Genomic DNA, 576,716 nt, shown 5'->3' with positions numbered 1-576,716 from the left:
GAGCGATCACAAACATCTGGCGGCTGCATCACGACAATGCGCCGTCTCACACCGCGCTTGTCGTGTCGGACTTCTTGGCCAAGCACGGCGTGGCAACGCTGCCGCACCCGCCCTACAGCCCAGACTTGGCACCACCGGACTTCTTTCTGCTCCCGAAGATAAAGAGGAGTTTGAAAGGAACGCGATACGGGACTTTGGACGCCGTCAAAGAGGCCGTGACGACGTGTCTTCGAGAGGTTCCCGATGATGCCTTCGCGGGAGCGTTCCAGGAATGAGAACGCCGCTGGAACAAGTGTATCGACTCACAAGGGTCCTATTTTGAGGAATATTAGCTTAAGATATGTAAAAGTGTAATAAATTTTTTTTCCTGAGCTCAGTACACTTATTTTCCGGACGAACCCTGTATTTATATATATATATATATATATATATATATATATATATATATATTTATATATATATATATATATAAGTTTAATTTTCTAATTTTATGAGGGAGTAAGGTTATAAATATAGACTTCAAGAATACTTGTAGTGTCATTTGAAAGCTCAGTCACCCTTATTGCTCCTAAAAGTAAACGCATGGATTTCCCCCTTTGTGGTAGAAGAAACCCCCATTCCAATTTACTCACTGACAAGCTTCCATCAAATTTCCACATTTTATGGAAGCCGGTGAAATATTTCACTCACTCCATTTTTATATTGTTAGTTGACAGCCAAATATGTACCTACTTTTCTATTTGGTTTGACATTACCTTTAATAGATTAATATATTGCTCTTCTATCCGTATAACATCCACTCTACACTCACTTCTATCCTCCCGGGATATGAATACTGCCATAGATAGAGCGCTACTCTTAATTTCCGAGGATACTATATTGGTTACCGTAACAATTAACGTAAAACACGTTACTTTATTACTATATTCAATATAGTTATTTATATTTCCTCCAAAAGATCACAGATGCATATCTCACAGTTCAAGTAAATGAAAAACTAACTATAAATATAACATCCAATTTTCATCGTATTACAAGAGCTTACTTCCTTTTTAATAAAACCAAGAGGTTGCTTCCTACCTCGTTTTTAATAAAACCAAGGGATAGCATAGAGGAGCTAGATTTTTAAAACGTTGTTATGACAAACTTAGAAGCGTAACCAAAACATGAGAGCAGCTAGGCTGAGAATCACTCACGGAGCGAAGGTTAAATTACAGATTGAAAGTCTTGCATAAATTGGAAGGCCGTCCCTTTGGCGGTGATATTAAAAATGTATTATTTTTTATTTTTTATTTATTTAATTCCACATGTTCTGATAGACAGTGTCAGGTGGCACACAAGTCCCAAGAATCACATAAGATAATAGGTAAAATCAGTCATTAAACAAAAGTACACTTAAAGAGAACTTCAAAACAAATCTCTTTCACAAAGTAAGACACTCCCCATCTCATTAACATCAATCAATCAGCAAGAAAAAAAGGTAAATTTAAAAAAATTAAGCTGCTACATATAGTTTTACACCACACATCAATCAAATAATTGCATATATTCTTTACATCTTTTCTTAAAAGCATGCACTCTGTTATTAGATTTCCCTCTCGAACTCCCCCATCGTACTACGGTAGGAGAGATAATGCCAATAAAATTAAAGAGATTAAGGGTAGAATAGATAAATTTAAGATGTCATTTTTTCCACAAACGATGGGGTGTCATTCTACCGCGGTTGGGTCATGTTCGGGTAAAATTATTCTGGTGTGTATTCACCCCCTGCCACACACCCTCGTGGTGGCTTGCTGGGTGTATAAAGGAATATAAAAAAAGAGTGCGAACTCATTCAATATATCTTATTGCCTTTGGACCCGAGCGGACGGACTGGTACTTGGCTTGTCATATTTCAAATGTTGACGTTTAATTTATAGCATATTCATATATGAAACCCAAGATCCTGAGCACAATTCAAATAAAAGGTCATAACTTCAATTACATTAGTAATAGACAGCATTTTTATATCCCGTTTCGAATAAATATAGCTATAGATGAATGGAAAGGAGTATGAAGTAAGAAATATTGGGTCGCAAGAATGCCTAAGCGGTTATCAAGGGAAGTTAGCAGCCGCAAGAGAAATATGTCGGTTCGGCTCTTGACAAGTTAAACTGAATAACATCCTTTTAGCCAAATAGAAAGTGTTTGGAGATATTTCTTCGGACCAATGACGATGATATTAGAGAAAAGGAAACAGTGACCACATGGTATAAAAGAAAGAAATGAGAATTGGAATGGAATGTAAGTGACCTGGCATCTTATTATGAAAGATGAGCGTGAGAGAATCAAAATAAATCTGCGAAAGTACAAACCTATTAAATACGAGTACGTGGAAAACATGAGAAGTAAAAGGAGTTTTCCTTTCGGCGAGAGACTATGTAGAAAGTTGTTTTGGCCAATACTAATGATAGACTATTCAAACAATTTCTGAATTTTAAACAACAAAGAAAACGATGTTGTAAACTGTGCCAAAATTCGCATGCTCAAAATGAAATTTGCTTGAGAGTTTACCGTATAAAGCAGTGGTTCCCAAAGTGGGCACTAACGCCCCCCGTGGGGCGGTGGTCTAAAATATGGGGGCGGAAAGAGCCAAGGAGGCCGCAGGGGGATGCCGGATGGTCCTGACAATGTGATATTTGCGAAGGCTCGGTAACCTTTCTTTTATCTCCATTTTTAAGCTTCGGTTTTAAAGTTAACATTGTTTCCCGCATTTGGAAGTAATTTAAACCATATCTGTGCTTATATTTTACAGTAGGAATGCTTGAAAAATATTTCCAAGCCTTTCCCACACAAGAGAAACTTTTGAAGGGGTTAATTCTCATTTGGTCTATCGTTGGAACAACTGCGCGACACTCAGTACTTTGGTAGTAAGGTTCCGTGTGAATAAAACGGGTGTGAATCCAGAGAGGAATCAGCTCATCTGATAATTAAATTCGGTGGTTTTACAAAAAATATTTACCTGGATAATCATTTTCCAAACTATTCGGTTCCAACGATATTATCAAGGCTGTATTAGTAAGTTATTTTTCACCCATCGCATGATATCATTCTTGTGATGGCACTATTATGTAATTTTTTTATTATTTAATATTGGTGAAGTATATTACAAAAATAAACGGCCAGTATATTGTTTCAGTTTTCATGAAATGGTAATATATAGCTCAAAAAGAGGACCTTTTCTCTCATAAATCGTATATATACGATTTAACTTTCCTTTTGCCGGCTTGATATTAATGAAATAAATTCCCGTTCCACTGATCTCAAACACAGTGTTGCTGCCATTGTGCATTTCCTTCAAGCATAGCTTTTTTCAAACAAAGGGTAATATTCACAATCATTCTTTGAATAAAAAGAAAATTTTTGAAAAATTCGCCTTCTCGAGTAAATTTAGTAGTAAAAATACTTCTTCACAAAATTCATCTTAATAGAAATACATCATCAAATGAAAATGTGGCCTTGCTATGAAATAAACTCATGTTGAAACAACGAACACACAAGCATCCAAAAAAATGAACCAATTGATTGGACAACAAAATGACGTTGAATTAAAACCAATGTTTAAGATAAATTAACAAGAGTTTTGATTGCAGAAGAAGGTTTCCGATCGTCATCCTACATTACGGATGGTGGTCAAAAACTCCTCCTTGCATTTCCGACTTCACATTTAATGGAAAATGTTTTTTTATACAGTCATTCAGCTTATTTCCAAGCAAAGAAACAGACTTCAGCTTTGTGAACGGGGTGATTTAAGACCCCTGCTTAGTAACGTTAAACCGGACGTTGGAAAACTGGTATCAGTTTATCAAGCCCATCCAACCCATTGAAAGTTTATTTGATGGAGACATGTTATTAAATTAGGCAATAAAATCTCCTTAAATGACTTCTAGACCATGAAAACTAAAATCAATAGTCACTTAATTGTTTAACTAATTTTAACAAAACATAATTGGTCTAGTTCTATAATTTGAAAATTTTCATATTATATGATTGCTTAATTTAAGTAAAAAAAGGACATATAAACTTCTAAAAAAAGCTTTCTCAAAGATATTTGTTTTGATAATTTAATTTTATGTAAAAAGTATATTCTCCCCTAAGTTCCTTCTATTGTATATTATTTACCGGGTTCATCGTTTACTGAGAACAAATTAATGCTCAGATGGAATCGAATAATTTTGTTTCATAAATCGTCCCTGAAAATACAGAAATAACACTGTACTATGCAGAATGTTTCAATCTGTGAAGAATGAAACGGTAGGGAAAATGTAATCTTGTAATCTTTATAGAGAATGATTTTTTTGTCCGCCGACATGGTACGAGTAAGATAAGGTTTCCGCCCTAAAGCTTTTCTTTGGGTTAAAATGGCAACAGAAAGAAGGTGTCATGGATCTTATCGCAAGGAATATAAGAATTGGAAACATTATAAAAATGGAGATAAGTTTTTAATGTGCGCTTATTTTCCCTTTTTTTAAATCTAGTTTTGAAACTAATTTAAAGTTTATACAACGATACCTGTCAGAAGTAAAGGAGAAATTAAAAGCCTTATCTATCAATAAGAAATATATGATGTTTTCCTATGCCTTAAAATTAAATATTCTCGTTAAGTTGCTCTTAAAAAGAATACTTTTTCTGATGTAGCAATCAATATTTTCGACTGTAAAGGCCCGTTACGTATCCACTACGTCATATCGGTTAGTACATACATAGCTATTTAGTAAAAAAAATGACTCTGATCTAAGAGTTGAAAAGAACAAATATGCGCTTTCTGTCATATTTGATTTCAGCAGGGAGTAATTAACACTCACGTGTAACTATCGGCCACACATTAACATGACCAGTCGGCACTTTTGCTTCCTTATAAACTTCCATCCGCTTTACTTGAAATATCTAATAATCTTTCCATTGTGTATATTTATGCCAATCAAATTTTGTACGATCGTGTTATACATGTCTACACATAAGCATGTACCAAAACCCCATCCAAAGATGATTAAACTTCCCTTCTTTTAGACTTGTAATTCCTTGCGTATGAAGGTTTTTGGCTGCGTAATTTTTTCTTTGTTTTTCTACTTTATAGGAAAAGAAGCAGCGATGAAAGGGAACCTTAAGTAAAATTGATACCATGCATATATTTAACTATAACACTGGAACATTACTCGAATAGAAACCAATACCCACGACTAATATAGCGTCATATGATCAAACTATCTAATTTCAGGGACTTAAGAACATACTAGGAGTTCAGTATTTACTAAAACTCCATTCAAAACATCAATATAAATGATACCAAGCTCGCCTTAAATGAATATTTTCACGAGTGAATTTCTTTTAATTGTGGTTCTAGGTCCGTTAAATTAAAAGTTAATCATACAACATATTTTTGATAAGAATTAGGAACTGGGCATATATTTAGTTTTATATTATTTCTAACTTAATTTATAATCCATAGGGGATATATCTTTCATTTATTTGACCCCAGTATTGCGTCAATGGCAAGTTAAAATTTGAAACGTCTACATAAGCGGCGGAGTTGAGGCGCGACGCTGCATTGAAATTTGCTTCGGCTTGAACAAGTCTTCAGCCAAGGCCTGTGCATTGAAAGAGAAATGAAATATTTCGTCAATAATAAACAGTCCAGCCGTAATCACTCCTATCACTGCTCATTCTTGATTTCCCCTCCGCTACCCATACTCGTGTCGTATGAAAAAAATGCACATTTCTTATGAATAGACAAAAATATCAGTTGACTCATATCTTCCGCAATATGTTTCTTAACTGCACCAAATTTACTCTGTTGAAAACCCTATTAAAAATTAACGAAGCCAAAATATAAAACCCGATATAGAATAACGGCTTTTCCTGAACACAAACTCATCATCATTAATGTAATTTTTTCCTCTTCTACATCCCTCTGCTGATAATTCTTGATACTACCTTCCCTTCGTGCGAAATGAAGCTTATAAACTTATTGCCCCCTAGTTCTTACAAACGGCCGCTTTTCCCTTTTTCGTATACTGGCATGTAACTTATGTCAAGCAGCGTTTTTAGAGTCGCAATATCCAAAACGAATATATACGTAAAATATAATCGAAGGTTTCGGAGAGGTGATATTAATGATGGAAACCTAAGCAAAGTGGTCATTATTATTTTGCAAAATAAAAAAATCTTATATTTTTTCAGCTGTTAGAGTCATAATACATTTTTCTACGTTATAATATATTATTTAAAGCCATGTGCACTTTATAGGCAATTACATCATATTAGTCTCACTCTTAAACATGGCTGTCAACTCCCGGACATTTGACGGCCAATGCCTATAATGCTGAACAATAATTTCGGTGTGCATGAATGTTAAAAGCACTCCAAATAATAAACAAATGAAAATCTTGCTAGTACGTTGGTTTTCCAACACAAAATAAAAACGAAACAGACCATTTTTTAATATTTATCAGTTAATATGAAATAAACAGAAACTTTGGTTATGGTGTGAAACGAAAGCCTGATGAAATTTGATCCGGACCAATAGATAACCAATCATTTATAATTCTAAATGGTTAAAAGCTTAACTTGTAACTACTGTGATATTTCAGAATGATGACTTTGTAAGTCAAGACCCGGGTCGTGTTTAATAAAAAAATATATGTGGAATAACCAAGTATTATTTTCTGAAATGAATCGCTTCCACAAAGTGATAACTGAAATCATTCTATTACTGTGATATTACTGAATATTTCGTTTCAGAAATAATGGATGGCCAATTGAGCTAAGCGCAAATCTTAGATAACAACAACTTTTTCATTAAGACTACGTGTTTTCCAACTGGTACAATACTCTGAATAAAACTTTGGTCAGTCTTAGGCATCAACCTTCATTGGAATCTAAGAGCAGCCGAACTATTCCTTTTCTGCCAGCTAAATCATATCAGAAGAGGTTCCCCAGTGAAATAATTCTCATTCACTCAGACGTCTTCGAATGAATTCCAAGCACATAGGCGGAACAAAGCTGGCTTAAGGAAGAGGATTAGCCTCCATTGACGATAGGCAGACGGGAAAAAAGGAGCGACAAAAACCTTTTTGTCGGGAAAATAAGGCAATTTAGAAGGACCGGGAAGGAAGTTGAAACGAAAGAACAGTGCAGCAATAATACCTAAGAAATAGTGTGAGGGATACCTTTAAAGAGGAATTTAATTTGGGCAATACGTACATTTTTGAAACTGGAACCGTTGAAATATTTCTCCAAAATAATAAGTAAAAAATATATATAAATAGCATGAACGGCGCAAACGAAAAAATTAGTTTCTCGATGAAAATGTCCAGGATGTGCAATTCATCATCATTGGGTAAACATTGACAATTTGCATGCAAATGCGGTTTCAGCGGCCTATATGGACTGAATTTCAATGCATTTTTGAAAAGAGAAAACTGCCGAAAATTCCTCGACGAGGACATAATTATGTGCCCGAAATTAAAATGAATAGTTTTTCGGCGATTAAATTTCCTGACTTTTACTGGCTATATATCCAGATAACTGCTCCAAAATATATTTTAAAAATATTTCTTATTTGCTGCAGTTTTGGGAGAAGTGCGTCAGTAATTTCTGAGAGGGATACGTGGATTTTATCTGCATTGAATTTAAAAAAATGCTTTGTTGTCAAAATGTATATTATGCCCTGCACAAACTAATGTCGCTTGAATGCTCGGCTCTTTATGGAGTCCTCGTATATTTTCAGTAACCTCACATCGTAAATGACTAAGTACGTATATGTATGCGTCTGTATTTATACTCACACACAGTTCTGATATTAGAGTAATCTAAAGAAGGCCTATGTTTTTTGCTCTCGTAAGTGCTTCTACATCATCGCTTTCTATGTTTATATACACGTATGTATGTATATGTGTGCGTACATATATATATATGTATTCATGCATATACACACATATATATATATATATATATATATATATATATATATATATATATTTGTATTTATATATATATACACGGGGTAGTCCAGGGGGTAAACAGTTGGACTACTGACCAGAGGGTCCCGGGTTCGATTCCCTGGCAAGTCTCTGGGCACCTGCAGCTCGACCCAAGCCATAACCGGCACACGGAAAGGAACTGCCCCCCCTACCCTGATGTGTGACTTTCACACGCCGTCCGGCTTAGTATAAGGTGAACTCTATCATTACCCACCAAACCGACCTTCGGGTTGATCACTGTGTTTATATATATATATATATATATATATATATATATATATATATATATATATATATATATTGATGCTTTCGTCGAAGTAACATGGAAGTGCTGAATAAAAACTTGGAAAGTAACAAACAATAAAAGAACACATAAAGAGAACATTGACACGTTATTTCTAAATAATTTCGACCGAATTTAGCTCCGTCTTCCTCGGAAGAAACAGGAGTACTGAAGTACAGAAGTACTTCTATTTCTTCCGGGGAAGACGGAGCTAAATTCTGTCGAAATTATTAAGAAATAACGTGTGAGTGTTCTTTTTATGTGTTTTTATATTGTTTGTTGCTGCCCAACATATATCTATATATATATATATATATATATATATATATATATATATATATATATATATATATATATATATATACATATACATATATATCTGTATATTGTGTATATTCCTCCTCTTGAAATCAAAACAAAGTTAAACGGAGTTTATAAATAATAAGAAAAAAGTATAAATTTTGAATCCTAATCACTTATGACGGGCACATGGTGGCAGCTAAATTCGACTTTGAATAGCAGAACATCGCTAATGGTGATTACGGGAATGGCTTGAGTAAGGGGATTAGGAATTCAGCACATGGTCTACGACTGATCCTTTCATTTAATGCTTTTGAAGGGTTTGATCCGCATGCAGAGCCTCCCAAGTAAATAGCTGAAACGCCGACAACTTGAATGCTTCAAACTGCGCAGTTCTCAATGGCATTCATTGCGGGGCGGAATAAGAGAATCGCGTCGCGGTTCATTCCACATTGTATAACAGTCAAGGCGCACGCGGATGGAGGGAGCCCCCCCACAGAATGCTCTGTTGCCGTCACATGCAGGAGGCAAGCGTGAGCAAAATACGATGGCAAAGTTGATGAACTGTGCATCGTCTGCATGGTGCAAGATAAGAATAGGTACGTCTCTGATAAGGATTCAACGGAAGGGGCGAGCGGGATTGCGGGCGGCAACAACCGGTTCGTTTGGCCCGATAGGAAAAGGAATAGGTAACGATGAAAGAGGGGAAGTGGAAGAGAAGGAGGGTGAGAGAAGGAGGCGGGCAACTAGAGGGCAGCGGGGAGGAAGGGGGTGGCGGAGAGAGAGACCCGCTTATCTGCCTACGTCACCAGCAGGGATGCGGCCTCGACCGCAAGGTCGGTCACAGATGAGAGATAGGGGAGGAGAGCGATAGGGAGTGTGTGGAGGATTGAATTATGCGTGAATAGGGAGTGAAACGAGAATGCGCTGAGGGAGGTCAGAGAGGATTGCATAAGAGAGCGGACGATATTGAGAAATATATCCAATTTCGAAATTTCAAAATAAATCATTTTCTCGGAGATTATTAAACATATCATAATTATGAAGTTTGTGCAAAATTCTTAAATCCCGAATTTGGAGGTTAAAATTAGCAGTGGCAGACCAAGAGCATTTTCATAATCTATTATATTTCTATCTGTGCAAATCAATAATGTGACTGCGCATCGCTCAATATAAAACAATCGGCAACTTTCAATGCTTTTAATGCTACTGATAATGCTTTTAATACTATTGGCGCGGATTTATTAGAATTAACATTAAAACCTTTGCTCTTTTGTTAAACTGATAAAATTTTATATTGGTTACGTGATTTTTATAGGGATAAATAATATTGGCGAAAAATAATTTGAGGCGTGTTTTTATCATGCATATGAATTACATTTTTCCTCGAAATATTTTTAATCAAATTAAGTGTTGACTAACTATGAATAATATACCTATGTAATTGTGAGTCTGCGCAGGCGCCCTAGGGTTTACGTTCATCAAAAAGTATTCTGTGCTCCTCTTCCATTTAATTGCGTCCTAGCAAGGAAGATATTCAGGTCCTGAGAAACAAAATGGAGAAAAATGCAAGCTCGAAAATAGCGGTCCGTATCAGGGCAAAGGTAAAACTATGATAGAGGAGTTTTATTCCATGTGGTGTAGATTATTTAAAAAATTCCAGGTTCTCTTTGCCGTATAACATTAATATTTCCTACGGCACAAAATGAATATCCGTGGAAAAGACTACGATAGGTATTGAGCCCAATCTTTTAATGGTTCAGTGGTCATAAGGATAATTGTATGACATCGTATGACAACTATTGAAAGATTGACGCATTTGTAACACATATTTTCAATTTTTTATAGTTAAAACTATCAAGAATTATCAAGGGAATACAGCGACCACTATTGACCATAACACTCTGTAAATAGCATTTCCTCTTCCAGAAAATATATACATTAAGATAAAAGTACGGAAATAGAATTTAAAATTGAGATTGCTATAGTTTTTGGACGTTGAAAACTTCCATGCAGAGAATTTCATAGTAAAATCTCCTCAGATATTCGCAGAATCAAAACCGAAATTAAATCCTTGCCTGTTAAACCTTACAGTGAGTCACTTAAAATTTAAAATAATTTTTAAGAATAATTTACGTTTAAGAGTGAATTTACAGTCACATTTTAGTATATTACGCATTCTAAGGAACTCATAACTTGTATCATACTTACACAAAATATGAATTAAGAGTTAAAATAAATATAATTGTAAAATAAAAAAAAAGTCCAACTCAATCCGAGTATTAGAATTTATGGAATTTAAACACCAATATTAGGAGGTTCTCCATAATTTTTATTAAGAATACCTAACAAATCAATGGTCTCATAATTGCTAATGCACAAAATCAGTCCTCGGCTACAAACCTCAAGACATATGCTATGAAAAGTATCCAGATTCATCGCAGTAAGAAAAGAAAAACACTAGTTCAAGTGAAGGGAAGTAAACTGAGTATTGAGGGAATACGTCTATTGCTTTTGAACCACAGACGTCCAAGGTGAAGCCTCCACACCCCAAGACACACATTCTAGCTGATAATCCCATGTTATAGATCCCACCACCACTTGACTCAGAATATCAGATGAATACTTTGTCATTTAGGTATTTCTCCGTTTCTTCGACGATCTACTTGTTTCCAATCCAATTTACTCTTGATTTTCTTATCCTGGAGACTATGGTGACAGACAGATATCATTTTGTCAAATTACTAATAACTGTTAACATTAAATGCAATTATTTTATATCCTCATAATATTTCCCTTCTTGCTGTCGAAGCTTAATATAAGCAACGGTAGCTACAACTACTGTATCCATCAACGGAAATATTAACTGTGGCAGGAGTCCGTGTGCTTAACTGTAGCAGGAGTCCAGACTCCTGCCACAATTACATACAAGGGAGATTCTTACAAAATATATATTAAATAAAAACGGGTAACCTCAAACCTACTTTTTAATGAATGGACTGTAACCAAAATATCAACTGGGAGCAGAATACTAATCATCAACGACAAATTAGCATAGAATTGACGCCCACTATGGCTTTTACCCTCAGCTACTTGCACTCATTTAACAGCAATTATCAATAGATCCTAGATAAAACCAGACAAGTAAAACCCAACTCTTTTCACATTTCCTGCTGCTATGATACTCTAAACGTAGCCATGCATATAATTTATTACCCTTTTCGAACTAACTGGCAATTGACATCGGCATGGAGACATATTAATGCAAGGCTAGGTAAGCCCGACAAAAACTAAATATTTTACTAACATCGCACATGCAACTAAAACAGCTTAAATATTTAATGACTAAGGTTCAAAGTTAAGATATATGGACCCACATTTTTGTAGGCTGAAGCTGAACAATACTAATAATACTAATTTTGTGGTTTTTGTGGACCAATCCCTTCCCACATGACTGAGTAGGACTGAAACATATCTAACTTAATGCATGTTATAAACCTCTCTAACAGTCTTTCCCTTTAATGCCATGCTCCCCCTTCTACCCCTCGTCCCTCCCCGTGGGAGTGATGCCTCATGCGGACTGCTGTCAACAGCAGGGTGCCACGTATCCTACCTGCGGCGTCAGGGGTGGGGACCTCAAGTTGCAAGGCAGCACGTTAATAAAATTTTCCCTTCTTGCTTTCCAGTTCAGCATGACTTGCCTTAGTATGATGGTGGCCTATCGTATCGCGGGTAGATGTTCATTTTTATTATCTCCTAATTAATATATATGAGAAACTCTGTGGTGAGTATAATTAACGCTTGTATACTTGTAAAGCTTAGTTTTCCGCTAACATGTATATATATTGACCACCACCGCACACGCCCCTTTAAGGGATCTTAAGAGAATGCTTTTTCCCTTTTCCTAAGCCATCAAACACCCTCCCTCTCCCTTATCCGGTACACTTTCCATCTGGCGATAGCACTTCCTGCCAAACACCTTTCTGGTGGTTTGCGAGATATTTTCGTAAATGTGTGGATGTTGAAATATTACAGCTTCGATATGGCATTGAACCTCCCAAGCCTGGAATTGAATGAATATGACTGATATAACCTTAATATCACGGTACAGCCTATTCCCCGCTCGTTTAGTATATCTTATGATTATCACCAAGTCACGAGCATACGCGTTTCATTACGTCGGACTTTATTTACCAGACCTCGTTTTTATTCATGGAGAGTCGTACGCTGTATTTTCCAGAGTTACATCGGAAGCCGGGTTAAAGGTACAGGTACTTGCGGGTTTCACACATTGAAATTGTTTTCATGGCAATCCATTTTATGCAGCAGCTGGCGTTTTCTGCCAATTGTTACAAACATCTGTATGCTAAATTACCTGGCAGTCACACGTAACGCAAACTGGCTAACGTGCCTTTCATTTTCCTTCTATGAGATTCAATGTGCTCTAAAGGTATTGTATCATAGGTGGCTCAAGCCTTCTTGTGGTACAATTGGCATTCTAAATTTTCATGTTGGTGTAAGTATCATAATAGATTATAGTAATCGTGAAAAAAATTAAGACCTCTCGAACGTATTTAATTATTAAAACCATCTGCTTCTACGTATACTGCAACGTGAAATGTCCTATTCTCCCTCTACATTATATAATTAACGCTTTCATTTTTGCGCAATTTTCACAAGCATCATTTGCTAGATTATAATTATGAGTATATAGGCATGGGTTTTATTCAGCTATTTTAAAGCTTTAAATGGCATATCTGCAAAACGTTATTCAATCTAGTTAACTGTAAAATAATTTTTTTATATTGAATAATACAAACTTTATGTCAAAATTGTAATTTCAAAGTGCTCTTTCACGCTGAATTTCGACGGGCATAGTGAATTGCTTATTATGAAGTGTTCACTTTTTCACGTCAACGTGCTTTTGCTTCGGCGCTGAAACACATTTCCTTATGTTAGAGTTCCTTTTGATTTTTCGTCATCACCATTATAAAAGCCTTTTCCAATTGAAATTTGTAGTATATGTAAATCTGCAACAACTTTTATTTCTCATCATAAGTTCTTCGATGAATGGTTCTAAATTTTTTAGTGTTCCACTCAAACTCCTACATGATACATTCGTTCTCCCAAATTAAAAGTAAAAGTTAGTTTTCATTTGATGGAGTGCTAATTTATACAGAATTTTAAGACAATATTCGATTTTGAGTCCGGAAAAATTACTTTCGCATGAATGATGTTTACCAATCAATCACTGAGATAAACCCCACACTGGGAGAAAATCGTCTAAACTAAAATATGGGATTTTGTATGCTTAGGATATCATAATTAGAACATGAATTAATATCTCATCAGTCAGAGTAGGGATCCGTTCGTGATCTAATGACAGTAAAATTCACACATATGGGTATGGGGGCTAGCTCCTTCCCGTTGACGTCAATATTTTCCTAGGAATATAAAATATTAAAAATAGTATTCACTCGAAGTAAAAAGGGGGTGTGATCGGCGTCAAACACACTTGGACCACAGTCTTCCGTCTGGTAGCCAAGCATTCCCATGAACGGGCTAACAACAAAAAACATCACTTCACAAATAGAGTGAACGTAATGCATGCTAATTAACTTGATAGCCAATTGACTGGAAAGAAAAATTCGTAGAACACAACTAAAAATGTCTCTGATGTTCATTTCGCGAGGCTGCAACAGAGAAGCTGAATAGCTGTAACAGGGAAGTATCTTTACATTTGCCAATACGAATGCATTGGCATATGAATAAATGAAACATGGTATACTGGTACGAAACAAGTTTCTTTATCCATTACGCATAAAAAGAAAAGTAATATTTAATATTAGCCCTATTTCAAAGTGTTGAGGAGACATCGAATCTACATCGGTTGGAGAAATCAAATGGAGGATCAACGGTCGAAAAACTTAAATGAGCCCTAAACAATCAAAAAAGCAAACCGCGATAATAAGATTAAATATTACTTCTACCGCCCTAAAAAGAGAAAGATAATTCTATATTATTATAAAGTGGTCATAATAATAAAATTGGCACCAATGCTAAACGGTTCTTTCACTTTCTATGTGATGCACTACGATAAAGTTCTCTTTCAGTCTAAATAAAACAAGGCGCCATTGACTGCGCACCGGGGCACGTGAGAGTAGCCTGTATGCTGTCAAATGCAATGCTTGGTGGAGTGTGCCATCCAACAGGAGTACAGTACACATGCCCTTCTTTTATAAAGGAATGCCTCTTTTGAAATATAAATGAAAAGTGAAAGAGACACATTTATATTCCTCAGCCCTCTTTGATTCAGCTCAACTCTTAATGTCATTATCTTAATTAAGGAGTTTGTTGACACTCCAGAGAGAGAATGAACAGAACAAAATAATGAATCTGACACAGGATAAAAATGTATTTGGCTCAGAGGTGGGGCCAAAAGGAATGGGCCTGCGGTCATCAAAAATTTCATATATGAAAGTGTAAGTATATGTTTGTGCATGTATGTATACCACCGCAGGCAAAACACGACATAATTGAAATACTTTTCGAATAAAACATGAGAGAAACTTAATTTTTATCCTTATCACTGATAATAATATTCATCACAAAAGATACTGCATCAGACTTCGGCCTGTTGAAAAATTTTCATGATAGAAAGAAGAAAAAAAATCTTCTTATAGTGAGTTAGGGAATAACTTTGACTACAAAAGATAATGGAAACAATGGCCAGAGCCGATCTCGGCTATCAAGAGTGAAATATGTATTAATATATCACATATATTGTGGGAATAAAAAAATGCTAAGGAGAAAGTGGTCAATGGTTTCAAAGCAGTTTCCGATTCAAATATAAAACTAATTTTTCTGATCCAAAACTTAGAACTATCGGCTCCTTAACTATTTCACGTGTATTATAGCGGTATGTCTAGAAGATTCGGTTTTTTTTATTAAAGAAGAGTCTAGATCCTCAGCAAATGCTGCGATTCTTTTTCGATCTAGCAACAAATTACGTTCTCACATGTCTTGCCGACAATCGCTTTTTTAGAGACCTCCTCAACAGTCATCTCATTTCTCCGCTTCCCCAACGAGCGATTCTCGGATCGAGCCAGTCAAAGGAAGATGAGGAATGAATAAAGCCAGAGGCGGCACCTGGTTGGAAAAGGACCAGAAAGAGTATGAAGAATATCTAGAGGATAGTGGAGTAAAAGGAGAAGGAGACAAGAATGGAAACCGTCATTCGACGAGATGAGGGAGGCATAGATTGTGTAATTGCCTGGAGAGTCCGCTTGACTTCTAGACGGAGAACAATATCCTCCTGCCACCTTGAATTACCTTCGACGTCCTGCTGGAGCGACAACGGATCTTCTAGTGGCTTCGATGAGGCAGTAAAACTGTGCTCTCTTCGATAGACGAGGTTAAAGTGGGTACTGGGGAGAAGGGGTGGGGAAGGGAATTCCCCCGGCGTGAGAAACAGCGAGCCTTCGAACGAATTAGGTCGGATGGGGGGCGAAGCGGCGCGGAGAGGCGAGTGGGATGGAGGGGTGTGGGAGGATGAGGGAGGGTGAGAGGAGGATTGGATGTAATTGGGCGACTCTTCCCACCTCCCTACCACCACCCCCCCCCATCCTCCTCCCGGCCACCCGGTTACGCCGCGCGAGGGAGCCCTACCTCTCCCGGCCTCCGTTGAGTCCTCCGCTCGCCCCCACACACGCCCCCGCCCGCCGGCGCCCCGCAATGGAACCTGCGGTCGATCTGGGCACCCAATAATCAAGCCCCCAGTACTTGCGGGACCTACCGAAAACTCTGGGGAGAGGGGTGTGTGGAAGAGATGGAGAGGGGAAGGGCAGAGTGAAGGCGACGGAAGATGAGCGAGTGGGATGGGAACGGCGAAATCGCATTTCCCCTCTTTTTCATATGTGTGCGCGCGTCAATGTGTGTGTGGGTGTGTGTCCTCTTCCTCCCTCTGTTCCTCTCTCTCTCTCTCCAGTCCCCTTTTGGAATATCCTTCCTCGCGACGTTTTCATCGATCCATCCCACGTCCACATTCCTGCACCGACCCCGACAAACCCGTTGAAAATACTGGTGGGACAAAAAAAATCGAAATGTTTTTATGGCCAAGAACATGACATGAATGAAAGTTTTTCGTCAATTACGTTTCTTTTGGGTCACTTAATCTGAGCCGTTACAGCGAATTTGCAGTTCGCTCATATTAATCTACCACCACTTACACACCAATAGCGAGCTAATATTTATAAAATGAACTAAAAAACGACAGTATAAAGACCAACCACAAACCTCGTTGGAATTAATTGATTTTAGCCTTAGGTTCACGTACTCGCCCTGACTTATTTTAATTCCTCGGAAAGTTTTAAAGTTCCGTTTCATGATCACGCATACAAGGGTAAAATGCCAATTTCCCTTGGATTGCTGCAAGAATATTGTGAAAATTTGATTCTAAGAATATTCCAGAGTGCTGCAAAGTCTTCATCTTGATTTCAACGTGAGACATATTTTTAATTATTCACTGAATTCTTAGAAACAGGTGAGAAATCATTTTTAATACTCATTATATTTAGTCTCGATTTAATAGAGAACGTTTTGCCTATTTAAATTTTCTTATATTCGTACTCCATTTATCCAAACTATTATTTCTTTGTTCATTCATACCTTATACCTTTAATACCGAAGACGTTTACTGAATTTATGCGCTACTGAATGAAGGAGATGTTTTTCCATCGATGCGATATGTCAAATGATGGAGAATATAAAATATTGTAGTTAATTGATAATGCCATTACGTAATAATATTAAATTGGGAGAGTGCCTCGATCTAATGCCCTCTTTTTCCTAATCTATTCTTAATACTCCCTCATTGCTACAAAATTAATTCAGCTAATTACAAAAACATCTGATAAAATGGATTTCGCTACCTTTTATGTGATGAATTTGAGATGATGAAATTTCGATATTTAGAACTAATAAACTACAGAACAATTTCAGAGATAGCCGAAGGAAGTGCGCCATAGTGTCTGTCTATTTTACCTAATTTTTTCATTAATATTTTTACGATTTAAAAATAAAACAATATAATGTGGGCAATGAGAAGTTATTACAACTTCTCTAGCAAAATGTAAATATTTAAATAAAAATAGGAAGAAATCAAATAAGATGGTATACAGCAAATTTACTTAAAATAATTCATAGTAATGCATTAATTGATCTAGAGAAATGTGAAACCAATTCTAAAGTTTTTATAATATACATATAATTTACAAATAAATCTTTTATAGAGAATATGTCAATATTTACCATTAATTTTAATAGAAAAATACACCCCATAAAACGATTTACTCAAAGGATATTGCAATTTTTCGGGACTAGAAATCATTACATCTTTTGAAATAACATGAAAGGGTAGTGAGTTTAATTAAAAGAATAGTATACAATATTAATCAAAACCAGAATGTGTAGCATGGGAATAATTTTTTCATCGTTTTCTGTTATATTTCTTTGAAGCGAAAAATTTTCTGAAGATCATCTACACTTGTTAATCAAAAGGAGTTTAAATGAGAATTAATGCCCTATATATATGAAACGGAGGTCATTCAGTTGAAAATTATTTCGGCCTTTGACCAGTTGAGCGTATGTAATCTCCGAGAACCGTTTCCACGTATATAATCGCATAAAAGTGCAGAGAGGCGATAAAAATATTAGTCGATTATTCAAAACTAAAAACTTAAACTAAGCGACCTATAGGAATAAGGTTAGTGTGCGTCAGGTGCAGTTTGAAAGCTAGAATACTCCATTGTTATGAACATTATTGAATTGTTTTAATGAGTCAAAAAGCCACAACGTTTGGAACCATGATGAATTGAATTTTGAGACCAGTTTACATATGTTTCCAACTAACAGAAAGTGGTAACTTTAAGATGCATGATCATCAAGACTAAAAATCATAACTTAACAACACGTGTTCACTTCTTGAGTTAACATTCCTAAATAGCATAAAATGCTAGTAGTTGCACATTACTCCAACTCTCTTTTTTATAGATAACCTGTTTAGGTTATGTTTCGGCATAAAAAGCAACAAGAATAATAAGAATTTAATAAAGAGTAGCCAATGCAGCTTAATTTAGGACTGACATTCATTCAATAGTTAAATCTCATATCATAAGCTATTATCTTAATTTTGAACTTAATTCGTTTGCTCAGATTTGCCATGGTATGGATTTTCTCACAATGGAATGAATTGAAAATTATATTTCTTGTAGAACACTGTCTCAGGCTTAACTATGTGGAATGTCCCAACATTCCAAGGAATGGTAGAAAAACCTATACGACTCCAGAATTCACTCATGAATTGTGGAATTGCACAAGTTTGTTAAATCATTCACCTATTATTTTATCTTCTATCTTTCAATGAAAGGCTGAAATAGTTATCATAATGTTTGTACAGGGTGCGGCAACATAACTTCCTTATTTAAGGGGGTTTTGCTTTATAAAAAAGGAAGTTATGTTGCTGCATCCTGTATTTTTTGGCTCTGATTTCAGTGGTAAATTTGTTTTTCATGCACCAGACATTACATACCGACTAACTGTGTATGAGGTCATATTAATAGCGCAATCATTGAATAGTTTGTTTCATGTAAAATCATCATAAAAAGAGTATTTAGGTCAATGGAGTTACATTATGCATACAATACGAATGTAAACTTACGTGGACGAATTACAAATTAAGTGCCTTACCTAATTAATCTACTTCATACTTTGCAATGCTATATTAACTCAAATCCCAAATGGAGGCCTGGATCCTTTTCTGAGCCCTTGAATTTCCCTCCCTCCTCCTGGCTGAACCTGATATAAGCACTGGTTTTATTAATTCAGGAAGATAAAGATGAAGAAGTGCCCTACGTTAAAAATAATAGCATCAATGCTTTTTTAAACGCGAGCTACAATAGAGAGACCGAAGAATGGGAAGCAAGGAATGCGATTTGCGCATACATTTTCGCGACGGATATTTTTCCTATCTCCCCTTCCCTTACTTTGGAGGAGTGGGGGAAGTGCGCCTTTCCTCAGTACCTCAAACCTTCTTCCCGTCCTATCCTCATCTCCTTTCTTTCTTTCTCTCTCTCTCTCTCGTGAGCCACGTTCTTTCACTGATTCATTCCATTGTCATGCACTTCCACATTCAACCGGTGTGCGCTTAAAGCGAAACTCTACAAAACCATTCTCCCTACAATTCCAACCCCCCCCCCCAATTACTGCCACTTGCAATCTACAAATAACACCTTACTCTTGTTTTTGATTATGTGCACACGACGTATTGTGCTGAGATCGTGCCGGTTTACTCAACACTCCCCTGTGCGAGCATTAAAAGTTTTGCATCAAAATAGCCACCCCTAACCAGCAGATCCCGCAAAAAAGAGGCGAGAGACAACGGTTGAAAGAAGGAGACTTGGAACGGCTTCACATTGTTTTCTTTGGTTTTTATCTTTATATATTTCATACCTCTTCAACAACAAATAATCTTTTTCTTGATGATTTCAACGGTGGTAACGTGTACGTAAGTAGCCAATGATTGTGGATAATGAATACGCTCATGGAAGAGATTGCGGACTTTTCTTACTACTGACTAGATAGTACAGATGACTATTCCAACTTTGGCTCAAAAGTAACCTGAAAATGGTAAGTACATCATCATCAAACTTATTTTCTCTGCTCTCACCAACCTCGCTCTCTTCGATTTCGCTGCTGACGTCACTGGAGTTATGACGTTGAATTTGAAGTAATATAAGTTGTATGGTTTTCTCTGTGCCTTGCGATTAGTTAAATTCTGTTTCAAATCCGAGTACAAAGATTTGATTCCGAAAATGATAATTCTTCATTCCCTATGATAAGTCTGTATAATTCAACTAAAATTCTTATTCTTGATTAGTTTAAAAAAACATTATTTTGGCAAGAGTAGGATAGCTTCCGTATCCGTTGCCGAAAAAATAAGCCTAAGGACGCAATCTATGGACAAAACATAATTCATAGTAAGGAAAAATTTCCACGAGGGATCTTAGATTTTTAATGCTGGTAGGATTACGGTCATCAAGTCTTTTTTGCAACATTTTACATTTGGATTGATTTCACTTTATTGGTCTACATATTTTAGCCACCCAAATGGCTAATGAGTCAAGCGTATAATTGCATTTAATGCCATCAGTAATTATTGGATAGAATCGAGGTGGAATTTTATTTATTAATTACTGGAATTGGATGGGAAAATGCTCTCCCGAACCCCACGTACTGGCTGCCACTGCAGTCCTCACAGCTTCGCCTTGCACTGCACCACTCGTCATTCGGTGGGGGCCGGGGTGACGGGAATGGAGAAATCCACGCACCACGTGATCCACTGAATATACGACGCGCGTGCGCAGGCGCCCAAGAATGAGCCCGTCACGCTCCTCATACGAAACGAACCACCACCGTCCGAAAACCCTGTCCCGCCCCCGCAGCCGTGGACCCCCGGACTCAATATATTCGGTCTGTGGGGGTGGGGGGGTGCAACGGAATGGAGTTTGCGGGGGAAGAGGACCGGCCGGTCCGTTTGCGGGGGCGTGCACGAACCCCCCTGGAATCCCACGCGACCTAGCTACACCCAGGGGGAGGAGTTCGACCGAGAGAGGGATGGTTCTTTCCCCACCTAGCATTTAGTTCGCTCGGACCAACTCGGGGGCCCGGGGAATCCCCGTGCAACTCGCATGTCCATGTACTCGCGTTTGGCTGGAGGAGGCATTGGTCGTGCACCTCCCTCCCTCCACCCTCACAACCCACGCGCCGCACCGTTCGCTTGCACCGTTCCCGACGGCCCTCGTGCACCAACACCATATCCTCTCCTCTCCGTCGGCGGCCCTCACTCTCCCCGTGCTCCGTTTCCCACCCTTCACATCGATCCGCACCCCGTCCGCCCAACGTCCTCCTATCCCCGTCTCCGGGCAGGGGATTACCCCATCTCCTCCTCCCTCTTTCCAAGCCTCTCCCCCAACCCCCCGACCGTCCCCTTTACCCACGCTTTCTTTTAACCCTCTCTCCGAATCGAAACCGTAGCTGTCTCGTTCTCCGCCACAACGCAATTTTTTCTTTAAAATTTTTGAGTCAAAGTGTATGATTTTTTTTCAACTTAATGCATTGTGTGATCTAGCTTCAGTCCCACGCTAATGGCAGAAAGCTGCCTTATTTCCAACATTAAACCGGTAGCATATCTCAACACACAGATGAAACATGGACAAAGCAAATCAACACATTTGGACGAAAGAGGAATAAATTAGACTGCGGCGAACAGAAGTTATTCCAAGCGTGTATTATTCAATCTATAGTTTTTAGCTTTCACCTTTTTCACTCATCACGCATTTATGACTCATAAATATATATAAATATAAATAAATAAATAAATATATATATATGTATGTGTATATATATATATATATATATATATATATATATATATATACTTCTATATCTTCAGATGAAGACGGATTGAAGGACACACACCATGTATTTGTGAGTCACTTAAGGAGAGCATTCTATTCTGAAGATTCCTGGGTTAGATTCCCGGGCAAGGCACTCTGGGTACCTGCAGCTCCATCCAAGCTAAGTGATTTTTCGGGTACCAGGTCTTCCTGGGAAACCATAACCGGCACAGGGAAAGGAACTCGCCCCCTTACCCTGATGTGTGAATTTCACACGCCGTCGGGCTTAGTACTGGGTGTACTCTACCATCACCCACCAAACCGACGTTCAGGTTGATTACTGTGTGAAGATCGTGCTGGTGTGTTTCTTTGATTGGCAAGGGGCTGATTCGTGAATACATCTCTCAAGGTCAAACTGTCAACAAAGATGTAAAGGTCATGAAGAGGCTGAGGGTCCCAGTGATCCGAAGGAGGCCGGAAATGTGGAGAAACAATTCATGGCGTTCCCACCAAGATAACGCTCCGTCGCACACGGCGATGATCGTGACAGAGTTTTTCGCCAGAACCGGGACTTCCGTGATCCCGCAGCCACCTTCTCTCCAGACGTGGCTACATCAGACTTTTTTATGTTTCCATAGTATAAACAACCTTGAAATTGCGCCGATTCGACTCTATTGCGGACATTAAAACTAATTGTACGACGGACCTGAAGAGGATCTCTAAGTTGGCTTGCCAGGCAGGTTTCGATAGGTAGAAGAAACATTGGCAAAGGTATGCCTTCAGCCAAGGCATGTGCTATGAGAGCGACAAGTTCGATTAAGCTGAATCCGTCGAAATAAAAACTTTAATAAATCAATCCTTTCTTTTTTTATCACAACTTGTATAGGAATAAAACGGCACGCGTTCTTAAATAACTCATAGCAATAATACCTTTGGCCCATGTGATTAATGTATTAATTGAACAGTAGTTTATTTTTTCAGAGAATTTTGAATCAATTTTAAACTAAACTAAGGATTGTAACAGGATGGCTAAATTATTACTCTCGTTTTTGCCCAACAGAACGATGGTATTAGAAAAATACCATAGTAACATCAAATATTTAAATAATGGAATCATTCCTTATATTTAAAGGGGAAATATTTATCATTATTAGAGACAAGACCGATACCGAAACATGAACGCTCTTCAAAATTTACAACGCCTTAAGTGTGGCGAAGAATATCATTTGAAAAGGATTGCGAAAATAAAATAAATCGAGGACTTTTTTCTTATTTCATATCTCAGGAGCCTATTGCATTTTTCCTTCCTCTTAAATCCAAACTAAATAATTAACAAATCAATTTATATTAACTATTAAATAAAATTACTCAATATTCAGGTGGATAGTTAAAACTTGCTATCCATGATTCTAAGAGCCGTATTTAATCAACCTAAAGGCTGGTAGGTGAAACTTCATTGTTGAAAGCAATAGCAATAACGTTCTAATTCAAAAATCTTACAATAGAATAACTATTTAAAATACTTTCTATTAAAAAATACCTGATCTCCGATTAATTCGTAAGGTGATAGGACAAAAAGGATATTTCATGATGCACTCATAACACGCAATTCGAAACTATTAAGCCATAAAATAAATATTCAAGCTGTTATATGATAGCGCCAATACTGAATGTCAGCACTCAGGAAAATTAAATTCTGCATAATTAGTGGAGATTTAACCTTTGTCAACTTGCTTATAATAGGACTGAATGTAAAAAAAATCAGTGCTCAGGTTTTTCACTCGTAAAAAACATCGTTAAGGACGTTTTAACCGGATTTTAAGAAAATATCCTGAAACACACATTGTGTCTGAGTGCTTTCACTATGTATTAATACATTTTTTCGGGCTTTGAAGCATGAATTCGATTTAAATTCATCCCATTCAATTATTAAAAAAAAACATAAATGACGAAAGTTTAGGTCAGAACCACGATTTGGGAAAGAGGGCTAATGATTACGGACCTAAAGGAAATTTATTTGAGGTAAAACTGTCCAAAATCACCTTAGATACCCAAAAAATCACTTACATATTATCAAATTATTACTTTTAAGTCGGCTTTAAATATGGTATGCACGATAAATTTAGTAACTGTGGCTGTTCTCATTTTTTTATTGGCATGTACTGCCTAAAATAATTATTTCATATGATATACATAAATTGATATGACTTGTGATACCATATGTAGATATAAATTCATTGAAATCTCATTGAAATCCTATCCTGTAAATGATATCCTTTCTGATCAAGTTGTTTTTGTAGCGACTTATTTCATAAAGTTGAATTTTAGTTAAATAGCTCATTCCAATTTTTTGGATGATCAATTTTGGGACATTTCACTTCTTTTTTTAAAGCCACGCTGGAATATAATTTGAAAATGTATTCATGGAATTTGTGATTTAAGCGTTTACTACTAATTTACAAAATATAAAATGAATCTTAGATGCAACTATCCCACCGAATCACCATATTGAAAGATTTAGCAATAAAATATTAATTAAAGATGTGGTTGTATGTACGTAGTAGTAGTGTCTTGGGGAAAATATTTACAGTTAGTTAATCTTTCAATATACAGTCTACGATTTAAAGATAACATTGGTTACAAGGATATCATTTTCAATTTTGTAGTTAAATTATCATTTTATTATAAGGGTATCAACTGTATAGATAAATCTATCTTCAGAGAAAATATAAGAACATCATAAAAATATATGTAATTTTGATAATAGATGCGTTTACCATGTAACTCTAATGGAACGAAGAATTAATTCACTGCGGCGACGCAGAGCATTGAAGACACCCTCTTGAATCGAATTAGAATGTTGCGCCGGGTATAGAAAAAGGTCATTACCAACCTCATTTCCAAAGTATCGACAGTGACAATTCATGTGTCACGGAAATATTTTATCCTCACTTATCAATTGCGAAATCTTATTTGAGTTTCATAAAAAACATTTTACCCTGGTGCTTGAACTTAAATTTAGGAAAACAAGATTTCATTCAAAATCATAGTTTTACAAAACTTGCGACAGTTATAGAACATGCCTTTACTGAATGTGAGTCACATTGTTACACTGGTTGAACAAGTCAGTTCAAGAGCCTAATGACGATGATTGATTCTATACTGTAGAATAAAAACACGCGAAATATCAAGTTAAAATTTTTCAACCAGATTTAAAAAAGTGTAAATTGTTGGTTTGAAGTAAAAAAGGTAGAGGGGAAAACAAATACTCACGAAAACCAAAAACTCTAAACGAACCCTAAATCAATTAAAGAAAAGACGTGACTGAAACACTCGACCCTGGGTTCTTGTGGTTACTTTTGAAAAATAACGCAAATATAGACTGATATCTCCAAACATCCTCTCAGATATTCCGCACTCCGACTATAACAGTTTATTTTCCTTAAACTAATGTAGATTCCATGCATGTAGATTTTAATATCCGCTCGAGATCACAAACACACACATACTCAACTAGACGGAGGGGAGGAATAAATATTCGTGGAAGCAAACCCACGAGAAAATGGCTGGTGAATCGGCGCAAGTTCCAGGACGCTGAGTTTATTTTCATAACTTTTTGATCCATTCCCTCTCCAAGGCCGCTGCGTTCCCACACCAACGTTTTCCCCGGCAACATCCCGCTTCACTCGGTTTGCTCTTTCTTGTGCACACTTAGGACTGAACTTCCTTCCTGTGGCCTACGCCCTTCCCTGGGAGCGTGTATTCAAGGGAACAAAGGCGCTGCTGCATGCTGTCCCAAGTAACGCGTCGACCTCCTCACCACGAGGAAATTCCGCCCGTTCCACCACGTGCCCCGTCGTCCCTCTCCTTCCGCCTATTCATATTATTAACCACCGCAAACGAGCCTAGAGTTAAGACTTGCGTAGAGTACTGCTACCCCGAAACATCCAAAAAGATATAATCTTAATATTAATGCTAATAAATAAGTTTGGTAAATTGAAACTGACTTGAAATATAGTTCCTGCGCACCTTTGCATATCTGCATTAATTAACCTTAATCAGAGATGAACCTTCAACAACCACCCCATATAATGCCTTATGTAGATCAAAAGGCTAAAACACATGGATGTAACGTGACAGCTACCTATTATTAAGAAAAGTTGAATAGAAAAATTATTCGCTGCTAGTTATTACATTTCAGGTATGAAACAAGCCTTAACTTCAGAAAAAGATACCATATGTAAAGTCATTGCAATTCGCGGTTTATAAACGAAGTTGGTTATTCACTAGATAGGTTTTTAGTACCAGTACAGCTTTTAAATCATAAGCATTCAGTATGCTAATTACATGTACAAATGATTCAGCAGTGTTTTTGGGACGGGCACATTAATATTTAATTTCACGTCATATAGCTATCAAAATATTTGTTTGGTAGTTGTGTCCATCGAAAAACCTACCTTAACCGGTAGATTACCTTAAAAAAATAGCTATCAAATAGTGCCAAATAAAATACACGCATTATGGGCTGACAAATAGATCAATTGAAATAAAATGTGATATATTAGATTTATTAAGATTAGCATCAACTTGCACATTTTCCAATATGGTGTAGACAAAAAACAGAATCGTAAACTGTCTATGTGTATGAGAGATTGGGATCTGATATGGGAGGAATTATTGCTACAAATGTTCCCCAAAAATAATTCTCACACTTTTTTGGCACTAAGCTTCGAAGAATTTATAAAATGAAACAAAATATAAGGAAAACACATCAAAGAGTCTGAATTATTAGCTAACTAAGTCGTATTAGGTCTACCATTCATCGGATAGCACAATTGTCACTTAGACGAATTCATTTCCACTTCACTTAGGCATAAAATCATATTTTGCTTTCGTTACGATTATGGGGACATAATTTGAATACCATATCCTATCGTTATAGAAAGGATCTAATGGATGTTGATGACTTTTGTTTAACCGGAACACTTATATCTTCGATTTTATGTATAAATATAAAATGTATTTGTTTCTAGATAGACTATTCACACACCTATTTAAATAAAAAAGTTTAAAAGAAAGTGAACCATTCAATTTTGAGTTGCCTTAATCGCCATTAAATATCAGACCATAGTCAACCATGCTTCTAAATGACCAAAGGGAATATATAAATTAATGTTTTAAGTGATAACGGAGGCACATGGAGTTAGAGATACTCGTGGAAGATGTGAGGTCCCATTATTGATTTAAGAAATACCAATGGTATAAATGACTAGTATAATTCCTTGGGAAACAATCTGATGGTAATACATACATATTATAACATAATGTTTGCGACACTTAAATAAGTAATCAAAAGGGTTTCACAAGGGAAAAATAAGTGAGTAAAACCAAAACTAAAAATATAATCCAGTAAATTATTCTAATACAAATTTTTAAAGTGTTACCTAATAAGGTTTTAAACTCTGCTCCAACACGAGGTATGGGTTTTTCATGGGTTTTTGAAAAAAGACATCATTGCGCACAATATTCATATTCAAAGAAAATAACTCTCATAAAATTATAGTATCAATAATCATTGGTGAGAATGATAAACTACTGTTAAACCAGTGGACGTATGACCTATCTTGTCAGCTGTCTGATGTACTGAAAATGATGATCTAGTGAGAAGATGTTATTCAACTCACACTATAACTCACATTATCGTCTCCATTCAATCTTCTGCATTCTTCTCAAGAACTTTTTCTCAAAGGCTTGTAAGTATTCTTCGCTGTTTCTCCGTGATTTCTTCCGCTCCTCTCTTCCACACTCTAGGATTTTAGTTTTCTGCATTAGCTGATGTTCATATTTTATCACCGAAGTACTTTGTCCGTAGCATTAAAGGTTTCTTGTAGTTACTCTCGTGTTCCTTAAAATACGACGATGTTGTCGCAGTTGTATTGTGCTGGCAAGAGATTGAATCCTTGCCTAACTCTTTTGTATATTTTGGTTCTAGTTTCCGTCTAGTTTTCATATTCAAGTTTGTCACCTGTTTCTTGTAGATGTAATGGATTTTTCTTCTGCCATTTAGTCCATTCCAAGCGCTTCGTATAATGAACATCTTGTCCTATATGACGCCATCGAAGACTCTCTCGAGGTTTATGAATGTCACACTTAATGGCTTTTTTACGTGAATCATTTTTTTCCAGCTCCTTCAATTCTACTTTTCCTTCTATTTTATGGGTAATCATTCGAGTAAGTACTTTCAAAGCTTAAGATCTCACGTCCAATGTTCTTTGTTCTTTACATTTGCCTTTGCTCGGTTCTTCCAAATTGCAATATTCACACCCTTCTCAAATTTGTCTGGTAGATTTCCACTGTCTTAGCTGCCTTTGATTATTCCACGGAGGGTATCCTTCGCTTTGACCCGGAGTTCTTCGATTATTTGCGCGTTTATATTGTCAACCCCTCTCCAATTCTTTCAGGATTCATTCTTCTTCTTTTATCTAGATTTCTTCTTTAATTAAGTCACCTTAAAGTGTTTTGGCCCTTGGGGTCTGCTTGAGAGTGCTTTATTGCATTCCTGCTGTCTTTTCCTAATCTGTTTACCTTTTATTGGTATTTTTCTGCTAGATTCTCTGCCGTTGTAGGATTTCATTTTTCTTATTCTGAGTAGATATTTTACAGAAAATATACTTAATATTTCCCACGAAATTATTTATTTTGGAATAAAATGAATTTTAACCTCTGATGAAATGGCAATATTTTGATTTAGAACTAGATTTACTCATTTAAAATAGTCCATGAGGATCGATTTAAAATGAAGGGGAGAGCATAAGCAGTGAGTCATGAATTCAAGGAAACCCAAACCAGAATGAGGTATGATAAATCACCCTCATGTACCCGGCTGATCACGCTAATGCATCCGTGAAATATGTGGACGTCCGAGGATGGGTGATAAATATCAATTTCTTGTCATCAGGTAAACAAGACCATTCGCTTCAATCCCCTGCTATGGTAGAAATTAATTCAGGATTATAGAACCGTACTCGTTCACAGAGAAACTCGCCTTGAGTTGTTTTTTTTAAATATCCTATCTGTGAAGAAATATTCCATTTCATAATCCTATTGCAAAAATAAAAATTTAACATTCTTTCAAATGTTACAATCCAACGCCCAACTACTCTGCTATAATAATTATTACTCTTATAATAATATATCTATATCTCTCTATAATAATAATCATGCATCGATATGAGGTTAGAGCCATTAATCCTTCACCCGGGTTTCTCCGTACTCTCAAAGCGGTCACGAAACAAGAAAGGTAAATTATACAATTGATTATGCCCATCATATATTGAAGTAAAGAGTTTCTCTAGACTCGAGATCCCATTGTCCTCTTCTTTCCTAGTATTCCCTCATAAGCAATTTTTTATCCAAAGAAAAATTATATTCTGACCTAGGAAATATCAGCAAAAAGCAGAAAAGATACCAGTAATCACCCTTCACAGCATTTTTGACTCTATATAGTTCCATACCCAAACAAATTCATTATTGATTCATTCAATTTTCAAACTCCGCTTCAATAACAGGTTACATTGTCTCAACGCTTGAACCAAGAGATCAAACCTTAAAAATTATCACGAAGAGTGATATATAGCGTAAGGTATTTTGGAATAACATAGAAAATGACTCATTTGGAATATTAACGAATACCGAAACAAACAACAACCAGTAATTCAATCAGTATAAGCAATTTTTGTAGTTCAAGAGCATACTATTCTCGCTATTCTCTAGATTATTTTAATAATTCCCAATTTCAGTTGTATGCATGTGTTTGAGCTATTGACATTTTTACAGTATTAGTGATAAAGAATTTGATGAATCTTAGTAATTAACCCAAAGCAATTTTTCAGATTTCGTTCTTTTTGCACATTTAGATAAATCATACGCAAAACAATTTGACATATTTATAATCTTAAAATTAATAGATACTTAAATTAGTGATAAAATTATATTTAAAATCAATTTATTACTGAAGTGATAACAAATTGTTATCTATTAATTAAACATTATATCGAGAGGAACGTGGTTTTCCTATTGGTTGAGTGCCAGTCACCACTGGTACTGCTCCTGCTACTGCTGATAGACGTGACGTCATTTCACATATGTATATCAGCTTCACTCAATTACAGGTGTAATTTTTCGCTCTCCAGATCATCTTTAGAAATCACAGGTGAAACAGAGAAAGGAACCCCCATATCCTGATATATGAAATCTACACCCCGTTGGATATCGTACTAGTTCAGCTCTCAAACCACCCTCACCTATCAAACTACCCTCCGTATTGATTACTGTGGCGAGTGGGTTTGTCGCTGATCCTCGTTTATGAAAAAAGGGAACAGAAAACCAGAGAGGAGAGCAGCGGCAGAATAATAATAGACACGTATTTTAAGTCAATATCAATGATAACACTGATGACTGGTAAGGGTGGTGTACATCTGAATAGAAACATAATAGAGACCTTTAAAAGAAAAGCACCGATGAAAACCAAAACTTAACACTAGGCAGAGGACTACTCGAATGTGATGATTGAACTTTCACAAATATATAAATCTAGTGCATGTTATTTTAGAGGGCTTGTTACATGAACAAGTAAAAAGTATTAGCTGCAATTTTAGCGTCTGAAAAGAGAATTCTTTCGCCATCCACCAAGACAGGGGTCCTCTCTCCTTTACCCACGATTTCTCTGGTACCATGACTTAACAGAAAACTGAAAATCTTCTGGCCGACCGCAATGCGACGACTTACAGACTACACCCACTCATTTACTTTGGCGTCCTTCCTGGGGGAAAAAGCCGAAAACCACCGCGTCTCCACGAGAATGTGAGCCGGTCAAACTATTATTCGGTCTTTTCATTTTATTCCAATTGTATGCAGAGAAAAATGAAACCGTTATGCACTGAGAGGATTCGGAGAGGATAAATGAATAATGGGGATAATGCAGTTCGGAAATTTATCCTATTTTCAAGTGTTATTTCCAATATAACCGAGAAAGGAAAGTTTCTTTCGGGTCGAGAGTCGATAGTGTTTTCATAGCTGAAAATATGACTACATTGGCGTGCAGGAATTTGAAATACAGCTGGAAAATGGAAATAAAATAATATGGTAAAGAGGCGGAACGAGCGCTTTATAGAGGGATAGATGAAAAGTATTTAAATATTTGAAGAAATATTTGAACAAAAATTGCGTTTGAGAACTCCTTTTTAATAATTTTGGAACCATAGTACTGTCTTTATTTCAATGGAGAAATTCATTATGAGTGCCCGAACCACCACTTAAATTACTTCTATTTTGTAACAGTAAAAAATTTAAATATTCCTAAAAATGCCACTAGGTTGGGTTAACACTATCATAAATGCAAAGCTAAGCAATCAGTTTTTAACTCAATGCGTCTGGTGGGCGAAGCTCGAATGCAAATTTTAAGACTCATTGCATAACTATTTTAAGTTTAATACAGTAAATGACTTTTTTCTTCAAAATTCAGAGATTCCTTTATTTGTAATCTCAGCATGTTCTCATTCATTCCCACATAAAAAAATCCTTTCTGCTGATACACGCTGAATTCTCTTGCCCATGAGAGCCCAGTATTCTTTATCCTACCTAAATTTTTTCAAGAATATATCATCTTTAATTGTTAGTTTTGCCTAAATATTTTCTTAGAATTATACTTTTTGGAAAATTCATTATGGGGTAATGGCACGCTCAGTCATTTTTCATAAAATTCGATGGAGATGTTGAAGAAAATTCCCCCTTATTTAATATATGCGCATTTCATAATCAAAGCTCTGTTTACGCCTCTCAAGCTCATTAGAGCTTCTTGATGCACCGAATTGTGGCACTGCGAAAGGATCAGTCTCCTTTCACCAGATCTTTCACTTTTCATACGCCTTGGAACTTAATTAGCGCCGAACTTAATCTTTGCCAATTCATTTTCATGGCTGGATGGTACTGCAATGACGCATGAAAACGGCTTTTAATTATATTTCGCATTTAGAATTACAAATATCAGACAGAGGTATCCCGGGAGATTGGCGAAGGTCACAGAAAAGCCAATACCAATGATTCGGTAAAGCCTTGTCTCATTGCTCCTTCAGGAACTTTATTTTATTATGGCGACCATATCTGCCTTGCTTCCAATTGATTTGTCTCGAGAATATAATGCCTGTCTTTCGGGTACTTGATGATTCCTAATAGATTTTTACAATAGTAAATTATTCCAAAATTGCACCTTCCAACATATTGTTGCTTCATTCCAAAATGACACGGTAAGAGCGGATACATTAATAACTTTGTGGAAATCAATTTTTATTAAATGAAGAATACAATGTATCTTTCCACTGTCCTTTATTTACGTGCAACTAGTTTCAACGCTCAAGCGTCATCATTAGGTACCCGATGATGACGCTTGAGCCTTGAAACTAGTTGTACGTAAATAAAGGACAGTTGAAAGATACATTGTATTCTTCATTTAATTAACCTTTGATTCATTTATTTGTCAGCCTGAATTATCGCCTAATTGAATCGCCTGGAACATTCATATCAATGTTTTTGTTTATTAAATCCCCATTAAGGGTTGCAACGGGAAACAACCGAGCCATTACCGATATATCCTGCTTGTCGTAAACACTGCAATATGCGAGCGGTTTATCATTGACATGACCTTCATTAATTCCAATGTGCAGAAAGATTCAATCATCACGCCAATACGTTGCCGTCATTTATTGAAGGAAATGTGAAAATTAGTGGGACTTGTTACAGATTGAACCGGGAGGTAGAGATGAGAACTGCGGAATGAAAATAATGTGGAGCACAGATTCATTGTTTCCGATTCAGAAGCGTCAAAGAAACATGGCGGTCAGAGTTATTTTTCAAAATCCCATCCTATCAGTAGAGCTGGAAAGATGGTAGCGTTTCCGTGTGGGAGAATTGGACGGAAGAAGGCATATGATTGATGAGGTGTGGGAGGGAAACGGCCATAGTGCAATTTTACCCCAGCCTTCAAAAGGACAAAAACAAACCTACAACCTACATAATGCAAGATAATAAAGGCTACACTAAGGACGCTACTGATCGTTGATAGGTAATATATTTTTCCTTTTTTGACATCTGGGTGATGTGATAGTCCAACGGATAGAGCGCTGAGATACTGACGAACGAAACTAGGTTCGATTACCGGTGATACCGCTGAACATCCTCATTTTCAACTAATCTGAGTGATTTTTTCGAGTATCAGATCTTCATGGAAATTAAGAGATGGCGGGAAGAAAGAGCTTGGTGTCTCTACCCTGATTTAAGATTTTACCATACCGTTGGGCCTAGGATGACGAGAGCTCTAACCACACCTTTAAAGCCAAACTTTGAATTGATTACTCTGGTCTTTTCACATCTAGCTCCCAATGCTTCGCTTCAGGGTAACGCAACACTTTGTGTTCCAACGTTCGCCGAAATCAATAATTTAAAGTGTTGGCCGAGAAACTCTTTTCAGCTTAATTCTCCTCATATTTAGAATTTCAACAATTAAATGGATTATGATGGGTCTTTTATCGTTTAGTTTGTCTCTTATTACTGTTTAAGTGACGTCAATTCAGTACACGCAGCTTGGAGAGTAGGTTTCTGTCCACATAATCTAACATAAGAAGCTTCTCTTTTTTTCAACACTTGGTATAAAGTTTAGGCCAATATTTATTTGCGCATGAAAGACTTTGTTAACAGCGATCTTTAAAACAATGACAACATTTGCCCTGTGATAGGAGCTAAACACAAGGAAGTCGATTCGATTTTAGATAATTTAGTCATTATTTTCATTGATATTCTCAATATAGCGACTGAAATATGCCCATATTAAAAAAAATGGTAAGGTTTTATTCGTACTTTTAAGAAAAGAATAATATACTAACTAAGGCATTTAATTTGATCGAATGCAGGAATTTAATAAAACTAAAATCAGAGATTTAATTTAACTGATTGGTGAAATAAGTTTGGTAATTAGAAGTATAATTTGAATTGTAAGGAAATTTTTCACCCTCGAAATAGTATACGTATTTTAGGTAGCCAGGAGAAGAAAAGGAATTCGCTCAAATAATTTCCATACTTACTTTTTTTGTTATTCGTTCGAGATCGACGGTTCAACAAGACGACAAATAAAATATCATCTTGCCAGGACTTCTAATAATATATTTTTTCAAATTGATTTATAAAGTTATATTTTACCTTAACAAACAGGCGAATGATTTTTACACTCTGAAATTGTTGCAATATATTTTACCATGAAGTCGGCCATCAAATGGGAAAATTTTAGTTCAAGAGGGGACATTTTTTAACCCAAATCGCGATATCAACTTATAAAGTAACTTAGGAAGTGTGCCTCATTTCGTGTTGGTAAGTTTTGAGCTTATGATGGCTAAATAAAGTGTTAGGACTTAAGGAGATTACACTTGTATTTCGAATCATTGATATTATTTTGTTGTTTGTCTTGAAGACTGAGGTAATTACTAATAAATATTGCTCTAATTTTCAAAAAGAAATCAAATATCCACATGGTATATTTAATAATATCCATTTAAAAACCTTTATATCTTTCATCCCTATTACGTTAACCCTTTTGAGCTTTTATGGCATTTTTTAAATTATTGCGTTCACTGAGAATTGAGTCACATAACATACTTATTCTTGCGAGAATAAAAAGATAGAAAAAAACAATTAAAAATTCAGGCTCTAAGTATTCCTTAATTTTTAGCGATACATTTGTTTTCAAAATTCTATAAAAAGTTAAATTTAGGTGATTTGAATAAAACTGAAATGTTATTTTGTTGTTGTCCTCAAAATATTCAGAATACAGTCATGGAAATTTGACGGATTATAATAGTGTCTCATGCAAATGAAATGGATGTTCAAATCAGAGGTAATTTCGAAAACACACTGAAATATTTCATAATACTACTTTGCAATCCAGGTAATGATTTTACCATTCATTTTCGTTAATATATTATCTCAGCATGAACTGGTGCTTTACTTAAGGGTATCAAATAAAATAATAATGAAAATGTTACTGTGAAAACGTAAATGAAACAAGTAATAAGCAATTTTGATAGTACTAACGATGAAACCAATGCGGAAATCAACACTGTCCAGAATGATAAATTCCCTTTGGATAACTGCGACTGGCATTCATTTTAGGAAGATTACAATAACAACTAGATGTGAATAATATACAATTTTACCATTCTGATACCGTCGAGTAACCGGATATATTATTAATATTTTCATATATATAATATTAAAATTTTAGTTTCATAGGTTATAGTTATGGGTACTTTTAATATGTGTATAAAAAATGAAAGTTTTACTCATTGATTAAAGGTCACGTTTTTTATATTGAGACTAAGTAACTCAAAAAAAAGATGCCTCTGCTAATTCTATAACACACAGTAATAATGGATATAATCATTTTTGGAGATAAGGATATTTTCGTAACTGGCAACTGGCCGACTTCAATTCAAAATATCCTTTGAAGAGTTACTAGTTGGAATATCGGTCGCCAATTTTAGTTTCAAATCCAAATTCTCCTCAAGCCCGAATAAAATTTAACGCATTGGCTAAGGGCCATTGATAGCAGTCCTATGTATTTGTTTATAAATTATTTATTTTTTTGCTTTATTCATTTAGCTTTGCGCGAAAACATTACTAAACCTCCTCTCTTATAATATGATAGAAAAGCAACTGTATACGGTTGAACCTCCCCCAGTTACTATATTTATTTGACGTTTGTCTCCGGTTGTTTACTTTCAACCTTGTGTTGGAGGTGTTTTCCCTTCGGTTCGCTGAAGAGGGCCACTTTTTGGCCGAAACACGCGTGTTCGACGCATCATCGGTTGCGCTCTTTACCTGTGTACAGATTCTCCCAGAAGCTGGGCCCTTTTGAGTGTGTGTTTCTTGAGTGCCTGTGTGTGTGATTGGTCTCTGCCAATCACAAAGCGTGTGCTTGAGAATATCCTGCAATCTTTAACGGGGTCTTCTCTACAACCTCGTGAAGGATTCCATCTCCATCTGAAATTCTTTAACAGGGTCTCACAGCCTCGTGAAGGATTTCAGTCAGGATAGAGTGCGTGTGGCTGTGTGCTGGTCCCTGACGCGGATTAATTTCCCGTAAACCACCACAGAGGGTATTCTGGTCGAGAGGTTGTGGTTGGTCCCTGACGTGGTTCCCGTTAAACCAACACAACAATTGGTCTGACGAGAGATTTGCAACTTATTATTACGGCTATTGGAGTTTCTTCTCCCCCCCTCTTATTTACCATATTTATTCATTTTATTCAATTCTAATTCTTCCCCCATTACATCTTACACTTCTATGCAATACATTAATACACCTCAGAACTAAATTTTGAAATAATATTCATATTCGCCGTTCATCAGATAATCTTATTTGGGCACAGCTTCACAACAATGTGTACATGTACAAGGTTTGTATAAAAAGTATCGGGAATGGTTTCGGAAGCTAGATTAATTTTAAATATGCTACATTGCCTCACAATGCTGTAAAGTACATCCCTTGAACTTTAGTATTATTTTGCCAGCGGCTTTTCCCCCACTCGGAGGCTCCCTGATTAGCGGATTCCGGAAGGGCCGTAAAGGTACGGGTGCAAGTTTTTCTGACGGCACTTAGAGCCTCATGATGGGGTCCTTTGGGGAAGGATTTCACTTTTGAGAATAGAAAGTAAACTGCTGGTGGAATGTAAGGGGACTGGAGAATCGTCTTGATGCCATTTTTCGTTAGCTAGTCGGTTACCTTGGAACAGACTTCGGGACGATTTTAGCTCGGATCTCTCGGCCATCTTTGAACTGCTTGGACCACTTTAAAACTGCGGTTTGTTTCATGCTTTCATCCTTAAAAACTTGGCAAATCATGCCCAACGTCTTCATACTCGATTTCCCCAGTCCAACACAACATTAGATGGTGTACCGTTATTCAATCGATCGCTGCATTTAGCGCTTGTACCGAGTCACTCGACATGGGTCCACTAAAAACACGATCTGGCGCGAACGAGCGCTCGCAGGCTTGTTGAAGGTCAGACTCCTCACCACCGAACTTGCTCGATGCAAGCACGCTGCCACGTACAGTCACGTAAGGAAACATTTGTCTCCTACACTTTTTATGCTAACCAAGTGCATACATGTCAAAAGCATCTTCATAACTATTTATTTGCATCCCATTATAATAGTAAAAATATAATAGGCCATAATTGAACTGATCCATAAGAAATGTTTATACTGTCACTACAATATTTAAACGATGAAGTTTGTGAGTTCATCCTAATCCATCTCAATATATCAATTGTTATGTAATTAGGAATCGTTTTAGGTAGCAGTAACAGAGAAATGAAGATATCAATAAATTGCAGAAAAGAATGAAGTTTTACTCAAAAGCTAGAAAATAACAGTCGCCATGGATAATACAAAACCCTCATTTAAACATCCAGAATACCTTGTGCAAGCAATTTATGAATTGACATGGATGTTCCATTTTTAAGTTAAGACTTTCATTCGATTTTTTTTCATATAAATTTACTGAAAGAGACAACTCGTGTGTTCTAAACATAGCACACAGTTTATATTATTACAAGATTTTAAGAAGTTTAATATGTGAAATAAAATCAATACCGACAAATTATTGGAATATTTAACCTTACAACCATTTGAATTCTTAAAACTATGAAAAATAGACATAAATATATTTCATTTGTAGAAGGGACTGGATACGTATTTCGCCAATTTAAGTAACAAGGTGCGACAATATATTATGAGAAAGTCAATAAAAAAGAATAGGATTTGACCTGGTTAATATCAACCTACCATTATTTATATGCCAAGAATTAAAATTTATCTGGATGGTTTTATTTGAAAGCGATCGATAGTAATCACAATTGCGCATAATAGAAAGAGCCTCGCTCTCAAGACCTACATTTCATTTATCTTCGCATAAAACCCACTGTTCAAGTGCAGGCTCACGTTGTGGTCGACGCGGAGGCTGCATAAGCCAGGATTCCTAACAAGAAAAGGCGCTTATCTCCATTCCTCAGGCCCGTCCATTTCTTGCTTTCGACTCTCGTCTTTCCTCCTATTTTCTATTTTCCCTCCGCCCCACACTTCCGAAAATGCCATTTTGAACCAAATGCGTCCTCCCAGACCCCAAAAGCTCACACAACCTTTGCCTCCATCCCGCATTCTTCATCCGATTACTCAGCCTTATATGTACATCGTAACAACCCACTCTCTCTATTTCCCAGACGCCAACTTAGCTCTTGAAAACTCCCCGTAAAATTACGGGTATATTCTCTTCTCTTATCACATATTACAAAATTAATCTTAAGATTTCATTTTTTAAACGGTTTAATGCCTATATATTTTGTGAAAGGTCGTTAATGACCATGCAGTTTGGTAAGAACAACAATTTAAATAAATAAGTTTCGAAAAAGATTTCAAATATTATCATATTTCATCAAAAGAACCTTAAGGATTACATTTTTTGTTGTCTCCGGCGTAACTTCATGAAATTTGCATAACATATTGAAATGAAATGAAATTATTGGCTTTATAATTCCACACACTTTATTAAGAAACACGTCCCAGATGGTGACGATGACGACGCTGAATGAGAGCTGATAATTACGTTCAAAGTCGAAACCTGGGTCTTGTTTTTTAAATAAAGTTTGTGGAATTACAAAGTCAATAATTTCATTTAATTTTAATAGTATAGCAATACGAAATAAACTACCATGATTAACCAGAATTAGTATTCCTGAAGTCTCCACATGATCCAGCGTTTAAGCGAAAATATCATTCATTAACGGTCATAGGTTGGCAAAATCATCATCTAGTCTCTAAAATAATAGCTGATCATTAAAACTCATAAAAACTTAACTGAAAACAACTTAATAGTAAGGACATGTTTTTGAACGCAAACTTTTTTCTTATTTTCTTATATAAGTTTGGACTCCTATAGAAATATTTTGGTTAAATAGCAAGTAAACGTGAAAGTATGTTAAACGAGTGAATGAAAAATGACCAATAGAAGTCACATCATTAAAATTAAATGAAATTTCAAATCTATTCATTCATTTTCGGGAGTTTTACTTTTGAAAATATTTTTGCTTAAAATTAATACTCTATTTTTCAAAGAGGCATTATTCAAATGGAACATTATTTTATCAATTTAAATAAATCCCAACGAACAGCTGAATATTATAAGCATCATGAAATCTTATTTGATAAATAATTTGATCATTATGACGCTACTCTGCGGTCTCGGGTTGAAACGTTACCCGTTATATGCAAAAACTAGCAGAAATTAGCTACGGATATTATCAATTTCTTGGAGCCCGTTTTCATTCAACACTATACTTCATTGCCGAAATAGTTTTAAAACGGAAAATAGCAGATTCAATGAAGCAAAACCATCATTTTATTTTCGACCAGGAACTCGTGAGTAGAAAAGGCTGTGGGAGAGTGTTGCTCTGGTGCAGCATTCATCCTTGTACCTCTAAATGTTTGCCCCGTATTGTGAAACTGTGAAAACTGAACATTGAGAGATACCTATGCTACCTGATATGTCATTTTGCTTTTCATGTCGATCTTGATAAATAAATAGCCAAACTTTATCCAAACCTTCATCTTCAGGCTTGCCAAAGTCCTTCCAGACCTTCTCCATCAATAAATGACGGCGTTCCAATTAGGAAGTGCGAGCGAGTTAACACTCAAACCATCGAGTTCAGGTTTTACCTTATTTCCGAAATCTTCACCAAACAGTCTAAAGCAACCGTTGCAGTAGTCGTAAAATGCAATCTTTCACCGTTTTGAAATAAATGTTTAATGTCGTATACTCCCTTTTCACAGGGTGAGAAAATCACATCTGGAGATCCATGGCTCGAAGGAAAAATTATCAGCAGAAACACTGAGTACGTCACCTTAACAGAATTTGCTTTTTGAATTGGAAATATGTAAATCTAGATATCACTTGCTCAAAAAATTCAAAGCAGTCCGGAAACATTTTGACTACCGCCTGAAAAAGTTAACAATAACTTCAAAGAAAAAATGGGGGAATGATTTCGTGAACAGATGGGGATATTTTTTTCATTGTCATACTGTAATGACAGGAATTTATACAGGAAGAAATAAGATGAAGGTATTGTGTTGGAGGGCTTTTCTTAAGGTTCAATATGGTGAATCACCTATATTAGCATGCTGGTATTCCCAGATAGCGTTATTGACGAGTTTTATGTCGACATCTGCTCAATAAAAGTATGAAGTGTTAACAGAATACAAAACCATATCTATAACTAAAAAAATTACGGCAATTTACTCAAAGCGGCCATTTCACCTGTTGTCCTACTTGTTAGGGCGTGAAGAAGTAAAAATGAGAGGCCGATGGGATGGATTTAAGAGGAGGATCGAAGTCAGTATGCCATGAGATCAACCTAAGAGCCTGCCTTGCTCGCGTACGCCACTTAGCACTCTCTCAACGCCGCTTCAAATCTCCTCAATTCTAGTCTCAAGGCCCTCGAGGCTCACCTCCAAGGGCAGAGATGCTTCTAGCGACAATCCTTTCTCCCACCTTTCTCCAGGCTCACCTCGATTCCTTCTTCTTTTCGACTCCCCCGCCGCCACCGTGCACCTTACCAGAATTTCATTATTCGACGGCGGCTAACCCGCCACCATACCCCCTCCTACAACCCCAGGCGAAAGGAGTGAAACCGACTTGCCGCTCACCCTATTTTTTCTTCATTTCCCCCAGCCCTGCCTTCAGTCTCAATTCTCCCCTGCAACGAAGTACGACGACCTCCCCGCCCCCTCCTCCCCGAAACACTCCCTTTCGGCTTCCAACTCCCACACACCCGCAGCAAAGACCCCCACCCACGCGGAACCCCCCAACTCACCTCTCCTCCTCCCGCCCCCATGATTCCCCTTCCCACACTCGCCTTGGCCCTACTCCGTGGTCTTTTTCTTTATCCTTTCCTCTCGGAACCATTTCCTCATCTGCATTCCACCCTCCTCCCACCCCACTTCATTTCACCGAATCCTCCTCCATCCAACTCGATCCCCCGTACCCATCCCCCGCCCACTCCTCCCTCCGCTCGCCTTCACCCTCATACGTATCCATTGTTCCATCGGCTACATCGATTCTCAAAGCACAAAGGCGTCTTCCACCTTAGCCGAGGAACTCTTTGTCACTACTCGTTTTCTCTTTCTTGCTTCTTCTCTCCTTCTATCCATCTATATCCTTCGCCCTTCTATCATTCCCTCGCCCCGCTCATTCCCGTACCCTTTCCGACAGGCTTGCTCTCGTGCAGTCTGGATCCCTGTGCGTCTCTCTTTCAACCTCCTCACTCCCCTGCTTTCTTCCTTTTCGTCCTATTTCGCTCCTCCTAAAACCCTCGTCACCGTAAACTCAAACCCTCATTAACGCTCTCACATCTCACGACCATTTTCCTTCATTATTATCAGCTCTGTTCCCTCCTTTATAAAATTGTTACCCTTTCATCCTGTCTTTTATTTTCCACGTTTTAAAGCACGAAGCTAAGTATTTTCAACTCTTCGCGATCAATTTTCTGAGGCAGAAGTATGCTGGAAATTAATTGAAATTCCACTCCATGTGGGAAGCCCACATAAATGGCAGAAAAATGGCCGACGAATCCGAAATGAACAGTAAGATAAGCATGCAAAATTAAATGTTCAAACTATTTTACTTCTGACATAAGTTTATCATAAAATATAGGGCTTTATATTCTTTTATTTCTAATCTTTTGCCATATTTCGGAACATATGGTGAACATCTCCCGCTTCTGAAACAATAACTTGAATTTAATTTCTTAGATGATTAGCAAATAGAAATCACTCGAGGGATGTTCAAAATTAATCCCCATGCATTTCATTTTCATTTTACTATATTAATTAAATTGTAGATTAATTAAAAATGCTTTTTAATTACATTTGTTATGGTAGATTTCACTTTGAGGACCGTAGACTGCAAAGAAAATCATACAAATCTCACCTTTAACTTTCTTAAATACAATTTCGAATACCTTACACTTTGGTGCATAATTATTCGTACTCCTCAAAGTTCAAGTCACTGTACGCACACCCTACACTCGGTTTCTTCGGGAAAGTGTTTAGTTTACCAATTTTTTTCGCGTCAAATTGTGCCCTTCGTTTATAAACAGATTCCTAAACTTTTAAAATTGTTTACTTCAGAAATGAAATCTTGGAAATATAAATGAAATCTCGGAAACGTAAATAAAATCTCGGTTCCCTTCGTTTAAAAAGAGAATCATCTCATTTCAAATTGTTTTCTTGAAAAATAAAATCTCCGAAATATATCCATTTTCAATCACTACTCTACATCTATTGGCATTTACTTCTCAAATATTGAACCGTTTAATCTCTAACCGTTGGCTGACCGTGTTGCTCTTGTTTGCACGATTATTCCATCACATATCTGCTATTTCTATTCCATTTACTGCTTTCCATTTTTATTTAGATCGCGCTAAAAAATCTCAGCAATGACCCAACATAATGCTCTTAGACTTTTCGTATTCAATCTACCTTCAAACTTAAAATGCAAGCTATACCTAAAATTTTGCGAAAATTCGATCTAATACTTCCGTACACATTATTTTTTTACAATTTACTTCCTTGCATGATGCTTCACTTCTCTCATCTCGCTCTGAATTTTAGACTACTGTACCAATTTCATTAATCTATCCGCCATACCAAATAAGTTAATCTCTTATCCGTGCACATATAAAACAGCCCTTTCCCATATTGGTATCAAAGATTTTAGTCATAGGTCATATTCGCATATTAGGGAATAGAAATGGATTCATATTCGAGTTAAAGATAGCACTCAATAAGAATAGGTTAATGGAAACCTTTGGGTGAGAAGGACGGGGACAAGTTTTCGGGCCCTTAAATAAAGGATGTTCATTGAGATTGGCCAAAAAATGGAGGCATCAAAATCAGCACATAAAATTGCGGCCGATTTGCGGCTTTGGTTCCATAAGGCTGTTATCCATCGGATCTACCATCCGATGGATTTTTAAATATTCATTATAGCACGAGGAATTTTCAGCCTATTACTGCGCTTAAATGAAAGTCAAATATTTCGCGCGCAGTAATTTTCTCACCATTTTCATCTACCATAATTCTTATCCTTAGTTTACAATTGTAACATTATTTTATTCAGGAATGAGTACAATTATTATATTATTCTCTCTGTTAAAAGACAAAAAAGTATAAAATATAAAAAAAACTATTTCAATTTACAGTCAATCTTTCACATTCTAGTGTTTGAGACCATTCGACGGTGAGTTAAATTGCAATACAATTTCTATTAAAACCCTGCCTTATTGAATTTGTAGGGATTTTTTGATTCGGACTGCTATATTTATTCATTTAGGGGGAAATAATGATGTTTCTTTAATTGTAAATCAAAGGAATATATTTTTGCTATCGTTTGGTATTAAATATCATATTCACTGCCCACATGTAATTTTGGCGGTCACAAAAAACCTAAATACTTGAATTAGAATTAACGTGAAAAAGTGTATTTCCATATTCTCACTCCAGCAAATTATTGTGATGAATCAAAATTTGTCCACGATTGTCACTACAGACCAGTAACGACATTTGTAAAATAGTTAATGGAAACGGTATCTATATAATGAAACACCAGAAAATTTACATTTGTGGAGGATGAGAAAAAAGGTATCTAGTCAGTAATATGAGTATTACTGACTGGACTCGCAGGGTACGTATTATGTTCCCTTCAATCGCTAAAGATTTCCACAAAGCGCTGGAGTTGTTCAGAGGCTTTTGATATTGCAAATATTAAGGTTTCCAAACATAAATTATTTAGATATGCATTAATAAAATCACGAGTACGGTTTACTCTATGCATGGCCTTCTAACTTCAGAAACAAAAAATATTTAAAATTTATATTCAAGGGTTGTTACTGGTACGAAGGTAGCGAGAAATATCCATGATTATTTCCTTGAAACTGCCACCTAGGTGAAGGTTCCTAGTTTTCTTCTTCAAGGCACCACATGTGTACATACATAAAATTGCTTCATTTGTATTAAACGAACAAAATGATTTATCCACTATTTCCATTGCATGAAATGATACCCAATTGATGCTTGGGTACATGATACATTCATGATAATTATTCTATATAAACTTGATTAATGGTTACAATAAAACCCCTGCTTTTGATGTACAGGTACGAAGTGCTAACAACTATTGCTTCTGACGGACTATACAGATCATGCATTCAACAAAACACTAACGCTTGCCGAGCGTAGGTAAAATCAAGGCACATATATGGGGGAATAAACTTTGTCAGAAAATATACTTAGGCGCTTTATGTAATTTTAAACTCCTACCTTCAACCACAAAAGAAAAAGGAAAACCTTGGGGGCTCTGCATTTACTCCACTCACCTGTAAAAGATAGAAAATGGGAAAATTGAAGTTCATAATAATTATTAGGAGGCAATATGAACATACAACTCAATGGTGGTACACCAAAGCTGTCACATTTACATCACAAAAATACATTTTTTTCTATCAGAAGAAGAATAGTTACGCTATTTGAAATTATAAACTAACACATAGGTGAGAAGAACAAAATTAAAACCCAGAAATAGTTGAAACATGGATTTGCCGTTACACATCGGAATCGAAACAACAATCCATGCGGCGGATATGAGCCAGTTTCTCAGCTTCGAATAACGTAAGACAGTAGCATCGACGAAAAGATCATGTCGACGGTTTTTTCGGATGGGAGAGGAACTCTTTCAATTGGCTAACTACAAAAATGTTAGAAAATAACTGGAGAGTACTACTCTAATCTTATAACAAAACTAGACGCAAACATTCCTAAGAACACACCCGGCTTGAAGAGTAAAAAAACGTTTTTCATTAGCACAATGCCAATGGGAAACTTAAAGGATTGGCACTATGAAGTGCCGGAACATCCACCTTATTCTCCGGATTTGGCTCTAAAAGACTTGCATCACTCCCGAAACTTATTAGTTTCCTCGCTTGTCAACGTTTTTCGTCCAATCATGAAGCAATTCCGCCTGTAGAGGAGTATGATGCATCATTACCGCAGGAAAACTTCAGAGACGGGATAATGGCAGGCTGTGAACTTTCCAGATAGCCCATATACATACATATGTGCATATATATACGCATATATATATATATATATGTATATACTTATGTTTACATATATCAGGGAAAGGAACTGGCCCCCCTACCCTGAAACCGACCTTCGGGTTGATTACTCTGTTTATGGTTGATTATATATATATATATATATATATTTATATATGTATATACTTATGTTTACATATATCAGGGAAAGGAACTGGCCCCCCTACCCTGAAACCGACCTTCGGGTTGATTACTCTGTTTATGGTTGATTTTATATATATATATATTCAAACACGAAATCCTGCCAAACGGCGAATAAATACTCATACATATAGAAACAGATATATGGAAAAGGGATAGGAACACATATAAAGGACGAACACAATAAATTTATTGTGTTCGTCCTTTATATGTGTTCCTATCCCTTTTCCTTATATCTGTTTCTATATGTATGAGTATATATATATATATATATATATATATATATATATATATACAAAGGTGATTTCTTCGAAGTAACACGGAAGTGTTGAATATCAAACTTGGACAGAAACAAAAAATATAAGAACACATAAAAAGAACACCCACACGTTATTTCTTAAAACTTTCGACGGAATTTAGGTCCACCTTCCTCAGAAGAAACAGTAGTACTCTTCTACCATGGTGTGTGTGAGATAGAGAGAGAGAGTGCGTATCAGCAAAATAATATGATGAATGAGGCCCGTCAGATTAACAGTTAAATGCAGCTCAGCAGCAGATATATGATCTGATCTGCTCACAGATGGCATGCATGGTTTGCATAAAAATTTTCAGAACAATAGAATTATTTAACACATTGCTGAAATGCGTCCAAATTCTTCATATTACATCCCTTGAGCGTCAACACACTTTTTTCAGCGGCTTTTTCACCACTAGAAGGCTCCCTGGTTAGCGGATTCCGGAAGGTCTTTAAGGATATGTAAGCAAACAACTTCATTGACGGCACTTAGGGGCCCATGGTGGTGTCCTTTGCGGAGAGGATTTCGCTTTTGGGAACAGGAAATAGTCTTATGGTACCAATTCTGTACTTTAAGGGGGTTGGGGAATCGTAACGATGCGATGCGAAAAGGTCATTGCAAGAAGCACTCAACCCTGCTCCTGGCCATCCGTTAAGACGGGGACGAGTTAAGCGCAAATATTTCGCATCCTCAAATATTTCAGTGAGAGCGTTGGGCACTGTCATCTTATCAATGCCAATACGATCGGCAATCATACCCAAACTTGACCAATGGTCTGAATTCAGCACTTCACGAATACGTCAGAAAATATTTGTTACCTAATTTTTGTACAAGCCTAGTAAAATTCTGAAATAAATTGCGTATTCCGTTTTTGGGAAAACTGCCTTGAATACAATCCCTAATTTACGAAATGTCCACCATAGATACAAGAAATAAATTATTTTTCTTTCTGGCGCTACTCACCAACAGAATGCGCAGAGAAATCATAATTTACGTAATTCAATTTAAGGCAGGGAAACCCTACTTCGAAAACTCGCCAATTAGGCAATATTGAATTTTTAAAAATTGTTTTTTTTAAGATTTTTATGTAAAGAGATAAATTATATGAACTCTGATGTTCGAACCACACAGTTTATTGAGCCCATTTAGCATTTGTGGGAACATTAGCGTGTATAATCAAAGATAATTGTCAAAATTATGTTTTTTAACATAAACATGGCTGATAAATCCTTGGTCCTAAAAGCTGCAGTTTCACTGGCGAGATATTTTAACATACTTAAAAGTTTTCTTATTTATCGTTAAAAAAGTACTTAAATATTTCATTAATATATTTCATGCATAAAAGTTAAAATATTGTTATTTTCCACAAAGTGCATAAGAAGAATGCTTTTTCCTGAGACTGCCGTGACATTTGGCGCCGCTGGCCATTAGTAGCCCCTTATCCCTCGTATTTACCAGTAAGATACTTTTGATGAAGTTACCATCACAGCTTACGGCCCGCGGGCATCCTCTATTTGAGAATCCCGTCGAAGCTATATCCGGAAGGAACAGGCACCCTACTCTCTCAAAACCGTATTTGTAAGACACATTATGTATGCACGTCGTCACCGGCAGCAAGCCTGGCCACAGCCAATCCCTGGTCCCCTCTTTCTCTCTCTTCCTGCTCTCTCTATTCCCGAATCTTCGTTCCAAACCATCGCGCAGAAAAGAAACTCCTGAGAAAAAGGCGCTTTAGGAGGAGAAGCTCTTCTCACGGGCTCCTTGTTTGTCTCCGTGCATATCAAGGCCTCTCCTACGTATTTCCCCTCACCAGGCCGGCGGTTCCCACCCGAGGCCACTCGCCCACATCTCGCATCTTTCTGCCGCCCCCGATTTAAGATGCTTCTCTGTGCTCTGTCCCTTGAAGTCTATTCCAGTTGACCAGGATTCCACGAAATTTTTGATTAAAAAAAATTGAACTGATGTAATTCGTCCGTGATTGACGAAAAGAACGAGAATGAGCGGAACCCGGGAACTGGGATGGACTCCAAAAAACGCTTCTGGCGAATGCATCAATTATCATGGACTAGGAACATATACTATGACCGTGTATTAACCATCAGAGAAGGAATGGGAAAGAAATTAACATTAAAAATATATTCTAAGCTGGTTTCATGCAATGTGATAGAATTGAATATAATGACTATAATTAATTTAGAATTAACAGAAAATATTGAATAAAAACGCTTCGTGCCTTAATATTAAAATTTTGCCGAAAGATAACTTGTGGTTCGATTAGCAGCAGTAATTACATTATCTGACAACAACAAAATTACGTTACCCATACAGTTAGTTTAACACTGAAAAAAAGAAATGACGCGTAGAGGAGGAAGAATTGTGCAACGAAATGGAAATGAGAAAATTATTACTTAAGGGTTATATATGTATATGTGTGTATATATATATATATATATATATATATATATATATATATATATATATATATATATATATATTAGAATGATTATGAAAAATGTAAATATGTAATGCCGAAAATGTATTACAAACAATACTGTTATATATGATAGCTTTACCTGATATTTGCGATTCTGGTAAGGAAAGCTATGAAAAAAATAGTTGGAGTGGGGATTCGACACAAAGAGGATCTGGATGGTGGCTGCCAACTAATTCACGGGCAGGACATGTGCTGAGATTACCCCGCTGGAGTCAACGGTGGAGTGAGTGCGTTTGCCAGCGTATTGTACCAGCCGCCCTTGTGCAAGAAATGGAAACACTAGGGAAGACAGAAAAGTGCTCGGTGAGCACACGGTTTCATAATCCATGCGATGATTGAATTAAACTTTGTTGCACTCGCGGTAAATAGTACAAGTCGATCGACGCAGACGTCTCTCGAAAACCTTTCTTGTTTTATCCGTCACTGTAAGTCGAACAATATTTGTTGATAAGAGTCCCCGGGCTATGGAGGCTTAGGAAATAATCAGAGCAACGATCAAAAAGTGTCTCTTCGCATCGAGACCGGCGGGGTGAAGGCCACTGAGCGGATGACTCGCATGCGCCCAGGGCAAGGGGTTGACGAGGGAAAGGATTGATATGCACGTGGACGTCAAAGAGGAAGAGTGCCTCGGACGAGGGGGAATTACTCGGCTCGAGTGCTGCGCAAAGCGGTGGATGGGCAGGTGGAGTGTCGGCTTTTTTTTAAAAACGTTTTGAACATGGCAAAATAGGTCAAGGTGAGCGAACGCTGGAGGCGGAGCCAAAGTTGTTATTTCTAGCGTAAAGGGCGATCGTGAGGGAGAAAGGAATCTTAACACCGTGAACAGAGAGAGGGCTATAAGGGACGAGAGTTTAATATTTACACACGAAGGATTCTCTTCTCATGAGATGAAGTTTTATTTTTTCTCCTCCGGGCGCGACGCCCCGTTTGCGCCGATGCTTGGGTCGAAGAATATTGAACGTGGCTAAAAATCGCGGAAAATATAAACAACTCGCTTTCGAGAGTCTTCTCGAGCGAGTGGAGGAGTTAAATTATAATGAAGACACAGAGGCATAACTTAGTGTTCTAATGCACACACGCCTTTTTTGAATAACGAAAGAATTATGACATCATGGTTGAAGATACTCGTATAAATCAATGTTGAAAAGATAAAATTAGTGGTCAAGAGTTTATGTATTTCAACTCTCCCCATTAAATACAGTCATTACGTGGGAAAAGGTTTAGCGACTCCTTGACACCCCTATGCTCACAGTTTGTACAGACACAAGAAAGGCTGGGAACTTGGATGCAAGGCATATGGATTGGCAATGTAATAATGTTGAAGTCGGTGATGAAGGGAAGGGTATCAACCAATGGTGGGACAAGAAAAGATAAAGAATGAAAGAAGGCAGGGGGTAGTAGGAGTGTAAGAATGGTTTACTACTATCTAGGTTGTAGATTATTTATTTATTTAATGCTATGCGGGGATCGAGAAGGTTTGGGGGCTAACGTACTGGCTTCCCACCCAGAGGGCCCTGCGGCGACGTATATTTTTCAGTGGTATCCCGATCCCTGCTTAAGGTGCTTTGTGGAGGGCACTTTGAGTAAGTACGCCGTCCATTTGATGGGAAGTTGAGCTGCGGAACCCTTGGCGCCTATTCGTTTAGAGTAGGCTAATTCCAACGCCGGGTTTCTCTCCACCCTTCATCCTTTCCTGCCCATTCCCTATGGCGCAAATGACTTCAGCAGTCGGTCGCCTCCCCTAAGTACTACTACTACCACTTATTGCTATGTTATGTGATGTGGAGTTATGTTAAAAGTTCTTCAAGAGTGGATCCATCGAAAGCCGGCCCTGTGTGGTAGAATAGTCTGAACAATGTATTTCAACGTTTATTGCCACGTTGTACTTTTAAGTTGCACAAAATTTTCAGTAACTTTTATCAATATTTTCCGTAATCTATTTTCTTTGAGCATCATTTTGAAGTAAAGAAAGATACAAAATATTTATCTTTTTTATGTTAATCGCCTTACTCTGTTGCATTCAATTTATTCATAACATGTGGAAAAAAGAAAAATTATTCATGCACAATGTGCATCTATGGTGCCTTGAGGATATATTAACTATTAATGTTATAGAGTGACAATGGACCTGTGTGTTCAACAGCTGGTACAACCACAGATTGAAAAAATTATTCTTTGATATTATTTCTCTAATTTGCGCAATTTCATCTCTAGAATCACGGATGAAGAAAAACTTGCTAGGACGTCTAATATAGTTGGCCGGACATTGAGTAATTTAAAATAGTTAAAACATGGTATCTTTAATTTAGTCAAATTACTAAAACCATTATTAAAACACCAATTTCGTTCCGATCCATTTGGACAAAAAACATTCAAATATCATCACTCTGCCAGTCACTATAGAAAGGATGGCAACATCTGGAGATAATATACCAGCCAGAAAGTTGAAAACCACGGAACAGCTGACCCCAGACGAGTAGTTAAACTAAAATTTCGGAAGTGCCATTTTCTCGATTACCTTGTTTTCCTAGAATCGTTATTGTTATGGACGGACCGGCCATATCCCTTCGGCAACTAGAGCATAAAAGCCTTCGTTTAGTGAATTCAGTACACAGAAGACATCCTTGTGCTCCCTCTGCTTCTCTCTCGGGCCTTCCAAATCCCTCTCTCACAGTCTCCCACTGGCCCTTAAATTACCTATCCCACGGCCTACCATTTCCAGCCTCATATTCTTAAAATGCGCAATATCCCCACCGACTTCACGATTCTTCCCCGCATTTCCACTCGCCACTGTCGTGGCAGTCATTTCCCACTCTTTCCCTCGAGGACTCTACGCCCCCGCCGTCACACGCCCTCCTGTGCACACCTACCTTTATGGTCTTAAAGCCGTTCCAATTTCGCGTGAACAATCGAAAGTTGAAGCACAAGTATTCGAATGAAAATGCATATACCAACCACTTCCCGTCAAAATATTTCTCCCTTGTTCTCGCCGGGATAGGCATTGGTTCAGCTTAGATCGCCTAATACCGCTGCATCTCCTTCCCCAATCACGCTCGTTTTGAACCAATTCGCCTTTTGGATAACTTGTTTTCGTGCTGAAATTAAAATACACAACCTGCAATGTCAGACTATATCCCGATAAAATACCTATATCGCTTTCCTGTTTAACTTATTTTGCTCTGCTGCCCTATGAAGGTAGGAATACAAGTATTTTAATGGAATATCGACCACAGAAGCGATTTAAAATATTTTTAAAAAATATAGAAAATATTTTAACATCGTTACATTTTTGAAATGTTCACCAATACATATTTATTCAACGATTTAAATATACCAACGCCTAAATTCAAGCCTCAAAAAAATAGATTCCCACGCGTGGTTCGGAGCCATAGAATTTTTTTTAAATAGACGTATTAAGTAATACACTGACGTTAAATAAACAGCACCAGCCACTTTCCGAAAATATAAACGGTATCCGATCTCATGGAGTCTTTGCATAAAATCCCTCAGAAAATTGGTTAGCATGTTGGCTGCTCTACGTGGTGTTTGAAAGTTACAACCCGACAGGATATGGCTTATGCATAAAGGGAATCCTACACGAAAGATCAGGTGCAATGAGAACAGGTGGGTAATGAAATGAATCAAAGAATGTGATTTCGTGATGATAAAACCCAACCTTCGGAACAGCGTGTGAGTAATGAAAGAAAAGATTGAGTTTACGACTGTACATCGCACTCAAAATATGGAGTGAATGCTCAATATCCTCTTTACGATAAAAAGAAGGATTGGAAATAAAGTAAATGACGCATATGGGACCCTGAGAATGCCCAAATATCAGAATTCCTCCTTTGATACCGAATTTTTACTCATATTCCAGGCTGTTAGACGGCCATCGTTACGAAACTACGTGATTTTATCAGTGTTATAAATTGGTAAGAGGAAATATCGCGGAAAAACACATAAGAAAAAAAACCCGCGGAAACATACGGATTATCGTATTCGCGACGTATTACTTTATTACTGCCGTAAAAGACTCAAAATATTTCCCCACAACTTTCTCTTTAAATTAAAGTTGACTCTTTCATTTCCGATTCTCCATTCGCTAATTTTTAACAATAATATTAACTTTACCTTAAATTGCGCGGAACTTGCAAAGATGTAGAAATTCTGATATTTTGGACAATCCATGATATACACATATACTCTCCCAGAGTGTTCACGGAAATTTAGTCTCTTAGGCTGCCTATGAAATATCCATACAATTACTAACACATGAAGTGGATCCCCAATTCGGCTAATGCATAGAAAACAGAGAGCGTGATTCAAAACAAACCAAATGATACCGATATAGATGCAGAGTTGGGACACCTTGCCAGGAGATCCCTATAGGTAGGAGTTCTCACAAACACGGCGAATTATTTGCAATTATCAAGGCAGGTACGCCGAGAAGGACCCATGTGACGAATTATTGTTTCTGAATAATTAATATTCTAATTACTGCTAACAAGTACTTATCAATCTGTACAAGAAATTTGGCCAGAGGAAATACCAATTCATGATTTCTCACGCCAGTAGATAAGTTACGGCTATCTATAAAGCCATGTGTAAACCACAAGTCAGATAATGCCAAACGGATAATCGGCGGTAATCAAAGGAATATTTCAAAGGTATATTTCCCTACCTCAAATTTAAAACGCAAATTTTTTTAACGTCTGGTTACCAGAATTAAGTGTTCTCTATTGATTTTTACCAGCAGGATTTTTAATTATGCCACAAAGCAGCGTACAATTAGCAAACGTATTAATTAAACAAGAAGTAACCTCGTTTTCCTTGAAAACAATTGAATGTGAGCCTTAAAATATTTGGAACGTTCACTAGCATATAGGATAGCCTGTCGAATGGATACGTATTATATATGCAAGAATGGATGGTTTTCAAGTGTGTCGAATATGAAACACTTGAACACTATGTATCACATTTTGGCATTTTAAAATGAGATAGTTTTTCCACGGAACCGTATTTGACGTAATCAACTGAAAATATTTCTAACCAGTATCAATTGGAATGAAATATACCAGAGGAGGTATTGAAGTATATTATATTTTAAATTCCTAATTTGAGTTAATTTTATTTTTTCATAATGGAAACGTTTCATTTCCTCAAATCAATGACGCGGTGACGAGAAAATCTATGACCCTATAAGTTAGAACTGCTCGTCCTGACCTTTTCAGCATATTCGACTAACTGGTAGTAGCAGGAAGAAGGCTAATTACAAACCGGAATTCGATTATCGACTCGGAACGTTGCTGAAGACTCAGCTTCATTTCCCCATCCCAAGGAAAGCCAAAATAAATTCTAGAGACGGGACTAAGACGTCAGGCATTTTAATGCAATAACCAAAGGGGGCCAAATCTGTTCCAGGCATAAATTTCCGTCAAAGCCGTAATACGTCATTCAATTTCTTTTTGATTTGCGTCTCCTAGGCTTACATTAGATTTTCTCTCTCATAAATTACTTAATCCTTCAGTTTTCTGTTAAAAACACTTTTTTTTCCATTCCATTATATTGAAGTTGGTCGATTTTCCTTCGAACTGGGTGAAATGTGCTCCTAATCATTTTAATATCTGCATTTGACTGTCATATCTAAATTTTTTAAATGTTGGTGCTTGCTGCTCTTAAAATGTTAGAGTAATAAATATATCAATAAGGCAAAAGTATTAGAGTTGTATTTTGTAATTGAAAAGAACAAGTGAACCAATAATAAATTCACCTAAGTAATTGGATGGTAAAAACTAGACTCTTTCACGGGAAGCTTAAATGATACTCTTAAACCATAAAATTATTTCTTTTTCACAAATACGGCATTTGGGGCAAGACTGTTCTTCCTTTTTATTAAAAAAGAAACTCTTTAATTAAAAAAGAGAACATTCATACGTGACACGAGGAATATTTTAATCTGATTCATAGTCATAAGTAATCATAATTAATGACCAACCAGCGGCCCTTAAATTTTCTAATAACCACTAAGCCATTAAGCATAAAAAAAACTCGCGATAAACCATTATTGGAAATTAATTTTTCCATTTAGTTTCATGATTGATAATCCCAATCTGTAAAACTCTCGCTTTAAATCATAAATGCCCATGCGTGCAATTTTACTTAGACTGGTTTCTACGTCAACGATGTGACCGCCTCAGAAAATCGATTTGCCTAAGTACCTACGATGGTTCAGCTTCTATTTTCGGAGCTGAAAATTTCCGCTGGAACTCTTTAAATTATTTCTTTTTTTTCACTTTCCATCACTCACATTCACATGGAGCGGGTGGAACGTTCAAATACTCCCATCAATTGGGTGGAAGTCACAGCGACGCCGACGACGAATGTGGCGACCTCTTCAAAGTACCATCAGACTGATGAAACGTGCGATTTATAGTCGCGTTAAAGGCGATGGAAATTGCATTGACCGATTCCACTCAGCGGACCGGCAGGAGTGACAAGAATGCGCTGTGTGACTGGGGGCGTGAGGGAGAAAGAGGTATGGAGAGAGAGAAGAAGGGGAGGGACAGAGGGAAAGGAAAAGGACGAGTGAAGGGGGAGGGAGCGAGAGGGATTTTGAGGGGGTGAGAGGGAAAGAATGGATGGTGGTTGGAGAGTAAAAAGAGATGGGGGAGTGAAGGGAGCGCAGGACACTTTCACGCTAATGAACCGCTTCAAACTCGTCCGAGGCCTTTGTAAAAGGGCCCGCTTTTTCTAGGAACTGGCGCATTTTTTCTTAATTTTGCCTGGTCCATTGCTTTTTACTCGGCTCTCCTTCGATTGTATCTATAATTGCTTTAGCGCTGGTACCGTACTGATTATTTCATCGATCATTGCAGAGCATTCGTGCTCTGGTTCACAAAGTGTTTCTTCCCAAATGTATAACAATTGTCACAACCATGATTACGAATCGAAGTGAACAACTGTTTAAACTGTCTTTAACTATCTCCATTTGTAATTTAAATGGAGTTAAACTTCCGGAAGGCACGTAATTACAGTATGTTTATCAGAATGAATATTTAACCTCCAATTCTTTCGAAATTGTAAATATTTGATTTTTACTTTTTGTAGCACGATAAATTAATAACTTGTTCAGTTCCCTGCGATATATTTTAAATGATAGAAAACTTGAACATAGCAATTGTCCAAACTCAGTCACAAAACAAAAGCAATGGGAACACTCCGTAGCGTACAAACGGTAAACGTTTATCAAATAAAATAGTAATGCGCCAATCATTATGGATTAAAAGAATATTTCTGAACTAAACAAATAGGAAAATAATCATTGGTCCTTCGCCATTTGGAACAGAAAAATGGATGGAGTTACTAAAAAGAAAATTAAATCAAAATTGAAGGAAAAACAGACACCATTGGAGATGCCTATACTATGGTTATGAAAGGAAATTACAATACAGATTTAACGTCAAATAGTCTACCGCTCCTCGTAAGAATGCTAATATAATAAGCATGTATATCTTTTTCTTAATACCTCCGACAGTTGCAACCAAAGAGACTACATTCTTCGACTATTTGTCGTTAAAAATCAATATTTTAGTTTATTAAACTACAAAAGATGCGAAAATGTGTTACTTGATTATAAAAATGGAATATGACTGATAACAGACTTGTTAGCTATTACAATCTCTTGAATCTTGCAATATCTTTTAGATAAATTTGTGAGTACTTTCCCATTTCCTGTTTACTTAACATTAAATTAAAGGAAACATAATACCAGAAGTTCAGGGCAGTGGGAATTGTTAACTATAGTTGCAACAACTTGTGATATTCTACTTAAATCCGGCAACAAGTATAAAATATCCTGATTAAGGTTTAATTACACAGATATTTAATTCTGAAGAGAAGAGCTTATTCGAGTAACTGAGATTTCTTTGGAGACATGAAATTTTAGACGACTGCAACCCTCAGTCAATAATTTCTCACAAAATACTACGACGGATTCCAAAAAGAGTTCACATTTTTCCTGTCAATTGAGGCAGATGAGTTTATTTTATATTTTTTTTAATGCTCGGATAAAATTATGAAATCTTGAAGTAATATTTAATTCCAAAAGCACAGTTTTTATTTTATATTTTAAAATACTTTGAATTCAGCTGCTTCATTGGTTACCATATATGATTTTCCATTGCTCGTGTGCAGGTGATACGTTTATGATAGGTACTACACAACCTAAGAAATTATAAATTTAACATACTCTTTTTGGTTATTTCGAGTGAAGTCAATAATTACTGGTCAAAAGTTGTTTAAATCATTTTGAGAAAGATTTTTGATTAAAGTGATTTTGATCAAAGTCTTTACAGTGTGATAATTACTAAAAATTATTCATAAAAACAATCACAATATGGAATTTCAAATTTGAAAAAAAAACAAAAATTATAATGAAACAATGCCCTACAACCTTTATACAAGGTATATTTCTTTTCTAGTCCATGTACCTCCAAAAATAGCACAATAATTCATGAATATTCATGCCAGAATTAGGTTGCAGAATGTCAAGACATTTGAACCAAGTCCTAAACATTGAGTATTATGTTGCTTTTAGGTAACATATGAAACATATCCCTCTCGTTGTTTAATAATTTTCTATGCTCTTCTCAAACGGGGAAATCTCTTTAACGGGCTGAGCAGGTACGGAATATTCGCTTCCGAATTCACCTTATTCATAAATTTCATATATCTACACAATACACTACTTGTATGCATTCCCGTTTGCAAAAAGCAAATATGTTGTTCCTTCTGCTAACTTTAAAACTGCATTGGAATTTAGGTATAATCAAGTAATTTCTCCAGCAAATATTTCATTGATTCATTTATAATTAATAAAGTACTCAAAATTAAGTGTACATTTTCCAATATATGCACAACTCAGTGATTTATCTGTCTCGTTTCAGGATCTATCAAGTAAAAAATTGACTCAATCATTGATGACCAACGTAAATCATTGCATAATCAGCTTGACTGCGATCATCGAACGGCGATCTCACATTTTATGCGCTTTTTTTATTATGGAGTGAGTACTAATTTATTCTCTTGCAGCAAGAAAATTGAGGGCTCAAAGGCGCCGCTGTCATGAAAACATATCGAAAATGGAATCACTTGTAAGTGTGCTTCAATAAGCAAAAAATATATATTTAAAACTTTAACGGAACTCTTTAGTTCGTCGCCTGAGAATCATTTTTGAAAAGTTCAATGTTTTGATGTGAAAAACCAAAAGCAATAAGAAATTTGAAACTCGCTTTAGGATATTGGAGCCTGAATGCCATAATAATAATTTAAAAAAATACAATGCTGTGAGCAAAGTCTTGAGATCTTCAATTCACTACAGCATTGCATATTTAATTGTTAAGTATAATCTATTCTCATCGAAAGAAAATGTGATATGGTCTCTCAAGTTACATCACCACAGGAATTGGATGAAGAATATATTTGCGATAGAGAATAAATGAGGGAGGTCATAAAGAAAAGGAGGAGGCAAAAGAAGATCGAGTGAGGAAGCTGTAAGAGGAGATTGAAGAGAGGAACAGGAACAAGAACACGCCACCCGGAGAGCGCATTCCATAAATGACTTCCCTGGTGAATAAAGGATTTCATCGACGGTTATGCTCCCCGAGGAGGGCGGGAGGAAGATGTACGAGTTGTCATGCATAGCCATACGTGATGTCATGGAAGTTACAACTCAAAAAAGAACATCACCTGCTCCCATTCACACTACAACGCATTAATTAACCTTGTAGTTGAAAATAATCCTACGTAACAGCATTCACATCGAAATGTATTAATGCTCCAATGTCTAACTTTACAATTTTAGTAAAGTAATGAGAGTTGCAGAAGAGAAGAGAGATCGGGGCCGAAGGAAACTAGTGCGGTATAAAGAGATTAAAAAGCTGTAACCAACAAATCTTCAGAGCGGAGAAAATATTCGATGAAGTAGAGTATCACAAGAAATTCCTTCCATCGACAAATATTCCACTGGTTCATGAGTTCAGTGGCGTGGTTGCGAAGGCAAAGGTTATGATTTTAAGAGTGAAGCTGTAACCTTAAATTTTTGAATCATGAATGCAGCGGTCATATTTCTCATTTCGTTCGAAACAGTCATTGATACGCATTAGAAACCCACACATGATCGGACAATCTCTGGATGCTTTTCCAGGCAATCATCATTTCTGTCTTCCCCTATTCCCTCAACCTCTCTTCCAATATCCCAATCTGTATTGCTATGGCCGACAATCCCTGCTATATTCAGAGGGAGGCAAAGTTAGTATACGAGTATTTTCTCAAGCCCTGTTCTTACGAAGAGACCAATCCATTTCATTATCCTATGTTACAATTGACCAAATTCCGCTCCACCATTCCTTAACCTATTTGTACCTTTTTAATTGGTAAAAACCAAAATCTCCACTCCGAGTGGCAAAAGGACTACACCTGAGTGGCTTCTAGGATCCCCGGAAATATAAGAATGAGCAAAAACTGCCATTGGTGTTGTTTTTACCCTTCCTGCAACAAATAATAGTTTGCAGTATGTGCTTTGGATTCAGTCTTACGTTTCACTCTTTGAAGTTTTTTGAATTACCAATGCAATTAAGGTTCAGGGTTACAAATGAAATTAATTATTGCAAATTCTGAATTACCTTATTTTAATTGCCTTATCACAACACAGTTATCAATCCGAAGGCCGGTTTGGTAGGTGATGGTAGAGTTCACCCAGTGCTAAGGCCGACGGCGTGTGAAATTCATACATCAGGGTAGGAGAGGCAGTTACTTTCCCTGTGCCGGTTATGGTTTCCAAGGAAGACCTGATACCCGAAAAATCATAAGCTTGGGTGGAGCTGAGGGTGCCCAAAGAGGCTTGTCCGGGAATCGAACGCGGACCCTCCGGTCAGTAGTTCAACGTTTGACCCCTGGGCTACCGCGACCTATTTTAAATTGTATTATTGAATATCAATTATTATATAATTCAATATAAATTCAATCATACTTTTCTGAAAGCTATTATAATGACGTGACATAATTTTAAAAATACATTTTTATAACAAAAATGTTAGTATTTTTTTATGTCCTGCATTGCAAATCGTCAATATTGTTTGAAAATATAATAAGGAGGATATTTAAATTTGTGGCAAAAATATGCAATCATTTGCGTAATATTCTCTTCTCTGGATTCTTCGATCGGTCAGTTAATCTCCCTGAATTTCTCCCTGGACCAGACAGCAGCGCCGTTAAAGTGGAACTACGTAGCCACAGGCTTTTAGTTGAAAAGTAAAGCGGGAAATCACTTCGTTTTCGGATTTTGTCTCCACCAATGAATTCACACATTAACAGTATGCAATTAAAGTAATTTCTAATTCAAATGAAATTTTCTCCTTGCCAGATATCTTTACTGCCACTGCTGGATATATTTTGCTGATTAAGAAATCTTGTAAATATCCCGATAGAAACCTCTTAAAAACGTGCAAACGTATTTAATATTACAAATTGGCATGCAGACCATAGTATTAGGAAACACGCCAAGACTACCAATTCTAACCCTAGGCAAATTTTTCTGGGAAACACAATATTTAGCCTTATACTGCATGTAATAATAGAAAATTCAATTATTTGTCACTAATGTATTGCCGGAACACCGATAGCAAAAAATATAATATGTCTGTAGGCTAGCTTTAGCATGATAATGAATGAACCTCATGCATTAAGAAGATACAATTCCTTTTATCTTTCACGACCTAAATACTCAAATTTTAAATAATAAGAAAAGTAAATTATTTTATAATGCTTATTACATTTCCTCCATTATTTGCAAAAGAAATTGTGCGCTTCTTGAAATATAGAAAACCAAGCTTTCTGAGATCACTCTCCGGCGGTAAAGCACTAAAATAGTTGACCATTGTTAATGCACATTTATGTAATTCAACTTCTTACTAATGCAGCTATTGCTTGCGATAAATAAAATATTTCGCTAAAGAGATCCCCTAAAATTAGATCTCATTATAATTAGAACGCTATTTACCGATTACATTTACATAATACGTTCGATACATTTATAATAAAAGTAAGCGAAATGTAGAAAAATAAATTTCATAAGTTGTTCATGTATATAGTAATACGAACACATATTAATAGAGCCAACTTCACACAATGCCGCGGAGATAGTGTCTTCTAGTCGTGTGGATCCCTAAAGCAATGAAACTGAAAAAAATTGAAAAGGATGGCAGGTATTGGGAACCATTATTGTTTCCATGACTTACAAGAAAGTTTTACTTAAACTGATTTCTGTTAGATATAATTGATCCTCGTCATTGTCAACAAATTCCTCAGAAATCATTCAAATTATCAGAAATCCGCCTTGCATGATAGAAGGAAAACTCAATACTAGTAGAATTCAGTCATTGAAGTGAAAACTTAATGAAGTAACAGACTAAAAGAATTTAATTGGACCTTTTTACTGTTTCAAAATCTTTAGGGTGGCAGTATAATAATGAACAAGTGGAAGTTTTACAGAAAACCTTTTACTTTAATATATTTATAAAAGATATTCAATGGCGAGTTACTACTATTGAATAAAATTAGTTTTTTCCTTCCGCAATGCCATGCTTGGTTAGATTCGCTGTGAAAACTTCAATACCTATTCTGTATTTTCAGTTTTACCTTTTCTTCCCTTAATTTCGGTCAAACTTCTTCCTTCCCTAGTTATGCCCAAATTTCTGCTTTTAATTAGAAGAAGGATTTCACTTGCAGTAGTTTCACTCCTCGCATTATCATATGTCTTATCTCTTCTTCTACCTCAGGTCTTCAAAATAAAAGGAATTTGTTTCCTTTTTGTTAGTGCTCATACTATATCAAATCAGTTAGGTTTGCTGGTGACAAAAATCTAGTCTGTCAGCGAATGTTAGGCAAACAAGGAGGGAACAGGAATAGGATAGGAATTTTGGACGGGATGAAGGGAGGAAGGAAGTACAGAGAGATTAAGAGGGATTTGATGTAGAGTAGGTTGCTGGATTGTATTTTGTAAGGAGTCACAAAATATATACTTGGTAGTTTTGTCCTACCAAAACCTACTTTAACCGGTAAATTACCTAAAAATAATAATCATATCATAGCATGACTTGCTTTCAGGTTCTCTTGGGTATCTACTACTACTGCTATGTCATCTGGAAACCGGAACAATGTTGATTTCCTCCTTTGATGCTCAATACTTCCTTTATTGCCCCTTCTATGTAGATAAACGTAGAAAAGTGCTGTTGAGGGCTTGAATCCTTATCTAAATCCTTTGTCTATTTTTGCTCACTTTTTATTTTCATTTTTCATCCACGTGATTGATTGTAACCTATTTTTTGTAGTGATGATGGATTATATTTCTGTATTTGGTACCTCAGGTGCTTCTAGTGTCTTCAACATTTTGCTCCAGTCCCTTGACGTACTGGAGGGTCTTCTCCAAGTCTACAAATGCCACATATCTGACCAATAGCTTGTTTAAAAGTAACATTTCTTTGGCCTGTCCTATCCTCTAATTGAGTATTGTATCATCTAATTGCCTCTCTTGATCCTCAGTTTTGACTGATTACGAATTCATTTTTCGTGATGCTTTCTTCTTTTCCACTATTCTTCGGCTACTTATCTGAGTAAGAATTTTTGATACTTCAGGCATCAGACTCACTCAATTTCTGGTGTCCTTCACGTTTATCCTTTCTTTGTTACTTCGGTATTACAAACATCACATTCTTCTCGAATTCTTCAGATAGTTTTTTTTTACTATCGTAGCTGTCTTTGATAATCCCAAACAGGTAAATAAGTATTTTTTCCATACTTTCCCATTGTCTACATCTTCTACAAGCATATTTCCATTATCATCTCGGACGTCTTGAGAGTTTATTTTTCTTTCACCGAATTGTCTGTTATACTGTTCATAAGCAGTTTCGGTGCTTATTTTGTCACTATATCGTCACTTATTTCTTCCCATGAAGTTTCGGGCCACTCACTATTTCTTGACCTTCTTGCACCTTGGTGTTACAATTTTTTTACAAAGGGTTACCTCAATTTAATTTCTTGGATTCTTGTACTTTCTTCTTGCAATTATGGATTTTCTTATTTGAGCTTTTATCCATGACTGCTTAGATCGCCTTTCACATGTGACTCATAAGCTACTTCGATTTTACTACATCTCATGATTGTAAATGATAACAGATTCAAAAATTTCTAATAGCCAATAAAGTAAATTTTAGAAAATGTAACTTCACACTAAATGGTAAGAACACATTAATAATCTTTCGTTATCATTTTTGAAGGTGTTTTCTAATGGCATAGAATTCGAGTAAGTTAGTAGTGGAACCAAAATGGAGCGCAAAATGTGCTCGCAAGAAAAACATTCTAGGCACATAAACAAAATTTACTGCACCTTGTGAATTGATATCTCAAAGTACAAGGAGCATGGTATCAAAGAAAATATCGTGATTGATATATTCTAAACTGTAATGTCCAGTTTTCCTTCACTTTTTGAAATAAGTTATTTTCCCTGCTACACTATCAATTTCTTTCATTATTGAAATTTAGGTTGATATAATTCAAATGGCTTGTGAAATTTGGCGAGATAAGATGTCAAATTTTTGTTATGATATTTCTCCATCTATCATTATAATATTCCTGAAAATTAATGATATATTAGGCAAGCTATTTCTAAATAAATATGCGTCGTCTGCGTTAAAAACCTCAGGAGTCCAAAGTGAAAATGAAAAACCTCAGGTTTCTCAATTTCACTCTCAACTCTCAATGCTCCTTCATCTCCCCCGTTCTCTTCCTCCCTGAGTCCCTTCTTTTCTGTCTCATTGTATGCGAAAAATTTCACATTCACAGATCTTAGAGATAGGCGGAATTCTAGCGACTGGCTCACTTTTGTATTCTTACATACTTTATCCACTTGAGCATATTTTTTCTGAATTGATTTGATTTGTACCATGAACATTTTATCGCATTAATTAATTTTTGAATTCCCAAAAGTTTAAAAAGGAGGATGTGGAGCTATTGGCTGTTAAAGAAATAATCTCAAGGAAGAAGATCCTAAGGCCAATAAAAATAATTACGAAGAACTCCTATACCGGTATTTCGGTCACCAGGTGACCATCAACGGGGAGAAAATCAAATGGGGCACTTGAACTTGGAAGAGGAATGTGCACCAGGCACTGTCCAAAGTCAAGTGGCACCAGGCACCAGGCACTGTCCAAAGTCACTTGACTTTGGACAGTGCCTGGTGCACATTCCTCTTCCAAGTTCAAGTGCCCCATTTGATTTTCTCCCCATTGATGGTCACCTGGTGACCGAAATACCGGTATAGGAGTTCTTCGTAATTATTTTTATTGGCCTTAGGATCTTCTTCCTTGAGATTATCCCAAAAGTTTGAAGGGATCGTGGTAGTGCATTTAGTACACTGGGATACTGATCGGAGGGCCTGGCCTCGATTCCGGAACGCCCCTGAGTACACTCAGCTTCACGCAGGATGTGTGATTTTTCGGGTACCAGATCTTCCTGGGAATCCATAAGATGCACGGGAAAAGAAATTGCCCCCTCCCCTGATTCTTTACTCAATTTTACACACTATTGGGCTTGGCACTAGGTTAGATTTATCCTCATCTATCAAAATAACTCTCGGGTTGATAACTGTGGTTAAGCGTTTTAAATGCATGGTAAAATTCTTTAAAAGTGCAATACAGTAACAATATTTTCAAACGTGATTGTTATTAACTAAGCAAATAGAAGAGTTTACCCACTAAAACCAAGTTTAGTTACTAATTTTTTTTATTGAGAAAAGCGTTGTTGATACCAGTGTTTGTACAATATCAATTAAAAAATGTTTGCGATTTTTTTCCACAACAGGCGTGAGGCTGGGAGTCCATATAATACTATCAGTCCATAGTTCCAGGGAAAAGTGAGCAGTGCAAGAAGGCGTCTCGCCACGGCATGCGATGTAACTATGGAGACGATCTTACCAAGGGATGCTCCTTCGATTGCTATCCTTCCTCTGCATGCTAGCGCCACGACGCGGTCGAGCCGCAAACTAACTCGTCGGCTTTACGAATATCGGGGATCGATACGCACTCTAATGTTTGTGGAAGGAGGGGGTGGGAGGGTGAATGTTGCGTGGAGTAACCACCAGGAAGCGGTGCGGTGAAAGCATAGGAGGAAAGTGGCATGGAAAGCGACTACTAATGATATTAGAAACCCGAGGCATCCTCCACGTATTTGTCACCACCACAATTAAAGGGGCGTAATACTGTTTAGATATATTAGGGGTTTATGGCCAGGAGATGTTTGTGGTGAAATTCCACTATCGACAGTTTCGGTAAAAAAAGATAGCAAACACATTGGAATTTGTTTACACTTTTGCAATTCAAATTTGGCTCATATTTTCTCGACATATTTCAATTGAAAATTCCCAGGTGATTTTTAGAATTTATCTGATGTTTGAGTCTAAAATAATACCGTGCCGGCTATGTGCAAATAAATGTGATTAAATTCATAAATGTTACTGCTGGTATTAACGTTTAAATTACCATTTTTATCATAGGCCAATCCGTAATATTAAGGATATGAGTTTCCAGGAAACCCATAATTGAATTTAATCAATAAAATGGGTAGGAAACTGATGAGAGTAAATATGAATCATTTTTGCTGAGGAATTAATCTATGAAGGGTGCGATTGATATCATACTAATCTTGATAACTATTCTACGAGACACAATTAACGTCTCCTCGAATCTTCATATAATTCATTTCGTCAGGTAAATGGTAAGCGATCCTTTCCTCATTATCAGTCTTTCAAAAATGTACCACGATCAATACTGTTAGAGATTCGTATTACTGTACATTTTTTCCATCAAAATATAATTCACATAGATACTATCCCGCGTTGTCATAACATCTGCTTGGAGAATATAAAAATTCTTAATTTGTTGCTAATTCGCTATTTTGCCTAAAGGGAAAATTTTTGCCGTAGGCAAAAGTGCGTCTATACCCTAGGGATGTACTTTGTATGTATGTATGGATGTAATTTTGAGGCATTGCAGTAATATCTGAAAGAAATCTGTTTTTCCGAATTTTTTCCCTCTGATATTTTATACAAACTTTTACATTCACGGCTTGATATACTAAAAAGCATAACACACGCTTAATATACATAAAATTATTTTTAAGAGTTAAACCAAAACATTTGCGCGACGCGTTCAAACGCACTCTACCCAAGCCGCTCTGTTGCCTGTTAAGGTATTTTATAAACGGAGATTCCTATACTTGTTAATGAAGAGTAGAAATGAGGGAGTTGCCTGACGGGAAAAATCTGAGGGACAAAACAGAATAGTAATGGGTACGATTGGAGAAAAATAAATGGTGTACATCATTTAAAATAACTAAATAGAGTTCGATTTGAGAAAAATTGATGGGAAGGTTAATTTGCTCAAAATAGATCTCAACATAGTTGAGCATAAGGGGTATGAAATAAATTGTAATGATTGATGTAATGACTGAATACTATACTCATTAATCTTAGAAATAATTTATGGATCCGAAGTTAATTTGGGGTGAATAAAAGTTAGAAAAATCAAAGTATTTCCATTTTCCTTTTTCAAATGCACGATGTTTTACTGAGAGATTTAACAGGCTTTAACAGACAGGAGAGAGCTACAACAGGCTTTCTATAAGAATTTTCCACAGTTAAATTGCAATTGGTTAGAAATTAATACCTTTCGGTATTACAACTCCAATTTTATGGTACATAAGCGATCAAATTATTAGTAATGTGGCCTACAAAGGCTAGTAATCAAACTTGGAATATTGGGTACAATTATGCCAATTTAATTAATCCAATTCAGCATTGAGACCACTGACGTGAAGGGAGAAAAATTAGTTTAATATCAGCAATTTTCCGTTTTGACAGTCACTGAAATTGACAAAATACAGTTGTAAGTGCAGTAATTGGAAAAATAAACAGCTGAGTTTAATGAAAGATTACGTATCATTCTACTCCTACCTCAGATTTTGGATTCGACTTTATCAATTCCGGAGATGGCCTCTCTCCCATGGGTAGCTCGAAGTCACCTTAGGTGTATCACTTTTGTTGATCAAGCACCTTGTAGATTTATGAATAATTCAGAGTTGTTTCTACCACTGAATCACGTAACTCATTCTTGTTGAATGTTTTGCTGAACATTCTTTCATTTGAGTGAAGTAAGCTCGTTATTAAGACAGGTAATGTTTGATATTGCCTTAAATCATTTACTCTCTTGATAATTCTGTCACTAATGGACAAAAATAATTTTTACTGACCGTTTAAAAAAAAAAAAAACTCTCTCGTAGGAGAGTTATATCATTTAAAGCTGAGCGACTACATCATAGTTAGCTTGTTTTTTTTAAATGAAGATGATGACACGAAAGTTGTGCAAGATTCTCTTCAAGATTGTCAATTCGAAGGATGTGTCAGCGCAGCATTCGTGATATAAGGACCTTCTTCCCTAAAAATCTTTTTGTTTCATGACTGCCACGGAATGTAACTAGATATGACTCATATAATTAACGTGTTTTGTCAATGAAATTTCGTCTCCTACCTTCCAAACTGTAAATAAAATACTTTTTGTGCGAAAACTTGTAATATATTTATGGGAAGCCCATTCAGTAGCTCCTTCGAATTGATCATCATCTGATATTCTCATGTATCATGAGCAACGGGAAATTAGTTCTGCAAGAGGTGGAAGTCTTATTACCACTTATCACCACATGATGGGCTTCAGGGAACCAAGAATTGTTCCTCAGTGAATTCTCAGAATAGTATATGATCTTTATCTACCTGATTTCCATGGTGGTGGCTATTCTCCAGGCATACTTTCTTTGCATGCAAGTGTTCTATAATTTTCCTTTGCGCTGACAATGGATTTGGTTGCATAGAAGTTTTGGAGGCTCTAGCGTAGAACGGATTACATGCAAGTAAATAATTATGAGGTTATTCCAAAAAATTATTATTTGCAAGTATTGAGTACTGACAGCTCTTTAAGAATTACATAAGTGGGTCTTCTCAAAGATATTGGGTTTCAATTTAAAAGCTTACTGAACACAAAAATTATTTAAAAAATCGAGTTATGTTTTGTTAAGTGCTTTCATTTTTTACTGGGTTCTCTCCTTCGTAATTTTTTATGTAAGTATAATTTAATTCGTTAAAAAGTAATAAATATAATAATAAATAAAATTAAAAAAGGATCTAGCTTTATGAGAAGTTTGCACATTATGTCAGCATATTGAGGAGAGTCACAATGAGGCTCATGCTATTCAAAATTAATGTATAATTTATAAATGGATTTAAAATGTATGAACTGACCATAATTCTCGCATTTATCCAACTGTACTTTTAAAGAGATATGACAATGCTGACAGCAAATAACTTTACCTATGGAAACAGTATGATTACCACAATCTATGAAAGACAATTGTTTTTCCAAAATTTCTTGGTATAAATAAAGATGAAAATATTAACAAAAAGCAAGATAAAAATCATTTAAAACTTTAAAAAAATTACTCGTCATGAAAGTGACAAAAAAGCAAAAGATAGTTTACTGCCGAAACTTGAATTAAGGCTCCAATCGCTCGGGTCGACATCGGAAGGCAATGATGTGTTGGGTGCGTAAACAAAATGGTTACATATTAACCCCAACGTCCACTGCGTAATAGAAAATAGGTTCTCTCGTTCTTAAAGGAGGTATCTGCGTAAGAGGAACACTGAAGAGCAACTAATCAACTTACGATCACAGGAAATGACTCTTTTTAAGGACTGAACAAACTTCAGACGTTAAAACTTTCTCCACTCAGTATCTCGGCAGGAAACTTCAGTAATGCAACAATTTAATTTGGGCCTTGATACGCTGGCTCTCAGCTTTTCTTTTAAGATAAACATTTTTGAAGGCAATGTTGGTGAATTTATAACAAAATTTCTTCGGTGGTGATTTCTTCAAAACTTCTATACACACTTTCATTGAAATGGTTATAGAGAGTAACACGATGGAGTTTTTGAAGAAAGGTGACCTTAAATTAAGATAAAATATGCTTTCTTTGAGAATGCATGCGAAAATGTTCATGTTATTACATGACCTAAAGAATATATTAGTGAAATAATAACATTGAGATTAGGTTTCTGCATTTGCTGTAGGTATCTGAGGATAGATGCGAAATGTTTGAGATGTGGGAATGAGGTTATGGGCATCCGGCAAATCTTTGCCGAACTTCTTCATGATGAAATAATGTTTAAACATATAGTTTCTATCAATTAGAAATGCTAAGGTAACTAATTTGTTTTATGCACAAGGTTATGAATTAAACAGAGCAAAATTATTTTTTAGAGAGGAAGGAATACGATTAAGTATTGCATACGGTGGGAAAGAGAAGTTATTCGTTACAATTTACAGAAGCCTCAACTTTTTTTTTAATTTTGAAGAGGTGAGCGAAATACCACGAAGCTTCTTCATTACTCATATTTACTTCCATTTCTCGACGATTTCCTTCCCCAAGGATGCTTTTATTTGCATATTAGAACAAACAAAAAAGTCATATAAAATCTTTATTTACTGAGGAATCAAAATCTACGGTGGATTATCTATCGTTCTCTTACCAATCCAGCTCCCACACAATAAATGCTATGCTAGTTCTATAACTGATAAGAGCTATCATTATTGTTAGAAATAGCCACCAGATGTTTCACTCATCACTGTTTAAAGCCATGACGCCAATCGTCCATAAATCCCACATTAAATATTGCAATAACTCGTTTTTTTTAGTACTGCATACTTTTAACCACTTCATCAAAAATGCCTCATTTTGTCCTCTTAATAACAATCCAACATATTGAGCTATAATAATTTTTAAAAGAACGAAATTCTCACTTCTGCATTTATACGAAATGTTAACAGGGAGCTGGTTGACTCTCTTTTGTGCAACCATCCTTAAAAAGAAAACTGCGTTAAAAAGTAACTAAAACATTAATTCTGTCACGTTTACTTCGATGCGAAAAATTGCGCTAGAAAATCGACGTAGCTGGTAAACAAATGAGAATTCAAGGTGTTATAAAGTAGAAGCGGTTATAAAAATCAAATGAATAAATTATCTTTTATGAAAATAAAGGATACTAGGGTAGATAATAAAAAATACATTCTTCAATCCGGAAAACTACAGGCATTTTTTTTAAATTTATGTAAATATCTCAAGAGATGTTATATTTTATCGGGCATGAATATTTTTTTCAAACAAATGCAGTCGAAACAAAGAATTGAACCAGCTTGAAGTTTATTTTTGGAAGAAAATAATTTTATTTAATAAATGATAACAGTTATATATGGGAGAGGAAGGAGTCAAAAAATTTCGTTTCAGCCACTGGGAGAAAATTCCAATAGTAATCCGTCTCCATTGGTGCAGGGTGAACAAAGGATTTGTATCGATTTTTTTCAAATTGAACTAATAATACTAATAATCAAACTCATCTAATAAAATAACATCTTAGCCTTTAAAGTGTCTATAAGGGTTTCAGTTGCTTCAAAAATTCGATCCTTGTACGCTATTCATCTTCTATTAAATAACATTTACTTTTTTGTATCCACGGCAGCTATGGATATAAGAAAACTATAATATGGGTACTAATTTCTAGCTCAATTAAATTTTTACCTAATAATTTCGATTTACAAAGAATATATATTCATTTTAAGAATGTTTTAGAAAAATAAACACAGTAAGGGTAAAATATGTAGATGTAGGGAAAAATGGAAATTGTAAAAGGAACGAAAAAATATGGTTTTTCTAGGCATGATGGGGTAAGAGAATAGGTTGTTGTGAATAATTTAAGAGAAAAGGGGATGCAAGAAATGCGTGAGAAACAATTGAAGATTGTCTTAGAGGGATTGTCTTAGAATATTCGATAAGCAAGTTAGAGGGATCAGCATTCTAGAATAAATAAATGAAGGAGGAAAGTATGAAACAGAAAAATGGCCTATTGTAACTAATGATTTCAGAATACCAGCTTATAGGTTGTATTTAGTATCATGTTAGGCTTGAGTTATAAAAGCAGCACCGTGTCCAGAACCTCATCAAAAAATAACTATATTAGTTTGTCTGCGGTTAATAATACTACCGGTACACTCAAAGAAGAGGAGAACAGAATATATTATTTTCGATAAAAGATAGAAAACTTAGAAAAGTTCAGGATTTCAGGATTTGAAATTTTATGCAAAAGTTGGATTTATTTGATTGATTGATTAAATTCCCTTTCTTTTTTTGTATTTTCAACTATTTCCTAGAGATAACCCCCGACCATTCCAGGGAAACAGTACCCTTAATTCAAAGGCCATTTCATAAGACCAAATATATATTCAATCACTGCTTCGGAACTGCGGAATAAATTAGGAAAATTCATCCTCAAAAGTATGCAATAAGGAACTTTGACGCGTCATATTCGGGAAACTGAATTAACTCGCAAAAAGCGAGGCAAACTGTGAGAAGAGCTAATAGAAACGCTATGTAATGATACTCCCCGGACTGCGATTACTAATATCAGAGCCTGGGTTGGAGGATAGCGGGGAAAAAATCATGCACACACACACCCTACTCCAACGTCGTTAAATCCTGTGGTCGGGTTATAGCGGCCTTTACAAGCCAGGGTTGTGTGTACATGGGAGAGACAGATATTGAGTGAAGGAGCGGGAAATGGAGGGGGTTCAACCGAGGAGAAGGGTTGGAACCCGGCTACAAGCGTTGTTCCCCCCCGTAAGCGTCCCCCTTCCCGTTCACCCCCTCTTCCGGGTCCTCTCTCCGATATGCTCCCACGGGATTAAGTCAGTGCGCTAATCCTTCGCCGTCTCTCCGGAGACACGCTCATTTCTGGGTGAGCCAGAGTCATCCCCCAAACCCCCCTCCCCCAGCTCCTCCCCTGGCCCACACAGAATCCAATCCCCTGCCACCTCCCTTCCCCTTTCTCAACGCCCCTCGTCCTCGTCCGACGCCACGACGCCTCTTACTCCAACCGATCCCACATTTTGGCCCTAGGTTCGCGTTTGCCCATTCACCCCTGGAGGTGGTTATTAAGAGAAGCGACCGCCACACCTGAGGTCATTTGAGCCGTTATTGATAGGTGAGTGAATCCGTTGGGATAGGATTTCAAGGAACAGAGGGAGGGCGGAGGTAAAACTGAGCGGTCGGCATTATTACGCTGATCTTAACAAAGGGCACACAAAAGGGGTAATGAGGGTAATCTGACGGACCGAGGGATGGATTTCGTGAAAACTCAAAAGGCAATTTTGTAAATCCGACGTCGGGATCTTGTGCCCGTGTCTTGAGTTATCGGCACTGTTTCCTAAGGATCTAGAAAGTATTGAATACATGTTTAATTATAACGATATGAATTATATTGAATACAAGTATTTTGAATTCATTAAAGGGTTTCAAAGGACATTTATTAGCACCCCCAAAAGGTTTAAATAAAAAAATACGGTCTTGCTCATTAAGCGACACCCAATCAAGACATGTTAATACCTTAGTGGATCCTACCGTCGGGATTTCAACCCAGGCTCTTGTGGATAGAAATCATCCCTCTAGCCACAAGTAATTTCCGATTCCCGGAACCATATTGCTCCCCCGGATTTCTCCACCTCCTTCCCCATCCCGCTCCTCCCACCTCTCGCTCGTCCGTTGGTCAACCGACACCTCTCTAGTCTCGCCACTCATCCGCTTTCCTCCTCCACCACTTTCCGCATCACTGCCCCACGGTGGCACGTTATAAACCCGCCTCATTCTCTCTATCTATCCCTTCTCTCATACACATACTTCCAGAATCGGTGACCCCCAATATATGGAAGCATTCGTTACGGGAAAAAGGAACGGTTATTCAAAGCTCTTCCTGGAGCATGATCATGAGGAAAGGCTTATGATGTCCCTCCCGGGTCACATAACCCGAGACACGACTGTGAGGACCCAGTTTTCGGTGCCGCTGGTTGGAATTGGTTTAGGAAATATCTAATCTGCACTCCTATCCCTCCGGGTCCCAATATTGAAGTTGCCTTTGCCCAACATTATTTTGTACAAGCGCACCTACCCTTGTCGCCAGAATTCTCGTCACATCTCGCTGTTTACGATTCCCGTCACGTTCTAGGAAAGTAAGGATTGGTCCAATCCCAAGATAAGCGTGAAATTTCCCTATAGTTCGCAGATCCTCTTTGGTGTTTGAGATCAAAGAAGTAACGATATCCAATATGCTGAACAGCAAATGCCTCGGACACATTTTCAATTTAATAACTACGTTAATTCATTAAATTCAGTCAATTATTTTTCATTGTGATACATAAAACACAAAATAATTTTTTTTATTTTGTTTCATAACGGATTATTTTCAACAGGTAAGTAACATTTCAAGACTATTGAAATTCCAGTTTTATACCTCAATGTTGACCAAACACTTGACTAGTTTTTGCGCACAGTTAGTTCATATAATCTTTAAACAACCCATAATTTTTGAAATCTTAAAAAGTATCATGTCTTTATTAGTTATCAATGATGCTACCATTGTTCCAATATTGATATGCCCAATAAATTATAGTCAACGGGTATACAACACAGTAAATTTTATTATTACAGATATTGTAAATATCCGTAAATTGTGAGAAATTTGAACGGTATACACTAAGGGAACATAATAATCTATAACACTAATGCATACGTAAAGAGGAATTACCTTTTAATCAAATGTGATAGAACAACTTTCACTGCCATAAAAATACTTGATTTATCGAGATATTAAAAATTTGAAATATCTATTCCATTGGAAGCATCTAACTATCCACGTTTATTCCCAAATTAATCAGGGATAATTTTGTCGTGCCTACAGGTATTAAACATATTACATTTTTCTCAGATAATTGCACCTCAATTATAAATTAGTATTACCGTGATAACACAATAATAATATCAAATCCATTGACCCAACGTTTACAGTACGTGTATATTAAAATCCTGGAAAACTTCATGTTTAATCTCCATTTTCATGGTTTACAAGTAATCTCCATAGAGAGAAGAAAGAAATGTTCCAGACGTATAAATGGTCACAAAAGAAAATGTTATAATTCTTTCAGCAACAGCCCAATACAACGTAAATTATTTATTTATGTAGGTATACAAATGAATTTCTTTTTTCGCTACCTAATATTTATTTACGTTTGGTATCTCGTACTCCAAGTAACTTGTCCATCGAATTAAAGTTCATAAAAAGGAAAACAATGAAACTTAGCAGAATTGTTTAAAATATATGACTGACAGTGCAAGATGATAAATGGACATATTAATTACGCATATCAGCAATGCGACATGGCGAGAAAAAGTTTTAATATTAAAAATATTTGTTAATTAGTTAATTTGATATCGAAGTTGTCTTTCCAAATACTGGATCCTTGAAGATTTATGCGGAAATTGGATACATAATTCTTTCTTAAACGTAATTTAAAAAATGAAAATGATCAAATTAGGTGAATAACTCATTTTGTATTCCTATTCACACAATGATATAATTTGATAGCGTGTTTGTTCACCACCAGGGAAATCTAGCATGCTGTTGACATAGCACTTTTAATTCACAGACATTGATTTTTTCAAAAATGAAATACCCTTGCCAGGTTCCACTGATATTTCTATGTAAATACTCGACTGATTTCGATACAAGATATCACCATCAGGCCTTGTATAAAAATCAGTAGGGAAATACAATATAATAGCTGTGGAGCCTTGCAAGTGAATTTCTTTTTGTAAAATATCATGTAGGAGTTCCATCACGCTTCGCCTGATAACATTGAATCGTAGACCTTGGCTGCAGCCGTTATTTAGTCCTTTGCTAACTTTTTTACAATTCGAATATTCTGACAAAATGAAGCAACCACAGAAAAACTTAAAATCATTTCTTGTATTTAAGTATTCTCATCTGTCTAGAAAAATCGGAGAATGTAAAAGAGGCGGCGACAATATGATGTGACGGTCTCCCCACATGCAGGGTTAAAGCGGGACCTTCTCTACTTTCACTTCGTGCGCGAGAGCCCTGGAGCACTTAGATGGCAAGTAATCCCCCAATTCCTCCGATCTCTCGATCTGAAATCCCTTCCTTTCTTTTGCACTGGGCTCTCTCATACCTCCGGAATTTCAGCCTCTATTTCACCCTCTCCCTCGTCTGCCATCTACTACGTCGCTACGCCTCACCCAGGACCCTGCCATCTTTCCGCGTTCTTTCGCCTTCAAACATCCGCGGAACCACTTCCGCTCGGTTGAACCTTACTCGCACTGATGGGCATGCACGCACACACGCAACCAACCGCTACCATTCGCGTCGCTTACCCTTTCCTCACCTCTCGTTTCACCTCACTCAGTGCAGCCCGACCAAATATTCTTCGGGAGGGACTCACGCGCCGGGCGACCCGGCGGGGAAGACGGCCTGGGAAAAAGAGGACTCCCACCGATATCCGACCCAACGCAAGGTCGCGGACTGCGAAAAATTCCTTTCCAATAACTCGGGAGTTCTCCTTTGGGTAAGAAAAAATTGTTCCGGGAGGTGTGAGTGAAGAAAATCCTTGGATTATTCCACCCTCGGCATACTGGTGAATAGGAAATACTAGGGAGAATATGTCAAGAGAAGGATATAGAAATGCTCTGCTCTGCTCTGCTCTGCTCCATTTAAAGCTTAAACCGAAAACGAAGACTCATCCGCAGGAGAGATCCAGAGAAAATGCGGTTCAATTCCTCGCCCCTTCGTGAGAATCGCTTGAATGTTTGCTGCTTGGCTTTTGGAAGGATTTCCTTGATACGCGCCGCAGGTTTACAAAGCAAGCACAATCCCGTGATTCTTCCCACATTATTTCTCGGAAACACTTATGGCGGGCTTTTTTTTATTCTTACTCCCAAGAAATTTGATCAAATAATGTTCCCATTATTTGCTTCTCGTAAAAAAAACTTCGAAAAATTTCGGAATGCCTGACTAAACCCTCGGCCGGTGATCGAGGGATTCGGGTTCAAATCCCTAGAATGATTTCCAAACTTGAATATTGTTGTATTATATTTGTTTCTCGTGGTTCATTCTAAGCCTTCCCGGTCATTCTTCCCTTCCACCTTTCCTTAATTAACGGTCTTCAGTCAACTATTTTGCCTTAGTAAATTTACCATAAAAATTTCCTCTTCTCCTTGCGTCCTCCTTGGGCTTCTTTCTTTGCCCTATCTTTAATGTGTTTCAGTTTTGACTCCAGCTATCAATTTTATTTTCAAAATTTTCGGTAGCACCACAATTCCATTTTATCCAATCTTCTTTTCTCTGCTGCTTGTATGGTCAAAGTCTCACATTCGTACAAAATCAAACTCAATGTATAACTGTGTTTAAGCCGCTTCTTTATACACATGCTAGTATTATTTACCTTTGCTAGTTGCATCATCTGATAAAAAGCCTTCGCCACCATAACCATTCTGCCTGCTATATCCTTCTTGCTTTTCGATCACAATGATCCTACTTCTTCTCTATTTCGGCAGGTGTCTGTTACCTTAGTTTTACCTTCAATCCATCTCGAAGTTGTACTCATTCTCCCTTTCTCTATATTTCCTACTATCCTAATTAGGTTGTTGCGAAAGTTGCTCAGGGTGCCAAAGTTCCAAAAGCGTAGGCATGATGACAACTCTTCAAATATTTCAGATTTCAAGACTTCAAGTCATATCTCAGGAATAGATGTTTTGGTATCGTCGGCATTGCTTGCATGAAATGAAGGGTTCTGTACCTGTGGCTTACACCAAAAATAAATCCAGTCTCATAACTTTTTATAACTACAAGCTCATCAGTAGTCATTCAATATTTTAAAGTGGAAAATCTTTTTCTTATAACATGATTCGCATGTGCTTTCGAAATTCATCTTTGCTCCAAGTATCCATGTGAATTATTTTCACTTCTGTCAGTTTGAAAGTAATACAATGTGAGAAGGCTTTCGACGAGCAAAATTAATTCAAAGGAATAAGTGAAAAGAGCCTCCGAGTTTCTTCCATTCTCAACTACCAGTACCAATGCAGCCTTCATAAGAATAATTTGAAGCGATTCACATTCAGAAAAGATCTAAGAAAAGGTAATTGAAAAAGTAAACAGCATTGATCATTTAATATGCAGAAATCGTAAGAAATTAAAGGAAAAACTCCTAAGCCCTCGATCAGAGAGCACGAAACAAAAAATAATGGGGTCTTAGATATGGGAGAGTATACGAGAATAATAAAATTTCCAATCAGCCTCAGAAAATCCCCTCCGAGAGGACTTGATTGTTTTTTCGGAAGTGGAAAAATGTATCCCAGCGGATCGGATCACGTCAATTTTCCATTAATACTCATCTGCAAACGTTAATCCCTTTCTCTCCGGATTCCACTCCCCCAATCAGTACACATTCAATCTCCGTACGCGCCCCCAGGCTCCAGAGGGTTAATCTCTCATCCAGTTTTTTTTATCTCTTCCGAACCTCTCCTTCCATTTAAGCTCTAACTCAACCTTTTCACCGTTTTTTTTCCTCCGTCTCACCGCCACTGGGCCCTCTCAAATGTCCACTCAACCCGATATCATTATGTGGGCCGATGGGTGAAAAAGAATGAGTGCCATCGTAGAGGAAGGAAGAGGGGGGATGAGATGCCATTGCACCGGGATTACGTACGGCCGAGGGAAGTATTATGCGTCGGTTATTCCCGTCACGTCTCCGCCCCTTATAAGCCACTCCATTATGAGGATTCGTCACAGCTCGCCTCACATACGGACCCATATATATCGCCACCGAATCCCTCTCGCCCTTACCCCTCCTCATTTCGTTTCGTCGTAATGGTCTCTCTATCATATCTCCTCTGTGGTCTTCAACGTGGATGGCATTTTTCTAGCCGTCCATTCATCTCGATGCAAGCTTAAAATCGCGCGGTGAACTCAAAAATATACAGTAATGAAAAATCAACATGAAACGGGTGATGATCATATTACGGAGTATTGGGTGTGAGAGAGACACATGTAATAAGAAGGAATGTTAGGTTTCAGGACGAAAACAAATGTTTCATCGAATAAAGGAATGACCATTGACGCCAGATGGATTATTTAATAAGTGGTAGTAGAAAATGTATTTTTTTAAAGTGACTAACAGAAAAATTAAGCATTCTTGAAAATTGCAGTCTTCTTTTTAATTACTTTCCTCACGCACCCCAAGAGAAAATCTAACCGCGACAGCTCAATACTATTCCATGCTGATTTTATATCCTTCCTCTCTTCATGAAAACATGAGTGAGTGTTTCACATGGTATGTATCCCTCATGGACGACCGACATATCCTTTCATTGCAGCCTTATCCATAGCGTGGTTCAGCATTTATACTTTTTGAGAGGTAAAAAAATAAATAAAAGGCAAGAATGAAAAATACAACGCAATCGAATTTCTCTTTTAACGTTGGGACGAATGGTTTAGTGATGTAACCCACATTTTCCATCTATTTTATGAAAAACCCTCAGGTAGAAATATAAGCTGGATTCCTCGATGTTTGCCAGTTTTACACAGGATATTATTCGAGGGAGTCTGCATCCACCTATGTACATTATTTTAAATTTACTCAGGCCCTGTATCAACAGTAGTGCCCTAATGGAAATATCTTCCTTCCCGCTTGCACACTCCAGGCACCTTGTTCCCTTTTTTCCCGTTCACCGATGCTCCCACCACTCCCCATTCCTGCGTCCGTTCTCCATGGCCTCTCACCTTCGTCTACCTCCCGCCTCCGCCCCCCCCCCGCTCGTCTCCCGGGGTTCATCTCTCACCTACTTCCTCCGTCTTCAATGGCAGTGGAACGCATGGTTTCTCCACTTCTTGCCTCAGCCTCGAACACCTATGCCGTCTCCGCCGGCTTGATCCATACACCCCTCACCCTCCCCTCCCCTAAAACTCTTGGCCTACGGCAAAACAATTCCCTCCCCACCTCCTCATCTCATCCATGCCTTCCGTTTACAGGCCCCTTCCACCATCCTCCCAAAAATCAGCAAGCAGGGGATACCTCTCCATCACGCCCTCCACGGATAAACCAGCCCACTCAATCACGCCAGGGGAAGACGCTCCATTACCTTCGATTCCCTCTCCTCCATCTCCTTTTCGATCTCCGGCCGACTCTCTCCCTCCCCCAAGGCAGGCACATACACACATACTTTCCCTCTCCTTCTCTCTCTCTATTTCTCTCTCTGCGCTCCCTCTCCCTCTATTCTGCAGCCGAACCGCTCACTTAAGTCCCGTTCACTTAAGCTTCCACAGCAATCTTCCTTCGATTCCCCATCCCTCCCTTCCTTGTCACCACTTTTCCTTTCTCTCGCCGCTGCCACATCCCCTTCGCTCACATACTCACTCACTTACTCTCTCTCTCTATCCCTCTCTCCTAGGAAGACCCAGAAATACCCCCGGGCCCCATGCTTTGCGCAACCCTGGGGATGCTCTCATCCCGCCTCCATCTGCCCTCGAACCGTCTTCAGTCCCTGAGTGGGCGTGAAACTGTTTTGAAAAGGAAATGCTGCGTGATAGATCGATCGACTCCCATCTCCATGTTTATATCACTCGAAATATTCAATTTCCCGTTCATCGGTTTGTATCTATTCTGAGCGCACTGCGGTTATTCGAAGCCAATCACAGAAAAGTGAGAATGCTAGTCGAACGTGAGGTATCGGCAGGTGCACAACAGTGTCTGCCATGAACGTGGATTTGGGAAATGAGGTCACGATGACCTGGAGGGTCAAGCAAAGGGAAGCTAAAATCCACAGTCAGTTACTGGAGAAAGCAATTTTTTAACACAGCATGTTAATGAGATCAACCCATTTTGACTTCCCGTCAAGATTCTCATTCAGGAAAGCCTATTATGGCAAACATTAATTTTTGAACAGATATTCACTAGAGACTCAATAGCAAGCAAGGTTTAGTGCCATGCCAAAAATCGATGATATCGAAATACAATACCCGAAACACGTAATGTACTCGGGTGGCATCCTCAAAAAAAACTTATCAAGAAGCGAGTACGTAAGAAATATTTGTGGAGAAGATTGAAGAAACTTTGATTCATTAGATGGGTGTTAGGAACATGCACTGAAAGCGTAAGGGAGATGTGTCACTTCTTCTTGAAGAGAATGCACTTGGAATACGCAGTTAATATTTAGAACAGTCACAGGAGGATTTTATTAGGGAGTAAGATACACTCCAGAGAACGGAAACTGGTTTGTGTAAATATCTTACGATAAAAAAGCGAGCGTTAAGCAGTTGATAGAGGATTTACTTTGGGTGTCTCTTAGGGCTTGGAGGGGAAAGACTCACTAAGGCTTTTAGAATGACACCGGACACTAGATTTTACTTATGAAACCAAAAAAATCACCGAGAAATCTTATTTTATCGGCAGACTGAACCAATTAAATACCTTAATGCAGATAGTCAGCAAGACAAGGGAATCCTTCTCTCCACATAAGACTAGCATGAAAGAGCATAAAAAAACAAAACTAAATGACGAAAAAACTACGGTAGAAGAACCTAGCTGCAATTCTAAAATCGAATCTTTTATAAAATAAAAAATTATAATTTTTTTAATTCCACGGAATTTTACTTGGACACGACTCGGGATTCGGGTTTCAACACCATCATCAGGTGATCGTTGAACATCGAAACCCGGGTCGTGTCTTCATAAAACTCCGTGGAATTACAAAGTTAAAACTCTCTCACTATAAACTGAAGTGATCCCATAGTGTCCCAACTCATATGACCAAATATAATCTCGAAACACTTACCCTTTTAGTTACTGAAGGTTCGTGATCTAACAACCCCTGCTACACGCATCTTGGGCAATGCGCCCAGGAGACATGCAGCAAGGGGTTGAAAGAAACTATCCCATTGTGATGCAATAATGAGCAATTAATAGTTTCTTTCTTTTCTGTGAAAATACCAAAACGTTATTTAAATGAAACTTCAACTTTGGTTCAATATTACTTTTCTGAGCATGTGGAAACACACATCCGACGAAATTCATGAAGATGAATGAATGGGAAACATTACGTAAAAATGTAGGAGGGCCAAAGGTCTTCCGTTACGCATTAAAGCAACATGACATAGCATGACCATTGGATGTACGGATGAAGAAGAATAAGGATATTGGAGTACAGATATCATGAAGACGAGGGATCAAAAGCCACGCGCTACGGTCCCTTCTACGCTCCTTACAAATCCTGGACTGCGGAAGGACGTGACTGCTACTCTAGTCCGTATCGACTTTCACTCTCTTCTCCGTCTCAACACAAACGGCCCAGCCTCCTTCCTCAGGCTCTTCCGGGAGGGACATGCAACGTTCACTCCCGTTGATTTCCTACGGTCTCCTCTTGGGAAGTATTTGTTTCCTCGCTTCGCGTTACATCAACCTACTGTGCTCAACAGATATAGATTTAACTTCGGGCGTCCCCCAGGGACGATAAATAGGGCTGCTTCTATTCTTAATATACATTAATGACTTAAGCACACACGTTACTAGCAAACTGAGCTTATTTGCTGACGACACGGTGGTATACAGGGAAATAAGGAGTCGACTAGATCGCGAGCTACTCTCTAGAGACTTAAGACACTATCTCGGATTGGTACAAGGAATGGGGATTAATGCTTAATATAGACAAATACAAAGTTTTGAAATTTTGGAGCAAAGGAAACGGGGAACAGGAAATGAACTATGAAATAGAGAGTTCAGTGCTAACTACGGCCAATCAAGTTAAATATATGGGAGTAGTTCTAACACCACGCCTTTCATGGGGAGCAGATATCAGGACAATATGCGGATCCGCTTTAAAGAAACTCGTCTTCATTAAACGGGCGGTGGAGGAATGCAATGAAAAAGTTAAAGAGAGGTGTTATTTAGTTCTAGTTACACCTCATTTTGAATATGCCTTAAGTATTTGGGATACTTAGGAGAAAATTTGGCAAAAAGAATTAAATAAAATCCGTCAAATTCGTTTAAAATTGTTATAATAAGAACAAAAGTGTGACAAGTCTCTTAGGGGATTAAGGCTGGGAACCACTTGAAGTGCGGAGAGAATAAGCGAGTGTTAGACTTTTAGAAAGTTTCAGAACAAACGAGTGTAACGGTGGAACTAAAGGAATTATTATTGCCCCACACTATACTCTAGGTAGATCAGACCACAAAGATAAAATAAGGGAGATAGATTCCAGTACAGATAGATCCAGACACTCATTTTTTCCCTGAACAATCAGGAATTATAATAGTGAGAAACCGAAGACACTTTAGAAATATTAAAAATATTTAATTTACAAGTGGAACAAAATTACATATTGCAAGGACATTAGGTATATTTGTTGGTTAATGTGTACGCGAGGTAATAGTTTGTGTGTTTGCATGAGTGCGGGTTGTAAGGGCTTTTGCATGAATGCATTCCATTTTTCTGGTGCATTGTATAAATTTGTGGTTTTTGCATGCGTTTATTTTCTTATTACGGGTGGTCCCACAACACCCCCCGCCACACGCCATGCGGCGGCTTGCGGGGTATTAAGTAGAGGTAGATGTATATATTCTTCCGCGTCATCTATAAATCCCTAACGAGCATCGCCTCTGACCAGAACACAAGAGCATGCCCGTCCACATAGGAAGCTAAGGCAGAGGCCACAGGTTAAACTATTAACACCATCCTTGAGCGCCCAGGGAATCGCCATCCACTTCGGCCTTTCCGTTGCACTATTTTATCCCGTTTACCACAATGAACATGCATTGTGGATTAAGCTAGACCACTCTAATACCATCCATCACCCCACAAAATCATGAGAGAATTGAAAATTTCAATGGAGTTCCATTTCTTACATCGACTGATGCGCAGCAGTCATATGAAAAGGACATAGGAGTAAGGTATTAAAACCACAGGTATTGCAATTTTCCACTATATATCTAGTGGAAAATTGCAATACCTGTGGTTTTAATATGTTACGCTTCCACCATATCACGCCTGAGACCTCATCATTCGATAGGAGTAAGGATTGGGAAAAGGATCAGGAAATACCTTTAAAATAAAATATATTCTCGTTAACTATCTATATTTCCATTTTCCCAAACTAAACCTCACCTCCACCCATAGAAATAACTTTATTACACGAGAATGTATAATACAAACCTTTTAGAGAGGGAGTGTTTTTATTGTCCTGGAGCGGTAGTTATTTTGGGAGGAGAACGGGATAATAGAGTAGTCTAAGGAAATCAACTTTTAAGAAAATGAAATAAGATTAACGAGTCGTAAAAAAATAAATTTAAGTTATGGAGTTCTAACAAAGTGCGGTAATCAGTAAACAACTACTTGGATCTGGCAAAACTGACCTTATCTTGGTACCTGTGTAGATCTTTTCCGAGCACATTTAACATTCTTGCAAAGATTATTTCACCAGCGTAGATTTTTATGCCCAACAAAACGGTTTGGAAGATCTGGAGCGATTGTTGAGATTAATGATTGCTCTGTACCCAAGCAGTTAACAAAAAACACGGGAGGTAGATTTCTGGGCAGTTGTTTTCTCAAGGAAAATTATTAATTATATATCAAAATGAAATACACTATGTTATCCCACAGAAGAGCTTTATTGTACGACCCGGGTTTCGTCGAAGATCGACATCATCAGGTACAGAATATTCCCAGTCTGGGTTTAAATACATTTTTCAAACTGTGAGAGGGGGGGGCTGGAGGGGGTGAGGGAGGTTTGCAAAAATCGTTAGGAGGTGATTGGGATGAGAGGGAGAAAGGGTTAGGGTGTGGAGATGAGTGTCCAACTTGGGAAGGTACGGCGGTTGACGGAGAGGGGAGGGGAGGCACCACAGGTGGTAAAGCACCTAGGTACTTACCTAAGTTAAGGAGGGGGGAATGGGAAGAGTCTATAACATCGTTAAGGAGAATATTTGACCCGGACACATTTCTTAATATTTCAAATTTCTCTAAATTATATTAATTATATACACAAAAGGAGTGACATACATGGGAATAAAAAGATTTTACACAATTGCGATTATTTTTACCTAATTGAGGCATCTTCTGTTGACTTGCTATCACTTATTTGAATATAAACCACTTCTACAAAGCATTGGGTATAAGTAACGGGTCGAAGAAAGAAAGAAAGGTTGATTTCAAGAGTATATTACAGCAAACACTTGAAATTAATTGTCACCTATTTTTCGTTTGAATTAACCCAGTTATATCTAATTAGGTATTGAACCGTCAAAGAAATAATCAGGTTAGGTGACGTGTCTCTGTCCAAGAAAATGTATGCATATAATATTTACAAGGGTCAAATTCTATCTCGAATAAAAATGTAATAGGTCGACTGTTAATTACGGAATACTTTTACAATTCATAGAAAGCCAAAATCTACATTCTGCAGGTAGAAGTACGCTCAGTAAAGATAAACGCAAAAAAGAAATTAATGAAATCACATAAAATATGCAAATCCTTTCCGTCACCACCGCTCTTATCCGCCAGCGTGGAATTTGATTTACAGGTGGCCATTTGTGGCCGCGGTTTACGGAATTCAGTGGAGGTTTTGGGTCAAGTCCAAAAATTCTCAATGAATTCGAGCTTTCTCTTTGCAAGCGGAAAGAGTTAGGAAAGAATATAAAATCGGAAGGGGAAGTGGCGGAGGGAGTGGAATGAATGGTACTCTCCAGTTACAGAAAATACAAATGCATGATCTTAGTGAAATGAGGATACCTGAGGGTATTCATGAGCTAGTTAAATGCAGGAGACAATAAAAGTCCAGTCCCTTGGAACACTCTAACCTCTACTCCAAACCAATTTAGGAAACGTAACGCGACATACGTGGATCTTATGCGCCAGGGCAAACTGTTTACTACTTACCGGTAATTCTCTTCGTTATTACAATTCCAAGATATGAGTATTTATGAAGCCCTGAAACTGCAAGCAACGTAATAATTACCGGAAAGTCCGTTTCAAACGTGTTCTCTGGCGATTTTGGAAAGTGAAACGTACAATTTACTCTTCACGATGAAAAAGAAAGAGTGTCGATGTCATGCAAGTCTCATCATTATAAAGGATCATTATTAAGTAATCTACCGGTTTAGTTAGCTTTTGGATGGACACAAATACCAAATAAATATTTTGTTACTCGGAAAAAACAATACTCAACATCCTATTCTACATCAGGTCCCTCTTCATCTCTGTGTACCTTCTTCCTCCCTTCATCCCGTCCAACATCCCTATCCTGCTCCTGGTTTTCCTAACATTCTCCTATCTATTTCAGTCTTCAACATCCCACCGCCGATCAATATACCATTTTTCCTGCCTCCTTAGAATTTCTCCCAAAAAACCCCTTTCCTCACCCATCATACCCAGTACTTCCTCATTTGTTTTCCTTTCGGTTCATTTCACGTTCTCCATTCTTCTCCACACCCACATTTCAAAAGCCTCCAATCTACGTCTATCCTCCTGCTTCAATGACCACATTTCCGCGCCGTACATAGCTACGCTCCATATAAAATTTTTGACGAGTATTTTTTTAACATCTTTATTCAACGTCCCTGTCATCAACTCCCTCCTCCTTGTGAAAGCCTCTTTGCCTAGAGCAATTCTTCTCTTTACGTCTCCACTACTTTGACCATGTTGGTCCAAAACCCTTCCGAGATACGTAAACTGTTCTCACTGCTCTAGTTTTCCCCTACTATTTTAAAGCTTAGATTAGTTTTTTCTTTCTAGAAAATCGCATAACCTTTGTTTTATTAATATTTTTTCGCATTCCATATCAATTGCACTAAATTTCTAATTCTCTTAGCAATGCTTGTAACCCCTTGGCTGACTGACAAACTAAAGCTTGGTCATCAGCAAACCTAACTGATTTTACGAATTCCCTTCCGACATTCATTTCTGCCTCCAGTTTTTCCCATGCCTCTTTAATCCAATTCCCATTCCTCTCGAATAGTGATATCATTACTGCAATAGCTTTCCGCCGGCCTTTCCCCTTCCTGAACCCAAACTGATCATCCCGTAAGGAATGATTCGAATAAAGGATACACGATAACCCGAGGTTTAATATAAACAGAAAAATTTTTCAACATGAACTTAAATCCCTTTTTATAATTTTCACCCTGTTCTATTGTTACCTGCAATAAAAATCAACCCACTTTGATGTCTATTGTCATTGGTGCGTATTTTTTTGGCTAAATATTTTAGCTGGAACTAGAGTCAAAATCTTTACACATATTATTATTTATGTTTTATTTATAATTTTCCAATGATTGATGTTTATTTCACTTCACCAAAGTGAGTGAAACAAATCATTTCTTTTGCCAAACTCACTGTGAAATTATCCAAATATATAAGAAAATTTGTTATAGGAATGCCCTAAATGTATCCTCTAATATGCCACTTAATTCCAATCTAATATTTGTTACCAACGTTTACAAAGCGATTTTAACAAAATTTCATAGTGCGAATAAAGTAATTCTATATCTTTTAACGTCTATTGACTGTTGATAGCCAAATAGGATTTTCATTCACACGTTTGTCAAATATTGCTAGGAAATACGAAACATTCATATTAGTATGGTTCTCATTTTTTTAAGAATATTTTTACTTAACGCTTATTATTTATTTTGCATTTTTTCAATAATGTAATGCATGTGTTAATCCAAATGCCAATCAAAGTTTCAAAGTAGTTTTTACAGGGAGGTGACCGACAACTGAGGTGATTTGCGCAATAGGGGATGGATAGGAAAGGATGAATAGCGTCGGCATTAGCCTACTTTTAACGAAAGGCGCCAAGGGGTCCGCAGCTCAGCGTCCCATCCGACGGACGGCACACTCTAGGTGCCCTCCACAGAGTACCTCAAGTTGGGACCGGGACACCTCTGAAAATATCCATCGCCGCCGGGATTCGAACCCGGGCCCTCTGCGTGGGAAGCCTATACGTTAGCCACCGCACCATCCCGATCTCCCTCAAAGGTTCGTATACAGATTTATATTATCCATACAAATGGTAATTATCTGTAAAATTAATGGATTAAGGTGATTGACGCATTTATTTCCTTTTTTAAAATCCGAGAAATTTGTCGACATGAAAAAGATCCTCCAGAACTTACAGCTAATTTGTTGAAGTTTTCATTCAATAAGGCCGAATCTTGATTCAATTTGCTTATAATTTATTGAATAAAAATAATAAATGGGTAGGTTTTCGCTAACATTTTTATAACTGTGCTTGTGGATAAAACTCCTGTTTCCCGAAAGGTTACATTTCTTGGTGAAGGCTTTGATCCACATCACGAACGGGATTTCATAAACTAAAACCCACCCAATAATCGTTGAGTAGCAGAGTCGAATGGATGGAAGGAAAATTCTCCCACTTAAAAGTTCCATCGCCGTGGGAAGAAACGCTGAAGTGACTTTCAATCCCGCGTGTCTCAATCGAGGACCTACATCCTGAGTTGTCGGCGAAAGAGGGGCAGCGTCACCGCAGGGATAAGATCGAGAATTGCGGAAACAAAGTAAATGGGTCGGCATGGCGATAGCGCACCGAGGGCCCTCAGTTCAGCCGTCAAAGCCATCAACTATCCGAGCCACGACCGGCCTCCCGACACTCCGGGGCATAAAAGGCAAAAACATAGGGGTGCAAATTTTTTTTATTGCAGGACACACGGATGGCACAGAGGCGGCGAGAGTGCACACAATGGGATGGCAAGGAAGAAGGGACGGAAGGGCGCTCGCTGGCAGCTAATGGGTGTAAGGCGGAGGTCGAGTTGAGAGGAGAGAGACAGGAGGGGGGAGGGGGTTGGCGGCCATTAGCGAGGGTGCTTTTAACGAGACCCTTTATACTATGTTTTCGCTCCGCTAATTCCGTGACGAAAACTTTCGCGCGAACGCCTATCTGTTTTTAAATTGTCTTGCCACGTCCCCTGCAAAGAATACTTATGTGGAACGGCTAAAAATTGCTAGGAAGGAAGGAAAAAGAAGCATGTCGTCGCTAATGGGTGTGCGGAGTAACCACTGCACATTATGCATGGCGCGGATGCACGAGTGAGCACAACCTAGGAAACGATAATGGCGCTCACATCTTTTACGCATGATGTTTCAAACTACTTTCTGGTGACTTGCAAATTCGTGAGTAAGTCGACACATGACATGATAAAAGGACTAAAATGGGACACATGAGATAACGCAAATGAAGCTAACTGCTAATGTTACCGCGATATATTTCACTGCCACATTGTTCAAAATGTGCAATTTTCCATGATATTTTTCAAATTTAGTCGGGTGAAAAATAAGTCACAAATCGGGAATGGGAAAAATATATTTCCTTTGTCATCAACGTAAGAATACGTTTTTACAAATCCTGCCTTATTCAAACTACAGTAAAGACTTTAAATATGTATTAAAGAGTCAATTTGTATGCATAATTTGCATAACGTTTAAACTTAAGCTTTGATGTTTTTTTTACTAACAGTGACTCAGTAAGCCAGCGGTTGAAAATCAATTAGGTACGTGTACATTAAAGAACTGGGAAGTAAGTGAGTGACTATCATTTAAATATACAGGGTTCGTCCGGAAAATAAGTGTACTGAGCTCTGGAAAAAAAATTTATTACACTTTTACATATCTTAAGCTAATATTCCTCAAAATAGGACCCTTGTGAGTCGATACACTTGTTCCAGCGGCGTTCCCATTCCTGGAACGCTCCCGCGAAGGCATCATCGGGAACCTCTCGAAGACACGTCGTCACGGCCTCTTTGACGGCGTCCAAAGTCCCGTATCGCGTTCCTTTCAAACTCCTCTTTATCTTTGGGAACAGAAAGAAGTCCGGTGGTGCCAAGTCCGGGCTGTAGGGCGGGTGCGGCAGCGTTGCCACGCCGTGCTTGGCCAAGAAGTCCGACACGACAAGCGCGGTGTGAGACGGCGCATTGTCGTGATGCAGCCGCCAGATGTTTTTGATCGCTGGCCGGACGCGGGCGACTCGTGCACTATTGTTTTTGGCACATTACACTGCTCTGCTATCATCCGAACACTAAGACGACGATCAGAGTTCAGTACATCGTGAACTTTTCGCACATTTTCGTCGGTGAGTGTCGTTGATGGGCGTCCAGGCCGTGGTTCGTCGTCGACCTCTTCTCTGCCCTCCACGAACATCTTGTGCCACCGAAAGATCATGTTTCTGGACATGGCTGACTCCCCGTAAGCCTGGTTAATCATACCGACAGTTTCGGTAGACGATTTCCCAAGCTTTACCGCAAATTTGATGGAATAACGCTGCTCCAAAAACTTCGGCATCGCGTTCCGTGACGTGGGTCGAGCGTGGAGGTTCGCGTTAACAGAGCTCCTCACTACACAACAGCTCAGAGCCGACTGCCTTTTTCAGCGTCGCTTGCCAACATACCCCCTCCAATCACAGCCCGTCAGAGCGGTGTTGGGCGCGCCTGGAGCGGCGGGAAAAAATCAGTACACTTATTTTCCGGACGAACCCTGTATATTAATTTACACGATGTTCATGTATAATATCCAGTAAGAATTGTAAATGTGATAGAGAGAGAATTAGATCTTTCAATTCCAATTCAGTTACTCACAACATATTGAGACAAGAAGAATACTTTTTGTTTATGGGGACAACGTAGACATCGGTTACCAAAGTCAACTGCGCGTTGTTGATCTAAAATGGTGGAACACTTACACCAGATGCTTTACAATAATTTCCGTATTTTTATACCAAGTGACAGATGAAAAACACCGAGAATAAGGCATTTGAATTTATTTCCTATTAATTATGAGTCTCCTATGTATAAAATAACGATAATTTACCGAGATATGCAGGAGATTGAAATGAATGATGAATGAAAGTTACTTACTTTTTCAAAAGTTAAAAATTTTGACTACGATTAAACAGATAAATAAAATCTACAGGATATTATTACGATAGACGATCAACAAAATAATTTTTTCTGAGAAATTGGTATTTTCCGGCAAATTTGACAATAATATACATATTTATAATTAAGAAAGTAAAATTAATTTCCTTTTACATAGATAACCAAAAGCAAGAAGAGATATGTACAATAAAATCATGGTTCTTAAAGCATAAATTTTAGGAATTAATTCTTTATCAATTTAAATAATTCGAATATAAATTCATCTCCACGAAAATCATAGATCACCTTTATTTGTGCAAGATATATAAATAAGAGTATAGCTACAAACAACTAGAAACAAAGATAGCAGTCTTTTACTTATAGTTGGTATAATTATATGGTATCATCCCCTTGCAAAATGTGTGCCTAATATAAGGCATTATGTTTCAATTTGGGATATGTGTCACATGTAGCAAAAGCTCAAATGACAACCCGCATATTATCACGCATGCTGGAAAGTAATGACGAGAATCCAATTCAAACGCACCACCTAGGTTGTCCAAACTCTACAACAGCAACGCACGGGACTCCAATTCATTGGGGTTGTATGCATCCAATGCGCTGCGCAATTACTTTAATAATGACCAACTCTTTCAGCAACTTAGGGCCACACAAGAGGATTAAAATTTAACGGTAATTTCGTGCGAGGAGTGTATCAGTATGTTAGTGATTCGGATCATTAGGAATTCTTAATGAATCTTCTCTTTTAACCCGAGACGTCTTTGTTGGATGAAATCACCAATTATTAATTTCCCTTTCTGAATTTAGCCCTTTTCCCTCTAATTTTAACTTTCCCCTTAATCGATTTACCAATGCATAGCAGCATATACCATAAAATAATTACCAAGCTACCAATGGAATACCACACCAGACCATGGCATTCCTAAATTGGTTATTCACCTCACACAACCTTTAACTTGCTTGGCCTTCCATCCTAAGTAATCCGCAAAGAAAGTAATTCCCCTGACCGACCATATTTCCAGCGTAAAACCCCTTCTTAAAACACCCTTCACCCATGTTTTCATTATCTTTAGCCCTTTCTACAACAACAAAAGTGGCCTTAAACACCCTGCCTTGTTTTGGAAGGATCACTTTCAGGACCTCTTTTGGATTTCCTGAAAGTACACGTAGCTTCCTCTCTTCACTCAAATACTCGTGCTAAAAACTTTATCATTAGCCTCCCTCTATGCCCAACTTATTTTCTGCTTTAATCCCCTCACTTACTTCTCAAAAGCCTCAAAAATACGCCCATTCTTCTAGCTCTAAGACACATTTTTAAATCCATATGGCACTATGTTACATATTGCAGAATTTTTGGAACTTTTTATTCAATTTTTACTTAATGTACCATTCAGCCAAAGGCTTAATTTTGTACATTCGTCCTTTGGCTGCGCAATTTTGCTTCTAATGTTTCCAGGTTTATGTCATTTCCCTCTAAAATATTACCTTCAAAATGTAAACTACACAATCAGCACTAGTTAATTCCTTCGTACTCGACTGTTTAACTTAGATTTCCTACTTTTCGAAATTTTTGTTCTTTTGTTTTCTTGCAGGTAATCCATGTCTAATATCTCTTTTATTGCTTCTGTGAAGTACTCAATAATAACTGCAAATGCTTGACTGTTTCACGCTCTACCCCTTAATCAACTACATATGTGGCTTTCTTACTCCTGGCTCTAGCCCTTTCTACGCGTTATCACAATGCGTATTAAAATGTTCATCAATGAGGAGCAGGTCTCTCACGTCTCACATACTTACCTGTCACGGAAATCCCCCGATTCTTCTTCCTCTATTCTCGCCTGTGCTATTTAATTCGAATGCTAATTTCGAATATATCACTCATCCCTCCATTCTAATCCTACAACCTCCAACACCACAATCAACTGTGGCTACTCCAATAAAGCCTTTCATTCTCATACTCAAGGACTCGCAAGAAAACATTGCGAGGATATCGGAGCATTTTTTGTTGACCTTCAGCCGGAATTTCAATCGTGTAAAAACCCTCTGAACCGCTCTGATGGGCAGTACGCGTCTGAGACCGCCTGGTTTGAAACGGGTAGAATATTTCAGCTCCGTGGAGCTTTTTTAATAGTGATTACAGTATACACCACCAATGTGGTCAAGTAAGGGGTACCAAAAGTCGTCACTGCCAAATGATTTAGCTTTAAATGAAGTGAGAATCAGCGCCAGAGATGTATACCATATGCCATTTAGTGCGAGTCATATTGTATAGGAGGGAAAGTTTCATATGAGATTCGATTATAATAAGATAAAGATCAACGTTAAATACTGAAGAAACTTTAATTTCCTGCACACATTTACATTATTAGTTAACTGCCGAAATGTAATGAACGAAGTCCCTGACTACCATCAACCTATCCCAAGCAAATGCGCAGACATGATTACTGAAAATAAAAGCTGGTTATCCACTAAAATCACTAACCGTAAAATGATTCCCTAATCCTTTTCTGTTTACGGAAACGACAGAGTAAATAGAATCAGAGTCGACGTTTTTATTTCAGTTAAGAACGCCTGCGTCCGCAGAGCTGAGATAATCTCAGTCAACGGCTTGTAAACTTTTGGTGCTCAATTAAAATTCCTCAATCCAAAATAATCTACGTTAGCACATTTTACAGGTCACTGGAAGGTAGTATTAATTTAATACTAGATCTAAGAAAACATATTAAAACTTCTCATCTCAAAACAACGCACGAAACATAATAAAAGGCAAAGATTTAAACATCTCATCTGTTAATTGGAACGTGCACAGTTTTCAATCGGGGTTTAAATAAAAAAAATATAAAAGAGTCGTTTTTACATAATATTGCGTGGAACTCCATAAATCAACCTCTCAATTCCACAACCTGGGACAGTAATACATATATTTGACTTATTAGACACAAATGTACTCGAAAGGTTATCAAATTTAAAACTATGAAAAGGAATGAGCGACCACAGAGTAGTGAATGCTAAATTTTCCCAGCATAGCGTTAGAAGTGAAAGGCTTATTAAAAACATTTACCCTCTTAAAATCGGGAACTACTCTGCTATAAAATCTTGTTACACAACTCATTAAGAGGAATGGCAGACACCAAAACACAGGGGATACTTAGGATCGGTTCCTTGATTGACAAGCGCTCAGTTGTCATTAGGTTCATTCTAAGTAAATTTTTTAATCAGAACACGTGACCTAGAGGGTAGAACGCTGAAGGTTAAACATCGTCAAAACGTCAAAGACTATGTCACACCAAAATTAAAAAGTTGGAATGATCGAAGGATAGTGAATCGAGATAATTCACGATATTGAGGCTTCCAGGACGAATGTCAAGAGAGAACATGGAAAAGTTTTCCTCGAATTCAAAGGGAACATATTAGTTAAACATTTGAAAAAATCCAAAATATTGGTCCTGCCAGGGAGGTTCAGGGAAACAAGTCCACGGTAAATTCGCTTACTGTGCACCAAATACCTCGGATAGCTTATCGAATCATTTCCTCCAACCAATATCCGAAATTCATAATTAACAGTGTAAAATAACATTTGCTTAAAAATATTAGACTTAAGGAATCCTCAGGGTCTGATCAAATACGAGTGTTCAGCTCGTATCAACTCGAATATTTAAAAAACTAGCGTCAAAAATTGTGCAGTATTTGAAAATTATATTTGATGGGTCGTTTGACCCGGACAAAACATTCACAGTGAATGAAGAATAACTAATATAAATCCTACACATAAAAGCGGCGACAGAGAGGAACAAAATCATTACATATCTATCTCCCTCACAAGTATTTGATGCATAGTCATGAAACATAAGGTGCTGGTTATACGTATCCTAAAATAATCGTCTATAATATGGGATCCATATGAAGTTGGACATATTAAAAAGACATGTACTCGGAAGGTACAAAAGAACAAAGAGTGTCACAGAAATGTTATATTTACTGAAATGGGAGAGTTTGAAAAATAGAAGAAAAAGGAGTAAGTTAGGCGCGATGTAAAGAATTGTTAAAAATGACTAAGCGTGGGAAGATTTATGGAAAAAGATAGAAAAGCCTAACTTTGAGGGAAAAAACGACCATAGTTTCAAAGTAAAAATAAGAACGCATAAAACAAATAAGAAAAATGCCCTTTTTTAAATATAACTTTTATTTAATGGAACCAGCTGCATGGAGGTTTGTTTTGGACTTTTACATCGAATTTGAGGAGTTTTAAGAATAAATGTAAAGCAGCTACTGGGTGATAAACTTCTTTGCAGATATTAAAATATTGTTTGTATGTGACGTGGACGGCATTTTGTAGGTGATGTGGAAGTGCCGTTGCATGTAAGAATATTTTCTCTCCTACCTGTTTTTCTAATGCATATATGTATGTATGTTCGTTGTAAGAGTGATCATTGATCAAACTTGACCGTTGCCACCGGAACGATTGCAACGTAATTCTTAAATAAATAATTGTTAGTCTGATGTAAGCTATCATCATGGCCACATTCATTCATAAGAAACCAGAACGTTTTCCAAAAGAGTGAGCGATTCAAGTTGTACTTTTATTCGTGTAATATTTTTGGCTCAAGAGAAAATAATGTTCCCGTAGACGCGGTTTTACGAGCCTTTTTTTAAAGTAATCTACCGGTTAAGGAAGGATGGGCACAAGACCCTAAAGAAGCTTTAAATACAATGACGTCTGGCATTCAGTTGTCATTTATAAATCCAAAATTATTTCGCCTAGGATGTAGTTTGCACCGTTACATATTTATACATATTATATTATTTGTATATGAACTACTGCAGATGATTCTCAGAATTACAATGCTGCATATAAAATTTACATCGATATTATAATTAACCCACACATGCTGCCATCTTTTTATCTTTTCGGGGTATGGTTAAAATTAAATGACATCAAAACTTTTAGCCAAACTTCTTCCCCATGCATGCTGCGTATAAATAGTATAAATGTAAATTACAGAAAATTGAGCCAAACATCGACTAAAAGCTAAGAATCTATGGTATTTTTTTGGCGCCAATATTTTCTTCTCAGAATACATAAATAACAGAGGATATTTTCTTACATGCTACTCTTACATTAGCGTTGAAAAATAGATTTCTACGAATAAGCACCTCATAAATGTAATCACGCAATTTAAATGATGGAATTTTCTACATAATAAACATATTTTTAGCTTATTTGTTCTTATCACGCATTCAACTACAATTACTGTTTCGTTCACTCCAGGGAGTCTTAGAGGCTGCACGTAAGGTGTCTTATAATAAATGTAACGCTCGTAACGTTGAATTTGTTCCAGCGAAGGTACTTAGGGACAGTTTTAACTCATTTCCATTCACGGAAATAAAACCATTAAGTGATTCCCAGGTCATAGCATCCTAATTATTATTACGACATTCAAGCCTTTATTTGCGTGATGACTAATCACATGTCCTCTGTAAAATGTACAGCACACTTATACCTGCTGATTGCTCTAATTACATTAACGGCTCCCTGAATTTAAGGGCACTCTCATGAATTAACTATAGAACACGTTCCGGCCAAGTGCCACTAGGGATGAAGACTTTTGTTCTGAGTTGGATATAAACTCAAGACACTGTTACTCATTTTAATTATAATTCATATTAATTTCCATCCTATTAAAGGACCTCCTTTTGAATCATATTAAAACAATTAAACACCTAATGACAGTTTTATCCATCACAAACAAGCAACGCACACCGTATGGCATTTGAACTCGATCAATTTTTAATGACTCACTTAAAACCATCGTCGACGGGATGGATCTTCACTCTTGGGATTTAAGACCAAGGATCAGCTTAACGAGAATCCGACGGAAGGAAGGAAATGATCCATGCACCCAGGATCCCTAGAGTTCTTGTAATTCATGTCACACACTCAGTTGCTAAGTTATAAAACACGGAAAACTTACAAATACATGAAATACATTAACCAGACAGAAAACTCTTGACCAAGAATTTGGCTGGTCATTGAGTTCCATTAGTGGATTCGAGAACGACGAAAATGCTCCATTTTCAAAGAATTTTACGGTTGAAGATGAAAGAAACTTTGAATCGGGTAGCCATACTTTTACAAGTCACATTAAATTTCAACCGAAATTAAAAAAATGTTTCTCACATCTTCTATTAAAATTTGTATTCCTAAAAAATAAATTGTAAAACATAGAGCCAACGAAGATGATATAATCAAATAATATTAAGGAAGAGTAACATACATGTGACGCAAAGAATTAAATAGGATAAGAAAACAAAAAGTGCTAAGTCCATCCAATAAATACGCGAACTGGTGCAATCTGGTGGCCATAACTCGGACTATAGCCCAGCCCATTAGCGGTGCTAGTTGCCTGAGACCCAATGAGCCGTCGGTGGTAGCCGGATCGTCGAGTTATGCGTATGGTGCCAGTTACGCTAGTTTCTGTTGCCCTTGTCTTTACTGCTTGTCGAAAATGGAAATTGGCGAAATCACGGAGGAACGAATTAGCACCAATATTTTGGTGAAGTGCGGTGAAAGTTATCAAGAAATAAATGAAATTTTGACAGCCGTTTACGGTGATAATGCTCCGAAGAAAACATTCATTTTCAAATGGATTAAATCAAACCAAAAAATCAAGTAAAAGCCGATCTAAAATGAAAGTCATGCTTCTGGTTTTCTTTGATGTCGAAGGTGTTGTTCATCAAGAATTTATTCCTAAAGGACAAACAGTAAATGCTGAGTTCTACCTTACGGCTCTCAAGCACTTGAGAGATCGCGTGCGTCGTTCGTGGGTGACCAAATTTGGCTCAAGGCGATGGATGGATCCGTCACCATGACTACGCACCTGCACATTCAGCATTGATTGTTCGCCAGTATCTGGCAAAAAAATCAATCACCATCCTTATTTTCCAGATCTCTTCCCCTGCGACTTTTTCTTAATCCCAAAATGCAAAAATGTAATAAAAGAACATCACTGGGAAAATTTGGGCACAATAAAGCAAAAAACGACGAGAAAACTAAAAATCCTAACTGCCGAGGTCTTCCAAGGGTGCTTTAAACAGTGGAAAAGAAGATGGAATAGGTGAATGGAAACGAATGGAGAGTACTTTGAAGGGGTTTATATCGATGAAGACTAAATTTTGCAAAATTAAGTTTTTGCGGCCTCAGTTCGCGTATTTATTAGACAGAGTAGTATATTCTATGTAATAATAAATTTAGCAAGGAATACAAAGATATAACTTCAACGAAATAATAAACACAAAGAAGAACTTTAGAAGTGAAAATAAAGGTGCAGGAAAGAGATGGTAATAGGACAAAACCGTACCGATGGCTGAAACTCGAACGCTTTTAAGAAGGCGAATATTGGGGGATTGGAGAGGCAATCAAGATTTATTAATACTGAGAAGTGAAAGATAAGACAAGAGAAGGAACGGAAACACCTAAGCTGCAAAAAAATTTGCGGAGAATCTTAATGATGCGCATATTAGGGACAGTGAAACCAGCGGGAGAGTCAAGAGGAATACAATAAATGTGTGGCCGAAGAGATCGAAGAGTCGAGAAGTGCATTCAGCTTCAAAATCCCCTTGAGTCTACTACCACGCGAACTCAAATAATAAATTGAATTTAAAAACATTTTAGAAAGCCGGCCGCGAAGTCGAGTAGAAATAAGAGAGAAAAGAGATACTACACACGATCTATGAACATACTTGGAAAAAATAAATTACTAAAGTATTCACGTATATGTAAATTCAGAAAAGGCCTTTCAAAACCAGGAAAACGAAAAACATTTTTATAAATAGAGAAATAGATTGCAGCGAAAGAAAAAGAATTTAATTAACTATACACTAATCACTCGCTAAACTGTGAAAGATGAAAAAAATGAAACTTACAAAGGAGTTAATTAAGAGTTCAACTTAAAACAAGAACTCTTCAAAATATGCCTGGGAGATCAAATAAAAAGAATGCCATCTGTATCAAAGGAATTGAGGCGATGGAGAAAAAACTACATCACTCGCCCGTGAAAATAGTAACTTGGTTTTTAAAAAAATCCTTAGAAGAGGAAAGGGGAAAAAACACCAAGCGAGCGATAGAGAGAAAATATACCTGTATATTAGGCCTTTAAGAGAGTTAAGATGGAAATATAGCGGGGATTACTGAAATGAAAGATGCTGTGTATTTAATTGTGTAGGGGCGGAAATATGGGAAAAGGAAATAAAGATATTTTATGCCTGTGCATTCTAAGATGGAAACGGATGTGCGATAGTTTCGGAGTAATACACAGAGCAAAGTGGTGGAAAGTCAATGATGGGTGGCACAGTACTAAATAGGAGACGGAAGGGTGGTGAACATGAAGCAGGTGAATGGGAGAATATTTGTAGATTTAAGAGCATTTTCAGTCAGTTTAGAGGTATTCCTTGTATACATTCTGACAAAAGGGAAGACGAAGGTACCCATGGGTAATCCCGGGAGGTATCAGTTGGGACTACACAACGGTCGGAATAGATTTAGGCACCGATGTATGCATAATATGATCAATTCATACACTTTTCCTGGAGTAGCTGGTTCATATCATAAAGTAGTGACCATGATGAGTAATGATAAATTTAGGAGAATGAAGATGTAAATAATTATAAGAAAATGGAATGCAGAAGACTGGGATGAAAAGGAAGAGTACGATCGTACCCCTCCGATCGTCGAAATTTTTCCTCGTATCAGGAGACATTTAAAATTCTCAGAGGATAAGGAAACGAACAGAATAGAAGAAATACTCTAATATCTTAAGGAAGAAATTAGGAAAACGGTGAATTAAATAGAAATGGTGAATATAAAAATATAACACGCGACGGAAAAATGGAGTGATAACTTGGAACTGGGGAGAAAATATTACAAAGCTAAACAACAAAAATTCATTGGGGCAAAAGAAATATGGAGATGAGGATATGGAGCGCTTAAAGAAAAGGCAAAAGGGGGCAATGTATGTGCTAGAAGGCAAAAGATCTATCAGGATGTGAGAAAGGGTTATTTTTGAATCTATTATAAATACAACGGGTAAAGTAATAATATACAGGATGCAATGCACTTGTATATTAGATGAAGAAAAAGAAGTTCTGACAAGATGGAAATGATGCAGGTGTATAGAGGAACTCTATAATAAAGGTATAAGGTAGATATGGCATAGGAGAGAATATGAAGCCGATGGTACCAAGATTATTTTATCACAGGATAGAAAAGGCATTAAAGGAAATGCAATCAATGAAGGCTCTGGGAATAGATAACGTCCTTGGAAAACTACTCAAGATTCTAAGAAAACAGGGAAGTAACATTTTTATGCCGTCATTCGGAGTAGAGTTTGTGAAGGAGGAATATGGCGGGAAGACTTAGTTAAATCAGTAATCATACACGTATATCCAAACGCAGGGAAAATAGCAGTTTATTAAGACTTAAGGACTATAAAGTAGATAAAAAACTAAACTATAAATGTTCACAACAAATTACAAATGTTTCCAACTAAATTTTATAAAATAACTTGTAAATTTTTCTCTTATTTTTCCAGAATAATGGGCAGCCAAATTTTAAATTAATATTTCTCCAAACGAATACATAAAAATTACCAGACAGGTTTCATATGATATGAAGTAAAACGAAGGTAGTCGCTGTTCAAATTTATAGTGCATAGCTAACATGTATTTGAGCCACTTTTCCTCCACATATGAGTTCCCGAAGATGATATCTCATCAAATTAATATTTCATTGAAATAATTTCAGATTATTCATGTCGCTCAAGAAAGTAGGGAAGGTATGTATATTTAATTTTCCAAATGACTGTAACCGAATATTTTTGACTTACAAACTCAATAGTATAAATTGTGATAAGAAATTTTCAACACCACCGAAGGTTCATGGTTCATTCTCGGTTAAAGGTATTTTTTGGCTTGGAAACCGCTACCTACAACCTTCTTAGCTACTCTTTTGTTCGCGCACCTTTATATTACCAATCTCACGGCTTAACTGATATTTTTCGAAATACTTTGCCGCTGTTGGGTTTAGGTTTTACTATGAAGGACTGAATTTAAATTATATATATATATATATATATATATATATATATATATATATATATATATATATATATATATATATATAATAATGGGCTGACACAACATAACACAAATAGAAAAGAATAGACACATATAAAAGAACACTTACACGGTAAATTGTTCGAGCTTTCGGCCCTCTCAGGGGCCTTCTTCAAGAGAGACTGAAAATATGCTATGGATCAGGAGAGGGGAAAGAGTTATGGGCGTGGAGGGGAGGTGTGGAGGGGAGGTGTGGAGGGAATGCTGGGAGGGAAATTAAATATGGCGGTTAAGGGTGGGAATTTTGAAGGAACGGAAGGATAGTATGTAGGTGGATTCACGAGTTCTCACCTCTATGTTGGTAGCTGAATCAGGTACTACTTGTCCTCTTATTATGCCTACTCCCCTCTCCCTACATCCCCTCATAGCCCCCCCACCTCGTTCCCACGCTAATTGCCTCTCAAAAAATATTATTTATTTTTTATCATGCAAACATTGCACTTCCTTCTACATAGGTGAATGCATTACCCCCTTATCCATCCGAATGAATAATCACCGGTACTCCTGTAATTCTGCCTCACTCTCTTCTCTTCCTATCCCTTCACACGCTAATTCCCACAACCTTTCATTCGACCAGTGTTTTTCCCTCAGCATCCTAGAATCCCTACCTGATTCAGCTACCAACATAGAGGTGAGAACTCGTGAATCCGCCTACATACTATCCTTCCTTTCCTTCAAAATTCCCACCCTTAACCGCCATATTTAATTTCCCTCCCAGCATTCCCTCCACACCTCCCCTCCACACCTCCCCTCCACACCTCCCCTCCACGCCCATAACTCTTTCCCCTCTCCTGATCCATAGCATATTTTCAGTCTCTCTTGAAGAAGGCCCCTGAGAGGGCCGAAAGCTCGAACAATTTACCGTGTAAGTGTTCTTTTATATGTGTCTATTCTTTTCTATTTGTGTTATGTTGTGTCAGCCCATTATTGTGCCGCTCGTATGAGTTTTTCCGGACAATCGTTATATATATATATATATATATATATATATATATATATATATATATATATATATATATATATATATATCGATAAAGGTAAAGGCTATATCATGTGAGGATTACAGAACAATAAGTTTAATTGCAGCTAAAGTTGTTCTCAGGATCATCAACAAAAGGATAGAGAGTAGGGCAAATGATTACTTTGGGGATGATCAGTAATCGAGAGGATTACAGGATACAATCAGGGCGTATTTGCCTGTTTCTTAGATTTCGAAAAAGCGTTTGATATAGAGAATTGGGAAAAACTAATGAGTAGACTAAAGAAAATAGGAATGGATTGGAGGGACAGGAGGCCAATCCGCAGCATGTACATTTCTCAGACTGCTCAGGTGAGAGTGGGGAGCGGGGAGTCCGGATGGGCAGTGTTAGGAATAGGTGTAAGGCAGGGTTGCCCATTATCACCGTTGTTGTTGAACCTATACGTGGAAGAAATGATTAAAGAGGCATGGGGAGACCTGGAGGTAGGAATGAAAGTCGGTGGGGAATTCGTTCAATCAGTTATGTTTGCTGATGACCAAGCTTTAGTTTGTCATTTAGCAAAGGGGTTGCAAGCATTGCTGAGTGAATTGGAAATTCAGTGCGACAGGTATGGGATGAAAATCAATATTAATAAAACAAAGGTTATGCGATTTTATAGAAAGAAAAAGGCTATACTTCACATTAAAATGGGAGGGCAAAAACCAGGCAGTTGGAACAGTTTACGTATCTCAGTAGTGTTTTGGACCAACACGGTCAAAGTAGTAGGGACGTAAAGAGAAGAATTGCGATTGGCAAAGAGGCTTTCACAATGAGGAGGGAGTTGATGACGGGGACGTTGAGTAAGGATGTTAAGAAAAGACTCGTAAAAACTTAGATATGAAGCGTAGCTATGTACGGCGCGGAAACGTGGTTATTGAAGCAGGAGAATAGACGTAGACTGGAGGCCTTTGAAATGTGGGTGTGGAGAAGAATGGAGAAGGTGAAATGGACCGAAAGAAAAAAGAATGAGGAAATACTTGCTATGGTGAGGGAAAAGAGGGGTTTGTTGAAAGAAATCCCATGGGGATAGGAAAAATGGATGAAGGGCGTATTTGCTGACATTTGGATGGTGAGAACTGTAATAAGGGGAGAATGTTAGGCAAACAAGAATACGGCAGGAACAAGATAGGGATGTTGGACGGGGTGAAGGGAGGAAGGAAGGACTCAGAGATGAAGAGGGACCTGATATACAGTAGGCTACTGGATTTTTCTAGGAGTCACAAAATACTTATTTGGTACTTGTGTCTATCCAAAAACCTATCTTAATCGGTAGATTACCTTATATATACATATATATATATATATATATATATATATATATATATATATATATATATGTTTTATGTGCATGTTAGTAATTACATTTTTGCTGCCATTAGGTTTGAATAAAAAGTGCCATCAGTTATAATACGCATTAAACAACGTTTCCAGTTTAAGCAATACCTAAGAATACGTTGCGCGTCTGTACTTTGGGCAGTTCCTCATACATAGAAATCGGAACTTGAAAATTGCAACGTCTCCAGGTATAACGATTGTGGAATTTCATCCAAAAGGTGGCGAGTCTGTTTGATGAAATAAAACACAGCAGTTTGCATGCCCTCACTCCCATCCCTCCTATTTAAAAAGGGATATCCAAAACGAAGAGCGGCGCTAACGAGATTATGACAGTTAAAAATATTGATCAAAAGACAAGAGAAGGAGGAGATAAAGCGGGGGCAAATCCTTCTTTGACGCTGAAGGAGTGAGCGAAACTGAAACTTGAGAGAAAATCATTAAGCGACGGGGGGGGGGGAAGATAGTTGGACGGTAGCAAGGGGAACGAAGGGTTTGGGAAAAGGAGGGAGTGCAAGCGAACGAGGGAAGCACTGAGGGGGGTTATGGAGTGGGTGTGAAGGGAGTAAGGCTCCTTGGAGGGGAATGTTTCGAAGGGAAAGCGGCGAATGGAAGAAAGGACGGTGAAGTGGGAAGAGTGTGAGAATGAGAAGGACAATTAAGGACTATGGAGGGGGGAGAGGGTAAGAGAGGGAGAGAAGCATGGAAGGGTAATAGGGGGGAGGGAGTGGAAAGGAAAAAAACCCTTAAATAAGAGAGACCTTAACGAGGACGGCGGCGCCCTCGAGAGTGGAAGTAGGAGAAGAGTCCTTGGCCCATCTCCGAGGAAAGAGTCTTGTGAGGAGGAGTGAAGGAGAGAGGGAGGGATGGAAGGGGCAGGAGGAAGAGAGTGTCAGGATAAGAAGGCGGTTGGTTTTGATGAGAAGAGAGGAGGCAAATAAGCAACCGCCCCGGGGTCGAAGGGTCTCGGGGGAAGGGGGAAGGACGGCGGGTTAAACGCACTACATTTGGGGAGGTGATACGAGGTGGCCTAAGTGCTCAATGAGGCGAAGGGGTTGCTGTGATTTGCGGGGAGGAATAGAATGGGATGGAAGGATAACTATGTAATGAAATGAGAGGAGAGGAGCAGGATGAATGAGAGTGGCCGCGAAATTCAGGTCCCCCGTTGTTTACAACATCAGTTTCCAAACCAGAATTCATCGCAGGTGGGACTCATTTTCTCCCTCAGGAAGCTGGCGAACCTTTTGCTGCCCGGTGGGAATTATTCCGTCGCCCATGTTTTCACGCAATAGAAGCTTTGAAATTAGCCTTTTACGTCTAATTAATTGAATTCGTGGGATGTAAATGCATGAATTTCATTACCGAGGAATAATGGCATTTCTATCGATCGCTATACAGTTTTCGCTGAAAGATACTTTTTGAGCAAACGTAGAAAGCGTACAAAATGCCTCTTGTTATATGTTCCTTTTTTAATAGACTTAAAATACAAAACCTCAGCCTTGAAGACATTTTACTTCAACAAGAGATGCAGGTAGTCAAAAAGTACATCATACAAATATTCTGCAATTTCAGTTACCTCGGTAGGTTTACATCAAAAGCGCTATCGTTTACAGTGGATGATATGCTCGTAACGTTTTGACGTGTTGGAAGCTAAATCGACCCAAAATAAGAAACTTGAGCTGTGGGCATAGAAGGCCCGTACTCTTCGACGTATCCTTTTAATTGCGCGCAAGAGTCAGCCATATATAGACTAGGACGGAATGGAGCGTGAACAAAGGCCTGGGAGAGAAAGAGAGAGAGTGTGTATAGAGGGGAAGACAGGAGTTGAACAGAGTCAGTATGAGAGGATATATTTGGAGGGAAATGGAGACGGTGAAGCGAGATGGGACGAAAGAACGCAAGAACAATGGAAACAACTAAAGTTCCCCGAGGCAATGATACTTATCGCGTGCCAAGAGCGTGTTACTTTCCTAAGAGATCCATTTATAATAAATAAGACTCCGTAGAAATTCTAGCATGAAAAACCTACCTCCAAGGTTACCCTCCTTTCAGGGAGATAATGGCGAGGGTAACTTTTCAGAAACCTTAATGGATAAAGTAGGAATATGGAGTGAAGTTTTATAATGAAGGTTGCAGAAGTAGTTGATGAAAGTAGAGGCGTAAATAGGAAGGTGTGCGTCGGACGCGTGTGACATGGTGGCGAAAACTTTATGCAGAAAGCCATACCCGAAATGATGCATAAAGTTATTTCCATTTTTATATATATCCTATAATAATTTGTTTCTGGAAGCTTTTTCAGAAGAAGCTTGATGCTGTATTTAAGATTTAACATATCTATCCAGAAAATAACTTACGTTTGTGTATAGAGAGCGAGGTAGTGGGGGCAGCCAAATATTTGCTCTATTGGCACACACACACACACACTAAGGTAGTATTTCGGCGTTTAAAAGGACGTACCTTTATTCATTTGTTTATACTAGCGAGTCAAAATGAGCAATATAATTGGAAATCCCATCAAATGCAAATTCCGTTTAGTGATAAGGTTTTACTGGCAATAAACTTCGAAGCTTCTGAAATTCATCGGAAAATTTGTGCTGCGCAACGACTATGTGATGAACAACATAATTTTGTGCCAGTGATGTTCTTATTGGTGAATAAACAAACAAATGCCCATGCTGTCCAAGACCTGGCCGCCCGCCAGTTCATCTATCACAAGGCTAGACCGACCACTGCGGCCCTCGTCGTGAACATTGGTGTGGCCGTTTTTAAACCGAATGCACCACTGCATCACTCCGTCTCCACTCATTTTTTCATCTCCGTACACTTCACAACATCGCCTAAGGATTTCAAATGGCTAGTGGGTTTTTACATCAAAAAACTAATCACAGATCGCACTTAACGTCTCGCGGAATTTCCAATTGCAGTGCATATTATAAGAGTTCACAGTAAGCAAAGTACATAGAAGAACCACAGTCTGCACACTAACACAGCAGGATGCGTACTGAGCGTAGGGACGTTTAAATACCAAGAAGATGGCTCTAGCCACACCCACCACCACCCTAGGCAGAAACGTAGGTTACATTCTTGGCAGCCCTCGTCGATTAAAAATGGAGAGGCACATGGAATACAATAAATGAAAGAAAATTATCAAATGAATGAACAAATAAATTACCCACCTAAAATCTATACGTCTATTAGTATAACACGAGTCATAATTGATTCTATCATTATTAATTTGTTTGGTAAAATGTTTGGTAATTACGCATTGCTAAACAAACGGGGGTAAGCAATTGATAGGAGAAGAGATAGGAAAGACAAACAAACACGATGAGCATGCGATGGCAGGCCTTGATTGGGACAACTGTTGCGGAATTGAGGGTTTGTATAAAGGGAATGTCCTTCTAGGAACTCGGAAATGGGTGGAGGGAAAGACGGAGCGAGAAAATCGAAGATAAATTTGTCGAGGGAGGGTTTAGTGAAGTGAAAGAAATGACGGGGGAATGGGTTCGGCGAAACAGGGAAATGACCGACAACCAGGACCGAATAACGAAGGCCGATTCAGTGGGCAGTACAAATAGATTTCTGTGTGTGGAGGCGTTTGCAGAAAAGTAAGAAGCGAGGAGAAGGCATGGGCGAGGGGCGATGGGGATGGAGAAGTGGATTGAGAGAACTGGGCGTGTGCGAGCCTTCCGCTCGCTTGCCACTCCATGTGTATTTCTGACGCCCCTGCCGTCCTCTGTTCTGATTTTCCCTCTCATGCCTCTAAACCACATCCCGCATCCCTTATAACACACTCTCTCTCGCGTTCGGCGTTTGGTCAAAGCTCTACCTTTTACACCAAAATATATACTATATTGAAAGGAAATCGCGCCGCATACAATACATTTCCCTTCAGGAGTTAGCAAAACAGCGCTAAGTGGTCCTCCTTGACCGCACTCCCCTGCTTTACTCCGAAAACTCTCTCATTCTATAAAATTTGGTAAAAACGACAATTTTTGGCCAAGGAGCCATTGTGGGTATCTGAAACTTTAATGCTCCTAATTCCCTGCAAATTTAACCCGCATTATTAGAGGATAATTTTTATTATATGTTAAGCCAATTCTCATTGTGAGACTAAAGGATAGTTTTCTACATACGAACTTTGAATTATATATATGTATGAATATATATGTATGAATATATATATATATATATATATATATATATATATATATATATATATATAAAGGGGTCTTTATTTGGGAGAAATTGAGAACTAATGGTCCCTTCCTCCTTTCAGAAGACCAGTATTTTTAGCAATACACAGCCAACTCTTAATGTTATGTCTTCGCATATTTTTGGTAGCCTGGTTTATCAGTTTTCTACCCTATTCCTTATCTTTTCCACGGCATTTTATGCTCTATTATTTAATTTGCTTTTTACCGATTTGAATCTTAAAACATATTCAGGGAAGATTCCCAGGCTTGAGCAGTTCGTTTAGCTAGCTACTGAGAACATTTGCGATGAGTTTGGTGAGAGTAGTTTTGATTTATAGGCACGTTTTGCCATATTACTCCCCTCGACTTCACTGGTGTCGACAACATCTATTTACGAACACATTTACCTGAAACCAATTATTCTGTAATTAAAACTCCAACTAATGTTTACTCGAGGGGTTTGGGGCGTGAAAAATTAGGGTAAAAGTCAAAATTATTTACACCAAGGACAGGAAGTGTAGCAGTTTGGAGGGCACTGGGGGGAGGGAGGCCTTTCTACTCTTTCTCCACACTCTTCCCTCCTCGCTTTCTCAACTCTCTTCGTCCTCCGTTACGTCTGCCACTCTTCCTAATACTCGTGGTTCCCTTCGACCCTTTAAAACCCTCCTCTATTCACCTCTCGCAAACTAACTCTCCCCTTTCATCCTTCACTCCCTTCCAAAACTTCGTTAGTCCTTTGGACCCCTTCACCTCCAAATGTCCTCCCCTCTGCACCCCTCCACTCTCGCTCCGCAACCCTTCTCCCAAAAATAACCCCTTTCCTCCGCACGCTCCCATTTTTCCAACCCCCCAGCCCATATATCTCCCTCCCTCCTACCCTCATCCTCTCCGGAGGGAGCCCCTCACCGAGGCCCATAATTTCTCCCTTCGCCTCCATAACCTCTCTCTTACATCCCTTTCTCTTCTCTTGCTCCCTGCTTTCCTTATCGCCTGTATAATCCCCGTGAAACGCTTACTTATCCCCATTCATCCTGTGCCCATTTTTACCTTTAATTCTATCATTATTATTATCTACTCTCTTCCTCTTCTTGTCTCAATTCACCTTCCCTCCAACTTATTTTTGAAATCTGGTTCCCGGTCAGAAGTGAATACGCATGTTGCGTTAAAGTTCACTGAACCTTTTGCTAAAATTATCCACCCCTTTCATTACACATTTATTCAAAAACCCTCATGTACTGACGATGATTATTCACTACATCACATTACCTTTCCTAACTTTTACGAATTTTGATGCGCGATATGTATTTCATCTAGAGAATGAATCTTTTGCATCTTTTCGTAGGTAAAATGGGAGATATCGACTTAAGCAACCGTTAGTAGACATTACGTTCAAAAAATAAAGAAATGGATATAAGTATCAGCATATAATCCTAGCGAAAGAACGCTTTGAGTGAATCGTTTACTTTGAAAAAATAAGCACTCACGAGCCCTCTTACTTCACAACGCATTGCACTTCGAGCCTTAAAAAGAACACTTCTATACTGGTCAAAGTCAAATTAGTTTTTTTTGCGAATATATCCCTTATGCTTAAACAGTATTAATGGAAAATAAAAATGAAAGAAATAGTACAGGTATCCATTTATATATATATATATATATATATATATATATATATATATATATATATATATATACATAAAGATAAATATATTTTTTGGAGGGTGGAGGGTGGGGGTTGCATTTATAATGCAACATTTTCAGAGTGTAAAAATCATTCGCCTTGCCAAGGCAAGTGATTTTTACACTCTGAAAATGTTGTATTTAATTGCACATTAGCGGAGGACTCCGTTAAAAGTAGTTACTGTCTACGTTAAACGCTACTGAATCTCCGGCAGTTTCTTTGGAATATATATATATATATATACATATATATGTGTCTATATATATATATATATATATATATATATATATATATATATAGGTATATTAATGTCTGTATGTTGCCCTTTTCTCACTTCACTTTTGGTTTAAATCAATGATTTCCATTATCGCGGACCAAGAGAAGCTTTATAATCATTGCTGAAACGTAGCCTGCCATTTCCATGCTATGGAGTCAACCTTGTGGCCTAACTCAGGTACCTTATGGTTTGCTATGCGTTCAAATATACATTCAAAATATTTAGAGAGAGAATAATAATACCAAATACAAGAGAAACACTGCTCTCATGGTTATAATAATGCTCTCTTTAATAATGTTTATTAAAGAAGAGTAAAAAAACTCTTCCAAGAATTATTTCAAGACACCTCAATCAGGCGCTGAATATGGAAATACATGAATATTCTGCCCAATATATTAATGCATTAATATTCAATCTGGCAATTATTTATGGCCCAAAAAACAATAATCAACCTGGAAGTTGGTTTTATAGGCAGCAGACATCATCTAATATTGAGTACATCAGCGAGTGTGCAATTCCGTTGCCCCGGTTTGTGAAGCCGCGTTGGTGGGTACAGTTCCTTTCCCTGTACCGCCTTTAATTTTTCAAGGAGATATGGTTCTTCGAAAACACAGTTTGAGAGTCCCCAGAGGCGTTACCAAGAACCGAACCCTCTGGTCAATAGCGATACTCTCTATCCACTGAACTAATATGCCTATCACTTTTAAATGGAACGTAGTTTAGTAAGTTTTTTAATACAAGTTTACTACTCATCTATATAAATGGTGAATAATTTTCTAATCTAGAAAACACGCTACTCAGAATCAGCCAGTCATTAAATAAATCGATAAAACTTAACCCCTAGTGTGTTTAAGTACCAGATCAGTAGAGCTTTTATATATTTATACGTAAAAATAATTAACATTGAAATAAAATATAATGCATTACTATACAGTCATTTAAAATGTTATACGGTGGTTTAAAAAGAAAAGGATTCTAAAAAATAGAGAACGCTATGATCTCTTAATCACTATCTTACATGAGTGAACAAGCTCTCTGCCGAAGGAGTGCGAAGAGCAAGCTTCGAAAGCCATCCCTTTATCGCTCACTCCATGACAGCAGCAACATTGGTCTATTGATCCCACTAAGACCAATAACCAGTCGAAAGTTTGACTTTACAACTTATAATCACATAAAAAACTATTACACTCATCTGTAAAATTTGCTATGCTATAACACAACCAGCAAGCAATTCCTCAACACTTGACACAGACAACCCACCATTTTAGCATAAAATCGTAAACATTTGGTCTAGTCACAATAATTACCGCAATGCCAAATTTATTTTCGAAATACAACACTGAGTATTTTCCCTTCAAGTATTATTTATAAAACACTGTGATTCATAGTTTTCTAGATTTAAAATTGCTATTCAATATTTTCATATATTTCTCTATATATTCTCTTTTTAGATGTAAGTATTAAATGCAGACTTATATTTTAATACATAAAAATCATATAAAATTGTAAAAAAGCAAAATATTTCGGAAATAAAAAGTTGATAAAAATCGTCCTTAGCATTTTTGTCCTATTAATAGTTTTGATCCACGGATTGTTTACGAATATGCTTGAACATCTTCGATGGTAATCTGCAAAATGATCTGATAGAACCTTTTAGGCAGAAAAGGGGAATACTAACTTTAAATTATCGTAGCGCATTTTTTTTATTGGATTCCTTAAAGAGAAACTGACTGACAGAGCAGATTAATTTATAATTATCAGCAAGTATATAATAAAAGCTTATCTAAACCATCCATGTCCGAGTTTTGGGTTATTACTTCGCCTAATCTTTTTATAACTTATGAACCCCTCTTTTGACACATAATTTATCTTATCCAAGCTTCCAAATATGGTTATTACACTTCGGTTTTTAAGAGGAAGTGGTGAATTCACCGTTGTTAATTGAATGCGTCAATTAATCTATAACATGCCATTGAGCTTTCACATTAAAAATATGCATTATAAATAAATATGATCGAAAGTAAAATATGATTGAAAGTAAAGATATGATGGTGAAGACAACTAATCACTGTTCCATTTTCGACCTACCATTTCAAAGTAATCTTCAAAATTAATATGCATTCTAAGTATTCTACCCATGTAAAGGTGGGCTTTGGATGGTCTCCAACGATTATATACATCTTAGTATGGCGATAATTCATCATTCTATCCTTTTCATTATTTTTGTTTTTCTTTCTGCATAACTTTTGCCTGCGTTTGTTCAGTATAGAAAGCGGTCTCTCTCAATACCTCATCCCCGCTTAAAAAACCTTTCCCATTCTTTCACAGCCTTCATTATTCCACTACCTTTCAATTTTCCCTTCATCCCTTTTCTCTTTTCGGATTTCTCCGAATAGCTTCCTCTCTTTATTCACCCTATTTAAAAAGTCTGCGTCTTCCTCTCTGTCCGGTCTTTTTTCTCCATTCTATGGCACATCCAAATCACAAAAGCCAACGATCGACGCTCATCCTCTTACCTCAAAGACCAGCTGGCACATCCATAAGCAGTACTACGCTCCATACTAAGTTTTGACTAATCTTCTCTTCATGTCTTTACACAATGTACAGTCAGAAATTCTGTTACTCTTGCAAATGCTCTTTTCCTGACGCAATTTCTGCCCAAATGACCCCAAATCTATGCTCCCTTTCCTCTAAAAAACTACCTATACGCACAAATTGCTGCACCTCCTCTAGTTTATTCCTTCCTACTTTAATTTTCAGCGTAGCTTCTCGAAAGTATCGTTATTTCTCTTTTATTGCAATCGATATTTCAATACCCCTCGCATTTTTTCTGTAAATTACTCAATAATAACTGCATTATCGACTAATTGGCACTATATTTTGAAAAATTGCAAACATTATTGACTTCATCATATTGTCGTTCTCTTTTATTGCCAGTTAAAGCCTTTCCCACGCAATCCTTAAAATATCTTAAACAAAGCACATGTTCAAGTTTGAACATGTAGGCAATCCCCCGGTCTACTTCCATGTTCCAATATCTCCATTATCTTTGCCCACTCTACAAAGGCCAAACCCGCTCTCAAAATCCTCTAAATTCATTAAGATACGTTACGTGATCATAGTCGATGATTCTTTCTTAATATTTGTCGACACTGCAATGGTGTTACGAGTTTTTCCCTTCTTTCTAAGGTCAAACATCGTTGCTCAGATAATTTTTTCGCTGTTTTTTAAAATTCTAAGATGATTCTCAGAACTTCCCTCGTCTATACATGCATTTTAAATGTTACATTAAAAAATAGCAATTATTTAAACTATAAGGTTTTTATTTGTTTGGGCAACCCTGCCTTACACCCCTTCCTAACACTGCCCATCCTGACTCCCCGTTTCCCACCCGCACCTGAGCAGTCTGAGACATGTACAGGTTGCGGATTAGCCTCCTTGGAGGGAAAGGAGGCTAATCCGCAACCTGTACATGTCTCAGACTGCTCAGGTGCGGGTGGGAAACGGGGAGTCAGGATGGGCAGTGTTAGGAAGGGGTGTAAGGCAGGGTTGCCCATTATCACCGTTGCTGTTCAACCTGTATGCAGAGGAAATGATCAAAGAGGCATGGGAAGAACTAGAGGTAGGAATGAAAGTGGGCGGGGAATTCGTAAAATCAGTTAGGTTTGCTGATGACCAAGCTTTAGTTTGTCAGTCAGCCAAGGGGCTGCAAGCATTGCTTAGTGAATTGGAAATTCAGTGCGACAGGTATGGGATGAGAATCAACATTAATAAAACAAAGGTTATGCGATTTTCTAGAAAGAAAAAGGGCAAGCTTAACATTAAAATAGGAGGGCAAAAACTAGAGCAGGTAGAACAGTTTACGTATCTCGGTAGTGTTTTGGACCAACACGGTCAAAGTAGTAGGGACGTAAGGAGAAGAATTGCGCTAGGCAAAGAGGCTTTCACGAGGAGGAGGGAGTCAATGACGGGGACTTTGAGTAAGGATGTTAAGAAAAGACTCGTAAAAACTTTGATATGGAGCGTAGCTATGTACGGCGCGGAAACGTGGTCATTGAAGCAGGAGGATAGACGTAGACTGGAGGCTTTTGAAATGTGGGTGTGGAGAAGAATGGAGAAGGTGAAATGGACAGAGAAGAAAACAAATGAGGAAGTACTTGGTATGGTGGGTGAAGAGAGGGGTTTGTTGGGAGCAATCCTATGGAGGCAGGAAAAGTGGATGAAGGGGGTGTTGACCGGTAGTGGGATGTTGAAGACTGTGATAGAGGGTAGAATGTTGGGCAAAAGAGGAAAGGGAAGGAACAGGATAGGGATGTTGGACGGGATGAAGGGCGGAAGAAAATACTCAGAGATGAAGAGGGACCTGGTGTAGAGTAGAAATTAGGGTTGTGTTTTGTTAGTAGTCACAAAATATTTGTTTGGTAGTTGTGTCCATCGAAAAACCTACCTTAACCGGTAGATTACCTTAAAAAAAAAATATTGATTGCATGAAATCCTGTAAAAATATTATTGCCACTGTGAAAGTGCAAAAGAGGATTTTATTATTTCGTTGAAATCACTGAAGGAAATGAAATCTTAAAGAATATTAATATTTCTGAGAAAATTATTCATTTATCCACCATGAATTAATAATGTATGCAAAGTTTTGTCCCATAAAGAGTCATTTAAATTTTATTGTTGAGGGAAAGGGATAGCTTTCCATGTTTTATTCATAAAACGAATTAGAATATTCATGATCCAATTAACAGCCTAGTCATATATATTTTCTGCTAACTCACCCTTTTGCTTAAAATTCATAAATATCAGTTTATCAGTTTGATACGCCCAATCTGAGATTTGTGTAACAATTTGTATCAAGAAAGTAAGTTTTAAGTGACTGAAATTAGGGCATATGTTTCTTATAGCTATTTATTTATTAATACACAACAATTATCATAAGGAATCAACATCTTAAGAATTATAACTTTGATTCTTTTGGTCTTTGCAGTAAAATATTAAACATTTATTCTTGAATTCACATTGATTTTCAAACTCTTCGATAAGAATTTTTAATGAAACTATCATGCAGGTACAGCATATACACTAAGTGCATTATTAAAAAAGAATAACTATCTGCGGTTAACTTTTAAAATGGATTGCAGGCCTTCTTCAATTGACTACCGAGAAGTGGGGAAGCTCGATCACTCAAAAATAAAAGAAATTAAAGGTAGAAATAGGATGTTTTGGGACTCAAAAGCGACCAATAGATGTTCATTAATTTTTGTATGCTAACCAAAGATTGCAAAAATAAAACTACTCAAGCTTCTTTAAAATATATTCCATCCCAAATAAACTCTCAGGTCTTTCGTCATTTACATTAGAGATGAAACAGCCCATCAATAAAGAAATAAGTGTTCTTGGAGGGACATAAATATTCACAAGCTTATAACTTTAGCGATGAAGAATAATAGATATGTTCTCGTACATAACTACAAGTATTAAATCTATCTAAATAGATTAATTGCAATTTCTTATGAAATTGGGACGATTGATGACACTTTTTTGTGAGGAAATGTGCACTAATGACCTCATCATCCGTTAATTTCATGCGGAAGATCATTATTAGGGTTCAAATTAATCTGTATTGGGCATTAAACAACTTATTTTATTTTAATACGCCTTAAGTCTTCTTTTCACCTACATTTTCCCCAGCTCTTCAAAGAACCCGGCACATTTCCTTTGAACCTTTCATACTCGATCTATAACCACACCCTATATCGGAATTCCTCCTCATTCAACTTCCTCTCCTTCAACTTCTTACGGCTTTTCATTCTCATACTCTCTCTTCCCGAAGGCGGGAGCTCGCTTCTCCTAACTTCTGACCGCTCATGACCGCCATCCATCAATTCATTTCTGTTGCTCCTCTTCTCCTTCCAATACCTCTTCATCATCATCATCATCCCCCACGTTCATTACTCTGCCTTATCTTCTCTTTCCTGCTCTATTCTACCGCATTCTCTCCACCACCTCCATCCCTACTCCCTTCCTCCCCCCATCCGAACGGGCGCTCGTCCTTTGAGTACCCTTCTCTATCGTCCCCGGCTTAATTCCCGACTTCCCGGGCTCTCCCAATCAATTCCCTCGCCTTCCCCCCCTCCCGCCGCCATCCTCGTCAACCCCACCCACTCGGAAGCGGCGACCGATGTTTCCTCTGGCCGCAAAACTATCCTTCCTCCACGGTTCCCCGTCCTCTCTCCCCGTTAGGATCTTAGTGGGGGAGGACGCAGTCCCCCAAGGGCTCAAACGGCACTCTCACGCACACCAACCGCCTCCAGAGGATTTTTTCCGGGGCATCCATCGCAGCGTGGAAGAGTGTCAGCGGCCCTAAGGCCGCACAGTTTCAGCCGCCCTCGCCCCGCGTTCAATTCCATTCTCCCCACGCTCGGCGCATTCTCTTTCTCGCCCCCAGGTCCCTTTTTAGTCTCTTCAGTCCCCCTACTCCTCCCGGAAAACTGGTAGGTGACCCCGGAGACACTGAATTCATCCATCTCCTTCACGCGCTAATCCCAAAGTAGCGGGCCCCACTTCCTCAGCCCCCCATCTTCTTCCTCTTCTTCTTCTCCCCACACTCTCCTCCCTCCTTTCTTTATTCCCTCGGTCCACGTCAAGGGTGTCCCATCCAGCCCTCTGCCTAGGCATTCGACATCCGTAAACCTTTTTCCACCTCTCTTTGGGCCGATCTCGCATGTCTCCCCGCATTACCCAATTCCATACCCAACCATCCCCTTCTGTCTCCTGCCGTCTTTGTCCGAAATGACTGCCCTCTCACATGGTTTGTTTTTGTAGGTGGGCACAAGAGTGGGTGGCATGCCAATTCCATTGAGACTATGAAAAAACAGATCATAAGCTTCTGCTTCCTTTCTGACGTACCGATTCTTAAAATATGCTCGGGATAGGAAATAGCCCTCAACTTTGACAAAAGTGACTAAATTTTTGAGCTGATGTAGGAAATACAATACATACACTCTGTACATTATTCTGAATTGAACTATTAAATAAGGATACTGAGAATGTAAATAAAATTTGAGTCTTACTGAGGGGAAAGATTAATTTTGGTTACTTGCATTAAACGATAGTAAAATAAGTGTTTTCCTACTACATACAATACGTTTGAGATCAATTAAATTGTGTGTGTGTACATATACTAATCATACACGGGTATATATATATATATATAACATAACACAAATAGAAAAGAATAGACACATATAAAAGAACACTTACACGGTAAATTGTTCGAGCTTTCGGCCCTCTCAGGGGCCTTCTTCAAGAGAGACTGAAAATATGCTATGGATCAGGAGAGGGGAAAGAGTTATGGGCGTGGAGGGGAGGTGTGGAGGGGAGGTGTGGAGGGAATGCTGGGAGGAAAATTAAATATGGCGGTTAAGGGTGGGAATTTTAAAGGAACGGAAGGATAGAATGTAGGCGGATTCACGAGTTCTCACCTCTATGTTGGTAGCTGAATCAGGTAGGGATTCTAGGATGCTGAGGGAAAAACACTGGTCGAATGAAAGGTTGTGGGAATTGGCGTGTGAAGGGATAGGAAGAGATGAGAGTGAGGCAGAATTACAGGAGTACCGGTGATTATTCATTCGGATGGATAAGGGGGTAATGCATTCACCTATGTAGAAGGAAGTGCAGTGTTTGCATGATAAAAGATAAATAATATTTTTTGAGAGGCAATTAGCGTGGGAACGAGGTGGGGGGGCTATGAGGGGATGTAGGGAGAGTGGAGTAGGCATAATAAGAGGACAGGTTTTACATCGGGGGCGGTTGCAAGTTGGGGAAATATTGGGAAATTTGTCACGGGGGGGCGCCAAAGGGTTGGTGGATCTCAGAAGGTTTTTGAGATTGGCGGGTCGTCTGTATGCGATAGATGGGCATTGGGGTAGTAAGGACGAGGTCGCGTCATTGTCATGTAAAATTGGAAACAGTTCTTTAAGGAGGGTTTTCAGTCTGTGTGATCCGGGGTAATACGTGGTGCAAAGGTTGAGTCCTGCGTCAGATGTGGGCTTGTTATTGTGTGGTGTGTGTGGTCGGGTGGAACGGTGGATTTTATTTCGTAGCAACTTTTCTGGGTAACCGCGTTTGAGGAGTGCAAGGTGTAAATTGGCAAGGTATTTGTTGAGAGTGGCTGTGGTGTTGCAAATTCGGTGTCCGCGGATAGAGAGAGAGTTAGGAATCGAGCGTTTCGTGAGTTGAGGATGACAGCTTGTGTGGTGTAGGTATTGCTGATGGTTAGTGGCTTTGATGTGTACTGAAGTAGTGAATTTGTTGTTTTGAAGTGAGATGTCTGTGTCAAGAAAGGTGATGGTGGAGTCTGAAATGGAAGAGGTGAATTTAACCGTGAAAGATGAATTTAAGGCGGATAAGAAGTTGTTGAGAGAGTCAGAGCCATGTGTCCAGAGAATAAAAATATCGTCTATGTAGCGGACCCAGAAAAGAGGTTGAAGGGGTTGCTGTGACAGGAAGGTCTCTTCGAGATGGCCCATGAAGAGATTGGCGTATGATGGTGCCATCCTCGTTCCCATCGCTGTGCCTTTTGTCTGTAGGTAAAAACAATTTTGGAAAGTGAATGCATTTTTTGTTAGGACGAAAGTGGCAAGATTGAGGAGAAATTCCGTTGAGGGGCGCTGGGGTAGGGGGCGCAGAGAAAGATAATGCCGGAGGGAGGATAAACCTTCTGCATGGGGAATAGAAGTGTAAAGTGAGGTAACGTCGATGGTGGCCATAAGTAGGTTGGGTGTGGAGGGAATAGAGACGGAATTTAGACGGTCGAGGAAGTGGTACGTGTGTTTCGTGAAGGAGGGCAAGGAGAGTACAAGTGGTTGTAGGTGGTGGTCAAGGAATGCGGAGATTCTTTCGGTGGGAGAATTGTAACTGGAAACTATAGGACGACAGGGGATGTTGGGTTTGTGTATTTTTGGGAGGAGATAAAACTGGGGTGTTCTGGGGTTTGGGGGTGAAAGTAGGGTTATGTCTTGGGAGGTGAGGCCTTCTTCTGGTCCGGAGTGGAGGAGAAAAGACCGAATTTCGGTTTGGAAAGTTTGTGTTGGGTTTTTGGTTAGAGTGGTATAGGTGGATGTATCGTTCAGGTGAGCGAGGGCTTTGGAAATATAATCATTGGTGTTTAGAATTACAACAGAGGAGCCTTTATCGGCGGAGGTAACAACGATGTTAGGATTGGACTGTAGGGTTTTTAGGGCATGACGTTCGTTCATGGAGAGGTTATTTTTCGGTCTGAGATGTTTTCTGAAGGATTGATTGGAAACTTTTTCGATGAGAAGACGTATGAAAATTTCGACAGGATGGTTACTAGGAAGGGGTTTTGGCTCATGAGTTGAAGCCGGGCGGAATTTGTCAAGTGCGGGATTGGTTTTTAGGTTACTGAAAGGTTTACTTTGTGATTTCCAGAAGGCGCGCCATCGAAGGTTTCGGCAGAAATTGAGGGTATCAGTGAGTATGTTTATGTGGTTTATTTTTGGTGTAGGGGAGAAGGATAGGCCTTTGCTAAGAACGGATATTTCATTGTCTGAAAGGCTGGTGTTTGAAAGGTTTACAATGTCATGGGCATTGTCGGAGGGAGGGGGGGTGTTGGGATTGTTCGGTGGTGGCTGGCGTTTTGGAAAAACCGGAGGGCCTTTGGGAGGAGGGGGAAGGTTGTATATGCTGCGGAGGTCAGGCTTATATTGAAAGAGTGGGGGTGGTTGAGGAGGAGGTGGCGGGAAAGGGTGAGAGTGTGGAATTTTTGAGACCAACTCGGAAGTAGGAAATATACAAGTTGGACAGCTTTTTAAGGAGAGTTTGACGTTTTTGTTGGAGGGAACGTAGGGCAGACGAAATTATGGCGTTGAGTTGTGGAATTAGGTGAGCAGAAGCCAAAGAGATTATTTTAAAGAGGGAAAAAAGGTTTGATTTGTGTTGTTCACGAATGCATTGGTATTGCTTAAGGATAAGGTGGGTGTATTCTAAAGATTTTTGGTAAGAAAATGCATTAAGTATGGGGTGGATATCGGGAAGAGTAGCAGATAGTGGTAGGGAAATGACTAGACCGTTGGGAACGATTCCTAAGGACAGGCAGGAGGTGAGAAACTCGGTGTGGCTTGTGTATTTGGCGAGCTTATAGGCGTGACGGCGAAAATTTCGGATCCAAGACGGAATGGGATGAGGGTGGTCCATGTTTAGGCGATTGAGAAGGTTGTGGAAAATAAATAGGAAACGAAGGAAGACAGTGGTGAGGGAAAGGATAGCACATTCAAAATAGAGCAGAATCCGCGGCGCAAAACCTGGTGCTGGATCCCACGACGCTCAAATATATAAAAACACAGATGTAGATTTTTAGAATACTACTAGTATAGAGACACAAAGAAAGGACACTCACAATATGTTATTTGACGTTTCGACAGTTCGGCTGTCATCTTCAGAATGGCGTTCCTTATATATATATATATATATATATATATATATATATATATATATATATATATATATATATATATGTGGGTCGTGGCAGTCCAGTCTACTGAACGGAGGGTCCCTGGCTCAAGTCCCGGGCAAGGTACCTGCGCCGTTTGGGCACCTTCAGCTCCACCCAAGCTTTGTGATTTTTTGGGTACCAGATCTTCCTGGGAAACCATAGCCGGCACAGGGAAAGGAACCGGCCCCCCTATCCTGATGTGTGAATTTCACACGCCGTCGGGCTTAGTACTGGGTGAACTCTACCATCAGCTACCAAACCGACCTTCGGGTTGATTACTGTGTTTATGGTTTAAAATATATATGCCACAAATTGACGTTGACTGAGTAAGTATCACTAATTGTATTATAATAAGAACTAGACCTTTTCCGATCTTCCCTTCCTTCACAAAAAACACCCCATATTAACTTAACTCTACGTGTACTCGAACAAGTATGGATTATTGCATTTCACGTCCAGATATTTCAGAGGTCACCACCCAAATCGAAAGCGTTTAACTTCAACACTAAGCTACTATTTCGCAAGCACATTAAAATAACTTCTTCCTGTGCCCTGTAATTGGTGAGTTTTTTAATCAATACGAAGAATATTCTAATCTCACTGCTCTCCGTAACATTTTTCCGACCATATGCCTTCTGTTGTAGAATATTGACCCATTTGGAGCGCGGCTCCTCCCATCTTCCTTAATCTTATTGAACACCATGAATCTCTTTTTGTATTTTATCGAATGCCCTAACTCATATTGGGGAAATTCCTTCTCAATGAAATTATGTCTTCTCTTAATATTACATCCATTTGTGATCACCATGCCCAGAATGATAGGGAGTTTTTCATGAAAAAACTCATCGGACATTTAAGGTAGCTAAAGTATCTTTCCCTTTCTCTTCATCGCATACTGTCACGCACAACGCGATTGACTAAACTATTTAATTGTATCACATTTCAATCACAAATTGCTCATTTGCCCTTTGGTTTCGTCAGCATTCAATACAATTTTAAGTCCCTGGTGTTGCTCATTTCACACAACCCATATCCACACTCCTTACTCCCAATACCATTCTCGTCCTCTCTTACTTAACCAGTACCGTAACTTTTTGACTCCTCGAACTTCTCGACTCTTTTGCGTTCAATTAGATTGAAGCTTATAGCAATGGGATTATTCTCTTTTGTCGTTAATTTGTTACATTTCTCATGCACATGTTTCCCACTGTTATTTGCACCATTCAAATGATCTTGAATTGTTTTTGACTAAATTAAGAAAGAGCATCAAAACAAACTAGTGATTTCTTGAATTAATTAGATTTTGTTCCAACACCAATGAATCAAGCATGATGTTATCTAACATACCGTTTGTGTAATAGCATCAATGGTCATCATCTTTGATGCTATATACATCAAAAATAAAATGTTAATGAAATCTAAAGAATATTTTAATTTTATAGAAACAAAGTCATCAGTTACTTTCCCTTTGCCTCTAGTGGTTGGGGTGGGTGGAGGGTAAACAAAGGCGTCATTTAGAATCAAACCATGACCAGAGGTTGTTAGCTCAGGGATACACCCAATTCATTACCAATCCATATATCATTATATCATATTTTAAAACAACGTAATGATAACATAAAACTATTTTGGATGCATTTCTGGAATTACAGATGTTGAATTGATATTATAAGAAAAGGAAAGATAGCTGACAAGTTTGTATCGCCGAGACTGATTCACAAATGAGGGAAGTGGCACCGTAAAACTACCAAAACCAGCTACGAAGCTCTTAAGCCTGTTTAATCATCAATAGCCACAAAACGTCTGCAAATTTGGAAAAATTATTTCTGATTTTTCCGGAACGAGATAGCCTCAGCCTCCTCAATCCAAAATATGATGCCCCATGGATGAAAAGCAACAGGTTTACCAAACACTGAATATTTAGATCAATATGACCAGAAATATAAAAACGTACGTGGACGATATCAGTACTGCGATATGGAAAGCTATGAGAAACCACCATATCGGTCTCTGTAGTAGACTCAATCTTGGATTCAAAAATATGATTTCCCTCGACGTAAATGATTCTGGACGTAACTATTCCCGAAATGAGATCTTCAAGTGGAGGCTAAAGAAAGAGGACCGTGAAAAAAAATAAAAATAGAGTATAGAATTAACGAAATATCAATATAAACATAAGGGAAGTTGGAATATAAAAAGTGAGAGATAAAAAAGATTTGAGTCATCGATACTAACATTCAATGCAATGAAATGTGCTGGCGTAGAGAGCCTTAGGAGCAACTGATTACGACTGATACACTTATCAAAGACTTACAGAATATAGCAGGAGTAAGTTTCATAATTAAAAAAAGGAGTTAAAAAGTTATGACAACTGTCAGTAGAAAGAGAGCATCTTGGTCGTGAAGTCCTAAGGGGAATAAAGCTTGCGGAAAGAATACCATTGTACACATGTATGCCAATGTCCAGCTAAACGGATATTAAAAAAGGGTAGAGGTGTATTAAAAGCTGAGATGTGCCCTCAGCGCACTGAAAGGAAAAGAAAAACGAGTACTCATGGAGAAAAAGAATGGCGAAGTCCGAGAGAGTAAAGAGAAAAGCCGCGTACAACAGTTCGGGGTTGGGGAACTGCAATGCCAAATAAAAAACTCTAGCCGAATGCTGCAATGAGAATAATGCGGTGGTGGTAACAGAAATTTTCCAAACGACATGAGTTCAAAAGATACACATGGGGAATAGAGCCAAATACGAAATCTTTTATGCCATTGCATGACAAAAGCACAAGAATCAAGTGAATTTATAAAACAAATCCTGACTCATGACAATGATAATGCCCGCTACCAAGTGATAAATGATGTGCCTCATACAAAGTTGTTGTGGGTCTAAGATGAATTGCTATGGAACGTGACAACTCCTGAGCTTTGATAAAAGAGAAATACTAAATTCAGCCTTCGATTAAAACTATAAAAGGCAACAAAATATATGAGAAAGAAGATGGAGTTATCTTATTTTATCTAATTGTGACAAAAATGAAATACTCAAAAGATATAAAGGATGACGACGAAAATGTAAAAAACTTCAAAATGAGATTCAAAACCCCAGGAAATGAAGAAAAGGACACCCTACATAAAACGAAAGGAAATCACTTAACAGGAGAGCTGAAAACATTCAAGAAAGAAAGGATTGAAATTCCTACGAAAAACAACGAACAGAGAAAAGAGAAACATGAAAACAGTAAGCAAGCTAGCGATGCGGCACTTCGAAGAAAGTATGAGGATATGACAAAATGAGAAAAAAAATATTTTTAGTATGCTAATGGAAGATGAATATATCCGAAAAAGCAAGAATAAATCAATGAACTAGATCGTGGACCGAGATTTCTGGGAGATGACTTAATAAAAGATAAGGTTGAAGTGGACGAAGAACATTGTCCCCTAATTATACTGAGGTTCATAAATGACGTTAGCAGAGTCAGAGAAGAGTGATATTAAGAAACATTGTGGACTGAGAGCCGACAAAATCGCAAAGAGATTAAATGAGCTCGGAGGGTAAACGAAGACACGTTTGTTCGGAATAATAAAAGACAAATAAAAAAGTGGTAGCATGACGGAGGACTTTAATAAAAGTATAAAAGATTAAAATAACAAAGAAATTGAGAACAGAGAGGATATGGTACGATAACATTGACCGTTACATTCGTCCAAAGTCTGAGATTTCTTTTCTTAAAAAATAATGAAAATCGATGCTAAAATTGAGTGGATTTTAACAAGTTTTAAACTGGAATTATCCTCTTACTAAAAAAATGACATAAAACAGACTGATAATGGATAATTTGTGAAATTACTGCTCCGATACTTTAATCTGAATACTTTTACTGCAGGAGTTTTGACTTTAAATGTGTATTTATTCGCCGTTTGGCGGGATTTTGTGTTTGAATGTATATATGTATCTACTATATACTATATAAACTTATTTATCTTTACATTACTCAATATTAATAGCTCCATTCTGTAGCGCCACTATCCCTAGTTATTTCTTTATTTTTTCCATCTCCATTTCCTAGTGACAAGACTTTTTGCGTAAATGTTTTCTTTACAATTAAAAGGGTTCAGCTCATCCATTTATTGAAAGACAGCCCGATAATTTTTAGAGTAGTTATGTCTGTATATCAGACTCCTACTAGCGAAGCACCGAACCTAACTTGTGCAAATACCGTAGGTTGGGTATCGAAAATTCACATTGCAAAGGTTTAGCCTTTTTCAACATAGGGTTAACCTCCACGCGCTCCGGGTAGATATGACTAATACAACGCCGACGAAGCTAACGCTGCCTTCCAATATCATCGGCTTAATGTTCAGGGTTAGGTAAGCTGCGAATCCGGCTGAAGGACAGGTTTACCTTAAGCTAGGACCGAAAACAATGGACTAACTATGGGAAATCAATTTAAACTGATTGAAAATATATGGCAGTGAAGCATTTAAACAAGCTGAGTACGCCACGCCATCATTCTACTACTGCTGTGGCATAACATTAACTGCGTGGAGTTCTATTCAGTAATACTTGAAAATTATGTTAGTCATAATAAAGTTATGACATTAATAAAATAACGAATTATGTTACCACGGAGCTACATAGATGGAATACCCTCATAATATAAAAATGCTTGGGTTTGACAACGAAACTGTGCGCATACCAGGTAAAATAAGGCCATACATGAAAACGAGAATGGAATTTCTCTCCCAAGAGACTAAGGGCTCATCAAATGAGCGCTTCCGTCGGCGAAAGCTTAGGTTATTACGATAAAAAGAAGAGGTTCAAGTATTTTCTTTAACGGATAAAAAAGGGAAGGAGAGACCGAGAAGAGGCTTCTTAAAATTAAGAGTAACTGAAGAAGTAAAGAGTAAGGAAAGTCGGAACTGAGAGCAAGACTGAGAAATGGAAGCTACCCTCGCAAGGAGGAAAAATTACCTCTGCGATACTTAAGCAAGGGTTTTTAAGTGTGCGTGCGCTGAAGGGGCCTCCGGTATCGAGACTTTGGGCACAGAAGGCTAGAGTGGTGAAGGCGAAGCGGGTCGTGGGAGGCGGGGAAATACGGGAGCGAGGTGAATATAAGGGATTAAAACGGGGGAGGGAAGATTGATGGTGTGTTTCCATGGATACCAACCGTTGACGTCCTACCTTTCCTCCCATCTCCCTTCTCCATATTATTCATCCCACTTTCATTCTCCGCCTCATTCCATTTTTCATTCTTTCTTCTTCGCCGTTCCACTTCATATCTTCCCTCCAAACTTCCCACCCTCATCGCACTCCATTCCAATATGTTCCTGCCATCCCAAACTACGTAAAACGACTTCCTTGACCGTGGCCATCCCTAACCTTCACCCCCCCTCTTCCAACTCCTCCGGCCCCTGCTTGCCCTGTATCCACCTGAAACCTTACACCTCTCTTTCTACCGAATAATTCACACGAGAAGCTCTCGGGATGGCCCCCAACCCCCTCCCCCCCTTGCTCCCTCCTCCGCGTGTCTTCTCCAGGTCTCGCAGTGCCCTCCCTCTTACTCCCCTTTGTGCCCTGCCCACCACCACACGCAGCGTGTCTCTTCACCCAGTCCCATCTCCCACCTCCCGCTCACCTTCACTTCCCTTTCCCTGCCTCCTCTTCTCACCCCGTTCAATCCCCACCGCAGACCCTGCCTTTCACTCCGAAACCTTAGGCACCTCAGAGCGAGCACCCACGCCATACCCGCGTTGACTCAAAACTTGCCCCTTATTTTGAATCCCTCCCCAAACACCCGACCCGTTGAATGTCCGCTTCCTAACCCCACGCACCGGCCCCTCCCGTCCTCCTCACACCACCAACCTCACTAACTTCATAGGTATGTTCTCTCAACGGTCGGTCCCATCAATAGCAACCAATTCAATGCCTCCTCTCTCTCTCCCTCATGGCTCGGGGCTAACTAACACCTCTCAGTCAAGCGGTGGTGCTATTTTCCGCGACAGGTGGCGGCGTTGCTCCTGAAATTTGTCGGCATGGGTGATTGCGTCCTCACCCCATATGCCCTCCCTCAAACCTCGAAACCACGGCCCTCTCTTTAATCTCATTCCAGAGGTGGCGTTCGTCACTATGCTAAAGTAAGAGGAGAGAGTATATGTACGAGCCAGAACTTCTTTCTCTCGACCACAGATCGGAACTCATTTGAAAAGTACCATTAAAAAATGAGCATATTGTCAGTGGATTAAATATTTGAAATAATTTTCAGATGAGAGTGCTCGTCCGTGGCTAATTATTCATGGATTAGATTAACAATGAGCATTTCCCAGCATCGGCCTATGGAAGATAAATTGCTACGGTGCGTGAAATGTTGGTTTAAGTTCTAGTCCCTTAGCATGCTTTAACATGCCTATTAAATGCATGAGCTCACGTGTATCCTGAAAATTGAATTCATTAGATGACCCTTCACTCGGGCGCAGTCAAAAGATGAGGGGGATAAGGCCTTGAAACATATGACCATGTTTTTACGTAGCTTTTACAATTGTATAAGAAAGTTTTTAACCAACCATTTCTGTTTTATGAAACATTCAGCTTCGTTATATTTTGAAGAAGCCACTAAGGACTCTGTTTAACTCGGTTATGACTTAAACTGCAGCCCAGAGTGTTTCAACCCTCTTATCTTCATCATCAAAACAATACTATTTAATGCCACGATGCAATTGTACTTGATGATTTCGTTACCGTTGAAACTGGCGGTGCCTTATAATTTAACAAATTGTCATACTTTACTACATTAAGAAAAGTGAAGTAAGCAACGCACCCTTGTTCATAAGCAAAGATTCCATCTATCAAGGCATGATAACGTTAATTTCAATATATTCTAATTCTTTCGTTTTATAAGTAAGGTCACTGAACTTAACAAAATGACCGGTTGATTAAAAAAATGTAGAAATTGGTTGAAATTCCTATAATCGAAGTATTTTGCGATTGCAGTATTAGAAGCATTATTCCCAAATCACATCAAACTTGAAAGACAACAATTTTTACTTAGTTAACCTACTTAGTTTATTTTATTCTTCTGTAAAATTTATCTTTCGCAGCCTAAATTTTTTCCCTCGACCTATTTTTACCTTGAATACAGCCGAAAAACATCAACCTCCCTTTTTTTCTAGTTTGTTCCCGCCTATTTAAATTTTTAGCTTAGCCATTAAACTCCTAACGGACCTCATTCATTTAGTTTTCTTGCGGTTAATCTTTACCTCATATAAATATCTCCCGTTGCTTTTTTGAAGCACACATTAATAAATGCAATCCCTTTGATTGATTAACTTATCCTTGAATATTGGAGGATAAAAAACTGATTGAGTGAAAACTCCGTTAAGTGTTCACTCCCATCAATCTCTATTTCTCTTTGTACACTCCCATTTAAATCGTGCAATCAATTACCCATACGGCATCATTATCGCTGAGACCTTTCAATAAAAGAAAGAAACCTCTTGTTTCTTCACATTACATTTGAAATTATTAAACCATGGCAATGCAATACAGCGAGGTGAATGTTAGTCATATCAAAGAATCACACATATCGAAATTTATAGTTCGACTCAAAAATGGCACAATGTAAAATTAGGGTAATACTCCTATTGAATGATGTGGATGAGCTCAAAGCCATTGAGCGTGTTCACCGTGTAGTGGATGGTGACTCGACCTATGAGTATAGAGGTCAGCAGGAAAATAAGCGCGGGTGCTCGACGATTAAGCACTACTGGGATGATGCAGATAAACATCATTTGTTACGATGGTATAAACATTCTATGCAATCATACGTAAGTACTGTGACTCGGCGAGTGACCCCTCCAAAAAACAATAGGTCACCGATAAACCTTTAGAAGGGTGCAGCAGCCCACCGTTAAATGAGTGAACGTGAAGACCAAAGTGGTATCTAAAGCAACTAATCTCGAAGTAGGAGTGTAAAATTAATTTAGCGGCTACAGCCCTGCAATTCAGAAGGTAATTCGAAGGCACCACATTAGTACACATTGCAAAACTAGCTCACCGATACTTCTCTCTTTCTCGCATTGATCAATGACCGTGATCCAACCCCACAAGCTAAGTATCTTGGAGATAAACAAGTCCCTCATTCGAACATCTGGGTGGGAACTGTCGGAGAGTTTGCATCGGTCAAATTAATATGTTCATCAATTTAGTAACGGAACTTGCTATGCTTGGCCAGTCCGGAAATGTGAGGAGGAAGAGAATGCAAGGGTGGAGACGCAAAGAATGGAGATACTAAAAAGAAAGGGGTCGAGGAAGAAGGAGACTTTTGGAGGCTTATTTTTACAGGATCATTCACAATGGCCCTCTGAATGGAAATGAAAGAATGAGCAAAATATTTTAGAAGAACGCCTTAGGATGAGCGAAGTGCTTCCTTCATAATAAAAAGGAATCATAATGGTGAAGACAGCAGCATTACCCAAAGAAACCATAGCAGCCCCAGTTTACACCGCGACGACCGACTTCAATGATAATAAAGGTAGGAAGTCCGTGAAATTATTACCTAAATATTAAATAATGTAAGGTGCGGGGAAATTCTAATTGTGCATTGTCTTTAGATTGTAATTATGGTAATAAGCCAAGAAGGAAAGCGATAAGAGGAACGTGCTCTTGCATTAATGAAAACAAAACAAATTATTGCCGATAACACATACCTTTTTCTCTAACTTCATTTTAGTAATATAACTAATATACTGTCGGAGTCTGTATTAAGGAGTGATAAGTATCACTACACACAAATAGTGGCGTATAAAATTAAATTCCCGCGAAACACTCTCTAAGTCTGGCAACCTAACGCCCCCCGCTGTGAGCCCTTGTGTCAGGTGTAGGCTAATGTATATAAAGTCTATTGTATTTGTGAATTTCCTGTCTGGAATGGGTAGAATACTTACCGGTAATAATGTCTGAATTGCATTTTTACCTACCGTCTTTTAGTGTAATTTCTTGTCCTTTTTGTGTAGGCATAGGAATAGCTGCTCACCATGCCATATTCGTAATTTATATATATATATATATATATATATATATATATATATATATATATATATATATATATATACATAGGCATTTTGCGTGATTGGTGTTTGGTCGTCCCCTTTCCACGCGGCTTTTGGTGGAGGTCTCGGGGTGCCAGGTGCGTGAGGAACTGGAGGGAGATATGTAGAATGGCTGGTGACGACCACCCCCGGCCGCGCGTCCTTGCGACATGCGGTTCATTATATATATGTAGACAACATTTTATTTTGATTAAAATATTACCGGCATAATTCTACACCAATTTCACATATTCTTTGATTCTACTGAATGAAATATTCCAATTTTGCATCCCACGCTTGGTTTCTGGCGTGGTTAAAAGCCTATTCAATGACCCAGGTTGGGTCTAATGAAAGAGGTAAAATATTACTCAACGTTCATGAAGACATGGAAATATCATCTGGTATTATTCATATGGACACACAATAGAATCTGTTCAGGTTATGCTATTCTCTACCTAAGGAATCAATGTTTATTGGCTCACAATAATTTTTGTACATGGTTACATATTATGTGATACAGTAAGGTTTAAAAGAACGAAATAAACGACATGGTATCCCAAATTTACCATATACTATTTTTATCGCCAACACTAAAAATAAGTAAAGTTACGACGTGATATCTCATTCATGTTAATGCTCCTGCTTTGAAATTTTACATTTAAGTATAATATCAGCATTTATCAATACAGATAACTCAGAGCAGAATGAATTATTCGAATTATGCTGGTTTGCGCGCATTTAAATTGAAGAATATTTGGTTCTATTTCTATCATCAGGAGTGGCTAAAAACTTCATTAAAAAGTTATAACCAAACTGTAGATTTATTGCGCATATTATGAATAACATTTTCGTCCAATTAACGATAAAAGAAACACAAAAGAAGCATCCTGCTGCCTGCGGCCATGGGTCCGAATGAGTTAGAAGATCAATTATCTAAATAATTACTTGAGAAGTAAAGTGAAGTGAGGAAAACATATTCAGAGAATATTTTTTTATAATAACTATTCATACCGTTCGTCGAGGATGAGTATTTCAAACGGATGAAGACCAACTTGTCCTCATTATTTGTGTTGTTTATTAATAAAGCATTCCAAAGGTAGACAATTGGCATGTTAATTAATGAGTCCTTAACACGGAAAAATCGCCGATCTACTTGTTATTAATTGGACTCTAATGATTAAGGCGGGCTTTATGAAGACAAACAGATCAATCGTTTCAACATTTCCACGTATCACATGATACGATATAACAACCGTACACTATAATACAAGCATACCCTCCTACAACTTTGTCCAATATGCTCATTTATATCCTCCTTGCATTTCATTCTCTCAAATGTATTCGTATCTTCCATACTCTATCACCTAGTAAGTACTTGTTGATTTTTTTGTATTTCTAGAATGCTATAACATTTAACTGAAGTTCTAAGTCCTCTTATTTAGACGTAAATTTAGTCTTTGAACGTACACACAATTCTTCCAGGTAAGTACAGTCCTAATTTCAACGACGTTCTTTTTTACATTCTAAAAGAATTAACTACATTTTCGTTCATTTGGGTACTATAAACCTATGAAAAAAGCATTACTTTGCTTCTAGTGTTACTACATGTACATAATATTATTTTTTCTATTGATTTTGGAGTGTATACTCATCGTTTTACAGAAACTTTGTAAGCTGCTATTGATTTTTAAGTTCACGATTCTCCACGTGTTAGCTTTGGGGATTACACGACCCCGCACACCGGATTTCGTTGTTCATTTTCATTGAAGCCACCATAAATCAGAACAAGTGCGTCTACATCATCCGGATTAGTCGCAAATCCATTAAAGGGACACCAACCCGTAGGCGACCTATGGCCGCGCATCAAACATTCAGCCGCAATTCGTTGCCAGGAACTCTATACCCACAATTATTTCAGTTTAATGGGCTTAAAAAATTTTTTTAATGTTAACGCCAACCGTCGTTTCTGCTGCGGAAATAAAAACCCACAACTGATTAAACGGCGCCTGTTGTTAAAAGCAAGGGCGCTCCATTGTGTGGGAGATAATGGAGGAAATTGCGTTTACGGAATGGGAGAAGAAATTTACCAAATAGGAAATGTGCAATTTATTCAATAAGCTTTCATGAATCAGAAACAATTGATTCCGACTTTTAAATGGTATTATACACTCTACCTGCATAGAATTTCCTTACTTGACAAAAATGTACACATGTACATGAAGTGTCTTACGGAGTATTTTATTCATGCTGATGCGGTGAAATTAAATGTTACTCTTTCTGTATTTGCTACGTTTTACTCTTTGTAACGTGTTTCCGTCTTACTTAATATATTTTACTCCTTGCAATACGCTGTGACTTCTATTAAAAATTAAAACAAACGATATAGTAAACATTTCCTGCACAATGCCGGCTTTTATATTTCATCAAATGCAATAACTTCAGATACAAACTAAATTATTTGCAAACATGGAATTAATGTATTTAATTAGCAGGGGTATACTTAATTAGACAGTAACATATTTTCACGAATACTTCACGCATAATACTATTGCTAATGGCGAATTAAAATCCAAGCCTCGGGAGCCTTCCAAATTTCCTGTTTTCATAAATGTTCTATGTCGCATTTCAGACTTCTTTTTATGAAAACAGTAGATTGGCGTTTAAAATTATTCACTTTGGGCTTACTTGAAATCATCAACAAAGTATTACTCCAAAAAATACAATAAATATTATATTGTTTTTTCAGAACGGTAATTATTTCTTAAATGTATTTAGTTTTACCGAAGGTGAGTTATTTAAATAGTTACGGATGCATATCCTTTCACAGGCTCTGAAGATGGATATTATATTTCAAGATTAATTAGCATATTTGCTGCATAGTAATTCGACTATTAATACATGACATATTGCAAATATTTTCCATTGAGTAAGGGGTGGTGGTATATAGCAGAGGAAAAAAAAGATGACAGATAATATAGTTAAAGATATATCAAACCATCCACAGAGACGAGAACGAAGAGGGATAGCAAAAAATCGAAAATAAACAATAAAAACATTAAAAACCAAAAAGATATGTTGACTAAATTAGCGAGGTAAGATAGGAAACGATAAAATAGAAAAAATTCAATAGAAAAAATAATAACAGTAATAAATGTCAAATTTATGAAAAGATAGGAAACAACGTGATATAACGTGCCTGATATAACCAAAAAAGATAAATAAGCTTCAGAGTAACTTTAACATTAATGATAAGTAAGTAATAGGATCTCAATATTTATACAACCTTATTTATAAGTATGGCATTACAACCATAATAGCCTGGCAAATTTAAATGGAAGATCCTTCGAGAAAGACGAAGGGACAAGTGCATAGGATAAAATAAGGACGTAAAACACGGGAATGGTTTAAGTAATAACGGAAAGAGAAACATGTAGGATTTTTGCAAAATACCATTACACTTGATATACTGACGATGATGAAGTAAACAGGAGTATAATGATAGCATATGATAATGATAATAGTGTATGAAAAAGTGCACCATAAATCGGTCAAACCTTTAATTTTGTTAGCATAATTTAAAAAAATATAGTACATGAAATAATGCCTAGAAGATACGGTAAATTAAAAATGAAAACCAAATCAAGAGAATTTCAAATATCTAGACAAGTGAGTAAAATGTAAAAGAATACCAAATCCCCCTAATTTAATAACACAGATCTAGCATGTACACTAGATCTATGGTTTCCAAAAACACTCCCAAATTTGATCGTAATATAGGTTTTTGTCGCAATACGCTCAATATTTGGAAAAAATAGTTGAAAACTATTTGAATTTTTTATTAACTGACTGTATGACGTATATTTTTACGTTTCAACAACATAATCAAGTATGAGTCCACTTCTCTCATCATCACCTCGATGAGATCCAAAAATGCGAATCCTTTATTATTTCTCGTACCTAGGGGCTAAAATTGAGTCATAAGCTTCGCTAGATTTGTATAAATCTGATCAAATAACAATTAAATATCGTTTGTCTCTGTTCAAAACATTTATAAATATTTTTGTAAACCAATTTAAACGAGAAAATGAAAATTTGACACATATTTGAGTTCCACAAATAGCTTAAAGATTAAATTTACCTTAAGTGACGGTATTTCGCCTTTCCACGCATGGAGATTTTTGTCACCACTCTTCCAGAGACAAGAAACATCAGCACTTCCTGTAACATTTACTTTCTACCATATAACCATTTAATTACCCTCAAACCCCTAGCTTTATTTTGATCCAGCATTGCAATCTAGAACATTCCGCATGGGTATTTTATGGAGTTTTTCATCGTGAGTATCGATAAGAAATTAACCTATATATTATCATGTTCAGTAAAAATATGTTAATACGTACATTGCAATAATTGAAAAAAAGAAAAAAAATCCTAATTCGTATTGGCGCGTCTTACATTATTTCACTTTAACGCGAATGTAGTGAATTAAATCCTTGCAGCCGTAAAACCAGCAACTCAGATCTGTCTGTGTATGATACAAGCCATTAATTGAGGCCATTTATTTCGAAGTGAATGCGGAGGAAGGGAATCGCAGAATTTGTTGGAAGCGATTTGAATCCCCACATGCAGCGTTGTCTGTCCTCCTCTACTCTGACCTCCACTACTCTAAGCTCTCCAAGCATTAATTACCAATTAACTCATTCCTTTTTGTGTTACAACTGGGAGGCTACTATGAATGACTGGTAATCCCGCAGAAGACGTGTGTATTCAGAAGTGAGGTAAAATCATTGATTTAGCATAAAAATTGGTAACATTCAAATAACAGACATTAATTTGCAAATATAGATTATTTGCTCAGGCCATTACATGGGTACCTTAAATTGTACACATGATAGCCGGCAATATTTTAAAAATACTTGCGCAAACATATATAGGACAAAAAATACTAAGGTCAGAGAGTAACTCTCCCAAAGCTTTACCGCCAGCACAGTCAAAGTGATTTGACTAATGATTAAATTAGTTTTCATGTTTTGAGCATAAATTAAGACAGGAAATTAAAACCATTCGATGTGGTGGTGTTTTGTGATGATGTTCCTCCTAAAATATAGAGATCTCATTCCAAGTGATCCTGTTCTGAGTACGAGAATATGAAATTGTACCCATTGACTGATATTTCAGATATTAGCAAAAGGTGGAGCTGAACGTTTATATCAACTGGGTACTAGAAATTTTCATCTGTGGATTTATACACGTGGCAATAAATACGCAGTTTAGTAGAGCATCAAATATAGTATCTCGTAAAAAGTTGATTTGCTAGCAGTAATCAATAACAGTGAGTTCTGATAAAAAAATGAGAAAAAAGTACATGCGTATGCATTAAAATATCATGAAAATTTGAGCAATAATCTCATTCCTATGCAACGGCCATTGGCATCGTTTATTCTTTCGTCGTTTTGTAAGGGTAATATTCTTTTAGTATCAATTTCAATAACGAAGTATCATGAAGTCTTTTCAATTGAAATTAATATACATTTGTTGAAAAATAAGATAAACACTGGTCTAAGACTAAAAGAGTGGTCTATTAACTATAACAATGTATACTACATTAGACTTGAATTTTAGAGGCAAAAACAAAATACTATGGAAAACTCAGTACATAAAGACGCCAAATAAAATACTTACTATAATCTCTGAAATTATTCCTTGAAGTTATCTCCTCTTACTCTGCTCCTAATTAACCGAGGCTTTGATACCGGACATCTTTCCTTGAGAGCGAGCGACTCGCGCATTAATCTCTGAACCCGCAGTGAAGTTAATCCGTCTACGGAGTAACACCCGATCCCCAATCTCCCCTTAATGCCTCCACATCGCGCTGAGAGATGGTGGTTTCCACATCAATGGTTGTGAGAAACTTGTAAATGAGAATGAAACTGGAGATTTTACTTTTAGCTTAAAAATATATCGTATTGCAGAATTAAAATTCCTGTGATGGTTAGAAATTATTCTACCATTTAGAAGGTATATTAAGATGAAAAATATGAGTTATTATTTCACATTGTATAAAAAATTTGATACCTGAAAATATATCGATTTAATTGTAACTGCACAACACAATTTTCCCGCCTGTGAAAACGTTTGAAAACACCAAAGTGTGAGATAGTTAAAATTTATAAATAAACACCACTGTGGATGGTAGGGAGTTTTTAACTTCTTATGGTTCAAAGTGGAATCCGCCATTATGATTTTATCAACTGTTCGACATTAAAATACTCCTATTTTTTTAAGGTGCCTATGGCACATCATTCCTAGGAGTGTATAAGGATATTTAGCAACTATTAGTTTCATTAATTAGTCTTTTAAGGGATGGTTTACCTCACTCGTCATTACAGGTGTCTTATTCAACCTTGCAGCTCTCATTCACGTTCATTGACGTGGGATTAATGGTAAGGCATTTCTCTGTCATTGGAACACTATTAATTAACAATGACATTGATTCAGCATTCACTGGAATAATGTAGCTATTGTTTTTATCCTTAAAAATACATCTTTTAAGTATATCAGATACATGAAATTCATTTTTAAATACTGAGGACTGGGCTGCAATTACTACAGGATTTCATTTTGAAGGCTTACAAATGAATTACACTTTTATGGTATCATATTTTTATATTTAGTTTAGCCCTGAAAATTTATGATAATATCTTTGCGTACCACAGCTAGTCTTGTCTAAGGCTTTAATATTTCCCATGCTTGAATAAGGAGGACCGACATTCTACTTACTCATGACTGCTTATCACTGTTGATTGCATTTGCACTCCCAACTTGTGCGATTTAATTTGCGTAGTTGTTTTTAAAAAAGACGCCCTCCATTTGGGTGCTTTCCACATCCTTATTATGTTATTTGCCGTGTATCTTCTCGAATTTCACAAATAAAGATCGAAAGTGAAGAGTTTCTAAGATATCTTAATTCGATTTTATAATGCTGCTCCAGCGCCAATTTTTAATTACACTTTAAAAGATCAAATTTGTCCTTTTCAAGCGTTGCTTTTCGGAAATAAATGGTGAATTTCATATTCCTAAGATTTTAATAAGCCAATTATTTTCGGATGGTTCTAAGGCCCGGAAGCATAAGTTGTACCCTACAAGTTTATTGGTATGATTTCAACCCCAAATATTTGAAAATAGTTCGAAGTACTACCTGTATTGCACAAGAATATTTTTTCCTCGGCCCATAAATTTTGATGCCACATTTTTGGTATATCGGATTCAATAAGGACCCATAGGATGTAAATCCTTTGCAGGTGGCTCCTAAACTATATGCTAACCCATTGAGCTATCGAGGAAACGTAATTTGCCTTGAGATCCGTGGGTCTAATATGTCGCCATGTGCCCTGATTCTTTGGCCAAGAGATGGCGTCAGGGGGCTGTTTCACCCACCAAAGGAGAAATAAACAACGCATAAGAGGAAAGGACAGTGGGTTAGCCAACATACAACATCATACAGTAAAGGAACAGTGCGTTTCATGGCACACAAAGCCAGAAGAAAGAGATCAGCCGAATTGGCGAAATGCACATTCCTGCCGTTCGGCGAACAAATATTCAAGCGGTGAGACCATCCGCCCGGCAAGTGGAAAGATCCGGTGTTCAAGTCCCGGTCAAGGAAATATTTTTACTCTTGTGATCCGTTCGATTCCGCCTTACCCACCTCTCCTTTGCTCGTCCTTTATGTGTGTTCCAATCCGTTTTCCTTATATCTATTTCCATGTGAATGAATATTTCCCCAAAGGTCGGTTAGTGTATATATATATATATATATATATATATATATATATATATATATATATATATATATATATATATATATATATATATATACTTTTACCTTTATTTTCCTTCCATTATATTCCACACGAATCCATTGCGCTTCAGGGTGTTGCCAATCCATCTGGTTCTTTTTTTCCTTTTGGTGTTCATTATTGTCCTTTCTTCGTCTATTCTTCTGTATAATTTTTCATTTCTTATTTTATCCGTCCCTTTGATCTTGAGTATCATCATCCAGCACCAGATTTCGAAGGCTTCACGTCTTTTCTGGTCTACTTTTCCGATTATTGACGGAATTGTTCTCGCTTTTGACCCATTAAGTGCCACACACCAAACGAATGTTTACAAGTATTGTTTCCTCGTCTGTCGTTCTGTCTTCATTATACACAGCAGTCGCCTTTTAATTGTGAATGCTTTCTTAGCTCTAGCTATTCTTAGCTTGATTTTTGTAGAACTTTTTCCATTCCATGTGATGGTACTTCCGCGATAGGTAAAGGAATCCACTTGCTCTTATTTTTGTATTTTCAGTGTAACTGCTATATTCCGCTTCTCTCTTCCACACACAAGGATTTTAGGCTTTGTCATGCTAACTTCTCTATTTTATTTTTGTAGAACACGATCCAATGCGTTTAGTGACCTTAGAAAACCCTTCTGGTTTCCTCCCATCATCGCCTAACCGTCAGCGTAGCTAAGCATGTTTATTTCTTCTACATTGATCACAACTCCGTTTAATCAAATGCCTTGCGATTCTCATATTGCCTCCTTGTGTACATGTTGAACAGTGCAGGTGAGGGATGCACTCTTGTTACTTTTAGCCTCTATATGGCTTCTATTTCTCATTCGCGATGTGGCTACTTCCTTCTAGTATAGATGATAGATTGATCTTCTGACGTTGAAATCTATTCCGAGTTTTTCCAGCAGTCCAAATATCTTGTTTCGTTTCACATTATTGAAGGCTTTCTCCAATGAATGCCACACACAGTTACTTGTTCACATTTATTGTTTTCTCTAATGATTCTCAGACAGATTATGGCTTCCCTGGTTCGTTTGTTCTTCCGAAAGCCAAATTGGTTTTCCGATAGGTTATCTTCAATATTTCTTTCCATCCTTCGAATTATTATTCTCGTAACTATTTTTTATGCACGTGGCAAGAGACTCCAGGTTCGCTGTTCCTCACATTTCTCTGTCCTCGTCTTCTTTGGTACTGCGATCATCAAATGCTTTAAAATCTTCAGGAAGTCTTCCGTCTTATATATATATATATATATATATATATATATATATATATATATATATATATATATATATATATATATATATATATATATATATATATATATATATATATACATATATATATTTATTTTTTTAAGGTTATCTACCGGTTAAGGTAGGTTTTTGGATGGACACAACTACCAAACAAATATTTTCTTACTCCTAACAAAACACAAAATCCATCATCCTACTCTATATCAGGTCCCTCTTCATCTCTGAGTACTTTCTTCCTTCCTTCATCCCGTCCAACATCCCTATCCTGTTCCTTACCTTTCCTCTTTTGCCCAACATTCTCCCCTTATTACAGTTCTCACCATCCAAATGTCAGCAAATACGCCCTTCATCCATTTTTCCTATCCCCATGGGATTTCTTTCAACAAACCCCTCTTTTCCCTCACCATAGCAAGTATTTCCTCATTCGTTTTTCTTTTGGTCCATTTCACCTTCTCCATTCTTCTCCACACCCACATTTCAAAGGCCTCCAGTCTACGTCTATTCTCCTGCTTCAATAACCACGTTTCCGCGCCGTACATAGCTACGCTTCATATCAAAGTTTTTACGAGTCTTTTCTTAACATCCTTACTCAACGTCCCCGTCATCAACTCCCTCCTCCTTGTTAATGCCTCTTTTCCCAGCGCAATTCTTCTCTTTACGTCCCTACTACTTTGACCGTGTTGGTCCAAAACACTAACGAGATAAGTAAATTGTTCTACTTGCTCCAGTTTTCGCCCTCCTATTCTAATGTTCCCTCCGGTCCTTGACCGGGACACCGGATCTTTCCACTTTCGGGGCGGATGACCTAACCACTAGTGCTGTCGAGGAAACGTAATATACACTGAGATCTCTGGGTCACTTGGGGCACTTGGTGACATACATATTATAGTTTATGCATATATATAATATGTATACATATTTCAAATTTCACATTAGTTCCCTAAAAACGCATTATTCTCATGAAATTTTGTTGTTGTAATATTTCTTTTGAAATAGACATTAGAATTCTCTTAGTATCTTTTTAATGGATTTGTTTGAATAACTACGAATATATAAGGTTACCGTTATACGCAATTTGGTGACAGGTTTTAACCTACCATCACCGAATTAAAATTTTTGACGAAAACTATTTTGAATTTATAGTTTTATAACGCTTAATTTCCCGAATATCAACTACCAATTTTATTTTTTCGGTCATTATTTCCCTACTTAGTAATATCCTGGAGTTCCAATATATTAATCTCTTATGATATTAAAAATTAATCGGACACAAAATGACAACTATTCATTTTAGACTTCTGCGGAAAATAGCATCAGAGGTTTCATTGCAACCAATCGTTCCTTCTTTGCAGCCGAGCCTTTGAGCGTACATTCTCCCCGACTCAGCAATACCTTTTGTAGGTGAATAATTGGAACGGCGTGCCACTTACAAATACCTCTTCTCTTTTCGTTCAGAAATGGAGCTCTCAGGAACTCGGTGTTAAGCTTCTGACCGAAAAAATGTCAATTAATTGGAGGCTAAGAACTTCCCGTCTGTCGTGCGGTTCTTCTGTGGCTTGCTTCTCATGTCTCTTGCCTCCCAAAGGCGTCCATTTTAAGGTCGACCTAACTCTAAAGCACAGAAATAAAGAGAAGTAGCTTCCGAATTTATTTTTATCTAACGTGAATGTTCGTTCTTTGGAAACACTCAAATATTTCAAACGGGATTCACGTTTCGGCTGAGAAATTGGGCTTTATATTGACGCAAAGCTGTTTTTACGTTATCTCCTACAGAATATGACCCTTTTCTCAACATTAACACAAAATTTCCAACTACAATGATAAATTGCTAATACCTCTTACCTACGGAAAACTATGTCATTTTTGAAGGTTAAATTTTACGATGCTGGTGAAAATTGGTTTAAATAATATGAATGACACTGAGGATGGGATTACTAGCAATATACTATATTCTCATCGTATACATGTATGTGTCCAGATAGTTTTAAATACGACTTTGTACAACGCACGAAACATCAAGGAAAGCAGTTTAAAATCAATAACATTATAATAGCTACCGAGAACTGAAGATGAGGAAACAAAATCAATAGAAAGTTATTGCATTTTATTAAGAATATTAATATCTGGTTGTTTCCCTGCAAGAGTTAATGTGTTTAAACCGAAATACATGCCCTAAATAAAGACAAACCTATGAGAATGACGATAACGTCGTCACATGAAAATGTACTAATACTACCGCATACATCTCATCGTCAACCCTATTTAAATAGAAATCCACAGCGCTATAATTTAGTATATATTTCTTAGAATCCAAAAATTTCAATTTTACTTAAATCTACGACCCGGGTACCTATTAAGATATATTTAAATCACGACAAAATCACCAACAAGAGTTAAGCCCAACTTAAATAAAACGGAGCAATTCTTTGCTAAACTATTTACAGTCTGAACGAATTTAATAGGGATCGCGATGGTGCGGTGGCTGACTTAATGGCTTCCCACCGGGTGGGCCCGAGTCTGAATCTTGGAAATACCAGATATTTTTCAGTGGATTACTGCTTGAGGTCCTTTGTGAAGAGCACTTTGAGTGAGTTTGCCGTCCGTCGGTTGGGACGTTCAACTGCGAACCCCTTCGCGCATTTCGTTAAGAGTAGGTTAATACCGACGCCGGGTATCTCTCCACCCTTCCTCATCCATTACATTACATTACTCTCTCATTAAGAATGATTTATTAATGTTATTCTCTTTTTAATAGAAAATTCCGGGATAGAAGAGGCTTTGGTAATTTAAATTCACTGTTATGTACCTAAAAGCATAACTATGCATGGAAAACAGATTTAATTCGTTGTGTTAGTAAATACAATAATAAATAACTGATTAAAATTTTAAAAAATTCCCTAAAAATGTTAACTGGATATATTAATGCGCTTCTTTATAAAGAATTCCTCCAACAATACTATTACACTTGCCTGGATGAAAGAAACGTTTATGCATAAATAATTTTTAACATGCTAAAATATTCTATGTTGATAGTGAAATGTGTTCTTCGGACCATTTTAAATACATTTGTTGTGCTTGGTATATCTCTAGATCATTATAAGAACCTGATTCAAGGATACCTTATACTTGTTGATTAGAAATAATGGGAGAATTATGGAGAGAGCAGCAAATAAGGCGCAGATATTATTTCTCACAAAAAGTGTCACACATAAACATGAATAGAGCGTGTAGAATCATTCGTTTCTTATTCTAAAAAATTAATCGGAAAAATATAAACATATTGAGTATTCAAAAAGCTCTTTAGGTAGGAGAGATAGGATTTAAAAAGGGTGTTAAAAGGGAGACTTAAATGGGGAGAATTTTCAGCCAAAAAAATAAGCTAGACTAAGACTCCACGGCTGTAAGATAGATGGCACGTGTACCTACCCCCAAAACCGAAGGAATCATCAAAAGCTCAAAGTAAATTGTAAAATTAAAAGACCCAGATAACTTCAGAGACCTAGACACCGAGAGAATTTGATATTCATATTTCCTTTCCTAATTAAATTGTTCCTACTAGCATCTAAACCAATGTCGACCACATCAAGGAATAATAAATGAAAACTTTCTTTGTCATTGCTATATGTTTTGCAAATTTTTTATTATGATTCCAAAATTACGGAATGAACTTTTCCTTACATTATTCGCCAATGGCACGAGGGTTCTGACAAACATGTGAAAATTAAATGTTTATCAAATCACTAATCTCCAATTATTTTATCTCGCTTCCTCTTCACTTTCTCAAGATGCTTTACACTTATTAAATCATTTCCCTCCACTCTCATTTAATGTTCACTCATTTGCCCACCACCCTCAATCCTGATCTACCAATACTTTTTCTCCATCTCCACCCTTGAAGAACCTTTGAAAAGGATTCTTTAAACTAATTTATTGGACACATGAGCTCCACTGATCTCTTGCAATCGATCCGAAAGCTCAAGCCCTGAGGAGTCTCTTCCTCCGTCCTCTCCATCTGCCTTCCTTCATCCGCCACGTCCCCTTCTCCGATGTTCACCCTCTACACCGAGACGACCCCATCTTCCAACCTTTGTGATATCCACCCTTCCCATAATTCCCCCTTGGCGGCAGTGTATACTCTTCCTCCTCCTCCCTACCGTTCAGTTCCTCATCTCCAATTCTTTCGTCTTCTTCTTTTCCCCCTTAGTTCGGCTCCCAACCCCCTCGCCGCCTCCCCCATACCTCCTTTCCCAATCTCCTTCCGACTCCTCCGTCCCCCTCATCCCACGCCTCGGGAACCACCTCTCTTCCTTCAGCTCAAACAAAATGAAGGGGATTGATCGAAGCGGGAGGGGGCAAGTGTCCTCCGCAGCAAACAAGAAATCACAAAACTCTATTAGCGAATGTTTACCCTATCAATCGCATTTCATTCGAACCAATTGAATAGCTATCAGGGACAGATCTTCGTCAAACGTTAATTAAAGCAGTAAGACGAGTAAATAATTTCTAAGAACGTGGCTGGTATCGATACCATTTTGCAAACAACCACCGTAAGGTGGGATTATTGGTTTTCTTTTATGAGGAAACGTGTTTTAAATGCATAATTTGACCTTTTGGAGATAAGAAAAATATCTTAATTTCTTTATATCAGGACATTTGAAAATATTAAAATATTAACAGAAAGTAAAAGCATTACATTACTGCATTTAAACGATCTTTAATCGACTTCAGAATTTCAATGACGTAATTCCATAGGTATGTAAATCAAATATCGTGATTTGATGTTGTCGATGTTTTCAGACTTCACTATGTGGAAATACATTATCACTGAAGCAAAAAAGCAATGTATCATACAACTAAATACCTGAAGTAATACCAACTGCCTGAAGTAGTATCAAATACCTGAGGCAATGCCAAATACCTGAAGTGGTACTAAATACCTGGCATAGTACCTAAGGATGACGCCGTTGCGTTGACACTAATCTTGCATAGTGAAAGACGCATTGTTTTTTTACCACAGTGACCATAATCTGATCCTAAGTTTGACTTCTTTCCTCAGTTTTCCCAGTGAAAATATTTAACTGATATAAAAAGTAAACTTGAAGCCCATAAAACAATTAAAATAAAAATTAATTATTGATATCAGACAATATATTAATATCAAGGAGTGAGACAGCGTACTGAAATATGTGTCAAAAAATGGATTATCTTTTTATCTAAGCCATGGATTAAATCTTTTATAACTAAAGGAAGCTTTATTTTTTATGAAATATTTGTTACAAAAATACGCAAACAACACGAGAGGAGATCACTAGTCATTTCAATTAAATTCTCATTTCTTTTTTGTTGTCATTTTATGTAAATCCCTTGAAAGATTTTTAAAGCTTAGTTCACCAATCTTTAAAATATACTTGATATTTTATTCGTCATTTATTAGTATCTGCCTATGATCGTAGAATGTTACGCGGTCTAATATTGAACATTATTGAACTGGGTGTATCTTTAACGAAGTTTTACTATAATGATAAATGCTTCGCGGGCTAAATAAAGTGAATGCAAGGTCATTTAACTCACGGTACGCATTCTAAAAACTATGCTTTTTGGCATTCAAATTCTCACTTAAAAGTTCTTCTTAAAATTATAAAATAAGTTAAGTAAAAATAACCAACTTTGAATTCAACACCACATTCTAAAAATACATCTGAGAAATCTCATCGCAACGTAGTGTTTCATCATATGATATGCTGACATCTCGAGGGAAGCTCAACTTACGTGAGGCGGAAACCGTTTCCATCATCATCCTTCTTCTGGGAACCCCTAAGCCCTGAAACCTTCCCACGTTGCTGTGAACGTGGTACTTCTACCGCTAACTTCTACGCCTACGCGAAGCCAACCCAATATCTCCAAGCATCTCTTTCTCTTCCTACGCCTACTCGTCAAAATCTTTAAGACCCTCTCACTCCACCGTAAGACTTTCCGTCAACCAAATCTCTGACATTCATGAGTGAAACGCTAAGCGTGAAACCACAGGTCGTAAACCGAGATAATCCTCTAAAGATTAAGAGAAAAATATTATTTTAAAATTAACACTGTTGGTTTTATGGCTATTTTCAGATAATGGGTCTTTAATTTTTCTTAAAAATATTTTGGTTTTAATCTAAAATTACTCCTAGGCCAGAAAAGAGTTGTTACTTGAACCAATGTTCACAGAAATATATGGCATCATACAATAACTCTATAAAATAAAATATTTCGCCGTGGAGTCAAAGCTAAATTAAGACAAATGCAATGAATTTACTAAATTAGAGATCAGGAGAAAAAGGGAACGAAGGGTATTTCATAAAATTTATTTAACCAATTCAAGTTTTCCGTATTGTAAAATTCAGGACGCTTTTCTTAATATTTTTTAACATTTTAATGATTTACTGGTTTCTATTATTGTTGGTAGCAATTAGGTTAACTAAGGTTTCTTGCAAAAATCATGGACCTATTCAAAGTTTGGCATATAATCTGCTACAGTGGCAAACTCTGTAACTTTGTTCACTACAACACTCTACATATACTGAAAATCCGTATCATACATGGCTTTTTTCATTCCAAACCATATGTGATTAACTATTTCCTCTCAATCCCCTAATAAATAATATATTTTTTATCGCAGCATGAAACATCAATTGACACAATACAACTTCCATCTATTGTTTCCTCCTTTATCCTTTTGTACTCCTTCATCCTTTTTTTAATCCTTATTTTTTTCTTTTATGCTCTTTTTTATATATGTACCAGTTTGGTCACCCTAGAATAAATAATTTTTAATGAAGTGAGCTTCTGTACTTCCTCCAGCGACTTCCCGCTACTCGCTGTGTCCCCAATTCACGACAAACTCAATGCCTACGTTTCCTCATGTTATACAGGTGTGTAACATGTATTACCGTTCAGAATGTTTCACAAAGATTCTGCAACCCAGTTACCAACAGTTGCAATCCTTTGACTGAATGACAAAATAAGATTTTATCATCCACAGTTTTATTTTTATGAGTTTTCATTCTAATTGCCCTCATGCCCCTGTCTTGCCTCTCTTAAAATAGCCTATACGTTAATCGAACGGGTGAGAATTGACAGTCCTGTGCTACCCCACCTCAAAATAATACCAATCATGATTTTCTCCATGATAACTGCTTTAAAGTTTTAGTTGAGGATGTGTCTCGTATACCTCCTACATCAAACTGATCTTTTCACAAATGACTGTATCGTTTTCTTGGAAATCCTAAGCATTAACTTCTCTGCTTTTTAATTAAAACTAATGGTTCTGTTGCTCTAAAATAATACTGTGTTTTTCTTTATGGGAATGGGAAATTCTTTACTGAAGTATTTTGGGCGAATTCGCCCCTCATAACTGTTGCCCCCATAAAAATCTCATAAAAGACCCCATAAAAACCTCTTCTTTCCACGTTTTAGTAGCCTTTGAGTAGTCCTAAAGGGATGTTATCCAACTTCGTTTCATTTCTTATATCTGCTTCGAAGTTATCCTAATCAATATCATCTTTTCTTTCTGTATACAAACATATTGGCCTAATATCTTTAGTATACAATTGTATGCCTTCTTTATATATTACCTGAAAAAAGTTCGCTTCAATTAATTACAATCGAAAAAGTTCGCTTCAAACAATTATAAGTTATTTAACTTATTTATTTAATGTTTTTTTTGTTAATGGAAACAGGCATGAAGGTAAAAGCTAATTTTTATTCCTTATATTAAAATGGAATTCAAATATAATTATAATTATTAGACATCAATTCCTCGCCTCGTCAAACACTCAGCCCAATCATGGCAAAAACATTATCTGTAAGTCTGCATACGCGAATGAGCTTCCGTGAAGGGACGTTTTTAAGAGAATTTTAAGAGATTGGACACATAAAAGATAAGCGGCCTATTCAGGAGACATTTGCAATACTCTGTTTTTGAGCTCTTTCCTTCACGCTATGAACAGGAATTTAGGAATGAGGAAATGCACCCTTGCATCTACTTTTTTGCATTAGTGGGAGTTAATAGGGGGTACGACCGACAGCGGACGTTATGTGTGCAATCAGAGATAAGTTTGAAGATTGGTAAAAACAAAATGATTAGGAAATGATCGAAGGATATAGAAAAATCTGACGTTGACATCATATTGCTCTTAAAAAACGCATTAAAGTGGTCATATCTTAACGCCTTATCCGACGGACGGCTTACTCCACTTTAAGCGCTCGTCAAATAACACCCCTCCAGGGATCACGATACCTCTGAGAAATCTACCATGCCGGGATTCAAACTCATTACCTCGGGAAGGGTAAGCATTACAAAATCCAACGTAACAGCCGAATCCTTTCTGTTCAGTCTCCCTTGTTTCGTCAGATATTCCGAGACATTGCGTAACTGCATTATTTCCTCGATGGGCAGAGTAAAATCGTATATTAGGTACAATTATTGTAATTTAATTCTTGCGTTAACGTACCAAGTCCATCGCGGGACTCATTTCTGTGCATAAGCAAAGGTGGAACCAGACTGAATAGAAACTGTTTCACGCTTCTTTTCTCCACAACCATATTTCAAGAGCTTATCACTCATCAAACTTTTGAGCAATTTTGCATTTGTTCCCTAAGCTTTTCAGAGTATTATAAATGAGATTTATAAGACGAAAGATAATGAAAGTTTCCCTGTCACTTCTGAAACGCTGTATTTATCAAGTGCTTATATAACTTGTATATCAATTCGCTTCACAAAACTGCAAGTTGCTTCAAGGTTTTAGAGCATTATTCGGTGTGAATATTTCCCGCAAGTAATAACAATTCCCTGTAATAATATTTGTCTGTGACAACCAACTAATTCAAATTGTCAGCAAAGCTTATCTGTACTCCTCCCTTTTTGGGAATTAACTTCCACTCATTTGTTTCTTTTACCCAAGGAATACTAAAGCCACAAATATTCTTTACTTAATTCTTAAGTCCTTTCCGCCATCTGGCACAAATTCGGAAATCCCCGCGAAGACATCTAACTATTGATATTGCTAAGTTTAATAAGGACATCAGTTTTACTTCCGCGTGGTTCCCTCTTTAAGGTAGAAGTCAATTGGTAGACGCAAAAAAATTGGCCGTGGATTAGAAAAAAATCCTGAACCTTATCTGATTTTTGCATAAGGTATAGTGGTGGAAATGTTTACTGTCCTTAAAGAGTGCGTCTTGCGTGTAAAATATTATGGAGTGAAATTTCAATATATTTGCTCTTGAGGAACAAAAAAGATAAGATGAATATTCTGGCATGGAATGAAATTGTAACAATGAATATAGGTCAACTATTAGAAAATGTGGGTCTAGAAAACATTACGATTGAGGGTCATTAGTACTTCTATACTCAAGCGATTTTCAGAGATGAGGCGAAGATGAGGGGAAAGGAGGTTTAGCCGAGCGAGAGGCGATGGGAAATAAAGACTCTTAAGGGGAAGAGGATAATGAAAACAGATAGGGGTGAAGGTGTTGACAGGGGAAGTGACTTTGGCTTGGGACTCTCAACCGTGATTCCCCTCACGCCGGCACACCCAGTCAATACTTCACCTCCCCGGGGTCGTTAGTATGCAGAGCAGAGGCGGGCGTTCATTGACGTTGGACGCTGTTGCTGGTTGGATATGACAGATAAGGGGAAGGCGTCTTTATTCATGCAAGTGGATTGACAAAATGACAGAACTGAAGCGGCTCATTCCTGCCGTCGTCGGGAAGTACGGGCTTCGTGTGCAACGGGAGAATAGACGAGGATGTTTAAGTAAACGGGATTTGTTGTATTGGCAGTTTAGACATAGAAGTCTCATGAATTAACAGTAAGAATCCTGAGAATGGTGCTTTGAGACTAATTTAGTATTTTATCTGACTATTGGAATCAATATAATGTGTGCGGAAGCGTCAAAGTGATGGAAGAATCAGAGTGTGAATTGACGGCAGATCCCCACAGCCGGAAGAATATTACCTTTAGTGTTCTATGGATACATTTTTCAAATACTTTGGAGATTCCTTTTGCAACTTGCATCTGGGATATTCTCCCCTTGTTATGGTAAACGACTCTTTTCAATTATTCATATTTTTCAACTGATAACTAGATAAGTAATAATCTGGGAGTTCAAACGATTTGACAAAAATAAAGGAAATATAATATACATTATTGTATAGAACTTGATTAAAATAGAGCAGTTACCCGAGTAAATAAAAGTAAATGAAAGTAAATGAAAGTTTTAATTCAGCTCAAGATGTAAAGTTTGCAAAAATCCCTTAGAAATACACCGTAGACGACCAAGCTATGCAGCAACAAACAAAATATTCCATCAATCATATTTGTACTGAAGTAGGAACAAGCACAAATCATTCCATTAATTTAGAGAGGAGTGGATTTTTCACTTAATTTTTGATGGAGTATTTTTCGCTTTTGCATAAATAATGACTTAAAAACTATCAAAATCTACAACTTTGGCTTCTTTGCTCAAATTTGTCGCAATTGTGGTATTAATTTTAGGAGAAAGGCAACCACTAACTGAGGAAAATTACCTCACCATGGAAAGGTGGGTAATTAGGATTGCTAGGATTGTTAGGGAATGGGGGAAGAAGGGTGAATAGAAACCCGGTGTTGACTTTAGCTTGCTATAGGAGTAAGGCCACAATTCATAGTCGTATCCAAGCTGGTGATAAGATTAAAGACCAAATTTCATTTCCGTTTGTATTACGATGAAGAGTGTGACTAAAACAAAGTTGCGTAGTAACGTAGTTTTCCTCACATAATGCTTATGATAGAATGCACCCAAACATTGCAGTTTCTCTCATTCCTAGCTCTATAATATATATTAAGTCCCCCGTTTCTCAGTCACTTTGACAGCAACTGCATCAAGAGATGATCCTATAAGTTTTGTACATTAGGTCATTGAATTTGTATGCAGGCTAGAAAAGTGAGATATGACATCCTGGTAAAAAGTAAAATATTACGATAAGACAGAGATCATTAACTAAAACAAGTACAACAGTTCACCCGACTCGGAAGTCTCTTGGACTAAAATAGTCAAAGTAACATGAACTCATGAAAGAGAATTAAATTACTTGCAGCTTTGACAAAGAGGAAATTTATGGCTGGGTAGTTGGGTAGAAATTTCAATAAAAGGCTCGTCACATTGTTGACATGAAGCGTGGTTTTACATGGCGCAGAAACATGGTGATTCAAGCCAGTCGATATTCGAAGATTTGAGGATTTGGAAATATGGCCGTGGAGAAGGATTGTAATGGTGGAAGGACAACATGGAAAATCAACAAGGAGGTACTAAGCATGGTGAAGGATGAGAGGGCGTTGCTGGGGGGAAATCCAAAGGAAATATGAAAGATGGATGCAGAGAATTTTGAGTGGCAGTGCGATGGTGAATAGTGTTATAATGGAGAATACGTTAGGCAAAAGAGGAAGGGTTAGGATAGGGACGTTGGACGGAATGAAGGAGAAAAGAGGAAGTAAGCGGAACTGTAGAGGAGTTTATTCTGGTATGAGATGACTGAGTGTGTTTTGTGGGAGAGGAAAGGAAATTATCATTGTATAGCTGTGTAGCCTGTGTCCATCTACAACCTACCTGAACAGGTCAAATACCGATAATATGATCAATTATGGTAAATCTCTTCATCAAAAGCGGCTAAAAATGTAATACAATGGAAAATATTTCATTGAAAACGATTCTTTCTTTCCAGGCCGTATTTCAGCGTAGGAAAAAAAGCAAAATGAAATTTATAATTACTTTTGGTTTTTAATTTATCCTATCCTGGTTTTACCCTGTTCCCACTAAATTTTTGGAAAAAATGTACATTTTAATTTTTTTAGCTAAATATTTTCTGAAAATAGTAATTTTTACGAAGGATATATCTTCAGGTCGAATTATATTTTTGTTATACTTAGGTATTTTTTCATGTGTAAATATATATCATTTTCAACTAATTAAGGGCTTTTGTATGGCATTCTTCTACTTGATCTTCAGAATTTACGAGATATACACTAACATATAATGCCGCGGAAGGCACTCTTCCCGTAATATAAATATATATATATATATATATATATATATATATATATATATATATATATATATATATATAATATATATATATATTATATATATATATAATATATATATATAATATATATATACATATATATATTATATATATATATATAATATATATATATATATAATATATATATATATATATATATATAGCTTCCTCATTATTGAATTTTCCTTTCAGTGTAGTCATGTGAACCACAATGATCATCAGTTTTTTCTACCGCCATTGTATAGTTTCTGTTGGTTTAGTTTTCCAAGCATCAGGACCACCGACCCAACCTTCAGGTGTAAATTGTGCGGTGGTAAGCTAGGCATATCCAAAAGGTTTAAAAATTCAGATGGATAGTGGGTGACTTCATCTTCGTTTGTTACAAAGTCAATAGATTTGAATGAATGCAGAGTACCAACGGTTTGATTCTGAAATACAAAGTTTAAGTCATCCACATCTTTCTTCTTAGCCGCCAAAATTGCCTGCTCACTCAATCATTTGTGATTTTTGTGGTTATTAATGATGTTATTGCACACTTTGTCGATGAACTCATCTTTCGGTGAAACGAAATTGTAAAAATTCCGATTTGACGATTTGAGGCAAGCGTTTTTTTGCATCGGCAGCAGTCGATCTTGGAATGACTACCAGTGTTTGGCGGAAATCGTCAAACAGTAAAATTAATGCGCCACCCAAGCATCTCGAGTCATTGCGCATGCGCGTTTGTGCGCCATCGCGCATTCGTCCCATATGATTTTAGATGCTACTAAAATGTTGGCCATTGCGGACTGTTTCGAAATGTTAAAGGTAACTTGTGCAGAATTTTGTAGGTTTAACGGCAACTGTAATGCTGAAATAACCGTACGGATCCTTCCAACAATGTGGCCGCTATGCTATAAGAGGCAACTGCTACCGCAATGTCCGATCTCGCACGAACAGTACTCAAAAGCAATGATATGAGGAATGTCTTCCCAGTTCCACCAGGGGTATCAAGGAAAAAGAAGTCACCATTTCCATCATCAATTGCCTTCATTAATGTATCATATACTTCCTTCTGTTGGAGGTTCAACAGGGGTACATGTGTTTGAACTGATTGGTCTGATTCACGTCGATCATATTCACCTTCACGTTCCAATTCTCGATTAAACGCGTCGTTCATTCCACAATCTGGCGCAACATTCCTAACTTCACTAATAAACTGCCGCACATTAGATAACACATGTCTTTAATCAACAGCAAAGCCTGGTTATGGATCCCCTTATTTACCTCAATATCGAGATTTCTTGAACTTACAAATAATTCGATGTAAAATGTGTTCTGACATGTTATCCTTGTGTTTGTTCCACAGGTCACGCGGATTGGATGTGCAGCATGTCGAAAGGATGGAAGCAAATAATGTGCGTATATGACTTGGAGATGCAGAAATAGTTGCTTCAGCCATTGTCGTGTCGTAGTGATTCCAACGATGTTGGTCCTCGAATATTCACCAGTAACAACCGCAAATAGAAGCGTTCACCATTCTTCGGATGAACTGTATAAATATGGCTAAAAGCATCAGTAGATCGCATATCCGGATGACCAGGAACAACGTCACTTTGCTTCGGACGTCAAAATTTCTTCGATGAAGTGATACGATACGATATTTTACAATACGATATTACGATTGGATACTAAAACGATACTTCAATGCGTGTTCTGCTATTCTCGGCTGAGACAAATTCATAATACCTAATATCTTTAAAATCGACTATACGATATGATAATTTCCGATACGATATCAAAATACGATACTTCTATGATATTTTAATGGTTATCCTGCTATTCTTGGCTGAGATGAATCCAAAAAACCAAATATCATTAAATCGATGACACGAGACGATATTTTAATGGTTATTTTGGACTGAGTTGTATCGAAATCGGTACAGTTGTTTTCAAGTTATAAATGGTGTAACTAACACGAATTACGACTTGTCTGAATTGCGAAGTGTCTAGAGTAATTCAAAATATGGAGATTTAATTTTAAATAGCCTTGAGCATTGTACTCAAACGGAATTTCAGACAGCAATAGTTTTAGTGTTACCACTAAAGAATCAGACTAAACAATGGTGAAATGCCACCAAAACGAAAGTTGAGAAATCAAATCACCAGAGAGAATGGCAAAAGGGGATCAATAAACTAAGGAAGGGAGCAAGCAGAAAGGCAGCGGAAGATAATAACCAATTGGGAGGGAAAGGAACGACAAATGACTATAATAAGCCGAAGAGGGGAGCAAAGGAAACATGCAATAGTATCAATCTGACCTCACTCAACTTCCGAGAATTAATTTAGGGAAATTGTGCATGGAAAAACCGGGATTGGGTGTGGATTCTGGCAAGCAAAAGGTCGGCAATATTGACGTCTCCCTGACATGGCGAAAACTGATTAAAGCAATAAGGATTTCGAACGTGCAATTAGGTGAGAGGTGAATTGGGACGGAAAGGATAGGATATTTTGGAGATATATACAGGTTAATGAAATGACAGGGGCAGAATAGAAAAGGGGAGGACTTTTGTCGTGTTTTATTGCCAACTACACGAGGTATAATGTTTCTGTGAGGTTTCTTTTAAATGGTCTGCATCCTACTTTTGCAGAAGTTAATAGAGGGTACGTCTGCAACGAGGTAAAGTAAACACTATCCCAGAAATCAGTGGAATATATCGTCATGTCCCTCAGTACGCGTTTTCCCGCTCCCTTGACTCTGCATTATGATCATCAAACCATATATCGGTACCGAGTATGTCATAAATTGCTATATTCAGCCTTGCTCAATCCAAAAAAATGTCAATTAAGCCAGTGGAAAGCGTATGCAGTTGAGAGTGAAGAGATGAAAGACAGCATCACGAGTTGCATTGAGATATACACGTGTTCACATGACATTGACGAAGAGGCTTCTACGTCAAAGCAATCGTAGGTTTCATTATTAACCATCAAATACTTTAGTTTTATATTTATACTTAGTTTATACCCACAATATATATATCAATGTAATTTACGTTTCTTTGTTAGCTCAAATGTTAGAGCATCGGCCCAGAAGATGGTTTACGTCCAGGTAAAGAAAAATGTATACGCTTGTGACATGCTCAATTCTACAATCTCCAACATTCCTGAATGCGTCTTTCATATATGTTCCTATCCCTTTTTCTTATACCTGTATCCAGGTGAAAGAAAATGTGTTCGCGGGTTTTTGTGTTTAAATGATCTATATAAATAATATGTGTGGAAGTGTGTGTGGAAGTGTGTGTGTGTGTGTGTATATATATATATATATATATATATATATATATATATATATATATATATACACACACGAGGGTCATCCGGAAAGTAGTACCCGTTCGTGAAATAAAGACACAAAAGTAAATATTAACAAACATAAAAAATTTTATTTGAAAGAGGATACTTTAAACTACTTCTCAACATAATCTCCAAGCAAATTAAGGCATTTGTCATAACGTGTGACAAGTTTCTGTATTCCTGCTGCATAGTCCTTCGCCGCCAGCTCATTGAGATACGCGAGGGACCCATCTTGCACAAAGTTTTGCATAATGCAGATGGTGTTTAACAATTTCATGAACAATTGTTCGAGAAACATTGGGAAAATGCTCACAGATGTCATCAATTGTGACGCGCCGATCGTTCCTCACGAATTCGTCAACTGAGCTCACCAGTTGGTCTGTAATGACAGACGGTCTCTCCGAACGCTCATCGTCGTGTGTGTTCCCCCTCCCCATGTTGAAGTTGCGACACCACCGCCGAACAGACGACTCGTCCATTACATTGTCTCCATACACCTCCTTTAATTGGCGATGAATATCACATGGGCGAACGTTTCTTGCATTGAGGAATTTAATCACTGCCCTCACTTCACAACTGGCGGCGTTCTCAATTTTTTTAAACATTGTAAACAATCACAGAAACAACACAGGCAATGCTAGCGTCACGCAACTTGGCTCAGAGAAGGCAGACAAGCCACTGAAGCTATCTGACCTCGTCCAGCGGCTACTCGCGTCGTCAGCACTTCATGCGGCACGAACGGGTACTACTTTCCGGATGACCCTCGTATATACCCACACACACAAACACAGTAATCAACCCGAAAATATCAAGGTCAGTTTGGTGGGTGATGGTAGAGTTAACACAAGACTAATCCTGACGGTGTGGGAAATTCACCCATCAGGGTGGGGGGGCCAGTTCATTTCTTCTTGCCGGTTATATTTTCGCAGAAAGACTTGATATCCGAAAAATCATAAAGCTTGGGTGGAGCTAAGGGTACCCAGTAGCCTTGCCCGGGGATCGAACCCGGGCCCTCCGGTAGTTATTCTTACGTTCTACCCCGTGAATACCACGACCCCCTACCTATATAAAATGTGTTTAGGTGTGTGTGTGTGTGTATATATATATATATATATATATATATATATATATATATATATATATATATATATATTAAAACATGAAAATATGTATACATACTCACATTCATATGCATGTATACATACATATACGTACGCATGTATTTACCCACACATATATGTATATATATATATATATATATATATATATATATATATATATATATATATATATATATATATATATATTTATTTATTTATTTATTTATTTATAGTTAATCCTTTTCTGCCATTTGTTACTGTTTATTGATAATGTGTAGCAAGAATAATGGTACATCAAAAATGTGCTATAAAAGTCTTTACAAGGATATATGAATATATAATTATTGGATATATAACCGACATCTACCTTGCAGTTTATTTTGCGAGTTTTGTAGCAAGAAACAATATTTTTAAATAAATAATGCACTACACTGTGGGACCACCGAACAGCAAATATTGTACCTATATACGAAGTTTGTCTGCAAATGAGGGAGAGCCTCGGGTGTATTAACAGTCGCTCAGTATAAGCGGCGATAATGGGAGGGAAAAGTGTACCCTAAAATTAACTGAGCATGGAATGTGACGGAATCCTTTGAACCCATCGTAACTTGGTGGATGGCTTGCTCAACCTAATTTCCCGAAAGAGGGTTCAAGCGGACCTTCCCCGTTCAGTTAAATTAGAGAAGGTGGAAGCAAAATAAGTTGGTTCAGTAATATACATTCCACCAAGGGAGACGCAAAGACTACAAACATACAAATACAGCAATATTGAACCACTGCCCCAGGAAAGAAAGCTCCAATATCACGTTAATTTCATACTCTGAGTTTGTTACCCGCCCCAGAATTTAATAACAGATGTGATAGAACCATATGGTGTAAATCATTCCAGTGGTATTATATTTATTGTTCGTTTATTATGAAAGAACCTTGAGTAATAATCCATGCGTTCGTGGAATAAGTAATAGTTTAAAATTGATTACTTGTAATTCATGTCAATTTCCACCAGATGTCATCAGGAAAAATTTAAACTGGGAATTATTTAAAAATATTTCATTAATGCATAATATGAGGTATTAGTGGCACGTGAAATAATATGGTCTGACGGACATGTTCATTTCTACGAGCAGGTATAATATTTTCGACAGTTATGATTAAATAACATTGAAAAACTATTAATATACGATTAGCATAATATTAAAGAACTATGGAAAGATATGGAAGAGGTTTTAGAGACTCTACTTAAGTATTGATATATTAGTATAAAATCTTAGGTTACCCTAGCGCAAAATATTTCGCAAAATTTGCATGCATGATGCATGAAGCATGACGCATGCTGCATCAAGCTTGCATGATTATGGCGTAATTAACTTCGAATGAGATAGAGTAGATCATATGAGGGCCATTATTGGAAAGAAAATTGAGGATCATAGAGGCGTAGAATTTGGATATTGGGCATTGCATAATAACAGAGGCAGCACGGAGTTGAGAGGGGTGAAAAGAAAGAGGACAAAGTTACCAAAAATCCGACAGACAAAATAAATAATAATTTATAAGAAACGGACTCAGAATAATTTCCTCATTAAAAATGGCACGCAATGCAAAACCACCTTATGCTTACTACTTCTACAGTAAATTATGGATTTAAAAATTAACTATCTTTCGTTCATAAAAAATTGACGTACCGACTCTAATCGCAACTTCATAATGATGATATTAAACTTATTTTAAATATAAAAATTTCATAACTCTCTGTTTGAGGAAACATCAGGACCCGCACTTTGATAGGTGATGAAGATATATAAAATGAAAATGTAAGGGATAATTTGAAATTGGTTGAAAGCTATGAATACTAAATACCAAAGAAAAAAATGGGATGAAAAAAGCAGTTAAAAGGAAGTCTTTGATACAAGGAAACTCGGGATTTTAAAGGCCACGGAAGAAAACAAAATGATATAAATCAATCAAATTGGGCAAAAATTAGGGCTATATAATTATAAATATAATAAGTAAAGCAATAATTGATAAAAAACCATCCAATTCACAGAAGAGATTACCACAGGAAAAATGAAAAAAATACCAATGGAACTATCCAAAGGAAAGTCAAAAGCAGCCAATGAAAGCCGGTGTCATTCAGAATGAAAGAAAATTATTTCTGTTGAAAAATATTAATTAAATATGAGAGATAAGCCAATACACTTTACACTGATACAAATAAAATAAAGAAACCGCCTTTCAAACCCATGCACTGCGGAATAAGACAAGAAAGAGATCCATGTACCAAGATAAGCATACTTTTGCCATGTGAAGATTTTGTAGTTCGATAACAGAATACATATTCATGATTCCCGTGAAATGTATTAATCACGCTTAAAAAAAATATAGTGCGCAAATATTTTAGTAACGCAAGTGAAATTTAATTCACTGGGTAATTTCCATTAAGATTCCGAAAATTGTTGACTGACTCCAAGAGAACACAGTGTCTCACTCCGCAAAAAATACCATGTATGGACTAAATAAGTGAAGGGATAGCAAAAATGTATAATTTTAGACTTAATTTGAGGAAGAAAGAAATCCTTTAGACATATTCCAAGAACAATGGGTTTGTGCATTGAGGAGGAAGTAAAAATTCCAATTTAATAATTGCCTTGCGTCTTAGCCTTTTTACAGAAAGTTTTTTGATAGTTTTTCCGAAAAATAATTAATGTATATCCTAAAATGAAATGAAGATGTTAGGAATTTAATATATTTATTGTATAAATTATAAAAGGAATAAGAAAAAGTTTTCTTTAGAATTATCATTTTCATGCAAGGAAAAACAATTAATGCAAGAATGAAATTAATATCCCGTGAATAAAAATGATTCAAGCAGTCGTTTTCACAAATATAAATTAGTGTTGCAAATCGGAATAAAAACAACAGAAGAGATATCTCATCTCATCGATCATATACCAAATCAATCATGACATCAGCAAGCTTTATGAAATGTAAAAAGTCATTAAAGGGTTTGATAGCCTTTAAAAAATTACAATGAAATTTAAACTGCACTTTAGTAAACTCTATTTAAATTTTTTTTAGGCCACATTGCTATAATATGGCAATAATACGTGGGTATGGCAACTGAAATAGATTTAAATGTAAACATGTTTTTACTGAGGGTCTAAGGCGACCACTCACGGACGGAGCATGAAAAATAACTTACATGGTTCAGTAAGTGTAATAATACGAGAAAAACCATTAAGAAAGTAAGATTTGGAGTGAGGGAAATATTAACTGATGAATTAATCTATCAAAGTATTCTAAGTGCGCGAGCAATAGATGTTGATAGCAATCAAATAAATCAAAACTGGAGAAATAGATACCGTGTTTTTAAAAGAATACAAAACTTTCGTTTATTATGGGTGGCATAGCAGGATGGATGACACGTTTAAATTCATTTAAGTTTTCAAGGGGGAAGACCACGGAAGAAAGCCACGAATTGAAATTGTGACGGGAAGTAATTTCATGGAGATGTGATGAAAAGAATAGTTTAGGGCAAGTTGTGTTTTGAGGTCAGAAAGGAGAAAGACAATAATATTCTCCTTGAACATTGAATTGCGACGTCTCACTATAAATGTAGTGTAGAACAACTGGACTTAACCCGCTAGTTATGCATATAGTTAACGAATTTACAATTCCCAGATGAGAGGATACGTGTGAGGTAATTTGTAGAAAAAAATACCACATAAGCGTATGATGGATATGAATTAGTAAATCTGAGGGATATAATACATTCATGTTGCAGATGAAAATGATTTATTGCTAAGACATATATATATATATATATATATATATATATAAATATATATATATATATATATATATATATATATATATATATAAATATATATATATATATATATATATATATATATATATATATATATATAAATATATATATATATATATATATATATATATATATATGTCTCTGTTGTAAATTAATTTGATTATTTTTTCTACTTTTAGAATGTTCCATTAGGACTTAAAATATCAATATCCTTACCCAAGGAGCGACATCGGAATTTTCAAAAATTCGTAAAAAATCAGCAACAGCAAATCAGCACTTACCTGAAAAAGAGAAATTTACAATGCATAAATAAATCAGTTTTAATGATTTCATTTTAAAAATATAACTGGTTTAATTCTTCTAGAATCGTTCTTTTTCAAATGAATACCCAAAATGAGCAATAGTATATAATGCTTTTATGCATTTCCGGGTAAAACATTTAAATTAATTTTGTTTTTATTTATGTGACTCTCTGTCAAAGAAAAGCCATATAACCGAGAAGAGAGATGTAACTGAGATCGTTAAGATTTGTCATATAATTAATAAACGCAATTGAGATTTAAGTTATTGAGGACTATTGCCACTGATTATGAGAAAAAATGGAAGAGAAATATGGCAAATGCCTTCTGTATGATATCCCCTGATTTTTGAAACACCTCATTATGTTAAAATTTCTCAAAAAATCTTCCCAATGCATTTCTATTAGATATAGCATGATTCGAAAATAAAATTGTAGTTCTTAAAAAAACAGTACGAAAATCACATAGTACTTAATCAATTAATTTAATATTTAGGAGGAAAAAAATATGCTGAAATTCCGCGTTAAATCTTTAAACTCGCACCCTTTTGAAGAGATTAATGCAGCTATGAAGCATATTCAACTAGAACCACGCGGTTTGCCTCGTATTTGTACTTGAATAGTTTGTTTCTATAAAAAGTATCCTTTTCAAAATCGATGTTTGATAAAACGCAAGAAATTAGACCACAAGATGATAGAATATTCCTTACCATTTCAACATGATCTGCAAACATTTTCCTTTACTGGTATGGCAAAATTAGCGATCTAATCACGTGTCAAAATTTCATTCACATATTCCTTTAATCCATTACTATATTGTTACACTGAATTCTTAAATGAAAATTGAATGAGCTTAAAAATTGCCTGCAAAATATATGATGCATTTTATTCATGTCTGACTAAACGTAGAGTGAATCAAATTAAATCGAAGAATCGAGTCTCAACTTCCTTCAACCGCTAGTGATATTATTTATATACTAATATCATTTATTGACTTCGTGGAATAGAAAAGGTGATATATTTGCGCAAATGGTTTTTCCAATTTAAAATTCATAGACGAGAGTAAGGGGACGGCAACAGCAAAAGTAAAGGGATATTTCTTAAAGGTGGGATAACATAAATCGCAAAGGATGCAATAGTAACACTAATTTGAGAAAGTATTCGGAGGTCATGGATGAGAGAAGTGATTGCAGGGAGGTTTGTTTGACAGAGAAATCAATTTTTATTCGCAGACTTTTTATCTAAAAATGAAATTTTGCTTTATTTTTTACTTTATTTTGTAATTTATCAGCAGTTTAAGCTTCATTTACTCCATTGTAGTTTTAAATCGGTGGTATCCATTACAGGTGGCAAAATATTATTCTCAAAAAATATTCAAAGGCAACGGTGGATTTAACACGTGACGCTGAATTAAAACCTTGCTTCTGACTGAACAAATCGTCAGCTAAGACCTTTGTATTAATTCAGAAGACCTTTGGAATATTTGCCCTTCTCCATAGAACAGCTAAAGAATATTATTAAATCCTTCAAGAAGAGAATATTTCAAAGGCTAGTGGACTAGGAGCTCAAGTCAATGCTCTTAAAAAGTAAGCATTAACAAAGATTTATAAATGTGAGAGAATATCGTAAATGATATTAAGAACTTTATAAGATATTTTGAAATTTTTACTGGCTATCTTTCAAGCGTTGTCAACTAAAAAAATAGCATGTTATTTTTAAGATAGCATTTTTTTATCGGAGGAAAATAACGTTTCCAAGTAGATTTTCTCGCAGGTGATATCGTAGGACGGTCAAGAGTTTTTTGGCTAAAGTAAAACTGCGGATAAATCTCGACTTCTATCAACAAAGGATGAATCTAGAATCTGACAAACAACAAAGCTCTTGAAAATCTGCGGTATCACAAAATAGCAAAAAATTCTAAATGGTGGCCTTCAAAGGGTCGAAGATATGGTCGTATATTTTTTATTTTTCAAGCAAACGGGTATGAGCTTGTTAATTCTGCACACAAAACTCTCAGTGAATAATAACAAATAGTTGACTAAAATACCAGGTGAATTTTAAGAGGACACATTCCAAAACAAGGAAATGGATGCTGTACCACTGTAATACACGTCATCAAACAGTAAAAAATGTTGCTGAATATAAAATATTGCTTTTTCGGTTACCCGAAGTCGGAAGAAATTCTCATCTTCAGTAGCAGACTAAGGCGAACTTAAAGATACTCCAACTTAAAACCGCTGACGCGACACAGAAGTTAAGTCAATGTTATTTGGACGGTACACATAACACATTTGCCTAAAAATAAAACAAAATAAACTTTTTGGTTAGTTAAAAAATTTGTATTATTGAGAGAAATAATAATTCACAATTTTGGCTTCCACTATAGTATATTTATTCACACGACCCGGGTTTCAACTATTCGTCATTTTAAGGTGTTATCTTCTTGTCATCTTCAATTGACATGAACTACTGAAACCTGGGTCGTGTGAATACTATAATGGAAATCATGATTGAAAATCAACATTTTTCTCCAATGTGGAAAGTATTCACGAGGATAAGTCTGAAAATACACGGTTTTATTAAACGTTAAATGAACAAGATTTTTCCCGAAATGAAGAGAAAAGTAGTATAATTACGGTGAAAGTCATCATTCATTTGATCAAAATGTTCCACATTGGAATTAGTTATTTTTCAAAAACAAAAGTTCTATCACTTCTACTACGAAGTAATAAAATTTTTTTTTAATATTTGAAGGTAATTTTCTTCGCAGCCAATTTTATTTAATTGAGTTACTATCCTAGCTTTAATGACTCTTAGGATAACAACAGTCAAAACACCTATAACGCAGGTATTACTGGTTTCTTACATCTAACTCTAAACATTTTATTACTTAAAATAATTCAATTACCCTTTCTAGCATGCTAATTAGACTTCTCGAAATAATTATAAACTTCAAAAATGCTCTATTATCCCTTAAAATAATTTGCATTCATCCCTTATAATGGTAAAAAGTGTTAATTTTTACAGCCAAATAAATTTTCTGCAAACTTTCCGTGCCTCCGTCTCCTTATTTAATTTGCTGTTTATGAGGGCTTCCACATATTACGGTAACATTAGCCACACTTACCTGATAAATAATTAGACTTACAGCTACATTAAGCGAGAGTTTTCTCTGCTGTAGTTATATTTACAAATTATTTACCACTATTGATTATGCCTTGGATCATTAAGTTAAAGGATATAAGGGCAACTGATAAATGACTCATTGAAACTCATAAAAAGTTTGAATTTTACCATCTGCCTTGTTCTTTTTTTATTTTATTTTTGATAACTGTTTAAAAATATGTAGTAACATTATCAGAATGTGGTATTCAATCTATTCACCATGTTTTCGCAATGTTCGCATTAACATAGGTTTATAAATACGAAAGAAGAATTAAATGTCTACAGAAATACACATATGTGAGCGAACTAATAATGAAATTAAATTACGTAATAGATTTAAATATTAAATAATTTAAAATACATTTACATAAAACGTCAGTTGAAAGCTCAAAAATTTGAAAATAAATTTGTTTAAAAGCGTGTCACCACATGCCACGAGCCGCTATCGTGGGGGATAAATTGTAGAAGCACTGAGTATGCCAAGGCATGAGAACCTATGGCGTGCCTTACGTTATCACGTTCCCACTTAACTCGTTAATAAATACACTGAGAAATCTCATGCTGTAACATTTATTATTATTTATTAATTTATGTTTAGAATTTTTCCAAATACTTTTTCCAAGTAACTGGGTGGTCATGTGCTTAACGTGTTCCGATTTACACAATCAGATCCGAGGATCATGGCGAATCCGGTGGACTACTCTAATCACCCATAGAAAAATCACCGCCTACTCTTTTACTCAAATAAATTCTAAAATTAGTTAACATAGCATATTCTCATAGATGAAATCATTTTGAAGTTCACTGTTTATCCCCTTAATTAAATTAAATATCATGTTCAGTGGGCAAAAATTAATTCAGTTAATAAAGTTCATGCGTCCTGGGTAATTGTTCAATCCACAGTTAAGTGCCTAGTTTGGAATGTTTTTAATAAACTTCAATACCATTTATTGCAAAATACGGTATAATGGAGCTCAGAAATGACAAGCGTGCAAAATCATTATAGTTCAAATTTATGTTTATATCACCATTTTAAATGAATTTTTGCGGTGATAAATATGGATTAAAGCAGCACACCTATGTTTAAAGAAGTCTTTATTTTCTATAAAGATAAATGGTTTATTTCGTAATGGCGTAAAAATTTATGCATTAGAGTTTATCATTGGATGTGATCTGAAGCTGTGTAATAAATATGACGTTTAACGTATTCCATGAGTATATGAGCAAATGAGTAGCAGTGTGGAATGTTTTGGAAATTATATAATATTAATATCGCTTCCATCACTTTGGATAAATTATCAAAAGTAAAAATTAAATGGAGAGTTTAATGTTTAGGGTGTATTTTATCCAACAGCAGGAAGATTAACTTCAATGAAAAAACTAATAATAAAATTCTGAAAAAACAAATATAAACACTTAAAATGATTTGTAACCATTTATTAGGCATTAACCAAAGTTAACAAAGAATTATTTGCAAACTGGTGTCCGTTGGATAATTTTTTTTTAATTTGGCAGTTTTCATTATGCAAATAATAACATGGACTTAATCTCTGTAGATATTTACTATATTTAAGTATCAGCATAAAGGTTTTATTGAAATGTTTACCGATCAAATAAATTTGTTAGCTCTCGCATTGGTTTGAATCACTAATTCATTCCCCACTAACAAAAAGTTTCCAAAAACAATAACTAGAGTCTTGTATTTTAGAAAACAGTCGCAACTCAGTGTACACTTTGCCGGCCGAAGATAATTCTACGAATGATCTAAAATTATTTTGTGCTGGGTGTGAACTAAATTGAATTGTAATGAAATGTATACTGTTTTGAGCTTTTATCTTCTTGTGTTTAAATTTATTAGGCAATCATTTGCCGAAAACCTCTTCTATGAGGAACGAGGCCGAAAACCTCTGAGGAGGTTTTCGACCTCGTTCCTCATTGTAGAAATTCAACCTATACAATTGAAACTACGAGATAGACTACGTAGATACGAATACGTAAAAGGTTCAATTTGCCTTTCCCAAGACAGTGATTTTCAATGATTCCTACAGTTCCTGACATTTCCAAAGGGTGACTTTCTTAAGACGTTTCAGAGTAACATCCTCCTCTTGTATCCATATTCCCGGTGCCTCGAAGAATGTCAAGATTCTGCCACTCATATCTCATCCAAATCTTTCGGAGTTCATGGGTGGAGAAGGTGATGCGGATTGGAAGAAGGGGAAAGCAAGGTTTCGCTGACTCATCCACTGACGATTCTCAAATACCTACTCATGTTCTTTGTGACTGCGTTAGAATAGAGACATTTCCCTGAGGAACTACCTCCAGCAGTGAAAAATGGGATATTAAACTTCATTGTGTGGTATGAGGTTTCCCACAGTCATTCCTTTCCTCGTTAGGGTTCCGCTGCTCACCAATTGAAGAATCAATGAAACTATATATACTCACAGAGTAGGTGTAAAATGAGAAGACTATTTTAAAAGACAATGCGTAGTCAGCTGAAGCAGGATATCCTTTCAGTTTGGTCCTCATCCTATATTGTTAGGTCCACATAACTCTCCAGGCATATGTATCTTTAACGCATTGAACAAAGAGGAAGATAGAGTAGCTACAGGTTTAGAAATAAACCTAACATAATATATCAATCTATTCCCAAAAAAATAGTAATCTTATAGAAACACAAATAATTATTTTTAGGTTATCTACCGGTTAAGGCCGGTTTTTGGTAGACACAACTGCCAAATAATTCTATTATCTCTAATAACAACCCAACATTCTACTCAAAAACAAGTCCCTCTTCATCTCCGAATACTTCCTTCCTCCCACCTGTGTGTGTGTGTGTGTGTGTGGTGTATATGTGTGTGTGTTGTGTGTGTGTGGGTCGTGGTAGTCTAGGATGTACAGCGTTGGACTTATGACCGGAGGGCCCGGGTTCCATTCCCGGGCAAGCCTCTCTGAGCACCTGCAGCTTCACCCAGTCTATTTGATTTTTCGGGTACCAGATCTTCCTCGGAAACCATAACCACGGTAGGAAAAGGAACTGGCCCCCACGGCGTGTGAATGTCACACGCCGTATAGGGCTTAGTCCTGGGTGAACTCTACCATCACCTACCAAACCGACCTTTGGGTTGATCACTGTGTTTATGTTTTATGTGTATGTATATGTATATATATATATATATATATATATATATATATATATATATATATATACACACATATATTTATTTATATGGATAAATTGAACTAATGTATTATAGTAAACAAAAACGTCAGGATTATAATTGTACAACAGATTTAAATTTAATTAGGGAAATATTTCTGGCCGAATTCTTTCAAAAACTTTTTTCTAGCAATTCTTAAAAAGAATAATAAGTCGTTACGAGAGACATACTTGATTCAAATTGACAGAGAAGGTTTTCTTCCAAAATAATGTATTGGCCTAGACAGATGGAGCTCCAGGACATCAACATGATTGACACCAAGTAAATTAGTAAAAGATACTGAAACCAGGGAAATGCTGACACCTTTCTCCTTTCGTCTCCGTCCAGACCCGCTCGCTCCCTCCCAAACCCCGCCTTTCAAACTCACCCAATCCCCTTTCCTAGAGGGATCACGCAACCCGGATGCCACCGAAGTCCCGCTTGACACGGGAAACTCGGGGGCCGAGGAAGAGGGTGGTTTGAGGGTGATACAGGCGGTGGCGTTCTGAAGGGTGTGCTGGTGGATTGGTAGGCGGCGGAGGTTAGGGGGAGTTGCAGAAGGTGAGACGACAGAGAAGACTAGATTCAAACGAAAACCTAAATAATGAAGTGGCAACGACCCTCTCTCCTTAGAGAGGTAGTAGGAATTGATAACACAGGTGGATACGCCTCATTGCAGCTTTAAAAGCAGAGCACAGCTGGCTGTGCACGTTGATTTCTTCTTTATGAGCGTTTTTCGTCTCTGTTCATGAGTCTATGAAAGGAAATTTTCCCACACCGATAGAGTCGCAAAGAGATTTATTTCGATTGGTTTCTGCCTCGGAGAAATACTGGTAATAGTTTCATAAGAAATAAGATAAGACATCTCTTTCAAATAAACAAATAATTCCCAAGCCTATAATAATTTTTGAATGGAGTTCATTAGTATTGAATATTTTTTCAATTATGAATCCCAATTAATAAGGCATTACCACATACAGTGGAATGGCAGTACTCGTGTATAAAAGTAGAAATAAAAATAGGGTCGAATATTCAAATTTCTAATTGCTAACGCATAGCTTTGATAATTCTAATACTCCCTACTAAACACTCAATAAATACTCCTTTTCCAATATTTTCCTCATTTTTAACTACTAACGCCGCATGGAACGTCTTAAGTGTAAGCTTCATTTTCGACTTGATGAAAGCATCTGGTTCAAAAATTTCTCTCAGCTCTCAAATATCTCTTTGCTCAGGATATAGACTTCTACCAAAGGAAAGACACTGCTCCCTCTCTCTCCTCTAGACTCAGAGGTAATGGTGTCCAAGGGGTGAGGGAAGATGACGGTATGAGATATGGATGAGACACCGCAGGAAGTTGTCGTCAGTACGAAAGGGGAGAGGAAAGATTGAGGGTAGTGGGGGAGGAATATGTGGAGTGGGCGGGCGACGGAGGGGAGTGGAATACGTGGGTTGTACGTAATCGATTTCACGTTGGTACTTCTTGGAGGCAGGGAGGGAGAGAGGCCAAGTTCAAATGGAGGAATATAAAGAGAACTACATGAGAGCAATAAAGAAGATAGATGTCCAAGGACATACCTGAGTCCTGGGAAAGGTGGGGAAGAAGATGAGAGGGAAATGTAATGTGAATGGGAAGATGACGAGATTGCAGAGGAAAATGTGGATGATAAAGGGAGGCAGGATATAGAGAACGCGTTGAGACAAGTACGAAAAATAAGACAAGTAGGAGGAAACGGAGTGCATTCCACTAAGCAAGCTGGAACGAAGGGCACATCGGAGGTTTCATCGTGTGATGTTAAAAAGAAGCGTTTGCAGACTAAATGGGGTCACTCAAAGTAAGTGAAGAGAAAGAAGGGAATATGAAACTGCAAAGTATTGCCAAACTAAATGCTAAAGTGAGCACTTTGCATCTGCATTTTCTCTTATGAGAGGATTTCTGGTTACACGTAAATGTTCTTTTATTTAAGTATCATATCATCAAATTTAGGAAACAGAAATAAAAGATCAAGAAATGGTAAGCGGTACTGTCCAAGTGAAGAAGGATTTCTATAAAGAGAAGGGCTGCAAAGGGTAAGTAAAACTATACTAGGTAACTTCAATCAATATTAGGAAAAGATTACAACAAAGGTAAGAGAAATTTTAATATAAAATGACATTAACATTCTGATAGTATCGGCTAAAAAAGGACATCGGAAGCCCGAAATTCCGCAGCTACTGAAGACTAATGAATTGGTAAACTGGATGGCTAATTGTGAGATAATTTGAAAATAAATTCAAAAGGAAGAAATTTCCCAGAAATGGAAAATTAATTGGATGAATTCTGAGAAAAATTCGTTCAACGAAGACCGCAGCACAAGAAACATAACAAAGAAACAAAACAGTAGGCTTTCATATCGTCTTCTTACGACTTATTTCTGAGAAAAATCACCATTAGCATTGAGCTGACAATTTAAACTTAAATCCGCCGGGGGAATAATAAATTTCTAAGAAAATGCACGTGTTTTAATACCTTTCTCAAGTTTTGGAAGATTTGATGGTATAATTTCATACTTCTTAGAATGTTTTTCAAATATACCAAAGACATACTAAGTTTTAATTATGGTTATTTAGAATTGACTAAATGAGTAATTCTATATAGTTATGCATAAATTCATTGAGATATAATTTAATGATTCTGAAACCTGAAGGGTAAAAAGGTAAACGCTGTGGGAATTTTAATTTACACTAAATGAAGAGAGTGAGTACCATGACATGAGTATGGGTGAAGTGGGAGAAAGAAAAGAGAAGGATGAGTTCTCAACCAGGAGTGAGCGGAGTAAGAAAACAGGAGATGAGGGGGCATACAATAGGCTGGAGTAAAAGAAAATTGACAACACTTATGAAATCGTATTCGCAGAGAATGGAGCAGTCAGAAAATAATGAGGGAACAATTAGTAAATCTCAAAGTTTAGAAACAATCAAAACTAAGCTGTCAAAATTCGAGATAGTAGATGGGATTCTGGAAAGGTGCAAATTATTAGTTATTAAAACCCCCTTCTCCTTTTGTTAACAACAAAATAATGCTCGTCCGCGTATTAATAACTATTTTAATTAAGCAATTATCTTTATATTTACCCTTTAGGTTAAATTCAAGAAACAATAAATATAATTTATTACAAAATTAAGAATTATCTACTAAAGAATAAATCTGGTTCAAAATTAATAAATTACACTGTTAAAGATCAATGTTGAATAATAATTTTAATCATCCCTTTCCAGTAGTTTGCAGTAAACGTATGAAAAATACTAAATAAGAAGAAGGAAATGCTACACCGCAATTCTCTTGGTGATACGCTGAAATCTTAGGAAAAGGATTACCAAGTATGGCATTATCACTAATTTCTCAAGAGGAAGTAGTGCTACCAACCGAATTATGAAAAGCAGTGAAAAAGATTGAACCTTTTGTCCTTTCTCTATCCCACCCTTTGCATTGGTCACCCTCCAGAATGAGTCGTATCCCACGCTCCCTCTGACATTTCCAACATGGCTACACAAGGGAGGAGGTGCGGGGGTGACACTCAACACCACCCGCACCTATACACCCCTTGTTTACTTGTCTCCTCGTGGTATGATTGCAGCGACCTTCATCCTTTTAGCGGCCCTTGAGGTTTTAATTTGCGTAATGACACCACGTACTGCTGACAACTCCCCCCCCCCCTGGGTGCCACCCTATTAGTACTTCATGGATGACAGAGCATTTGTTAACAAAATATGGCATTTGCGAGATGCAAAAAAGAGAATAATTAGCAAATCACGTTCCTTTCATTCGTCGTAAAAATACAAGATTGACTAGGGAGGAAATGCATGCAACGTAACGTCGACTCAGGGAAACTATATCATTGAATATTACTCGCACATAAGTAGTCGATTGGTATTATCGGGCAAATCCAATGATCACATAGTACAAGCTTGGTAGAGCTGACCTTAATAATTTTACCACTATGCTATATTAACTTAAGTAATTGCATAGAGTTTATAAATCTGATCTTTAAAAATTACATGCAGAATTATAAATCTGAGCTGCAAAAATTACAAGCAGAAAACGATGTGAATCAGCTTTTTCTCTTATATAGCAGTTTCTAGAAAATTAAATTAACGAGTCAAGTAACTTTATTAAGTAGACTTAAGGAGAGCATGCATTAAATTTTCTACGAGTAGAAATTATTGAAAGAAAATATTGATCTTTTCTAACTTTTGAGGATCTCTAATAACGTGCGCACAATTTTATAATTCAGAAACGCCATTCAAATAAAAGAGGTTGTCAGGCATGTATTACTTATCATTCTCCTTTTGTGCCTTGCATTACGCTACAGGTTTTCTTGCTTTGATTTCACTTCAAAGAATTTAATGGACCAATAAAAAATGTTAATAAGTAAAATTACAACAAAATATCTCTCATGAATAGAGAAAATTGAGAGCAATGAATAGAGAGCGATAGATTTAGTTTCCTTTGAGCTTAGAGAGGTTCTAAGAGCCATTAAAGAGAGTCTGAAAAGCAGAATAAACAACTGCTAAAAGGAAAATCGGGAGAGAGTCAGGAGAAGGTTAAAAATTGAAATTATTAAGACTGCTAATTTATGCTGTAGTGAAATTTATCAAAAAAAAGACTTTGGTTTACCAGTGAACCAAAACATTGAATAGATTATAGAAGGCATAACTGAAAAAATTGATAAATTTTATAAGGATAATTTTTAGTAAAAAGAAAGTAATGAGTTTTTAAAAAGTTTAAAAAATATTATACTGTTCAAATTAGAAGGTGGAGAAATAACTTCTTCTCTTCCCCGTGAAAGGTAGATTGGCCACCGAAAATTAGACATGTCTGAGTTTCATTTGTGTTCGCTGGGTTTTTGTTCGCTAGCGCTATATCAGTTCTTTATTTTCATTATTTTACATCCGTGGGACTTTCCTTCTACATACATATATGAGAGATGAGTCATGCGATGAACTGGAGATAGGAATGAAGTCGGCGGGGAATCCATAAAATAAGTTAGGTTTGCGGATGACCAAGGTTTGGTTAGTCAGTAAGCCAAGTGGTTGCAAACTCCGCTGAGTACATTGAAAAGTCGTGCGATTAGTATGGGATAATGTTAAATGTAAAAAATAATTTACAAGGTTTCCGAGAAAGAGGATGTTTAGTTAAATATTAAAGTAGAAGTACATAAACTGGAGTAGGTGGAACCGTTTATCTATCTTGGAAACGTTCTGAAACAAAATGGTCAACGTAGTAGGTACATAAGAAGAGGAACTACGTGATTTTACAAGGAGAAGATAATTTATGACAAGGGAGTTGAATAAGTGTATTATTAAAAGGCTCATCAAAATTTTCTTATGGCTTGGCTTTTGTATGGCGCGGAAATATGGTCATTGAATCAGGACGATTGGCGTAGATTGAAGGCTTTTGAAATGTGCGTTTGGAGAAGGAAGAAGGAAAATTAAATGGACAGAAAAAAAGGAAATGACAAAGTGCTTAGACATGTGGGCGGAGGAGAGGGGATTGTCGGTAAAAATAAAAATGAGGTAGGAAAGATGGATATAGAGCATTTTTATTGCCAATGGGATGTTGAAGACAGTGTTAGTGTGGTGAACGTTAGGCAACGAAGGAAGGGGAAGGAATAGCACAAACATGTTTGTCGGAATGAAGGGAGCAAGAAAGTATGGGAAATTAAAGAGGGACTTACTGTAGTGTTGGATGTTACGTTACATTTATTATTTGGAAAGGTGATTAATAATTTATTATACGATTCTATCGACTATAACCCTTCAAAATGCAACCTATCCGGTAGATTTCCAAGAATAATTAAAATAATTTGGGTGCAAGATATTTTATTCTATTAATTTAGATTTCATTTTACCGGCACAATGTAAGGGAATCATTACTGACGTTGGAGAAGTAGTTGGTAATTATCAAACCCAGCAGTAATAGCTAGTTTGACGTAAATTGCTATTTAACCACAGAGAATATGAATGTATAATTCCGTATCTTTAAGATTTATAATTATTAAAAAATAATTTCGAAAATACATAATGGTTTGAAAAGTCCTACTTTTTCACATCAACAGAAGAATTTCCTTAATAATTCTCATAAAAATCCAATATAACAGTAAACAATAGATAAAAAAAGCAAAAAAAATGCCCTGTCTACTAATTCTCTGGACTATTCGTCCGACTGATTACACCACAGGCACCCGTGGAGACTTTAAACTTTTGACCTCAATGGTTAATCTTTAGCTGGTCATTTATTGAGAAATAACATATAGATAAACTGGCATTCGTGACCGCAATAAGAAATATTGTCATACAATTTTGAAATAGATTCGCTAAAATTAAATTTTGCACGATTTGAAAATATCTCAATGGAAACCTTTCAATGGATTAAATAATTGCTATAGCAGAACGAGTACAACGTTATCTTCTTCTTAAATGGAGAGTATAAGGAGATATTCGGTTTGATGAGATGAGATATTTCTCATATGTTACACAAAATACCTTTTAATATACTAATTTTCTTCAAATCTTAAACAAAATTAATGTTGACAATATGCAAGCTATGTGCCTTTGACTAATTATTATCATTCTATTCTAGTGGAGTGTATCTTAAAGTATCGTAGTAACCCTCTCGGTTAAAACAAATGCCGAATAAAAAAAATCGGAGGAGTTAATCACAGAATATTACATCATATTAAACCTAAATTCTCATTTCACAGCATAAGCACTAGTTCATAAATTCTTTACTATAACCGCTAGCAAAAAAGGTTTGGAACGGAGTATTATATTATAGCACTAGCAAGACTATATTGTGTTATTTTCAAATACAGTTTCTGCTGCCATTCAACAACAAAACCAAGTTTTTGAGTATGAAAAATGAAAGTAGACTAATCACGTTTGCAGGTACAAATAAACATTTTTAAAAATAGTTCTATTTTATACATGTTAAATCGCGGCTGAGAGTAGGAAGTTATAGCTTCAGTGGTTCCAGGCCTTGCACATGAAAAATAATCGCGCACTTGGGCGTGTTATAGATGAACATTCTTTATTTTCCCTTAACTGATCACTAATAGTCGCGGTGGACTGTAGAGTTCTAGGTGGAATTCCTGCATAAAATGAACGCCATAATTTCCAACAGTTCCATTAATAGATTCAAGCTGACCTTCAAGCTAGAGTGGAGAATCCTCTGCGCTGTCATCGAACACTTTTAGTTGCAAACTCTGTACTGCCAGATTTGATTTTCATAAATCTAACTCTGAGTAATCGTGGAAATTACGAAGGCCATTGACGGTATTTGTATCAAAAATAATTACACGAATCGTGAAGCTGAACCGAAATTGCAACGAAATGATGGAATGAGGGTGTATGAAGCCTAAATTTTGAGGCAAGACGATGATTTCCGGGGAAACAGAGGGATAGTGTAGCTTGCTGCAATGAGTTACGGAAAAGAGCAATACAAAGCGGAGGTGGGTCGAGCGGGATGAGAGAAAAGACGTGCTCGAGGTATTGGCGGTAAATATGATGACGAGGGAGGCGTCGGAGTTGGGATTGGGAGTGGGAAGTGGATGGCGAGGGGGGTTTTAAAGAAAACTTTCGGATGAGGCTTTGAGAATGAAGGAGTGGAATCCCGAAATAGATGGGATGGGATTGAAACGGGACGGAGCTCAAAATTAAGTCTTCCTTTTTAGAAATCCCTCGGATCTGACTTAACGCTCTTGGCAAAAAAAGCACAGATGAGATCAAGTGTAAGTGCAGATGTGATCATGCGTTTGCAGGCATTTAGTTTTGACGCGGAACTTGGCTGCGGTTGCGGCAGCAGGAAGGCTTTCCTAGAAAACGACCATGAAGTGTATTAAAAGAACGATACCAGGAAGCGTTAAATGGCAAAATCGGTTAAAACCTTTTCCTGAAAAATGTTATGTTTTTGCGCTGTACCAATTAATGTGCATGAAAGCATCTCCCATGCTTTTTCATAGGAACCGGGATCATTATTTTTTAATTATATGACATTTTGACTGATACTTAAGGTAAGAAGCTACGTCGAGCCACGCGGGCTATAGAATTTGATTGGGATTCTTTGCACTAGCTACTATTGGCATCAAACAGGATTATCTAGAATGGACTTTAAAATCAAGGGTAGTAATTGTAAATAATCGGTAATAAATTCAAGTGAACTCACATTGTGCACGGGTTCAAATATTTTTATTTGTTATTAGCAATAATCAGAAACATTTCAAGTTACTTTCCTTTTATATCGGACTATAACATGAGATGAAAATAAAAATCAACAACTGTCAAGCTTTAGGATAGGGAATACCCACGACGTGGGTATTCCCCATCTCACGACCTCTAGGTTAGCAACAACGTTGCCCGCTGCCAAAAAGATCGTGAATGCCAATTTTTGATGACATTTTGATGAAAATGATATAAAGAATGACACAAGAGTTTAAGCTAAAGCTAATGCTTTCGAGTGTTGATAAAAATTTATAATTTTAGCGTAATCAAACCAAAAGATTTCGGATTGATTCCTGGGGTAGAATTAAATATAATCAACTTCCATTGCATAGTAAATGTTAAGTATGGCATACGCATGCCCAATGATATTAACAGTTATGTAAAATTTGCTTTGTATTTTCTGTGATATGATAGTCATTCAATGTTTTACATTTAACTCGTGAGTCACCAAAAATCTTCATAGCTCGTTTCGTCTTATCTGAAATAAGAAGTGCGAACTTTTCCTTTCAATCAGTGGCACCGCCACTTACCTTCTTCGAGGTTATTACTACTTTATTCCACAACAGCTAAGCTATTCAAGTATCTAACATCCCTAATATCCAGGTCTCAAAGAAACATTCCACACAACGAAAAAGGGATTAAACAAACTCCCTTCTTCCCCAAAATTTACAGCAAGCTGGAAAGTTTGGAAACTGCTGTCAAAAGTTTGTCCTCTTCCAATATAGTGCCCGTGAGTTAGGGATCCAGGCAAGAAGGAAGTGACCCTGGAGTCGCTCATCTCCGCGAAATCATTCGCTCTCGAGAACTAATCGGGCGCACTCCGTTATTACTCTCTCACGGACGAAGTTTTGAGGGGCAGAGAGGGAATAACGCCATCAACGAGAAGGGAAAAAGATCTCCTCTCCCTTTCCGCTTGGCGCCGGTCACCCTCCGCGTGGCGAGGAACTCTCTTCGTGCCTGTCGCCGCTCGCAGAGTAGATTCACTCGCCCGTCCTCTCATTTCTATTCCTCCGACGGAAATGAAGAGGGCTTCTCTTTCTCTCTCTCTCTGTCTCTCTCGAGTAGGCGTCCAAGGGTAAGCAGGGGCTTGCGGAGAGGACGAAGAAGATTGAGAGGGAGAAGAGGGTCTTGGAAGGACGAAAGGGTGAATGAGAGCCGATGAGGATGGACAATTAGCCCGAGTGCATTGCGAGAGGACGGCGGGAAAGCAGCAATACGAGACGGCGAGAGGAGAGGGAGGCGGTATAAAATAATTTTTACGAGAAGTTAAGCGAGGCAGAAAAACTAAGATGATATTCAACAGAAATAGAAAGGCAGAGTAAGGGAGAAGAGTGGGAAAAAAGAACGCGGTACACTGCGTGTGCAATGGGTTGAGGATTCAAAGGATTTGCTTTCTTAAAAATATGAAATATATTTTCTTTCCCTAATTATGAATTTAAATGGGAGAACGTAGACGTTATTCTTGAGGGAAACAATTAGAAAGAGTCAACATTAATTTGGTAGATGGGAAACTAAATAAAAAGAGGAATTAACACTTATTCCAACGTTAACAATATACGAGGGCAGTTTTTTTAAACCTCCGATGGCGCAGTTTTAACGCTAGACAAGCGACAGGCCGGTAGTGTACCGGCCTGTCTTTGCCACTGCCGAGCTTATGTTGTCAATCTGTGCAAAGTAGCAATCACGTAAACATGGCCGCCTAAATTGATTCTCCCGCCAAATACAATTTGCAAAGCGTTATGCGTTTCCTGGAAGTAGAAGGGAACATTGCTGCAGAAATTCATCGGAGAATGGGCCGAGTGTACGGCGAAAAATTGATGAGTGATGGTGTTGTGCATGAATTATGTGAAAAATTTAAAGATGGCCGAGTTGATGTGCATGAAGAAGCACGCAAGTCTGTCGTCTCAGAGGGCCTTGCTCAACGAGTTCACGAAGCGGTTAGAGATTCAACTGTAGGTTCATTATAGGTGCTTTATCTATGTAATTTCCGGCAGTTTCTCTGTACTCTATCGTTTCGGAACTTTTAGGCAACAAAAAAATTATTGCTAGATGGGCCTCAAAAATGTTCATTGACAACCACTAAACTCGCCGAATGGCTTCAACTTTAACGCTCCTGAACTGTTATGCCGCTGGAAGAGAAGACGTTTTGAAATCAATTGTGACCGGATATGAAACGTGGATTCAATAAAAAACGAAACGAAGTAAAGCGACAATCACAGCAATTGATGCATCCAAATTTGCCAAACAAACTAAAAAATCACACAAACCTTCAACAATCAAAAGTTTATGGCTAACGTGTTTTGGGACCAAAAAGGTGTGTTGCTAGTTGAGTTCAAGCACCCGGGGATATCGATCAATGCAGCAGTTTATGGTGAAACTTTACAACGATTGCGGATACCCATTCAAAACAAAAGAAGACGCATGCTGACTTCTGGAATTGTTCTGAATAATGGCAATGCCGTCATTACAGTTCTGGTGCGACATAACGACTCCTTGAGGAAATATTTCAATTGGACATTTTCGATCACCCGCCATACAGTCCCGACCTAGCGCCAAGTGACTTCCACCTTTTTCCTGAACCAAAGAAGTGGCTAGGAGGGCAAAGCTTCCTCTCTTCACTTAACTCATCTCACGGCACACCAAGTACATGCAGTCCGCTTTAATGTTACCCCATTCACCTGTCCTTCGAAATACTACTCCTATTCTCTCTACTTGTTACTTTGTATTTCAACCAGGATAGCACTTGATCGTTATCATACTTAGTTTTCAGCAAGCATGTTCTTAGTCACTGTCCTCGATGATAATACTTCGGAATTGCTATTCTATATGGTACTGTTCAGGCTAATCTTTTTCAATTGTCATTCAAGTGATCGTATCCTAAAATCAAATTTTCCTGGCTACTACTTTCACCAGTCAATATTTTTTCTTACTGCAATCACCACTAAAATATCTTAGAAAAAATAATTTCACAGTCATCTACCTGCTCTAATACATACCCTACTTAAATGACATTTTACTTATATATATCTAAAATTATTATCCCCAGGTTTGGTTTATGGTCACATAGGGTATAGTTATCTCCATACGAACTAAGCCTCTGGTTATTTGCCACTCAAATATGCGGGAAAGAGGATTGCTTGATTTTTAGATGGGGTTACTCAGAGGCATCACTCTAGAGATGGGAACTTTTTGAACGTTCCAGTTCCGGACACACTACATACTGAGCCAATGCATCCGAGATATTGTCTCTTCGCTCTTGAAGATATTAATAATTTGAATTCTTCAATTTTCGATAGCTAGGACGAAAAAAATAACACCATCACTCACTCTTTTTAATGACACTGCCTCAATCAATTCTTCACCTCTTGTATTTTTAGTTAGGTTGAAAAAATGTATTAATTAATTTCGTAGAATTGAAATTAATCCCATTTACTTTTTCGAGAGCCCAGGTAATGGCATCTCAAGCCTTAATGTACCATTCCTCATTATTTATGCTTTTCCACGAGTTCCATTAATCCTCACTGAAACTTGTGCCTATTATTCTTATTTGCTATTGATTTTGGTTCTTATTTATTTTCGCTTTTTATCATAAAAAATTATTGCATCCTTCTGAATTTTAAAATGATTTCTATCCGTTTCTCAAATAAATAGTACATATTTTGAACCCTTTCCAACGCGGAGTTACTATTTGCAGTCATGGATCCAAATTCATTCAATATTGTTGACAAAAATTACTGAAATTTAAACTTTTGAGGAAAAGTATGATAAAATTATATAATTAAAGCCTCTGACTCAACGACCAATTAATGAGACCCTGCATCTCGTTCATAAGAAATAATTTTAAATTTCTTTAATGGGAACCAGAACATAAAATATCAATAAGATGCTGAAGTGTGTTAAAGAATGCAATTAAATGTTAAATTTTAGTTAAAAATATGAAGATGGATGCTAAGTAAGAAAATAATAGCATAATCATAGAATGATTGAATGGAAGCAATGTTAAAGCACGTGGAATACTGCTTGCGATTCGTAAATCGAAATATAAAACACATCATGTTCAGGGACGAATGTCAATTATTTATCATTCTTTTGGCGCTCAGTTGAAAATTTAATGTACGTAACAAGTTGTTTTTTGTATTCGGATTTATTTTGGCTTTGAATATTCGTCCTTACACACCGGTTAGTGCATACATATTAATAAACGTCAAACAACAATGCAAAACAGCCGATCTTTTACTCCTTGCGATAGAAAGCAAATAAAGGCCAATATTCTCTTCGATGCCATTCGCTTGATTTCCAATTCTCCCTTTCACTGGAGCCGCCTCAATGCTCCGTCGAAGGCTGGGTCGAGGCTTCGACTCGAAGGCGCCACCTCTGCGTAATGTGGAGTTGGAAGGCGGGGCTCTCCGGATAGATACCGTCCGAAGGCAGGCTGGGCGGAAGCAGAAGTGGGTGGGGGTAGGCTGCGGAGAATGACACTGCCCGGGCGGTCGTCGGGGGTGGCACGAGATAAGGGGTGCGCCGGAATGGGGCGAGGGTAGTGAAGTTGGAAAGTGTGCGAAGTGGCAGGGAGGGAAAAAGGATCTGTCCGAAAGGGAGAGGGGAGTGAGTCGGGAGAAAATGGATTCTAGGGGCGGGGGTGTCCGTGAGCCGCTTGAGGCCCGGGAAAATGCCATTTGTTTCGAAGAAGAGAGTTAGCTGAGGATGGGTGTAAGCCCTAGAGGGCCAAGGACAAAACTTTTGTTTAGGGAGGGCATTACAAAGGTGAGCAGAAGGTGATGGATCAGAATGGTGCATCGTTTTTAACACCAAAGTACTTCTTATAATAAGTTTTTTGACAACAATTACTGTGACGGTTGAACGTCACTAAGTTATGAACGGCAATACCTGGGCTGATATTACGGAAAACTCGAAGTGTATATATTTTTGGAGCTTAATTTTACGATTCTATCGGCTGGCCTTTATAGAGTGTTTTTCCTGTGTCCTATATCCACGTAAACCCGTAATTTTGTTTGATACATTTCGACTACGAACACTGACATAATCTCAATAATTTTTCAAAAACTGTATTCGAAAAAATTTTTTATAACCTTTTCGACAAATATCATTCATGATCAATGGTGCAATAATCACTGAATCTCCATGGCTCTATATTTTACACAATTAGTGAAAAGCTGGTCTCTCTATTTCACATCTTGATGCACTGTATTTTTTAGTGATTGAAAAATATTTTTTACCAAATCCGTCCTGATCACAGCAAAATTAATGATTTTAACCAATAAAACAGGGTAAAATTTTTATTTGAATTTAAAAAAAATAAACCAAATTCCAACATTATCAGATATATTCCAAAGAAATAGATTATCAGATATACGTAAAAATTTAACATAGCCTGTAAATTACCTTAAAAGGCGAATGTGCATTCACGCTTATGTCAATGACAAATTGAATGCTGGAGTAGGCTTGAGCTTTTTGATGGTGAGAAGAGTTGGAGAGGGAATTTTTATTTTACATCTGCTTTTCTTCGAGAGAAATTAATGCTTTCCAAATAATTCGTCAACTTCTAAATTTCTCCACGATTTCACCAATTCATGTAGATATTGAAATAACAATCTTACTTTTCTGTTCAACAATATGAGATTTCTATCACCAGCAGTGGGCTTTCCATCGAGTAATTTAGATGTTAATATCTACTGAAACAATGTTTGAGAGGGGGAGCTGGAAGACAACAAAACATTAACAAAGGAGATTTTACCAACACAATCAATGACTACATTTTTTAAACAATTTCATCTTGGTGATTAATATCCGACGTGACAGTTATCTTTCAAACGAGTTCGTTTCCTATGCCAGAGAGCTGTTACACAGCGGCGCACGTCAATCGACCTTCCTGAAGAGGATAGTAGGGAAGCAGGAAGGAGAGAAAGAGGAGGTGGTGAAGATAAGGATGTCTGAGGGCATTAAATACAGAGTCACGCATGGGGAAAGAGAGAGAAGAAGAGCAAAGGGAAAAAGAGGGTGGAAATGAGAAGGCTCGAAGTGAAGGAAAGGATAAAAAGCGTACGGACAAGGGAGAGCGACCCTCGAATGGAGAGCAAGGGATGGGGTATGGTAGGATAAAAGAGGAGGGTTTGGATGGCGAAGAGGGTCTCAGGGAAGCGGGAGGGGACAAGGCGATTTCCGGATAGAATGGTGACGATCAGAAAGAGGCTGGAGAAGGGTGTGGGGATATCGGCGACAGAGGGAGGGAGGAGGAGGAAATTGCGCCCGCCCCGAGCGCCCGCTGCCATCTCGGGGGCGCGGCAGATAAATGCAGTCATCAGGAATTAGGCGCGAGGCGATTAGGGTGGCAAGAGGACGGAAGAATGAAAAGGGGTTTATGCCCGGAGTTCAAGAGCGACGCAAATACTACAAGAGGCAGGGTAGAAAAGGAGTTCGATATTCCCTCCGCCAAGGTCAAAGTTAGGGCACGGACAAAATTGCGTGAATCGATCCCCTTGTGTAAAGCCAAGGTAATCAATAAGTTCCTCCTCCTTCTCCTCCTCATTTTCCTTAAGAAACTCCGCAAGGGAGCGCAACAACAATTCCAATTGCATTCCATTTCAAAGGAATTTAAGTTCTCTTAACGGCATTTCTAACCGTCGAATCCACTACCGCATTCCCACGAGACAGATTCTTGTGTCTTTCTTCCCAAGTTTCACTCATCGAGAACGGAACTTCATTCCAATTACGTCGGGCTCATAAAAAAAGAACTTTCTTGATTTCTCTTGTTTCACAGGGAGGTAATGAAATGTTTTCATGATTCTTTACTCAAATAACAAGGAAAATCATTTTTCAAAGATCACCCAGCTTGAAAAACATGGCTCTATTCCTGAATGGGTGGGGATACTATTGATATATATATATATATATATATATATATATATATATATATATATATATATATATATATATATATATATATATATATATATATATATATATATATAAAACACTTTTGAAAGACTCAAGGATGTGAATAATAATGTAAAAATTTAGCACTAGTGGACTTAGACAAAACACATAAAAAAGAGACTCAATAAGTATCGAATTTTCGGTAGTCGCACCCAGCATCCTTAAGGAAGAGAGGGTCAGAACTGCAAGGAATACCAGGGCTGTGGGAAAGGCACCGGCCCTAAAGAAATAACCGGCACAGGGAAAGGACCTGGCTCCCCTACCCTGATGTGTGACTTTCACACGCCTTCTGGCTTAGTACTGGGTGAAGTCATCACCTACCAAACCGACCTTCAGGTTGATTACTGTGTTTATGGTTATATATATATATATATATATATATATATATATATATATATATATATATATATATATATATATATATATCTGCCTTCCGTCGGATGGGACGTGAAGCTGCGGACCCTGTGGCGCCTTTCGTTAAGAGTAGGCTTATGCTGACGCTAAGTTTCTCTCCACCCTTCGTCCTTTCCTGTCTATCCCTAATAGCGCAAACGACCTCAGCTGTTGGTCGCCTCCCCTAAATACTATTATTATTATTAGTTAATCTACCGTAGGTAGGTAGGTTTTTGGATGGACACAGCTACTAAATAAATATTTTGTGTTTCCTAACAAAATACAAAATCCAGTATTCTACTCTACATCAGACCCCTCTTCATCTCTGATATATATATATATATATATATATATATATATATATATATATATATATATATATATATATATGTAGATGTATTTTTTTGTGCAAAATATTTTTCAATTAAAAATAATTTCCAAACAGTTAACGTTCCAATTACGTATTTACTCTGGGAAAGTACAATGTCATAGAAAACACAATTTTTAGAGAACCCTCTTTGAAGAAAGGAATTTCATAACCGCAGATACCGTAACCCATATCACAATGCATACCTGTGTCTCCACAAATCGATCATCTCAAATAAAATATTTGGAAAAACCTGTTTTACCTTTTTACTTTAATTTTTAAACACGTTAATTAATCTATCAAAAATGTAGACATTGGTTAAAGCTACCATAATAGGTTGAACAAATTATTTACGTTGGGGAAGTCTTGAAAGTTATAACCCTAAAAACCCACCAAATACATTTGTTTAGGGTTCTCCTAACGTGCAATTCTCACAAAGAGTAATTTAAAGTAGCGTTACGAAGGTATTGAACAGATTCAGGCGAGATGTAGGGTGAGTTCGTCATTACGAAAAAACTAAAATTTGCGCTTTTCCATAGATATGTTGTCTGTACCTGAAGATTGTTCGATGAACCGAAGTGCGTTGTACGTTGCAAATAAATCTATGGAAAACTGCATCTTTTTCCGAGCAATTTAAAGGCTTAGTTTATTTACAATTCAATGTATTCGGAAAATTTATTGGTACCACAAATATTTCAGATTTAATTAAACATTTGCCAGGTACACTTTGTGTAATCGATAAATTGAAGCTAAAGTGGTATGAACGGAAATCAATTATTATTGAAATATTTGAATTGAAAGTAAACATCAAATGCTGAGGATAGTGAATATTTTCATAAAATTTCTTATAAATTTTTCAACGATTAGAAATAAAATCCAACCTCCGCTTTTGGCAACTAAATGAAATGAAATTCAATTACATTTAGAAAATCCCCAAAGGTGTCTTAACTGGGGATAATAAAGCGATAACGCTTATTTTACCGAAGGATGAAATTTTAAATAATTCATTCGACTCTAAAACTTCATATTTTTAAAAACTTTAATTCTACATAATTTCGATTGAGAAAAGTTTTGAAATCTACAATGGAATAACATTTAATAATTTTTCAAATGCGGAACAGGTATTTAACAAAAATATGTTACAGAGTTTCTCCGAAAACGTTTGCAAAAAAAGCACGTCTTGATCAAAAACCATCATCTCTTTATAAAATGGAATACTCCCACTGCCATTGCGATGCATTTTCAATTATGAATATAATTTCTATTAATAAATGAAAAAGAAACACTTTGTTCCAATCCACCACTTTATTACAGGTACGACTAGTTTCGACGCTACGGCGTCATCCTCAGGTACCTTACCTGACGCCGTAGCGTCGAAACTAGTCGTACCTGTAATAAAGTGGTGGATTGGAACAAAGTGTTTCTTTTTCATTTATTAAAATGAACTTCCACAAATTTGAGGCTGAAACTATTGAACTAATAATTTCTATTCTTCATGACAATACTCTAAAATGTTTTTAGTAATTACGCCCTCATTAAATAAACGGTTATCACTTAAAACAAAGGAATTCTACGATTAGCTCTGCTCAAATTATTTAAAAAAATGTGCCCTATTTTCCAGAAGTTTTCCATAAAATCTTTGTCAAACCTATCACTGGTGCTTATTAAAAATCGAACATAGCAATAATACTAACGATAAAAAATACATACAAATATATTCTTTGAAGATTTAGGTGTGTTATTGGAATCATCAACCATGAATAATGTTTGTGTAATGCAATTAGGTTAAAATTAAACAGAAAATATATTCAAATATTTCAATGAATTCGACAGCAATTATATAAGTTGAATGAACCAGATTTTCTTGAAGAACTCGACCAGTTAAGGTAGGTTTGTGAATAGACATAGCTACCAAATAAATTATTGTTTCTCCAAACAAAATTGAACCCAATATCCTAGTCTAAATGTCTCTCTTCATTTCTGTGTACTTCCTTCGTCCTTTCGACCAATTAAACCCCACCATTGTATTTCTTACTCGTTTACCTAAAATATCCCCTCTATCACAATCTACAACATCCCATTGCCAATCAATATGCTTTTCAATCATTTCTCTTTCATCCTTTTGATTTCTCCCAACAATATACTCTCCTCCTCAGCCACCATACGTAGTATCTCCTCATTAGATATCTACCACAAAATATTAACAAAATAATAATAACAATTATAAATAAAATTTAATATTCTAAGCAATAAGAAGATGCCTTTATAGAATAAAAGGACACAAAAACGGTTTAAAATGATCCAACGATAAAGAAAATAAGAGAGAGGCAAGTTTATGTATAAAAGAGGAATGTTTATAGATAATAAAGTTACCAAATTTCAGGGTTAATGGTTTAACAGAGCAAGAGTCAAATCTAAATGGATTACTTCGTTTACACAAATCTGTAAACAAAGAAATACAAAGAAAAGTTTATTATTTTGTTCAATAAAATAATGACATGAGGTAGGAAACAAGACACCATCAAATGGTTTAAAAATAATATTTTTTAAAAGATATCACTTACCAAAACATCACTGGATTTTAACTCCCGATTTTAACTTCTAAATAGAAATCGGGAAAAATTCACGGATAAGGGAGAGCCGTTCAATTTCGTTTAAATTGCTTTCCAGTATTTCTCCATTGAGATTAAGAAAAAGCGACTGCAGGATCCATTTCGCCAATGCATGGAAAGTGATCGAAGAATGTTAACAAGTGCCCACCTCGCTTTAAGGAGTATCATTCTGATCGGCATCTTTCTTTAGCTGAACCGAGCCTGAGAAGGGAAATAAGATCTTCATAAAGCTACACTTCCTGCTTTAATGTTTTTCTCTGCATAGAAACTGTGTCCATTCCACTGCCCCGTTACTAGGGTTTTGCTATTTATATGATATAATAATTTCCAACTTTGCCGTTTCCAAAACTTTAGACTTGAAAATTTGAAATCCTTGCACTTAATGGAGTTAACAGTAACTCATAAAAAAATTAAACGATAGATAAGCAACCATTTCAAAGATAGCGCGAGGAACTATTTTCCCATGTCGTTAGCAGAACTGCATTGCGAATAATATTTTTCGTGGTAAATAATATTAATATAATTTTGCTTTTTTATTCTTATTTTCGTTTCGGTGTTGTGTCGCATAAGTGCTCAATAAACTTAAATCCAATTCTGCCTTTTTCCCTTCTTTAGAATCCGTTTTTCAAACGGAGATAGATAATAAGCTGGCATTAAATTAAAGAAATCATATTGCAGTAGTTATTCTGCAAAACATATTCTGGATCCAGAATATATTTTAGTAAATTTTTTCACAGTTGTGACACACAAACTCAAAGTACCAAAATATGCGTAAAATTTTCTGCTTGACTTTAGAGAGGTACCCACCCATTAGATTTTGAATACGTCCTGGTATTTAGCTTTCATGAAGCATAAATAAAAATAAATGTTTTTATATGTACCTTGAAGCGCGCTGGCTTGCTTACTATAGAGTAAAAAGTTTGATGGAAAGTCTAATGATACTAAAACACATTTAAATGATGCCAAATATTTTTTTGCTTTGGCGTGTCTCGTAGGACAAGAAGACCGGGCAGAAAAAGGAGAAAGACCAAGAACTCCGGGAATGAGTAAGGTTTAAGCCATATATGATCAATTAACGAGAGGAATTCCACCTCTCGGTGAGAGAGGAAAGAAGACGTAAGACGTAGCCGATGCGTCAAAGCTAGTTTCATTAATTTCACTGTTCACCCGTTTGGGTCGCAAAAAATAAAAATTGGAGCTCCTTTTCCTCGCTTTTGTCCTCAGAATTCTCCAAGCGGTGTTGCGGTTAAGTGAGCTATAAGGCGCAGCTGTAGGAGAAATATACTTATTAGAGGGGATAAGAAATATCATAGCAAAAAATATTATTCCAAGATCCAGTAAAAAAGTTTCTTATGTTGTGAAAATGTATTTTGCCAACATTGCTTAGCTTTGTACAAGTTTAATTTTTAATTGCCAGTTGTTAATCATGGCTTTAAAATATTTCCGGATTTGTTGCTTAAGTAGAAATGCACCAGTAGAGTGGTTCCCGCCTCCTATGTTCCACGAGCTCCGCGGAATGCGGGTTCTTCTGCATTCCGGTGTGCGAAGCGTCGGAACTCGGCATGGCATTCACGACATCCAACGTGCCCGCAGGGGCATGGGATATCTGAATTCCATGAGGTCATATCGATCCACGGGAGATAGATAGAAACCAAGGGTTAATCTGCATACAAAAGAGGCAGAAAAAAAAGCTTTCGAAATAATTTTTAATAAATTGAGGCTTTCTTCGGTACCCCATACACTTATCCCACCTTCAAATATTAGAGTGCTAATATAATTAGTTACATAAATATTAATTGGAAGTAATATCTAAACAATAAAGTCAAAGGATAACTGGCAAATGTAAATCCATATAAATACATTGTTTTATTACTTTGTTGTAGCATAATATGGAAAATAGCAAAGTTTTACAAAAATGTTTAAAATGATTCAATTCAAACATAAGGAAACGCTCCGTGTTTGCTAAATTCTGAGCAAAATTTAATGAACAGTTATTGATCGAAGGGAGGTCGGTTCTGATGACGTCAGTAGCAGCGACAGTTCTGAGAGGAACTACGGATGAACGTAAGAACATAAAATTATTACTTAAGTAATGAGATCGGCGCTGGGAGGATCCAGAGAATAGCAATGCATGACCTATACGTAGGGTGACCTATCACAGGTTCTACTTTATCATTAAGATAGTAGTTGCCAGCAGGTAGACTGAGGTCGTTTCGGATGGATAGTAAAGTATATCCTCTGGATAACTATGACAATATCTCTAAAAACCACACGGCTTGACCCCACATTAAAAAAATATGCTTCTCTCCCATGCAAAAATCAACATATGGGTACTTCTAGGCACACAAAAGCATGATCGTATTAGTGCACGAAATTGCAAAATATACACACAACTTTGGCGTTATTTCCAGAATACTCCTAGCGTGATCCAAATATATATACTATATACATAATAAAGTAATATACCGGTTAAGGTATGTTTTGGATGGACACCACTGCCAAATAAATATTTTGTTAATCCTAACATCAATCCAGCAACCTACTCTGCATCACGTTCTTCGTGATCTCTGTGTGCTTCCTTCCTCCCTTCATCCCGTCTCACATCCCTATCCCATTCCCACCCTTTCCTCGTACGCCTAACGTTCTCCCTTCTATAACAGTCTTCAACATTCCACTGCTGATCAAAACACCCTTAATCCATTTTTCCTGCCTCCTTAGGATTTCTCCCAACAAACCCCTCTCCCAAAGCCCGCCATACCTAGTACTTTCTCATTTGTTATGCTTTTGATCCATTTTACCGTCTCCATTCTTCTCCACACTCATATCCCAAAAGCCTCCGATCTACTTCTATCACCCTGATTCAATGACCACATTTCCGCGCCGTACTTAACTACGCTCCATGTCAAACTTTTTATGAGTCTTTTCTTAACATTCTTACTCAAAGTCCCTATCATCAACTCCCTTCTCATTGTGAAATCGCAAAACCCTTGTTTTATTTATATTGATTCTTTTATTTATGCTTTATAATTTACGTTTATAATCTTGTCAGGCGCTACATAATTGTGTTTTGGCTTCAATTTTAGAGGATCGATACTTGTCCCATAAATGTTTATTCTCCGAGAGTGATGTGTTTACACCTGCTTTCTTTGCCCTAGAGTGTAAGATTCTTTGCTTTGAAGGGCTTTTCTAACGTCTTTATTGTACCACCTGGGGTCGCGGTTTCCTTTAACGTATTTTATAGAAATGATATCTGTGAATCCTTTTAGCAAAATCTTAACAAATTGTGTTCAAGTTTCTTCCACGGTAGCATGACTTAAGCGCGTTTTGAACTCGGGTAGGGAAGAGTTTCATTGACTGGCAAAAGTTTCAAAGTCTGCTTTATGGTAATTATAAATTGTCCTTTTTGGTTAAACAATCTTTTTTATTTCTACGTCCAGGTTGACGTCAACTGATTTATGGTCGCTCAAGCCCTCGTCAGCTGATACACTAATTATACGTTCGGGTGTGTTCGTAAGAAATTGGTCCTATATATAAACTTTCCACGGGTGGGAATGCGTGAATATTGCTTGATGGAGGGAGTTTCGTTGAATCGATATTATTAAGGGATTACAAAGCTCGCGATCGTGGGTCCGAGATTTAACGCCATTGCAGTCCCAATCGATACCGGGGAGGTTAAGGTTACCACCAATTATTTTGATGCTGTTATTATTTTTATGTGCAAAAGTGTATATTTGTTCATTGAGGGTATGAAGTGTTTTAAAATCTGAGTCCACAGGTCTGTAGAAAGAGTATAAGTTAAAGTTGGTTTGACTAGATCGCAGTAAGGTGCACCAAACACTTTCTATGTTTTTATTTTCAAATACAAATTGCTTACTTTCAAAAATACTTTTCACTGCCACGAGAACTCCTCCTTCGGGTCTTGTACTTCTATCGCGTCGGTGAACTGTGAAACATAGTGGGAGGACTTCTTGGTCGTTTACAGCATCACACAGCAAACTCTCTGTACTTAATACTATATCAGTGGAATGACTTTGGATTATGTGCTCGAGAGCCGCTGTTTTATTTTTGAGGCGTCTGCAATTTATATCACAAGAAAAGTTAGATTATTTTTATTTTGAGTAACGCCCTTTTTTGGGTCAGACTGTAATATATTCTTGGGAATGATAATTGAGGTTGTTTCCCGTTGCCTTCCTAAATAGTATTTTTAACGAGACACTATCACCATCGGACGCCATTGCAGCCGCCTTACTTAGGAACAGGCGCTGCGTGGATTACCTTTCGTCTGGCTCCTAACCTTCGATCTAACTGGTGACCCTACCAGGAGCAATTGTTATTACTCCCGCCAGCAAGGCTCTAGGGGTCATCGGAACGCACAAGCCCCTCCACCACGTCAAGGAAGGGATATATATATATATATATATATATATATATATATATATATATATAGGATATATATATAGGATATATATATATATATAGGAGATATATATATATATATATATATATATATATATATATATATATATATGCTTTCGTAGACGTAACACGGAAGTGCCGAATAGTAAAATACATAATTGGCCTCTATTATATATATATATATATATATATATATATATATATATATATATATATATATATATATAACACTTTTGAAAGTCTCACGGACGTGAATAATAATGTATAACACTTAGCACTAGTGGACACAGACAAAAACACAAAAAAGAGAGACTCACTATTTTTCAAAACTTCTGTCCCTCTCTTCCTTGATAAAGGTGGTCACGACTACCGAAAATTCGAAAAATAGTGAGTCTCTCTTTTTTGTGTGTTTCTGTGTTTTTGTCTGTGTCCACTAGTGCTAAGTGTTATACATTATATATATATATATATATATATATATATATATATATATATATATATATATATATATATATATATATATATACACATTCAAACACGAAATCCCGCCAGACGGCGAATAAATACTCATATATACAGAAACATATATAAGGAAAAGGGATAGGAACACGTATAAAGGACGAACACAATAGAGGTGGGGAAGGCGGAATCGAACGGATCACAAGAGTAAAAAAATTTCCTCAACCGGGACTCGAACACCGGATCTTTCCACTTGCCGGGCGGATGCTCTTAACCACTTGAGCTATCGAGGATATGTAATTTACCCTGAGATCCGTGGGTTTTATATGTCGCCAAGCGCCCCGATTCTTTAGCCAAGAGATGGCGTCAGGGGGCTGTTTCACCCACCAAAGGAGAAATAGACAATACACAAGAGGAAAGGATAGTGGTTAGAATTCATACAACATCATACAGGAAAAGAACAGTGCGTTTCGTGGCACGCATAGCCAGAAGAAAGAGATGAGCCACATTGGCCAAATACACATTCAGTAAATTACATATCCTCGATAGCTCAAGTGGTTAAGAGCATCCGCCCGGCAAGTGGAAAGATCCGGTGTTCGAGTCCCGGTTGAGGAAATATTTTTACTCTTGTGATCCGTTCGATTCCGCCTTCCCCACCTCTATTGTGTTCGTCCTTTATACGTGTTCCTATCCCTTTTCCTTATATATGTTTCTGTATATATGAGTATATATATATATATATATATATATATATATATATATATATATATATATATATATATATATATACACAAATATATATAGGCCATTTTCAGGAAGGCCTTAGTTTTAAGCATTAAAACTTTGTGGGACTGAACGATTGATGATTGTATATAGCAATCATAATCATATTAGATCTATCAAAAAAATAGTTTTATCAGGCCCCAGCATTGGCCCAAGCACTGACTTTTAGTTGATCAAATCTGACGGCTTGCGCCTCGGTCAAAGCTGTACTCTACAAGAACGCCTACTCCACGCATGGTAGAGGGGAGGGAAATGCTGAAGCAAAAGAAAATATTGTCGTGAATGAAAGAAGTGGATGAAATAGCAGAGGACATCAATACAAGGCCTAATACGATGGAGGGTAAGGAAAGAGATTTAGAGGGGTAATAGGGAAGACTTGACAAGCTTCACCTTGAGTTTGGAGACTACTCATTAAGGTAGAAAATTAGAGGGGAATATACAGAAACAAAATTTAAAATTATTTAAAATGATATCCCTCTCAACACTTGCAAAATCAAGCTGGTCAAAAAATTCCAACACCAGGCAATAGTTCATAACTCGTAAAATGTCATTTGCTTGGAGAATTCTCTATCTTTTTACCCGTAGAGAAGCTTCCTGTCGGTCAATTTTACTCTCTTAGGTTAAAATCGCGGGGACACTTACGGGTACCCTCAGCTCCACCCAGGCGGTTATTTCCAGGTATCACATATTTTGGGAAACCTGATGCGGTAAACGGTGGTAACTGGCCCCAGTAATTTAATCTGTAAATTTCACATGCCCTTGAGTAATAGGTGGGCTTCGTTCTCGCATATTAAACCAGCCTTCGGGTTGATTTCTGTGGTTATCGATCATGCTAGAGAGGGCTTTATGCTGATAACACTCTCGAGTTAGGCAACGGGAAATCACGCCCATTATTTATCTCTCGATCTTAAGATGGACCCAAATGTAAATATGAATACACACATCTACGGAATTCAACCCTCAGGACCGCGTATCGTGCCCGGTAACGTGATAGGCAAAGCTTATGCTGTCGTCTTCACATGAAATGCTTGCGAAGCAGAACCGACAACAGGAATAGAGAAAAATACATAGAAGAGGACCGAAACAGAATACGGAATTCGAAATTCAGGACCATATTAAGGACATTAACTTTACTAATTTTAATGTAGGAGAGAATAAATATAGATATTTTTGGACTATTCAAAGTGAGATATAGTATGCAGATCGGAGATTCCGGGAACGAGCGTTTTCAGTAATGCACAGCGGAGGGAAAGGAATCCAGCGAGGGGTTACAGTAATTTTTTACACATCGGCAGAGAGAAGTGTCGTAAATATAGAGCAGTGGACTGATAGAATATTATTAGGAGGAGTGTATGCTAAAACAACGATTTTAAATAATACTTAGCCGTATTAAGAAATGGTTAGGATTAAGGATTAGAGAAAATGTGTGGGGGTATCCCTAGAAGGTAAACTTTAATAGTTAAGAGAGAAAAGGAGAGCTAAGTTTAACGTTGAAATAGGAGGGCTGAAAATAGAACAGATGGAAAGGTTTACGTATCTTGAACGAGTCATTCGCCAAAATGGTCACAGTGATAAGGACATAAGAAGAATTGCGTAGGGATCATAAGTTTTCAGAAGAAGGAAGTATTATATAACTAGGGCGTTAAGCAAGAAGGGAAAAAAATAGTAATGCTATGGATTGTAATATTATACGTTTTCGAAACTTGGTTTTTGAGGCAAAATAATAGGTGTAGATTGATGTCTTCTGAAATTTGGATGTGGAGAAAATGGAAATGGAAAAGAAAAATGAATGGAAAGGAAAGCAGACGAGAAAGTCCTAGGCATGGTGGGGAAGGAAAGAATTGAATATGTTGAAGACTGATTCAGATGGGAGAACGTCTGGCAAGCGAGGACAGGTTAGGAAAACGATATGAATATTGATCGAAATAAGGAGAGAAAAAAATATGCATATGCTAAAAACAGTCAACTATTGCGCGGGGATTCCAGGTTTTTCCTATGTCTACCCATGACCTATCTTCAATGGAAAACTACCAATATCATTTGTGTTCCAAGAAAACTAGTGCAATTAGCAATCAATATTGAGAGACTGCTAGTTAAATGGGAGAAGAAATCACAATATGTATGAAGAAGTCAAATGAAGAAGTTGAGAGGGTCGTAGATGGATAATTTCTCAGCCTTCCAGGCTCTCACGTCCGGTAAGGAATACTGATGTTTGAGAAATGCTGAACTAAAAGTTTTGAAGTCAAGGGAGATTAAGGAGAAATTTAAAATAATTTTTAAACTGAAAATCGTAGTCTTTCATTATCTGGCTGAAAACTTTTCATTTTACACTCGTAAAGCATACAAAATTACTGATTAATATTCCTCAACACAATATAAAGAAGGCATGGGATTTAGTTCCAATTTAATTCTACTTTGGTATCGACTTTAGAAAAAGTAACGTTTTTATTAACCCATTTCGTGCTGTAAAATTATTAAAGAGTTTATCTATTAACAACAATATTTTTACAATCAAAACTAAAGATTATTCTTAAACTGCAATGGAAAACTACAAGCAAATATTTCACAATGCTCAAGAATTTTAAACAAGCGATGTTTATATTGACTAAAATTATATTTTAAATCAAACTCAACGCGAATATGAGAATAAATTACCTTCTTTGATACTTAGGATCAACAGAAAATTAGCTGAAAAGTAATTTTTACCGTAAGAACCAAATAAGAAACAAACGTAAGATACATTTTATAGAAATGAGTAAAATATCAGTTTAATTTTTAAAAACCAGTTCATCTTAGATCTTATAACAAGCTGGTATAGATGATTTAAAAATGGAAGTTGTACAATAATCTTATTAAGAACTAGTGAAATAAACAGTGTGCAACAATAAATCCATAAAATATCGTCCTAAATATTAATCAATTTTATCAACAAAATTTTACCAATTGATGACCGCAAGGGACTGCCATTAACGTACGCAGTGTTCGTTACAGTATGGCTTGCCCTGCTTTGTTTGCTTTGAAGCTTCTCCTTCGGAGTCTCGTCTCTCTTTGAGTGGGGAGGCTACCGCTGCCTGCAGCGCTGGGTCATATTCCCTACCTCTATCCTTGGGGGTGGAGTCCATGAGTTGCCTGTTTTTGGTGTTAGTGGAATTATCCCTTCTTACTTTTCAAATAGAATTTGCACGTTATTGGATAGATTGATAGTATATTCTAAGGTGCATGTGTATGTTATTTGATAGAATATATATATATTTTTAAGGGTGTAATTTAAAAAGGTTTTTGCTTGAATACATACACCACTGCGGGTGTAGGTTTTCATTAATATGTAGATTTTTCATATGGTTTTATTCTCTTTTAGGGATGGTGTTCTAATAGCCTCAGCCACACGCCTTTTCGCCGGTTTGCGAAGTATTATGTAAATGTAGAATAACTAATCTATAATTTATTTTCTCATTTCTTATACTCAGTCCGAAAAAGTGGCAGTATCAAGAATCACAGAGCCGATTTATTGCATTAATGATAGATGGAATCGAAAAACTTAAGTTGAAAACTTAATAATACGAGTAATTCATACTCAGGTGGAATGCACTGCAATTTTTTCCATAGGCTAGCAATAATTCAACACGTGTTTTACTGATTTAAACTCAACGAACAATTTTACAAGGGTAATCGCGTATTATAATAACTTTGATTACCTTCTCCATATTCAAGTTCTTCAGTCAACATCCTTTTGATACAAATACGATATTCATAAAATAATGATTAACACGGTCGAAGATAAAAAGACAAATTGATTTATGATGTTTTACGCAACTTTTTTCTGATAACGGAAAAAATAGCATTGTCATCACCTCTGTTAGGCAACCTAAGCAGAATTTTTTAAATTATTTTTTGCCTCCCCGTGGAATTTGCGTTTATTCAAAAGTTATGAAGTGAACAATGTCCAACTTCACGCTTCCACATCATTACCTAGCATGGTAAATCAATAGATAGGCCAAAAGAATTACGGGAGGCGCAGAGAAACTAAAGCAAGGCAGGAAATTAGGCGACTGAGGGAGGATTTCCCCCAACGTTGCTGCTCTGCTTCATTTGCTTTCCTTCCGGTAAAACTGATGAGGTGTCGTGAGATTGGTTTCCGTGCACCGAATAGCAAATAGAAACAATCCTGATGAAGGGTCGGCTTTGAAAAAAACCGATCAATACTACTATGTGTGAGATAAACCATTGCAGTGTCATATCATAGTCCTAGCATTTATATATATATATATATATATATATATATATATATATATATATATATATATATATATATATATATATATGTGTGTGTGTGTGTGTGTATATATATATATATATTTATTTATTTATTTATACATTTCTATATATAGCGATAAAAAGCATAAAAACTCTTTATTTTAGCATACCATTGCTATATATTCAATTATTTATTTTCTCTCTTTTCTCGCTTTGTTATCGTATTTTACTTCCTATATAAATACTCGATCATCTATCTGTGAAATTTATGCAACTAACTTCAAGCGATTTTATGTCAAAAAATCACTTTTCATGATAAAAAAGCAATTACTATACTTAAAAAAGTAAAAATGGCAAAAGAAAGAAAATAAGGGCTGGAAAGATCCATTTTCCTGGTAATAGTTTACGCGTAGCACTTCTCCATTCCCTGACTAGTATTTTCCTTAGGATGTGTTTGCTGGAAACGTAAGAAAGGATTGGAAGAAGAATTAAGTAAAGAGTGAGTTATTTTCTAGACTCAGAAATACATGTTTTGGAATATAATTTCCTATTCAAAAGGGTTTTGGGGGAGAATACAAATAAAGCTGAGCAAATTAGGTGGATAGATCATTCGTATTTCGATGACATCGAGAAATTTCAGATACATCGAAACTTAGAAATGCTATATAAAAAGGCAAGGAAAGTAACAGGATGTGGAAGGGGAAAAAATATATCTACGAAAACAAGTAAGGCACAAAAGCAACTAGTATAGTCAAGAGAGCAGGGGTAGCAGGTTGATGACAATATTGTAATAATTAGGATGGGTGCTACTCGTTGACCGTAGATATCTATATAGGTCAAATTTAATGCGTAAATTTAAGGCAGATTACTTATGTGAGGACGTTAAAGACATATCAAAGGCCCCAAATCACTATGGTGGATCAGATCACCAACGAAGAATCAGGGATATTTATTGCACAACGGATACTTTTAAAATGCCGTTTTTGGTCGAACTACTAGATATCATGATAGACATGACAGCAATCGTATAGGAGATAATTCAAATTGGTGGCGTATAAACATAAATATATTTGCCGATATCTTGCATGTTTCATTTTGACGTCATTCTTTTTAATTAATAAATCCCTCAATGCAACAATTTCAGAGTGTAAAAATCATTCGCCTTGACTGGGATTCGAACCCAGATTCCTCAATATCCGGTCGAGTGCTTTCATTAGCGGATGACTCCGTAAAAGTTACTGTTGCGGCATCTCCCGCAGTTTCTTTGGAATTTGTCAAAGTATAAACACCATATGGATTTAAAAGTTGGCTTTAACCTCGTAGACTGTGGCGCGTCGCGCACGAATACGAATACCTGTGACATTGTATGTACGGCATTTCGTCACAACATCTAGTTCCTTTAAAAGCCCCAAAATTTCAGAGTTTAAGAGGACGCCTCGATAGCTTAAGTGGCTAAAGCGAATGATTTTTACACTCTGAAATTGTTGTATTGAAATGCACATTAGCGGATGACTCCGTTAAAAGTTACTGTTGCGGCATCTCCCGCAGTTTCTTGGGAATAGATCCCTCTTTTAAACAGTTCTGCAGTATAATTCCAGTGCATGTAACCCGTTATTAAATATTGCTGCATGTAAGTACCTTCTTTCACATGATTAAGGTTGCCGAGTGTATTAACAAAACTAATATTTGTGTAGAGATAACATGATTTGGTTTGGCATGTAGTTTTATTCTAGTTTACGGGTGATGGCCTAACACCCCCCGCCACAAGCCCTTAAGGTGGCTAACGGGGCATTGTGTAGATGGAGAGGGATATAGGAGCGAGGAACAAAATACACAGAGACGCATTTTGGTACATTGATTACGCCAAATCCGTTTAAAAATAGGAAAGAAATGAGACTTTTTTGAGAATAGAATAGGGCCAAGTATACTAGCCCGCAGGGTTGAGTATAATAAGGTTGAAAATGACAAGAGAAATAATAACATCCCTGCAGAATCACTAGAGAACAAAGAGAGAAATAGAAGGAAGGATTCTCTGAACTTTAACGCAGGATTTATTCGGAAGGCATCTGGCCATAAAATTTCCTTAGGCCGATTTTGATTCCAAAATGGAGGGATAGACGAATTTAGTGACTTGCTCGAAATGTGCACAGAAATGAGACTGCACAGGTTATCAGTAGTCGTAGGAGAATCCGTATGATTGGCTGGTGAGAAAGAAATGGTTGCCGCTATCGTCGTTACTTTTCAACATATTTGCTGAAGATATATTAAGGGTGGCGCGATAAGGGCATAAGCTGGGAGCAATGGCGGGAGGTGAGATGATTTTATCATTAAGTTTGCAGATAATGAAGCAATACCGAGTAAGACACATTAGGGACTGCATTTATTACAAAGCGCTCAACAGGAACTAAGGAAGAGGCACAGAATTAAAATTTACAACAAGAAAACCATAGCATGGAGATTAGCGAGAAGTAGATAAGCTAAGTTTAATTATTAGAGAATAAACTAGAGTAAATTCATAGAGCAGTTCCTTTATCTGTGCATTGTTTCAGAGAACATCGGGCATGTAAAAGTGAAAATGAGAAGAAGAACTGTGTTATCAAAGTATTTGTAAGAATAAAACTGATGACAGAAAGATTACTGGAAAATCAGAAGAAAAAAATTCATAAAAACTTTATTATGGAGCGTATTGGTTCATGGATGTTGAGGTTGATCTATGAGGGGTGTGGTGGCGAATGGGGAAAGTAAGTTGGAAAGAGAATATGATAAACTCTGAGGTTCTAAATACGGTGGCTCAAGAGAATAAGTCATGGGGGGGTATCCGAAAGAGGCGGGAAGGTGTAGAGCAATATTAAAATGCAGCTGAAAGTTTAATATCGTAATGGAGGAGAAATATTTTGGTAAGTATGGTACAGGAAAGAAAAGAGAAGAATTTTTAGACAATATTGAGGCAGACAGTAGAGCAAAGTAATGAAGGCCGTCCAAAACCTACTTTTACATTGGTGCAATAATTTGAATGAATGTAGTTAAAATAATACTTCTGTGGTTCTGTGGTTTGAAAATGACGAAACAGGCAAATGCGCTAGGCACAAACCAGTTTTACAAAATTTATCTTGCAAATTGCTTCTTTTTTATCATAAAGAATATATTTTTGAAAAAATACGCGAAAATAGGCCTTTTTAAAGATAAGATACTCATCCACTGTTCATAGCATTTGGGAGATAGCGAATGGATACTCAGGTCTTTGCATATTTAGTTTTAGAATGGATATTTGGTACAAAATTTATAAAATCCAAGTTTATTCCACATAAACAGCGAAATTACAGATATCTAAAATACCAAGGAACCGAGGAAATTAGGAGAGCCGGATAGGCATTCATTTATTCTTACTATACGGTTCTAAGGGCTCTATTACTCTTCTCATTTGATGAAAGATGTACTGAATAGCTCTCCAAGTTGTAAGTAGATAATGCTTGATCGGAAAAAGGCAAGAAGGGAATTACATTTTAAAATTCGAACCTAATTTCTCAGCATAGTAATGCCTGACTGTAAACTACTGTAATTACCAGTATCTGATCTTTAGAGGTGACCTAAACGTGAGGCATCCGAAGTTTGTAATGTTAAGGAATTTATTTTACCCTAAATTGTGAAATTTAATTTTTCTATGCAACTATTGTTCATTAGAATGATTTTAGATCTTCCAGTAAAGATACTCCCAAAAAGATCGCATCCATTTTCATGATAATTTACAAGGTACTAACGACATGACATAAGTACACGCAAATTTATTAAATCCAAGTTTATACCGCATAAACAGCGAAACCATAGAAATATAAAATACCAAACAATTCTCATTAACTAGTGTAAATAATGATGTAAACCTGATTTGGACCTGATATTAGATGCCACCTTGCTCACACGTCTCAACCAGAATATTTGAAAGTGCTTCACTCTGTCGCAAAATGAAAGAGGAAACGTTACAACATTCATACATGAACTTTAAGATACGCAATTCTAGAGTCTGGCCGGGCATCGCCTACAAAAGATGAAGATGGCATAAATGAGGCAACGCAAGTCAAGTAAATAGGACGTCATTTTAAAATTTTTTTTCGGAAGGAATTAAGGGTTTTCACAAGTGATATTTGCAAGAAAGGAAGATACGAGGAAGCAATCCCGAAAGAAAGCAGAGCGGGAGGAGAGGCAGTGACCGGCGATCCGACTCCTACTCCCTCCGTTTCACCCTCACTCTCTGATACGATGGCGCGCAGTTTTTGATCAATAGGCGATGTGACATTCACGATGAAAGAATGGGATGTACGAGCAGGGCCAAAAAGGGGTGAATTGGAAGAGAGGAAGGGGAAGGAAAGAAAAAGGTCTTCCCACCCACCAAACCCTACCTCGAATAATTCCCACTTCTACCGCTGTGCCACTACGCCCTCTCCTTCCATTTTTTCTCCCATCCCCCCCCAGCCGCTTCTGCTACTACCCCCACTAAAATTCTGCCCTTTACCCCATTTTTACCCCAATGACCTCCCTTTATTATATACCACTTCTCTACTTCCTTCTCTTCTGGCACTCGCTCTCCATCCTCGGACAGCCTCGGTCATTTTCGTCTACTAGTCTCTCCCTCCTAATAATGTTTTTGTTTCTCTCCATTCCTCTTTCATGATCCTCTCTCTCTCTCCCTGAGCTGTCTGTGACATTCTCTGCGTGGCCTCGATTGAAATAACGCGATTAGGGAAGCAGCTCTTGCTCCGAGTAGCGCGGAATTAGAATTGGCGCCCTTCACAGACTGCGGGTAGGGTGTCGAGGGGATTGCAACAGTCAGCGGGTGGACTGAAAAAGTTGCAAAATCCTTAATTTTCAACTTTATTGCACCATCCCATTCAATTTTAGTGAGCTCTTTTCTGGCGCCAGTTTCGCTGGAAATTGTCCGACCATTTTATATACGTCAAAGCATCACAACATACTCTCACGTGAAAGAGAAATAATAGGTATATATAGGTATGTGTACATGTGTATGTATGCACATGTATATATATATAATATCCTTATACATAATATAAAAAATACATACATAATTATAGGTAAATTAAAAAAATAGTTTTTTGCAAACATTAACCAAGGTGAAAACAAATTACTACAATATTTCGGTGGTCACGGCCGCCGTATTCAGGGTGCTTTTATAGTGGACACTGTGTACATTATATGTATAAGTATAACGTATACAGGGTCAAATATAATGGTACCCTGCTGAAGATACATACATATACTACCTTGATCAAAACGTTCCCGGAATAACCACCGTGTGGCGCTCCCATCGTTCCGATTTGAGTTCTGTTTTTTTTGTTAAATTGGTACATCTGTTGTTGATATTCCCTTTAAATCTTAGTGTCATAACTTGACATTTGCAAAAGTTACGTAGCCAAGAGTACATCTATCTCTGTATGTGTTGGCGATTTTTTACAATTGCAGAAATGGATTTAAATTTGCAACAACGAACTTGTATTAAATTTTGCGTAAAAAACGGATTTAGTGGCGCACCTACCCTCGCTCTCATCCAAGTGGTGCAGAACTCTGCGCTACGGTGCATCTTGGGATGCGGGCGCTACGCCCGCGTGGAAGAGATAGACCAGGACGGGAACATGGAACCTCTGAACGTCCTTCTTCCGGAGCTGTCTCGAAGATTCTTCGAGAGGGCTGCGGATTCAGACGTCGCCACCATCCGACGCCTCGGAGAGATCCAGGTTTCAACGTGGGACCGCTATAAGCGCCCCATTGCGAGCATGGATCGCCAAGATGCCCTCCCAGCGAAGAAGAGGCCCAGGCTTCAGTAGCAGGGATCGCCAGAACGCCGTGACAACGCAGAAGACGACGCCCTGCCTTAGAAGCCTAGGGGGCTGGAAAGGCAACACAGTGGAGCCCCGACCGCAGTAACGGGGGTCCGTCCACGAGAATCGCACGGACGTTGAAAATGTTGGAAAAGTGTTTCGGCAACGATTCTCTAAAAAAAACGGTCGTTTACCAGTGGCACGAGCGGTTCAGAAGTGGTCGTGAGTCAATCGAAGATGATGAACGCAGTGGCAGACCATCGACATCGAAAGTCGGTGAAAAAATTGATAAAGTAAAAGAAATGTTGGTCAATAACCGCAAATTAACCATCAGAGAAATAGCGGAGGACTTGAACATTGCCTATGGATTCGCCCAAGACATTGTGGTTAATGATTTGGGTTTCCGTCGTGTAGCAGCAAAGTTGGTGCCGAAAGACCTCAATTTCATGCAAAAAAGAGACCGTGTTGACGTCGCAAAAGACATGATTTGCGAGGCTGAATCCGATCCCACATTCATCAAAAGGATCATTACTGGAGACGAGACGTGGGTTTATGAGTACGACACGCAATCCAGACATCAGGCAAGTGAATGGCGTTCACCAAATGAGCCGAGACCAAAAAAACCACGTCGTTTTCAGTCAAAAAAGAAGGCAATGCTGACGGTTTTCATGGATTACAACGGTGTAGTGCATCATGAATTTTTGCCAGAAGGCCAGACAGTAAACAAAGAGTATTATTTGGGCGTTATGAGACGTTTGCGTGAAGCAATTCGCCGAAAGAGACCAGAAATGTGGGCAGAAAACTCGTGGATTTTGCACCATGATAACGCACCGTCGCACAGTGCTATCATTATTCGTAATTTTTTGACGAAAAATGCAACAAATACCATCCAACAGCCACCGAATTCACCTGATTTGGCTCCCTGTGACTTCTTTCTGTTCAATCGAGTTAAAAAACCATTACGGGGAACGCGTTTTAGCAGCCGAGAGGAAGTAATGGAAAAATCGCAGGAAGCACTGATGGACATACCGAAAACCGAATATAAAAAATGTTTCGAGGATTAGATCAAGCGCTGGCATAAGTGTGTTGCAGTCGATGGGGATTACTTTGAAGGGGACAATATAGATTTAGATGAATAAACTTGTATTTTTAATTTTCTGAATAAATTCCGGGAAATTTTTGATCAAGGTAATATATATATATATATGATTGGTATAGGTAGGCATATATATATATATATATATATATATATATATATATATATATATATATATATATATATATATATATATGCCTACCTATACCAATCATATATATATATATATATATATATATATATATATATATATATATATATATATATATGTATGTATGTATGTATCTTCAGCAGGGTACCATTATAGTTGACCCTGTATACGTTATATACATATAATGTACACAGTGTCCACTATAAAAGCACCCTGAATACGGCGGCCGTGACCACCGAAATATTGTAGTAATTTGTTTTCACCTTGGTATATATATACATATATATATATACATATATATATATATATATATATATATATATATATATATATATATATATATATATACAGGGTTCGTCCGGAAAATAAGTGTACTGAGCTCAGGAAAAAAAAATTATTACACTTTTACACATCTTAAGCTAATATTCCTCAAAATAGGATCCTTGTGAGTCGATACACTTGTTCCAGCGGCGTTCCCATTCCTGGAACGCTCCCGCGAAGGCATCATCGGGAACCTCTAGAAGACTCGTCGTCGACCTCTTCTCTGCCCTCCACGAACATCTTGTGCCACCGAAAGATCATGTTTATGGACATGGCTGACTCCCCGTAAGCCTGGTTAATCATACCGACAGTTTCGGTAGACCAATTCCAGAAGCTTTACCGCAAATTTGATGGAATAACGCTGCTCCAAAAACTTCGGCATCGTTTGTGATGTAACTAATGAGTAATTTGAAATACTTAAAATATAATTCTCACCCATTTTCCTGTACTTCCATTGTACTCCTACTCCCAGCAATAATTTTTCCTTCCTAATTTTTTCTTCCTCACTCTTGGTCGCCTACTTTTTGACATAACATAGTACATCAATTATTTCCCATCATCATGACTGCCTTCAACCATTTCACCTCATCTGGTTCAACTCAAATACTTCCCAACTAAATTTCAACGTACTTCCATTAACGCAGCTTTGCAGCCGTAATTTCGTAACAGCATGCTAAGACATATTTCTGGAAATGTCTGCTAGTGTCAGTTGAGGTGCCGAAGGCAACTCGTAACACGTAATATTTTACCCCCTTTGTGTACGTACCTCTCTATTATGAGCTTATGAAGCACTAATTAGACCAACGGGCTGCCATAGAACAATAAATTGCGTTCAATCATTTTGACTTCTTAAGAATAAATTGAGATATATATTTTAAAATTCGACATCCCAGCCATATTAATTTAATATATTCTTAGATAAACAAAGAATTTAACTCTCCTAAATCTAAGAGGACATAGATCGATTATTTATGACTGATGAATGTTTGAAGTGATTCTATTATTCCACTACTACATGTTTTTTTTCTAATAAATCACACTTAATAAGGTACCTGCAAAGACAATGGTATTTTGGTAGTCGCCGATGAAGTAAGTCCATTATTTTATCTTATGAGCAACGCTAGATACATAAAGTGTGCCATTTTGCAATTGAATCACCTTCTAAAAAATATTAAAATTAAAATTTAATGTTTTATATACCCGCAGTATTATTCGTAGACTAAAAATTCAAAGTTTATATATTGTAACTCATACCATTAATGAGAGAATTGCTTCAGAAACATTCGGATCTATGTACAACTTAGTGTTAGTTATTAAAGTTACTTTTTTTCACGACAATTCATACGTGTGAATGGGAACATGAATTTACTAAAAGTGAACCTCCCAGTTTGTCCTTCCCATACGGCACCCCTCAAGACTGCTTGGGAAATATCCTCAAGAGGCTTTGCTCCGAATGCGAAAAACACGAAACTTCGGCGAAGAGATTTACATCTCTCCTACTCCGTGTGAGACAGTCACGGATCTCGGTGAGTTAACATGAAGGCAGTGGAGGCTCTAAAGGATGTGAAATAGAAAGAAATGTGGTGGTTTGGTGGAACTAAGGAGTATAAGCGGAAACTGAGAAAAAAATGGGACATATATGGCTTAAGGAAAGACGGTGGGCAGAGGAGCTTAACGCGGATAAAAGGATTTTGCTTCAAAGAGCTAAACGACCAGGTTGATTTGCTCATGCCTACAGTGACATCCTTCGGCGCTTCTTCTCAACAAAATACTTTACTCTAAATAAGGAAGTATTCATTCGTCTAATAGTGTTAAGTAAACGCGATCAGGGGATACCGAATAACAAAATTGTATGTATATACGAGGGTAACCATTTATATTTTAGGCTAAGACAGTAATTTATTGTTGAAAATGGCTTTATTATTTTTCGAAGCATTCTCCATGATAACCAATACTCTTTTGCATGCGCTCGAACTAATTTTCATGATACTTTTTCCTCTCCGATTGAGGTACCTCCAACAATGGTTTTTAAATAAATCAACAGCTTCTTCAGGCGCCGGAAAAAGTTGACCACTTCATTTTTTCTTGATAACGGAAATAAAAAGAAGTCATTTGGTGCGAAATCAGGGCTGAACGGAGGATGACCCATCAGTTCGATGTTTTGGCCAGTCAATTAGGTAGTTGTTTCAGCCGATCAGTGAGAGCTCGCATTGTCATGATGAAAAATGAGCCTTCGTGGCCGATTCTTTTTCTGTATTCCACCAAGCACTTGTGGAAAACAAATGCTTGGGTACTATTCAAAATTCGCGGTTCTACGTTGTTCCAACGGTACGGTTGCCACATGCCTAGTTATTCCGAATAAACAGTCGATCATTTGCTTCGATGTGCTTCGTGCACTTATCACTTTCGCCAGACTTGGCTCGTCTTGGAAGACCCATACAGTGGATTGCAGCTTTATCTCGGGCTTATACGCATATATCCACGATATGTCACCTGTTTAGATGCTTTACACAGATTTTGGTGCACCGGGTTTGTATTTCTTGAGCATTTCATCGCACCAATTGACACGAGCATCTTTTTGAGCTTTTGTCAAGTTATGCGGGATCCAACGCGAGCACAATTTTCACAGCTAAATTTTCATTCAATATCTTATTGATGTTCGTCGTACTAATCCCAAAAGGATACCTCAACCTCACAATAAGCCTCATGACGACCTACCTTCACCATTTCTTGCATATCATTAATGTTTTCTGGCACAACAACTGATTTTGGACGACCTTCACGGCTTTCGTCGCCGAGCTACGGCGGAAATGATGGAATTGGTTATACCAGAGTTTCACAGTGGCATACTATATATAGTAGGATAGGGCTTCCTTGTCAAAAGTGGAAGTTAGTCGATTAATGCAATCCTATCTTGATAATCCACGTCGAAAGTCGTAATAAATCATCTCACGAGTGTTCACGAACTCTGAGCGAACGCTGAGACAAAATTTTCAAGTAACCTCTAAACAAAACAAGTTACAATCAAACGATAAAATGTTCCAAAGATAGCGTTAAAAGGGCCAAACTTTAAGATAAACAAACACACATACATATACCTGTATGTGTGTGTATGTATATATATATATATATATATATATATATATATATATATATATATATATATATATATATATATATATATGTGTGTGTGTGTGTGTGTGTGTGTGTGTGTGTGATTTCGATGAAGCAACACGAAAGTGTTGAATAACAAGCTTTGACAGCAACATATAGTACAATATAAGAACACATAAAAAGATCACTCACACGTTATTTCTTGATCATTTCGCGGGGGATTAAGGTATAGAGGAAAGTTACATAGAAGGCAGCCATAAGTAAGGTTGAGGTTTTACGTATTGTGATCCACGGCGGGTCGTGGGTTATTGGGTGGATTTTAGGGATAGCAAGAATCGGTTCTTGAATATTTTATTAAGATAGATTTTGATGAATATTATGAATATTTATTCGGGATGGTTACATGAGATTGGCTTAGATTCTCGAGGAGAAAACGAGATAAATTTTCTCATTTACCAATCTATTGTGGAAGAGCTAGAGGGCACTCTCTAAAAATTCCAAAACACAGGCTAGAGCCGAACTTTAAGGCGTCGGGGGCAATTATAGCGTCGTTAACGCTGTTGTGTGTTCAAAGGCATATCTTTATTTAAAACTGTATGTGTGTGTTCTTGTCCGTAGGGAAAGAGGAATGTTCAACCACCTTAAGGTCAGTTTTGGACATGGTGAAAAGGGGCCTTTGTGCCTCAGATAGATTCTTTAAAAAACTGAAAGGGTGTAGGGGGGAGAGAGAGATTGCAATAGGGATAGGTGGATAAGTTCAGGCGGGGGTGGCTATGAGGGTTAATTCAAATACAGGGACCAGTCGTAACATGGGCATTGAATACAGTCAAAAGTTTTTTTCAAATAGCCATAGCGTCTGCAAGTAAGGTTTTGAGGTGCACAGGAAAGAATTTGAATCCATGTAATTAAAGAGAGGAATGGGAGTCAATTTTAGCGAGTTGTGTGCAGGTTGGAACATTTTTCGCAGCAAAAAGATTTTGTATCATCCGAGCTAAAAAATCACACTAACCGTCATTAGGGGCTATTCCCTCCCCGCCAACGCCGAAAAAACCCGAAACTCCTAGACTCCTTCACTCCGAGAACTCTATTTTACTTCCTTTGATGAAGGCAGCATACCTTCAAAACGTAAAGATGGATACCGTAAAAAAAGAAGTGTAATAGGTCTGGGAAAAAATTCAATGCACGTAAAAGTGCAAACCACTAAACTTTATCAAAATAGCACGATTTTAAATCGACACTCGTGTGCCAGAACCTCTGCCAGCCACGGTTTGCTTCCTGAAAGGCAACCACGCTCAAACACCGTGTCACGATCTCTTTGACTTTATTCAGCGATCCAAAAAGGTTGTCATTCAAGATCCTTTTATTCTTGGGAACAAAGAGAAGTCCGGCGGTGATACGACGAGGCTGTGCGGTGGCTGGGGATCCAGCGATCCAGGGGATCTCGCGAGAAAGTCACCCGACCAATCTTCCGATCTTCCGAATACACTTTGGGGGACATCATCGAACACACCTTAATGGCTTAATGACACACCTGGTTCATGATAATGGCCTAATACACATTCAAACACGAAATCCGGCCAAATGGCGAACAAATACTCCTTTATATAGAAACAGATATAAGGAAAAGGGATAGGAACACACATAAAGGACGAACATATATATATATATATATTAATATTATGTACATGGAGTTAGCACTAGCGCACGAAGAAAAAACATATAAACATACATAGAAGAAAAGAGAGTCACTACTTTTCGGATTTTCGGTGGTCCAAGCCACCTTTCTAAAGGAAGAGAAGGAAGAAACTGAGGGAAAGGCTATAACAGAAAGCGCTGGAAACGCTGGATGGAGGCGGGAAGATGGGGAAAGGTTTGAGATGGGAAGAGTAGGGTGGGGGATTTTTAGAAGTTTGGGAATAATATGGACGGTGTTGGGAGCGGAGGGGGGATGAAAATATGTGAAGATCGGGGTAATTAATGTTTAATATTAATACCTAGGTAAATCCAGGAATCAAGGAGCCAGATGGAGCTCTATTATTTTGAGTTGCAGTGAAGGGTCAGAGGGTGGGAGGGATGCTAAGATGGATACGCTATAGCATTTATCAAAGTGAGTGTTGTGTTCGGAGGCGTGTTTAGGGATAGGGAGCATATCAATCAGGGAAGAATTCTTGCATGAGGCCCGGTGGTTATTGATTGTAATATTGGGGGGCGTGGTACACTGTCCAATATAAAAGGCAGGGTAGAGTTGGCACTTAAGAATGTAAAATACACTGCTGGAAGTACATTAGTAGTAGGGAATTGGTGGGAGAGAGTTAGAAAGCGGGTGGGAAGGGATGGGATACGGATTGGAAAAATAGGCCATGTGTTGCATCTAGGTTTGAAGGGCAGGGGAGTGGTTTTTGGAAGGGGCGGAGATTTAACGAGTGGATTGATCGATTTGAGGAGATCTGATAACTTGGGGGGGCATTAGAATTTAACAGAGGGGCATTTAGGAAAAAGGTTGGTGATGGAATTATTGTTTTTGAGGATAGGATAAAGGTCTTTTAAGATTAATCTCAGAGACTCGAGGCCAGGGAAGTATGTGGTGCAAATTGAAAGAGGGTGGGTTTCTTCGGTGGAGGAAGGTTTGGGAGTGTAAGCATTTCTTCGGATTCTTTGGTTTAGGAGGGATTCAGGATTACCTCGTTTGAGGAAGGAATGGTGTTAACTTGGGGGGAATCAATCAAGGTAGTCGGGGTCGATGCAGATTCTGTGTCCTCTTATAGAAAGAAAATAAGGAATGGAGCGTTTAGTGTGATATGGGTAGCAACTATTATAATGTAAGTATTGTAGTTTGTTGGTCGGTTTTACATGTACATAAGTGTGAAATTTTTGTCTTTGATAATACTTTTTCATCTAGGAAGGTGATTTGGGAGGAGGTAACGGTATAATTGAAGGAGAGAGTGGACGAAACATTGATATCGGAAATGAACGTTTTCAGGGAAACAGTACCATGTTGCCAGAGAAGGAAAATATCATCGATATATCTGAGCAACAACAGAGGTTTCAGGGGTTGTTTTATCAGGGTACGTTTTCTCTGCGAAACCAAGAAAGAGGTTTGCATAGGAAGGGCTGAACCTGCTGCGCATGGCACAACCCTTGATCTACAAGTAGAAGTTATTGTTAAAGGAGAATGAATTACGGGTGAGGATGAATTTGGAAAGGCTAAGGAGAAATTCAGTGCTGGTTATGAAAGGCTTAGGGCGTAGGGCAACCATTGATGCCACATCTCTTTATACATCCACTACCCACTCAGACGGTCTCTCCACTCTCCAATGCTACCTATTCCAACGCCCTAAGCCACACATTCCCAACACTAAATTTCTCCTTGAACTTTCAGACTTCATTTTGCAGGGGTTGACAAACAATCTAAAAATTCTCGCGAACCAAATTGTCATTCTACTTTCACAAAAATAAATGCAAACTTAAAAATGCAACATCGAATGCATATAAAATTTATCGGCAGTCTTAAAAAGTCTTAATTCCTCGATATTTCATTGGTTTGTTGTAAAATTGGTCATTTAGATACTGCAGTAATAATATTGCAGTAATAATATTGGGACGAGATCAAGACTGGATAGTACAATCTTCCACCTAACCCTTAAACCATGGGTGGGAACATTACAGAAGAAATGTATCTTATATTCATGTAGAAAATTTATAATGCTATGATACAAGCGGGTCAAAATAATCCTCAATGAACATTATTACCACTCAAATGTGGTAGCATAATATAAGCAAATCTTGTAAATAATAAAAATCAAGCGTAAGCTTTATGAATGTCGGCTGATGTGTCTTGGGCTTTGGAGGGAGGCAAAGAAATATTGAAAAATTTATAAAAAATAATAATACACTCCATCCATATTAACTCATTCAATCAATGGAATAGAATTAATAATAAAATTCACGATATCCACAGAGAAGAGTGTAAATTATTATTAGGTAATTTTAGGTCAATTATGTTTTATTTCAAAATGTAAATCACTCTTTCTTCAAAGAATTCTCTGCCAAATAGAGTAAATTTTGTTCCTCAGAAAAGAATAATGAATGAACATTAAAAACAAGGAGCCTTAAACGCAAATTTACCATTATTTATTGGGTAAGAGGTCTAATGGGTAAAAAAGTGAGAATTAAAATTGCGAAGCACGGCAGAGTAGATATTATAGGTTCCACCAAAGCCTACTTCATAAAATTTGCACTAATAACAAATCGCTCAAATCCCTTCGCAATTCAAGCGTAGGTTTCTCTTTCTTTAAGGGGAAAGATGGGCGACCGAGAATTGAAAAGACGGAATATATTTTAACGAAAAACCCCTCTATCTCACCCAAACCTCCCCCCCCCTTGGGACCGCTACTCCATTCGCCCACGAGCGCCCTCCCACCTACCGCACTCAGACCACTTCACTATCATCCCCGCCCCCGCACATCCACCCCAGGGGCTTTTACGTTTCAAGTCCCCCAAATCCCTTCCCCATTGACGATGTTCACCTCATGGTATTAATCACCAAGTACCGGAGTGGGAGTTCGGCGTAAAGTGCGACATTAAGCCTTTCTTCCCAGCGATCAATCAATATTACGGTGGTAGGAAAGAAGATGAAGAGACGTATTTGAATGCGGACCAAAGGGATTGAGACAGAAGACGTGAGGATGGAAAATGTGAAAGGCTTAGGAGATGGGTGGCTTGGTGAATGAGATGTGTGGCCGTGGCGGGCACAGGAATGTGTAAGAATTAAATGCATCCGGAGGGAAATATACAAATAAGTATCGAGAGAAAATATACATATAGCGGATACCGGAAGTATATCGTGAATTCCATCCACGTAAATATATAGTCATGGTGAGAGTATAGAAGGGGGTAGGAAGGTAGCATTGAGTAATCAAATACGAACGCACCGGATACAGTGTGGTAAAGGATAGACAACAGACCGAAGAAACGATAAGGAGCTACTAAAATATTTGCAATTGGAACAGAAATTTTAAACAGAAAATCCATGAATTAACAATGAATCAATAATAAATGATCCATGAATTTTAACAATGTGTACAACTAGATATAGGATAAATAAATAATAACCGAGGATCCAGATTTACAAAATAAATGTGTGATGGTGGTGCCTGATTTAACGAGCCCTTGAAAGTTAACAGATGGCCAAGGTGATACTAGGTGTACGCTGGTATCCGTTTACAAAAATCACAAAGATGAATCGACGATAAAACCAAATTGGAACTTTTTCATATTGTACCACCAACTATATTATCACGCAATGAAGAATAGTAAATGACGTTTAAGAGGAATTAAATATAATACATAGAATGCAATTCAGGCAAACATAAATTCGAGATTATCGATTTTAATTGGTAAATATTGTAGGATAAAATACTCGGATATTTCAGATATTAATTGAAATAATGTAAGACGGTTATATTGGAGGATGGTGAAAGCCAACCCTTGAGGCAATTGAAAATATCGGATCCCATCTTATATTAACTTAATCTTCATCACATGATTTGAAATATAATAAAACACCAACAAAAGACATAGATCGACCGACATTGGCCATCAATGTGGTATCAGCAACAATTTGATAAAAATACTGTTTGACAATTTCAAATTTTAAGACACACTTGCCCACATCACGGCAACAAACAATGTTTTAATGAGAAGAGCGAAGATAAAGTTGCGTTGAAAAGACAAAGAAAATTATATTTTAACGTTGTCCAATTCACCCCAGAATCAGCAGGTTAGTACCCGGGAATTAATGGGTGTGAAATTTTTGGTGAGAACACAGTAATCGATAAGTGGAAGCTCAATAAGTCAGTTGACACGATGAACACGTAATTGGATGATAAACAAATTTACTTACATTTTAGACGGGAAAAATGAACAAAAATCAATAATGAAATAAGAAAAATTTCAACTTCCATTTATGCTTAAAAACATTTCTTGAATAGAGTAGTAATACAAAAAAAAATACTTTTTACATATCAAGAACTTGAATACCATTTTACGGCTAACATTAGACCACAATGAATATTGCGACAATTCATCATCATCGGAACAAGGAAACCCACAAATACGAATGGACTGCGAGGTAAAAAACCAATGAAAATCAAAGGAATTGGGGTACCACGCGAGCACAAAAAATTCGTTACGTAGGCTGAATTTTCGTTTCCCCACTGACACTCACTCACACGAACGTGGGAAAATGGCAGTGCAACGGGGAAAACGCCAAAAGTTTCAGGAAAACGTTGAGCATCGTCGGTTAACGAAGCGGAAATATCAGTCGGTAGTCAACCTTTCCACGCGTGCGGTAAAAACAGCGAGCGGGTGGAGGCGAATGAAAATAAAACCCGAGGACGGGAAAAGGAGAAAGATGCGATGGGCGGTGGAAGTGGTACGCTTTTGAGAGCACTTGCTGGCGAGAGGGAGAATAATATGAGTGGAACAATGGAAGAGGGAGGAAGGGGGTGGAGGTCGAGGGTGGAGATGGAGGTGAATAAATTGAGTGGGGGGAGGGGCGGGCGAGAGCGAAATGAGGGATTTAAATAAACGGGGACGTGTCAGTGTGTGCGTGTGTATGTTCATATGCGAAGAAACGAAGTGAATGAAAAAAGGGGAAGAATTAAAGGCGGAGGTCGAGGGGATTGGGGGAAGAGGGTGCTGGTCGTCTGGGGGCGGGTGGAGAGGCGTGCGGAGTGAGAGGCGTGTGCGGGGGAGCGGGAAGGATGCAGGGAGGGGCGGCGGGGAAGCGGTTCGGGATTGGGGGGTTGGGGGTTCGGGAGCAGCATCAAGGCTATGTCGTCCGTCACTTGGATGCTTCGTTGCTTCCCTCCCTCCGCTCACCCCACAACCCCACCGCCGCTCTAGTCCCCACCCCTTTCCCTACGCCACCCTCACCCCGCAAACCCCCAACCTTCCGTCCTCGCCCCACCGCACGCGCTCGCCCCCTTTTCCCCCGTCGGACCCTTCAGCCCTCCGACAGCCGCGCTCGAGCGCCCGTCCGAAGGTTTCACGAGCGGCGCCGCGAGAGGCTATTTTTGGAACGAGTGCGGATCGAAACTCGAACCCCATTCGATTCCCGCCGATCCCGAAGAGAAGAAGAATTGCGTCGCGCACAGTGATGCTGCGAAGTATCCCCCTCCCCCCTCTTGCAATTCCTCTCTTCTCCTCATCCTCATTTCTCCTCCTGAGAAGCACTTACTGCACTACACCTCTCTCTCCCCCCGGGGGTACGGGAAAGTATACGAGAAAGAAAGGCAACGTTGCCTACTTATTTAGATTACTTGTGTATTTATTTTTCTTCAAGCTGAAGGGAATTTTCATGAAAATAATATTTTCAATATGATACTAACAAAGGACATAAATTAATGCAGCAAAAGAAATTTCCATATCTTCATTGTCATTTCCTCCTCATTTTTTTAAGTAGTGGGACTTAATGAATATTTTTAACAAAGCCGTAAAAAGAAAGTTGAACAGAGTTTACAAAGAAGAAATTTTTATGTGAAATATCCAAAGGAAATAAACGATGGAATTATCTTTATTTACCACATTATAGTAAATTTTTGCGCTAATAACAGTTTTCCATTCAACGAATCCATCGTTCAACCAAATTTCAAGCAATTAACCTTTAACCTTGATGAAATTAAATTATTTCAATAGAATGAGTCAAAAAATTAATCTAATAAAAATTTTTTATCCATGCTTTAGAATTAATGAACCAATCATTTCACATAAGAGGCTTGTAAGACATGAATCACTCTTCCCTAAAAAAATGTCCTCTTTATGCACTTAATATGAAAAAGTTTTCATTTACAGAATATATTGATAAAGGAGTTAAGAAAAATTGGTGTTGCAAAAATTATAACGAAGAAACTTCAAGGGTTTATTTTAATCATTAAAAAATCAGAGATCCTTAGTAACTGAAATTTTCTCCCCATTTCGCCTTTTCATTTGATTAGAAATGTGTACCTTTTTAGTATCACCTTATACAATAAAATTTCGATTTGGATAACTAGCAACAAAGAGCACATGCCGGAGAATGAGATTTTCAATTTTTAATTGAATATCTCCAAGCAAACGGAAGGCACATTTCCAGCAATTGAATATACAGGTGTATTTGCATTTTAAAAATATTTCCAAGGCTCTGGTTGATTTCGAGCTTTCACCAGTTTCTGAAAATAAACGGAAATAATTGAAAAATTTTCATAGTGAAAGTAGGATGACAAACCCATTTGGAGAAGAGGGGAAGAATCCATGATTGCGTTGTCGGTATGAAAGGGGACGTAAGGTAAAAAAGAAGAAGATAGAGGTATACAGGTAGATAAAAGATATGAATGCGAGAGCGAAGCTCCCATAACAAGCGGTTCTTTTAACACAGAATCCTTAAAATCTTTTCGTTGTTTTCATTCCTTTAGTTCTTACTACACCCACGAAAACCATTGGGGAGTGTAAAAACAAAGCAAAGTGATAGGGATGAATACGAGATGAAAGCGCGCGACGCTTTCGTGGACACAAAAGGCGACCAGCGGCAACAGCATTCAAATCGTTTCGGGCAGATGTCAAAAGTGCGTAGGGTCGACACTGGCGAATTTCCGGCCTGGGGATCCAGTTTGGATGAGATTAGGACGTGGAAGCTCAGTATTTTTGTGGACGAAGAAAGGAAGAAAAAGGGTATCAGGCGGTGAGACACAGAGATAGGATCGGGGAATTCATGAACCGGGTTTGGAGAGGGGTCAGAGAACACCCTTTGGCACGAAGAGGGAAGTGAGGAAATCATTGGGACAAGAGGCGAAAATAGGAATTGAGAAAACTCAGCGATATCGGCATCGGATATCGGATATCGTTAAATAGATAGATATAGAGATCTTTATTTGGGCGAAATTGAGACCTAATGGTCCATTCTTCATATAACCCATCGTCGTATACAAATAATACTAGGCATAAAAACAAAAGTTACATTCATACGTACACACAAATTATATATATATATATATATATATATATATACACATATCATTATTATTATTAGGTAATCTACCGGTTAAGGTAGGTTTTTGGATGGACATAATTACTAATTTAATAATTTGTGGCCCCTAGCAAAACACAAAATCCTACTCTACATCAGATCCCTCTTCATCTCTGAGTATTTTCTTCCTCCCTTCATCCCGTCCAACATCCCTATCCTGTTCCTTCCCTTTCCTCGTTTGCCTAACATTCTCCCCTCTATTACAACCTTCAACATCCCCCTGCCGGACAATACCCCCTTCATCGAAGTTTCCTGCCTCCATAGGATTTCTCCCAACAAACCCCTCTCTTCGCCCACCATACCAAGTACTTCCTCATTTCTTTTCTTCTCTATCCATTTCACCTCCATTCTTCTCCACAACCACATTTCAAAAGCCTCCAGTATACGTCTATCCTCCTGCTTCAATCACCACGTTTCCGCGCTGTACATAGCTACGCTCCATATCAAAGTTTTTACGAGTCTTTTCTTAGCATTCTTACTCAACGTCCCCGTCATCAACTCCCTCCTCCTTGTGAAAGCCTCTTTGCCTAGCGCAATTCTTCTCCTTACGTCCCTACTACTTTGAACGTGTTGGTCAAAAACATTACCGAGATACGTAAACTGTTCTACCTGCTCTAGGATTTGCTCTCCTATTTTAATGTTTAGCAAAGCCTTTTTTTTCTAGAAAATCGCGTTACCTTTGGATAATTAATGTTGATTCTCATCCCATACCTGTTGCACTGAATTTCCAATTAACTAAGCAATGCTTGCAACCCCTTGGCTGACTGACAAATTAAAGCCTGGTCATCAGCAAACCTAACTGATTTTACGAATTCCCCGCCCACTTTCATTCCTACCTCCAGTTCTTCCTATGCCTCTTTAATCATTTCCTCTGCATACAGGTTGAACAGCAACGGTGATAATGGGCAACCCTGCCTTACACCTCTTCCTAACACTGCCCATCCGGACTTCCCGTTCCCAAAGAACCTGTTCCTCGAACCTGAGTAGTCTCAGACATGTACAGGTTATATATATAGACCCGTACATATATAAATTAAAGATATACCTACACATACACACATACTCAAAGTAAATGACATTGAAGAAAGAGAACAATAAAATAAGGGAAGTCTAAGCAAAGAATGAGGTTGGTGGGGAAAGCTAATAAAGTGGAATAGGCCGATAATAATAGCGAACTTGTAACCCATCTCATTGAAGTACTACTATCGCAACATTTTAATCATACTGAGGGCTGAGGAATCTCACTTTCACTCTTTTTCAGTGACGTAATAACTCATGCTTAATATTGGAACCGTCAAAGACACCCAGCCGTCGCAGGGGCGTCTTTCACCATGTTTCAATTTTTGGGGAAATCCGGAAATTCAAAGTAGTTGTTGAGTACATAGCACTTAAAATGCACAACCATTATAACTATTTATATGTATTCTTTATACATATATTTCCCTCCAATTTCGTGATCTTGGCACTAAACAATAGTATACCGATATGTGTGTATGGTCATTGCTGGCTTATCACACGAAATTTTTCCAAATGAATACCTTTAAGATTGATTTTTTGAAAACTTTTCAATAGTAATGCATTCAGATGGTAACTGTTCGTTGCAATTTTTCTGCAGTTAAATTATTTTGGGTGTGAAACGACAAGAGTTCATAAACTTTCTCAGAAATATAACTTAGCGTTTGCTAATGAAATGGGATTTCTCAAAATATACTGAGGATGAAACGATAGAGGTTTTACGGCCTTTCTTTGAATTGACGAGGAATCTGTAAAATTTACTACTCGTCTAATCATGAAAATGTTAGGGAGTGAGTGAGTTTTTGCTTTAAATTGCAAAAGATTTCTCAAAGAAAGTATACAATTACTGTTTTTCATTATTTTCTTAAGAGAGACAGAAAACTCGATCTAGAGGGAATTTGATGGCGTCAATGGATGATCAGCGGCTATAGTGTTAAAAAATGCTGAAAATACATTCAAAACCAATGGAGTTGTCTTTTAACAAGATAGGGGAATAACGATTGTAAAATGTATGTAAATAGTCAAACAGTTTAGTCAATGGTAAATTTTCCATACCTATCTCAGCTAGTATACTTAAAAACAGATAGAATTAATATTTAAAAATTCATTCCTTTGAATAAATGCAAAAATAAGTTTTATAAAGTCAGAATTATAAAAATTTAGATCCAGCATTAAGAATCAGATCTCTTTTGCTAAAACTATAATGTAAATATTTAAATGCGAAAAGCTGATAAACGACACAAAATTGTATTTTACATTACATAAGTGAAACATATAGAACAACTATGACTAACACTGAAACTATCAATTGAAACATTTACTTTGTATTAAAAATATCAAGGAACATAGGAAGTATTTTTAATAATCGAGCGACTGATTTTATTAAATGGGGTCTGTGATTTTGAGTTCCATCTTCCCGGGGATATCCTTATATATCATGCATATTTACATAAGTGAATGAAATCAGCAATTTTTATTCCATCTTTGGGATACCAATCCGGCCCAACCTTTGGATATCAATCGCCTCCCCCACAATAATATTCTAATCTGTAAGAAATTTAACTCCCAACGCTCAAGATAAAAAATCTTAGCATTTCCAGGTTACTCACGAATCCTCTCGAAAATCGGCAAAGCCTTTTGAATATCAAAAGATTTGTTGAGCAAGGGCAAAAGGGACGCAAGAGAAGGTGAGGCAAACGGAAGGAGAGATAGAAAGGAGGAGAGAGAGAGAGATGGAAAGCAGGAGATTGGGGTGGGACTGGGGAGATGGAGAAAGAGAATGATGGGGATCGGAGAAAGATTCGTAAGCAGGAAATATATTGGAATTGGAAATGGTGGAGGGATGAGAGAGCCTTGTGGAGACGGTATCACTTTTCGTGGAGGCGGGGGTTAAAGGGGGGTAGAGGACCGCGGGGGTAGGCATCTCGCGTACTCGGGGAATAGGGACAGGTGTACACCGCTAGGGAGGAGGTGGGAGAGGAAGAGGTGCGGGAGGGTCGGGCAAACAAGGCGCATGCATAGAGGCTGGAAGGAAACGAGATCGATAGAAAACGCTCGAGCAAGTAGAAAATGAAAAATATACCCCGGTTTACACAAGTGAAAGGAAATATTAGCTCAATAAAAATTGGGGTCCACGTCATTCATGCGGAAAACACGTAAAGAGAAATACTTGATTTTTCGGGGAGAAAATAATGTGGCTCATTATTGCATCGTAAATTCCTTGACAATATTTCATAAAAACGAAGTGTGAATTTCAAAGAGACTATTATTAAATGACTTATTTAAATTTAATCGATGAATCTCGATCGATGACATCCTCAAAAAGTGTGAATTTTTCCCACGGTTATTATTCACTTTTGACATACGGAGCCTTAATCACCAACGCAATATCCATTAATCACACTAGGATCAAACAACATCCGTTTAGAAATGCCAATGGTTCCACTCAAACTTACCAAAACTGGCTTTATAATATCTTTATTTCGACGTTTATATTAACTTTTAACATGAACATTTAATAATCATGATCCCATTTTATTCATCTCACGCTGCAATTCAAATTTTTTTATGGATATACATTAAGAGAATGAATGGTAAATCGAATTAAAAATCATATAAATATATTGAATGTAGTGACTTTAATTCTCTCGTAAAGTGCTCGTCACATCCAATGCCTTAAATCTTAAAATCTCTAAGGTAAAAGTTGAAATAATTTGGTCATGTATATTTCCTCTAGGCAATGGAAATTCTCGTTGAATTAGGTACAAATAGACATTAAAAATAATATTGGTTATTAATTACATTGGGCTCCACCACATCGGAAATAAACGCACACGTTTTATATTCAATAAAAGTGAATGCATTTTATTTGTCCCTATATCAAAAAGTAGCAGTAAACTGTCACTACATTGGGTAAAAAATAATTGCTAGAGCAAAAAACGGTACAGAGATATATGTCTACTACTCAGTTGAAATCATTTAGATTGAGGTGAAGATTTTTGAGTTTAAACATGCCAGACCAGTCCATGTTTAGCACTATCTCTGAAGGAACATATAAAATGAAAATGTAAAATGCTCTATTTCTACGATTCAATGCGCATTTTGACTTTTTTAATGTATAAACTAAATATCCTCACAATTATGAAGCATAAATTAGTACAGGTGTCTTATATGGGGTACACTATAAGGCCTCAACACCGATTTTCACGCGTTGAAAGCAGCCAAGATCGATACAGCTCGTCTTTAATTACCACCTGCAATTGATTATCCATTGTGAAACGAACGACGCAAAAGTATACAATTTCCGGACCAGAACACTTCATTATCTTGTCCAGTGTAATTGGAAAAACGCGGATTGAAAGAGATGTCCGACTAGGACCGTATGCTCGTAGATGAGAAGATGTAATAACATTTATCCTCGACAAAATAAATGAAAAATGAATTTAGACACAGGTGTGCTTTGATTCATGGTGTACAGGAATAGTCACCAAGATGAGTTCAGCGAAATGCTCTGATTACTTACAGGTACTCTATACGTCTTTTTAAGCTCTCTCCAGTTTATGCAATGGAGGTACAGATATATATTTATAATTCCATTGAGAGGGATATAAGCTCCAAACGAAAGCACCTAGTTATTCTCCGGACAAAATTCTCCACCCTTTCTCCGCCAAAATTTTCTCCCTTGTAGGATGGACTTAATATTGATTAAACTAATCTTGTAAAAACCCAACTCCCTTAAATTTCTCATTTTCTGGTGGATGATTTTAAAATTTAGCGCTTTGTTTAATTTAAATTTTAACATGGAATTGCTAGACTGAAATTACTCGTGAAGATGTGCCTTGTTCCGTAACGCAGCATGACCTTTTCTCAACAAATGATTAATGTGTGTGGACATTTTAGGGTACAGTCAGCAAAGAGAAGATTCATTGCACTCATAGAATTAAGATAGTTACCAAATTCAGATTTGAAAAATTATGGAAGCACAATAATAAGTTCCCAGCTTCAATATTTCCTTTTGTTTCCTTGAGTTATTTGATGTTCTTCCCCTCAGTTTCATTCGGAAAATTAGCAACTTCAATCGGAAGGTAAGAGCTTTGCCTAGGACTTTCGTTTGTAATTTTATCAATTAAAAAATATTGTCAACCGGATAAATAAATAAACCAATCTTAACTTTTAAAATAATATTGGTAAAACAGTTTTCCTTACAACAAAATAGAATTATTTATTTAGCAGAGTAAATCGATAATTTTAAAATTTATTTTCGCAATATCTTTTTTTAAAGTCTTTTGATGATTTAAAAATAAAAAAATCAAACCAAAATGATACAAGATAGAATGATGCCAATCATAAGAATGATACAAGATACAGCGATTTAATGATACTAATGGGTGAGAAATATTCACGCTTTTGAAATGTCAAAATTGACATTCTAATATTAAAGGTTGGATTTTCTATCCAACGATCACTCCAGTTTCGATTTTAAACACGTGGATGGCACACTTATTAATGGGCTTACAGGGATGTATTAACGTTTAGGCTTCCTATTTATTTACAGATATTAGCTTTGTGTGACCAACACCTATCATACACGGTAAGGAAAAGCGTGTTCTGTAAAAGATTTATTCTTGATCCGATCTGGAGCAAATGAGAAAAGTGATATTTAATTGAAATATTTTTAAAATTTTATAAATTTTGAAAATCATTTACAACACTATAATTTTAGCTTATGAGTAATGTCTCCGATACCAATATGTTCATCAATATGAATAACATAAATATGCGCACCACAAAAAAAGCTCACGACTCAATTTTTAACAAAAATGAAGAGATTTATTTGATCTGCCTAGCTATTACGGTATTCTTCCGTATTACCTCCGCTTAGCTCATTTCATTGCTGCGATAAATGCCCGCCAGCTTCCTCGGTCACCAGACGAGTAAAACTTGCAATTTCGATACTTAAATACGGACATCTCATTTCCTCATACGCCCGGTGAAAACATAATGGGCCTCTAAAACGGAGCGACCTATGCCTGTGTACGTTAAGTTCATAGTGATGGCATGGATTTTTATTGTGTCGTTATGGCTATCCACTAATGAGTGAATACTGGAGATGAAACCTCCTGAACACGTTTACTTGAATTCCAAAAAAATACGCTCCTAAAGTATTGGATATTAAGTGAATAAATTCCTTTCGTCAATAAAAATTCGCTTTATAAACTTTGATAACTATCACTGCCTTCCTATTGCCTGTTTCCCCTCTAAATAGTGAGTATTTCTTACGTGTTTTCGAAGGAATGATGAAGACAATCACTTGTACCATTTTAGAGGTACTCCATTTTGGTAGGTTCCTAACCGATGATAAAGTGATGACTGCTGACGAAACACGGTATATGGTCGCAATAACTATGGTTAAATACCTTCTAAATCGTTAATAGGGAGCCATAAAGAATATTCTTGAAAGGAAAATGACATATATATACAGGGCTATTAAATAGTTTTCTCTTCACCCTTAGTTACCAGAATTGGAATAATTTTCATCGTCAAAGCGAGATCGATGACAAGCACCGATAACTCCATGGTCATTTCTAAAGTGCATACTCAAAATGTATCCAACACATGTAACTCGGGTTTGATGAAAATATAAGTACATTGATCATGAAACGTAACTTCTTGTCCATTGAACATATAACTGATCCCAAATTAGTACTAAACATATAAGTGCTTTCCTTTTAAATAAAGTTAAAAATGCAAAAATTAGGAAGGCATCACATATAAGAGGCCTATTGTCTGGAAGTTTTATAATAAGCTTGGATTAGATACATAGATTAGGTAAAGATTGGTCAAACCAACTAAAACTTTTTACATTATTGTTCTCAGGCTCTTTCTTATACTCTTTGCATCTAGATGCAAGAAGAAACTTTTCTATTTTAATCCTTTCTTTCAAGGAATTTTTAAGTAGGGCCAGACCTTAGCTCGAATACAAAGAATACCTCTGTGTGCAAAGTAACCACTTACAACAGAACTGTCGATGACGAACCTATGAGGCAAATACTCGTACATTTTCATTTAAAGAAGAAGAGTTAGTTGTGTGTGTGTAGATTTTGGGCTTTAAGAATACTTTCGTCATTTTATTTTACAAAAACAGCAGCGTAAAGCAAAAAGTAAAATACGAGGGTAAGTCAATAAATAAATCGCAAACATATCTTACGAACTGCTTTACGCTGTTACAAACATTTCATCGAAACGTTTGGAATATCCACCGTTAAGTTCCGAATCAGCCCCCAGTGATTTTTAACCGTTTGGGCTCCTAACAAATCATTTGAGTGGCTGACGTTTTGAAAATGATGGTGGAGAAATCCGATAGGTTACTGATAGCTGCAACAATCAAACAGAATACTTCTACGCTGCTGTCTATTAAGGAATTGTAAAGAAATGGGATAGGCGCTTGAATGTAGAGGATTAATATGCATACAAGTTAAATAAATTTCAGGAACTTACTTCAATATTTATCCCCTATATGCAGTTTTGCGATTTATTTATTGACTTACCCTCGTATTACATTTAAAAAATAGGTTAATTTTGAGTTGGCTCCTATATATTTTGAAATACATTTGAATTTGAAATAATATCTTTTGAACTTACTTAAATTTAAGGACTTATAAAAGAGTTATCAAATAACAACCTCATTATTTGGTCTATATGCTTACATTAAATACTATTTCATGCATTGGAAATATCACAGTAAATTAATATATCAGTACAATGAACTTTAATGAAATTAATAACTTCAGAAATACTGAAGTTTTAGCTTTCAATTTAAGCAATTGTGAAAAAAATGGATGGAGAAGAAGAAATATATATTTTATCACAAGATTTTAAAAGATCAGTAAAAACCGCATATGGGTGACGAAAAAGACAGGATTTTCCGATACCCACCCAATCGCATTTTATCTACATATTTCGCGGATTGGTTGAGTGGGAGCCTTGAATAAGAATGGGACTGAGAGCGAGGGGAAGGAAGGGAAGTTGGATGTCATCGAGGGAGTGGTGGCGAGCGGAGGGGTGGGTGACTGTCCAGGAGAGAGAGGGATGAAGTGAGGGAAGAAGAGGGAGAGTAGGAGGGAGAGAGGGAGAGATAGAGAGATGGAAAGAGAAAGAGAAAAAGGCCGGTAGCAGGAGGTGGTGGCGCGTGCAAGAGAGGATGACTTTGGTGGAGATAAGGCGGCGGCAAATTAATGCCTGGGGCTTCAGGGTGAGTGAAGAAATGGGGGATGGTGGAGAGAAGAAAGAAAGCCTTGGAGCGAATGGAGGTGGGCGGAGGAGGTTTGCTGGTGGTTGTCGTGGGTGGCGTAGGAGTGCGGGAAGGTAAAGAAAGACGCAGAATGAATACCAAGACCTCGGCAATGTTCTCTTTTCTATAGAATGTTTATTATTTTACCGCAACCAAACGGAAAGTGAAAGAACCGAGCAAAACACAAGATTATTTTGTGCTCTCCGGGATAAAAATATCACGTCCATAAAAAACTCCAAGAAAGAAGGGTGGAAGAAAGGAAAAGATACCGAACACTGAAAAAGATGAGGCGTTTTAAATTAATTTTTTTTTCTTTTCCTTCTACCCTTATGTCTGTCCATGTACATAAAAAGTGGAGGGGAGTGGTTGGTGGAGGTGAGTGACGGCGGGATGGAAGTCCCTTTGCCTTGAAATGGGATAGGAATTTATTCCACCTCCCTGCTGTCCCTTTTTTTCCGTCTTCCCCGGGCCTTTCCTCACCATCCCCGACCCGAGAGCATGAAGCCCATCCCGCGTTCCTCTCGTTCACTCATCCCTCAGTCACCCCATTCCCTCGAGCATCTTCCTTCCGCCACCGCCCAACATTTCAACCCCTACCCCCCCTCCACATGGACCATAAACCTAACGTCTCTATGGAAATTCCAAATTAGAAAATCCCACGTCCCCTCTCGCACTCCCGAAATCCCCCTCCCATCATCCTTCGGGCCGACCCACTCATGGACCACCATTTACCAACTCCTCCAACCGTACATTCTCCTCCTCCCTCGAGCTCTTCCACACACCCGAAAAATTCCGATTTTTTTTTCGAGGCCCTCTCACTTCTCACCCCCCGCGTATCTGAAGAAGGAAAAGAAGCATGGCGGCGGGGAGGGTGGAGGATTAGAGCCCGGCTCTTTTTTCCTCCCATTCCCGGACCTCGGGACTCCTCCAATCCCCGCCCTGTCTCCCCCCTTCCCCCCGAAGTTCCAACCCTCCGTAAAAGTCTAGGGGGTCCGCTCTTCCCCACCGTCGACGAACTACCCCTCTGCCGATGGAATTTTATCATCACCGTCACTTTTCATTCTTTCTTTCGGGAGCTTACACAAAATAAAATAATAATCATACACACTAGTGGCTAAAAGGGAGGCTCATTATTTTCAATGCTATTATAGACGGGGAGTGGGTGGAAACGGGATCCTCCTGCCAACCCATCACCCACCCTCCCCTCTCCCACCCCCCCTGTGTTTTAGGGATTTTGATACGGTGGTCCATTTAGGTTCTGGGGAGCAGCTCCTTATTAGAAAATTCTTTATACGATCGTCATCTCTCTTTCTTTTGCTAATCGAGTCTTCTCGTGGAAGAGTTATTTAAATCATCTAAAAGTTAATGAAAAGAACTCGCTTCGTCCAATTTTCGAAAAATCAGTGGAGAGCGCCTTCCATGGGTACTTGATTGATCAAGACACCTAATCATTAAATCTTAGGTGTTTTCGCAAAACTGGAAACTGGAAGGTGACATTTAGACATTTTTAAAGCCTTTTTCTGTCTTGATTGATCTCGAAAATTACATCATACTCAGCATACATTTAGATTTGGTAGGTTTAAGCAAGCGAGTTTTGTTCATGGCTGAAATGTTTTATAAGAATCAATTCATACTGGATCGAAGAATTCGTTATAAATGATTTTATGACCCCATTTCTATTGTATTAGTACAGAATTTAGCTACATGAAAATTAATTACTTAAAATTTATTTGATACTAATAAAGTTTTGATTTGAACCAGCAATTCTAGGAACCAATAGTGACTGCGACAACGACTATAATTAGGGACACAAGCAATAAAGAAATTATGCTTCGCTATTGATATGCATTAAGTCCCGTGGGAAGTGGGTTATTTCATCATAGAGCATTTTATTCACGAATCAAATTTACTATAGATAGTTTTAGGAAAACAAGGACTTTCCAAAGAAACCAACGACCGTGAACAAGTGAGTTAGCCTATTTGCATTTATTATTTATATCCTCATAGTGTTGTAAGGACAATGCAAATATGTTAAACGGAAACTCTGACATATACATACACCTACGCAAATCGAATGGCTCGTCATATTACTCCAAGTAATTAACATGAAAGAATAACGGTAATCGCAAATTTTACATTTACTTCTATTCCTTACCGATTTACGCAATGTACGTTAAGGCTCGATTGACAAAGAGAAAACACTTAACATTTCGGAAATATGATGAATGTAAATGACAGTATAAATATTACGAAATATCCATATCCACTAACACGCCTTACGTTCATTTCAACTGGAAGAAATAAATTGTTAAGAAAAACTTCAAAATTTGATCCATTTACCCAGCGTCAAATCGTAACTAGTAAAACATATACACCGATTTACAAGTCAAAATAATACCCAAGTAAGTTAAGTTGACATTAAAACTTCATATTTGCTCACCGGTAACAGACAGAAATTCACTATAATTCTTTAATGTCTTAACTCTTAATTGTTTGAAGTCTAAAATTTTAGAAATGGTGATATGTAACGTAGACATTCACTGAAAATTGATGCATGAATATTGTTGATTATAATGATGTAATTCGCTATGAATCAAGATTCTCATAATTTAGTTATCATACGATTATTAAAATGTATAGCATGGTAAGCACTTAAAAGATCCAAAGCGATTTTCATTAAAAAGGGCAATATTAATAGAAATAGTGTATCAAGATGAAGCATACCATTTTATGTGATCGTGAAAATATTAACAATATAAGCTCAAACTAAATCGGCGATAGTATCCTGATTGTGAAAAACTTGAAAAAAGAAATTTTGCCCTCAAATTTCTTTCACAGAGAGTCTTGGTTAAGTGTCATTGCAGCTATGCTTGGAGTCTATCATTAAATATGGCGCTGTCAAGTTTATTTTGATAAACTGCACTTGGTACATTAGTTCGGTAGATCATTCGTCCGTAAATTTAGATCCATGTGTGTCACACTTTTTCTGTAGAAATTTACATTTTCCCTGTGCTCGTCCATATGTTTTTCTTCACATTTTTTTTTACCCTACACCCAACGTATGAACCTATATGCTTCAGGACTGGTCAGCGTAAACAAAGACCCTTACTCATGCACATGATATTAGGATTCATATAAAAACTTTGACAGCAGATAACTTGAATATTTTCACTCGCTTTTTTGCCATTAGAATTATTTGTTGGCCTATGAATATGTAAGTTTGAAAATTTTCAATTTTTATTTCGCATTTTTTTAAAAAGTCGTTGGATGATTTAAAAATAAAAAAGTCAAACATAAATAATAAAAGATAGAATGATACGAATCATAAGAGTAATACAAGATACAGCGATACAATATATATCAATGGGTGATGACAAATTCACCCTTTTTAAAAGTCGAAATTGACATTTAATATTAAAGGTTGTGTTTTCTATTCGACGATCACTTTACATTCCAGCGTCGATTTTAAACACAAAAATGGTACTCCTAATACTTAAACTAGACTTACAGGGATATAATAACGTTCAGGCTTCTTATCAATTCATAGATATTTCGTATATTTGTTTGATCAACACCCATCTTGCACGGAAAATACATGGAAAAGGGTTACCTGTAAATTTTTGATTCGATCTTGAGCATAAAAGGAAAGTGAAATTCAATTAAAATATTTTTAATTTGTTATAAATCGTTTACAATTAAAGTCATTTACGACACTATAATTTAGCTTATAAGTTGTCTCCAATACCATTTTGTTGATTAATTTGGATTAAAAAAATACGCGCGGCACGAAGAAAGCTCGAAGAAATCAACTTTTAACAACTTCATTCCTAATTTCCTTAAATTAAAAAAAATTACCTTCATTTAAGTATGAAAATTGCAATATAGTCGTGCATAATAATTAATTTTTTACGTCAAATGACTGCTTATTTGAATGGTGAATAATTTTTTCGCACAAAAATGTCATCATACCTTAAATAATTATTACGAATCGACGAAAATTGACACAAAGAAGATATTTTTAAATGCTTCATTCCCCAGGTTGTCCAGAAAGTCTATAGAAATGTGTGCAGTTGAATTGAAATGTATAATTCAATGGCCAAACGAACGAGCAAAATGCGTTATATTCTTTTTTTTAAGGACATGGCTTGATGAACGGAAAGAATTCGTGCCCTTTTTTCCTACATTAATCTCAAATCAAACCCCTCTTCGCGATAACAAAACAATTCCAGATTGACGTGGAGTATATGAGCATTATTTTTTACCTCTCGGCTTTTCGGGAAAAGCAGGAAATCATTCAGAATTTAAAGGCTCAAAGAGCTTCCCTGCCCCTTTCTATACTCCCATGATCTCCTTTCAATGCCGATGCCAGGCCGGGTTTTCCCGACATCACTTGCCCGAAAAAAAGTCAATCCCCGGCCTAGGGAGTTGCGTGTGCGCTATCAGTTGGAGAAGCTGTGGGTGTAGAATTAGGAGTGTTACGGAGGGATGATCAGGACGGGGAGGGCAGCGGCAAGTGGAGAGACCTACGGGTGGGAAAAAATATTCGAAAACTTGGAGGTAGGGACAGCATCGAGGGAGGAGGGTGACGTGGGGAACGTTATAATGAGCGATTGAGAGGAGGACTAAAAAATCCAGAGGGAGTTTAAATCAGTTCCGGTCCCCGACGGGTTTGACGCGGAATTGTGACTGGGGTTGGGGGTGAAAACGAAGTGGGATTACGAGGGTGCCGTGCGGATATGTATGTGAAGTGAGAGAGAGGGAGAAAAGAGGTGGACGGGACGGGCGTGGAAAGGGAAAAGAAGACGGGTGAATAGTTAATGGCGAGTGAGGACGGGGAGTGCGGCGATGGCGCATTCGACGAAGCGTGGCTCTGGGTGGGCGCTCTGGGAGGAAGTGAAATTTTTGGCGCGGGGCGAGCGAAGAGGAAGCGGAGGAGAGACGCGAGATCGAGAGGAGACGGGAGAAGAGGGGATTACACAAGAGGGTTATTTTGGTTTCAGCATGAAAGGAGGGACTGAAGGGAGGATTGGCGGGCGGGACGAGGGGATGCCGGGAATGTTGTATAGGAGAAATGGCCAATTAGGTGGCCATGGCGACGCACGTCGCCCGCCGCGGATGGTATTCATGGAGAGGAGAAAAGTAAAATCGATCTCTCTCGGATTTAGTTTGATTATTCCGTCCATTTTAACATCTCAACTTTTAGACCAATTCAATGAGAACTGACAGCAAGTAGCCTCTACATTCAACGAAAAAATATTATCAAAATAAGATAATCGAAGAAAGGTCAACTGCCTTGAACTACCCGTCCCTGCTCAAAGGACAATTGACGTTTGAGATAATGTAATTGAAAATTAACAAGCTAACAATAATTTTCGGATAATAAGTTCTTGTGCATAGATTTAAATGGAAGCGTAAACAATATTAAACGGTGGTCTCGTACATTGAGGATTATGGTGGCAATATGCATCAAGAGGGAGAGGAATGAGCAAATAAAATTCGAGGTGAAGGTTTATTTCGAAATAAATTTTTTTTTCGCTAAAATAGCAAGCTTAGCAGAGTATTAATTTGCATATAATTAGCTGGCACAAGAAACATATTAATTGGGAAATAAAATTCAATAGTGGTATCGCTAATTCGAAATTATTAGTGAAAAATATTTATGTAATCGAACGAAAAGAAATAATGATCACGCGCAAACTTATACGAAAATACAGATGAGATAGCCGCTACTATTTTAAACAAAATATAAAGTTGTCTTCTCAAAGTAGATACTAAATTCAAATGACTACGCAGCAATAATGAAATTCTCTACCCAAGTTCTGCGGCATACTTGCGTCATAATCTATATTCGTTACATAATAAGACATTATATTTACAAAAAATAATATAAATGCAATGATAATTAATACGTCTATTCCGGCTTCATTTCTGATCGACGCGTTTTTGTAGCATTACTCATACTCTTTACATGCGTATTTTATCATCTTTACATGCGTATTTTATCATAACACTTTTCCTCTTCAGCATACAAGTACCTTAAATTACTCTTAGACCTTCAATACTTTTTGCCTGGAAAAAACCTCTTCGAGAACCATAGTTAAAAAATTTTCTATCAATTTGTTCAGAAAATATACTGATCGACAAAATCTTTAAAGGAAATATAAAATAACGGTTATCGTCCTAAACATAGCAAACAATGACTATGCCCTGGTTCAAGAAGGGAAGGGGCACGCGTGTTGCTAAAGCAGCGCTGAGGTCACTAATCGAAAGAAACAGAATACAACCCGAATATATACTACCTTGATCAAAAAGTTCCCGGAATAACCACCGTGTGGCGCTCCCATCGTTCCGATTTGAGTTCTGTTTTTTTTGTTAAATTGGTACATCTGTTGTTGATATTCCCTTTAAATCTTAGTGTCATAACTTGACATTTGCAAAAGTTACGTAGCCAAGAGTACATCTATCTCTGTGTGTGTTGGCGATTTTTTACAATTGCAGAAATGGATTTAAATTTGCAACAACGAACTTGTATTAAATTTTGCGTAAAAAACGGATTTAGTGGCGCACGGACGTTGGAAATGTTGGAAAAGTGTTTCGGCAACGATTCTCTAAAAAAAACGGTCGTTTACCAGTGGCACGAGCGGTTCAGAAGTGGTCGTGAGTCAATCGAAGATGATGAACGCAGTGGCAGACCATCGACATCGAAAGTCGGTGAAAAAATTGATAAAGTAAAAGAAATGTTGGTCAATAACCGCAAATTAACCATCAGAGAAATAGCGGAGGACTTGAACATTGCCTATGGATCCGCCCAAGACATTGTGGTTAATGATTTGGGTTTCCGTCGTGTAGCAGCAAAGTCCTCAATTTCATGCAAAAAAGAGACCGTGTTGACGTCGCAAAAGACATGATTTGCGAGGCTGAATCCGATCCCACATTCATCAAAAGGATCATTACTGGAGACGAGACGTGGGTTTATGAGTACGACACGCAATCCAGACATCAGGCAAGTGAATGGCGTTCACCAAATGAGCCGAGACCAAAAAAACCACGTCGTTTTCAGTCAAAAAAGAAGGTAATGCTGACGGTTTTCATGGATTACAACGGTGTAGTGCATCATGAATTTTTGCCAGAAGGCCAGACAGTAAACAAAGAGTATTATTTGGGCGTTATGAGACGTTTGCGTGAAGCAATTCGCCGAAAGAGACCAGAAATGTGGGCAGAAAACTCGTGGATTTTGCACCATGATAACGCACCGTCGCACAGTGCTATCATTATTCGTAATTTTTTGACGAAAAATGCAACAAATACCATCCAACAGCCACCGAATTCACCTGATTTGGCTCCCTGTGACTTCTTTCTGTTCAATCGAGTTAAAAAACCATTACGGGGAACGCGTTTTAGCAGCCGAGAGGAAGTAATGGAAAAATCGCAGGAAGCACTGATGGACATACCGAAAACCGAATATAAAAAATGTTTCGAGGATTGGATCAAGCGCTGGCATAAGTGTGTTGCAGTCGATGGGGATTACTTTGAAGGGGACAATATAGATTTAGATGAATAAACTTGTATTTTTAATTTTCTGAATAAATTCCGGGAACTTTTTGATCAAGGTAGTATGTCGGTTCCTTGGATTTCAAGAAATCACTCGATTTATATAATTGGATAGTATTAATCAATCTATTGGCAAACCTATGGGCATATGGAAGGAAAAGACCTTAGGGCCCGGGTTCAAATCCCGGCGGTGTTGAATATTTTTCAGAGGTATCTCGATCCCTACTTGAGGTGCTTCCTGGGGGGCAATTTGAGTGAGTATGCCGTCCGTCGGATGGGACGTTAAACTGCGGAGCTGCGGACCCCTTGGCGCCTTTCGCATAAGAGTAGGCTAATGCCGACGCCGGGTTTCTCTCCACCCTTCATCCTTTCCTGTCCATCCCCTATGGCGCAAATGACCTCAGCAGTCGGTCGTCTCCCCTAAATACTACTACTGGAGGAAAAGACGACTTATCCGCAACCTGCAGATATCTCTAAAGGCTCCGGAAAAAGTGAAGGTCGGAGAGTCTAAATGGGCAGGGTTGCAATGGGCAGGAAAAGGAGTTAGACAGGGATGTAAATATCACCTCGGCCTTTTAACTTGTGTGTAGGGTCGGTATGTCCAACATGATTCTGTATAAGTTTCTTCTAAAGCCTTTTTATTTAAAATTATAAAAATTTAAGTTTACATTGAAAGACGGAGATAAGTAGTTACACATGTTATATGTATGAGAATATCGATGATTCCGGATGATTTCGCACGACATAATTATTCATGGATATCTGGTTGAAACAAAGAATTAAGGAAGAAAATGATAAAATGATTGGTTTGCAGCTGGATAGGTTTATGGAGCAAAGTTTACATACTCCGAAAGGAGAAAGATAGAAGAATAGGAGTCATTTCATACAGATAAATTACACGAAATATCACAATAAAGATAGATGGAGATCAGAGAAGCTTAATAAAAATCAGAGGGAAATTGGATTAGGGCATTTAATGAGAAGAAAATGCTGAATATCAGAGAACCAGGAAGGATCGGTTGAAAGAGAGAGGCAGAGGTTGCAATGGTACCAGGTGGTGGAAGAAAATTATCGAATAGAATTGAAAGATATGGAGAGATTTCTCGGAAGACGCCGCAAGCACAAAAATTCATGCCGTAGTCAAAACCGTCCATTAGATAATGAAGAATTATCTGGTGCATAGAATAAACAATTTATATTTTTTAAATGTTTTTCAACCTAAATTAAGTCCAATTACACTGTATGTTGTAGATGTAAAATGTTTATTTAAGAAAAATGAGAAAGCAGATCGGTTGGACATCTGCTTTTACATCAATAATACCTTATTTTTCCAAGTAAACTCCAACATCTACTCAAATTCGGTGGTCCCAATGACGGAACTTAATGAAGATAGTCAAATTCTCCAGACTAAGGCGGACTTACCTGAAATAGAGAAAAGGATAAAAAAGCATTAGATATAGAGAAATAGAATTAACATTTTTCCGACTTCTACTTTTAAGAAAATATTTCCACATCAATACATGATTTCGTTTTTTCTATCATAAAATAATTTTAACGTTAAATTTGGATAGTATATTATACAGATAAAATTTGAAAACTGGCAGTAACAAAGTTTTAAAAGTTAAGTTGAATTAAAACCAATTTTTTTACAATTACTGACGGTCGTAGTAGTTTTACATGGGGGTAGTAGGAGGAAAGTTGACACCAAGTGTGGTGGCAATAGCAACATCGGGTATGCAATGTGATTTTTCAGTTAATTCCTTAATATTTCAGCTGTAAATGCTATAAAACTGACTGCTTCATTAAAGATTTTAGAGATCTTCTAATGATTATCCCAAAAAATATATGGATAATACTCGTTGAAAGTAATAATACCTTCCAGGCGTCGATTAGAATGCATTTAAATGCTGGAGTGGAGAAAGATGGAAAAGGCGAATTGGACAGAATATGAAACCTCCAATTTTTAAATAAAAATATCAGTATTCATTCATTTGGCATGACGGCATTGCAATATAAAATGGCATGATCATAACAAAAACAGTAACGTATGTGAGATAACAGTTCAACTAAACATTTTTCTATGGGTAGTAGGTAGTTCATGTAGGAGTCAGGTTAATCATCTTCGGGAAATTCAGCACACTCAAGAGTGTAAAAATTATTTGCCTCGACTGGGATTCGAATCCAGATCCCTCAATATCCAGCCGAGTGCTTTAGCCGAGTTATACTAGTGAAGCGTCCTAATACACTCTGGAATTCCCTGTCGAGGCAAATGATTTTTATACTCCGAAAAATCTGCATTTTAATACATATTAGCAAATGTCTTTGTTAAAAGTCACTGCTGCGGCATCTCCCGCAGTTCATTAAATATTTGGAAAAATACATATACAACGCTTGTAATATTGTAATGAGTCTCAGCAGGATCAGATTTACACTTTAATTGTAATAAGTTCACAGTTTGTTCAGCCAAGAAGGTGAAGGTAAGAGAATAAACTCATTTACATTCGCTCCCATGCACTGGCCACTGCTATTATCTCAGTGTGTAGCACACTTTTACGAACAATTTTTTGAGATTGATCAGCATGTAAAAGATAAAAATAAAAGGATTACCTCTCCACGATACATAATTCTGTGGTTCGTGCTTGGAATTGGAGCGTAAATATCACACTCAAAATGTTGATATAATTTAGAAACCGTAATAAAGAGAGGAATTAAAAATCAAAGCACGCACATTGTAACACGATTTGCGGATGAGTAACATTATTAATTTTCTGAGAATTAGGATTAGGGTTACGGCCACCATTTATTAAAAGGAATGCCAAACGATTATCAATAATTCCTTGTTAAAATAAAAAAATTAAACTAAAATATAAAATCGAAGTCACCCAACAATAACCCAATTTTTAGCGCAGGAATTAAATTACAAAATTTGTGCATGAATATTTTTTTGAGCACGGTCGCCCTGGATATATTTGTGGGTACATTTACGGCAAGCGTACAGTTTACCTCATATGAAGGCATAATACAAACACTTTCATCTTTTAATTAAGGAATTTGATGCTTTTAGTATCCTTTTGTTATGAAATCCCGGGAGTATCAGCTATGAATAGACGGCGGTGCCTTTGAATTGCACGAGTTTGCTAGCTCTATTGGAAAATGTGGACGAAGGGTAAAAATTGAACGTTGTTCAAAGCGCCTCAGGATGAGATGAAACGCATGGGTCATTTTGAAACGTGTGTGCCATTTGGTGCAGCAATATTGCGGCTCTTGAGTCCTCTGGATCATCGAGTGCTCGGGAACGCTGCTCGGATGTTTCAGGTAAAACAGAAATTGGCGATTCGTATGACTGGATACTCCTCGACAAGAAAATGCGGTCTGAGTGGAGTCGCGCGTTGAAACCCGTGGCGTCGCATCAGAGAAAAGGAATAGAAAACAATGGATCGATGAATTCTGAGGAAGAAATGTCAGCAAATATTTTTCATTTATTGTAATATTCTCAAAAACTTTGCGTAACCAGGTCGCAACATAAATTGCAACTACATTCAAAGGTTTTCATAGCGAGCTTTTATGGAGATTATTGGAAATTAAAAATTGGTGACTTCCTGTTATTCCCTGAAACACTCTCTGAAGGGCTCTAGATGCTGCTCTTGTATGAAATAAGAGGCGGCTGTTCATACCAATAATATGAGTTATACTAAGACAAAATTTGAAATGTCCATATGAAATTTTCCACAAACTGTCTTACAGACGCTTTATTAAAGATGAAAATTTATCTCTGATATTTTCAAGGCAATCAGAAACGGACACTAAAAGGGAGTCATTATTTTGTATCGTAGAGAAGTTCATCAGGGTCAAAAAAATTCCTCTTTCTAACGTGCTTACTGTTGGGACTGACAGAGCTCCGTGAATGACTGGTCTTCACCATGTTTGTATTGCATACTTGAGAAAATACGTAACAAATGTTTTTGCTATTCATTGCGCCATTCACTGATAACATTTAGGGATGAAAACACCGAGTGGTCGCCTTCACTAGTCCTTAAACATTGTAATTACAGCGGATAACAAAATCAAAGCACATGCTCATAACGATCGACTCTTTCGAGAGTTGTGTGATAAAAACGACGGAGTTTTCAAACGTTTGTTACTACACATGGAAGTTCGATGGCTATCAAAAGGCAATTTTACAGGGGTTTCTGTAATCTTTTTGATACTGTCGAGCAGCTGTTTTGTGGAGAAAGATGCTTTTCTCTGCAACAAACCTAAAGAGATTAGGAGTGAGGTTGCATTTTTGCCTGATTTATTTGCAAAGTTCAATGAAATGACAATTGCAGGGAAATGAAACTAACCTTCACCACGAGCTTTATCAATTTCCTTCCCTGATTAAGCTTAAAGAGAATGCTGGTTTTAGTGATGATGATTTGTCTGTTGAGACCATTTCGTCACCTTGCATTAAAGTATGACACAGGAATATGAGAATTTCCATTTGTCGGAAATTTCAGACTGGGTGATGGATCCGTTTGTATATATTTAGGAAGTTGAGGTATTATAGGAAGAATTAATTGGACTACAAAATGACGTTGAATTAAAACCAAAGTTTAAGATAAATTATCAAGAGTTTTGGTTACAGAAGGAGGTTTTGATCGTTATCCTGCATAATGGATAGTAATTAAAAAACTCCTTCTTGCATTCCCGACTTCATATTTGGTGGAACATGGTTTTAATACAGTTATTCAACTTATTTCCAAACAGAGAAACAGACTTCAGGTTTGCGAACGCGGTGATAAGACTCCTGCTAACGGACATTTAACTGGACGCTGGAAAACTGGTATCAGACCCATCAAGCCCATCCAAACCATTAACATTTTATGGACCTCATTGATTGCGCCAAGGGTGTACTCTAATTTCAGCTAAAACTCAACAGCGTATCAAGAAATAAGGACAAATGTAATTATATAAATCTATATAAATATATATTAGAAAGTTCGTAATCAGTGAAGCATACAGGTTTCCTGTATGTTTCCAGTTTGAACACGACACGTTGTTTAGTATTTGTTTGGCAGCCTTCAATAGTGAACGTTTTCTCTGAATTTGTGAAAATGGAGACAAGTGGTCATCGTTATGTGATGCAATACTTTAATTTGAATCCTCAGCGAAATCAATATTACTGCTGAAATGGATTCTACTCTGAGTGAGTATTCTCCTTTGTTTACAACAGTTAAATATTGGGTAGCAGATTTTAAACGAGGCCGTATGAGCTGTCAAGACGAGCATCGCATTGGTCGACCAAATGAGGTGACGACTCCAGAAACGCTGAAGAAAATCCACGAAATGATGCTGGATGATAGTCGACTGAAAGTGCGCGAGCTAGCAGACATAGTAGGCCTTTCAAAAAGTGCGGTTCATCGCATACTAACTGAAAATTTGGAAATTAGAAAGCTGTGTGCAAGATGAGTGCCGCGTTTGCTCACACTCGAGCAAAACCATTGTCGTGAAGATGTTTCAATTGAGTGTTTAGCAAATTTTCACTGCAACAAAGCACAATTTTTGTGCCATTTCATAAGTATGGATGAACCTTGGGTCCATTTCTTCACACTCGGGACAAAAGAACAAGCAAAATGATGGATTAAAAAGGGAGAATCGCCTCCAAAAGAAGGCGGAGACCGTTTCATCTGCAGGCAAGGTCATGGCTTCGGTTTTTTGGGATTCACGTGGGATAATTTTCATTGACTATCTTGAAAAAGGAAAACCAATTAACGGCAAGTATTGTGCGAACTTATTGAAACGTTGGAAGCGAAGATATCAAGCAAAAGCGTCCGCATTTGGCTAAAAAGAAAGTGTTGCTTCATCAAGAACTAGCTCACAAATCCGTTATGGCTATGGCCAAAATTCTTGAATTAAAGTTTGAACTGCTACCTCATGCACCCTATGCGCCCTATTTAACCCCTAAGGATTATTTTCTGTTCGCAAACTTGATAAAATGGCTCGGTGGTCAAATATTATCCAACCGTGAAGAAGTTATGTCGGCAGTTAATGGCTATTTTGAGGAGCGAGACAGTTCTTATTCTAAAACGGGCGTCAAACGTATTGAACATCGCTAGTAAAAGTGCTGAGCTGAAATGAGATTGATGAAAAATAAATACATTTGTTTCCAAAATTTGTGTTTTCTTTGTTGGTTCGGGAACTTCTGGGATTGCGTGGATGTGGAAATATATACTCTCTAATGCCACCAAAAAAAAAGCTAAAATAATTCTCATGTTGTCAAACATATAAAACTCCATTCTAAGTGGAAAACCGTCCACTAACAGTAAACAATAACAATTTTTTGCCTGAAATCTAAAATATCGTATGCTGAAACATAATTGGCAGAAAATTTTTGTTATTAAAAGATATCGGTGATAGTAAATACTTTTTACCATCGAATAATTCAACCAAGTCATGATCTTGCCCCGAATGAAAAGAATAGAAACCATTCCCATTCTTGGACGAATAAAATCTTTAACCATGGTTATAAATCATGGAAAGTAAAGAAGGGAACTTTTTTCTCAAAGAAATTCATTTTGATATTTTTAGAAATATATTTTTTCAGTCTGTCATAGAGAAAAATAAAGAGTATTTAACCAATGTACAAATTACCTCCTCTCAATTAATAATTCGGTCTCAGTTACCACGATACAAAAGGTACACAATCATAAACACACTTCCGTAGACTTTACCACCCAATGGGTCGTTTGGATACCTCAAGGTAGAATTATCTTGGCCTAAATCCTATGCTGAGTAATATTCATTTATTCAGGTGCACGCGTGTTCCCCCTACAGTTCTTTTATCCAGAAAAAGGAAAGTAATGGGTTTTTAATAAGGTTTCCCAGAAGCAACACACTGGATTTGAACCTTGGACACTCTGACAGTATTCAGAAATCCTACCTAACTATTATCGCTAATTGAAAACAAAACCAAAATTATATATTTAGGATTGTCACAAACATTAATATTCCCATTTTGACATTAACCATTTGGTATAAAATATTTTTATAATTATTCTAATGCCTTCATGTCCATCTCATTGCCCTATTGTGTTTCTACACGCTACAATCTCATTAGATTTTAGAATTGTAGTCATGGTAGAAACAAGTATTTCTAGTAAAGTTTTGCTTAAAAATAGATATAAATAGATTCGGAAATAATTACAGGGAATCCATTCCATATTAGTAAATTATCCGCTATTAAAGTGACGCATCATAATAAGGGACTCCGTTCACATCATATTTAAGGCTCATTCATAATTGGCATAATTCATATGATTTTTCGAAGGGCTCTCTATTCAACACACCTTTAAACTAATGCCATCTAGCACTTATTCTCTTCCTAACATTTCCTCTTTTGTCACTTTTGAGCAGTTAATTTGGAAGCATGTATTATAATACTCCTCATTCCTTTTATCTCCGTTCACTTTTCGTCAGTAAGATGCCGTGTTTTAAATATAACTCATTAACCCTTTCCTTTCTTCCCTATTGCTTTCCATTTCATTTCATTAACTCTACAAATAATAAGAGAATCTGTGTAGGTTCATTTTACTCCTGCTTACGTTTTAACTTTCATTGCTGATTATATATTTCAATGAAGTCATTTACCATTGCGACGACTGCGTTCCTTTCAATCAAATCTCCTTCCAACATTTGTCAATTATAATAGGTTCCCTTTTATTTTAGCCCACATCATCGAGTGTTTTTACAAATACATATATTTAAGTTCTGTTGTTTATTCTCCATTATCTTCTACCTAAGAAGCTTACAGGCTGAAATGGCTTGGGTTGCCACTTATTTTCCTAAATCGAAACTGGTCTTCATTGAAGTAATCATTTTCATCCGTGCTCTGCATTATGTTATTTGGTAAATTATTCTCATAAAGATACTCGACTCAGGTATCCTCAGGCTCACTTCCCCAGATTTTAAGGTTTATCTGCTCTCTTTTTAAGTGAGCTGGCAATATGACGTTTTACTGGTATTCCAACGATATTTCACGGTAAAATGAATCTCGAATACTGGCTTGTAGGGCTTAAGTTCACGTTATTTCTCTCATTTTACGAATGCGAGAGCGTTGACTCAGGGGTGTGTTGGTTAAGCTGCATTTTCCCAAGCTAAAATATTTTTTTATGCATCAATACCCAAGGTAAAAAAGCTTTGTTTTCCCATTGCGAGCAATGAAACTGATAACGAGCTTTGTACGTCATTCGATACGTAGAATGAACGGAGTGCGTCGGGTCACTCGCGTGTTTCGGAAGTATTTCTCGAAACGTTGTCCAAAAGAAGGTATGCTCTCCTGCCTTGCGGCCTATTACGATATCTCTCCACCTCTCTCTCTCTTGAAGGCAATGCTTACGCTGAGCATTGGGTTGGCCGATATGTACATGGAACTGCCATAGTCTAGACTTGTGTAAAGCTGTAAGGCACGATATTAGGTGATTATAGATCTTACAACAAGACACGTCTGCTATGCAGCAAAAATTAATCACTAATTTTAACATTTAGTGCATGATGGAAGGTACCTGTTAAAATAAAGTCTTCCATACGAAGTCTCAAATTAAATACGAGCAAATTACGAGTCTCAAATTAAATTCGTATATGAACAACTACAGAAATTAACCCGAAGGTTGGTTTGATGGATGAAGTACCAAGGCTAATATCTCACCTAATATCAAGCCCAACATGGCGTGCAAAATTCACAATTCAGGGATCAGTTCTTCCATGTACCTTTAGTTTCTCTGGCAGTTATTTTACGAGAAAACCATAGAACTCTAGTGAAACAATGGGTATCCAGGGGCGTTAACTGGAATCAAACCAGGGACTCAAGTCAGTATTCTAGCGCCCTATCTATTGCACCACCCTACCATTCATGTAACCTGAAGATGTATTAAAGCTATTTTTTGTGGAAAAGTAATTAATTATTTTTAAAATATACATTTCGTTTATTCTCGTGGATTTTTTTATATTTTTGGATAACTAGGTACTTTATTTGATGCCATCCATGCAAAACAGCATTATCCTTGAAAAAAAATGAGAAAATATTCGAATTTAAACAAAGCAATCTCAAGCTTTCAATAAAATTCCTTATTGACCGTAATTAAACGTTATCGTCATGATAACTATTCTTGATAATACTTTTATACCTATAACTAATAATCGCTAAAAACTCTTTCACTTTTCATTTTTCAAGTGTGAACAAAATTGACGGTATTTCGAAGGGAGAATTTATCTCCTTTCACACAATAATTTTTTATTCTATTCAAAAGAAACACAAAAGACTTTCAAGTGCGAAGAGAATAAACGAAAGAATATTATAGGTTTAATAATGAATAATTAACTATCACGAGGCATTGATTGGTTGCATCGTATTCAGTTTTTAAAACATGAGTTTTAAATGTTGTTTTAAGATTTTCAAGCCATTTTCTTTCACGTACTGCGTTCAAGTTCGTCTTAGAAGAAAAAAAACGTTTTTTCCCTGTCATTTAATCCCTTCAATATTAATACTGAATTTATCCTCGGTTAATGCAATGCATTTATCCAGTAAATCTGCACCCTCTGCTGTTCCTTCCTGATTCCTCATTGGTCAAAAATTTGATTTAAATCAATTTATGAATTATTTAACGACATTCTTTTAAAACGTAATTCAAAACTATGGAGACTGTGGTGTATCCGAAATTGAGAGCATCCGTAGATATATTAACAAAGTTGATGGAGCTTTACCAAATTTCTTATGAAGGTATCGATGAAATGATGAACAACGTATAATATTATTCACTACAGTCTTAGTCTAGTCCTGCATGAAGAAAATTTAGATACGACACCAGAACAACTACATAGCTATGGATACGATTTTGAGGAAAGGTCCCAAGATCTATATTGATGACAATGCCTTGTCAACGCAACCCCTCTCGTCAAACTCTTCCCTCATCTCCTACACTACCACTCCCCCGCTCCCTTCCCGGGATCCCACTTAGAGATGAGTACCTAGAATTGCGATATTATTATATATTTGGTGCCGATGCTCTAAGGATTCATCAACGAGTCAATGTGTGTGTGCGTGTGTGCGTGTGTGCGCGCGTGTGGTGTGTGTGTATGTATGTATACATATATATATATATATAATTTTTACTCTTGTGATCCGTTCAATTCCGCCTTCCCCACCTTTATTGTGTTCGTCCTTTATATGTGTTCCTATCCCTTTTCCTTATATCTGTTTCTGTATATATGAGTGTATATATATATATATATATATATATATATATATATATATGTAAAAACACAGATGCAGATTTTTAGAATATAGAGACACAAAGAAAGGACACTCACAATTTGTGTCCTTTCTTTAAGGGTGGACCAAATCTCCCACCTTTCTTAATTATCCCATCCCTACTCACACCGCTTCCCACAATCAATCTTTTGACGACTGCTTCTCCGTTTCGGTGATTGAAATCCTTCCCAAATCTGCGAGTATAATAGAGGTGAGAACCCGCGAGATGGCGCATATCTGGGTGGCCCAATCATTCAAACCACCCGGGCTGAACCAAGCCCACTGAATGCATCAATTGGCTGTCTACATATCCCCCCCCGTTGTTAATTTCCTATTGGTCCCTTTACCTCTCCTTCCCCCACCTCTCCCCCGCACATCCTCTCCGCTCTTCCCCGAGAACGCCATTCTGAAGACGACAGCCGTGCTGTCGAAACGTCAAATAACAAATTGTGAGTGTCCTTTCTTTGTGTCTCTGTATTCTAAAAATCTACATCTGTGTTTTATATATCTGTGCGTCGCCGAAGAGCGTTCCATTTCGAAGATATTTTATATATATTTGTATATATATATATATATATGTAAGTATATATATATATACATATATATATATATATATACATACATACATACATATATATAATTATTATTAGGTAATCTACCGGTTAAGAAAGTTTTTGGATGGACACACCAAATATTTATTCTATGACTCATAACAAACTCAACATCTGGTCCCCCTTCATCTCTGAGTACTTCCTTCCTCCCTTCATCCTGTCCAAAATCCCTATCCTGTTCCTTCCCTTTCCTCGTTTGCCTAACATTCTTCCCTCTATTACAGGTTTCAGTATCTTTTTGCCAGCAAATACGCCCTTCATCCACTTTTACTGCCTCCATAAAATTTCTCCCAACAAACCCCGTTCTTCCCCCACCATACGCAAAACTTCCTCTTTTGTTTTCTTCTCTGTCCATTTCACCTTCTCCATTCTTCTCCACACCCACAATTCAAAAGCCTCCAATCTACGTCTATCCTCCTGCCCTGCCCCTTAATGCCCTTTCTATCTCATTGTCCAGTATGCCTGGACCTAAGCTGTCTTCCTCTACGTCATTTTCTTTTTCAATGTCTAACTTTGTTGGTCTGAGTTCTTTATTATACAGTTCTTCTATATAATCCTTCCATCTCTCTTGGATCTTTCCTGTGTCAACTATTACCTTACCCGCCTTATCTCTAATTGTCAGCATAGATCTTCCTTTCTTACTTCCCGATAACGAATTAACTTTGATGTACAGCGCACCGATTTCTTTTGCGGCTTTAAACAACCCTTTCTTGATACTTTCCCATTTTTCTTCGATAGTACTTGGCTCTTTACCATCCTCCATGATTTCCTCCACCGCCTGTTTGTATTCCTTCCTTTTTAATCCATTTAATGCTTCTACGTTCCATTTTCGACCCCGCCGCCCGTGCCTTATCTTTTTGAAACGGACGCTACATTTCATAACAACTAAATTGTGGTCAGAGTCCGCATCCGCTCCCGGGAAGCTGTGCGAATTTATCATACTGTTCCTAAACCTGTGTCAGACCAGAATATAATCTAGCTGATACCTTTCTAAGTCACCTGGAATTTTCCATGTATACTTGCGTCTTTTGTGGTGTCTAAACCAAGTGTTAGTGATGACTAACCCCTGTCTCCTGCAGAACTCAACTGCATTCTCCCCGCGGTCATTCCTCGTGCTTAAACCGTAGTTCCATCACAACTCTTCCTTCGCCTACCGTGCCTTCGAATCCCCCATAACTATCAAACGTTTCCCTGCAGGAACACAAACGATTATGTCCTCTAATTGATCGTATATCCTATCGACCTCTTCCTCCGTATGGTTGCTTGGTGGCATGTATACCTGAATGATAACCAAGTTCGTCGGTTCTGCTTTTAGCTATACTAATAATATTCTATCCGTTACCTGTTCTATGTTGTCTACACTTCTTCATACCTTTTTATTTAATACTATGGCAACCCCTCGTTGGCTCGCGTCCCCGCCGCTGTGTATTATTCTATAATTATCACTCCAGTAATAGCCGCTATTCTTCCATCTCACCTCGCATAGACCTAAATTATTTATATTTACCCTTTCCATCTCTCGCTAATATATTTTTCAATTTCCCTGTCCTCATCATCGCCCTAACATTCCACGTTGCTATTCTTACTAATTTGATCTTCTTCTCCTGCGTCTTCTGTCTTGCTGCCGCCGGTTTACCTTTGCAAGGGTTTCGTGGAATGACGACCGCGGAAGCCTTGCCTCCCTCACTGCCGGGCATGAAACACGGCCAATTGGGCTGAGCCACGTAGTTGCCAGGACTCATATTCTCTGTAATATCTAATATTTAAATCTTGGAAATGATAATTGAGGTGGTTTCCTGTTGCCTTCCTCAATAGTGTTTTTAACGTGACACCATCACTTACTGACCGTCCCACCGGGGTCAGACGCCATTGCAGCCGCCTCACAGAGGAACAGACGCTGTGTAGACTACCTTTTGTCTGGCTCTAAACCTTCGACCTATTTGGCATGGGTGTCCCTACCAGGAGCAATTATTACTCCCACCAGCACAGCTCTAGGGGTCATCGGAACGCACAAGCCCTTGTCAAGGTTGTAGTCCGGGGAGGGATATATATATATATATATATATATATATATATATATATATATATATATATATATATATACACACACACATATACATATACCTTACTAGTACATGGCATATGAAAATGAAATTCTAGAGCACACAAAAAAATGCGATAATTGATTGATAATCGCGGTGACAAAACCACCTTCATTTGAATGATGGAAAAGATGCCAATGCATGTACAAATATGTAGGCTATGACGAAATAATGAAGAGACGGAAGTGAACAAAGAATTTGGATACCTGGTCTCCACAAGTTACTCCCTGAAGGCCAAACATTTCATTGCCTGGGAGAGAAAACCTTCTAATTAATTCCGAACATACGTCCATTTCCCACAACCAGAGTACCTCCGACACCCGCCTCTAATATGCTCAATTCCATCACGGACATTTAACTCGTCAGGTACTCCTTCCATTTGCTTAGTTTTCCATCAATCGCACAACAGTCCTTCAGGGTCAACCGGCCCTGGAAGTCTTGGGAACGCTTCACGGAAAAAACGGTTCAAGGATTCTCCACGCCTTTCTTACGAATACGCTATTATTCCCTTCCTTTCCTTCCACTCCCACCCCTTTCCATCCCACCATCTCAATTCCCTCTATCCCCAGATCCCATACGGGTACAGGAAAAGCCACAAACTTCTCGTAGGAGGCGAACCCAAAATCCCGCCTTTGCCCATTTTCTATATCGTCAACCTTGTGCATGCATACCACGTCCTCTCCTAAGGACACATTACGAAACGGGAGAAGGGGCAAGGGGTCAACGTCGTAAGGATAGATGATGTGATGGGAAGTGACCACACGCTCCGGAGATCACCGGAGCTGGGAACAGGATTGGAGCAAGGGAGAGAGAATAGTGTCGTGCACTGGAATGGGGGAAGGGAAGGGAGAAAGAGGGTGGAGATGGGTGAAGTTTAGGCAGAAGGGGGAGGGATCGAGGAAGAGGAGGGTGGTTGGATTGGAAAAGAAGCCAGGGCTGGGTGAAAAGGCTATGGAGTTCCGTAAAAGATTTCGTGAGCGATTGGGTCCGAAGAAAAGGACTGTGGGAGTGAATGAACAGAGATCTCCTCCCCTTCCTCCATCTGTCCTCATTTCACCCTCATCCTAACCTCCCGCTTTTTTCTTCTTATATTCTTGAAAGAGGTTGGATACCGGGAAGGAAGCCGCGGAGAAGCGGAGAAAGGAAAGTTAATGGTGTTCTGGTGAAGACGTGGAGGAGGGAATTTTTCGAACGGGGGGGATCAGAAGGAAGGTCGACCGACGCTCGGGGGCGAAGGCCACAGCTTCAACGGGAGGGGCGGGAGAGGCGAAATGAGTTAGAGAATGCCGCAACGCAGGAATATAGGAGAAATATGAGTTCAATGCAGTCATATTGAGCGTATATTGGAAGTGGACGAAAATGGGATTAAAATGTATGCGGCTCAAAAAAAATGGCTCAAAAAAAATGCCTCAATAAAACTTGCTAATTTCAAGGAAAATTCAAGGTCATTACAATGAAAAAAACTGGATCGCGGCGAACCTGTTGTCTGATTCACGATAAAGAAATAACGCATAACATGTTTAATAGTATTGAAAATGCCCTTCATACTATACGATATTTGTTCATCGTTCCTGGAAAAGAGAAATCATAAGAAAAACAAAACAATTTGGAGCACCTAATATAGAGCCATTGAATGGGTAAAGTAATTAGGATGAAGGAAGTAGAAAGAACACAGGAGATAGGGAGTCAATTTCAAAGCAGCGGAATGGACTCAAAAATCCATTCCGAAGAAATAAACGGAAATTATTCCGTGATTTTACTCTGGCGCCCACCCGTTTTGAGGAAAAATGGGTATTTAACTTTTAAAAAGTGAAAATAAAAATGTTGGAAATAATGGACTCTCCAGTGAAATTCATTTGCTTAAATGTTAGACAGAAGAAAAAAATTTCGCCGAGAGATTTCAACTTTTCGTAATTCCGAAGCAAATATAGCGAAGAAATATTTTCCTTGCTAAATGAAATAATGTAACAATCTAGTTTCCAACAAACGATAGGTGATATTTCCCACCAACATTTAGAAGAGATGAAAGTTACTGTAATGCAACTTCCAAAAATAGGATAATGGAAAAAGGTAAAATTAAACATTAATGTATCATTTAAGTACAGTAGAAACAAGACTGATAATAATAAAAATAGCTAAATAAAAACAGAGATAATAATAACGCGGTTATTTAGCTATTCTAATTACTAAATCATTGCACAAATTAACGGTAATGCAGAAACTAATTCATAAATTATCACCGAGGTAGAACTTTCCATGCATACTTGTTTGGCGGTGGTAGAATTTTCGTCACTTTATCATTATGAATGATAAATCTATATATATATAGACTCACTTGTAGACGTCTTACTTGAAGAAGGCCTCGGATAAGGCCGAAAGCTTAAACAATTTACCGTGTGAGTGTCCTTTTAAATGTTACTATTTTATGTGTGTTCTATTGTGCCGTCCCATTATTATATACACATACAAATATATATATTTATACATACACATGTATACATATATATATATATACATATATATATATATATATATATATATATATCTTTTTATATATAAACATAATTATATATATGAACATAATTTGCCCCTTTATTTAAAAGGGACATGTAATATAATTATTATAAAATATATATGAATATATTTCAAAGCGTATAGTTAGTTAAAACCGCGAGAATAAAGTCACCTTTAATGGCTTCTCTCCAACCAATATTGCAGAATCCAATATTTCATCTAATAGCCTAGATATTACAATAAACATCCACATCATCATTACGCATCATCTAATCCAAGGTTTATTTGGTTGCAGTTCTCAAACACGACCTGCACCCATCCAATCCTTTCATTTCATCATACCTCCTTGCACCCACATTTTCCATTGCCAGTTTACTGCAGTTCATTCTAGGCCTTTCTTTATCATTAACATCCTCTATTTTTCGTCAACTGCAATCTTCAGTAAATTATCACGCCTCAACACATGCCCAATTAATAACCCTCTTATTCTTTTAAATGCCATCCAAAGGCTCCGAATCCATGATTCATTTAGTATTCGGTCCATCCATGTTATTTTTAGTATCCTTATGAAGCCGCTATTCTAACAGTGCCTCCGATTACCTTTTATAAGTTGCTCCTATCGTTCAAGTCTTAAATCCGTAGAGCAGCAAAAGCCATCGTTCTTACGAACCACATCTTTATATATGTACAAGTATTATTTTCCGTAAAAAGTTGAGTCTAACGATAGCAGGTCTTCTTTGCAACGCCTTTTCTGGATACCATATCTCTTCCTTCTTCCATGTCCAGTGATCATACTTGCAATTTGGAAATAACTCAGACTTGTCCCATTGAGTATGTCCCAAATCATGGTGATTCACTGACCTTCTCATACTGCAGACTATTGCTTTAGTTTTTATCCTTGAGACACTTTTTGATCCCATTCTCCATTCCAGCTAGATTCACATAACGAAATACTTTTCTGAATGTAAGCATAGCTACGTCGTTCGTACATCGCGGTGTACTTGTCCCTTCCCCTTCAATATGTACACCAAGTCATATACATGTATTTCCCTCAAGCACATTAATTGCCTATTTATTGTTGGCGCTAAATATAAATGGCCACAGGAAGCAACCCTTCCTTACTGATTTTTCTAACTTCGTTTCTACCCTGCTTTCACATCATTCAATTACTGCTGCCTTCTCTCCACTCCCAGAGTCCTATTCGATTTCAATTACATTAACGCCTATTCTAGATATATGCACAGGTACCTGCACCTATCCCCATCTACGTGATACTCTCTTTCTTTGTCTAAATTGCAAAAATCTCTAACTATAAGGGTTTTTATTTATTTATTTATCGACTTAATTGGGCGAGGTTGAGACTAATATCCCTTCTTCCACCTAACCCTACATTTCAGACATTATATTGAAGACAATCACATACAACCAAGCCCTAGATGGAGGGAAATCCACCTAGGCGGGAATCGAACCCACGACCTTTGGGTTGGTAGGCGAGGACGTTACCCCACCGCCACCGAGGCCGGCAAACTATAAGGGTTTCACCGTATGGGAACTATATCGTTTCCTTTAAATACCCTTTACATCTCTCTCGAACTTTTTCTCGTCCATTTAATAATTTTCCCAACTTTCCTTTGATTTCATCCCCGAAATTTCCTTTTCTTCCTTCCTGAGAGTACTTTCAGCCTCCTGTACCGTCAGTTCATCTTTTTAAGCTCTCTATATGATCGCAAAAGCGTCTTTCACAATATCTTATACATCAGTTTCCCGCGTCAGTTTATTGTTCAAATACTTGCCTTTTTTCAATGTTTTATTTCTATAGTTTTGTTCGTTTTTCGAGTGTGGATATCCCTTTTTGATACACTCCCATTTTTTTGTACTCATATTTCTTTCCTAACTTTTTTTACAGGCTGCTGATATTCCTTTTTTGTAGGTACCTGGAATGTTGACATATTGTTTCTTAGCTTTCGATACGGCGTTCAACAGAGTCAGTTAGGGGGGGGGTTCATGAATGCATTGTAGAATATTAGACTAGATTGAAGTGACAGGAGACTTATTCTCAAAAAGTACATGTCTCAGACTGAACAGGTGCAAGTGGCGCGAGGGTATTTGGAATGGACAGTGTTTATATGATGGGTGTGACAGAGATTTCCATTATCACTTGAACTTTTCAATGTTAATGTGGAGGAAATGTTTAAAGTGGCACAGAAAGGTCTGGAGATAGAAATGAAAGTGTGTATATAAGTCATAATATCAGGTAGTTTTCCAAATGATCAAGCTTTAATTAGCCACTGACCCAAGGGATTGAAAACATTCCTCAGGGCATAAGTAAGTCAGTGAAATAAGTTTGGAATGAGAATTGATGTAAGCAAAACAAATATCATGTAGTTTTTCATGAAGAGGAAAGCTACACGAAATACTAAAATTTAATGTTTCGTGTAGATAAATGTAGATAATGTAATAAAAATATTGAGTATGTAGAACAGATTATCTTGCTTGGAAGAGTTTTGGACCAAAATGGTCGGAGTAAAATCGATGCTTTTGAAATATTGGTGGGGAAGGAATGGAAAAGGTGAAAAGAGCAGAAGAGACATGGCGGGAGGGTAGAGTGGATTTCTGGGAGAAATTCAGGGCGGCAAGAAAGATGGACGTACAGCACTTCGACTGGCGATGGTATATTCAAGACTTGGATTGGAGAAGGTTAGGCAAGCAGAGAAAGGGGTACAATTAAGATAAACATGTTGGATGTAAGTATCAAAACCGTAGAGGTTTTATGCAGCATTGTATGGTACTAGTAATGTAGCAATCGGTAAATATAATCATTTAACTTTAATATCGGTGATACATATGCAAATTGGTGATATATATGCAAATAGTAAATTTGCCCTTTACATATTTTGACAGGCTGACATTTCTTGCTAATAAAATACCAATACCCTATTCAAATGTTTGTATCTCCAGAAAAATTCTTAATAAAATACGGCCACAGCATCTTATGCAGTCATTTTGAATGTGAAAGATAATTGGGACAGGATATCCCATCGACTAAAACCCAGCCGACGAGCGATCGCGGGTCTTGCTCCGATGATTCAATATTTGCGCATCGATCATCTTTGTGGCAACCTTACTTTTGGCGCGGGAGGAGTTCTTGGAGTCGGTTGTAGCAACGGTTTCGTGCGTACTTGGCGCCACCAGCAATTATCCTTCAATCAGCTCCAACTCCCAATGACTGTTCGCCATTTTATTTGGCTTTTAGAATTTCAGATGGCATTTTATCTAAATTGTGGTGACTTTAATATCTGCCCCGCGTAGCATCTATGCATTAATATTTTGATTGATAAATTCCACCTTTCCAAATATTTAGTTGTGAACTTCGTACATCCCCTGGTTGTTTTTTCACGCTGTATCGTTTTCGTGGTTGGCCCTGAAATTCTGTTTCACCACCATTAATTTAAATTCTTCTCAAAATTCCAAAAGCTTTCTCCTCTATCATTTTGCTTCTCTAGATCATATATTTAATTTTCATCCCTTCACAGCTTTCTTCAATATTTGAATTTCAGGCCCCATAATATAATTAAAATTTCTTCTCTGCATTTTTTCCTTCAGCACTATCGTCATATACTTCCCACTCCTCTTGGTCTACTTTTTATTATTTTGAAATTATTAATTTTTTTTACGTTTATATTTTTTCTTTCATTTCATAAAAGCAATGTTGTGCATTGGTGAGCTGCTTGTCCTTGAGATGGCTTTTTGATAGTTTAGATATATTTGCGTCCTTGTAACTCTGGTCTTGACACTTCATCCAGGTGATTGACCTAACCTCCACAGGCTTTCATATTGGCCACTTGTGATGGTCTCTTAGGCCCTGCGATCACTGCCGCTTATTTTCCAAAACTGATTGTTTATTCGTCGAGTACACTCGGCTTTTCCACATTAAAGATCCATGGGTCGACATACCACCCGAAATCCGGTGGACGGATTGGATGGCTTAAAGCTCAGCCATGACAAAACTTCATACCAGTGATATTACAAGACATATTCGAAAAGGAAGAGCCACTTTTTATATTTTAATATTGACGGATCAGAACAAAGTTGCACGTATTAATCACCATCAATTGATTATTTCTGAAGCCATTGAAATTATTGTATTGATTCAATAGTCGTTTCCCTTCCGGTGAACGCAAATAACGATGTTCGCAAAAATCGTTAATCCCAACAGTTGCGAAGGGGCGCGATGTGATTTGATTTTCGTATGCAAAAGGATCTCCAGCTTGCCAAAATCATCGAGAGTGGTGGCTAATTTATGGACCTTGAGTAATGAGTGACGGAAAGGTCAGACAAGGGCGCCGAAACTTTAAAAATAGCCGCAGAAATGTGTATGATCAAGAGCGCAGAGTTAGGCCCAGAATCCAAACAGTTGAAAACGTTCAACAAGTGAACCATGAACTGCGATCTGATCGCCAACTGATGATTAGTGCTCTGGCTGATAAAGAATCCTCTAGTTGGCTGCACCACTAATCAGGCGATTTTTACGATAAAGCTTGGTTGTCGAAAATTTTGTGTCAGGAGGGTGCTGTAAACGCTTAGTGACCATCACAAAGAGAAAAGAATATTGAGTGGGCGAGCCTTTTTGAACCACTTTCGGTCTTTTTGACCAAGGACCCAAACAGAGCCAACCACCTAGCGACCATTTCCTTCACTTGTACTTGAAACAGTGGCTTGGTGAACTATTGTTTGAAGACGACGAGAAAGTCAAGCCTTCGTCAATTGGTTCGATTCCTCGGCGGCGAACTCATATAGTATGCTGAGGGATTAAAGAGACTGGTGTAGCGTTACAAAGGGTGGTTAGAAGTGAACGAGTTGTCCATTAAAAAAGTTAATTAGGTTGATAAATAACTGAAATCATCAATAAAAACTACTTTTTTACGAATATGTGTTTTTGCGAACAAACGGACCTAACTTGAAATATAACCCTTGTAATATAAAACCATATTTTATTGGAATTATTCCTAAAACTGGCCCTAGTTTTTAAAAATAAATACTGTACCAGATATTGAGATAATTATGCCTACTTTCAACACGCAGGATTCAACAAGGGATTTCGAATTACTCACGTTTTGGTCCCTTTATGAAATATGAGAGAGGAGGATGGGAGGCATACATAGTTTGCTTCTGGTGAATGAAAAGAGGCAAAGAGCGAGTAACTCTATTTTTTCACTCAATACAACAAATGGACTGAAACTATCCCAGTTAGCTGACTAATTTGACGCATGGTATAATCTTTTTTTTATTTTCTTGTTGCTTACTTACTCTGCGTTTTATTAAAGCTCCTTCTTGACTGCACGACCTAGCAACAAAATATTCCTGGTAGCACTGTGGTAAAATCATTTGTATGTTCTGCCGCTTTTTGTAAAAATAACTAAAGAATTTTTAATGCACGAATGACATCAATTGAATGGATCGATTAGTATTTTGCATACATAATAAAGGAACACTGATTAAAACATAAATTAACCACGAAGAAATTCGCAAAAACTGCGTCTTTGTCAAAAACAGGCATTCAAACATTTTCTAATTTTTCATGGCCTCTCTTGAAGCTAGTGGAGGCTAATAGAGATTTAGCTGCACACATTTTGATTCATGACTGTCGTCAAATAGTCCCATTTTCCGGTTTTTCTCCCGTAAAGCAGTAGAATTTTGCCGATCATCTGAGGTGGATTAAACTACCATAATTCTTCTCGTTTGATGACAAAGTGTATACCCGAAAATGTACAGAAAACATGAATCAAAACATTCACATGTTGAGTTCGATAATTACATAGGGAAATTTGTATTTAATTCAAGAATGTCAAACGCAAATTAGACAAAAACCGGCTCCATGTGATGTAAATGATACAGTTTATGAGAATCAGTAAACGAAACCAATAATCAATCAGTCGATAAACAGCGTAGTTTTTACTAAGAAACCTAGGTGCCCTTCCTATATGTGCCTCATTAAACTCTATTAGCTAAATAGCCAAGCTTTTACGGAAACATTACTGGGCTATAGATCGAAGAAAGTTAATAATCATGTATCAATCAAGATGTATGAGATAACAAATTTAAATGATACTGTTAACGTGAATATCTCTAAATTATTTTGGATCTCGGTTATTCGCAGATATGTTTATCAGAAAGTAACTTTATTTACGCATTCCCCATTGTAAATTCATTTTGATTGCATCATGTAAAAATCCAGGTGGAGGGAACAACTAAAAACGATGCAATTCATGTAATACCTTGTACATGGCGGAAAGTTATAACTGGGCCTTGGGCCTCTATCCCAGTGTTGTAAAGGAAAAGTAGTAACAGATTCACCAGGAGTTAATGCAATTCAGTACCTTCGTGTAATAATTATCCCTTTGAATATGGTCACGGTTAAGCAATTGTAAAAAAATAAATTTTAATAAATACTATTTTGTAAATCACCAGTTTCTATTTATCGAAATCCCATCAAATAACTCGTTTATTGGAACAGAATAATTTCTGGAATGCACCATTCTTTTATAACCTGAACTTCTATTAATGTTTGACATTTAATGAAAATTGTTTACATTTTTACTTCGTATGACTGTCTCTCTCCCGATTTCAAGAACTTTACATGTTTTAAGTAATCTTTACCAAATGTTATAATAAAAAAAGTAATCCCTTAAGAAAAACTTAAAACTGAAAATAGGTGCAAATAGAAATTGTATTGATACAACTCAGGAACAAGTACTCAGAATGAAACTGGACGAGGTATTTTAATTGTTATTCAGTACGCGGAAGATAATCATTGACTACAATTGCCACCGTAACCTTTATTTCTATTCCCAGTAGTGTTCATTACATCATATTCTAGCATGGCTTCAAAATATTCGCAATTGAAATTTTTTAAGCCTTATATTATGTAATAATGAAATATGACCTTGAAATAATGTTCCCTCTTTCTGCAATGGTAAAGCAGAGAAAAAATTAATAATAACGATTACTATAAAAGATATAACATAAATAAAATAAACGATTAGTTCGATTTGATGGGAAACCCTGAGAATAAATTGATAATCAGATAACCTTTCTGGTTCTCTCCATCCAAAAAGCGTCGGGCAATACCGCGAAAGTAACTTTTAACGTAGTTAAGTAACCCGCTTAATGTGAATTATCCGCTAATTTGCATTGAAATGCATACATTTCGAAAAGTAAAAATCATTCCCCTTGACGGTGATCCGGATTTGAATCCTGGTCAAGTCTAGGATTTTTTTACATTTCGAAATTTCCGTATTTACTATTCTGGTTGATTTTCGTTTTTTTAATATATTGGCTTGCAGTCTGCAAGGTAAAACACGTAAAAAAACCGGGGGCCTAATTCAAAATAAAGAAAATTATTGCATTCTGGCGTTACTTCATGAAAGCATTTCAAATCCGAAAAAATACCTCTATATTTCACGAACAATGGAAGAACTAAAAACAAAGTTTGCCTATAAATAACAAAAAAATTGAGCTTAGGTCCTAGATAAATGAAGAAATGGAATCAGCACTTATTGGACAAGTAGAGGGGAGGAATAATTTGTTTAACGTCAAATCGGCAAGATAAAAGCGTTTGAGGCGACGGCTTGATTCTTTTGGCGTTCGAGCTTAGGATGGTTGGGGTGAGTTGGTGGGAATGTGCCAACGATGAGAGTGAGTTAGGGTGGAAGAGCTTAACGACGTGACTACGGCGAAACCGAAACAGTTAGGGACAGGTCGGAATCACCTCTCTCTGGCCTGCCTCCCCAGGGAGGACAGAAGAGCGTACGGACGTGGACAAGAGAAAAAAGAGGAGATTGAGTTAGCAGTTTTTGCCACTGTAACTCGTGAATGCAAGTTTTTTCCCCTTCTATAATTCTCTTTTTTTTGAGATTTCTTTACTCTTTGTTCCACCGCGGGAAGATACGAGGAGACAAAGATGTTTAAGGGAGTCGGTGAGATCCGCAACTGAAGCCTGTGTTCTCAATGGAAAATGTAAGATGAGAGAAGGGGGAGAAAAGGGGAAGAGCAGAGGAAAGGTGGCTCGGGTGTGGGAACGGGGTGGGGATGGGATGGCTGGCGCGTGGCTTAAATATTGACGGCTTGCGTTCGGAGGCAGAATGAATGTGGAAGGGGGGGAATGGTGGAAGAGGAAGTTTGAGGGAAAGTGAGGGGGGCGCAAGGGGGAGGGAATTGGGGATGGTTCGTGAGTTGGGGAAGTGGGAGGGTAGGACGGCTCATCCGAAAAGGCCCGGCGAATGTGTTGGTAGGGGGAAGAGCAAAGGAAGAGAGAGGAGTGAAGGAGAAAATTTTTGCTGTCGGTTCGCAGCAAGGGCCAATCTCGAGAATTGAGTTTGGGGTACATTTTTCAATTCCCTTTATGATATAGTATTCGCGAAGAGAAGATAGAAAATGATAGCTGCCTGACTTTCCAAAAGTTATATTTTCTTCTTACGACCAAATAATTCGTTTAAAAATATCGCAAAGAAAACTTTTGGCATTGCGACCAAATACAACGACGGTGGTCAAATCAAGAGCATTTTGTAAAGACCAAATTATGACGTAGTTTATTAGTTACCATCCGCTTTCATGTGGATAACGTGAGGGGAATTGTACTCAGCATATACGAGTGTAATGGAATGTAAGCCTTGGAGAGTTTAATTTTAGCAAGCAAGAGGAGGTAACTGATGATCTGGTATAACAGGCTGCTATTGTAAGTATTACACAACATGCTAACTGATTAAGATATGAGACTGGCCGATGGGGTTCATAAAAAGTATAAACAAAGTGATAAAACTCAAAGTTGTAAGAATGAATTCAGCTATTTAACTCTTGCCGCGATCAAATATTTCCACATAAAAAAGTGCCTCAGGATAAATTGAAAAATACCTATAATGAATAATATAGGTCATTTTGAAAATAAATATTGCAAACTTAAATTCTATTACCAGAGGCAATGTAGAGAATTTCTCAAAACCATCTACTTCCATTGTATTCCAAACGTTATTAATTCCACTTCCTTTTACAATGCTTTTACGTTATGTTTGTTCTCGCTGGAAATGACCAACACTGATGACTTTACTCAACACCGTGTTTACGTTATAATAGCTGTGACCGTTGATGAAACAAGATAAGAGTCAGCGTTAAGATGTGATTGGTACTCTGTTGTACTTTATACGGCTCCCATCGGCTAATTCTCTGTGCGCCTTTGCGTTTCCGTCATTGCGAGCAACTACCGGGGCTGGTTCCCCTTTCGTAGATAATATTAATCATCTCCATCTGGTTTTATCATTGAGACTAGCTGATGAAGCGAGATCTGCTCTCGGTCTGTCAGATTAGTGACGCCTATTGATCTCATTTCCATTTCATCCAGATTCTAGGCGAGAGCGAGGCTTGCGATAGCTCGTAAATGGTCGGCTCCATGAGTCTTGTTTTGAAAAGTTAAATTTTTGATGGTGTTTAAGTCATAAGTAGCTAAATACGAATAATTTATGAATTAATACAATGTAGGAGTCATATATTTTATCAATAAAGCGAAATGTGGTTAAATTGTATACAAATCACAATGAAACAACCTCCATGATAAATAATATTTTTAATAATTACGATAAACGCCCGCAAGAATTCACTAAATTTTGGTTAAATTACGGGTTTCGGCAAATAGTTAACAGTCGACGTTGAGTAATTAACATATAAAACGCCAACTATTCAATGAAACCGGTTAATTAAATAAAATTCAATGGAATAGAAATACTTAATGATGTTTCGCAAAGCACTTGAAGACTTCGAATATTTTTAATACAATGCAGGTAAACATATGAACTTTATTGCAATGAAATCATGGCAGATATTTAACATATAACCGATATTTATTTCAAACCTTTGAAATATTATATAACCAGCATTAATAATATGCTTGCCGGATTTTAAATTCAATTTCTGCGTTTATGTTAAGTGGCAATCCACTGAAATCCTTCAATCATCATAAAAAATGCTGCAATTTAATCTCATAGTCAAATATGAATGATATATTTATTGTTACCAAAATATTATATTTGCACAAAGATAGTTGACTGCCAAGGTGTTTCAATTAAAAGTAAACACTAAACACTACTATATCATATTTAAATCAAATACTGGTACTGCCTGAGCTTGAAATGTAATTTTTTACTGTTTGAAACATAATAATAGTATCGGAAATGAAAAATAGTAACTTTGTGATTCCACTTTTTCAGTGGAATCACAAAGTTAATATTTTTATTTCCACTATGAATCGATTCCATAACGTTACGCCGGAAACCATCAATTATACAAAAAATAGTAAATATTTAGAGCTAATAAAATTACTAATTACTGTTTTCTTCCATCAATAATATTTGCCTATCACTTTCTCAAACACATTGATTCGCTTTCATCTAACAATGAAAGATAAAACTAAAGTAAAAGTAAATTGATATTTTTCCGAAAGCATTCACGCATTGGTAAAAAATAAATATTTTGCAAAACCCCTACTATTAAAGAGACATTTTGCAAGGTAGTACGTCTGCTTAAGCTTCACTACGTACCCTCTCGGGAAGGCCATCTTGTAAATCACGGCAAGGATAGCGGAATACGCAATACATTCATCCGATTCATATCTGCCCCGGGAACAAGCTTTACACGCTACCGGAAGAACATGTACATGTGTCATTTCCCACGTCATTGTCATTTACGCTCTAGTTTACTCCCGTTCAGTTAGCCATCTTTCAACAGACAGACCTGTTTTGGGGCTGATATACTTTGACGGCCAGAATCAATTACGCTTAACGTGTGCCAGGAAAATAATTACCTTCATAGGTGCCTTCTTACGGAATTTTACTCTCACTACCGTGATGATGGCAACACAGGAACTCAGAGCCTTAATTTTACAATTATATGATAACAATCAGCTTCTTGCAATTGAAATTTGTACACAGAAGAATAGATTTGTAGAAAAGTGTTGATATTTTATTTTGAAAACTAGCCTTTGCTCAAAATTCCAAAAATTATCTAGATATCAAGCTTTCGACATAACCAATAAGAGTAAAACTTTAAGGTCTAAAGTTGCAGATTACTGCTTCAAATGCTAGTAAGTTACAACATTATTTTGCAGTAGACACCATATTTAGCATAATTTTTTATGATATCAGTACTACAAATATCAGTAGGCTTACGCATTACTAACTGAATTTTTTAAATATTATTTCCATAATAATACATTTGCATTATACTTTCCATTAAATAAATGTGTGTTACAAAGCACGGTATTTCTGCATGACATCTTGTTCCGTCAAAGAACCTAGCATTTCAGAGTGTACCAGGACGCCCCGGTAACAAAACTGGACAAAGCACTTAGTCGTGCATCAAAAGATCCGGGTTTGAATCCTGGTCATGGCGAATGAATTTAACAGCATGAAATTGTTATACGGCAATGAATATATAGCAGATGACTCCGTTTAAATTTACGGTAAGGTGTCGCGGTATCTTCCGCAGTTTGTTTGAGTTTTTCTTTCTCGTATATCTCTGCATATTTAAAATTTATTTTCATCCCATACCTATCAAACCACCTTTTCAATGAGCCAATCAATGCATGAAAATCCTTGACTAAATAGTAAAATGATGCTTGGCCACCAGCAAACCTTACTGATTCAATCGATTTTCTAACGACTTTCATTCTCATTTCGAATTTTTCTCATGCCTCTTTTACCATTTTCACGCATAATCTTTGAAAAGTACTGGTTATAATGGACACCCATATCTTACTCCTATTCCTAACACTGCCCATTACATCTCTTCATCCACTACTTGCACCTGAGCACTCAGTGGCATGTATAAGTTACAGATAAGTCTCGGTCATTCCTTGTTCCTAAACCGTGGTCCCCTACCTCACCACCATATTTTCCTTCGCCTACCATCGGTTCCTAATCCCCTACCATTATCACGTTTCCCCCCACGAACACCATATATACATATATATATATATATATACATATATATATATATATATATATATATATATATATATATATATATATACATATATATATATATGTATATATATATATATACATATATATATATATATATATATATATATAGTTATGTACTCTGATCATCTGTTATATACTCTGATCTGAACTGATCATATACTCTATCCACATCTCCCTCCCTATGATTGCCTGGTGGCATGGTCTGGCCTGGTGTCATGGACAATGACTAATTTCGTTGGTTCGGCTTTTACTGTTACTAACTATATTCTATCAGTCTCTTGCAATATGTTTACTAAGTTTATCCTTATCTCTTTTTGAATTAAATCTAGTAGTTACAGAAATGTTGCGGAACAAAAAGACATAGTAATACAAAAAATAATTATTAATATCACGCTCCTAACTTTCAATATACCTATTAATGCTGTACATATGTACCCAATAAGTTACAAATGGCATATGCCGAATGATTTTATAAAAATGATTCACCTGCAAAAATTTTGAAATTTCCAGTTATTAAAGGATACGCCATTCATCCATGGGTAGTGAATTCATAATTCTATTGAAACACATGAATAACACAAGTAGTTAATTGGTTTCATAGGTATGTAAATAAATTGGAGTCCACATCTTTTCACACGAGGCCACATCGTTTATACCTCGTATATGTGCTCAAGTACAACTTGATTATTTAGGTAAGAACATGTTTCAGGCATCCACATAAAATGGTGAGTATTCTTTGGGACTTGGGATCTTCACTGCAGAATTCCTTCTTGAGCATATTGTAAATTTTAAACCACTAACTTTTACCACAATGCATACTCTCTCCCTCCCTGTCCACTTACTTAACAAACTCCTTCCACAAAATTCTTCAAGAATCCTCTAAGCCCTATTATCCTCTTCATTCACATTTTCCTCATTCAATGAAACCTCAGCAACTAAATTCCTCTCTTGCTCCATTGTATATATTCCATCTTCCGTTGTAAAAATCTGTATACACTGAAATTTTTCCAACCTTCTCCAAGCTTAATACTCAAGAGCCGCAAGAATTTAATAACCTCCCTCCTTATTGGTCATTTTCCAGAACAATACAATGATTCACTGTACATTAAAATCTTGGCTTTGATAGCTCACTTCCACTCATTGTGCCAGTAATCAGTTACCTCTTTTCGTTTATTTTGTTGAGGCAGCTCTCCATTCTTAATTGTCTTCCCCTATAGCCACTACCTGACTGATACATTCAAATCTATTCCTTCGATGTGGTAAAGGCGCACATTAATTCTATCATACCTATTTTCTTATAGACCAACCTCCCTCTTTTGTATGTGTACACAGAATGTAACTGAAAATATTCTCAAGAAAAATTAGAAATATTATAAACAATTAATTTTTATTTTAGTAATACAATCTTAAGGTTCCAAATAAAAATAATCCATTGTTTTTCTATGCAATAGTATAAATGGTTCTGCATTACTTATCCCAAATTTGGGAACAAACTTGAGCATTAAGTTCTTATGTGATTAACTCTAACCAGCGATAAAACGAATCATTTTGAAAAATTTTTAAGGAGATAGTATTCATTAAAATAATTATTGAAATAACTCCTGGTATTTTTTAACATTATGATACCAAAGTAATGACTGTAAAAATTTGCAGGTTAAGCATTTTGATAAAATCAAGCTGAAAAATTGACTAGAGTAACATTTTATGTCTCTAATATCAATCAATTAAGACTGAGCTTTATTCATTCATAAAATTCAGTTCAAGTAAGATAAAGTAATTACAAAAATTAATAATTGCAATAAATGTGCCGTCAACATTAATTAATTTATTTCTGGACACGTATTAGAAGGCTGCTTCAACAATATTGTCTCACAAATCCATCTTGAAAATAATAATCAAACAAATTATTATCTTTTGAAAGATACACCAACATATGCTTCTGAGCTATAATTATTTCGCATATATGGGGTATATATAAAACAAAATACGATTCTTAGAGATAGAAAAATTATGTTATCTATATTTTGAGAAATGGAAATATTTTGGACAAACATGCTAGAAGTAGTACGGACGTAAGGAGAAACATTGCGCTATGCAAAGAGGCTTTCACAAGGAGGGGGGAGTTTATGACTAGGAAGTTGAGTAAGGATGTTAAGAAAAGACTCATAAAAACTTTGATATGGAGCGTAACTATGTACGGCGCGGAAACGTGGTCATTGAAGCAGGAGGTCGGACGTAGACTGGAGGCTTTTGAAATGTGGGTGTGGAGAAGAATGGAAAAGGTGAAGTGGACAGAGAAGAAAACAAACGAAGAAGTACTTGGTATGGTGGGCGAAGAGAGGGGTTTGTTGGGAGCAATCCGATGGAAGCAGGAAAAGTGGATGAAGGGGGTATTGACCGGCAGCGGGATGTTGAAGACTGTGATTGAGGGGAGAATGTTAAGCAAACGATGGTAGGGCAGTAACAGGATAGGGATGTTGGACGGGATGAAAGGAGGAAGGAAGTACTTAGAGATGAAGAGGGACTTATTGTGGAGTAGGATATGAGGTTGTGTTTTGTAAGGAGATATTTACTTGGTAGTTGTGTCCATTCAAAACCTACCTTAACCGGTAGATTACTTAATTATAATAATAATTTTGAGAGTGGTGTATTCTAGCTTTCTAAAAAATATACTTGTACATCGTTATATATCGTTGGATGCATTGAAATTGTATGATATAATATACATGAAAAGTGAGCATATAATAACCTACACGTTATATTAATATTTTACTTTTGTATCATAAGTTATCATTGATATCGGATTCCCTTCGTTGAGAAACTATGCGTTACTTTGAATTTTTTTTCATTATCAAGCTAATGATAATTGCCAACAGCAAGCCATTTACACTCAAAAGATTGATTTGAAACAGTATTTCTGCACGCATAGAAACAAATATCGCGATGCAAAAATCCCAGAAGATGATGACAGGTGACACTTCGTCATCCATTTACCGCTCCCTAACCAGGGGTGAATGCCGCTTAATGACGTAGCATCCGAGGGTACGAGCAAAAGGGGAGCCCATTAGTGTGTCGACGTAATCTGAAATGCGGGAAAATTCTGCTAATAACTTTCATTTTCCTCTTGCGTCTCCTTTCATTTCCTTTTCAATTTCACAATCCGGCCTTAAAGCCCTCCATTCCCGTTCCCTCCACCCATCCTCCCTTCCGCGCTCGCTTCCAAGTCTAAAACTGAAAGCCGTTCTCTCTCCACGCACGTTCACTCCCCATTCCTGCTCGCCCTCCTTACCCTCCCCTTGTACACCACTCCGCATCAACTCCTACGACTCATGCTGCTTGCCGGGGTTTGCGTAAGGCACCGCAGAAGATAACTACGCACGGGGGTTCACGTAATCTCTGAAGCAATGGCTTTTAAGGCGGACGACCGAGAATTCAAATAATTTGCACCTTCAGGTGTGGGGATAGTTTGGGTGCACTTGATATAAGGGTGGTGAAGGAAGAGTTAAGAGAAACCAAGCGCTTCAGCGTAAGGTAGTGATGAACTTAAGATACATGATGAAAATCACCTTTATGTCACTTTGAAAGTCACCCATAAAGTAACCCATGAGTCACTTTGAGTTTCCACTCGACGGAAGGAGTACTGAGCGCTTAACTACTCTTTCACATGGAACCCAGGAAGGGGTCGTCAAGCTACTGAAAATTACTCGGTGTTCATCACCTACACATTGGGTGGGTGAAACCTGCAGCAAAACATTCACTGCAGAAATTCATTCTCCTTTATACTCAATTATGGAATAATATTGTTTAATTGGTTATGGAAACTAACATAAAAATGCAATATTGCTGGTTAGTGCAGTGAATATAAAGTCTAAAATTATTTCCTCTCCTGGTAGAGTTTTTAATATTTGGGTGAATTTTGCCACATATTTTTGCAATGCGTTTATAAATATAATAAATGGAATAATTTTCTATTTTCTGTTAAATCAAATTTGATGTACAGAAAAAAAATATTTATCTTTATATAAAATCGTTGGCTGTTGTTGTTAATGGTTCTGTTCAGCCGGTTGTGAAATAGTGAGAACATGAATAAAAAAGTTACAAGCTAAAGAAAACATATAGGTATTATTTTCTGTGGTGGGGGTAGATGGCAGTGAAATTACGAGAGAGTTAGAAATGAGTAGATGTAGTATGAGCAGGTGGCCCATGAAAAAAGTTTCAGGTCTTTACTTCTCAATCTGGCAAAGTGTTTATTCACTGTCTGGTAAAATAAATATCCATCTCAGTGATTGTAAACCGACGCGTTCAACTTTCTATACAGATACTATTGACGATGACATATAAGAGCATCGTTATTATATATTATTAACATTATACTGAGTTAATGAATACATTTAAATACATTTTTAGTTGTTTAAATTCTGGTGTGGTATTCAGTAATCAATGAAAAATTCTGATAATGCGAGAATTTTTTTTGATAACTAGACACTTCATCAACGAGCGAGCTGTGTAAGACAGTGCAATTATAGAAAGACTTGACTTAGAAAGAGAGCTTAAAAAAGGACGTACACAACTAAAAACGTATTTTAATGCATTCATTAACTCCGTATCATTTGATTAATAAAATAAATAATATGTTCTTACGGGTTTTACGAAATTAAAGACAGTTTTTTAAATTATAATTAATTAATTATTCAAGCAGATATAAAAATACGAGTTCATATGCTCTACAGAGTGATTCTAATAGTAAGCCATATTAATTAATACATGCATGATACTAATTACACATCTTCTCAACTAAACCCTTGAACGATGATTACAAATCTTTTATTCCAATATAATAAATTATCTCGAATAAATGCATCTGGTTTTATTTAAGTGTTTAATTTACATAGCTACTTAGCGTGACCGCTGTTTTTTATGGGTTGGAATTGAAGGTTCTAATCTTGACCGCTGTTGGATCAAATTATTACTTTTTTATGACTGGGTCATATGTGGTATAGTCCTTGGCGTTGCCAATATCTCATTTTCTCTAGATGTGTATTTTCGGTTGGCATGCGTTATTAGATAAAATATTGTTTTATAAAACAAAATATACAAATTATTTGACTTAGAACCCTGACAGAAATGCAGAGAATATATAGCAGCAGCTGCTGCTTATACAAGAGAAAGTTTGGAGATACTGGCTTTAAAAAAATACACGTTTGCTGATGCTTCTATGGGAAACCCGCAGCTAAGAATCGGTTGAGAAAGTTGGGAATTACCTCCGACCGCTCATCCAAAATTCAATGGTGAACCATAAAACACCGAATCCAGGGACCAGGGAAGACGAGGAATTAAGTCAGAGCGAAGAGGGTAGAAAGGAGGAAATGATGGTTACGGCGAAAAAAAGCCAGTGAAAAAGACTGAAAAAATTTGATAAAACATTCTACGAACCACGAATGGCCACTGAATCACAGCCATTATGCAAATTAAAATTCTGTTTTTAAGAAAATCTGTTCTAAAGTAAAACGTGTCTGAATAAATGAGAATATCCAGTAAAAGGAATGAAACGAGATACATTTCATTGCTATGTAAAGAGTAGTGCAGACATTACTTGTGGGAAAATCCTTACACATGAAGGAATTTTATTCCATAAATCAAGTTATAGCTCCAGATTAACATTAAAAAACACATTTATTCTCAATATAATAAATTTCCCGGTTCTTTCTGAAAAAAGAATGATATATCATAATAATTACACTTCCGGAAAGTAGAATATTGTAATTCCTTGCCTGCGAATGTAAGCAGTGGACATCAACGATTTCCCTTGACCGTGAATGTACTATTCTTAAGGTTTGGCTTTGCTCATTAACGAGATAAATAATATTTATACTGTTTAAGTGAACTCCCACCTACTATCTTTCTGTCAAGTAATTTAATTTATGAATTATCTTATTGTTTTAAACCTCATCTGTAAGTTTTCTTATTCCTTTTACGTCAGCGAAAACATCTTCCGAGCGTGAGTATACAAACTCATGCAAGAAAACTCTCCCCTCGAAAGAAGGACCGATGATTCAGAAGTTGAGGGGAATTGGGCTGTAAAGGAATACGCTACTGAAGTCTGGGAAAAATCAATCCACGCTGGAAGTTTATAATGATGTGTCTTTCGTGAGCGGAAGAGAATCGAATTGAGTGGAGAAATGTGGTGGTTTCGAAGTGCGAAAGTTTTCGATGAAGGTGGAAGCGAGGAATATCAGGGCGAAGGCAAGTGTGAAGTTTCCCAATTCCTTGCCTCGCTCCTCCGGCTAATGCAACTCCATCTCTGCCTCATCGTTCCTGAGGATCTCCGGGACCACCACAACGCCTTTAATAGGAAAAGGAATCTTGATTTCCAAACACTAATTACGATGCCGCAGTAGTTCTAGTGAAGCGGCGAAGGACGAAATCATTTATGCTCGAAAACCAAGGTAATTTATTCGAGAGGCTATACATTTTTAAAGGGATATTTATCCGCAAGAAAGGACAGTAGACGTAGAAAAAGGGATAAATACGAAGTAATCGATAACGTTTTATAAATATGACGATTTAGCAGCATTTTAGATTTCGTTAAAAATTTATATTTATTGTTTTATTTGCATTCATACATTTTTTTAATTTTTCATCGTTAGATTATTAAAATTCAATTTAAACAAGTCAATCATATTTATAATACTCCTTAAAACACTATTTCTATTTTGAGGATATTTGGGTGAGTCAAATTTTCTTTTGCTTATTATCTACCAGGGACAAAAATACCAGATTTTTAAATTGGAGAAATTTACTTAACTACACGAAACATGCACCTTTGAAGATTATTTTAAAATATACCACAATTGAAATGATCAGTATTTTTGTTAATGAAAAATTACTGCATTAAGATTGAGTGCGATTATTTACAGTGCTATTTTAAAAATAAAACTAGGATGTTATTTATCGCAAAACTTTGGTCCTAAAAATATCAATTGGTGTGCAGTAAATAGTTTCTCCCCCTAGTGATTTAAATTCCAGATCAAACTAGCTATTTCCATAAAGGTGTTAGTTAGGATCTCAACATAATTTACTTTCCAGGGAGTTCTTAAATCCCCTTTGATGACACTTAATAGAAGAAATATATTAAACGCATCAAATACAAAGCTATTCTTACGCCCCCCCCCACAAACTTGACGCGGGGGAAGGGCTTTTGCATTCTCTAACCCCTAGGAGGCTGGTGGAAGCAATGACGAGCGTTCTTGGTAGAGTCACCCATTCCAGTTCGGTCGTAAGGTAGGAGAATGATAAAAGTTAGTTCGAGCAGCTTCTGTTCCCTTAGAGTAGGCTGCAAATGTTTCTTAACCCAGAGCACCCATTTGAGTGATGATTTCACGTGAAAACATTATTGATGAACGCAACGGGAAACCACTTCATTAATATTTCCATACAAAAATGGCAGACAAACATATATCTGTGAATGAATCCCGGCGAATATAAAACTCGGCCCAAAGACACGTGTGCCGTACCAAAGAGGGAGAGACGGATCTTCCACGGTCGCCATGCCACAAAACACTTGCTACGCGGAATCGATAGTGGTTGCAGAGAAAAGGCTCGAACAACTTAGAATAGGGACTTGGAATACTATATATGATGTTGAGATTAGGAAAGTTATAACAATAAAACGGGAGTCGAGAGAAGATACATTGATATTTGGGGGCTGTGTAAGTTCAGTTGAAAGAATGATGAAGATATCAGAAGCGATGGCTGTACAGAAAGTTAGAGCGAAGGTGAGGAAGCCAACGTGGGGTTCAATTTTATTCAACGAATCGGTTGGCCTAAAATATTTAGCAGGCGAGCAATAGATTATTATTAATAGAAGTGAAAGCTAAACGAACGAACTTGGTCACTGTTAGAGTCTTCATACCACCAAGCAACCATAAGGAAGAAGAGTGGCGTGCCAACGAGGGGTGGTAATAACATTGAAATAAAATTTGGGAAGAAGAGTAGTTAACACCAGGCAACGGATGGTATTATACTAGTAGAGGAAAAAGCGGAACCGACGAGCTTGGTCATTGTTCAGGAGTACATTCCACCCGGAAATCATAGGGAGGAATAAATGCACAGTTACATATACAATCAGAGAGAGAGAGAGGAAATGATTGCGGGAGTTCCCGTAAAGAAATGTTTGATAATGATGGATAATTGGAACGTGACGGTGGGAGAAAAGGTGGTACTTAGATAGACGACCCTGGATTAGGAACAAAAGGTCACCGCGGAGAAAAGCAATAGAGTTCTGCAGGAGATACGAGTTTGTTTATCATAACAAACTCTCGATTTAAAAACCATAATTACAGTAGGTGTACATGGTAAATGCGCGAGGATTCGGAAAGATAACAGTTTAACTATATTGCGGTTAGGCAATGTTTCAGAAACATGATCGTTAATACCACAGTTTCTCGAGAGCGAAGTATTACGTCAGATTAAGCAAGTAAAATAGAACAGAAAAATACAGATAGAGAAATAGAATTTGGAGGAATTTACCAGTACGACCATAAGGAAAGCTGTTGTGAAAATTATGAGCGTGGAACGCAGATCGTGTAGAGAAAAAGAATGAGAACATGTCAAAAAATAGATACATAAAGTCGCAAAGGAAACTATAGAAACAGAAAACAGGAGAAGAATCAGAAAACAGAAATGGATTTTTAGAGAGAGAGAGACGAAAATGGAAGAATATATACAAATGAATAGGTGAAAAAGTACATGTAGTTGAAAACTAAGCTGACACGGGCGAAAGACGGACACTACTTGGGAAAACGAGCTGTGTAAGACAGTGCAATTATAGAGAGACTTTAAAAGAAAGCTTAAAAAAGGTGCCCTGGACAGAAGGCTGAAAGCATTGTCAGGAAGGAAGAAGGGATAATACGCGCAATTCAACAAAAATACATAAGGGAAATCAATAATTGAGCCAGAAAGGACTCAGAGAACGCAAGAGAATATACGAGCACGCATAAGATAAATACATTGTGTAAGTACGTTTAAAAAAAGGAGAATATGACGCAGATGAGAATACCTTAGGTCCAGGAATATTTGACGGCGTAATGAAAGAGCATATTGTGAATTAGTATCAACTCAAGCCGTGGGGGTAGACGATATTTTAAACGACGGTAGACGGGACTGCTCAAGGTTTAAGAAAATGTGGCAGGAAGAGATTGCATGGGATGATTCATTTTAGTTGTGGCATTTATGTAGAAGAAATTTGGCCGGAAAAATTCTTTATATAGTGTTGCTTACCATTCCGAAAATGGGAAAGGCAGTCAAATTGGGAGGACTACAGAAAATAACTTGACTTTATACGCAGCTAAATTTATATTTAGGACCATAAGATAGAGTAGAATAACGCGTGATGCGATAGTATAAATGAGGTAACTTATGCGAGAGAAACACAGAATACGACCAGATTGCATTCGCGTTTCTCGCAGATTTCGAAAAAGTATTCTGTTGATTTTAATAAGCAGAATTAATTGATTTTCTGCAGAAAATTAGAGTGTATTGAGGGTTTAGGAGGCATCTGATATCTGTCTCCCAGACTGCACATATCCGAGTATCGTATCTCGACACGGGATGTGCAGTTTTAGGAGGAGGTCAGCCTAGCATGTCCATTTCATGAAGCGCTTTCCCAAGTATATGTAGAGGAAATTGTTGAAGAACTAGGGGAAAAATTGTTTTTAGGAATGAAATCGGTGAGGAAATTATAAATTTATTTGGGTTTTAACATGCTCAAGTTTTGATTAGCCAGTCAGCCAAGGAGTTTCAAGCATTTCTGAGAGCATAAAAAAGTCAGTTTGATCGGTAAGGGAATAGAATTAATGCAAACAAAGCATAAGTTATACGGTTTTTGAGAAAGAGGAAAGTTAACTTACGCATTAAAATAGAATTTCAAGAACTAGAGTAGTTGGAAGAGTTTACGTACCTAGGGAGTGTTTTGGACCAAAATAATTAAAGAAGTACTTACCTGAGAAGAATAATTTCACCAGGCAAAGAAGCTTTCACAAGTGGAAGGCAATTGATGACAGGGACTTTGAACTACAATGTTATGAGAAGGCTCGTTAAAACTTTCTTATGGAACGCGGTTTTGTGCGGCGCGGATACGTTGTCGTTCAAGCAAGACGAAACGCTTAGACTGAAGGATTTTGAAATGCTGGTTTTAAGAAGGTTGGAAAAGGTGAAATTGACAGGGAAGTTACTCAACGAGCAAGTGCTCAAGGAGAGGGAATTGTTTGGAGAAATCCAAAGGAGGCAGGAAAAATGCATACAGAGCATTTTGCGGACAAGTCTGTGATAGACATGAGAATGTTAGGCAATCGATTAAGCAGTAGGAAAAAGTTTAGACGGAATGTTCGGAAGAATGAAGTGACGAAGGAAGTATGTAGAATTGAAGAATACTTAAGTTTCTGTTGTCAGGTTGGGTGTTCTATGGGGGAAGAAAATGTTCCGTAGTTCAATCTGTGCCCAACGAATACCTACCTTAAACGTTGGAATACCAATAATAGCAATTATTTATTGAGTTTTCCAGATACTCAACAAATTTTTTAAATATAAATATCTGTAATATGTTATATTTATGATTACTCTTTAGATAATTTCAAGGAAATTATCAATTTCCATCTATATATTTACAAGAAGATGTTAACGAATATATCTGACGAGGATACAAATGAAATAATGTGAATACATAATTAGAAAAAAAATTTATTGCAGACAAATATTGAGAGTATCAAGGAGTATTATCGTATGATGAAGAGTTTAATACGAAACAATAATGTAAATGAAACGCTGTATGAAATGCGAAAGTGTTTTCAATTGACAGAAAGAAATAGTACGAACTATACAAAATATGGCAGGAAATACATTAAAAGAAATACAGAAACGAAGGAGAGCATATCATAATGAAGGAACATATCAGCTACAGCCACGAGGGGTTATATATCGAGGTTGAAAAAGTCAAAGGTTGATGATGTCGTAACATGAAGTTTGCATAAATAGTGTCCAACCCGACAAAATTACCCAAGGGTATTAGTGCCAAAGAATGTGAAATTTTAGATGCCTCTGCAATGTGTTTACGACCAGTATAGAACTTTGGAGCCCTGTTAATCTACATTTTGAATTAGAAAAAACAACAGAAATTAATAAATATTATAAATAATTATGTATCGTACAGCCAGAGTTATAAATATAATTGATCAACAAACCGGTGCTTATGAGAGAGAGCAGCTGGGGTGGTGTTGCTTTTGGCATTACTAAAGAACTGTAATTTTAGGAAGGTAGAAGAAACGAAAGAGATCATCGCAGATTCGAAGACATTACGAAAACCTTAGATGTGTAGCTAAGCTTTTGAACTTCTTAGGTTCCTAAAAGACATGTTAAATTATGACATGAACTCATTCATATTTTCTTTGTGTTTCAAAAGGAAAGACAGGGGATAATGGAAACTTTTTTACAAATGAAATATGTGAACGAATAATATAATAGCAATTAAAAAACCTTACAATCAAAAGCAGTGTGAGGAATACTTGGGCTGGAAAATCATTTTTTAACTTTACTATAAGTTATTCCGATGTCTACAGCATATTGAGGTAATTTAGTGGAGCCGAGGGCGATATAAAACATATTTTTGCGATTTATACGGTTGTTTTCGGCAGTAATTATTAATACTAACATTTGTAATGGATTTAATATACCGGATTTCCAAGCAAGATGGTAATGAATATATCGCGGAAATCTTTTGTATTTAACTATTAGGCAATTTTCCCCAAATTTGGTCCAAAAGAGGGAAGGTTGGAAACTATGAGCAGGTATCGAAAGTGTGGGGGGAGGATTTAAATATTTGAAAAACGCTTGTTTTGACGATGGAATTGATGAATGGAGGATATGAAGAAATGAGTAATGTTGAGCAAAATTTGCTTTTTGGATAGGAATCATTTAAGTGAATTACGTACTTTAAAACTATATAAATAACGCACAAATCCTACGTTCTTACGGTGAGTTTTCAACAGAATCTAAATGCACTTATGTAATGCATATTTAGCATAAGAATAAAGTTGATTCTTTCAATTTTATTGCAACTTCATAAATTACTCAATACTGAAAAATTAAACGGCTAAACGACTGAGATAAATGAATCACAGCTTACAAAAAAGCCATCAATAAAACCAAGAGTGCCTCGTGTCACACTGGGAGGAATCAAGAGGCATCAGCAAACACGAGAAACTACTTTTACCCTGACGTGCAATAACTCTCAGGTCCGTCTGCCGGAAAATTAAAAAAATCTAATTTTACGCCATACTTTCAAGCCGGGTTCTTGTACATTATCAGCGGGAAACCGCTGCGTTTCGTAGGAAGGCAGAATAAAAAATGTAAACAAATTATGATGTGGCTTCATTTCAGGAATTGCGCTTTAGTTAATGGTAGGAAAAATATTGTTATTATGAGTTTCACTGTTAATAGGCTTTATTATTGTTTGAAGTGCGATTAGAAAATGTTAAAACTAAGATGACATTATTTGCACAGCATATAGGTTTGAAATATTTCAATTTCAAGTAACATTGTGGTAGTTAAATAAAATATATGTCCATGGGAATATAAAATTTAAATGTAATATTCATTTCAACAACCTTTACGCCTGCTAGTTACTCTATGACCTTAGACACTCTGATCTTAGACAATGGCTTGGAAAATTAGTCATTTAAGCAGGATAATAGGCGTATATTGGAAGCATTTGAAATATTGGCGCGGAGAAGGATGGAAAAGATAAAATGAGCAGGAAGGATTACTAACGGTGTCCTAGGGGATGTGGGAGAGGAGACGATATTTTTTAGTTTTGTGTTGAAAGGTTTTTAGGATGGATCTCAGAGACTTTACGCCAGGGAAGTAAGTGATTCAATATGAAAGGAGGTGGGTTTCTGCGATGGAGGAAGGCTTGGGATTGCATGCGTGTTTTCGGATTCTTTTTTAAAGAGGGGTTCGGAATAATCTCACTGGAGGAGGGAATGGTGTGGGTTCGAGAGAAATTTATCAAGGGAGTAGCGATGATTACAGATTCCATGTCCTTGCATGGAAACGTAACAAGGGATGGAGCTTTTGGTGTGATAAGGGTGGCACTGCTGTAGTGTGTTGATGTTTATTCGTTGGTTTTATATGTATGGATGCGTGCATGTTTTGTCTATATGCTTGTATATATTAAGGTAATTTGAGAGAAGGAAACGGTAGAGGATGAAACGTTGAGGTTGGAGGTGAAGGTTTTCAGGGATTCAGTGCCATTTGACTAGGGAACGAAAATATCATCAATTTTTCTCAGCCAGAATAGGGGCTTCAGGAATTGTTACTTAAGGAATGTTTTCTCTAAGATACCAAGAGAGAGGTTGGCATAGGTATGGCCGAGCCTACTTCCCATGGCGGAACCGTTAATCTGTAAGTAGAATTTTTTGTCATTGAAAAATTAATTACTGGTGATGATGATATCAGAAAGGCTAAGGAGATATTCAGTGCTGGGCATATGTGGCTTAAAGCGTACTATATGATTGAAATTTTGGCATTTTAAGAAGATCATACAGGCCTATAAAGATAAACAACAACGTTCATTTCCTCTTCGCAAGACAAAAACCTTTATAGCCTACGAAGTCTAAGGTATGGTGGAAAAATGCATCGTTTAGGAGTTTATCCTTCATTGTATATGATTTTAACAGAATTTGAGCTGTTCAGAAAACCGGACTGTTCTAGAACTGAAAAATTACGATGATTCGGTTCGGATTAAACTACAATGGACGGGCAGAGAGCGTCATATAATTACTACGAAATCTGATATTCCGTGTGTTCAGACCACTCAGCACTGGATGAACCATATTAGAAAGGTATCGATTCAATTTTACAAATGACGTCAAGGAAATAATCCATGCCCCCACACAGTATGCCTGGATGGAACGATAATGAGCAAATTAGAGAGATAGTCACAAACAGTGTTTGAAGAGTTCATTTTTCTCCGTAGGATTCATAGCCCCATCTCAAAAGAAGTTACAAAAAAATTAACCCAATATTCGCTCATCAGACTTTTCCCCCTATTGTTTCGTTTGCCTCCAAACCACCATGTCCTATGTCCTTGCAGTGACTAGCAGGGAACTGTGTTATTTAAGATGAGTTATTCTTTCAAGAGTACCTAGTTATTTACCGTGGAGTCCATAAAAATCTATAAATTTATCTTCAAACGAAAATTATGACATCAAAGCTTCCTTAATTACTGTTAAATCACAATTTTCATTGTCTACGTTCCTAATTTTTGTAGGGGAGACTAAAGGAAAATTATATTTGAAAGAGGATTTCTTCTGAGATAGAAAAGTGGTATTTCCATCTGAACTCTTATACATATATACCGCAAGCAAAACATTCGGAGCCAAATCCTCTTGGCAGCCACAAGAAGCTTTTTAAAACATGTTGCATGGCGTGTATGATCCACCAAATAAAATGTCAGTTCTTGAGGATATCAATCATGGATAATAATATATGGTCTCATGCGTAATGAAACAATCTGATCCATAAAATATAATTTTTAATTCTTTCCCTGATTTCCACTGTGCTCAATTTGAACAGAAGGGAAAATAACGGGGCAGTTAATGCTTTGTGACGGGGACGCCGAGAGACAAAGTGAGTAGCTTCCACTTCCACCACCACCAAGATGCTGAGGACAGATAGGAGCCAGCAGTGAATTTATTTCAAGATTACCAAATTTTCTTGAGACCTGAAGAATGTATGAGCGTAGTTAGGGAAATAGATAAGTTGCGCCTTGGTAAAGTTATGTTTTGAGAGAAAATTTACACAAGTTTCATAAAACTAAATGCTTGAAAAAACAGGTTTACTGGTTCAATATGGAGAGTAGAGGCACAATATTCCATCAAGAGCGAAATCCTAAAATACCACGAAGTTCGACTCATGGAAATAGAATGAATCATACAACGCACTACACAGTAATCACAGTATAATCATCCAATTTTTTCCTGGATTCAGGATTGAATGTATGCTTTTATTTTTTTACCTATACTTCCTATAGATTATAAAATGGATCTTAAACATGCTACATATGACGTATATAATAGATTTAAATGAATAACATAAATGCTAAAATGTTCAGGAAAAATTTTATTTGATTTACAGTTTTCGAAACGTATTAACAAATTCGCGAAAACTTTTCCAAACTATAATTTATTATATGTTGTACAATTAATGTGGCCCGAAGAATTGAAAATATAGACCAAGTATTCGAAAGATAAAAAGATTTTCAAAAGCAAATGAATTTGAGCTTCCGTGCTGAGAAAGATAAATTGAATCATAACTTCGAGGCATGAAAATTGTGAAGCAAGCTACGCAAACGAGTGAGATGCGCCCAACACATGGACTTGTATTTAAGAAAGAAGGGAAAACAGAAACACGGAGGAAAGTTAAGGCGAAAAAACATGTGAAAAGAAAATCTCCGAAATTGGAAACAAACTCAATAAGTCCACTTTCATCTCATTCGGAATACCAAGGAGCCAAGAAAAACAACCCAACATGCCGAAAATATTACGTGTTATATGCAAGAATTGCGTGCTAGAGACAAATTTGAACGTTAAAAACTTCTGAGGGCAAGGAGACGAGCTAGTGAATCCAATAACAGCGGCTATCAATTTACGTAGTTCTGCTCTGAAAATATGAGAAAATATGATGATAATGAGACACAGAATTGGGCTGGAATAGAGAGGAGAAAAGAATGCTTCAGGCAATTGCGCACAATGGCTAAAATACCATTTCACACTTAAAGGCAAAAATTGATGTTCGTGATAAACATTGTCTTCCTGCTTAGCGTTGATTTTGAAAATATTAAACTACTTTATTAAAATATTAAATTGCAACACCTGGGCGGTTGTTAACGCAGCAAGTCCTTTTGCTGCTTGACCATTTGTGCGAAATTTTCAAAAGATAGAAATAAGGCCAACCTTAAGTTTTTGGACCCTACGAATATCAAGCATGTAAAAATACAAATTTAAAAATAGTTTCACTTGAGTTATCCTTTAATTAAACACTGACGTAATCCGCACAATATATTCTCCATGGTGTTACCTATTTATGATCCAAATACAGAATTGTAAAATAACAGGTAAAAGGTCTTAAACAAGGTTCTTATTGCTTTTACAATTCCAAGCATCCTACGTATTCTGCGGCTAATTGTCTCCATACAGTAGATAATTAAACAAATTTCAATTATCACGAAAATCGGTCTCTCTTAAAGTCTCTAATAAAATTTTATCGACAGGAGATAATGAGATGCACAGGAGTTAAACGATCATCTTCTTAAATAGTTCAACAGTATTGATATAATAAAATGATATAAAGATATATAAAAACTATTCAGCTCTTTTTGACAAAGAGTGATCGTCCGTTTTTTATACGAAATAAGTAATGGTGAAAACGTTCATTTTGTGCAATTTTGTTTGCTAATTGGGTAATTCATTCGTGGTACGCATTTCATTGATTTTAATACAGAATTGCGCTCAGCGGCAATGAAAAACATTTATCACATACGTGCCTTATCGTACTGCAGCATTCAGTCTTCTGCTTTGATGAGTGGCTATTTGTGAATGATACGGTCTTATAAAATTTTCAGTATATCCCTATAGTATGTGTGTGCTGGTATGATGTGCTGACACACCATTCATTTATTTTCATAATCATAACATTCCCATAAATTACCCAAAATTTCTATTCAGAGCTTAACTGTTTACTTTCTTGATAAAATGATATAGCCAAGTTTCATATACATTGATAACCATCAAATGAAGCTTCTCATTTTCCTCTAACAATAATTTCAGCTGCGAACAAATCTGCTGTCAAACGTACTGTTTTTTTTTAATTTAAGCAGCATCAGAACCCACCGCATATGTACACGAATATTTTATTTAATTATGTGAAATGATATTTTCACTATTTAATGATTGGACTCGACTAACTTATCTCGTAATGGCAGCATCTGTATTAGCGTTTACTTCTGTAACAGCAGTGATTAAAATTCTAGGTCTACTTTCCTTGGAAATCGCATTAAAACATTTTTAATTTTTAATAATTTTACTATAGTTAAATTCTTTAAATGGGAATAAAAACTTCTTTATAATCAACTTGTCGAATTAAGTAATACTTGCCTGACAATTTATTGACGTGGGAGTAAATTTTCAATGAAATATATTGCTACTCTCCTGTTACCTCCATCGTTTCCCTTAGCGAAGGGAGCATGTTTTATATTGCAACGGTTGCCGGTGGCGATCACTCGAGTTAAATAAATAAAACTTTTGTTCTATATGCATTATTCTAGGCATATATATTCTGTATGCATTCTCGGCTAACAAAATTATATGAATTGCATTAAAAAAATAAATTATGTGACTATTTTCTGCACAGATCTCGCAGAACATCGATGATAGATGTAAAAACTTTTTCACATGGAATACCCATATCTTAGATTAAGCCATTGCATAATAGGCTTGATTATCATACAAAATTATAGTGACCATATTTCAATTGAAAAATTGCTACAAATGCCATTCTAGGCTAGTATTTCTGAAAATTCAGCCTTTCTCATTCACATTAACTGATGTGGGAGACATGCATCATCGTGTTTTGAAATGCGAGCACTGAGAAAACATTGTATTAGGGCATGATGAAAATAAAACAAATCAATTTTCCGGGGTAAAAAAGATATCTTACGCGCTACCGTTAAGGACACCTACTTCGTCCAGACTTGGAACTGGCTTTGAATGGACCAAAGGAATGTATTCAATTTTGTATTAATTTTTAATTTCTATACCTTTCAATTTGTAGTCATTTAACACTTTATTTCTTCATGTAAATATGTTACAGTATCATTTATTCAGTAGTAATAAATGGAAAAATATGATAGATTGAATTAATAAAAATTGGTAATTTTTCACAAAAAAATTGGAGAAAATTGCCAATTTTTAATTAATCATGATATTCCACCATATCACGCCTGAAACGTCTCTTAATAGGATACATTGAAAACCAAATTATTTGTAATCCAGTGCTTGCATTTCATATTAATTATCAGGGTGCATATACATATTGCAACTACTATAAATTTTGCATACCTTGAATTAAATGCACCGCTAGATTGGATCTGATTCATATTTTTACCCACTGTTGCTTATGCGACATTTTGTATCTAATATTGTATTTAAGCATCATTAGTAAATGGAATTCAATATACGTTTAATAAAAATACGTTCGTAAAATTATGAAAATGGAGTAAAGAAATATAATAGAAAAGTTCTATTTATTTAAAAATTAACATGCGAAATAAGGAGGAGTATGGAAGCTTATGAGGCATTGTAGGAATTACAGGAAGCACCTGTAAGACACGAATTCCTCCAACGCAGATAGCAGTTCAGTTTTAAAAATACTCCAGCTAACACAGTATAAAAATGTAGATATCATTGCTGCCACTTTTATACTGCTTCTACCGCAAAGAATTAGGATTCTCGATGATAAAATGAAGACTATCACCTAAAATTCAGCGCCTACATTGATATTCTCAACTGACGAACTCAAAATGCAATATCTAGTCAAGTGAGCATGAACTCTTATCCAACCCGGCTGATGAAAAAAATGATGACGACAGGCTTTATTCTCCGTAGTCTCTTTTGGATTCCTATAAATCTTTATTCAGACAACGTAAAAATAAAATAAAAATCCCTAATGAAATCATATGCTTACCAAAGCATTCGCTGCGCTCATCCATTTTCTGCAGAGTAGCAATTAATTTATTCAGAATAGCATACATTGACGTAAAGCAACTCAAACTTAACCGATACATGAGATGAGCGATAAACTATACCCATCTTATTGTTAGACGAGAGATTTGGTAAATTTGGTGCGATAAAAAAATACAATAAGCACTTAAAAATATCTCCCATTCATAAATATTTACATAAAATCGTAACCCATGGCTAATTTCATTAAATATCTGATTGAGTAAATAAAGATTAAAAATTGAAATATCGTAATACATTTTGCCAGTAAATAAGATCAAAGCATGAAACTTTACAACTTCTACTCCGCTAAGCGATTCTTTTCATAGTCGTAATAAAATGGGTGATAACATGAGCAACGTAATCTCAGCAGAGGTTGCACAGGAGGTTATTTTAAACCCTCGGCTTTGTGAGGGGGGCTAAAGGAAGAAAAATATTAATGAAATGCGAGAAAGAAACATTTTTAACGAAGGCAGAAGGATTTTTTTATGTATTCACTCCGAAATCTTATCCAAAAATCGAAAAAATTATCATAGGAGAAGGAGAGGATTTCTGTAGCAGTGGATGAAAAAAATATAGTCACTCCTCATCCAGAAAAAATATCGACGAACCGTGAGGGAGGTAGAGATGATTCATATGTTGTGAAAAGGTATGGAGGCATACTTCCAAGGAAATGGAAACTGAAAGGACGCGAGATGGACAGAGGGAGGAAAAAACACGTTAAGAGCAGCCCGACGGTAAAGTCCAGGGAGTTGTTGGGGGTGGATGGGTTGAAGGGGGGGGGGGGGAAAGGATCAGGGAGGCTGGCCGGAGATCTACGGTTGCACGGACTCGAGGAATGGACGGGGTGAGGGAAAGCAGAGCGGTAATGGCCAGGGAGGATGGGGGAGAGGGTGGGCAAAGTGGAAGAGAGGGGCGGGAGGGGAATCGAGCCATTCTGCGGCCGAATAATGAATGATAGATGAGGCGGTTATGCAGGTGAATGTAGAAAGGGGATAGAGACGAGGGTGAGGCCCGCGGGGATTTAGGGGTGCGGGAGGAGAGGAATTCACGGGTATGTGTGGAGGGACAGAGGTCAAGAGGAAGGCAACCAGGCCAAGGAAATGAGATACCGAGGTATTGAAGGAAGATTAAATAAGAGATGAAAGTGAGTTTGCTGAAGATTGATGACAACACACGTTATAGCCCATAGCATCATCCCTTAAAATCAATTTTAATACATACAGTTATACCAACAATAGAGAAAGATATTTGTAATACAAGTTGGATATGTAGGCAATAATCATTACGGTACATGTTTTCATATTTCGATTGATAAGCATCGACAATGGTTTCAAAATTCAAACAAGGACCGTCATAAGGTTAGAATTCCTGAGCTCACCGAGAAAAAAGTATTTCATATAGGAAATGTATATGTAACAAGTTCTGCCTATGAAATGGTATTAAGAGCTAAAAATTGATTATTAACACTTCCTATAAAAAATATTCATAAATATTCAAACGCTAATTAGACTTATTAAAGAGAATCCCCAATGCATACACATGTAGTTTAGGGCACATCTGCACGACCGCAGCCATTAACTTAATATAGGTAAGATAAAAAATGAAAGCAACCATCTTATATTTTCACACTGAATAAAAATAGAAGTTTTAAAATCATCCTTCCTTTAGAGGGCAATATTTAAGGTACGAAAAGAACGTTAGTTTGAAGAAAGATTTGGCATTTCAATTTTTATGTAAAAAGCATGTATTTTCTAGAAAATACAATTAACTCTTGCAGCATTCAGCTGCTACTGTGCTAATAAGTATACTGAGGTCATTAAGGTCAGCGACGCATGAAAAAAGATTGATCATATCAAATAAGAATTTGCGTGCCATATAATAGCTACCTTTGTTTCTAACAGATACAATTGATAAAATTTTATCTAGTTCAGAGGAAAAAAGAATCGCATTCCTACGAGTTAAGAGCGGGTTGCTATAATATACATTTGAAGCAAGAAGCAATTAATTACAATGTAAACATAGATATGATAATCTTCATGAGAGTTATAATTTTCTGATGTGTTTCAAGTCCTAATTACAATCACAAAAGGCCTACTTTTAAATGTTACATTGCGCACCACATCTAAAAATTATTAAATGCTTTTGATAAGAAACTAATAAAATTAAAAAGTACAATTAACTTCAAGTTTTATGACATTAATGGAGAACTACAGCATTGAGTTTTATACTTCCGTAAAACTTTATGCAAAATAAAAGTTAAATTTATTGCTAAGAATGTACATGAAAAGAAGGGAATAAACCTAGGGATTGAATGTAACCTGGTGTGGAGTCAGTATTTCACCACGACTACCCTTCACTCAATTAATCCATTTAAAAATTCATTCTCCTCCAAGTTAAAACATATTATTCTAAACACGCGTTATGTGCGATCCGGTCTTAAGGCATCGTCGAATTTGTAGTCGATTTGTATGCGTTTACCAATAAAAAGCAATTCAGTCTGTGAATATAAGAGTGAATAGCTGAAATACATTTGCAATAATTAATATTAAACCCCATAGTAGTAGTAGTAGTTTTTAGGGGAGGCGACCGACAGCTAAGGTCATTTGCGCCATAGGGGATGGACAGGAAAGGATGAAGGGTGGAGAGAAACCCGGCGTCGGCATTAGCCTACTCTTAACGAAAGGCGCCAAGGGGTCCGCAGCTTTACGTCCCATCCGACGGACGGCGTACTCACTCAAAGTGCCCTCCACAAGGCACCTCAAGTAGGGATCGAGATACCTCTGAAAAATATTCAACACCGCCGGGATTTGAACCCGCGCCCTTAAATCCCATTTCACGGAGTAATCCTAAGGCATGATCTATGACAAAGAGCACGTTACTAAACCGATTCTATACGATTGCTAAAATGCTTGCATAAATCGGAAAAATATATCGGTTTTGGGTAAAATATGAAACATAATGGCTTAAGAATATACTCTACGCTTACGTGGTTAAGTAAGGTATATCAGGGAGTGAATGGATTTTTAGACCGCATAGAATTAGAAATGATTAATGGGATGGCAAATTGATCATCACATCTTATTAAGATAGTAAAAATTAATTTTTTTGAAAATTAAAAAGATTGAAATATTTTTCGAAACGCAAAGTTCTAGATGTTTATAAATTAATTTTATTCTTGTACAACTCATGATTTATTTGCTCATTTCTGTCTTCAAATAACATTTTTCTGGAAAATTAAAATTTTACCACAAAAACTTTCTTTTCACATGCTTTACGGCACTTGACATTAATAATGTATGCCTCTGCAGAAGTAATATGCTCAACGCTTTATTAGAAGCCTCAATTAAAAGGTCGTTCTCTGTAATGTCTATATATGCTTACAGTCACAACATTAACATTTGACTGCTATAAAACTCAAAAACGAGCTTCATATTATGCATTTTCCACCTTATTTGGCATTCAACTATTCAAGTATTTGTTGACAAATGCCCGAAATTCTTTAATGACGCTTATCAAGCAGGAATGAAGGGTCCAGAATAGACTCAGTCTGTAGCCACGAAAAGCTATCGACCCGATTTCACTGAAACTCGCCACCTGCAGAGGTCAGAGCTCTGTGGAAAGCAAGGCAAATCACATTTGCAAATAAAATATATATAAATAAAAGGAATGAAGATATAATGCTAATTTTTCGATATAATTAAAAAAGGAGAATGTACACTGCGTCTTACTCATAATCACCATTTCCTGCAAAATACGGTGTCCACACAAACTAATTTCAAAATCATTACACTTTTGAATGAATATATATTCACTACTTATGATGTTACCAGAGCCATACAGTCTTCTTTGGTGCCAAGAACTTACTAATTTGCAACGATAGCGAACAATGAAAGGTGGAAAGGATCTCAGACTTCTTTTAAAGTATGCAATACATTCTAAATGAAGGATGGCTCTTCGCTTTACCTCTAAATAAACGTTCATTTTCGAAGTGCCATTTAGGATTTTCTTAAAATAAGTATTCATGTCACAGCTCTCATCATTGCCATTTACCTTCAAGAAGAATGCTTAGAATTTTAAGGGCGGTCAATGTAAGCAATTTCATCGGTAAGCCGCTCACTTAGAGTTTCCACAAGCTAACATGGCCGCGAAAAACACCTGTTGAGACGTTAATATTGGGGGACAGGAATAGCTGGAGAGCATGTTTCTTTGCAACCATCAGAAACCACGCCTTGTGCCACCTGTAAGCATTTCGGGCGATTAGAAACCCTGCGCCAATCCAAATTTCGCCTTCTTCTTTCGCTTGCCTCTCTCCTATGGTCCCTTTCTGCAAACCACCAACCCTGGCGGCCGAGCTTAAAATAGCCACCCCAGAGTCCCCAGGTCACGGGGGCGGGACCGTCAGAGCGGGGAGAGGCGTATTCGGCGTGTGCGAGCCTGAGGAGGGAGCGAGGGAGGGAGGGAGAAAGGGAGGGTGAAAGGGGATGGGGAGAAGGGAGAGTGGAGGCCCGAAAGGGGAAGCTGAGAGAGTTGTGGAATGGTGGGAGGCTGGATTGAAGGGTGGGGACGAATGGGTGGGATGATAAGTTAGGGGGGGAAGAGCAAAGAGGGTGAGGGGGCTTTGAATCCGAGGGAGGTCGCGGTGAGGCCAAGGGAAAATAAGACCCAACGAATCAAAAAGGGGGTCTAGCATCCACACTAATGTAGGGCATGTTTAAAGGGAGGAGGGAGAGATACGCGCTCTATTGATATGAAGGAAACATTTTCCCAATCACAGAGCTAAAATTAGATAAATAAACGTGCTTATCCAATTTTGGGATTGGGTGATAGGAAACAGCATGAAATATTGAAAATGAGTAACTTTACTCACTACGAAAATGTTCATCGTACGCGGAAAATATGTTATTTCATTTGTGATCAAAAGGAATTCACATTTTAATCATGGCATTTAGAAGACTATTTGACAAAATGCTAAGAAAGCTTTTGATGGTAAGGAAAATTGTTCATGAAAATCGTTACCACCATAATCGTGAGCTATTAATGAGAAACAGATGCCTGCTGCTAACCTATAAGACATCAGCATCGCCTATTTTATTTATTTTCTCATTGCAATCTTGTCTTTGAGAATAAGACAAGCAGACCTGGATTCTTTAGAAACTAATACTGAAGATTGATACGCGCTCTGTACATCTAGAACGGGCAGCAGTGGTTAGATGCGGTGAAGCCAATGAAGAATTCTTTAGACTTATATTGAGAAAGCAATAAACGAGATCAAGGAAAATGTAAGAAATGGCGTGCGAATTCATGGAGAAAGCATAAGCATGCTGAGATTTGCGGAAAACGTTACTATACTTAGAGAGGAGAAAGAAAACTCGTACAAGGTTACCCGCCAATATAGTGAGGAAATATGAAAAAGGACCTAAGATAAACGGATTAAAGCTAATTCAATGGTATGCAGCCGAAAAAGGGAATGTAAACTCAAACCAAGAATAAGAGAGCACTCGATGAATCAAGTAGAAATCTTGCTATTTAGGAAGCAAAGAGCACATGTGATGGGGGAGCATAAAAAATGCAGTAAGCAGAATAGGAATGGTGAATAAGGCGAACTACAAGAAGAATCAAGTAATGACAGAATATAGTATGAGCGTACACATAAGGAAGCAACACATGAAAAGTTATACATGGAATATACTTTTCTATGAGTGTGAGACTTAATTAATAATAAGAGCAGTGGAGAAAATAAGAATGAAGGCGATGGAAAGGTGGTGCCACTAGAGAATACGAGGGCATTTCGAGGGCAGTACGAGGGAAACAAGAGGGAAACACCAATAGGATGATCTCCATTTTTTAAAAATAGAAATAAATACGTTTATTTAAATAATTGATACATTATTTTAAATGGCGAAAATTCGTCTATTTACTGTATAATTATCATTCCGGAATTTTCACTAACGCGGGGGTAGTTTTTGTATCTTCATGCAGACCAGCTGGCCGCATTGTTGCTTACGAGGCGTCGGACATCTTTTTCGTCGTTTGAAACGGGTGACAAAATCTAAGTGCCTAAGTGTCTCACAATACCTATCATTGAATACCGTGGCCCCAGGAGCCATATTCGACCAAAAGTACCAATGAATTCGACCAAAAATACCCTGTTCAGATCCTAAAACTCAGTTGCCATGATTTTGCCGGCTTACTATGTTTTTGGAATTATCGCGAAGCGAAAGACATTCGGGCGAAGAGACTTCGGCACTAATCTGTTTACTATTGGGTTTCAGAATCGAAGTTATTCGACCAAGGTTTTGTCCTTAAATATCACAAGCGACAATGACGAGCTGAAAGATGATGTCTAAAGTTTCCTCAACGGGCAGGTATACATGAGTTCATGAAAACAGCCCCATCGGCTACAACAATACATCGAAATAAATGACGAATCGGTAAAAAATAGAGAAATTTTATGATTTTAAATGGTCTACTAATTATTTAAAAATTACTTTTTTAATCTATTTAGTCTTAAACTTGGAGATCTAGCTAATGATTTTACCCTCGGTAAAAAGGATAGAAGATAGAGTACCAAATGAACAAGTACTTCGAAGATTGGGCGAAGAGAGAAGGCTCGTATGAAGGAGACTTGCGAGAAGAAATGTGATATTGACTAAACCTGTTCTGAGGTACGATAGTTTACTGAAAACGGTAACTAAATTAAACAAGAAGAGGAAGAATTACAAAGGAAAGCCTTGGGTGAACCGCAGGAAGCTGTTAATAGAAAATTCTGGCGCATTAACTATGACGGAATGAATAGAATGGCAGGGAACATGATAGTTTGGAGAGCTGATACAAACTAATCCTCTAATTGATAACCCATGATGTTAATAAAAAGTGGTATCTGCTCACAACAAAACAAATTAAGGGGATTAATATAAACATAACATATTGTCTCACTGTCTTAATAAATAACGAAATAAACATATAATTTCAATTTAGAAACAAGGGCCGCAGAATTGAGAAGCATTCCAAAGCTGACGGTCAATCTCTCCTATCCAGAAACACCCTTAAATACGTAGAAGCGTTATTGCCATGTGTTTGAAATTGCACTAGGAAACTTATTTATTAGTGAATATTGTGTTCTCCGCAATTTTTCGTAAATGGAACACTAAATTTTAGGACACCGAAACATTGCACTTCTTCCGAGTTTCCATTTCCAAACGCTTTTCATTAGTTTTATTAGTTATATTTTAGCATAGTATCGTTATAACATAAGTTCTTAATAATTTGATCTTTGTACAATATGAAATTTTTCGCTAGTTTGCGTAGATACAGTAAACAGAACATCTCATCAGCCTTTCACGAACATGCGCTCTTTCATTGCCCATGTAAAATTATGTTGCTTATGAATGTCACTACATATAAATTTACAATCCAATATATGCGGCATTGACAAATTAGTTGATTATATACTCACTAAAATTCAAAAATTAAAAATTGATTGATGTAAGCGACTGAGAAAGTCCCAGGTGAATGTTGTAAAAGAGATTCTTAAAATAAGGAATTGAAGAAATCTCAATAGCAGAGGTGTAGGTCTGAAACAAGTCACTTACACAGCTGAGTAGATAGCAACATGTGAACGTAAAGTTAAATGGAACACATTAGTAAAACAGAATAAGATTCTTGAAATCACAAAAAACGATTTTTTTGCTTTGCCTACGTGGACGGATAGGGCCAAAAAATTTGTGAATGTCTGCTGGCCAAATTAATGTCACCTGATTCCTTTTGATAACTAAATGAATATAATTTCATGACCGTATTTCTATAAATAAAATATTGCACACATTAATTTAAAAGGCAGCTTTCAGTAAAATTTATCGTGATACTTGCAATTTCAGCTGGGCTTAAAAGGTTTTGATGAAGTCACACGACGATGAATATTATTTCATTCCAATAAATACAGTACTTGTTTATTATATAACTTTTTAGAAGTGATGTTAATATCTTAATGGAGATTTAATGGAATGTGGAAACTAATGGAAGAGATACATTGAATGATTGCCTTTAAGTGGTAATAATTTATTCTGCTAAAGTGAGCCGCAATGAATACTGCATCCATTGGTTTATTTTTCAATACTATTTGTAAAGCGTTTTAAATGTATCTCTCTTTGCGAGTCATCTGCAGGAGGAAGGACACGCAAGTGACTTCAACCCTGACGTCCTACACCTTGTCGAAAAAGGGAGTAAAATGGACTTAATGGAAGAGCTGGAGATTAGAAGACAAGTGGAAAAAGGGTATACAGGGTCGCACCCAAAAGTGGTAGGACTGATTTTCTCTGGCGCGAACGGAGCGGTGGAAGGCGGTTTGCCTGGCAGGGTAAGGTGGAAGGGGCTCTTAGCAACAGACCAACTACAACCTCAGTCACCTGCGGGCTGTCGTTGAGTGAGGACACAGTTTTTAGTGAAGCAAGTTTTTTATCCGGGTCGAAAAACAAAATGAATCTGAATTTAGAGCAACGTTATTCCGTGAAGTTTTGTGCTAAACTCGGGAAGACGGCAACTGAGACCCTCGATATGATCAAGCAGGCTTATGGGGACACTGCCTTAAGCCGTTCCACAGTATTTGAGTAGCACAAGTTGTTTAAAGAGGGTAGGGAGCTCGTTGAAGACGACCATCACTCCGGACGGCCGTCGACGGCAAGAACCGACACGAATGTGGACGGAGTGAGGACACTGCTGAACACAGACCGACGTTTAACCAGTGAAGAAATCGCAGACCAGTTGGGTCTGTCTACATCCAACGTCCAACGCATTATTTCACAGGATTTGGCCATGCGCAAGGTGTGCGCCAAGATGGTGCCGAAAATTCTGCCATAGCGCGCTCGTCTTCAGACAGATCCTGGCCAAATACGGCGTTGCCACGTTGCCGCACACCCCCTATTCTCCCGATCTGGCACCACCAAACTTCTTCTTCTTCCCCCCGAGGGACGACGTTTTGACTCGATAAAGGCCGTTCAAGAGGCTTCGGCGAGGGTCATCAACGGCATCCCCAAAGAAAATTTCCAGCGGGCGCACGGGGAATGGGAGCAACATTATACTAAGTGTGTAGCAGCTCAAGGAGCATACTTTGAAGATTATTAAGTCAATGTAAGTATATCGTCAATAAAATTCTTGTAAAAAAATCAGTCCTACCACTTTTGGGTGCGACCCTGTATCCTTCACTCCCACCGCCCGTACCTGAACCACCCTCACCAAATTCATCAAATTCCGACCACCTCTTTCCCGTAGTAGTAGAAGTAGTAGTTTTGAGGGGAGGCAACCGACAGCTGAGGTCATTTGCGCCATAGGGGATGGACAGGAAAGGATGAAGGGTGGAGAGAAACCCGGCGTCGGCATTAGCCTACTCTTTACGAAAGGCGCCAAGGGGTCCGCGGCTTAACGTCCCATCCGACGGACGGCGTACTCACTCAAAGTGCCCTCCACAAAGCACCTCAAGTAGGGATCGAGATACCTCTGAAAATATTCAACACCGCCGGGATTTGAACCCGGGCCCTCTGGGTGGGAAACCAGTACAATAGCCCCCGCACTATCTCGATCCCCGCACCTCTTTCCCCTCTTCACCTCTACCATATATTTGTATATAACCGACCTGTATGCATAACCGTGTATGTACCTTACGATGACGCCGATGCGGCGAAAGTAGTTGTATAGAATTAAATTGAGTGGAAATATACATTGGTATTTCTACTAAGTGATAACGAACTTCCACAAAGTTAAGCCTGAAAACATTGAATACGTCACCGTAGCAATGGGAACAGAGAAAGTAATATAAAATACATTATGAAAATATTTGGGTGCTCTTTAGATTTCGACAAGGCGTTGAAAAGAGCTGATTGAAGAAGAAAATGGAAGTATTGCGGAATTTAGTAGCGAAGTGGATGGATAGACGACTTATTGGGAAATGCACAAACGTAGTCAACTAGACTGAACACTGATAGGTATGAGAATAAGATATAGTGCTCCATCATCACCGTGGATTTTTGAATAATTAGACTTTAAAATATTAAGGCTAAGCTAGAAAGGAATTTTTGTGACTGGGATGAAGGTTAACTTTGCAGATTTGCAGATGACAAAAAAATAGATAAACGGTTAGCCAAGGGATGGAGCGCGATTTTAAAATTAAGAAAACCACAGCAATAAAATTCGTTAGTTTGAAGGCTTCATTAAATATATAGGATTGAATGAACTAGAGCAGATGGTGATGTTGCCCCGCGTTATAGATAAAGAAGTAAGGGCATGACATCCTTAGAAGCAAATTAAAATTGGATGGGTTAACAGCAATATGTATTACTTGACTTCTGACACTGAATCAGAGAGATTAATTCACTCATCAGCACTGATTGTGGACATTTAGGCTAAACAAACACCATTAATGCTACCTCAGCAAACCTGCTCATCTAATTCGGCTTGAACAGAAGTACTCTTCTTTCCTCTAACTGAATTGATATTGAATGAATGACGATTTCAGACGTAAGTTGACATTGAAGAAAAATCTCAGGAAACTTACGTACGATCTCATTAGTAGTCAACCAGGATATTTTCCAGGTGTGGAAACGCCGTCATGGGCGGCGTACCAATTCAGGAGGGGATTATTTTGAAGGAGATAACGATCACTCTGGGGCAGGTATTTACGAAAATGTCAAAAAAAAGTCCCAAATCATTTCAAACGGACTTAGTATAAAACTTAACATTTTTTAAGGCTATTGTAGATATTTTAATATGCATACATGCACAAGTACATGTATTTAACAAGGTAAAACTCATAGCATTATGCCCAAATTAAAAATTTGTCGGTAAATTATGAAAACATAATTAACATTACAGCTAGACCACCAAGAGGTACATTTCCCTGCGGTATCGTAAAATTAACAACTAATACAAGCAAATAATCTGGTTAAAAAATAAAGTGAAAGACAAATTGAGTATTTTCTCTATTCTCGCGGGTAGAGAAGGGAATCTCTCGACTATAATAAAATTAGTCTTGAAAGGAATTAGAATGTACATAATAAAAAACCTACTCAATCGGAAGCAACTAATTAGAATGAGCAATTTGAGATGAGCGGAAGTCATTTGGAAATAATTAAATACGAATTAACCTTCATAATTTGCTCCCGCACAAATTGGATGGTATCATTCGGAAACTCATTGGGTGAATGGTATAATGGTTTCATGAGTCAATCATCTTATTAATTTCAGAGCGAATTCAACTGGAGGAGGAATCTCACATACACTTACATCTAATTACGCAATAAAATTCTCAAATTCAATTCAATTTCAACAGGAATTCATACTACGAGGTAATTTGACGTCTAGACTCCTCTTTCTTTCTAAGCAACTAAATACAAATCTTAAAAGGTGGAATAAATAGTTTTAAACTAAAACAGAACATAAGTATACCATTTTCTATGATGATAGACGTTGATTTATTAAAATAATACATTCTCCTCAATTTCATTAAGGTTGCTTTTAGGTAGCATTGAAGACTAAGTTGTTAAATTTCCACCTAGAAGAGTATTTTTGAACATATTATTTAATATGATTCAAGTTGTTTTTGCAATTTTTTAACAAAGTTTTCCGGTTTCTTTCCCCGTTCTACGAAGTCCTGGGGTCCAGAAAAACTTGGATGATTTTTCTTGAAATTTTCCTGTAGCAAAACTTGATACTTAGCCATAACGTATTAAGTAAAATTGTTTTAAATGGTAAGTGAAACTGGTAATCATTTTTACATTAATTCCTAAATACGTAGATACGGTTTTTTTTTTCATTTTATTAATTATTCTGGAAGTTGTATCTGGCCTGTGCGCGTTTTGATCAGAAATTGATTACAGTTCTTCTTAATATCCCACAAGCTGCCGCAAGGGCGTGTGGCGTGTTAGAACACCAACCGTAATTAAGAAAGAAAAAAAACCGCATGCAAAAGCCACATATTTATACAGTCCACAAATAAAACAAGTATACATTAATGCAAGAACACTTACACCCCACACACATGAAAACACACAAACTAACACAAACACAAAACCAACTAACATACACATGAGTTGGGGCTTGGAAATAAGCACCTCTTTTGAATACTACTTTTAGAGGTACAGGGAAATGAACGAAGCACAATATCACGGCCGCAATATTACCAAGTGGCATTTGCTTACTGTATTCAATGTCATAGAAAAAACGAGAAAAATGAGAAGGTTCAAACTTCCAGATGACAAACACGGTGCCGATGGCGGAAGTCAATTCGGTGCCGCTCTGGAAAACCAAAGTTAAGATGCATGCACACTATGGGAGGAAGTGAAACGGAGAAATGGATACTCGGAAAGGAGGGAACCTCACTAAAGAAAAGAGCAAGAACGAATTACCATACCACTCCGGGTCAGTAAGCAAGGTTAAAAGGATACATGATCAAGGCATGAGTGCAGTTGTATGATGGCAATACCGAAACATTTTATGAGGAGGGAGCACTATATATAAAAATGGGAGGTAGTAAGGACATGAATACGCGGACATGATTTTATATGCTTCAAGAAGGGTTCCAACATTCATCGAGATACAACGGGAAAATGAGCATATGATGTAACTCAAAGGTCAATGTCCAAAATATAAAACCTTAAATTTTGCTGACTAGAGCATGCCATAATATTCTAGAAGGAAATAAAGTGAACAATTGTGAAAAATACTACGGCAATATAAAATTACTGTACTAATTATATTAACAGTTAACTTTTAGAAGAGTTCTTTAACAGTTATAACTTGGCAGTAACCAACGAGTTTATTATTCAATGGGTACGCGGTTTTTAATATGGCCGCCTGAAACATATTCCGAAGAAGAGGCTCGGGCTCGAGCTCTAGCTCTTAATCCGATGCTCCTTAACCAGTGTACTTGGAAGTAACTTTATAGACTTTATTGCACTTAAAAACTACATAAAACCGTAATATATTTGCAGGAATACGGTAAAATTATAAAAGTAATTCATTTTAGTTTTGGCACCTGAAATTTATAATTTTTGACACCAATTTACATAATTAACGTCACACTCAACTTTCGACAAATAATTCCACTCGATTTAAGATTTAGTGATAGCCCCAACATTATGAATAGTACATACGAAAAATCTAACTAAGCCTTTTTTTCCAAGGCAAATAAATAGTTAAACGATAGAGGATGCCGCAAATTTCAAATGTTGATGGAAAATATGGAAGCGATACAGAAAATATGTTAGTTTTTTCGGCATTTATGATTTGTTAGCATCGTAAAGGTAGTATTGAAATCCATCACAGAAGTCTGTCATTTAATGTTTTTATTACTTGCTATAGAAAAGCAAATATTACTAGTTTCATAACAGTATTTCTCTTAAGTCTCATCGTGAACATATTATTAATATTTTTACTCTTTTCAAAGAAATACGTAATTCTCTATCATTAGTCAAGGTTTACGTCTTTTTAATGAACGGAGACCCACCTATAAAGACACTAAGCCTACTGTCATAAAAATATGATATAAAAAGTTTTATGCCCAAGAAAACAGCTTGAATTGAAAAATGCCCTCTGAAAGCTGACATTAATTCGCACCACAATAAGTAAGTCCTCCACTCATGCAGTGGAAAAAATCTCTAGATTAGAACGAATGAACAGTTTCTGACAGCAAATTTGGGGTCAGACGTAATTTGGAAGTTAAAATAAAGACTTCGGCAGGTATTTTGTGTACTATGGGTCTACTGAGAGAAAATGACACATTTTTTTCTCATCCGTACTACTTTTTATTATTGAGCTTTTGGTAACAAAATGCAAGTGTACTATATTTATACCAAAAAGTCATATATTTTAAACAAAAAGGAACATGCATAAAAGTTTATATTATTGAATATATTAAACATATGGTCCTTGAACAAATCAAAGTATCATTAACATATTATAAGAAATTTCACAAGATTTTTCTCGATGCTAATGTTAATTCTATGGAAGGGAAAAGCAACTCCGTAGGGGACATACTCAAATTTCTCGCTTATAGTTCACTCGGCTGAGCACCAAAAGCAAGTTCATATCCACGAAGATGTGTGCTGAAGGACGTGGAGATAAAAATGGAAACATTATGTCCATTTTCATACATCCCTAACGGAGGGAAAGGGGCATGATAAAATAAATGGACGGGACGTGACGAGGACGATATGGGAAGTTTGCCCTGGAGAATGCGAACGAATGGGGGAATAGGAGGAGTGACGATGGTGGCATTTCAGCGTGAGTAGGCGGAGAGGGGTTTGGGTGGGATGGAGATGGGGGAGGGATAGCGGTGGGGGAGATGATAGGCCGAGAGGACAAAGGCTCTCTTCCCGAGGTCAAGATGACACTTCTCCCTCCTCCAGCGTAAAGCTCAAACCTTTCCAGAGGGTAAAAAGCCGCATCACAGCGAGAGTGCGGCGACTCGAGAGACAGAGAGATGGAAACACCAGTCGGCGGACATTGAAATAGAACGGAAAACCAGCCAAATACTGCGATGGCTGGCGAGAGGACGAAAGACTGAGGGAAAGAAGGGCGAAGAGCTCAAGAGAAATTATATAATCGGATTCAAAAGCTATGTTGATGGCAGGAGCGCGGTTGACGCACGTAAGCTACGAAGCAAAATCAGGGAGCGAATGAACTTTTCGTGCCATATAAAATTACATACACAATGTTAAGGGATTTTTTTCGCGAAGACATATGAGATATCACCGAGAATAACTGTCAAGCATGTGACATTTTAAAATTTTTTCTCGGCCAATGAACTATCTAGTTAGCTAGATCAGACGGATAATTAGCAGTTTTGGGTACTAATGCTTTTGTAAACAAATAGTGATTGCTGTCAAACCTATACAAATTTAAAAGTGAACATTTCTTTACAATGTTCATCCAATTGATCTCAAATAATGGCTAAAAATAATTCACTAATCATCCACTTGATCTTATGTAATGACTAAAAATATGTTCATCCTATTGATCTGAAATTACGAGTAACAATAATGCTAGAATATCACCAAAACATACTAGGAGTTTTAAGAAAAAGTGTAAAGCAGCCAATCAGTCATAAATTTTATTGTACAGTGATTATTATACTATTGTAATTATTAAAAATATTGTTTTGCACGTTATGTGGACGGCGTGAGAATTTGTATTGCAAAAGTCTATGATGTGTCAACGGTGCGTCATTTGGTAAGGTATATAAAGTTGAAGAGTGTGTGATTGCGGATGGAGTGTGGCAATTGACACGCATGTTGTATGCACGAGTATTGTGTGAACCTAGCCCATGTGTGATGGTAATTTTTAATAGTCGTTGCATATGTATAAGAGCATTTTGCCTCATATCTGTTCTGCTTGTGTATGCATGTATGTACGAGGGTCATCCGGAAAGTAGTACCCGTTCGTGCCGCATGAAGTGCTGACGACGCGAGTAGCCGCTGGACGAGGTCAGATAGCTTCAGTGGCTTGTCTGCCTTCTCTGAGCCAAGTTGCGTGACGCTAGCATTGCCTGTGTTGTTTCTGTGATTGTTTACAATGTTTAAAAAAATTGAGAACGCCGCCAGTTGTGAAGTGAGGGCAGTGATTAAATTCCTCAATGCAAGAAACGTTCGCCCATGTGATATTCATCGCCAATTAAAGGAGGTGTATGGAGACAATGTAATGGACGAGTCGTCTGTTCGGCGGTGGTGTCGCAACTTCAACATGGGGAGGGGGAACACACACGACGATGAGCGTTCGGGGAGACCGTCTGTCATTACAGACCAACTGGTGAGCTCAGTTGACGAATTCGTGAGGAACGATCGGCGCGTCACAATTGATGACATCTGTGAGCATTTTCCCAATGTTTCTCGAACAATTGTTCATGAAATTGTTAAACACCATCTGCATTATGCAAAAATTTGTGCAAGATGGGTCCCTCGCGTATCTCAATGAGCTGGCGGCGAAGGACTATGCAGCAGGAATACAGAAACTTGTCACACGTTATGACAAATGCCTTAATTTGCTTGGAGATTATGTTGAGAAGTAGTTTAAAGTATCCTCTTTCAAATAAATTTTTTTATGTTTGTTAATATTTACTTTTGTGTCTTTATTTCACGAACGGGTACTACTTTCCGGATGACCCTCGTATGTACATTGTAAGAGTGACCGTTTATCAGACTTCACCGTTGCCACCGAGACTATTGCCTAGCTGCAACTGAAGACAGAAGATCGATGTTTTTTAAAAACTACGCTTAATTTAGATTGCGATGCTAATTTTTACACAGAATCATCATAAAGCTGATCTGATTGCAGAAGTAGTAGTAATATTTAGGGGAGGCGACCGACTGCTGAGGTCATTTGCGCCATAGGGGATGGACAGGAAAGGATGAAGGATGGAGAGAAACCCGGCGTCGGCATTAGCCTACTCTTTACGAAAGGCGCCAAGGGGTCCGCAGCTTAACGTCCCATCCGACGGACGGCGTACTCACTCAAAGTGCCCTCCACAAAGCACCTCAAGTAGGGATCGAGATACCTCTGAAAAATATTCAATAACGCCGGGATTTGAACCCGGGCCCTCTGGGTGGGAAGCCAGTACGATAGCACCCGCACTATCTCGATCCCCCCTGATTGCAGAATTAGATCCTAGTTTTTGAAAGTTATTTTATAATATAGATCTCCTTAATAGCGTACTCAGAGTTTTACAAATACTAGGTAAAGCTCACTCACGAAGCGAAGGTTAAGTTACAAATTAAATTGCTTCAACTTAGTATTGATGCGCGAAATATTTTAATATCCGCATGATACTACGGTAGGGGAGACCAAGGAAAAAATACAGGAGATATCAAGTGTTTAATCGATATATTTAAGATTTTCTTTGTCTGGTGAACATCCGCAAGAGTGGAAATAAGTGTTTTTTTACCAAACACAAGGTTACTGTCAATATTTCCTTACTCTTGAGTTTGCTCATGTTCACGTTAGTAGCAGCACGTCGCAAACAAGTAGACAAGCATTTTATATCGTATTGCATGCAACAACTAGGTTACTCATAGCTATGAAAAATAATATTTTGGATGTTAGATAGCTGGAAATGAATCATCAACATCCATACACCCTAATGAATGGCCTGAAAGCTAAGTAGGAGTAAAAGGATAAAAGGAAATCCACGAATCTCCAGTGCTTTCCACTAATAATTTATAGAATACCACATTTCAACCTCTTCTTCGGCTGGTCCTCTACCATATGTATCAACGCATTACAATTGTGAATGGAAGACATTCATAATTCACGTGGATGGCACTTTTGAGGGGGAGGAGTATACCTAAGGGCCGAAGAGAGTGAGCACGATATCTGAGGGCCAAAAAAGTATTATTCCTCGGGAAGAGTATATCTTTATTACGTTTTTTCTGATCATTTTGAATGGAATATAATTTCGTACTCTTGAACTTTTTAATATACGATAAAAAGAGGAAAAAGTTAAACTCGTGTAGTTTTTATTATATGACAACGAAATTTGATAAATTAAAAGGCGTTCGAGGGAGTAAAGAATTAACCAAGGCGCGAATCATAATCCTCTTATTCAGCACCAGTTTTCTCTCCATGGAAGCATTCATTTTACTCGGGCTCCCGTCAATCTCATCCTCTTTTCACTTCACCCTCCATTCATACTACATTATACTACGCTCCGTTGAGCCTTTTTCGTTCTTACAATCTTGCTAACCGCGAACAATTTCAATGGCATTTCCTTTCGGCGTGAACTTTTACCATTCCTACTCCTACCATATAGATTTTCGATATATTTTGAACAATAAGTAAGCCTAGGAACCCCATGGAAATTGAATATCATTCGAAAAATATTAAATTTTTCGCATCGCCGCTAAAAAGAAGAATTTTAACCTAATAATTCAATCATCTTTCCCAAAACTAAGGCATTTCTATCGTTAGAACTATCGAAACTTTTGAGATATCTGAAATTAATAGGTAGAAACTTTATTAAAAATTACTCGTCGATAGTGAACATCTGAGCCCAATTTCGAAAACCTAACAATCTAATAAATAAAATGATGGTACATATATTAGTAGAGAACAGTTTTACCAAAACGCAATTGCCAAAAGTTTACCATTTTTTATCGAAAATAATTTAACCTTTGCGTACCACAAATCGGAAATTCTCTCTCTATTGACAGCTTATTTGCGTCGAAATTATATTCTTAAGCTTTAACGCACGGTATAGTCTAGGGAAGATAGTTTGGAAGATTATCAAAATTAACGTAAGTATGTGTTTTCATTAAGTGGCAGAGAGATAAGGCGAGATTACTGAAACTGGACCGCAAATTTCCCACTTTCAAGAGAGTCAAAGAAACTCTTTGCTAAATTTGAACGGCCATTACGTCTGCGGAAGTGGTAAAATAGTTGACCACAATGACCTGACCTTTTAATAGACCTGTTAATAGGCAGTTTAATAGAATAAGTAAAATGTTTTCTCAAGGTATAACAAATTGAGACAATCTAACAAAGTGATTCAAAAAATAAGTGTCCTTATAAATAACCAAATTCACTTTTCTTCCAATTTTGCCATCACTCGCACAGTACATTCATTTTATCGTTCTGCTTTACCATTCCTATTTCTCTTGCTACTTTATCCTTATTTTCAGTATCTTTGCTGCATTATACTAGTCTCGTATGTATAATTATTTCCCATGTTTTATGTGCCTTTGCCTATTTCTGGCCTACTTCATTGCCCCTTTGCCTATTCTTGCAGTGTGATCATCATTCCAGCTTCCATTGCAGAGAAAAAATTACCTCAGCTACATTCACCTGATTATCAAGAGGTTTCACTGTTTCACATCTTCCCCCACAAAGAATTGCTTCCCCTTCAGATTTCCCTTATTCTGGAGAACGTCTAAGTAACTTGCATATCACAGAATGACTGTTCTCCCTCCTTGTGTTCATGCTCCACCTTCTATCTTTTCCATAGACCTACTTCAATGCTGCTTGGTTAAATTGAAGGTTTACTACAAGGATATTAGCAAGCATAGAGAAGAGAAATGTACAGTCTCAAATAAAGAAAATTAAAATTAAGTTCTGCTGTCGAAGTTGAAAAGAAAATCTCCAAGACTAAGAAAGACACACTTGATCTAGTGGCGAAGTTTGGCTATTAATGAAGTGGGATGGAAGGAGCAAGAGAGACAAAGTGAGTAAAATAAATATGACGAAGAAGGCATATATCTGAGGAATCACCTAGTAACAGCAAGTAGTACTAGCCTAGAAATAATGAAGTGATGCATTAGCATCTCTATATAGAGTCTAATTTCTACGGATGTACGTATTACATGGATGATAGGAGAAACAAAGAAAAAAAATTTGGAGGCGAAGGAAAAGTGGTGTTACAAAAGAATTCTGGAAATAAAATTGCAAGGCAGAGTAACTTATGAAGAAATTATTCGCAAGGTGGGTGAGGAGAGAAGTTTATTAAGAAGACACTCGAAAGAGGAAGGGAAAATTGATTGGTCGTACCCTCAGGAAGGATATTTTACTGGAAATCATAATTGTAGACCACAAGGAGGAAAATATCTCAGAAAAAGACCTTAGGTTAAGTTAAGGAATCAGGCAATGTAGATGCATGGAAGTCATGAGAAAGTGAAGAAATTGGACGGAAAAAGGATAATATGGGGAGATTGCATAAACTAATCCTCAAAACTGATAGATAACCAACGATGACAAAACCATACCCTTTAACTTGAACCCTAATTAAAAGCCAAAAAACAGGTAATAATCAATAACGAAGACTAAAGTACCGCTATAACTTTTTTCTTGCCTAGTATCTTAATGAGAGGTTGATCGCCATCTATTTTCATAAAATTTAAACCTTTCACTAAAGCCCGTACTAACTAACGATCGGATTTAACAAACTATTTCATATTAGAGCTTTCAGTTAATTACTAAAATTCTCAACTTGCACGTTAAACGTGGCTGAATTTAAGGATTAAACCTACCCAACTCTTTTTTTTTTATTTTTCCTTCTTATCTACTTCCATGGCTCTGATAATCTCTGGCACTTGCTCTCTATATCGAACGCATACCAATCTCCATCCACCTTGACCATTCATTGCTATTAAGGATATGCGGTATTTTAATCTAGCCCACGCTGTTAATACTATCTTTCGATTCAGGAACGTAACGATGAACGCTAGTAGTTATTTTAGCATCTCAATTTTGCTATAAATCTGATAGCAAGGTTACATTTTTCGCTGCTCTAATTCTTTTAATTATGAAGCAATCCTCGCTTACCTCAATCCCGAATACCTCAATAATTTGGTAGCTAATTGCAGCCATTAATTGCAATTCGGTTTGTTAGAATTCATAATTATTTTTAAGTTTCCTGGTGAATTACCACTTTCTATTTGGTAAATGTCGGGTCGCGGTAGTCCACGGGGTAGATCGTTGGACTGCTGACATGATGGTCCCGGGTACGATTCCCGGGCAAGTCTCTGGGCACCTGCAGCTCCACCCAAGCTATAAGATGTTTCGGGTATCAGATCTTCCTGGGAAACCATAACCGGCGCAGGGAAAGGAACTGGCCCCCTTACCCTGATGTGTGAATTTCACACGCCGCATAGGGCGTAGTACTGGGTGAACTCTACCGTCACCTACCAAACCGACCTTCGGGTTTATTACTGTGTTAATGGTTTTATTTGGTAAAAGAACATTTACGTTATTCTTAAATTTCAGCAATTTTGTGCAGTTTATTACTATATTTCTTGCTTAAATATATCGCATATAAGATTTTACTTGATTCTAACAGCCAGTGGAGCAGCGAAGGGTCTATATCTTGGTGTCTTCCCAGAAGAAACGCTAAATTGAGTGCAAGCTTTCGGTGAATCAATTGGTTCGAATCAACTATCAGAAGGTATTAGCGAAGGACGCTTTTTTTACTATCGACATTCATTGCAACGAGGGAGGATTTTTCAAGGGAACAAAAATCGTGAACTCCTGGCTTCTCTTGTGCTCAAATATGCCGAGAAATCAAATTTATAAAACGAATATTCAGAGACACGAGAGTCCTGAAACATTGCGAGGCGGATGAGGAATTATAGAAAGAAAATGTAATTTTAATTTACAGCAATAATACAAAAATTATTTGATTGACGTTTATGATGATTTTTTTTAACCATAAAAAGGTTGGTGAAGTTTAAAAATGAGACGAATTTGAACTAATTCAAGGAAATTGAGTTTCTGATTCGTCAGCGAATTTTAAAACGATATCCTCAGCAAACGAATGCACGATATGATTTTTGTAATTATCTATAATCCTGTATGTTATGCGCATTCCATTTGTAAAAATAACCTCTTTCCACATGAAGCATGATTCCCTTAGCCCACACCTGTTGCCAGTGAAGGAGTTTTTTAGCATTAAGTTCAGGCATGCACATAGAAGTTCATGATACCCACCAAATTAAGCAGTGTTTCACGCAAAAATATTACCTCTGCCCCCTGATTTTTAGGCGATATTTAAGGAAATATTTTCAACAGTATTAAGTTGAAGATCGCATTTTGAAGTTTCCGGTTCACTACACCATTTATTATTACATTTTTCCTCTAGAGGTCTCACAGACAGAAAAACATATGAACGCATATTGGCGGAAACATTAACACAAATATATCATACATACGACGTTTCCGTTACAAGCGAGAGAGGTACATGAAGTTTTACTATTTACGTTGATGATCGTAGGCTGCGTAATTAAAGGTTGAATACCCACCTTTGATTAACTTTAATACGGTCGCAATTACGTCAGTAAAACATTAAATCCGGAGTTCACCATGGCTATCAACGAAGTTCAATCTGGCTTAGCCAGTTAGTCGTATCGTTCTTCATTAAGTTGGAGCTCTGTCTAGCCTGACCATAGAAAACGGGCTCTGAGGAAACATTTCAATAAACCATAGAAAAATAATATCAAACAGTTTAATGCGGATAATCCCCCGAAATATTTACCTTTTATTTATCTCAAGGAGATCAATTATACATTTTAATTCGGAAAGTACATACAAATATACTCACAAATATTAGGTCGAGTGTCCGTTTTAAATAACGGTACCTTAATATTAGATATTCGAGAGCAAACTAAAAATGCAAGAGGCAAAACGAAAAGAGTGGAAACAGACTGAAACTTACTCAAATAATAAATAAGAGCTGTCTCCGATAAGATGGATACGAAATGTGCATTCACCATATACCCGGATAAACACTCATGCACCATAGTGTGCTGTAATATCATCAAATTAGGCGGCAATAGAATTATCTTCCCAAACATGAATACCGCTCTGAGATCCTCATCAGAGAAAATGAAAATGGCAACGGAAGCGAGAAAACAGCGGCACTGCGCATAGGATCGCTTTTCCTCCTCCAGCTCTCCGCGGGCTGATGGAATCTGAGGGAACCATGGAGTGGGGGTTGCGAGGGCATAAGGGGGTGTGTTTAAGGAAGGGCGAGGTGTGGAAGAATGGGAGCAGACGAATGAGGAGATGAGGATGGAGAGGGGGTGAAGATGAAGAGGGAAGAAGGAAAGAAAAGAAGAGTTGATCGACTCGCTCCCTTGGGAGGTTGCCATGGGAACCGGAGGTTCCTCTTACCTCCCTCATCTTACCCTCCTCTCTCAGCCCCTCCCCCTTCAACAATGCGTGCGGGTAAAGATAGAATTGTTGGTTTTCCGAAGGAATATATGAAGGGTACCGGAGGGGGGGAGGGAGTCAATCGGAAGTGGGAGAATGAGGAGTAGGAGTTAGAAGGTAAAGGAAGACGGACGGAGATGTAAACGGAATGGCATAGGAACGTACCTGGAGAAAAGAGAGATGTAAGGCGGAGAGAGGGTGGTGAAGAGCGGTGGGAGTTTCGCGCGCCGGGGTGCGTCTGGCGGGGCAGGTGGGCACGGCGTCGAGAGGGCGGAGACGGGGAGGCGGGATTGGGAGGAGGGGAGAGCCGCTGGGAGGCGGCACCGACGCTTCCCCGCCTGTTCCCAACGATAAGGACTTAGTCAAGGCGCCATTATTTCCTGTTTTACGGTGGATAGAACTGAATCCTCTTTGCGCCCGCCGTCTACCAACTCCGCGCCCGACGACTATCCACACCTTCCACTCCCACTTCTTTGCCCCATATACCAGGGTGACGGTATTTTTACCTCCATTCCCGGGAGTGGAATTTTTTTTTTATTTCCTATCTCCCTCAAACGTTGACTCTCCCGACTCGCGAATGGCGCACCTCGTAGAAATATTCGGCGTCGTCTCCACCGATCGTTCCCCCATACCTCGCCGAACCATTGATTCTACCCTCCTCTCATTCGCTTTATTTTTCTTCCGCTCTCCGAGCGATACGCACCTTCCACCAACGCACGTTGCACGGTACTCCTGGGGAATGGCAGCACTCTTTTCTTGTTTTACCGAAGAAACCTTGGTGCTCTCCCTCAGGCTTCAGATCTCATATCCTCTAAATTGCTTCTCAGTGCTATTCTTGCAATCCGGAAAGCTTCTTAGCTTTACGTAGTGACATGAGCCAAGTGGGATCCTTTGATTTTGTCATCATTTTTTTTACTGGCATGCAAAATGAGGAAATATGCGCAGGAGAAACATATAATCAAAACAGAGGTAATCAAATTATCTAATCAGAAGACAAAATCAAAGCAAAAGGTTAAGCAGGAAAAGTGGCAGCTCATATTTTTTAAACGCGTAAACACATATTTGTTTCTCTTTCCCTCAGCCTGAGCCGGAAACTCTGCCTCCTTTGTGGACATTGTAATGAGATAAAAGCCGGTCTGTTTTGTGCTCCTATCACGTTATCTCTTTTTTCTCTTTTTTAAATCCCACCCTGTATTCCATTGACACATCATCCCCTTTGACCTCAAGATGTTCCACGAATTCTATATCTGCCCCCTTCGCTTTCCCGACCCACCTTTGACTCTCTTTCTCTCTCTTTCGATTTCTCACCTTCTTTCTAACCTGCTCTTCCTCTCTCTACGCATCTCATCCCCCATCTCTGCCATCCCCCGATCCCTTTTCATGGACTATACAAAGATAGGCTCCATTATTTTTCGCCTCGAGGAACTTTATCGCCAACCGGTCCAATAGTGAACGTTTTGCAATTCTATCTCCGGCTTATGAGGGCTTCCTCCACTCGCTTGCTCACGCTCGCTGCCCTCCAGCCGGCCTCTATCCAACTCCTCTCCCCTCTACCCCCAAAGATGGTGCTCAGACACACAGGGAGTAAAAGTGGTGAGAGAAACTCTGGGTTTTCCTCACAAAAGTCAGAGCTAGATATAAAGAAGATAAGAAAAGTAAGAGCAACATATACAGATGCTTTCAATGTTTGCATTCCTTCGATTCAAAGGAGAAATTCTCCTTGTAGCTATAAATGTAACCAATCTTTGATCAGACGTTGGATTTATTACTTTCATTTCAGATGATGGATTAAAGAGAATTCAATAATGCCTTTGAACAGTCAATGAAATAACAAATGCAAAAAATAAAATGATTACACCAATTTAAAAGCAGATATAAAAATTAAATAATCCTTCCAACGAATTACTCGTCAAATGGTTCACCAACCGATTGAATTAGTACGAGTATGTACAGTAATTTTGTTGAGGGAATTAAGGGACTGGTACCGTGTCAATGATGACAAAAAAAATAAAAATCAACTGCCAAGATGCAGCGGGTTCTTAAAAAAGCATACCACTACTCACAGGAAGACAATTATGAATGATAGAAATTATTTAATTGGTGACACAAATATTTTAGCAATCCCCTTATCAGAACTTTTAGCAAAAAACGCATTGCTTTGGTTAAAGTTTATGTGGTATGAGCAGCGGCCCAGTTAAACATTTTATTTATAAAATTAATATAAATGCGTAAAGCCTCAACCTTTTTCACTTTTCAAATTTTTTTGGAAAAACTTGGATAAATAAAATTGGAAATAACTTTTTAATATTTTGCTTAAGATTTATTTGATGATTGAAAAGGTGGCTCCTAAGTTGCAACGAAAAGAAAAATTTTTTTATTGAAAAAAGTGATTTTGTTCTACGGTTGAAATATTGATGACAAGAGAAACGAAGCCTCTGTTATTACGCAATTTCCAGACACCATAGAACGCATATTTGAGCCATTATGGCCATTTCGTAAAACATATGCTCAAAGATACAAGATCCAATTGAAGAGTAAAATTTATGGTAAAGTTTTTCCATTAATGCGCAACAAATTACTAAATGTTTTTCAACATTTAAAATGCACGCATATTCAGTAATATTCACTGTAATTTTTACATGTGCAATAAATTATTAAAAGAGGAAAGAAAAAACAGGGATCCCTCTGTCAGACAAACTTATTCTCATATTCTATAAAGTTCTCCAATTCTATCAAGTCAAAATTATTCTCACAGTCTCTGAAGTAGTTTTGGCGTAATAGGCTGATTTGTTCTTGTACTACCAAAGTTTGCAAATGGCAAATAATATAGAATTTAATATTACAACAAACTGTGCGATACTGCACACATATGTTATTAGCATATATTAATCGAGCCTAATTATTATAGAAAGATAACTGTATTTTACTCTAACACAATCTTACACAAAATTTAGCTTAAAATACTTGAAGAATTATTTTTATGGCGCTGGTCGTAATATTTCCACACTAAGATCAACACCTTATTTCGTGTCGTCATTGGGTCCTATATCCACCGCGAAATCTAAAAAAATATGTTTACTACGCACAGTATATTATCGTTTGATCATTAAAAGTTTCGTTCGTGTATACGTTACCAAAGTAACTTTCGAGGGAGCAACTAACAATCAATATGTACTCATCACTTCTTTGTGAGGTTGAGTCAAGTTTAGCGATTCAGTCTATGCTCCCATAAACTTTCCCCCTTTCCATGCAGTCATTTTCTTGGCTTCTTATCTAATAGTTAACAAGTTGTCAGTAAAGCTCTCGCTCGGGATTATGCTGTGGCAACGACCAACTTGAGGATGCTGCTCTTCATTTGAGAACGCTCCTCTCCTCTCTCTACTTCAAATACGCAACACCTGATGCGAGGGTAGGAAACACTCCATTGAGCGAGTGACGGAGGGAGTGCTTGGGAAACGGGGAAGAAAAAAGAATGCTGAAGGAAATCTAAGTTGCTAAGACGTTGATATGCGGAGAATTAAATACAGATGATCGAATGTTAGGGTCTATATCTGTTGACTGATGAGCAATACCGTCTGGCAATATTTCTTATATCTCACCAGCTAAATGTTTGGTTTAGCATTATGAGATCATTATTTTATAAACACTTGTTGAACAGCGAAGAAACAAGATTGCTATGTTCCGCATTCATCTTGACAACCATTCCACTGTTACCGGTAATAATTCATGGACAGTGAGATAGCTCAAAATATTTGTAGCATTCTTAGAAGGGAACTATGTTACAATTTTACAATTGTAAAATAATTATCCCGTTTCTTGTTCACATTAAAATTAGTTTCCGTTGAACTATTGGAAAACAACATTTGTAAATATTCAATTGTTTTGTATTCTTAATTTAATTAGCATTTGTAAACTTTAAATACTACGCCTCTAAATCATCTCTTCCATTTTTTGGATAATAATTCAATATTCTTTCAATAACCTTTAAAGTCTGAGGACAATATATTCAATAAAATGTTAGCAGCCATCTGAACCACCTCCTGAATGTTGCGGTACCCAAGCGTTGTTACTTGACTTTTGCCTCTGCAAAATTGCATATTAATTAAATAATATATTTATATGAAATTACCGGAAGAAGAACACTGCCATTTAATCACCATTCTCTTTACCATAAATTTAAACGTGTACTCACAAAATTCCCCAAAGCCGAATTGCCTTTACCTATTTCTTACTTTCAACGAGAGCATCAATGCCGCCCGTTATACTATATATTAGAGTGCAGTAAAATATTCAAAGGTTCACTCCTCCATTATAAACAAATATTCGTAGAAGTAACAGGACTCATGACGTTCGTTCACTGGTCACGCTGCACGTAAGCTTGCAATTGACCTCGCCAATTAAAATGAACATCTGTCCTCGCCCTGGCAAGCCTCTTCTGCCTTTAACAAGCCCTTCCCTGAGTAGATCTGTTAAATACATCTCAACACCGACTTCTGATTTTGAAGGTAACCTATCACCTCCGGGACTACTAAAAGCTGGGTTCACACTTCAAGTACCGAGTTAGCAATAATTTCGAATTAACCCGGCACTCGAAACAGAGAGAGGAAAAGAGGAGCTGGGAAATGATGAGAGGCGTGGATTACTACAGCTGGAGGGAATGATGGAGATTTCGAGGATCGGGGATAGTGAGAGAGAGAAAGGGATCAATAGTGGGGGAAAGAGGAGTAAGATTAGGATAGGGAAGAAATAAGTTTGATTGAATCCCTGAGAGGGAGAATGGGTGGTGATGGATGAGAAGAGGGTGCGGAGGAGCAGAAACAGAAAATGGCGACGGATGAAAAAGGGGAGCCCTGGGAGGGAGGGGGTGGAAGAGATGGAAAACTCGTTGGAACGGGTGAGTGAGTGCTGGAGGGAGTGGACTTCCGGGGGGAGGGCGAATGGGGGAAGAGGGAGAGAGCGAGTGGGAACTGGAGCGCCGCATAAGAGTGGAAGGAATAGAAAGGGCGCACAATAACGTGCGTGGGGGACTTATGAATTCGCGCGCGCGAATCCGTCCCTGTTGGCCCTTGTTAACCCAAATCACACCCTCTCCCGTCCCGATGTACACATCTCTACCCATCGCGGCTGCGGGTGGGGAGGGGGGGTGGAGGAGGAGAGACACTGCGGCGCTTCCTCCTTTGGGCGGGTAGATGGTAAGGGGATGAGGGAGGGATGTCTTCGCTCCCATGACATATCCACCCGCTTCTCTTCCCTTTCCCTCGCCGATCGTTGAATTATACCGGTTCTTTCTTCCTCTTCCTTCTTCGCTCACATCTCTACTCAGCTTTCCGACTACCAAAAACCATCCGCCTCAAAAAACTCACGCGCGCCAAACCTTCGTACTCTGGGATGTAAAATTCACCGAACATTCCTGAACTCCCGCATATCTCCTACACATTTCTATACGTCCTATTCAACGATTTCACAGCCTACTCGTCAATATTCCTCTCCGCGTGCTCTCTTTTTGATCTCACCTCTGTTGCAATTTCAATGAAAACCAAAAAATTAGATAAATAATCAACATTTCAGATAGCTTTCCGCGTAAGATGTTCCATTCCTATGCATGTATCCACATTCCCGTTTACTAATGCAGAAGTTTATTGTTTCACATTTAGTGCTAACTGAATGACAATTATATGATATCATTGCCAAAGACACGAAGGTTGATAAATGAGAATTGTTACCTATTAAATGCCCAGGAACATTAAATTTAGGTACATTTTTGCAACGGTAACTTTGCGTTGTAAATTTTTTGTATGCCCATTAAACTACGCAATTATTACTTCAGCTTGACTTTCGGGCATGAAGAGTGGTATCTTACATTGGGCACATAACGCATGTTGTCACTTTCCTGAGTTCTTCAAGGTAGCAATAAGATCCCAAACATCTAAATGCATGGAATAAAAAACTTCAAAAAATTAAAATTTTAGTTTATAAATAGCAATAGAGACAATAATTCCTATCCGGGAGTGAATGTTTCCGATTAATTAAAGTAAAAAATATTATCCATAGTAAATCTGTAAGAGGTGGATTGAAGCTACATAAAATCATAGTGATATGAAATAAATATCAAGAATATGTGTATTTAGAACAATATTTGACACCAGTACCCTCATTATATTAGCTATATATCTAAAAACAGATTTTTGATTCATCTCAAATCCATGAAGAAATTACAACCAAAAAAAACATGCATCGGAATAATATTTTTAGAGTTGAAAGTATCACGAATTCTCAATACATTTTATTCATATATTCAACTTTCCGTGGAGACTGCGTGTTATCTGGAACAAGTTGGTAGATCTTCCTCGATCAGCAAATCCTCCTAAAAACATACGTCAGTTTGCAAGACCACATTCGAAATATCCCGTATCACCTTTCTTTTTAGAAAAAATATAAGAGATATAGATATATTTGACTGGGAGAGTAACGGATTCAGATTTACGTAAACCTGATCGCCGAAGCATCGATCATTGATTAAATATTTAATATATTGCCGTCACATTTCACTGCGTCAACAGAGGGCATTCACAGTTAAAAGGACCTAAAAATACACCCACCCCTTGTGAACCCATGCAGAACTTGTCTAAAGAGTGGCTTTGAAACTCCACCCGAACAAACACCTTCATTAAACACAAGGGAGAAATTTAATGATAGCAATACGATTGAGCATGGCATTATAGCACTATTCAGATGTTTCATTATCCTGGTTGTGGCCACTCGGCAATTCAATCAGAATCAAAGGCATGACTCTCACATGCTGTAGTTGCATATGTTAACATTTTACGAAAAAAGGTTTCCTCTTCGTTTTAAATATTTACATTAAATTGCAGCCTTTACTGATTTATCAAAACAAATCAACATATGCCGCCCACCCTAATGCACAGTTGAAATTAATGAAATGTTACTACGCTGTGACACCACACTTCAAAGCCCAAGGAAGAAACATTTAAACATATTCCTCCAAAGGTTTTCAGTTTTTCACGGTGTATTATAATTAAAGAATATTTTTTTTACCAACAATTTTTTTCAATACGCCTCTCATTCATGAACGTCAAGATATTTTTTCCTAGAGATACTTTGACATTTTCAATTTGCTGTAATAAAAAAATTAGATATTTTCAATAAATAAATGAAATAATCCTCCGAAATATCATTTTCTCAATGCTAAATTACACCGCTAATTTTTTTAATAATTACTTCTAAACAGAAATGACAACCAGGTTTTTACATGTATTATTCAAACCATATTTCACCGAGAGCTCTATAAGGAACTGTTCTCACTTCACTAGGTTATTACATGAACACTTTATTTGAATCGGTTTCTTTTTTGCCCCCCTTTGTAATTAGAAAGGCTTATGCTTAGCATCGGGTGGCCATCACATTCGTATTTGGTACCCCTTCACAAATTTTATTTGGACCCCTTATTTCCCAATTTCGACGGCAGACTGCAATTCTGAGATCATGATTCAATCCTCCTCCCCGGGAACTTAATCTACGACCTCCCCTGATCCACCCTCCCCGCTCACTACTCCCACCACCCCCTCTTCCCCTCACCCATCCGCACCCACTCTTCTCCGGCGCCGCTCGGCAATCTCCCGGCGACCTCCTCCTCCCCGCCATCACTCTCAACCCCCACACACTATCTCACGTCAGATTCGTCTCCTTCCTCATCCTTCCATCCCATCGGCCCCTCACCGGGCCACCCCACTCCAGCCTTTCCGTCACCAAACACGGCCCTGTCGTACAAACCAAAACATCCGCACAATCCTCCCAGAGATCTTCGCCGTCACCGTGGCACAATGTCGTGCGCACCAGATACCTGCTTCGAGACGTTCCCTCCCTCCCTAACCGTCGTCCTTTTCCCTGCTTACCACCCTCTCAGATATTTCCGCGCGCCTCCTACTCCAACACCAATATCCACGACACCACCCATTTCCAGCAACATCTCGCATCCGCTCCCGTTTATTTCCGCAGCAAACCTCAAGTTTACCACGTCCTGCCCCCTCCTCCCAGAACATTTCCTAAGGGTCTTCCTCCCAAAATACTTCTTTTCCTCTCTCTCTCTCTTTCATTTTTTCTCCCACCTCCCACTCTATTCCCGCATCACCTTCCACGATTCTCCTCCCACCCTTTGCTCATTCGCCATGGAACGGTTAGCCAACGACCCACTACCACCCACCTCGCACTGGAACTCCCTCCTGCCTTTCGTGCTGTCTTTTTAGTGTTCCTCCCAATTCCTCGCGGTCCAGAAAAAACCCTCTATCGCATTTCATCCTTGTTCATCCAGACCGTACCCCAATTTCACGCCATGTGAATTTTGAAATGTAATAGTCAGTGCCTAAATTAAAAAATTGAGCATTACAAATGCCAACGACCACCTTCCCTGAATACCTCCCGCTGATTCGATTACATCACATCTATTTGCGATTACCTTTCAAGGAGATTCCTATACAAGAGAGATACAAATATTTAATTAAGAGTTAACTTAACACATACTTAACCGCCCATAACACTCCATTAGAAATAAAATATGTAGCATAATGAGGAATTAAGAGAATATTTGTTACATTCCAGTAGTAATTTTCATGCTTGCATTAAGTTGATATACGATGAAAGAACAGGAATGTTACTATTCAAATGTAAGTGATATTGGTGATGAAAGAGCAGGCAAAATGAATGCAGGCTTGTATCACGGTTGACAAAGTACATATAATTTCAATTGTCGTCGAAAAATATTTAATTTAATGGATTAGGAATCAAGACTTCAATGAGTGTCGTTATTTGAGGGTGGAAAATTTTTCCTCAGTGAAATTTGGTAATACCCAGCGTGTCTAATGAGAGAAACTACTACATTCGTATACTCAGCAGCTACATGATTGATTGAGACAGACACTTCAAACCTTAATAAATTTCTTCTTTAAGCTATTTCAACTGTAAAATCATAAGGGATAAATTACTACCATAAAAGATGAAATAAAAAGGCATATCAGGTACCCCCATTTGCATACATGAATATTCCCGGAGAAATTATGAATACGGGCAAGGAACTAGGGGTTTGAAAGAGAATTGAATGTAAATAATACAAAAAGAACTCGGTTACAAAGGCAGGTGTTGGAAACTAAAGATAGAGCCGAAAGGAAATTGAAGCGGTTTTGTATGCATTACCCTCAGGAGCGAAGATAAAGGGCGAGTTTCAATGGAAGATGTAGGGAATCTTGGAAGCGGGATATTGAATATGAGAAATACAAGGAGGGGGGGAAAGGGGGGGAAAGGGGGGGAAAGGGAGAGAACTGGCTGGAAGGCACAGCACACACATACACATAGGACGCACATGCACATTTACTCGTGAGGGTTGGACCCAAGTGGCAGAATTTGGAGACAAACGAGAAGAGCACTTACCTCGAAACAGACTCCCATTTCTATCGCAAGGGACGTCACTTTTTCCCCTTCCACATCCAGCGTAATTCATTTACCTTAGCAGCCACCCCTTAGCCAGATCCTGATATTACCTTGTCAACTAACTGCTCCGACTCACATGCTTTAATTATGCCTTAAGAAGTAAACTCTTGACTTACGCTCACCATTCCTAAGATAATACCAAAACTGACAGTAACTTGGGGGATAAGCAGAAATTGCGAGTTTAGCTGTACAAATTAGGTGGAAATGTTAGGACTAAATCCACAGAGACAAACTGAAACTAAATGATTTTTCTTTCCGAAACAGACTTCGAATCCATATGTTTCTATTTTCAAGCGAGCATTCTTCACTGTAGATTATTCATTTAACTTCACTTATTGTGCCAATATATCGACTGCCACTAATCTAAGCATTATAATTGTATGTTTCATGAAATTATATCTATTAGATCATCGCTAATTTCTAAGAAAAATCCGAATATTGTCAATGGAACAGCTTCACTGGTTGTCTGTGGGTTTACAATAACATCTGGGCTAAAAATAAAATACCATTAATTTTATTCGCGTTCACTTTTTTTTAAATTAGCTTCAGAAATCTATGAAAAGTACAAATTGTAAGAACTCTAGTAATGCATTAGTTTTGGAGGGACACTACCTATATTAAAAGATATCCCAGAAGACTGGCATGTATATCAAACTATAACAATAAAGGTCATGGCTATGGGTGAAGTCAGATGTGCGACAGAATTTTATGTATATGTGTGTGTACATATATGTATAATGTGTCCCTTATTACGGCTGCTGTTCATGCCATGATAAACTGCAGTCTCTCATAATGACATAACCACAGTTATCAAACCAAAGGCTCTCTCATAGATGAGAGTAAAGTTCATATTATACTAAGCCCAGGGAGTGGCGAGTCAAATTGACCCATCGGTCTTGGGGGACCTGTACAGCCTACTGCTCCCCAGGAAGATCTTGTACCAGAAAAGTCACTCAGCTTGGCTGAAGTTGAGGGTGCCCATAGGCGTTACCCAGAATCTATCCAAGGTCCTAAGATTAGTAGTCCGGCTCTCTACCCACTGAACTACCACGCCCTCTACACAATGAAATAACAGAACTGCGAAAATATATAAAGAATAATATTATACGCGATTTTCACAAAAACTTTCTCACTATTTAATGAAATTATCGCACAAATTCTCCGACAATGGAGTTAACGTGTCGCCCATGAATCGACCTCAAATGCCCCGCATTCATTAGCCATTTCCTCTACTCACTTCACCAAAGGCGTCTGCATATTTTGACACATTATTTAATTATTGAACCTATATTGAATTAGATTCTTCTTATTCATCCATCAACGGGAAAACGTAAGCACCGAAAAAATAGTTTTTAACTTGTCGTTTTAAAAAATGCATCATAATCGAAGAAAACCACACATTACAGTCATATGTACACATGCTGTACTGTGTATTTAAACAAATACATTGAAAGATAAAGTTGGTAAACTTGTTCATACTTGATTATTACATTTAGATACAATTATACAGAATAATTGTCATCGTTAAAGGATATATATATATACATATATATAAATATATATATGTGTGTGTATATATATATATATATATATATATATATATATATACACACATACATATATACATTCGCACACACAACTAGAACTTTATTTTGATTACTCAGAGAACTCGGTGAAGGCAAGAGTTAGTCCACCAATATTATCTTTTTTCGTGTTCGTATCATTTTTTACACAGGTGATCCCTAAACATACTATTAATGCAAGGGATTTTACAAATAAATTAAGGTGTGTAATTACATCATTAGAAGCATATTCTATGGCTATAAATAGCATTTGTTTGAAAACTCGATCTTTATATTGCCTAATTATAGCAGCTGATGAAGAATTCTAGGAAACCTAGCTGTTTATTGTTAAAGAAAGATCTATAAGAATAATGCAAGTAAATGAGCTGAGATCACGGAGAAAATTCATAGGACTTCTTAAATTGACCTCACTGGAGCCATCGTTGTATACTAAGATCAAAATTATTATTTTTAATTCGATTGCGATGCCAACTCATGCTTCCTACCCACTCGTCTCAGAATTGACTTCCTTAAAGTGGATCTTCCCTGAACACGAAGTGAGGCACCATCCCCACAGCAGCTGCCTCACCTACGGCACTCATTACCGCCGACTTCTTTAAGTCCTCAGCCATGATTACAAGAAGAGAACCAGACAACCTTGATAGTGATTGCCGAGGAGCCCCTTTAAGACCAAAAGACTGAGCTTAATCACCGATTGATGCCGCACATTCCGAAACATCATTCAAACCAAGTTCGGCTAGTGTATTGCGTTCCGTAATGTACACCTTCCCTCTCTCTGCCTCCATCTCTCTCTCACGCTTACTGTTCCTATATCTTCCTGAGCTACTAGCTCGAGCGTATTCCGCTACCAGGTCTCCACCCGAATTTCCTTCCTTTGGAAATTTCCCCATTCTGTTTCCATCCCTCTCCCTCCAACGCGCACCCACGCACACAAACACACACTCCTTTACTCCAACCGAACAACCCCTTTCTGCAACCTCTCCTTTCCCTCCACTCACATTCACCCTTCCTCCCTCCACGCAACGACCCCTCGCATCATCCCCTTTGCACCTGTTTCCCTCGGCCGCATTCCCTCCTTCTCTCTCTCTCTCTCCCTCCCTCTTTCTCCCCGCACCCTCTCCACCCCTTCCCTCCCCTAACAGCCAGCCGGTGTGTTGGGGCAACCCCCTTAGGTCTCGGCCCTCCGCGCGGACACCGCATCGATCGGATGGAGACGCGCGGGGGAGACCGGGGGGTTGGGGGTGCTTGCTCGTGAAGGGGAGGATGGGAATGAGGAGAAGAGAAAGGAGAAGAGAGAGAGAGAGAGAGAGAAAGGGTCGGTGTGAGTAGCGAGGGGGCGAGGGGCAAGGGGAAATGGAGAGGGGAGCGAGGGAATGGACGGGACGGCAGGAAGGAGAGACGAGAGGGGAGAAAGAGAGAGGCGGGTGAAATCGGCACCTATAGACAAAAGTGGCGCCGAAGAAGTTAAAAGGGAACAAAAAAATATGTTTAAGTGCCGGATATCGGGGGTGGAGAAGGTGGAAGATGAACGATGGTGAACGGTATGGGGTTTAAGGGGAAAGACTGAGGAGTGGAGGGAACACGCATGGGGAGGGAAGCGAGAGAGAGAGAAGAGGCAGGTGGTGTGGAGGTCGAAGGAGATGGCGAAGAGATGTGATGGAGAACGTGAGATAGAGAGAAAAAAGAGAGCTGAAAGTTACGTATTGTACGAAAGACGAGCCCGGTGAGGTAAAGGGAGTGAAAGAGGAGGTCGTGTGTATAAAAGGGCGCGAAGGTAGGGGGACGGGGGTTGGGAGGGGAGAGAAGGGAAAACATATTGTGTTTGGAAAGGGGTGAAAAAAGTAGTATCGGCTGCCGGAGGGAGGGAGGCAGGATGGAGGAGGAGATGTGATGTTAACCACCCAATCCCACCTGCCCACAAACCCTGGACTGAGAGCCCGAGGAATGAGAGTGGCACTTTGCCGAAGTCGGCCCACTCCCGTAAAAGGGAGGACATTCCGGGTGAAGGTACACCTTTCAGGGTGTTCGTGTGCTAAAACTGCAATTATAATGCCCCAGGATCATATTTACTACGAGTAATTCCAACATAATCACTGTTATATGCTCAAAATCTGAAGAAGATTATGCAAGCATGAAGTACAGTTATCCTTCATCTTCATAAAAATCTCCATACGATTGCTAAAATAGTAGCAGCCTTTATGTATTAATTTCAGGACGAATTATTAGCTTAATATAAATAATAAATTCTCCTCTCAAAATTTCCCCATCCTATTAATAACAGAGTGAGAGTATCGGTTGTTGAGAGCTCGTGGCCATTTTGCTGATATAGCTATACTACCTTGATCAAAAAGTTCCCGGAATAACCACCGTGTGGCGCTCCCATCGTTCCGATTTGAGTTCTGTTTTTTTTGTTAAATTGGTTCATCTGTTGTTGATATTCCCTTTAAATCTTAGTGTCATAACTTGACATTTGCAAAAGTTACGTAGCCAAGAGTACATCTATCTCTGCGTGTGTTGGCGATTTTTTACAATTGCAGAAATGGATTTAAATTTGCAACAACGAACTTGTATTAAATTTTGCGTAAAAAACGGATTTAGTGGCGCACGGACGTTGGAAATGTTGGAAAAGTGTTTCGGCAACGATTCTCTAAAAAAAACGGTTGTTTACCAGTGGCACGAGCGGTTCAGAAGTGGTCGTGAGTCAATCGAAGATGATGAACGCAGTGGCAGACCATCGACATCGAAAGTCGGTGAAAAAATTGATAAAGTAAAAGAAATGTTGGTCAATAACCGCAAATTAACCATCAGAGAAATAGCGGAGGACTTGAACATTGCCTATGGATCCGCCCAAGACATTGTGGTTAATGATTTGGGTGTCCGTCGTGTAGCAGCAAAGTTGGTGCCAAAAAACCTCAATTTCATGCAAAAAAGAGACCGTGTTGACGTCGCAAAAGACATGATTTGCGAGGCTGAATCCGATCCCACATTCATCAAAAGGATCATTACTGGAGACGAGACGTGGGTTTATGAGTACGACACGCAATCCAGACATCAGGCAAGTGAATGGCGTTCACCAAATGAGCCGAGACCAAAAAAACCACGTCGTTTTCAGTCAAAAAAGAAGGCAATGCTGACGGTTTTCATGGATTACAACGGTGTAGTGCATCATGAATTTTTGCCAGAAGGCCAGACAGTAAACAAAGAGTATTATTTGGGCGTTATGAGACGTTTGCGTGAAGCAATTCGCCGAAAGAGACCAGAAATGTGGGCAGAAAACTCGTGGATTTTGCACCATGATAACGCACCGTCGCACAGTGCTATCATTATTCGTAATTTTTTGACGAAAAATGCAACAAATACCATCCAACAGCCACCGAATTCACCTGATTTGGCTCCCTGTGACTTCTTTCTGTTCAATCGAGTTAAAAAACCATTACGGGGAACGCGTTTTAGCAGCCGAGAGGAAATAATGGAAAAATCGCAGGAAGCACTGATGGACATACCGAAAACCGAATATAAAAAATGTTTCGAGGATTGGATCAAGCGCTGGCATAAGTGTGTTGCAGTCGATGGGGATTACTTTGAAGGGGACAATATAGATTTAGATGAATAAACTTGTATTTTTAATTTTCTGAATAAATTCCGGGAAATTTTTGATCAAGGTAGTAGATAGATATAGGACCAATTACATTAAGATATTTTGGAAAGAGAATTAAGATTTATCGAGAATAATCAAAAATGAACTTATCCAAATTGATTTCAAGTAATGAAACTTAAGTTAAATGGAATTTCGTAACGAAGTTAATCAAATGAATTGGAATTCTATGAAGGTCACCATTCCTTGCGAATTTGAAGATTTACGGTTTTTTTCAACTGGAAAACAGCACTTAAGTTTATATTTTCCTTGAAAATGTATTTTCAGGCACCAAGCTACTCTGAAATGAATTATTAAACTCAACTCCCACAGCTTGCTAAGTCAAATTTCAAATGATAATCTTATAATCTTTTATCAGCGTGGTCTCTATTTCTGTCTTTTTATCATTGCTGGTAGTAATCGGGTTTGAATTCAGAATTTTCGATGCAAAGTTTAGTGATCACATCGTTTTTTTTCAACATCATTGAATTTTAATTTCTAAACTGCTCAACGTATGCTGAATCAGTAAAAACTATCATGGATAATTTATTCTCATAATACATTTTTGATAATTGTAATAATGTTGTAAGCTCTAGAAAAAAATATTAACATGTACCACAAAAGTGTCTATAAAAATCTCTTTTAAATACAAAATGTGGTATTCATTAATTAGAATTCAAAATAATCCAAAATATAAACAGATAGTTAAAGAAGATAAAACCTGAAAAACATTACCATTAAGAGAAATCTTTCACTTTCAATGCAACAAAAATCGTTGGATTTAATGAGTGAATAGATTATGCTTATCGTCATTCTTCCAGATTATATGTCTTAGTGTCTGCATTGATATTAAATAGAACTTCCTTATGTGCATTTCAACAGTTTCCCTATACTTCTCTAGTTACAGTACTAAACTGTTAAATGAATGAAAAAAATTACTATAATATTCCATTTTAAGGGTATTCTACCGGTTAAGGTATTGGGCATTGGGAAAGGCATTAGATCCGGAACCCCCTGAAACGGCAAGGCAACACGTAAACTTGCCTCTCTCAAAAGACTCAACCTCATCCGACAATAAAATAAGTCCATTACAACTCAATGTACTTCATTCTTCCCTTCATTTCGTAAAACATTTATACCCCATTTTTACCTACCCCTGGCCTACCTAACGTTATCTCATCTACCGCAGTCTTCATTACCCCATTGCATATCAAAATGTACGGCATCCATTTTTCCTGCCTCCTTTTGATTCATCCTAGCAATTCCCTATCCACTCCCATAATGGCTACCTCTGCCTCATTTGTATATTTCTGTCCAATTCACCTTCTCTATCCCTCTCAACATCCACATTTTAAATGCCACCGATTTATGCCTATTTTTCTGCTTCAACGACCATGTTTCTGCGCCTCACATGACAACGCTCCATATCAAAGTTTTGGTAAACCTCTTCTTAAAATCAATAGCCTAAGTCCTTGTCATCAAGTACTCATAAATCCTCCTTTTGAATGCTTCTTTGCCTAATGCATTTCTTCTCCTTGTGTATCTACAATTTCGACTATGTCGGTCCTAAACACCTCCAAGATAGGTCAACTGTTCCATCTGCTAAAATTATAAACCCCAACTTTAATAGAAACTTAGATTTCCTCTTTCTCGATCGACAGCGAAGGTCCTTTGTGCCAGGGATAGGTGGATAATTTGGCAGGAATATGTGGAGGAATAGTGGAGAGATCCCCGGCGTCAGCATTAGCCTACTCTTAAGAAAATACGTCAAGGGATCAACAATTTCACGTCCCATCCGACAGATGGGGTACCCTCTTAAGTGCTCTCCACAAAGCACCCCAAGTAGGGATCAAGATATGATTGAAAATTCCGGTCAACACCGGGATGCGAACCCGGGCTGATACTCCTCTTCCGGAGGAGTTGCGGATAATTTTCCAAACCCAGCAATCTATTTACATTTTCAGCCGCACATTCATTAATTCTACCTTATTCAATCCATCTAACACCTCGAATTCAGCAAAACAGAAGAAAAAACCCTGATTGGAATATAAGGTCGTCTCCGTTAGCAAACTAATAACTGGAATAGCATCAGGCGTGCCTCTTCCCTTCCTGAAACCAAACTGATTATGCATGAAGTAATCATTTGCCATCTTCTCCATTATCTTAGTGACGATTCTGAAAACAACTTTAGCTGCGAGCGGAATGGAAATTATTGTTCTGTAGTCCTCACATATGGCTGCCTTTTACTCTTTTGGAATAGGAATTAACAATGACCTGAGGAAGTCTTCCAATCATATTCATCCCTTATAAGTGTATCAAATTAGTTCATAAAAACTCTACTACTCACGTTTTCCTAAATCTTTGGGTAGTTCCGTCGGAATGTTTTCTACCCCCACGGCTTCACTTAACGTAATGCCACTTCTATCTCGCCTTCGAGTATGCATAGATCTGGTTTTCTTCCTCATATTCCTTTTCATCTCGCTATTACTCAGCTTGCTATGCCTTCACTACTTCGTTCCTATCTGTACCTATTCCTACTATCTATCTCGGATCTTTCCTTGTTGATTATTAATGTCACTGGCCTAAATTTGATTGCTTGCACATTTCCCTTATTAGTTCCTGTCAATGCCTCCCTCTTCATGATTAATGTGTCAATTTAACCCTTCCTTTGTTAAATTTCTACATCCCGCACTTTTCCCCCAACCTGATTCTTTCGCTCCATTGATTTACCCTATCAGTTTATACGAGAATTAAACTCGTAATTCAACTCTTTATTCTTCATTCTGCCTAAATCTGTGATTATATTCTTTTGTTTCCTTCTCTCGTCCATATTTCCTATCATCTCGTCCGTAATACATCATTTTCTATTGATTTTTTTATTTACTTTACCAATAATTTGGTTCGCAACTTTCGATATACCTTTTTTACGTTTCAATTTTCTCTAGGGCCTATCTCCCTTGCCCAACTCCCAATTTTCTACATAGCCAGTAGATATGCCATTGTTGTCCTTCCGGTTAATGCGGCTACATTCCAGTTCTTAAAATGTCTTCCCTTATATTCGATTATCTATTATAAAAAATATTTATTACAATGACGTTTTTAAAAATTTGACTACCTGCGGGTGCGTGCTTCGCCATTTTCTCATTTCACCATTCGCTTTCATTCCCTTCTCAGGTTGAAAATGGATACTAAGTGGTAATTGTCCTCACTTTGCAACTGATGAGGATGTTGTATACCGAAATAAAGGTTGCTAAAAAGTATGGCTAAAGAAAAATGATTATCCATTGATAGTGCACCATAATGCTGTTAAAATTAGTTCGGTTATCATCAATACTGGTTAGATTATATAATTACACTCTAAAGCTAATGGAGGCGCCATTGGAATCGTGAGAGGTAATAACCGATGGGTAAGGGCAATCCACTCAGTGTTATATTTGGCCTCCAATCAACGGCTCACTCAAACAGCTATACAAGAACCAATGACTGTATGGGATTAATTATTTAAACTTGCGAACAGAGGGTACGCGGGTGGGTCACTGGGTGATGATTGACGGGGTCAGCGGAAGGGAAGGAACGGACAGAAAGCTGTGCAAGGGAAGCGAGCAACGCAATTACCACACAAAATCTCCAGTACATTGACACACTGTGTACCTAGGTTGTGCCCAGGGTCGCGTCGTGGACGGTGTTGAGGCGAGAAGGGAAGAGCGGTCGAAGTCATTCGCTCGGAACTCCCCCTTTTGCCGTCGGCACCTATTCTCCCCTGGCCACACCACAAATCGACTCTCGTCATCAATGAGTTTCGGTTATCGAATACCAATCGGGCAGCTTTCGAATGAAGTTTTTGCCCCAAGCAACTTCTCGTTTCTGCGTATTAACAGCACAGAAGGGGGAGAGACTTACCGAGAGAAGGGTGGGACATATGAGATGGCGGTGTTGGAGGAGGGAAAGAGAAGGAAGAATTAACGGGATAGGAAGAACTCAGCAGAAATTTAATCGACATTTTTGGAAGACAATGGACATTGAGATTGAAGAAACGGGCGCGAAGGGACAAATCGCGGTGGAAGTAAAGGAATCGCCAAGAAAACGAGATAAATCAGAAAGATAATTTGGCAACTTAAAAGAAAATAAATCCGCAAAAAGGTGCCGATCTGAGAAAGTTGTGTCAGAACAAAAACACAGTACTAAGTTATATTTTTGACTGAATAGTAGTTTGCAGGCCTATTGAAATCGAATGCAAAGCAATATAATAAAATTAAAAATTTCCATAAAATTAATTGGATTTCAAATTCTCTATTTTGTCCTAAAGCCGAACAGCCGTACACATTACTTATCGGCTTAAAAAACGGAACAATAGCTGTGTCTACCCTAGTTAAATGATTTTTATACGAGTCCTTTTCTTTCAGCTCACGATCCTGTAGATCAATTCTGAGTCGCGCGGCACTCATCGTCAGGTAAATATTCAAAACTAAATGAAAAGATGATAAACAGCTAATGAGAAGAATATTGTTATCAATGGAATGATTTACTTTTTATCATCAAGCTACCTCTTTTGTATCATTTTAGTAGATTTGAGGCCGATAAAACAATAATAGATACAACGCAGTGAAAATCAATCGAACTCATAGGAATGCAGAGCCACCGCTGGGTCACGAAAGTGAAAAATTGTGTTCCTTGTCCTTCAGAGTGCTCGCAAGCATGATAGGATAAATTAAAATCACCCCTTCTAACCAGGGTGGCAGGCCTCTACATTTCCTCGTATTCACCCTCCGGCAAATTTCACCAAAGGGATCGCATTCGGGTAATCTCCATTTCTTCCCTCAGTCGGTAATGACTTCAACCCATTGGACGCGACCGTTGGGGATCAACTTCCAGGTAAGCGCAGAACTACTCGTGTCACAACGGATCACGAATTCTGTTGGGCGGAAAAGTTTGGAAGGGATACCACACCCGTAGGATAAAGAGGAGAGGTATCTTCTCCAACAGAAACGTTTCGATGGAAACTCAAAGATATAGTATAACAGCATTTTGAGGAGACTGCTGATTTAATATCGCCGGCTTTCAATTGAAAATTTGTATGGCAAGAAATACACTCTTGTTAGGCTCTGTCACTGCCATTCATCCTCGATAAAACGGTCTAGAGAGCGCTCTTGTGTCACTGCTTATGGATTCCAATATTTTCCCCCCGTGATAAATCGAGAAATCCTTTCGGAATAAAGATCCGACTCAGCGATGACAGAACACATGACACACTACTTGACTCTGCGCTCTGCGGCAGGTGTGTATAAGCGCATAAACTGTCGAAATAAAATTCTGGAGTGAATCCTCACAATATTTTTTACGAAATCATGAATTCTGCTTTCACATACATATAAAGCAGGCATATTTGTGTCACTGAAGATACAATATACAGAGGATGGTAATTTATAAAAATGAGCTTGAAATTATTATAATTTAAAGGTATATCGAGAAAAACATACGTTGAAATACGAGGGTCAATTGAGTTAATCGGTTACAGGTTAGAAATATATCATGACCAAGCAGTTAAATTATTGATTTCCGTTTCAAAATCGACCAAGGTATTTGCATAGCCTTTGAAGACCATTTTAATGAAAAACTTCACTGAATTTCCAAAAAGAATAATCAAATAAAAATCAAAGAAAGGAAGAATAAGGGAAAATATATTTTGTATAAATTATGCTTCATGGAATTTAACTATACAATGAGAATCAAGGAAATTAAATATTTCAATTTGGATGTCAGCTATTAATTGTTGAAAGGCTATATGCAATTCTGTAATGGTACCAGTGAAATCCAGGCTGTGAATTAAAGAAAAGGTATTTCGAATGAAATTTCAGGTGAACCTCGGGTGTGGGGGAGAGAGGATGATCACGTAAAACATTTCGGGAAAGAGGTCATTGGAATAACCTAGCGAAGGAGAGATGAATGGGCTGTGGGGTTAACGCGATGTGAATAGCGTGCCTGAGAGTAGCAGGCAGCAGAGAGACGCTGTGTGGCGGGAGATTAGAATTAATCGGCGTCGCTTGTTGACCTCTTTGTGCCTCCACTATCCGCTCCACTCCTATCGCTATTTGCCCCTCCTGCACACACACACACAAACCCCTCGCTCTCTCCCCAACTCCTCCCTGGCAGGGGGTCGCAGCCACTGCCTTCGCATCTCTCGCTTCCCTTCTCATCCGCTACCTATTCTCCTCCGCGAACGCAAAAACCGCCAATCTGGTCTCCCGCTGATGAGAATTCACCTCACGCCGCGCATCCACCTCCCCATTCCGGAGAAACCTATCGCCTTCCTCCCTCTCGGCTCCAATTCCGCGCCCCCTTTTACTCCTTTCCGGCTTCCATCCTCCCTTCCCGCCCGGTCCCTGCGCGACGCCCCTGCCCTCTCTCCTCCACACCCACCACTTCCCTCCGCTCACCCTCTCCCCCTGAAAGACCCGTTTCCTATCTTTACCCCCGACGTCTTCGACCGGGGGTCACCTTCGCGTCCACCCACACGCCCACGTTAACCCCGCCCCCATTCCGAAAGAAGCTCCCGCCACTCGCCGCCTCTCACCCCAGCCTCCCATCATCGCCCTCCGCTCCCAGACTGACTTGATTCTGAACGTCAATCCCACCTCTCCAGTTCAACCACCCACTTCGTAGAAAAAAAACTCACTCCCTTCCTCTCCCCATTCCTGCGCGCAAGCCGTGAGAAGCACTTCTAAGGCGCACTCGTGAGCCTCCCAACTCCCCAAAACCCCTTCCACTTCACCCCCCCTCGGCACATCTAATATATCCCCTTCCTTGTATCGCGGCACCACCAGTCTTCGTCTCCTATGGAGTACCCACGCACTAATGGGAATTCCATTGGGGACCGTCACCAAATGCGTCCCTGGAACACGCCCATTGGCCTTAGAGAGATAAGAGAGGATGGCTGGGAGGGAAAGGGTGAAAGAAAATATTAAGGAGCTGCTCACTAAGGGAGGAAGAAATCCCATCCCCCTCTCATCTTTTTTTTAGAAAAACGTCACTCTTCCGATAGCGGGCTCATTAAAATGGGTGGGACGTGTGCTCTTGGCTGTTGCAAAGGCATCTCAAATACCCTCCGGATCGTATTTCATATCGAGCGTGATACCTTCATCTTAAGGAACTCCAATTATGCAAAAAGAGAATTGGATCGTATTACCCTTGTGTAAGTTTTCCATGCATGCAAATCTTAATAGCAACCATGAACAAACGGATTCCTGCTTTTGCAAAAACTCACTTTGTAATTTCCAAGCATTCCTTGAATACCAAAAGCCGTATTAGGTTGTGAAACTGTTCATTCACAATGTTGGCAAAAAACTTAGGAATACTTGGGAGTCCCGGGAATAAACTGATCAAAGGAGAAAGATTAGAATATCATTTTGGAGTAGTCAACGCTGAAAAGATGATATTTCAGTGCAACGCAAGTGATGTGTGTGTTGAGAAATAATCCATTTCTTCTGTAATGCATCTGATCTGTCTTCTAAGAATTACCAGATCAGGATTGACTATTTCACGCCGAAACAACGATAATCATAAATATATCACCGGTGTCTGATGTAAATTATGCATTTATGTAATACAGAACTCCACCTATAAAGTAAAAACCCTTCATTTAAGTGAAATCGCAAGCACTTTTCGTCCAACGTCTTTGTTCATATTTCATTTCAGACACCATGAAGTGGTTATATTTTACTGCAATTAATTAAATTAAATTAAAATAAGATTGAAATCACTCCAAAACCCTTACATAAACCAATATATGATGCCAGATTGCAGTAATGCATTTCGTTACTACCATTTGTTTGAAGATGATTACATGAATTAAAATCACGGTTGCGAAATAAAGGATACTATGATGATCATTATTCCATTGCCTCAGGTGATGAACCACTGAGACTTAAACCAACATAAAATCAAAGAGAGTGGGAAATTGAATATTGACAATGTATTCAATGAATTATCAGCGGTTCTATACAAGAGCTACGCATCTACCACTTAATGCACCCAATATATTTAACCTTTCAACGTACAATAAAAATCGTGCGTCTAAATATATTTATATATTTATATAAATATATTTATATAAATATATTTCTATATTTAGACGTACCGTCTGATGACGATGGTCGTGCCTTCGAAATATCAAAACTACATATGTGAGTGTCCTTTCTTTGTGCTTCCATGTTTTAAAAATCCACATCTGTGTTTTTACATTTTTGTGCGTCGCCAAACAGCGTACCATTTCGAAGATATTTGTACATATAAATATATATACAAATATATATATATATATATATTTATAAATAAATAAATATATATATATATACATATACATATATACGAAAGAAATATGGACTTGGATGAAAAGGGAGGGGTATTTCGTTTTAGTTGGAATGCGAGGTTTGGAGGGTAAGCACGTAGATATGAAGTATTTCCTTACGATTGACTGTGTAGATCGATTGAGTTTGAGGTGGGGAGAATGTAAACCAAACCAGCGAAGGCCTGATGCGGTCAACAGATGATCCATCACAGAATGGGAGGCAAGAGCGGTAAAAAGGGCAATTGGACATGAATATAGCTCTTCACAATGTCAGGCCTAATTAAACTTTCAAACTTTTCTAGTAATTATAAATTGTTGCTTTACAACACGCATAAATTATGTCCACTTACCTAGTAAACAATATTTTACGATATGATCAGCGTTAAATCGGGGTTTCGTTCACCATTATTCTTATTGAGGATAGAATTTAAACCCTAATTCGAGATTCATGAAGAAGTTGAAACATAAATTTATTTTATTTACATAACTTTCACCAAAATATACAAAAAACAAGCACAGCGCTAAGCTGAAGTTAAAGGTAAAAGGCTAAATTTAAGTTATTTTTGCAAAACGCTCCAGTAAGAGCCACTTGCATAATATTAAAATCTGTACCTCTTAGCTGAATACTCACAAGCCTGAAGTTTGGTTTCTACAAGAGCTCAATTTTATTCGTAATAGAGCATAAATTTAATAAAAGTAAGACGTAAAGCTACAAAAGAAACATTCATCGAAAAGTATCATTCGATACGATAATAGTCTATTCATGAATTGCTTGTGTGGCCGTACTGAAGACCAGATTGATTGGAGAAGTTTTCAAATGATTGCCGTGGACGTTTATCCGCAATACGCAAGTCCTAGAATCCAATCTTATCTTCCAGCGGAGCTCGCCTTTTATATCCCTACAGAATGTGCTTTGCGAATTCTCAACTGATTCACAAAACTCCGATGCTGAGTGATATCGGAAATGGACCAGGAAGCGCATTTGATCGATGACGGGGTCCGGATATTACCCGTTAGTTCCGCGAAACCATCAAACACGATCAAGTTGCAAAAAATCAGATTTGAAAGCGCTAAAAGGCCTTTCACTCTTCGTCTCCACACCGGTAGTCATGTGAATTTGAATCAATAAGGGTGCTTCGACGTCACCGTATCCATATCCTCACCTTCTACGCTGCATTTAAGTGAAAAGGGCCGTTAATTGTAATTTTCTAAAAATAACTTTATCAGTGTACATTTAAAACAATGTTTTAACCTACTCTGAGAAACAGCACGAAAGATTTTTTAAACTAATCCAAATTTATCAAAAAGTGTATAAACTACGAGGAAACACTTAGTGGGAAAGATATAAGGCCAACAAACGGGGTTGGTTAGTAGGTAGATACAGAACAGGGAATAGTACGTAAAACGGGAGATTTTACTCGGGTTTTATGATATTTAAAAGGAGGTTTGGTGTGAGGATGTCGTTAGGTCAATTCTCTGGCAAAAAAATCCGCAATATATTTCCATAATAATAACTTCGCCGGATGCAAATACATGTATAATTTGATTTTGAGAATCTTCACTGAAAGATTGGTAGAAATGTTAACGAATGCATCAGTGAGCGGTAATAAGTGCAGGAAGGAGAGGAAAACGCGTGACTTTACCATCAATAAAATATTTAACCAACGGATTTAGAAACGCTTAAAATATTGTTATTGCTAATTTTGAGTAAATTAAAATAAATGGTAGCTGCTCTAGAGATATAAAGCATTTATAAGATGAATAGAGTAAGTAGATGCCAGAGACAATTAAGATAGTCGAGAAAGTTGCAAGCAGAGTTTGACTGTGCTTGCAGTGCTGTACATTTCCATGTCTTGAGTTTTGAGGAAGGAGGAGCAATTATAGGAGTTTGAGTTGCACGATAGACAATAGAAAAGAGTAAAACAGGCGGTGGGAGAAGTGACGTGGGTATCTATTAGATATGGTGTTTCACCTTATGAAAATAAACGCAGTACTGTTAATGAGGCAGAATCAGTCACTGTGAGATAACAATTGATGCGAGTATATTGCAGCCCATGACAGGAGGAGGATTTCTAAATACCTACGTGTAGATAACATGGATGAACGATGTTTTTTGAAGGAAGAGACTTTTTAAACAATGTTTTCAAATTACTAATTTTTATTTACGCGGCAATAAAACTATGCATATAAAGTAACCGTTAATACACCAAACTACGCAAATATTTATAACGACCATTTTTCTGCTTAGTTACGAAGTATTCATTGAAAGCTAAATAAATATTAAGTGAATATGTCTATTTGACTCTTTGCAAATATTCTAACTTTATTATAGAAAAAATGTTTAGATTTCAGCATGCATTTCCTTAAGTCAATAAAATTACAACTCTCAATATTGTTCTTAAAACGATAGTATGAAAATAAGTTAATTCACTTAGAACCACAATAATTTATTATGCTCTCATAAAATAAGGATAATCCTAGGCAAAAGATTAATTGTTTACAAACATATATTCAGCAAGAACTTTCTTTTTAAAAGAAATAATTGGTATTAATATTGTATTTCTGCATTCAATGAGAAACATCTTTCCGCAGAGAGCTATTCAAGTGTTTTCTTAAGATTTCTCACTACTATGTTATAAACATCATGCCGCGACATTTAAATAATTGCACCGTACTAAATAGCACAAACAATAGTCTCAGTCATTATTTTTTGCCATAATGCTCGAGATTTCCATTAGTCAAAATTTTTCCACAGCTGTCTGAGTCCACTCTGTGGATCTTAGCAAGAAAACGATTCTAAAGCATGATACTGCTAGCATACTATACAAGTTTCTACTACTATTTCTATTATACAATTTCTAGTTCCGATTTCCTGTAAAATTCTGTTAAGTATTATCACCACAAGTAGAATAGGTAATTTTAGCTCAACATTAAAATACATTTATCGGCAATGAAAATATGGTCGAAAATATCGCTAAGAAAAATTAAAAATATTGCTCATCAAAGAACCGAAATAACGGATTTGAAAACTATATGAGTTGAAAATATTATTACAATATGTCAAGACAACAGTTAGTTTTATAATTCAATAAAGAGGAAGGGATACACATTTAGGCTTATCGGGATTGCATAAAATATTATTAAAGCACTACGGAGTATCATATTATTAAATGGAAACGAAAGAAAACTTTGCGCAAAAATCCTTTATATATTACCTGACTATATCTTACCATGAGTAGAATGATTATGGATTATGAGGCTTTTTCTTGAAGAATGCATTTCCATGTGTAAAAATTCATATAATCAAATCAATCCAATGTATTTTCGAACTTAAAGTATAAACGCCGAAAACGACATGCCGATACAATATCAGGTAAAACGTGCACCAGCAGCCGGTGTTAAGAACAATAAAGAAAAATAATTTAAGCAAAAAAAATTAACAAATTGATTTTCACTCTGGGTGTAAAATTTTAAATATGATTTATTATGTCTCTATGTCTCATCTTTGACATGATATTTGTTTTGATTGCCGATTTACATAAAGCATATAGTTTTGATGAGATTTTTCAGCTTCACACTACGAAAAGTTATTGAAACACGAATGAAATCCAGCAAGAAGAAATATTTTGGAAATTTACGTCCAGAGAAATATTAACTCTTATTGAGGAAAATTATATAAAAAGTTATATCCTCTAAGAGTATATTTTACTTGGAACATATGTAATAGAGAAATATGAATAGATGAAATCAGATAATTATATGAAATCTGAATACGTTGATAGGTAATAAACATTTTAAAAATATTTAATAATATTACATTTTTAGTAATATGGCTAAATATAGATCTCCCTTAAACATACCTCGCATGCCACTGCATAACTGCTAGATGGGACTTTTGGAATAACTTATCAACTGATTTCAATGATCTGGTGTTCTAAATAGCTTCTAGGTATTATTAAATCAAATGTTTGAAAAGAAAACGTATTTGTCTTTAAATCTTTAGTACGTATCAATTAACCTTCCTGTTAAATGATAATTTAATTATTGCCATCAGTAAAACATTTTTAAATATACGTGCTTTACTTGGTCAATAATTTCAACGATAATATAACCCTCATTTCACCCTGATTTAAGTTACAGTCTTCCACGGATAATATTAAACGACTTTCCTCTATGAATACAAAACTTACTGTCACCACTATTTATGATTTTATACCTAATAATTTCAACATAGCCTATAAAGCGGGCACGTTCAACGATCCACTCCTCATTAAATCACGTTACCGAACTCAAGTACGAGGTCTGAAAACGCACGACGCGATACGAAAATTACCATCGATGACAAGCGTTGATCCACCAACGATCGAGGATCCATAACTGTAAGGCAACATCTTGCTTTAGATGACGCTCATTAACTCTGCTTCGGCGGCGAACAGTAAGAACAACCCAGTAAGCTTCCAGAGCACGGAGAAAAAGACGAGCAATTTTATCAGGTTTATGCACAATCTCCTATACGCCAACACCTATGTCCCAATATGTTTCCCATGTGATGATGTAATATACCAAAGGTATTGAGTGATGCTAGGGTAAGGACGTGGAATAAGGTGTAACAGAAGTGATTCGTTTAACAGACAAATGCACGGAAATCAATCAACCATTCCTGTAGGAAGCTAGTGAACAGTATTGATTGAAATAATATCGGCATAACAGTAGTCGCGTTCGTAATTTCTCAATTCGCAATGTGCAATGAAGATATTATTATTTATCGAAACAATTTTACTCAAACCTTTTAGATCTAGGGAATTGATAAATTTGAGAAAAATGTCAGTTCATTTCCATTACTTAATTCACTGCGATATACATTTGCTGCATTGAAAATTAAAATATTCCTCCCACTGCCCGATATTTTCCCCATATACACTGTGAAAAAAGTGGCTCTGGTTATTCATACCCATCCCCTACTTTCCCGCAAAATTAATTCAAAAAACAGGAACACACACGGCTGGCATCTGACCATTGCCACATTGAAAGCCTCTGGTAGACTAAAAGTATGATTAGGGTACTATTGACAGATTTAATTTGCCAATTGCGAACAGTATCAGCCACTGCTTTGACGTCTATGCATGCATGTATATTTTGTTCACAAGACTGCTCAGTCTCCCGCTCCATCACCGAATTAATTTTTTCACGGCCCTTGCGAAGGAACCACACTGAAGATATACGTCCGCCTGAACTACCCAACTGACCTCGTTTCTCGCGATACCGGCAACTGAAATTTACGACTGACGCAACAACAAAAGTAAGCCCGCGCCCGTTCCACCGACATCCAGAGCGACGAAAAGCAGCGGTCGCGTTCGTACGATTGCACTGTGGGGCGGCAGTGCAATGGAGACGGGGGTGGCCGCAAAGGGAAATGGAGGGGATGGGGGAGAGATGAGCAAATGAACGTGTTTACACCGCGCCAAGGGGCGTAAATGATGATGGTCGCGGACGCCACATTAACCCTCCCCCACTTTCCCATACCCGCACATGTATCTTGTTACAATTGTCCGGCTCGACTGTAGGCGCCAGCGTTGCTATGGCGCTACCCTCCATCACCTCCCACCAACCCCACCCATCCATCTCCCTTCTCTCTCTTTTGTCCGATGGCCTTCGGCCAGGATTCCCTTTCTGCCTTTTGTAGGCGAATCCCCTTATTGTTTTCCCACACCTCCCATTCCATGGCTTTCCCAGACCCCCGTGAAACCAGCAGGGATCGCACCCTCAGAACCCCTACGCTTCCCAGCCCAGCCTCCTTCGGAGAGAGGTCGTCTTTCGGCAACGCCTCCTTCCCAAAACATCCTCCTTCCCCTTTCCTATAGCCATAGAATCCAGGCCCCTCCTTAACTCGTCGAGAGTAGATCGATTCGTGGAATGGGTTGGAGGGGGCAAAAGCCAGTGCTTTTACCGATGCTCAGCATCAACAACAGTACAGGTACCAGCGCTAAAGAGAGGTTCTAAAAGAGAGGAATAAAGGCGCCTATGACGCACTTCAAAAGGAGCGTCATCCGTTTGGTTTTCAGTGCCAATATTCATTTTTTGCGCTCTTTTGGGAATTGGCCGAGAGGCAGTTGAAGGTACCGTTCTTAAGAGGAATTTTAGACTCATTGATCCTTAATAGAGTAACTGTGCTTATGAAAGGTGGATCAGTATTAATTGCTAACATTTGATTTGAAGGAATCAGATATCAGTGCCGAGAAAATAAATCACATTTTTTACTTATAAGTAACCAAAATTATCATTTTCAATGCACAAAGTTTTATGTATAACCTATAAAAGCAGTAAGACTATAAGTGGTAATGATGGTAAAAACGCACAGGTAATATACGTATAGAGTTTGGATAAGTAAAGTATTCGGATAGATAGAAATCAATTAATAATTAAATGAATTACATTAAGGTATGAATAATTTTGAGAAATTATTGTATCAACGTAAATCATAAATAAATAACTAATTCCTAAACAATTACATTAATTGCGTACAGCTGGAAAATTCCACGGCATAAATTCTTTCATATTTGGGTAGTCGATTCAAATCTGGTCGAATAGTTCATATAGCCCAACTGGAAGCTCTCAAACATGAACTCTAAGAATGACAAAAATAAAAATTTTCATCAACTGTTTCTTCCGATATTCCACCTTTACTCCAAGGAAATTAGAAATATCTCCGCGCCCACAATATCACAAAGAGAATATTAAAGAATATTCAAATTAAGGTATGCACTGCAAAGACTTGTGTCATTCACCAGTTTATTAACAAACTCGTTTAATAGAAAATTAATTGAAATTCCCAACTTTTGATTTCACGGCACTTGAAAGGAAGACATACTCCTTTAAAGTTAGAAGTTTCTCAGCTTGGAGTCAACCAGTAAGGGTCCTAAGCATTTCTAGAATGCATAGGCTGCCTAAATGAGGAGTCTGAAATTAAGGAACTTATGATGAATAAACTTATTAATAGCTGTGCTTATTCACATGGCGTCCAAGAGCCTTGGCATTAAAATTCCTTAATTTTAGACTAGCATGTTTAGAGCTAACGATGAAAGATCGTGGGGCACTTTTTGTAACTAAATTAATATCAATTAATTTAGTTTATAGCCCAAATTCAAGATTGAGTATTCTCGTTCTATTTCTACCAAGAAATGATTTTCTATCGAGGTTGCTTCATAAACAAAGACTGGTTACAGATAAATAATAACTAGGTCCTTCTTATTTCATATTATAAATAATTGACACCACGAGGATTAATAGTGTATCAAAAACCAAAAGTTTGGTATAACCACATTGATTGTGACAATAATTACAATAGCCGTCTTTCATGTACATATGAATGTTTTCAGTCTTATAAAGTCACCTTTTTTTAAATTTCACCGACGTATTTCGACATCAATTTTTGCATTACCTATTCCAATAAAACACTTCTATAGAATTTTCAGCCAAAAAAGGTGCTCATTTCTTCAAATTAAATGCCTTACATCTTGAATTATTTAAGCATTATCTTTAAAAACGATCACCCAGAACACAATCTTATGCAGTTAAATTTTATAGAAGTTTCTATAAAAATGAACATTTCAGAAACAACCAAATTCTAGAACTCACTTTTAATACTATTTCGTTTCCAAAATAAAGTTTATCAGAAACAAACAAATTCTTAAAATAATTTTAAGTGCACTAAAAATCCTGCTTCATATTTCATTCAAGTGGAATTTTAAGGGCGTATTTTTTCTATAAAGAGTAAAGTTATTGAATGGAACGTGAAATATCATAATAAACACGAAGAGATCGAGTCCAAGGAGTGAAATTCAATTTTTAGAGATTTCAATTCTTATTTGTCGAGATCTGTAACATTGTATAACAATACACTTCTTCTTTTACATTACCTTAAACATCTGCCAACAGTATTCTGCGGATATGTATCTTTTAAACTCTGGCAAAATTCTTACTCCGGCACCCACCGAAAGAGAGGGAGTGAAGAAAGACTTAAAATGATTTGTTTCCATTTAAGTACATTGCCAGAGTTCCAATTTATCTATTTCCGATGGCATATTATTCCCTAAAAAGTTTAATAATTATGACATTCATGAAGATTATGAATATTTCCTCGAATCGCTTCGCTTCGTGAAGTGGAATTTCCGTGAATGATAAAGGGCTTTTATAGAAATAAAACAGATGTTTTTAAAACAGCAAAAATGATGACAAAGACAAACATTGCCAGGTAACTTTCTCGTTTCTCACTAGCTCACATCACTCATTATTAACAAAAATCATTAATTTTCATTGACTACGTACACTGGAATAATTTTTGTAAAGTTCACTTGAGGATTCGATTTTTATACCTACTCGTGCGGTAGAGAGTCGAACGGAGACGGAGGCACTACGTATACAAGTACCAACTTCAAAATATTTTTATATAAAATTATATTATGTATATTATATTATGTATAATAAAATATATATTATATTAATATAAAATTTATCTGCTCATCCCAAATAAGCAATGAATGTATGAACAAGTATTTACAGCTTTTAATTGCCCGCTTCTCGACTAAGTTCAACATTTATTTCCCAATCAAATCTTCAGGATGTGTGCCTGCTATAGATATATCCCTTCGGTGTTCTCCTGCCATACTTTCCCTGGACTTCTATTTCTATTATCCTCACTTTTTCATTTCTGTTGGCTGCTAGTTCCATACCTTAAGTTGCATTTTTCCTTATTTCTCCAATAGCGTTATTATTTTTTCCTTTTTATTTTTACCCTGCTTTACTATCATTGGACTCATTGATTCTTCATCATGCACATTTTCGAGATGAGACAATGAGGTTTAATAACAGAATTTGTCCGTTATTGTTATCTTCATAATTCAGGGTTTATTATCCAAACAAAGGACACATAAAAGTGCGGTTTACATCATATTTATCTAATTTTAATATTTTTTCTGGGTCCAACTTTCATTCCACGGGGCTGGATTTGATGCTCTAATTATGCGTTTCCCCTTGCCTAATTGGTCTTATTGGTCAATTTTACTATTATATCCTGTCCTATATCCTTCCAATAAAAATTTATTTCATTTTGTCTGTGTTTACTTTTAACTCCCTAGCGTCGTATTCTTTTAAAATTTTTCTTCACATGTATATAACATCATTTTTACCTTCATGAAAAACTTATGATCATCAGCAAACGGAATCGTACGCATTGAGTCATATCCCGAGAGTACTTCCACAAGTCTATACTTCCGTAAAGAAGGTTATGTGAAATGAAAGGCGGCTAATCACGCAATGCCTTTAAAAGTAACACACTATTTCATTGTAAATAAGATGGATCGGTTTTAATAAATTATGAATAAAATATTCTAACCATTTTCAGTCTTCGCGTGAAAATCAATCGTAAAAGCGATTCAAATCCCGTCAATTGACGTAGAAGGGAATATTCATCACCTATTTAATAACGCAAAAATTGGGAAATGGACAGGTATATTCCCATAAACTGCGGGGAAAAGGTGTTGCGATGAAATACCGTACATAAAATTTCACAGGCATTCGCAGTTGTGCGCGATGCGCCACAGTCCGCGAGGTTAAAGCCAACTTTAAAAACTATGTTGTTTTACGTTTGACAAATATCAAGAGACTGCGGGAGAAGGATTTAAATGGAGTAGTCCTCTAAATGTGCATCACAATGTAAAACAGAGATCTCGGAAAGTAAGAGGACGCCTCGATACTGGATAACTGGCTAAAGCACTCGGCCTGACATCGAGGAATCGCAAGTTCGAATCCCGATTAAGGCGAACGATGTTTACCCTCTGAAATGGTTGCATTATTAAGGTATATTGGTGTTAACCTTCCCCGGACTACAAATTTGGCGTGGTGAAAGGGCTTGTGCGTTCCGTTGACCCCTAGAGCTGTGCTGGCGGGAGTAACAATAATTGCTCCTGGTAGGGTCACCCATGCCAGATAGGTGGAAGGTTAGGAGCCAGACGAAAGGTAGTCCACGCAGCGTCTGTTCCTCAGCGAGGCGGCTGCAATGGTGTCTGACACCAAAGGGGAGGCCAGTAAGTGGTGGTGTCACGTTAAAAACACTATTGAGGAAGGCAACGGGAAACCACCTCAATTATCATTCCCAAAATTTAAATGATGGACAAAACAGAGATATTGAAACCTGGCAACTACGGGGCTCGGCCCAAACGGTTGTGTGTCGTGCCCGGCAGCGGGGGAGGCAAGGCTTCCGCAGTCGTCATCCCGCGAAACCCTTGCAAGGGAAAACCAGCAGCAGCAGAACACAAGACGCAAGAGAAGAAGACCACATTAGTTAGAATAGAAACGTGGAATGCTAGGACAATGATGAGGACAGGGAAATTGGAGAATGTTAAGCGAGAGATGGAAAGGGGAAATATAGATATTTTAGGTCTATGCGAGGTGAGATGGAAAGATAGCGGGGATTACTAGAGTGATAAGTATAGGATAATATACAGCGGCGGGGATGAGAGCCAAAGAGGGGTTGCCATATTATTAAATGAAGAGGTAGGAAGAAGCGCAGTCAACATAGAGCAGGTAACGGATAGAATACTACTGGTAGAGATAAAAGCAGAACCGACGAACTTGGTTATTATGCAGGTATACATTCCACAGAGCAACCATAAGGAAGAAGAGGTCGATAAGATATACGATCAGTTAGAGGACATGATCGCGTGTGTTCCTGCAGGGAAACATTTGATAGTGATGGGGGATTGGAATGCGACGGTAGGCGAAGGAAGAGATGGTGATGAGGTGGGGGACTACGGTTTAGGCACGAGGAATGACCGCGGGGAGAAAGCTGTTGAGTTCTGCAGGAGATAGGGGATAGTCAATACGAACACTTGGTTTAGACACCACAAAAGACGCAGGTATACATTGAAAATCCCAGGGGACTCAGAAAGGTATCAGCTAGATTAAATCCTGGCTAGACAAAGATTTAGGAACAGTGTGATAAATTCGCACAGCTTCCCGGGAGCGGATGCGGACTCAGACCACAATTTAGTTATTATGAAATGTAGCGTCCGTTTCAAAAAGATAAGGCGGGGGCGGCGAGTTAGAAAATGGAATGTAGAAGCATTAAATGGTTTGAAAAGGAAGGACTACAAACAGGTGGTAGAGGAAATCATCGAGGATGGTAAAGAGCTAAGTACTATCGAAGAAAAATGGGAAAGTATCAAGAAAGGCTTGTCTAAAGCCGCAAAAGACACTATTGGAACCATTAACGCTAAAAGGACTAGGAAACCATGGATCACGGATGAGATGGTTACAAAGATGGATGAGCGCGAAAATGGAAGAATTTAAATACAGAGTTAGGCAAAATGAAGTACAAAGAATTAAACAATACATTGAGGCGGGCAAAAAATAAAGCAAAAGAAGCATTGTGGAAGACGCAGTGCGAGGATATGGAAATTCTGTAGAGGAAGGGTGAATTCGGTGCGCTGTACAGAAAAGTTAAATCGTTATCGAGAAGTAAGAAAGGAAGATTACAGTTAGAGACTAACAGTTAGAGATAAGGCGGGTAAGGTAATAGTTGACGCAGGAAAGATCCAAGAGAGATGGAAGGATTATATAGAAGAACTGTATAGTAAAGAGCTTAGACCGACAAAGCTAGACATTGGAAAGGAACATGAGGTAGAGGAAGATAGCTTTGGTCTAGGCTTACTAGACAATGAGATAGAAAGGGCATTAAGGGAGATGAAACTAAATAAGGCCGTGGGGGTGGATAACATTCCCGTGGAACTATTGAAATGTTTAGGAAAATGTGGGAGGAAGAGGCTATATGGGCTGATCCGTAGCATTTATGAGGAGGGAATCTGGCAGGAAGACTTTGTGAGATCAGTTTTAGTTCCTATTCCGAAAAAGGTAAAGGCTACGTCATGTGAGGACTACAGGACAATTAGTTTGATATCCCACGATGCTAAAGTTGTTCTCAGGATCATAAGCAAAAGGATAGAGAGTAGGGCAAATGATTACTTCGGGGATGATCAGTTTGGGTTTAGGAAGGGGAGAGGTACGCGTGATGCCATTGCAGTAATGAGATTATTAATCGAGAGGAATATAGAACACAAGCAGGAGGTATTTGCCTGTTTCGTAGATTTCGAAAAAGCGTTTGATAGAGTGAATTGGGAAAAACTAATGAGTATATTGCAGAAAATAGGAATAGATTGGAGGGAAAGGAGGCTAATCCGCAACCTGTTCATGTCTCAGACTGCTCAGGTGCGAGTGGGGAACGGGGAGTCCGGTTGGGCAGTATTAGGAAGAAGTGTAAGGCAGGGTTGCCCATTATCACCATTGCTGTTCAACCTGTATGTAGAGGAAATGATTAAAGAGGCATGGGAAGAACTGGAGGTAGGAATGAAAGTGGGTGGGGAATTCGTAAAATCAGTTAGGTTTGCTGATGACCAAGCTTTTGTTTGTCAGTCAGCCAAGGGGTTGCAAGCATTGCTGAGTGAATTCGAAATTCAGTGCGACAGGTATGGGATGAGAATCAATATTAATAAAACAAAGGTTATGCGATTTTCTAGAAAGAAAAAGGCTAAGCTTAACATTAAAATAGGAGGGCAAAAACTAGAGCAGGTAGAACAGTTTACGTATCTCGGTATTGTTTTGGACCAACACGGTCAAAGTAGTAGGGACGTAAGGAGAAGAATTGCGCTAGGCAAAGAGGCTTTCACAAGGAGGAGGGAGTTGATGACAGGAACGTTGAGTTAGGACATTAAGATAAGACTCGTAGAAACTTCGATATGTAGCGTAGCTATGTACGGCGCGGAAACGTGGTCATTGAAGCAGGAAGATAGACGTAAACTGGAGGCTTTTGAAATGTGGGTGTGGAGAAGAATGGAGAAGGTGAAATGGACAGAGAAGAAAACAAACGAGGAAGTACTTTGCATGGCGGGCGAAGAGAGGGGTTTCTTGGGAGAAATCCTATGGAGGCAGGAAAAGTGGCTGAATGGGGTATGGACAGGCAGCGGGATGTTGAAGACTGTAATTGAGGGGAGAATGTTAGGCAAACGAGGAGAGGGAAGGAACAGCATAGGAATGTTGGACGGGATGAAGGGAGGAAGAAAGTACTCAGAGCTGAAGGGGGACCTGATGTAAAGTAGGATTTTGTGTTTTGCTAGGGGTCACAAAATATTTTATTAGTAATTATGTCCATCTAAAAACCTACCTTAACCGGTAGATTACCTAATAATAATAATTGGTCTTAAATGAAAGTGAACGGACGGGGGCAAGAGTTACGAATGGTCGCGTGGTTGGCGGCCGCGACATCATTGGTGGGAGCGTAGCACAGAATGAGAGTCATATTCGGTTTATGGTTCTATTTAACCCTTATCAAGCAATAGGGTTCAGGCACCGGGGAGTAGGGACGAGCGAGCGGGGCAAGGCTGGACATCTCTGGTGTGGTTGTAGGAGCCTACGACCGACGGACACAGAGGCAGGGTATCGGGGGAGAAATGAGGAAAGGAGTCGGGTCTTCAGGATAGGTGCAGGGAAGGGCTTGGCGTCTCTGTGTGGTCGTAGGCTCGAGCGACGGACTCAGTGACAGGGTATCGGGTGAGGAATGGGGGTCTAGCTCCAGGAGTGATTCGCTCTATATAGCATCGCGCCTTCGGGGGGAGGGACTTCTAAGTAGCTACATAGTAGCTACATTGTAGCAACAAGGGTATTGGGTAGCGGACATTGTCTTTCCTTGGTTTCAAAGAAACCCGCACTACATCACCATGCATTGTGTGGTATGCTGGGGGCACTCCTTGAGAGAGTCAACCGATAGCGGGGGCTTAGTACTGGGTGATCTCTACCATCACCTACTAAACCGACCTTCGGGTTGATTACTGTGTCTATGGTTTTTTTATGGTTTTACTATAACTTAATGAACATGCATTAATAGTCAGGTAACACCTATTTTCTTGCGAAAGTAGAGTACATTGAACAGTAGTTTTTAACAATTATTTTTATCAAATTCCACCACACGTACTTTCTTGAAAAATTACAAAATTTTCACAAAATACTATTTTATACATTTTTGATGATAAATTGCATTGTAATGAGTAACGATAATGAGAATACGTAATATTTACACTAACTCGCATTTTCCGGAGGGATTTAATCGATAAACGTAAAATAATTTACGGAAGATGAAATATTCCGGTTTATTACGCAACCAATATTAGAAATGGTAAAAATACAATGAGATATTGGGTGTGAACGTCGGTGGACCTAGAGGCACTTTTTCGAAAGAAAACCGTGATGCGCATAGGTACAGGAAAAGTATAACGATTTCAGAAATAAACAAATATTATTTCGCGCACGCAATTTTTTTACAGCGAATACTTATTTCACAAACCGTACCCGTAACGACGGCGGACCATTGCTTCCACTTGGTCTTTATAAGTAAAACATTATAAATTTCAATTTATCCCTGGTCTTTTAAGTGAAACATTCTAAATGGAAAACAGATCAAGGATCCACTCACTAGTGTTAACCTTATATTTAATTCGTAATGAACGTCTTCGAAACGTTTCAAAGGAAGGTAGGCAGGCCTATAAACTTTGGCACCAGAACACCAGAAGGGAGCTGAGGAATGGTGCTATGCTGCGAACAGCCCACTCGTTCGTGAGCTGCTCCAATTTTTTCCCTTCCCCGCGATACGTGAGAATGTCGCTCTCCTGGGGCACTTTGTCACGTGCTCCACTCGCACGCTCTCCCCAACTGCCCGGCACCCCCGGACCGCCCTTCCGCACCCACGCGACTTTCCGCGGGGTGAAGGGCGGGAATGAGGAGATGACCCGACGACTGAAGGGGGTGAGTGAGGGAAGGGCGAGGAGAGGGTGATGCACTCGTGAACGGAAACCGGCAAGGAAACGGGATTGGGACAGAGGGGAGGGGGATAGGCCATGGGAGCGAAATATATCATCTGAAGCTCTGAAAGCTAAGAGTAAAATTTTTTAAGAGGACAAAATTATTTAGCTTCCTTTTAGCACCAGAAACGGATAAGGGTCATTTTGACTTCTTAATTATGACTATTTTTCTCTTCTAATGATATCCCTTTTTTACACCTGTTCTCTTGAAAGAGAAAATAACGAGAGGGATAGTTGAAGTTTATTTGATTAATTCGAAAAAACTAACTATAGCTTAGTTATAATTTAACGACTTCAAGTTTGCAAATTAATTTTTTATGATAATTTTAAGCCCTGAAGTGTATAAAATGCTTTTTGCAAAGGATGGCCTCTTTTCGTTTCGTGTCTTAATAATCCCTACAAGCAATATTCCTTCCAATGTTTACCAATTGTATGATGTGATTTCTGCAATTAACGCTCTCTGGACAATTCAACGACGCCTATTAAATGTCTTTATATCGTACTATTAATACAATTTCTCGTTAATTATTTTATATAAATTAATGAACACCCACTCTACAGCAGGTAGCTGATATAATACCTCAGTATTATTATTATAAGCCGTTTTTGATCGTGATTTGCTATGTAGAGTCGCAATAAGTTTGGTAACTATTTAAGTAATTCAATCCTATGATATGGAAGAATCTATTACTTTGAAAATAAATTAACTAAAAGCCCTTAATATTTCAGAGGTTATTATGAAAAATTTGAAAATATATATGAAATTTTCAACATCTGGCTTCCAAAGGGGCTTTATAATCACCATGCATTCGTGAATGCTTGTGAATTGAAAATTTTAATGAAACATGTTCATTATTAACAAATATCTTTGGGCTGTTTTATTCCAATGAGCCAAAGGACGTAGAAAGGGAAATACCCTTGAGAGCGGTATGGAAAGAGGGAGTGCCTACGTCGCATAAAATTTAAGATGTACACACAAAACTCTATCCCTTGCAGCATGTAGGCTCGGACGAACCGAGAGAAAATATGAACCATGCACAATGTGTCCACGAGGACTCTGTGCCTGCGACCTCCACAGGGTTCCCATTAAGTGTAATGTCAGCGGACACAGAACGTTACCAATGAAACATCAGGGACATCTCATTATATAGTGACTCAAAACCTTCTACAACAACCAGCTATTACATTTGCTTGTAAGAACTAACCAATATTTTGGATAAATAAAGCGATCTGTCTACTAACAAAACTGATTGGAAAGGCTGGAAAAATTTATTTTGTCACACACTCATATTCAGAAAACATACTTCTGTTTTGTTAGAAATCTTTGAATAAGTATTAAAGTAGTTCAGTAAATCCCAACCGTCCATATAAACACAAAACTCCTTGAAGATCGTATCAGAAATAATTTTAGTTTCGATACTACTTATCTTTTACGTTTTACATGAGAAAGGAAAGGTATATATATAATGAACTACACTTGAGATAAACTACCTAAAAGAATCTCTCTCAGTCTCATTCACGCTATAGAAAATAGTTTACGTTTTGATACACCATAGAGTCGTCAAATAACATTCTTTGGTCAAAAGACCGTATAAATTTGCATATGTTAAGTACTGTCATAACGGATTTAATATATAAACACGTTTTTGTTGAATTACAAATTATGAACAAAGACTGGAAGTGCAGTAGGCAATAGATGATAAACCAAAGGTAAGGTTCCTGGCTAAAAAAAATTCTAAATAATATACTCGTATACCACCGCATTCCTCTAATAGTTTCAAAATAGTACCTCATATTGGAATATGCAAAGAGAGATAGTTCAAGCCTCATGAATTCCGACCACTACCGTCTATAAACTTCAGCTCTAAGAGATGACAATGAGAAGAAAAATCATGACCCCTTTTTATTCAACAAAATACTGTTTCAGAAAAAGACTTACGTCGAATAAAAGTCTGTTTTGAAAATAACGATGGTGAACCATTTTCCCTTTGATTTACAGTTTTGTGGTGATGTTCTCTTTTTGTCTTTGAAGAAAAGAAAAAGAAAGCGGTAAAGATCTGTTGTAAGTTCAATTTCCGTATAGTGGATACCGAATTGGAGCACTGAAGGGAGGAGGATTTGATGCGCAGAAGAAAGAAGGGGGATTGGGGCGTGGAGATGAAGGAGATGGACGTGCGCAGCACGCTCGAACGAGAGTACGAAAGAAAGACTCTCTGTTCGGAGTTGCAGGTAGATTAGTTGAGGGAAAGGGCCGAGTGGGGGGGGGGCCTCGATGGGGGAAAAGGGCTTCAAACCGTGGTTGATCAATAACTATCGCTAACTGTCTCGGCTGGGTTAAAGTCCCCTAATTATAATCTTAAAAACAAACATATAACCGAAATTACTCTAGTCGCATTGTAAGATGTCACCATTGTTTGGGATGCAAAAAGACTCAACAACAAAAATAGTTAATACCAATAATATTCCATCTATACTGGTTTGAATTAAAAAATTTTTCTTAATGACATATAATTACCAAAGCTAACATATTATGAGCAAATTACGTTTATTCCTAAGTAGCATTTTCGAGCATAAAATAAGGAAAATATTGCAGAAGATATGCATGAATATATATATAGATGTATATATATATATATATATATATATATATATATATATATATATATATTTTCGAAATGGAACGCTCTTCGGCTACGCACAAATATACAAAAACACAGATATAGATTTTTAGACCATAGAGACACAAAGAAAGGACACTCACAATATGTTATTCGGCGTTTCGACGGCTCGGCCGTCGTCTTCAGAATATGTATATCCAGTTTCATTTGGGATAAGATGTGTGTTTGTATACATATATAAATATATATATATATATATATATATATAAATATTCTGTGACTTCTAACAAAACACAAAATCCAGCATCCTACTCTACACCAGGTCCCTCTTCATCTCTGAGTACTTTCTTCCTCCCTTCATCCCGTCCAACATTCCTATGCTGTTCCTTCCCTCTCCACGTTTGCCTAACATTCTCCCCTCAATTACAGTCTTCAACATCCCGCTGCCGGTCAATACCCCCTTCAGCCACTTTTCCTGCCTCCATAGGATTTCTCCCAACAAACCCCTCTCTTCGCCCACCATACCAAGTACTTCCTCATTTGCTTTCTTCTCTGTCCATTTCACCTTCTACATTCTTCTCCACACCAACATCTCAAAAGCCTCCAGTCTACGTCTATCCTCCTGCTTCAATGACCAAGTTTCCGCGCCGCATAGAACTACGCTCCATATCAAAGTTTTTATGAGTCTTTTCTTAAGATCCTTATTCAACGTCCCCGTCCTCCTTGTAAAAGCCTCTTTGCCTAACGCAATTCTTCTCCTTACGTCCCTACTACTTTGACCGTGTTGGTCCAAAACACTACCGAGATACGTAAACTGTTCTACCTGCTCTAGTTTTTGCCCTCTTATTTTAATGTTTAGCGTAGCCTTTTTCTTTCTAGAAAATCGCATAGATAATGTATATATATATATATATATATATATATATATATATATATATATATATACACATATATTATTACTGGTAACGTCTACGAAAGTATATATATATATATATATATATATATATATATATATATATATATATATATATATATATATATATATATAACCACACACACACACACCCTCACAGAAAAAATCAATTCACCAAGAGACGTCGCTGAGGAGCCGCAAAAGACACGTGTTTCGGTTCACATGGAGACACCACATTCCCTCTCCTTAACATTATTCATTTACAATGCTTCAAGTTTAAATTTCGCATGAACGTGCATAGAAAACATGTCCCTCTGTTTCATCACCAATATTGACGTAGACCGTTGTATTATCCTCCCCACAAGTTAGCCAAAATGTCGTTAGCACGAAGGAAGGTAATATTGCGTACAAACCTGGGACAGTTGGGGACTTTGCTGGGCAAGAGATAAATTGAAACTTTTATGGCGGTTTTCAGGTTCTTCGGCCGGAAGAAGAAAGTAAGAAGAGAATTCATGCCTTTTCTATTTCTGTTCGTCCTAATTGCCGTCGCTTTTTAACTTCATCAAAAAAATCGCTTCTCTCAACTGCCAACCCCACTCAAAACTCTCTGTCCCTTGCCCGTCGCCATAGCTTCCTCTCTTGCTCCCTTTCCACTCCTTTTTCTCCACCTCGCCCTCTGCTGTGCTATCTCTCACTCTCACGTCCTTCCTCCACAACGCTCGCCATCCTCCACCACCCTCGTACCCTTCTTTTTCTTTCGTATATTTTTTCCTTTCCGCACGCACACCCGAGGAGACGCCCTAGTTCTGCGCTCTGGAACCCAAACGCTTCCCACAGCCCCAAACATATTTTTGCCCCCTTAATCCCTTTCACAGTTGACTCTGATTCCATTTCAATTCCCATCCCCCCTCCTTCCTCGCCTTAAGACCCCTCTCCCTCCCCCCACCCTGAATCTCTTAAACCTCTACCTCGACCAGTCCGTGAACTGGAACTCCTTTTTCTCTCGTGCCTCCTCTTTCCCCGCGATTCCTTTATGTATTATTTGTTCGGTAAATATTTTCCCCGCTCTCGTCGGGCAGAGTTCCCTACCTCCCGCTTCACTCGCACTACCCTCTCTCTTTCCCGCATCCTCCGCCTTCATTCCTCTCCACTCGTCCCCCCGATGAAGTCGCTCATTTTAATGCCACGCAGAGGTCACAAACCCCTTTCTATAACCGGCATTCCGCACCTCTGCATTTCGATTAGTCCGACGTCCCTATATAGTGAGGACCATGGTCCTAATAAGAGCGAGCTGAGGGAGAGAGGGGAACTCTCTCCCTCAGCTCGCTCTTATAAGGACCACGGTGGAGCCATTTCGTTTTCCTTTTACACGGTCGGTGAAAGGCAATATCTCAAGTGGTTAAAACTGAAGGATGTACGAGATCAGAGGCCGATCACAACTTATTGTCTGTTTGATGATGGATTTATTGCACTTCTGCTTACGTAACAGTGACAGATTTTCACCCAGATTCCAAGCCGTAGGCTGATAAAATATTAGAATCTACTAAAGGTAAGAAATAACTGATTTTATCTATGGTAGTACGCAAAAATTAAAGAGACTATCAGACTTATTGCCTAAAATCCGATTGTTTTGTTGTGGCTAACGATTTGTACCTCAATAATTAATTGGTCTATTATTTTATGAAGGTTACAAGGGTGAAATTACTACTTCTGACAGGTAATTAACAAATGGAAAAGAGTGCATGAAAATTGTGTTTGCACGCAATCAAACGTTTTTTTAAATTTAAAGTCATGACCAGCTAAAGACCCATAATTACCTAAAGCATGCTGTCTTGTGAGTGAAATCATCAGCATCTAGCTATTGAAATCAATGCATTCACGTCACCATCTAAACGATTTCATATGTAACTATTTCTGTAGCATAACTACCTATAATTGCTCACCAAAATTGCAATACATTTATTTACGATAGGAACCATATTGATTCGATTTTAATAAAATGTCAATGTAACTAACAAATTGAAGCTTTAGAAAATGTGCATCGAAGAATTAATTTTGAGAGTTAAATACCGTTACCGATACCGAAAAAGTACCGATACCGATATTTAAATACCGATAAAGACCGTTTCTGTTTTCAATAAGTAAGAGATTTATTTAGAATCTTAAGATATTATTGATTCCTACTTGGAACCAAATTAATATCTTGGGAGTAGAGGAAAAAGTTATTTTTACATAGAGAAACCACTCGTTCCTCTTTTCCGGATAATGTAAGGCTTACAAGAAATTTGCAAGTCAACCGATTATGTACGCATATACATATATATATATATATATATATATATATATATATAATGTATAACACTTAGCACTAGTGGACACAGACAAAAACACAGAAACACACAAAAAAAGAGACTCACTATTTTTCGAATTTTCGGTGGTCGTTGCCACCTTTATCAAGGAGGAGAGGGACAGAACTGAAGGGAATGCGAGGGCTGGAGCGATGGATGGAAGGGGAAGGTGGGGAGGGAATTCCGAAGGGACGGGTTTGGAGGGGCAGCGTTAGAAGGGTGGGGAAAATGTAGAAGGTGATGGGGGTGGAAGGGGGATGAAAATATAATTAGAACAGGGTAATTAGTGCCTAATATTGATTCCTGGCCAGTTCCAGGACTCCAAAAGCCAGATGAAGGATTGCTCTAGTGTTTTCAGTTTCAGAGGAGGATCAGAGGGTGGGAGGGATGCTATGATTGATACACTATAGCATTTATCAAAGGGAGTGTTGTGTTCGGAGGCGTGTTTGGGGATAGGGAGCATGTCAATGAAGGAAGAGTTTTTGCATGAGGCTCGTTGGTTGTTGATTCTGATATTGAGGGGTGTGGTGGTTTGCCCAATATAATAGGCAGGGCACAGTTGGCACTTCAGAAGGTACACTACATTGCTAGAAGTGCAAGTAGAGGAGGGAATTGGTGGGAGAGAGTTAAAAAGCGGGTGGGAGAGGGATGGGATTTTGGTTTTGAAAATAGGGCATGTTTTACATCTGGGTTTATTGCAAGGCGTTGGAGTGGTTTTAGGACGGGTTGGGGATTTAAGGAGTGGATTTGTTGATTTGAGGAGATCGGATAGGTTGGCGGGGCGTTTGAAAGTAACTGAGGGGCATTTGGGAAAAAGGTTGGCGGTGGCATTATGATTTTTTAGGATAGGGTAGAGGTCTTTCAGGATTGATCGTATAGATTCTAAGCCCGGGAAGTATGTAGTGCAAATTGAGAGAGGGTGGGGTTCTGCGGTGGAGGAAGGTTTGGGAGTGTACGCATGTTTTCGGATTCTTTTGTTCAGGAGGGATTCGGGATAACCTCTTTTTAGGAGGGAACAGTGTAGACTTGAAAGGAAATAATCAAGGGAATCAGGGTCACTACAAATTCTGTGTCCCCTTGTGGATAGGGAGTAAGGAATGGAGCGTTTTGTGTGATCTGGGTGGCAACTATTGTAGTGTAAGTATTGCTGTTTGTTTGTGGGTTTAATATGTACAGAGGTGTGAAATGTTTGGTTTCTTAATGTAACATTTACATCTAGGAAGGTGATTTGGGAGGAGGATACTGTAGAACTGAAGGAAATAGAGGACGAAGCATTGAGGTCGGAAATGAAAGCTTTCAGGGAATCGGTACCATATTGCCAGAGGAGGAAGATATCATCGATGTACCTGAGCCACAATAGAGGTTTCAGTGGTTGTTTTGACAGGAATTTCTTCTCTGCGAGACCAAGAAAGAGGTTTGCATAGGAAGGGCTGAACCTGCTACCCATGGCACAGCCCTTGATTTGTAAGAAGAATTTGTCGTTAAAGAAAAAGGAGTTGCGGGTGAGGATGAACTCGGAAAGACTAAGGAGAAAATCTGTGCTGGGTATGTGTGGCTCAGGGCGTTGGGAGAGGTAATGTTTGAGAGCGGAGAGACCTTCTGAGTGGGGAATCGATGTGTATAGGGATGTTGCATCTATGGTGGCCATAATGATCTCAGTATCTGGAGGGAGGGAGGTTGATTTTAGCCTTTCCAGGAAATGGTAAGAATCTTTGGTGTATGACGGTAGGGAATGGACTATCGGTTGGAGATAGTGGTCTACAAATGCAGAGATTCTTTCAGTTGGGGAGTGACGGGAGGATAAAATCGGACGACCGGGATTCCCAGGCTTGTGAATCTTTGGAAGGATATAGAAATGAGGGGTGCGTGGGTGGGGAGGGGAGAGGAGGTCCAGGTCTGAAGGAGATAGACCCTCATTTGGCCCGTTGGACACGAGAAATTCAATAAGTTCCTTCTGAAGTGCGGGGTTTGGGTCTTCGGGGATTTGCCGGTATGCGCACGTATCCGAGAGTTGCCTGTCAACCTCCGTTATGTAATCCGATCTATTTAAGACAACAACTGTTGAACCTTTGTCCGCGGAAGTAATGATGATATTAGGATCCTTAATTAGCCTTTTTAGTTCAGTGGATTCGGTTGGAGACAGGTTGGGTCGAGGATTTAGGGTCTTGAGGAAAGACGGGTTGGAAATTCTGGACAGGAGAAGGTTTATAAAAATTTCAATTGGATGATTTGGGGGGAGGGGATTGGGTTCTCGGGCAGAAGCCGGCTTGAATTTATGTAAGGCGTTGTGAAGGGGTCTGGAAACTTGCTGGAGTGACGGTTGGGAATCCCAAAATGCCTTCCACCGGAGATTCCGGCAGAAATGCAATACGTCCGACGCGAGTTTGGGCCTCTCTTTTACCCCCACCCCCAGAGTAAACCACGTGACAATCCTCGCGGACGTATTGCATTTCTGCATTTGTAGACCACTATCTCCAACCGATAGTCCATTCCCTACCGTCATACACCAAAGATTCTTACCATTTCCTGGAAAGGCTAAAATCAACCTCCCTCCCTCCAGATACTGAGATCATTATGGCCACCATAGATGCAACATCCCTATACACATCGATTCCCCACTCAGAAGGTCTCTCCGCTCTCAAACATTACCTCTCCCAACGCCCTGAGCCACACATACCCAGCACAGATTTTCTCCTTAGTCTTTCCGAGTTCATCCTCACCCGCAACTCCTTTTTCTTTAACGACAAATTCTTCTTACAAATCAAGGGCTGTGCCATGGGTAGCAGGTTCAGCCCTTCCTATGCAAACCTCTTTCTTGGTCTCGCAGAGAAGAAATTCCTGTCAAAACAACCACTGAAACCTCTATTGTGGCTCAGGTACATCGATGATATCTTCCTCCTCTGGCAATATGGTACCGATTCCCTGAAAGCTTTCATTTCCGACCTCAATGCTTCGTCCTCTATTTCCTTCAGTTCTACAGTATCCTCCTCCCAAATCACCTTCCTAGATGTAAATGTTACATTAAGAAACCAAACATTTCACACCTCTGTACATATTAAACCCACAAACAAACAGCAATACTTACACTACAATAGTTGCCACCCAGATCACACAAAACGCTCCATTCCTTACTCCCTATCCACAAGGGGACACAGAATTTGTAGTGACCCTGATTCCCTTGATTATTTCCTTTCAAGTCTACACTGTTCCCTCCTAAAAAGAGGTTATCCCGAATCCCTCCTGAACAAAAGAATCCGAAAACATGCGTACACTCCCAAACCTTCCTCCACCGCAGAACCCCACCCTCTCTCAATTTGCACTACATACTTCCCGGGCTTAGAATCTATACGATCAATCCTGAAAGACCTCTACCCTATCCTAAAAAATCATAATGCCACCGCCAACCTTTTTCCCAAATGCCCCTCAGTTACTTTCAAACGCCCCGCCAACCTATCCGATCTCCTCAAATCAACAAATCCACTCCTTAAATCCCCAACCCGTCCTAAAACCACTCCAACGCCTTGCAATAAACCCAGATGTAAAACATGCCCTATTTTCAAAACCAAAATCCCATCCCTCTCCCACCCGCTTTTTAACTCTCTCCCACCAATTCCCTCCTCTACTTGCACTTCTAGCAATGTAGTGTACCTTCTGAAGTGCCAACTGTGCCCTGCCTATTATATTGGGCAAACCACCACACCCCTCAATATCAGAATCAACAACCACCGAGCCTCATGCAAAAACTCTTCCTTCATTGACATGCTCCCTATCCCCAAACACGCCTCCGAACACAACACTCCCTTTGATAAATGCTATAGTGTATCAATCATAGCATCCCTCCCACCCTCTGATCCTCCTCTGAAACTGAAAACACTAGAGCAATCCTTCATCTGGCTTTTGGAGTCCTGGAACTGGCCAGGAATCAATATTAGGCACTAATTACCCTGTTCTAATTATATTTTCATCCCCCTTCCACCCCCATCACCTTCTACATTTTCCCCACCCTTCTAACGCTGCCCCTCCAAACCCGTCCCTTCGGAATTCCCTCCCCACCTTCCCCTTCCATCCATCGCTCCAGCCCTCGCATTCCCTTCAGTTCTGTCCCTCTCCTCCTTGATAAAGGTGGCAACGACCACCGAAAATTCGAAAAATAGTGAGTCTCTTTTTTTGTGTGTTTCTGTGTTTTTGTCTGTGTCCACTAGTCCTAGTGTTATACATTATTATTCACGTCCGTGAGTCTTCCAAAAAGTGTTATATATATATATATATATATATATATATATTTGCCTGCTTCGTAGATTTCGAAAAAGCGTTTGATAGAGTGAATTGGGAAAAACTAATGAGTATATTGCAGAAAATAGGAATAGATTGGAGGGAAATGAGGCTAATCCTCAACCTGTACATGTCTCAGACTGCTCAGGTGCGGGTCGGAAACGGGGAGTCAGGATGGGCAGTGTTAAGAAGGGGTGTAAGGCAGGGTTGCCCATTATCACCGTTGCTGTTCAACCTGTATGCAGAGGAAATGATCAAAGAGGCATGGGAAGAACTAGAGGTAGGAATGAAAGTGGGCGGGGAATTCGTAAAATCAGTTAGGTTTGCTGATGACCAAGCTTTAGTTTGTCAGTCAGCCAAGGGGCTGCAAGCATTGCTGAGTGAATTGGAAATTCAGTGCGACAGGTATGGGATGAGAATCAACATTAATAAAACAAAGGTTATGCGATTTCCTAGAAAGGAAAAGGGCAAGCTTAACATTAAAATAGGAGGGCAAAAACTAGAGCAGGTAGAACAGTTTACGTATCTCGGTAGTGTTTTGGACCAACACGGTCAAAGTAGTAGGGACGTAAGGAGAAGAATTGCGCTAGGCAAAGAGGCTTTCACGAGGAGGAGGGAGTTGATGACGGGGACTTTGAGTAAGGATGTTAAGAAAAGACTCGTAAAAACTTTGATATGGAGCGTAGCTATGTACGGCGCGGAAACGTGGTCATTGAAGCAGGAGGATAGACGTAGACTGGAGGCTTTTGAAATGTGGGTGTGGAGAAGAATGGAGAAGGTGAAATGGACAGAGAAGAAAACAAATGAGGAAGTACTTGGTATGGTGGGCGAAGAGAGGGGTTTGTTGGGAGCAATCCTATGGAGGCAGGAAAAGTGGATGAAGGGGGTGTTGACCGGCAGTGGGATGTTGAAGACTGTGATAGAGGGTAGAATGTTGGGCAAAAGAGGAAAGGGAAGGAACAGGATAGGTATGTTGGACGGGATGAAGGGCGGAAGAAAGTACTCAGAGATGAAGAGGGACCTGGTGTAGAGTAGAATTTAGGGTTGTGTTTTGTTAGTAGTCACAAAATATTTGTTTGGTAGTTGTGTCCATCGAAAAACCTACCTTAACCGGTAGATTACCTTAAAAAAAATATATATATATATATGTATAATATATATATGTATAATATATATAATAAATTTTATATATATATATATAATATATAATATATTATATATATACATATATATATGCTCCAATAACTGCAGTTCTTTCTCATATTTTTCATGATATTTTCAAAGTATCTTTCTGGGCCTAAATACTGATGTTCCTGGTAGCAGCACCCGTTCTATACCCAACGATTCTCATTTTGTGCCCCATAAACCTCGTGCTACGAAGTTTATTTCCATTTCATTTCAATCTCGTCCCTCGCGCGCTTCTTCCGCCCCCGATTCCTCTCCGTATTTTCTTTCCTACTTGCTCCTTTTCACTGGGAATCTATTTCCGACCTCCCATCCAAAAACCTCGCAAATTCCCCTCCAAGGTGAATACATCCCTTCCCCATTGGTCTTTAATGACTTCCCCGTATCGGCCCCAAATTATCATCCTCCCAAGTTTCCCAACAGCCACACGCACGAAAACACCGCCATTGTCGGCCAGCTTTCTTCCCTTTGTCACAAAGCTTTCCGGCTCACTTAGACCTTCAGTAAACTCAAACAACCATACATCACCCTGCTACACACAAACAATCTCAAACCCCCTGGCCTCGAGTTCCCCTTCCTTATTTTTGATCTTTTTTTTCCATGGCCAACATAGTGTTCCCGCCCGTCACATTATTTTACAAAAGGATTTCTCAATACGGAACCCTCACTAGGGGTAAAAATCTTCTCCCACTACGTTCTCATTCTCTCTACGTCAACAATTTAATCTGCCAGCTGATGGGGGACTATGTGGTAGAGTGGTGTTAGCTCAGAGTGTATAATTGGAATTTCGTGATCTAACAATGGAATTTTGAACACAGTCAGACATTTTGTAACTGTTGGTTTTAATATTTTTGCCAATTTCTCAATGCTATTTTGCGTTATTTTATTTAAGAAATGTAAAAACTATATTTTCTTTCAATTGTGTATTCAATTGGCAATTGACTGAATCACGTCTTCTTTCGACAGTTGTTTTCACGATTGAGCTCTCCTCGAGCATGATCGAGACAGATTATGAACTGGTTATCAGTCTAATATTTTCTGAAGATGTGAAAAAGGAAAATATATACGAAAACCAATATATTCTTATTTAAATGGAATTACAGCAATACAGCAATTACAGCAATTTCATTCCCTGATGCACATCGCAATTTCAAGAATTACATCACTTTCCAGGTGCTATAAGAAATGCACACAAAGCGACTGGATTAAAACATTAATCCAAGGAGTAAAAGAGAAATACGTAAAAAGGTACAGGTGTATAATTTGGGAAATCATTTGACTGTGAATTAAAACGGAAAATTTTCGAAATACAATTCCTAATAATACCTTCCCAAATAAACGCAAGCACAAAACCAGAGTAACATCAGTCCAGCCTTTCTTCTACTAGCTCCCAGAAATGTGTATTCATTTCACGTTAGGAATCATAAAACACATATATCCATTAAATAATCTTTAAGTATGTTCGAGGTCGCAAATCATCTGATGCATTATAGATTTCAAATGAGGTTTGGATAAACGTATTGAACTCGAAAGTAGCCCAGGCAATATTCATTAATTATACTTAATGAGAATTCTATTAAAGCTAAAGACGTAAATATGTGAACAAAAGTTCGTAAGACAACAGTTGAAGACAACAGTTTCCCAACTGAACTGAAGTTTACCTATAACCTGACGACGCTGCCCAACGCCTGGGAATTGATGCCTCAAATATACAAACCTCTGTGCAGTAACACTATTTGGTAGGCATTTTCTCAAGTAACATACCAAGGAATCCTTCACAAATAAGGAGGTAATGATGTGATCCAGGTGGTATCTGTGATGCCAGGATACTTTTACTAGGCACAAACTTAGAGCGGACAATTAATAAATGGCTGCCTTCTTCAAATTGTGATTAATATAAATTATTGACTTAGTCCACTTTTTTGCACTGCTAACGTATTGTAACATGATGTGAAGTCTCTTTAAAGAATTGTAAATAATAAGTTTAGATAATAATTTGAGTCATAAGCCGCACGGAGTCTGATCAGCACATTTTTCAGAGAGAGGCAATCACCTTGATAAGGGCCCACTCGGCAATGAGGCGGATTTTATGAAGTGGTGTGTTGATAAAGAGCAAAAAAACATTTTTTTTGACAAAAGCCAAGGGAAAATTCATATACTTTGACCAAAAAAATAATAATTTAACCAACGAAACCAAATACACGCAGAAAATGAAAAACGCTCATAAAATTACAGGTGGAGTGGCACTTCACTAACTCCACTTTAAAAGCCGCCACTGATGAAACCAAGAGCTACCAACACCCGTGCTGGTTCCCTGAATTATCTCAACATCGCACTCTTCCTCTCAATTTCCCTCTTTCACTTCTTTCACCGCACCCTACTCGTTCGCTCCTTTGTGCACCATATACACCTTGCTCCCCTCCCATTCCACAATCCCTCTCCTCATCCACACTCCTCTCCCATTTGTTTTTTTGTTTTCCAGAATCCTCGCTAAAAAAAGTCCTCCTCTCCGAAACAGAGTGGAACGAATGCCTTCCTACGCCGCTTTGATCGTAACTCGTTGGGTTCTTTTTCGGCGCCCCCCCCCATTTCTGTCCCCTTCGTCCCCTCATCATTACGCCGCCCCCTTTTTCCACAATATCTCTCCCCCCCTGCCACCCCTTTCATCTCCGAACGCACCCCCTCGATCTACCTTCTCCCTCTCCCTTTGCCGAGGCTCTTCCACCACCGCCCACCCACCCACTAGCCCCACCACTCCCCTCCCTTCCTCCCTTCCCCAAGATTTTTTTCATTTCACTAGAGATACATCCCCCATAATGCTCCCACGCATAGAAGCAGGTGAAGGAGTGGGTGCGAGGGAGAATGAAATGAAGACGGGGACGAATGAGGAAAAGGGCGTCGAAGGAAACTCCCAAAAGTCCTCCCCCGCAACGCATATCCGCTCCTCCCAGCCCCGCCACACCCTACCTTCGCCCGTCCTCCACTCTCACCATTCCCTTATATTACACCGGTCGCCCTGCATGCCCTTGGAATTGGTTCCTGTAAGGGTCGTAACAGGAAACCTTGAACCGCTTTTCCTGGGGAAACTCTCCTCCATCTCCCTCCTCTACCTTTTTCTTTTCGTCATACCCTTATCCAACATACAACAGATTTATAATAATACACCCTGGGACGTGAGGAATTGTATGCAAGTAGCAGCCAATGTGGTAGTTTAGATTCGATTTTAAAAAATCCTACATTTCAAGTAAGTATATGTCTCAAAGGAAATGGTGCAGAAAAAGGTTTTGCTCGTGCAAATCGCATAACGAAAGCTGAGATCGCCACCAGCGCTCTCATATTCGCCGGGGAAAAGAGACTACGACTCGTTTCATCTCGAGCTGAGCGAACACATGATAAAGGGCACCAATAAAGGAAGCATCTGCGCTCACAATAAGGTTGACATGGCTTCTGGCTGTTTTTATATCTTGTACGCACTCTCATTCAAGATACATGGAGAAATATTAACTGAAACTGTAACTCCTTGGGCACTAGGATATCCTGATCCCTGAAAATCTAATTACTGAATTCCTAATGCCCACTTGCTAAATTCCTAATTGCTGAATTCCTAATTCTTCAATTCCTACTGCCTGAATTTTGAATTTCTGAATTCCTGATTTATCAATTGCTGAATTCTACAAATTTTATCCCGCCATGAATTCTGGAAAACCACTGACTGATCCTTTGTAACAATGAGTACTTTCAGTCGAACAACATAATAAATTTGTTTCCAAGGACAGAGCACACTAGTATAGATTTAAGAATATAGAATTATATGTTTAACTTGTATATGTTTGCAACTATATCACACACGTTCTTCATCATATGAAACATTCTCATTTTACCTTGCTCCTAAACATGATTTGTAAGCCTAAGAGTATTATGTGGAGCGTATCCTAATAAATCTCCATTTTAATGACACAAAATATCATAAGGAATCATTTCAATATTTACTTATAATGAGTGGAAATATGATCTCAGTAGTAGAAATATTTAAAAGGTAAAAACATACAAACAGACGCACCCATTTTTACCAATGCAGATGACAGCAAAAGAAAAATAATATTGAGGTGGCCAAGGAATGGAAACTAAATTATGATTTACTCATCGAGAAAGTCCTCAGAACTTCGCTGTGCCTATTATTTGCTTGACTCATTAAAAAATTACCATGCCTAAATTTTAAGTGAACCTACCTACTAGAAGAAAAATACTAATTTTGCCTATGTCAAGTTACATGGGAATTCGAGCAGACCATTCATCACACGAAATCGACAGACTGTCAAATGGAAGTAGGCAAATGATTCAAAATTGTGGACAAAACAAAATAATTCCTCATTGTCCATTTACATTCCGTCAAGAGATCCAAGAAAGATTCAAAAGTTTCCCATTTCCACGATTTCTTCCATATCTTTCCACCCGCCCTTCGTAGACTTGCCCATTTCTTCCCCATTTTACTCGCAACCCTGTGACTACCAGATCGGAGACATCTCACAAGTTTCCCACAGTTAAAACCTTTGGTAACATTTATTTTCATTTCTGAGAAAAGCAAAGGATTTTCCCTCTTAGGCCCGTGTCTTCCGTGACATGGCGCGAGATGTCTCCGACGGGGCATTTGCAATCTCTCTTCCCTTTTCTCCTTTTCCCACTCAAACCGTATTTCTCTCCCAAAACGATATCATAAAGAAGAATACGAGAGTGGGGAAAGAAATTTCTCCGATCAAACATCCTGTAATTCCATTCACTAAACAGAACCTGCGCTTCGAGACGAAAAGGCCGTGGTATATCCCTCGAATCCCTAACTTCCCTATTCCCCTCTCGCTTTCCCACCTCCTCCCCCTTATTATACTCGCCGACCACCGTGCTAAAAGGGCGAGCGCGACTAAGGGAACACACTTCCACGACGCGCCGTTTCCCGCTCATTACACAGTCACTCACTCCACCTTCGTCTTCTGCTTTTCCCTAATTATCCTCCGTCTCCGTCTTAATTTCTCTCCTCACGCTCCGAAAACCTCTACCACCGCTTCCCTTTGTGATTATTTCGTTACTAATTCCTTTTTATAACTCTATTCTTTCTGGGAACAAATGGAGCTAATTTTCAAGGGAGGAAACAAATTATTTATCCAAGCACGAAGGAGCCGAAATTCTCTGAATGGAACAACGATTCTATGGCTTTTGTTTGAGAAAGCTTTTATCGGATGCAGAATATTGTATATACTGATATTATTATAAAGTCGGATAATCTTAATATTTCAATAGAAACAAATTGGCCACATAATTATATCCTTAAAGATTATTCAAATGAGATTTAAAGTATGAAATAAATATCGAATCATAATAATGTAAGTTATATGTGCATTATTCCCCGTTATATCGAGAATGATATAATTTTTCAATGGTTTAGGTATAAAATCTGAGTAACTGTGAGAATACAGATCTTCCATTTTATTACGAGTACGACATAAAACAGCCATTTATTATAGACAACTATTCATTGAACTACTCTGAGAAAATCTGGCGTAAATAAACATAAAGTATGCATTCTAGATAATGATGAAAAATTGCCGGTTGGTGATATTCTTGATAGTTCAAATTCAATAAATCAAACTATTTCAAGAGTAAATATTCAAATAATGCAACAATTTCTTTGGAATTAGTAAATATTCACTTTATAAGCATTCAAAGGAAAATTACTTCAATTACCATAAGTGTATGATATCCTCGATTTTCAAAGTTGCTAAATATGCGCATTTTTTCTTCTGTGCTGAAGCATTTATAATTTATATCTCATTGTGGTACCAGTTACACATTAAAATATTCGAAATTATGACTTCCGCAAAACTAATATATCTAAATCTCTTAAAAACTGCTCGTATCTAAATTCTCTTAAAAACTGCTCTTCACATAAAATTTTCATAGCAATTTCATGTATCACTCGAATAGATAAGCGAGTATTAAATACTCTTAATTAAAATTGTTAAAAAAGATTCATTTGAAATACATAATTAACTCATCAATATATAAGTTAAATCAAAGAAAGATAAGTTTTAAATGGCATGCCATCTGATTTGATTTTTGTTCAATTTCATAAATATTGAATCGTGGTTTGTTTTCGATTATTGAAGCTAAAGATGAAAGAAATTTACGCATTTGAAAGAAAATTGAAAGCTATTTAAGTACATAATATCCTAATAATCCTAATTATATTTCTTTTGAAAAATGGAATGGGCTAATATCCTCCTGGGAAATCAGCTGTAATCTTCTTTTACGCAAAGAGAAATAATTTGTGTTATGTTAAAAGAAAATGACTAGTCAAAAAATTCCCATATGTACTAGTATACAAAAAGTTGGCTCGCCATCCCGTAATTTATGGAATAAAATAATCCATTATATAATAAGCGTAGGTATCTTCGTGGTATATTTTTGAAGAAACCAAAGTCTGAAGGGAAGAAAAATAATAGCTTATAATTAAAAACAAAAAAAAACTTAAATTCTGTCTTAAAAACGCATTTAAAAGCTAGAAAAATAAAATGGAAAAATTTAAATCATTATTTCTGATAGTTAAAAATTACGATGTCAACATGGAAAGTAAATTCCATAATGTTATGTGCTCCCCAAAATTCGATGATTAAATAGGAAAAGTCGGCATTGTAGAAGAAAAAGTGCAAATGCTTCCTCAGCGAGAACTCGGGGCGAAACCCAAAGGAGAAATAAATGGAGCCAACGTAGCTGAGGGTGAATGGGAGGGGGGAGGAATCGGAAAAATCGAGCCAAGTCGATAGCTAAACATTCGGAAACAAGATAAAGTTGCGGACGAAGGAGGTAGGAGACAGAGCGAGGAGGAAAATTCGTAAACACGATTCTAGATGCTTGATGCGATTACATGAACAGGATGGCGGAAAATATGCTCCCATCAGAGAGCCGGTTTTTCGACAATACGAAACCGAGGAAGTAAAGCCACCAAAGAAAACTTGACTAGTGAAAAGAAATATCATGAAAAGAAAAGAGGAGTCAGACATTACGATATGAAATTCACGAAGTAAAAAGAGTGAAATTGCGAAGAAATCAAGTTCCTCTTTCATTTATGGAAAAAATAAAGACAAGAGATGTGATTATTTCCCCGAGTTACCTGCAATTTAGATACTGAATCATTCATTACTTAGAGGGACGTACGAGTATGCTAAGGCATATGAGTAACCCATAAAACACTTGCTTTTAGAGATTATCTCAGAAAATGATTTGAAAGGATAGCGGTATCAATAAAAGATGTTTCACTCTCTGCATTTGACTATATATATATATTTTTTTTAAGGTAATCTACCGGTTAAGGTAGGTTTTTCGATGGACACAACTATATATATATATATATATATATATATATATATATATATATATATATACACGCAATAGCATCCTATAGATAGCCGCTCGTGCATTTATGCTTATGACAATTGAACATTGAAAACACAATTGCATAAACCACAAAATTGGTTCACTAAGACATAAGCAGTGTTTGGCAATGTATGGTAAGCAATTTAGTATCTAGCTATTTGTGAGATACACACTACATTAACCAAACTTGAGCTAAATTTCTTTGTAGATTACTCTTAATTACTCGTTGGAGCGTCTGCTGCAATACTCGAAGTGACTGTTCGACGGGATTTATTAAAGCGGAAACTCGAAGCAAACACAGACTGACCGGAATTTTTTTTCACTTCGGATGATTACCCAAAATTACACCAGTGAAAGAAATTTCGAAATAACATATTACATACAATACGTGCGAAAATAATTATAAAACTAAAGCTATACTGATTATTTTAATTTTTTTTCGATTTTCGATATTATAACTACGGCATGTTAAATAGTTATCCTTCATTGCTAGATGATTATATTATTTATCTGATGCGTGTTGTTCTTTAAAAAATTTTAATTTAAAAAAACTGATTATTCTTAACAACTTTGCTAAACATGCAATAAAAGGATAAATCATTTTGTTTTCGTAAACCAACACTTCATACAGGATGAGCAATATATATGAGCAATTCATTTAAATGACTTCTAAAAATAGAAAACCAAAAGGGTCTACCAAGAAAATACAGGAGGAAACGTAACTAATTACCCTCAACTTTTATTAGACAAACGGAAATTTTAGGTATAATATACTCGTGACTATCCAGATTTCTACGTAGAAACGCTTACCTTGCAAAAAATTCACGATTGTTGGCTCACTTTCAAAAGAAGAAATAATAATCCAAGTGTGGTTGAAACTCACCTGAAAAACAAAACATTAAGGAATTAGGATTTCATCAGCAAGTAACTATGCATTACATTTACTGAATATTACGACATTTATTAGAAATTTCACTTTTCCTAAACCATTTCATACCGTGATTAATTAATGAAAATACGAAAAACTATTTTATTACCTCCAACACTTTGTAATAAAGGTTAATTTTATTTACTCGACCATTAACAGGATCTGAAAAGTTTTGTAAGTATTAGGTATTTTATATTTTTACTTGGCACATATTTTGTGACCTTATTCTAATTTTTCAAAAACCATTTCTTTTAAATTTTAATTTACGAATTCAATAAATGAAAAAATGATCGTCATAGCATTCAGAATAAATTTCCAGGTCTAGGAATTAAAAATTTTAATGCGATAGTTAATTCATCGAACAATGGAATTCTAATAAACGCTGCTCATCTGTTGGAATAATTTATAGGGCTGAAAAATGTATCTTTAATCTTATGTTTATAATATTTGCTTAAATACAATAGTAATACATATTTTTTATAAATTTTCAATTTTTAAGCAATTAATGAATCATTTTTTACATTTCGTTATCTTAAAATTAACTAACATATATTACTCGATCATTTTACCATTTTTATTCTAAAAGAATATGACCAAACAAAGTCATCACACTGCATACGCCAAAAATAAGACAATTTCATGGGTCCTATTGTTAGTGTCCAAGAAAGTAAGCTTCACCGAAGTTGAATTTAAATTTTTGCCCTCAATATAAATTTTTTTAAATCCACACAGATCTTTTCAATGAGCGAATTAAAAGCACAAAGTTTCACATTCACGTCCGATACCCTTGAAGGATAAGTAAGCATTTTTGCCGAAGCGTTTTCTTTACACCTTCTAGCTCCCTCGTCGGATTAAAATCGATGGTAATTTTTTCCTTCGCAGGCAGTCATTTTCCTGTCCTTTTTCCACTCCAGTTTTTGACGTGAGATGGTTACATTCAAACATGTACTAAGCTGGCAGCTAATCCGAAATACTACGGTAATATTTAGACAGATCGGAGACGCTGCGTCGCCGCGCTTCATCTTGACATAAATTATTAAAAGGAAAATTATTGAGCCTGCCATTTATAGCGAGTAGTCAGAAATAAAGGAAGGTTAAACAAACATAAGTACTTGTTTTTGACAATTTTAAAACTTCTAACAGACACGCAAAAGAGAAGTTTTAGGATTATATATTTAAAAAAAGTTTTATGTGAATTCTCCGGGAGTATTTATGTAAATATTTGGAGAGGTTTCCCCAAAAATATATAGAAATATTACTTTTTAAATATTGGCTATGATAAATTTTAATTCATCACCTAAATGCGAATTTAAAGTAATTAGCAAAGACAAAGTATTTGTACTTCGGAGATGAAAATATTCAGCTGCCTAATAAGGTGACTGATTTTAAGAAAATTATATGAAGGTCTGAATCTTAATTAAATTTTGTAAATATGCAACTCTTCGTAAAATATCATCAGAAATAATTAACATACGGAAATCGTTCTTCCTTCCAAAGAAATTAGAAATGGACGCTATTTTACTATTAGATTTTCTCTCAAAATCCTTTTGAAATTTGTGAACTTTCAGACAAAAATGTATGAAAAATAGTTCATTCAATTAGTTGAACTCAATATGGAATGCTGTTTTAAGAACAGTTTTGTCTTATTCTCGTACATGTTAAAATTTGCCTGGTGCAATAATTTTAAAATGTAAACTGAAAAGACTGCAAAAAAAGAAGACAAAAAGTTACACATATACATAAAGATTAGAAATTCAAATCCGTCACATATGCACTCATCTCGTCTAATATCCTCCCTTGTACCTATTAAATCAACAAATAACACGAGTTAAGAGCCTACTTTAAACACTAGTTGGTTTTACCGAGGATAAATAAATGGTAAGAAACACCGGGAGACGCCGAAACGGTAACTTTTAACAGAGTCATTCAGTAAATGCCCCCTATCGTGCAACAAATTTCAAAGAAAACTCCAACATACGTAATAATACGCAATCATGCGTTTCAATCCAACCGGGGTTGGAACCCGGAACGCCAGATTTATCTCCCAAATTTTCAGCGATTCGGGTTCTAATCCTGGTCAAAGAGAATCACTTTGAAAATGTTGCATTATAATGCGCATTTACTGGATGATGATGAAGTTACTGTTGCGTCATTTCCCGCAGTTTTTTAGGATTAAAATTGTACTCTTTAGGAACTCCTTAACAAAGGGTTTAGTTTTCTTAGTACCAATAATGCATTAAAAAAATTATTCCATAAATTATCCGAGTTATTGGATTTTTATCATTTTTCGATAATATGGTTAAATAAATTTCAAGTAATGGTAAAGGGTTTATGTTAATTTTGTTGCAGTATTGTTACAAATCTTTTTGTAACAATACTTTTACAAAAAACAGTATTCTTTCAAAATATTTTTATTGAATTTTTATGACATTTTAATAATATGTTAACATATCTGGCTGCATTAAATTATCCAATCATTTTGGAAATGACTATTAACTATTTCCTTTATTTGAACTACCATCATAGCTCCCATTTAATGACTTGTATCTGAAGAGGTTCTAATACACTGAAGTCATTTGTATTATTCTACTGCAATAAATAAGTATGTAACATTATTATCTCTTATAATAACGGGACAATTAATGCAGTCACGAAATTATAATTTTGGTTTTCGTTTATAACAAAATATTAAACGATTTCACGCGACTTTATCGCATTATGCAATGGCACATTGTTTCCATTTAAATACACAATTATGCATATTATTAATATTTGTGTGCTAATGTTGGGTTACTACACTAGATTTAATGAAACCAGTCAATAAAGCAGGATATAATTAGCAAGAAAAGTGTTCCAAAAATAACCTGATGACGAAATTTTCTATTAAAAGGGTTATTTTAATGCAATGGATTACTTCGCTTTGGTTATCATTCCTAGAAAGAGGATAATTTCTTACAAGAAGCGCGGGCGACACGGATACAGTAAAGAAGTTTCCAAAAACGTCTACACGACTCATTATCCTGCAAGCAGTTTACGCATCGCCTTGTATCCCTCCATTGGTATTATTGGCGTTCAATTCGTACTGATGACTTGCCTATGACGGCTGCATAAGCACTTAAAGGGGTTTGTAACCTTCAAATGCTAAAGGTAGAACTCAAGGTAATGCTAAGCCAATGCGATGAACGGAACGAAGCAAATGATTAACGGCCATTTAATGAGTCGTTGCTAGTATAAGTAAAAGTTAAAGTCTAATTTTTAATGAATGACATATACAATTATACTTTGGATAAGAGTCAAATGTTGATTTATTGTTAGACAGCGATTTATAAAAATGGCTAATAGAGAGAAATAAAGCAACCGATCTAATAAATGGAACTTAATTGACCACCAATACCTATTCCAAAATGAATCCAAAAAAAACATTTAACTAGCATATATATTACACTATATATATATATATATATATATATATATATATATATATATATATATATATATATATGTATATATATTGTACAGCCACAGCTTATCATCAAACAATAATTTCTTAAAGTAAAATTTATAACAAGTTATTTCTAAAAAAATTGTCCTTTTCTCATTTGTTTATGGTATTACCTTGGGTATGCATTATCATGGAATCAGCAGAAATTTTTTCCAAAGTCTATCATCATGTTGATTTCAAACTTTAAAATCCTAACCTTTTTAATGAATCCATGCGTGGTTTTGGGATAGTATTAACTTAATTTAGAGAAAACTACTTTTTAAAGTATGTTTAGAGTATATTTCTTATAATTTCATTGTTTACAAATTATTAATTCTTTACCATACTTAAAAATAATAATTAACCTCAAAATCTATTAAAATTGAATGAAAATTTAATAAAAATAATACTAAATAAACTTATAGCCATTGTCAAATAATGAATTACAAATAATTTTAACAATGCAATGATAATTAACATTGAAAAGGATTACTATCGTCCGAAATTTAATTTAATTGAAATTTCATCCAACATCCACACCACCAATCTATTTTCTTAAAGAAATTGCTTGTTTATATTAGAATTAGCAATTAAATAATACATATTCTTATAAAGTATTGGCCTCCCTACTAAAATTTCAATTAAACGTGGCAAAAGTGTCAGTGTGGCACCCAAATTCAGCACTTTCGTTGGTCTTTTGCTAATACGCAAAAGAGAGCAAACATTTGGTTTTCTAACTAACAAATATTCAATACTATTTTATTAACTAAAGATGTTGACTACTTCATTATTAAACTAATAAAAATATGTGGAAACGATCCCCAATACCAGTCGTACTTATTTCAACTTTTCTATAAATATCACATTTAATGACTACATAATATTTACTTTATATACAGTTTATATGTGACAGTTTTAAATAAATAACATATAGAATCATTATAGAATTAAATGTTCTTTTTTATGCTGATGTGACTTCCGGATTTGACTGCTCACAGAGAAAATTGTGGTTCGTTACCCTCGCACAAGTGACGGGATACAAGAATGCACAGAGAGTTTGATTATGAGCAATGGTGAAAAACCAACATAGCAGATGATAAGGAGTGGTAAAAGGAATGTGATATACAGCGGAATTCCATTCACAGGGAAAAAGGGCTCACCATATAGAAGAAAATGAAAGAATTTTTATTGGTTAATAAAGTGGAAAAACGATAAAATCTTGCGAAAAAGGCTAAGGAATTTATTAATTTTATATAAAGATATCAAGAAAATAATAATAATGGAGGTAATATAATCATGCATAAGAACACCGTGGGCATAACTGTTATATGAGAACGCTTATTGAAACAAAATATTCACTAGGGGAAATAAAGGCGAAGAAAATAGCTGCTAATAGAAATTGAGAACAGGGGGTGGAAAAAGATCTTGGACTAAGTACCAGCAATTATGTAGAATGGGATTTAAACGGAAGACTTCGTTGGGGTATATTTAAACCGTTCTCCGACACAAGTAAAATAGTATAATTAGACAATTGTGGGCTCATAACCGGAAAAGGTACCACGGATACGAGAACAGATAAGATGACTTTTGAAACTCAGAGTGGATACACTTAGAGAGGTGGAGAAAGGAAGGCATATCTAACATATAAAATCAAGCAAAAAAGATTTCTAAATTCAATCAAAATGTTACTTTTTTTATTTGAGAAAAGGTTATCAATACAATTTGCTTAAGTTATTTCACCAAATATAGGGGACAAATATATAATTAAAAAGCATAAGGATCAACTAGAATAGTTGACGAATGAAGAATAAGGTTCAGCTCTGAGTTACATTAGCAGGTTTAAGTTACTCGTTATAGACAGTGTTTGATTAGATTTGATAGCGATGCGATGATGCGTGTGAAAATGAGTATTATATACTGAGAGCTGTAACTTAAGCGCATCACATTAGAGCTAATTACTGAATCAGCGCAGGAGCAATTGCAAAGCATGCAATTAAAATGAGAGATATTTTACAGATGGAAAACTCGTGTCCTCATTTTAACCAAAACGAACAAACCAGAGAGGAGGCAAACCAGAAGAAACGACGGAGCTGTCAAAAGTAAATCTTTGAATGGAAGCTACAGGACTGCGTGGACTACATTAAAAATGATATAATAAAAGTATTAATATGCAATCTCATCAACAAATGATAGCCACATTATTCAGCTGGACTTTCAAATAGAAATGGAAGAATTTTAAATACGGGGATGTAGAAGCGTAAAAAACAGAGTTTGAAAAGTAATAGAAACCCAAGAATGAGAGAAAATCTTGTAAAAGACGAGGTTAATGCGGAATTTTTAAAACAGAAGAACACTGAGCGAAGAAATTATTTCGGGCATTTTTCTCTGCTGGTGGGTGAAACAGCTCCCGAGCGAACCAAAGTAACGGACCAACAAACCCTTGGTGTGTTTCAGTGGTTATTACTTTTCCTCGGCATCTCAATTGGTGAAGCATCGAGCCGGAAAGTCAAAGGTCCTTGGTTCTATTCCCGGAAAAAGGAAACTTTCCCACCTGGAATGAGCAACCTTCCACCTTTCCCGCTAACCTTGTGTTAGACCTTTTCTTAGAAGAAAAATATTTCTGAACAAAAATCAAAAACTCAACGGTGTGTGGGTTTTATATGAAACCTTGCTCGTGCAAAGGGTGAAAATGAAGACCAAAACCAATCAATCTAATTCACTCATATAAATTGTTTTAATTATTTTTCAATTTACTTCGTGCCTACGTGTGACGAGGGAGTGCAATCTTATGGATGAATGATGACGAAGTAAATTGTTCATAACAGACCCCGAATTTTGACGCAATTTAGATTTTAATTAACTTCTGCTAAAGCATTCTTTATTATATCGTGGCAAGATGCATCAACTAATGTGGGAAACCAATGAATTCCTGCAATGAATGCCCCTATCTTATATGTTTGTAAAACTTTTTTACTAAAGCCTAGACCAAAGAGGTGTACGTCTTTGATCAAAGAAGCCTAGATCAGTAGTGAGATCATCGATCCATGTAGTATTGATTAACAGCCTCCGGGTGAAATTTAACACCTTATTCAAGAGTTAACGTACTTGTTAAACACATCATTTTGTAGTTTTTAAACGAATAAACATTTTTCAGTAATACTAATAATTTTGTAAATCAATTTATTGTAACTTCAAGATATAGCGCCAGTGTATCTTCTGTTTCATACGTACCAAAGTTTTTCATGAAATCAAGGTAACCTCTAAGCATATAATTATGTTCTCGTAACCTTAGTGTATTCATTGTGGAATTCAAAATAATAATATTCTATTCTACATAAGTATAAGTGACTCAGTTCCGAATCAATTCCCCAAAAGGGATTATTTTGTTAAAGTATATATCGAATAATGGACACTAAATTTCATAAAGCTGCAATTACGACCAAATCATACCTCTTGGCATCATTGGTAATACCTCTAGCCTTGATCCTTTGTCAAAGGATACTCTATTTCCTAAGCACTTAGATATACTTCGCCAAAATAAAGGTAGATAACGCACGTAATTATCGCAATTTTTCTATTTATAAAAGTATTTATTCTGAGCCAAAAGCTATTTCCAACAAGTACATAATATTGTCAACACCTTTTGCAGAGTTGTCTCAGAAAAAACGCTCATAATCATTTTGAATGCATTATGAACCCAAGTACTCGTGTAAGAAAGTCTGAGAGTGAAATTTAGATTGATTTTTAACATAAAAACTCGGTTGCAGAAGAAATACTCAAGAAAATTTAATTTTTAGGGTGAAAAATGTCATAACTATAATTTAAAGAAGTACCTACGAATTTTCTTATCGAAAGTCATCTCTCAGCTTCAATTACGTTACCCGAAAAATTCAAGAAAGATGGAAAGGATATAAAGAGGAACTTAATGATAAAAATTTTAGGCTAGCACTTTTAGACATTGAAAGAGAATATGAGTAAATGAGGATGGTATATAACCAGGCATACATCATTAAAAGATATAAAAGGCAGTAAGTTAATTAAAATAAAACCGATGGGACGGACAATACTCACGTGGAATTTCTTAGGAGCATTGTAAAGGTAGTGGAAAGACTTTTTATGGGGTAAATTATAAGGGCATAATTCACTTATGGGGGAGTAATTTCTTACGAGATTTCTAAAGATCAATTACTTCCGATACGAAAAAAGAGAAATGCTGCCGTATGTTAAGATTAGTGGAAAATGTGTTTGATTTCACATGTAGCAAATGTAGTTAATCGATGCATACAAGTAAAGGAGGCCTAAATTACCTAACGAATGAACAGTGTTCAGAAAAGGGAGAGGCACTCATTATCCCACAGTGGTACAGAGGGAAATGATAGAAAGAAACATTAAATACAATCGAGATGCATTTGTTTGTTTCGTAGATATCGAGAAGGTATTCGATAGAGTAAATAGGATTAAATTAATAAATATATTAAAGAAGATAGGAACAGATTGGAGGGACAGGTGACTTACTCGCAACCTGAACAATTTTCAGACTGTTCCGCTGAGTGTGGAATTTGGAGAGTTGAGATGAGCAATGCTTGGAAGAGGGTTGGGACAGGGATGCCCGCTGTTAACAGCTGTTTCTAATGTATATGCGGAAGTAATGGTAAGAGATACATGGGAAGGTCCTGAGGCAGGAATGAAAGTAGGTGGAGAATACTTAAAATCAATTAGATTTGGGGATGGCTTAGCTTTAGTAAACCACCTAGCCAAGGAGTTACAATCACTGATTAGCGCTTTGCAAAATCAGCATAATTAAGGTATGAGAATAGATGTAAACAAAACATAGTTTACAAGGTTTACTAGATTGAAGCATGTAACGCTAAACTTCATAATAGAGGGCAGCAACTAGACCAGGCGGACATTTTACCTATCTTGGAAGTTATTGGACGAATTAGATAGCTTAGAAATAAGAAGTACGACGTTGTTCAAAAAACTTCGTGACTTTTGTGTTTTTTCAAAAATTATTTATTTATTCATGAATCTAATTTGTCCCCTTCAAGGTAACCCCAGTTAGATATGATATACTTGTGCCAACGCCTTTTCCAATCCTCGAAGCACTTACAAAAATCATTTTTGTGATCTTGTTTATTCAGTCATTATCTCGTCAATCGTAGCATAGCGTCGTCCTTTCATGGGTTTCTTCAGTTTTGGGCACAAGAAAAAGTCGTTGCGGTGAAGAACTGGGGAATACAGTGGCTGTGGCATCATTAGTGTGTTGTTTTTAGCCAAAAGTTGGCGTACAAGTAACGATGTGTGAGTCATGATGCAAAAGCCAATTTTTGTTTTTCCGTTAATCCGGGCGTTTGTAGCGGATTGCTTCGCGCAAATTGTGAATCACTTGCAAGTAATATTCTTTATTTATCGTTCTACCCTGTGACAAGAACTATGATGCACCACGCCCCTGAAATCGCAGATAAGTGTGAGCAAAACTTTCACATTCGACCGAACTTGGCGCGCTTTTTTGGTCTTGGCGTGTTCTGCAGCTTCAATTCGGATGTTTGGGAGTATCCACATCATAACCATAAACCCATGATTTGTCACCAGTCATGACCCTCTGGAGAAAATGTGGGTCCAATACCTCATTATCAATGCTAATACGTCACTGTTTTTGGTCGAAATTGAGCAATTTTGGTACGAATTTTGCGGCGACCCGTGTCATGCCCAAATCATTGGTAAAAATCGAATCGCACGAGCCAATCGGTATGTTTAGGTCCTCAGCAACTTCTATAACGGTGTTTCGACGATTGGCTAATACTAGTTTCTTCACTTCATCAATATTTTCATCTGTTGTTGATGTGCTCGGGCGTCCGGCACGCTCTTCGTCGTTCACATCTTCTCGGCCCTCTGAGAACATTTTGTACCACCGATAAACGTTGCTTCGGTCCAAGATAGCTTCTCCATATGCCACAGTCAACATTTGGAATGCGCCCGCGCACTTAATTTCGTTTTTACACAAAATTTGATACAGATTCTTTGATTCAGTTTTTGGAACAGGCAAAAATCGAAGACAAGCCAAAACACGTACCAGCAAAACCGCTGTCAACAATTAAATGAAAATTTAAAATAGCCGAACTTATCGGCATAAAGAGAGGCATAAGTAACAACATTATGCTACAAAAAAATCGAATACGTAACCCGCGAAAATTCAAAATTCGTGATACTTTTTGAACAGACCTCGTACATAGAATTGAAAGGAAGGTATTACATGGAAATGAGAGTTGATGACCAAGAATAGGAGTAAATAAAATAATAGTAAGTGCATTAGAATTGAGCGTGATTTTGTATGGCCAGTGAGTTTTGTGGAAACTTGCAAACCACGCAAAACCACTGAGCCACAAGATCAATGAGCGGTGGGTTTTGAAAAGAACGAAAAAGGTAAAATGGACATTAAAGAAAATAACCAAAGCACAGGGGAGAGGAGGGAAGGTCGTAGGAAGAAATTAAGTAATGTGGCTGGAGAGCATTTTAGTAGGCCATGGAATTCAGAAGGCCGTGGTAGAGAGCAAGGTCGTTATGCAAGCGAGAGAGGCTAAGTATAGGCATGTTGAAAGGTTTTAAGGGAGGTAGAATGTATGCGGATGAAAATAACAGTATACAGGCGGGGGGTTCCAGATTTTTTCTTATCAGATCATGCTAAAAAATCTTAGTGTTTTCAGAATTCATCCATTGAAAGCCCATCTTAAAGGGTAGTCTAAAAAACAATTATTATGACCAAAACAATAAAGTATTTTTCGTTCTTTACCCAATCAGGACAAAAAAGCAGAGAAATAACAGCACATTAAGTATAAATATAAATTTCTTCAATCATTCTCAAGAATTATTATTGAGAGGATGTTAATTTTAGCAAAACAAAGCTTAATTTTCAACTCCGCTATTCTGGAAGGGTTAGAGAGATTTTTAAGGGAATTGGGAGAGATATTTCTGGAGTTGCACTTTTACATTACTTACGTGAAACCAATATGGGTTATATCATCAGAATATTCGGTTTTCCAATGAAACTATAATTACATAACTAATGTAAATCTCGACCTTGCGTGCTGAACAAAACATCATGTCATCTGATTGAACTAAAATCGCCTGGAAAGAGAACTTATGGTGAAAGATAAACGAAACATGTAAAGGTAAAATTTGGCCATCACTTTGACCTTAAAAACATCACTTCGTCACCAAAATTTTGGACATTAAACGAGGAAGTTTATTGCCATATTATTGTAAATAAGAGCACCCAACTATCCGTTTGGTTTCGATTAGAGTCTACCATCGAAAATGCGTCGAGTAAAACTGCCTTATCAGCTTTTTCTTACAAAGGCCGAGGTGAGCAATGCATGCACCATCACCTGCTAATTTGAATGCATTCAGGCGAGCAGATTGTTGGAAGGAGATGCACAATTTACCCGCTTAAACCCCTTTGCTAATTCCCTTGTAATGATCCCGGCGAACATGCGGTATATCCCGGATGAATGTTGCGTCGAGTCAGAAGGGGGTGAGAACGACAGGCGCGGTTTTCTGCAGGCGGCCCACCTCCCGCCCGAAACAAAAACGGCGGTAATGGAAAGATCATTTCAACAACGCGTATATTTTTACGGATGGAATTGTATTTCAATTACACGGGCGTTTCATTCCATTTCGGATGAGACGCATAATGAGGAGATGCCATTATAAAAAAAGGCAAGAAATGGCTATTCATCTGGTTTGAACAAATCACACTGAAACATAATGCTTATAAATCGGACAAAAGCATAGTGAACGCTAAATAATGAAATTTAACACAGTTCTGGAAACTTTTAATAATACCCATCAGTAAGTATTTTTGCAAATTGACTACTTAATTAGAGCTTATTATACTTGACTTTCGCTCAGAAGTCGAGTCTCTATGTGATAACTCTTATTTATGCGAACTTTGACGGTAGGTTTCAGCAGAAAAAAATTAATCTCAATGCCGCAGAAGTGTTGACCCTTTATCGATGTTTCCGTGGCCATTTTGTGCATTTTTATCACTTCAATGATTCCGTTTAGTCAGGGAAAAACATTTTATATCTAAATTGAAAATTTTTAAATATCTAATCGACATCTTATTTATTCCAAAAAGACTTGTACTTGCCATTAAATTTCAATGATTTTTATACAAATTAAATCAATTTATTCAGGATATTTACAGAGAGACCCTCCCCGGACTACAACCTTGACGTGGTGGAAGGGCTTGTGCGTTCCGATGACCCCTAGAGCTGTGCTGGCGGGAGTAATAATTATTGCTCCTGGTAGGGTCACCCATGCCAGATAGGTCGAAGGTTAGGAGCCAGACGAAAGGTAGTCCACGCAGCGTCTGTTCCTCAGTGAGGCGGCTGCAATGGAGTCTGACCCCAGTGGGGCGGCCAGTAAGTGATGGTGTCACGTTAAAAACACTATTGAGGAAGGCAACGGGAAACCACCTCAATTATCATTCCCTAGAAAAATATGATGGACAATAGAGATATTTTGAGTCCTGGCAACCACGGGGCTCGGCCCAATCGGCCGTGTGTCGTGCCCGGCAGCGGGGGAGGCAAGGCTTCCGCGGTCGTCATCCCACGAAACCCTTGCAAGGGAAAACCAGCAGCAGCAGGACAGAAGACGCAGGAGAAGAAGACAAAATTAGTTAGAATAGGAACGTGGAATGTTAGGACAATGATGAGGACTGGGAAATTGGAGAATGTTAAGCGAGAGATGGAAAGGGGAAATATAGATATTTTAGGTCTATGCGAGGTGAGATGGAAAGATAGCGGGGATTACTGGAGTGATAAGTATAGAATAATATACAGCGGTGGGGACGAGAGCCAACGAGGGGTTGCCATAGTATTAAATGAAGAGGTAGGAAGAAGCGTAGTCAACATAGAGCAGGTAACGGACAGAATACTACTAGTGGAGATAAAAGCAGAACCGACGAACTTAGTTATTATTCAGGTATACATGCCACCGAGCAACCATAAGGAAGAAGAGGTCGATAAGATATACGATCAGTTAGAGGACATGATCGCGTGTGTTCCAGCAGGGAAACATTTGATAGTGATGGGGGATTGGAATGCGACGATAGGCGAAGGAAGAGATGGTGATGAGGTGGGCGACTACGGTTTGGGCACGAGGAATGACCGCGGGGAGAAAGCAGTTGAGTTCTGCAGGAGACAGGGGTTAGTCATCACCAACACTTGGTTTAGACACCACAAAAGACGCAGGTATACATGGAAAATGCCAGGTGACTCAGGAAGATATCAGCTAGATTATATCCTGGTTAGACACAGGTTTAGGAATAGTGTGATAAATTCCCACAGCTTTCCGGGAGCGGATGCGGACTCAGACCACAATTTAGTTGTTATGAAATGTAGCGTACGTTTCAAAAAGATAAGGCAGGGGCGGCGAGTTAGAAAATGGAATGTAGAAGCATTAAATGGGTTGAAAAGGAAGGAATACAAACAGGCGGTAGAGAAAATCATGGAGGATGGTAAAGGGCTTATAACTATCGAAGAAAAATGGGAAATGATCAAAAAAGGGTTGTCTAAAGCCGCAAAAGACACTATTGGAACCGTTAACGCTAAAAGGACTAGAAAACCATGGATCACGGATGAGATGATTACAAAGATGGATGAGCGGCGAAAATGGAAGAATATAAATACAGAATTAGGCAAAATGAAGTACAAAGAATTGAACAATAAATTGAGGCGGGCAACAAATAAGGCAAAAGACGCATGGTGGAAGACGCAGTGCGAGGATATGGAAAGTCTCCAGAGGAAGGGTGAAATCGGTGCGCTGTACAGCAAAGTTAAATCGTTATCGGGAAGTAAGAAAGGAAGAGCTATACTAATAGTTAGGGATAAGGCGGGTAAGGTAATAGTTGACGCAGGAAAGATCCAAGAGAGATGGAAGGAGTATATAGAAGAACTGTATAGTAAAGAACTCAGACCAACACAGTTAGACATTGAAAAAGAAAATGACGTAGAGGAAGACAGCTTAGGTCCAGGCATACTAGACAATGAGATAGAAAGGGCATTAAGGGAGATGAAACTAAATAAGGCCGTGGGGGTAGATAACATTCCCGTGGAACTTTTAAAATGCTTAGGAAAATGTGGGAGGAAGAGGCTATATGGGCTGATCCGTAGCATTTATGAGGAGGGAATCTGGCAGGAAGACTTTGTGAGAGCAGTTTTAGTTCCGATTCCGAAAAAGGTAAAGGCTACGTCATGTGAGGACTATAGGACAATTAGTTTGATATCCCACGCAGCTAAAGTTGTTCTCAGGATCATAAACAAAAGGATAGAGAGTAGGGCAAATGATTACTTAGGGGATGATGAGTTTGGGTTTAGGAAGGGGAGAGGTACGCGTGATGCCAATGCAGTAATGAGATTATTAATCGAGAGGAATATAGAACACAACCAGGAGGTATTTGCCTGTTTCGTAGATTTCGAAAAAGCGTTTGATAGAGTGAATTGGGAAAAACTAATGAGTATTCTGCAGAAAATAGGAATAGATTGGAGGGAAAGGAGGCTAATCCGCAACCTGTACATGTCTCAGACTGCTCAGGTGCGGGTGGGAAACGGGGAGTCAGGATGGGCAGTGTTAGGAAGGGGTGTAAGGCAGGGTTGCCCATTATCACCGTTGCTGTTCAACCTGTATGCAGAGGAAATGATCAAAGAGGCATGGGAAGAACTAGAGGTAGGAATGAAAGTGGGCGGGGAATTCGTAAAATCAGTTAGGTTTGCTGATGACCAAGCTTTAGTTTGTCAGTCAGCCAAGGGGCTGCAAGCATTGCTGAGTGAATTGGAAATTCAGTGCGACAGGTATGGGATGAGAATCAACATTAATAAAACAAAGGTTATGCGATTTTCTAGAAAGAAAAAGGGCAAGCTTAACATTAAAATAGGAGGGCAAAAACTAGAGCAGGTAGAACAGTTTACGTATCTCGGTAGTGTTTTGGACCAACACGGTCAAAGTAGTAGGGACGTAAGGAGAAGAATTGCGCTAGGCAAAGAGGCTTTCACGAGGAGGAGGGAGTTGATGACGGGGACTTTGAGTAAGGACGTTAAGAAAAGACTCGTAAAAACTTTGATATGGAGCGTAGCTATGTACGGCGCGGAAACGTGGTCATTGAAGCAGGAGGATAGACGTAGACTGGAGGCTTTTGAAATGTGGGTGTGGAGAAGAATGGAGAAGGTGAAATGGACAGAGAAGAAAACAAATGAGGAAGTACTTGTTATGGTGGGCGAAGAGAGGGGTTTGTTGGGAGCAATCCTATGGAGGCAGGAAAAGTGGATGAAGGGGGTATTGACCGGCAGTGGGATGTTGAAGACTGTGATAGAGGGTAGAATGTTGGGCAAAAGAGGAAAGGGAAGGAACAGGATAGGGATGTTGGACGGGATGAAGGGCGGAAGAAAGTACTCAGAGATGAAGAGGGACCTGGTGTAGAGTAGAATTTAGGGTTGTGTTTTGTTAGTAGTCACAAAATATTTGTTTGGTAGTTGTGTCCATCGAAAAACCTACCTTAACCGGTAGATTACCTTAAAAAAAAAAAATTTACAGAGAAAAGTGATAGGATCCCCATTCCCAAAAAAATACATTTTCGCAAAAATATTTTTGTCGTTAAAGAGCTCAGATATTCCAAACTTTTTAACAAATGCTAAGGTTATAATTAGAGTGGGTTATTCAGTATATCGCACAAAAACTATGGGTGGAGGGACGGAATGGATTAAAAAAGGAAGAAAGTTCCATAAAGTGTAATCCAACCCCATAAATCAACATTGAATACCCGAAATTTCCTTGGTAGTTTCTAACACCGAGCAAAAATTTTGAATTTCCTAAAACAAGATTTCAGCAAGGTACATCAATTTCAGATTAATTTTACGCAAAACTAAATAACTGAATGTATCTGAAAGAGAAGGTAAGGGTAGGGTGAGAAGAGAGAAGTGAAAAGTCTTTTCAATGTGAAATTAAAGAAGCGCCGACACTACCCCGTGTCTTTTGTGTGTACGGTGCGGATAGAATCACGTTCCTCTCATGACGACACGTCAAGAGCGTTCGCCATCCTCCCTACATTCCTCTCCCCTTCTATGCAAGTTTGCTCATTAGCGAGAGATGGAGGAGCGACCGAGGCGGAGAGCGCCCCCGAGTGTCTTCCTTAAGGCTTCCGCGTGTCGTACACCTGTCCGCTCTCCCGGCAAGGCACGACGGGCGGGACACAGGCATACGCACGAGGGAGGGGCGTGGAAGGACGACCCCGACACGCCCCCCTCAAAGCGCAAAGGAAGGGGAACGGTGGCACAAGGCGGCCTCACAAGCGGCCCTGCGGACTCGAACCCTCGCCCTCACCCCCTGAGAGCGGTGCCCCTACTCCTCCCTCTCGCCCCTTCGACGCTTTATTGTGTACACACGGCCACGCACACAAACAAGCCCACTTACATTTGCATATGTCTCTCCCCATTTTCCCATACACCCCCCCCCCAAATGTCCTCGGGTGTCCCACGAGAGCGAGGGGGTCCCGGGGGGGGGGAGAATGGGGAGAGAGGGGAGTCACTCGGCAGGGGGGGGAATCATTCCGTTCCCCCCTGGGGTGGGCATGTGTCGGGAGGAAAGAGGATCGAGGTCTTCTTGGCGATCACCGTCGTGGAACGGGGGCCGGGGGGTTCAGGGGGGCGAGAGGGTGGTGGAAGTCGGTTTATAGGGTTGAGCAGATAAGGGTGGAAATTGAGTGACGAACGGCGGGTCTCACCCCCCTCTCGCAAGACGATGGCAAAACGCGGGGAGATTCGGTGGATCGTTCTCTTAGGGGAATGAAATTGACTGGGGCAATTTTTTGCGCCATTATCCCGCTCCCACTAACATACAGAAAAAAGATTAAGGATCCTATTGGAGAAGGTCCTCAAGTAGATCAGTTTCCTCTTTCTGAGTTAATTACTATTACGAATACCTTTAAAGGGTTTTAGCCCTACTAGTAAAATAAAAGTACAAACCTATACGTACTACACGATTATATTATTTTTAGGCCGTAATCAATCTAAGCATCGAAATCGTAGGGAAAAGCTCCTTAGTATTGTGGATACTACGCATAAGGTTAATCTGGCAAATTTCATGCGGAATGGCCGTCTGGGATTATTGTATGAAATTAATCAGATCTTTCTCGGTAAAACTTTAATGAGTTCTTTGACTAGAATGTGAATGCAGATTTGATACTTCCAAGAATTTATTCATGTGATATTACCGAGTGGCCCACATTCATCACACAATAATTACAACACATTGCTTCACTCACTGCTTATCCCTACATTTCAATCATAGGCAAAATAATAATGTATGGTATAGATGTAATGGACCCAAAAATAAGTTTTAAATATGAACCATGATAAAAATGAAAGAGTGAAAAGTTCCATTAGAAATAAAGTTCAATGCTATTCTGTGTAAATAGAAATTGCTCGTTTCAAGAAAGATGAAGTATTTGAGTGAGAATTACGTTTAAACAGAACAATTATTAGGCATTTTTAATTTAATTTCCGTTTACATAAATCTATAGCTAAAATTTAACTCACTTGGCAGTACTTTTTTAAAAACAAGGAATAGAATAGAAAAGTGCTAATTCAATTATTTATCCAAATAAATACAGCCAATAGTGCATTTGACATTGCTAAGGAGTAAAATGACTACCATAAAACGAAATATACACTACTTATGAATAGGTTTTCAATAATAAAGTCAAAAATTTTCAAAGGTGGCAGTGATATTTAAGAAAATCCGTTGAATTCTTAAACATTAAAATATGTGCACGTAAAACTTTCATTTGCTAAATGTATAAAAAAATGTCCTCTTTCAAAATTGACATATACGACAAAGCATATCATCGAGTACCCATATATTTAATTCTACAAATTCACAAATATTGGATTATTTTATTTTCAAATTAATTACTAAACTCAATTTCAATTAAAATCCGAAGTAAAAGTGCACTTATCATATAATGCTTTTCAAAGCACCATTGTAAAGTTTTGGATAGGATATCAATACTTCAGTGTCCTCAACCAATGATCTGGAATAAGGCCAAATCCTAAATTAACGTTTATCATTTTTGTTATAATAGTATTCAAAACATAATTATTTGATTTGAAGGAATATTTATTTTCTGATACCATTCGACACAAAAGTAGCAGTGGCAATAGACCACTGATCAACGGATAAATCATATACAGAAGCAGAAACAGAAATACCGCAAACGCCTAATACGAGAATTAGAGATACACCTATTGCTCCAAAAAGCAAATCAGTTCCTTTCGACCACTCTCTCGATGCTGCAGCCTGCTGTGGCAACATTTTAAACGACAATAATGGTTAAAGTGACCAGTAGATAAGGTGGCACCAAAGCTTTCTGCCCAATGAGTCACATAAGAAAAAATAGATATCTTATTTTTTTAGACTTAAAGCCAGAAGATTCCATCAACACCAAGCCCTCGTCGATCCACGGAAATCCTTCCTTGACCGCATCAATAGTTTCATTAATTTAAAGTCATATTTCACAATTAATCCATCAAATATTGATGTCTCTCTCACCGCTGATCACTTTAATATTCCATTCGTGTACACAAGGCGTGAAAATGGAGAGGAACGAAGCAGAGAGCTAGTTCACACAAAGACCCGCAAAAAAATATTAGCAGAACAAAAGCGCGGATTCCCCTCCCCCTTCCACCCGGCGTTTCCGCCGCGGCTGAGGCCCTCACGATCGATTTGGCCAGGCAGCCCACGAGGGTCATTCATCAAACTGAGTGTATCGCTGGACGGACGAGGTGGATGGGAGGCCGCAGATAGGCGGGGCCGGCAGGAATGAGGGGAGGAAAGGGACTTATTGGGGAGTGAGTGCTGTGGAGGTGATGATGACGCGACGGAGATAAGGGTGCGGCGAAGACACTATGTTTGGGTCAGCCTTACAGGGCGAGGCCCAGTGCAGATGGAGTCACGCGGCTTTTAAACGAAGGAAAAAAATTAATCATGATCTGAAACGAGCATAACTGGTGGAAAACATTACGTATATCAAAGAAGAAGACAGGTTGGTAAAAATCTCGGAAGGGGCCACGATGGTGTTTGAGAACTACAAATTTCTGTATAGGCGTTATCGTTAAATCAGCAGTTCAAATAAGGAGAAAAAACTTTCCAGTAAAATCTTGATATTAAGATGGATATTTTAAATAGATAAATAGAACTACAAACCATTATTACCTAAGAAAAGAAAGTGACACCGAAGGGATATTAGTTCACGAGTATTTGAATCAACAATGAATGGTACATCACAGTGAATTCACTCTCAAGTCACTATGATATTCACATGATTGTGGTCTCAAGGCCTGTAATTCCAATATTATGTCTGTGTCGTAACACAGCGGTCTTTTTTTTGCGAGGTTGACTTTTAAGTAAGGGTAAAGGCAAGTAAAAGATACGAAGCGGATTGTGAGGAATGAAATGATGCACACTTTCCTGTTTTTATATTGCCGATATGATATTCAAGATATTTGTTCAAACTAACCTATAATTTCGTCAATGAACCCGGTAAATATTCACTGAGTAATTTTGAGAGAAATAAAGGCCTATTAATGGTGTGCTCTGTTCCGAAAGTAAAATGATTTCATCTACCATTCATCATCACGTCCAATAGACCGAGCGGATTTTACCGATAAAAAGCACTTTCTGGGATGTTCCTATGCACCCAAGGTTTATTTTGATGCATAAATTTTCAAAAAGGTACGTGAACTATTCTTTTTCACTGTGTTTAATTTTTAAATTGCCCAACTTTCAAAGGGACCACAGAAATTTCTCAACGAAACAAGTTTTATACTCTCATATCAATATAAATAAATAGAAAAGCTAGAGTTTAAAATACAATATTTTAACAGAAGACTATGCTGACGTAACATGACATCAACAGGGAAACAAGAGTTTTAACCATATTAAAAAGATTTGGTTATGACCTTGATGCATGTCGTATTGATAAGCATCAACAAAAACATCAAATACCTATCTTGCACAGAAAAAGCAAATGTGTGAAAATGAGAAAAGTAGAAAATTACGTATAACCATTGCAATTGATTCCAAAATTCGGTGAGCTTATGATTATAATACCTGGAATAAAAAAATTAAGTAATGGTTTTACCAAATAGCTCTCTGCGAGAAAAATGCACATAAATTAAAAATGTTATTCAAAATTTTAATTGAGTTTATTATGCGAAAATTCTATGCCTCAAAAATCATGAAGCATCGCATGCTCTAGGAAATTTTGAACGAATTAATCAACTATATTCCAATGGTGTCAATTTCATGCGGAGTTTGTGCATGAGTACAGATGACTGCGTGCCCGGTTGATCAGGTGGGTAACGCACACACATGTTCGATCTACCTTCGCTCGAGGATACGAACAGAGCCTCGCGCAATAGTGTTCACTAGGGTGGTTCGACCCCTAGGACACACCTGAAGACAAACCAAGGGCAAGTTGAACGAGCAACCAGAGGTCTCCGAATAGCAAAATAACTCTGAATTAATTATTGATTTCCTATCGAATGAATTCTAACGTCCTGATACGAAGGAATTAATCATTCATGTCGTATTTATTCTGAACCGATTCAGATTTCTGCTACAGGAAGAAAAAAATGGCAGTGTATAAAAGTGTAAAAAAGCAAAAAATTCTACCCACATAATTGGACGGAAGTGAAAATAGTATGCACCAGGAAAAGAATACGCTTCGACTAAAGCGGTGAGGATGAGAAATACGTTGGGAAATAGCTGGATGTTAAAGAATGTGGATGAAATGCATCGGAAAGAGGCAAGTATAGCAATAATATGCTATGCTATAAGAATGTTACTACGGCCATAAAAGATTGATGAATTTGTCAATTGTGTCTTAAGCCAATATCACTGATGAAAAATTAGTCTTGGCCATTTATACAAGCAGCACATTATGCTGGTTTTGTAAGGTAAAGAGAATGGTTGAGGGTCGAATTACTAAATAGACCGATGAAAGGAAAATATTAGTTTGAGAGGAATGCGTGGAAATAGAAAATAAAAATGGGTAGTTTCGTTGAAGGTGCACTCGAGATAACGACATTTTGAATATCCGAAAGCAGAAAATTATTGATAAAATATTATATGAATGCGAAAGAGGCGTATTAATAATGAAAGGATAGAAAAGATAGCATGAAAGTAAATTAACCTATGTGAGTAGTCTCGCATAGTGGTATGTTAACACGATGTCTTATGCGTCACAAAAGTATTGCCCCAATGCGTGAAATGGAAAATACTTCGTAATTATTTGGTTGTATTCACTTGCATAATATTCTGATTTTAAACCTAGCAGGAATTAGATATGCTAGCACTAATGCTACAATCTTCATTAATTAAAATATCATAATAACTTAGAAATTTTAGGTGTAAGAGGATCAAAAACCGATTCAATATTTATCTCGGAATACTTATCATTGGGATACATTTTAATATCATTGCTCTTTTCATCACCAAGTGGTGAAATCCTTACGTAGTCCTACTAAAGCGTATTTAATTTTCATGATGAGTTCCAGCAGAATAAATGCGGAAATTTTATACGTATAGCTGAGACCATGACCTCTCCTCTGTCTATCTCCTTCTTCTTTAACTCTACGATCAATGAAAATAAGTAATAACTCACCCATAGTGCCAACAGACAAAGATATAAAAAATATAGACCATTATTCTTCACTAAATATCGATCCGTCCTATACGAGAGTTTCAGTATTGATTACTGATATAATGTAACGACTTTTGCCGTAAGAAATGAACTTTCATGTCGTCACTCATCACCACTTCTCTTTCAACAATCAACTGATATTGGTTTGCGCGACGAACTATATTCACACATTTACTTCCAGTCACATTCTCCCTTTTACTCGTGACTTGATTATTAGTGCCAATGAAGTATCGATCCATTGAGCAAGCTGCTTTGGAAATTCCCCATTCAGTGTGCGAGCTCAATGTATTTTGCCCTCCTCACGTCTAGAGATTGCTATCTCGCTGTTTTTAAGGCTTCCGGCTCATTGAATGACGATGCTGCAAAGGTTACTCTCGACTCTTCGAAATGAGTCCTTCTGTCTGTAGAGATAGATCGTAAGAGAGGTTCAAAGGACTCCAGGGGAGGAGGATGAGAGAAGAGAGAAACGGAAAATGAGAGGGAGAGAGACATACATATATAGGGCGGTAAGACACATGAGAAAGACTGAGAGAGGCAGAGAAGACAACATGACAGTGTCTGGGAGCTATGAGGCAGAGAAAGGGCCTGCCTGACTGGGACACAGGGAGGACTCAGCGGGAGAGAAGGCAGCCTTCAAAACCACTAGTCTGGGGATTTAATGGTTAATATGTGTACAAATTGTGGCGGTATTTATGCCAGTGTCACGCGATTTAGGAACATTAGAAATATCTAAGATATAATTCTCATTAAATTAATACACTTTACTTTTATAACATGGCATCTTAAAAATTAATTCCTTTCCATTAAAAATAATTTAGCATTATTTCAATATCTCACTAATCTGTTTATATACTTTATAAAAGAATTATTGAAAAGTATTACATATCCATAATATTCAACACTTACCAGATTTGTAACATACTTTTTAATTGGGGAATCCATTGTATGTTTACAGGCGTATTCATGACTTTAAAACTGTGTTGAGTCGTCGTTGGAAATCAATAAATTTGTTTAAAGGATGTGGACAACCAGCGGTAAATTTAAGAGTTTGAAAGCACACAAAATTTAAAATATTATTTCACTAATTCACTTGAAAATATTTAAAATAAGATAAAATATACTATTTAAAATTAGCCATGAAATTGCTCCCCCTGACGGCCATTTTACTTATTTCAGCCACAACTACAATGGCAAATTATCACGTTTACAGTTCTCGTTCACAAATTTTGCACTAATTTATAATTACATCATAATAATTATTTATCATGTATACATATTTATGCTCAACAGATGAATTTCAGTCCGACCCAAAAAATTACTTCGTGAATGTCATTTACGAATTAAATACAAATATTTATGTTCAAATTCATTACGTGCTGCAGAGGAACTTCTTACGTTTTTTACAATGTGTACTGAGTAAAAACGAGCGTCTTTAAAAGGCCTAATTATTTCAGGATCCAGAAAAGCAAAGGCAAAGAGGCCGTGATCTATAATTCAGTCAGTTTTCAGTATTGAAGCATAAAAATGCTTAATTTTATTTCAGGAACAGGCATTTTTTTCAAATTACTTACACTTTTTTGACCAGGATGCTTAAATATCAATACAATGCATCTCAATTTGTATTTTATTTCACCGCGATCCCTTTCGATGACATTTTGTGCCAATCATAATGCATTATACTATGCTTACATTTTCTCCATTACGGGTATTTTATTATGCCCTCTACATTTATCTAGCTATCTAAAACCCTAGTCGTTCATCACGCAGATAAGAAACATTAAAAACCTTAGACAAATCCGCTAGGCGTTACCATCCTATCACAATAAATTATTTTCTTTTCTCCACATATGCCATTGTTCTTAGAAAAGTCATATGGCAAAAAGCGATATATCTTTAAATCAAACTTTCCCTCGAATTTCCATGTGGGTCTCAAATTTCCCATGGAAACCTTCTAGTGCAGGAAAATACCTTGCTGGTTGACTTCCTTTGTAGGCAACGAGGCAAAACGCTAGCATATCGGCAACCGCAAAAATCTCTCGCACCAGTTCATCACTGCCATCAGCAGTCGCGACTTAAACAAGGGTATTTTTTTACTTCCCACAGTTCCAGGTCCCCCTCCGACCCCCACCACTTCTTCCAACAAACTAAATTTCACCCCATTCCGCTTCCCTCCAACCCTCCTCCCTGGTACGATGCATTGCGATAAAAAAGAATTGCTTCATAAAAAGTGGGAGACAAGGAGGATGAAGAGACTAGGGCGAAAGGGGGTGCTTTTCACCACGGGAGATCTTAAGAAGCCAAGCCGAAGATGATGGTCAACGCCACAGCGCTTAATAAGGCTTATGCGATCAGAATAAAAGAGTGGATTAATGAAGAGACGAATCGATGACACACGAGAAGCACGAAAGGGAAAGAGTGACAAAGGATATTGATTATATTTTGAAATTTTCATCCTCATTGTAAATAAAGGACCAACCGACTTAAGAGATCATGATCCACAATACCGGTCATAATTCCTTTTAAATTAAAATTCTTTCTACTACGAGATGTAGGTACTTTCCTTAGTTCTACCTTGTACTGCAAGATGCTTAATAACCCTAGGATAAATGCATCACAATGGGGATTGCTTCCCTTCCTTTCTTCCAATAAAGCCTTATGAAGTTTGAATTGTTGAATTCTTATTAGATAGATTTTACTTTCAATAGCCATAGTCCTTCCCGGATTACATGAACACCGGAAATGGTGACGATGGGGATATTTTGTCCTGGGCAACAAAGATTATATTATGTGCTTTCTGATTTTTATGCTTTCCTTATTTTATGATAATGGTTTGAAGAAATACTCCAAAAACTTTGTGAAATGTAATTCTAATTTACGAACTGCTCAATGCAGAAAGTCACTATGTTATGCTCAAATATCCATACTTATAATATATTCCGCAATGAACACTTTGTTCGGGGAAATTACTAAGGATTTGTTGCTCTACGAAATGGCTCTTCGTCAGATCGGCTTGAATATACTGATTTCAGCTAAAAGAGAAGAGTCTTTTGAAAGTAAATAGCGAAATGTAATTGATGTGATATATTTTAGGGTGGTGTGTATTTTGAGGTGTTTTCTAGGATAAGAAATAGTGGGTTACAAGGCTATTAACAGTTGTCTACGGTATTCTACAGTTAAAAAAATATTAATCAAGTGCGTAGCTTACGAACGAATACATTTATTTTCTTGGTTCATGAGCAGATGTAGCAGGTGCTTAGTTATGGATAATGCGTCCTCAGTAGTCGAAGTATACGCAATTAATATAAGAAGAAATTAAGACGAAACGTCTGCGATAATTTCTTCTACCTGGGAAAAAACCTTGAAATGGGAAAGAGCTGATATCACAAAGGGATTACAGCTTTGTCCTTTAACTTCACAACGCCATATTAACCTAAATTTTCGCAGAAGGGAAAGAAACTAACAGAAAGGTTGATATATTTTTTGCACAAATTTCGGATTATTGAAGAAAACTCTTTTAAAATAAATTTTTCGACACGGCTATAACTATCATTGGGGGCTTAAGCGCGTTCCGGAAACATTGAGCCAGCCAATTTTGTTTCCCAATATTTTCAGGTAAAAAGCTTTACCTTTCTACATCCTTAGTCTAGCATAGCTATTTTTTTCCAAGCTCACGCCCACTCACGATGACTCAGCTGCTCACCTCTCTCCAAAGAATAAGAGCTCACTGGGAAGGTGATTTGTGACGTGGCTGAGTGCCAGGGGCGAAATGGAATTCTTCGACCGGTCCGCGAGCCTTTTATCTCTTTGGTTTCGAAGGTATAAATCAACTAGGAGTCTTCCTTTTTCAATTGAATACATGGAATTTAACCCATTCAAACATCACAGTAGCCCTGCTCTCATTTTTTAGGACCGTGCTTTGATAATGGATACAAAGCTTTTAATACAAAAAAAAATTAAAAATTTTCCGCTACTTTTTGTTAATGAAGGACTTTTCCGGGTACAAATATCTGAGCTGAGCAGAATTCACGGTTCTTTATTTTGACCAAAGGTGTTAGAAAACATTTGTTCCTTTAACTCCGGGCTAACTATAATCAGAGTGCAAAAATCACGATGAACCGAATTTTTTGGATGACACATTAATGCCGGTCCTGATGGTCATATTGGCAACGTGCCCGTCCACTTACAAAAAGTTTACTCGGTCAATCGTTTTTCATTCCCATTTAGCGTTTCTCAGAACTGGGTCTTATGAGTATGACCATTTAACGACACAGAACCCGATGAGTCAAAAGCTGCTAATCGGGATCTCAGGAAAACGCAGATCATTAACGTAGTTGAATATTAAAAATGCAAAATGTCGTTTAATATCTTTATAAATGCTCGTTCAGGAAAAAGCGGTCGGTCGTCAATCAAATTCAGATACTTTAATCGATTTTCCGTAAAAGAATTTTGCCACCAGAATCAGTAATGGCTACCAGAATGTAGGCCAGGGGACACTTGGCAAAAATCAATTTTTATGACATGTTTTCGAGATTCCTCCCAGAGTATTTTCGTCGCATGAATTTCCATAACAACGTTGCATGCGATAATTTAAAACACTGTAACTTTCGTAGCCTCATTCTCTCTCTTTGATGAACAGCGTCTTATTGAGCTAATACTTCTTAAAATTAAGCGGACAGTAAAAAGTACAATAAATCGACTTTTCATTCCTATAAAAGCCAAGTCATGCATACCAAACCAAACCGAACATACCAAATATCAATCAATAACGGGTATGACAAAGATATGGCACGCGTGCCAAAAGTGGCACTTGAACAAATATTTTGGCCCGCAGAGCTGTCAGAGGTACTGCGGACAATGCCACGGTGGCCAATGGGTTGGGACTTGAGTCAAGAGTATGTGTATACGTATAGCACATATACTCTCATTACGTACATAAATGGCGTTCTGTCGCCAAAAGGTTCGCCATCCCTCATCTGTAATAACATGTACAAAACCATAACAATTGAATTCTTGCTACATCCCTCAGAATTTAACAGATATATGGTACATTATTTATGAAGTGAATCATGAAGCGTGAAGTGAAAGTCACAACATTTCAATGAAAATAGGCTATCGAGAGCAGAGCGACTGACTGCATAGATTTCAATCCGCTTAGAATGAAGGTTTTCTCATATGGCAGAGCTAAAAAAAATACGTAAATCCCGAGTCAGGATTTTTTTTACATTGGGCGGAACAAAAAGTAAGCGAAGCCAGATGTGAAACAAAAGAGAGGCGTGAAAAAGTAATGTCCCATCCAATGATCCCTCGATATAAAATGGAACGGAGAAAAACAAGTGTAAACGCAAAGGTAGGAGTTTGAGGGGCGGGTTCCGGCGAGGAGGAAAGCAGGCACGCGTGAGTGTAAACAAGGCTCGAGCTAATGACCGAAATGGATGCCTAGATGGGCGGTAGCGGGAAGAAGACGGGCGATTTTAATATTTGACGGCGACGGAGTGAGGGAGAGAGGATCGCATAAATAGTCAAGGAAACGAGTCGAAGAGTGAAAGAGGGAAGCTTTAAAAAGTTGGAACATCCTAGAGAAGGAGCTGTAAATACGCCCTCTTGGCATTGGCACTGGAATGCAATTACCGGTTTCGTAATCCAGGATTTTTTTAACCGTCTGGAATGGAATTGCAACATTTTTATGAGAAACTGTAGAATCGAGGTGGAATGAGTAGAGGAAATATTTTTTTGTAAAAATGGCTACATTGAGAATTTCGACCTACTAAGCATAAAGAGAAACAATGAAACATCACGGTAAAAGAATAACGGTGATTAATGCCTCATAGTTGAAAACCACGCATTTGGCCTTTTATCTATTCATATGGATTTATTTTTGAGTAGCGAATACAATAGACTTATATGGAGAAATCTCAAATCAAAGGGTTTTTAACTTAGGTCCTCACGATAAGTTTAAAAAATCAATTAACTTCTATGATATTTAAAAATTCTTTATCAACTGACCATAACATAACTAAATTAGATAATGAATGTGAATAATGAACGATACATCAATCATCGCTGTTCAAGGCTATCAGTCATAGAAATCCGCTATGGATGCGATAGACCCTTATACCAGGTAATCTCTTCAACTGTCTAAGTTTTTTGCGCTCATATCCCTTCCCATTACTTGCTTCTCTTGAAAAAATCTGTGGTGCTCCTCCAGAGTTTTAAACTTCCATTACGGTCTTCAGTAACGTGCTGTGCCTCCCAATGGGTCCAATTAGTTTTTCCCTTCTTGCCAGAGTCTTTCATAGATTTATCTTTCACCTCACTCTTTGAAGGGCTTCATTAGTCATTCCTTGTCTTCATTTTCACCACTCTAATGTTCCTCCACGTTTTCATCACTTCTAATTTTCTTTCCTCAAGTGTGACTACTATCTACTGTTCATAGTCGTACACTGTATTCCATGAGTTTAAAAAGCAATTTCTGTAATCCCGATGAATTCTTAGCAAATAAGAGTGATTAGCAAAAATTCATTAATGTATTTTTTAATAACAAGTTAACTGCAACTCAAAAGTAACCGAGTTTGCAAGTGGATACGATTTTAAAAAATGCGAAAATTATGTAAAACAAAAATGTACAATGAGAGGATGCCAAAAAATTTTGAAATGGGCTATTGTGAAGGAATTAAGTATTCCTGATTAATCCATTCACCCTTAACTCTGGGTGATTCTAGGTTGATTAACTCAACCCTCTAAATGAAACAATAATGAAGAGAAAAGCCTAAAGGTATCAGTCCATTTCTACCGATGAAGGTTTTCCCTAAAATATATTGAAAATTAAATATTACTGAGTTGAACTTTTAATTAATTTTAACGGACCTATAATCAATTTTCTTTGCATGACACGCTTTAAGTTCATGTGTGGATGAATATGCGTAATGTCATTACATTAACGTATTACAGGTATATCAAGTATTTACCTTATAATCATTACTAATGATTTCAATGTAGAGCCTGAAACAGTCAAATACGATGTTGTCGATATGCATAGTGAGGAAATAGTTAGGAAGATATTGAAAGAACTGGAAGCAAGAATGAAAGTGGGAAAAATTATGTTATCAGTTAAATTTGCGAAAGATCAAGTCTTAGTTAATCAGACAGCAAACGGTTTACAGCACTTAGCGCATTGCAGAATCTGTTGGATAGATATGGGATGAGAATTAACCGTACATGTAAGAGAGTAATGGATTATTTTCAATTTATCCCAGCAATCTTCTAATATGATTGTCAGGAATTAAGAAGTATTTGATAAACATTAAATTTAAGGGACATAAAATAGATCAGGTAAAGAATTCACATCTAGGCATTAGGGGCTTTCAAAGAATAGTTGCTTCAGGCAATAAACTGTTCACAAAGACGTGGGAGTTGATGGCAGGCACCTTAAGTAAAGATGCAAAGAAAATATTGGTGAAAAATTAAATATGGACGTAATTGGATATGACTCATAAAGTTTTTCGTTGAAGCAGGAGGATAAGAGCAGATCGCATGCCTTTGAGATATGGCTCTGAAGAAGAATGAATGAAATAAAATTGGTTGGAAATAAAACGATAATGAGGTTATAGAATGTATAGAAACATGTATGGCTATTGGGAGGATTTGGAAGAAGGCGGGACTGGTGGATGTAGGAGATTTTAAGAGGCAATTGGATGCTGAAGAGAGTAATTGAGAGCAGAATGTTGGCAAAGAAAGGTAAAGGGAGGAAAAGAATATGCATTTGGGATTAATTCAAAGGTGTTAGAGAGTATTCAGGGGTAGAGATATTGTTTTTTCCAAAGATATTATTACCGTTTAAGGTATTTTGCGAATGTTGGCTGGGGTTTCCAGATTATGGTGGTGCGATGGTCAACTAAAACCTACACTAATCCGGTAGACGGCTGCGGTTGTAATAAAAATATTAACTTCATTCATAAATGGCTTTGTTTCTCATATTCACGAAAAAATACTAAGCATTGATTCAAACCCAACGCGAAAAGCCCTCTCCCTTACATTTTTACTCGGCCATTTCCTCTCTATTCCTTGTTCCAGAAAAATTTGTTTGGCACCGTTCCGCTGATGCTTCTAGAGTATTTTTATGGTGATAGAAAGGTGCGGGAAAGACTTAAAACACTCTTGATACTCACAATGAAGAAAAAAGGGTTTGCAGATATTCATTTATTTTCAAAGCCAAGCTAGTCACCGAGTTCATGAAATTACTATCGTAATAAATTTATTAAACTTAAACCATGCTTAAACTAACCGTTCCCATAAAAACAAGATTCTCATATAATTATTTTATAATGTGAAAGTAAAACTATGAAAATTACGGATATACGATTTTTAGATAGAATAATTGTGACGTTCACGGTCTTCTGCACAGAGAAAGATGATAATTTATTGCATTGAAATATCTTTACTGACCCTCCAAATGTTGATAACAAAGAAATTTTATAACTCAGAATAAATACGAAGGCTATTTAATGTAAAATGATTCTACTTTTTAAAGATATATCTTCATTAATCCTCCAACTGTGTACCTTTCTTCTCGATTAACTCACCATTTTATCCAACACAAAAAGCACTATTTTCTATTCCACACATTTATTTATACGTAGCCCGACGCATTTCATGTTACGGTACATACACCGAATATATTGCACGTTAATATGCTACAGAGTAGTAAAACGCGTTGTGCCTTGTATTAACATAATGCGATAAAAAAGTTATATTTTATTTATAAATATGAGTAATTCCCATAAATTTATTCTTAATACTATTATTTTAGCCGCCACTGAATACAATGCATTTATCGCAAATTTTTTTGTAACCATTTCAAACATACTAGGAGCCATTTTTAACATAACCTTCAAAATCACCTCAACAGCCTTCATCACTTCTTCTGACGGTAAAAAATGCTTCCTATGAAGCTGCTTCTTCCAATTTGAGAACAGATAAACAACACAAGGGGGACTAGACAGTAGAGAGGGTGAGGAACAATCTTTACTACTATTTTTATGAGGTAATTACCAACAATATTTGCGAAGTACGGCCGTGCATTATCATGATCCAACATCTACCTGGTTGGTTTGAAATACGGTATTTTGCAATTGATATAGCCAAGGATAATTTGCTGTACATCTCTCTGTATCATGACCGATTCTCAGTTCTGTAAGCTTAGGGAACATGGGACAACATCATTCCCTGAATGCCAAAAAGCATGCGACTGTATTATTCCCAACAGAAGCCACCACTTGGGTGTTTTTTCTCGATGGCGAAACGGGATATTGACTTACTAAGGCTTGCTGTTTGCTCTCAGTATTAAAATCATGCAGCCTAGTTTCAACTGTAGTGGCAACCGTCGAAAGATATCCGTAACATCCACATTAGTTCGGGTATGAGAAGTGACCGAACCACCAGCGCGAAAACACGCCACATGTACATTTTTTTTCTGTTACCAAAGTAGGAGAGGGACTAGATGAAATGTTCAATATTAATGATTATGGTTTTAAAGCCATTCGACATCTCCTCTCCCCAGGGCAGTTGTAGTCTTAACGTCTGCTTCTACTTATCTAAGGCAGAGCTTCTTGGCACTTGAGCTTCAGGTCCATATTCATTTGCAAATGATAGTCATCCCTCTTTAAATATTTAAAACCACTAACTAGCTTAGCTGTAAGATAGAGAAGAACAGTCACACTAAAATTATCCTCTGACATTATGCAAATCACTCTAATGATCAGACCTCGTGTTGACTATTAATAGATGCATGAAAATACGTTTATCTTCAGAGGTACTAGGTGTGTTCTGGTGGAATTATTTTATGGTGACACAAGAAAAAAAGAACATTAAGATAAAAGGACAATAAATTCACAATTAATATTTATTGAGGACCATAGTTTCACCTGATGCCACACAGTGGTGAAACCACTGCCGTCAATAAATATTCATTGAAAAATTGCAGTCATCTCTACAGTGGAAAAATTCCACCAAGTAACGGCTAATACAGTGAAAAAGGAAAAATATTTGCTGTACCAGAGAATTTTTTTGAGTGGACATAAACGATAATTTCGTAATCAAATTTGTGTCTTGATATTTTTGTACGCATGTGTTTGATTACATTCCAAAACTTTTCAATGAGGGGAGGAATAAACATATGTAACAATCATTTTAGTGATCATAATTCATGTAACAGAGTTCCATACTCCCTTCATCAAATAATTCAAAAAATTTTATTTTTAAAAACTACATTTAATGCCATTTTATTTTCATCAGGTTTTAAAAATTATTTCAACCAGGTGACGATCCCCTCGTAAGGCAGAATGAGCCGTGGCACTATCCTGTTGAAACCAAAAAGCTTCTGCACTATATTCCTCACCATATTCTTCCATTTTGGGCAGTCAAAAGTTCTCCAGCATCTCACATTAGCGCACAGTAACAGTTGAACCTCGAGATTCAAAAAAGTAAGGCCCGATAATGCCTATGGAGGACACAACGCACCAAAATGTCACTTTGGGGTATGAAAAAGTCTTGAGTGCAGTTTGCGAGGGTTGTCAGTCGACCTGTAACGAAAATTTTGCTTATTTACTGAGCCGGAGAAGTGATAATGGGCTTCATCGCTAGACCAAAGAATAGTGTCGGGTTGCACAGAGGTTAAGATTGCATTGCAAGCATCTGTACGTCTCACTTAGTCTTTTGAACTCAATTCTTGGACAACCATCATCTTGTAGGGTTGTACGTGAAGGTCAGAGTGCAAAATTTGCCTTACAACTCTGGGCAATATTCCAAGAGCAGCAGCATGTTTCCGCACAGAGCGCGATGGATACTGTTCAATGGGCGCTCTCACTGCTTCGGTCGTCAGATGTCCGCACACTTTTAAGTCACCCGGCTAGTTTTTTAAGAAGTGCAGATCTTGTCACCCGTACACTATGAATCTATTTTCCAATGGTTTTCGCACCAAGAACCCTGTAATGACGAATCAAACCAAACCGCCTACGAATAGCCCACTGCGTCGCCACCACACAATCATTGCTTTTGAAGAACGTTTGTACGATAAAGCCTCGAGGTTTACCAGGCCATTGCATGATAACTACTAAAAATACCGTTGACCCCCAGCAAACGCCACTACTTCTACCCCGCTAATTTACCTGCACACTCTTGAGGGATTTTTTTAAAACTACGGATTCCATTCTGTCCCACCTTGTATTGTATAAATATATCTATATAATGATTTTTATCTAGTCGAAAAAAGTCTTAAAACATTTTATCAATAATGCTATCACGAAACCTTAACAACCGCACCACTAGACTTTTAAATCCATATTTCTGATAATACACTCAGCGCTTTAGAATGGAAACGAATATTTCTTCAATTCATTACGTAGCGGAAGTAGACACGAATAAATTTGAAAGATTCTGAAAGTTAAACGAAGCAGTGTTTCAGATAATTCCTCGCAAATATAATTCGAATTTCGAAACAGAGGAGATTCATTAAACAAAAATTTTGATTCACGGCTGATGCGGGAGGCAGTCGTATTTTTTTGACCCAATAGGTGGTGAGGCATGGAAACGTGTTCAATCACTCGCGCGTGCCGGGTCACCCATAAATTCCTTCAGCGACTGAAGAAGCGCATTGTCCACCCCACCGTCGTCAAGGGATCTCGCCCGGCCAGGGATCTCCCTCTCCCCCCCCTCTCAACCCCGCAGGTGGGCGGAAGACAGAAACGTAGCACTGTGCAGGAAAGATATTTTATCTTTCGGTTTATTTCCAAACGGACCGGGCACCGGTCCAAAACTTTTCAGAAGTGGTATTTTGGGGCTTTAAATGTTATTTCATGAGAATAACGACAAACCTTACACGTAGAAGTAGGATTGAACACCAATTTGTTCTCTGAACTAGAGGTAAAAGGAACACACACTGCAAAATAGGCCAACATAAAATCAATCTGGTAAAATAAATGTATGGTAATGATCACGTACTTTGCACCAATTTGAGGTGCAAAGCACGTGATCTTTATTCTCCGCGGCAAAAATAATGTGTACTATTCTCCTGAGATACATACGAGTATGTTATCTTGAGATAAACAATTTCAATGATATTGTAAAAATATAAGTCATATATAAAAGGGAATATTTTAGTCTTTCCTTATGTGCATTAAGAGACAATATATTATATTTTGGATGTAAGAAAATCTGTTTGATAACTGGTTGTTTCCATTTTGAATTCGAGAGAAATCAAGACATAACACCCCTGATTTATCTCCAATTCAAAATCGGAAGTAATATTATAAATTTTATAAATAAAAGATTATTCTATTCTTTAATTCGACGATTGTGAAATAGGCGTGTCAGTAGGAGTAACATAGTTAATAGAATAAAAAATAAGACGGAATATTAACCGTATTGTTCTGCTAAAACAGTATTTTTATGCTTTCATTTTAAAGAAATGATAATGTTTTCATTGTATTAAGTCACGTGTTATTCCAAATGATTCAGGTATAGAGAAACAGAGTCCTCCTTTTTATTAATCATATGACTAGCGTCCAACGCCTCGTGACAGGGCCCCCGGATTTCACCTGCGAATATTCCAACTCGTAAATATCTCTTACGCAGTAGGGTCGATGCATTGGAACGTTGCATTTCCAAATCATTGGGGGATCGCTTGATAAGTTTACCGGTGTCCCGTGCTGAAGAGATATATTTTCATTCATAAGGGTCCTGAGGTGTGGCTTGTAAATGAGATATCAGCCCTTTTTCCAAGAGGGGAGAGAAGGAATAATGGCGGCTGAGGAAGTCATCTCTCGCGTCCTCTTCCGCTGGACCACTAATTACGTTCCACTCATGAAGACTCGGTTTGTGGTTCCATCGAGCAAAACTTGCGGATCCTTTCTTCACGCCACACAAGAACAGTATATATGAATCACCTAAGTTTAGAAACAAGGAATTTATTAATTCAAATGAAGCAAACCCCACGGTTGCCAAAATACTATTCGAAATTAGCGATACGAATCAGTAACAATGATAAAACTAGGATCGCGATTTGTACCTTGGGACCCGTGTGGGTAAGAAATGTGGTTTCAAATTCATCTAATGTAATATATGCAAGAGGATCTAAAAAAATAAATGGTACGCTATTACTTAAGAAAATCAACGACGGTGTTTAATAAAAAACGGTGCCTATAATTTGATTTTATTTGCATCATGTAATTGCCTTACATGAGCAGTAATTCTACTATTATTCTATTCATGGAAATGCATGTATATTGTATTTGAAACTGAATTTTTATTCAAGCAATATTTACCGTTAATGAGAGGATGATGTAGGCTAACAGTCAAAGGTTTTTTAAACTCAATATATCCTCTGTAAATTTTATAACACCTATTTTTCGTCTCATTTTATGAGACACGCATTTCATAGTCTATCCATGTTACTTTTCAATTATTTTGCTTATTTCAGATCCTTTAAGTCTACCAATTCTGCAAAGAGTGATTTATTTCATGGTATGAAAATTACATACAAAAAATTAATTTTTTATATATCAAATTCCGAAGAGGAAATCAAATTATCTTAGAATGAAATCATTTACGAAATTCTTAGTGACAATGAAAAAAGCCTTTACTTCATTTCACGAATGCTCTGTACTATAGCTTAGCAAATGGCCTAATGGGCCGTTTACTTATACACTCTGGGCACTGGCGAGACGTTGGTTAAGGCCTCTGTGTGAGTGTAACCCGGGGAAGCACGAATAAACAATAAATTTTCCCCTTCACCACAGTAAAGCATGGCTTTCGGAATTCCAACATGTGGGACATTGAAAAGGTCGGATCCGCTCATCACCAAATACCACGCTCACACTTAAGGATTCGATTGGGTGATAATATTATACTGTGAATCACACGCTCTTGAATTTCTTACCAGAAGGAGGAGGAAAGGAAAGTGGTACGAAGACGGATCGTTGGAAGGAATTTTACATTTGCTCCTGAATAAACGCCCGAGTAAATAGAAAGTAAATTCCAAGACGTACAGGGTTCGTCCGGAAAATAAGTGTACTGAGCTCAGGAAAAAAAATGTATTACACTTTTACATATCTTAAGCTAATATTCCTCAAAATAGGACCCTTGTGAGTCGATACACTTGTTCCAGCGGCGTTCCCATTCCTGGAACGCTCCCGCGAAGGCATCATCGGGAACCTCTCGAAGACTCGTCGTCGACCTCTTCTCTGCCCTCCACGAACATCTTGCGCCACCGAAAGATCATGTTTCTGGACATGGCTGACTCCCCGTAAGCCTGGTTAATCATACCGACAGTTTCGGTATACGATTTCCCAAGCTTTACCGCAAATTTGATGGAATAACGCTGCTCCAAAAACTTCGGCATCGCGTTCCGTGACGTGGGTCAAAGCGTGGAGGTTCGCGTTAACAGAGCTCCTCACTACACCACAGCTCAGAGCCGACTGCCTTTTTCAGCGTCGCTTGCCAACATACCCCCCTCCAATCGCAGCCCGTCAGAGCGGTGCTGGGCGCGCCTGGAGCGGCGCGCCCAGCCCAGGAGTCAGTACACTTATTTTCCGGACGAACCCTGTATTTTATGCGATAAATGGTGTTTTTCTGTTGACATCGAAAATAGAAAAATTTAAGTTGGATCCATTTTAAATAGCCTACCTAGGTTTATCATAGATAAGATGTATTCTTGAATGGAAAGGAGCGGGTTGAAGCTACGTCAGCAGTAGACATTATGATCAATGGGAAATACCCTGGCCTGAGCATTGCTTAAAAATATAACGAAAAACTTTACTTTAGAGTAATTGTTATTAAAGAAAGCCATACGTGTAATTAGTGTCCCCATTTGTAGTATAAGGAATGAATATATTATTTTTACGAAAATAAGAAACATTCCAAAATATGTTAGCCAATGTCAAAACAGCATTGTCAAACAAAATCTATTCTTATAGTTATCACTAAGTCAATCTCCGAAGCAAAGGAGTAATATTTAAGGAATATGAGCCTTGTTTTACTGCTTAACAAGATTTTATTTACACACCATATAGCTACCATTACAAGAATAACAGCATCTTTAGCTCTTCCTCAGCTCATCTATCGGCTCTCATAAGCGTCAGAATATGGGAGGACAACTAAGCCCAACGATTGAATGCATCCCAGTCCGATGGTCAGATTAATAAAGTATAAGGGGACAGACGAATAGCAAATCACGGCCGCAAACCAGGTTGCAATTTCAGCAGCGGGCACTTAATTCAGCCGGGCATAGAAGGAAGTGGTCGCCGACGTACACATCTCTATATCCTGTTGCACAACGTTGACCCTTATCTCCGTAATCCCAACAAGGAGATTGTGTATTCCAGTGAAGAGAATGCTATTTCACCCCTTTTGACAAACTGTGCGGGGGTCGGATATGATCCTTCGCATATCTTCTACGACATTATTTAGTGTAATTTAATAAATGGGACTTTCAACAAGAAATAAACTAACAACTATCTCATAGAGACTCAGTGACTATCTCATACATACATGGTTTAAGTTAAAAGTATCGGTAAACGTTTCGAAAAATAGATTTATTTCAGATATTGCTACACTTTCTCAAAATTCTTCAACGTATATCCCTTGAGCGTCAACAAGATTTTGCCTGCAGCTTTTCCACGGCTCAAAGGCTCCCTGGTTGGTGGATTCCGGAAGATCCGTAAGGGTGCGTGTGAAAGCTTCTTTGATGGCACTTAGAAACCCATGGTAGTGTCCTTTAAGGGAGGATTTCACTTTTTATAGGTAATAGGAAATAGTCTAGTGCCAATTCAGAACTGTAAATGGGGTTGGGGAATCGTCGAGATGCCGTTGAAGAAGGTCGTCATATTGAGACATCAATATTAATAAATACCTTCGCGGAAAATGTTTTTTATCATCAGAAACAGGTGAAGGCGAAATGAACAAGTTTCAACTTACAAAAACAGCCGCCAACTGAAACTTGAACGCAGATACATTTCATACTCGGATAGCAATTGTGATTACAATGACGAGCTGAAAAATGAGGTCCACCGCTTTCTCAACGACATGGCGGCGAACCGGTATAAAATGGGCATAGGATGAATTGACCGAAATGGCAATTACGTGGAAAAGAAGACAAATGTTTAAATTTAAAACTGATATACCTTTACTTACCTGTCCTCATGTCTACAAAGTATTTAAATTATTACGTTTGGGATTACCCTTATATTCTTATTATTATCATTTTTAGAGTTATAACGGTTAAGATAGGTTTTGAATATGCAAGGAACGGCATATTTGTTTTCTCTCCTAACAATATACGACCTATCGTCCAACACTACAGTAAATCCCTCCACCGAAAACTTCCTTCTTCCCTTCATCACGTCCAACTTGCCTATCCCATTCCTACCCCTTCGTAAAATATTTATCTAAATTTAAAATAACAATTTTTGCGTTTTAATTTATGAATAACCTTTATTAAGCAGCACTTTGTACTTCCTTACCAATCATAACATTGGGTACTAAGCGTGGAGGTTTACACGTTCAGTCTGAGAGCCTCTTTTGAGGTCCCGTGAAACAGAGATATACTGTACTAATTCCAACTTGCGTATCATTTTCCGCTAGCATTCCCCTGCACGTACCCGTATGCATGCATCCGTGTCGTCGTCGCATGCATGAGCTAAGCTACTTCTTCGCTAATTAAACTCCTTCATTCATAATGTGATCTTCCAGGAGAAATGAAAGTTTCCCTTCGTGATTCTCATTTGTAGGAATAATTAAAGCATCACTGATATTTAATCAAATACTTTAAAATAAAGTCATTATTTCTCCTTCTTTAATGTAATTTATTATTCCCTCTGAGATTTAGCTATAATCATTGAACTTCAAGGGCTGAAAATAAACGCCAGGGGAGATATGTGTTGCAGCATTCAATGTTTACCGAGTTACCTCTAGGATTAAAGCGTTGATTAAATTTTGATACATATTAATAAATAATGGTTTCTATCATACAGCATTGCGATTAATACTCGAGGTTTCCCGTTGCATGAATCAATAGTTTTTTTTCACCGTAACACCATCACTGAAATGGCTGCCCAACTGGGGTCAAAAGCCGCATTGAGAAACAGACGCTGTTTGCGCCTCTTTTCGGCTGGTTTCCACCGATCGACTTTACTAGCAAATGGGTGCCCCTAACAGGCGCAATTATCGCTGTTCCCGCCAGAGCTCATGTCTTACGGGTCATCAGATTACAGAAATCCTTCCACTACGTCAAGGTTGATTTCAGGTTCAAGGTTGATCGTGGATTCTAGTCTTTTATATATATATATAATATATATATATATATATATATATATATATATATATATATATATATATAAACACAGATGTAGATTTTTTAAATATAGAAACACAAAGAAAGGACACTCAAATATGTGATTTTGACGTATCGACGGTACGACCGTCTTAATCAGAATGACGTTCTCGATGAAGAGCGGAAAGGGCATGTGAGGAGGGAGGGTGAGGGAAGGAGAGGTAAAGGACCAATAGGAAATGGACAAGGGGGTGGGAGAGGATACGTAGGCAGCTCTTGGGTGCATTCACTGGGCTTGGTTCAGTCCGTGGGGTTTAAGTGACTGGGACACCCAGATATGCTCCATCTCGCGGGTTCTCGCCTCTATGTTACTTGCAAGATTTGGGAGGGGTTTGAATCACCGAAAGGAAGAAGCAGTAATCAAATAACCACAACCAAACTTTTGAAAGACCTCTCCAGTCTTTCCCAATATCGTCATTCTGATGCCGACGGTCGTGCTGTCGGAACGTCAAAACTTCATAGGTGAGTGTCCTTTCTTTCTTGTTTCTTTATTTTTTCAAAATCTACATCTGTGTTTGTATATATTTGTGCGTCACTGGAGAATGCATGACCAAATCAACCTTGGATACCGATTTTCACAATATTATATCACTATGAAAGTACAATAAATCTATCAAAATATTTTCGTCATTAGTTTTTGTTGGAGATAACGTCATTGAAGTTTTAATATGAATACAGCTTTTTCCTTCTATTGGAAAGAAGAAATCGTTTTTTGAGTCAAAAATAGTTTTCTTCTATTGTCAAAAGTTTTCTTGAGAAGACATAGGGCTACAAAATATTTTCTGAAAGCTAAAATATCTAAAATTAAGGAAAAATGTAGATAAACGTAATAAAACCGCTTTCTTTGAATTAAATATGAAATGTTATTTGAGCGTAGTAAAAGAACTAAAATCCCTTTTTACTTCTGTTAATTGTTTTTGTACAGGAAAATGCGATGAAGTTCAACATCTGAGGTCCACAGCCATGCACAGTTCTGAGAAAGCGGATTTCCCATCATAATAATATTTTTGGGCTTCAAAATGATCAAATCTAATTTTCGAATGAATAGGTAAAATATCCTCACTGACTTATGTATCGCAAACTTTAAACGAAGATCTTCAGATTCACATTTGCCGTGTGATGCAATGTTTCGAATGGTCGCAATAAAGCGATTGGAGCGACACGACTTTAATAAATATATTATCTAAAACAAATATCAGACCAATCCATTATTTTTTGTCCTCCATGGCATGTCTTAAGAAGAATGATTTTCTTTATTATTAAAATAAGCTGTACATTCTTTTTCAAAGGAGAAGAGATTTTAATCTAAGTGCCGAAAAATTTTTAATAAAAAAACTGATAAAATTTACATCATTAAAGAGTAAGTGAACTAAAGAGAAGTATAGCAAGAGCTATAACCTCAAAAAAAGAATGCTTATGAGAAGTAGGTTTCAAATAAATAAACAAAAAATTGCATCATATACTAGAAAAATAAAAGAGAAAATTACTAATTCATTATATGTCTTTTTTTATGGAACAACATAGAAACATTTCCCATGAGATTCGATAGTTTTCCGGATAACTATTAACCTAAATGACGAAGTGATTGGTGTCACAAGCTACAGGTATAAAGAGAAATTTCAATAGCTTATAAAAAATATTCTCTTGGGACATTCCCGGTAGGATAAAAGAGAGTAAATGTAAGTGGATAGCGGTATATGAATGAAATATCTTCCCTTATTTAATAAATTAAATCGTGAGGCAGGGAATTGTGACATTTATGACAATTGTTATGATAACTTTGCGTATTTTTACCACAACGCATTAAAACTTTAAAGTAAAATGAAATTGAATACCTACGCTGTTTAGATATGCTATAATACTAACTAGATACCATAATCAATAAAAATTTATAGCTCTGATGAATATAACAATGACTTATCCAGCATGGCTAAATAAGAAGACTGTACTTTAGGAGTAATCAAATCAAATACGCATTTTAAATACTGCCGGATGGTCGCATTTCCGTTTTCACGGCTCCTATTATTGTTTATATATGCTTTTCATGTGTTTATATGTTTCGATATGGGTATATATGTTTATACTATTGTTTCAGCTTTCCTACTAAGAATATTTCCATACACGCGTTTATTTTCCTCCAAGTTTCAACGCATTCAACTTTAACTTTAAAATTTTGATCAGGAAAAATCTTCTTGGAGAGCAAGCTCTCAGAGCTTTTGTTTTCTATCCAATTCCAATTCACCCTTCATCAGGAACGCCCATCTGGAGGGAGGGAGCTGAAGGTCACGAGCTAGGCACTTCGACTTCCTTTGTCGTCCACCATTCCGCCGCCTGCTTCCTCCGTGCAACATTTCCCCTCCCACCTAGTCACCGACATGATATTTTCCTCTCCTCCGTGAGGTCGGGCAGAGCTCGAACTCTTAAGGGGCGATGCTGAGTGCGTGTAAAGGCGGAGGGAGTCATTAAACGGGAAGATATTCCTAAGGATGCCATACCGAAAACTTAAGAGGACGTAACAAGTTGGAACAAAAGTGTTTACCTTTCATGAAAACAGAACTGAAAAACACGATAATAGCACGTTAAATTTTTCTTCGCTACACATTATAGTTTTCTCTATGCGGCGAATAAAGGAAATAAATATGTTGCTATTTTTCCCCAGGGTAATCTAACTTAATTACTAGAGAAGCGCCAGCTGACGTGCTCAGAATTTTAGGAGGAAGGTAAAAAAATATTTCACGGTGGCGTGAGACTTCCAAAGATTAAATTAAATTTTCATACGCCTTGGAATAGTTTATAAGAAATTTCATGGCGCCAAGAAACACTAGATGGCCAATTCCTGGTCGATTCTTTAATTATATACTAGACTTACTCTACGCCTACCATCGTGTATCTGTCACACAATTTCGATATTTGTTATTAACTTAAGATGATATTCTAAGTATTTTCTAAAATAATACCTTTGGTGTATTGTATTACAGGTACATAGTTATATTACATAATATATTAAATAAACCTACAATTTCATAATAAAACTTTAGTACTAACGGTACTTCTCAAACTGGAAGCATAATTTTTAATGGTGCACTTTTCTGGTATTCTATCTCATTTATTTAATAAAACCATTGCAATTTCTACACACGTTGCATAACTGAATGAAAATGAAAATTCCTTTACTGATCCAATTTTATTTTAACTGTGCAGAAAATATGAATGTTTACTATTAATGTTGCCCGTATTTTCATGAAAGTGATAAACCACAATACGTTTGTTTTAAGAATTTTGGTTTAACAAGGAATCTATAAGGATTTCTATTAAATTAAGTGTAAACTGCTAATCAGTGGGCCGGAAAGAAAACTATTAACCTAATTGCGAATTGGAGCAATGTGTCATGCATACCTAGAGTAGCTTCCACTATAGTCGATTAATATGATATGTTTCAGTGCACTTGATATTTAATTTAAAATAAACGGTGTTTTACTAGTTGGAACTAGAAAGTGGGATGATTTGCATTGAATGTGAACGTATTAATTACCAAACAGGACGAAGAGGTTTAACATATTGTGTTCCCGAAGCAAGGTTCTCCTTTTTCGCAATGATACCACATTATTTCCTGATTTATTAGTCATCTTCATTTTTCCAATTTATATACGATACGAGACACTTATCAAATTAACTTCTGTATTTTGAATTCATTTACTTTCATAAAACCTTAACAAAAATAACTTTAATCTTATGTATTCATTCTAGACGCAGAAAAAATATATGGAAAGAGAGAAATAATTGACTTCAGTTCTGAAACACATTAATGTTCATATTTGAATTACACAACTTAAAATGTTGCTTAGCAATGATCACACATAGCATTCTGCCTACATATGAATGTGTAAAAAAATACATTCCTCGGGAAAATAAACGAATAATTTTGATGAAAATGCAGAATATATTAGTGTTACTTTGTGTATTATTAAACATAATATTTCTATTAACGTTAATCATCTCTCTCAGGTATAGGAGTTCAACTTAAAAACGTAGACCTACACAGCCGAATAAATTGACGTTCTCGTAATCATCTAGGGTAGAAACATAAGGTATAGTTATGCAAGCTACGAAACCTAAAAAAGTCATTTTTCATTCATTGTTTAGGCTATTTCGAAGGTGATATTACTTTTGGCCATTGACGCGGGCGGCCGCACTGGAAATAGTGATATCTAAATTGCTACTAATAGATATCGGTCCGAGGTCTGACTGGCGTCGGGCTATATCAATGATTTTTATCTGTTACCTAGGTCAAAGTCAACCCTTATGCTCCATTCCTCAAACCTCTGGTCTTCTCTAAATTCCACAACGTCTAATAAACACTCCTTGTAAAGGTGGCCAGTGAATAAGTAGAACTCGCCATATCTTTTTATCACATTTTGCATTTTCCAGCATAATACAGGTTTGATGATACATTCGGCATTCCTATTTATTTGAAACTAGTCCGAAACCAATCCTTCAATTTATATTCTAACTCTAAAACTCAATAAGGCCATTTTTACTTAAATAATATATATTTGAATATATATATTTGTATAATATATATTTGAATATTTGAATAACAAGGGAAAATAAATTAAATCACAGTACAAACAAAAAATATTCTGCTAAACAAAATAATTCCATGGCAATATCGTCTACTAAAAACAACGAACGATCCATCGTGTAAATTCAAAAGATTGGCTATGCTGCATGGGGGGAGGGGGGAAATGCCTTACCGAATTTCAGCAAAAATCCACTTTCGCAGTACTGCCTCCCCCTATTTCTACAAGTGGTTAGGATTTTCACTGATATATATGCGGATATTTACGGATTTCCGACAGTTAAAATTTGCTTAATTGTTTGCCGATTAGGCGCCAAGGGATCCACAGCTTAGCGTCCCATCCGACGGACGGCGTACTTACTCAAAGTGCCCTCCACAAAAAACCTCAAGTATGGATCGAGATACCACTGAAAAATATTCAACACCGCCGGGATTTGAACCCTCCGGGTCCTCTGGGTGGGATGCCAGTACGATAGCCACCGCGCCATCTCGATCCCCGAGTTAGATGTTACACAACGGTTCGAATGTTATTAGTTCATATGAAACATGGTTACATAATTTTTATCCTGAGAGTGACCAGCAAATTTCTATGCGTATAATGTACCGTATCATAAACACCAATAATAACCGAAGGAATGAGAGCTTTTGATAGAAAAGGTATCAGTTCATATATTTTTTTGTTATTTAGGGAACAGTGTGCAGGTATTAGCATCCCGTATAAACACTCACTACTGTTAACAGCTCATACGTACAATAGGGATGTACTTAAAATTCAGCAAGGTCATATCAATCGCCCAAGGTCCTATTCCAATAGAACGGAGTTCCACCATAATAATAAGCCGCCATCGCATTTGTTGCCTCTAAATATCTCGCGAAAATGAGCATGAAGTGTGCTTTTCAACCCTTCAAATAGTACAAATCTACCACCATATGAACCTAATGTGAAGAAGCGTTTCATTGCTGTTAAAATTTACAAATCTGACAGCAATGAAGACATATATGTAATAAAAAATCCCCACCAAATTAGTGAGAGGACCTAGATAATTGATTTGATGTATAAGACAGTACTTCATACAACAATTGGTTCTACGGAGAGTGCAATTCGCAAATTAGAAATTGGTCGAAAATATTTGTCCTTTATTAGCTATTTCCTTAACTTCTTTGCTATGCTTTATAACTCCAGGCTTACAAAATTGGAATTCGGGACCCTTTGATAACCAGTCGTATGCATTACCGCATTTTCAGGAGATTTAAGTGTATTTTTTTCTGACTAATTTTATTTATTATCTTTTGTGATATTGATTGGATTTGAGATGTCATGTTATTTTTCCAAGGCAAGTTTGATTGTAATAACTTGGACTTGTATGCTACCTGATATCGTCTATCTTCAACTGTGAGTTTTGTTAATAATAATAAAGTTCACATATTTGCGATCGCTTTTAACGAAAATGTGATAAGTTTCAAGCATGACGTACTAAAAAATTGCTGAATTTGGGTGTGTTTAGTCTTTTAATAAACCCGGAAGTCATGCAGCCTTTAAGCCTAATCATGATACAGAAATTACTTAAAAAGCTATTCAAATAATTCAGAAAAATGCAGTATAATGAACCACGAGTAGGCTGAAAAAAAGCGAGTTGGAGAAAAAAAAAGGAGCGAAGCGAACAAGGACTGCAAGAAATCTGGTATTTGAGCAGAACGGAAACGCCGTCCAGGTAAAGGGTTGAAGCAGAGGAAATATGAATAAGTCGAGGGAAGGGGGTCATAGAAAACGAGAGACGCGTTCGTGTGGAGGGTTCGGTGTAAGGTGGGCGGGGAGAGGGGAGTTCGGAGCTCGAAACGGAAAGAGCGAGGAAAACAAATGAGAGAAGCGACACGCTGGGATAACGTGGGCAGGTGTGTGGGCGGGGTATGTAGGGCCCAATGGAAAGGGTAAGGGAGGTAGGGCACGAGGGTAGGGGAAGGAGGAGAGAGGACAGACGTATATTTAAAAACGGGGAATGAGGAACGGTTTGGGTGGATGGAGAGACGAGGTTGAACTTAGCGGGGTGTGACGGAGAAGTCGCCCCATGACGGTGGTTGAGAGGGAAAATAAATCGTATAAATATCACGAGGCGTTGAAGATCACGTGACAGGAAAAGAAGAACGGGGCGGGGAGGGGGCAGAGAGAGAGAGAGACACGACATTAGTAACAGAAAAGCTTTTTGGGACTACATGGTGATGAGCATGTCCCTTCGCCGAAGTTACTCGGAGAGCATTTCAACGCGTGATTGTTACTTAAAAAACGATCACATTCGAAAATGTCGAGAGTGGACTGAAAGTTAAAAGCAGTTAAAATATTATTTAAATCTTTTGACGCGCTTATTCATGACTTAAGCCATTAAAATCTTCAAAAAAATGAAAGCCTTGATGGTATTTCGTCACCAAATACAATATTTACTTTTTTTAGTACATATGGCCATTTTGAAATATAAATTAAATGAAAATTTCTCTTGAAACATAGAGGAAACCACCGGTAAAATCACCAGAAAGCAAAGTAACGTTCCCGGCTGGAGTTAGGCAACCATCAGGTGGGTATTTCCGCGACAATAGTTTATTTGACTCGAAACTTACATTTTAACCACTTTTGGCATTAATAACCAGCGTGAAGTAAATTCTTATTGCCTTTGATTTACCAATTACTACGAATTATGGTAGTATTAATTATCTAACAAGGTATTATTTAAACATTTACACTAAAACGACTTTGGAAGAAGAAGGCTTTTTGGGCATAATATCCGGTTGTTAATTAATTTTTTTCCTAGAACAGTAAATTAAAATAATTGTTTCTAAATACAGAAGAGATTTTTATTACGTTTACCCTAGGATTTTACTCGTACACTAGACCTAATTAACGGTATGGGATTAGTTGAATATGAAAGAACAGTTATTCGCCATAATCAATGTATCCCATTGCATGCGAAAAAAGCAATACACTTAAATAACCCGTCAATAAAATCAAAAGTGACTAGAAATCCTAAGGTCGTGAATAACTGAAACAGCCACAAGTAAAATTTTCCCATCATCGCCATTTGAAATATGAATTCTGTTACCGAGAAAAGGATTAGCAACCCCAAAACAAGGGAGCCCTTGCTTTAATAAATCATCGCGCCCTCCGACGCAAATCGTTTAGCACAGTTTCCTGGACCACATTCGTTGAAAGCATAGTCTCGGATAACCTCTAATTCATTAGGCCTACGTTAACAACTAATATAAGAATCAACAAGTTGGTCCCATAAACGGTGATAATTTGGTTATGACGACGGTAAATGAATCAAGAAAAATATTTCATACGTTAATAAATGAAAATATTTCGTAATTAACTTTAGATATTCAATTCAGACTAAACCGGCCCCATAAAATGGTTTTTAGGTTATATAGCCCACATAAACTTACATTAGATCATATTTTTGCTCTTATTTAAAAAGATAGGGTTTCCTTATAAACAATCTAACTCCACGCTATTGTATATTTCGAGTGTTGGAGGCACTGTTGCTATGGTACAGACATATGTCCAGAAAAATTTAATTCGTATTGTTTTACTATCATCCTTATTCATCCGAAAATTTCAAGTGCAGTAGCACGTGTTTGGGAACAGTATCCCATACATGCCCTTATTAGCCATAAATGCTTGAAAACGGGGTAGCCGAGACCGTAAACCTGATTGGCATAATGTTGAAAAGGGGGTGGCGGAATAAAACAAATCTACAAGTAAGGGGTGGGATAGAGAACACACACTAGGTCACTTGGGTGTGTTTAAGAAACAGTGACCCGCGTATACCTGAATCACACACCAAAAAGGCAAAATAAATAATAAAAATTAAATCGCATCACCGATCGAATCGCATTCAGAAAATACTCAGGGTTTGTTTGTGTGTGTGTGAATGCGATTTACGGGAGCGCAATTATTCCTCAACAAACCCTAGTGATCGAGTGGTTGTAAGTTGGTTTTTAATTTTTATTATTTACTCTGCTTTTTTGGTGTGTGAGTCAGGTACACGCGGGTCACTCTTTCTTAAACACACCCAAGTAGTGAGTGTTCTCTACCCCACCCCTTACTTGTAACTTTGTTTTATTCCCCTACCCCCTTTTCAAACTTATGCCAATCTAGTTTACGATCTCGACTATCCCGTTTTCGTTGCTTCAAGACCGTAGGTATGTTCATTTTATATTTTAAAAATGCTTCATTACATTAAGCCCAAAGGGATTCTTTGGAAAAATTGCGAACTCTTTCTAATAAAAAAAATATATAAAATAAAATAACTTTTAAAACATAGAGAACTGATAATTTAAAGTAATCTGAAAAATCAAAGTATCTAATTTTATTAGGGAAAAATAAGCAATGATTGACGAGCACTTAACATTGAAAATCAGTGAAATTAGATTGCTAAAAATTTTCCATAAGCAAGCAAACATTTTATTTGCAACGTAATCATTTTTACATGTTTCAGTTCCTATTCAAGAAAAGCAGAGCTCCACAGAATAAAGTGTCATTAGGGACTTTTTCAAGTAATATTATCAGTTAACTACTGCAAGACAAGTTGTTGGATTTGGACTATGCGGGATTACATATTTTTACTATACTCGCGTGTACGGTAAATACCACGTAACAAAACATTTAGTTTATCCGTTTGGTAGAAAAATACTACGACGCGAAATAGCAACGGAACCTCCAAATGAAAATATAACGTGGTCACCATGAGCGCTATCTCACACCTGCTACGGCGAATATAACAAATGCAGGTGTCATAATCCCCATTCCGTGGGAATTTAATTGCATTCATTGGGTAAAGCACTAATGACATCACACCAAAATGGAAAAAATATAGGACTAAGCAAAAGAGAGATAAAATGTATTTCACACCGCCTTTGGTGCTTGCTGCCGAGGTCTGGTGGCAAAGAAGGAGGGGAAGAAAGAGAGGGAGATATGAGGGTGCAAATGGGAGCGCTTTTAAGAGTTGGGGAAGGGGCTGGAAGAGGTGAACGAGAAGGGCACTCGCGGTGGAGATGGGAAAAGTGAGCGGAGGACCGGTTGAAGTGTGGGGAGGGAGCAGCAGGGACGTGGATGATGGAGGCGAGTGGGTAGGGAGGTTGGGAGAGAGAGCCAGAGAAGGAAAAATTTTAAATACCAGAGGAAGCAGAAGTATCGAGCGAAAAGCTGGAGGAGCGGAACTATAGAGGGAAACCGGGTTAATACTCTGGAGGGGATCGCGAGGATGGAATAAAGCAAATAGTGTGTAGGACAAAGCAGGAAAATAAGAGAGGGAGCGAATAAATATGAGAGCGGCAGATGGAGGAGGAGTGGTGAAGAAAGGAGAGAGAGAGAGAGAGAGAGAGAGAGGGAGAAAGGGAATGTTAAAGGATGACAGAATCAGAAGAGGCGAGGAGAAGCGAGGGGAAATGGGCCGCGATGAGGGGACGCGGAGGGTGGAAAGGGAACGCGCGCAGTTGGAGTGGGAAGGATGCACGCAGGGTTGTCGGGGAAGGAGACGGTAGCTAGGGAGTGTTTGGAATGGGAATGGGGCGCGGGGTGAGAGAAGGGGCCGGTCCTCGGGTAGGGGAAGGATGGGACGCGCAAGACAGGAGGGAACCACGGCGGTTGAATATTCATGAAATGGTGCGCAACGCGGAGGAGAGGACACTCGCCCGCTCACTCGCTCCCGCTGCGGGGAGTGCGGTCCACTGCCGCTGCCGCTCGGGGTCGGGGGCCTGGGGAGGAGCGTGAGGCAGGCGGAGGGCAAGCCCGCTGTCCCCGCGGCAAGCGCACCCATTCTTCCTCGCAGCCCGAGTTTCGTGTGTCAATCTTTTCGGGTGGCATATCCTCTCGCTCTTTTCGAGCATATTACCTATTTGGAGGATCGTGAAGATATTTCGTTTTCTAAGACCGATCGCCCTTCAAATTTTGTTCTTCGCCGGATCAGGGAGTGCCTTATAAATGAGAAACATCTACTGAATAACAAAGTTATTTCCTAGAGTCTGAAATTGTAGACCAAAATCTTTCTCGTATATCCTCAAGTTTCCTGTCTCTTATAATCCTCATAATTGAGCATAAGCAAAGGCTTTTCAATGCCAATGATCAAGTTATTAAATTTTTGAAATTGGAATTGCCATAAGATATTTTTGAAGTAACTTTAGTATGTAAGAATTATTTATTTCCCCCGATTTAAAAGATAGTTCACTGTTTCTCAACAAAGGAGGCGCTAATATCGAGCGATTTCATGTTTTAATGGAATCAAAATAAGACTATCTGAATTAAAGGTACACGTTAACAGTGAACTTACAGAGGTTCGACCATTTGATGTCAGAAAATAAAAAAGAAATTAAATGCAAAAATTCAGTGTCTTAGCGAGTACTTAATAACCCGGAGCATTACTTCTAAATTGTAATTTCAACGTTGGCTCAAGTAAGAATAACGTTATTAGAGTTTTTATTTATTTTTTATTTAAGTTTTATTTTATTATCTTATTTGTAGATATCCTAGTTATTATTATGTAGATTTGTAGATTGTTATCCTGTCAACAAAACATATTGATTGACTATCACAACCAGAAGTGATAGAGCACAGTAAGTTTTAATTGTTTCATTAATAAATATAAATAAAAACTGAAAATTTAAATCGATAAAAAAATTACACGGCTCACCATCGAAGATTTCAGAATTCCATAATCGAATTTAGGAAAAGAGGAAAGTCACTATGGAAAGGTTTTGTGAAAGTAGTTATGAATATCGTACGAAGTGTGTTCAAAGGGGATTTTTTAGTTTAAAATTATGCAAGGCATAGAGCACAATTGATTCTTGCCAAAAGGTCAAACAATCGATAAAAAGTACTACTTACAAGCTTAACACCGTTTCGTTGCGTGAAGCAATACGAAAATCACACCAGATTTTGTGGCGAAACCATTCATAGCTGTGCTCGACGATAATGCTTCTCCGCTTCACTTCACGGCTTGTTTGTGAATTTTTGGCCAAAAACAGCACTATATTGATGTCTGAGCCTCTATATTCGTCAAACATGAACCCTTGTGACTTTTTTCGGTTCCCAAAAATAAAGAGAACCGCAAAGGGCCGTCGTTATTTCCAACGCATCGCTGAGAGGGCTAAAAATTATACCAAAGATCGAGTTACAGAGATCGAGGGACTTCTGCGATAGGGGTAATATCGATTTATACGAATAAATATTTTCTTTCCAAATAACTCATATTCTGTTCGTTCGAAGGTTTCCGCGGCGATGATTAGGTGATTTCCACATTTTTCGGGCTGCGTCCGCGTATGTCGTTTAAATGTACAACAGTTTCGCCAGCTATCCTGCTGGCGTCCTCACCTGCTACCTTAATGCTGCATCGCACCACCATCCCAGTCAGAAGACCTCACTGGTAGACACACTTGTCAACCGAGCATATAAAATATGTGACTCCGATTCTATTGCCAACGAGAAGAAACACTTGACAAATGCCCTACAAAGGAATGGATACAGCGCTCATATGATCCAAAAAAGGACCGAGAAGGAAGAAAAGAAGAGACAAACCACCGCTGTTCCTGACAGGGAGGAAGACTCCAGACCACGACCGAAGGCTTACGTCACCATCCCCTTCATCGCAGGGACTTCGGAAAGAATCGCGAGGGCTTTAAGGAAACATGATGTGGTGACCAGATTCAACTGCGTCACCAAGATAGCTGACACCCTACCCGGACCCAAGGATGGAATTTCACCGTTAATATCAGAAGGCGTGTACCAAGTGCCATGCTCCTGTGGCAAATGGTACATCGGTGAAACATGCAGAGCGCTGAAAACACGCATGAGTGAACACCAGAGGGCAACCAAGGCCAAACAGTTTAGAGCATCGGCCATCGCTGAGCACGCCTGGAGTGAACCTGGACACTCTATTCTGTTCGACGACGCTAAAATAATAGCGAAAGAAGGAAAATACTTCCAGAGAATAATCAGAGAGGCCATTGAAATCGTTAAAAGGCCAGAAAATTTTAACAGAGAGGATGGATATCCACTCCACAGTGCGTGGAAAAGAATTATTCCGCGAAAATATGAGGACGTTCCCTGATTGGCCAAGAAATTTCCCGGTATTGGCGCCGGATTTTTCCTATATAAGACGGGACAACAAGCTTCTTTTCATCCTTGACCTGAGGACGCCAGCAGGATAGCTGGCGAAACTGTTGTACATTTAAACGACATACGCGGACGCAGCCCGAAAAATGTGGAAATCAACTCATATTCTCTTCATTTATTAAATACACTTCGTACAAGATTTATAATACTCATTTTCTGCTTTAGGTTTAATATTGCCGTTATTAATGATAATTTTCCACTGGAAGTACCAACATTGGCCATTATGCTCCTATATGTTGAAATTTTCCTTTCTTTCCAACTTAGATAGTAGCAGATAGAGATAAAAAATACACTGTTTTTGAGAAGAAATGAAGAATAGCATTGCATACAAATTACGACTTTACAAGAACAACATAAAAGAGGTGTCAATCCTTCTTCACAAATGTCATTCATCGATACGTATTTTGAAAACATCTGCGTGTGGAAAGATTTTATTTAGCTTTTCGACTTTCTAACGGAAATGTGTGTCGATTGCCTAAGTAAATCTGTGCTTAGTGAATTCATACAGGCAAACAAAATTGTAGGTACGTTACGTAGGAATGGCATACATTCCATTGCGATTATTGTTAATGATGTTAGTGTCATGAATGACGAGCTTAGTGGTGATCCTTATTAAAGATATCATCTACCAATATCATTCCTAAGCAATAACCATGCTCGTAACTTATATACGAGGGTCATCCGGAAAGTAGTACCCGTTCGTGCCGCATTAAGTGCTGACGACGCGAGTAGCCGCTGGACGAGGTCAGATAGCTTCAGTGGCTTGTCTGCCTTCTCTGAGCCAAGTTGCGTGACGCTAGCATTGCCTGTGTTGTTTCTGTGACTGTTTACAATGTTTAAAAAAATTGAGAACGCCGCCAGTTGTGAAGTGAGGGCAGTGATTAAATTCCTCAATGCAAGAAACGTTCGCCCATGTGATATTCATCGCCAATTAAAGGAGGTGTATGGAGACAATGTAATGGACGAGTCGTCTGTTCGGCGGTGGTGTCGCAACTTCAACATGGGGAGGGGGAACACACACGACGATGAGCGTTCGGAGAGACCGTCTGTCATTACAGACCAACTGGTGAGCTCAGTTGACGAATTCGTGAGGAACGATCGGCGCGTCACAATTGATGACATCTGTGAGCATTTTCCCAATGTTTCTCGAACAATTGTTCATGAAATTGTTAAACACCATCTGCATTATGCAAAAATTTGTGCAAGATGGGTCCCTCGCGTATCTCAATGAGCTGGCGGCGAAGGACTATGCAGCAGGAATACAGAAACTTGTCACACGTTATGACAAATGCCTTAATTTGCTTGGAGATTATGTTGAGAAGTAGTTTAAAGTATCCTCTTTCAAATAAAATTTTTTATGTTTGTTAATATTTACTTTTGTGTCTTTATTTCACGAACGGGTACTACTTTCCGGATGACCCTCGTACATTAGGACGTTTTTCAGTGCATGCAAGGGTCTGAACCATATTGCACATAATATTAATTCGAAACTATGAAGGTGATTGGATTTAAACCCCCTAATCCAGGAGAATAGATGCACTTAAATTTATAGAAATCGAACATTTAATTAAATTGAGTGAGATTAAACAAACGGAGGTATAGGAGTCAGATTTTAGATTTAAATTCAACTTATTAAATTCAATTTTATATATAATATAAATTAACTTCAAAATATTAGTTATTTTTAATTAGGTAATACTAGTAAGTCAGAGTTTAAAGATGAAGGGACAGCATTTAAGGTAAACATAATAAATAAAATGAGAGATAATCCATTATTTGTTGTAAAATAAGTGCAATAACGATATTTGGAGGTTCAAGCTGTCTTAATTTTTTATTAAGGCATTACTCTCGCTTGAATTCACCCGTGGTTTCAACTTATAAAAGGTAATAAAATTAATCCCACGAAACAGTTCGCTTAACGCAAGAAAAATATGCAGCCTGTACATTAACATTAATTTGTTATTACTTCAGTAAACCAGGAGATACTTAAGATATTGCTTCAATAATTAGGAAGATAGATACGTGTATAATGGCTAACAAGAAAGCGTAGAGACTTGGAAAACTCATAACCCTTAAGCAACGAACTCCCATTAAGCTTTAATTTAATTATTTTCTTCCTGTTTCTCAATAGGTAAATTACTTCCCGAATTAAAAAGGGTCCAAAAAGAACTGAAAGCTTTAGATAGCAACGCACATGCGGTGAAACGGTGAAGACGGAAAGACACGATTCACGCCTGTGCGGCTGACGAAGGGGAGGGGAGAATGGGAGAGGAAGAGATTTGCTCGGGGAATTAGCCATGTAAGAGGAAGGGAAAAAGGAGACAGGGCAAATGGGGGAGGGGGGGGACATTAGCAAAAAAAAAGTGGTGGTGGCAAATGCGGGAATCGGGGTTTCGGATTAAATTGGCGAGAAGGGCACGCAATGAAGGGAAGTAGGTGTGTCCGGAGAGGTACGGAGAGGAGGAGGAGGGCGCGAGATTTAACACTGTTGCGACGGGAAATGAGCAAGCTTTGGCGGCAAAGGAATATGGGGGAGAGGCAAACAGATAAACGTGATGAGAATGGGAACGCGGTAGCAAGAGTGAAATAAAAGAGAGTGGGCGGGCCAAGAGACTGGCACTTTCATCAAGATTGAAACTAGGTACACAGTTCTCTACTATTGTAAATCGGCATGGGGTTCAAGGGAGCGGGAAAAGAGAGAGAGATGAATGGAGGAAATGGCATATCTGATGTGAAATGGAGATATGCGAGGTATTGGTAGGGACACATACGAACAAAGACAAGTATTTGTATGCGGAGACCAGCAATTCCTACTTCGTAGGGATGAATAAGTAATTTCATTATTGAATTTCCTTTATTAATTTCGTGTAACTCTAAGCTGAAAAGATATATCTCTCCCAATTAACCTAAATATTCCTCTATTACTCTAATTTATTGTTTAGTCATTGTGAGTGATAATAAAACCTATGAAAAAGTGTCTATTTATAGCAGAATTCGTCGAAAGACAGTTTCACCCACTATTGGAATCTGGGTACAAGTTGTACTATTCATCTGACGCTGTTAGCGTAATCCATTTAAAATCAATACAGTATCAGCTTCCCCAAAACTAGGATATGGGTAGCGGAAAAGTCAATATCCACACGGAAAATTGACTGGATATCTAGGAAACCTTAATCAAATGTATGCAGACAAAATAGTACATTCAACCGCAAATTTCTGCAAACAAATGCCGTAAAGTTATGCCAAGTGCTCAAGCTAAAAATATTCCAATATTCTTCATTACCAGAGTTTATGCCTCTACGGATCTTTGATAAATTTCAAGAAACTGGGGGAGATGCCGCAACTGTAGCTTGTAACGGCGTCATACGCTAATACACGTATGCATTTCAATGCAATAATTTCAGAGTGTAAAAATCATTCGCCTTGACCGAGATCCCGGTCAATCCCAGTCAAGGCGAATGATTTTTACCCTCTGAAATTGTTGCATTTTCTACGAATCATGGTAAACACGTTCCCTCATTCAGGAATAGTTGTCACCTCTTTAACGAAACCAGCACTAGTCAACTTAAAAAATAGTTTCATGGTGACTTCCAGAGGGAAAATATACTTAGTATACCGGGATTAAAGGCGAATACCGAATTGCTTCCTTTAAAATGTTTTTAATAGAGCTAATATTAAAAATAATTAACTTTTTATCATGAGGAATTGTGAACATTTTGAGAATAATTATTGAAAATGGGTAATAAATATTGGATTTGATTATTCCAAAATTTGAAGAATTTCATATTATTCATTCGAAATATACGTATTGACTTTTTCAAAAGATGTCTACTACATCTGTTAAAACATTCCGCTGCATTCCAATATGTATTTATCACTACTTCTATTCTATATTTCGATAGTATTTTCAACCAATTCATTTTTCACTAAGCGGGTGTGCACGATTTCTTTTTAAGATTTCAACTACGAATGAAGATTACTTACAACTTTGTCAATAAATATAACTGAAAGACACGGAACGGCGTTTGAAAAATCATTTCCCTCCTGGACACAGTTTGGTTCACTGAGTTTGTTGAATCGAACCAAATCAGTTGATTGACTTTAATTGACTCAATCAAATACCTAGATTTCAGGCCATTCCCCTTTGCAAAAGTTACCATATATCTCAATCTCACCCGGGAGGATATTTGAGACTTATTTTCTGACTTTTCTCTGCAAAAATTATCTCCGATTACTTCGTATTTTTTTAATCAACCTAATAATTTTTTGATGCCTTTCAAAATGCAACTTTTGAGCTTCCTCAGAGTTTGGAATAAAACGCTCAAAAGCATGCTAAAAAAAATTAGATTCGTCGGCCAAGTCATATTCAACCAGTTTCAGTGCAAAATGAATTAAATGATCGGCTTTAAGTGAGACTTAAAAGTGTAATTACAAGAGCGATATTTAAATATGTATGCCCATAAAAAAACAAGCGCAGATGTACGGTTCCCATATCTTTGAACTGGTCGAATTCAGTTAAAACACTTGAGTAAAATAATTTTAAAACTGAACGTTTCTATAGGTATACGAGCGCAATACATAATTAGATAAAAAGGAGTGCTTGCACTGATCCTGAGGAAAAAAACTAAGGTGAGGTGAGGTGAGCTAAACAACGCAAGGAAAATTGCCATGATATTTAAAGTTACGCTTTTAGCATTATTAAGAATATGGGCAGAAAAAATGAAAAAGAATATAAGTGAAAATATCAAGAAAAAAACGATGCAAAGTAAAGACAAGACCGAAAACTTACACCACGTATCTCAGTTTGGAGTTAACAACCACCATTTGTTGAGCCGTACAGTTTTAGAAATCTATAAGAGCCTTAAATAAAGTATCTCCTCAATATACAAAATCCGGTCATTGTTCGTATTAAATATAGTAATAAACTTCATTCAAGCCATTTAAGCGGCTAGCAGCCAGCGGCTGGTCTTCAAACTGGTGATAAGGTACGTATTCTTCGTAATTGCGCCGACTAGAGGTCCAAAGTGATTTCACATGGTAGTTTAGCCCTGAGCATGTTATTAATTTTAGTTATGTATTTAAAGAGTGGAATACTCCCCTATTTGAACGATTAAATATTTAAATTAGGCATTAGACAGTTTTTTACAATAATTTGCTCTTCTGTCTTCCCAAAGATGAGAAAATATTCCAGAAAATGACGACGAGGGACGGCCAAGATGCAATCTTTTCATTTTCCCGACAAAACACATTTTTCAGACAATAATTCCTTATCACTAGATGGTGATAACACTCATTAGGTGATTCACACGAGGCGGAAACGACATGACTCGCCCCCCATGAACGCCCACCTTGAAGGGGAACGAGGCTGGGGCACACGATCTGCGAGCCTCGAATGAACGAAGCGAAGGGAGGCCGAGGACCTTGGAAGGTCAGGACTTAGAACTCGCGGAGGGGGGCATCGGTTGAGTGGGGGCACCGAATGTGCCTGGGCGCAGAAGGCAAAGGGAATGGCGCCGGGGGGGGGGAGGAAGGGGTCAGAGGGCGATGGCTGCGGGGGTAGGCCAAGTGGAGGTGGGTAGGCGAAGCTGGCAGAATTGCTGTGGTGTCTGGCGGGAATAAAGTGGGATGAGCAAGCAGCTTCGGCACGGAAGTCGGCCAGGGCGGGGCTCCCTCCCTTCCCCTTCCCTACTCTTCCCTTTCCCCCCTCCCGTTCTCCTTCCCTCCTCTATCTATCTCTCTTGAGGGGCGAAAACATTTGAACCCGACCGACCAGGCACCCCTTTTACCTCCCAGCTCACGAGTCTTCACCCACTCCCCCATTCCATTACCCCTCCCTCCACCCCCCCTCTCCGTTTGGCGTGTCCGGCTTGACACCGCCCCGTAACCCATTCAGTCCTCGCGCCCACACGCAAATCCGTAATCTCCCCTCCCTCCCCAACACCACTCCCTCGGACACTACCGCCCCTTTCCCGACCCCCAATTAACACGATACCCCACCTTAAACCTCTCCTCACACCCCCTCCCCTAAAAGATGTGTGGGCGGGAGTGCGTGTTCCGGCCGTGACGTTACTTATTGAGAGAGAGGGGGGGGGGCGTTGGGGGGACTTTGAGGGAGTGGAGCGGCGGGGCCGGGGCGAGTGCGGACGGAGGAAAGGAGATGAGAGGGAGGGGGCGGGTCCTTTCACGGGGAGGGACGGGCGGGGAAAAGTGCGTGTGTGGAATGGAGAATAATCCAGCAGCACGTTGGTGGAGTTAATTCCTTCAATCATTGGCAGTTCCGCCCTCTCCGCGCTCTCTAGGCTTGCCGGATGATGGGGGCGGAGAGGAGGGGGCGTAGAATAGGTTCGAGATGAGGGGGAAGGGAGTGATGGGGCGAGGGGAGGGGAGGATCGGTTGTTTGCAGTGATCGAGGCGTTGCCGTATACGAGGTTAAAGCGGGAGCAAAACCTTTCCGATAAACGAGTAACCCCGAGCCACCGACGTCCGTCCCTCCTCCACTCCATAATCCCATTTGCCTCCCCATTGGAAGTTATTCAAAAGAACCGTAAACATAGCACCTACGTGCAGCTTCCCCAGCAGTCGCCCGTTAAAAATGAGTATGCTTACTCGCTTCGGCACTGGGATCCCTCTTTCATCATTCATGCCTTCTTTCTCCAGAAGAGTTCTACAAGAGATGAGGATCTTAAAATTTGATCTTTAATGTCACGGACCAAGGGAAACCGTAGGAAATGCCCGGTTAAGTAACAGAGTATGAAAAATTACTCGACAATGTCAAAAAATATATTTACTGCTTTTGAAAAAGTGTGGTTGCTTTGTCACGCTTCCACCTCAATATCTCACAGCCGCAAACTTTTACATTATAGATATAAGTTTTTTTACTACACCATTTCCATATGTCCAGCTAGACTTTATTAGTTGCTTTTCTATACATGGAACCTTCTGTGCTAATCCTAACCCGATTGCTATATCCTGCTTGTATATTCCATATTTTTAATAATTTTCCTCACAAGGTGCAAGAAGAGTCCGCTATTTTCTATAATTATTCCAATACCAAATTGGTTCGAACTTAATTACTCCAATATTTACCTCGCCATCCCTCAAAAGATTATTCCCATAATAATATTCGACGGAGGGGGTCGATAGACTATTTTTTCAATAGTTTTCTAATTTGCCACTACTTCCCTTCAATGCTATAGGTACGACTTCACTTTTCTTTAAAACCATCAGAATTATCCTCTCAAATAAAAATAAAATGGTAGTTTGTGACAGCTGTAACAACAATCGATTTCCCATTAACTTTTATCAACTGGGAGCGGAGTTTGTCGACCCCTTGTGCCTTATATTAATACATATCTCTTGCGAACGGAGTGAAAATCCATTTCCTGTTGATTAAAATGTACCCAACGGAGGACCTTTAAATCACATAATCTCTCATTAACCGGCACCTATATCTTTTCTTTTGTCCGTTTGGTGATGAAATATTTTGCGGGAAGAAAGGGAACATTGGGTTATTGAAGCTTATGAAGGAGGCCACCAACAAAAGTTCTATGGCAGCTTACTATGTCGTTCCCCATTTTATCATCTCACACACCTTAAAATAATACTCAACCCTAAATTCCCTTATTCAGCATACCCGCTCTCCCTGCCTATCTCTTCCCCACTCTCCATTTCTACAAGGCTAAAGCTAAACTTCATTTTTTCATGTGTATATTTATGATAGGATAAGCTGTGATAATCTAGGATAAAGTGGAAAGGATAAAAATAAATAAAAACAGGGAAAAGTGACAACAATTTTGACAAATGGAAAATATTTCTGCAAACTCAAGACTTTATACGTAAAATCACAGTTATCAACCCGAAGGTCGGTTTTATTAGTGATGGTAGAGTTCACCCACTTCTAAGCCCGACAGCTAGTCGAATTAACACATCAGGGTAGGGGGGCAGTTCCTTTCCATGAGCCGGTTATGTTCACCGAGGAAGTTCTGGTATCTAAAACATCATAACGCTAGGGTGGTGCTCAGGGTGCCAAGAGCTGTGCGCTTGCCCGGAAATCGATCCCGTGCCTAATTTTTAGTTGTCCATTGCTGTGCCCCCTGGATCGCCACAGCCCTATCCAATTAACTTGCTCCTATCTACTAGCTACACAAACATAATCAACTTTTTACATAATTAATTTAATTTTCCAAAAGAAAGAACACATATTTTGTGATTTTTTTAGATTGTGTTTCTTCTCAATAAATTGGTTTACAAAAGTATAATTTGAAATAATTCGGTTTCGTGAGTCAACATCATATTTTGCTGCGCCGCTAAGGTCCCATTTCCTAACCTGGGTTACGAATTAAGAATTCACAGCAGTTGGGCACCTATTTATTTCAACAAATAAAACTGCCTGCAATGAAAATATAGCAGGAAGAACTTGTTAAATGAATTTCAAATAAGCATTCGTATCCATTTTTATATTTACCTAAAAACATGAACGACAATGCCACTATCCTACAGTTATATTCAAAGGTTAATTATCCAATAGAGTTTTTGAAGATTCCGAGAACAATAACATCATTAAATATCGCCGAAATTGTGTGAGGAAAATCCTAAGGATAAATCACATCAAGTTGTCTTTTGAAGATAGCTCGTAGCAGAATTTTTCAATTATTTTTCCACTACGTTGCCTGCCACTCTGTGTCACGGAAGAGTAAAGAATAGCCGATTATACGTCAACGAAATCAACCCATCACCGCATTTTTTCCGTAACTCCGAAGTAATGCAGAGGAATCCTTCCATCCTAGCTTTTTATTACATATTTGGAAATTTAAGGGCCAAAAAATACACTATCGCCGTAAGAAAATGACACATGGAGAATGTTTTTTAGACCAGTCCGATGAAAGACATACTCGGTTCAAGAAAACACGACGTGGGTTCTCTTCAGGAAGGGATGATGACTTGCAGACCGAGGGGGTTTGCAAATGGGAGAGAGAAAAAGAACTCCCACCACACTTTCCATTTGACTAATGCATTTCGAGATGAGGGATTCGAAAAAGAGAAGCAGGTGGAGGAGATAGAAGGTTTTGAAGGATAGAAGGATGTACATACGTACAAGGAGGGAGAGCGTGGGGTGGAAGGAATCAGCCGAGCGGAACGGGGCTAATCAGGTCGTTGCAATTCGCGGAGCCACGGCTTTCGTCGAATGGCGGAGGGAGGGCATAGTAGACGCCCCATCGAGACAAATAAAGGGCGATCGATGTCTTCTCCTCGGCGCATATACAAAAGAAAGCGTCGCTGGGGCCATTAGATCGGCGCGCTCAAGTCCCCGGGCGATCGGCTATCTACGTGCCGCGAGGATGGGGAATATTGTGGATGAAACGTGGAATGGTGACCGTTCACTCAAAGAAAATGCCTTAGTATTGGGGAGAGGACTTAGATGCTTTTCACCTTCGGCAAACGGCTTAGGGCTTGGAGCAGCCGCTTAAAGACTTGAAAACGATGCGATACTATTGATTTGCTGTTATTACTTCGGGGGAAGTTTTCGTTTTGCTGTTACTCATGGTTGCAAAGTATGCATAAGACAGCTTAGACGAAAAATGTGATAAAATTCATTTTAAACAGTTTATAACTGCGAGTTTAGCCGTCAGTTTCTGAATAACATGCAAAATCGGTTATTTTTTTAGCACATTTCAACTAGGAATTAAGTGAACCATATCAGACATGACACCAAGGATACAAAACTGAAGTAGGATTTCATTGAGATTATCTTACGATTGTAAATGGAATAGCAGGTCAGAAAACACTATTTGCCAAAAAACAGAAATTAAAAAGCATTTTGGTTTAACTATAAGCAATTGTAATAGTCAATTTAACATTTAAACAGGCATTAAACAGTGCTATTTTAGCGACAGTGCAATGTTAGATTACCTTTTCTTTCAAAATCTCGGTCAACTATAGAATTAAAATCATTCCCAAACTGAAAAGAAGGCATGCTAGATTTCCATTCAATTCCATTTCTATTTCCTATTCAATGTCGATGAAAGAGGTTCAGCAGATTAAGCAACCTGCTAGGCTTTGAATAAGGACAAAAATGTGTAAAAATGCAATTAATTTTCTTGTTAAAATGCTCAAACAAGGAGAGGGAATCTTCCAAAAGCTCAGGTACTGTGCAATATCTATATCTCACTCTGCTCCTTACCACATACGGCCACTGGCGAACTGATGAACTCATAGATAGGCAAACTCATAGGAAAATAGAGATAAGACAATACACCTGTAGTCCTGGAGATTCGGAACAAATGATTGCTAGACTGATAAGTAAAAACTTGTCTGCTGGTTTACGACAGATGTAGAAATATATATTAAACACAAACCGACAGCAAAATATTCTTAATTATAGTATTATATTTAGAAAAACTACAAAAGGTTTAACTTATATCAGGTACTTTCATCTTGGACTTCCAGTTAATTGAGAGTACAATGTGCTCAATCAGCCTATCATTTTTTATGATGACTGAAATTTGAACTGTACATTTTATCTAAACTTTTTAGCATCCTCCACACCCCAAGATGAAACATCCACCGTTTTTACAGTGGGTTTTATCCCTTCTCCATGCACTGAAAAAACATACATGTTCAATCCCATCCTGCAGGCTCAAATGTCCCGTTTTCAAAGATCTCTCAGACTCCTGCAGTATGCTTCGCAATCCACGAACCAGTTGTAACACATTGTTAACACTTCCTAGAATCAGAATATTTTGCAGCAATGTATTCATGAAAACGAGGTTCTGCATGACATTACTAATGTTTAGCGGCCCGTATGGATTCACTTAACCTTGCCATTGCGTTGCAGAGAAAGAGAGCCTCCCCGTTACACACACTCACCATAACGAAACAACGGTCTCCCGACTAAAATTTATATTATCACTTACAGCTACGGTGGCTGAACTCAACAAAACGTGGTTCTCTTGGACCGAACGGAATTAGTGCACTCATCGCTCAGATATAGACCTAATTCGTCATATACTACAATAAGTATACTTAATAATAACGGATTATTCCTTGGAAACAACGGAAAAAATTTACTTTACACTTTCAGGCTTCACTTTGTGGAATTGCTTGATGTCCATATTAAATGAGTATGTAAATTAAAATCTGAGGAAAATTACAAAAAAAGTACCATAAAATAAAGTCTGTGAAAAGAAATAGATGTCTCTTGCACTTCCTCACAATACTAAATTATTCATTTTCGGAAATCGGGTACCGAATTTCCCTAGGTAAAACTATTTTGAGGTTTAATACAAAATGGTCAAGCTGATAAAAACAACAGGAGGGGTAAATGTTTAAGCTACTCAAAATAATTACATGGTGCTTTTCTGAAATCGAAAATAATTCATTTTTGATCATTTTAATTCAGAAGAAATATTTTCAAACATGTTGTAAGGTTATACTTCGGCTGGTATTTTTTTACTAGTAGTTTTAGGGGAGGCGACCGACAGCTGAGATCATTCGCGCCATTGGCGATGGACAGGACAGGATGAATGGTGGAGTGAAACCCAATCAGCCTACTCTTCACAAAAGGCGCCAAGGGGTCCGCAGCTTAACGTCCCATCCGACGGACGGCGTACTCACTCAAAGTGCCCTCCTTAACGCACCTCAAGTAGAGATTAGGTTAACACTGAAAAATACTCGACGCCGGGATTCGAACCCGGGACCTATAGGTGGGAAGCCAGTATGATAGCTACCGCGCCATCCCGACCACGTATTATTTCTATGGCGTTATATAGTATACTATACACGGATTAGTTCCACTTTTCTGATGCAAGTATTCAGGATTGTTTTGTTGGTGAAAGTAATTGTTTTCTCCACAGAAATTACCCCAGGACATCTGGCCCTTGAAAATATACTTCCTTAACGATTTCATATTTTCCAACAAGGTGAGGAATAGGGAAATTTAAGAAATCAATAATAATAATGGATGTCATATTATTATGACAATAGAATGAACCTCGGTACATATTTCGAACTTAAGAGGGTAGCGAGGAGGATGATGGCGAGGAATATTCTGGAAGTCCGTCGACCTAGTACGACAAAAACGTGCAAAAAGTGAGTGATATGCTCCATCCCGATCTACGCCTGCGTGTCAGAATGTTTGTAGAAGGGTGCAATATTCCGAAAACCAAGGTTAATCGCACTACTAAAGGAAATATAGCCATGAGAGAGGTGTGTACCGAGATATCTAAGTTGCTTTCGGAATATCAGAAGGCTGTTCGTGTAAAAACCTCGCTTGATCTCTTGGACGTTGCTCCAGCCACTCTACAACCCCGCTATACCACCGACAGATTTCCTTTTGCACCAAAGAAATAAAAGGAGTTTCAAAGGATACCATTTTGGAACGCTGGATAACGTCAAAGAGGTCGTGACGAGGTGTCTGGACTTAGTTCCCGCCAATACCTTCCAGGAAGGGTACCGCGGCTGGGAGAGGCGTTTGCAACGCTGGCAAAGGGTACTATTTTGATGAATTTTTATCATTTGGACTTTGAACTGAAATACATTTTTCTCGAATTTATTCTTCTTATTTTTGGGACATAGGCTAAACGTGTCACTCATTAGAGGAATTAAAGCGTTAAGCATAACTCCGAATTATGTTAGAAGAACAAAATACAATAAGACATTAATGAGCAATTTAGCACGTCGTCCTTCTAAATATAAACAAGCTTGGATAAAGAAAGAAAGGGATAATTTAATGAAAAACAGAGAAAATAGTTCAAATGCACTGATGCAATGAGGAAAGAGTGATAGTTGTTGGGCAGAGGAGAGAGTTGGGCAGAATATATGAGCCAGTAAAGAGCACCACAAGGAAAAGTAGAAATAAATAAGTTAGTCGCATTAAGAAATATAATGGATTTTTAGAGAATATAAGGGAACACACTAGGAGGAATGTTAAAATTACCTCGATCAAATAAAAGGGAGTGTTAGGCGGAAGATCTTTTATGGAGTTGAAGGGCGTTATCATTAACTAACTGTGAACGGGTGCATATTTACACATCGATTTAAACTAGATTATGTTTATTCCCCAAATTTAAGTAATGGATTACATAACTCCTTGGAATGATATCTCTTCAGGTATTTATCTCTCCATAAATCTCCATATGAATTCCATTACTTCCAATATTTCCAATCAATCAATTCCTTGCGTATACTTTCATAATTTAACAAAAAAGAAACAAAATTCATTCAGATAGGGATTTCCCATTACGAACATTCATTTAGGCATTATTCGTCTGAACATCCAAATTTTGAGAGATAAGACAGAGAACCGATACTACACGACGGGCGAATTGATTTAAATGATACATTACTGGCATCAGGATTTTTATTAATGGAATTTAAAGGGTGCAAATATTTCCAATAATTTCTTACAAAATTTGAAAGTTTTCAGCATTCAAATATCCGCTAATGTTCTTCGTACTTTTAAAGGTATCAAAAGATAATTTTAAAATGGTTCGTCTCAACGAATCATTGACAGTGCTATTAAATAAATAAGTATTTGTCTATATAAAATCCTTATTTAATGTCAAATTGAGCAAGGGAAATAATTACTTCAGTAATTATTAAATAATGCATTAAACATGTATTAATTCCAAGCTTTAAGTTAATCAAGAATATGACGAAGCTTGGAACAACCAATCCAAAAGCCAAATTAATACTTTTTTACCAGCCCATTTGGAGGAAGACAATTTAAATTATCTTCCTGCTAAATGAATACAGTCAATACAATGAATACTTCCTCTGAAGGAAATCCAAATTTAAATTTACCTGAGATGAATTATGATTTACTATTCTCTTTCAAAATGTATCACCATTTACCGTACACATAAATGACGGCTACCATTTCGAATCATTTATTTAATATGCTACGGTTTCACATTAAAAGGGAGATGGTTATAACTAAAATTTTAGAGAAATCTCTTTGGCCAATTTCAAATTATCATGCAAACAATTGAAATGAATTCTTCCCCTTAAGAATAAATGCAAAGTAGGCGAGGAAGGGTGTGAGGTGGATGCAACGAATCATTACTGGGTCAAGCGAGCAGCACCATGTGACGACGACCGAGCGGCAGCGTCGAACCACCGGCGGGGATAGGGTGGGCGTGCAGGGGAGGGAGAAGTTGGCCGTGGGACGGAATGGAGGACGTGAGCATCCCAATAAGACGGGGACTCTATTCCCTCCTCCTCCAAGTTCTCCTTTAAATTCCCTCTTCTCGTATTTAAAACTTGAAAACTCCTGATTCACGGCAGAGGGCGCCCGCCCTCATCTCACTGCGGCCCTTTTCGGATCATCGATCGATTCCCCTTCTCTTACTCTCGCCTGGCCCCTCCCCTCCACACAACTCCAGTGCTCAGCTCCAAAGCTCTATCCTCTCCCCCCCCCCCTCTCTCTCTCTATACTATCACTACTCTTCATTCCATCTATTGCTCTCGCCCCCATCACTCCTTACTAGGTGTCATTGGTAGGCGTCCAAAGAGAACGTCCGGTGAGCGCAAAGATTTAGGATTTCTGGTCCCGCGGAAGAAAATACGGGGAAAACGAAAAGTGGGAGGCCTGGACGGGAAAGGAGGGATACCACAGGAAATAAAAAAAGAAGTGAAGAGAAGAAGGAGAGAGGAAGGAAAACTCTTCCCTCGCAGACCTCCCCGGCGCTCGCTTCAACTCACGGGAGCTGAGCAGAGAGCTAAAGAGGGAGACAGAGAGAGGAGATCCGGGAAATTTTATCGATGGCGTGGGGAGCGTTTAGCCGGGGCGGCATATCAAAGGAGGTGGGAGGCGGAGGAGGAGGAATGGGTGTAGTAAGGAGGCGAGGCTGGTGAGGGCAAGGGAAGATCCCAGCGGCGGTAATGGCACTAAAGATTCGAACGCGTTAAATGAAAAAATATAAAGGTTTTCGGTAAACATTTCTTTCATCACTCGCCTAAACAGGAATAGAGGCAATGAAAGCGACCCGTAATGGCTTCAAATGAACGTAAAAGAGCGCTCCGGAAGTCTTGAGCGTTGCGTCATGACCGAGGTCACTGCCGCAGCGCCCGTTTGCGAAAATTATGCCGGGATTGGTGCATAGAGCTTAAGGTTGCTTGGGAGCTTAGAATGGAACAAAGACAGGGAGTGAATCGATTGTTTTGATGGGCTCAAATCAACGAGGAGGAAGAGATTTAAACAGCTCCATTCCATTGACGCTTCAAACAGATTGTAAAGTTCAATTTGATATATTTCTCACAATACATAATTACTACTTATATTCATGGGTTGTAAAAATAATCACATATAAATACCAATTTATCGCCAAATTACATACATTTTATGTACACATTGAATAAAATCAGAAAAAACTTACTAATCAAATTAACCTCAGGGAATACAGAGCTAAGAAGAATGGGTTTCCAATGGAGGGCTTTACGAGTCGCAATATTCTGTTAAATTTAAGACGGAGAGCCACTCGGAATATCGGCAGCTTACAACTTTAAGTGTGAAATTTTTTCGTTAAGAGCATATATAACATTAATAACTCGCAAGATTCATAAAATATAAATAGGGTGGTATCATATTATATGAATATGCTTTTCTTGATGAACAAAATGAACTTTTTTCTGGCACATGTGTTTAAAAATCTGGTAATAGAAACACTTATGACATTTAATTCAAATATTTAGCTAGATTCTTTTCATGGTATACGGTAATTTTTATTTTACATATATTTGCGACAACATTTTACTCATCTAAAATGTAAGACGCTTCGACCTTCATGTGTTTGCCATCTCTGGAGCGGCCAGATGTAATCAGCAAGCAATTATGCGCCCCATTTGCCCTGCTACCACACAGCTGAGATGCCTTGGTGGAAATCCCATCCAAGTTGGCCAAGGATGTGTTGTTTGTCGCCACTATGGTCATCAGGGAAGTAATCCAGGTGTACGTATGTGTTTGACGGGTATATCACATACTATACCTATGAATGGCTTTCAAAATTTTTTGACAATCCCACAGTTAATAATTTATGCCCAATACAATATTTCGTAATATATTCGAATAATTTTATGTTCATTTTTCATCTTCTCAAGAGATCTTCGAAATTTTCAGCTCAATTACAGTCAATGGTTTTATATTTTCCAATACTTCCTTTGTGTCTGCTACATTAGATATTTGTGCACAAGGAAATATTGCCGCGTGGCTGGCGGCCGCGACATCATTGGTGGGAGCGTGAGTCATATTCGGCTTATGCGTCTTTTACTTAACCCTTTAAGCAATGGGGCTCAGGCACCGGGGAGTAGGGACGAGGGAGCGGGGCAAGGCGGTGCCTCGACCGACGATCTCTGGTGTCTCGACCGACGGGCCCAGAGACAGGGTATCGGATGAGGAATCGGTAAGGAATGGGAATCGGGAAGGGAATGGGGGTCAGGAATCGGAGCGCAGGCTTCAGGAGCGTATATAGGATCGCGCCTTCGGGGGGAGGGACTTCTGAGTCGCTACATAGTGGCAACATTGTAGCAACAAGAAAAGAGAAACCCGCGCTACATACATTGTCTGGTATGCTTGGGAGAGTTAACCAATAGTAGTGTGGATTTCCGAGAAACCCACGCTACAATATGTTCACCGCAAACAAAAGAATAGGCTTAAAATTCGTGTTTTGAGAGTAAATAAATACAATGCAACAATGTCAGTGAGTAAAAATTATTCGTCTTGGCCGGGATTTTTTTAGCCTTGACCGCGAATTCCATTGAAGTTATTGTTGCGGCATCTCCCGTAGTTTCTCGCATTTAGTAAATAAATACTCAAATATATCATTTCCTCATGTTCAAGTCATAACGCAGATACGAGGGTTGTTCGAAAGGATCTCAGAATCACCACCAGACTCAAGCGCCAGTGCAACGAGTTTCCCGCGTAATAATTGGTAATCCGTAAATGAGTAAACGTAACGCGTCAGTTCTCATATCTAAGCGTACGCCCGTCTCTTGCAGTTCCCGTGTAAACTTTTGTGAAGATGGAAAAAATTGAGATTCGAGTAGTCCTTGAAAACTTTGTAAAGAAAGGTATGAAATCAAAGGAAATTCATGCCGACTTTCAGAACGCTCTGAAGGATTCTGCTTCTTCATGTTTAACTGTTGTCAGCTGGACAAACGAGTTCAAGCTTGGTCGGGACATCTTAGATGATGATCCGTGAAGTGGTCGGTCAAAATGTGCCACTACCCTAGAAATGATTACAAAAGTTGATGTAAGGGTCATATAGGATCGCCGACTGAAAGTGCGAGAAATCGTTGAAGCTGTAGCGATGCCATCTGAACGGGCATTTCACATTTTAACAGTGGGATTGGATATGAAAAAATTATCTGTTCGATGGGTCCCGCGACTCATGACGCAGGATCGCAAACGCATTAGAATAGAAATTTCCGAACAATGTTTAACCCGTTTTAAGAGCAGCCAAAAAGATTCTCTGTGCCGGTCCACGACAATAGAAGAAAATTGGATCCACCTTTCTACCCCAGAGACAAAATAGCAGTCAAAGCAGTGAAAACCTGTCGATTCATCAACATCAAAGAAAGCTAAGGCAATGCAGTCGGCCGGAAAGCTGATGGCTTTAGTTTTCTGAGATGCGGAAAGGATTCTGCTGATAGATTCTGGTACCGCTGGTCAAAAAATTACAGAAAAATACTACGCTAACCTGCTACCGCAAACAAACACACGAAAAAATTCAAGGTTTAGCTAGGAAGAAACTCATCTTTCATCAAGAAATTGCACGCCCACACACAAGTGTCGCTGCTAGGGAAAAAATGCGTGAACTACACGTAAGACACAAGTTGTTGCCACATCCCCTTATTGGCCTGATTTGGCTCAATCAGATTATGATCTCTTCCCTAAGCTTAAAATTTTTCTCGGTGGACGGAGATTACCTTTGAACAAAGAACTAAGAGCCGAAATAGACGAGTATTTTGCAGACCTGAAGGAATCTAACTTTGAAGTTGGAATAAAGACATTAGAACATTGCTGGACCAAGTGCATTAGTGAACTGGGAGACTGCTGTATTGAAAAATAAGTTTCACCGAAGAAGTTGTTTATTACAATACCATACCGAGAACTTTTCAAATAACCCTCGTATTTTTGCAATTAATTAAAGTCATATCATTCCGAACAGAAATCATGAAATACCTCCCCGTAGTCAAGTAGAATGAGTTGAAAGTTATCTCAAAAGATGTTCCAACCTTTGATGGTAGACCTCAGAAATAATGCTCTTGGATATGTTTTTAGACAGCGTACAGTGATTTAAATAGAGTTAAAAGAGAAAGTGAACCGGAAAAAGGACAACCATCCTTTGTAGAGGTGTCAAGGAGTTACGCCAGATAAAGCGATAATTCTACAGATATTTTATTATTCGGTAGACATAAACCCATACGTATCGCAGGAATCACTTCGTGGTTCTACAAACGTGGTGTATAAAAAACGTTAAGCCTAAGTTTTTATTCTTCATCAATTTCAAACCCGAAAAAAAGTAAATCAATTCCAGAAGCCAAATATTCCCTGAAAATCTTTGCTCATCATTCACTTAATGTATTTTTCCCAAAGCTTTCAAGGAATTTCTTTCAGCAAAATTTTCCTCCACCGAATATGTAAACATCAAATTTCCCAAGCCAGCTGCATCAGAGTGCATTCGTAATTTTGGATTAAATGAAGAAGTATTACATAAATCTCGGAGAATTAAGAAATTACGGTAGTTTATCTTTGGTGTGTGCCAGAAGGGGAGAACTAATTAGAGGTCCATACGAGAGCAAAGCAAAAATTATCCTAACTACATTTTATGAAAAAATATAAATGTTCCCAAAAATAGCAAACTAAGCAAGTTTTTTTGCCCAAATAAGAATATTTACCTTTCTGTTTTTTTCACTTAAAACTTTGCTAGAGTCATCGCACGCTTAATTCTTGTTACTTTGTAGGCTTTTCATGCTTTTCCAGCCCTTGATTTATTTTTTCCAGTACCTATATCTTTTGCTTTTCACTTAAAAACCTCGAGAACTCTGATATGCAAGCAACCTTTGAAAAGAATATTGAAAAGCTATCATGACGAAGAACTAAAGATAAGTTTTTATTAAAGAAAATCATCAGCCTTTAGGAAGTTTCAAAGCGGTACACATCAAATGCAAGCTTTAAACCGGCTATTCACAAAATTTTGAGTAAAAATGTGGCTTGCAAGACGGAAAAAAATCCCTCTTTGTTGACTTTTGATAATTTTGTAGTATACCAAATTGGAGATAATTTGAAATTATGAGGTCTTATAAAACAGAGTTCACTATTGATTACTTGAATGCTGATCTTAAATATAAAGGCAGATAGCGCATTCACCAGAAGACCTCAGTAATAAATAAATATTTTTTATTTAGTACAGACCTTACGGATGTATCTGCAGAGTTGGTACATTTTAATTACATCTTACACAGTATTAGTATCGTTCCAATGTTATTTGATGATTTATTTAAGTATTAAAATTCATGATAGAAACATCAGGTATAAAAGTTGCAAGCGTTATGTAGTCAGAAAGAAGGAAGGCAGCCCGGATACCTCCCTTTTAACTGCGAAAGAAGGGAGGAGGCATGGCTACGGTCGCCTCGCCTTCTCTTTCTAACAATCTAAGGTTTGTGACAATCCATGTCTGCGCCTGAAGTTGCACAAGAGTGTCGGAACATTGGTTCTTACCGTAATAAAATTAGCACACTACGTTAATCATAACGTTCTTAGGACGCAATTTAACCAAGTATTGTCTGAAATTGCAAATATAAGAGACACAGGGCCATGAAAACTGAGTAAGAAAAAATATCTCCGTACGTTGGGACTACGAATTGGAGTATATTGTTATTTACTACCCTGTTAAAAGGGAATACACATATTTTTATTGAAATAGGAGAAATATTGTGATCGAATTTCTTTCAAGTATTAACTGTAGTCATGCTCAAAAATCTATCAAGTATATGAAATAAAGGGAAAGTATCAGAGCATATATTACCTGCATCACAATGGCTTACCAAACCGAACTTTTGTTTATAGCCTTGAGGTTATCACTGTAAACCCGGCCAAAATGTTTTTCAATTCGAGTACTGCCGGAGGACTATCGAATTAATTTAGACGGATTATCTATTTGAACGGGAGAGCGAAGTAAATGGAGGAAAATAATAAACGTCTTGGATGTAATTAATGTAACAAAGTAACGTGCAGAGAATGTGTCCCGGCATATCCTTGGCGTTGCGTTTGACGTAACCTCGCCAATTGGGTTAGGGAGGTAGAACGCATGCAGGAATTAAGAGCGAGTTGTTGCAAAATTTAGCATGGCGTTAAAGAATGTTCCGCGTCACGTTAATTACAGCTAACTATTATTTTGTAGTGCTTAGCCTCATCAAAAACCTATCCAAAGCTGGTAGAGCAGTGTAAATAATAATCTATTTGAACATGGGACATTACGGACAAATAATTATATTCATAGTGTAATACAATCCCCATCGCCTGGTTCACGAAATTCTTTTCCACTATTTTTTCGCTCCACTTAACACACTCTTCTTATAATTTACATGGATTTTCAAATCATAAAAAAATGGAAAATAACTCATTAGGATCTCAGCGCAAGTAAAAAAAGTACAGACTAGTTAATAAATAGCAAAGATCATTCCTTCCTTCATGTTATCTTCGATAAGTAGGCTTGAATTTTGATGTTTCCTGAAGTTATTCGTTAATTTTTTTATTAAAAAGTAGTTGACTTAAATCTGTTTTAATGTACGTCACAGTATTTACGGTGAAAAGGAAATGTATATTTTGGTGGTACTTAAAAATCTTTTCAATAAAAAAATACAAAATGTATGTAAAGATTTAGTTCACCCAAACTTGGTTCAGATTATTATTCCTCTACGACGGGAAGCAATTTATTTTAGTCTCGCTTGTATCTTCTCTAGAGCGCGTAAAATAGTGAACGCACCTAGATTTACATTGACGGATCTTGAATAAGTAAACTTAGATGGATAGGAGACCAAATTTGAATTTTTATTTTTGGTTTTTCGTGCATTTCCATTCATTATAATGGATATTTTGTTTTTGTTTAAGACGATAAAGCGCCAGTGACAAATAATTTATACTCCTATGCATTTGGCGTGCTCAATTTTTTGAAGTTGCTAGGTACCTGAATCAAAAAATGATTCACAGAAAGCATTGCAACGCATTCGGTTAAAAAGTAACACTACCTAAGTATTTCAATGAATATCATATCTCTGTTTGAATAACGTTAGCTCAAAACAGAACAGCAGCAAGGATTTAACAATATTTTCTTTCGTATGATTTTTCAATAGAATGTGGCATCGATTTCGAGTATCGAAATTATAATATAATAACATTGCGATTCAAACAACATTTTTACGATCACAATTAATTACTAGTAACAGAGCCTACGATTATATCCGCCTTCATGAGAATTATCGTTTGGAGGCAAAATCAGGACAGAATGTTTGGCATCCTTTAGCGCGTACAGCAAAAATTGATTATGCACGCATTTCCAGGAGGCGATTATCGAAAATTCGATTTTTGGATCATATCTTGTAAGCTAAATGGCGGCATTAAAAAAACTGGGATCAGAGATGTAAATATATATTTCTACATCATGTACACGCATCATGCATGTTATGTGAGTGGTATATTTACAAGTAAACATGTATGTGTTTATAAATTCTCCAAAAATATTTAAAAAACAATGAGAGCGTTGATACATTATCTTAAAAAGGTCCAAGGGTAAGGATGAGACTGGAAAATAAACTCCAACAGAAACTAGCCCGTAGATGGCACATACTCCGCGCTGGTTTCAGATAAAAGACCACCGATTATACCGATTTTACCATAAAGAGTGGTCATTTTGACTAACGTAAATTACAATAATAGTCCAACAATTTCAGAGTGTAAAAATCATTCGCCTTGACTGGGATTCGAACCCAGATCCCTCAATATCCGGTCGAGTGCTTTAGCCACTTAAGCTACCGAGGGGTCGAATCGGTTCGAATCCCAGTCAAGGCGAATGATTTTTACACTCTGAAATTGTTGCATTTAAATGCACATTAGCGGATGACTCCGTTAAGAGTTACTGTTGCGGCATCTCCCGCAGTTTCTTTGGAATTTACAATAATAGTGTTTGCGATTGTTGATTTTTAAGTATCATGTATATCTGGAATTTAAATCAGGTCACGTTGGTCGGTTTTTGTTTCAAAAACGGGAAATAGATAAATAACTTTCACACCGCATTAGAGGTAGAGTAGCTTAGGATTTTCACTCAGCCCAATGGGATTTCCTGTGCAAGGACGTAATATCTATCTAAATCCATGAAAGAATAAAGGTCACCAACGTTGGGGTCACGAGAAACGACCGAGAGACATGAAAAAATGTAATCCATCGCCAAACGTGCCACTCGCACCACTTCCATTGCCCAACTCCCTCCGAAAAAAAACCCCTTGCCCCACACCTCCACTCCCCCTTTCCCTTCCTCCCCCTCCTCCGCCCTCTTCGATCGATCCCGAAAGCATTTTCCGAACGACTTGTTCTCGGTGAAAATAAAACGTGGACGGTGGTGGCCGCAATGAGGAGGAGGACTTGGCTGAAGGGAGAGTCATATCGCATGTGGGGGTAGGAAGGGTGAGAGACGTATTCGGACGAAAGCGGGAGGAGGGGTGATCACAGAGAATTCGAGGGAGAGACGAGATGAATACGACGAAGGATGCGCAGAGGAATGGGCTCCTGAAGGGGGCGGGGAAGTGGAAGGACAGGTGGGAGGGGGGCGGCGAGAAGGGGCCAGAATGGAAAGAAGGCATCCATCTTGGAATGGATGGAAAGGAAGATCCAAACTCTGAACTGGGGAAAACTTTTCTAGAGTCAAGAGGAAGCGAGGATTATTTACGATTATGCGGACTTTGATAGGAAGAGGAAGAGAGCAAGTTGGCTGCTTGGTGTATATTATGGCGACGGTTTCCATGGGGCTGTGGAGATTGAAAGAGCGGCATAACTATGACTTCTTGGAGTGTATGACCACATGAAGAAACATCGAGGTCAAGTGAAAATAATTGAGATTGAGTTGTGAGTTTTTTACTGCATAATATTTTCATTCGCTTCCCACCAACCACCTCATGAAATACAGATCGATGTCAATGCACCCCTTTTTTCGGCTACATTTCTCCACAAAGCAGTTCATACAAAAACATCTGGTATATATGAGTATTTATGCTGGGTAATTTAATAATGCAATTTCCACGGATTCAGACTGTTGCCAACTGAAGGTTTTATTCAAGTAAATAAAACGTTTTGGTAATTTAGAGGAACCCGAATACATTGCGGATATTTCCATGAATACTTTTTTATTCTGAATTTAATAAAAGGAAAGGGTTTTGAACATTATCATTTTAGATATTTCGCTCAGCGATCGTTAATAGATCGAATCGTTTAAATTAACTGACGAGTTATAGAATAAAATTCGTTTTTTAATACTCTGATACAGGATAACAAAGAGATATTACTCAATAGCAAAACAGACGCATACATTACTAGTACGCTAATTCAGAAAATACAAACACATATTTACTTTATATTTATCGCCAATATTATAATTAAAACAAAATGATTAAATGTTAAGAATGAGATATATTACGAGTTGGTAAAAATCGACAAAAAGCATTGAGAGACAGGAGGAAATATTATATTATTCGTTCAGTTAAACAAACAAAACCGTCTTGGAGATACAGGACTAATGCTTGTAAAAGAGGAACGAGGCTTTTCGGGTCCAGCAACTGTGAGGGAGCAGAAAATGCGTAGAGGGGCGAGGGTGCAAGGGGTTAAGTGATTGGGCTGGATCGGAAGGGGAAAGAATTTCATGAAGAGTAAATAAACGTGGGATAATCAGTAAAATGACCTAATTTGATTTAGAAACTCGATCGTGATAGAGGGTGTCAAGCGGTCCATAACACGATGCAAGGCATAAATTGCATTAGCCACCTTAGATGGAGGCGATAAATAGGAAAAATTAGATTGGAAACATTTTCCGGCTAGGAAAGCTCAAACTAATCTTTGCGTTCGTAGTGGCTTCCTGGCATGCATAAAAAATATCCATAGAGCACCCACGCAAGTGCAAGGCACGCTTCACCTAACTCAAAAGGAAAATATTTCGCATTCCTTTTTACTAAGGGCTCACGGAAAAATTCTCTTTAGTAAGCGAGGATCAAAAGTTCGCATGAACCAGAAGGTTTATGAATATTTCTTCCGAAATTTTCAGGAAAATAATTTGATTTTTTCTCGAGGAAAACTGGCATGAATAATTTAGTTTTTATAAGACAAATTCCACCAGAGAAATAATAACGTTTCAATGATCAGCGAATATATAGTGTGACAATAACAGAGCTACATCCTTGTCTCATTCTACCGACTGATAGCAAAGAAATAGGTTAATTGTGCGTCAGTTTGGATGGCAGGTGAACATACATTTTCGTATAGTACTTATAAAATAAATAATAAATGCACGAATTGACCGTATCTAACCTCGTTGTGATCGAACAAACATACTTCTGTCGTTTCAATTCACGTGGTTGTACTGCAAAATGAATTGCTAATTACCCCTTCGTACTCACTATCACTCTCCCTCCTCCGTCGTGCATATGTAAATTTTGGTCCAGATTATGGACATACATTTGATTTATCAACGTTAATAACTAAAGGGGCAAACTTAAATATTTATAATATGCAATAAATATAAAATGTGATATAAATTTTAACTTACCCAGGGTAATGAAAGTGATTACTAGCGTAATTATCTACATTTTCGGGCTAAAGTGGTATTTTGGATTCAAATTGCCAGACTTCACTGTAAATATGTTGTCTTTAAACATTAAAAAAGTGATATTTGAATATTATGGAAATAATATTCAACGAGCCATGAAAACCACACCGCAAATATTTTTTTCAATGGATATACTCGTAATAGATTGAATTATTAATTTCTAATCATCTGAATAATACTGGATGAATTGTTTACTCGTGGCTGCTAGGTTCGATTCAAGAGTATGACAAGAATTGAAGGAAACTAGTTTTTTATTCAGTTTTGAACATATTAAATGCATGGCCTTGGAAACCCCCATTGATTGTTGGGGCTTAACGTTCACTCCGATGGGAGAATATAAATCCATAAGTTTTGCTACCTTCTACACCTCACTTCCAACTTCACCCAGATTATTCGCATAAATATAATGTCTCTAGTGACTTTATAAGCTTAGAAAAAAATAATGTAAGCTATTAAAACCAGTATTCCGACGAAGGGACTACAAAATTCCTGGCATAACTGGCAGGAGAAAGTGAAAAATGGGAGAGGATGAATTATAGCCTTGAAGGTTGGAATGGAAGGGAAGAGAAACTTTTAGTGAATTGGAGAAGGAAGAAGAGGGAAAGAGAGAGGGACACAGTGGTTGTGGGCGTGCGTGAGGGAGGGGGTTGACTTTTGGGGTGGGCGAGGGGTGCCGTGACGGAAGAGAGGGGGAGGGAGAGGGAAATATATGGAGGGATGTAGGAGCCCCAATGACTTCCACCTGCACGCCCCGCCTTTCTCGGAAAAGAATCAAGGGCGCTGGTTCTTAAGGCCGGTTAAGGTGGAGAAGGGTCAGCCCAGAGGAGAGGAGATAAGGTCACTCAGGGAGCGAAATTTCAAGTTCATCACTTTGGCGCCCCTGGGACGCGTGCGGAGGCGCAAAAACAGGATGGAATCGATAAAATCTGTTCAAAAAAATATACGCATGAGAATCAACTGGCGCCAATTGGGAGCGATCTCTGTGAACCTAAACGGACTTCGAATAGTGAGCGGTATTATTTTATGATTAGCGCACCAATATTTTGCCTTTGAAAGTGTATTTTCCTGGTTTAGTATGTTAGCATTTCATTCATATGTTAGCATAATTCATTTGTGTGTTAGCATTTTATTGAGAATAAATATTATTTTATCAAAAGAAAAATCAATTGATGCGGTTTTGTGCTGATAATTCAGTTGTAATGGTCAATTAATTATTTATTCTCAAACTTTGCGGTGTAGTTTATTAATAATACATTCATTTTGATGGAATTTTTCCTCCCAGTCCTTCGTGATCCTGAAGCTTATAGCTTATTTAAAGGTAACATACACGAAATTTTTAACTATGATAATTTAAAAATATAATAAACAAAGGTAAATTTTGTAGTGATTCGAAAAATGTTTACTTAAACTACTTCCCCATTCCATTAGATTAACTCAGGAAGACCTCATCTTACTCTAAATACGGAGCAAATAAAATCGAAGCCCAGATCATGAGAGTAAAACGTGATACCGTTCAATAAGAGCATAGAAAATTTCTGTCCACACATAGCTATTCAAAGCCTTCCCAAAAATGCAATGATTGCAACGGATGATTATTTGTATTGAACTTGCCTCAGTCTTTACGGAAAATTTATAACATCTCTCGCGAGATGCTTCCCTTACATAATAGAACGCAGTAATAATATCAGAGGTAAAGACTCAAAAATCTGTTGGTAAAAAACTAACCAACTGAAGATATTCGCCAAACAAACAGTAGTTACGACACAAAGGAGCATGAAGTCACTAACAAAGGCTCATCACACTGCAGTACTACTTAGTTATTAAATATTACCTACGCCTGTTCCATGCCTCAAAATGGAGCCATCAGGCGCCTATCGCCACACACTCGCCGGTCGGGACCAAACCTCCCACGCCGCTAATGAAAATCAATTTGGGAAGGGAAGAGAAGGAAACCGAAAGTGATTCGGTTACGCATGCTAAGCTTACGCCAAACGGAACGCTCTCCATCCCACTCCACTCTCCATTGCCCTACCCCTCCCTACCACTCCTGCAGGTGCTACTCCCTCCCCATTCCCCACATCGCCCCCCACAGGGTGGTGCGATGCCGACTTCAACCGCGTCTGACACTGCGAATAGTGTACCACCCACACGCTCCGTCTCTTTCCGCCTCTTAGGTGAATTTCCACGCTCCTTGCCTCGTTCCACATCGAAGGCACCTTCATCTCTTACTCCTCCCCATGCCTCTCTTCCGCCCTCCCCTCCCCCTGCGGCGTCTAATGTCAGTGAGTGAACGACGATCAAACGGCGCACCGCCGGGGGTTGGGACACCGGTAGCGGCGCCATGACAAGAAGTCGGCCATCCCCCTCGTACAAGCAACCCCGCAATCCCTTTCTCCCCATCCAGCCACGCTCCCCGCTTGCTCAAAGGGTGCGTAGAAGCAGATACGAAGAGTGCTCTACTTGTCCCTGGGGGGAGAGGAGGGGCGATGTGCTCATGTAACGTCCTCCTTACACACTGCACGTCCCAACAGCGGCGACCTTGAGCCAACGGGGCGGTTACAATGCGCAATCGCGACCACTTGCCGTGGAGACAATGTGGGGGGTGATGGCGATGGGGGCAATGGCGATAGGGGCCGATGGGGGATGAGGGACCACCCTTATGGGAGAGGGGCGAGTTTTGCGAGTCGACTAAAATCGAATTACGTCTTAAACTTTCCTATTTATACTTCCGTTTCAGACACATCAATGATTTCAACTAAGTTTTATGCCTAAGGCTATTTCCAAATGGAAAACGCAAGCTGAGGCGTTGGCGACTTTGTAAAGCGGCAATCCATTCATTTTACTCAATTTCCTTGACTCTTATTCCTTTCTGTGATCTGTACATTTATGTATACTTTTATCATCTTGTGATTCAAAGCATATGAGTCGACGGAAGGGTCTTCATTCACATCTAATCCTGGGCAAGACAGAAAGACATACAATAGGGTACACTTTCATTTTGTCTGAAAAGGTGGGTCGTGTGAGGCGCTCGCGTCCTTCCATCCGATGGGCACATTGGTCACGTTCTCGGCTTGAAGCTTAACGAGGATGAAATGCCCTCCCCCCCATTGCGCGTACCTCCACTCTTTACCATCGTCGAGCGTTCATACCATTTGACTAATCACGAAGGAGGCTCCCAAGTGGTCGGTGTCGGTCTACCGTGTTTGAAGGAACGGTTGGGGCACCGATTCACGCTTCGCACAATCTTTGATCTACCAGATTTTCTTCCCTTCCAATTGGGGTATGGCAACCACAACAGCATTAAAAGTTTCACCATACGGCAGTACAAATTGCAACTGTTTAAAAGATAATCTAAAAGATTTTTACTGTTTTACCAAATATTCATTTAGAGATTCTGAAGAAGTTTTTCTCTAACTGAATTCCTTTCCTCTGTTTTAAAAATGTTATCACATATGGTAAGTATATTTTTTATGCAAGGATCCAACGATCAAGTGTTCAAAAGTATTATTTTCGATGGAATAGACTGAGGCATTTCTTTAACCGGTCGGTGACTTCAACGTTGTTCTGAAACTCGTATGAATAATAATTTTTCTCCTTTTTACATACATCCTGGTGAACGCGAAGGACTTTTACAATTTGAAATTTCAGCATTCCAATTTACATAGGCAGCATATACATACGGCATAAATAACATCTCATTCCCGAGGCCGGTCTGCAGAATGCTCACTTTGCATTAAGTAGGGTCACGAGACTAATATTCGTGTTTATTAGAGCCATTTCATGTCCCGTTACACTCTGGCTTCATGCATGGCCATAAATTACTTCATGTCCTTATTTTGCCGGCAAAAACGTAGCTGCAGGTACCATTTCAGCTTGGAATGAGGTTATAACCAACAATGACTTGGGGAGTAACTTCGTATTATACCATACAGATGGATAATAAATCAAACCATAATTTAATGAGATCTACCGTTATGTTAATCCATGTAGTTATCAGATAAATATAAAGAGAAAGATACTTTATTGTTAACTTAAGAATAAAGCCTTCATGTTTTCAAAATTTTCGCAAGAAAAAGCTATTTAGACATTTGGGCATTATGATCATGAGAGAAAACATAATTTTTATCAGAAGAAAATTGCTTATTACTTCCATGAAAATTTTTTAAATAAATAAATGGCAAGATGTGTAGGAAAACCAATTGATAATTATCGATTATGATTATCAATGCCTGCATTTATAGGTGACACAAATGAGCGAATAAGGCCATAAGAAGTGTTCGACTGGTTAAATCGTGAAGTGAACGGTTTTTCACGACAAAATTCGTTCAAATCATGCTCATTAAAAAAGTGTTCATTTTCGATGAAGGGCATCTGTATTTTGAAAATTGAGGATGGTTGAATAAAAATATAAGTATCGCAAACATTTCAAGCTCGAGCAATATATATTTTTAGCATATATTATAAAATACGTAGTCACCTGCAATTAGAAGAAATAGAACATACGAACAGGTTGACGGGTTGTGGTGCGCAAGCAAGAATCGATGACCTTGATGACTAGCCGCCAAGAGACTGAAATAGCTGGCTCTCGATTGTGTCCACACAATGACTAGGATAAGTTAGCGTAATTATGGGTTAAAAAGATAAAAGAAAATAGAATGTAGAGGACGAAGAAAATGAGGAAGCACAGAGGAAGCTATGACTGAGACAAGATACTTCTCATCATACAATGGAAACCTATCGTGCTCATATCAATGAGAAGGGACCGTCAATGATAAAACCATACAAACTTATCTTCCTTTCAAATACATTTGAAAATTAGCACTGAAACAACAAATAAAAAGGGAGCAGATCAATTATTTGGGCAGTTTGGGAGGATTCAACGTCGATAGTGTGTTTTTAAATCCTGACTTTGGTCAAATTCCTTTGCCTACTAGAGTGTCATACAATAAAGTGTGTACTCCTGCCTTTCCTTATGATTGGACTTTTGACGACTATTCTTCTCCAGCTTCCCGCAGTGCCTTACTTTATCCAACTGATGACCTCTACACTTAATCAGGACAGCTTTCAGTTGCCTTTTCAGTACCGGCATCCTGCCTTTTTCCGTTATCATGAAAAATATCTTTTAATTAAAAATTCATCATTATTTTACACCATGGTGTATATTCAGGTCCATTCATTTCCTGATTTAACTTCGCATTAAGATATGAACTAAGAGTTCTGATAAAATAAAAATGTTTTCATATTCTAAAGGTGAATTTCACGATACCACTGCAATGCAACCGTCGTAGGAAATCCTCTAATTTCAAATGTTATGCAAAAGAGATTTGAGGTTTGGTGTGGGCAAAAAAAAGAGAAAATAAATTTGACTAAGAGTAAGGCAAACGCCGAGATTAACTAGAGTTAGTAAAGGAAGAATTTTGATGGGGAAAATTAAAAAAAAACCAGAAAGAGGGGGTAGAGAAAATATTTAAAGGTAGTCAAGTCAAATGTTGAAAGTCGTGACAGTAGAGAGATTTCGGCGCAAGTATTGTAGAGGAAAGGAGGAGAATGAGCTAAGGAGACGGAATGAAGAAGGCAGAAATGAAGAAGAAAATAATGAGGGTAAAAAATTGGATTTTATCATGATGCGTTGAAAAACATCATTAGATATATCATGAATGAAGTAATTCTAAAAAACCCTTAGCATAACCATGTGTAAACAATGTTTCTACATTATTTTGGAGATAAACGAATATTAATGACGAGTGCTTGTAAAGTTACATTAAAGCCTGTTTACAGGATGTAATATTTACTTAGTAATTGTAATGACTGTTGAAAAAACTATTGAAAAAATCTGGTACTAAATTATGCTCTGCCCGATCTATCAAAATGACTACACTTATTACGTGTATGCCTGAAAAGGAGAATAAGTTGAACATAGACGACCAAATAGATTTGCATGGATTTGCTGCATGTCAGTCCCAGAATTTGTCCCGGAATTATTGTTGCTTTACTCCAAATTACCCATGAATTTGAATAATCAATGCAGTTTTATTAATCTTCTAATTGCAATGAGATGCATTTTGCATTTTTTTGCAAATGCCATCCAGGTCAGATGATTTTTCGCTTGTTTTCAAGACGTGACTCACAGCACATCTAAAAATATACAAATATGTTTGAAGCAATCCGTTCTCTCGAGAACGACTATGACGACAGGTATTAATGACAATCCACGAAGTGGAAACCATGATATCATTGGTGGTAGCAATCGCCGTCTAATTTGCTCAGCAATTCCCCTTAAGGTTTACGCAACCCAACACGAAGCATATTATTCCGAGCTCGAGTGCACAGTGTTGCACGGACCTACGCATTGCTCTGTTGCTGCGTAAGCGTCCTGCGCGCGAGTGAGTACACAATACTCTCCTAAAAAAATGTAAGATCAAAGGGATGCACGCACGTTTGTATGTAGCCTAGTACGTGCGCGCGAATGTGTATATGTTTAGAGGCATGTCTACAAGACGGAAGATGTTAGCTTCTCAAGTCTCCTCGAGTTATTCTACACGGTTTAGCTGAGACCAATTATTATGAAATCATTATAATCGTAAAACATCTGTTGTGCACGAAACATTACTCTCTTTACACTTTTGGCATCAAATATTTCTAAAGCGATATTCAGTCGCAATGAATGGTAAATTATTATTTTACCCAATATTTTATTACCTCTGTTTAAAAAAATGTAAGAAAAAGAATATTCGTACTATACCTCCCTACATTTATAGAAAGCTCCTTTCAATAATAAGTTATTGGACACTACTCCTGCTAATTAAATTACCTATTTTACTGACTAAAGATTAAGAAAGAGAGAATAAGATTAGTAATTTAAATAAATAATTCATTGGTCGGGGCATTGTTACTCAGTTTTTGGTGGTTATATTTCTGTAGCCGTTACAGAGCCCTTGCGCTTTTTAAATTTCAATTAACATTTTATTAAATATTAGTTAGTAAAGTAGTAGTATTTTAGTAAATATTTAGTTAATATTCAGTTGCTAATTAAATAACTTAGAGCATAACTTTATAAAATTGATAAAATAGCAGATATTTTTAAAAAGAGTATTAAGATGGAATGCACCTATTCGCTAAGAAAAAAATCCACAGCGTACAATATATTTGTTAAACGTATCTCCTAAAATTTTGCGTTATGGATAATCGTTATCTAAAAAAACAATCAAATTGATGACAAAGGTTAAAAATTATGTGAGACACAAAAATATTTTTCCCCTAGTATTTTAATGAAAAGTATATGACTTAAATTCATCAAAAAATTAATGATATAATCAAATAAAGTATATGTCCAGATTTACAACTATTGACAGAGAAAAACAATAAATATAGCATATATCAGCATGAAAACATTACCTAGTTTTTTTGAATTTCGTTAAAAGCTCTTCAGTTATTCTAATCATTACGAAATGTTGCGTATGATATTGTTGCAGGAAGTACTGTGAACTGTATTATATCATCATTGAGTTAACGGCCTTCAAGACAACATCTTTAGGACCAAAACATCCCGAGCATATATCTACATACCCTTAACCATACGTCTAAATCAACTGCCAGGCATATGCTCGCACATTGATGGTTTCGAGGATATCGCTGTACCATGAACACCGGTATGGTGACTTTTTCCTCTACTGAAATGCACTTCCCAACTTAGTGTAAACAAAACATATAACATGAGAGAAATAATAACACCTAAGGAATTAACATATCGGTAAGCACGATGGTTGATGAAAACAACTTCTGAAAAACTGGGCTACGGAATTGATCCGCTCACAGTTTAGGAATATACACAAAGGTGTAGATTTCCAATAAAATTAGTAATATGGATTTTGAAGTTAACCTCTTGGTGCATAAATATTTAAAGTTCTAATATACATACATGTAGCGCTGTGCATAAATTAAAAATATCTCATAATCAGTCGTGCTTTGATTATTATTGATTTTCATCTGCGAATGTTAATAAAGCTTGCAATGCATCATGAACGTAATGGCTTATGGTGGTATTATTTCTTTCATTTGCTGCATTGGTTTACTCTTAGTAATCCAGAGCATTAATGCGGAAGCAAAAGTTTCCTAAAATGATAAAACACATTCATTCGTAGAGCTGCTGCAAATGACCTGGTCATGATTGAAAACACCGGCATGTGATTAGCATTAGCAATAAGCCTTGCTGGGATCAATTTCTCGTCTGTAAATATTAGTCAATTATCCAATTTTAACTGATGAAAACGAAATATCTTCTCAACATTAGTTGGAAAGAATGCATTGTGTTATACCAAGAAATAACGTAGGGATTAATATAAGAGGAATTCAATTATAACAAACCAATCCGAAATAGAAAGACAACGTTTCACATCGAAGGTTCAACTAAATAAACGCAATCAAATATTTTTTCTAAACCTTCTAAAGTAATTTAGCACCTACAAATGAAATGAAGATAGAACCCCTGTATTTTATTACCGATCCAGGAGTACATAGCAAACAGTAACTTTTGCGTTTCCCCCCGCAACCCCCATCGTCTGACTTCGTATCTATTCTTTAGACACACCAGAAAATCAATATCCTCTAGATTTTATCATTTTTCTTAGAAAGATCCTCTGAGTAAAATTCCTGGGCATTACTAAAACTACAAGAAGAATTGCTAAGACCTCTCAGATTAATTCGTAGCATGCATTAAGGCATCTGCCAAAATGTTGTATATACATAGCAAATTACCTTTATGCAAATATTGCTAGCATTTGACTAATAAGATTCATCAATTCAAATTGAAAAGCAAACATGAAGCGATCCGCTTGGGTGGTTAAAGGGAAAAATTGATGTAATACTTCCTTCCTCTTCCGTTTATGAAGAATTTAAAAGGTTTAAATGAAAAGTGAGCACGACCTTCGCCAGCCGTAATTTGCGTCGCCTTGTGCTTAGCTAAGGAGAGAGTTAAAAGCCTCTGCGGCGTCAATCCTGAAGCGCCTCAGAGACTGAGGTCAGAAGAAGGTGTTCATCAGCGACCTTCGCTTTTAGTGCCTCCACGTGATATCCTCTTAACTGTTTACTTCCGTGCGATGGAAGAGAGCAATGACGCCCTATAAAGCAGACCTGGTGCCAGCGCGAAGAGCGGTTCTCTGCCGCCCGGCGACTGGGTTTGTTTATTTATCCTTCCATTCCCATTTAATCGTTCTCACTCTCTGGTCAGGGTTTTCTCAGCATCTCCTTCTTCCATGCTCAGCTCAATTGGAAGAACTGAGACATGACAGGCCATATAAATCAAGACCCACGAAATAACTCCTGTTTGAGAAATTTAAAGTCAAATTGTATTTAAAAAAAGTTATCTCCGTGGGTGTGGAGTTCTGTAAATAATGTGGAAGAGATTCCCAGATTGTTGATTTGATGCTTGGGAATTCTCACTTATCAAGCAAAATATAGATGACGTTTCTTTAACAGGGAACTTTTATGTCCCTAAAAATAAACAAGGATTACATTGCTGAGCATAAAATTCAGGGTTTAACAAGGTGACCCATACGTAAACGTTACCATTGAGCAGTAAAATTAGATAAGACGGAAGAGATGGAATTTGAGATTTTCCTTAGGAGAATTTAATTAATCTAATTTGTAAATCTGGTCAAATGAGGGTTTTAAATAAATATTGGATGAAAGTTCTGAAATATTTACACATTTTATGAAAATACCCTATGGTGATCATAAATTTAAAATATCATGTCCTCCTTTTAAAAATTACGTCAAATACGATAGTAGATACTAGTCAGTTAGTAGTATAATAGTTTTTGCTTTATTTCTAAAATTTGTTTTCTCTTAATAAATAATGCTGATTATGGAATAAATATATGATAAGCATCGTGTGTGCCTTTTTATCTTATCTATTTTGTTAATGGCAATAATTTATAAAGTATTAATTATAATTTTCAAATCAAATTTATAATATTTTTGACTTTCAAAATATAATAAATAATTATGAAAGAAAAAAATATTTTTCAACGACTCTTTACGGTACGTAGGTATTTCATATCTACCTAATTAAAAGTTATTTACAAGATTTTGTACTTTGCACTGAAGTTCGTTCAATTTATAAAAAATCAATTATTTGCATTTTGAAATCGTTAAAAACTCCGTCCATAACTGCGAGTACATATGATAGTCTCGAAGCACAAAAAGTCCATTTATATCAGTTTGTATGATCCGAACAGATATTTTACACATATTAAAACTATCCTGCGAGAAAGAAATCGGAAACTTCCATAAGTGCATCAGGAAATTTAGTAATAGCTACGAAAAAATCTCTGAGGCGGTAAGATTAAAAGAAACAGAAAAAAGTATTGCAGAAACAATAAAATGTTGGGAGCGTACATATTTTTAGACAACTTATTTAAGCATACAATGTGCATGATATTTGTCCGAAAGAAGTTCAATTGTTACGAATTCAATTTTTTATAAATATTATAAAATATCCCTAGTGAAACACTGCTAGCAGTTTCTCCACACGCCATAAAGGTTAAACTAAATGAGAGATTCTAACCAGGAATTTTTATAGCGTAAATAGAGATATTTTTTATTTTGCTACTTCGCTGAGCTACCAATTTTTCTGCAACTGTCACACCTAAACAAAGCAATTCTTTTACAGAATGGAAAAAATTTACTTGAGAAAATCTGACTCGCTGACTAGTGCAAAAAGGAAAATTCATAAAACACAGCATTAAACAACAATATTAATAATTTGATGCACAAAGCTACAACATTGAAAAGCCGATACTAAGGCGTTTCACGTGACTAATCTAAGAATCAAAAGTCTTAAAATAATATGCTTAGGCAATAACCTTTGGCGGCTCCTTGCTCTGCATCAGTTATACATATTCTTTTCAGCATGCATTGAAAACATCCATAATGCAAAACAATTCTCTCAAAGCACCTGCGAGAGTGACTTAAAGCGAACGAGGGACAATTGGTGAAAGGAGATAGTAAATCGATTTTGGGGAAAGAGCAACATTTTATAGGGAACAGGCAACATTACGGTGTAGACGCGGGCATTCATTTCCACGCACTCTGTTCGTCGTAATATTAGCTTTCTCTTATATTTAGAAACCAAAATGTTGAGTTCATGTTGGGAGAATAATTAACAAAACTATGCAAGTATGCCATAACACTGACCCTGAAAAAAATCTAGTTATCTCATTGAATATGTTGAAAACCATTCAATAACCAGTTTAACATTGCCTATACAAAGTCAATATAAATACCCATCAGTCGATTAATTACTTAAAAAATAATTTAACAAAGCGACCACTACACGACCAAACGAATATTCTCTACCCTCAGTGCGTTTCAAATGAGACGTAATGGACGCATCAATACGAGTGCTAATTACTTAATAGTCGATTAATTACTTAAAAAATAATTTAACAAAGCGACCACTACACGACCAAACGAATATTCTCTACCCTCAGTGCGTTTCAAATGAGACGTAATGGACGCATCAATACGAGTGCTAATGATCTATAAAAATTAAGCTATCCATTTATAAAATATCCAAGCCTCAGTTATTACAGTTTCTCATTAATGCAATGAGATTAAAAAACAAAATTTTGCTGATTTCTCCATCATTTTTCGACTTCCGTCGCACAGGTCAGGCCGCGGTTTTCTTGGCCGTTTCCCTTCAAAGATCTCTGTCGCCCTTTACCTTCGCCTCCTCTGCGCCCACCATCATCGCTCGGCCCACCGCATCGGAGATGGGCTGTGTGTTCGCTCGATTGAAGGAGGGAATCATAATCTTTTGAATAGTTCCGCAAAATCTTCCCCAAAGTACCCGCTGGGCCCTGACTGAAGGAGCGGTGGGAAGGAAGCCGGGGAAAAGTGGAGGCAGGGAAAGAATAAAGTGGGAGGGGGAGGAGGAGTACTTCGGGGAGGTGTAGAGGAAGACATAAGAGGGCGGGGAGCATGGAAGAGGTTTGGGCGTCAGTACGGGGTGGTTGGGTGGGTGTGCCGAGGCGATCGACTGAACGCGGATGGAAACGAAGACGCGAAAGGCAAGCTGATTCCCCGGGAGAGGGGCTCGGAGGGTTTCGACAAGGCGAGGTCAGCAAAATGGAATAAAAAATAAGAAAATACTGAGAGCAGGGGTGGGTGGAGGAGGAGGCTGGCTACCCTAGTGATATCGAGTCTAACAAAGAGCGAAGGCCAGCTGGGAGAATGAGTTGAGGGGAAAAAGGGGTTGGTGTTTGATTATGGTCGAGGCAAAATTTGAAATGGGAAGCAATCAGAATGAAAAATGATATAAAGAGGAAACCAAGCAAGAGGGCTCGCTGGTTTTTCAGTGGTGGAAGAGAGGGAGAGAAATTCCCTCACACTATATTGAGTAATCAGCGATGTGAGAGACAAGAGGACATGGATGAGATTGGAAAAACGAACTAGCTGCGATACAAATCAGGCGACAGAAAAAAAGCATACTGGGCACACTCTGAGAATAGCTAAATCTCCATTTCTAAATGTATCATTAACGTAGGAATGGGAGCGATATAAAATAATTAAATGACATGACACTGAAATAAAAGGCACATCAAATATTAATCTCAAAACTAATTGAAATGGAGTGAAGGTTTTTTATATATACTTTTTAAACGTATTTATCAGTATTTTACGATTTCGAAGCCATGCCAGGTTTTTAAGATATGGGTATGGAGTAAGATGACAAAAATATGCAAAACACAACATAGATATTGGTCCAATAATTAACAAACATCTTTTTATATGCCCACTTAACATACGGGGAAAATGTCAAGAGATGAAGATTCAAACCTTTTGTCAAAAGTACCTATGGATACAAATGCTTATAAACGAATAAGTTCTAGACACGGTTGTGAAAGAAGCAAGGCATTCAAAGAAGACAGAAAACGTGGCTGCAGAAGACATTGAGAGGCAGTGAAATGCTGAAGGCGGCAATGGTGGGGAGAACGGTTGGTAAGGCGATAAAGATTGCGTAAAATAATAATTATGGTTGAAATTATGAGCCATAAAAAGCACGCTAAACTAAAGAATAATTAATTTAAATACGTAGGATGGGGTTTTAGGATTTCTTGTGTCGCGTTAGCTGGGGCTTAGGAGTATAGTGACTGAGTAGTGCCTAGTAAGGTAATATGTGAACTAGTCAAAATAAAATTAATAAGTCACCTATTGGGCCACATAGTAAACCTATGTTGATTTTGCTAAAATAATAATTTTATCAAAAGTTTAGCTAAAATATTTATTGTAAAGTTATATCTGATTTACGAAAAAATTATTATTATTCTATGGGTTTAGGTAATTTTTTGTGGGACGCAACCCATACAACTGTGCAATGATGCCTTTATATGCCTCGCATTACAAAACACAACCTGAAATCTGCCACTACAATAAGCACTCTTCGATTTCGTCTACCCTCCATTTCATCCATTCTGTTTCCATCCGCCCATTCGTTTACCTAACTTCTTCACTCTATCACAGTCTTCGACATCTCATTGCCAATCAAAATGGGCGGCAACAATTTTCCTGCCTGATTTGGATTTATCCTGCAAATCCCTTCTCCATCCCAGCCACACTAGGTTATAATAGTTTGTCTATTGTCACGCCTATAGTCTTGCTTCAACGACTACGTATCTGCGCCACACAAGACCACGCTCCACATCAATGTTTTGACGATCATTTTCTTGGCAACCTTAATCAACGCCCTCCTCTTGAAAGCTTCTTTACATAACAATTTCTTCTTCTATGTCCCTACCACTTCGACCATTTTGGTCAAAAATGTTTCCAAGATACGTAAACTGTCCCACCTGCTCAAGTTCATGGATTCCTTTTTAATTATTTAACTTAGCTTTCCTCTTCCTCGAGAACCGCAGAACCTTTGATTTGTTTTGTTTATTCCCATTCCATACCTATCGCATTGAATTTCCAAAGCGTTAAGCAGTGCTTGCAATCCCTTGGCTATCTGACAAACTTGAATGACTTCATTATTCGCAAACCGAATTGATTTTATGAATTTTCCGTCGACTTTCATTACTGTCTCCAGTTCTTTCCATGCCTCTTTTCCCATTTACTTTACATAATCGTTGAAAAGACATTCATACAGGATATGTTAAGTGTATATAACAGTGACAAAGAAGTACGAAGGCAATATAACAAGAGTTCCAGGGAAACTTACGATAATACAGTAAAGGTAAAGGCGAGAAAATGCAAATATTAGATGACACAAAATTCGTGCCCCTTGGGCTCGGTTTTATTGTCTCGTCAAAAGCATTCTTTAGTACGTATACTTGAGCGTTAACTTACCAATAAATCCGATTTTATAAACAAATAAATTCGCTCATTAGCGAATGTGAGTTACCGTTAGTACATAGAGTAACCGTTAGAACATAAATCTAAAAAGTGGATCGGAATGGTGCGGTGGCTAACGTACTGGCTTCCCACCCAGAGAACCCGGGTTCGAATTCCGGAAGCAGCGGATATTTTTCTTCGGTATCTTCGATCCCTACTAGAGGTGCTTATTGGAGTGCAATTGGAGTGTGTTTGCTGTCTGAGATGTTAAACTGCGAACCCCTTGGTGCCTTTTGTTAAGAGTAGGGTAATGCTCACGCCGGGTTACCCTCTACACTTCCTCCTTTCCTATCCATCCCCAATGGCGCAATTGACCTTCCAGCTTTAAGCTGTCAGTCACCTCCCCTAACTCTATTACTACTATCGTCTATCAGTTATTGATCTGCTCAATAACCATTTTTTAACTTAAGTAGCCATTAAATTGGGTTTTGGCCTTAACCGGAGGTTAAAGTTAACGTTCAGTTAAACAAAATATTATAAAACCTGGCCATAGACTTGAAATGTATTGAATACTAACTAAATGAAAAGTATTCCGCTATTTCTATAGATATGAAGCCCTTTCCTTCTTCAACTGCTCGTATGCATTGCGCCAAGCCTGGGTTTTTCCTTCGACATTTAGAAAGGAGCAATCAATGAAGAGGAACAGGTGCGGCGAGAGGCAACGGGAGAGAGTGAGTGAGCCTGAGACGCGCGAGCCACAAAAGATAAGAGTGGAGACAGGAATCCAGGAGTGAGGCGCAGGATAAGCGCGGGAGTGGGAAAAGCTGATTTCGGGAAAGCCCTCCTTGAGCCCCGTCGATGTGTACAAAAGGGAAGGGAGGGATGTCAGGAAACAGGGTGGTAGGTGGTGAAAGATTCAGAGAGGAAGGATGACTGTGCTGAGATCCATTAGATTCCCTCCAATACGACGATATATGCCCATCAGCCCTCAGGGCTCGGGTTCGAGGTAACCTGAGGGTTCGAGCACACCGCGACGGCTGGCGGATATGCTGCCTGATTGGGTCGGGCTGAAGGTAGGTTCGAAGTGCCTATGGGGGTTTGGGCGAGTAAATAAGGCGATTGAGGGAGAGAGGAGGATCTGCGGCGCAGGTCGTGATCATATATGATGAAATTTCCCAACTCCGTGCCGGAGTCCAAGCAAACAGGGATCCCTTCACTCCCCCCCCCCCCTTCGCATGCATATTCTTCCAAAACATTCTGCCATACAAAATTATTTTTTGCCCAATGTTCAACGAGCCTTTTGTCATAGAGAGACGACGCTTATGGCTTAACCACTAGTGGTCACAACATCGGGTGAATACTCTGAAAATTTATCGAAAATAAAATTGAAAACCAGAGTGAAACGCGATCAATTCTGTTCCACTTACCCAAATTTCATCATAGCGAATAGCAATTCGGGGTTTGGGTCCCATTATCGGTGACATTACAGTGCTAATGGGAGTTCACGGCCGCAATCTATGCCGAATCTCTCGTGACTGCGGAGTAGGCAGGTGAGAAAGGGTCTAGGAAGTGATAGGTGCAATGGTGTGTCCTCAAATGGCAACCGATTGCGGAGAACGAGTTTGAGCCTTAACTTTTATGTCTAGTAAAAACTAAATCCGTTCAGAATGATAGAGCATAAAAAAATTGAAATAACCGTGAAATTGGAATTTATTTTCGACATTTAAGCGAAGAAGTAAAACGTATGTCCTGGGCCATATAAGAGAATATGCTGTACATTTAAATTAAAATTAAATGTTAACGGAGTACTATTTGAAGATTCTACGAATGCACTACTGAAAAAATGTCATCATATTTGCTACTTATAAACTTAGTGTTTATTTATTTAGACATTGCTTTGTGCTGTAAAGTACCTCGTAAGTATGCTATAGCCACGCCGAATACTAACCACTTATTCCTAGCCCAAGTGATATGCGATACGCCTAGTTACATTGAATACAGAAGTTTTAATTCACGTCCTAGCCCCCAACAGAAAACTGTAGCCTGCGCGCCCCGATAATAATTATTCCCGAGATTGTATTCTAAAGTCAAATTTATTTTCATCTTAGCTCTTTGCATTGTTCTAATTAATTTGAAAAGAGACAATATTTTTCAAAACGATGGCAAGTGATTAGTAACAGATTAAAACAAATAATTGCTGCTGATGGAAATCGAATACCTACGTGTGCTTCAAAATTATTTAATTCTACACAAATTCTAAGGCGATTTAAGGTTTTCGCAAGAATAGTCTACTTGTGCATGGTTAATTAACAACACCATTTTTCCATCTGGCCATATTGTAAGTATTTACGGAATTTTGCATTCAAATATCAAAGGTTTTCCCTGTCAACAAAGGATTGTCAACATTCAAATTACGTTCCATAATACATGGAATACGCACATAGCGCGTGCATGAAAATTGCATGCATGAAATGTCTACATTCTATGCATTACGCTCACTTAATCTCTCTTCGTCTTATTTTGTTATTTACTCTCTTTATTTACATTTTTAAAGAGGTAAGTTTAATGTATCCGTGTCGCCGTTGCAGGGCAAAGTTATAAATATACCGCGCAAACTAATAGGACTACCACTTAGAAGTGCTTCAAAGCGAAGCAGCTTTCAAGTGTGGTCTCGAATATTATTGGGATACAGTGATCAATCGAAGGTGTTGAAATGCACAAGGATTTCGATCACCTTCTCCTAGTAGCGTGCGGCTGTTTCCATTCTAAGGTACATGGACTGATTAAATGGGTGGTGTCAAAATCAATAGGCATAGAATTATTCTAAATGTCTTCCACTCACGGAAAATGTATCGACTATATCGGAGTTCGGCGACCTTGCCAGCCGCCTACCTCAGATTTAAAAAGTAAAATTTTAACTGACATAACATGCTTCACGCATATTTACTCTCATTAGACTTTACATTCTGGACTGATTTGAAGCGATTTGGCCACTCTTAATATTTGATTGTGGCCGTTTTTTCTATTATTGACGTGCAGATTTACAGAGGAATGTGAATAGCATATTTAACCCTTTTTTAATGCTGTTTTTCTGAGTCTTCACAAGATCTTAAAGCAAAACGATTAACTTATTTAACAATGAAAATTTTCATTTAGAGCGAATGAGTGGCATGGGATCTTAAGAAAACAGCCAACAAACTTTTCCAATCATGGAGGACGCTTGCCTAACTACTGCCATAGTGAAGATCGCAGGTATGATTTGTTGTTATAGCATGAATTTAATACCGTATCTACAAACGTAATTATTGTAATTTTTCTGTAATGAACACTATACCTTTTACCATAGGGACATAAAAATATCATCCTCATTTCAGGTTATCCCGTAAGGCAATTGGCATTTTTGAATGCTCAACTGCGTAAATTATTTAGCAATATTTACACAGCGCGAGGAAGAGATCGATTTGAAATATAAGTGCTGGTAGAGAATGGGGTTGGGATGACAGCGTCAGACGAGTATATAAAACAGGGCTGTTCACCATCATCCTAGCTTTTCAACGGATAAACAGAGGAAATGGCTTATGTGGAATTAAACGGGCTTGCTGAATGAGTGAAAGTTTCATGAGAATACACGAATATCAGTTAGAATTTCGATCATTCCAGCTTCAATAAGCCTTGCAGCCATATGATTGTAATTAATTTTTAGCACATTACAGAACCAATGTAATACTCAAGGGAAACGAATCAATATAAATGAGCAATAGGAAATGGGGTCCTAAATAAACAGCATGCCTAAGATAAGCATTAAACTCGGGAAATATAAACTAATGCAGCTAGAATAGTAAACCAATTTAAGTAGTGTTTTAGAAGAAGATAGTTAAAGTATTGAGAATATTATCAAAAGAAATAATTGAAAATTAATAAGGGTAATATTAATGGGTAAGGAGTTTATGAAATATGTCTTTAGTATTTTTTAATGAAAGGAATGATGAAACTATTGACATGAAGTATAGTAGTGAACGGTTCGGAAACTTGCTCACTGAGGGATTATGTAAGGTATAGACATGAGTTTTCTTAGCTTGAGGAAAAAGATTATCATAGAGGATGAGTGTAAGAGGAGGAGGAGAGCAGGTTACGAGAAATTCAACTAAGGCAGGGAATGTATGTATGAGTAGAACGTATTGCGTGACAACTGAGTGTTGATGTTCTGTGGAATGGATAACGTTGGATAACCGAGCAGAAGGGAAGAATACATAATAGGCATTATGCCACCTTACAAACCAAGACCTGTCAGTCTTCCATTCAATGATAAACCGACCTGTTTATTTACCCCTAACTATATTAAAAATTCAACCATGAGCTAGACACTTTAAAATCAATAACAGTTTCGAATGGCTATAGTGTAACCATTGTCACCAATCTCTTAAAGAAAAAAATGGAAATCTAAAGCTCATATTTCACAGGTATGCTCCCATGATCCCAAACAAGGAAAGCCCAAAAAGTAGTGTCGTCTATTGTTTGAAGGTGATCTTTCCAATAAGATTTCCCGAATATTTAAAAAATAAGGAAATTGGATAAATCACTTGAAAATCCTCAACTCCTCAAATCCTCTGGGAAAAATCCTTTGCCACAACAAAGACAAACTAGAACCCCTCCTACAATCCGACATTTGCAAAGTGAGGTGTGTTTCCTGTGACACATAGGCCAGACCGGTAGAAGTTTTACGACTAGAATAAAAGAACATAAAAGATGCTGGAGGACATTTGGTGATACATCACTTCTAGCTAAGCATCTATTACAATCATCCCACTCATATACGAATCGTAAATTTCATCCTGAGATTCTTCACTACGAAAATAAAGGCAAAAGACCTGATATTTTAGAGCAACTTGAAATTTTAAAATTAAATATGCATGCTCTTTTAGTGAAAATATCTAACCACTCTCCTCTACTTAGAATCCCGTTTCCACAGCAAACAGTGAAACTCACTCTCCCCAACTGACTCCACGCTTCTTGTATTTTCCCATCCAACCACCCCTGTGCCGAACAACCCTTCTTAATTCTTATTTTCTTATCACTTCCAATCACAATATCCTTCTTAGAATCACTTATGCCTCATCCCTCCGCCTGCCTCTATCCCTTCCATGTCCCCTTCCGCTTAAACCTTCCTCATTTTTTCCCACCGCCTGGATATGATGACCACAAGTGCTTATCTTCCCCCCCTTTTTTAACCTCTCCATTTCTTTCGTATCTCTGTTTCTCTGCGTTTTCCTTATTCCCACTCTTTGTCCAGGCCTACCTTACTCCTCGCTCTTTTATTCCCCCCTTCCTCAAACAGGTATAAATATGATGCACCACAATTTGAACCTTGTCTTGTACCTGAACATGATTCGATGAACTGAAACGCGTTGTACGTAACAAATAAATCTGTGGAAAAGTGCTTATTTGTTTTTCTAATGACGTTCTTCTAAATTCTAATGCCGAACTTCCACTAAATCTCGCCTGAATCTGTTGAATAGGCATGTTGGACGGAAAGAAATAAGGTGGAAAGAATGTGGAGTTAAAGAATGAATTACTGTGATCCAGGTTGTAGAGCACTTATTTAACGCCCTTTAATTAGGGCCTTAGAAATTTCGTATCGATAATACAATTTAACAGCAAATGAACTGTACTGAAGTACAAAATATTCCGGACTTCATTCACGTCTGAAAACTAAACAAATATATATATATATATATATATATATGATAAGTATGATGAATGTATCACGCTCGCGGGAGCATTGCCTATGGCGTAACTTCTCCTTGAATAAGCATTCTTTTCCCTCAAGCAACTGCAATTTGATTGTTACCGTGCATGAAAAAGGATAAAGAATTTTCTTAGCCGTAAATTCTCGTCCCGAGGAAATGCATCTTCGCATTATTCAAACTCGACGAGTCTAACCGTGTACGTTGTATACGCACCAGTATTTGACCTACAGCGTGAGTCCAAACCGAAATACGGCGGTAAAAATATCAGCGCCGCAGAATTTATACTTTTTACAAGGTTTTCTTCTTTCCTTCAGAATCTTTAAAAAAAATTCAAATTCTTAGTTCACAAGAATAAGGATTGAGGGATACCGAATGATGATGTCAAAGACGCTGGAAATCTTAAACTAAAAATAATACCGGAAATGGAAAGAATAGGCAATTTTATAGATTTCAAAAATGTACTTCTACGATTAAATCATAAAACAATCGATTTGGAAAAGATGGCTTACATTTACCATTCATTATGTGAATAAACCGCTGAATGTACGTGAATTTGCTACGGTGTAGCAAAATCATTAAACATGCATACAAGTTCCTGCACGAGGTCAGGTGAAATAAAATAAATGTCACTTTTAAAGGCGTTCCTCTTCAAAAACTCAGTCGTGCCTTTACGTATGAAGCCAAAATTGCAAAAATTGCTGCTAGAAAGATGTTGCGAAAAACATAAAAATATTAGCAGACTTGAATGTGTTAAAATTAGCTAGCATATGCACGAAATCACGAAAAAATTATTAATTTTTCCAATGGAAATAATGGTAATTGAAGATGCACATCTCATCAATCACTTGAAGAAGACTCCTGTATCAATCAAGCTTCGATGTATAAGTTAGTCCTTCTAATGCTCAAATTAATAGAAATATGACATTATTTATGGATTTGATACAATATCTTTTCGGATGATGGAAAAATTAAACCTTATGCTCAATGAGTTATAGTAGCCATAACAGTGTAATACTGTGAAAAAATTTGAGTCTTTAGTGTGACTAAATATTTTTTGTAAATCTCCTAAGATTCTAGTTGTTACAAAGCAATTATTTATTTTCCTAAATTTATGATTATAATTAATACATAATTAATATTAAAAATGAAATACTATTTATAACACAATAACAACTTGCAAATCAATGCAAGAGGTTTAGGGTGTCACATAAAACTCGAAGAATATTAGGAGAAGTTATATAACTGAAGTCGGGATGAGGAAAAGGAATTAATAAAATCAGAGACAGAATGAAAAATAGAATGGCATGAAGGTTAGGAATGGCTAGGAAGTATAACAAATAAAAGTGAAAATGTAATGGAATTCTGAACAGCAAAGAACTAAAGCCTGAATTAGTCGTTCACAAATGCATGATTAGAGGAATTGAACAGGGAAGAGAAAAAGGATGCATAGAAGAAACGCGAAATGAATGAGGACGAATAACTAATCTGCAGTAACAACGTACTAATGATGCCCATACATTACTCCTGGTTATGCATAATCTTGAAAGTTGCGGAAAAGGACGGCCGAAACGAGGAACGAGTGGAAAATTTCTATCCTCAAAGTCTCGCGCCAGGCAGCAAAGAAAATGGGTCAACTACTCTTTATAAACTCATATTGATAAGCATGAGAGAATCAGAAAATTAAATGTTTTAAAAGAGTTTCGCAGGTTCGAAACGCATCATTGTTACTACGGTGTGAAGAGAAGTAAATCACATTTACTATGGAAACTACAGTACATATTAAAGTAGCCCTTAGTATTCAAGGCTAATTTGGAATCCATTCGGATAAATTAGCGAGAAAGAAATGTATTATAGTATATGCAAAATTTCTCAGACACCAGAATGAAATGATTAATTTGAAATATATAAATAAAAATATGATTTTTGAATACATATTATGCATATGTACTTTAACACTTACTCAGCAAAACACAGATGATTAATGAACATTATTTTGGTCATAGTTGTCACCTTATATTCATGTTTTTTTATGAATGATTTTTTTCATTCGGCTTTCGGTGTCCTCAGAAGATGATCTTCAAAGAAAAACAACGACGTAAGTTGTATTGGTAAAGTAGAACTTCAAAAGAAATACTACGGAATATATATGAATATATTAATGTTCGACTCTGATTCACCGAAAGAAATAACAAAATGCACATTGGTAAGAAAGTCGAATTGATGCGACAAGCATTCCATAGTAAAATATTGGAATAATAATTTTTCATAGTCAATTCGTTCCAGGATTACACAAAAATTTAACAAAATAAGTTATTTTTACGTTGTTATAACTAAAATATGCATGTTCCGGTAAAATGGGTCCGATGACACCCAAATCCTTAGCATCACCATCAAGCTTGCCTTCTGAACCAAAGACATGAACTTATGTACATGCAAGCATGAATTCAAGAATTGGATGACGTATGTCCTGAATACTGAATGTAAAGCATTTAAAAGATAGTAAAAGGGTGCCTTCCACTAAAGCATAAGATATGGGCAAAATGAATTTAGGGAATAATATTCTATTAACTATATATTCTTAAATCTGCATGCCTTTCAAGAAATGGTTAACAAAATTGAGATTGAGAGAGTGATCGGCAATGGAGGCAATTGGTGGAAAACGTTTAAGTTACAGGAAAGTAAAAAAATATAAGGAAAGAGAATTGAGAAACGTTGTGGAGAAAACCTATCTAAATGATAACAGTAGAACTTTATAATTGACAAAATAACAATAGCAATAGTGATGTTATTAACTGAATTACCAGAGGGATTAAAAAACAAAAGATCTATTTATCATTTTTTTCCAATGATATTTAAAGGATAGTAATGAAAAATAAGATTATATTGACAGACAAAAGTTGGCTCAATCCTTGTCAAATGGCTTTAAATACCAAATTATTTTACAGATAATTCATGACCACGGAGTTGTGTCAAACAGATATACGTATTCTCCTGTTTTTAAGGTGTCTCGTTAAGTTAGCCAAAGGAAAAAAAAATTACATCACTATTTTAATTGAACCGGGTTATCATTAATGATTGCATTGGAAAGTCAGGTACAGATATTGGCCGAGTCCCAAGAAGTCTGCTTTAAGACATTGCCCTTACAAGATGATAGGAATAAGAGTTGAAACTACTACCGATATTAATACACTTTTAGAAACCTATACTTTGTATTAATTAGAACTTGGTTCAGCTTTATGTATAATTATTAATATATAAGCAACTATATTATATCTTTCAATAAGAATGTTCATATACATACATAACGAATATTTCATGAAATTTTCTTGAATGGACAACACTACTCACAGCCCTAGATTCTACCACTATTTCCAGCTCATGAAATTCGAGGCACTAAATTACATAAATACAAATCCTTGAAATCCATGGATCCTCAGAGGCCATTCCGAACATTTTTATCCGACTTCCCTAAGATTCCTCATAACTCGGCTTTTTCCCCACAAATTTAGTTTTGATGCAAAGTAAAAACGACCAAACATCCTTTGAGAGATCTGAATTTGAGTCTCATCCTTTTAATAAAGTCATCAAACATCTCCTCCACCATATAGACTTCTTAGAAATGAAATAGGCTATAAAAGGGAACTTTTTCGACCCTATTTATTCTTTTGAATCCAATATAAGCAGTTTTTTGTGAAATAACGGGAAATTCAGAAATATCAATGCAAAAACCATGATAAAGTAGCACACACAAGTCCTTCTTTAGTTACCTCAGTCATAAAACCAAGCATTGGAAATCAATCTCAATCAATACCAGACCGCGACCACGGACGCTAATGGCTGCATTACTCGATCCGATAACCAAAAACTAGGGTAATAAATCTGTACGTCTCATTTCCCTGGTTTTTACAAACATAAGAGATGAGAGTAATTAGCCAATTAACCCGAGTGATGATAAAGCTCACCCAAGTGATGACAAAGCCCAGACAAGTGCCCTGTAAAATTTACACATTCAAGGTGCAAGTTTCATTCCTTGTCCGCATGTTTTCCAAGGAATATACGAAGTATGTTACCCAAAAATTTACTCGGCTTAGGTGGAGCTAAGGACACTCAAACGCGTCCCCAGGAATCGTACCCGGGTCTTTGGGTTGTACCTATTCAACTACCACTCCCCCTGGATGACATAATTTAAAACTCGTAAGTTAGTACAAGCGAAGTTATCTTAATATAGAAGGCTTGACTACAAAGTAGAAATAAGAGGGACTAAGAAGAATAAAGCTGGCACAGTCCACAACGTGTTTGCAGATGGTTGGTTATTAAAATTGCTTTTAAGCATCGGACGTTTCATTTCAACTATTACTGTCGTTATTGATGATATGAGACATTAAAGTTGACATTAATATGCTTTATTATCAGTAAGCGCGGAACTCATTAACAATAAAATATAAAAGACTAATAAAAATAAATACAAAAATGGAAGATGAGAAAAAAAATCTCCTTCATTTTGGTAAATACTGTAAAGAAGAATGTCAATAAATTAAACGCTATACAGCAATAATTTCAGCATGTCTAAGGCATCGTCGTGATTGAACTTGAGCTGAATTCGAAACTGTAATTTTAAGTGATCTCACATTGAAACGTATGTTCCAAATCTCATCAAATGTATTTTATGCTATATCCTAAGTTAGTTGATTAGATTTTTGACTGAGCAGTAAATTCGCTGGCATTCGTTATAATTATGAGCGAAATTACGATTAAAAAGTAAAAAATGGATTACAGAGATTTTAATTTACATGCGCAACGTCAATGCACTTAAGTATTTCCTTTATATTTTGGTCCTAACCTTAGTAATTTACACTCAAATACTGAATAAAATTATTCAAACCACAAATATCGTTTTGATTTAAGTCAGATAATATTTAAAACCTCGTATACTCGGTGTTTCCAGGCTCACACTATATGTAAATTCATCTCAATGCAATGAGTTTACTAAGTGTACTTCCACCCAAATTTATTATTTTTGGTACTTTAAAATTGGCGACTTTGGCACTGGGAAACACCAAAAATAATATAATTTGGTGGAAATGTACGCGGTTCTTTCTTTTAATGAACTGTAAGACGTCAAATTTCTCATTAATCAATTTAAAATGTATTTCCATAATACCCTCAAACTCCACGTGAATTTAATGAAGCCCAAGAGTATGCTAGATTAAAAAAACTCGCTGAATGAAAGAGGAAATATTTTCCTCAAAACACGTTTTTGATATCATTAGTTTCAACGCATAGGCGTCATCCTCAGGTGCTACCAAACTATTATTTATGGTCACTGTTCGGTAGAGTTTAGCCTGTTTTGCTACACTTGCCTACTCGTACCTAAAGATGACTTCAATGCGTCTAAACTAGTTGTACCAAATAAAAGGTTTTGAGGAAAATACCTCGTATTCTTCTTTCACTCAAAAATGAATTTTAACGTAGTCAAACCTCATACCATCGAGTGTATAACACACTTGTTCTCACAGAGATGGGATACGTTTTTAAAGTTTTCCACGTGAGAAGAAGACCAAAACGTCGCTCGGTGGTCACTCAACTGAAACATAACTCAACCACTTCTAGCACCAACTCCCTCGTTCTCTTAAAAGCGTTATCCTGCAACACGGTCCATCAAAAGAAAACGGATAAAAGTAGCATAGCGTCGAAAGATAAAATTCCTTCTTAATGCATATTCATGCGTTACCACGACAATTGGACAAGTGCATCACTGCAAATGATATGTCAGCGGCGAGCATTAATGATCAAAATGTAGCTATTTAAGTTTATCCCGATATGGGTATGACGCGAAATGATCCTCACAATAGAATGATTACTTTTTTATTATGCAGGGTAAGACAATAGACTCTTTAGTTTAAAAAATTACTGAAGAACGCGAAGGTAAATCAACGGAAGAATAGTAGTGGCGTTAGCTGGGAAAAATAACACCATTTTTAGTAATTACCATGCAGTGGCCTGGTAAGCATCGAGGCTTTGTCGTAGAAACGTTCTTTAAAAACAATGATAGTGTGGTGGCGACACATAGGGCTTTTAATAGGCGGTTTGGTTTGACTCGTCATGATAGGATTCCTAACGCTAAAACCATCAGGAAATGGATTACTATTGTCCTGGCGACAGGAGCTGTACTTCCTGGGAAACCTGCTGGGCGACCTAAAAATGTGCGGACATCTGACAATCGTAGCAGTGAGAGCGCCCATTGAACAGCCTCCATCGCAATCTGCGCGGAAACATGCTGCTGCTCTTGGAATATTGCCCAGACCTGTATGGCAAATTTCGCATTCTGACCTTCACTTACACCCCTACAAGATGATGGTTGTTCAAGAATTGAATTCAAAAGACTAGGCGAAACGTGCAATTGCTTGAATTGCAATCTTAAGCTCTGTGCAACCCGACACTATTCTTTGGTGTAGCGATGAATCCCATTATAACTTCTCCGGCTCAGTAAATAATCAAAATTTTCACTACAGGGTAACTGACAACCCTATTGAACTTCACCCAAGGCTTCGTCATAGCCCCAAAGTGACCGACCGCTTGGTGCGCTGTGTCCTCCATAGGTATTAGCCTTACTTTTTTGAATCACGAGGTTCAACTGTTACTGTGAACTCCGTGAAATATTGTGAGATGCTGGAGAACCTTTGACTGCCCAAAATTTAAAAGTATGGTGAGGAATATGACACAGAAGCCTTTTGGTTCCAACAGAATGGTGCCACGACTCATACCGCCAGTCGTTTACGCCAAATCCTGCAAGAATAATTTCCCGGCTGCCTGATCTGCTGACGAGGGGATGTTCCATGGCCCCCTCGCTCCCTGGTTTTAAGCCCAGTCCACAAAGTTTGACCAAGGACCTTGGAAGCTCTTGAGGAGACAATTACTGATGTAATCGCTGGAATAACGCAAGACATGCGGAGAGACGTTTTCGAAAACTTTTCTGAACGATTAAACATGTGCATCGCTCACCAAGGTCGTCACCTGGATGAAATAATTTTTGAAACCTAATGAAAATAAAATTATATAAAATTTCATTTCCAGGAACAAGAATTTAAAAAAGTTATCTTGCTTAATTTTTTAACAGTTTACCCGTCAAATCAGGGAGTCCATTCTGTCGCACCCGGTATTACAGCATTATCGATGGGGTTCACATCGTTTGGATAATCGTAGCAATTGACAAGAATGTTCGTTTGATTACTTTCGCATTAATATTTGATGAATAATGACACTAAGACCGAAAATAAGAGAAATTGATACCAAATATACGCATCATGTAGCAAGCTCCTTTCCCCCGCATGCCGCAACTTTTTACTGCAGTAAAACGTTTATTTGAGTAAAAATGGTGATGAAAATATTACCAAAAGAAAAGCAGTGACAGGGGAGTCCTTGCTTAAAGCAACCATTAAGTGGTTCACATTGCGCAAAATTTCCACTCCTGGCGCTATTTGACATACAGATTTGCAAAGCCCAAATATATTTCCCTTTTGTCGCCAAAAGCCTCGGAATACCAACCATTATAAACATCCCGCCGTCGAATTTTGCCCTGCTCTCCCCATTCCATTTGGAGACGCTAGCCGAAGCGTTTTTATTGCTAAGGCCATTTGCCCCATCCTCTCACCCCCCGCGCTTGAGTCGGCCCTTCCGCCCCTGCTCGGCGCACCAGGCCTCCGCAGAGTTCAGGGCAACGGCAGTGTCGCAGGGGTGCTGTGATTTCTTTCTTTTGTATTTCTTCCCCTCCCTTCTCTCCATCGCCCTCACCCCAGCCTCGAAAATGCGTCTCGGAACGGCAAAAATGCCGTCGAGGGGCCTTCCTGCGGTCCTGGAGAGGGAACGTAAAGTAACCTTGTGGGAGGGGTGAATCGCGGTAGGCATCGCGAGGGAAGCTTTTACTTCGATATTGAAAGAGATTTTTGAATTTCTGGGATGCGTTTGTTCCTTTCATGCGAATTGAGTTACTCATGCGGAAAGCTGAACCGACGTGGCATATCCAGTACGTGTTTTTGAGATCATTGTGTGAAAAAAATTGATAAAAAAGAGACGATTGAATGTTGCAACGCTATATTAAAAATAACCCTCTACAAACGTATATTTTATCACAATGGTGAAAACTCCAACTTATGAAATTCGACCGAATAGTGCATTGTGAACTGCTGATGATTCAAATCACGATAAATAAAATCACCATCGAAAAATAATAAATTTCGACAGTTGAATACTTCAAGAGGGGTCTAAGTGGATGAGGATGCAGCAAAAACTGTGTCTGGTTTACATATGCTACTTTCTGCGAAGTGAACTGTGGCACGCAGAAATATTTGTCTTTCGAATCATTAGTACTTTTCAAATGAGTTATTTATGCGAAAAATGGTACTAGTAAGAAATGACCAATAAACAATTCATAATGACTTTAACCAGATTATTCATACATAAGTACGCAGACCGTCATTTTATAAAGTCTGCCTTTGTTGTCGCAGATATTTTTTCAACATAGTCAACTTGCAGAGGGATAATTTGACTTTAAGACTCGGGTCATTAAATTTCAATAGCAATATTTCATCTTCTCCCATTAAATGTAAGAACAACGCACGAGTTTGTTCCAATGAGGAGTTGAATACTCACTTTGTGATTCAGCAAAATGCTCAGAAGGCCACAGAAATGACGGGATGACAAGGTCGTCGAAAAACATTCAAGGAAAGCCTATCGGCCGTCGTATGCCCGTAAAAAAAGGCAAGCGAGAAACGATTTCATTTGAGGTGCAGGATATATACGATTACATCGAGGTTTGATTTGACTCAATTGGGAAAAAATCACGGCATACATACGGGGATATTTCTGGCCATGAAAGCTCTTTTGATTTCCAGTTAAAATTTAAATAATGCCTTTTCTTCCAAAAGAGTAAAAAATGAAATACTATATGAGCACCTCCTCGAATTTTAAAACCGGTTGCCCCTTATTATTAAGTCTTATTCATAATCTTGGAACATATACAGGATCCTGTATTTCCACCGTCAAGCCGAGAATGACATCTCAATTCCTCGAATGAACTACTATTGCTTCCTATATTCGACATTAAGTGTAGAATAACCACCGAGGAAGTGCATCCCAGAAAAATACCCTTTCCTTTTGTTTCTTCCTAATTATTTTCCATTCAAAATATCCAATATATGTCTAATAATTCCTTGTATCAGGTACGGTCACATCATGCAAAAAACGTGAGAATTTATAGCAGTATCTCTTCTTTCATTAAACGGATTAATCCGAACACCTCGGATTTGTACCAACAATCTTACATTCAGTCATTAACTTATAGCATTATTGATGAGGCTGAGATTACAACCAATAAGACCAGACCTACATAAAAAATGCCAGGAAAGGGCGTTAACATTTGGTATTGGCAATGAATTTATCTGGACTGCATCCATCAATAGCTATCTTTAAAACGAGCAAGAAGGCCATAAGGCGGAACTTCATTTCAACACCAGCCATTGGCCAGTGCATGCAAATGTCAACTGTGATCATCGATAATCCGCCAGTCACTAAATAAACTCGATTAAGGCTATACTTGTCAAGTCACGAGACGCATTTGTCTTGAAGCGTCCTCCTTAACTGACGCTATGCTATGTCTCCTACGCCGCCGCTTGCTCAAGAAGAAGCTTAATAATTTTGAGAAAAGAGCATTTAATCCTTTCAGCGTTCCACTAGTGAGCTAACGAACAATACCATGCCCGTTTTAATAGGACATGGTACATAAACGCTACCCACCCCACTGCCACGGCTGTGAGAAAAATGAGCTTTAACTTTACGCTTCACTTCCCACTATACGCTTAAGTCGTTTCATTGCTAATTCAGTTCACTACAAATACGAGTTTTGGAGCAAGAGGAAGCAGGTAAAATTGAATTCGACACTAAGAGCATTTTTTGTTTGGGAACGGACAATGCTGAGAGTAGAGCATAAGAGGAAAATTTGGAGTGAAACTCCTTCGTCGCATGTGACGCCGTTTATGAGTGAGCGCTCTGCTAGCCGCTGGAGCGATAGCGGAATTCCCGACTCATTAAACACTCCTCGAGATCACAGAGCCCTCTGAAAATTTTATGCCTGACACTATGCTACGCTTACTGCAAATGAATCTTCCATATGACTCAATCAAGAGAATGGAAATGAATTTATTTTCATTTCACTAAAATCGGACAAGGCAACTTAAAAGTCTTCTACGTTAAGTTAATAAAAAGGGTAAATTCACGAACATAAAGACATTTTGTCTGTAATTTGGCAGGAGAGTTAACCTGTCTCAAGTTACACGGTATATTTGTAAATATTTTAGTCTATCCTAAGTTTTACGGCGAACGACATTTTTAGAACACGATTAAATCAAAAGCTCATTAATTTACAAGAGAATTTAAGTTTAAATATTATCTATTTAAAAAAACAACTAAAATTCCACAAAAATGAAACTTCATAAAATCATCCGCACTTAAATAATTGAGAGACATGTGACATTCGAAAGGATGACTAAACATAACAAATTCTAGCGGAATCGCACCGAGTTGAAATTTCCCCCAATTAGCGGCAAATAAGCATCACCAATGAAGGATCTTAGGTTTTCCCGGCGCATTGTATTCATGAAGTTGAATACCATACGCCGGGCATACGCTGGTTGAATACCATACGCCAACCTGACCCGGTGGGAAACTTGAGAGAACTTCTTGAAAAGCATCACCAATTTCTTCCACATAATCTAATTCAATCGAAAAATTATAAAACAACATACAACACATCACTCCTTATATTCCTATTTAAATAATTGGTTTTCCTGAAGATCCTGGAGGGCAAATTGAAAAACGGCCGCGGTCACTAAAACGTCAAGATAACGTGCCCCGGATATTAATCGCATGGATTATAAGAAGTAATTAGTAACACGTGCATGCGTATCTTCTCGGTGAGAGGAGAACCGCGAAAGAAAATGATGCAATTCGACGGATTCAGAAGACCCTCTTAAGGCTTAAAACAGTCGTGGGAAGGAAATTCCTCAAAGTTTGTCAAAAAGGTACAAGGTAGCCTGGAAAATGGAGCCATCAAACTCTACACTCAAAACAAAAATCGTCCATTCCGTCAGGAGGGAAAGTCTCTCACCGAACGTTAGCGAGGGTGTGCCTTCTGTTGCGCAGGTATCTGTTGTGGTAGCGCTGCAGGGCTCCGATGCTCCCCTGCTCCGCCTGCATGGCAGCAACCGCGCCTATCCCCGCAGTTCCCGCGGTAAACCTCGCCAGCGGTGACTTGGCCGTCTCCTCCTCCTCCTCCTCCTCTTCCTCCTCTACGTCCTCCACCGTCGCTGGTGGTATCCGCCTCCTGGCCAAGGAGGCGGCAAATCGGAGCGCCGGTAAAGGCGAGCACGTCTCCTCCTCCTCTTCCTCCTCCACTTCCTTCTCCGTCTCCTCCTCTCCCTCGCTCCCCTCCTCCTCCTCCAGCTCTTCTAATGGAACCAGCGTGGCTTCGCTAACCCTCCTACAGTCAGCAATACTCCCTCCTCCTCCTCCGCCCGACTCGCAGAAGCCCTTATAGCTCCCGCCTACGCCTCCTCCTTCCTCTCCCTTGCCCCCGGATCCTTTGGCGCGTGGACCCTCCGTGGTGGACGAATCAGGCGAACCTGCCGTCACCTCGAAGCCCGCGAAGTGTGCGGTGGTCGCAGACGCCGAATCTTCCTCTTCCTCCCCGCGGTCTTCGCGAGCTTCCTCGGCGGAAGAAGTGGCGACGGCGGCGTCGCTCCGGCGGTGAGCGGTGTCTAACCCGGTCGGCGGTGATGAGGGTGGCGTATCTTCTCTCGCCACATCCCCGTTGGATCCCTCTCTCACTTCGAATCTCCTCCTGCAGATGGTGGGGGCGGCGGAAGTGGTTGTGTTGCCTTCGCCTGCCGCTTGCAGCACCAAAAGCTCCCGATCAGCAAGGGCCTCGACGCCCTCCTCCTCCGCCCTGGTCGTGCCGCCAGCCGACAGTGACTCCTCTATCAGCACGGACAGCTGTTCTCCGCCGCCCGATGCCCCCGATCCCCCCCTGTTGCGCTTGTGCTTGCCGCCCCTCTTCTTCTTGCCTCCTCCCGCGCCGCCGCCGCCGCCCCTCTTCTTGCCCTTGGCCCGCCTCCGGCCCTCCTCCGCCCCCCCAGGCCCGCCGCCCCCGCAAGGGACGACGCAATGGCTCCCCGCGCCCCCCACTTGGACGCCCTAGCGTCGCACCTGTGACGGAATCCCTGGCTTCGCGGCCAGCACTCGCTCCCTACCAGCATCCGACGCGCTACCGACGACCGAGGACGTCGCCCTTCACCCCCCTCGTCGACGTGCGTCCCTCCTGCTCTCTAGCCGCCGCCTTTAATTCCGTTTTGGTTCGCGCGTTGTTTTGGTCTCCGGGCAGAGGGTCGCCCGGCCGAGGCAACGCTGAAGTTATCGCTTCGTTATCTCATGGGAAGGTTTTCGGCGAGTGGCGCAGCATAAAGTAGAGGAACGGTCAACTTGGAATCCTTTTATTTGGTCTTTTCCAAGGAATTCACTTAAGTACCATGTCCATGTACTGCGGATCAGGACGGCATGGTGAACACTCAATGCCAATGAAGGATCGTGATTCCTTTTAGTACCCTGGGGGAATTCACGCTGGATGAACTGCGACACATAACCTTTTTCCCGAAGACATGCGGAAAGATCGACTCCTACTTCATCCCATGGGATTGGTGCCGATAAAGAGCAGGGCTAAGTAAATATCCTGGGTTGGTGGTTTGTTAAAATTTATTCGCGAGATGTCACGCATCTCGCGATCTTGGCCATAAATGAAGAATATGGTGAATGAGAGTGTTGCAGGGCACGTAGAAGGAGCCAGATGATACGGAGGAGTAAAAACAATGAGATAAAGAGAAAGAGAGATATTTAAATAGTGTAAAAGGAGGCGAGTTTAACGACCCCGGAAGAAATTTTTGGGCAAGTATTTGGGGAAGGTAAAGGAGCGGCCACGACAGACGGAGTTAAAGGAGTCCTGTCGGTGACGTCCTGGTTAAACTTGCCCTCCTCCGCTCTTAATCGTCTGGAGCACATTGCTGGGACGCAGAGGGGCTGACAGAACACAGGTGGACGCCCGCAAGTTCACACTGGGCGGGGCCCATACCCAGATTCTTCTCTCACAAACACTCTCGAGCGAGGGATTTAACGAGGGATCGACGCAGCAACACGCGGCCCGTGCGGGGGGTCTTCCCCGTTTATTCACCGCCACCAACTCCCGGCCCTTCCTTCCCCGCCGTGCTTCATGGCAGGAGCTTCACGGGGAAGAGAAACACCTCTCACCGTGCTCGTGGAAACGTGCGAGTGTATTAACTTATTCCCTTGCCACCGTCAATTGACAAGCGATATTTCCGTCCAACTCTCTCGACAGGTGTCAATACGCATATATGAAATATACGATATAATCACTCACAAGACCACTGCACATAAAACACACACACATACACTACGGGAGCACACTGAAGGGATACGACTGTATCTTTGGAAGACATTAGTACAACATACCGAGTCGAGAGTTTTTTTATTAAAGTTCAGATGACTAAACACTTGCAAACGATCAGAGACACACGTAAGGTTTCACACCCGCGGAGATACTGAGAGTGATTTACTCGTGAGAGAGAGAGAGGGGGGAAGAGATAGAGCGGTAGTCGCCGGAAGGGAGGGAATTTGAGGGTGCTAATGGGGATTTTAGACAAAAAATGTTGCTTATGCTAGATAGAGCCAGAAGAATTACACTTTGGCAACTGGGAAATGTTGTTTTAAACAGATGATCACTCAGGGAACGTTGTTGAACTTGGGTGAAAGGTAAAATATTTCAATCCCTCCACGCACGATCCAAAAAACACTCCGTTTCCACACACCTTCCCTTTGTATATCCCTCATGTCTCTTCCTTATAATGTACCCTGGCGAGAAAACGTGACGCATAGGGGTAGAGAATGGTGACTACAGAGAGATATATGGAAAGACCAACATATGACTTCATATACGTATATATAAACTCTATATGTGTTTCCGTCTTATCCGTTCGCAACACACCGGCTTGACTTGTTTACGATCGCTGTGAGGGATCGTGGCTGGCGGGAGGATCTGAGAAAAAGGAGAGTCGAGATGGAGGAGAGATATAGAATGACAAGCATACGCCGAAAAAGACCTCCTACGTTGGACTCTTTTCGAGGTCCGAGTATATAAAAAGAGCCCCCAACAAGTCCAAGGGCCAGCGGAGCTTGGTCGGAGCGATTTCGGTTCTCTTTCGTCGGCGGCCAGTCGTGGGGGCACGCCACGAGGAGCCGACACGGGGCCTGATCCCCGCCAAAGGAACGACTATTGAGAAGCGTGTCAATGGAAAAACGCCAAGGGAGGTGAAAGAGCGTAAATCAAGACGTGATGCAGAGTCATGTAGGGAATCTCTCAGCCATTGTGGCGTCCGTCCGGGCTCATTTTTATTACGGCCATCGCATAATACAGTCCGAGTGTGTTGATGTGTTTTCTCTCCAGAAATAATTGAAAACGGAAAACAACGGGGAACACCAGATGAGTGCGATATGAGGGGGGTTTCCTTCGCGTGATCGGTTTTGCCTGACTGCCGTGTGAGAGATTAACGTGTGTGTGTGTGTGTGTGTGATCGAATACGTTTGTGTGTGTGTATCGGAGCACACTCGCGGAGACGAATGGGGACTTCGAAGCACACAGGTTGAGCGACGGTGGGGGAAGGGGGGGAGCATGGGGGGGCGGGGGGACGTAAGGGGGTTGGGGTGGGTGGAGGAGGAGGGAAACGGGAGGAGGATGGTTTGAAAAACACGAGGGGCGAATCCGGTCGAACAGACGATGCACCCAAGAGAGAGAGGGCGAAAGAGAGAGAGAACAGGACGAGGCCGGCGAGAGACCCTGTCGAATGCGCCAGCACACGCCTCCACCGCCGCCACCACCGCCAACGCCGCTACCACCACCAACACACAACACTGCCTCTCAACCCTCTCCCTCACACACACGCCACCCTCCTCCTCCCTTGCTACACGCCCCCCTTTCCCTCTTTCCAACACTCCCTCCTCTCTTTTACCCTCTCTCTCGAACTCCCTCCTCGCCGATCCGTCTGCCGCACCTCCCGCGGTTCGGGACCTCACTGTACACGTACTCCTCCTCCCTCATCCTCTCTCTTTCTCTCTCTCTCTCTCCCTCCCTCCTTCCCGCCCCTCCACACTTCCTCCCCGCCCTCCCCTACTCCCCCCTCCACTACCTCGCCACACTACCCTACTACCCTCGGTACCGCGGCGGCGCCCTTCGGAACAGAGGAAATGCTTCCCTCCCCCTCTCGGCTCCCACAGCCTCTCCCGTTCTCCATGCCCCAACCGGACCCCTTCCTCCCCCGCTCCGCCCCTTTCCTCCGAGCGATTCCCTCCCTCGCCCCTCCCACACCCTTCCCTGTGCCGCTCCCCAGTATATATATAGAGAGAGAGAGACGGCGACGACCGTGGCTCCTCCCATATCGCCGGGCGGCGATTCGACGAACTATTTAGCGGATATTTGAAGGTCTTCGGAGGGGAGGGGGGGAGACAAAAATGCGCGCATTGGAAAGGTCTTCACTACTATGAGCGTGTCAACTCCCGATGACATCAACCAAGAAACCAAAGGGGAAAAGATGAAAGGGAGGTCATTGGAGAGGGGTTGATAAGTAAGTTTTGGTAATAGTAAAGGACTGATCTCAAGACGAAAAACTAATTTGCATATTATCGCACCAGTTGCAACGCCTATGAGTGGGAAAAATTCTAAGAATGGAGGTTGCATTTTTCCAAACCAGATTCAAAGGAGGTGATGTACAACACAAAGAATGCCTGAAGTTGAATTGGTGCATCTCGTTCAACCCTGACTAAAAAAACACATCAAACAGCAATCCCGAACTCATAAATAAGCTTCTTATAGAGAGAAATGTTGAAGTTGATTCTAAAGGCATGACGCCAATAGGATGGAGTTTGGAGATAAGATTTCTTTGATGCTATTAAGGGAAAAATTTGGCGACGACAAGAGATGGCTGCTTCAACAATGGAAAATGAAAATAAAATCAACCGTGTGCGAGCGTCACATGATTGCATGTAACCTTATGACCGATTTTATAGTGTTTTTTGATTAATATCAAATGATTGTTTATTAACGCAATGTTATCAAGACACCAATGCATTTAAAATCCTTACCCAAAAAACCCTTATCACTCATTCTTATCTACATCATACATACAGCATTTGCCTTTCACCTTTTCATGGGTTGTAATACACTAAATTAAGTATCATTATTTCTGTAAATCACTATAAAAAATTTCTCCTGAAAAATAATTTTCTAATGTAATTGCGGTAGTGAAGAAGTACTCACAGATATTGCAGCCAACAAATGACAGGCAACAACAACAAGAACAACGCCCATCAACCAAGTCAACAACGGTACCTTCGTCAAGAATTAAGTAACTGAACCCGCAGAAAGCAATTGCATTATAACATACTTTTTCCAAACATTCTTGATGCCAGATTTTCTTTTCATTAAGTAATTTTTTGTCACTCAAGCACGTATTAAATTCATTTGATTTGGTGGGTTAAGTAATAAACTGAGTATTATGACACCTAATACTAATATAATGTAAGATTTGAAGTTTTTGGCTGGATTCATATTCTAAAGTTATACTACTTAAACTTAAAAGGCAAAGTTTTATTGAACCACGCACGTTTCAAGTCACAGGTTTATCTTCAAGCAAAAGACCAAACTTTGTTTTGTGCATGAAGATGACTCTTTGTGTTGAAACTTCGTTTTCGTAGAAATTTACAAAACCACTTATTTCTATTTTAATAAACTATCCCATGCCAAAATAAATTTTCAGTGCTTATTTAATGAAAAGTTTTGCTAATGTAAAATCCGTTTTTATCTTCATGAATTTCAACATATACTAGTATTGTGCCTTTTCTTTTGCTCGGCGCAACAAGGGTTTTCCAGAGCTATACTGGCATTATGCCAAGTTTCTTAGTTATTCGGTTTTCACAGATTGTTCTCCTGCTTTTTTGCACTAATTTTACAAAGGACGCCAACAATATCACACGTGGTAGTATGCAGCCTTTTCGGTTACTTACAGAAATATCCTTATTGGCACTCTCCTTGTTATTGGGAAATATTAATAAAATCTTATAATGGATTTAGTAACGGCTTATGATGACTGAACAGTTTTCACTATAGAGAATGATGATTGTGGTCATACAATAGAGGCACAGAGTATAACCTAATATTCATGAGTATTACAAATGCACAGGGACGAAGGTATTGAAATTCAGAAACCTTAATTTCTGTAAAAAGAAGTAAATTTCGGCAACAGTAACTATAACTAATATATTCGATATGAAATTTATCAGTTAAATATTTTGTGGTATATTTACATCGTATTCTTTTACCAAAATTTCCAAAATATCTATTTCCACCGGAAATAATTCACTTTTTCTAGCATCTACGCTGTGATATATTAAACGTATTCTCATCAAAGCAAGGGATAAACGGACAAGTGAAGTATAAAAACAATTATGAGCAAACTTCGCAATCTGTTTTAATTTACAAGCACATTTACTTACTGCATTACATCAGTAATTTTCCCCTGAGAGCAAGGAAACCTATTGGACACGAGCGTATCCTCGACGGAGTTTCATCGATCATGATCCAACATTTTATCTCGATAAGACATGGCTATTTATAGGCGTACATACTTTTTAATCATTCGTTAGGCTTGCAGGAGTTAGGGCGATGTTAAGCGCGCCGGATCTGATAATCCCAGGAATATGTTTCCAATTTAATCAATATTTTTCCAGATCAATATAGAAATAGTTTACCAGCAGCCTTTTATTAGATATTTCATAAATATTTGCCCATAAAATGTTACTGCCTGAAAGAGTAAGAAGAGGTAAGGCACCATTAGAATAGATTCGAAATGTTAGGATGATGCCGAGGGCGAGGATATTTGAAACTATTAAAGGACAGGTGGAGAGAGGAAATATAGTCATGTTAGGCCTATGCGAGTAACTTGGAAAGATGGCCTGGATTATTGGAGCGATAATTACCCTGTAATATACATAGGAGGGGATAACAGTCAACGTGGAGCGGCCAGAGTATTGAATAGAAATATGGGAAGTAGAATGATTAACAAGGAACGGATAAACGACATAATAATGGTTTCTATAAGAATTATCGGGAAAAGTTTCGGAAAAAAAGATTTTTTTCAGATATGCCTAAAACACCTCAAAATTCTTCGAAGTATATTCCTTAGGCGTCGACATTCTTTCCGGCAGGTCCTAAAGGGTACGCTTCTTGCTTAGGATACCATTGCTTTGTCCTTTGAGGGAGGATTTCACTTTTGGGAATAGGAAATAGTTTTCTGGTGCCAATTCGATACTTTTTATACAAACCTTGTAGAACTATTTGAGATAAGAGCAGAACAATGAGAAGAGAAAGAAATAAGGGCAATCATAAGGAAAATCAGGGTCACATGCAGACCATCGGACATAAATAGGCAGCACTAACATAAACAGATATTTTATACGAACAGTAAGGCAAAATTATTTCAAATATGCTTCCAAGAAAACACTATATAGGGTAGAGGGATTTGAATGTAGTAGTAGGAGAATTTTAAGACGGAATTGAGTCAGAAGACTACGGTTTTGGAGAGACAAATGACCGCGGGGAGAAATCTCAAGAGTTTTGTAAGAGAATTAGCTTAATTATAATTAAAAATTCGTTTAAACACCATAATGAATATTGGGTAACTTGGAAAATGTCTGGGGACAGCGGCAGATATCAAATAAACTAAATTATTGGTATGCATAGATTTAGGATCAGCATGAACGTCTCACTCTTTCCTGGAAGCAGATTCGAACTCAGATTAAAATTAAGTATCCATGAAGTGTTATAGATTCGAATGAACAAGGGGGGTAAGGAGAATTACAAAATGGGACATAGTAGACAAAAACCAGCAAAAAGGAAGGAGTACGTAAAATATGCAGATATTATTGTGAGGGAAGATATAAGTTGAACTACGGATGAGTGTGGAAGAATACATACAGAAAAAAACTCAAACAAGTATTTAAGACTGCGGAAAGGAAATAGTAATGATACTTAGAATGGAAACAGGCTTGCAAGACCATGGAATACAGAAGATTTTATTGGGAAGATGGATGAATTATAAATATGGAAGATGGATGAATTATAAATATGGAAGAACATGAAGAGAGGATTTAGAGCAAGAGAAGTACAAAGAGCTACGCAACAGATGTAGACGAGAAACGAAGTGGACAAGCGAAACCTGGTGGGAAAAAAAGTGCAAGGACACGGAGGGTTTACGAAGATCGAACGAAACGTGCTTGCTAAACAGAAAGGTGAAGGAACTGGCATTTTAATTTAAGAAAGAAATAATAGATTATTAGAAATGAACGGATTAAATATCAATCGAAGTAGAAGAGATTCTCAAAAGATGGAAAAAATAACAGATGAATCATATATTATAGGTAACAGCCCATTGAGTTTGAATATAGAAATGGAATATGAATGGGGCTGAACATGATACACATAGCTTAGACTCGGGATACGTGAATGTGGCATCTGATAGAATTTAGACTGAATTAAATCGAAAAAGTCTCTGGGAACAGATATTATTCCAGCAAACATGCTCAAGGATATAGAAAAAAGAGGAAGGGGAGAGTTTTATGAACTCATTCATTATTCGTTGTATTTATGAAAGAGAAATTTTGTGGTAAGACTCTCTTGGATCAGTATTGATACCCATCCTAAAATAGCGGTAAGCATTAATATGCGACGGGTCTATGATTGAAACCTTAATTTCACTAGATAAGAGATTTTACTAACGATCATCAAAAAAATGATGGATAATAACGCAAGTGAGTACTTAGGCAAACACCAGTTTGACTTAAGAAAGAGTAGTTGATTCAATAGAATTAATGATTCATGAGAACGCATGATTCAATAGAATTAATGAGATCAATAGTAAAATATGTGTAATAGGTTTTTAGAAGGCGGTCTACGGTGCACACTGGATAAAATAATGACTATGGCTTAAGAAGCTAACATTCCGGAACATGTGAATGCCTCGAATTACAGTGCGGATGATAAATGGAGAGTTGTATAAGACAGAGAGTTAAGACAAAAATGTTCCATACCGCTAGTTATATTAATGAATTACTGGGAGGTAATTGCAGCTGGAGTGAAAGTAGGCGTAGGACTCTTGAAATCAGATTTGCGGGGATCAGGCGTTGGCTAGGCAGCGAGTCAAAGACTTACTCGTACCATCATTACTTAATCCAATGTAGGATTGGAATGATATGTATATGGTTAGAATAATCAGCAAGGAAAGTAGGTGATAATATATTTTTTGAAAAAGAAAGGCTATTACAGACGTTCAAGTTGAGGAACATAAACAGGAACAGGAAGAAGAAGTCACCTATTTAGAAAGTGTTTTAAAGGACAGCGGCCAGAGTAGTAGGAAATTGAAAAGAAGAATTACGTTAATTATTGTAGCAATTACAAAGAGACATTAATTGATGGCAAGCACCTTAATGAGGACCAAAGGAAGACTTGTAAAAACCTAGTATGAAGGGTTGTATTAATGGCATGAAAAATTTGCCATTGAGGCAAGAGGTTGAGGACAGTCATGGAGGTTTTCGAAAGGTGTGAATGGAGAAGATTGGAGAAAGTTAAATAAAAGGGAAAGAAAAATGAAAAGTAGTTCTAGGCATCGAGACACGGCTGTTGGAAGAGTTTTGAAGGATGCATGCAAGATATACTGAGAGGCTATGGATTGTAATTGAGGGAAGAATGTTGAAAATTCTAGATAGGGGGAAGAAAAGAATAGAGAATTTGGATGAATTGAATCGACGTCGAATGTATGCCAGGCTAAATGAAGAGTTATTGTGCGAGTAACTCGTAACATATAGTATGGGGTTTACGGCTATTGAGTCATGCTATTTAGGGTATATACACAGTAATGTGTAGTGCCATGGTCCATCCAAAAACTGCCCTAAGCTGATCGGCTACTGATTAGACGGTTTTTATTGGTTGTCAGCCGTTTACGGTAGATTTGGATGGGCATAGATTGATAATGACTAAATTAATTAAATGAGACTATATTATCAGAAAATGGGCATAGTTACCCCTCTTATTAGGCCATAAATGTGGCTATGGGCGAAATGGAAGAAGCAAAGCCCAGAAAAGAAACTTGTACGAGAAGAAAGAAAGCCTTTGAAATATTCTGATGATGAAGAAAGCATTTGAAAGTTGTATTAACACAGACTAACACAAATGATCGAAAAACAAAGTAAAGATTTCATTTCATAAATACACAATGAGAGATTATAAACAAGCTATAAAATAAATTGCTATGGAAGTACTAGCGAAGAGAAAAATTTATAATGGAAAATTTATTGTTCGAAGAGATATTGTGAGCCTTGAAATTATAAACAAAGCGTAGAAAAAATTTCAACAGAAAAATGATAGGAAGTAAAACAATTTATTTTACATATATCACAGTCACAAATGACATCATGAGCTAGAATTATTAAATGAAAGGAAGATGATTTACATGAATGAAAAGAAATAGCATAAAAACTAAAGAGATATCTCAATTGAACAGAAATGGTACTGCCAGATTAAATACGATAAAAAAGAGGAATGGATAAACATCATAATAGTTAAGGTGTGATCCATTAATATACGTAACATATGTATATGATAGCATTAGTTCTAGGGAGGAAGTAATAGGTGATAAAACAATTAGCTGAAAGAACAAAAGTACGATATCAATAGAAAAACGAACAGGAAAGCCACTGGCATGGATGGAGTTAATTCTGAACTGACAAAGTATCGAATGTATCTGAGAAAAAAAAACTGTTTATCCATGTAACATAGTATGTTGGACACGATACGAAGCACAAGATGAATGAAAAGTAGCTATGGTCATTTCTTTGTTCAAAAAGGGAGAAGGAAGTAAAAAAAGAACTACAGGGCAAACTAGGAACATTAATAAAAAGGGGATATTATAAACATATAATTTGAGTAACAAAAGCTTATATATAAGCATAAAAATTTAAATTGATACAGGAAAAATGGTAACGGCGGAATTCTCATAAATCAAGGAGTTATACAGATCAAGGAGTTAGAGATTGGAATTGATTCAAAGAATGGAAGGGAGGCCTCTTAGCTCCACACATATCACTGGGACCCTCGTGGTACTTGAACCTAATGATATTTGCCAAATATCAGGTTATAATTAAAGACAGATAATAAATTTCTAATGACGATACACAAACTGCAAAAACTGACTAACATTTGCAACCTAAAGATCTCGAAATGAAAAACAAAGGCATTTTTAGAAATATTCTCACTGAGACCAAAACTTGTCCTCGAAGATTACACACTATAATAGCACTCCCATTTCTATCATTTAGGATAAGGCATTACTTACAAAAAAGACAAAGGCATACTACATATAGTTGACGCTTTCCAGAGGATATGGAGGATGTGTGGAAGAAAAGGAATGTCCTTAAAAAGTAAAACAAAATGAGAAACTCAGACCCAATTTATATTAAAAGTTTTGGCGGTTCCGGCTGTTCTATGTGAATCAGAATGTTGGCCAGTGAGTAAAAATAACTTAAAATAGAGAGAAACATTGTTAGTGAAAGTCGTCCTAAGAGTAGAAGACTGTACCATAGAATATAGATTGAGAAATGTGTGTTAACTAAGGAAAGAACTAGGAGTTAAATCCAATACACACAAGGTAAAATAACTCCAAGGAAAATGGAAAGAGTTTAAGTCATCATGATAGAAAATAATTGGCATACAATAGTGAAAATAAAACCATAATAGGCAAAGAGACTAATCCAGGACGGAATAAGAAGGATGGCCACGTAAACTTGCATTAATGATGGGAGAACGCTAGAAAATAAATTTAGATTTAGAACGCTAGATTTTCCTTTTGCAGAGTTAGTTCTAAAAAGATAAAGATTCCTCGAATGCCAAGAATTGTATACTCAAATGCAGGTACTTGCTTCCCCTTACAACCTGTTCCGGGAAAATAGCTGAGAGGTAGAGCATAGACGGTGAAGATCTTTAATTTTCACCGGCCAAATGCGCCATATGGTCCCAGTCCCTCATGGTCATAAGGGAATAAAACTTCGCTGTTCCACGAAGTATGTTTTATTTAGAACTGGTTTTGATACAAAGTTTCGTTTCACAGCCAAAAGATGATTCGCGGAATCGAAATAAGAAAAAAATAAAATACTTAATGAGGAGCACCAAAGTTTTCTTCATTTATAACACTTTATGCAATAACATTAAACATTGTCTACGCTTTTGCTATTTCATATGCAAAGTATGTTGGATAACTTGCAAAATCTGAATCATTATGGTTATTCCTTCTCAGCTCCCTTATTTTCCTTTCTCTTTCACTGTCCTTTTACGTACATATAAAAGATGATTTAATTTGGTAGTGCATATCCTCCGGATATAAGAGGTGAGCATATTTTCAATTTTAAGACTTTTACTAATTACAACTAAGTCCCAACTCCTTAGTCACGAAGCAATGTTAACTGCCGGCGGTATAATACGGAGCTATATGTAAATATAAATTCAAAAAATTCATATTTTCCACCAAATGTACCATAATTATTGTCTTAATATCGACTATTAAATTAATGTTTTGCATGGATATAAGACAAAGCCTCACATAAAAAGACACATTTTTCCCTCAATCAGAGTCTTCAAAATTCCAACACCAATTAAAATTATATGCATTCCCCTTTCCTGCCTCATTTGGATGTCTACCAACAACCCTCTTTCCTTTCTCACTATGCGTAATACGTATCCGTATTTTTCCCTTTTTGCACATATCACGTTTGCCATTTTTCTCTGCATATTTTAAAAGCCTTCCATCCACGCTTATCATTTCACTTCAGTGACCAACATTTTCTGTCGTCCATAATTAAAAAAACACCGACGAACCCATAATTATCCAGCAATTTTTTATGTAATTTCGGGCAGCAAATAAAAACAATGGCATAAAAGTCATCATAAAACAAAATATGCTTTGTCTGTCGAAACAGCTTGGAATTAATGCTATCTATTAGATTTGAATTAGTTTCCAGATTCACCTTTGTTACGCATCCTAATTTAGATATTTTTTGCAAAACGGGTAATTGTATTTTTCTAGTATATATGATACCTATAGATGTTGCGGGAGATTCAGATGTTATAGCACAGAGTGTCCTAGGTAAGAGAATGGCACTATCTTCAATAATTGGAAGGGCGAAATATTGTCAACTGAATACGGACTTGGTCTGAATATGTAATTATCAACCGAGATGGAAATGATGTGTCACAAACGGATACTTTACACAATGCATATTGTATTTATTTAATATGTTACTTCACAAAAAATATTTCTTCAGACTACATTTGCACTGTTAAATTAGTCGGTCATTTTCTCTATCCCTTTAGTTCACTGGCCAAGTAATCATCAAATCTATCGATGAACCAATCATGGAGCTTCTATGACTTTTACCTTTCCTAAACGAAATCTGTCAACGAAATTTTCATGAGTTTAAATACAATCAACGAGCCAACATTGAAGAATTATAGTGTTTGCTATGCATCACCGTAGCAATATAGTTTAAACTACGTAAACCCTCACAGTGAGGAATTAAATCTATTCGTAAACGATTTCTGTGCATGATGGAAATTTAATTACATCCTTAAGATCTGACAATTCCGCCCGAAACACATCTCGTTCCTGGTATCTCAATCTCCTTTGCGCCCCGAAGACAATTACATCACTCGAGTAAAATTTTACACATACTCAACGGCCGTGCGGGAGTGTTAAAAGTCATTACTGCTTTGTCACATTGACGCTTTTAAACTGACGTCCGATCAACATATCCAATTTTGCCTCCTTACACACGTTAATGGCTTGTATTTACCGTGAATCAATTGCTTTCCAGCACAGCGCAACGATCTGGAATTTGACATAAATTCTGATCATGTCATTTTTATCGTCGTTTTGATTTTCTTTTGCAGGTAGGAATTCAGTATTGGGGGTGTAATTTTCAAGATTCAACAATAAATTCAATTTTTTAATTGTTAATCATGACCTGCATCCTAGTCTTTTGATTCCACCTGAATAAACTTATTTTAAATTGAAATCGATAAGGACGGTTGACTGAACACTTTCACCTTTAAAGCCTTACCTGACTGCTGCCTTCTGTGGCTGACGTCATCATACACAACCAGCAAGCATTTTATATTCATAAGACGCCATTTTTGAATCTTACTCATGGAGGTTGTAGACTGGGAGCGGGCATTATTAATGAAGGGGCAAAGAAAAAACTAATTAAAACCTATTTTAATGTTAAGTTAAGCCTTTGCCATTCTGGGAAATCGCATAGACCTAATTTTATTTATATTGATTCTCATCCCATTTATATTGTGCTTAATTTACAACTCCCTCAGAAACGCAACTTGCAACCCCTTGGTTGACTGTCATTGCGTGACCATTGATCACACTGTTTCTAAGCCTGTGCCTAACCATCATATAATATAACTGATATCTTTCTGAGTCACTGAACATTTTCCATGCATACCTACGCCTTTTATGGTGTCTAAACCAAGTGTTGGTGATGACTAACCCCTGTCTCCTGCTGAACTCAATTGCTTTCTCCCAGCGGTCATTCCTCGGGCCTAAACCGTAGTTCTCCACCTCATCACCATCTCTTTCTTCTCATAACGTAACATTTAAATCCCCCAATTCTCATCACTATTAAATATAGTATTTCCTTGCAGGCACTCACGCGATTTAGTCCTCTAAGTGATCGTATATCCTATCTACTTCTTCCGCCTTATGACTGATTGGGGACATGTATACCTGAACAATGACCAAGTTCGTCGGTTCTGCTTTTATCTCTACTAGTAATATTCTATCGGTTAATTGTTCTATGTTGACTACGGTTCTTCCTACCTCTTTATTTTATATAATGGCAACCCCTCGTTGGCTCTCGTCCCCGCCGCTGTACATAATTCTATAATTATCACACCCGCTATCCTTCCATCTCACTTCTCTTAAACCTAAAATATCTAGATCCCCTCTTTCCATCTCTCGATTAATATTGTTTAATTTTTCCGCCTTCAACATTGTTCTAACATTCCAAGACTTTGTTCTAACTAACTCGGTCTTCTGTCCTGCTGCTGTCGGTTTTCCTTTGCAAGGGTTTCGTAAGATGACAGCTGAGGAAGTCTTGCCTCTCCCACTAGAGGGAGACACATGGCCACTCGCGCCCATTCCTGCATTAGCCAGGACTGATATTCTCTCTAGTGACCATAATTATACTCTAGGGAATGATAATTGAGGTGGTTTCCCGTTGCCGTACTCAATAGTGTTTTTAACGTAACGCCATCAGTTAATGGCCGCCCCACTGGGGTCAGACGCCTTTGCAGCCGCCTTACTGAGGAACAGACGCTACGAATGGACTACCTTTCGTCTGGCTACTAACCTCCGACCTATCTCACATAGATGACCCTACCAGGAGCAATCATCATCATTCCCGCTAGCATAGCTCTAAGGGTCATCGGAACGCACAAGACCTTCCACCATGTCAAGGCTGTAGTCCATGGGAGGGATATGGTACACACACACACACACACACACTCACACACACATACACACACACACACACATAAACACACACACACACACACACATATATATATATATATATATAAAATTCCAGCATAAAAATTTAACTGTCGATGTTGTATAAACTGAAAAATGAATAAATAATATAAAATAAAAATGTAGCTTTAAGTCTAATCAGATTTTGTAAAACTGGCCGCTAAAATAAGGAAATATTTTAAAAATTCAAGTTTAAAACATATATTGCTCATTTTAATCCTACAGTAGCAAAAATAAAGTCATTATTTTCTTTTGAATTGAACCCTAGTTCATTCTTTAATATAATTGAACACAAATATTCATATAGTTAATTTAGTTGTATAATCTGAACAACTACGTATCATAAAAACCATTTAGTCAAGCGTATGCTAAGTTCAGTTTTACTCCATTTCTGGATAAACTTCCGAATACGTCATTTCGGGCCAAACGTTGCCGATAAAGGAGTCCAAGTCGTGATATACAATGCAAGATAAGACTTTCAGACCAGATGTCAGGAACATACTGCTTTTTGAGCAAACATAGATAACCGTTTAATTTACAGGATTTGCATTACGAATGGGCAAAGGTGGGAAGGTATCCTCTGAATGATCGCCAAGTTTTTCTTCACGAAATTATTCTTTTACATAGAAAAACGGCTGTTTAAAGAGACGAATTATAAAAATAGATAGTGAAATACTAATAAGAATTTTAGTCATAGTCAATAAAATAAGGTTATGTTTATTTTGGTGCAATTGTCAGTTTTCATAACCACATATAGTAGTATCTAGATGAATAGACTTGTTTCCAGGATAATATACTTTTAAATTAACCGACATTTATGCAATTAAGAAGCTCAATATACATATTTAAAGTATAACTATCTTTACTTAAAAACGATGAGATAAAAAAACAAATATTTCTTCCTGCCAACGATAAAGAAAGTGACCAATGGCAAATATACATTGAGATTTATTGTGTCTTAATTAACGCTACCGTATCGCTTTATTGATAACTTCCTTATGCGTCAAAATCATCCCACGTTCACAGTTAGGGTTTTCGGAATATTCTTACATAAATCCCTCATTGACATGGTATTTCCTGTTAATTGCTCACCTAATATCACAATTAATATTCTGAAAAATTTTCTTTACAGACTTAATGAATACTCCCACTTGGGAGATTGCAACACGTCGAATAATGATGTAGGATCGTAAATTCTTCATAGGAATCAAAATATAACTTTTAGAAGAATATTTGAGACAATTAAATACCTACGTTAGGTAATACAATATAATAACATAATACTGATATCTATAATAATTACCTATACAAAATTCACTATTTACGTACTGGTTTATTTGATCATTCTGTTTTTCATATTGGCTAATAAGAGTTTTTACAAGAAGTAACTCTGGTCTGGTTAAATGCCATGACTCTAAAATCCTTTTTCTGACTTTCCATTCTAGCTGTCAGAGATAAATTTAATGTCATGTAGATTTAGTTGATAAAATCCCTGATGGAAAAAAACATGCTCTCAAGTACAAAACTGTGGAAATTCGAAAAAGATTAAATTAAAAGAAACATTTTCCCGAATTCTTATTTCATCTCGAATATGGATTGATTAAAGTAAAATATAAAGTTCTTGGAAATTCTTCTCATGCCAACCTTTATATCTACATCAATTATTAGCAATTACTGGAAAATACTTAAATGATCAAATTTGTTATTTTCTTTAATTTTCATATCTTTATTCTCGGAAATGTACCTCCATCACGTTGGAGGGATTGAAGGAGTGCGTATTGGAATGAAGATTAAGGCTTTTGATGGAAAGAGGACACATGAGATTTAATTTATTTCAATTATATCTAGAAACATTGCTTGCATGAAATGATAGCCACAGAATTGCTTCGTTAAACTAAATTTTTTTTACTAGATGAATTATGGGTTGTTTGCTCGTAGATTCACCTTCCTTGATGTCGGTATCCCTTGCTGACATCTACTAATCCAAATTATTTTGGACAGGAAGATGCCAATTGGATCTTTCGCAAAACTGTCAGCCACGAGGTTGAATCAATGAGGAAAGAGCCCGAAAAACTTAAAATCTTCATCATATCATCACAAAAGATTTTGAAGAAAAATTGTGGGTCCTTTATCTTCTATGGCAATAAACGACTTCTGATACCAAATCGCATTAGCCTAGATAAAAGGAGGCGGTTGGTAATCTAATTAATGAAAGTAGCTTAGTAATGATGCTAGACCTGGAGGATATGTATCAATACCAAATTAGGATAAAATAACAATCGGAAAAAATATCTACCTTTGATATTTGAGAGATGCCTTCTCGAAGGGCCCGGAAAGAAAACGGGAGACACGCTGAAGAAAAATATTTTACTAAATGCGAGGAAACAAGGAGGAAGAATTGAAGAGGACGGCCTTGGTCGAATAAGGGCAAGTAAGTAACGACGGATGCTAGAACAAAAGAAGCCCGCCGAAGATTTCCAGGTAACAGAATGTCTTGGAAATCACCTGAAAAACCATCCTCTTGAATATCCAAAATAATGAGCTTTCTTCGGTAAACTTTTGAAAGAGAAGTTTACAGAATATATCACAGCATGAATTTCAGTGCCTTAAATCGCATTTGATAGACATAAGCGGCTTTGGACATCATTGGTGGCGATGGAGGTTTCCGTGCTCTACAGAGCCAGAACCGCCAGAATAATCGTAATCCCGCTAATTAAAGAGGAAACCTAACGATTTTGGTGAGTCATTTGAGAGAGTCTCTCTGCACGTCTCGTTCAACAAATTGTTGTTGAGAGTTTTACTTCACGTCAATAAGTAACGTCATCAATATTGAATTGAGTGAACGTAAAATAATAAACATGTAAAACACCTTTGTCAACACAATATTTCATATAGTGAAGATCCAGCCCTACCACGAACTGGGTGAATCAATAAAAGCGAGCAGGGGAATGAGGCTGAAGAAGTATGTAGCGGAAGAAAAAGGAAGAACGTAGTGATAAGGGATGAAAAAAATAAGGCGTATAGAGTGTTCACCAAAAGGAGGAATGAGGTTCCGCTGTGGGAAAGGTGTGGGAAGATAAAAAAAGAGATTATCCAGTGAGCGACAAAGTAATGAGATAAAGTTGATTAAACGATCAGGAAAATTAATCGGCAAATGTGTGATAGCTGCACAAAAATATGCATGTTTGAATTGAATATTCCTTCTTTCAAATCTTTCAAACGCAATAACTAAATGCAACTGCATTTTGGAAATGGAAATATTTTCCTGCAGATACGAGTACACTCCTCTGCCAACTGGTGTGACTTTGAAAAGGTCTTTAATTATTCTAGGGAGCCATATTTTGCCTGTGTTTCATAATGTAAAGGATTTGAACTTCGATGTCTCTGGGGATGAACCAAATGCATGGAAGAAGTTTCAGCTCAAGACTTGGTTAGTTGACTGAAGAGAATACCAAATGAGTGTCAGCGGCCCACCGAGCAAAGTATTTGGGCTACCGATCTTTGACTCTACATACAAGTTCAGTACGGGCACGTTATTTTCTGGGCGTCGAGATTTTGTTTCTCCACGATGTTTTTTCTTTCATCCTGGATGCATGGCAAAGAAATCCTCAAGAACTTTAAAAATAAATATTTTTTTATTTAATTAGACAATCAAAATCAGGTTTTGTCAATATTAGATTTGGAAATTTCCTAATTTGACGCAAATTTATAGCTATTGCCATCATTTTTATTCGGTTTAAACAATCTAAGCATGTACACGGAGTATAATATTCTTGTTTTTGACATTCCAGAAGTGCAAGCAAAATTAATAACGTCCTCAAGATATATAAAAAAATTATCTGAGCGGATAATTAAAAAACGTTTCACTTTTCTGTACACATATCTGGACATTGGGAGTTTTTCATTGTGAAATTAGATCTAAATTATCCGAATTTTCCTCTTCTCGTTTGCTTTATCTATTCAGTATCTTTATGCTCAATAAGTGTAAATCTGAGATAATCATAAAATTCCGTAACGAAATTTAAGATTTCCACTGATCAGAAGATCACCTTTTGCTCTTGGCTCAAACTGTTATCGCTGACTCGAACGACACTCTTCAACTTATTTCCTCGTGCTCCCCACTTCCTTGCGAGATTTCATCGGTATTCTGGAAAGATTTACGCCATGCACTACACCTTGGAGCGTTTGATAGAAGGAAAAACCACTGACTGCTCTATTCCCAATAATTCTTGTTCCCTACATAGTAGACTCTCTCAATGGACGGATGAAATATGAAATGAAGCGGATGAGGAATGAGCCTAAGCAGTAAACACTGGGGAACATAAGAGAGAGAAAGAGATAGCTTAAGGGACATGACGTGAGGCAGACGAACTGGGCCGATCGAATGACGAAAAGAAAATCAATAAGGGAGAGCGATAAGGTTTGGCGGGGGAAGAAGAGGCAGAGACTCGTCGGCCATTCATCAAGCTGCGACCGGAGGAGATGAAGGACGGATGGGTATATAGGCTCGGGATATAGGCGAAATCATGCATATTTTGGACTTAATGGGAATACATTGACCGGAAAATGGAAGGCGGAAGAAGAAAATTAGAGTGACGGGCAACTAAAAGGACGGAAGATGCAGAAAATGGATAGGAAATTGGCTTTATTAATAACAGGGCTGAAATAATAGGAAGAGACTAGATGGACGCCTTCCAAGGGGAATCTTGGAGCCCACAGAGTTTCCGAAAATGGTAGATGGAATTTAAAGATAATTTTCAGAGTTGTAGAAAATTTTCACATTACAATAAAAGAGCTTAAGAAAGCTTAGAAAAGATGACCCACATAGATAAAATCACCCTGAATGAATGTAACATCCGATAAAATTTTACGAATGATACATTTAAAATCATCGGAGAGACAAATGAGAAATATATTTTACAGAATAAAATGAGAAATACGGAACCAAAAAATCGAAAAAATCCTTTATCTTCCTAGAAAATCACATAATATTTGTTTTATTAATATTGATTCTCATCCCATACCTGTCGCACTGAATTTCCAATTCACTCAGCAATGCTTGCAGCCCCTTGGCTGACTGACAAACTAAAGCTTGGTCATCAGCAAACCTAACTGATTTTACGAATTCCCCGCCCACTTTCATTCCTACCTCGAGTTCTTCCCATGCCTCTTTGATCATTTCCTCTGCATACAGGTTGAACAGCAACGGTGATAATGGGCAACCCTGCCTTACACCCCTTCCTAACACTGCCCATCCTGACTCCCCGTTTCCCACCCGCACCTGAGCAGTCTGAGACATGTACAGGTTGCGGATTAGCCTCCTTTCCCTCCAATCTATTCCTATTTTCTGCAATATACTCATTAGTTTTTCCCAATTCACTCTATCAAACGCTTTTTCAAAATCTACGAAACAGGCAAATACCTCCTGGTTGTGTTCTATATTCCTCTCGATTAAAAATCTCATTATTGCAATGGCATCACGCGTACCTCTCCCCTTCCTAAACCCAAACTGATCATCCCCATATATATATATATATATATATATATATATATATATATATATATATATATATATATATATATATATATATTGCCATGGTAATTAACACATGATAATATGTAATGCCAAACGTGGTCATATTATCAATTTTCGTCGATTATTATTATTATTTTCAATCTTTTAACGTTGGTGCATGCCATATAGGATGAAGGTAATGGGTGAAATTATATCGGTTAAATTAAGTAAAAGCGACTTTGGAAAATACTCGTATTCCATTTAAGGGCCTTTTTTATTTGTGGATGGCATTATATAACATTGTTTCTGGACGCAATATAACATTGCCTCTGAAATTTATGAAGGCTGAGAAGGTAATATTTATTTATCAATATCTTAGTCATGGTTTGTACATTCTTTGTTAGTGTAAGGATTTTACACTATTTATGGTCATTCCGTTCTCTCTTCAAAGGATAATAGTAATAACTCTTTTGTGAAGACATAAAACCTGTAATGATTATCGATTGAAATTAGACGAAAGCGCTACGCCGACCGCCAAGGAAAATTATTGTGACGGATACTCAACCCAAAGGTTTTGAAATAGTCTTTTGCCCCTGGAAAACTTCTTTGTGAAATAAGAACATCTTAAAATGAAGATTCACTTATTACAAGAGCGAAAAATTGTTCATAAATCTGGTTAAAAACTCGTTACAAATATTATTATTTACGAATATTTTCTTTCTCCAACTCATTATCCCTCTTTCCGAGCCACTGGGCACTTAATCTAACCCCCGTCTTCACTAACAGCCACTCATTTTTCTTCAAAGAACCTAATTTCAAATATACCCCAAACCATCAGCACCTGCGTCTTATCCTCTGTAAGCTGAGCTCATTTTTTGAAGTTGGAAACAAGTTTAGAACTTAAAAAAGATAATAATGAGAAGTTTTGCTTGTTTCTTTTTAATTCGGCACTCTTCTAAAAACAAACCAAAGAGTGACTAAAACCACAATCAGGATTAAAAATGAAAACAAACAATAAATGGTTGCGTTTGCTTTAGAAAGCAAATTATGCAGAAATAATTTATTTATTCACTGTTTTACAGCTAACGATCCTCAGCTAAAATATTAATATCAGTTAATAGCATTTTCACGTAAAATAAATTATTTACACTGTTTAAAAATAAGGGAATACAGATTAAACAGAACAAGAATTATCAAACTCATCTATTAAGAAATATTTAAGTGACCGATACTTTTTTAATCCGGAGAATAACTGTTGGCCACTAATTTTTCGTAAGGGGTCGTTGATGAAGAGCAATGAAAATTTAATTGTCACCACCAGTTGAATTATCACATATAATAACATTGATAAATAGTTTATGCTATCTACAGAAAAACTAAAAAGAATGAGGTGGTAAAATACAATTGCTACAAAACTGAAGAGGGTACTTTTTTTATTTATTTTCCAATGCAGCAGATGCTCGTTTCTTTAGAGTAATAATGTGACAAAATATCTCAGCGGTAGCTATCCTTCAAGGGGTAGAGTTTAATATTTTTCGAGGTACAGCACTGCTCTGACCTTGCATGATTAGGTAGAAAATCCACGAAGATATAATGGATTTATACTATAAACATAAGACCTGAGGCTGTCCTTAATCGTGGATGATGCCTGGACGCGGATGCCCTTGCCTGTTACCCACCCACGTGATTTTACTTATTGAACTTGAAGCAAATAGAGCAAGAGAAGGGAACGACGAGGCCACCATGAGGAGCGAAAGCAACGGTGGAGATAGGGGAGCGGAGGGCAGATAGCGGAAGGAAGGAAGGGTTTTTGCTTCCATGGAGTAGAGACGAGGGCGGAGCAGTGAAAAAAGGGAAGGAGTGAAAGGGAAGGGGGGCGGAAGAGAGGGAATTGGTAAGAAGGGAGAGGAGGAACAGAGAGGGAAAGAGCTGGGAGAGGGAAAAAAGGTCTCTCCCATCCATCCTCGAAAAGCCCTCACCCCCCGTCTCAACCACCCCACCAAACCCCCGTGTGTCCATACCAACTCTCCCCGAACTGGCCCAAGGCGCGGCGCCCGGGGATCCGAAGCGCGCGGTATGCCGACCCGTGGAGTATTCCCGTGAAAATAGGGAGAGAGCGGAGAGAGGGGGAGGAGCGCGGGGTGGAGGAGGAAGAGGATTCGGGTGGGCGGGGTGAGGGATGGCGGGGGTGAGGTTGGGGACGGGAAGCCCAGACCCTCGACGCAAAATTTCGTGCGACGACGATGACGTGGGCGTTTTGGGGGCAGTTATGGCAGAATAAATAGACGCGGGCGGAGAAAAAGGGGGAAAAGCCAAGGAGATGCGGGGGAAAAATTAGGGGTAAGCGGGACGATTTATGGAGATGTGGAGTGAGGTTAGGATCCGTGGGAAAACGGAGAAATGTACAATTTAGTGGGCGAAAGGAGAAAGGAAAAATGAGAAATAATGATCGCCGGAAGATAAGTAATCAGGGGAAATGGTATATTAATGCAAAATCACGGAAGATTTCAACACTGAAGCAAATCATGGAGTTCAATCGAAACTCTTAAATCTAATTTCCGACACTAAGCGAATGGAAAAACTTATAATGAAACTAGCTGATAATAACTGCATACACATATACTCACTCAGTTGATGAATGTTATCAACATAGATATACTTTGGAAAATCATGAAATTAGCAGTAATTAAGAATAAAGAAATTTCAGGAAAATATATCACTCTCGTAAAATCCCGGATAATTTTCCTTCATAGGGATGTATATAGTTTCCTGGAGGTTGACTTGACAGGTGAGGGTGGAGCCAACGCAAAAATAAGCTCGACACATAGTTGGTGAGAAGTGCACACATCAGAGAAGAGGGGATAGTTGCTTACTTTGTGCCGCCTGTGGGTTCGCACCGAGAACCGATTACCAAAACATTACAGGAGAAGTAAGCCTGAACGGAGACTTGAAATCGGATCCAGCACGCTCCTCTCCGTATATATGAGTGCTACATAAACAGTATTTTTGGACCAATATCCGTTGCTGTTAAAACTATTCCTATTAATAAATTATAAGTAGGTCGGGAGAACTCTATGTTCTGCAGCTTAAATTCCAATCAAAGGATATAATACATGTTTTGTCAAGTAAAATAGCTATTATAAGGAATTTGAGACTAAATGGAGACTGCTCAGAATCCTTCCAGGAAGTATAATACCATTGTGCTAATAGCATAAAAATAATAGTTGATCTAATAATTTCAATTATTTAGGGAAAAGATCAATTAAGTGAATTTAAAACATGAAAAACATAGTTTCCATTCAGGATATTGACTGAAATTCCAGTTGAAGGCTCAAGCAAAGAGAAATGCTTCGGAATGAAAAATGAGAATCAAAGACTAAGCCAAGGGAATCCCGGTTCACTTTGGCTGAAAATTCGCTTTGCAGCGAGAAGTTAGAGGAGATGGGAGGGGGGGGATGAACTGGCACAAAAGGAGATTGAAGGAAGGGTTCGACGAAGACGAAGGACAATGAGGGGTGAAAATCGGAGAGAGCACATGGATAACTACGGTAAGGGGAACAAACACTCAAGCAAAAGAAACAAGTTAGGAGTTAAGTGGATCAGGAGAAATTCGAGAGGGAAATGTGGGTGCTGGAGATGACAATTTTGGTGGTATTGGAAGAGGGACGGCGAGTGGGGAGGAAGGGGGAGAGAGCGCGGGGCTGCCTGCCTAGCCAAGGGGTGGTGATGCTTCAGGCCTTGGGAACCCCACCGCTCGGCGAAACCAGGGAGCTTTTTTGCTCAAGCAGAGGGCGCTTTAAGACCTTAACAACTACACACGTAACCTGCCTTCAGTCCTCCTTCCCCCCTACGATCTGAGGGGAATTTGTGTGATTTCGGGCATAAAGTGAGGAGATATAAAATATGCCCCTCTTCCCGAAGGAGGAAAAAGTGATTCTATTTTGCTTCTGGTCGGCCATTTACCACGTCACATAGAAGTTAAGAAGATATCTTGAAGCATGATCATGAGGTTGTGAGTAAATCTTACGTGGCTGCGCGCAGGATTACATTTAAATTTCTACCATCAATCAAATTATGAAATTCAACAGCTGCTTCACAGCTTTATCTCCTGACGAAATCGACCGTTTATCGTATTTCTGAGCTACGGTTATGCGAGAAAAAATGTAATTCATTTTTATGACATTTTTACCATTATCAATTAATTATAAATCGAGCTGATACATCGTTTGTGCAGTTAATCAGAGCTATCTTCTGGTACTATATTTTATCCAAACAACCGTTCAATCAGTTTTTCAACGTTCGGATAATAATAAGAAGAATTACAATATTTCACTACACATTTCACGATGAACGTCATATATTATTGAGAATAAATCCATTCGTCTTAATGTAATGACAATTTTTCAGTCACCTACTTCTATAATAGCACCATCCCGCATTAGAATTTCTAAGTAATCCGCTATGTTTCCTTTTATACATATCAGAAGTTAGATTATGAAATCGCAAAAATTTTTGTACTTCTGTTTCTGAGCATGTTCAAATTCTATTTACTGCGCCAGTGTTTCTGGAAGAGACCAAATACGTTTTCTGGTACCTCTTTAAATTTAAAATTGCTGGCAGTATTCAATTATACTTTCTTTACATGACAATTTCCATTCAAATGTTATTATTTGATCTTTATAACCTCTTCTACACTGGGGTCCTTTTTTATTTACTTATTTCACCTCGTTTTTTTTAATACTCTAAGTAGTGTATTATTCGTAATAGTGCATTATTGAAAATTGAATGCAATATTTCCATATTTTACGAGGAAAAGAAAATGGATTATGTTGCCTTTTACATTGCAATTCTGCGACCAGTTCTGTGACATTTGCACTTGCAAGGTGATATGAAATAATGCCATCTTTTTACGCAAATTATTCTAATTTCACTGTAAAAATATATGAGGTAGTTTCCCGTGGTCTCCCAGGAGAGTTTTCTTTAAACATATACCATCACTGGAAATGGAGCCCCACTGAGTTTAGATTCAGCAACAGCTGCATCGCTGACAAACAGATGCTGCGTGGACTATTTTTCGTCCTGCTTCTACCTTACGATCTCTTTGGAATGGGTGATCCCACCATGAGAAATTACCTTTCTACCCCAAGCAGAGCTTCAAGGGTTATGGACACAAATGTGAATATGAGACTTGGCACCTGCCACGCTCAGACCACTGCGGGAAGTGTCGTTCTCGGAACGTGGGAATAAAGGGCATCGCACCTGTCATCACTCAGTGACACATCACGCAAAACCATTAACAGAGCGGAATTGACAGCAACAGTAAGGATGATACAGAAAAGGGAAGAACAAGTGTTCGAATATGGGCTTTGAATTCTGGGACCATGCTGAGGAGAGGAAAGTTGAAAAAATGATCAAGCAGAATATGGAGAAAGGAAATATTAACTTGTTAGGACTATGCAAGGTTAATTATTTTATTGCATTATTTATCGACTAAATTGGGCGGGGTTGAGGCCTATAGTCCCTTCTCTCACCTAACCCTTACATACATTACATTGAATACAATCACATACAGCCACGCTCTAGATGGAAATCCACGCTCTTGGTGGGAATCGAACCCGCGACCTCTGGGTTTGCAGGCGCGGATGTTACCCCGTCGCAATCGTGGCCGTCGATAGACAATATATAGTGGTGAAAACTGGAGAGATAGCTGCCAAGTAATACGTCGCCAAGGAGAAGAGTCCCTTCAGAGATAACATAGTACTATTGAACAAAAAGGTGATTCGAAAAATAATTTTGCATAGTAAAGGGTTGTGGAATAATATTGCAGGCATGGAAGACAACCAACGACCTTTGTTTGCTGGTTTACACGGGCATGGATAAAAATATCTTGGTCGGGTACAAAGAGTAGTGATAGATGGATTGAGCTGAAATACAGAAGATTTTGCTTCAGATATTCCTCTGGAAAGTGTTATAAACGTCTTTTATTCCTACTTGATGTTAACGACATCCACTTTGTAGTCACCAGAAAGATACGTTTACTTGCCAACAACGCAGTGGTTTACCGTAATCCTGAGGACACAGCAGCTTTATCAGATGACCTAAGTGCTATACAATGCTGATGTGACACTTGTCAATTATAATTAAGCTTAAAAAATTGCGTAGTGATGATTTTTTAGAAAAAGAGCCATTCCCGCCCGAACGTCTACCACATCGAGAACACCGAAATGGAAAGTGTGCACTCGATTAAATACTCAGGCGTTACTCTCACTCACGACCTCTCCTGAGAGTGGATTATGTGGACAAGTTAACAAAAATTAGGATTTATTAAAAGAGTACTGGATAAATGTGATGAAAATGTTCAAGAGAAATGTTATCTTTCGTTGGTTAGGCCACATTTAGATTATGCTGGTAGTATATGGGATCCTCACGAAGTTAGATTAATTGCCAAATTGGATCGAGTGCAGCGTAGAGAAACTCTATTAGTATAATACTGTCATGATAAGCTTGGCAGCAATCAAAATTAATACAGCAGCTGCGTTGGGAATCATTCACGCAGAGACGGTAAAATTACGGATTATAAACCTCGCAGAAATTGGAAGAATATCTCTTAAACAATTATGTTGAAGATGTATTATTCCACCATGGTACGGTAGGAGAAATCATGTCAATAAAGTTAGAGATATTAAGTGTAGAACAGATAAATTTAAGAGATAATTTTCCCACGAATGATGAGGGATCAGAATATCGCTTTCCAACCGCCATAGGTGCGATAGGAAAACTGTTAATCCTAGCTGCGAAGATGATTATGGAAAGACGGAAAGAATATAATATACACGTTATATATAAACATCTTACACAAACATCCTGCCTGGATACGCAAAATAACGTAGAAAAAAAATATATAATAAAATTAGATCAGTAAGTCTGGACAAAAAGAGAATCCGAATGAATACAATGCTGATTTCTTAGATTACTTGCTTGCAAGATAGAAAAGGAATTGACAGAAATGAAATTGACCAAATCTGTGGGGTAGAGGAAATACGTACAGAACTACTGATCATTTTCGAAAAATGTGAAAATAAGTATAAATCGGCTCATTAGAATTAATTTTGAAACAGCCTCACCAAAAGATCGTTGGAACGGTATTAATTAACATCCTAAAAATTGTAAAAGCAACAGTATGTATGACAATAAAAAATGAAATAATATGCATGAATAAAAAAACTTACAATGCAACAACTTCAAAGGGGAGAAAATGACCATAGTTTCAAAATAAAAATAAGAACGCAAAAAACATATAAGAAAAAAATACTCTTTTTTAAATAGAACTATTGCTGATTGAAACCAGCTGTCTGTAGGTTTGTTTGAGCCCTTTTCATCAAATTTTAGGAGTTTTAAGAATAAATGAAAAGCAGCTACTGGGTGATAAACTTCTTCGTAATTAATAAAATATTGTTTGTATGTGATGTGGACGGCATTTTGTATGTGATGTGGAAGTTTGTTGGAAGTGTCATTGAATGTAAGAATATTTTGTCTACTAACTGTTTTTCTTGTGCGTGCATGTATGTAGGTTCGTTGTAAGAGTGATCATTGATCAAACTTGAACGTTGCTCCCAGGAAAATTGCCTAATTGCAACGTAATTCTTAAATAAATAAATAGTATCAGTGAACTACGTAATAATCATAGGGAATATTATGGAGGGCGCGTCGCTAGCAAAAGTTAAGATTTTTATTATAGATATACCATATTGGCAGAGGGCATGATCAGATGGTATTGTGATTTGTAGAAACTGAGCACCCGTTAACAAAAATATATTCTCCTGGTTTTAAAATCCAAATAGGTAAGTTTCTTATAGGATTGGGAAATTTTCATACTTCTGCAAGTAGACAAATAACTTACGTAGCAACTGAGGAAGCGCTTTAATGCAATTAAAATTTATATTAATGCGTGTTGAAATAATATATGTAAGTACTCTTGCGCGTCACTTTAAGTAGCTAATATAATATAATTTATTTCCCAAATTAATTTATAAGGGTTTCATTAGTTCCTTTAAATAAGTAAACAGACTGATTTTGTCATTCAAAAAGCAGTATTGTTAAGCAATTATAAACATATTTGATAGTTCTGAGCTAGAAAACGACGGACTTAGGTAGGTTCGAAGGTAGTGAACGAAATTATATTAACCAAAGAATTGTAATATGAGATGATAGGAACATACTCATGCAAAGAATTTTTATTCTCTTCCTTTATCTTAATGTTACTGCTGGGTATTTCAATGCGATTCCCTCACACGAATTACCCTAAACAGTTCCAACAACTTTTCATTATATCTCAAACTCACAGCCCCCTTTCGTGATTCCATCGATTCCACGCTACCTGTCCAACCATCCTTCATCCCCCTACTTCACTCAACACCCATCAAATCAATCTTTCCATGACAACTTGTCAATCATCTTTCTCTCTCTTCCATTTTCAGTAATCTTGCAAGTTCTCAATTTGGAAATACCTCGATTAAACGAAGCAAAAGTCAGAACGAGCGTACTGATCAGTCGCCAAAGAGGAACATCAGGGATTCACTTACTTTATTTTGACTTCGATGAAAAACTTATATGATGTTAACTCAAGATCATGGTTGCAAATCGGTGTTTACTATTTTCTCTGACCACTAAAAATCTGACCTTAAAATAATGATTGCCTAACAAGTAGTAAATTGCATATGATACAATTTCTACTTGAAACGCAAAGGATGCAAAATATTCTACCAGTGAACTTTAATTAATAATATTTAATTTTCAATTCTGATATTACTACAACCTGGCGATCAGGATAGACATGTGCAATGAACAGAAAAATACCTGATAAAACCTTTTCGTTAAGCGATATATAGTATAGCTCACTTTGAGATAAGATCAATGGATAACACTGCGGAAATGTTAACAAAGCATTTGGTGAGTATTCATATGCATACATACATACATATATATATATATATATATATATATATATATATATATATATATGTGTGTGTGTATATATATGTATGTATGTATATATATATATGTATATATATATATGTATATATATATATGTATATATATATATATATATACATTCAAACACGCAATCCCGCCAAACGGCGAATAAATACTCATACATATAGAAACAGATATAAGGAAAAGGGATAGGAACACATATAAAGGACGAACACAATAAAGGTGGGGAAGGCGGAATCGAACGGATCACAAGAGTAAAAAATTTCCCGGTCAAGGAAATATTTTTACTCTTGTGATCCGTTCGATTCCGCCTTCCCCACCTTTATTGTGTTCGTCCTTTATATGTGTTCCTATCCCTTTTCCTTATATCTGTTTCTGTATATATATATATATATATATATATAAAGGAGAGTGTTTGTTTGTATGTATGTAATTTGTTTACTTTTTTGCTGTCATAGAAACAGCATTTTTCCAACTATGCCAGCAGGATAATTTTGCAAGAACACTATTGTATTCAGAATTGCCGAGATATTATACGTGGAATACATCAAGGAAAGTCTTTTGTAGAAGAAAAATGGGCAACTTTGATCCTGAGAATAATATTTATTCATGTGACGCATTGGGCCGCATACACAGTCTACACAGTCCATCCTAACAACGCCGAATGTTATTTTTTAAGAATGCTTCTACATACCATTAGAGGACCTCGCTCATTTGCAGAAATAAGAACGGTAAACGGAGAAATATGTGAGACATTCAGAGAAGCTTGCCAGAATTTAGGGTTGCTAGAAGGAGATCAACACTGGGATGACTCATTGCGAGAGGCCAGTTTGATTTCTCTTCCAGGACAAATCCGAATTTTGTTTGCCATCATAATAACCTCCTGTAATCCATCTAACCCAAAAACAATCTGGGAAAAATATAAAGAATCAATGAGTGAGGATATACTGGCTAAAGTTCGAAGTGAAAATCCTACATTGGATATTACGTTTAACTCCGACATTTTTAATAAAACTTTGATTATTTTGGAGGGAAAGTGTATCACCATGGCTAACAAGACTTTAGTGGAACTCGGTCTTTTTGCACCTGTACAAGATCAACAGGGTGTATTTTATCCAGATTATATACGTGAAACTAGCTACAATGTCTTAGACTTAGAAGCATACATCGCGGATAAAAAGCCACTTCTTAATGAAGATCAGAAATTCGCTCACGAAACAATAATGGATCAAGTAGATAAACAAGAAGGAGGTATCATTTTTCTTGATGCTGCTGGTGGCACGGGAAAAACATTTTTAATTAATTTAGTTCTCGCTGAAATCAGGGTTCATGGAGAAATTGCTCTAGCCGTTGCATCTTCAGGTATTGCAGCGACATTAATGGAAGGAGGAAGAACAGCCCACTCTGCCCTTAAGTTGCCACTTAATATTTCCCGACAAGAAAATCCCACATGTCATATAAATAAAACAAGCGGCCAGGCACAAGTTCTTATAGAATGTAAATTGATAGTATGGGATGAGTGTACGATGGTTCATAAAAAATCTCTTGAGGCCCTCAACGCAACACTTCAAGATCTTAGAGGAAACTGCAGTTTAATGGGAGGAGTTCTGGTACTCCTGTGTGGAGACTTCCGTCAAACTCTGCCTGTCATTCCAAAATCGACTCCAGCCGATGAAATTTATGCCTGTTTAAAACATTCTGTTCTATGGAATCATGTCCAAGAAATTAGCCTTAAACAAAACATGCGAATCCTCTTAAGAGATGGGAATGCTCAAAATTTTGCAAATAAACTTTTGGAGATTGGAGAAGATAGATTAGTTATTGAAGCATCTGGTATGATAAAATTGTCATCAGATTTATGTGTATCGGTGAAAACTGTCCGCGATATGATACAAGCAGTCTATCCTAACGTTAATCAAAATTATAAAAATTTAGAATGGTTGCGAGAAAGAGCCATTCTTGCTCCTAAGAACGATGATGTTAATGAAATTAACAAGGAGATACTAGCCATGCTGCCAGGAGACGTGATTGAATATAAATCGTTTGATACCGTAGTGGATGCTGACGAAGCCGTCAATTATCCAACGGAATTCCTAAATTCACTTGATCCAGCTGGATTGCCACAACATCGCCTTATACTTAAAGTAGGATCTCCAATCATTTTATTGCGAAATTTAGATCCACCAAAACTCTGCAATGGGACACGATTGTGTGCGACAAAATTAATGAAAAATATAATCCAGGCAGTCATTTTAACTGGAAAAGGAAAAGGTGAAATAATTTTTATTCCACGGATACCTCTAATCCCAACTGATCTTCCCTTCAACTTTAAAAGATTACAGTTTCCAGTCCGGCTAGCTTTTTCAATTATCATTTATAAATCACAGGGACAGTCTTTAAAGTTTTGTGGTGTTGATCTAAGATCGCCATGTTTTAGCCACGGGCAACTTTATGTTGCTTGCTCCAGAGTAGGTTCGCCTAAAAATTTATATATTCTTTTTTCTGGATATGAAACAAAAAATGTAGTTTATAAACAGGTGTTAAATAAAAAAGATTCTTAAATTTGTATGAAGTAGTGTACCTGTATTATTGTACTTTATTATTTGTTGTTTTTATTTATGTAGTATATTTATATTATTGTTTCTCCCTAACCCGTGCAAAGCCGGGTATTCAGCTAGTATATATATATATACACACACACACACACATATATGTGTGTGTGTGCGTGTGTGTATATAAATAAAAATATAAACATACATATGCACACATATACATATACATACATATATATATATATATATATATATATATATATATATATATATATATATATATATACTATATATATATATATGTATATATAGGTTTATATGTACATATATATATATACATATATGTACATATATAGTTCATTATATATGTATTTATATATATTTTTAATGAACTAGGAGTAAGCTACCATGAATACGGAAAAACTACTGTTAACATGTCTAACGTCAATAATGAACTACTGTCGGAAAGAATAATCGTAAATGACGAATATCAACCGACGGTACACAACTTTCCGCCAATTTTGAATTCTCGAAAGAATTCCTCCCTCTGTGGTGGTTGTCTTTTCTCAGGGCTCCACAGCATTAAAGTAGAAGCGTATGATGCATGAAATATTTAGTGGACATTGTAACCTCGTGTGTCTGAGAGGTTACAGATGGTCCCGTATATTTCTGTCGCATTGTGTTCCATTCCCCATAGGGTATGACTGCGACAGGGGAGGTAAACTTTGTGGTAGAGGCAGTTAATAAATGGGTTCAGGACGCTCCCGGCGGCTGAGGTCATCTCGCATCGTTAATACAAATCCTGAAAAACCATTATGCCAACGCACAGCATAAAGGAGATACACATCTGTTACCCTCTGATAGCTAGAGCATACGTTTCGTCCTGAATTCGCCGAATTTGGACTATTTTACTCTCTTCGGGCTGTACTCTCCCTAAATTAAATATCGTTTTATCTATCCTCTACTATGAACTGCTTCTAATGATAAGAGCTACAATTTTCTTCCGAAAAAAAACACTTGGGCCTATGCCATCTTTATGACTCAAAAGAAAGGAAAACCAGACTATTTTAGGCAAGCAGAGAGATGTACGTTATAATTTATATCTCTCTCAAAGAAGACGGTTCGGAAATAGTAGCCTTTCAACTTGAATAATTCCGCTATCAAAGTGACACGCCTGGAGAAAAGTGATTGGTACTCTATGAACATTTATATGCCAAAGACGCTCATAGGTCACTTAAATGCGAAGTCGAAGTCTACCGCATTTAGTCACTCTTCTCGTGTGCGATATTTAAGCGATGATGATATTTACGCCATTAACTAGATTATCTGGTCATGTTAAAACATGCACGAATTCCGCATGAACTTTAGAAAAAGATATAATTGTAATTAAAATGAATGGTGATATTAAGATGACCTTGCTGGTTTATGGGAGTAGTTTTGAACAGTGTTTCCCTTTATACGATTGTATTATTTTAATATAATGAAAAATATGCCGATATTTATTTGGTTTTGCCATTTGTGAAATACTTTTATCGAAATCGCTCGTTATTTTTACGGCTATATCGAGTATAATGGAGATAAACCAATCGCCTCAACTACATTATTCATATTACGAATAAGTGGGTAATCTCGTAATAAGTGGGCCATGAATAATTTTCTTTCGCTTCAATACAAATTGCATAATGTATTTTCAGTAATATCAAATAAAAAGGGTAATTTTGATAGGCGTTTCAGCACTTATAATGGAATATATTCACCACTCATAATTGCTATATCTAATGAAATAATATTACTTCCTTGCTTAAATACCAGAGGTGCCAATGAAGCGTTTATCTTAATAATTCTAACTCTTACGTTGAGAAAAATGCGGAAACACCTCAATAAAGTTTGGAAACATGGTTTAAAAACATTACCTATAATACAGCTAATAAATTACAGTTTAAAAAATATATTATTACACACAGTTTAAGTAACTGTAAAAAGAAAAAACAACATTTAGGGATAACTAATAACTTTCTAGTAATATCGCTTTGAATCATTTGGGATTTTTCTCTCGTCCAGCCTTTCCCATATTTTCTGCAAAAGGTTAAATTTATCCTCGAAAAAAGAAGTTTTTAAAATAATTTTGAAATTTTTCACCAAAGTTGCATGCATAATTTTAAATAATATTTCGTTCAAACTGTAGTTTTCACTCAAAACTATAATGATTCTAATCCATGAAGATCGTTCGCAAAACGCGAATTCAAATAAATAACAATTTAAAATTCACTGAAATTATAAATAATAATGCGTAAGTTTAGATATTCACTTAACAAATATCGAATGCGATGCATTCCTATTACTTTTCCAGCATGTATAAAAATTTGAAGATGAGACCGACTGCCGAGTTGAAGCTTATTTAGGTAGTGTTTAAGATTACCTTTCAAAAGAAAGGGATTAGGTAGTTTAAAATCCCATTAAAAAATGAACAAGCACGTGCCCGCCTGCTGGAGCTGTCCTCCTTTGTGTTCCCTCTTTTTCATCTTACCAATTTCGATTTCCATCGATTCCTTAAGTATTTTCCTTTCTACTCTGAATCTTCTTTTTTTTTAATGCCCACCCTCGTCGGTGGGCTCGAATTTCCACTTCATCCAGACTGGTCCCCACCCAAACACTCCCCTGATTCCCCGCCTCCCTACCGTGCGTCTCTTCCGACTCAAATTACCTCCAGCCATGATTATTGTTTCAGTGCTGTTGCCTACCAATATATTCTTTCAGCATTCTTCCAGCAAACTTGTCCAATTAAAAACTCTATTTTGTACATTTCACACGACTTCCATCCTCCAACAAGCCTCCCGGAAAAAAGTCTCCATCTCTAATTAATTTTTAAGCGAATTGCCACCTCACAACCCACCTTAACTAGTTTCAACCGCCCATCTCGCATCATATCAGTATAATCCATTTTTTTTCCTTTTTGCCTATTCCTTCTTTTATATTCCCGATCGAATAGACACCTAAACCTTATTTTTTCCTACTGCTTCATTTATTTTCATTTTTCGGGGACTATTTCTGCTCTCGACTCCATACTCCACTCATCAGCCTCCGTTTCCATTCCATCCATCTCTCCCTCCAATTCTCTTCCTCCCTTCCTTGCCTCTCTCTTTCTCTCTCTCAATCTATGACCTCCATTTTCATCCACCCATTTCCCCTGTTCCACTCCCACCAACATTGCTACTACGTTCCATCCCTATAGCCACTCCGCGCATTCATATTTAATCCCGCTTGCATGAACTTCTAAGCCGTTATTTTCAACCGTCCATTAGGTTTTCCTTTTTCCCGAATTTTCTTCTGTGAGTGTTCATACCTCCCATAGAATTGGAGCGGCTAAGGACTGGAGGGAAAAGAACGAGAAACGTGCGCCCGTAGTGATCCAATGAGATAGCGCAAATGTCCCTAGATTAATAAGTGCCGATGGAAAACCTAATAAAACTAAGTTATAGGTAATACCTTTTGGGAATAAAATGAGTATCACAAGCAGAAGTCGTAGAAGATAACAAAGCACTACTCCACTGTTAAAACGGCAGTGGACCAGTGAATTATTGTTAAAATACCACTGTTAAACAGTGATACTGTGTATTATTAATTGTTTTAACTAGCTTACAATATAGCTCTTTTCTAGGACTTAATGCAAATTGGGTGGCTATAAATTCAACCCCGCATCAGAGGCGGACAATTTAAAAATCTTGTAACGCATTCAAACTCGCAGAGGTTTCCAATCTTTACAATGAAAGAAAGCTTCAAAAAATAATATTTCATCAAATATCTATTAACGTCTAACTTGTCTGAACATTGTACCTTATATAAATGTTCTGTTCTTATTAAAAACTTTCAAAATATCTCCGAAATGTGTTCTTTCAATTAATTTTTTTGTCTTTTGACAAGTAATATTAACTCCAATTTGCTCTCCGCAAGTGTTACATCAACAATACATTTTACATTTCCCAAGGAAGAGCAAAAACAATAACAAATAATTTAATGGAAAGTTTTGGATCAAAGCATTAATTTTTCACTTATTTACGAAATGTTTCATAAAGCTACTTTGATTTTTATTCAAAGTAATTTTTGTCCTGCATTTTCATTTGATTTTGCATTTTACCCTTTTCATGAGTTCTAATATTAAACAAGAGTCTCGGGGATTAAAGCCTTTCAAAATCAGTTCGTAACAGCAAAATTACAAAATTTCGAGAGACTGGAGGCATTCAACCCGCAAGTTTCTCACCTCTAAAGTATCCAAATGCTATTTTGGGATTTGGTGTCGTATTGAGCTGTTTTTTCCCCGAGAATCATTTATGGAGCTAACCGTATTTTGGATGCCCTTTGTCAGATCGCAATGTGAAGTCAGTTCAACTTCAAATCAATACGGGACTTTGATTTTTATTCCTTGTCACCGAGCTCAAATAATAGCTCGAAGAGATGAGCAACAGTAATTGAACCGCCCCCCCCCCCCCGGCATTGTTTGTTGCTCAGAGCTCGGACTTCTGCAGAATGTCCCGTTCGCATCCATTTCTTTTGTGATAAAAAAATGCTCTCTTCTATAAAACTGCGTAGTAGATTAACGTCTAGTACGTCTTCTGAGGACTACTCCTAGCGACAGGCTACGGAAATGGAACAGGGTACGATGGAGCGGCAAAAAGAAAAACAGTTTGGTGGACGACTGACCACTGTAAGTAAAAAAGAAATTTGTAAACAATACCCATGTTTTCTAGCAGATTCAACAGGTTGGGCTGTAAGGAGCCAAGTTGTTCAATGACCTTTAAACTTTGGAACATAATTCCAAAACGGTGCAAGGTCATTGCCCTAATTAGAAATGAAATTAACCATTGAATGCATTCAATTAAAATTTTTGGATACCAGGGAAATAGCTGACAAGTTCGATGATAATTATTTTACCGGATAAACAACAGCTATTTAATTCACACCTTCAGTTCATTTTGTGACCATATGAGAGACATTACTTTCTTGACGATGCAGGATGGTGGGAAAACCAGGACAGTTGTTCCGCCAACTTATTAAAGAATAGTACAATGAGTGAGGTAGCCTAGTCAGTAGCTGTTTGTGACCAGTGACTCAGGATTTCACTCTCCATTGTTGTACTTCATATTTTAATAGCAATATTAAAATCCCTTCCCATGGATTAAAACCTACGTAGAAAAACAGGGCTTGAGCGTTTTGATGCCCTATAGAGCTGTGTTCGCGGGAGCAAAGATAGTTCTGCAGATAAGGTCAGCCATAGGTCGAAGGTTAGGAGCCAAACGAAAGGTGGACCGAGCAGCATCTGTTCAGTGACGGCATCACTTCAGCATCAAGTCAGCATCTGACTCCAGTGGGGTGGACGTTTGTGTGATTGTATGAAATCATTATTAAGGAAGGCAAAGGAGAACCACTTCAATTAAATTTCCCACGAGAAAATGATGTAAAATATTTAAGTATGAGTCCTGCAGATACGGGACTCGCCCCGCTGGAGCGTGTGTCGTGCCAGAAAGCGGAAGAGGTTAGGCTTCCGTGGTCGTCATCACTCGGTATCCTTACAAAACCAGAGCGGAGTAGATAGCAGCAGTACGGAAGACAGATTGGGATCGAAAGAGCTCGAATAGAGTCTTGAAATGTTAGGACGATGTTGGGGACGCGAAAGCTAGAAAACATAAAGCGAGAGATGGAGGGAGGAAATATAGATATATATTTTTACCTGGTACCCTGCAAGCCACCGGGGGATGATTACACACTAGACTACTTTTAAAGCATAATACTTTTCCCCCTAGCATGGTCGGATACTGTTATTCTGGTCCTTATTGCTCAGGAGGAAATTTAAATGTTAAATCTTTTTGTCCCACACTACATTTCTCTAATTTTATTGACTTGATCTATACTACCGTGGTACGAAGGGGCTTATAACAAATGTTCAGTATCGCTGCTAAAGAGACGTCCTTTCAATCTATGCAAGAGATTTAATTTGTAATTTAACCTTCGCTCCGTGAGTTATTCCCAACCTGCTCTAATATTTTGGATACGCTACATAGTTTATCATAAAAATATTTTCTAAATAGAATTCCTCTTCGCTGCACACGATCTAATTCGGCAATCAATCCAAATTTATATGGATGCCACATACTAGCAGCATATTCTAAGCAAGTTTTGATGAGGGAAGGGCACTGCGAGGTAGGATGGCATGATAGCGGGGAATCCTGGAGAGATGGTTATAGAGTAATATTCAGCAGAGAGGAAGAGAATCAAAGAGGGGTGGTAGAATATTTAAAAAATGTAGAAGGAAGTATAGTAAACGTATAGCCAACAAAGAATAGATTATTAGTAGCGATAAGAGATGAACCAAAAACTTCGTCACAGCCGAGGTCAAAATGCCACCTAGCAATCATTAAGAAGGAGAAGTTCACAGGGCATACGGTCAGTTAGAATAAATAATCTTGGAGCGAAATATTTTCCACAGATCGGGGATTGAAACGCAAAAATAAGAGAATAAAGAGATGGAAGAGAATACATCTCACGACTTTTTTGATGCTTAAACTAAATGTTCGTTGTAAATTACGAGCTCTTCTCAGCAAAATACTATTGTTTTCTCCCCGTGGTCCTTTCGTGTTCTTATACCGAACTACGGTACGAGAATTGGAAATGTAAGGGGACATCAAAAGAAACCAGATGTACTGTATTAAGAATAGGCACTCACTTGGGAACTGCGGGAATGATTCACTCAGTTTCCCGGGGAACCTGATGCGGATTCATATCATAATTTAACACTAATCGGGTGTGACGATGAAGCAGGGAGGCCGGTTTAAAAAATGGTACGTAGAAGAATTAACAGGATCGACAAAAAAGAAGCATCAGAATTCCGTAGAGAAAGTCAGGAGTAAGGAAAGGAAGATGAGTACAATAGAAGGTTTACGGGAATATATCAAAAGGAATACAGAATTACGGACGTTGCAAAAGAAGCTATAGGAACTGGGAATAGGAAAAGGACAAGAAAACCATGATATATACAGTCGATTATGACTGAAAAGATGTGAAAGAGGAGGAAATGGAACACAGTAAACAGACAGGTGTGAAAAAGGAAGCATTAAGAGTTAAATGATGAACTAAGGCGGTAAAAACTGGGGCAAAAAAATTTACAGATAAACGCAGAGCAAAGTTTTGTTAAATGTGTAATTGGTGAGTTGTAGAGAAAAGTGAAAGCAGAGTAAGTGAAGTGAAAATTCTGGTAAAAAAATTAGTCCGGAAAATTATAAATTAAAGAAGAAAGGATTGAAGGGAGATTGAAGGAATACATAGATGATCTACGAGTATATGGTAAAGACAAAAGGCCATCAGTCTTAGACATAAAGAATATGACGTAGTTGAGGATAGCATAGGTCCATTCTTCCTCGATGGAAATATTGGGAAGGGAATTGAGAGAATTGAAATCATATAAGGCCGTAGGGGTGGAAAACAAATCCACAAAACTACATAAAGGTTTAAGAAAGCGTGAGAGGAAAAGTTTTTACAGATTAATTCGTAGGATTTTTGAGCGAAGAATTTGGCTTGAAGATTTCGTCAGGTCAGTGTTTGCTCTTATTCCAAAAAAGGGAAAGGCAGCTTAGGAGTACAGTACAGTAAGCTTGATTTCACACGCAAATTTAGTGGTCCTCAGAATCTTTAATAAGATGATGGATAGTAGGGCGAATGATTACTTAATGAATGATCAATGTGAATTCAGAAAGGATAGAGGCCATACCCTAGCAGAGGGATGCCATAGCATAGCAGGAACAGGTGATGCCCTAGCTGTATCATGGCCAATAATAGAGATGAACAGAGAATAAAATTAGGAAGTATTTGCTTGATTCATAGATTTGGAAAAGGCGTTTGATGCAGCTAGATTGAGAGGAGGATAAGGAGATGAATTGCATTAGGCAAAGAAGTCTTCAAAAATAGGAAAAGAGAAGTTAATATACAGGGACGTTGAGTAAGGATGTTAAAAAAACTCGTTAAAATTATGATATGGGGTGCGGTTTTGTTGGCGGAGGAAACGTGATCATTAAAGCCAATAAACGTGGGATAGAGTCATTTGAAAGGTGGGTGTGAATGAAGGAAAAGATGAATAGACAGAAAGAAAATTGAACAAAGAAGCAGTTGGTACATGGTAGGAAGGAGTGGAAATTAATGGGAAGGAATCCGAAGGAGGCAGGTAAGACGGATGCAGATCATTTTGATTGCTGATGGTTATTGAAGATTAATTAGGAAAGATTGCTAGACAAGCGAGGAATAGGTAGGGATAGAATAGGCACATTGGACGGGAGGGAGGGAGGAAGGGAGGAAAAATGTATGCTTAATTGAGCACGGTCTTATTGTGGTGTTGGACGCCAGGTTATGTTTTTTGTAAGGAAGGGCAAGTAAATGTGTTCGCGTACAATTATAAACGCTCTGTCCACCCAAAACCTACCCTACCCCGTAGAACGACAATGAAATATATTAAAATGATTGATGCACAAGAGGGGAATAAAATTATTAATTTTTAATTACTGCTGAATGACGAGTGGATATATTTTTAATTTTCAGACTTAATTATTTACAAATTTAATAGAAACAAGACATCACTATGAGTCATGTAGTTTTTAGTATATCCAGTCGAACCTCTTCACTATGAGGGAAGTAATACTTAGCACTTTCATTATCACGCTCTAATGTTATGATCTACCTTATTGTAACACGATAGAACCTAATCCCCGTAAGAAAATTATGAATAATCAATAACTAAGTACTTACCTACTCCTTTTTCCATGAAAACATTTTACCCAGTTGTTTGAACGCATAAACTTTTTATGTTTAAAATTTCCAATTATTTAAATATAAAATGAAATAAAAGTCAAGAATTTAAATGAATTGACACTAAAAAGCTCTTCAGATGATACGCGTTATAAAGTCTATTGACAATGATAATACCGTTTGAGCCTGCAAGATGATCCCTTAGAGGAAACTTTTACACGTTCTTGTGCGAATTGGATTATCGCATTGAGCCGACGAGAACATCGCAATCCATTTTGATTAGGTTGATTCAAGCAATCCACATGAGAAACTCATTTGCGTCTTTTTCCACTGATACTGTAAGAAAATACGAGATTCAAAACAAAGTTACGATGAAAATAAGCAAAATAGAAAGAGGACGGCTCCGATGGGAAGAGCACGCTTCATTATCCCTCATGAGAGCATGAGACCCCTCGAATCACGGAGCACGAATGCGGCAACGAAGGCGGCTGAGAAAATTGCATTCCGCTGCCGTGAGGTCCCTTGGAGAAATGAAGGATGGGGCACGGATGGAAGAAATGATTTTCTCTTTTTCTCTCACTTGAGAGAAGGGGCTCGGCGGGATACGGGCGGGAGAAAAACCTGGTAGGTTGCGGAGGTGTCTTTGTGGCTACACGTGTCAGAGAGGAGGAAGGAAAGAGAACAGGGCAGAGGGAGGAGGTGGGGGTCGAGATTTCGGGAGTGAGGTGTGGGAAATGAGGTGTGAAGTGGGGAATCGGACTGAAGGTCGCGGACAAATGCATTCCCTGAAAAGAATCGGGGATATTCAGTGAGCTGATGGTTTGGGATCACTCAAATAACGGTTAACGTTGAGTCTAAAAATTCAATGTGGGAAAATATTTCATTTACGTCTGATTCAATGGAGAAAAATGTATTTGAGCTTCCCAAGGTGACAGAAAATACGTTTTAAACGAATTGAACAAAGATTCGCCGGAGAAGAAAATAATTCAAGTTTGTTTTTAAACCCAACAGAAGCAAAGGAAGAACAAAACAATGTCAGCCGCTTCCTCGAAACTTGCGTGTTGAAGAGATTCAATTAAAGGAAAAATTAAATGATCTTTTGAAATTTCGTAATTTCTTAGTTAAGTTGTCGTCTGTAAGCACCTGCTTTTCCAGATGCTTTGGTAAAATGCGATTTACATGCAAAGAGGTATGAATACATCTTTCCTGCCTCCCACCCACATTCATTAGAGTGCGAAGAGAAATGGATTTTGATTTTAATTATTTTTTAAAAATATTTTAATGCTAGTATCTATGATAGTTCGATTCTTGCGCATCGAACATTATTGAACGCCAAAATGTTGAAAAAGTCATATATATATATATATATATATATATATATATATATAACGATTGTACGGAAAAACTCATACGAGCGGCACAATAATGGGCTGACACAACATAACACAAATAGAACAGAATAGACACATATAAAAGAACACTTACACGATAAATTGTTCGAGCTTTCGGCCCTCTCAGGGGCCTTCTTCAAGAGAGTCTCTCTTGAAGAAGGCCCCTGAGAGGGCCGAAAGCTCGAACAATTTATCGTGTAAGTGTTCTTTTATATGTGTCTATTCTGTTCTATTTGTGTTATGTTGTGTCAGCCCATTATATATATATATATATATATATATGTATGTATATATATACTATATATATATATATATATATATATATGTATATATATACTATATATATATATATATATATATATATGTATGTATATATATACTATATATATATATATATATATATATATATATATATATATATATATATATATATTTATATATATTTATAAGTTACGAACTGAACATCAAATTTAAGAAATTTTAAACTTTCGGCCTTCTTCGGGTCAGACAAGGAAGGGGGTGGGGAAAGCTGTACGGATGTATTGATGTTGGTTCAGCACGGAAATTTAAACGATCGGAATATTATTATGTACGTGGATTCGCAAGTTCTCACCTCTATATTGGTGGCTGAATCTGATACGGATTCTTGGATGGTTACACGGAAACACTGATCAAATAAAGGTAGAGTGTGAGGGGATTGTAAGAGAGGAGAGGGAGGAACAATTACAGGAATAACGTTCACTGTTTATGCGGATGGATAAAGGGTAATTCATTAGCCAAAAAAAAATATGAGCATTGATTGCATGAAAGAAGATAGATAACATTTTTGGAAAGGCCATTAGCGTGGGAACGAGATGAGGAGGCAATGTGGGAAAATGGGGAGGGGGGAGCATATCTACATATAGTAGGGAGAGAAGAGCATATCTGTATGTATATTATTATTTAGCAGTCTACCGGTTAAGGTAGGTTTTGAATGGACACATCTACCAAATAAATATTTTGTGACTCCTAACAAAACACAAAATCCAGTGTCCTAATCTACATCAGGTCTCTCTTCATCGCTGAGTATTTTCTTCCTCTCTTCATACCGTGCAAAATCCCTTCCTGCCCTTCCCTCGTTTGCCTAACATTCTTCCCTGAATTACAGTCTTCAACATTCCACTACCGATCAATACGTCCTTCAACCATTTTTCCTGTCTCCATAGGACTTCCTGACTCCCAACAAACCCCTCTCTTCCCCGACTATGCGTAGTACTTCATCATTTGTTTTCCTTTCGGTCCATTTCACTTTCCCCATTCTTCTCCAAATCCAAATTTCAAAAGCCTTCAATCTACGTCTAACCTCCTGCTTCAATGCCCATGTTTCCACGCCGCACATAGCTTCGCTCCATAACAAAGTTTTTGCTTTTTTGAAATCTACGAAATAGGCAAATACCTCTTGGTTGTATTCTATATTCCTCCCGACAAAAAATCTCATTACTGCAATGACATCACGCGTGCCTCTCCCCTTCCTCAATCCAATCTGATCGTCCCCTAGGTAATCATTTCTCGTAATCTCTATCCTTTTGTTGATGATCCTGAAGACAACTTTTGATGCATGGGAAATCAAACGTACTGTTCTGTAGCCCTCACATGATGCAATCTTTACCTTTTTCAGAATAGGAACTAACACTGATCTCAGAGTCATCTGGCCGAATTCCTTCTTTGTTGATACTACGAATGAGTCCATATAGACTATTCCTCCCATATTTTCCTAAACCTTTTAGTAGTTCCGCAGGAATATTGTCTACTCCCACGGCCTTATTTGATTTCATTCCTTAATGCCCTTCCTATCTTACAGTCGAGTATGCATGGATCTTTGCTATCTTCATCTACGTCATATTCCCTTTCTATGCCCAACCTTGTTGGAATAAATTCTTTACCATACAGTTCTTCTATACTATATTCCTTCCATCTTTCTTCGTTCTTTTCTGGGTCAAGTACTATACTACCCGACTTATCTCACATCACTTCCACTCTTATATAGCGCATAAAGTTCACCCTTTTACAAACTTTTCATATCCTCACTGCGTTTTCCACCATTCTTCTTATCTTTTACTTGTTCCTCATCTAAATTTATTATTTAACTCTTTGTACTTCCTTTTGCCTAATTCTGTGTTTACCTTCTTCCATTTTTTTCTCTATTCTTTGTAATCATTTCATCCGTGAGGCATGGTTTCCTTGACCTTTTCCCATTATCAACCTTCATAGTTTCTTTTGTGGCTTTCGGTGTCCCTTTCTTGATACATACCCATTTTCTTCGTTAGTACTTAGCTCTTTACTGCCAGCTATGATTTTCTCTACAGCCTGCTGATAGTTTTTCCTTGGTAATCCGTTTATTGCTTCTACATACCATTTCCTAACCCGCCGCCCCCGCTGTATCTTTTTGAAATGCACGCTACACTTCATAACAACTAAATTATGGTTAGAGTCCGCATCCGCTCCCGGAAAGCTGTGCAAATTCATCGCACTGTTTCTGAACCTGTTCCTAACCAGAATATAATCTAGCTGATACCTCTCTGAGTTACCTGGCATTTTGCATGTATACCTGCGTCTTTTGTGGTGTCTAAACCAAGTGTTGGTGATGACTAACCCCTGTCTCCTACAGAACCCAATTGCTTTCTCTCCGCAGTCATTCCTTATACCTAAACCGTTCCCCATTTCACTAACATCCCTTCCTTCGCCTACCGTCACATTCCAATCCCCGATCACTATCAAATGTTTGCCTGTCGGAACACACACGATTATGCCCGTGCCGTCGAAACGTCATAACTACATATAGTATTTGAGTAAACTTCCTTTGTGTTTTGGTGTTTACTTGTCTCAATGAACGTTTTTATATATTTTTGCGTCATTGAAGAGCTTTCTGTATCGAAGGTGAGATATACAGTGTGCGTTTCGAAGGTTATGCAATTAGTTTTTTAAGTACTTTATTGAACATATTTGCAAAAACACTTAAAATTCATCAAATAACTGTCCGTGAGCCTCTATACATTTTTTCCACCGACACTGTCATGACCGGTATTCGCCCTGGAAGGCGTCTTCAGGTACATTCGCAAGGTCTTCATCACGGCTATTCAGATCTCTTCCATGGACGAAAAACATCTTCCTTTCAGGGATGCTTTAAGTCGAAGGAACAAAAGTAAGTATATATGAATATATATATATATATATATTCATATACTCACACACACATTAACAAGTATTTGTGGCAGGAATAAACCATATATCGAAAACTCAAAAATGATGAATGTTCAAAAGAGTGAAAATACTCCGCATACTCAATGATTCGAGTCTAATTTATTTCGAAATGAAAAATAGTATGGCTCATTCCATTCCCCCTCCCCAACCTTACTTTCGGTTCTTTCCCATTTGGGAAGCACACAAGGGAATGGGGAGTAATAGTACGGCGGAAGGATTTCACGTGACGTTCTTGTTGGACAGCTCTTGACAACAAGAAATGAAGAGGGTATTAACTGGCTGCAAGGAGAAAACGTGAAAGAATAATGGGTCGTCGAAAAGAGGAAATCTGAGAAGGAAGAATATTTGGGAAGAACTTCATGAAAAAAAAGGAAGCTAAGACTGTCTTGAATTTTATGCATTCATGTTATGCGGGTCTGCTCCTGCTCTTCCGAGTGTTAATTTATTTTTTGGAGTAAGAAAAGAAAGACAAGAACGAAGCACAATGGAGCGGTGATTGGATGGAGCGAAGCATACAGGGGGAGTGTACGAGCAGCGTAGCAAATATAATCGTAAGCTAGGGCTCTGTTGCAGCAAAGTTTATTCTAGCACTCAATGCAATTGATTTTGTTCGCTCTAGAAGCTCAAAGGATGTTTTAGTTCGTTGAAAGAAAAAAAGTGAACATACCAGGCCAGCTTTAATCTTTAACACACATGATGAAAGGAGATACTTTGCTTTTCCTGGTAGAATTTTTATTAGGACCTAGGTTTAGTTACAACGTAACATCTGCAGGTCTGACATCTGGTGTTCTGAACCTGAAGACGTTATTTTGTAACGAAGCCTATCTGTAGAACGCAATAAAAAAATCTATGTGGAAAAGCGAAACATCTCCTTTCATTTTGAAGGATTTCCACCATGTTATACCTCAAACTGTGTCATTTACTTTACCACGTATCTCTATGTATTTTTCTACTTTGTTACAAAAGAAATGGAAGACATACGATAACCTGAAATACATTTCAGTAGTCTAAATGCAGACTTCTGTGGAATATGAATCCTAATGCATCCTTAACTACATGGCTTGAGCTGAACAAGGTATCTTAAATACATGATTTGTAAGAAATGCATACTCATTACATTTATTTTCCCATTTTGAAGACTTGATTGCTATTGCTTCGTATTTACAAAAATTTGAATTGCTCAAAATCAAGTAAGAAAATTATATAAGCTGAAAGTTATGCAATTATGAAAAAATAACATTTAACTCAATTAGACACATAAAATAGGTCACTAAAATTTTAATGGACAATATGACAAAAGGCTAAAATAACTGCGTGCTTGAGAGGTTGCGTGTTGTATACCTGTATATCGCATTTAAGGTCAGAGTACTAAAAATTATCGCGATGTGTCGATGCCAATTTTCACAGCAGGAGTAAAACTAGTTGTTGAAGCACATCAACGACATAAAAATTTCGATGAGAGTAGTCATTTAAAAGAACCGCGAAAACGCTGGCGTATTTTATAGGCAGACATTATTCAGGATACTAAAAGACAAGGTGAGATATATTGAACGAATAAATACGAAATTATTATATTAATGTCGATTACTATTATGAACACATTTATTTTCTCATTCACCGAACTCTTCAGAAATGGATTCAAAAGAACAGATATTCCAATATAGCTTTCGTCCAAATTATCCTCCTAGCGAAAATTAATAAGATTTAATGCGATATAACAATGGCAAAATTGCATCCTATTCTTTTAGGGATCTCGTAGCGATTGACGGACCTAATGAGTTCAAGTAGTTAAATATTAAGGTAATTATTGCGAAAATTAAGAGCCAATGATTTATATTATGGAAATATATGTCATGCAATACATAAACTGAGATTAGCATTATCACGTTTTCATACATTAATGACATTTTTCACAACTTTTTTATTTGAGTAGAGTGGGTTCAATGTCGGTGGTCTGAAAATTTTCCGACCAAACAAATATACAAGACATTTTTTCTGAAATTTTTGAGGTCTGAAACTTTTCAGGCCACCTATGTATATATTAAAACATGCCCTCAATACCATACTTTCTCGTCAGAATAATGCTCTCAATTGAAATCTCCTTCATCGTCCGTGAATCGTTTTCCTTGATGAAAAGGTATGTATAAGCGTTTTTATGTTTTATAAAAACTTAGTAGACGATTGACGTACGTTTAAATCAAATATATTTTACACACTTGGTAAGTTATTACCAAAATTTTCGTAAATTGAAAATTCCTCCGATTTCATATTTGTAGCAGATATCAATATACTTTTTACTTCTTATAACTTTAGGGTTACTTGCTGGCTTTTGACTGACTGGTTTACTCTTGGACTTTTATCCCCACTTTTCTTTCATTATGAAAGTTTTACCAGCCGACCTTTTGAACAATGATCTCTTACCATACCACAATGCGTTTAACTCAGCTAAATTGAATAAACTATGAAAACCTTACCCGGTCCAATGGCAATGATATGTGTGTTGAGAATCATGGCCATTTAGACCTGTTTATCTGTACGTATTCTTTGGAAATAGGACCCGTATGACTCATATTTTTTCCGCACTACCAATTTCTGATCACAAACTCAAATCTTGTTCTTCTTCCTACCTCATCTCTTCGTTGTCACGTTTTCATGCTTCAGTGCTGTAATATATACAGTTGGTATTTCGAAGTTCGTATGATTTTGGGGATCTCAGATCCGTTTCTATATAGAATGCAAAAAATAAGACGGGGACGTGAAAAATATCCAAAACGCTCGTTCTAAATATAGGTCCTGATTGCATAAAATACTGCAATATTTTCAATCAGAATTTATTTAAGGCAGGCCAAACTCATCGTTTACTGGAAATCCACAATAAAATTATATAAAATTCATGTCATTCAGCATTTAAGAGTGCATTTCAAATTTTTCCCCCAAATATGACACAGTGAGTTGATATACCTGCAGTTACACTCTGAAAGGGTTGCTTATCAATTTGGACTGCCTCGCTCATCTCATATCTTATAGGCATGCTTTATTTCTGATAAGCAATGAAATGACACTTAATTGTGCAGGGATAACAAAGACGCTGGGCATCACGAGAAATAAAATAGCACTTGTGACGTATTTGGCAGGTACATTTAAAAATTTTCAATGAAGAAGTAAACGCTGAAACTAAATCAAAGTTTTTATACACCAACTTGGGTATCAATGCAGCAACCATTTTCAAAATTTGATAACGAATTCGATAGTTACCCTTATTGTGAAAGAAGGCAAATGTTAGACAAGGAGCTGGAAAAAAGAAGAGACCCAGGAACCTCCTATTCGCTCCCTTCTGGTTTCCGAAAATTTGATTCAACACATCCTTCCATGGTAACTTAGTTTTATTTTAATCATGGAATCATTAATAATCGAAATAATTTAGCTCTAAGATAATAATATAGCCCTCCATTTTTCTCCCTTCAGTTCTTATTTCCTCATCCTCTGATAACCTTTCTCTTCTACGTCCTTCTTAATTTGTCCTATGTAATTGTCTCTTTCATCATCTGCTCTTCCGTATGCTTCCCCAATCCAAACTTTCGTTTGTCACAATGAGACACCAGGTGTTTATCATTTTATTCAAATATGGAATAATACTATACTCCTATATCGAAAATTTGTGACACACTGTTGAATATGCTAATTGAGATAAGGCTGAGTAATTTAATGCGATGACCTTCGGAATCTACCAATTCAGTTTCAAATGCGAACATTTTATCAACACCTGGTGACTAAACGAGATGATTTTGCCCATTCATAATTTTGACTATTACCTTTTTATAATCATAAAATAAATATGACTGGGTGAGATTTCATGACAGCGATTAAAACGAACTCAATGGGTCGTTTTATACTAATCAGCAAATATTTCTTAATCTGGTTATATGGAAAAATTTTAAACAGATTTTAGATCAGAATTAATTGAAATTGACAAAACATCAAAACTGTGCACGGTCAAGCAAGGTAGAAGAGACGATAATAACTTCAAAAGCCACCATATTGCCCGTTCCGACGTTTCTAGTGTCAACTGTTAAAGTAATAAATTAAAAAGGCTCTAATGAATTAAATATCTGGTTAAATTCCAAGAAACTGCGGGAGATACCGCAACAGTAATTTTTATCGGAGTCATCCGATAATATGCATTTCAATGCAACAATTTATAGTGTGAAATTCATTCGCCTTGACCGGGATCCCGGTCAAGGCGAATGATTTTTACTCTCTGAAACTGTTGCATTGAAATATCTAGCAATCTGCTGACGCCATAACAGTGCGTAAGTTGTCGGTCAGGATCTAATAAAATCTAAGTCCATTAACTAAGCTAGAGCCCTGAGAGATACAGTGATGAGTATTTATATTTTCTTTATACTCGCACAAATCATTGTCGCAAACATCATAATAATTCAAAAGGAAAATGTTGAAAAAACCATGAATTTCTGCATTTCAATACTTAAACCAACTGAGAGATGAATATAATATAAAATCAGTAATTATAATTCTTACCGGAGGCATACTCAAGTCATACAGGAGGGGAATAGTGGTGTCACCCTTACCTGAAAATAAGATGGAATTTGATTAATTATATCATTTATAAGAGTTGTAAGCATAGATGGTCACATCTATAGTATGACTTATGTCTACAAATATATGGAGTCGGAGAGTATATATATGAAGATCCATTTTACAAACAGCATGAATAAAGTAAATAATAAACAATAAAAAATTTGACAGGCATATCTTAAATAGCATAATGAAGACATTAAAGCTAAGTTTTTAAACCAAGAATTATAATCTGGGAAACATCTTCCCTTTAGCCAAAATATTTTTCGAAAATGTTTTCCTTGATATTGCGTCCATATAAATACTAATTTAGAACATATAATGATAGAAGTTCTGGCCCAAGTTCGAATCATGTATTTCTCTAGTTTCCATAATCTCCAAACATACTCAGCAATTGAATACAACGTTCCCTATAAAAATAATGCACATTGTCTTAGAAAATAGATTTATTGATCGTACTTATACAAATGTTTTAAATTCTTAAAAATACTATCCTCCTACATCAATATACTTGTGAATTTGTGCCTTTCATCCTGAAAGGCACCCGGGAATGTCTCTCAGTAAGCTGTAACACGTTTTGGATGTTTTCCACGGTCTCCCCATCGCTTTTTTAATCTCAGCTTCAGTCGAGGAAACAAAAAAAGTCGCACGGAGCCAAGTCGGAACTGCAAGGGGACTAGGTAAACACCTAGGTTCGAATAATAGACGATTCTCGTAATTCTAGAGGTGCTACGGGTCAGGAAGTTGGTAACGATAAAGAACGTGAGGCAGAGGACATTTTTTTGGTGGAGCTTGACCGTGTCTTTGATATCAGCCCTTGCGCGCGCGACCCGGCGTTTCACTCTCTTGAGCACCTCCAGGTAAAAGCCTGAGTTGACAGTTTCTCCCTGCGGTACAAATTCAAAATGGACGATTTCTCGGACGTCAAAGAATAAAATGAGCATCATTTTGATGCGAGCGTTGCCCATTCACGCTTTCTTGTGGCGGGGGGATGATTTTGTGTGCCACTCGCTGCTCTGCCTTTTCGACTCTAAGGCGTACTCGAGCACGGGCTCCAGGCTTCGTCTCCGGTTACGACAGAGTTAAGAAAGTTTGGCTCATTTTTCATGAAATCCAACAATTTTTGACAGCGCGAAACATAAAGTTCTTTCTGGTCTTCCGTCAACACTTTCGGCCCAAGCTTCGCGAAGATCTTGTGCATTTCCAGATCCTCGGTTACTATCCCATGTACCACAAATGTGGACAAGTGCAGGGTGCCAGATTTTCTGGATGCTCAATTGACGGTCGGAACGCAAAACTTCGCGCACCTGATTCACGTTTTCGTCCGTTCTGGCCGTTGCTGGGCGTCCAGAACGAGGTTCGTCGGTGACCTCCTCCCGGCCCTCCTTGAACGCCTTTTGCCACCTTCCAGACTGTGACCTTCAAATGCAGTCGTCTTTGAAAGCCTGTGAAAGCAGCTGGAATGCTTCGGCTGCATTCTTTCCAAGCTGTGTGTAAAACTTGTTGGCGTATTGCTGTTCAAGCAGACGCTGCATCACGTCGTGTTACAAATTCGAAAAACACACTTCATGCGGAGGCATGTTTTCCCACTCAGAATGGCTCGGAACAAACTGGCAAACAGCTGCTTTGGAATGGCAGACCCCCTACCACATTTCCAACCAATTTTACCCCGCTGCCATGGAAATTTGCGTTATAATAAAATCATGCGCAATTCCTTTTCCATTACATACGAAAAATGGAACATTCTCTCAGTATATTTGTTGAAGTTGTTTTTTGGATAAAGTTAAGGTACGAGTACAACGTGTTCTCCAGGTACCTGTTTGCATAATGGTAGCTGCTAAATTACGAAATTTTCATTGACATTTTCCACTTAAGGGCAATCATTTTGGTCTATTCGCCATTTAAATACACAACGTACAGCTCAATCATATTTAATGCTCTTCAATGATTCATTTTTAGTGTAATACGTATAGTAGCCATTGCATTTTACATAACCTTTTGTTAAATGAAAGTTCCGTATTTGATGTGTAACCTGGCATACAATACATTAGATAAGTTTAATGGCTGCACTGTTCGAGAGGAAAGAGTTCATTTCAGTTAAGAACTAACTGGTAAAATAACTGAAAAGGTCACTGGATGATGGAGAACCAACAAATCAATGTACTTGACACATTTTTTGTAGTCTTAAGCCTCAATTAAAAATTAAAATGAAATATTTTAAGTTAAATAAAATCTAAATAAGACTGCCTGGACATGAGGCGATTAAGAATTTGACTAAGAACTCACCATCCGTCCGAGTACATGAGCTCTGAATTTTAATAAGAATAACATCCATTTATATTATTGCTCATCCAAAGATATTTAGAATATGGAAATGCTGTTTGAAATTTAAAACAATACATTTTTATATGTTCATTATTTTTAGACATTTCGTTGAAAATAAATGGCTGAATTTCACCTCTCGTCCCAGCAAAACCAGAAATAAACTCGAGGAAAAAAGCAAAAGAAGTCGAAGGGAGTGGTTCAAAGCTACACATCATTGGAGAAATCTGATCGCCGAGTTGAAAGGAGTTTTAGGAGCTGGGAGGGGGAATACTAGTGCAGGGTAGCAATGCCTTAGTATTTGTATGAGACGGAGATTGAAGCCATATCGTTTATTTCAGAATCTGCTCTATTTGTGGCTTGAAAATACGAGGTTATAGAAAGCATCCCACTTCCGTATTAACATGCCCCATTTCAAGAGAAGAATTCTAAAACTATGCAATCACATTTTTTAATGAGTTCTCTAAACGAAACATATGACGAGAGAAATACGTTGCGTTAATTAAATTATATACTTTGGGTTGATAAAACGGTTACCAGTAGTAGTAGTTTTGAGGGGAGGCGACCGACAGCTAAGGTCATTTGCGCCATAGGGGAAGGACAGGAAAGGATGAAGGGTGGAGAGAAACCCGGCGTCGGCATTAGCCTACTCTTTACGAAAGGCGCCAAGGGGTCCGCGGCTTAACGTCCCATCCGACGGACGCCGTACTCACTCAAAGTGCCCTCCACAAAGCACCTCAAGTAGGGATCGAGATACCTCTGAAAAATATTCAACACCGCCGGGATTTGAACCCGCGCCCTCAGGGTGGGAAGCCAGTAGGTTAGCCCCGCACCATCTCGATCCCCACGGTTACCTTACACGAAATTTAAGGAGAGGGAGAAAAAAAGAGAAAGAAATGGTAAGAAGTCAAGGGGTTTCAGAGAGGAAGATGTTGCTAGGGGATGATAACGAAGAAAAAGACAATTAGATGAGTGTCGAGACGTGGGTGGAAGAGTCGACGGTTTCCTTGGCAGAGCCGTCTATACGAGAAATAGGAGCAATCAAACATTGAAAACGGTGTTGAATGAAGGAAGGAATGTGTGGGAGGATTTGAAAGGTGGATGGCGTATGGAGTTGAGCTGGAAGGGAGAGGAGGGAAGAGGCGGTGGATGTTGCACTACAGGACATGGGTGGCGGGGAGACGAAAACTGGTATCCCTTCGCCAAAGGGTGTCCAAACCTATCGACTAAGGAGACAAGGGTTTCACCTTTCACCCTGTATAGCTGGACGGAATATACAGTAGACGAAGCGGGATACGAGAGAAAGACCAGGGAGAAATGAGAGGAGCAAGGAAGAGTAGGAGAGGAGAATTGGGGGAGGAAAAAGGGAAGTAGCGAACGAGAAGGGAGAGGGTCACAAAAGAGATAGAGAGAGACAGTGTTTCATCTCCTTCGCTCTCTCTCATCTCTATGACCCGTTCTTTCTTTTCTCCAACCCCATCCTCTCAGTCGCACCCCTTCAGAGTTACGTTCGAAAGAGACGAGCGAACTTCTCCGAAAACGAAAGAAGTTGCATTTTTTCGCTCGGAAATTCGTTTCAAAGTGTAGCCATTGGAGCGAAAAGAGAGATTAGGTTGGAGAGGTAGAGACTTGAATGGAAACGGAAAAGTGGAATAGGAAGAAAATAAGGATGAGGGGTATCTGCTCCTCATTGGGGAGAGTTTAATCTTTCTCATTTCAGTATTCTTTGCATGGATATTATTCGCAAGGTTAAAGTGGAGGATAAAACAGAAATGAGACAATACCCAATAACATGAATGCGTACAACTTGCAAAGGGAAAACATAAAGAGAATCGATATCCTGGCTCATTTTAATCTCACTAAATATAAAGCTCCGGCAGATTCTTCTTAGAGACATTTTGCGTAACATTTTCGATGAATAAATTTAATTTTTGATGTGCTGTTTTTTAATTACATCAGCGATCAAATCTATTTACATTGAAGTAAATATTTCCATATGGGATTCTGAATATTGGGTCAAACCGGAGGTAAAGTATTACAACTACTAAATATTTTAAGTTGCTTCAGAGACCATTATTTTTTTCAAGAAAATTTTCAGATAGATCATTATACGTCAATAAACTCATTAAAATTTTCATTATTTATAGGAATTAGGAACTGATTGAAAATTGGAATGGCCGCAGTGGTAAAACGCCTGGTATGAAACTATTTTCGCAGGAAAAATGGGAACTTATTTGAATTTTCAAATTAATTTCTGGAACCATCTTTAAATTATTCATTAGGGATTTCTGACGAATATCATAACAAAATGTTCCCAGTAAATATTATATACAAAATACTTGTGCGAGATTCAAAGGTATAGCTGGGAGAAGAGTACCTGAATATTCGTTTTATTCCGAGAAAAATTATTATCATAGAGAATTTGTCAAAGATAAAACCAATATATAGAAAATGTGAGTTTATTATACGATAACAGATGAACTTTACTCATCATGAAAAATGCCAAACGACATTTAAGAGCAGAAAATGTATTTTTACGAGGAAATTTAGGCGTTTGCAGTCATCTGAAAGTATTTCCCTTCCAAAGGCAACCAGCATAACATTAGTGAATGAAATGCCTTTGCCAGACATAAACGGCGGAGCCCAGCGACTAAAACGACCAAGTAAGAGACAGTAAAAGGAACGGTGGGAACCAAAACGTTGGCCATGGGAAGAACGTAAAGGGAAAAGGAGTGATACGGCAAGTCTCACAGGGCATGCACAACAGTGATACAGGCAGTAGACACGCATCACCGAAGGTTTAGTGAATGGCCACAGGGAATGAATTCTCAAGCTGTTTCTAGACGGGGTAGAAAGGCTGTAAGGCACATGCTTCTATCATTTCAGTTTTTCAATAAGAAGTTCAAAGATAGAAATTAACATCAAATACAACCATAGACTATACCGGCACAGCTATAAAAATATCGGAAGGATAAACTTGAAACTACAATTAATAAATTTTTTCAACAATTTCAGAGTGTTAAAAGCACTCGCCATAAATTTTCATTGTAATGCACATTTAGCGAATGACTCTGTTAAAAGTCACTGTCACGGCATCTCCCGTAGTTTTTTTAAATTTAACATTTTTTTTAATTCAAACTAACTCATAAGAAATTCAAAAAGGTTTGCATTGAAAGCCTTTCATGCTTTGTTTCTTACCAGCGCAAAATGCGCGAAGCCAAATTAATATTAATAAGTTATTATTTATTGATAATAAGTAGAATTAAATAATTTATGGAAGTCATGAATGAAATTTATGTTTAGGGATTCTGGAGGTATTATAGATTATTTATGGGAAAACAGATAACGTATGCCAAAATATTTTATTTTTATTTATTAAGCTTAATGTCTTAGGTAATCAATTAGATTTTTCGTTCTATTTTTATCGTTGCCTAGTTCCGAAATACCGACATTGTGTTATTCTGTTAATGTGTGTTTGCCTCGTTCCGAAAAGCCATTAACAAATTTTTTCTAAGCTGAAATATTTTGCAGACCAGGGACCTTTGGCTCCATAAACAGATACGCTACCTCTGATCCACCCTTGCCCACGATTTCAGTATAAACTTTTACATAGAAAAAATACAGCAGTTATGGCATATATAGCGATTTTACATGGGATATAGCAATTTTTTCCTCACGCAACCCTTTTATTACTTGCCGACGGCGTGTGAAATTCACACATCAGGGTAGGGGGGCCAGTTCCTTTCCCTGTGTGTACATGAATGTATGTTATGTTCCCTGTATGTTATGTATGTATGTATATATATATGTATATATATATATATATATGTAAGTATGTATGTATGTATGTATATATATATATATATATATATATATATATATATATATATATATATATATATATATGTGTGTATGTATGTATGTATATATATAAATATATATATATATATATATATATATATATATATATATATATATATATATATATATATGGTTTCCCAGGAAGACCTGGCACCCGAAAAATAACATAGCCTGGGTATAGCTGAGGGTGCCAGGAGAGGCTTGCCTAGAAATCGAACCCGGGCCCTCCGGTTGGTAGTCTAACGATCTACCCCTGGACTACCGCGGCCTACCAGATTAATGTATATTACAGAATTCAACAGCATTATAACTTCATAAACATAAACTAAGGGTAATTTCATTGTAGTAGATTTAGTCTTTTGTAATCTTGTGGGTGGAAACGCTACCGAAGGGATTGCCTCATTTCGATTGCCGGTGACGCAATAAAGGGCCCTCAGCTTCATACAAATATTTTCTTTTAATATATACCAGACCATCCTAGGAAGCCACAGGAGGCTCAGAGTTAGACACTGCCCCCCCATACTCAGGGTTGATATCACACCGTTTGGTTTAATATTAGTTTTACCGACCTATCAAACGCACCGCATAATTTAATATGGTTTATTAATTAAATATCACTCATGCATCGCAAGTATCAAAATATAATAAGAGTCTTACTACTGGCAGTATTTCATGTTTTATATTATATTATTTTAATTAATGAAATTGAATGATTTTATTGACATTTTTTGAAATAATGATAGTTAGGTACATTGTAATAGTTTTAAATGACCTACTAAATTAGGGTACAAGAATATGTACTAAGTGTTAAAAATATTATTAGTTTAGCAGGAGCCATTCATGCAAAAACTTTTGTTCACTTTTGTCCACTATTCTCGTTTTGTCACCACTTAACTGTGGTGGTTACATATTTTATTTCAATTTTCCAAACGTGAAAATATTCTCAGAGGGACTCGCCATTCTTCACATTCCTGACTCTGAATAAATTTCCATCACATTTATGCCATCCCATCCCAAGTTCCGATGGGATTTATTAACACGACGTATTTGTGACGTTATCTCACAAGTAAAAGTATGGTTTTTATTTGACATGATTGTAATCCATACTCACTTAATGCCCTAGAAAATAGACAATCGTTCCTAAAATATTTTTTGAGGTCATTTGTTACTCATTAGCATAAAATCGTTAAAAATGCAGATTTTATTTTTTTAAAGAAATAGAACAAAAATGCGATCATTATAAAAAATACAACTACAAAATTGATACATCCAATTCATTTGTTCTCAAATTTAAAAAAAATGGCCTAGCACTTATATCATATTCTAGGGTATTTTGAAAGGAGGATGTTATGGAACGCTAACACATTGCAAGCAGTCATGAAATTATATTGTGGATAGCTATTCGAATCTATTTCAATTGTAAATAATAAAAACTAATGTTTAATATTCATCATGGGCTTATATATCGTCGTTGGTTTCCAAAATCTAGACAATTTTATGCAGCCTTAGTTAAAGCTGAAGTACCGCTGAGGTTCTAATCAAAACTTTCAATTTAATCGCTCTAATAAGTTTTAAATACGGTACTTTTATACTAAATACACAATATTAGCGTAATTAGGCGCAAAGAAATATTGATGAATTTTGGGTTTTTTTGTAAATGAATAATGCCTTCCTTTTCAAATTTGGAAGTACTTTGCTCTATTTCCGAAATAATCAACATCCCATTTACAAACTAGAATAACTATTTTAATACCTTCCTCATAATGGTAAAATATCTGCAGCCATAGTTTTACAAGTTTTTTAGAAAGCCTCTAAGGGCAAAAAATGGGGATCAATTTGAATATTGAATATCCAGAGGGCTCTAACCTCTTGCATTTTACCAAATCGATTAGATGGTTTGTATTTTGATTAGATTATTCAAGTATCGCAAGATAAAATTAGGAATACTCATTTATTATAAACTAATTCTACAAGGAAGTTATATTTATCAATTTGATTTCTAACTACTGAGCCTATTACCACATTCAGCGGTAAATCGCTATCTAAGAGAATATATTACGAGGCATATTCGAGAAGTGAGGACTGTTTTCTTATATTTAAGTAATGGCAGGTCAGAACAAATTCGTACTCATGCAGCAACGATTCACGCATGTACCAGGGAGCACCGATGTACGAATGCGGCATTGTTAAACTTATCAGACAACTTTGCGAGTTCCCGGGCATTTCCCATGAACTTCTAATGGTGTCTAAACCAAGTGTTCGTTATGACTGAAGTCTAGTACAGAATTCAATGCTACCTCTTCCCGAAGTCATTTCTTGTTCCTAACCCGAAGTCCCCTTTCTCACTACCAACCCTGCCTTCGCCTAAAGTCAAGTTTCATTCCCTCATCACTTTCGAATGTTTTCCCCAAGGCCATTCGCAAGTATTGCATTTTACTGATAGTGCGTCCAATTGATTTCTTCCTCTCAATAATTACTTGGTAGCATGTAGGCCTGCAAAATGATCAAGTTCCTTCATTCAGATTTTACTTCTACTGATAATATTCTATCATTCGTTTGCTGTTCAACACACTTGTTCCTAATTTTTTGTGCAATTTTATTATCAACCCTCGTTATCTTTCTTCCCCTCCGCTGTATGTTACTCCATAAATAGCACTTAAGTAATCCCCGCTATCCTTCCGTCTTACCTCGCACATCCCTTGAACGTCTTTATTTCTTCTCTCCATCTCTCGATGATTCTTATTGTCTGATTTCCTTGTTCTCAATATCGTTACAAAATCGGAATCCCTATTCTAACTAGGTCGGCCCTCCTCTGTGTTTTCTGCGTTACTGCTGTCGCTTTCTGTATCTTTTTGTAAAGATTTTGCGAAGTAACGATCTTACCCCGCCTCTTCCGCTTCCGTACGCGACACACTACCAATTGTGCCGTGCCCCGAAACCATAGGAAAATTATAAATGAAAAATACTAAGAATTCGTCGATTACGGAAGAAATGATTGGAAAGGTTGACAAGAGAGAGACATGGAATAATGTAAACACAGAATTGAATAAGTCATATAAATAATGAAATTATAAGCTGAGGCGGTAAGCAAGTAGAGCAAAAGAAGCTAGGCGGAAGACGCAGGTCGAGGATGTGGAAAATTTTACCCAAGACAGGGAATATTAGTGAACCATACAGGAAGGTGAAATCACTGTGAGGAGGTAAGAAGGAAAAATAAGAGCAAACATTGAAAAGTAAGTCAGGAAAATTATTTATTGACGCAAGGAATATTAAAAAGTGATGGAAGTAATTTTTAAAGCATCTACATAAATAGGAAAGATTATATTAGATAGGCTAGTAAGCTTAGGTAGAGAAATATAATATGAAGTATATGCGGATAGCTTAGCTCCAGGCTTACTTGATGGCGAGATAGAAAGTGCATAAACGCAATTGAAATAAAATAAGGCCGTTGAGGTAGATAAACCGTGGAACTATGTAAAGGTTTGGAAACGTGGGCAGGAATGTGAGAGTAAGAGTTTTTTAGGAGTATTTCTTAGTATTTTTGGCAGAGGACTTTGGCAGAACAATTTCGACAACTATTTGTCATTTCCTAGGCCAAAAAAGATAAAAATAGCCATATGGGAGGGCGTCAGAAAATAAATTTAAAATCTCAAGCAACTAAAATGATTAAATTATGGTGACTACTGTTCTGTATGTGTTCAACTATCACGTACCTCAACAGGTTGAAGGCTAATATTAATATTTTAAAAGCTGATTTTAAAATTTTTCACATTCATGGAGAAGGTATCTTTAGTAAATGAATCTACTGTTTCATTTTTATTACATTTTACACCCATAACAGACTAGAATATTCGGCTGAATAATCCCAAAAACAATATTTAGACACATATGATTTTAGTATAATAAGGATTCAAAAAAATTTTGTCATAAATTATTAATGAATACATATTTTTGACTTTCAAACAAAGTATTTTTACAAGGAATACCGCGATACGGACAACCTAGACGCAAGTTTACTATTAGGGTTTTGCTAAGTCTGATACATTTGAAGATCGGTTGTCAATATGGTATTTTTGAATTGCGAATAAACACATCAATGAATGTTTGAAATAAAATATAATTCCAATTTTTAAAAAAGGATTTTTAATTTCATTTAGGAATTCAGTTTTAAATATCGTTAATGCGTCCAGATCGGAAATTATTTTCACCACTGAGCGCAAGTTTTAATTTCTTCTTTTATTTTATTCTTAACACGTAATGCGTGCACATTCGTTTATACTTAAAAACTATTCCTTTATGAAAAAAATTCTTAAATATCGACCTTATCTCCATAGCTCGAAGATTTATTACGATAATCTTCCAATTAAGCTAGGTTTACGATAGACACAACTGCGCAATAAATATCTTGCCTCTATCAACAAATACGATGTTTTAATTAAAAATCATTTATTAATTTGAAAACCAACCGTTAAATGGGATTTAAATTGTTTATTTAGTGTCAAACTTTTTCTAAAACGAAATGTTCACTCATTCATTATTTATTAAATGTGATTCCACATCCATACACCTAAATAAATTTAAGTTGATGACGAAAGGTTTGCTAGCTATATTCACGCTTTCTAATTTTGCTTAAATACTCCAGGATATATTTTGAAAGGCGTCAATAACTGAAAAAATGGACGTTTCCAAGTATTTAAATAATGTGTTCCAACGTCAAATAACGTAGCCAAGATCGCAAAAACAAAAATAATATTCACCAACGCTGAGAGAGATGAAACCCTAAAAAATAAATGCAATACCAATCATAAGGACTTAAAAATGCAAGTAATTTTACCATTTAATTTAAATTTTTTAATTAGTTAGGAAAGAGAGTGAATGCAAAACAATGCCATATAAATTTTCATTTCCGTTTGTGCAATTGTACAACACGAATTGCGTTGTTAAAAGTAACTGGAAACATCTCGATACATGTGAAGACTATTTCTTTCTAAAATATGGTGAAATGATCATGGTGAGCCATTGGGCACCCTTCCAGCCATCTGAGAATGCCAAAAAATGCCAAAAATGTGTGCGACAGTTCACAATTCGTAAATAGGTTAATTATTATTCATTAATTCAACGTCCAAGAATGTCAATAATTTCATAATGAAATTTCATCATTCAACATGTTACTTTTTTTGCACAAGAACACTCGATAACCATCCACTTTATTTTGCAGAAATTCCAATTGAAAATCCATGGAATTTCAATAAAAAACCGGGGAAAATTTTTCCATAGAATTATAGCTGCTCAAAATAATTAAAATACGGAATGCAATTCACATCATATCACGCTATATAACAAGAAGTAAAGATGCAGGCATTTCACCCTTTTGAAAAATAGATTCACGCGGTTTTTTATGCTTTACAGATGTAATTATTATTATTATTTCATGTTACACTGCTAAAAGTAGGATTTAGATGGACGCAGACGGAAATCTACAATATTTCTAAGCCTCAATTAACCATTTTTCAATTTTGAACACATTTAATGTTTCTAAATTCCGTCCAACTTCTTTGACATACCTTTATAGATAGCTTAACATTCTCCCTTACATCACTGTCTTGAGCATCACTTTGCCAATCAAGCTGCTCTCCGTCCATCTTTCCTGCCTCCCGTGGATTTCTCCAAACATACCCTCTCCTCCCTACTTGCTCATTTGTTTTTCTTTCTGTCTATTTGACCTCTCTATCCTTTTCCACCCCCATATTTCAAAAGCCTCCTATCTACGCCTAACATCTTGCATCACTGACAATGTTTCCACTACGAAAAAAACCTCGCTCCATATCAAAGGTTTGACGGGCGGTTTCTTATACACTGTTACTTATAGGTCCTGCCATAAATTCCCTCCACCTTCAAACTATTGTTTTTTTCTCTCAGTGTTCCCCCTCACATTTTAACGTTAAAATTAGCAATAATATCTCTCAAATACGCATAATATTTGTATGTTTACATGTATTTTCATCAGTTGGTAACATTCTATTCAATACGCTCATCAATGATATTCATTCCTTGGCTATTTAAACCTTCATTCCCCGCAAAACACAAGTATTTCTTAAACTTCCCGAAACTCACCAATTTCAACCATATATGTTTTGTACAAAAGTTTTGGAAAAATAGATTTATTTGAAAAATTGCAGCAATACCCCAAAAGTCTTCCCTTGAGCGTCGACACACTTTTGCCAACGGCTTTTCCACAACTCGAACAATCCCTGATCCTGCCGGAATCCTGAGCGGATTCCGGCAGGTTCTTAAGGGTACGTGCGCAACTTTCTTTGACGGCACTTAGGGAAGCATAGTGGTGTCCTTTAAGGGATTATTTCACTTTTGGGAATTAGAAATAGGCTGCTGGTTCCAAGTCGGGTCTGTTAGGAGGTTGGGGAATCGTCGCCACGCCGTTGCGGACGGTTTTCGCAAGCAGACACGCGACTCTGCTCTTGGTCGTGCGTCAAGACCTTTGGGACGAGTTTAGCGCAAATATTTCGTTTCGCCAAATTTTTGGTGATGATGGTGTGCACAGTCATCTTATCAATGGCAATACGATCTGCGATCATTCGCACACTTAACCACTCATATTCAGCACTTCGCTTACATGTCAGGAAAAAATTGTTACCGATACCTTTCATGCAAACCTTGTATGCCCAGCTTTTCCCATCCTCCTTTTACCAGTTTAATCATGCACACCTTGAAAAGTAGATGTTCTTATGGACAGTCCTTTCTTACTCCTATTTTCACAGACTTCACAGCCCAGCATTCCATCCGTGACATGAACAGGCTGCGAATAAGTCACCCAGACGTCAAATCTACACCCACCTTTTATCATCTGTAATAGGATTTCAATTCCACTCCATTTGCTAAATAAAACATTTATTTAATGTAAGAAAGATACTGATACATTCTGGTTGTACTCCTTTATATCAGTGACTTCCTTACTTCGAAGGATTAACTCGTACCACCCCTTTTCTTAAACCAAAAATAATCAACAGAGGAAATAAAGAGGTTTATGGTGCGGAAAACGTAGACAAATATATGGATAAAATCGAGTTAAAAACTACCAAGATGTAAAAAAATTATTAATTTACCAAGGATCACAAATCAGCGGGACGGCACAAACGTCCTCTCGTGTTCCTCATTAAACGCAGCGTTGGATTTACGCCCGTTATTGATATTAATGAGAAGGAGGACATGACTAATGCGGACCCTGGCGCACACAATCTGAAAGGAAGCTCTGCAAAGGAGCAACGAACTTTTGGCTGAGGGCCTCTTGGCAGTGAGAAATGCCGGTCTCTTACTTGACAGAAGGCTAATGTAGGCGCCATTAGAAGAGACGGGGATTCGTGGATTCTAAAGCAAAAATAGAATTCAGTTGTGTAACTGCGGGGAATAAATCTGGATCACAACAAGTGATCCAAAAATTTGAAAAATAAATATACATTGTGCATAGCGCTCATAAAGTATCAGCTTTTTCTGGTTTATTCGTAAATTACCATATTACATTGAATATGCACCATAGTATTTCATAATTATTTATTATGATTCAAATATTTCAATATATGTATCATAATATTTCAAAATTATACTTTTCTAATTGTATAATTGACGTTGATTAAATAAACGAAGTGATTGCAATCTGTTTACAGGATAGTGTGGGGATATTTTATCCGGGCCACTTTAGTTCAAGAACGTTAAATGGCCGGTTATTTAAAATGCTCATTATTACAGATTCTTTATGAAATGTTTCCTTTAATGCTCTACTTTTCTAAGTATGAAATTGGCTTTGATTAAATAAACGAACGAAAAAGATTTGTTTACAGGATAGTGCGACAGTAATTTATCTAGCGCACTGTGGTTCAGTGGCGATTATGTCAGACTATTTTTAATACTCATTATTAAATATAATTCTTTAGGGTACGTATCCTTAACTGGCCTTTCAATTAAAAGCAAAGAAAATCAGCAATCGTGAATAGGTTGTCTATTGAACCGAAGTTAATTAACAAAATAGAAACTTACCAATGAACGCAGTGGAAAAATCAAAGCGGGGCCAAATGAGGTTATGGAAAAATTAATGGGGACTAGCATGTTCCGGGAGAGTGGCAGTAAAAACTACACTCTCCACGGAGAATGAAAGCGGTTGATTGATGCGCAAGAGTGAAACAAGGACGGTAATGGAAGGATGGGTTGGTTTAGAGAGTTTGTGACGAATAGCTGACGTGAGGGGTACGTCGCTGGAGGGAGGCTACTGATGGGATGTATTATCAAGGGAGCGTAAAGGAGACCTGGGAAAGTTTTCGATATGAGTAGGTAGATGATGCCTTGAACTGGGGTGAACATGAGATTGGAATCGGTAGTGCGAGAGGAAAACTACGTATGAAGAGAACGGGGGGGGGGGCGCTGAGAGGATGAAGGGATGGAAATCATGAGCTTCGATTCCGGCGTGATTTCGGTTTTGCCTGAAAGGTAATTTTGTCAGTGTGGAGTGTATACGTATATTTCGAGGATGCGGTGAGGGGATGCAATGGGATAAAAGACTGGCAGTAAGGTTCCCGCCAAAGATACGGTGGGGTGCGCGGGGAAGTAGGCAAATTGGAAATATGGAAGATGAGTTAAAGTGATGACTGATTTGACGTCGATGGGATTGCAGAAGTGGGCAGTCAGAATAAAATGAAAATGCTTCCGGAGAAAAGAGACCAAAAAAAAGAAAATTCAAGCTTAAAGTTCAGAGTAACTAATTCGGGCAACCGTGGAATCCTATAATTATTACAATCGCGATAATATGCTCAAGCACAGGAGCAGGTAAATTTAATATTTAAACAGCTCCAATCCAAGATATTTCAAACGAAGATAAGGAAGCTATAAATTAGCATTTAACAAGTTCTCGAATTCCATTTATTTTATAGATTGTTATTCCACGAGTAATGAAGTGTTCCAAAAAGGGCATTTGTGTACTGGCAATCAGAAAAATATGTACTGTGCATATGTAAATGACGAAGCAAAAGTACTCACGAACCAATCACGCTTATATCTACTCGGGAACATATTTGAAAACGTTGAATATTATTTAAAGGAGCAAATAGAAATATATTCAACCTTGACAGCTGAAAGGACTTGAGTCGCGAAAATAAAGAAAATATAGGCTGCTAGAAAAACTAATAAAAAACCATTTGCTGTCAAGGATAAATTGGAAAAATATTTAGAAACACTAACGTATCAGGTATCTCCGGGATGATAAGGATGACACATCGACCTCCAACTTAAAAATCACGGGAATAAAGGTCATATATTGGAAATTCTACTGAGTGAAGAGCAATATGAGACGCAAACATATCCAATAAAGAAAGCAATGAAAAACCGATACCGCGGAGAGAGATTACATTAAACCAAACTAAAAATGTTATTCCAGCTGGAGCTGGATGACAAACCGTTCCACATAATCGTTCGAAAAACCATGGCAGGAAATATAAAGAGAAGATTCATAAGGCGCAAAAAAAGTTGTTTTCAGTAGAAAATATCGGGAGTGTAAAAAATCCTTCTGAGAAGAGTGAAAATCATTGTAGAATTAGGTTCAACATTTTAAGATAAATTAGGATTGATGAATGATGAAATTGCAAGAAACTATGAAGAAGCAAAGAAGCTTACAGACGACCCGATACTTTGAGGACTGCTATCAATCACATTGAAATTAATTTTGATTTTTAGGTAATATTGCCCAGAATATAACTTCGTTCATTATTGCTTTTTTCCAAACGGCTTTTTAATGGAAAGCCATACGTCTTCCGTTTAAATGTCGCAAAATCGTTTCGATACGCAAATCAATATGTTTGGCAAAATAGAACCAACTTGTTCAAAGTCGAATCGCAAATATTTTCTCTTATATGAGATTAATTTAGTCGGAAAAGAATACTAAAATCATTAGTTTAACATGAAATATGTATGTGACAGTGCATGAAATTTAGACCATACCACGTGCTCTGAAAAATTTTCATTCTAATATTTCTCATACGTTCGCATTTATTTGTATGGTGAGTATATTATTTATATTTTTCAATACGGTTTCTATTTTTTATTACTTTAATGAAGTTAATTTCCCCTTATTTATTTTGTGAATTGAAGCTATAAATTACCCTTCCTTGAAAATTTTCTACTTTCATCTACAGTGTAATTTTTCAGACTATCTCGATATGTGAATATGCGAGATTTTTTAAATTTATTTTATAAATCTAACATTCTATTTCAACACCTTCAAAACCAGAACCAATCCCATTGCTTTATCAATATGCCTGAATAAAATTGAAAAATAATATCTCAACCATAAGATGATTACGTGTATTATAATTCCTATACATTTCTAGGTAATTAGTAATTTTATAAGTCTTCTGATAAAGTAAACCACTCATTTGCCGAAATTACATGCACTCCAACGCATTTACGAAGACATAATTGCAAAATTCATCATTTGATAATTTTGACAATGTCCAATATGGGTTTTCACATAGTAAATTTGGGAAATAAATATATACTTAGGTTGGTAAGGAATTATTGAGTAGTATATGTATTAACAGACCACATCCTTGACAGGTCTACATCCGTATGGATGTCGACCCTTCAAGGTATTACCATACGGTAACTACTTGGGAATCAGGGTGTTGTAATTCATACAACGGCAATACAGGGCGCGTTTTATTCCAGAGTATAAACAGGTTGTGTCTCAGGATACAATGAAAAATTATTTATAGTTTGTGAAATGAACTCGGGACTAATTTTTTGAAAGCTGACACGCAAGCACCTTGTTGAACCTATCCCGCAATAAAAGCAATATTTTGATTCGCACTGCTAACTTGGGATTGCAAAGAGTATCCAATCCCTCACCTAAATGCATGCTCATATATTTGAATGGTGTGCTTTAGAGAGAAGATGAATCCATCGCATATTCCACAATAAAAACAGCAAGCAAGTGAGCAGACGTCATCCGTACTTGAGACAAAGGTTTCGGAAATGAGAATTGCCGCAGCCCATGAATCCCACTGTCAAAAGTGCATTCGCCACGGAGAAATGTTTCGTGGAGAGAAATTTGATCCTTTGATCCTGCAACCGTTTCTCGAGAGCAACACTGGTGGGAGCAGGTCATGGATGGCAATCGAAATGGCATTTATTTTAACCGGGAATGGAAAACGAGGAGCTTGGAACGAGGAGCCTGTTTCAATATCTCTCGGGAGGAAAAGGAGGGCATGAAAGAAATCGGTTTCAGTTGGGGGGAAATGAGACACTTCAAAACTCCGCTGAACGAGGTAAAGTTTATTCACGGTAGCATGACAGAGAAAAATATGAAACAAATATATTGTTGACCCAAATTTTACTTATTGAGGTGCTAGACCACATACACCCACGTTCCCAGCAAAGAACCATGGTGGAGTTTCATATTTATTGTTAATGTAACAATTACAGAGTGTAAAACTCATTCACCTTGATTGGTATTCGAACCCGGACCCCTCAATGTGTGGCCGAGTGCTTTAACAAGTTACTCCTTTGAAAGTTAGTGTTGCGGCATCTCCCGCAAATTCTTGGCATCAATTGTCAAGTTGGAAAGCCGTAAGCAATGAAATGAATATGGCATTCGGAATCTGAGCATAAATGTGAAGAAGACATCCAATCCGAAGTCATTCGCCGATTGGCACGTGGTACGATACTAAATTCTACGCAAAGGTATGCCACACCAGTGTGAAGCTTGCAAAGAATACTGGAATCAAAAAGTCATCATGGTATTTGTTTAGTTTTTCTAAGTTTGCCTTTGGACAAAGTTCATCCTTTCTTGTTCATTTTTATTTCTTTATTCCTTGCCCTGGAACGATAAAATGGAGATATTTAGAAGATACGAACTTGATTCCCAATCTCCGAATGGCATCGCTTGGGAAAATGTAAAAACAATACACAGTAATCTAGACTCAAGTTCCGGTTCCAAGTTCAGCTTTCCATTCACTCTTCCATTTTTTGGTATTCACGCGTACTATACTCGCTACTCATATTTCACTTTGCAGAGAGTGAATTAAAAATTTTGCGAGTAGTAGCCAAATGGAAAATTTTTAATATCAGAGGAATAAACTCGTGTGTTACATGATAATTAAATTTTTTTACTAAAACCTCACATAAAAACCGTAAAATATGGTCATATGATATCCAAATTAACACTTAATACAGAAAAAAGGTACTTTCTAAGAATCTGAAAAGATGCCAGCCTAGAAATTCGATGGGAGATGGGTATCTGTTTTCGGTGGGTTATACTCGTGCATATATATAACACATGCATATATGTCATAATCATCACGTGAAAAGTTCCTAGGAATGTAAGGATAATACTTGTATTTCCCAGGCGGAAAACTTTTCTAAATTGCATAGTTAATGATACAAAATGTTACATTTTATGAAAAATTGCAATGATGAGGAGCTCAAGCATTAAATAATCATGCATTATAAAGCTATCGGACAAATGCAAAGCACTTGAGTGCGAATAATTCATCTAATAATTTGCGCATTATAATAAAAAATCAACCATTTACGCTTGTAAACGGAAATAAATATTTTATGGACCACTTCAACGCGTGAAAAAAAACGCGTTTCAAGAATTTAACAGCAGTGAAGATGCATTACCATCCCAACAGCTGATCATAGTGTCCCACATATTCTCCGATACCCAAAGGCCGTCTTTCCCTCCACCACCACTGCCCTCCCATCTCTCTCCCACCATCCTCCCCCCTCCGTACACACCTTCCTTCCATCGAAGAACACGAGATACCCCGAAGCAAGAGACCCCTTCTCCTCTGCCACCACCCCCACCAACCCCCCAACCCCTCGAATCGGCCGGCTCTCTCCCACCTCGGTGTCGTCACGTGGTGACGCACGCCGGCGGCCCTCCCGCCATTGGACACTCAACACGGCGCACGTCACGGCCGCACGTCACAGGGATCGCCCGTGCCACCCCCCTCTCCCCGCCAACCACGCCGCCGCCCGGATGCTGGGCGGCAGTTTTATTCGTTCCTTGCCCTTCGTCCTTTGGAGAGAAGCTTCAAAAAATAAAAAGAGTGAGAACCGGGAGAAAAACGTGCACGTGGGACGGTTCGACCAAGAGAGTGAGAGGATGGAAATTGGAGAGGGGAAGTTCGCTCGCATTGGTGGGCGGGTGAGAAGGGCGCAAGGAGGGGATCGTATATAGAGGGAGGCGGCTCGTTTCGTTTGCCCTCCCGCTCTTTCGATGGAGAACGTTTCCGAGGGCAATTTCCGCTTCGCGGATGAGGTTGCGTGAATATTCCGTGAAACGCAGTTCCGTTGGAGTCCTCCTCCCTTTTTTATAGGGTTTTGGAGAAGGAGAGAGGGAGGTTGAGGATAGCGGTTAGAAACAGGTGACGGTCTCCTTCATCAAAGCAATAGAAGGAAGCAATGTAGTATTCATTTCGATTTGAACGTGGAACAGTGGTGACGATTGGACCACAATGAAACCGTAATACCAAGTCTCCTCGTACGATAGGGCCAAAAGTGAGCAGAAACATTAAATTCTCCGGCGAGAAGCACTACCTTTCTCACCTTTTATCGCTGACACATAACATATGTATGTAGAGCAAAATTACCTCGTGAGTTGTTTCTCTCTTCATATACATTCCACACGAAAATGCTGCAAATCGATAAATCATTTGACACCAGCCTGGTTTGGTAAATAGTTAATGTAACCGAGGAGTTCAGGGAACAAACAATGCATAATTGAGATTATCTCAATTAGACAATGGCACGAGTTCCAGTAGGTTGGTACACATTACGGTTTTAATAGACCATCAATAAAGGGTACCCACTAATGGGTGCATGTTTCTTCAAAAATAATTCACCATTAGTGGATATCTTTGCTGAATGAAATTTCGCTTAAATGATTTCTAGAATAACTCAATATCCGATGATAGGGGAAAAAATTTCATTGATGTGTGAAAACGTTATTTTTACCTTCTCTAATTACCCGAAACGGACATTTAAAATGACTTAATCCAGATTTCCAAAACTTATCCACATTATCTCATTGAACACAACGCCATGGCTTTAATTTCCTCTGCTGCATTACGGCAAAAAATGTGTGCCATATTATAATGACAAAAATAAGTTCGTTAAAACATTTTTTCCCTTAAGAATACGACGACTTTCCTGCAATGATTGCCAACTTGACTAGAGATATAATAATATGTGTAAAATATTCTTATTTAACTATCGTTTGAGAAGTCTATAAGCATAAAGTAACAACGAAATCGTATACTAGGAATCTGCAAAATAAATAATTTCACAGAGGCAGGCTGCGATTACCGTAGTTCACATAATTTATATCAATTAATCAGTAACGCCATTCGTTCGAAATATGTCACTTATCCATTATCTAACACTAAGATCACTTCAAGAAGTCAAATTATGTAGCGTGATACCTCAATAAATACTAGATGATTGCATTTGCTCTTTGGGAATATACACTCTAGGTACATATGTTCTCGTATGAACAATGTAAGTCTTACATTTATTATTCTAGGAATATTTGGATAGAAAATTGATTTTACCAATTTATTGTGGTACTATTGACATACAGATAATATATATTACAAATGCATGCAAAACAAATCGCATCCAATCATAAATATCAAGAATATTTATTATTTTTCAAGTAATTACCATTAGCGATTCTAGAGCTCAACTCGTGCTAATACCTATGGCTCTAACTAGGAAGTTTAGTTGACCAGTTGTGCATGGGATTTACCATAAAATTCTCGTAATCAAAAAGTACATGCGCTCATATCCATCTTAGTCGAAAAAACATCTAAGGTCAAGCTCAAGGCCAAAGTTTTAAATTTTTGCACCCGGTCAAAGTGCACAGCCCAGTTCTGGAAATTCTGAAGAATCCTGAGGAGAGGCGCTGTCCTCCAGTTCCTACTTGGGGCGCCTATCGTGGAGAAAGGCTGAACTATGTGTGCTGAGCTCACCAGGGTGGGGTGAAACAGGGGTGAGGAACGAGGGTGTGGGGGAAGAGGGATGGGGAACAAGGGATGATAAGAGAGGGGGTAAGCGCTACAGTGGGAAGGGATTTTCTCTCCCCCCTCAATGGCGGCCATTGAAATATCGATTGGCAATAGACGGACGCCTGTTGATATGAGCAACCCCTACACTCGGACACAAGAGTGCGCAGGGGTTTACATGGCTGGGGATCGGATTGAAAATGAGAAGCTGGAGAACCGCTTGCCGCACTACAAGCTTCCAATTTTGAAGGAAGGCAACGTTTACTGCAAAGGATAGGAATAAAGTGGAGAAATCAAGCGTCACTAACTTAAAAATTTAAAATATCTGTGTCAACCTAAAAATAAGTAGCGAAAAATAATTATATTGAGAGCAATGTTTGATTTTTTGCCTAAATGTCACCGTGGTATCCCAAAAAATACAATTTTTCCATTGGTTTACGTATACAGAGTACATGTATTGCAATATTTCACCTCAAATACCAATTTCAATGTCGTAAATATTCAATGAGAGCTGTGAGTACTTAGGGCAATGCAAAATATAATACTATCGAGAGACGTATGATATAAATACTTCTCTGCCCATTTCCCGGTAATGAGTTTACTTGATGTTGGAATAATCGTGTAAAATGACATATAATTACAGGGATAGTAAACTATTATAAGAAGCAAAATGACTGACCTAATTTCAACAGTTGCCTCGGTTAAGATGCTAAATGAAAACATTATCTATTGACTGATATAAATTGACTCATAGAGAGTGGTACATACTGATAAAGATAAATAAAAAAGCTGGATAGAAGAACTTATCACTTAGGGTTCGAGGAAAAGTCTATGAGAAGAAGAATGCACTTGTTTTGCCATATTTTTTCAAGGGCTTAAGAACCATAGTAATTCTTAGTAGATATGCTTTTATTCAGTATTCTCAAAGCTCAATCAATTTAAACGCATTTGTAGAGCTTTCGGATGAAGTCATGCCACAAAAATGTTGAATGTATCACCATTAATAGGCTTCCAAAGAAGAACGTTTGCTACTAGGTGTACTTTTCATTCATGGCAAAATGCTTCTGCAGATATTTTCCGCTACGTACACTTAAAAATTCTTACATTTTTAACAATTGATTTTGCACAAAAAGTCAACAAACGCTCTGACAAAGGAACAAATAATTAACCATGAAAAATAGGTTAGGATAGGCATTAAAATGAGTTCTTGATATTCGTAAAAAATGAACATTTTAAACAACCTTCCTCAACTAAAATGAAAATATCTAGAACATACGGAATTTAAAACTGAATGCACCGGTAAAGTATGACGCTCGTAAGATAAACTGTATGATACAACAATTTTACAGTAAAATGTTTCAGGGCCACATTTATTTGTCTCTGCGTTGCATAATGATATATTTTGTCACACTTAGGGCAGCATCTCCTGGAATCCAACGTTTATGAGTAAGGAGAATTTAGATTACGTACATGGCTGAACAAAAGAATTTATTAAAAGTCGTATCTCGACGAAAACTAGAGGCAGCGAGATATAATTATTATTCATCAAAGCGTGCTCCTTAAAATTTTATTCTCTACAGTTATTTGTCATTAAGTGCTCGTTGTTTCATGGAAAATTAAGAAAAACTGAAAAAAGAGTGCCCTTGTGCATCAAAGTCTTACAAGAGTAGTTTTTACTTCCTAGTAAAAGTAAAAGCTTTTAGGAGCTTTTACTCTGAAAGTATAAATTCATTTAAGGGCTTTGTCATGAAAACCTAAGAGTAAAAATGATGAAGTCTTGAAGGTTAAAAGAACTTGACTGATTTCCAGTTCCTGATTGAAAGATCCAATACTACCCGAAACAATGGATGTAGTCGTTAAGGTAGCCATTCAATTATGTTAAGATACTAAGTCATTTATAGTTTTGTCTCCCCAACGCTACGACATATAAAAATGATAATATTCAACTGACTGTCAATTTAATTAAGTCACTACGAATTTTAACGTAAACCTTTGGAGAAATAAACATTGAGGTAAATATCAATATCCTTGTTTGCACAAAACCCTTATATACACCCTTTTGTAAAACCCTTACATACACTTTATGTATGACGGTACCTTGTACTTATTTTTCTAAACAGATATAAATATTTGAGTTGCTCAACGATTACCTTTTTCAAGAAACGGGCACTAACTACCTGAGAGCAACACTCGAGGGAGAGTTACCCTATCGAATGTTCCTATAACTTCTTCAGTTACATTCGGTAACGAGGCAGTAAACGTTAGGGCAATACTTAATTTCAAACCTCTGAGAGATCTTTTCTGTAATAATTTTCATGCACAAAAAGCCCTATCATATGATGGAGTCCAAGCTCTTTCTGGACAGGGTACTTCCAGGAGGAATATAGATTAATTAGAAAATATAGGCACTTTTCAATGACGTCTTTATGACTGCTTGGCAAAGATTTGAATGTCCATGTAAATATCCTTCCGTATAATTGTTGCTCATGTTTTTCAAAATGTGAGCATACATTTATGCAGCAGTGTGAAGTCAACAACAACAGGAAAAATTAGCAATATTCGCGATGGTATACTTAAAGAGGCAAACAAAATAGGCGAGGAAAAGAATAAACAGGTTGGCCATAATTACACTCTTCTTCAATTAAAGAACAGTTTAATGTTGTGCGGAGGTGTCAGGTTGTATTTCAGACAAAGCTGAAAAATATAGGCTTAATCAGTCTGTGGCCATAAAAAAACCTATTTAATAACGGTATACTACCAATAATAATAAATAATTTGCTTTTGGTTGGGAGTAATGGCATTTTAACTAGTTTTTTTGTCTTTCATTTCATTACGCCGAAAGAAGATGAATCAAAACCCGTATCAATCATAATATTAAGCTAACGACTCCCGAAAAGATTGCATATTTATTTTTTTCCCTGAACTAGATCTTATAAAAAAATATTTCGTTAATCATCAAATATTGATTTATTTGATAATGTTTTAATATATTAACGTTGATACTCTGCACATAATAATTAAGCTGCAGGGACGTAAGAACTTGTTATGATACCTAACTTTAGCAAAAAAGAGCGATTTCATCATGTGCAGGGACATGATATATCTAACATTATTAATGTTTGATACACGGCTAAAATTGTAAAGAATTATTTTTCGTTTAAATTCTGCATTAAAAATACCGCACTTCGTGATGATTCATTTGACTGATGATTACCCTTTTATGGTGAAATCACTTTGGCGCTTGGTTAATTATTGCAGCACATATGAGGAAGTACTTGGTATGGTGGGCGAAGAGAGGGGTTTGTTGGGAGAAATCCTATGGAAGCAGGAAAAGTGGATGAAGGGGGTATTGACCGGCAGTGGGATGTTGAAGACTGTGATAGAGGGTAGCATGTTGGGCAAAAGAGGAAAGGGAAGGAACAGGATAGGAATGTTGGACTGGATGAAGGGAGGAAGAATGAACTCAGAGATGAAGAGGGACCTGATGTAGAGTAGGATGCTGGATTGGTGTACTATTAGGAATCACAAAATATTTATTTAGTAGCTGTGTCCATCGAAAAACCGACCTTAACCGGTAGATTACCTAACAACAACAATTTCACCTAAATGTACTTATACAGCATTCTTCCTTTCTCTGCGTACCCTGTTCTATATTTATGACATTAAATAATGAAGACATATTTAAATGCTACTAGAAAATCATAAGAAGCAAAGAATAATGGTGAAGAGGGAATTATAACAATAAATAAAGTCAATAGTCTACTTATGATCATCATGATTACCATTGATTATTTCAGTTTATTAGACTTTCATCACGTCTCTGCTAATGTTATGTCATGTTTATTGTTTCCTTCAATACAGAGGTTGCGGCATTTTAAATATAAAAGAGCAATTTTTTAATGGCAGGTTATCAACCTCAAGTTTCTTTTAGCATAAAACATTTGAATGCAACAATTTCAGAAAGTAAAAATCATTCGCCTTGTTACCAACCTGACCTAATTGTAGAGGAATCATTTATAATGTTTAATTGTGCAAAACATTATGTTATCAATAATGTTATAAAATAATATTAAGTTAATGTGTGATCTTCTAGGTTCACATTTAAATTGGATTGCTTTCGATGGAATGTCATTAATAGTTAAAATAAAATTATGTTAGCGGTATGATACATAATATGGCGATTACAGCTCCTAAATGCCTGACTTTGCGATTATAGTAGACCTCCATAGTGTGGGTAACGCATGATTAGAATTAAATTCAAACTTTGGGGCAAAATTGTATTTTATTCGGATTTCGCAATCACAGCACTGGTAATGTAAGAATCAAAAACTGTAATGCCAAGGATTATATTTCTCATTACGAAGAGAAGCACAAAAATTTCATTGGATGAACTGTGTCCGTTAATTATTTTCAGCTTTTTTTTATAACTCTCCAACTAATAAGCTACTTAGTGCCATGCTTGTTATCGGGATTGTGATTCAAATACTCGAATCTTGGGTTTTTAAATTCTAGCGTAGCAAAACACTAATATGTAAATATTAATAGACGAATACCAAAAATTCACGTTATTAAGGTCATTGACAACTTTAAATAAAATAATTTCATGTTTAAGATCAATTTATGACCCAGTTAACCTTGAAAATGTGGTAACCTATTAGAATATCTACTTTTCCATTAATGTATATTAACTGATATCCTTACATTTTATCTGCACAAGTTACATGGAACAATTAACCGAGTAAGAGCAACCTTAAAACTCTTTTTAAGAGATTATACAATCGTAGTGTTACTGTCATTAGGTACAAACAACCATAGCATTACGATAACGTAAAGAAAAGGGAGACATAACGAAGAAGGGTTATTTCCAGGAAAGATCATGACTCATGAATAAAATTAATTATGACGCCACTCCCAAATGAAAGTAGGGACAGAATACTTATTTCCAAATGTCAGGAGCTACGAAGGGCGTGCGCGCATAATGTCCCACAGAACGAGATACTCACTAGGGTGAGGGCATCGCAATTCTATGAAAATTACATTTTTGTTCAAAGGAACTACTTCAACCGTGTGTGTATTAAGAACTATACTCACGTTAAAGGTAAGGTAACACAACATTTATAGCATAATTTTCCCTTCTTTTATTTCCCAGAAAAGGATCATTCTCATTTTATGATATTATTTTAAAGCAATTTTTAAAACCGGGTAATAATAATCTATGCATTCAAATCAATGTTATTCCTAATAATAACTGCGCATGAACTCCAACGGTAAGTTCTCTTTTAACGAGGCTATATATTTACCGTTCATGTTCTGGTCACCTTGATAATGTATCAATAATTAAATCATTGATTGGAATTATAATACTGAACTGTAATGGTCTAAGCACCTGAAACATTTCTACGTAATAAATGCTTCACTTATTTACTAGGGCATGCATAAAAGGACTACTTACTGGTATTCACTTTAAGGTATCTTTGATGTGCTTCATAAATCATCCAGGACTCTTTCATTTGCAATTGAGGAATTTAATAAAGCATTGATATCTTATTTGGACTAAACGAAAGTCTTAAAGTATTTAGGTTTTTTAAGTTTATTATTACACACCGTTTATGAAGTTAGACGTTTTGAATGTGCCGTGAATCCAGGTATGATTATTTTTTTTATGCCATGCCAGTTGGCCAAAGATTTTGTTAATTTGTTTAAGTAGCTGATTTCATCAATTACTTCGTATCAAATCATACCTCCGTTTGAGAATATGTTAATGTTACGCATAATCAATAATATTTTTTTACAAACTTGCCCTACCAAATAACTCGACCTAAACTGCTTCCTTCTGTTCCCAGTCAAATCATATGACAAACTATATAGTCTTTTTAATTTTAAATTTTAACTTGAAAACTATACTATTCTCGTAATACTGCAAATTGGTGACAAACATGGGCATTTTAGTATTACCCGATTTGAATATTCTGATTTTACTTGAAATAATGAATAAGTAACTATATCTCCATCGGCGAATGCTTTACATTTTGTAAGAAAGACCATTACTATTTGTCTATGCATGCATTCCGATGTCTATCATTATTTGACTATGTTGATTAGGATCTGGCACAAGACAAAAGAAATGAATTAAGACTCCATTGGATATTTTGCAGCGCTTCAATCGATTAATCTTAATTTACTCCCAAATCTCCATGTGCTTTTTTATTTTAATGTGTGGTGCATCCGATAAATATTAATTTTCAGCGGCGTATTAATTCGAGGGATGAATTAACTAACGCAATAGAGCACAATTTATTCATGTATTTATTGTGTAACTCACTCAATTATTTAAAATATATTGAGTTTGTTGACATGGGAGTAAAATACAGCAAATTGCTACAGAAATCAACGTGCTGGAAGGGAGACAGTGCAAGTGCGTGCACGTTGACTGAGCCTTATAACCTCTTTAACAGCGATTTCAACAACAGCTTTGGAGTCGCGCGCTCCGCTGCGGCGCATGAGCCAGATATGCTCACCTCAGCGAGTGGACGGGCCCAGCGGTAGGTGGCAGGTGCGTGCCACTTCCCCGCAAAGGCAGGCAAAAATGCAATTAAATGACGGATAGTCGATGATTAAAATAAATTTAAAAATATACTGGTTTCTCAACGTGACATGTCATAGACATAATTCCCTAAAACTCCTCTCGGCAGCCTATAAGTCTGAAAATACTATATTGGGTAAAGTGGTACATTATCTTAATCCCAAGACCATGAAAACATAACTGAGTATCAAAAAATCTGATTACCGATGGTTCTCGGACGAATTCTGAATCAGCCGTCAATTGATAATGATCCGCATTCAGGATCAAATTAATACATTGGTATAGGAAAGAAACAATTAATTGACTGGCTGCTTTCGTGGAAGAAACTAAAAGTGAAAATACTATGTTGTAAGTGGACATTTAAAATAGAGTCAGTGAAACTTATGGCATTCTGATTTCAGAAAAGAATATTTTATTGTAAAAGTAAGTAATTTTAGAGGGTAAAAAAATCTCCACACGCACCTGATTCGCTGTTTCTAATCCAGATTTCAATAGGGCAGAGAATAGCATTGGGAAGTCATCATGCCTTATATCGTTTAAGTATAACTTAATCAGTAAGCCAGTAAATGTCTGGCATTTAATGCTATTATCATATTTTATTAACACAGCGAAAACCGACGCTCATTCTGATACAGTATTCAGGACAATCCAAGTACATATTGTATTTATTGTGGTAACTTTCTCCTGCTATTCTAAGGAAAACTAATGCTATCTTTTATCTGAGTAGTACAAAACCTCGATCTGTGACAACATTTTCGCAAGCTTCTTCTTACCATCCTTTTTCTGCGTCCCTGTCATATATTCAAACCTCATTGTGAAAGCTTCTTTGCCAAAAGAACCATTTTTACTCTGTCATTGTTACTATGAAAGTTTTGGTCCAAGACACTTCAAAGATACGTAAACTGTTCCTCAATTGATATTTTCCCTCCTATTTTTGAGTTTTAATTAGCTTCCCTCTTTCTCACAAACCTCATAAACTTAGTTTTATTTACATCAATTATTGTTCCATACATATGAAATTTAATTTATTATGCGCTGAACAACCACTGTAACCCATTAATTGATCGATTAACTGAACTTTGGTCATCCACAAACCTAAATGAAGTCATGAACGTTCATTCCTATCTCTAGTTCCTCCCATTCCATTTTTATTATTTCCCATACATATCGTAGGAATAAACTGGTGATAATGGACACCCCTGCCTCGTCTCACTTCCTGACATTATCCAGCCACCACACGTAGCGGAGAAGTTTGGCATTTATAAAGCTTACGAATAAATCACGATTCCCTCCTCAACTTCTATCTCCTGTAATTATTTACCCATTCAAATTAATCGACTTCAATATGCAGTAAATAATTCATTAATTTTATCAAGTTCACTTCATCGACTGCTTTTTCGAAGTTTTCGAAGCAGACACTCTACAAAGTCTACAAATACATCCTGATTCTATTCCATGTTCCTCTCCATTAGTGATCCCATCTCTGATTTGGTATCAATTGTACCCACCCCTTTTCTGGACCCTAACTGATTATCCCCTAAATTTTTCCCCCTTCTCCATCCTATAATTGATCATTTAAAGTACTACAGCGAGCGAAATTAAACTTATTGTATAATCCTCTTATACGGTAGAATTTCCCTTTGTTGGGGTAGGAACACTGGGTAACATTGGTGAAACGAAATATTCCGGTGAAATTCCTCCTTCTTACGCACTTTAAATTAGGCCATCACCTTTTCCTAAACCTTCAATTAGTTTCTTGAAAGTGTTGCTTACCCCCAGGGCCTTATTTGATTTCAATTCAATTTCTATCTCACAGTCAAATAAAAGTACCAGTACTCGTATGCCTCGCCCCAACCTGTCTCCATGTACGTCATATTCTCTCCCTACACATAAACTTGCTGGCTTAATATATTTTTTGCTTCTATAAGTAACTCTCCTGCCTCATATTTAATAGTCTGCACGGATGTTTTTCTTATTCCTGATGAATAAGCATGCTTAACTGTCAAATCTCTTCTAGGACTTTTACAGGGAAGATTACGTCAATAAAATATACAAACAATGCATCATACGCTTCAAAAATACTTAGTTTGAAAAATATATTATGCATCAATAAATTATTTGTTTGATAAATATAAACTTTGCATTTTACATTAATTATATTAGCGATTTAAAAAAACAATTAATGCATTCATTCTGATATGTTATCGCAAGAATAAAAGATTGAATCTTAAGCCTACTTCATCGACAGTCATACTGCTTAACCTTTTACTATATGGACATTTGTATGCATAAAGAAACAAGCAATGCAATTATTTATTGAGCAATGCAATTATTGAGCCTTTAACCCTAAAAGAAGTAAAACAGTTTCGAGTCATGTCATATATTTGAAATAATATAACGTTGGTACAACATTACAGTTTATGCTAGAGTGCAGACTTTTTCTTTGATCAACTTTGCAAAGCTATTATTTCGGCATACTATTTATTTTTGACTAGCTTTACCTCAATTATGAAGTTTTTAATATACTTGTGGGCCTATTTTCCTATTAGGTATGAAATTTCGGCTCATCTTTTCGGAACAATGTAAAATTTGCGATGGATCTACTTGTTCAAGGGTTTCCATATATTCAGTGGAATTTAACTCTTAATCACTCGACTACAAGAAATATTTTTAAGAAATTTAATCTAAGAGTATTAACTCAAGTCTTATCTTATTCTTCTAAAGATCGATTCTATGAAAGGCTTCTGTTAAAGTTAGCTCAAAGTACCACTTATCTCCTTTCGGCATTCGTTGGCTCTTTTTAATTTTATTAAGTTTTACATTATTTTGAATTAACATTTTCTCGGAATTAGTAAGTCTGTTTCTATACATGGCTTCTACAGATTAAAAGTCAACTGTCTGGCATTTCTGAGAAAATAAGAAAATATATTAAATGATAGAAATTCAAAATACACACCTCCTCTGAATAACTCTGCTTATTTAGATTTCGCTACTCTGTATCTCAGCAATTTGAATACAAACTACTTAGTCTACTTAGATCAAAGAGAGAGCGTAAACTAGATATTAAGTGTCTCTCTTCAGTGAGCAGGTTGAACGTAATTCATCTAACCTGCCCCTTTCTTTCTAACGAAGGTACAGATAAAACTGTTATTATTCAAGCTTGTAGGGCTACTAAGATGGTAAGTCGATATCAAAATATTTTATTCTCATTCTTTGAACGTTAATTTTACATTAAATATTCATCTTTATTATTTGTGATCCATGTTAAGATGGTAAGTCGATATCAAAATATTTTATTCTCATTCTTTGAACGTTAATTTTACATTAAATATTCATCTTTATTATTTGTGATCCATGTCAATGGTTTTTTTACATTCATTGAATGTGAAACTGATTTTTATTAAAAAGTAACGATAGAAACGTGGTACCATGCTCAATGAAGATGAAATATTTAAAATCTACTTATAAGTCTACTGATGCTCTTTACTATTGGTTATAATTCTTTTTTTCGCATTTTATCTCACGACTTGCATCTTCAAACTTAAGTGACAAATTCCGAAAAATTCATTCTATCTTTCTTGTTTCAATTTTCCAATGTTGCATGATTATTTTTTACGCAATTACACAATCGTCGTTAATCTCTAGCGTTACTCTTTTATCAAGTTTTTACCGGTACATCCCTTACATCTTCAATGAAAGTACATCCGTCTTTATTATGCATTGCTTCATGACCACCGAGCTTCCTCCATCTGATTTTATCACTTCATAGTCAGATCAATGATACTGTAAAAGTCTTTCAAGTGAAAATTTGAAAAAAAATTGCGGTTTTGTTGAAATTTGTTAACATTTTCCTTAATATAGCCTAAATTGGGAAATTCTCACTTCAACTTATTACAATAATTCAATTCAACACCTTTATTTCGCTTCATTAGAGATTTATTCCTCATTTTATTTTACAAGAGTTAATGGCTAACCCTAAAAAGGTAAGGCTATTTTTTTCACCCTATTCTGGCAACAATTTTCAAAAGTTCATATCTCACACCCATTATGACTATAAGAGCCCTATGGGGGCTCACCTTTTCATTTTTTTAATTTAAAATCACGTGACGGAAAGATTTTGTTTTTCAAAGTTTAACGAATGAGAGAAAAGGCTTTTCGCTTGGGGCGAGATTTCAATCGCTCTGGGGTATTTTTTCACTCTCGTCACTGTTCTTGAGTTAAATTTCGCAATGCCAATATTGCAATTCAATAGGGCTAAATTTCCATCATGCAAGATTTTGACATTTTATATGCTGCAAGTAATACTTAGTTGCTAGCATCCCATTAAAAATAAGTTTCGAGTTTGTTGACTATTCGAGTTGAAAACTTTCCTTCTATGAAAAATCATCAGCAGACTCGAGGTGGAAGTCCGTCTCTCAGGCTATAACGAAATGAGGAGGTGGCCGTCAAATGGAAGCTCGGGGCATAATCTCCGACATCGAGGCGCAAACCATTTGCTAGCAGTAAATGGCATTTTACGAGTAGGTGGCCTTAATAGCTGGAAAGCGTTTTCACTCCCTGGCTTTTCTATTAATTGCTTGCGAACAGCTTAAAAAGAGGGTCAAGGTTTCTGCAACATTTTTTTAGTTTAAACTCAAAAACAATGATTACTAATACGCCTTCTGAATTATGCACTTAAAATCCAAATTAGTTTCTCTGAGTATTTTCAGAAAATATCTTATTTGTGTATACTTCTGTGTGTGTGTGTATATATATATATATATATATATATATATATATATATATATATATATATATATATATTTAAATATATAGATATATTTTTATTTATTTATTTATTAGGTAATCTACCGGTTAAGGTCGGTTTTTGGATGGACACAGCTACTAAATAAATATTTTGTGACCCCTAGAAAAACACAACATCCAACTCTTCATCAGGTCCCTCTTCATCTCTGAGTACTTTCTTCCTCCCTTCATCCCGTCCAACATTCCTTTCCTGTTCCTTCCCTTTCCTCGTTTGCCTAACATTCTCCCCTATATAACAGTCTTCAACATCCCACTGCCAGTCAATACCCCCTTCATCCACTTTTCCTGCCTTCATAGGATTTCTCCCAACAAACCCTTTTCTTCGCCCACCATACCAAGTGCTTCCTGATTTGTTTTCTTCTCTGTCCATTTTACTTTTCCCATTCTTCTCCACAGCCACACTTCAAAAACCTCAAATCTAGTAATTTAAGTAATCTAGTAATAATCAGTCTATCCTCCTGCTTCAGTGACCACGTTTCCGCGCTGTACATAGCTACGCTCCATATCAAAGCTTTTACGAGTCTTTTCCAAATATCCTTACTCAACGTCCCTGTCATCACCTCCCTCCTCCTTGTGAAAGCCTCTTCGCCTAGCGCAATTCTTTTCCTTACGTCCCAATTACTTTGACCATGTTGGTCCAAAACACTACCGAGATACGTAAACTGTCCTACCTGCTCTAGTTTTTGCCCTCCTATTTTAATGTTTAGCTTAGCCTTTTTCTTTGTATAAAATCCCATAACCTTTGTTTTATTAATGTTGATTCTCATCCCATACCTGTCGCACTGAATTCCCAATTCACTCAGCATTGCTTGCAACCCCTTGGCTGACTGACAAACTAAAGCTTGGTCATCAGCAAACCTAACTGATTTTACGAATTCCCCGCCCACCTTCATTCCTACCTCCAGTTCTTCCCATGCCTCTTTAATAATTTCCTCTACACACAGGTTGAACAGCTCGGTGATAATGGGCAACTCTGCCTTACACCTCTTCCTAACACTGCCCATCCGAACCCCCCGTTCCCCACTTGCATCTGAGAAGTCTGAGACATGCACAGGTTGCGGATTAGTCTCCTTTCCCTCCAATATATTTGCGGCAATGTACTCCTTAGTTTTTCCCAATTAACTCTATCAAACGCTTTTACGAAATCTAAAAAACAGGCCATTACGTCCTGATTGTATCCTATAATTCTCTCGTTTAGTGACATTATTCCTGCAATGGCATCACGCGTACCACTCGCCTTCCGAAACCCAAACTGATTACCCCATATGTAATCATTTGCCCTACTCTCTATCCTTTTGTTGAGGATCCTGAGAACAACTTTACCAGTGTGGATTATCAAGCTTATTGTCCTGTAGCCCTCCTATGATGTAGCTACCTATTTTCGGAATAGGAAGTAAATCTGATCTCAAAACGTCTTCCGTCCAAATTCCTTCCTCATAGATACTACGAATCACTCCATATAGCCTCTACCTCACACATTATTCTAAACATTTCAGTAGTTTCGCGGGAATGCTATCCATCCCAATGACCTTATTTAGTTTCATCTCCCTTAATGCCCTTCCTATCTCATCGTCGAGTATACATTGACCTAACCTATCTTCCCCTACGTCATATTCTTTTCCAATGTCTTAGTTTGTTGGTCGAATTTCTTTACGATACAGCTCTTCTTTATATTCCTTCCATCTCTCTTGGATCTTTCCTGTGTCAACTTTTATCTAACCCGCCTTATCTCTAACTGTTAGCATAGATCTTCCTTTCTTACTTCCCGATAAAGATTTAAGTTTGCTGTACAGCGCACCAATTTCACCCATCCTCTGCAAACTTCCCATATCCTCACACTGCGTCTTCCACCATGCTTCTATTGCTTTATTTGTTGACCGCCTCCATTTATTGTGTAATTCTTTGTACTTCATTTTGCCCATCTCTGTATTTACATTCTTCCATTTTCTCCGCTCATCCATCTTTGTAATCATCTCATCCGTGATCCATGGTTTCCTAGTCCTTTTAGCGTTAACGGTTTCAAACCATTCAACGCTTCTACATTCCATTTTCTAACCCGTCGCCCCTGCCTTATCTTTTTAAAACGGACGCTACATTTCATAACAACTAAATTGTGGTCAGAGTCCGCATCCGCTCCCGGGAAGCTGTGCAAATTCATCGAACTCTTCCTAAACCTGTGTCTAACCAGAATATAATCTAGCTGATACCTTTCTGAGTCACTTGGCATTTTGCATGTATACCTGCGTCTTTTGTGGTGTCTAAACCAAGTGTTGGTGATGACTAACCCCTGTCTCCTTCAGAACTCAAATGCTTTCTCCCCGCGGTAATTCCTCGTGCCTAAACCGTAGTCCCCCACCTCATCACAATCTCTTCCTTTGCCTATCGTCGCATTCCAATCCGCCATCACTATCAAATGTTTCCCGGCGGGAACACGCGATTATGTCCTCTATCTGATCCGTATGACGTACAGCGCAAATATTTCACCCTTCCTCTGCAAACATTCCATATCCTCGCACTGCGCCTTCCACCATGCTTCAATTGCTTTATATGTTGACCGCCTAAATTTATTGTTTAACTCTTTCTACTTCATTTTGTCCTACTCTCAGCCTCTCTAAATATCTTAATTTCAACAAATTATTCTAGTGAATATAGGGATATACTACCTTGATCAAAAGGTTCCCGGAATAACCACCGTGTGGCGCTCCCATCGTTCCGATTTGAGTTCTGTTTTTTTGTTAAATTGGTACATCTGTTGTTGATATTCCCTTTAAATCTTAGTGTCATAACTTGACATTTGCAAAAGTTACGTAGCCAAGAGTACATCTATCTCTGTGTGTGTTGGCGATTTTTTACAATTGCAGAAATGGATTTAAATTTGCAACAACGAACTTGTATTAAATTTTGCGTAAAAAACGGATTTAGTGGCGCACGGACGTTGGAAATGTTGGAAAAGTGTTTCGGCAACGATTCTCTAAAAAAAACGGTCGTTTACCAGTGGCACGAGCGGTTCAGAAGTGATCGTGAGTCAATCGAAGATGATGAACGCAGTGGCAGACCATCGACATCGAAAGTCGGTGAAAAAATTGATAAAGTAAAAGAAATGTTGGTCAATAACCGCAAATTAACCATCAGAGAAATAGCGGAGGACTTGAACATTGCCTATGGATCCGCCCAAGACATTGTGGTTAATGATTTGGGTTTCCGTCGTGTAGCATGCCAAAAGACCTCAATTTCATGCAAAAAAGAGACCGTGTTGACGTCGCAAAAGACATGATTTGCGAGGCTGAATCCGATCCCACATTCATCAAAAGGATCATTACTGGAGACGAGACGTGGGTTTATGAGTACGACACGCAATCCAGACATCAGGCAAGTGAATGGCGTTCACCAAATGAGCCGAGACCAAAAAAACCACGTCGTTTTCAGTCAAAAAAGAAGGCAATGCTGACGGTTTTCATGGATTACAACGGTGTAGTGCATCATGAATTTTTGCCAGAAGGCCAGACAGTAAATTATTATTGAGTATTATTTGGGCGTTATGAGACGTTTGCGTGAAGCAATTCGCCGAAAGAGACCAGAAATGTGGGCAGAAAACTCGTGGATTTTGCACCATGATAACGCACCGTCGCACAGTGCTATCATTATTCGTAATTTTTTGACGAAAAATGCAACAAATACCATCCAACAGCCACCGAATTCACCTGATTTGGCTCCCTGTGACTTCTTTCTGTTCAATCGAGTTAAAAAACCATTACGGGGAACGCGTTTTAGCAGCCGAGAGGAAGTAATGGAAAAATCGCAGGAAGCACTGATGGACATACCGAAAACCGAATATAAAAAATGTTTCGAGGATTGGATCAAGCGCTGGCATAAGTGTGTTGCAGTCGATGGGGATTACTTTGAAGGGGACAATATAGATTTAGATGAATAAACTTGTATTTTTAATTTTCTGAATAAATTCCGGGAAATTTTTGATCAAGGTAGTATTCAGAAAAATGGAGACTTTCACGACGAAATACCTGAAGTGTCAGGTATCATACTTCAAATTTACAATGAATGCGGTCATATTTGATGGCAGAACCATAATGCACTGAAATTCCATCAAAGTAAATAAAATCAATTATAGCTCAATAAACGAAACAAAATTAAATATTACTGGGCAAATAGAGCATCTGTAGGTCATGTTATTCTACAAAACTCTTGGCTCTATTATTTTAAGGCCGCTCCCAATTTTACGCATCCCTGAAAGACAGCACCCGTCAATGGGGGAATGTAAGAGGAACAGATTGCTCCAATTCAACCTTAACGTGAATGAATACAGAGACCCGGCGGTTATAATTTTCGAAGGCATTCTGCCTTGCCAGGTCTCACACGTACAACCGCATAATGGTGACGCAGCGACGGTTCCTTCTTCTAATGATAGCACCCAGGCAAGAAAGGGCTGATAGAGTACTCCGGCGTTGACATCGTTAACCGCTGGGCCGGAATGGTGCGTTACGTGGGTCGCGAGTGAATGGGATATGAAACTGCTCAAGAATCTTCCGTGAATATTTCGTCAATAGATGAGCCACGCCTACTCGTCCCCAACACCCGCATTCTTTAACCCTAAACAATGAAGCTTGGGAGGGTGCGGACTCATGACATCTATCCACCTCGCTGAATACTCGCCAGATAATCACTCATGGAGACAACATACCGGCGCAAGAAGCTGAATTGTAAATGGCGAACATATTAATGAGTGAAGCAATAAACGTGGGTTAAGAATAAATACCTACTCCTATTTTTGTGAGAAAGTACGCTTAAATATTTGACTCATAGTCAGACAACAGTCGCGATCTCATTATAGTGTGACAGCTACTTTCAGGAAGTTACCATGGTAGGTACTACTTTGAGTCAAAAGACTCCGTGGACAAAAGGCTCCCTGAAAAAAATGTTTAAAAGTATTGGTGTACCATTAAATTTTTTTTACAATTAACATTTTTTTCAGAAAATATGAAATCCTTCGGGACAATTTTCTATTTTATTCACAACAATAGGAGAGGTCCTCGAAATTGACGGTAACACAAATTTCATTTGCACTTTCAACTTAATTTTAAATAATTTAAAGTACTACCTTGATCAAAAAGTTCCCGGAATAACCACCGTGTGGCGCTCCCATCGTTCCGATTTGAGTTCTGTTTTTTTTGTTAAATTGGTACATCTGTTGTTGATATTCCCTTTAAATCTTAGTGTCATAACTTGACATTTGCAAAAGTTACGTAGCCAAGAGTACATCTATCTCTGTGTGTGTTGGCGATTTTTTACAATTGCAGAAATGGATTTAAATTTGCAACAACGAACTTGTATTAAATTTTGCGTAAAAAACGGATTTAGTGGCGCACGGACGTTGGAAATGTTGGAAAAGTGTTTCGGCAACGATTCTCTAAAAAAAACGGTCGTTTACCAGTGGCACGAGCGGTTCAGAAGTGATCGTGAGTCAATCGAAGATGATGAACGCAGTGGCAGACCATCGACATCGAAAGTCGGTGAAAAAATTGATAAAGTAAAAGAAATGTTGGTCAATAACCGCAAATTAACCATCAGAGAAATAGCGGAGGACTTGAACATTGCCTATGGATCCGCCCAAGACATTGTGGTTAATGATTTGGGTTTCCGTCGTGTAGCATGCCAAAAGACCTCAATTTCATGCAAAAAAGAGACCGTGTTGACGTCGCAAAAGACATGATTTGCGAGGCTGAATCCGATCCCACATTCATCAAAAGGATCATTACTGGAGACGAGACGTGGGTTTATGAGTACGACACGCAATCCAGACATCAGGCAAGTGAATGGCGTTCACCAAATGAGCCGAGACCAAAAAAACCACGTCGTTTTCAGTCAAAAAAGAAGGCAATGCTGACGGTTTTCATGGATTACAACGGTGTAGTGCATCATGAATTTTTGCCAGAAGGCCAGACAGTAAACAAAGAGTATTATTTGGGCGTTATGAGACGTTTGCGTGAAGCAATTCGCCGAAAGAGACCAGAAATGTGGGCAGAAAACTCGTGGATTTTGCACCATGATAACGCACCGTCGCACAGTGCTATCATTATTCGTAATTTTTTGACGAAAAATGCAACAAATACCATCCAACAGCCACCGAATTCACCTGATTTGGCTCCCTGTGACTTCTTTCTGTTCAATCGAGTTAAAAAACCATTACGGGGAACGCGTTTTAGCAGCCGAGAGGAAGTAATGGAAAAATCGCAGGAAGCACTGATGGACATACCGAAAACCGACCGTAACTTTTGCAAATGTCAAGTTATGACACTAAGATTTAAAGAGAATATCAACAACAGATGTACCAATTTAACAAAAAAACAGAACTCAAATCGGAACGATGGGAGCGCCACACGGTGGTTATTCCGGGAACTTTTTGATCAAGGTAGTACCTGTAAGTAAGGTAGAATCCCAGTATGTAGCACCTTACCAAAGCACAATTGTTAAAAAAACGGCATTCAATTCAACTAAACAAACCAATTTGGGTTTTTTACGTAATGTCCAGTTTTAGGGAATTTTCTTTATCGTATCATATTATGTTTTCCATAATTCTATTATACATGCATTTATCCTTCCTAAATTTTATTACTTGTGCACATATTTTCCTATTATTTGTAACTGCTACATTTAACGGAGGAAGTGTCTGTTATGTAATTAGAAGTTGTCCTAGTAAAAACAAAAATAATTTGGTTTGATTACTGAAACTTTGGTAACTTCTTAAAAATGAAAATAACTGAAAAGTTCTGTAATGGTGGTTAAACGATTCATAGTAATTTTAAGAGATAATACATTACAATTAGTTATTGTTGGTTTCTCATACACCACCGGGAAATGTAAACTGTAATTCAAAACTTATTACACTCTCATCTTTATGAAAAGGAGTAATTCCTATTTCTATTTTTATATAGCATCGTCAATTTTCATTGAGAAAAGTCGGTGGAAAATTACAAACTCATTTAATATGGGCATCAAACAATTCCACGAAGTGAAGCCTGAAAGTGTAAAGAAAATTAGCTTTCATCAAAGTAACTCCTAAGAACGAATTAAAAGAAATAAAAGTTTCTGTTACGACAGAATAGTTGGTATCACAATATATTACCTAAGATTCATTCGGCTGAACGGGATTTCAAACAGCACACTGGTTGGTATTTCTCATTGATTTATTCAGCGCGGGTAACTTCATCCAAAGCATAGCATACCGCAGAAGTTCGCAGCGTTGCCAATTAGAAGACTACATCAGATAAAGGAATCCGATAGTGTTCTTCTTAATGCGGACTTAATCAAGCCTATACGCAGTAGGTATTAAGATTTAATATATGAACTTTCTTGAAAATTAAATTGAACACATATAATTGCGTACATAATCAAATTTCAAGCAGAAAGAAAATTCTTTCCCTATTGCGCATTTTGAAAATATGATTCGCGTTTAAAAAAACACTTCAGTAGGGATTACGAAATAAGAACGGAGTTGTTATTATAAATTGAATTAATGTGCATGAATATAAATACGAAAGATGATTAACAAGTAATGTTGATTTGATTAGGCAATAAATAAGGTATTCGAGACATTTAATCATATCACTTTAATAATAATTTGAAATTAAACTCAATTTACGCTATTGAGACATCAATTCCATTCACAGTTTTTCTAATTAGAAGAGCAACGAAAAAATGGCCTCCTCAAGATCAGTCTCTGAAGCGAATAAATTACATAGATATACGCTTTGCACAATCTGATATTTTCATTTGTTTAAATTCAATTTGATATAATAGAAATTTTTTTTGGTTGGATATAATAGAAAAAGTTTTTCAATTAATTAATTTGAAATATATCAATATTTGGTCAAATTTATAAGAATATAGTTTGCCCAATGATACGTTTCATAATGCAAATAAGGAAACAAAAATAATAACTATAACAAACAAAGCAGTACATCTGGCTAAATATATTCCGGCGTTTTCCATTAAGGACTCAGTTCATATCCTTTACAGGATTTTCGGGGCAATGAGTATATTTCCACAGAACGAAAGAACTTATGGAGGATTTACTGCGTAAGAGTGCTGTTTCCATTTTTCGTTCACGACGACCACTTCCAGAATTGGAGAAAAACAAAGAATTAAATTTAAATTAATAGTAGGTATACATTGATGAAATTTCAATGATCTCCAGTCTATTTATCTCTATATGTTAAATGCTCAAATGAGCATTCTGTGATAGCCGTTCATCGCAGTCAGCTGAGCGGTGGTTAACAATCAAGTGGAAAATTAAAAAGGTAGAGCCATGCCACCACTACCTTTGAGGTATTTGATAAATGGCCACTTGAAGGTAGGTCAATACTGCCCTATTGGTTTGCAATTTAGCTAATAAAATTGGGTAATTGCTGAAAACGTGCACTAATATTAATGTCCTTATTTGCCACGGTGTTTTCATATAATGGAAAAAATCAAAAGAAATAAACAATAGAAACAGTGAATTGATTTTTTTTACAATTCGCAAGATTTACTATGCATCTCTAAGGGATTTCTATGAAAAGAGTGACAAATGAAAACGGTTGACGAGTTAAACGTTCTTGAAAATATCGTCAAATCCATAAAATATGACCAATGAACAGAAAGGAACACCTAAATGAAAATGAAAGCAAATTGGCCGATGGTCCGAAGTAGCTTTTCCACATGCCACAGTCAACATTCGGAATGCGTATGCGCACTTAAATTCGTTTTTCAAACAAAATTTGACAAAGATATTTTGATCCATTTTTTGGAACAGGTAAAAATCGAAGACAAGCCAAAACACGCCCGAGCAAAAAAGCAGTCAGCAATTGAATAAGCATTCAAAATGGCCGAACGTTTCGGCATATTGAGAGACATAAATACTAACATAACGCCACAAAAAAATCGAAAATCATATCCAATTAACCCACGAAAATTCAAAATTCTCGATACTTTTTTAACACACCTGGTATTTGCATATTCTTGATTTTTGCAGCAACGTTTCTATAGTGTCCGTTTCATAATTAAACCGAAATTAGCTTATCCAAGTACGAATTGAACATTAAAAGCAGGAAAATTGAAATGAGTGAAATTAAATCAATTTTTCGGATAGATTTCATAAAAGCAATGTTATCATCCGCGCGATGATATGGCCCCTTTCATTCCTGTGGTAATGGGTACCCAATGCACCTCCATACCAATAGTTGATCTATGACGTAAAAAAAGTTATTTTTTTGAATTTTTTAGATTCACCAAAAAATCATTAACTCATAAAATTCTATCATAATAACACAGCCAAAGTCAGTTCAAAGTCTCTTTTTTCTAGCCTGATGATGGAAATGGCATGAGAGCTCGACCATACCATATTGATACATAAAACATTTTCCGAATGTATGCTAAGCCTTCGGCCGCAAGCTGATGCGGCAGTAAAAATTGAATTCATTTTTATTCCCTAATAGCTGGAAGCATTCTCTCAAAGCCTACCGAACTGGCCCAGGCTCACATAAGTAATTTTTAGTTTCCCACAGTTATCCTCCCAAATACGACCCAATCTGGAACTCGGAAATGATTTGACCACTAAACACATACATTTGTTCAAAATTATTACTTTGAAGATATTTTTCAAAATAATGATACAATAATAGCCAGGGGCGAAGATAAAATCAAGTTATCTGAAAAAGAGGAGACTTCAATTGAACAATCCTTCTTTAAGTTTTTTTACCACCAACCGCTTCCTCCAGAGTATAGATCAGCGTAAGGCTTCCCTCACGAAGCCATTGTATTTCAATGCAGGTACCTCAATTCATTATTTCCAAAGATTGTTATCACATGAATGCAGCAGATTACATAAATATCTATTCTTCAAATGTATATCATTCTGACCAATATCACTAATATTAAAAGATATTTTTAAATTGTAAATATTGGGGGCTATTTTGAACGACCTTACTTTTGATCATAGTTCATCATATTTCATATAAAAGTTAATCTATGGCCATTTCAAAATGGTTAAATAATTATTTTTGGGGTTAAATGGGAGAAGGAGTCAATTGGTCTCAAGTTTGCCCAAATAAAGACAGCTTTCTATTTTTTTATCTAAATAATTATGGGTGACTTCATGGTATTAAATAAATCGTCTTCATATAATTCAAAACCATTATGCAACAATTGAACCAAACATACAGTTTTAAATAATTTAATTCTACAAAATTTGGCTAATATAAAAAGAAAACATTTTACGTAACGCTATGATAGAAATATTACCCGCTACTTTGAAATGAAATTAAGCTGCCTTCTAATAGCATACAGAACATAAATATAATTCTCAATTTGGAATGGAATACAGAGAAAAATGCACTTAAAGAGTATTATTCAAATCATGAAGCGATTTATACATGCCTTAAGTACTTCAAGCAAGGATAAAAGATGAACAACGGTGTGATTCCCTGAATATTTACTGTCCATAAAGTCCTCCATTACAATGCCGTAAAAATGCTCTCTTCTTTCGAGACGACACCTAAATGTTTTTTTCTTGGGAAAGAAATGGGGATGTTACCCTTTTTACGACCTTTTCCTACCCATTCCCGAACATCACGTGCCTATCGAATAACGTATTCTAGTAAAACACTCCACCTGATCCTTTCTTTCCTGCTGTCTTCCTCTATCAAAGCCAATGCGATATTTAAGTTTATGGTTCCTTGAAGCATTTATATTATCGAATTATGACATGAAAGATAATCTCTCTTAAACTTTTTTGGATTTTTAAATATTACGTGCTATCCCATGATTCAAAAAGACTAACGTGTAGAGACATATTAATATTATAAAAACTTTAGTAAATATTTTTTTAAAATTAACGCATATAGAATAACTGCTTTAAAAAACAACAGACGTCTATATTAAGGTAAAAATGCGACCATAGTGTCAAAAGTACTTATTTTGGGTGCTCCATACCAGTTCCACATGAAAGCAAGAGAAAGACCCTTGCATCAAATGGTTTTTTAACCTAAATTTGATCCAAGTTTACTTTAAATGAAAGTCGGTATATGCTCAATGAATCAGCAATAGTCAATGGGGACTCTAGGTCACAAAAATAATGGTTGTAGAAAAATATCCATTATCCAGTCTCCATTAGCCACCAAAATCCCTTTACAATTTTGTAAAATTTTAATTCAACAGCCTAGTTTCAACTCTATTCTAAAACTGGTTTTGACCCTCAATTTAAATATAAAACTTTCAACGGTGTAAAAATGAACGAATATTTTATGCTAGTAAACCTTAAAGCATAAAAAAGACTATGTATATCTTAACATTTCTGCTGAAGCTATATATATATATATATATATATATATATATGTATATATATATATATATATATATATACACATATATGTATATATGTATATATATATATATATATATATATATATATATATATATATATATATATATATACATACATATATATAATCTTTTATGCCTTTACTGAAGTATCCGTTAATTGTTACTGGAGATATTTCTACCCAGAAACTTCTATTCTCAACTTTGCTTTGTCAATTGTTAAAAATGCCATTATCAATGGTATAAAAGTAGTTCAGATGCACTAACGATATTCCACGTATACTTTGTATTCATTTCCTCTCTCCAAATAATCAACCCAACCTCCATATGCTCTACTCTATTTTGTTAAATCGGTGGTCCTTCGTACTAACACTATGTAATTAATGAGTATTATTTGTTTTTTGTTCCTCCTGCCACCAAATAGGCCGCTCTACTCGTTTACATGACGAGATTAGAATTGATCTAAACAAGTCTTCAGATCGTACTTCTTCCTCCTTAATTTAATGCATGTGTGCAAACATTCTCTTACGTAAACATCGAAACTCATCAGTATGCCTACAAGGATATTAACCATTTGTCTTCGATTCCAGAAATTTGCCATATATTTTTTTACTTTTTTTGCATATTCTATCTATAAAATAACTGTTCTTTACCCTTGGTGCTTTTTCTAGATTCTCTATCGGCCGATAGAAAAAGCACCACGGATATTGGGCAGTTTCTTTATTATTGGAATTTGCAAAAAGGTGAAAACTTTCTGGCAAATTTTCGATTATTTAAGGATAAGCCGGGAAACTCTTCCAAGAACAACCATTTTTAAAAACCGTTATCGAGATGAAAATTCTGTTTTCTTTTTGCTTTTTGCATTAACACGCGTGTTAAATGTGAATGCAATTCATCATTCTTTGCTAAAACCGTGGATCTTTCACAAAGGATTTCATAAAATGTGATTTGAGGAAAGAGTTAAGTAAGCAATGCTGTTGTGACGCCACAGAAAACTGAGTGAATTCATGAATCCCTCAACAAAACATTATAATATTGGTATTTAATTTTTTTACTCGATGATACTTCCAGTAGCGAACGAATTTCCTCGGTGAAAGAAAGAATTTTCTACTATTTTTTGGGAGTAGAAGATAACCGAGAATGAATGTTATACATTAAATACAGTTATTCTTTTAACATAAAGAAAAATATTCGTATGGAAGGACTTATTAATTTGGAAGTCAAAGAAGCTTCAGCCACAAGCATTATATAACATGCTTTAATCAAGGTTACAACCTCAAAAGGTACTGTTTTCAGGCTTTATTCTCTTGGGGCTTACACCGGAAAAATAAGCGTTTTAAGATGTGGACAAAATTCATGGTATATCTTCAATGCAAATTTGGCATCAGTGAATTTTATAATCGAAGAGATAAACAAATAAATAAATTTTAAATATCCGCGCTCTTTTAATTCTAGATAAATTTTATCCACTTCTCTTGCCAAATGAAATAATGTAAATTATATATTAATCTGTTACAAAAGTATCATTTTACTGAGGGGAAAATATGTTATAGAGCTAAACTTCCACTATTAAGACCCAGTTTTGTTGAGATATTACAACCTATATTATTTAGGAACGAAACTCTTCACTAAAAATCGTTGAACACTTTCGGTAACATAGTATTCTTTCATTTTACAAAATATAATATTACTACTTAAAATTATATCTTTCTAGTTTTAAATTTTGCATGAATCTGTCTTAGGCCACTTTAAAACAGCAAAAAATATTTATGAACTTAAAAGAAATTTCAGAATTTCAAAATTTATTTTTTTGAAATTCCTAGGTCATTTTTAAAGTAGATTTGGATTAATTACCTCAATGCATTAACATAAAAGGACGTTTTTAAAAGTCTTAAGAATTGAGAAGAGCTGAATATTGGCACAAATGAAATATTAATTTTTCGTTAATAAACAATCAATAAAATCGCTGAGAAAAATAACGCTGGGAAAGCATTTTTCCTTCGAAGTTATTAATAAAACAAACATGCGTTTTGAGGTTAATTAAATATTGCAATTATTCATCACATAAAGGTGCTATGAGTGATAACTCTTAACACTCCTGAAAAGTTCAAAGATAAATAAAATTCCACCATTAGGATATCAAAAAACCATTATATGAAAAAAGTGCAAAAGATAAATTTGTAGTGTCGTTCTACTTGATAATAGATAGTAGCATAAATTACAACGGTGTAAGGCATTACAAATATAGCATTATCAGTATAATTTTTATCAATATTGTCATGCAGTCATAGTTCTAGCAGATATACTCACTTAATGCATACCAAAAATATGTAAGATTCATCCTAGAAGGTCTAAGACGTTTAAAAAATGAAATTTGCACCACATGACGACGGGTGATTAAAGTTTCCGCGCGTCCAAATCACCACAGTTGCGGAAAATGGGAAGATTGAAGATGGGAATGCGGTTGACCCCTCACTTATTCACAACTCACCTCCTGGGGTGCGGTGCCACGGGCCACGATCGACGGGACCTCAGCACGATCGCCGTTCTCGTGTTGGTGCTCAGCTGGTGCGGCGATCCGAACTGCGGCGCCGACGTGCGCTTTTTCTTGCACCATGGACTCGGGCGCCGGTAGCCGCTCCAGAGGTGTGTTCCCGTGTGCGTGGTGGAGGCGGGGTGAGAGACGGCCACGGAGGCCGCCGGGCCGTGAGTCCCGAGCCACGGCCGCTTCGACGTACTCATCCACGTGACCCGCGCGCCATCCAACAATTCCTGCCGGAGTTTCTCGATGTCCATTTTCTCGGGGCCGCCTATATGCAGGACGGTCTCTCCCTCCTCGTCACTGTCTACCCCGCCCCACCGACTGCCGCCCGTCGTGGCCTTTCCCTTCTCCTCCTCCTCCGCCTCCACTCCCTCCTCCACCATGACCTCCACCGCCGAGGCCGTCCCGCCATTCTGCGTCGCCACTTCCTCTCCGACACCTTCCGCCTCCCTGTCCCCACCGCCCCACGAGCCCCCACTCCTCGAACCTCCGGCTCCTTTTTCGTCCTCATCCGAGCACTCCTCTTCTATCACTTCCTCCAAGTCCTCGAGCTTCTCGGCGACCACCGCGACCCTTGACAGGGCATCCTCGTCCTCATCGAATATCTCCTGCGTCTTGCCCTTGAGGAGGCGCCGCGCTCTCGGTCTTCCGCAATCTTCCTCTTCCTCCGGCACCTCCTCGAGGTCCTCCAACTCCACGGCCTCCTTGGAGCGCACCAGCGAGCGGCGTTCCACTTTGACTACGACTACTTCATCGGTCCTGCTTCGGCACACCTCAACTACCTCCTCCGAGAGCACCACCGAATCACCCGCGAACGACGCGGCCACCGCGGCCCCCCCGCGTCCGTCCCCGACCGCATCGTCCCCCTCCTCCAAGGCGGCGGCCGACCCTCCTTCCCCCTCTCCTAAGGCGGCCGCCCCCGCACCCTCGCCGCCACCGCCCGCCCCCTCGACCGCATCCCCGTCCTCACGCTGCTCCTCCTCCACGAGCGCCTCCTCCACCCACTCGACGGCCTCTCCGAACACGGAGAGCATCCGACGGAACACCTTAAGGGTCCGCCATGCGAGCGGTCTCCAGTTCGAGCCTCGGCGTTTCTTCTTAGACCGCGCCTTCCTGGATCCCTCGGTTCCCCCCTCTCCTTCCTCTTCCTCCTCCTCCCCCGCCTCCTCAACCCGATCCTTGTCCTCCTCTCTCTCCTCTCTGACCCTCCTTCCCCCTCCCCTATTGTTCCCTTTGTCTCTTCCCCCGCGTTCCCCTTTCCCTCCCCCTCCCTCTCCTTTCCCTTCCTCTCCCGCCGGACTCCCCTCTTCCTCCTCCTCCGCCTCGTCGGCTGGCTCACTACTGAGTCCGGCACAAGAGTCTCGACCCAGGAGGCAGCATGAGGAGCTTCCCGTGCGCCATTTCGTCAACGCATTGGCCTTATGTGTCACCGTGTTACCTATCTTTACTTTTTTACCGAAAATTCGGTGGAAACTTGTGCGGAGGACTTGGGGGTGATTGGTCACGAAAGTACACTTAAATTAGACCAAAATATAATTTAGCCCTGGTTTCACGCACACAAAATAATGAAATGCGGGTTTTCGAATCACAAAGTCAAAGTTTATTTCAGGAGGTAATTTTATACGCCACGGCAATTAAACGTCAGGGCAAAAAAGTGAAGATCGACGGCAAAATTGCAGACTGACAATGAAACAAAAATGATCGTGCAGTAAGACACTTTCAGCTGAAATATCAAGGACGGAATTTTGAGGCAGAACTCTAAGCAATTGCAATATATATTTTAAAAATAGACAGGGTTCTTGTTGAATCTTGTAGTCAGAGATTCATTAATTTGAGAAAAAATAACGCCAATTAGAGATGGGGCAACTTGAGATTATATTCAACCTCTTATCTCTATTCGGAAGGACGGTTTTTGAGAGATAATGTAAATATGAATTATTCAGATCACAAAATATGAATTCACTAACATCAGCATACTTTGATTCTCATATCTAATCCTTGGGTGAGTGACAGCGGGATTTTGGAAAAATAGCCGAAGTTCGAGGACAGCGAGGGCGATGGGAGGGAAATGTACAGATATATCCTTTGCATGGATATTCTTCTTTCAGTCTCACAACATTAGGAATGCGGATGAAGCGAGTCTCTCACTCACTCTCTCTGAGAGAATATTCGCCCGGGGAAGGGTTGGCGAGGGTGAGAGTTGTGGCTTTGCCGTCGCGGCGAGGTGCCGGCGTGGAACCCAGGGGGGTCGCAAGTGCCCTAGAGAGGGCGCCTTCCTTGCTCTCCACCGTTCCCCGTCCACCCTCGCCTCCTTCTCCTCCTCCCCTTCCGCTCTCCAGGAGTCTCCTCCCCTTCCTCTCCGGTTCTCTGCATGGACCTCCCAGCTAACTCGACGGACGTGGCCCCTTTTGTGGAAGCTGCGGGGACAGCAGCGGATGGAAGAGAAAGAACTCATGGTTTACACGGCATATTTGCTCGAGTGGACACATCGGTGTAGTGATGGTGGTCTGGAGTTGAATGTGATGTGAATGTGTGTGCGCGGGCGCATGTGCGTCCGGGCTCTGACTTCGCGGGAAACCGCGAGCGTTTGAGCGCCAATTGGTTGGCCTCGGTAGTCGATTTGGCTGCCGGTTACTCCTCCCACACTCCCCCAAAAAGTTTCGTCTCAGTTGGCTGAATATATCGGAGTGGCCGTATTGCGGAGAGTCCCTTAAAGTTTGAGTCCGGGCAGTTTTACGTTACGTATGACATGTAAAAATGTCCTACAATACTAAAACAGCTAAAGATAAACGAGTTTAAAATAAGCATCGGCTAATATAAAAGTTTAAAATTATTCACTTGAATTTAATGATAGAATAAGCTTAGCAGTCAATAATTAGGGGATATATAAAATGTGAAATTTTCTGAAACCAGATGAGCTAATGCTGAATTTTTTTCCAGTGTGATGTCATATTGTAAAATTCATTCATTGACTTTGTTCCCAATATATAATTTAATATTTGTAACGAAATATTGAAAAAATTACTCTCTTTTGTATTGTTAGATTTGTTATTTGGCACTCTCAAATATCTTAAAATCTTTACTAACTAATACTTTCTTATGAATAAAAAAAATTGTTCGCCAATCAACGAACAAAATGATTTCAAATCACATTTGCGTAATAATCGCTTTTGATGCAATGCTTAAATACTGCAATATTAACATATCCTCTCCCATTCCTTGTCTTCTCGATATTAAAATCAAAATATCAATTGTACAAAAATAACCTACGCATAGAAGCACTTCAAAAAGAATGTTTAACCCAATTTTTCCGCTTAAAACTTAATCGCACAAGTAGAAACGTAAGAGAGGGACAAATAAAAGAATTGTAGTCCAGGCTAGCGTGACTTTCTGGACATTCTTTTTAGGTGATTTACCAACAGTAAAAGAAACTATACTCTCTATACTTTGTGCACAACTTTTGTAATCAGAACTTTTGTAATACAACTCCTCGAGCGTACATGAAAAATCATAACCGAGACAAACCTGAGAAATTCATCACGGAATTTCCTTCAATTAGTAATAAGATATCTTTTTTAAAATAAAAAATGAACTTTTAAAATGTGCATTTTTTCTGGAAAATTGCCACTTAAGTGTTTTACATACTATCACAGAATCACATACGAACACACATCACATGTGAGCAAACAGAGCTATTTACCCCTTAATCTCCTAACTTTACCCCTTCGTCACGTAAGTAATTGTAAATACGCTAGCTAAATATACAAACACAAGCACCAAAAATTTCTAATGGCATTCCCATGACCTCATATTTCACGAAGAATGTAATGTGCAAACCAAAAGAATAAAATACGGCAATATAACGCAAGGGTAAAAATGTTAGTACAACATTATAGCTTTTTCTACAAATAAAATCCTTATCAACTGACTTAAAATAAAATGAGATGAAAAATTACGATTTAAGTGACGATCGCAAGCGCGACATTCTATGTTAAAGCAGCCGGCCGACAATAATATGGACTGCCGAAGATGTTTTAGGATTAGTGCGCGAGGAATGCACTCGTAAATATGTAAGTTCATAAATATATTCTATAAAGAATAATAAACTCAACCGATAAACTAATTACTTGCAACCAATTTATGGAGTGATACTCATTAATGGATTTACTTGAAATAGTAACTTCAGAAAGAAAAATTATTCTAACACAAAAGATAAAATACGTACGTACGCATTGTCTCTAGGACAATGTAGCACTTAGATCAACTAAGTAGATGGATCTAATTAGAATGATCGAGATGGTGCGGGGGCTAACGTACTGGCTTTCCACCCAGAGGGCCCGGGTTCAAATACCAGCGCTGCTTTGTGGAGGGCACTTTGACTGAGTACGCCGTCCGTTGGACGGGACGTTAAGCTGCGGACCCCTTGGCGCCTTTCGTAAAGAGTAGGCTAATGCCGACTCCGGGTTTCTCTCAACCCTTCATCCTTTCCTGTCCATCCCATATGGCGCAAATGACCTCAGCTGTTGGTCGCCTCCCCTAAATACTGCTACTACGAAGTAGACGGAACGGAAGAAGACTTTAACCCCTTGAGATTTCTTTCTCCGCAAAACAAATCCCTATTGCACATTGCCTAAATTTCAGGGACATAGTTTAACGTGATTGAGCTCATCCAGGTCACCGAAACGTTATCCATCAGATTTGAATGAGTCAGCTTCTCATACGTAGAAACATAATTATAAGCCTTACAAAACTGTCAAAAAAATGAGAAAAATTAGTAAACCTAAGTTTCTTTTAAATAACATTTTAATAACAAGACTCTAAGCGTAAATTATGATTCCATTGACCTAAATTGATGAGTTATTGTTTAAAATAAAATGAATCCATTTTATCAAACAATCAAAATTGAAACGAAACACTTAGTGATCGATCGCACCATAGGCTATTAGAAATCCCTTTCAGTTATGATTTCTCATGGTGTTTTTAAACAATGGTGATAAATATATAGTCATTATTTTGAAACTGGTTTTAGTCGAAGTTTTATCATGAATAAATATATGTCGACAGCCACATGACTCGATAGTGACGATCATTGAACAGGTTAAAAGCCAATTTGTGTAAATAATCAGCCATAGACATTCAATCTGAATCTATAAATTTACAACTATCATTAGGAACTAATTTTATATTTAAAAGTGGAAAAAGAAGTAAGCGAAAAAAGGTGGTAAAGCACGCTATAATTGTAAGATCTGTAATTATTCCGTAAACTATAACTTTTTCCTTTAGACTTTCTCACTCCTCACGGTTGAATGTGTACAGGCAAATTGAGTGTTTCCAACGAATTCGCCCGACAGTTATCACACCAAATGGCCAGCTTTTTCGAAAAAATAACAATTTAATTGTATTATCTGAAAATGACTTCGTGACAAAATGACAATAAAACGGGAGCAATCAGTTGAAACTAATTATTTACCTCTTAGATAAAAATGAATTTGGGCATTAAAAAATATTATTATGTCAACATTAATATTGAATATAACTCTAAAATTGAGAAAAGTAATTACTCCGTTAAAATTAGATACAATTGGAAATGAATAATGATAATATGTCCACCCAATAAATATTGGCTAGAGTTTCATCCCTGAAACAAAATTCATGGAAATAAAAACTTTATTTACCGCACTCAAATAGCGCCGAAATAAGTAATTCTTTATTTTATAAAGTGTATACGATGATTTCCTAGGATCTCCCGATGATTTTCTCGTACAATAATATTGCTTCAAAAAAATACAAGGGCATGAGTGAGAATTGACGAATTTTTTTAAAGCGAAATGGCATATATGTATCTATATTTCTATTAAAACTTAAAATTTTCCAAAGATGTAGGCGTTACTAAAACTATATATAATATGATAAGAAAGTTTAATTTCTTTTTAATCGGGGAAAAACCATCAAAGTCTATTACTATATTTTTATGACGGCATTATGACAACTCACGACGACATATTTTTCTAAACTTATTTCTCTAGAGTTGTATGAAATTGCAAATATAGTACGGTAGCTATTTTCTCAATCAATATATGAATATGAGGCAAGACCTCTGACAACCAAATTAAATATCCTCTATTAACTCGATATCTAAGCCTTTTCTATCATCATTTAACAAAATTTTCAACATTCCATTTTAAATTAGAATGTTAGAAGATTATTAAATTCAATGGTAATGACGACTGAATAGATTTGTGTGGAGCACCAAAAATGGTAATTTTACTGGTAAGAAAAACTACGGAAAATCATTACGATTGATATTTTTTTAGTGTGCGGCCGTCGCTTTTGCAAAATATATTCGAAATTCTGAAATTCTATGATTTCAAGCAAATTTATTATTGATTATCCAACCTCAGACAGATTATACATTTATTAATGACAAAACAACACGAAATTCGTCGAAAGGCTAAGATACGGCTTCAAGAAGCAAATTAGCGAGGAACCTTTTGACAGTTGACAATCCCAAATAAAACATATTTTACGTATTTAAAACTTTCTAGTCTCTAGGCGGGCTGCAAGCCGGAGACGTAGTTTCTTCATGGCAACATCAACGATCCTTATGGACTATGTTCATTCCTTTCAATGAGTACAACTAATAGGATAAGAATCTTCCCCTTTTTTAAACTATTCTGGGGAATAAGAAAATGTATGCTCTCGCAGTGTTCTGCACGCCACCATAGCTCAAATCTTCGACGTCCCTCTCCAGGGTTATCTGCTCTCTCCATCGCGTTTCTCCTCAACACCTCTCCTTCCCCTTCTTGGCCCTACCGCACTGTCCCTTTGTCTCACGTCTCTCTATCTGCCCCTTGTTCTACTCTCAATCTCTTTTCTTTCTCTTTCCCCTCCTCCTTTTCATACTCTCTTCTTCCATCACATCCCTCCATTTATTCCCTGTGTTTTACTAAAACGACTGAAATTGCACCATAAAACTACCCTCTTCTCTTGGAAAAAGGACTCCCTTCATTGTTACTGGGGAGTGCCATTTTAACTGAATTCTTTAAATTGCATGCACTGCATAACCAATCAACGGATATTTCTTACTTGTTGTTGCATAATGATCTAGTAATAGTGCCATGCACAAAGGTGATAGTGAATATTTTTTAATTTATTCTACAAATATTATTCATATGAGCCAATAAGAATATCTCACATTCATCCATAAAACTTCAAAACTTGAGAAATTTTAATAACTACCTACGTCTACGATTCTCAATGCTATATGAAGACCCTAATGCACGAAGCAGAAGGCTTGAAATTCAAAATAAAAAACCGAATTTTAAAGAGAACAATGGAATATAAATCTTTACCAGTGCTCCCAGTAACTCCATTCCTCCCTATATTACAAAGCTTAAACACTGTTAATAGTAGCCCTTCACTTCCTCGAATCAGCTCCCCTAGACTTGGAGAAGTTTCTTTCTTGCTTTTTCATCCCTTTGGCATCTCCCATCCGCTCCCCACCGGATTCATCCTCAGTTAAAACAATAACTACATTTTCTCAACTTCTTCGACACATTCCGCTTTCCCGACTAATATTATTTCCTTCCGTCCTCCCCACCCTCCCTCCCTTCTCAATTTCTCAACCTTTCAGTTCTTTTCTTCGCAAAAATCTTTTTGCGTGCCTTTCGAATTTCCCTAACCAATTGAACCTTTCAGCTCTGATCGTTCACCGCTCCCTACCTCTTTCCCCAAAATGTAACAAACACTCCCTTTCCAGCCACTCCTCCCTCTCCGCCACCACCTCCTTTCTCCCACTTTATCCCTTTGCTTGTCTCCATGGAGATGTGTTTTTCCGAAAAACATTATTCCCTCTTCCTAACAGCCGTAAGCGTCCCGTTCCAAACCACCTCTCTGCCTCCCTGTTCTCTCTTTTCGGCAAATCTCTTCCACCACTTCTTTGTCTCCATGCCGCAGAAGAGCCACCTCTCCACGCTCCCTCCTTCCATCCTCCCTTCCTCAACCTCGGCCTCTCCGTCTTCCTCGCCTCCCCACTTCCCCGATAATTGTATGACGCCAAGTCCCACGGGAGAGCCGAGCTCCTCCCCTTGGGATGACCGAGGGTCGGTGCGAGATTCGATGGCGGTGAGGGGACCGGGGGCGAAAAATGATGGAGTGAGGAACAGGGTGCACTTCCTCGGGAGGGTGAGGATTGGAAAGGGTGAGAAGGAGCGTGGCGGAATGGGCGGAGGATGGACCCGAGGGAGGCAAGGATGAGAGACGAGTACAAGGGACGTCTGCGGAAAAGCGAGGGTGGGGGGGGTTGAAGATGAGGAGGAGAAGGCCCCCGAGGGGCCAAAGAGCTTTGGTGGCGGGGAACGAAGAATATTAGAAGGGGGAAATGTTTGTCGGTTTGTGGAAGTAGGGAGTTGACCCCCCACTACGCGTGGAAGGGGCCGCCTCCGGCGTCAGTCTGTTCAGTTCTTTCCTCGCTGCGCGATAAAACGGAGGACAGTGGCGAATGACTGAAAAGATTACAACAGGACACGAAAAAGTAGCAACGTGGTCTTTGGCAAACTACGGACTCGCTGCAAGCTGTGTGATTTTCGTTTTAAAAAACAAGGTGACTTTACTGAAATATATTTGCTTTAACGTAATCAATAGACGTAACTTCAACGGTCAAGTTTGAGAAAAAATACTCATGGTGAATGTTACTTTTTCCATAGGCCTTTCAGAGAACCCCGTTTCACTCTTCTGATGAACGCGCACAAAGAAATAAAATGAAAATCTACACGTTAGATGATTTTTTAAGATTTTCTTTAGTTAAATAAACGTCAATAAGTCGCCAAACAAGAACGAAGTCTCGAGCTCTGTGTATTATTTCCAAGTCCCATTTACCTAAATGTGTTATCATGTGGATGCCAATATTAAAGTAAATTTAGAACAACAATGACTTATTTGGTATAGTCTGAAAAAATTAACATTCGTTTTTTGATCAATCTCTGGTTAACTATCCCAACACTGAGATTGGTAAACGAATTCCGTTGAGTAACCAGAATTAAATTGGCAGAAAAAAACGAATGCAGTAAGTATGTGAAAAGATAACTTAACATGACACACTTTATGTTAATGTTTGAGAATTAATTAGTTATTTTCTGAGAAGAAACCTCAAAAATTGAAAAACATAATGAACTAAACTAACATTACGTTTTTATTAAGGAAAATATCAAAATGCTACGTTATCTGAGTGTATTTACCTTTTAAAGACAATATTTATCCCTCCTCATACCCTGATTATATGTTTCGAGCAAGCATGTATAAAAAATAACTTGATATATTGTCAACTTTGTATTAATTTTCAAAGTATATCGTGAAAATTTTCAATATGCTCGATGCTTGTTCACCGATAATCGAGCCACATATCTTATTTATGAGTAAAATACAAGAAAAATCTCAAGTTTTGACATTACAGATATATACAGGTATATAAGGTGCATATTCATCAAGGAATTACACAAAATGACAGCAATGACACATTTGCCAAATAAAAGGCATATTTAATCAAAACTATTATCATAAGCATATGACTACCTCATTGTGAATAAAAGCTGTTTTAAGATAATTTTCACATAATTTAGCAATTTTTGCCAAATTAGATTTACAAAAAAGATACACTTGCAATTGTTTCCTAAAATATTCCATTCGTTTAAAAATATTAAAACTTATACATAATAGTACAGTATTTGCTGTCTCCACTGACATCTGCGGCCGTTAACTTTAGGGCCGCATGGCAAAACTGAACCGCAGGGATTAACCAAAGAAAGTTAAGACAGACAGTTTACTTCGACATAAATAACTTAAATATAAATTCCATGAAGCTGCAGGAGATGCCGCGACAATGAATTTAACGTAGTAAATCGCTAAATGAGCATTAAAATTCAGTTTCGGTGTAAAAATCATTCGCCTAGATCGGAATTCAAACCCGGATCATTTGATGTCCGGCCGACTGCTTTAGCCAGTTAAGCTACCGAGGCATCCTGTTCCATTCTGAAATTCGAGAGCTTTAAAGAAGCTTTTAATATATATTTATATTGGTCACATGATCGGTCTTTTATTATGATCTTGCTAGGACATCAAAACAAAGGATTACACATTGTGATGAATATTAATACTATTTAAGACAAGAATCTGAAACTTATTTTGCCTTGGTAAATAAAAGCTACATTGAATTAATAACAACTTTTATGTAATTATACGCGAAACCTGTGCATATAACGAAATAAAGCGTTTACTAATATTGAATCAACGGAAGGAAATTTAAATGAGTGCTACCATTAAGGAAATAAGGCAGTAATATAGGCTAACACTTCAGCTAAAATTCAATAACAGTACATGGATAAAGTTAATGCAGTTACAGCAAGTTTGTGGAATCATTCTTAGAAAGGAAAATGATTTTTTAAATTGCTCCTTCTTTGTAAATACTTAAGTTAATTCCGGATGGTCCCATCTACAGGATCGATCAATCTAGCAAGCGCTCCTCATTCATTATTTTGGAAATCCAATGAGTGAACTAAGTTGCTCATTTTATTTTCGCATACCTTCATAAACAAGAAAATAAACCCTAAGATGGAATTTTCGTGCACATACTTCTTTACCTATATGAGGTTATCGTATTTAACTTTTAATATACATAAGCACATTAATTACATTATCAATGGCGCAAAATTTTATTTAGCGTGCTTTCATCAGTTCATGACCTTCGTCGGGTGGATTCAACGGAAATTTCCCCAGAGGAAATTGAATTAATACAGTTACGCTTCGCTGTCAAAGTAAAAAAAAATACATTAAAATTAAGCAAAAGTCCACAGGGGAACAGATGAATGTACCCGATAGGAAGAGTAGTCGGCGCTTAGGAATAAATTTACGGAGAGATCAGAGGAACGAGAAAGACGGAGTACGATTAAAGAGAAGGTTTTTAAGATAGAGTGAAAGGGGTCGTGAATAATCTCACGAAGGAGGTGAAGCCACGGATGAGGACGAGGAAAGTTTGTTTCGCATATGATTTTGGGAGGCATGCGGGAGAAGGAAAACGGGCGTAAAAATAGAACAAAGCGGGGGTGGAGTCGAGCAGAAAAATATCAAGGGCTTTAAAAAAAAGGGACGCCACTCGAGGCTAAACCTCGTTGGCGTGTTTGGAGAAAGAGAAGGGATGGGAAAAGGGCAAAAACCATGGGGGTCTGAGGAGGGCAAAGACCGAGAGAGTAAAAAGAGGTCAAAGCGTCGTCTCATGCCGCCGCCTGCTAGAAGTCAGAGGAGCGTGCCCCTCCGTTTCTTTCTTTTTTCCCACCCCCACCCGTGGCGTCCGGGCAGAAACTATCCACTCCTCCCCATTACCCGTACCCGCCGTCCCCACGAGAGGCAAACCCCCGGGCACTCAATTCTCCTGTCCCTCTCTACCTCCCATCCACAAGTTTGCTGCTTAAGCCTCTTCTCCAAGTCGGGAGTGGCAATATTTCTTAAACTAGTTATAAAAAAGTATGGCCTAATTTCTTGGGATATTTTTAGTTTTAAGGAACTTCATTGACAATGTGGAGAATAGTTTCAGGTAATTGTCTCAAGAACTGGAGAGCAATTATTCTTGATTGAGATTTCCTTCTTTTTTGGGAGTCGGAGAGTCGTTGAGTCCTGATGAGGAGCTTTACTATATTTAACAGGTAACCACATAATAACAAGATGTGTAATTAACTCAAGATTTATATTTATATTTTTTCTGAATATGTAATTATTTCTTCATCGAAATAAAAATTTCACTAGACATCGATTAATTAATTCAAATAAGACTTTTACGTTCAATTTAATGAAATATAGTCTATTTATGCAATTTTAAATGATAGCCTTAATATAACAACGAATGTATCAAAAATAGCACAACTTAAGTTTACAACAATATTTAAACAAGCATGAGCATCGAAACATTCAGTATCAGTTATTTTTCAAACTTTTTAATTGGTTTTTCACTGAATTAAAAATTTCAATTTTTAATAGCAAAATAATCCACTACAGAGACATTCCTAAAGTTCTATTTGAAACCGTTACAATTTTCGGAAATATAAATACAGCCTTGCTGATTCAACTTAATCTTTCAACGTTACCTACCCGGGTCTCATTACATGGTATCCTCAGATGACGATACTATGCATCGAAACCCTGCTCTTAGGTTTAAATCTTTTAATGGAACTACGAAAGCTACATTTTTCATTCCGTAATGGATAAACTCCACAAAGTAAATCCTGAAATTACGGATTTTACCATCAAAATTTTGTCGATCTATATTAGTAGAAATTATATTTTTAATTAAGTTATTCCACGAACTCCAAAACTATCAGCACCTTAATGACAAGTTGACGACCTAAATATGCAGTAAAAGATGTAAGCACAAAAAAGTGGCCAATTGAGAGTAGATGACTCCAGGGTACTCTTAAAGCTGTCTCTCATCTAAAGAAAATTAGCTCAGCCTGTAGTCGGGGATTAAAGTTTCGCCATAATTTCCGTCTATTGAGACGAGGTTGTAAGAAGTTAAGAATTGCTGTGAGTGTTTGAATAAGGGGATAATCTATACTCAAGGCGCGTTTTATGCTAAGACACAGAAAAAAAATCCCGATTACAAAAGTCAACAATCCTGGTAGTATATGTGAAATTCAACCATGATGAAAGCAATGATAGATTAATAAATTTGTAGTTTTCGATTTCTCAGAAGATGTGGATTGATTTTGTTGTAATTTAATTGAGGATTTGAGGAATATAATTTGTAGTAAATATGATATAATACAAGTAGAAAATGGTAAGAATAGATTAAACAACTTTCTAGGTTACATAATTAAAAATTAAAATACAGTGGAATGTCTGAAAAGAGACGTTTCCAAAAGAGTATCTCAACATTAGGAAGATGAAGAACTTTCTCCAAATTGAGGCCATTGGAGGCATTAACAAATACATCTCTAACCACGGCCTCTGTATGAACAGCCTCCGCGACCTGTCGGTTTCCTTGCCCTAACCCTAAACAGCTGCAACTATGGGTAAGTCAGTTGGTAATGGTAAATAGTATGGTGAGTGATATAAAAGGATGAGGGCTTCTAGACGACAGAAGTAAGGTCCCAAAAGGCGATGTTAGTAGCATTCCAAAATCATAAGATGTCCTCTTGGATGAGATTTTAAATTAAAAATGGTAAATAAGAATGAATAAGACACACAAAGCCTTAAATCGTTGAAAGATATTAATTTTTTATACAAAATAAATTCTTATGAACTGCATGAAACATAAAAAAATAAAGAATGCAATTTTAGAAAATTTCGACTCGCAAACTATCTCAATAAAAATGCAGATTTGAAAACTTCGAAGGCATATAATCTTTATGAACATATATTCAAAATTTATTTGACGACGAATATGCATTCTGCTCTTTTCATCTGTGCGACTAGCCGCTCCTGCCGCCCGTGAGCATCGCCATCAAATCCATACTTTCTTTCTCCATTCTTCACTCCTCGTAGGTGATAGAAGGGAATTTTGGAGCACTAATATTTGGTCTGTTCAACTTAATTTAATTAAAAATCACAAAACACCTGACACTTCACCAATTTGATTGAAAATTTACGAACAAAAAAAGTCAAATCGCTATACAGCATCATGAAAGGTAACCGTTGAATGAAATTAATGAATTAATAATTTTGACTAAGGAACATTATAAAATATGAAATTTAATCCTCTTGATTTCACACATATTTGAAAATTTGGGACAAAATTTGCAGGCGCTTAAAAGTCTTATATGAAAGCACGAATTACAAGAGTATATCTTTAGCGACTAAGGATGCCTAAATATAAACCATCATCGCATTTATATTAATTATACGAAATTAAGGAAGGGCTCCGAAGAAAATACATGGCTACATTTTTCCTTACATTATTTCCAATCATTAATACAATTAATACTTCTATCAGATATAAGTTTGCCATTAAAAATGAAATTTCTCTACAAATATCGAATTCAAATGCACATACGCCTTAGTTCAGAGTTTTTTCATAGTATGGATGATTATCTAAATACTCTCTGACACACATTCTAGTGATGGCTAGAATATTTGAAACAATTATTCTTTCAGACTGTTTTCCAGTAGAGGCGAGGAAATTACATCTCTGCCAACAATTTCCTCACTTCATAGATTTGAAACAAACCTCAAATATCTCAGTCCCACTATTGAAATTATTGTCTGATCAGAGAATAAATTTTTCTCGCCTTTACGTCTCTTTTTTAATAATAATCGGTACATATTTCCTTGTAGAAATAATCAATGAAAACTCGCGTATCAGATTAACACCGTCTCATAACCCGTTCCAGGTGACCAGTTATTAACACACCCTTAGATGTATCGTATTTATCACGGGTGACTTGGGCCGCATGAGGGCGGGCGTCCGCTGCAAAATGACTCCTTTTGCAAAGAGCCCACGTAGTTTGCTAATAGCAACTAGCTTCAACTAAATAGCAGTAGAATGAACCTTGAAAGTCTCAAAAGATGGTCAACATCATTTTAGCCGCAGAACATGAGCCTTGAATTTTTTTTGCAAACGAGAGAGCTGGTTTGTTTCCACTCCATAATGTCTTTTGGCCACAGGATCATAGTGATGGATCCATACCTCGTCCAAAGTCACTATTCTTTAAAAAATAAGTCTTTTGCAATCAAACTTCGTTGTTCCAGTTCTTGACTGATAGAATGACTCGATTTACTATGAGCCTAACCTCCTGGGAATCAATCTCGCGCTCATTTTTCTGCACTTTAAATGCGAAATTCACACATCAGGGTAGGGGGGCCAGTTCCTTCCCCTATGCCGGCTATGGTTTCCCAGGAAGATGTTTCCCATGAATTTCTAGTACCCGTTAAATCACATAGCCTTGGTTGAGCTGCAGGTGGAGTGCCTTACCGGGGAATTGAACCCGGCACCCTACGGTCATTAATCCAACGCTCTAATCCCTGGACTACCGCAACCCACAGCCATATAAATACGGAATATAATTATATTCCCATAAAAATATCGTCCCAAGCCCTAAACACTATTTTAGAAGGAAATGGAAAATAATACTGCCAGCCATGATGTTATTGTCTTCCTTTTACCCTTATTTGTCCAGAACAATGAGAACAACTTGGTAGAGAACTACGGATTTAAATCTATGAATATTATAATGGCTAAAGTGAAATATAATATAATAGCCGAAGCTACGCCATTTTATTCTATTCCATAAAAATCTACTACCCTCATAATAGTTAATGTTCAAAGTAATAATCACTCGAGCCTATTATTTTCCAAATTTATACTGCGTTAGCCGAGATATTATATTTTTCATCCTTTTTTCAGTTTTTTGGCGGTTATATGATACATTTCTACGTTAGCAGCGTTTGATAAAAATATATTTTACGCAATTGTGAAAACTCACTTCGCTTGCTATGACATAGTTACAAATAATTATCAAAGCAGATTTCTTTTAATTTACAATTAATTTAAAGAAAACTAAAAATACGCTCTAACTTACACTTCAAGAGGGAAAATAACAACCAATAGACAAGTTGGCCGCTGCCACTATTTGCTGGAAGGGGTTTATGGAGAGTAACGTCAACTCATGGTTGTCAGTTGAATGAACGAGTTGGTATTTTTGCAAGTCTGTATTCAAAACCTAGGCGTGGATGTGTAGCGTCATACTCGGGTGCTTATGTCCTTCAGGGCAAATGCGAATGATGCTGCACGCCAAAACGAAGGTTTAAGTAAAATTTTAATTTGAAATACCAATCGGTTAAAATCAGCTGATAAAGTAGCGGCCTATAATATACATAAAATTATCAAATTTTGATCAAATCAAGCATATAATGGGTGATTTGACCAAACTCTTCTTAAGCTATCATTTCCCTAAGATATTGATTACTGATTTTATTTACTTAACATATACATTTTCCGTGATAATACTTTTAATAAGTTATCAATTTTGGCAATTAAAACGCACATGAAAATAAGAGAACTAAAGAAGCAGTCAGAGTACTTAATACTTATGGATCTCCGACAATCCATGACGGTTACATTCAATTTATATTTATGAGTAGCATTACGCCGCCGGCGCAAGTGTTGGTTAAAAAAAATGTGTGACTCTTCTGACAAATGAGAAAAATGGCAAAGAATCGCAAGTGACCACTTCAGAGAGTTTCTACGTAAGGCCAGACCCTCTGTCGAATTGGCTCCATCTTTTGCAGACCATAGTAGACAAAGGAGGATAACGCAGAAGAGGAGAATAAATTGTGGTCGAATTAGAGAGAAAGGAGTGACAAATTAGGGGGCATAAGGAAGTATATTTCCTCGCACCACGAACGGATTGTTCCGACTAAGATGAAGAAGACCGCCCAGCCGACTGAACTCCTTGTCCCAAGCTCCAACGCCGCAAGCACGCAGGGTAGGAAAAGTCCAACGAAGACAACGGAGACAATGAGTGAAGGGCAGATCTCACCCTTGTTCACCTTCAGTCTTATCCCGCGTAGATGAGCATGGCGAGGCAGAAGGCAAACGGAATAAGCAGCGTTGGGAGAGAAGGATGAGAAGACGAATAGCCCGTCGGGGGTCTCCCGGCGGCTAAGACGAGGGGGCGATGGAGGGGGAGATGGAGGAGGTCGGGGAAGGCGTCTGGAGGTGGGGCGGAGCGGGGGTATGCGGGAGAGCGACGAGCGACAAGGAGGTTTAAGGGGGACCGAGAGGGGTGGGTGGAGGTCGGGAGAACTGTTCCGACGCAAGTGGCCCCCAAAGGCGCGCGGGCAATTCATAAAGACTCTGGGAGATTTCTCTTCTTCCTCCTTTCAAATTACTCCCCCTTCTCATTCTCCACCTTGCCCTTCCCATCACGGATCCCAATACGAGAGGAAAATCTCAACGTTTTCTGGGTTTAGAAAGATTGGGCCGCCGCGAGGTCGGAAAGGACACTCAATGCCACCATTTGGTGAGAGAACCAAAAAAAAGGGCATAAAGACCAGTGGTTCCTTCTGACAGGAATTCATTCTCGATTCATCACCCAATCTGTAGGAGGAAGGACGTTTTTTAAACAATAGATTCCGTTTAGTTGCTACAGAGTTACTTATCCAAAAGCACTTAGAACGAGATGAAATTCCATCTATTCAGTCCATGGAAAAAGAATACGTGAGATGAATGGTATTATAAATTTAGAAATTCAGCCAATAGTTATCAATAGGGTCATTTTGATTCAAACGGCTTGCAATGCTTGAAGAAAACTGTCTATTCTGGTCAAAGATATTTCATACTCTTATTTAACCTATCGATTACGACAAAGGAATATTTTTGAATTGATTGCTGGTTTCAGAAGAATGAACTTATTTAATAAAGTATGTTGTGGCCACAAGATAGCTCCACTTCGTTGATAATAAACTTTATGGGCTTTGGTACGACACGTTTCACCAAGTTACGGCATCGCTAATTAAATAGTCTGAACCCGAAGTTCACAGAATATCATATAATGCCGTAATGAAGTAAAAACAGTTGCACCTATAACCCTTGACAAAAAATTACTAATGCATATGAGTATTCAAAACTCATACTATGTGAAGTTTCGAAGATTTGAGGTTAATATAACTTAACTAACAAATTAATAACTCTGCCAGAGAATAATAGAG

At 37.6% G+C, this 576,716-nt stretch overlaps 1 protein-coding gene across 1 annotated transcript; it reads right to left on the bottom strand.

Annotated features, from left to right (window-relative positions):
* Positions 1-120,497: 120,497 nt before the first annotated feature.
* Positions 120,498-559,100, bottom strand: LOC139691075 (myristoylated alanine-rich C-kinase substrate-like). The gene is made up of 3 exons (XM_071588812.1): positions 558,975-559,100; positions 461,750-462,834; positions 120,498-120,584 (listed from the first exon to the last, which is right to left on the bottom strand). Exons 1-3 carry the CDS (start codon positions 559,098-559,100, stop codon positions 120,554-120,556), a joined length of 1,242 nt encoding a protein of 413 aa, XP_071444913.1. The 3' UTR covers positions 120,498-120,553.
* Positions 559,101-576,716: the final 17,616 nt, after the last annotated feature.

Source organism: Hetaerina americana, unplaced genomic scaffold (assembly GCF_022747635.1).
Source record: "Hetaerina americana unplaced genomic scaffold, ioHetAmer1.1.p SCAF_3, whole genome shotgun sequence".
Classification (NCBI taxonomy): Eukaryota; Metazoa; Arthropoda; class Insecta; order Odonata; family Calopterygidae; genus Hetaerina; species Hetaerina americana.
The sequence above is the reverse complement of the archived record's forward strand: the minus strand, read 5'-3'. Positions and strand labels throughout refer to the sequence as shown.

Excerpts from the sequence above, each read along its gene's own strand:
- LOC139691075 (XM_071588812.1), bottom strand. The coding sequence starts at position 559,100 with ATGGTGCAAGAAAAAGCGCACGTCGGCGCCGCAGTTCGGATCGCCGCA. Across the intron at positions 462,835-558,974 it reads GTGGCACCGCACCCCAGGAG|GGCGTCCAAGTGGGGGGCGC; the intron begins GTGAGTTGTGAA and ends GTGCGACGCTAG. Across the intron at positions 120,585-461,749 it reads CACACCCTCGCTAACGTTCG|CCTCCACTTGAAGATCTCAT; the intron begins GTGAGAGACTTT and ends CTCTTTCTTTAG.